Source organism: Taudactylus pleione, unplaced genomic scaffold (assembly GCF_031769625.1).
Source record: "Taudactylus pleione unplaced genomic scaffold, aTauple2 ptg000170l, whole genome shotgun sequence".
NCBI classification, from domain to species: Eukaryota; Metazoa; Chordata; class Amphibia; order Anura; family Myobatrachidae; genus Taudactylus; species Taudactylus pleione.
In genome coordinates, this window is record NW_028284572.1 from 9,519,290 (window position 1) to 10,096,005 (window position 576,716).

General features: G+C 43.4%; 1 protein-coding gene and 1 pseudogene across 1 annotated transcript; both read left to right on the forward strand.

Annotated features, from left to right (window-relative positions):
- Window positions 1-93,077: 93,077 nt before the first annotated feature.
- DCHS2 (dachsous cadherin-related 2) lies at window positions 93,078-414,906 on the forward strand. The gene is made up of 21 exons (XM_088475373.1): window positions 93,078-93,717; window positions 93,862-95,546; window positions 231,775-231,966; window positions 256,937-257,168; window positions 324,539-324,775; window positions 335,207-336,211; window positions 344,328-344,515; window positions 354,940-355,039; window positions 355,745-355,902; window positions 362,421-363,261; window positions 366,914-367,153; window positions 375,993-376,127; window positions 380,234-380,443; window positions 382,342-383,202; window positions 385,071-385,181; window positions 387,194-387,405; window positions 389,226-389,377; window positions 395,145-395,275; window positions 396,998-397,284; window positions 405,894-406,032; window positions 409,370-414,906. Exons 1-21 carry the CDS (start codon window positions 93,078-93,080, stop codon window positions 411,973-411,975), a joined length of 10,362 nt encoding a protein of 3,453 aa, XP_088331499.1. The 3' UTR covers window positions 411,976-414,906.
- A 96,011-nt stretch (window positions 414,907-510,917) lies between these two features.
- On the forward strand, window positions 510,918-514,753 carry LOC148521333 (uncharacterized; annotated as a pseudogene).
- Window positions 514,754-576,716: the final 61,963 nt, after the last annotated feature.

Sequence of the window (576,716 nt, forward strand, 5' to 3'; positions counted from 1 at the left end):
ACCCCTGGACGTAACGAGAACTTTGTGGGACACATAGCAAGATCTTAAAAGGGCCTCCACCCACATACATTTGCCCACACAGACCTCATTCAGATTATGACACACAGAGCCCATTCAGGTTATACTACACAGTAGTACCTCTTTTACTCTTATACACATTATGCCATGCAGTAGTAGTGCTCCTTATAACATTATGCTACACAGTAATGCCCCTTACACATTATACAACACAGAAATGCCCTTTACAGATTATGCCAAATAGTAGTAGTGCCCAATATAACACATTACTTCAAACAATACTAGTGCCCCTTACACATTATACCCCCCCCAAGCAACTCACCTCCCCAGGTCCCTCCAGCAGCCTCTCGCCTTCCCTTGTGCACCATCAGCAGTTAGCAGGTGTGGATGTGATGCACCAGCAGGCAGTGGCAGACAAGGACAGACAGCACCGGCACAATTTGAATCTGGCAGGGTCGCGAGCCAATCAGAGTTTGTGGACCAAGGGCTGTCACACATTATGCTCCCCCCCAGCAACTCACCTCTCCGTCTCCCTCCAGCAGCCTCTTGCCTTCCCTTGTGCACCATCAGCAGCCAGCAGGTGTGGATTTGGTGCACCAGCAGGCAGTGGCAGACATGGACAGACAGTGGCGTCACAATTTGAATCTGGCACGGTCGTGAGCCAATTGGAGCTCGTGGACCAGCAGCCACTCAGGAGCCACCACTGTTGATTGGCTGCTGATCCGCCAACTCTGATTGCCTCATGGCCGGGGGTGCTGTCTCTCCATGTCTGCCTGCCAGTGTGCCAGCTCAGCTGTAATGTGTTGCGTGACTGGGTGTAAGGGGACTGAAGGGCCACAGAGGCAGCTGGGGCACCATAGTAGCAGCACCCCATGCACCCATGGTAGTTACGCCACTGTTTGCAAGCATGTTAGCAAACAGTGGGGTCTTTTTCAGGATCAATGGAATGGAGTTATAGGTGAGGACAATGTAAACAAATAAAAGCTGCAGGTGTACTTCAAGGTCCTGTCTTCAACCCGGATGGGGTATCCCAGCTAGTATATATAATAAGTAAGAAAGTGTGTGTGTGTGTGTGTCTGTTTGTCCTTTACACACGGCCAAAGTTTTGTACCTAGTTCCAGCAAATTTGGCATGGTGGTGTAGTTTGATAAGGATTAGGTTTTTGTCAAGGTTTGAACTTCATCAGGGCATACTGTACACTGTCACACAATCCCATAAAACTGGAACACTCAAATTACACAGGTTCTGGGGCTGTCACACTCTCATATCACTTTTACAAGAGCCGCATTAGTTAGTCAGTCTTCTCTGTTTGCATAATAAACTTTGACATTAAACAGTATGCATTGTTAGCATTTCACTCACTGTCTCATTTTACAGCAGTTGCCCCAGGGGTATTGCAGAGTGCCTGGCAAGATCATGAGCAGCTGAGCACTCGATACATTCAGACTGGTACAGGCAGCATAATCAATCCACAATCTTTGATCCTGGCAAAGCTTCGCCATACAGAGATTACAAACAACAGCCACAAATTGCCACTGTGGGCCAGCCCCCTTCTGTCTTGAAACGGGACTCTAGTCCCGGCATTCTCCCCCTGATGGCAGCCCTGCTAGACATGGTCTTCAATGTTGGTGTGCAGAGTGATTTCAGAGGGTGATTCAGCTGCGGACATAGTGATAGGGATCACGCAAATTCCAGATTCTCAGGAATCTGCACATGTGCAGTATGGGTCTGCGATCACGCACGCAGACTGGCTCAGTCACAGCCTTGATGACTGCTCAGCAAGCAGCTGCACTGCAGCCTACAATACAGGCAGTGTGAACCCCTATATTGCAGCAGGCCCTGGTGCAGTGCCGCCCCTGCCCCCTGCCATACAGACCACCAACCACCACCCGGTCACCAACCCCAAACGCTCATGGACTGTCACTCACTCTGCGATGGATTCCTATGTGCGTATTTAATCGCAGTGCTGAACAATCGCCTGATCTGCGTACATAGTTGCAATTGCGTGTGCTGCTGAATCATGCCCTGGGCAGGATGTACTACTCTTGGGGTGTACATCCCGCCAGTCACCGCAACCTTACTAATCGCATATGTACTAACAAATGCGATTAGTATCGCAAAGGACAGCTCTTGCAAAAAGGGCCTGGGCCCGGGCTTGCTGGAGGGGCCTGGCAGGGGGCCAGGGTCTGACACTGCCCTCCTCTCTCTTACCTGTCAGCAGCCCAGCACATGATGCTGTGTGCTCGGCTGCAATGGAAGACTGCTCGTTGCCTTTGGGGGGGGGAGCAATCCCCCCCGAATTTGCGCCGGTCTGAGGGGTTCACAGCGCCCCCCTCCCCAGCGCACAGTGCCGCAAAGTATTTTTCTTTTCCCTAAGGGAGTGTGGCCACACTTCCCGCGATTAGGTCATGCCCTCTTCCCATGGGCCCGGGCCGGCTCTCTACGGCCCTTAGCATATGAATAATGTTGCTACTCATTCTCAGATGTTGTCACTGTTTGTTCAACTGTGTTGTTTAACTGTTATTTTCTATCACTGATTAGCCAGATAGAAAATGACCACCTCATTTGGCCCTCAGCTTCTGCACAATCTCTCGCAAAATAACTTTTAAATTCCGTAAGATATATATATACACTATATACAGCAGCAGCTCCTACCCTCTTACCTGAGGGGGTGCTGCTGGTCTGGCCATAGCCAGACAGGTCCTGGTACCTGCACAATGAATCTGACAGACGATAGGACCGACGCATGCAAATGAGTGGCAGTGGCAACGTGGATACGCATAACACCGGCCGCATTGGTTGCAGCCCCGAGAAGCTGTGTAGGGCTACCTGAAAGGCAGGGCAGTGACTTCCATTGGAAGCCGCTCTCTGCTAATCACAGCCCTCTGGCTGCCTGTCCTTTGTGTGACTGGCAGGTGGCAGATTTTACTGGGGGTGGCTGCAGCCCCTAGGTAAAATCTGCCACTGTGTGTGTGTGCATATATATATATATATATATATATATATTTATATATACAGTGTTTATATATATATATATATATAGTATATTTTTATATATGTGTGTGTATATATATATATATATATATATGTGTATATCTATATCCATATGGTGTGTGTGCGCGTGTGCTATTTGTCATGTATTTTTTACCTTTCATTTGCCCCTAGTCACTTTTTAGGCTGTCAGGGAAAGGAATATTTTTATCACTGGCTGTTGCAGATTGTTGACTACATGAGTCATAAAAGACGTTCTTGTTCAGTAAGCGCCATTATGGTTCATTGCAGCAGCCATACATCACTCAGAGTAACTCAGATGGAGAGCCCCTTCAGTTAGTTCAGCTAAATGTAATAAAATTCTGTAAAATTCAGTGCAGCCGCTTGACATGCAGCACACGTTTGGTAAGAGGGAAGAGATGTGTGCAGTTTATGGCGCATCTCCTTAGTCGCTGTCTGCAGGTAATCTGTCCTTGCTGCTCTGTCTCTGTTTGGCAAATACATGATGTAAAGCGATATGAATAATGATGAATTGTCTAATCTTTTACACTCTGCAGAGTAGGAAAATGCTTAAAAATCTTCATTTGTATTTTGTTTTTAAGTCATTATTTTGGTATTGTCTGTATGGTACCTATCCAATTGCTAAATTAGAGGAGAAAATGTGTCATTTTAATAAAATCCCATTTATCATGAAAGTACTGTATTATTTGTTATACTTCCATGCATAACAAGTGAACTCTCTGCTGCCAGATAGTTTATGTGCTCTCTTGTCTGCAACTGCAGAAAGAACTCAATGACTGCGAAAGCACAATGTGTAATTCCATTAGAAAGAACCTGTACAGATACCATTTACTTATTCATTGAACGTCTTTAATAAAGGCATAGACTTATATTTAGAAAAAAAAAATCTGTTTAAAACAACAGTTTCCTATGATAGAAAGCTGTACATGTAATGAATCATCTGTTAGCTATTTATTGGCTTCAGTAAACTCTGCAGAAACTGTATAATGTGTGTGACCCACACTATCCTCTTCCCAATTCTCCTAACAGTACTGTTCTTTTAAAACACCCAACATGAATACTGTTATGTTTGTGTAAATGTATAGAGTCATAGCCAGGTAGTACCAGTAGTCAGCCAGATTGGTGTGATTCTTGTAGTACTGTAATATATGTGGACTTTAGGGAGTCGAAACACACAGGGTCGGACTGGTCCACAGGAGTACAGGGGAAAGCCCCGGTGGGCCTCACTGCTTGAGGGCCCACTCCCTCCTCTAGGGGCCCTCTATCACACATACAGTACATTAATGTGGTATTTATAGACAGAATCACCATCATGTGCTTTATTATTATACATATGTTACCTTATACTGCATTCCCAGGACTATGGTCTATCCACTACAGTGCATTGCTGTTATCAGTCTGGTACATTATCATGCATCAGTATTTACTATGTATATTTATAAATTGGCCCAGACCACGCACTCTAATGATTAGCCAAGCCTCTGTGGTGACTGACCACACCCCTTACACATAAGCCCTTACTGCTGCATTTCCCCGGAAGGACCTTCATGCCCCAGTCCGACACTGCAAATTGCAGTGGAAAATAAAACTATTTTTGTTATCCTAAGATGCTTTTTTTAATGTTTACCTTCTAATAAATGCAGAGGTGGCAAGCATATTCTTTTTTTTTTAATCTTGCTTGCAAGTATTGTCTATTGTTGTCCCACTAAACCTCTAAACATTGTTTCAGGACAAGAAGAACACTACTGATTAGGGATGTGCACCGACCCCTGTGTTTTGGTTTTGGCTCTGGATTTCCCCTGGTTTTGGTTCTGGATTGGTTGTGCCAAAACCTCACCTCCGTGTTTTGTTTTCGGGTTTTGGTTTTTCAATCTGGATTTTTTTCTTAAAAATAAAAATAAAAAAATGGACCTTTTTTGATCCTACAGTATTAATAACCTCAATAACATTTATTTACACTCGTTTCCAGTAACTTTTGACCACCTCACAGCTTACAATATTGATTTTTTCATCTAGTTAAAGGGCCAAAAGGTTGCATCCAGCTTGCTGGCTCAAAACTGATTGATATAATTATTAATAGAGTTGAAGACTGTGCAAAGATGATGGTTGGGATACCCTTGAGGATTGAAGAATTGATAGTTGGTGCAGCCCCTGGCTCTAAAATTGATAATAAATTAATTAAAAAACAATTCATTGGTGCAGCTCCAGGCTGAATCATTAATAACAAAAAAGAAATTCATTGGTGCAGTCTTTGGCTGTAAAATTGATAATAAATTAATTAAAAAACTATTCATTGGTGCAGCCCTGGGCTGAATAATTAATAATAAAAAGAAATTCATCGGTGCAGCCTCTGGCTGTAAAATTGATAATAAATTAATTAAAAAACAATTAATTGGTGCAGCCCCAGGCTGAATAATTAATAATAATTTAATTAAAAAAGTAAAAAACAATTCACTGGGTGTAGCCCCTAGTTGAATAATTAATAAAAATAAATTAATTGGTGCAGCCCCTGGCTGTAAATAAATTAATTTAAAAACAATTCATTGGTTCCTAAACCAACCATAACATTAATTTAAAATGCCCCAACCAGCACATAATGGAAAGGAAAAAGGTGCAAGATTGAATAGTCCTTTTGGTAGATGTTGCTGCTGCTGTTGTAGGCAATACACCTACCCAGTGGGCTGTCACAGTCATGTAATCCTTAGTTTGCCCTGTCCCACTTGTCCACATATCAGTGGTCAAGTGAACAGTGGGTACAATGGCATTTCTGAGGACATTAATAAGGTTTTTTTTAATGTCCTTGTACAGACTTGGAATTGCTGTTCTAGCAAAGTGGAATCTAGAAGGGATCTGGTAGCGCTGACACAGGACCTCAATTAACTGTTGAAAATCCACTGCAGTAATGGCGGATACTGGACGCGCATCTAATACCAGCATAGCTGTTATGACGTCAGTAATCCGCTGTGCAACTGGGTGATTGCTGTCATACTTGTTTGCCCTTGCAAACAATTGTTTGACACCTAATTGTTTTTTGGAGGATACACTACAAGTAGTCTTCCTCCTGGTCCCCTTCTGGGATGAAGATCCACTCACAGCAGCAGCAACAGGCGTAGCCATCAAGGATCCTTCTGAGGAATCACGGATAGGAGAGGAGTCAATCATGCTTCGAATAACAACATTGGATGCAGCAGGACTACTCCCGATGACGAATGAGGATGTTGATGATACAGGTGTTGGCGGTGGAGATCGAAGGTGATTGGATCCCACAGAGAGGGAGCAGGTTGGTGACTTGTTACGTTTTGAGTTTTGGAACTTGGCGACATACACTTTGATATTTGATGAATGCGCTCCAAGTGATGTAACAAAGAGGAGGTTCCTAGATGGTTTAGGTCCCTCCCTGTACTCACTCTTGCCTGGCAATGGTTACATATGGCTTGACAACTGTTGTCCGGATTGGGGTGGAAATAATTCCACACGTGAGAGGTGGATTTTTTTGTCTTTTGCCCCGGCATGACAACAATGGGCTTTGGCTTTTTCAATCCATGGGCAAAAGCTGTTGCCTTACTTACACAAAGGACATCCTCGACATCAACATCCTCATCACCATCATCTTTATCATCAACATCCTCATCATCCTTAGCGCCTTCAACTACCAAAATATCCTTATCCATGTGCAATTCCACAGAAGCATCCTCACTGACTACGTCTGCAAGATGTTGACTACCCTTCCCCACATTTACAGAGGGCACACAAATGTTGGAACATGGAGGATCCTCCAGTACACTAGTACTTAGGTCTGGCTCACACATGGCAACCGCGGACACACTTGCACTCTCCTCTGGGATTTGTGATTTCGATTTCTCAGGGCACACAGTTGTTTTTTCCGGAGCTGTCTTACTCTTCTTAACAACTTTCAATTTTTTAATGGTACCACCACCACCACTACTACTACAAGCAGAAGGGCTATCAGAACCAGCATTCATCATAAATAAAGGCCTTATCCTTTCCTTGCCTTTCAAATTTTTTTATTTACTACAGTAAAAGTAGCTTTACCATATCCATGGCATGACTTAAGCCCTGGGGCATGGGCCTTCATAGAGGACGAGGAAGTTGACGGCCTTGCATCATCATGATGACTGCTGGCGCAGCTTCAACATGTGGTTCTTGACCTTGCTCTCCTGTCTTGTGACAGCCCTCCATATTTTCTGTGGTCTTGAATCAGTGTCACAAGCACCAAATAGTGTAGCCAAGGTGCGGTTACAAAATTCACACACGTGCAGTCATGCGCACACAGAAAAAAAATAGACAAAAGACACTATTTTTATTTTTTATTTTTTTCAGGTCCAGAACTTGGGCGCAGAGCACAGATTGATGACGACTGGAGTCGGGCAGCACTAGCTTGCAACTTGCGTTGCTGCTGAATCTTGTGCGGCTAAGCCTAACATGCACACACAGAAAAAAATAGACAAAAGACACTATTTTTTGGGGTGGGAGGGTTTCGGGTGCAGAACTGGGGCCCAGAGTACAGATTGATGATGACTGGAGTCGGGCAGCACTAGGTTGCAACTTGCGTTGCTGCTGTATCTTGTGCGGCTAAGCCTAACACGCACACACAGAAAAAAATAGACAAAAGACACTATTTTTTTTTTTTTTCAGGTCCAGAACTTGGGCTCAGAGCACAGATTGATGACAACTGGAGTCGGGCAGCACTGGGTTGTGTTGCTGTATCTTGTGCGACTAAGCTTAGCGCGCAAACACAGAGAAAAAATAAAAAGACCATATATATATTCTTTTTTTGGGGATCCAGAACTTGGGCCCAGATGGAAGCAGCAGACAGCACAGCACCAGCCCAGATGGATCAGCACCAGCCCAGATGGACGCAGGAGACAGCACAGCACCAGCCCAGATGGATCAGCAACAGCACCAGCCCAGATGGACACAGCAGACAGCACAGTAGTGACAGCACCAGATGGATCAGCAGTGCACCAGCCTAGGACACAGCAGACAGCACAGCACCAGCACAGGTAAGTACTACCTCTCCTAGCCCTACACTACCCACCCTCCCTGTTCAGTCTCCATAGCCGGAGTGAAATGGCGGCCGCCGCAAGGTCCCTTATATACATAGAGACGAAAGCTTGCGAGCCGCGAGATTTCATCTCTATGGTTTTGACTCGGTTTGAGATCCGGGGCCGGCGGGGGAACCAAACGCACGTTCGGTTCTCGCACCGGATCTCAAAATTCGGGTGGGTTTGGATCTCTGAGATCCGAACCCGCTCATCTCTACTACTGAGTTACTGAGATGCCAGCTGGGACATTGAATGAACTACAGAAGTCAAAGGCTGCAATAGAAGAAATGGGCTTCATTCAAAGTTGTGCGATTTTGCACAGAGTCCAAGGTAACCGCATCGGATCCCCATCGCGACCATCAGTTACAGTGTTTGCAGCATCGGCAATCTGAGTAAGCCTAAGCTTTCTGCCTTCTTGCGTTGCCAGTAAATCACTGTTGGACAATGCAGACACTGGCCTCAGCACTCCTGACACGCCCCCATATTCTGGACATGCAGTCAGTGCAGCGCCATCCCCACCTCCTATTGCCCACAGCCAGTCAATGATGTTGGGGATTGGGGGCACTGCGAGCGAGCTCGCAGGACCTGCTCTGCACATACACATCCTCCCACCAACAGAGATGTAGGCAAACCATCAGGATTGTGTACATCTCTAAATCAGCCCCATATACGGTACATGGCTCAACAATCGCCTATACAATTTACAAAAAGGGTTTTATGAGAGGGTTACAAGAGAGAAAGCATAGCTAAAAAAAAATCCTTACCTGCAAAAAGTTGTCAAAATGTTACATGGTAAAGAATGTCAAGTTTTGCTGAAAGTATTGTGGTCTAACTAAAATGGGATTTTCTGGCTTGAATGTCAACTGGTGAATGTATGGTATGGTGTAATGCAAACACTGCACACCAGCCCGATAGCACCATCCCCACTGTGAAGTATTACCAGGACACCATGTTATGTTGATGCTTTTCAGTGACAGGGACTGTCAATCTCTTTAGGACCAATGGGAAGAAGACTGTTGCCCATTATAGACACATCCTGGTAAACATATGCTACCCTCTAGCAGTGACTATGGATGTCCTATTGTACTTCACAGGTGCAGTTAGTTTTGCCCTTAATACAGAACAAAATCTGTAGGTAGATCTCTTGCTGTCTGTCGCCCATCACAAGTAATCCCACTGATCTCAGACAACGGTCAAATATTGCTCAATCTATCTCTGTGTTCAAAATGATAGAAACGCATCCAAAAGAAATCATCTTGTTGCAGTCGGAGAACGTTCTATGAAGTATTGACAAAAAGTTGATATGAATATTTTAAAATGTTGATATTTAATTTATTATTTATGGTTTTCTATTAACTATCTTTTATTGTGGTGCAACTCTGTGAGAATGAAAATGTGATCCAGATTTCAAGGGGGGGATGTGTGTGTGTGTGTGTGTGTATGTGTGTGTGTGTGTGTGTGTGTGTATGTGTGTGTGTGTATGTGTGTGTGTGTATGCGCGTGCATGTGTTGCATTTAAGTATTACGTTTTGAGTGAACATAAAGAAGCAATCATGTAAAAGACATCTTTTATAGCTTTATTTTTCAGCCACCCACCACTGAAATAAGTATTATCAAATTATATAAACTCTGGGTTCATGCTCAGGGCACAAAATAGTGCAAATCAAATGTTTCTCCCAGAAAACAAAACTCTAAATAGAATATGGTGAGTAGGGAGAAATACAGGCACTGCAATGGTCTGTTTGACTAAGCAGCTGCTAGAAATAGGGTTTGTCAGACCCCAGACAACATAAATACATGGAAAGATAGCAGTGCTACAATGTGTGAGTGTCAATAATAAACATATATAATTAATAAACATTTTAATAAATATAAAATAAAGAAATAGTCAAATGTACATGTGACACTAAAAATTAATGATAATTGAGCAGTGAAAAAATTAGCATTAAGCCTCTTCCAACAGATTAATAGGTAAGTATTGCCTGTTCCTATATAAGCTTCCGGATGATAAGTACAGGATATTGTCAGTCTCAGTTTGAGAAAAATGTGTTATGTCCAATGTATAGTTACCAAGTCCCAACACCAATAGAGGGATTGTCCTACTGGCATACAGGGCCTGATTCAGAGACGGAAGCTCTGAACGAGCGCTCGCTCTGGATCAGGGCATTTTTTTTTTTTTTTTGTTCGGCCTCCTGGCCTCTCGCATAGCTGTGGGTGACCAGCCACAGCTATTGCGAGCGGCCAGGTTGATGGTCGCGATGGTCAAGACCAACGCGACCATCGGGCTTGCGACAAGATCCTTGTGGTAGGGTCTCGTGGCCGCAAGCCCCAGAGAGCTTCTGGCTCTAATAGAGCTGGAAGCTCTCCCACTGACATCACTGGTGATGTCAGTGGGGCCGCCCCCAAACGGCAGGCGTTCATTCGGGAACGCCTCTGTTTGGCCAGCCACCCCCCTGCCTGCCTACCAAACGGGGCGAGCTGTCAATCACCATCGACAGCTCGTCCCCTTTGGTGCGAGACCTGGAGCGACGTAGCACCCGTCGCTAGCCGGGTCACGCGCATGCGCATGATGGAGCCGGCTCCGTCGTGCACATGCCCAGTGGGCAAACATCGACCCAGTTGCGAGCGCTCAGCGCTTGCAACCGGGTCTGAATCAGGCCCACAGTTCCATATGCTGCACTCGGAGCCCTCAGATGTCCATGGTGTGGATGGGATATTTTTCAAAGGAATAAGCTGTAACATATACATAGCGAAATGCGTCAGTTGCTTGCCTCTATCCAACAAGTGTGTATTTTTATTGGACACCACAACAAGCCTGGACCAGCTTTCCGATTAATATTGGATATCTGTTTGGAATTATCCTGTGTACATCATTTTGGATACAAATATCCCATCCACACCATGGACATCTGAGGGCTCTGAGTGCAATATATGGAACTGTGGGGTCTATTTACTAAGCAGTGTTAGGAGACAGAGTGAAAAGTGATAAGTCTGTGATAAGGTGCCAGCCAACCAGCTCTCAACTGCCATCTCACAGGCTGTGTTTGAAAAATGACAGTTGGGAGCTGATTGGCTGGCACCTTATCACAGACTTATAACTTTTCACTCTGTCTCTTAACACTGCTTAGTAACTAGACCCCTAAATGCCAATAGGACCATCTCTCTATTGGTGTTAGGACTTGGTAACTATACATTGGACATAACACGTTTTTCTCAAACTGAGACTGACAATATCCTGTACTTATCATCCAGAAACTTATATAGGAACAGGCAATATTTACCTATTAATCTGTTGGAAGAGGCTTAACGCTCATTTTTTCATTGCTCAATTATCAATCATTTTTAGTGTCACATGTACATTTGACTATTTCTTGATTTTATATTTATTAAAGTGTTTATTAATTATATATGTTTATTATTAGAGATGAGCGGGTTCGGATTTACTCGGAATTACTACGGTTCTCAAAATGGCATTTTATTGGCTATCGGCTATCACGTGTTTTGGATAGCCAATAAAATAAATCCAAACTAATCCGAACTTGCGATAATGTGGCGATAAGAACCGAGTAAATCCGAACCCGCTCATCTCTATTTATTATTCACACTCACACATTTTAGCGCTGCTATCTTTCCATGTCTCTACGGTAAATGCAACTTATTCCACAGCCCCAGTTGTTTGTGCTCCTAATAGATCTTGTTGTAGGGCCTGATGCAGATATTTATGCAACGGCGATATTTATGCAGATTGAGCAATAGCTAGCCATTGCACGTGTGTGAAAGCCGCACTACGCACGTGCAGCGATTGTTAGGCGATTAGTCAACGTTTGGGGGAGGTAACGGCGGGGGCTAATCAAATACAGGTGTGTCTGACTGTTTAATCTGCATTTCATGGTGTGCATAAATTAGCCATTGCTCCTTTGCAGGATGAGAGCTCTCTGCATGTCAGGAGAACTGCAGTGTTTGTGACAGGTCAGACTTGCCGCATATGCTGAGTGGTTGCACAATCTGCGCCGATGTTCTCAATGTTTATGCTGGTGTGCGGCATTGGACGAATATTAGAAGGCAGCAGTGGGCGTCCCTATGCTTGGCTAAGCTTTGGAGACATTAACATATTTTCGCAATAGCAATCCGTGAGAGATTACAGCTGCGATTGCATTAGCTTAAATCTCTGAATCATGCCCTTAGTCTATATGTATGTACCTGCCCTGTTATGATTATGTTTATCTGGCTTTGCTTACCATTTATTAATATCTACTTTCTGCCCCTGACCTTTGGTCATAGTAGTAATAATGGTATCTAGTCATTATGTCAACACTCAGAATGACAACATAGTCTGAATGCCAATATTCATAATGTCAACATGGTCGAATTGTCGACAGTGAACATGTCAACAGTCAAAAAGTACAGATGAGCTGTCCGGTTTTACTTGGTTATGTTTGGATCTCAAAAACAGCATCATACAGTATCTGGCTCTCACATGTTTGGATAGCCAATGAGGTAAATCTGAACTTATCCGAACGTGCGCTAATTTGGCAAAAAGAACCGACTCAAAATCGAACCACACATCTCTATCAAAATGTTGACATGGTCGTTATATTGACATTGCGAATGTCCATGGTCACGATGTCGACAGTATAGGTCTAGGGTTATGGTTAGGGTCAGACTCCAGTTAGGTATAGGTTTATGGTTAGGGTTAGCTGCGGTTAGGGTGGGGTTCTAACACTAGAAACATGCTGTGTTGACATGCCGACTGTTGACATGCACAATATCGACATGACCATGTTGACCTTATGACCATGTCAACATTGTTTTTGCCGGCATGTCACATAACGACATAACATCCATTTCGACATTCTGGTGTCCATAATAATAATGTTGAACTTTCTCAGAGCTATGCTGCAGTACAGATCTCAGCCTGATTCCTGACCACCCTCATGGAATAGCCTGAGTGTGCAAATCATAGGTTCCCTGCAGTGAAGCTCATCATCCTCTTGTGGGGGTCCTTGGTGGAAACATTTGCTAGAAGCATAATGGGTCCACTTCAAGGTGATACAATATGTTGCAGGAAGTATCTCAGAAGATCAGAGGGACAATCGTAGACGCTAAATATTGAAACCATTTAAAAAATATATATATACCACTCCAAGGGACCAACTGTCTGAACCTGATTTAGGCTTGTTATTCTAAAGGACCCTAAAAACATTGTGAGTTGGTAAATATAATATCTTACGGGAACTTACCTCCAATATATGAATGTTGTTCCCGTATATATCTGGAGGACCTCATAGGAACAGGACATTATATAGGCTGCCTATCCATATAATTTGAACCATTATTTCTAAGGGAAAAGGCACATGATTATTGTTGTTTTGATGTTTTAATTATCAATATTGTTTTTTTAGCCATTATATTATTATTATAATATGAAATTGAGTTTTTTAATGTAATAAGTTATTGTATTACCAATTATTATAAATTATCAATTCATTTAATCAAATAATGTTTTCCTCAACAAGCACTGTTATTATTTTATTTAAGATAACTAATTCCAAATAAGCAATATGTGATATAATATTGGGAGATAATGTTAAAGACAATCATCAGAGAACAAATCCATTAGTGGATATGAAAACTGAAATCTTGCACCAATGTATACGGAGTACAAGGGTAGAAGATGATTGATACATCTTTGCCCTGGTCTTATCTATAAGCTAAAATACAAGCAACTGAAATTACTGATCTGTAAACATACTGTAAGTGTGCAGATTCATCTTCACTTTCAAATCAGGCTGTTAGTAGGAATCAGCTTATATTACTCTAATATAGTATGTGGGAGGAGACTGATTTTTGCATCTACTGTAACTTTTTCCCTTACACTCTTACAGCAGTACAAGACAAACCTCCTATAAGACATGAATTTACATAGCTACAGCAAACAGGTAACATTCATCTAATTCAGAAAAGTGAAAATAGTTAAATGTATGTCAGGATGTGCTGTCATGTGCAATGGTCCATTCATTGCTGGAAAGTTCCTTGTTACAGGTCAATGAACAGGGTTATGTTATTATTTATTATTTCTTCTACTTCTGCAGTCATAGTTTATTTCAAATCATGTTTTTAACACACGAACTATTACTAAGCGTTGACATATAATATAATGCACAGGAGTTGAGGTATTGTGTAAGATATAAAAATAAAGAAGATTAATAAACCACTGTGCATGTCTCATGTTTATAAATATAACAATTGTTAGTCAGGATAGGTACACTTGATCTGAATATAACTTGATCTCTTATATAGGGGGCAATTAAATTAAATGTCATATTGAATAGCGCCTGGAAAGCGTGCCCACAGCTATTTAATTGCCCGCGCTGTAAACCCGCGGCTAGAAGATTTCTGCTCGCACCTTCCTGTGCGAACGGAAATCTGATTAAACTAGTGTCATGATGCTTACTGCATGCGCTAACAGCATCGTGGCAGGCACTTAAGACGGAGAATGCAGGTTACCACGACAACACCCAGCATTAGGTGCCGTAAACTGCGTCTCCCTATTTAAGTGCAGGGCATGATGGGGACAATTGAGTAGCTCCTGGCATCCATTCCCGGTGCTATTCAACATCGCATTTAATTGAACTGCCCTCATAGTTCTGTTAGTTTGGGTAATAGTAACAATGTATATAAATCCCATAAAAATTGTTACAAATGTATCCTCTAGTATCATACCTCCCAACATGACCCTCTCCAGTAGGGACACAATGCTCTGGTCCTGGACTTCCCTGGTACTTTATGATTGGTGGCGGCTCCAGAGGTGGGGCTGCAGCACAGTCCAAATTTCAAATAGGGGAGTCACACCAACTGCCAGTGAGTCCTGGCAGTGATGTTTGGCAGTGTGTGAAATGACAGTTGGTGTGGCTTCCCTATTTGAATTTTGAACTGAGCTGCAGCCCCACCTCTTACAAGGGAAGTCCAGGACCAGAGCATCATGTTCCTTCTGGAGAGGGTCATGTTGGGAGGTTTGTAGTATAAGCTACTCTATATGAGTTTTATACAAGTGACATTACCTTGTCATCACAGAGGCTTGACAGGCGGCCCCGTCTCTTGGTTACCTGGCTAGCAACATGACAACAACGAGCAGCACGTGACCACAGAGTGGCAGCCATCACTGTGCTGCATAGCATTGAACCACAATTATTAAGGGGGTAGTAAATAAACCTGAATGTGTGTACAGGATTCCAAGAATAGCAGGATATAACCCTGGCTGACCAGAATTGAAAATAAATACTGACCCCCATACAAACGAGATGGCAGATGGGCAGTAGCTCCCTTAACTGATGTGAAAATCCAGTCTCAGACCAGATCAACCAAGCATCAACCCTTCAAGTGATGGTCAAAATGAAAAGTCTGTCCATATCTGCCCATTAAAGAGGCCTAGTTAGTTTTTTATCACAAAATAATATACGATGAGAGAAATGCCATTACATCCTTGTATGGTCACAGAAATCTGGTGATTAGAGCTGTGGAAAAGGGGGGAATGATTGTCCTTAAACGTAGGGAAGACCAGCTGGATGTTAAAAGAAAGGTTAAGTCAGCATAGATCATCCATAAAAAAATATTTGGGCACAATCAGTATGATGATGGATTTACAAAGTTTGACTGTGGAGAGATATTTCTCTGACCAAAAAACATTCTGTAGGGCAACTTAAATGTTTTATCATCAACCACATTGCTCCCTTAAGGAGGGGAGGTGACAGAGAGAAGATGATCTTGCAACAAGAGCTACAATGGATTCACAGACTTAACGCTGTGGCTCCTAATGGTCTGAATGAAGACTTTAAACTGGGCTGTTTTTTGTATTCATTTAGTCACCATAGTGTGACTAATATGATTACCCATCACATTATTGTCCATGTTTTTAAATGTGGTATGGTTGTGGTTTCGATTCAGCTTCTTTATATTTTTAGGACACCATTGTGTGTCTGATGACATTAATGTATGTTTACTTGCACATATTTATAAATATGGGTTCGTTTTTGTTATGCCATGTCCTGCATTATTGTGCTAAATGCCAAACTTTTCGTTTCATGGTATGACAGTGCTATGTTTACTACACTGCAGTGTGCAGTGCTACACTATTACTTTGATGTCTATGGCATGATCACCTTTATTCTGTTGGCTTGTGTGTTCTACAATTGTTTCACGATTGTGTGATTTTCTAGCAGTTTGTTCAACCACCGCTGTGTGGTTGGTAGTTTAGTGGTAATTAATGTGGTTGATCACCGTCGTGTGGTTGGTAGTTTAGTGGTAATTAATGTGGTTGATCACTGCCGTGTGGTTGTTAGTTTAGTGGTTATTCATATGGTTGATCACCGCCGTGTGGTTGGTAGTTTAGTGGTAATTAATGTGGTTGATCACCACCGTGTAGTTGTTAGTTTAGATGTAATTAATGTGGTTGATCACCGCCATGTGGTTGCTAGTTTAGTGTTAATTAGTGTGGTTGATCACCGCCGTGTGGTTCTAGTTTAGTGGTAATGTGGTTGATCACAGCCGTGTGGTTGTTAGTTTAGTGGTAATTCATGTGGTTGATCACCGCCGTGTGGTTGTTAGTTTGATGTAATTAATGTGGTTGATCACCGCCATGTGGTTGGTAGTTTAGTGGTAATTAATGTGGTTGGTAGTTTAGTGGTAATTAGGGCCTGATTCAGACTTGGGAATAGAGAGAGATATCTCTCTCAACTGATCATCATCTTGGTGAAACCATTCTGCACTGCAGGTGGGGCAGATTTAAAATGTGCAGAGAGATTTAGATTTGGGAGGAGTGTTTACAAACTGACATCTCAATTGTAGAGTAATAATAAAGCAGTGCAGTATTTGTGGGCTACATTGAAAAGCAGCCAGTATTTACCCCACATGCAAAAATATGTATGTATTTACACTCCTTGCATTGCAATAAGGTTTGTTCAGGTTCACAGTTGAGAGAGATATCTCACTCTATTCCCAAGTCTGAATCAGGCCCTTAGTGTGGTTGATCACCGCCGTGTGGTTGGTAGTTTAGTGGTAATTAATGTGGTTGATCACTGCCGTGTGATCATTAGGTTGTTTTATTTTCAATCATTTTGGTGCGCAATGTATATTTACACACATTCAGGTTTATTTATTACTCCCTTAAGATCGGTGGGTCAGCGCTATGCAGCACAATGACAGCTGCCACTCTGTTCACATGCCGCAGGTCGTTGTGCTGTTGCTAGCCAGGTTACCCAGTGATGGGGCTGCCTGTCAAGCCTCCATGATGACAGGATCTACCCACACAGCTCAGGGTCCGGGAGCCAATGAACTCACAGCTGGATCAACCAGACACTTTCAGTGATGCAGCTATTCTAGATTGTTTAATTGTTTTGCATTTTCAGGCAATTTATACCAGCATGTTAGCACTGACTTCACACAGGCCCCTGACAAAAACTGCTGGAGGATTTTAGAAAGGACTGTCAGGCGCCTGCTGTGTCCTGATCCATGTTTTCTCTTCAGTAAACACCCCTTAAAACTATGAATGCTGGTCTGTAATTTATCCGAATGGATGGGGTAAATGTGCATATACAAATGTAACTATTCTGACTCTTAACCGGCCCTAATATTTGTAATATTTAATAGCTGCCTCATACCACTATATGGAAGATCCATGTTCATTCATATACATATACAGTATATATATATACAGTCAGGTCCATAAATATTGGGACATTGACAGAATTTGCATATTTTGGCCTCTATTCACCACCACAATGGCTTTGAAATGAAACAAACAAGATGTGATTTAACTGCAGACTTTCAGATTTAATTTGAGGGTAATTACATCCAAATCAGGTGAACGGTGTAGGAATTACAACGGTTTCTATATGTGCCTCCCACTTTTTAAGGGGCCAAAAGTAATGGGACAAACTAAACAATCCTAAATCTAACTTTCACTTTTTAATACTTTGTTGCAAATCCTTTGCAGGCAATTACAGCATGAAGTCTGGAACGCATAGACATCACCAGACGCTGGGTTTCATCCCTGGTGATGCTCTGCCAGGCCTCTACTACAAATGTCTTCAGTTCCTACTTGTTATTGGGGCATTTTCCCTTCAGTTTTGTCTTCATCAAGTGAAATGCATGCTCAATCGGATTCAGGTCAGGGGATTGACTTGGCCATTGCATAACATTCCACTTTTTAGTCTTAAAAAACTCTTTGGTTGCTTTTGCAGTGTGCTTCGGGTCATTGTCCATCTGCACTGTGAAGCGCCGTCCAATGAGTTCTGAAGCATTTGACTGAATATGAGCATATAATATTGCCCGAAACACTTCAGAATTCATTCTGCTGCTTTTGTCAGCAGTCACATCATCAATAAATACAAGGGAACCAGTTCCACTGGCAGCCATACATGCCCACGTCATGACACTACCACCACCATGCTTCACTGATGAGGTGGTATGTTTTGGATCATGAGCAGTTGCTTTCCTTCTCCGTACTCTTCTCTTCCCATCACTCTGGTACAAGTTGATCTTTGTCTCATCTGTCCATAGGATGTTGTTCCAGAACTGTAATGGCTTTTTAGATTTTGTTTGGCAAACTCTAATCTGGTCTTCCTGTTTTTGTGGCTCACCAATGGTTTGCATCTTGTGGTGAACCCTCTATATTCACTCTTGTGAAGTCTTCTCTTGATTGTTGACTTTGACACATATACACCTACCTTCTGGAGAGTGTTCTTGATTTGGCCAACTGTTGTGAAAGGGTTTTTCTTCACCAGGGAAATAATTCTTCTGTCATCCACCACAGTTGTTTTCCATGGTTTTCCAGGTCTTTTGGTGTTGCTGAGCTCTCCGGTGCATTCTTTCTTTATAAGAATGTTCCAAACAGTTGATTTGGCCACACCTAATGTTTTTGCTATCTCTCTGATGGGTTTGTTTTGATTTTTCAGCCTAATGATGGCTTGCTTCACTGATAGTGACAGCTCTTTGGATCTCATATTGAGAGTCGACATCAACTGATTCCAAATGCATATGTCACACCTAGAATCAACTCCAGACCTTTTACCTGCTTAATTGATAATGAAATAATGAGGGAATAGCCCACACCTGTCCATGAAATAGCTTTTGAGTTGATAGTCCCATTACTTTTGGCCCCTTAAAAAGTGGGAGGCACATATTGAAACCGTTGTAATTCCTACACCGTTCACCTGATTTGGATGTAATTACCCTCAAATTAAATCTGAAAGTCTGCAGTTAAATCACATCTTGCTTGTTTCATTTCAAAACCACTGTGGTGGTGAATAGAGGCCAAAATCTGAAAATTCTGTCAATGTCCCAATATTTATGGACCTGACTGTATATATACATATATATATATATATATATATATACTCCTCTTGTTAGGCACCTGCCAGTTCGGAACTACAACAGTAGAGGTTCTTGATGATCTGATAAATGGTTGATTTAGGTGCAATCTTACTAGCAGCAATATCCTTGTCTGTGAAGCCCTTATTGTGCAAAACAATGATGACTGCACATGTTTCCTTGCATGTAACCATGGTTAACAGTGGAAGAACAATGATTTCAAGCTCCTTTTAAAGCTTCCAGTCTGTTATTCTAACTCAATCAGCATGACAGAGTGATCTCCAGCCTTGTCCTCGTCAACACTTTCCCCTGTGTTAATGAGAGAATCACTGACATGATGTCAGCTGGTCCTTTTGTGGCAGAGCTTAAATGCAGTGGAAGTGCTTTTCTTGGGATTAAGTGCATTGTCATGGCAAATAGGGACTTTGCAATTAATTGCAATTCATCTGATCACTATTCATGACATTCTGGAGTATATGCAAATTGCCATCATAAAAACTGAAGCAGCAGACTTTGTGAAAACCAATACTTGTGTTAGTCTCAAAACTTTTGGCCATGGCTGTATATAATAAGAGGGAAAATGTGTGCATCTGTCTGTTGTTCTTTATGTACGGCCAGAGTTTTGTACCTAGTTCCACCAAATTTGGCATGGCGGCGTAGTGTGACCAGGATTAAGTTTTTACCTAAGTTTGAACTTCGTTAGGACCATAGACTGTACCACAATTCTTAAAACTGGGGACACTCTTAAATTACACATTTTCCAGGGCTGGCTCCAGTGGAAATTGGCAGTCACACAAAAACCTGTGTGAATGCAATAAAGTATCCTTTTCTCCTCACGTGATGAATCATGCAGGTTCATATTAAATCTAGAACCTCTATGTTTGCATGCAAGGGCATAACCAGGAGCATAGAGACCCACATCGGGCTTGGGAGGGAAGGGGAGGGGGTGTAGATTGATTGCCCTCTTAGAAAAAAAACCTTTTAGCAGTGCTGTGAAGCACTGGCGAAGGGGCTGCTGTGAGCAGCAGCAAGCAGTCTTCCATTGCAGCCCTGCACACCACAGCGTGTGCTGGGCTGCTGACAGGTAAGAGGGAGGGGGGTTGTGTTAGACTCAAGCCCCTGCCACGCCCCTCCAAAAAGCCTGGGCCCAGGTAATTAGTAGCTGCTCCCCCCTTCTCGGCACCCCTGGGCGTAACGAGAACTTTGTGGGGCACATAGCAAGATCTTAAAAGGGCCTCCTCATACATATATTTGCCCACACACACCTCATTCAGATTATTCCACATAGATACCATTCAGATTATACCACACAGTAGTACCTCTTATACACAATATGCCACACAGTAGTAGTGCTCCTTATAACATTATGCCACAGAGTTATGCCCCTTACACATTATACAGCACTGAAATGCCCTTTACAGATTATGCCACATAGTAATAGTGCCGAATATAACTCATTATTCCACACAATAGTAGTGTCCCTTACACATTTCACCCCCCCCCAGCAACTCACCTCCCCGGGTCCCTCCAGCAGTCTCTCGCCTTCCCTTGTGCACCATCAGCAGCCAACAGGTGTGGATTTGGTGCACCAGCAGGCAGTAGCAGACATGGACAGACAGCACCGGCACAATTTGAATCTGGCAGGGTCGCGAGCCAATCGGAGCTCATGGACCAGGGGCTGTCACAAAACCCATAAAACTGGGACACTCTTACAAAGTGTGTTATATCACTTTTCTAACAGCTGCATACATAAAATATGGAGTTAGTCAGCCCTCTGTGTTTGTATGATAAACTTTGACATTAAACATTGTGCATTATTAGCATTTCACTCACTGTCTCATCTTACAGCAGCCGGCTCCGAGGGTCTTAGCAGAGTGCCTGGAGAGCTCATATGCAGCTCAGCACTCGATACATTCAGACTGTGGCAGACAGCATAATCAATCCACAATCTTTGATCCTGGCAAAGCTAAGCATACAGAGATTACAAACAGCAGGAGAGATTAATCACAGCCACACAGTGCCACTGCGGACGGACCCCCTTCTATGTGGAAACAGGACTCCAGTCCCGGCATTCCCTCACTTATGGTAGCACTGCTAGACATGGTCTTCAATGTCAGTCTACAGAGAGATTTCAGGGGCTGATTCAGCTGTGGACAAAGTGACAGGGATCATGCTGATTCCCGGATATCGGTATCTGTGAATGCACCTGACCCATGTGCAGTACAGGTTTGCGATCCCTCACTCAGTCTGGCAGCAGTCTGTCAGTTATAGTCTGCTGCCATTTCTGGGTGTAGAGAGAGTTGCAACGGTCTCTGTTTCCCACGATGTAGGCGTGTTGCCACCACTGGGGGGAAGTGGAAAGGCCAGGATCTACGGCAGTTGGCAGAGATTTCTTGCCCAGTTTTACTCATCTGTGGTGGCCAACTTGCATTACCCCATGGTCACTCATCCAGCCAAAGGGATCGCAGATGATCTGATGCTGCATCCTTGGGTGCAGCTTGGATCAGTAATACAGCCTGGAGCTCAGCCCTGCTGTCTCTTACCTCAGGTACCAGAGAGAACTGCACAGTTGACCACACTGAACAGCCCCCCCCCCACACACACACACTATCCACCACCAGTTAGCATGCTCTACTTTCTATACTACACAGCGGCCAGGAAAGGATATGCAAAGTACACTAAAAAAATAACAACCTTGCATTGTTCCCCACCATCAAAGTTTAAACAACTATAAGGTATACGAGTGCAATTGGCGAGCAATTTCCTTTCATGCACATTCACACCCTTGCTCCACTCCCACTCTTGCTGGTTTTCGGTCCCCCTATGGGAATTTAATCCCTATTTACACAGTAATCCTTATTTACAAAGAACCTGTGTTCATTCATTCCCCCCACCTCCAGTACATTGCTTTAGGCATACTCTCAATACTCCACCACCTAATCATTGCTGCCATAGAACACATCCCGGCCTCACACACACCGTCCAGTAAACACAAACATTTATTCACTGATGGTCCTTTGAGCACCATGCCTCCACCGCCCACGTGCTCACATACCCCTACCATCCTTTTACAAGCAGAGAGGTGCACGCTAAGGTGGTTGTTGCCTCCGTTCCTCCCCTTAAGGGTGGATGAACAGAGCGCCTCAATAGCTGGCCACCTGGCAATGACACGTCCAAAATACTAGTAATAGAATAATAAAATAATGAAATAACAAAATTATCAATATAAAAAAAGGACAGAGCTCTTCAGTCACTTCTTCTGTCCTTATATTTAAAAATACGCAGAACATTCTCTCATATAATAAAATACTTTAAAGATAAGCGGAGGAATTAATGTCACAAAAAAGTCTTGATTGTATGTTAACATCCATTTAGATTAAATTAAAGACATGTAAAATCGAATATAATTCTGCACAGTAAATTGGAGAGGCAGACAGGAAAGTAATTTTTTAGAAGGCTAGTTAGAAGTAAATGGGGTGTTGTTCTGGAGGGAATGTGTTTAATGTCAATTCTCATCTAATTTGAAAAGGCTAGATTAGAATACGTTCTGCAGAAAATATGATAAAATGTGCATGCAGATAACTTGTGCTTGTCTCTTCAGTTGGAGTTTGGAGAATTGTATCAGGTGCGTTCATGTAAGTATAGTAGGAGCATAAAGATGTAAGTGAACCATATGCCATACAGATATGTTCCATTATTGCTAGCATAGACCTTCCAGAGGCTTAGCTTTGCGCATACCATAGACATAGCACTTTGATGTGTTGATAATAATGATGAACATTGTTGTTTTGATCTTGGATGTGTCTGAGCTATAGTTAAAGTTCCAAATGAAACTCAAAATATAATCACGAGGGATGTGCAGGCTCGGATTAGTTCAGATTTTCACGCCAAATTCTGATTTTTCACGCCAAAATACAGGTCTCAAAAAGAGGCCAAACGTCATCTTTCATGGACAAACATCATCTTTCATGGACTTTTGTCCAGGAATGATGATGTTTGTCCATGAAAGATGACATATTGCCTCTTTCTGAGACCCAATTTTTGGCATGAAAAATCTGAATTTGGCTGGAAAATCCGAATTAATCCGAGCCTGCACATCCTAATAATCACTGAAATATAAGCAAATACAGAGCTAGTTCAAGGCTTTGGCAGGCCGAGACCCATGACCCCTGTACCGCCACCCCCCCTTAATCCAGCTCTGAGCATATATGATCATTTTTGCATGTGCAGAAAAGTTAGCAAAATTAAATCATCTGTGAATCATGCCCATAATCTAATAATATTTTACTTCAATATAATATGAATATAATAAATAACATTCAGCATCAGTAATGTAGGAGAATCTGAACTAGCTGAGCTATGTTTGTCTAATGAAAATAACTTTAGAAATGATTAGGGTTTTGTTATATATTGAGGTAGCAGCAGCATACTGTACATATATTAAATCATTAACTGTTGAAATCTTTGTGCTTTGCACTAATGACTTTTTTATGAGTGGACCGTAAATGGAATGAATTAAGCCATGAAATGAGTATTGCAGATGACAATGAAATAGCAAAAAAGCTTTAAACTGAAAATAAGGAAACATATAGTGCTAGAGTAACTGGATTTTGAACATTAATGTTTCTTCAGGGACTGTAGAAAGTGAAGTGTACTGTCTTACCTTTACTAATCTAAACCTTTGTCTTCGCAGGAAAGAATAGTGTGCCATCCCTTGTGCAGTAAGTCTTTTACCAATTATATTGTATTCATTTTTACCAATTTCATAATATATAAGAAGCCATAGCATTTCCGTTTATTGTAGACATTTTTCTGTTATTTATACAGTTTGTGAGACATTATTACGGCATCTTCCAGACAGCAAAATAGAGCCTATAGAAATTGTAGATGTTGGTGAATACCATGGGAACTATTAGCAGAGTATCAAAGGGTAGGACTCTGGGGTTCGTAACCTATTAGCGGAATACAGTGGAAGATGTGACTGGGAAGTACACTGGGCTTTATTACATTTGTCCAGTTGGAAGACAATACACTAGGCCATAGTGTATAATGGTATTAAGCGTATTGCGCAGTATAATGTTGCTGGTAGCGGTTAGTCAACAAGTGGTCTAGTTAACCAGGTATAATAGGTAGCATAGAGACACATTGATAAACAGGCTTAATAACTGTATGGATCAGCCTAGAGCACATGGGTATTGCTGGACGTTGTAGGGCACTGGTCGGTAAGATGACAAACACCCTCAAAATACTTCTGAAAGTAGTGATGTATCATGAGTATATAATCCATATAGTATCACACAGTTTGGATTTAATGGCATATATACAGCAAATACACACATATAATATACTTTGTCTATAACTCCGTCAGTGATCACAAAGACTGCTAAGAACTAGAATGTCCCACTAAATATGTGCGGTCTAGAGCAAAATGCACTTAGAATGAGCATTTGGACAAACAAAGACATTCCGGGAACTTTAGTAACTTGCAGTGCAGATGACCACCACCCTTCCAATGATTTCTCTCCAATATTGGTAGTTTGCTTGCTTCATGCAAGCTGTATAAATGTACATTTCTGCAGTATTACATTATGTGTCGATGGTGATCTCCTCTCTAATGCTGGTCCTTTAGATAAAGCATAAACTGTATAAATAGCTCAGCGAGGGGTAAATTTACTAAAGTGAGAGATTTTAGAAGTGGAGATGTTGCCCATAGCAACAATCAGATTCTAGCTATTATCTCCTAGAAGGTGCTAGATAAATGTTAAATTATCTATCTGTATGGTGTAACTGGTCGGCACATGAGCGGCATCTTCTCACTGTATTTTTTCCGAAAAATACAGTGATAAGGCTGTGGATGGGATTCACAGGGACAGAGCTTTATCACATCCCTGTGATATTACCTAAATTCGCAATGTGAATTTAGGCAACAATATCCCACTACAATCTGCATTTCATATGCAGATAGTAGTAAATAAATGCCTTAGAATCAACAAAAACAATAATAAAAATAATAAAAATATATGGTTAATAAAGATACTGTATCAAGTTAGAAGAAAATGTATTGTATCAATAAAATAGCAGTATCATGGAATGTTTATACGAACCATAAAAGTGAGTAATGTTTAATTAGCGAGCCTTTTGCCTTGATAGTTGCAGCGCAGCATTTCGGCATAAAGTGTACAGTGTTTTCCAGCAGAGCGATAGTGACAATGCGATTCTATGCAGCTATAAGAACTTCCATCATCTATCTTGAGGTTGCTGGATTGGTTTTAAAGATCTCGCACTCAATTTTCTACCACACATTCTCAATTGGATTGAGGTCTGACCACTGAATTCACTTGATGATGGTTCTCACATTTCTCTACAATCTTTGCATGATGACAGGGTGCCCTGACATCTTGAAAAATGAACATGCCGTCTGGAAACATCTCTTTAGCTAAAGGGAACATCCTGCTTCTGAGAACTTCATGACAATGTTTTTGCCCATTCATCATTCTGTCAATAATATGAAAATGACCGACACCAGCTGCTGACATGCAGCCCCAAGCCATAGTCTTCACAGGATGTGTCACAGTCAGATTGAGGCACTCCTGGCGATATTCTTCATGTGGAAAACGTCTCATGTAGGGGTTTTTCCTTGGTTCCAAATAAACAAAAATTACTTTCATCAGAGGAAATAACTTTTCTCCACTGTCGAATGGTCCACGACTGATGTTCTTTAGCCCAGGTGAGTTGACGAATTCCTTGGCATTTTGTTAGAAGTGTTTTTTTATTAAACTTTACAATCTCTTAAACCAACTACTTAAAAACAGCAAAGGACTGTACGTATGCATACATTAACATTTGCCTTAACTCTCTATTGTGACAAAAATTTAGGGGATTTGAGGTCTATATCTGCAAAACAGATGTGACGCATTACTCGATTCTGATGGTCCATTGTCTGCCTTCCTGGTCATGGAAGATTGTTGGTACAAAGCTTTTTTTCTGTATTTTTTGATAATTCTTGACATTACAGATTGATTACAGTTCATTTTCTTTGCAACTTTTCTGAGTCATGCCTTGTTCTGGTAGAAAAGAGATTTGAAGGCGATTTTCCTTGTCAAGCTTGAGAGATGGTTTCATTCTTAAGGTGCACGTTGTGCAGTTACTTCCAAATGCCATGCTGCATGCTCAAGCTATTTACATCAAATGCCAAATGCTAATTGGTCATAAAAACAGGCACATCTGATTGGTTTTCTCCTGTCCGCTAAAACATGCTGAAATTGCTTTGACGTTGTGCTTCTTTCAGTGGAGTTTTTGCTTGTGAGATATCTGAAAACTAGACTAAAATCGCAACAAAATGATATATAACATCATATAACAGCATGTAAACAAAATTTCACTCACAAAACAACATATTCCTGTGAAGCATACTTTCCTACAATTGAAAAAGAATTTCAGGGAGATTTTTAAAGCAACACCTATGTGCACTGAAGAGAGAGTGTACTTCTCTGCCTGAGAGGCACATCACACTATTTACTTATATCCAACTATACTGTAAATTATCCCCAAAGCAGTTACACAGTACAGCACATATAAGCAGTATATTTATAACAGCTGGATAATGACATTAAGGTGGTAATGTTATAGGAGGCTATGTTTTGAACTATTTTAATTGCCCCCTCTAACTCTCTCCTTTCCAGTAGGTTAATGCAATTCATCACATGCTATGCGTTTGGCATCCTGGTGGTCTGAATGCCCACGCTTCTCTTATCGGCGCTGAAATCCTGACCCCGGTCAGAAGCCCGGCATCAGCATCCAGACCGCCGTGATACCGAAGGTAAGTATCGGGGTGTAAGGGGGGGTTAGGTTTAGGGTTAGGGTTTAGGGTTAGGCACTATAGGGAAGGTTAGGATTAGTCACTAAGGGGGTGGGTTAGGGTCAGGCACCAGGCAGGGGGAGGTTAGGGTTAGGCACTAGGGGGGGAGGGTTAGGGTTATGCACCAAAAAGGTGGGGCTAAGGTTAAGGTAGGAGGAGAAGGGGGAAGGTTAGCATACCGACCAACAGGCGTCGGTATGTTAACCCTTTCGGGATGTCGTCTTCGGGATTCTAACAGCTGGGATCCCGAGCGCTGACATCTCATACCGATTCCCGTCACACATCCCTTTAATACAGTGCACATTCTTGGGCACACAGACACTCATGCAGCCATGAGTGTACTGGACAGCATTGGACATTTTCTTGTAGCTCACATTGGGTGGGATGCACGATGCATCCCGCCACCCTTCACATGTATGCCGGCATTAATTACGCTGGTATGCATGAACAAAATCGCAGTAAGAGTTGTCCTTTGCGAGTGAGGGACTTCCAGGTCTATGAGTCCCTCTGGTGTCATTCTGTGCATGTGCAGAATGACACACGGGCCGCAGAGGGTGCTGGGAGGCATCCAATTGGTTCCCTCTCACTGCACTCTCCGATTAGAAGCTCATAGGCTTCTATAGGGTAACGCCATCAGAAGATGACATTACACACTGCATCCAAGCCCCGGAATGCATTGGATTCCGGGGCTTGGTACATATGAGAAATGCGGTCAAACTCGCATTTTTGTGGGCCTAACCGCATCTCTCATATGCATCAAACCCAGGAATGCAATACATTCTGTGGTTTTGTTGCTGTGGGCAATGCCATCTTCAGATGGCATTGCCCAATAGAAGCCTATGGGATTCTATTCGGTGCCGCTCCACAGATCCCTCCCAGCACACCCCACGGTGAGTGTTCTGCGTATTCACAGAAGGATGCCAGAGGGACTTCTGGGTCATAAACCTAGGAGTCCCTCATTCGCAAAGGACCACTCTTACCGATAGAACGGTAGTTTGCATTTTCCTTCATGCATACCGGCGTTATTGACGCCGACATGCTTGTGAACAGTGGCGGGATGCATCGCATTCCAAATGCGATGCGACATGCATCCCGCCCATTCTCTTTATTCTTCTGTTTATTATTATTATTTCTTTGCTTTCATATTATTTTTATGTTTCCTTCATGTTGTGTGGAGATTGAGGGCATTATCACTGGGTTGTGCCCACCTGGTCTACACTAACCATGCGTTAACAACCAGGCCATTTTTGCTAGTACTGTGCATTCATTAGCAATGAATCACAGATAAAACCTTCTATGAAATGGTCTCCCTGGGCTCTGTTAGAGAGTGAAGTGTGTACAGGCAAGACTGAAAACCAGGTTGACAGTAGAGTAGTACATAAAGGACCTGACTATTGTAAACTATAAATAAGAGTGGAACAAAGCTGTATATATATATATATATATATATATATATAAATTCAGAATTCCACTGCACTTGCCACTCCCAGATTTGGGGTGCAAACCTGCACTCGCCATTCCCAGGACTGGGGTGCAAGTGGCTTGTGACTACATTGCTTAAATAAATAAAAACAGAAGACTCAGCACTCACCATTGTTAAATCACTCACAATAATATATAAATAAATAATGGGGTTATGGTTCATGGATTGGTCAATGGATTTAAGCCTGCAGCCCACATCATGGGTCCCCACTTCTCTGCAAGTCCTACACTATCTGTCATACTGGAAACCTGGTAGCTGCTATCACAGAGTTTAAACTGAAAACATGTTAACTGGTTTAAAGCTCACCTGCCAACTAATGGCTTTTAAATGCAAGGCAGTCACCAAACATAGCTTCTATCATACTAACAAAAAGGCGGCTTTTGTAAACAATATGCTTAAGGAGTTTGGAGTCAAATGAGGGAAAAGAGAGATTGGTCGGTAGTTGGCGAGTGTTTGGATCAAGGGTAGGTTTTTTAAGAATGGGGAAGACAAGGGCATGTTTGAATGCAGAAGGGACAGTGCCAGATGAGAGGAAGAGATTGAGGAGGTAGGCAAGGAGGGAAAAGGCACAAGGAGAGAGTTAAAAAAAAACAAGTAGGTGCGCTAACTGTTCAATTGCAGTCTAATATAAAAACCTGCAGCTGACATCACAGGGGCTTCTGCAATGTAACCTCACAATAGAGTAGAGAAAAAGGAAAGAAGGTGTCTGCGCTGGTGATATATATATATATATATATATATATAACACATTAATAGTAGAACAAATGTAAATTGGATTTATTCATAAATATGAAGTGCAGTTCAATAAAACATACACACATGTAACATCATAAAATAACAAATATTGTTAAAAAACACTACCATGAATGATACAAATGAACAGATGGTTTAGGTGGCTGATTGAGAAAAATTGTATCCAAATGTTCCCAACAGCTAGCTAGTACCCAATGAGGCAAAAGTCAAAATAGTCAATTAGCAATACTGTTGGTTCAAAAAGAACTGCCCAATAATTAGTAAATGGATATGTGGCTAATCAGTGTCACAGGTCACTCTCAAATCCCAAAATGTTAAGTCCGTAGACTAGAACTCCTTATCCCGTAACGGTACTGGATCAGAACCTCTATACACACCTTCCTATTCCTTCTAATATCCTGCCTATACCTTCTAATAACCTGCCTATACCTCCTAAGGATGACGCTAATTTGCGTACGCAGTCATACAGTAAATAAAGACTTAAGACCTGGAATCTGTGGTTCCAAAGCACAAGTATTAGTCAAGTAAAAGTACAGTCAGTTACACGCTATTGATTCAGAAACAATTCGGCGCAAAGGAATTATACAGACCCAAGTACGGTATACATACGCAGCGCTTCCGGACCAGATGTTAGGTATCAGCAAGAAACCCCTCGTCTATCAGCATTCAGCATGAAGACTAAGACCCAGTGTTGGAGCACACATATTTATACCCCCCCAGAAATAGACAACACAATAGAGAAGTTTGTTGCTGATGCCATTGGTTCCCAAGGGGGATACATCTGTTACAGAGCATTTAACAGGCTGATTCAAATAGACACAACCCAGCCTCCAACAACTGAGGGTCCCTAGATTCCCGCCGCATGCATCATCCTAAAAGTTGGTAATATAATATACATTTTGTTGCTTGAAGTCTCTGCGGTCCATAAGTTGAGAATGCATGATGTGATCTCCGCACCGATAATACCGGAATGCTGTGGAAAGAGTACGCATCAGTACAATACCAAACACGGCTTACTTATCATGTATAAAACCTTAGTTACCAAACAATCTTTATTTCACAGCATTTATACTAAATGAACAAACTTAAATCTTATACCTTAAAGCTTATGAAACCTTGTATGTAAATATGTAATGTGTGAGTATGCAGGGTTTGATATAAGGACGCTAGTTAACTTGGTGCAGATGCGTGCGCATAGAGCTAATAAACAGCGCTTTTATATAGGATCTTATGCATTTGCTAATATGCGACTAGCTAACAGCGCAACGGTGCGTATTAATGTGTATATGAGAAATGGTGAAGGATGCAATCGCATGGTGCTAATATTAAAATCGCCATATGTACTTAATTGTGAGTTTATCTAAAATGGCGCTTGGTCGGCCATTCGCAAAATGGCGTCTTGTGATTTCATTTCCAAAATGGCGTCTTGCAGCCAGTCGCAAGATGGCGTTGCTGCGATTCAATTTTAAACTGATTTTGTCTCAGCCAATGATCCAGCTTCGACAGTCCACCCTTTGATAGTGAACAACATGCTATCACAATCTGATTTTAAAATATAATTTAGGGTTACATTTATATACTATTTTGTGTTATTATGGTGATGGCACAAGGTGGTTCTTAATCCATCAATAATGTGTCTCTGGGTGGGGACATAAAACTACTATTATACGCACACTGCAGATCTTGGAAGATCATGTGAAAGGTGTGGGGATGCACCAGTCTTATAAAGGCAGTCTTGAAGGGGAATTGAGACTTTACATTATCTAAGGTGTTCTAAAAATAACATTTCAATAATACATTCTATGCACGTCTAAATATAATACATTAAATGATGGTATTTCCTAGTTCAGGGTTGTAATGCAGTTCTATATTTACCTCGGTATTCGTATTGTCATTACTGACCACCATCATAGTTTCGTTCTTACATCTTACTTTATTTTTACATTTTCCACACTTCAACACAATAGGAACACACCGGACACATATTCCAATTATTATGATGACAATTAGTATAAGGATCAAGAATTTGCCTATGCTGGCGATCACTTCCTGGACCCATTCCCCTAGACCTGAGAACCATTTCACTGAGTTCAGCCATGAACCCCATCCTTATATCTTTTCCCCTACTTCAGCCACTGAAGCGTTATGGTTCTTACGAAACTCCCATTTTAGCTGCAGAATTTCATCCATCTTTCGGTCTATCACCTCCTTGGGGTCGCTGGTATCATTGGTGACATAGGTGCAACATTTACTCCAAATTGGGTGGCCAACGTTACGCAATACCCTCCAGTAACAGCAGTTAAATAATTTAACACTAGCCTGTGTTGCACCAGTTCTTTCTTGTACGCTTGCAATTCTCTCCTTATATACCTGAATGTGTCATCGTACATCTCGGTGATATTATCTATCAATTTAGCAAGTTCCTGAATATACCTAAAATTTTATGTACCCCGAGCAATCCTGGTGGGATCCAGTGCGACTAAAACTTGAAAGCCAGTTGTCTCACTAATTAACTGAGTGGCTTTATGCACGTCACCAGGTATCATATTTCTTTTGCCTCTGTGTTCATATTGTGTGTGAAGATATGGTGATGGTGTGTTCTTATGTATACCAAGCATTTCAACATGTGTGAGGGTCATAACTTCTGGGACTACTCTTCCCAGGTAACACAAACCTTCGGAACTCGGGGAGAGCCATTTATACGCTTTTCTTCCACATATGAAATATACATTATCAGGGAGAACATAAGGAATGGTATGCATCATTATCATTAAGCACATTTCCCTTGCAAACAATCCTATTTCCGGGTATTCCATCTGGTACATGCAAGTTTCTGGCTGTATTATTTTAGCACAATAACCTTTTGGCACCTTACCAATAATTTCTTTGGTGGAACTCAATGTATACCGATACCTAAAATGTTTCCCACCAGACTATAATTGAGCGTAACAGATCATGGTTTATGGACTCATTATCAGCTCTTTGTGAGAAGGTCATCATCTGATTATTACCCGTCACTTCCCAACTCCCGGGTTTATTGGGGTTGGTTATGTTTAAACACAAAAGTGATCTATCTACTTGGAATTGATAGAGTTTGAAATGAGGTGGTTTGGATGAGAGGAATTTTCCATCCAATGTTTTCCCTTTTTGTAATTCTAAAATTTCCGTGATATTCAGCGGAAATGACACCAACCCTACGTTATGCTGTCCCTGTGGTACATGTGAACACACCCAGCAATCAGTTTGATTTAATACTTTGCCTACCATACTATGATAATCCTCTAAAGGATACCCACCCCAGTACGGACTATACTAGGGACCCATAAAGCTCACAAATACAGGAATCTTCAGACGATAAACCTCCACACCTTCCTCGAGTATCCGGAATGATAGCTGTCTTAACAATAACAGTACTAAGTTTGGTCAGACACTCACCTGATTGGCATTGCACTCCTCCTGACTCCACTCCATCAGCACTGCCATCAGCTCCCATTTCCTCAATCGGTCCCCCATCGCAGAAACTGGATATTCCCGAACCGGCCAGGATGGTGAACACTCTAACAGAAAATATAAAAATGAACACAGCAGGCCCGTCCATTGTCACAACAAGACCTGCAAGTTTCTTGTAGTTCAGGTATCTCATTACAACCTTTTCAATCCTCCCGGAACAAGCTCGCGAGCGACAGGTCCACACTATCAGCCTTGTCCCCGACTTGTTTCTCCACCGGTTGATTGACCTTTTTGCAATGAGTAGAATGGACCCAGGTATCTCTCTCTGCCACCTTCAAAGATGTAGTACTTGTCAGCAGCACCTGGTACAGACCTTCCCACTGATCAGTCAAACAACCTGAACGCAAGAAATTTCTGATCATAACATATTCTCCTAGTTCAACATCATGACAGTTAGTTTCAGGCATATCATGGGACAACAATTTCAGTTTCTGCTGCTGTTGTTTTAACTGCTTACTCATTGATATAAGATACTTTACAGTTACCTCGTTGTTGCTCTTCAGATCTTCCTGTGGACTTATAATCAAATGAGGTTGTCTACCGAACAGTATTTCAAATGGGGACAGATTTAGAGGGGGTCTAGGAGTGGTCCTTATGCTATGTAGGACCAAAGGTAACACTTCTGGCCATCCTAGTCCAGTCTCTGCCATGATTTTACTTAACTTATTTTTAATAGTTCCGTTCATCCTCTCTACCTTGGAACTGGCTTGCGGTCAGTAAGGGGAGTGAAGTCGGCTATTAATACCCATCAGCTTACACATATTTTGAAAAACATCACCTGTGAAATGAGTACCCGTCACTCTCGATGATTTTAGGGATACCGTACCTGCATACAAATTCCTGAACTATTTTCTTGGCAGTAAACGCAGCAGTATTAGTGGCCGCTGGGTAGGCCTCAACCTAATTAGAAAATACATCCGTGCACACTAATACATACTTAAGGTTCCTGCAGGGTGGTAATTGGATGAAATCAATTTGTATCACCTGGAAAGGTCCATCAGTCGGTGGAATGTGGGACGGTTCAGTATGGATCGCTTTCCCTATGTTCTTCCTTAAGCAGGTCAGACAGGACATTGCTATCTTTTCTGCTTGTGAAGAAAAACCTGGTGTGCACCAGTATGCTCTCACCAACTTGCACATACCTTGTTTTCCCAGATAAGTCAGACCGTGTGCTGCCTCAGCCAGGCTGGGGTAATATGCCTTGGGGGCTACTGGTTTACCTTGTCCTTCCCTCCAGAGCCCGGAGGACTCTTGCCCACATCCCTTGGACTTCCAAATGGATTTTTCCTGAATTGAACACAAATTTTGCATCTCAATTAATTTCAGCATATCAATTGTTTGGAAAGACATAATTTTTTCGGTTGGAGAAAACATTTTTAACCCTGCTGCCCATTTTGCAGCTTCATCGGCTCTGTTGTTGCCCAGTGACACCGGATCATCCTCACATGTATGGGCTTTACACTTAATTACTGCCACCGCTTTGGGCAGTTGGATTGCTTCTAAAAGATGTTTTATATGTCGGGAATGTGCACCTGGTGTGCCTGCTGCTGTCATAAAATTTCTCAGATGCCATAGAGCCCCAAAATCGTGCACCACCCCGAACGCGTACTTCGAATCAGTGTAAATGTTAGCAGATTTGCCTGCTGCCAGTTCACACGCTCTAGTTAGTGCTACTAACTCTGCCACCTGGGCTGAGTGAGGAGGACCAAGAGGTTTAGTTTCTATGATGTCTGTGTCATTTACAACAGCATAACCTATACATAATTCACCTGTGTCTGTTTGTCTATGACAACTCCCATCCGTATAAAAAGTTACATCCACATTCTCTAAAGGTGTGTCGTGTATGTCAGGTCTAGCAGTAAAGGTCTGATTCAGATATTTCGTACAATCGTGCGTATCATTATGTACGCTGAACTCATCTCCCGCCAGCAACTCGCCTCCTTCCACCCTTTGTATATCATGTTGTACATATGGTAAATACGTTGCTGGATTCAGCGTACTGCAACGTTTAACAGTAATGTTTGCGGGTGCGATTAGTGCTAGTTCCCATTTGGTAAACCTAGCTGAAGAGACGTGTCTGGTTTGAGCTGAGTTCAACAGAGCAGATACAGCATGGGGAGTGTAGACAATCATATCATGACCCAATACTAAGTCCTCACTTTTACTCACCAATAGTGCGGTAGCTGCTACACTTCTCAAACAGGTGGGGAGTGATCTTGCCACAGTGTTCAGTTGGGCACTGTAGTATGCTGCGGGCCTACTGGCATCACCATTGTTTTGTGTAAGGACACCTGCAGCACAACCATCGGCTTCCGTTCAATACAAATCAAAAGGTTTTTCATTATCAGATATTCCCAATGCAGGAGCTTTTGTCAGACTATCCTTAAGATTAAGGAAAGCCTGCTCTGATTCCTCTGTGTGTATGACACAATCGGGCTTTGAGGAAGAGACTAATTCCTGTAAAGGTAAGGCCAAAATAGAAAAACCTGGGATCCACATTCTACAGTATCCACACATTCCCAAGAAGGTACGAATTTGCGGCAGTGTCATGATTCTGCGGCAGTGTCATGTTTTGTATGGCCTGGATTCTATCCATTGTAAGATGTCGTAAACCCTGGGTTAGGCAGTGTCTCAAATATTTTACTCTGGATTGGCACGGCTGTAGTTTGTCCTTAGCCACCTTGTGTCCTGTATGCGAGAGATGAAGTAACAAAAGTTTAGTATCATTCAGACATGACATAAACGAGTCAGAACATAGCAATAAATTGTCCACATATTGAATTAGAACAGATCCATTGACAGGTTGAATAGATTGTAAACAGTCGTGCAATGCCTGGGAGAAGATACTGGGGCTGTCTATGAAACCTTGGGGTAACCGTGTCCATGTGTATTGTAAACCTCTGTATGTAAATGCGAATAGATACTGACAGTCAGGGTGGAGAGGCACAGAGAAGAAAGCAGAACAGAGGTCAATGACAGTGAAATGGGTTGCATTTGGTGGGATCTGTATCAGAATGACAGCTGGATTTGGCACTACAGGGAATTGGCTCTCTACCACCTTATTAACACCTCTAAGGTCTTGTACTAGCCTATAACCCCTTCCACCACTCTTTTTCACTGGAAAAATGGGATTGTTGGCTACACTAGCTGTACGAACTAAAATTCCCTGTTGCAATAATCGCTCAATTAATGGAAAAACCCCTAACTCTACCTCCTGTTTAAGTGGGTACTGGGGAATTTTCGGAGCTTGCCTACCGCTTTTTAAATTTACCATTACAGGGCTTACGTTTGCCATTAATCCAGTGTCCTGTCCATCCTTAGTCCAAAGAGAATCTGGAATTCGGGACAACATTTCATCTATCTGAGATGGATTTTCATTTAAACTTGTAGAGTGATACTTTATCCTTTGGGGAGTGTCCAACATATCCCGCACCTCGTGTGCAACTCTCTCTGGGATATCTAAAAATACACCATCAGGGGTGCAATATATAACACATCCCATTTTACATAACAGATCTCTACCCAGCAGGTTAGTAGGAGCCGCAGCAGCCAGAAGGAAAGAATGCCTGGTATGCAATGGCCCAATAGTAACCTCTGTGGACTTTGTTAAAGGGTAATGTTCCACTTTACCTGTTACAACCATTGTTGGTACTGTCTCGTTGGTCACCTGTACATTAACGGGAGATTTTATCACTGACCTGGTCGCCCCTGTGTCTACAAGAAAAGGATATTCAGTACCAGCTACATCAACCATCATGACCGGTTCTTCCCTAGTACTTCCCGTTAACCTGACTATCTGTAGACTACAGGTATGACCTGACCCCTAGCGTTGGCTACCATTCTCCAATAAAGCATTTACGGCCACAATTGGAGCTGGTGTCTGCTGGACATTTGCTGGTCTCTGTGCATATCCCTTATGGGGATATCCAGGTCTTCCCTGATTTGGGGTTCCTACTCTTTTTACTGTACAGTTTCTACTTAAGTGTCCTGTTTGTTTACTATTAAAATATGTTCGTGGATCGGGTGAAGGCATGTGTTTTTGTGAGGTTTGAGCAGAGGGTAAAGGTGGTGGATATGGGTAAGGATAGGGAGGGTAAGGGTATTGTGGGGAATATGAAGTTTGTGAGTAGAATGGGACCTGTGGTTGTATCTGGTTAGTGGGATAGAGCTGTGTTTGTTGTTGCGTGGGGTTAGTGAGGGCATATACTTGTTCAGATGTAAGTGTGTGTGCAGGTGCAAATGTGTCTGTTGGCTGTGATGTTACCGTCATTCCCTCCAGAGCTTGGATACTGACAGCCATTAGTTTTTCGCTCTGGGCTTCTCTCTTCTTTGAGATGTTTTTATCATGTTCGATGGCGGATTCTATGAGGGTATCTATTGTGATTCCCCGCCAGCCAGGCTGTGAGGTCTGAACCCGAGTCTTTAAATTCTCTTTCAGACCGTCCATTAGTACCGTGACTATCATTCCCCTGTGGTGAGTGCTATCTTTAATATCTTCTATCCCAGTGTACTGGGTGATAGCCTGCGGAGCCCGATAGCAATAATCTTCTGCAGTTTCACTCTCTTTTTGCTTAATGGTGAAAATTTTATTCCAGTTAACTACTACTGGAAAATATATACCCAATTGAGTTACAATACGGGAAATGTTACCTTGGTTTACTTGGTCTGTTAAGGGAACGTCACCATCCAATACACAATCCGTGATAAATTTTGTCACATCGGTATTGCGTGGTAGACAGGCCCTTAACATCACATGCCAATCTTTATTAGTTAGCTCATGTGAACTACCCGAATTTCTCAAAAATCTTTGACATTTGGCTAGGTCCTTTTTGGGATCGGGGAAATTATTTATGATGGAATTTAGTTCTGCTCTTGTCACAATGCATTACTACTTCCCTCGTGGGCACTATACCGTTCGCATCTGCATTTCCATTTGGAATGGTTATTGTCCTAATGGGATGCACACCGGTAGCGCAGCTACCCTTTGACCTGGTTACCTGGCTGGGGGTTTAATCTGCTGCTGCTACATATGGTATGAACAACTTCCTCTACGGGTGCAGAGGGTGTTAACACTTCCCTTGCTGTTACCGATGGAGATGGCGGCACCACTCGTGATTGTGGTGATGCAGCATCTATCATTTGCACAGCATGGGAAATGGCATACATTACAATAGGCTCATCATTCACATCATAAACACTTTCTTTATGGTTGCTTAAGAGAGGGTACAAGTTGCTTGTTAAATTTTTATGGGTATTTTTGGTTACTGTACTTGCACCTACATCCACATAAGGGGTGGATGTAGGTGCAAGTACAAATGGCCATTTGCCTTTTTGAGAAAACCCCTGTATAGGGGAGAAACGCGTCCAGGATCCAGTGAACTGCCGACAATTCATACACACCTGCCGTATACCCTGCAAAATTGTGCAAGCTATCTTGGTACCTCGCTTACACAGTTCCCAGCAGCCGTTTTTACAGCACTTAGCGGCTACCTGACTCGATCCCTATCAGCCGCCGGATTCCTGCGCCTGTCAGGATGGATGCGTGCAGCCTGATCACTGCTGGTCTCCCTCTCTCCCTTGAAGCTTGTGTGCCGCGGTGAACTCCCTTCATACGGATCATCGCCCTCCCACCCACAGTGTGGACAGGAGCCGCTGTATTGGCACTACCCAGCTTCACATCAATATTGCCTTCATATTATGTTGCACCCTCCACCAACGGATCTTTGCCTATCCACCCACAGTGCGGTCAGGAGCCGCTGCAGTGGCGCGACCTAGCTTAACACCACTGCCGGTATATTTTCTCCTGTGAGCCTTATACGGGGAAAGGAGTTCTAGTCTACAGACTTAACATTTTGGGATTTGAGAGTGACCTGTGACACTGATTAGCCACATATCCATTTACTAATTATTGGGCAGTTCTTTTTGAACCAACAGTATTGCTAATTGCCTATTTTGACTTTTGCCTCATTGGATACTAGCTAGCTGTTGGGAACATTTGGATACAATTTTTCTCAATCAGCCACCTAAACCATCTGTTCATTTGTATCATTCATGGTAGCGTTTTTTTAACAATATTTGTTATTTTATGATGTTACATGTGTGTATGTTTTATTGAACTGCAGTTCATATTTATGAATAAATCCAATTTACATTTGTTCTACTGTTAATGTGTTATGTATATATATAATCACCAGCGCAGACACCTTCTTTCCTTTTTCTCTACAAGGAGAGAGTTAGCAGAGGAGACGTGAAGGGATAGTTTCATTGGGGGAGGTGGAAGGGGGAGGACCGGATGAGGGCCATGACTTCATCTCCAGATACAGGGGAGAAGGATGTTAGAGTAGGTAAAATGGAAGGGGAGGGGTGATCCAGGAAAAGAGGGTGTGGAGTGCTGGGGGACTGGTGGGATATGATGTCCTGTCGTATGGAGTCAATTTTAGATGTAAAGTAGGTAGCAAAGTCAAGGGCCGAGAGCAAGGATGGAAGGTGAGGAGGGGTGGGTAGAGGAGGGAGTAGAAGGTGGTGAAGAGAAGCTGGGGATTTGAGGACTGGGAGGAGATGAGGTGCTTGAAATATGACTGTTTAGAGAGGGAAAGGGCAGCACTGTAGGATGACAGCAGAAATTTGAAATTGAGAAAATCTGACTTAGAGCGTGATCTTCTCCTCTGTCGCTCGGCGGTATGTGAACACTTTTGCAGGTATCTGGTGCATTTGGAATGCCAGTGTTGAGGTGTGGATCTGCGAGGGTGAGTAGTGATTGCCAAAGCAACAGAGTCAAGAGCAGAAGTTAGGGAGGCATTGTATAGGGAAGCAGCTTGTTCAGACAGGAGAGTGAGAGGATAGGAGAGAGAAGCGATTCAAGTAGGGAAGAAAAAGAAACTGTGTCGATAGCCTCAATGTTACGCTTAGTGATAGTGGCCTTAGGAGGTAGAGGAGAGGAAGGAGAGGGATAAGTTAAAAGAGAGAAGGTGATGGTCAGAGAGGGGGAATGGGGAATTTGAGTAATAAGAAATATCACAACGGTGAGTGAAGACCAGATCAAGCGAATGCCCACCCACATGAGAGGGTGAGGAGGTCATTGGGAGAGACCAAATGAAGATGTTAGGGTAAGGAGTTTGGATGCAGTGGATTCATTAGGGATATCAATTGGAAAATTGAAGTCACCTAGGATAATTGAGGGAAGGTCTGAGGAGAGAAAGTGAGGGAGCCAGGAAGCAAAATTGTCAAGGAATTTGGAGGGAGGGCCAGGTGGATGGTAAATGACAGCTACTCGCAGGTGCACTGATTGGAAGAGGCGTATAGCATGAACCTCAAATGTAGAGAATGTAAGGGATGGTTCAGAGGGTAAGAGTTGGTAGGAGTAACCAGGAGATAGAAGGACCCCAACACCACCACCATGGCGACCCCAGGCGAGGGGTGTGAGAGAAGATGAGGCCCCAGAGGAGAGAGCTTCATGAGAAGTGGTGTCAGAGGGTGAAATCCAGGTTTCAGTAATGGCTAGAAGATGCAAGTTGTTGGAAATGAAAAGGTCATGGGTGCAAACCAATTTATTACAGACTGATCTGGCATTCCAGAGGGCACAGGATAGAGGGACAGTGTTTGTGAGAGAGATGTGAATGAGATTATCAGGGTTGCTGTAACGAGTGGGTGAGATTCATTTGGGGGACCGAGATGAATAGAGTGGGTAGGGAGGGAGTTTAACAAGATGTGGATGGAAGTGGGATGAGGTGACATGGAGAGGAGGGTTGGAGGAGGGATTAGCAGTGGGGTAATAGGACCATGGTGGGGTAGAAGAGAACGAAAGTGTAGTAATGGGAGAGGAGAGGGAGGAAGGCAGACAGAGGAGGGGAGATAAGGGAAAGAAGAGGTGGAGGAGACAAGGGTGAAAGGATAAAGAAGGAAGAAGGTGCAGAGCAGAGGATTAGGTAGACAAGGGGGAAGTAGAAAATCAGGTCATGGTGTGGGGGGGTGAATAAGGGGAGGAAAACTGGAAGAAGGAATAAAGTATGAATGGGAGTGAAAGTGCAGGAGATTTGCAAAAGTGGAGAAAAGGTGACTGCACAATAACAAAAGTTTATTATTGAGGGGAGTAAATATATAGTGTATGTATATATATATATATATATATATATATATACTGTACATATATATATAGCCCATGATACTAGTAAACCAATGCTACAGTTTTAATTTATCAAGATTTAAAAAGCATTTTGACAATTATGGACCACCTTTTCATCTATCAAGAACCAGTAATGTTGCTTTCTTTGACTTTATATTAGGCAAATGTCATTCAAATAGCAATTTGATAATTCTTGTTTAAGTAGATATATTTGATATGTATAATTTTTAGCAGAGCATCAGTTCACAGTTGTGTGAGGTTCTGGTGCATTTGTGTGTTTTTATGCTTTAGTAAAGCTGTCTTCATTCTTCCTCCTGACCCCTTTTCTGTTTCTCTGGGGTCTGGAACATATCAGACAGGAAAGTCATTTAATACTGAGATAATTGCTGTAAAGGCATTGTAGGATTTCCCCTGAATGAACTTGATTGAGTAGCTGTTGTGTTCAAAGTGTCTAAAAGATGAAAACTCACTTCTGTCGGGTGTATTTACACTCTATATTGCAGTGCTTCCTTCCAATCCAATGACAATAAACTACATCATTAGTTGTGTCATTAATAAGCTCCATAGTTACTGTAAGAGCTGAAACACAAATTGTTTGATCCTCTAATTTTCCCATAAACTTCTATTCCACTAAGAAATTAAATATGTAACAAAGCAATATAGTAAGGATCTAGGAAGGAAGTTGTTTTCAGACACTGCTTGATACATTTCAGGCTAGTTTCAGAGGAACGTAGAAACACGTCTCTCCTAACAGCAGGACATGGATTGCAACAATACATAAGACTAATTTATTTAGCAGTATAGAATCTGGAAATGTAATTCTTTGGATTCTCAGATCACTGTAAAATTCATCACTAAACATGCATAATATTTCATTCCAACTTTAAGTTTGCAAAACAATGACTCAAAACAACCTGCCAAGATGCGTCTGTTGTTTGTTTTATATAGTAAAGGTTTAGCAGAAGGTTGAAATTGTTCTTGTAAACGATTGGTAGCAATTTGTAATTTGTAATGGCCTAGGACTAAAAGGCAGCCCTAGTATACAAAGAATGCCAGATCATGTTGGCGTCTGCTTCCATAATCCAAAAAGTTTTGGTATGCCTTGAGATGAGACAATGGGAACGTTCATTGGGCACTTCACAAGCAGAGGTGGTCGAGGTCAGGTGCTGTAGGGCCTGATTCAGATTTTCCGCTTTTGCCCAGCCGCTGCAACTTAGTGCGTAGCGACTGGGCAATAATATGATAATGCCACAGGAGGAGTCATGTTTATATAAGCGCCTCTTGCTGGCTTACGTAATCCGCAGCTGTGTCCGAGGATGCAACATGGGATTACTCTGTGCGAACATCAGTCATCTGAGTAACCTTCGCACATTTTAATTACAAACTTACCTACTCTCTCAGAACGTCTAGGAGACTCCCAAATCTCAGGTCACTGAAGAGTATTTAAGTCTCCCGCATCCTGCTTGCATCCACCATATGCCCTCCACCTCCCAAGTGAAGTGTGAGGTCCAGGTGGCTTAATGAGGCGATTTGTACTAAACTGTATCATCACGGCCCTTACACCCCACTTTGCAATGCCAGGAACCGCAGATGTATAGTGGGTGGTGACTAATGCAAACAATGGAAATGATAAGAGGAAAAACAATCACCAGATTACTGTGTCCAAGGCAATAAGCTGAGAACTGTAGTTTCTGGGTGTAGAAATGAAGATTGATTCTGGTTGTCCTAGATGTTGCTCTCTGTTTGTTCAAGTATTTAAGTGAATTGTAATTTTTCCTTCACCTTGTTATGTAATGACTTATGGAAATATATTTCTGTAACAAAGAAATATGATGCAAATGGCGAGTTTTTGCATAAAGTACATGTGCAGATGCGAATGTATGCATTTTTGCATAAATCCATCTTATTCTGAATTGGATGATACTTAACTCTGTGCAATTCTGAGTCATGCGTACAGGGAAAGGAAGCCTGAGTCATGCGTATGGGGAAGGGAAGCCTGAGTCATGCGTACGGGGAAAGAAAGCCTGAGTCATGCGTACGGGGAAGGGAAGCCTGAGTCATGCGTACAGGGAAGGGAAGCCTGAGTCATGTGTACAGGGAAGGGCAGCCTGAGTCATGCGTACGGGGAAGGGAAGCTTGAGTCATGTGTACAGGGAAGGGCAGCCTGAGTCATGCGTATGGGGAAGGGAAGCCTGAGTCATGCGTACGGGAAAAGGAAGCCTGAGCTATGCGTATGGGGAAAGGAAGCCTGAGTCATGCGTACGGGGAAGGGAAGCCTGAGTCATGAGTATGAGGAAGGGAAGCCTGAGCCATGCGTATGGGGAAAGGAAGCCTGAGTCATGCATACGGGGAAGGGAAGCCTGAGTCATGCTTACGGGGAAGGGAAGCCTGAGTCATGCATATGGGAAAAGGAAGCCTGAGCCATGCGTATGGGGAAAGGAAGCCTGAGCCATGCGTATGGGGAAAGGAAGCCTGAGTCATGTGTATGGGGAAGGGAAGCCTGAGTCATGAGTATGAGGAAGGGAAGCCTGAGTCATGCATACGAGGAAGGGAAGCCTGAGTCATGTGTATGGGGAAAGGAAGCCCGAATCATGAGAACGAAGAAGGGGATGCCTGAGTCATACGTACGGGGAAGGGAAGCCTGAGTCATGCATACGGGGAAGGGAAGCCTGAGTCATGCGTATGGAGAAGGGAAGCCTGAGTCATGCATGTGGGGAAGGGAAGCCTGAGTCATGCATACGGGGAAGAGAAGCCTGAGTCATGCATACGGGGAAGAGAAGCCTGAGTCATGAGTACAGGCAAGTGAAGCCTGAGTCATGCGTACAGGGAAGGGCAGCCTGAGTCATGCGTACGGGGAAGGGAAGCCTGAGTCATGCGTATGGGGAAGGGCAGCCTGAGTCATGCGTACGGGGAAGGGCAGCCTGAGTCATGCGTACGGGGAAGGAAAGCCTGAGTCATGCGTATGGGAAAAGGAAACCTGAGCCATGCATATGAGGAAAGGAAGCCTTAGTCATGCGTACAGGGAAGGGAAGCCTGAGTCATGCGTACGGGGAAGGGAAGCCTGAGTCATGCATACGGGGAAGGGAAGCCTGAGTCATGCATATGGGAAAGGAATACCTGAGTCAGGCTTCCCTTCCCCGTACGCATGACTCAGGCTTCCCTTCCCCGTACGCATGAGTCATGCCTACAGGGAAGGGAAGCCTGAGTCATGCGTACGGGGAAGGGAATCCTGAGTCATGCATATGGGTAAGGGAAGCCTGAGTCATGCGTATGGGGAAGGGAAGCCTGAGTCATGCGTACGGGGAAGGGAATCCTGAGTCATGTGTACGGGGAAGGGAAGCCTGAGTCATGCATATGGGTAAGGGAAGCCTGAGTCATGCTTACGGGGAAGCCTGAGTCATGCGTACGGGGAAGGGAAGCCTGAGTCATGCGTACGGGGAAGGGAAGCCTGAGTCATGCATACAGGGAAGGGAAGCCTGAGTCATGCGTACGGGGAAGAGAAGCCTGAGTCATGCGTATGGGGAAGGGAAGCCTGAGTCATGCGTACAGGGAAGAGAAGCCTGAGTCATGCATACAGGGAAGGGAAGCCTGAGTCATGCGTATGGGGAAGGGAAGCCTGAGTCATGCGTATGGGAAGGGAAGCCTGAGTCATGCATACAGGGAAGGGAAGCCTGAGTCGTGCGTACTGAGAAGGGAGGCCTGAGTCATGCGTATGGGGAAGGGAAGCCTGAGTCATGCGTATGGGAAGGGAAGCCTGAGTCATGCATACAGGGAAGGGAAGCCTGAGTCATGCGTACAGGGAAGGGAAGCCTGAGTCATGTGTACAGGGAAGGGCAGCCTGAGTCATGCGTACGGGGAAGGGAAGCTTGAGTCATGTGTACAGGGAAGGGCAGCCTGAGTCATGCGTATGGGGAAGGGAAGCCTGAGTCATGCGTACGGGAAAAGGAAGCCTGAGCTATGCGTATGGGGAAAGGAAGCCTGAGTCATGCGTACGGGGAAGGGAAGCCTGAGTCATGAGTATGAGGAAGGGAAGCCTGAGCCATGCGTATGGGGAAAGGAAGCCTGAGTCATGCATACGGGGAAGGGAAGCCTGAGTCATGCTTACGGGGAAGGGAAGCCTGAGTCATGCATATGGGAAAAGGAAGCCTGAGCCATGCGTATGGGGAAAGGAAGCCTGAGCCATGCGTATGGGGAAAGGAAGCCTGAGTCATGTGTATGGGGAAGGGAAGCCTGAGTCATGAGTATGAGGAAGGGAAGCCTGAGTCATGCATACGAGGAAGGGAAGCCTGAGTCATGTGTATGGGGAAAGGAAGCCCGAATCATGAGAACGAAGAAGGGGATGCCTGAGTCATACGTACGGGGAAGGGAAGCCTGAGTCATGCATACGGGGAAGGGAAGCCTGAGTCATGCGTATGGAGAAGGGAAGCCTGAGTCATGCATGTGGGGAAGGGAAGCCTGAGTCATGCATACGGGGAAGAGAAGCCTGAGTCATGCATACGGGGAAGAGAAGCCTGAGTCATGAGTACAGGCAAGTGAAGCCTGAGTCATGCGTACAGGGAAGGGCAGCCTGAGTCATGCGTACGGGGAAGGGAAGCCTGAGTCATGCGTATGGGGAAGGGCAGCCTGAGTCATGCGTACGGGGAAGGGCAGCCTGAGTCATGCGTACGGGGAAGGAAAGCCTGAGTCATGCGTATGGGAAAAGGAAACCTGAGCCATGCATATGAGGAAAGGAAGCCTTAGTCATGCGTACAGGGAAGGGAAGCCTGAGTCATGCGTACGGGGAAGGGAAGCCTGAGTCATGCATACGGGGAAGGGAAGCCTGAGTCATGCATATGGGAAAGGAATACCTGAGTCAGGCTTCCCTTCCCCGTACGCATGACTCAGGCTTCCCTTCCCCGTACGCATGAGTCATGCCTACAGGGAAGGGAAGCCTGAGTCATGCGTACGGGGAAGGGAAGCCTGAGTCATGCATATGGGTAAGGGAAGCCTGAGTCATGCGTATGGGGAAGGGAAGCCTGAGTCATGCGTACGGGGAAGGGAATCCTGAGTCATGTGTACGGGGAAGGGAAGCCTGAGTCATGCATATGGGTAAGGGAAGCCTGAGTCATGCGTACGGGGAAGCCTGAGTCATGCGTACGGGGAAGGGAAGCCTGAGTCATGCGTACGGGGAAGGGAAGCCTGAGTCATGCATACAGGGAAGGGAAGCCTGAGTCATGCGTACGGGGAAGAGAAGCCTGAGTCATGCGTATGGGGAAGGGAAGCCTGAGTCATGCGTACAGGGAAGAGAAGCCTGAGTCATGCATACAGGGAAGGGAAGCCTGAGTCATGCGTATGGGGAAGGGAAGCCTGAGTCATGCGTATGGGAAGGGAAGCCTGAGTCATGCATACAGGGAAGGGAAGCCTGAGTCGTGCGTACTGAGAAGGGAGGCCTGAGTCATGCGGATGGGGAAGGGAAGCTTGAGTCATACTTATGGGGAAAGGAAGCCTGAGTAATGCCTACGGGGAAGGGAAGCCTGACTCATGCGTATGGGGAAGGGAAGCCTGAGTCATGTGTATGGGGAAAGGAAACTTGAGTCATGCGTACGGGGAAGGGAAGCCTGAGTCATGCCTACGGGGAAGGGATGCCTGAGTCATGCGTATGGGGAAAGGAAAGCCTGAGTCATGCGTACGGGGAAAGGAAGCCTGAGTCATGTGTATCAGGAAAGGAAGCCTGAATCAGGCGTACGGGGAAAGGAAGCCTGAGTCATGCGTACGGGGAATGGAAACCTGAGTCATGCGTACGGAGAAGGGAAGCCTGAGTCATGCGTACGGAGAAGGGAAGCCTGAGTCATGCGTACGGAGAAGGGAAGCCTGAGTCATGCGTATGGGGAAGGGAAGCCTGATTCATGCGTACGGGGAAGGGAAGCCTGAGTCATGCGTACGGGGGAGGGAAGCCTGAGTCATGCGTATGGGGAAGGGAAGCCTGAGTCATGCATACAGGGAAGGGAAGCCTGAGTCATGCGTACCGGGAAGAGAAGCCTGAGTCATGCGTACAGGGAAGGGAAGCCTGAGTCATGCGTATGGGGAAGGGAAGCCTGAGTCATGCGTATGGGGAAGGGAAGCCTGAGTCATGTGTATGGGGAAAGGAAGCCTGAGTCAGAAGTATCTCTTGGACCTAGCATGGGGCTGATGCAAGTTCAGGCACTAATGATGACGCTGCAGAGGTCGCTGTATAATCAATGGGTGGCACAGGTGAGTCATGCGTACGGGGAAGGGAAGCCTGAGTCATGCCTACGGGGAAGGGATGCCTGAGTCATGCGTATGGGGAAAGGAAAGCCTGAGTCATGCGTACGGGGAAAGGAAGCCTGAGTCATGCGTATCAGGAAAGGAAGCCTGAATCATGCGTACCGGGAAGAGAAGCCTGAGTCATGCGTACAGGGAAGGGAAGCCTGAGTCATGCGTATGGGGAAGGGAAGCCTGAGTCATGCGTATGGGGAAGGGAAGCCTGAGTCATGTGTATGGGGAAAGGAAGCCTGAGTCAGAAGTATCTCTTGGACCTAGCATGGGGCTGATGCAAGTTCAGGCACTAATGATGACGCTGCAGAGGTCGCTGTATAATCAATGGGTGGCACAGGTTTGTGCTTGCACATGCACAACCCCTGGATAGTTGAGCGGATGCTCACATTAGCATAAGGCAGTAAATCAGTCTTTTGCAGCTGCCCGCAGCTGCAGCCACTTTGTGTGCAGCTCACAAGCAGCCCCTCAATGTGTATATGTTAATAAAATGTATAATACATTTTAGTTTTTTACCCAAACTTATATTGTTTCATATTTAAATTGACAGTAACTTAACATACCAAAGATTTCCCAGCAAATTCCTTTTATTCGATCATTTAGATTTGCAATGAAGCACATTTCTCAGTGACTCAAATACACTACATGCACTGTAAAGCTATTTAACTTACACAAACCATTTGCTATATAGCTGAGCCAAACAATATTGTATTTAGATCCTGAAGGAAATGAGTTTTGGTAACTTTGTGTACTATCTCCAGTCTCAGTGATTTTGTTAAAAAATGTTATAACTGGAAGACAAGATGTTCCGATAAAAAAGATCACATTGATTTATATGTATATATAATGTGACATGAACACCTTCAGGATGACACTCACTCTGTAACTTTGGCTTTAATAGTAGTAAAGTATTCCTACCTGACAATCACTAAAAATGATTCCTTCTTGACAATCCCTGGCACTAGCTAGCTTGGGGTCTGATTCAGAGTTGTATGGAAACCTGATGGTTTACACACAATTCTGATGTTTAATGCACAGTATCTGTCCCCTCAATCCGTAACATTATTGGCATGCTGCAGCCATTTGGGGATGGGGAAGGGGTTGTGATGGTCAGTGTTCTTGTAAATGGGCATGAGTCAGCCCTGTTTTCAAGGCATGCTGTGGCTCCGGCATAGTGAAAACATCGGTCAGCCTGCGGTAAAACCTGAGGGTTACTTAGATGGCCGATGCTTTCACAGGCCCATAGTCCAGCTGGTCCGGCATTGATCGCCCTCCCCACAGGATACACAAACATTTTAAACCCTAAGCTACTTCCACAGATCTAACCTGATTAATAAGCATTAAACCCATGTCTTTTCTCCCTGTCTAAGAGCTCCTTTCTTATATAAATCTGATTAGCCCAGGTGTTCTGACTTGTCTAACTGCAACTCAGCCTATACTCTGGCAAGAGCAAGGAAATATGAATGTACCAGAAAGCCTGAGATACGTCACAAGCTTCCCTCCTCCTATCACCATCCTGTTTCTTGACAGTTTTTTGTATTTTTATATAATAAACAAGATCTATGAACCCCTAAATTTCGAACTTAAAGAAATACCATTTTGGGATATCATCTAGTCTCTTTAACTTGAAGACAAGGCAGACACATTGGGAATCTCTGGTTCTATTGCGCCTTTAATTGCTCCTAAAGTTTCCTCTTGCCCGAGCTTGAGCAGATTACCATTACCAGGCCAAGCTCGAGGCATGTTCAACCAGTGGGGTCGAACAGAGGCGCCACTTCATAGATGGTGCACACCCTCTCAAACATCCAGATTTTCCACTCACGGGCCGAAGTGTCCCCCGGTGGTCGGGAGGTTGGGCACCCCCACCACCAGCCTCGGAGAAGAGGAATGGATGCCACACACATGTTCGCAAAATCCATTCAAACCAGGGAGAGGGTTGGGGCAGCCCAACTACTGAAAGAGTGCTGGGCTCACCCCCAGCCTGACGTTAAATGGGAGGCATGCCATATGGGCACGCCCCCAATTAGTATAATTTAGGAGGCGTGGCCTATGGTAATTAGGCCACACTCCCTTTTGAGCACACGCAACTTCGCCCAGCGCAGGGTAAAGGGGCACGTGAGTCCCTCTCTGCACAGGGTGTGGCTCCTCCTCGAGCCAGCCCTGACCATTACACACATTCTCTTTCTCTTTTCCCCAGATGACGGAGCAGATAACTTACTGGATATAAAGGCTCTATTACCTCACAGGGTACTTGCCAATGGCCAAAAATCTTGCACTTAACAGCAATATTTGTCCACTGGTTTATATGACCAGACAACTGTTGTACCATTATAATTTTGTCATTGCCTCTCTTTGGCTTCTACAGTATTCAATTACTAACATGCTCAAAAGGAATCTTCACACTAGATATGGGTATCAAGGGGGTGAGTAGGTCTGGACAATATCTTCCTAAGGAGCTGTGGGCAATATCTTCCTAAGGAGCTGATAGGTCCAGCAGTATCTTCTAAATGCCACACTTGTTCCATGGAAATAGAATCTATCTGAAATTTGAATCTAACCTATACCTGCTTGGGTCTTTGGTGATCCTCAAGATTCCCCCCACATAAAAGAGAATGTGCCATTTTAGTAACAGTGGCACATGCATCTATGGAATAACTATCCTATTTCCTCCCCTTGAAAGGTATGAGCTCTGTAAAACAAGCCATCTTTAACTATAAAATAAACTATATCCACAGCATGGTACTTCTCTACCGCATTAAGGGCCTGATTCAGAGCCGCTCGCTGCTGGCGAGCGCTCGCTCTGATTCAGGGCGTGTTTTTTTTTTATCAGCCTGCTCGCAAAGCTGTGGGTGACCACTCACAGCTTGTGCGAGCGGCCTGGAGTCTGTCGCGATTATCGTGACCATCGGGCTTGCGACGAGACCCTGTGGTAGGGTCTCGGCTCCTGCAAGCCCGAGTGGACTTCCTGCCCTAATAGAGCAGGAAGTCCACTACTGATATCACTAGTGATGTCAGTAGGGCCGCCCACAAATGCATTTGTGCAGCCACCCCCCCCTCCCCGCCTACGAAACAGGGAGAGCTGTCACTCACTATCAACAGCCGCCCCGTCTTGTAACGAGACCCGTAGCGATTGAGCTGCCGTCACTGGACGGGTCTCGCGCTGGCGCACGCCAGAGGCGGTGCATGCGCAGTGGGGGACAATCGACCTGCTTGCGAGCGCTGTGTGCTTGCGAGCGGGTCTGAATCAGGCCCCAAGTCTTTTAACAGCTTTAAATGCATTTACTAAGGTAGCACTGCAATGCTGGTCCCGTACAAAATCCTATAAGAGAGGTAAATTATCCTAGTCTCTGGTTATAGTCCTCTTCTCTTGACCCAGGTAGCAGCATTTAGTCTGTGGTCTTTTCCAGTAAGACAATGCTCCTCCTCTTGTTACTATGCCTTCCTCCTCTGGTTTTTCATGGTTTGTCCATCACGAACAAGTTAGCTTCCTGAAAGGACAGCTTGTTCTGACTAGCATCCTCCTTCCTCATTTGCTCATGGAGGTTTTCATCAAAGAGAAGAAAGTCTGACCCCAAGATTTGGTACCCACGACACTGTGACTGATATTACCTTAACTGTTTGCCCTTTAACTGTAACCATGTATATAATGAACTCACACCTTAAAAAAATCATGCAGTCATTGACTCAGGTAGCAAGTTGTAGTATATGAATTCCCTGCTGCAGAACTCATTGTGCAATAGACACGGTAAACTGGACCAACACAAAACAGCATGAAGTCCATGGGCGACGGGGCCCTGTAACATGAGACATTTGGCCTGCAAATGACAGACACCTCTGCACTGAAAATATTCTGTCCCAGTTACTTTTACTGAATTATTTTCCTCTGTGGAAATCCAATGAGAGACAAAGTTTGGGGCAGCCACCTATTGCTTTTGTTGTGGCATAGCCATCAGCAGAAATTGTTATGACTTAACCATCTTCTGCATAGCCTAAAATTTCTCCACGGTGATGGTAAGTTCCTTACTTCTTTGTGGGACCCACCTCTGCAATACTTTGTCCAGACCACTGGGGAAATTACCTATCACTAGAATCTCTCTATGATTTGTGTTGCCAAATTAGCTGCAGCCATTTCTGAACTTTAGATAAATCAGAGAGCTGTTACCTAAACAGTTTTGTCTCTTTCATAGCCACAGCCAGTGCCGGATTAAACCCTGTGGAGGCCCCTAGGCAGTCGAAATCTCAGGGCCCCCTCGCAAATTATCTTCATAATACGTTTTTCATTTGACCAACCAACAATTTGAATAAACCAATTTTATTACACAAAACAAACATTATTATTAATGTTATTAAACAAATTAACATATGTTATTAAACAAAAATTATTAAATATTATTAACCAAAAACATTTTTTATTTTTTAAATTTTAATAAACCAGTGGAATAACATTGGACTAAGTAGTGTGCACGTCTGCCGCTATCACTACTGTACATCGCACGTACGTAGATTACACTGACATTTTTCACAAACTGACAGTTGACAGAAGATTCATTTTTAAGAGACAAACTGTAATGTGAATCTGATGTCTATGGTTTATGTACTTTACGTTGTTAACGGGTACATTACATTAATACAGTAATTTCTCTATAGAGTCTTTAATGTAAAGTTTTTGTTTCTTTGAGTTGATTCATTTTTTCTATCTTTTCTAAACAATTTAAGAAAGCTTGATTGTAATTTTCTTTCAAGAACAAATTAATATTATTTTGATCCGTTGTCGCGGGGTCCCTAAAAGGCATCGTGCTTATAGGCCAGTGCCTACTATGCCTATTTGGTAATCCGGGACTGGCCACAGCCATGAAATTGCTGCATTTCTCCAACCGCTGTGACTCCAATGAGAGTCAAAATTTCCCACTTGAAGTCTTAATAGTAACCCAGTAGTCTGGTCATAACAATTTGGTCCTTATAAATATAACTCAGGTTGGCACAAGTACCTAATGTCGGTTTGCCATCTAATATATCCCTAACTTTGATATGCATCATTTTTATGAGGTAGTCAACATAATTTGCTTCATATTTTGTAGGTAATCCAACGTGGTCTCCAGCCATTCAATGTTAAATACACGGAACAATTTATCTGTAAACACAATGGGAATAGGAGGGGCTGCGATAATCCAATAATATCCAATAATTGTAATATGGCTTTTCGTATAGCAGCATTGATAATGAGAAGTTATTTCTTTTACATCCTCTAGTGATTCTATGACCTGTATGGAGAATACCAAAGAGGGCCCATTGACTAGTAAATGGGAGTTAACAGACCAGATTATCTAAGGCAAATTTTTGGACCCTGAAGACAGAAGAGCCGAATAAAAGGGCAGCTCCAAAAGAAATGGAAATGTTTCACCTGTGGGGTCTGACAGTGTGGACAAGATGGGCAAGGGGACATATCAGGTAAAAATTGTCTATGGGGTGAAAAATATGCCTTATGAAATATTTCATGTTACTGAGCCGCAGGTAAATCAATATTTACATTTTATATTTATATACAGATACAATTGCAGATTTGCCTGTATGTATTTGGCTGCATCTTCAATATTCTCTGAAATGTCAATGAAGTACTGTATATTTTATTTTAAAGCTGCATCTGTGATTACATAGAATTATGTTTTCAATACCCAGAACCCTATTTAATCACACCATTCAGCTCAGATTTTTATTTAACAACTCTCATTTTCACTTTTGTAGCATACTGTAGTAACAGACTAACATTCCCAGCAGTATGAGTTTACAATACATGAGGCACAATGGTTTACTTTAATGCCACAAAATGATAACACAATAGCAAGTTGGAGGGAGCAAAGTGTTCCAAACATAATGAGGGTAATTTATGTAACTGCAAAATTGGCAGCTCCACATTGCACATTCTGGTTACTAACGTCATATGCTTAATTAGCATTTATTATTATTATTATTTTCATCATCATCAACCTTAGCATATACTGTAGGTTCCAGAGTACTTCTGCGATACCCCTGGCCCTGACAGGAGCCAATGGTTGTTGCAATATAGTAGGCTGCCACTAGATGGAGCCATTACAAGCCAAAACTGAGACAAACCAGTAACAAGACAGTGTGCTTGTGGTTGCACATGTGCAGTTGAGACCAGGTGATGCCGAGGAGCAGTGTGCAGAGCGAGGTGAGCTGCTGCAGATCTATTGTGAGAGACAAGAGACTGGGCAAAGAATTATCGCTGAAGTGGTGAGGTGACAGAAGCCACTGACTACAGCATGTCAGCACTGGTAGTCACAGTTGAAATTCGTAAAAGGCTGTGAGTAAAAGAGCTGTAAAAGGGAGATGTCCCTATTGAGCTGCAGCAGTACTGAGAATTGTTTAGGAGACATTGAGAACAATTTGAAAGCTACTAGAAATATAGAGCTATTGCATGAGTGTATGAGAGTTTCTGAGAATTATTTACAGTTACTGAGAATTGTTGAGATACTGAGATCTGTTATATTTCAAGTATTTGTAATCCTGATTTGTGCAAGAGACGGAGCTTGAGTAAACAGTGTGTTATTCATCTTGTTTGTGCTACTAGAACAACAGTGCCTGAGTTTACATGTATAAAGAGTGGCATCCATTTTGTGTGAATACTTAGCTGAGTAAAAGAGCACTCTGGGACTGAGCTATTGCTACTATGCAGTGCTGAAGACAATTGAGACATATTGCAAGTGGAACTGTGTCTTATCATTGGAAAGCCAAAGTTATTGCTCCCTGGAATCAGGAAAGAGTAGCATTAGTTGCTAAGCTCCAATGACAATACTTTTATAGAGTTAATACTGAACAGTTTTGAGGTTTTTGGTAATTCTTCTTAGTAATAATCCCTGTTGCTATTACTATAAATCTATGTTTTGCAACATTTGTGTGTTTAAAGTATAGTATATTGTAACAGAATCAGTATGAAGTCCTGGCAGCTGCATAGCCGCCGGTTCATATCCCGATGCTGGCAGCCCGAAGGGAAAATATCCTGACAGGGCAGGTAAGTACCCTATCCCTACCCCTCTCCCCCCTAACCCTAATTCTCCCTGTGTTGCCTAACTTTAACATCCCCCCTAATGCCTAACCCTAACCTCCTCACAGGGGTGCCTAACCCGAACCCCCCTGACCATACCCTAAACCTAACCCTCCCGAGGGGTGCCTAACCCTAACCTCCCCCCAGGGGTGCCTAACCATAAACCCCCCTCTCCCTAGCCTAACCCCCCCCCAGGGTGGGTGCCTAACTTTAAGTCCCCCAGGAGTCTGTAAACCTATCCTCCCCCACGGCTAAGTGGTAAGACGCCCGGGCTTACCTCGATTGATCTGGCGTCCTTCTGTTTTCCGGAGTCTGGATTAAGACAGGCATCGTTATAGTCTCTAATTGGGCTTTGGTTGTCGAATATAGACCGGTGGCCTGTAGTTCACTGGTCTATTATCAATATCCAATTGAGACAACTGAGAAATTGCATTTTTCCTAGTTATAACCAAAGAGGTGTTGCAGCAGCAAAGATAAAGAAGCCTATTTAACTATATGAAAGCGTTATTGCCCATTGCCTATTCACTACTGTACTGCTAGTTGCTGCTGTATATTTAAATTGCTAAATCCCTTTTGTGCTGCAATCTCCTATCATTTGTATGGTGATCCTTAATTTCATACATGATTCAAACTGGACCTACTGTTTGTCCTCCTACTTAATTATTCTATTTACCAAGGCTGTCATGTTATGTCATTTTACTATGGGGCTCTCTGTTACAGCCTAAGGTGGATAAAGCTTGTGAAGTCATTGCCATAGAAGAAGGAAGATCTGCTGGAACTGCTGTCTCATCAGAAAGATACTGACTAGATCCAACTTATCTGTGCCCACTACAACACCCGGGGTACCACTCATCTTGCCACCAGAGTATACACATACATTTGTGTATGATTATTTATTTTCAATGTATGTCTGCCTTTTGGAGATATCCAACCTGCATCAAGCTCAGAGCATCTTTTATTTCACAATATGTGCTTTATTCAGGTGCTCTAGCAGTGTCAGTGTACTAGTACTTTGAAAGGGGACATCCTGTGCATATTCAATGGCCATTTGATATGGAAAAGAGCATTTTTATGTGTACAAATCTGAATGTAATAAAAATAATTCAGACACAAATGTGACATAAGGACAGTCCCCATTACTGTGATCCATCAGTCATAGACAGTTCTAATAATAAGTGATCCTTTTTATTTGCTGGCATGTGAAAAAGAATCCCTAGATCAGATCAGTATACCCAATTGGAAATTTGGGACAAATGTGTCTCCCAGATCAACCTATTCTCAGATCCACCAAAACCACTTCAAGATCTGGGGAAATCTGTTTTTCTTTATGAAACCCTGCTCATTTCCAGAATGATATGGCTTTTTCGGTCACCTGGTGACACAATGCTATCAATAAAATACACACTTTAAAAAAGTGAAAATAAAACATTTAGGCCCTTACATCTTTTTGACAGTGAGGCCCGGTACACTACCATTTTGTATTACTATAATTTTTATGGGCAATTTATCAAAATGTTCTTATGGGGGTTGTAGCTTTCATAAGAACCCAACCAGGAGAAGTGAGGCATTGCATGCCAGCAGATAAGCTACCATGGGTTCAGTTGCTATGGGGCCAGGAGAACTTGCGGGGCCCACACCCTCTGCACCCAGCACATTGATTGAATCGCTGGCTGTACAATTAGAAGTTGAATTTACAGCAGCTGATCAGATTATCAGCTCTGCTGATCTGATCTCTGGTGACTTCCTCTATGTCACCATAGAGTGGAGCTACACAGGATGGGAGCGGAGCTACACTGGGTGCCGCTGGACTTTGGTGTGTGTGAATATGTGTGTGGTAAGGACTGCTGGCACTGATGGTCCTGGCAGAAGACTGCTTCTTAAGCCGCATACACACTAGACGATTTCTATGAACGATATGGACGATAATGATATCGTTCAATGATATAAAATTCATATCGTTCATTGTGTATGCAGTGAATGACCAACGATGTGTGCTCCCACGGGTCGTTAGCGATGTCCTTTGTTGTCCATACATGCAGGCCAATCTGATGATATCGTCAAGAATTGCCTGTTCAGAGATGTGGCAGGATGACTTCACTGAAATATATCTTTAAAGATATCTTTCAGTGTGTACTCCCAATATCGTTTGCCCTGCACTACAGAAAGTTCAAGGGAAATCTCTCACCAATATCGTTCATTCAGCACAACGTCTAGTGATATAAGAGCCTTTAACAGCCCGACTGGGAAATCTTTCACCAATATCGTTCATACAGCACATCGTCTAGTGTGCATGAGCCTTAAGATGCAGTTATTTTTTTCTGTATAATTATTTTATTGGATTTTCAGACAATACATACAATTAACAGAGTAATGTACTGTCAGCTCTGTACAATGTAAATCACAGTTAGGATCAATCTAAGAGGATATATACAGCCATATAAACATTTACCAATGAAATAGTCTTAAATAAGTAGGGAACATATCTATAGACCAGAATGAGGATAGAGGGTTATAAAGTTGAAGGATGAACATATTGAAGTAAATTACCATAGTGCTTCCAGAATATGCATTTAACCAAGTATAAAAGACAATTAAGAGTAAGGCAAGAAGGGGGAGGGGAAGATGTACAAAGGTAATATCACCTAGAGGAAAGGTAGGGGAAGAGAGCATAGGGAGGGGAGAACTGCACCTATTTATCGTGAGAATATATCAGAAAATATTAGGAATTCTGTTTGATGAAAAGAGAGAGAGAAAACATAGAACTATAGGTATGAGAAATATTACTACCTGGAACATCGAAGGGTCAAGCAAAGAATTTTACAAAACCAGATATCTCGTATATATTAGTTATAAGAAGTCTTATAGAGAAGCACCATGTAAGAGGTCATAAAGCTGTAAATCTCTCAAATCAAATATTTTTAGTATGTGGTTTTGTGTGGGTAGATCTAAATTGTTGAAGAAAGAGGACCATTTAGTGAAAACCTTTGAGCTTCATATTGGTTGTCTAAGATTAAAGTGTTCCTGTCATAATAAAGGAGTTGTAGTAATTTCCGCTTCAGTTCATTAAGTGAAGGGGCAGAGCTTTTGGTCGAATAATTTAAAATCAGCTTCTTTGCAAGCGTTACAATAATAGTAAGCAGTGGTATCAGTAGTTTATGTGATGAGCTCAAATCCCAAAATGTAAACTTAGCACATAAGCATGCTAAGAGGTCTGGCGCCAGTGGAAGACTAGTAATGGAATTAATGTAAAGGATTATTTTGTTCCAAAAATATTTAAATTTCTGACAAGACCAAAGACAATGTCGAAAATCTGCTTTATGGATATGGCTCTTCTGACATTCACCTGATTCGCAAGAGACCATGTATTTGCACTGAGCAGGGGTTTTATACGCTTTATAAATAGTTTGAGTATGAATGAACCTCTTGCGGATAAGCAGATTGAAGTATACATAAAGTAGAAAGGTAATGTTTGAATAAATCTATGGGTTGAATAGAGTCAGTAATATCTTTGCGCCATGGTATGTGCGTCTGATTCCAAAGAGTGTCTTGGGTAAGGTTTACTAGGATGAGCAGTGCAGTAACTAAACTTTTTGGTGCCCTGTGCCAGAGAGCATTGGCAACCCCCCTTTAATCAGGGACACCTGAAAAAAGACAATGGGACCTCATTCAGAGTCGGTCGTTGCGGCCGCACGGTCGTACGCCACCGATGTTCACTATACTGCGCATGCGTAAAGTTCGCAATGCGCGTGAGCAAACTAGCCGATACGATCAGAAATTTCTCTCTCCTTGAACACAGCCAGGTCGGTAGTTTGAGTGACAGATTGAGGCGTTTGTGGGTGGTAACAGGGGAAGGTGCTTGAAAACGGGGGTGGGGGGTGGAGATCCTAACACAGACGTGCCTCATTATGCGAACGGCGTTTTATGGGAGTGCATACGGATTATGGGAGTGCATAATTAACAAAGTAGCGTCATGGCACATGTGACCTGGGAGGTTTTTACACTGACATGATCGTAGAGCTTAAGAGAGGGTATGGTCAACCTTAAACTCTACGACCAGTTCCGATGGTTCCCGATGGTCTCGATTAATCCTTATATGCCCGGAGATGACGTACAATGCGTACGAGAAGGGGGTGTATTTTTTTGTCTTCTGACCGCTTCTTCCCATTGGTCGGCCAACTACCGATCCGAACTTAGGGACGCAACTTGCGAGGGAATCATTTGCATATCCGGCCCCTTTTTCCGTACGACCGTGCGGCCGCTTCGACCGACTCTGAATGAGGTCCATGGTCTCATGGGGAAGGGCCAGGGAAGGGATAGGGGAGGCCAGGAGATGCTGTGGATACAAGAAGAGGAAGCTACAAGTGAGAATGATGATAAACAGGAAAATTGACCGACCCAAACAGCGCCCCCTGCCCTGTGGTGCCCTGTGCCATGGCACAGGTCGCACCACCCTAGCTACGCCCTGACGATGAGGTATAAATGTTTAGTTTTATATGAGTGCGAGTCAATATATTTAAGTAAAGAATTAATAGGGTCTTTTGTATCTGAAGTGTTGGGAGTGGGTGCCAGTGACATTACGTAGTATCATATTTGCAAGTACATATAAAAGTGTTGTCGTGGAAGATGATATTGGAGTTGTAGGTCATAAAATGAGTACAAAGTGCCTCCAGGGTCAAAAACCTTGGTAGTGATCGACAAGTCCTGTGTTTTTCCAGTGAAGGAAATTTGAGTTTTGAATTGAAGGGGTAAAGGAGGGATTTCCCCTTAAAGGGATATAAGGGGAATTGGTGAAGTTTCTTTGGATAAAACCAAGCTAAATACATGTCCCTATATAAGATATGTGTACGTAGTAAGAATGGGATATGAATAGGTTTAGATTGCAATAAAAGTGCTGGAGTATATGGGGGAAGGCCAATTTGTCTAAATTATAATCAGTATAGGTGGATTTTTCTAGTAACCAATCACTGATACAGTGCATCCAGAAAGTATTCACAACGCTTCACTTTTTCCACATTTTATGTTACAACCTTATTCCAAAATAAAATAAATACATTTTTGTTCTCAAAATTCTACACACAATATCCCATAATGACAACATGTAAACAGTTTTTTTGAGATTTTTGCAAATTTAATAAAAAAAACAAACAAACTAAGAAATCACACGTGCATAAGTATTCACAACCTTTGCTCAATACTTTGTTGATGCACATTTAGCAGCAATTACAGCCTCAAGTCTTTTTGAATATGATGCCACAAGCTTGGCACACCTATCTTTGGGCAGATTTGCCCATTCCTCTTGCAGTACCTCTCAAGCTCCATCAGGTTTGATGGGAGGTGTCGGTGCACAGCCATTTTCAGATCTCTCCAGAGACGTTCAATTGGATTCAAGTCTGGGCTCTGGCTGGGCCACTCAAGGACATTCACAGAGTTGTCCTGAAGCCACTTCTTTTATATCTTGGCTGTGTGCTTAGGGTCCTTGTCCTGCTGCAAGATGAACCGTCGCCCCAGTCTGAGGTCAAGAGCGCTCTCTAGCAGGTTTTCATACCGGATGTCTCTGTACATTGCTGCATTCATCTTTCCCACTATCCTGACTAGTCTCCAAGTTCCTGCCGCTGAGAAACATCCCCACAACATGATGCTGCCACCACCATGCTTCACTGCAGGGATGGTATTGGCCTGGTGATAAGCGGTGCCTGGTTTGCTCCAAACATAACGCCTAGCAATCACGCCAAAAAGTTCAATCTTTGTCTCATCAGACCAGAGAGTCCTTCAGGTGCATTTTGGCAAACTTCAGGTGGGCTGCCATGTGATTTTTACTAAGGAGTGGCTTCCGTCTGGCCACTCTAATATACAGAACAAAGGGAAAGGGAATGAGGTCCTAGGACCAAATCCAAGACTCTATAACTGCGCACTCATTATAGCTGGTAAATATGTAATAGTTAATAAAATATAACTTTTAATAAATTCAAGCTAAAACAGACTGACATAACATACAGACATGGAAAACAGTGCAAAAGTGCTGAGAATGAGAATATTCCCATAAAAAGGCGAAATATACTAAAGACAATACGTCAAAAACATACAACAGTTATACCCAATACCCAACAGTATTGGTATATCACAAACAAAATATATAAAAATACACTCAGGTCATAAGCTTGTCAGGGGTCATTTTCGAGGGGTTACTGTGACATATGGGTCTCTCACTTCCCATTCTCTGCTATAGCATGATGGCAAGCAGCAGAACTCTGTAATGAAACGGGACTCTTAATATCCCTCACTATACCTTCTTTCTGTACTATACAGTAAATATCCATAACTGATTGGTCCATTTACAGGACCTGTTTGTTTTATTTCATTTTGAAGAATTTGTGATTATATTTTCAGTTTGTGATATTAACATCGATGTTCTCCATTCTATGCATGCCATTTCATTTACCCCTGACAAGCTTATGACCTGAGTGTATTTTTATATATTTTGTTTGTGATATACCAATACTGTTGGGTATTGGGTATAACTGTTGTATGTTTTTGACGTATTGTCTTTAGTATATTTCGCCTTTTTATGGGAATATTCTCATTCTCAGCACTTTTGCACCATTTTCCATGTCTGTATGTTATGTCAGTCTGTTTTAGCTTGAATTTCTTAAAAGTTATATTTTATTAACTATAACATATTTACCAGCTATAATGAGTGCACCGTTATAGAGTCTTGGATTTGGTCCTAGGACCTCATTCCCTTTCCCTTTGTTCTACATTGACTTACTCTGAGCAGCACCACCACAACTCCATTAATAAATTTGGATCCATAGGAATACTGTGGATATAGCCCCTTTTCTCTTTCTCTTACAAAGAAGAATATACTCTTCGATATCTTTCTATAATTACATGGTGATTTTGTCGCTTGTGCGGTGGGTGTTTTCCCTTTTTTCCCCACTCTTGTCCTCTAATTTGACACTCTAATATACAGGCCTGATTGGTGGCTTGCTGCAGAGATGGTTGTCTTTCTGGAAGGTTCTCCTCTCGCCACAGAGGAATGCTGTAGCTCTGACAGAGTGACCATCGGGTTCTTAGTCACCTCCCTGACTAGGGCCCTTAATTCCCCAATCGCTCAGTTTAGACGGCCGGCCAACTCTAGGAAGGGTCCTGGTGGTTCCGAACTTAACTGTGGTAATTGGGACCTTCAAAGTAGCAGATATTTTTCTGTACCCTTCCCCAGATTTGTGCCTCGAGACAATCCTGTCTCGGAGGTCTATAGACAATTCCTTGGACTTCATGCTTGGTTTGTGCTGTGACATGCACTGTCAAGTGTGGGACCTTATATAGACAGGTAAATGCCTTTCAAAATCATGTCCAATCAACTGAATTTACAACAGTTGGACTCCAATTAAGCTGTAGGAACATCTCAAGGATGATCAGTGGAAACAGGATGCAACTGAGCTCAATTTTGAGCTTCATGGCAAAGGCCGTGAATACTCATGTACATGTGATTTCATAGTTTTCTTTTTAATTTAAATTAGCGAAAAATCTCAAAAAAACTTTTTACATGTTGTCATTATGTGGTATTGTGTGTAGAATTTTGAGGGCAAAAAAAGCTGCATATCCGAAGCGTGGATGAACGGAGAAAAGACTGTGGGCCTGATTCAGAGCTGAACGCTCTGACCAGAGCGCTCGCTCTGAATCAGGGCCCTCCTACCTTTTTTTGGAGCGTCCTCATGGACGTTCGCATAGCTGTGGGTTACCACCCACAGCTATAGCGAGCGTACATGATGATGGTTGCGATGGTCTTGACCATCGCGACCATCGGGCTGGCGACGGAGACCCTGCGGTAGGGTCTCGCTGCCGCAAGCCCTGGAGTGATTTTGGCTCTATCAGAGCCAGAATCACTCCCACTGACATCACTAGTGATGTCAGTGGGGCTGGCTTGAGACGGTAGGCGTTCCCATGGGCCCCCGGCATGCCCACCAAAGGGGGCGTGCTGTCAATCAACATCGACAGCACGCCCCCTTTGCTGCGAGACCCAGAGTGATGGAGAGGCTGTCGCTCACCGGGTCTCGCGCATGCGCACGACGGAGCTCCCTCCATCGTGCGCATGCGCAGTGGGGGAACATCGACCCGCTTGCGAGCGTACTGCCGCTCACGAGCGGGTCTGAATGACTCCCTGTGTTCAACATTGCATAACTATATTCAGAGATGGCAAGTAAGCACATTTTTCCTTCTCTCTAAAAGCATTGGGGACCCCAAATTTTGCTATGTGGCCCACAAAGCCTTAGCTATGCCCCTGGTGCATATGCAGCAACCTAGCCATGCATGTGCAACTACAGTACAGGCTGCCAGGGAGAGAACTGAAGTTACCTCTCCAGCAAAAATGTAGGGAATGGGCAGCCTTGAAGCTACAATGGCCAACTCCCCATTGAGGACTATACATGTTAAATGTTTTGTTAATTAACACAAGACATAACTATGATACATACTGCATTACTGCTGTAATACAGCTATGCTGAAGAAAAAAGCTGAGCATATTGTGTTCCCAGGCCATTTTAATGCTTCTCAGCAATATTACAGGTGTTTCCGGTATTCTGATGAGCTGTCTCTGTTAGTGATGAGCTACTCAGTGACTCACAATACTTACTTACATAGTGGTGCCCTCCCCCTCACTTCATACCTTAATTATACCTGCCTTCTAGAAGAGCTGTGGACAGAGCAGTGCAGTTAATAATGTACTATATAAAATATACCATATTGGGGACACTGCTGTTTGGAATATTATGAATTGGGGCACTACTGTGTGTTATAATATCAATTGGGGGCAATACTGTGCATCATAATATGAAATGGGGGCACTACTGTGCATCATAATATGAATTGGGGGCACTACTGTGCATCATAATATGAAATGAGGGCACTACTGTGTAGCATAATATGGGGATCAAAATTCAAAAATGCTCAGAGGGGAAAGGCCTGTGATGTTCCCATCTTCAAGTAGAAGGAAGTTGTAGAGCATCTGCGGAGGAGTTGTGCATAGGAGAAGAGAGATGGAGTGGGCAGATCATAGGAAAGTTAGGTGACGGTATTGGGGGGAATGAAGGGGGATATAATGACACACAGATGTGTCCTCCTACACTGTTGTTCAAGCTGCGGCAAATAGCTCTTATTGACGCCAGCTCCCATACAACTCGGCCATGCTGAGCATTTTTCTAGCTCTAAATTTGCATCTTATTTGCATAAATAAGACAACTGGGAGCGACAAAACTACTTTGCTAGATTACACTGATCAATTTGATGTGCGACTTGTATATCTGATTCTGAATTTGTATATGAAGTGCTGCGATGCAGCAGCCGCAGCTTCTTCTCACGTGAAGTTCCATTGTGTTTCATCTGCAACCATGTACGTGTTTAAAATTAATTCCTCTGTGGTTAAAGTTGCAGCCCGGCATCTCAATTACACTATGAGTGGTGTTTTGCTGTATCTGTGATGCGAATAAGATGCAAAATTTAAAGAAGACTACAGTGCACTACATCTCATAGTCACGCCATACATCATGCACAGTATGGCGTATAGACGCTAGGTGTATGAGGACAAATTTGCACACGTGCAGAAGAGCACAGGACTCAGGAGCCAGTGACAGTCAGAGATGCCGGAGGTAAGTAAACCCATCAGAGGGGATCTGAATAGATCGCTCTGCTGCCAAGCTTGTGCATTGTATCGTATACTGTAAATGGCTTACAGTATCCAAGTGGCGTACAGTATCACTGTTAAGTTCTGGAAAAATGCTTTTTCGGAACTTGATGAGTTACATAATTTCCACATCCTCATACTAAAATATGGGGACTGCGGAAATTATCGGAGCAGAATTGTAACCAGGAGATATCAGTGATATTTCCTGCATTACACTGTTAATGAATCGCCCTGAGTCTTAATTTTTACAAAAGTAGGGAAAAATGTTAACCGAAGTGATACTTAAATTCAGAATCTTACCAGGAAACTAGCCCTGTAAATGTAGCTTTATCATACAGATGAATCATTCATTCGATGGTTAACAAGATTAAGATAGTCTTTTATATAAGCAGTAAAAAAAAATACTGTTTAAATAATTCAATGTCCAAGCTCATTTGGATATTTGGATGCTATTCATAAGGCATCGTCATCTCCGCACATTTATTTCTTATCTGAAACATATGTCAAAATAAGATAGCGAGTGCATGGGGGCCAATTAAAAGTTCTGTATTCTTATTTTTCATTACTTTGCTGTCACATTGTAAATCAAAACATAATTATGTGCTATTCTTTGAAGGATGTTATCATGGCCGTTACTAGTGGCGGGGGCTCCCAGTGCGAACAGTCAAATGCGCCCTCCCCTCAAACAAACATAAGATAGTACACTTGCAAGTGCCAAAGGCGCATGTGCTCCGGAAAGGGGTGTGTGGTCTCACAGTAAGGGGGGTGGCCTCAAATGAAAAGACTACCTTATGAATAAATGACGTTAACATAACCATAGGATTAGGGACAACAAAACAACTGCTGTTTTTCTGTCAAAGGCACACCATCAGTCGTCGTCCCCTTCCCCTCAGGAAAAATAAACACAATGCTCCTCATAGAAGAAATAACATTGCTCCCCACAGGGGAAATAACATTGCTCCCCACAGAGGAAATAACATTGCTCCCCACAGAGGAAATAACATTGCTCCCCTCAGAAGAAATAACATTGTTCCCCACAGAGGAAATAACATTGCTCCCCACAGAGGAAATAACATTCCTCCCCTCAGAAGAAATAACATTGCTCCCCACAGAGGAAATATCATTGCTCCCCACAGAGGAAATAACATTGCTCCCCTCAGAAGAAATAACATTGCTCCCCACAGAGGAAATCACATTGCTCCCCACAGAGGAAATAACATTGCTCCCCACAGAGGAAATAACATTGCTCCCCACAGAGGAAATAACATTGTTCCCCACAGAGGAAATAACATTGCTCCCCACAGAGGAAATAACATTGCTCCCCACAGAGAAAATAACATTGCTCCCCACAGAGGAAATAACATTGCTCCCCACAGAGAAAATAACATTGCTCCCCTCAGAAGAAATAACATTGCTCCCCACAGAGGAAATAACATTGCTCCCCACAGAGGAAATAACATTGCTCCCCACAGAGGAAATAACATTGCTCCCCACAGAGGAAATTATATTGCTCCCCACAGAGGAAATAACATTGTTCCCCACAGAGGAAATAACATTGCTCCTCATAGAGATAAATGACTTTGCCCCCAACAGAGGAAATAACATTGCTCCCCATAGAGGAATTAAGATTGCTCCTGACAGAGGAAATAACATTGCTCCCCACAGAAGAAATAACTTTGCTCCCCCACAGAGGAAATAACTTTGTTCTCCACAGAAATCACGCATTGCCCCTTCTATGTCCCCAGCCAGCCCCCCTTCTGTGTCCCCAGCCAGCCAGACCCCTTTCTGTGTCACCAGACAGCCAGCTCCCCTGTTGTGTCTCCAGCCATACAGTCCCCCTTCTATTTTCCAGCCAGAATGCCCCCCTTCTGTGTCTCCAGCCAGCCAGCCCCCCTTCTGTGTCCCCAGCCAGCAAGCTCCCCAGCTGGCTGGGAAGTGGGTTGGTAGCGAGCTTGAGGATGAGCCCCCCAATCTCTCCAGGGCCCAGGACTTGGCCGCAGCACGATAGTCTGGGGATGCGAGCCGTGCAATCGCATGGGGTGCTCGCTCCGTGCGATTGAAAGGCTCGTCCGCCCCTAGAAACGGCCTTGGTTGTTATTTATTCTTGTATATTTAATAAAAATTAGCTGCAGACGCATCTGTAAAATGTCTGTAGCAGCCATATTAGATCTCTTTCTTAAAACTCTTGCTTCCTTTATTTCTATATTTTTCCAATACCTATTATTTTATTAACACATTCTTAGCCATAATTACTTTACTGTTAATCAAAATTAATATAATTAATCACAGAAAACATATCTTAGTAAAACCTATTTTAGTTTTAACATCAATCATTTAAAGAACAATATTTTAGGTACTTTATTAAGTATTAATTAAACTAATAAAAAGACTAATAATAAACTATAATCATGCAATAATATTTTTTATTAGAAAATAAATGCTACTGGTAAATATATATAGCGCTGCGAGGTCCAGATAGAGACGTGAAGTGATTGCTAATTTATTATTTCCACGAATAGCGATAAGAGATTATAATTATTGGATCTAAGACCCAATAACTATTAAATATGCCCATCTGAGCGTGCACAGTGCCATCCAACACAGGGGGCCTGCTGGAGCAGGCCATAGAGGTATCAGTCTTCCAATAAGCAATTACAAAAATAGTTTTCTTAAAACCTGCCCTACTGAAGCCACCCTACCATAATACCAAACAGGGTTAAAATGAGTCCTCACCCCTCCTCTATCTTTTCTTCTAGGCAGTACATATATTTGTGACTGACCTCTATCACAAATATTAAAGAATAAATGTGCACAGTGAAATGAATCAACAATGAAAATGTTATACATAAATTGGCACTAGCTAATGCTTACATCAATGTAATATACTGGATGCACTCACATACTGTAAGATAAACAGTTTGCTTAGTTTCTTTGTATCTAATATTTGCAAACTTTTATAACTTACGTTATACAGTTAGATGAGGTGGTAAGTTTCATTGTCCACACCTGATAGAATTTGCTAAGAATTTTATGGGCAAGATTATTTATTTGTTGGCCATAGAGGACAAGCATTTTATGGTGTATAGCATTGTAGTCAGAGTTTTGTTATGGAAGCCATGTAATGTTATAGATACATATTCACCATCTGGTTTCAATTAGAAAAAAAAAAGTGAGGTTAGTGGAGGTTTCAGGTAGAGATTAACAAAATAATAAGGAAAACTGGTAACCTTAGAAACCTACGTGACCCTCCTAACGTCTGATTCTGCTGATGGTATTTCATTTTCTCAGCTAGCAATTCCATGTTCCATGTTATAGAAAGTTACAATCCCTCCTGGATGAAGCTACATACGTGTCCACCTTAAACTTCCAACAATAATTACTTCCTACAAACCGATCTCTAAACTTACTGAAATGTTTATATTTTTGAGATATTCATTTGGCACCATTACAGCATAACTTTTCTTTTCAATTTTAAATAATTATTTTTTGGTTCCTCTTTGCTGGTTATGTAACCACCTCTAGCAGCACATACTTTAGTTGACGAGATTCCTGTGTCAAGAAACTTTATTGTTGTCCAAATTACAGTAGATAGATATGTGACCAAACTTCAGTGCTGTCCAGGAGACTCCCAAATCTCAGGTAACTCTCCTGAACCCCCGAGATGGGTAGGTTATTTCCCCAGAATTACGCCCAGCTGGCATCCACCACCCACTTCTTGAGTGAAGGTGAAGGGGGCAGTCCAGACAAGTTTGTGATGAATTGCATCATAGTAGACCCGCTCATGCATTATATTGCCAGGGAACATAGTCTGGGGAGAGGAGTGAGGCCAATCGTTGTACCATGCCCAATGCACCACTCACTTCCAGTGCCAGATTAATGTCCACATGGGCCTGGAGCTGAAATTTATGATGGGCCTATTGTATGCCGCTGAAGGGGGTGTGACAAGTGCCGTAGCAGTGTGACTGGTAATGTGGGGCCATGACCAGTGCGGTGTGGTTGTGGTTTACATAGGGGTGTGGCCAGTGCAGCATTCTCCCAGGACGCTCCGGGCAGTGCTGCATTTTCAGGTGCCGGTGGCCTCAGTACCTCTACGCAACGGCATGACGTTACGCACTTAAGAAGCACAGGGCTGGCACAAGGTGCTCCGGAGTTAGCCCTGCTATGCCGCTGACTGTGCATGTGTAGGCCAGCACTCCTGTGCAAAGTATAGTGCTATAGCGTCTGGTGCCCTCCTAATTACCTCTGGCTGTGAAGGGCGGGAACCATGTAGCAGTCGAATGGGCGGCACTCTGGATGACTTGTATAAAACACATTAAAATCCATTTAAGTTAACAACATTTCAGAACTTGTATTCATCCTTTCAGTAATCCTGACGAAAGAATAAATACAAGTTCTGAAGCGTTGATAACTTAAACTGAGTTTTAGTGTGTTTTATAAAAGCCGTCCAGAGTGCCGCCCATTTGACTGCTATATATATATGTGTATGTGGGTGTGTACATACATACACACCCACATACACACCCACATACACGTAAATTGTGTAGGTACAGGGGCTTGAGGCACACTTAAGGGGACTGAAGCAGGTGTGGTGTAGTATGTTGACAGTCATGAAAATGTCGACATTAGGGTTAGGCTACATGGGGGGGTTAGGCACTAGGGGAAGGTTAGAGTTAGGCTACGGGGGGAGGAGGATAGGGTTAGGCACTAGGGGGAGGTTACAGTTAGACTGCGGGGGGAGGAGGTTAGGGAAAGGCATTATAAGGTAAGGGGCAGGCATTAGGGTTAGTGAGGTCATGACCCAATCCTGAAGCCGTGCTGGAGTCACTGCAGCCATTAGGAGCAGGTCAGTGAGCGCTGGGCCAACAGGGATGATATGTCGACATTCCATCACTATCTACATGAATGTTCGACACGGACAACTTCAACATTATGACCATCTTGACATTCTCCTATTAACATGATGAATGTTTACATATCATTCCACATCCGCTTCAGTCCCCTTAAATGTGTCTGAAGCTCCTGTACCATCCCTATTTACCACCATGTGTGTGTATGTATATATACGCACACACGTACGTGCATATATATACACGTGTGTGTATATATATACATATACACACACATACATATATTCACACAAGTACGTACATATATGTATATATATACATACACACACATACATATACACACACACAGACACAAGTACGTGCATATATACACGTGTGTGTGTGTGTGTGTGTTAGGGGTGAGCGGGTTCGGATTTCTGAAATCCGAACCCCCCCGAGCCCCCCCGATCCGAGTCCGATCCGAATCAGGCTCGACTTTTCCCGCCTGACTCAGATCTGAAATCGAGGCAAAACGTCATCATCCCGCCTTCCGAGTCTCGCGGGTTTTGGATCCTATATAAGGTACCCACGTCGGCGCCATTTTCTCACTCGGCTGTGGACAGTGAAGAGGGAGGGTGGGAGTTAGGGCTGTGTAGTGTAGTGCTGCTGTTGTCCACTACTTCAAAGTCCATAGGGGCTGGCTGTGTTGTGCTGTGCTGCTGTTGTTAATAGGGGCTGTGTCCACTACTTCAAAGTCCATAGGGGCTGGCTGGACTGTGTTGTGCAGTCAGTTCTCCATAGGGGCTGTGTCCACTCCAAAGTCCTGTGCAGTGTCCCAGTCCTAAAGGAGTGCTGCAGTGTTGTCCAGGGGGTGCTCTGTCCATCAGGGGTGCTCCCCCCAAGTGCTAAAAAAATAATATATTTTCTGTGTTTGTGAATTGTGTGCGCAGTAGCCGCACGTGCATCAACAAAGTAGTGCCAAGCGTGCGCCTGTGTCATAAGTAAAGGGCCGGCTGGCTTGACCGTTAAGGGTGCTGTAACCCCCGAAAGTACACTCCAGTCCAAACCAAAAAAAAAATTATTTTCTGTGTTTGTGAATTGTGTGCGCAGTAGCCGCACGTGCATCAACAAAGTAGTGCCAAGCGTGCGCCTGTGTCATAAGTAAAGGGCCGGCAGGCTTGACCGTTAAGGGTGCTGTAACCCCCGAAAGTACACTCCAGTCCAAATCAAAAAAAAAATTATTTTCTGTGTTTGTGAATTGTGTGCGCAGTAGCCGCACGTGCATCAACAAAGTAGTGCCAAGCGTGCGCCTGTGTCATAAGTAAAGGGCCGGCTGGCTTGACCGTTAAGGGTGCTGTAACCCCCGAAAGTACACTCCAGTCCAAACCAAAAAAAAAATTATTTTCTGTGTTTGTGAATTGTGTGCGCAGTAGCCGCACGTGCATCAACAAAGTAGTGCCAAGCGTGCGCCTGTGTCATAAGTAAAGGGCCGGCTGGCTTGACCGTTAAGGGTGCTGTAACCCCCGAAAGTACACTCCAGTCCAAACCAAAAAAAAAATTATTTTCTGTGTTTGTGAATTGTGTGCGCAGTAGCCGCACGTGCATCAACAAAGTAGTGCCAAGCGTGCGCCTGTGTCATAAGTAAAGGGCCGGCTGGCTTGACCGTTAAGGGTGCTGTAACCCCCGAAAGTACACTCCAGTCCAAACCAAAAAAAAAATTATTTTCTGTGTTTGTGAATTGTGTGCGCAGTAGCCGCACGTGCATCAACAAAGTAGTGCCAAGCGTGCGCCTGTGTCATAAGTAAAGGGCCGGCTGGCTTGACCGTTAAGGGTGCTGTAACCCCCGAAAGTACACTCCAGTCCAAACCAAAAAAAAAATTATTTTCTGTGTTTGTGAATTGTGTGCGCAGTAGCCGCACGTGCATCAACAAAGTAGTGCCAAGCGTGCGCCTGTGTCATAAGTAAAGGGCCGGCTGGCTTGACCGTTAAGGGTGCTGTAACCCCCGAAAGTACACTCCAGTCCAAACCAAAAAAAAAATTATTTTCTGTGTTTGTGAATTGTGTGCGCAGTAGCCGCACGTGCATCAACAAAGTAGTGCCAAGCGTGCGCCTGTGTCATAAGTAAAGGGCCGGCTGGCTTGACCGTTAAGGGTGCTGTAACCCCCGAAAGTACACTCCAGTCCAAACCAAAAAAAAAATTATTTTCTGTGTTTGTGAATTGTGTGCGCAGTAGCCGCACGTGCATCAACAAAGTAGTGCCAAGCGTGCGCCTGTGTCATAAGTAAAGGGCCGGCTGGCTTGACCGTTAAGGGTGCTGTAACCCCCGAAAGTACACTCCAGTCCAAACCAAAAAAAAAATTATTTTCTGTGTTTGTGAATTGTGTGCGCAGTAGCCGCACGTGCATCAACAAAGTAGTGCCAAGCGTGCGCCTGTGTCATAAGTAAAGGGCCGGCTGGCTTGACCGTTAAGGGTGCTGTAACCCCCGAAAGTACACTCCAGTCCAAATCAAAAAAAAAATTATTTTCTGTGTTTGTGAATTGTGTGCGCAGTAGCCGCACGTGCATCAACAAAGTAGTGCCAAGCGTGCGCCTGTGTCATAAGTAAAGGGCCGGCTGGCTTGACCGTTAAGGGTGCTGTAACCCCCGAAAGTACACTCCAGTCCAAACCAAAAAAAAAATTATTTTCTGTGTTTGTGAATTGTGTGCGCAGTAGCCGCACGTGCATCAACAAAGTAGTGCCAAGCGTGCGCCTGTGTCATAAGTAAAGGGCCGGCTGGCTTGACCGTTAAGGGTGCTGTAACCCCCGAAAGTACACTCCAGTCCAAACCAAAAAAAAAATTATTTTCTGTGTTTGTGAATTGTGTGCGCAGTAGCCGCACGTGCATCAACAAAGTAGTGCCAAGCGTGCGCCTGTGTCATAAGTAAAGGGCCGGCTGGCTTGACCGTTAAGGGTGCTGTAACCCCCGAAAGTACACTCCAGTCCAAACCAAAAAAAAAATTATTTTCTGTGTTTGTGAATTGTGTGCGCAGTAGCCGCACGTGCATCAACAAAGTAGTGCCAAGCGTGCGCCTGTGTCATAAGTAAAGGGCCGGCTGGCTTGACCGTTAAGGGTGCTGTAACCCCCGAAAGTACACTCCAGTCCAAACCAAAAAAAAAATTATTTTCTGTGTTTGTGAATTGTGTGCGCAGTAGCCGCACGTGCATCAACAAAGTAGTGCCAAGCGTGCGCCTGTGTCATAAGTAAAGGGCCGGCTGGCTTGACCGTTAAGGGTGCTGTAACCCCCGAAAGTACACTCCAGTCCAAACCAAAAAAAAAATTATTTTCTGTGTTTGTGAATTGTGTGCGCAGTAGCCGCACGTGCATCAACAAAGTAGTGCCAAGCGTGCGCCTGTGTCATAAGTAAAGGGCCGGCTGGCTTGACCGTTAAGGGTGCTGTAACCCCCGAAAGTACACTCCAGTCCAAACCAAAAAAAAAATTATTTTCTGTGTTTGTGAATTGTGTGCGCAGTAGCCGCACGTGCATCAACAAAGTAGTGCCAAGCGTGCGCCTGTGTCATAAGTAAAGGGCCGGCTGGCTTGACCGTTAAGGGTGCTGTAACCCCCGAAAGTACACTCCAGTCCAAACCAAAAAAAAAATTATTTTCTGTGTTTGTGAATTGTGTGCGCAGTAGCCGCACGTGCATCAACAAAGTAGTGCCAAGCGTGCGCCTGTGTCATAAGTAAAGGGCCGGCTGGCTTGACCGTTAAGGGTGCTGTAACCCCCGAAAGTACACTCCAGTCCAAACCAAAAAAAAAATTATTTTCTGTGTTTGTGAATTGTGTGCACTGTGGCTGCACGTGCATCAACAAAGGAGCAGCGCCAAGCGTGCGCCTGTGTCCCATAAGTAAAGAGCCGGCTGGCTCATTTCTTAAAGGGTGGTGTAACCCACAAAGTGCACTACTCTCCAGCAAAAATAAAATAATATTTTCTGTGTTTGTGTGCGCTTTAGCCGCACGTATATATATCAATATAACATAAATGGAGGACCAAACTTTCTCCGATAAAAATAAAATAGGGAAAGATCAAGAACCACTTCCTCCTAGTGCTGTTGCTGCTGCTGGGAGTTGTTCATCATCCCAGAGAGGAAGTAGGAACATCACTACTTTTACTAAACAATTGACCCTCCAACAGTCCCTAGCGATGAGGATGAAGTACGACAGCAGTCATCCTGAAGCAAAACGTATAACTGAGGCCTTGACTGCTATGTTGGTGTTAGACGTGCGTCCGGTATCCGACATTAGTGCAGTGGGATTTAGACAATTGATGGAGGTAGTGTGTCCTCGGTTCCAAATCCCGTCTAGATTCCACCTGCATCCTCAAAGCAGCAGCGACAAGCGTGCGTCTGTCTGTTAAAGGGTGGTGACACCCTCAAAGTGTGCTACACAAACAATTAAAATATTGTTCTTTTTTTTTGGTCTTTGTGAAATGTGTGGGCTGTAGCCGCACCTGCATCCTTAAAGCAGCAGCGACAAGCGTGCGTCTGTCTGTTAAAGGGTGGTGACACCCTCAAAGTGTGCTACACAAACAATTAAAATATTGTTCTTTTTTTTTCTGTCTTTGTGAATTGTGTGGGCTGTAGCCGCACCTGCATCCTTAAAGCAGCAGCGACAAGCGTGCGTCTGTCTGTTAAAGGGTGGTGACACCCTCAAAGTGTGCTACACAAACAATTAAAATATTGTTCTTTTTTTTTTGGTCTTTGTGAAATGTGTGGGCTGTAGCCGCACCTGCATCCTTAAAGCAGCAGCGACAAGCATGCGTCTGTCTGTTAAAGGGTGGTGACACCCTCAAAGTGTGCTACACAAACAATTAAAATATTGTTCTTTTTTTTTTGGTCTTTGTGAAATGTGTGGGCTGTAGCCGCACCTGCATCCTTAAAGCAGCAGCGACAAGCGTGCGTCTGTCTGTTAAAGGGTGGTGACACCCTCAAAGTGTTCTACACAAACAATTAAAATATTGTTCTTTTTTTTTCGGTCTTTGTGAAATGTGTGGGCTGTAGCCGCACCTGCATCCTTAAAGCAGCAGCGACAAGCGTGCGTCTGTCTGTTAAAGGGTGGTGACACCCTCAAAGTGTTCTACACAAACAATTAAAATATTGTTCTTTTTTTTTCGGTCTTTGTGAAATGTGTGGGCTGTAGCCGCACCTGCATCCTTAAAGCAGCAGCGACAAGCGTGCGTCTGTCTGTTAAAGGGTGGTGTAACTCTCAAAGTGCTCCAAAAAATAAAAAACTATTTTTTTAATGTGTTTGTGACTTGTGTGCGATGTAGCCGCACCTGCATCCTTAAAGCAGCAGCGACAAGCGTGCGTCTGTCTGTTAAAGGGTGGTGACACCCTCAAAGTGTGCTACACAAACAATAAAAATATTCTTCTTTTTTCTGTCTATGTGAATTGTGTGGGGTGTAGCCGCACCTGCATCCTTAAAGCAGCAGCGACAAGCGTGCGTCTGTCTGTTAAAGGGTGGTGACACCCTCAAAGTGTTCTACACAAACAATTAAAATATTGTTCTTTTTTTTTCGGTCTTTGTGAATTGTGTGGGCTGTAGCCGCACCTGCATCCTTAAAGCAGCAGCAACAAGCGTGCGTCTGTCTGTTAAAGGGTGGTGTAACTCTCAAAGTGTTCCAAAAAATAAAAAACTATTTTTTTAATGTGTTTGTGACTTGTGTGCGATGTAGCCACACTTGCATCCTCAAAGCAGCAGCGACAAGCGTGCGTCTGTCTGTTAAAGGGTGGTGACACCCTCAAAGTGTGCTACACAAACAATTAAAATATTGTTCTTTTTTTTTCTGTCTATGTGAATTGTGTGGGCTGTAGCCGCACCTGCATCCTTAAAGCAGCAGCGACAAGCGTGCGTCTGTCTGTTAAACGGTGGTGACACCTCAAAGTGTTCTACACAAACAATTAAAATATTGTTCTTTTTTTTTTGGTCTTTGTGAAATGTGTGGGCTGTAGCCGCACCTGCATCCTTAAAGCAGCAGCGACAAGCGTGCGTCTGTCTGTTAAAGGGTGGTGACACCTCAAAGTGTTCTACACAAACAATTAAAATATTCTTCTTTTTTCTGTCTTTGTGAATTGTGTGGGCTGTAGCCGCACTTGCATCCTCAAAGCAGCAGCGACAAGCGTGCGTCTGTCTGTTAAAGGGTGGTGTAACCCTCAAAGTGTGCTCCACAAACAATAAAAATATTCTTTTTTTTTTCTGTCTTTGTGAATTGTGTGGGCTGTAGCCGCACTTGAATCCTCAAAGCAGCAGCGACAAGCGTGCGTCTGTCTGTTAAAGGATTACATCGGTGACAGCATCCAAGTAGGCATGTCAGACAGTCCGTACCTGTACTGGCAGGAAAAAGAAGCAATTTGGAGGTCCCTGTACAAACTGGCTCTATTTTACCTGAGTTGCCCCCCCTCCAGTGTGTACTCCGAAAGAGTGTTTAGTGCAGCCGGGAACCTTGTCAGCGAAAGGCGTAGGAGGTTGCTTCCACAAAATGTGGAGAAGATGATGTTCATAAAATGAATTATCAACTCTTCCAGGGAGACCAGCCTCCAGAACGTACAGAGGGACCTGTGGTTCCAGCAGGGACGAATTAATACTCTGTGAGGATGAGGATGTACACACTGAAGAGGGTGAGGAATCGGTGGATGAGGAGGATGAGGATGACATCTTGCCTCCGTAGAGCCAGTTTGTGCAGGGACAGATAAATTGCCAGCTTGTTTTGTGGGGGCCCAAACGAACCAATCATTTCAGCCACAGTTGTGTGGCAGACCCTGGCGCTGAAATGATTGGTTTGTTAAAGTGTGCATGTCCTGTTTATACAACATAAGGGTGGGTGGGAGGGCCCAAGGACAATTCCATCTTGCACCTCTTTTTTTTCTTTGCATTATGTACAGTTTGGGGCCTAGTTTTTCAATGCCATCCTGTCTGCCACTGCAGTTTCACGCCTAGATGGGTCACGTGTTTGTGCCGCCCACTTGTGTCGCTTAGCATAGTCATCCAGCTACCTCGGTGCAACCTTTTGGACATAAAAACACTATTGTGAGGTGTGAGGTATTCAGAATAGACTGGAAATGAGTGGAAATTAAGGTTATTGAGGTTAATAATAGCATAGGAGCAGAAAAACCTACAAATTCTGTGATTTTAGCTGTTTTTATGCTTTTTTTCAAAAAAATACAGATCCAAAACACAAAACCCAGAACCCAAAACACGCAAGGGTGGTTTTGGCAAAACCAATCCAGATCCAAAACACGAAGAAAGATCCAGATCCAAAACCAAAACACAAAACACGAAAAGTGGCCGGTGCACACCCCTAGTGTGTATACACATACATATCCACAAACATACATTTACACACATACATATACACACACAAGTACGTACATATATGTATGTATATATATATATATATATATATACATACACACGCATATATATACACACAGACACAAGTACGTGCATATATACACGTGTGTGTCTGTGTATACACATACATATACACAAACATACATTTACACACATACATATACACACACTCAAGTACGTACATATATGTATATATATATATATATATATATATACACACGCATATATATATACACACATACACACAGACACAAGTACGTGCATATATACTAGGGATGTGCAGGCTCGGATAGGTTCGAGTTTGCACGTGGAGTTCGGATTTTTCCCTCCAAAAAACGGAACTCAGAAAGAGGCAAAACGTCATCTTGCACGGACGAACATCATCATTCCTGGACAAAAGTCCAGGAATGATGATGTTCGTCCGTGCAAGATGACGAGCCTGCACATCCCTAATATATACACGTGTGTGTATATAAACATACATATACACAAACATACATTTACACACATACATACATATATATACACACACAAACAAGTATGTGCATATATATACACATATATACAGTACATATATATACACCCACATATACGTGTGGGTGTATATATATATATATATATATATGTGTAGATTGTAGATACACAAGCTCTTATACCCACCTAATATTATAGATAGATAATAGATAATTACATACATATATAGAGTAGACAGAGGCCAGACATTACACTGACCTGAGTAAAGCTAATCCTGACATGCTTGGCTGAGCTGCCTTCCCTCTTCAACTAGGCGCTTGACACCGCTTTGGAGTAGGATGGTTCAGGAGGCGGAGCCTCTGTATAATGGAGGTGGAGCTTCGGCGGGGCTTCCGAGGTGGGCGGGGCTTCAGCGGCCCGCGGGTGGGCGGGGCTTTGTCCTGGCCTGTCGATCCTCCAAGAAGAGGGGAACGGGTGGGGACCGGGGAGGTCAGAATGGGCTAAGCTCTATTTATGACAGCCATTAGGTGAGAGAGCTGGCTGAGCTGTTCCTTAGTGTTGACAGGAAAGAAAAAACTTTTTTTTCCTGCCTGCACTGCAGTCGGTGTGGGCCTATTTTCAATGGGAGGCCTGGAGCTGTAGCTCCACCCGCCCCATTGTTAATCCGGCCCTGCTCACTTCAGTGAGCCCCTCTGCACAACTCACCTGGTTGGGTCAACCAAAATGTTGGTATCTATTAGAATAAGATGCCAAGCATGTCGACATGCAGCATGTTGTCATTACAACAATGCCATCATTCTCATGTCAACATTATGAATGTTGGCATCATGAATGCTGACAAAACATACCACACCCATTGCTGTTTTCCCTTTAGGTTATAAGCAATAATTTGGCAATAGCCAGTATAATATAATGTGGGTTTCATACTCTTATTGTTTATTGACAGTAATAAAACAAGCTGATATGTGGTGACAGTACAGTCTGCCGGGAATTTCGAAGTTTAGTAGCTATAAAGTATTTCACTGTGCATGTTCTACCCTTAAAGAACACACTCCACTCAAGATGGCATACAGTACAGTACAGTGAAAATATTAAGTAGTTTCTGCAGTGCAGTGCAGCCTCCAGCAAGTGGTGCCCCTAGGCAGTGCTGGATCAAGGGGAGGGTGACAGGGTCGGTCGCCACAGGGCCCTCACCCACACAGGGTGCGACCCTGCAATTACTGGGAACAGGTGCCAAGAGACCATTGGTAGCTCCAGAGATGGGACTTCTGCACAGTCCAAAATTAAAATTGGGGAGCCACACCAACTGCCCTTGCAAGTGGTGCCAAACATCACTGGCCAGGACTCACTGGCAGTTGGTGTGACTCCCCTATTTGAATTTTGAACTGCGCTGCAGCCCCACCTCTGGAGCTGCCACTGCCAGTGGCTCTGTGTTCAGCATGCATTCAGAGCGGGTCCTCCTGAGTGCCCTCATCAGCGTCATGTGACACTTCACATTCATGATGCTAATGAGGGGACTCGGGAGATGCTCTGTGCTGTATACACTGTGACTGTGCATGCAGAAGACTTACCTATCAAAGCTGGAAAGGAAGCATTGAAGAGGAGCCGGCCACAGGAGGTAAGTGATCAGTGGCACTGGGGGTGGGCGTATTGTGTATTCCATGCAGGGGGCACTGTGGGGCATTTTGTGAGGGCACAGTGTGATATAGGGAGAGGACTGTGGGGCATATTGGGGGGGCACAATGTGTAATATTTGGGACACTGGGGGGCATTTTGAGGGGAATTGGAGCATATAGGGGAACCACTGTGGAGCATATTGTGGCATATAAGGGGAATGCCATGTGGCATATGGGGAGACACAGTGTAGCATATAAGGGGAGCACTGTGGGGCATATTGGGAGGTGCACCGTGTGGCATATAGGGGGAAGGGGGCACTGTGTGGCAAGGTAACAAGCATAGAGACAGGGTATCAATTTCTTTGGAGTGAGGTTGCCCTGGGGCCCCCACAAGCCTGAATCCGACCCTGCTCCTTGGCACGTGCCTAATGGGAAATTCACCACTGCATGCAATTGTGAATCCCATATGAGACAAGCACATGTTTTATCTGAACATCCAAGGGAATGAAAAGCACATCTTGTATAAGTAAAAACACCACAACTTCACACAAACTCTATAATGATTAAAATTGTGGGAAGAATACAGATTTAAGCCTATATTTCTGATATAAGTTAGTTATATGTCTATTTGCATGATTGATAACCCACGCAAGTGCAATGAAATATCAGGGACACCCTATATTCAGTCTCCACCATACCATCCATAAAGCAAAATCCAAATGAGCTCATGTACGTTTGTGCATAATACAGTACATTACTGCAAGCAAACCACAGTGGTAAGTAATCCTCTACCCCATTCACGTGGGTCTGCCCATCAGCTTGCATAAGACTGATCCACAATAAACTCCATTTAACCATACAAATTATATGAGGCCCTGTAAAAATACCCCAACTATCCTTGAATACAAATTTTTATATCACCTTGTGGGCCTCTTGGGTTGTCCTGCCAGTTCATAAATGACTCTCAGCTTCTATGTATTTATATGCAAAACCCCTAGGAATCATAAAGCATACAGATCCTGAATGCCACACGTTTTCACAAGGAAAGAGTAGTTGTTGTAACATTCTAGTAGGAATTGCACATGGTTGAAATTAACTGTGGGTACATTTAAAAAAAAAAACTGAAAAGTGGTAACGACGTTTAGTGCTCATTTCCACTTGCAGCTTTATTTATTTTGTTGAGTACAGCAAAACAGCACAAAAAACCATCTGTTTCGGCATGTTCTCCTTACTTCTTCTAAGCATCCAGTATACTGAAGGTAGAATACACATTGTGGGTGAGCATAGAATATGTAATGAGCTGCTTACTAGAAAATGACATCGCGCACATACTGCAAAGTGAAACTGATAATTTCACCAAAGAGAATTATTTCATTTTCCATCAACATGCATGGAAACTGGGTATTTGTAAATGAATGTGTAACAAGGGTTTTGTGGAGTCTTTTGTGCAATTAGCCTTTATTTGAAAACTGCGTACAGTCAGCCTGATTCAGCAAGGATTGCAATTGCTAATACGCATGCAATCGACCAATTGTTGCGAACCTCGCATTCGTATGCGTGCGTGAACTGGCCACTGCGATCGGGACTGCAATCGCAGTGACTATGCAGAACAATCGCAGAGTGATTGACAGGAAGTGCCATTTGTGGGTTGTGAAGGGGGGTGGTTGGTGAAAAGCAGGTGTGCCAGGGCATTTCAACGCCATTGCAGGGGTGTGCATAAATTAGCTACTGCGATGCCCTACGCAGCCTGAGGTCTCATAGCTTGCGATGAAGTTGGCAATTTCTGAGTAAGGTCAGAGCTTGTAAAGTGTGCATGTGGCTGTGATGGTACTTGATAGTACCGATGGTTTTGTAGTCTTGCTAAACATTACGGATGTGTGTAAGGTAAAGTGGGCGTCCTCATGTAGCGATCGCAATGAATTAGCATAGTATCGCAGTTGAACTGCATGCGTAATCGTTATTGCAGTTGCGATCCATAGTGAATCATGCCCAGTATGTATTTGGATATTTTTTTACCCATTTTGTATACTGACTAATGAACTAAGGTTCTACTCTTAATAAATCTGGGATGACTTGCCACTACAATGGTCCTAATAATGTTTATTACATTTTTTTATGCAATGGCCACGAACGCAACCAAAAATCAGTTCTCACCCCTTATTATGTCATTGTAAATTTAAGTATATTTTTGTACTGCTACACCAAATCTTCTAGAAAGTACTAGATAAATAGTAGAATCTGATTGGTTGCTATGGGCAACATCTCCACTTCTAAAAACTCTCACTTTAGTAAATATACCCCCTAAATTCTACCACCTTGTTCCACAAAACTATTTCACCCCAGTGGAAATTTAGTTATACATGTGCATGGGGTATTTGCATTTCAGATCTACTATTGTGCATTTCATCGATGACCTTTATTTATTTATTTATTTATTAACAGTTTCTTATATAGCGCAGCATATTCCGTTGCGCTTTACAATTGGAAACATTGATAGAACAAAACAGGGTAATAACAGACAGACATAGAGGTAAGAGGGCCCTGCTTGCAAGCTTACAATCTATAGGGAAATAGGCATTGATACACAAGGATAGGTGCTATATATATTGCAATTTGGTCTGGCCAGAATGCAGAGTTTCTTGGTGGACTGCATGATCCAGTCACACAGGAATGTCGGCAAAATGTCAGGAGTATGTGAAGAAAGACAATATGTGAGGTTATGTGTGGACTGTGAGAGGGGATGTGATAAGACATGGAAGCTATGAAGGTTATGTGGTCGGTTCTGGAATCTGATAAGCTTGTCTGAAGAGGTGAGTTTTCAGGGAACGCTTGAAGGATTGAAGAGTAGAGGTAAGTCTTATTGTGTGTGGTAAGGCATTCCATAGAGTGGGTGCAGCCCGAAGAAAGTCCTGTAACCGTAAATGGGAGCAAGTAATGCGTGGGGATGAGAGACGCAGTTCTTGTGCTGAGCGGAGAGGTCGGGTTGGGAGATATTTTGAGATGAGTGAAGAGATGTATGTTGGTGTAATTCGGTTAATGGCCTTATGTGTAAGTAACAGTATTTTGTATTGAATACGGTAGAAAACCGGCAACCAATGGAGGGACTGACAGAGCGGGGCAGCAGACGATGAACGTTTGGCAAGGAAGATAAGCCTCGCAGCTGCATTCATAATGGATTGTAATGGCGATAGCCTGTTTTTGGGAAGACCAGTAAGGAGACTATTGCAATAGTCAATGCGGGAAATAATGAGTGCATGGATTAGAGTTTTTGCAGTGTCTTGTGTGAGATATGGTCGAATTTTGTATATGTTTTTTAGATGTATGTAACATGATTTTGAGACAGATTGAATGTGGGGAACAAAGGACAATTCAGAATCAAGGATGACACCAAGGCAGCGAGCTTGTGGGGTGGAGTGGATTGTTGAGTTATCAACAGTGATAAAGAGATCAGATTGGTAACTGTTATTGGCCGGTGGAAATATAATTAATTCTGTTTTAGAAATATTAAGTTTCAGGTAGCGAGATGACATCCAAGATGAAATGGCAGAAATACATTCAGTGACACGGACCAACACAGATGGTGATAAATCTGGAGAGGATAGGTAGATTTGAGTATCATCCACATACAGATGGTACTGAAATCCAAAAGAGCGGATTAGTTTGCCAAGAGAGGTGGTATTGATTGAGAATAGCAGAGGACCTAAGACAGAGCCTTGCGGTACTCCAACTGATAGAGGTAGCGAAGAGGAGGCAGAATCAGAAAAACGAACAGAAAAAGAGCGATCAGATAGGTAGGAAGAGAACCAAGAAAGGGCTGTGTTCTTAAGACCTAGGGATTGTAATGTTTGTACGAGAAGAGAGTGGTCAACAGTGTCAAAAGCAGCAGAGAGATCTAGAAGAATTAGAAGTGAGTAATGGCCTTTAGCCTTGACAGTGACCAAATCATTTACTACCTTAGTCAGTGCTGTCTCTGTGGAGTGCTGGGAACGGAAGCCAGACTGAAGTGGGTCCAATAAGTTGTGGGTGTTAAGAAAGTGTGCGAGGCGGGTGTAGACAAGTCTCTCCAGTAGCTTGGAGGGGCATGGGAGCTGGGAGATAGGACGGTAATTAGAGAGAGTGTTAGGGTCAGAATTTTGTTTTTTCAGAATGGGAGTAATCACTGCATGCTTGAACAGTGATGGAAAGATGCCAGTAGAAAGAGAGAGATTACAGATTTTAGTTAGGGTTGGGATGAGCACAGGAGACAGAGCTTTACTAATTTGTGAGGGTATAGGATCTAGAGGAGAGGTAATAGAGTAGGAGGATGAGAAGAGTGTAGATACTTCATCTTCATTTGTGGGGTCAAATGAAGAGAATGTGCCAGAGGGTTCAGGTAGGGAATTGAGTAGGTCACTAGCTGAGGAAGAGAATAACATTTCATTTCGGATATTATCAATCTTGTCCTTGAAATAGGAAGCAAGATCTTGTGCACAGATAGTAGCAGGTGGCTTGGGTGAGGGAGGGGTAAGAAGCAGTTTAAATGTATTAAAAAGTCGCTTGGGGTTAGAGGCTTGAGCAGAGATAAGAGATTGGAAATATATTTGCTTGGCAGTGTCCAGAGCAGTACGATAAGAGTTGTAGATAGACTTATATGTGAGGAAGTCACTTGGAGTGCGAGACTTTCGCCACTGACGTTCTACTTTACGTGAGAGTTTTTGTAGATGCCTTGTTAAGTTAGAATGCCACGGTTGACGTCTGAGTCTACGCGGAGTGTGATGGGTAGCTGGAGCTACTTCATCGAGGGCTTTTACTAGAATCTGGTTTAGCTGTGATGCAGCAGTCTCAGGAGAAGTGAGTGCAGAAATTGGTGAGAGTTGTTGTTGTAGAGAGGTAGATAGTTGTTGAAAGTTAATCACATTAATATTTCTGCGGGTTTTAGGAGGTTTGATTGATTTCACTGACATTGAGGTTGATGTAATGGAGGAAAGTGTGCAGGTGATAAGATTGTGATCTGAGAGAGGGAAAGGAGCATTAGTGAAATCAGAAACTGAGCATAGTCTGGTAAATACAAGATCAAGGCAGTGGCCCTCCTTATGAGTAGAGGAGTCAGTCCATTGGGAGAGGCCAAGAGAGGAGGTTAGAGAGAATAGTTTGGAGGCATGAGGAGATTGTGGACTGTCAATGGGGATATTGAAATCACCCATAATGATGGTGGAGATGTCTGAGGATAGGAAGTGAGGGAGCCAGGCTGAAAAATGTTCCAGAAATTGGTGCGGTGGCCCAGGCGGGCGATAGATAACAGCAACTCGCAGAGAGAAAGGGGTGAAAGTCCTGAAAGAATGTACTTCAAATGATGTAAATGTGAGTGAAGGTACCTGTGGGAGAACTGTGAATGTGAAAGATTGGGAGAGTAATATTCCTACCCCACCTCCTTTACAATTGCCAGGCCTGGAGGTGTGTGAGAAGTGTAGGTTACCATGTGAAAGTGCAGCAGGGGAGACAGTGTCTGATTGTGTTAGCCATGTTTCTGTTATTGCCAGAAGGTTGAGGTTGGTTGAAATAAAGAGGTCATGGATGGATGTTAGTTTGTTGCAGACAGAGCGTGCATTCCATAAGGCACATTTTAGTGACTTGGATGGTGAAGGGAGGCATGCAATATTTATGAGGTTAGCTGGATTTATAGTTCGTTGTGGGTGTGGCATGTGGGTTGGGCCTGGATTTGGAGATATGTCACCAGCTAAGAGAAGCAACAGGAGCGAGATATAAATATATTTGTGGGATTTGACTGAATGTTTGTTATGGCGAGAGGTTGTGGATGTTATTGTCTCAGTGTTTTTAGATAAGTTAAAAGCTCATATGTGTTTGTAAGAGAAGAGGAAAGTAATGAGGCAGCAATATGTACAGAAGGATGAGCTGCAGGGAGAGTAAAGGATGTAGTAGTCTTAGAGATGATTCCATGGAGTGAGATCCTTAATAGAAGTTTCTGATACATTTTTGCAATACATTCAATAATGTACAACACACAAACTACTGGTAAGGAATGATATTGTAATTACCTTGTCGTAGATGTTGTTCAATGTTTGTTCAACTGTTTTTTTTAACTGTTATATAATTACACTTTGTGTTATAACACACTTAATGCTTATAATACACGGCTGCCATCGACATCCACAGCTGCCTCTATACTGATTCTAAACTAGGGACAGATTTAGCAACAGAGGAAGAACACCTGTGGCTAGGTACAGCAGATGCTGAGAGACGGTGCTTTACCTGTCCATTGCACAAACAATACCTGTTTTTTCACCATCTAGAAATCAACAGAAATAATAAAAAAAAAATCAGCTGCTCTGTATATATTATGTATATGAGAAGGGAATAAGTGCCTGGTCTGTTACAGGACTGATGAGTGTTAGGGGGAGTCTTTAGGGTATATTTATCACTTATTGCTTTTTAGATCCGATAATTGTAATTTCTTATTGCTGCTAATCGCGGCAATAGGTAATGAAATACCGCCCAAATGTATCAATATACACCCGCAGGGACAGGAGCTCCATAAGGAGCCCATCCCTGCAATGTGTTTGGTGTGAAGTGACCACATCATCTGTCTCTTCACTCCTCTATCGAGACTCCTGCACATGAGCGGTCTAATGACCATGCATGTGTGGTCGCCATTGCTGGGAAGGGTTCCGGAGTAACCCTCTCTCAGTCATTTTTGTGAAATGTAACCTATAGGCTAGTATATGATAACACCATCTGGAGATGGCGTTACCTGGTGGGTCCAAACTCCGGAATGTTTCTATGGGGGCTGCGACTGCTGCCAGAAATGGAAGGACTGCAGCTGATATCGGTCCCTCCATGGTACATTCAGGGAATACTTAATATTTGTGTGTAACCCCTAAAAATGGCTGTTTTCAGGGAATATGATGCAAATATTATTTGATAAATAGACCCCTCCCCATGAAGTTCTTATTTGTTATGGAAAGGCTGTATAAGCCTCATGCCTCGGATTGCAGGGACATAGAGGGTGGCACTTTGTTCACTGTACATATAATTTTTATTCATCTGTATCTATTCTCAATAGATCTTTGTTTATAGAAAATAGCTCTGGGGGACTAATATGAGAACCAGTACCAGATTAAGGTCCAAACGGGCCTGGAGCTGAAATTTATGAAGGGCCTATTGTGTACCTCTGCAGGAGGCATGACCAGCATGATGGGGGTGTGACCAGTGCTGTGGGGGTTTGACACACACACACCTGATTTAATATTTTTTTTTAACAAAAAGACAAAATCAAGTTTAAATGGCTATTATTGTATAATGCGATATTTATAAAAAAAAGAGATAGTTTTATAGTTAAAAAAAAAAAACTTTACTGTATTAGAGATGAAGTGTGGACCAGGCGGGACGGAGCAAGAGGGGCGGGGATGGGGGTTGGCGGGGTGGAGTTGTGGCAAAGTGGGTGGGGCATGGCAGGACAGTGTAGAGGGCGGAATGGGGGGCAGGGATAAATGCTGTATATAGACACAGTACACATACACCCACAGTATGACCGTGTACATATATACATACCCAGTGTGTGTGTATATACATATATATGAATCGGTATATATGACCGCCAGACCTCAGCCTGGCGGATGAAATCCTGACGCCGGAAGGCCGGCAGATGAAGATTCCCAACTGAGGTGAGTAACTACCCTAACCCTCCCCTTTCCCCCCCACTAACCCTATCCTTCCCTTAGGGGTGCCTAACCCTAACCTCCCCCCAGAGGTGCCTAAACCTAACCCCCCCTCCCTGCACTCTAAACATAACTCTCCCGGGGGGGTGCCTAAACATAACCTCCCCCCCGGTGGTGCCTGACCCTAACTCCCCCTTCCCCTAGCCTAACCCTAACTGTCCCGGGAGGGTGCCTAACCCTAAGTCCCCCTGAGAGTCTCTAAATCTAACCCTCCCCCCTGCGGCTATGAGCTTCTGACGCCCAGCTTACCTACGTTTGGTATGCCGGGTGTCGGGATTTCGGTGTGGGGCTAATGCAGGGGTGTCTTAAGAGAGGAGGGGACCCAATGTGGCTAGCCAGCCACCGCAGAGTCAGTAGACTCTGGGCACTATGCGCAGAACGCCGGAAAAATGGCTTCGGTGGCCATTTTCCGGTGTCCTGTGCAGTGCTGACACCCGACTTGGGACCATGGATGGATGAGTCTTAGATAATATGGGTGTACCCATTATAGATATGTCCCTGAAAAAAAGTGCAACATTTTTGTGTTGGGGTGCAAAGATGGGGAAATCACTCAGAACCCTCCGGTCAGCCCCCCAAAGTACAACTGCGAAAAAAAAATCCTGAAAAAACAACGCCCCAAAAAAGTACTTTGAAATTAGGGGTGAAAAAGCACAAAGTGAGGGGACAACTTTGCAAACTAGCGAAAAAAGGTTCTGGGGGTGCTCTAAGAAGGGGTCAAGTGTTTTGGGGATTGCAGGTGCTTTGATGAGGGTGGAATTTCGTATTTATTAAAACTTCACTTTACAAACATATAAAAGATGCTTGCACCCATTTTCAGGTACCCCAAATATGACAGGACTACTTATTTTCTCCAAAAAATACTGCTTTATGCCATTCTTCACCACTTGTGCAAAGATGCTAATTAGAGGCAATTGTACCAACTTAAGTACCCCAAACAGTTTAATTAGGATTAATTGGGCACTACCACATTGATGGCTGTTCTGACTTTGCGTGCCGCCGTTTTCGTGTCTTTTGGAATTGAATAGGGCGAATAGCAGGTATGCGCACGATACGTTTCTGCGGTTAAAATACCTGATGTAGGTGAAAAGTCCGGCATGCAAAACTTTATCGCGGGTGCGAAACTAATTGAATACCGCCCTTTATGTTAATGTGAATATCCATTCAAATAATGGAGGGAATTGTGCATCTGCAAGCGATAACCAGTGCCGCCCAATGATTTTACTCCAGCCACCGCCGCCGTCATAGTATCAGCACTTGCAAGAGATACTTCAGAAGCAGGCGCTGTAGAGAGTACCAGCGGCTGGCCTGTGCGGGATGTGGAAAACGGAGGTGTTGGCGGTTGTGCTATAGTGAATTGTCCTGGATGCAGTCAGCAGGTAGGTAGGGAGCGCGCACACACGCCTACCTCTGTGGAGGGGGAGGGGCCTCAGAGACATCATTGTACCGGGTCCCAAACCTTCTGTTGCCGGCACTGGAAGCAGGCTCCCCTCCCCTTATGCATGATGCGGAATCACACAGAGCTTTTGATCCACGTCCACAACACTCCCATGACACTCCTACAAGTCAGAGTGGTTTTTCACGATCACTTTATCACCACCCGGTTCACGCCTGAAAAATGTCCTATTTCCTGGAAAGACAGATCTGGCCAAGTTGCGTGTGACTCAGAATAGTATGGCCATATGAAAAATGTGCAAAGTCATCTACTGTATGCGCATATGCTGTAAGCAAAAACACGCCATTTGTGTCCATAGAGAGCGATACGTGCGACTCAGAATCATCAGCTCCTTCTTTCACTTAAAAAAGGTCTCTCAATTTAAAAAGAGATTAATCAAAAATGTTGGAAGTAATTAAAAATGAAATACAATAAAGCAAAAAAGTTTGTAAAAATTACAAATATTTTTTTGAAAGTCTTCAGTAAATTTTCCTAATGGTGTTAACTCCTCATTGGTCTCCCCAATCGCCACTTCCACCCATTTTTCCATGCTGTTACAATACAACAACAGCATAGCATGAGGGATACAAATAAAAGAAATACAAATATAAAGATCTTCGCATTTTGGGGTATATATTGGTAATCTCATTAATTGTGTAAAATGTATTGGCAATAAAGATTACTAGCAGAACCTATGCTGAAAGTTGTCAGCAATGTGTCATGGAGGTCAGTCCATACAATGAATAGCTTAACCAGGGATTGGTTTATTAACCAGGTAGAAAGCAGGATGAGAAAATACAGGGTTAATGCAGCACAATGCAGGTATATACAGTTTGAACCGATCCAGCCGAGAGCGGGTTAACTAACCACCTAACCCCCATCCCCCCCAACCCTCCTTTAGGGGTGCCTAACCCTAACTTCCCCCTAGTGCCTAACCCTAACCTCCCCCCTGGGGTGCCTAAACCTAACTCCCCCTCCCCGCACCCTAAACCTAACCGTCCTGGGGGGGTGCCTAACCCTAACCTCCCCCTGGGGGTGCCTGACCCTAACCCCCCATTCCCCTAACCTAACCCTCCTGGGGGGTGCCTAACCCTAAGCCCCCCCCGGGAGCCCCTGAACCTAACCCCCCCCACCTGGCTATCCGCTCTGACGCCCAGCTTACTGTACCTACGATCAGGAAGCCAGGCATCGGGATTTCAACGTGGGGTTGATGATCGGCATCAGGATTTCGACGCCTATCATTTGTCTCTTGCCAGGATTAAACAGTCGGGAAGCCGGCGGTTGGCATTCCAACCGCCGGCTTCCTAACTACATCCTGGGCCAATGTAATAGAGTCTGAGAACATGCAAAATCAGATGTTTTTAGACTAAAAACTTTCTCGCTTTAAACTCTCATCCAGATGTTTTTCCATTTTGAAGATAAAACTTGACCAATGTAATAGTGTGAGAGGTTACTGCTAACCTCTCACATTTTCTAAACTCTCACCCTATTGCATTTGGCCAATAGTGTCTGTATCACGCACCTGCAGATACATGCAGTGGTGGCAGTGGAATATATAGTGTGGCTAGCATTGCTGACACAGTGATGTATAGTGTCCTGCTGTTCATATAAGTAGCACTGTTAGGTCTCTGGCACAACCTGCCTCAGGAGACACAAAGGGGCATGTCCTTACAGTCTAGAGCAGGGGTGGGGAACCTTTTTCCTGCCATGGGCCATTTTGATATATATAACATTATTTGCGGACCTGGTGCCGGCCATATCACCTCCACGTGACATCACACGGGGCGGAGCCACAATCTCCGGTGATTACAGACATGCCTGGAGCATCCAGAGGATGTTCCGGCGAGCTGTAAGGGCAGTTTTGTGACCGTCTGAAGCATCCTAAGGGCGCTCTAGGTGGCACTGCTGCATAGATTCTGGCTGCAGGGTGCCATTCTAGGCACTCTGCTGGCCAGATGAGGCTAGCAGAGAAAAGCTCTGAGGGCCAGACCAAATGATTCCGCGTGCCTTATAAGGCCCTCGGTTCCCCATCCCTGGTCTAGAGGACAGAGAGAAAGACGCACAGTCATGGCACGCATGAGCAATAGCACATCCGCTACTACAGGGACCCGGCAGATATGAGGAGACAGAGCCGAGCGCTCTCATCAAACCCCCCCTCTCAAAACTGTCTCTGGTTACATGGCAATACAAGATATTGCTGTAACCAAAAACACAGGAGAATACATAAATAACATAACACATCAACATTTTGAAAAGCACTCCAGCCCACACTATTGCAGTAAGGCATTGAGCAGGTGATGCCAGACCCTTAGGTAAAATATCTGCAAGGTTTTCCTTGCTAGTCACATAATTAATTCCACCTAAGTGCTATCTACCGGCTCTCTTATGAAATGGTGTATTATGTCAATATGCTTAGATTGACCATGATGTTTGGTCCTGGACGACAAATCAATTGCACCTTTATTGACACATGCAAGGGCTGATGGTGTCATTTGAGCTAAGAAGACCCAGTTAACACAAAGTCTCCTTTGGCCACAGTGCCTCTTTGGCTGTTTCTCTGAGTGCCATATACTCAGCTTCAGTGGTAGACAAGGCAACAGGGGCATGTACAACGGGTAGATAAGTTCTGCACTGAGTATCACCACACAGTGATGCCTCTGGTTCCAAGCACCCTGCTAACCAGAAGCAAGGGCCATGGGGCATCAACAGTGCCGCCCAAGGGCACGTTTTTTTGTGCGCATTTTACTTGAGCAGGTAAAAAGGTATGGAAAATCTTTGTTTTAAGGGAAAAATGTCTCAATACATGGCCTGATTCATTACGGATTGCAACTGCAATAGCATACGCAGATTGGCCAATGGTGTGTACTACACATGTGTATGCACCGCAGTGCATGTGCGTGAATCAGCATTGTGATCGCCCTGTGATCACCTACACAGATAGGAATCCATCACAGAGTGAGTGATAGGCTGTAAGTGTTTGGGGGGTGGTGACGGGGGACTGGTTAGAGAAATGCAGGTGAGTCTGTCTGTTTCAACTAGAGATGTGCAGACTCGGATCGGATTTTCCAGCCAAGTTTGGATTTTTCCCGCCAAAAATCAGGTCTCAGAAAGCAGCAAAAAGTCATCTTTTATGGACAAACATCATCTTTCATGGACTAAGTGGGAAAATCCAAACCGAACCACGCCTGCACATCTCTAGTTTGAATACTGTTACATGGGTGTGTATAAATTAGCCACTACGACGGCATACACAGCTTGTGCACTCACTGCGTGTGACGAGGTTAGCTATTTCTGAGTAAGGTCAGACCTGTTGTAATTGTGTGTGAAGGGCCAATGTTAATCAATGTTCCTGATGTATACGGAGGACTGCAAGGTATTACGGATGTGAGATAGCAATACTGGGCGGCAGTGGGCGTCTCTATGCTGGCTGTGCAACGGCATTGGGATAGCATTCATTTCCATATTTTCGTAGTGGGTCTGCATGCGAAATTACAGCTGTGATCGCAATAGCAATCCATAATGAATCAGGCCCACAGTGCAGAACTTCTGGTACACCCCTCCCAATGAATAAAGGAGGGGTTTATATAGCATAATTTGGGAGATAAAGACATGTCAGTTTTCAGGTAAATTTCTCTAAAAAGCTCAATAATGGGTAAAAAGATGTGGGACAGGCATATGGAGGTGTTGTGGTGATAGTAGAGGGGTTTTTGCAGCTGAGAGGTAAAAGTGTTAATTCCAACCTTTTAAAAACTTGTATAAAAACACTGAGAAATGACTCTGCAGACATTTTTCTGTACCCCAAAATCCTGGAAAAACTATATTCTGCTGATAAACTCTTGTCGCTATCACTTTTCAAACATTAATAAAAAATGCAAAAATCAGCCATTTGACACCATTTAAAAACTTTCAGTACTTTCCTAATGGCCACTAACACCCCTCTATATGGTCCTGCTAACTCAGGTGCCTCTGTTTTGGGGTCCAGGGTGGTTTTCTCCCTGGTCACATTTTTTGGAAAAGTCACATCTACTGCGAATTGCCATTTCTAATTGGTTCTTGCATATCTTGGAGCAATGTATGTAAGTTTCATGAAACAAACTCGCACCTAATTGGATTGACATAAAAATGTTACTCCTGGTGATACAGGCACATTACAAAAATGTTGAAAGCAACCAGGTTATAGAGTAGGATACCTTTCCAGACATAGAGCAAAGCAACAAAATAGAAATCATGTAAAAAAAACATCCAAAAGCATATACAATAAGCATTGTAACCCCATCCCAGAATAAATGTCTGCTAAATATGTTATTTACATGATGTCTGCTTTAGTCATGTATAACTATAAATAAGCTATTCTGAAAACTTTGTTCCCTGTGATTTACCCCCCTACACTGTGGTTAGCAAACTAATTGGTGTTATTATTATGTAACTTTTAGCAATACTTTGTTACCATTCCATTTAAAAACAAATCCTCAAATGAACATATATTAGTAACATTATAACTGTTCTTACATTTTTCTTTATTGTACAAATGACACTGACACATGAAAGTTTGTGCGTATTATTTTGCTACAGCCTGAGTTGTGTAGTTTTCTGTCCTTGCATCAGAATAGGAAAGAGATACAGTATGTGACCTGTGTACTGTAGATAGTAGTGTGTGAGAGCCAGTGCCAGAGTATTGATATACAGTACAGTAGTAGTGAAGGCAGCAGATGCTTACTGCAGTGCAATACAAGGAGCAGGCTTTGCCCTTGCCTGAGGATGACGTGCTTAGGACCAGGCACAGCTATAGACAGGCAGGGGAGAGACTCTGCTTGTCTGTACTAGGAGGAGGGAGCACTGCAGGGACTGGACTGCTGCTGCCACACACACACTCACTCACACTTGTTATTCCCATCAACTTTTCCTCTGCTGCTTTTTCTTCCCTCTCTTATCTGTGCTCCAGAGGATTATATGATTTTCTTATTCAAAGAAGAAAAAACAGCATCCAATAATGCAGAGCATGCACCTGATTCGGTGGGAAAGGACAGAAATCCAGCAGAAGAAAAACAGATGTGAATGGAAATATTAAAGGTTCCCCCCCCACACCCCCCTCTTTGCACATAGGACAATACAAGAGACAGGATACAGCATTGCTTCAAGGAAGGAGGGAGTTATTTTTCTGGATCTCAGCTTTAAACTACCAGAGTCTGTCAGGTCATCTGGACCTTAAAAAACCCACAGTCCTTGAATTTAAATATGGACAGCAGACATAGGAGGACATAGGCAACGTCTGGTAATGAGTGTGCCCTTCCTATAAAGAAGAAAGAAAAGTCTTGTTTCCCACTGACTTGTAGAGGGGGCACCTATGCCTGGGCATGGCAAAGGGGGACCACTGATGTTCCGTAGCCTGCTGGAGTGATTGGTGCAGCTGCGGTGAGTGAGGATGGCTGGCACAGGTAGACGAGAGCTGGGGTGCAGAGGTAGACGTGACAGAGTGATGGGATGCTGCTGCCAGCTATTGCATCTGCACCCTGTGCTTCTGCTGATGTTGCTCTGCATGCGGTGCTGCAGAGCTCAGGTGTACAACCTCAGCCTGGCCGTGGACGAGGGGCTGCCAGCGGGCACCTTAGTTGGAGATATCCGTGCGGGACTTCCAGAGGGGAGCCCCGGTGAAGGCTTTTTCTTGTCGGAGGAAGGAGGCGAGTCCCCGGTGCTGCGGGACTTTCAGGTGGACACAGAGACCGGCATCGTGCGGACACTGCGGCTGCTGGACAGGGAGAGGAGGGAGCGTTACAGCTTTGTGGCTGCCACCCTGCAGGGAGACGTGGTGCAGGTGGAGATCAGGGTGCGGGATGTTAATGACCACTCTCCCACCTTCCCTGTGCCAGCACTCCGGCTACAGGTGTCTGAGCTGACACCCCCAGGTACCACCTTCAGACTGCCTGCTGCCCGGGACCCGGACTCTGTCCACTATGGGCTGATGGGCTACACTCTGCTCCGGGGCAGCCAAGAGGCACAATTCATCATTAGGTATGGGGATGGCACATTCAGTGTGGGCTCTGGAAAGGATGCTCCCACCATGGGTCAGACAGCGAGGAGTGGAGGGGTTAATAGCTCAAGAGCAACTCTAAAGATGGGGAAAGCGAGAGAGGAGTTTGTGCAGGAAAATATACATGGAGACATGACTGTGGGTCCAGCAGGCTTTATACATGGGATAGTAAGGGAAGAGTCAGAAGAAGAACATGACTTAGGGCCATGGGTTGCAGTGATGTCTGGTGACTTGGCCAGGTACCCTAATACTAAGGGACAAGGTGAGAAATCAGATGCTGTAAGGCAGGGACTGAGGGATTTGGAGCATACAGATGGCCCTTCCTATGGGGGTGAGCAGCACGAATTTGTTGCAGAAGGGCATTCTACTGATACACATTCTGATGGCTATCTCTATGACTCATATACAGGGGCAAATGGTGACCAGTTAGGCTCACACGAGGAGGTACAGGTAGAAAGGTCATATTCTAACCTGCACCCCTTGGACCTTGTGCTGGTACACTGGCTAGACAGGGAGAAGCAAGATGGGTATCAGTTAGAAGTGGAAGCTTTTGATGGCGGCCACCCTCGTAGAACTGGGACACTTTTTATAGATATCACAGTTCTGGATGCTAATGACAATCCCCCAAGCTTTGAACAGCCTAAATATAATGGGTGGGTATGGGAAAGTGCACCAGTAGGTACTCCAATTTGCACTGTGCATGCAACTGATCCAGATTTAGGTAGCAATGGTGAAGTCAGCTATAGTCTATGGTCTGATGAAGGTTATTTTACTGTTGAAGAGACTAGTGGAGAGGTAAGGGTCAATCGTCCCTTGGATAGAGAGCAAAAGGCCCTGCATCAGCTAGTGGTCCAAGCTAAGGATGGAGGCATGCAGCCTGAAGTATCTAGTGTCCTTGTCATGATAAAAGTCCTTGATGTTAATGATAACAAACCCCAAATAGAAGTCACAATCCTCACTGACAGTGGACACCCCGAAATATCAGAGGGAGCACAAGTTGGAGAGTATGTAGCCCGAATTTCTGTCTCTGACCCTGATTTAGAGCTGGAGGCGTTACCTTCAGAGGCTACTGAAGATAAGGACATGATAGACCATGCAGGGAAAATTCAATATAGAGGAAATTTGAGAGAAAGTGATGGCACAACAGAGCATTCCCTGTTAAATATAACACTCAACAATGATGAGGGACACAGCAAAATATCTCAGAACATAGAAAAAAAAAGAAAAACATTGGAACCTGGACACTTTGGGACAATGCAACATGTGTCTGTGACTTTGGAAGGGGCTGATGGCTCCTTTTCTCTGCGCCCTGCTGGAGCTCAGGTATATTTTCTATGTGTTGAAGCTCCTCTTGACCGAGAACAAAAAGATTTATATGAGCTGCGGGTGTTGGCTACAGATTCGGGCTCACCTCCTTTACAGACTCTTAAAACACTACTTTTGAGAATCGCTGATTTAAATGATCAGCCCCCTATTTTTAATCAGCCCGAAGGATACCAGGCCACAGTATCAGAAGCAGCGTCTCCTGGCACTGCTGTGCTTACTGTTAAGGCACAGGACTTAGATGATGATGGCCCAAACTCTAGTATAACCTACACTCTCCAGAACAGCACATTTTCCTCAGCTTTTATGTTGCATCCATATACAGGGGTCCTAAGCATTATTAAAAAACTTGACCACGAGGCAGAAACTGTTTTGAACTTGGTTGTTGTAGCTACTGACCATGGGGACCCCCTACTCTCCTCCATTTGTCAAGTGATCATAATGGTTGAGGATGTCAATGACAATGAACCAGTCTTCTTACAGCAGTTCTACAATGTAACCTTACAGGAACATTCTACCATGGGACACTGCTTCCTTCAGGTAAGAAATACAAATTACACTATTTTAATATTTTTTCTTGAATTTTTGAGAAGCCCATCTGAAGAAAAGTTCATATTTTATTTACATATATGCCAGCAACATTATTTTATTGATCTTTATAATTATAGATCCTTTTCAGTAATCATTACACAAATATCATTGATCACATCTTCTCACTAGTCTTTATCTTGCTTTCTATTTGTATGACAATAATAGTAAAGTAGCTGTCCTTTCACATCAGCACTGAGCTACAGAAACACCTGTTGTGTCTCATACCCCCCTTGTTATCTACTTATTCCTTATGTAGGAGATGATTAGTACATTACACCAGCCTCTGGCTGCAGGTATAGCTCATGAATCCCACTCTCATCTACTGTAGGATCATTCTAAATAGATGTCTTAGCAGGTGGACTTCAAGGTTCTTGTAACTAAAGTTGATCCCCTTTGCCCAAATATGTGTACTTCAGCTGTAAAGTTCTCATTTCTAATACCGCTTTTACACGGATGTACTTAGCTCTGAAAAGGGATAAAGTGGAGAGTGATAAGGTACCAGCCACTCAGCTCCCAACTGTCATGTTACAGGCTGTGTTTGAAAAATGACAGTTGGGGGCTGATTGACTGGTCGTTTATCACTCTCCACTTTATCACTTTTCAGAGCTTATAGTACATCTGGCCCTCAATTCCCAGGTCTGACTTGGTATTTGGAACACAGTTCCAAACCAGGTCAGACCAGGGACAGCTCCCCTACAGACCGTGACGCCGCCCTGGATTATTCCCAGGTTGGCGCTGTTCACACTGCACACAGGTGCAGTGGAACTGGTCTTCCGGTGCTTGGAGATGATGTAATCTAAAATCCGAAAATCGCCATCCTGTAAACGGGACCCGGGCCGGACGACCCGGGTTACTCGTTTACACTGCAGAGTTACAGGGGTCTTTCCCGTGTTAAACCTTGCAAACTACCTGAGTTGGATTGCCGGGTCACTCACCTGGGAATCCAACCCTGGACCCTTTTACCCCTAGCAGCAACCCGGGTTTTAGCTGTGGGGTAAAAGGGGTATAACTGATGTGATGATGCTGAAGCTGGGACTGTTGATTTAATGCCAAATTCTTTGCTATTTACAAATCATTCCACTTTCCTTCTTTAAGGTTCATGTGTATTAGGGAATTGTATGTATATATTCCGACATAAACCATTTCACCATGGTAAAGGTTTGTGTCAGTTTGTCCCACACCTACTAATTGCAATAACTTGTGCTTAATTTAATAATTGATATTCAACAAACTCTTAAAATAGATCTATCATGTATCTGTTCTTTTAATTCTACATCATACATCATTTAACTAAGCCTATAATGTGTGGTATTGTTCCGTCCTGTTTCTTTAGTCCCACAATTGTAACTTCTGCGGTTGGTGCAGAGGTGGTGATATTAGTACTATGTGCATAATAGTCACCAGCATGTTAGTGTAATTAAAGTCTCACACTTTGTTGCTGTTACCTGCATCACTGCCATCACATGCTGAGTCGACGCTTGGAGAGGAGATCATTCCAAAGCGCCGGCACTTCCTATGCTTAGAATGGGACCTGGGTCACTTTGACCCAGGTTACCCGTTTACACTGCATCGCGAGCCGGGTTGAACCCGTGTTCAGCCCAGGGTTGAAATGGCGGGTCGATCCGGTTTATTTCAACCTGGCCCTTTCACACTGCACAGTAACCCAGGTTTCTGCGCATTCACGTGAAATGACCCGGGTTATTGCTTGTAGTGTGAAAAGGGTATTAGTGAGACTGGACCTGATGCTGATCTGAGACACGCGACATCTATAAGCAAAATGAGAGACCCCTCCAGCTGACTTTCTTGCTCTGAGATATCTGACATCTGGAAGCAGAGTAAGACACCACTCCAATTAACTGTTCTTCTCTGAGACATGGGACATCTGGAAGCAGGATGAGAGACAGATCCAGCAGAATCTCCTGCTTGGAGAGCAGGCCATTTGGCATTATCACACTATTATACTGCAGCTCATAGTTGATAGATTGGATGACAGGTACCTTTTTAACCTCAATTATTCAATTCAAGGACAGGTTATTGCAAGTGAAAAATCTGTGGGATAAACAGGTGCACTCTAGTAAAATTGGGCTTGTTGAAAGCTATGAATTATTTTATTAGCAGATGTACGTGTTTTACCACATTACTATTTACATTTCTGTATCAATAATGGATCTGTTTTTATTTCCACTTAGTTGGCTAGCATGAGTTATATGTGCTATGCATGTTACTTGAGGAAGCAAAACAGGTGTCCCAACCACAGTATGCGCAATGAATTGTCTTTTCCAGAGGCAAACGTACAGTATTTGTTTTCTATGGATTCAAAATCGCTGAGCAAGTTCCTTTCACTAAAATAAATCTGTGTTAAACGTAAGGTCCACTGTGCTAATTGGAAAGCTGCAATGTCATCTGTTCAAATTATTGAAACTATTGGAATTTTTCTCTTCTGAAGAGGAAAAGTGGAGGTGTTTCCCATAGCAACCAATCAAATTCTACCTATCATTTATCTTGCTCATTCTATAAAATGATTAACAGAATCTGTTTGTTTGCTATGGACAACACCACTTTTCCTCTTTAAAAGGTTTGATAAAGCTCCCCCATAATAATCATTTCTATTAACGTTATATTATATTATGTTGCATGAGTATCATAACATGTACTATGCAGCATAAATTATTAAAAACATGGGCAGGGCTGTCAAGAGACCTTTTGGGCTATGGTAACAGAGGGTGTGACAAAGTGAAAATGGATGTGATTGAGGGGCCTATTCAACAACACTAAAATAATGGTTTTAAGGACATTTCCTTAATTACCATTTTTTTTGTATTTATTAACACACTTAACGCAGGAGATATCTCTGACATCTCCTGGTTAAGTCCTCCTGCGTTAATTCGCCTGCGTTAATTTCCACACTCCCCATACATTAGTATGGGTATGTAGATATTAGGCTATTAATCAAATTCCGAAAATTACGTATTTTCGGAATTTGATGGTGTTACTATGCACCACTCTCAGGTGGCGAATAGCGACTTACACTTACCTGCTTTCAACGTGAGCAGGTCCTCCTCGGCTCCCTCCGTCGCTCCCTGTTCCCTCCTCCGGCTCCGGAAACACTGCTGCAAACCAGGAAAACCAGAGGAAAAAAATATAATAGTGGAAACACTGCACTCCACCCCTCTTTGTGTGACAGGACACATCATTCAGAGTTGTATTGATGGCCATCGAGCATCGATGGTTAACAAACATCTATGTTTAACCACAGAAGGCTGATGTTTTTGCCTTTGATGGTGAGATTCAATTGTTCATCACCATTGATGGCGGGATCGGTATAAAATACCACCAGACGGTTCAAATCCCAACGCCAGAAGACCGGCAACAGAAAATCCCGACAGGTAAGTATTTTGACTATTACTAATCCTACAGCCCCTTACCCTAACCCTCCTTTAGGGGTGCCTAATCCTAACTTGCCCCCCCCCAAGTGCCTAACCCCCCCTGCCTAAACCTAACCCCCTCTTCCCCGCAGCCTAAACCTATGCCTCCCAGGGGGTGTCTAACCCTAACCACCCTTACCCTAGCCTAACCCTAACCCTCCAAGGGGGGTGCCTAACCCTAAGTCCCCCCTAACCTTACCCTCCCCCCCATGGCTGTCTGCGCCCGCCGCCCTGCTTACCTTCGTCCGGTATGCCGGGCGTCGGGTTCCCGGCATAGGTAAAATGACAGGCGTCTGGATTTTGACGCCTATCATTAGACCCTGCCGGGACTAGACAGTCAGGAGGCCGGCAGTCGGCATTGCTACTGCCGGCTTTCTGACTGCATCCCTTGATGGCACAGAGCCAAGCAATGTTTTTTTTTCTCCATGTGCTAGGACACGGAGCTTAGTTCTGCCCAGAAGCGTATCTATAATGGGTGCAGGGTGTGCACACACCCTGCACCCATATAATCTTATACTTACATGTCCGTAGTCTCCAGAGTGCTGCTCTGCAGCCCCCGGCCCAGCGCTGCAAAACAGCAAAAATCACTGGGTAAATGGCGGCGGCTATTTTCCCAGTGACTCTTGCATATGCAGTACTGCCGTCCCCTGGAAAATGGAGCAGGCACCATTTTCCCGGAGATTCACGCATGTGCAGTAGATTTTGGCAGTAAGCCAGAGAGAGGAGGGGACCACACTGAGTCTGCACATGGGCCTCCTCCTCTCATAAACCGCCCCTGGTTCCTCCCCAGAACATGGCCGGCAAAGCCCTGTTCCCACTCCTGAACAGGCACGCTGCCCGGCCAGTATTAAAACAGGAATGACCATCGGTGGATGAAACCATCAATGGGTCACAGCTGATAGTTTCATACTATCAATGCCAACCACCAATGATACCATCGATGGTTAGCTTACCAATTGCCATCCCTAAGCTGTATCATTCTGCCCATCTCTTCATCAACAGATCACAAACAGAGCACTATATCACTCCATCCATTATCACTGGGTGGGGCCACATAAATATGGTGATATTGTAACTATCATGGGCCAGCTTCAAAAAGCTAAAATGTATGGTACTTAGTAAACAAAGAAAGCTATGGGGACTGCTTATGCAAAGAACAATAGAAGACGTTTGCAGCGGAATCCTTATGCTAAATAGCCCCAATACTATATAATCATCATTTTTATCACAATGAGTACTTTTTAGGCATCACGGTGGCACAATGGTTAGCTTGCTCCCACAGCACAGAGGTCTTGAGCCTGATTCAGAGGTTGGAACAGGTGCTATTGGTGGTCAGCCACCTGAAACTTTCTGCAAATGCCGCTACAAGCTCCTTCCCTTGTGTACATCAGTGCAGCCGAATACTGAGATGCCCGCTTTCAGCCTTAGTGCATGAAGTAATACTGATTGGTGCATCCTTAGACACCATCATCAATCGCATCATCAAAAGTTTCTCCTCTGAGTATGGATTCTGTGCACACAAACACTTTCATTGACACGGCCACCGATTGGACAATTTTTGCATGCATATCTAGCTACCTACCAGTCACCAGATCGCCTCTTGGGTTCAATTCCCACCAAGACCCTATCTGCATGGAGATTAATTGGCTTCTGACAAATAAATAACCTTAGTGTAAGTGTAAGTAACTCCACTGGGGTAGTTACTCATGTGAATTACTAAATATTTTGTGTGAAGCGCTGTGGAATATGTGTGCGTTATATAAATGCCAGTTAATAATTAAATATTTCTTAAAAAAATAATATAAGAGCAGAAAATACATACTGTATATTGCGACTTTTGTTTTTAGAACACATACGATGGTACTCCTACGGTCCAGGGGAGTTTGGGTGTATTGGAAGATCCTCTACTCATAGAATTCCCATTTATTTCATGTTTTATTGTACTCCAGGAAAATGTGCACCAATGCAATGTACAAGGGTGTTGTCTATACTCATTGCATTCCGTGTCCCAGGGGAAAAAATGTGCATTAAATATAGCTTCATAATGAATTTATCTGGGCAGTTATATGATTTACAAAATGAAGAGGAGAAAATGACTGCATATTTAATTCAGACTAATGTCCCAGATTGCTACTAATGCAATAAGCACTTTGACCGATTGGCTGCTGTCTAGGGCTGGAGAAGACATTGTGGTGGGTATGACGTTATGATGGTGTGTAAATTACTTTCTAGTTATACCATGGCAATGTGCAACCATATGCAAACAAAGCAAATTAGAGGTCTCCAAGTACCAGGACATTGGTTTTAAACCAGGTTTCAGACGTTCCATTGCTCTTCAGTTACTTTGACCTCTCAATCAATATGTTAAAATTATAAAGGCTATCATATGTCACAGTCTACATGGAATAGCAGATTCTCTCTATTCTATTCTCTTCTCTCTTGTGTGTTTTAGTTCTGAACTTCTGTTACATTTTATGGCATATGGCAAAGTGCTAGAGACACAGCGAATGGATGACTTCTGACTCCTAATAAAGCATCTAATAAATCACTGTTATGAAAGAGAAAAATGGAATTACGGTTTATAATTTTTACAACACTTTCTCTCTTTCTCAAGCATACATGTCATAGCTATAGATATATAGTATTATATTTATATAAGTATTACATATTATAGATCCGTCATTCGCTGGGTCGCTAGCCGTGGTAGTCAGCATTGACAATTTTTTTTCCACCCATCTCTCTCTCTCTTTTCCTGTCTTATACAATCTCTGGCTCTTCAAAACTTCCCCATTTCCCGTCTCTCTCTCTTTACCCTTATTCACCCATCTTTCTCTCCTCCGTCTCCCCCCCCCCCCTTATCTCTATTCTCTCCCTTTTTTCTAATCAAGTGTATGCAGTGCAATTATTGATCTGGCCAATATATTGATGTAGTATGAATATCTGACTGTTGATATGTCATTCATGAGTGCACCTATCCATCCCTACATCTCCCCTGAGGTGCCAGCACAAAGAGGCTCCGCTCAGTGCAGGAAAACTTGTGCCTGACCTACCAGCCTGCTGGGAGCGATAGGCAGAGAAGCTGAATTTGTGATTTGGGGAGTTATAAGGAGAGATGAGGGGAGATCAGGGGAAGTGAGAATTGTCAGAGATAAGATGTGTGACCATCCAGTTGTAAGGGGAGGTGGCAGTGTCCTGGCAGCCAGCCAGTGAGAAATGTAAGCTGAGGTGTCAGTGCAGTGTCCTGGCATGCAACCAGTGACAGCTGTGAGGGGAGGTGGCAGGAGGCTGTGTTCTGACAGGCTGCCAGTGATAGCTGTGAGGAGAGAGGGGATGTGTCCTGGCAGGCAGCCAGTGAGAGCTATGAGGTCAGAGGGCTATGTAGGCAGGCAGTCACAGATAGCTGTGAACAGGTGGCAGGGTACCTGGCCTAGAGAGACATTAGAATCATTATGTAGTATAATTTATGTATGTTTACCTGTCGGTAACTTTTATTTTATGGATTTCGTCTTTTATATAGCAATGTAAAAAGGACAAAATGTCAATTTTTCTCCATGTGCTAGGACACGGAGCTTAGTTCTGCCCAGAAGCGTATCTATAATGGGTGCAGGGTGTGCACACACCCTGCACCCATATAATCTTATACTTACATGTCCGTAGTCTCCAGAGTGCTGCTCTGCAGCCCCCGGCCCAGCGCTGCAAAACAGCAAAAATCACTGAGTAAATGGCGGCGGCTATTTTCCCAGTGACTCTTGCATATGCAGTACTGCCGTCCCCTGGAAAATGGAGCAGGCACCATTTTCCCGGAGATTCACGCATGTGCAGTAGATTTTGGCAGTAAGCCAGAGAGAGGAGGGGACCACACTGAGTCTGCACATGGGCCTCCTCCTCTCATAAACCGCCCCTGGTTCCTCCCCAGAACATGGCCGGCAAAGCCCTGTTCCCACTCCTGAACAGGCACGCTGCCCGGCCAGTATTAAAACAGGAATGACCATCGGTGGATGAAACCATCAATGGGTCACAGCTGATAGTTTCATACTATCAATGCCAACCACCAATGATACCATCGATGGTTAGCTTACCAATTGCCATCCCTAAGCTGTATCATTCTGCCCATCTCTTCATCAACAGATCACAAACAGAGCACTATATCACTCCATCCATTATCACTGGGTGGGGCCACATAAATATGGTGATATTGTAACTATCATGGGCCAGCTTCAAAAAGCTAAAATGTATGGTACTTAGTAAACAAAGAAAGCTATGGGGACTGCTTATGCAAAGAACAATAGAAGACGTTTGCAGCGGTATCCTTATGCTAAATAGCCCCAATACTATATAATCATCATTTTGGTGGATTGACCAAAATGACTACATAAATAAATAGGATCCTGAGTGTAGAAGAGAACTTACAAAACTTTGGGAGCCCAGACCAGTCACCTTATACTATCATGGATACCAACCTCTCCAGCGAATGCTGAGATTGTCATATTGTCTATCTGATCTACTCATAATCCCTTATCAGCAGAGCAATATCATAATAAGGGGTCAAGAGTACAATTTTTATCACAATGAGTACTTTTTAGGCATCACGGTGGCACAATGGTTAGCTTGCTCCCACAGCACAGAGGTCTTGAGCCTGATTCAGAGGTTGGAACAGGTGCTATTGGTGGTCAGCCACCTGAAACTTTCTGCAAATGCCGCTACAAGCTCCTTCCCTTGTGTACATCAGTGCAGCCGAATACTGAGATGCCCGCTTTCAGCCTTAGTGCATGAAGTAATACTGATTGGTGCATCCTTAGACACCATCATCAATCGCATCATCAAAAGTTTCTCCTCTGAGTATGGATTCTGTGCACACAAACACTTTCATTGACACGGCCACCGATTGGACAATTTTTGCATGCATATCTAGCTACCTACCAGTCACCAGATCGCCTCTTGGGTTCAATTCCCACCAAGACCCTATCTGCATGGAGATTAATTGGCTTCTGACAAATAAATAACCTTAGTGTAAGTGTAAGTAACTCCACTGGGGTAGTTACTCATGTGAATTACTAAATATTTTGTGTGAAGCGCTGTGGAATATGTGTGCGTTATATAAATGCCAGTTAATAATTAAATATTTCTTAAAAAAATAATATAAGAGCAGAAAATACATACTGTATATTGCGACTTTTGTTTTTAGAACACATACGATGGTACTCCTACGGTCCAGGGGAGTTTGGGTGTATTGGAAGATCCTCTACTCATAGAATTCCCATTTATTTCATGTTTTATTGTACTCCAGGAAAATGTGCACCAATGCAATGTACAAGGGTGTTGTCTATACTCATTGCATTCCGTGTCCCAGGGGAAAAAATGTGCATTAAATATAGCTTCATAATGAATTTATCTGGGCAGTTATATGATTTACAAAATGAAGAGGAGAAAATGACTGCATATTTAATTCAGACTAATGTCCCAGATTGCTACTAATGCAATAAGCACTTTGACCGATTGGCTGCTGTCTAGGGCTGGAGAAGACATTGTGGTGGGTATGACGTTATGATGGTGTGTAAATTACTTTCTAGTTATACCATGGCAATGTGCAACCATATGCAAACAAAGCAAATTAGAGGTCTCCAAGTACCAGGACATTGGTTTTAAACCAGGTTTCAGACGTTCCATTGCTCTTCAGTTACTTTGACCTCTCAATCAATATGTTAAAATTATAAAGGCTATCATATGTCACAGTCTACATGGAATAGCAGATTCTCTCTATTCTATTCTCTTCTCTCTTGTGTGTTTTAGTTCTGAACTTCTGTTACATTTTATGGCATATGGCAAAGTGCTAGAGACACAGCGAATGGATGACTTCTGACTCCTAATAAAGCATCTAATAAATCACTGTTATGAAAGAGAAAAATGGAATTACGGTTTATAATTTTTACAACACTTTCTCTCTTTCTCAAGCATACATGTCATAGCTATAGATATATAGTATTATATTTATATAAGTATTACATATTATAGATCCGTCATTCGCTGGGTCGCTAGCCGTGGTAGTCAGCATTGACAATTTTTTTTCCACCCATCTCTCTCTCTCTTTTCCTGTCTTATACAATCTCTGGCTCTTCAAAACTTCCCCATTTCCCGTCTCTCTCTCTTTACCCTTATTCACCCATCTTTCTCTCCTCCGTCTCCCCCCCCCCTTATCTCTATTCTCTCCCTTTTTTCTAATCAAGTGTATGCAGTGCAATTATTGATCTGGCCAATATATTGATGTAGTATGAATATCTGACTGTTGATATGTCATTCATGAGTGCACCTATCCATCCCTACATCTCCCCTGAGGTGCCAGCACAAAGAGGCTCCGCTCAGTGCAGGAAAACTTGTGCCTGACCTACCAGCCTGCTGGGAGCGATAGGCAGAGAAGCTGAATTTGTGATTTGGGGAGTTATAAGGAGAGATGAGGGGAGATCAGGGGAAGTGAGAATTGTCAGAGATAAGATGTGTGACCATCCAGTTGTAAGGGGAGGTGGCAGTGTCCTGGCAGCCAGCCAGTGAGAAATGTAAGCTGAGGTGTCAGTGCAGTGTCCTGGCATGCAACCAGTGACAGCTGTGAGGGGAGGTGGCAGGAGGCTGTGTTCTGACAGGCTGCCAGTGATAGCTGTGAGGAGAGAGGGGATGTGTCCTGGCAGGCAGCCAGTGAGAGCTATGAGGTCAGAGGGCTATGTAGGCAGGCAGTCACAGATAGCTGTGAACAGGTGGCAGGGTACCTGGCCTAGAGAGATATTAGAATCATTATGTAGTATAATTTATGTATGTTTACCTGTCGGTAACTTTTATTTTATGGATTTCGTCTTTTATATAGCAATGTAAAAAGGACAAAATGTCAAAAATTTTTGTAACATTGGACACACTTCACAGGTTGATAACATTTTTAAAATACTAATACTGGAGATACATGAACATATTCACTGTGCTCCACATTTAACTGCAATTATTTTTACATTTAACTAACAAATTTTGGCTTAAGTGTTTCCAGTGCTAAGCCAACAACACTACACAGCAGAATGTATTGACAGTTGTCTTCTATGTTCTATTCCCACACTATAAGTTCCATGAAAGTGAATTTACAAATAATATTGTTTTTTATATAGCACAAAACATATTATCCCGTGCTGTCCAGAGAATGTGTCATCATTCACAGCAGATCTTGCACCAGTGGAGCTTACATGTTAATACGCACATATCGCATGCACACATCGCATGGCTCCACTTTATCAGAAGCTTTTTAATCTACCAATATGTTTTAAGGACTGCAGGAGAAAACCCATGCAAACATGAGGAGAACATGTAATCTTTGCACAGATAGCAGTGGCAAACGCAGGATTTTGAAAGGGGGGTTTCCAATACTTGGTTACAAAACCAATGGCAAAAAATCTAACCACATACAGGCAGCACTCCTCGGGTACTCAATAATCCAAGCTTGTTAATCCATTACTGTACAACGTTTCAGGTGAATTAATTACATATTTTGGCAAAGCCTTGACGAATTATGTAATAATTACATTAACAACTTGGATTATTGAGTACCCGAGGAGTGCTGCCTGTATCTGATTGTATGATCAAGACTGAGCAATCTGCACCCCGGCTATTGAACTTTATTTGGAGTGCCGTCTACTTGACTATATTTATGTGGAGCTTTTCAGCTCCTCAAAGAAATAAAAAAGGTGGCACTGCAAACATACACTGTGACATATACACGCACACACACCCACTGACACAGACACACACTAACAAAGCCTAAACGCACACACTGACACACACTCACTGCACTGACAAAGCCTACACACACACTGATAAACACTAATCACACATACACACTGACACACACTGCACTGACAAGGCCTACACACACACTGATAAACACTACACACACACATACACACTGACAAAGCCTACACACACACACACACACTGACACACACACTCACTGTACTGACAAGGCCTACACACACACATACACACTGACAAAGCCTACAAACACTGACACAGACAAATAAACTGCACTGGCAAAGCCTATACACATACATACACTGATAAACACTACACACACACACTGACAAAGCCAAAACACACACTGACACAGACACACAAACTGCACTGACAAAGCCTATACACACACATACACTGACAGACACATACATACATACACACACATTGCACTGGCAAAGCCTATACACACACACTGACAGACACACACATACATACATACATACATACATACACACACACACTGCACTGGCAAAGCCCATACACACACACACATACTGACACAGACACATACATACACACACAGACTGACAAAGCCTAGACACACACACTGCACTGACAAAGCCTTTACACATACACACACTACACTGACAAAGCCTAGAGTCACACACATGCACACTGACAAAGCTGGCACACACACACACTGAAATGCACACTGACACAAACACACCTCTCACTTGACACAAATTCAGTCATATAAATACAGCGCTGGCATGGCTTATTAAAGATCGGCTCCCCCCACATGTAATACATTACACCCACTTGCGGGAGGGAGCACCAGTCACTGTCACTGAGGATCCGAATCACGATCTCTCAGCCTCCCACAATGTGGTGCCCCCATGGGAATTGGAAACTGCCCTGGAGGAGCTGCGCGCTACTGCTGCAGCTCCCCCTACAGCCAGCTCAGCCAGGTACAGTTGCCGGCTCACTCAGATCGCTTTACAAAAATGTATATATATTGCTAAGCTGCGCTGCGATGTAGTGCCGGGCAGGAGGGGTGTCTAGGTACTCGGAAACCCCCCCTGCGTGCGCGTATGGATAGGACCTTGGTTGGAATTGAACCAACTACCACAGTGCTAACCACTGTGCTGCCATGAAAGGGTGAACTGGACTGTAAAGTAAAATCTATTTTTTTAAATAATTGTTGTAATAATAATGATAATAATGATCAGTGGCGGGCTGGGCCGGGGGGCAGGGTGCCATGTGCCCCCCGGGCCGCAGCGTCATGCGGGCCGCGGGCAGTCTGTGTCACAGTGCGTGTGTAGCACTGACCGGACGGAGTTCGGTTAGCTCTACACAAGTGACAAACACATAGCCGCCGGCACCGGCAGCTGTGTGTTTGTTTTGATCAGCAGCCAATGAGAGTCTGTCAGACTCTCATTAGCTGCTGCTGCGCCCACTGCGGGAGCCGCTCCATCTTCCGGCTCCCGCAGTGGGCAATGGGAGAGGTGTCATAACGTCATATGATGTCTCTCCCATAATACAGAGCGGCCCAGCCCGGGAAGGACAGACGGAGGAGCGGACGGCGGGAGCGATGATTCAGTGTTTATTTTTTTTTACTACGTGTGTCTACTGGGGGGGAGGCTGGCACTACAAGGGGGAGACCACTACTGGGCGCACCACAAGGGGGGAACCACTACTGGAGGCACTGCAAGGGGGGGGACTACTACTAATGGGGGCACTACAAGGGGGGACTACTGGGGGCACTACAAGAGGGAGGGACTACTACTGGGGGCACTACAAAGGGGGAACCACTACTGGGGGCACTACATGAGGGAGGGACTACTACTGGGGGCACTGCAAGAGGGAGACCACTACTGGGAGTACTACAAGGGGGAAATCACTACTGGGGGCACTACAGGGGGGGCACTACAAGGGGAGACCACTACTGGGGATTATAACTGGGGGCACTTCAAGGTGGGGGACTACAACTGGGGTGACTGCTACTACTGGGGGCACTACAAGGTGGCGGACTACTACTACAAGGGCGGACTACTACTGGGGCACTACAAGGGGGGGACTACTACTACTATGGGCACTACAAGGGGAGGGGACAACTACTAGGGGCACTGCTTAGGGGAGAGGGGACTACTACTAGGGGCACTACATAGGGGGAGGGGACTACCACTGGGGGCACTGCATTGAGGCACCACTGCTGGGGACTCTATAAAAAGGGCAATACTGGGGGTACTGCATAGGGGGGAGACTACAACTGGGGCCATTATTTAAGGGGAACTGCATAAGGGTTACCACTATTGGGGGCACTGCATGGGGTGTGGACTGTTGCTGGGGGCACTATATAAGGAGCACTGCATAGGGGGTACCACTACTGGGGGCACTATATAAGGGGTTTACTACTGGGGGCACAAGGGGCACTGCACAGGGGGTACCACTACTGGGGGCACTGTATAAGGGGCACTGCATAGGGGGATCACTACTGGGGGCACTACTGGAGGCCTGCATAAGGGGGTCCTCTCCTGGGGCACAGGGGGGCACTGCATATGGGCACCACGATGGGGCTGTCCTTAATCTTTATTTTTACTTTACATTAATCCCATATGGACCCGCCTCCTCCCTGGAACACTTGAGGGGGGGGGGCGCCATAGCACGCATGTGCTTCGGGCACCCTGGCTACATGCTACTCCTCTGCCAGGGCCGCCTAAAGTTGCCAGCCAGCTACCTGATAATGTTAATAATAATAATAATAATAATAATAATAAAAACACTCAGTTGAGCAACAGAGATATGAACAATAAGACAACAATATAAAATCAACACTTTTACAAAACTCCATCAAATTCAACTTTTTGGAAATTCCTATTGTGTTGATCCAGAGGAACAGAAAATTTGACTTTTGACATTGTTCTCTCTCTCTTCTACAATTATTGTTCTTAGTTTTTCATTCAGTGGCCCTTTATTACCAGTTTTATATTTCTATTTCTGTTTATATACTATAAAAACATTTTGGTATTAGTTTTGCTAACTTTAGTGATCTGTTTTTCAGCTTCAACCTTTGCTAAGTTCATTTTCCTTTTACATCATTTGCTACATTCCTTATTTTTTCATAAATACTTTTCAGTCCCTTCTAAGAGCTTTATGCTTTCATTTTTCTCTTATCGCCTCTTATACTTTTACATTTAACCAGATTGGTAACTTTGTGTTCTCAGAAATGTTTCTGCCATGCCGCATGTACTTGCAACAGTAAAAAAAAGTAGTGTTATATTATGTTCCATTTGGTCTCCGTGCTTTTTTCCACCCAGTCTCCGAGTATAAATGCTCCTTTGAGCTGGTTAAATTTTACCCTTTTAAAATTCATCTATACATGAGATATATTATCTGCTTTTTTCCATAGTTGGTCCTTCTACCACTTGCAAAAGGCGACATAGATAGCAATTTATTATTGTTATTATTGTTCTTTATTTATTGGGCACCATAAGGGTTTCCTAACTGTGAACAGGAGGAATATAACTAACAACTGACAATATGTTACAAGAGTACAGACTAGTATAAACAAGTTAACAGTCACACATCTATAATATAATCAGTGCCAGATGAACAGTAGGGCAATCAGAGCGGATGCGCAGGGGTCTCCACACACAGGGGGCCCCCACACATAGGGCCTCATTCAGAGGCGGTCGGAGGATGCAAGCGGTCGCTCAGAAACTGGGCGGCCGCTTGCATCCTGACCGCCCGCCTCTGTTTCGGTCGTTAGGCTGTGGGTTTACACCCACAGCTCTAATGACCGCTAGGGTGATGACCATCGCGACCATCGGGGCTTACAACGAGACCCTAGGGTAGGGTCTCACTTGTCGTAAGCCCAGGAGAGCTTCTGGCTCTGTCAGAGCCTGAAGCTCTCCACTGACATCATTAGTGATGTCAGTGGGGCCTCCCCCAAACGGTAGGCTTTCCCTTGGGAACGCCTCCGTTTGGGCTGCCACCCCCCCGGCCTGCCTTCCAAACGGGGCGAGCTGTCAATCACCATCGACAGCTCGCCCCCTTTGGAAAGAGACCCGCTACGACTGGCGCTGTCGGTCGTAGCAGGTCTCACGCATGCGCACGAAGGAGCCGGCTCCTTTGTGCACATGCGCACTTGACAAACATCGAGGCGGCCGTGCGGTCGTAGACCATACGGCCGCCTCTGAATGAAGGCCATAGTTTCATCACCAGTTTTTGTGTGGTGTAATGTGAACTGGGGGCACTACAATGTATTTATCACATTTGTGATGCTCGGATTATTTACACGTTATGCATTTTAAAAACATTGCCAACATATCTATTGCCAATTTTATTGGTAGGGCATTCCACACATTTGTTGTCGCAAGCCCCCCACAAACCTTAATCCTAGATGGGTAAGGGAGAGAGAGATGGGTAAGGGAGTCATTGGTGGTAGAGAGACAGACAGACAGGGTGGGATAGAGAGAAATGGGAGGGAGACAGAGAGATGGGTAGGAAGAGAGAGAGAGATGAGAGAGAGATGGGGAGGGAATGAGAAAGAGATCGGGAGTGATACAGAGAGAGATGGGGTGGCAGAGAGGTGAGGGAGAGAGTTCGGGAGAGAGAGAGAGAATGGGTGGGAGGGAGATGGGGAGAGAGTGAGAGATGAGGAGGGAGAAAGAGAGATGGGGAGGGAGGGAAAGAAGAAGATACATGGTGGAGGGAGATGGGAATCTGTGATAAGAGAAAGGAATAGAGAAACCCCTGCAGCACCAGACACAATATCTAATGACCTCATGAATGACAGGTCCAAAGTACTACTACTTACTGTACATAATTACTGTGTGCAGTAGATATAAATTTTATGTTTGCAAGACAAAGAGGAGAGGGTCCTACTCACACAAGCTTACAACCTAAATAATCAATTTTCTTAAACCAAATTAATAGTTCTTTTCTCCCACTGGGCCCTATTTACTGCAATCCACTTTTAAAATGCGGTTGTAGTGTGATATTTCCGACTACATTCGCAATGAGAATTTAGGAAATATCACATGGATGTACTAACAACCACATGCAAGGACAGAGCTTGCAATAAAGCTCTGTCCTGCGAATCCCACCCGCACCCTTCTCCCTGTATTTTTTTGGAAAAAATACAGGGAGAATGTGTCACACCGACTAATACCGCAACGACCACCAACTCGCGGCCCCGCTCACTCCCCCGCGCCCCCCGCTCAGATCACACTTACCTCGTAATTGGTGCTCCAGTGATGTCCTCTGGAGCTCCGGTCAGCTGGTCTCCAGGCTCCTGCACTGTGACCCCGGTCAGCTATTCTATGCAGCAGCTGACCAGGGTCACAATACAGGAGCCTGGAGACCAGCTGACCGTAGCCGCGGAGGACATCACCGGAGCACCGATCACTGGTCCCTGGATGAAGGTAAGTGTTTTTGGTTTTTTTAACTATTTTTTTTTACAGTGATCAGCTTGTGGTCTATATAGACCACAAAGCTGATCTCCAGGTGGCATTATTATCACAGGGCTTTCCCTGCTATTTTTTCACAATATATTTTTAGTAAGTCTGAGCAGATCACATTTCCCATTACAAATATGGGAAATGTGATCTGCTTACTAAAAATATGTGATAATTAGGGTTTGGAGGAGAATTTTGCAAATTCTACTCAAATTGCCCTTTAGTAAATTAATGTGATACAAAAATAATGTGAAAAGAGTGTGAATACACCTGTTTTCACATTATTTTAGTAAAAATAATGTTAATAAATATGCCCACTATCTCATACGGAGGACCACATTTTTCTTTGCTGCCCTTTCAATTTCTAACAATAATTTCATTACAGGATAATAATCTATGCTGGTGGTATATAACAAACGCTAATCAATATCTCACCAGTGTCCTTTTCACCATTTGTCTATCTACTCATAAAGATGTTATCAAACCTTCACTGACATCTTTCCACTGGGCAGGTATTAAGTAAGTTTTTACATATAGACAAATCCCTCCCTCTCTCCTGCACTTTCATGCTATGTAAATTCACTGGCCAGTCTTCATTGTCTCCCAGCCAAGTCTCAGTTATATCCATAATCCACTACTTTCTAGCTCGCCTACTTTGAATGGATGACTGCTAGCATTTCTTCCCAGTTACAGTATTTGATACATTTCTTCTAGACTCTCCCACTCCTAATTTTCCCATTGATAATTGCCATTTATAATAATCCTTGGCTAAAAGGCAAAAGGTTAAAAAAAATGTTTATATAAAAGTTTCCTTGAACAAGCACTGCAGTCATAAGGTGCTGCCTTCAAAAGGTTTTTTGTGATCTATGAACAATGATATATGGTAGATACCGGACAAGCATTTTGCAGTACTTAGCTCACTTGAAGGGACTTTGTCATGCTCTAGTGCCTCATTCTTAAACTGATACAGTGTTTATATTATAAGCAATGTCAGGAAGCACATAGCGTGAAAGCTGGTAAAGCCTATCCATAGAAACGCTGTCAGCAATGCTTTCTGATTCTTTGTGATAACTCTTTTACTATAAGTAACGTCCACATAGCAGTAGACTGATCACAGGCAGACAAGGTGCATCTACTTTGATCAAACAGCCTATATATACTTCTTTGAGAGCCATGTAACGTAAAACATTCCCTCCATGAGTAAAGCATATAATCAGAGGGAAACAGAAATATTTGATCACGCGTCTGTCTTTACTTATAGTCATGTAAATATATCTGTAGATGACTGCAGGCAAGCACAAGCATTTGCTCAATATTCAATCATAAAGAGCTGCATGCACAATATAACATCACACAATGGAGTCTATTCATAGGTTTACCATATCATCCCTTTAAACCAGGACACTCATGGATTACATAGGTTCTGTGGCTCATTAAAACCAGGTGAAATCCAGGCTTGAAGTCAGCCAGCCACAGAACCTGTGTAAATCATGAGTGTCCCGGTTTAAACGGATAGCATAGTAAGCCTTTCTATTCATCAACACTTAATTTCTACAAAAATAAGGCCATTCATTATAAAGGTAATGCAGGTGATATCATGGATATCTCGTGTTTACCTTTCAGACCCAATCTGGACTGAATGCTGTCCCCATACACTAGTATGGAGACCTAAATTCATCAAGCTGCGAAAATACTACATTTTTAGAGCTTGACTGTGGGAACCTTCACCATCTTGAAATGGCGTTTGTTCCCGCACCCTGCTCATTCCTTATGTGAAGAAGTCCCGGGTTGCGAAGAGTGATCCTTTCGGATCCCTCCACCCTTTTTCGGCTCCTTCTGCCAAGTGCCAGGACTTTCTGCGCAAGCATGAATTCCAGTTCATGCAGGGGCATTAGTACTTCTGAGTTAAGCTGAGTACACACTAAACGATGTTTACCGTCGCGACGGGACCCGGCTAGGGCGCTGGCATCAGTAAGTGCATACACACTTGCCGATGCAGACAACTGCAGGGGCCATACTGCATTCGGCAGCATGGCCCTGCCGGTCCGACGGGCGATGTCGCTGATGAAGCGTAGGAGCGCAGGAGTGGTCAGCGACATAGTGGGTACACGCTGGCCGATGTGCCCGATATGGACGACATATTGTCTAGTGTGTACCCGGCATTAGACTTGGGGATCGCAGAGACAGATGATTTTAGAATCAGCTATATCCGCACCGGAGCAATGAGGAATTGCTCCGGGTTTTTTGTAGCTACCGCTGCTGCTTGTAGCAAGTTTGATACTTAATTATCGGGGCTTTTAGCCATGTACTGTATGGGGACGTTTTATTAAAATGTTATATTGGCAGTACTACCACAGAGGGATAATAGTAACTTACCATGTTACCTGGGCAGTCTCTGACATTGGGCAAAAACAATAAATAAGGTATAAATCGTGTCCTTGTCCTGCACTGTAATGTACTGTAAGTTACTTGTTTCTTGTTCACTTATTAGTTCTATGTACTATGTAAGGCGCTGCGGAACACTTGTGGCGCCATATAAATAAAGGATAATAATAATAAAAAACAAACAAGCCCAGCCCCTGGCAATATCACCTATTTACAAATAAACCTGTATGTCTGAATATGCCACAGCCACTGGACTCACAGTAACACATAATCACTGTTGTATTATGCCTCCGCCTCATACTAAAGTATATGTTGTGTGAATATACAGTATCTGTGTTTAGCTGGCATTTTGTAGATGTTGCATTACTGTATGTCACTATGTGGATGTGGAAAGTGCTTAACAGACACCTTACAGCATAAACCACAGTATTTAGTATCTGGATGTGTGTTTTTGTCCACAGAACGCTGAACATAAAGTGCAATCTGCAGTAATTCTACCCTTATTCTCTCTCTCTCTGTCCATGGTCTGTTGATTCTTCTCTGATCATCTTTCCTTAAGCATGTCTTTATGATTATAGAAGAGCTGGACTGTGACTACTATGCCCCATTAGACTGTACCTAATTCCTCAATGTTCAAAGGAAGTCATGTCCTGATATCCCTTTCTATTTTCAATACTTTAAAAAACAAGTCATCCCTTTCGTCCAAGCTCACTGTCCATACTCAAGGGGGTCACAACTGTGTCTTAAAAGTCTTTTTATTTCTTGCAGTATGTAAAGTTACACAAGAAGCCTCCTTTGTATGCAGTAACTTTGCTATGGGCCTGATTCAGGGTTGTACGCTGTGCCATAATATGCTAATGCTGCAGAAGGCATCTGAAGACGCAGCATCGGATCATCTGCAAAAACATCTGAGTAACCCTCAGGTCTCTCAGGATGGTCATTTTTTTTCACTCCTTCAGGGCCAGGAAATCAGCGTCAGAAGATGCAGACCTTGGACTGGGCACGCCAGGAAAACGTTTTCAAGAACGCTGGCCATTACCGCCCTTCCCCGCCCCCAAACAGATGTAGCATGTCAATCATGCTGCAGCTTAGGGTGATTGTACTGCTGTCGCAGTCAGTGATTGGCGCAGTACAGATCCTGCTCGTGCTGGTCATTAAACATTGGAGTTGTGCATAAACTATCGGGTTTATGTACAATTCTGGATCAGGCCGTGTATTCGCTTCTCATATTTTGCATATTTCTACAAGAAATTTTAATATATATTAGAGATGTCAGCCGACCCCCGTGTTTTGGTTTTGGATCTGTATTAACTTCGTGTTTTGGTTTAGGTTTTGACAAAACCGCCCTCACATGTTTTGGTTTTGGATCTGTATTTTTAAAAAAAAAAATTGGTAAAAACAGCTAAAATCAGATAATTTGGGCCTGTTTTTATTCCTACAGTACTATTAACCTCAATAACATTAATTTCCAGTCAATCTTCATCACCTCTTTAGCTCTATAAATACCCCTCCATGTCTTTATTTGCCACCCCCATATATTCTGTTTTCCTTATAGTGCCCTCTCATCTGCATGTTCTTTAATGAACTCTCTCTCTCTCTCTTCCCCCGTATGTTCCTTATAGAGTTCCATACACCCCTCTCTCTGTGTTTTATTTTAATGGACCCTCAACCCTCTGCCCCCACCCATTCCCCATCTGTATTTTCTTTCATTTGTTCAATGTGCTCTGGACTCCTCACAACACACTCCCCATCTGTAGTCACAATAAAGTGTCCCCCCTTGTAGTACCCGCCCCCCTCATCTGTATGTTTTTTATTGAGCTCAATTGCTCCCCCCATGTTTTTTTATTGTGTTCACTATGGTTTTTTAGGATTATTATTTTGTGCCATCCACCCACACTGATCCCAGACTGAATGTTCTCTGTGCTTCCCCCCAATCCCAGGCTGCATGTTCTCTGAGCTCCCCCCCAATCCCAGGCTACATGTTCTCTGTGCTCCTCCCCCAATCCCAGGCTGCATGTTCTCAGTTTTCCTCACGACACCCCGCCACCCTCCCCAATCTGTTATTAATTTATACTGATCTTACCAAAGTAAGGCTTCCATCTTCTCCCTGCTCTCTCCTCAGTTGCATTCTCCGGCTCATCAGTCAGGCTGCATAGTCATTGCCTCACTGGAGGGATCCATAGCACTGCGCTCCCCCTCCTGGGTGGGATCAAATGGTCCAGGACATGTGGACCCCCACTGAGTCTGTGCCATGGGCACATTTTTATTATACCACTGCCACTGCTGAGGCTGCAGACTCCCCATCTCTCCCTGCGTTGTGGCCGCTGCTAACAGGTCTCCCTCGTAGATTCTGTCGCCTCTGCCTGTCAGATCCAATCAGTGGCCGTTACTACTTTAACAGTCCAATGGTTGGCTGAGACACAGACATTCTCAGCCAACCAGAGGACTGTTACCAATGGTAACAGTAGCTCATTGGATCCAACAGACAGAGTGAGAGAAACCAAAACACAGAGATCTGTGTTTTCGCTCATTTTAGGATCCAAGGCCAACGGGAAGACCCAAGCCGGGACTCAGATCCGCTAGGAACTCCTAAGTTCAGGTGGGTTCTTTTTCCAGAAAAACCGAAGTGGCTCATCTCTAGTATAAATTCAGGTGCACTCATCTGAAAAAGTTGTTGCTTTTCATCATAATACTTAACACAGTATTCAGTAAATAACATACTATTATTAATTGATTGACTTTATATTTTTTGTATGCAATAATTTATAAAAAATAAAGTAAGACTGCCTTAATATTATTGTTTCACAAATACTTTCTTTTATGTTGTCCACTCTCTCCTCAGGGAATAAGTGGTAATATAGGTTTGTAAAATGAAAATGTCTTTGACTACTTTATAATGATCATGTTAGAAAAGGATGCTGTCAAAAATTATGTTCTGTTTTTAAAACACAGACAGCTTAGTAAATACGTTAATGACACCACTGTAGAGTATGTATTGGAATTATGGGTCCGTCCACTTTTTTGTTTCAATTATTATTTATTGAAGCATAAAATAATATAATATGAATGAGGATAACACTATGAGATATATAATGGCTGAATCAAAATAATAAAATACAAATAATATAAAACCAGTTAAAAAACCAGTGAAATACAATATATGTTCACGCTTGCCAAGGGGAGAAGTCGCCATCAAGGCCATTATATGATGATTGGTGGATTGTGGTTCACTTTAACAATAGACATATGCTCTGGTCCAGCATTCTACTGTCAAACCTAAAGCTAATGTATGCTTACTTTAACCTAAAAGTTATATTTGATAACAATGTTAGGTAGATAGATAGATAGATAGATAGATAGATAGATAGATAGATAGATAGATAGATAGATAGCATTGGTGAAATGCAGACAGGATTTTATTTTATAACTTCAATAGGCTTATCATGTGACTTGCTATAGAACTGCCACTTACTGTATCAGCTGTATATGTTACTATGCCTACTGATCTTGTAATGTAAGATTATTTAATCTAAATAATAGATAGATAGATAGATAGATAGATAGATAAATAGATCAATAGATTATAAATAGCAATAGCAAAATGCATGCAGGAGATGCTTTTTCACCTCAATATACTGACCATTTTGCTATAGAACTATCAGTTATCAACTGTATCTGTTAATATGCCTACTGACTGTATAATGTAAGATTATTTTAACCTAAATGATAGAAAGATATATAGATAGATTATTAATAGATAGCAATGGTAAAATGCATGCAGGAGGTGCTTTTTCAACTCAGTATACTGAGCATGTGACTTGTTACATTATAAACAGCCTTTGTGATGTCACTTAGCTTTGGTAGAAAGGTCACTATTTTGTAAAGAACTGTCATTTATCATCTGTATCTGTTGATATAACATGTCACAATGTAAGGTATGCTCACTTTAAGTGTAAAAAAGTATGGTGCACTATTTAGCAGAGGCTGCCCTGTATAGAAACTTGGGGCTGACAACGAGGGGCTCTGTCAAAAAACCCTAAAAAAACTAATAGAAATGGTAATAGTGTATGTGCCAGTAGCTATACAATAATCCCCAAGGCTGTTAGTATAAGCAATGTAAAACTGTATTCAACATACATATGAACTGCAGTTCATCCCTTTAAAACATATTGATAGACAGTATACAATGTTGCCATCTGTCCTGACTTGACTAGAGATAATACAATGTATCTATTGCACAAGAAAGGTCCCAAATAAATGTATAGGACATATATATCTAATGGTAATGGATTATGAACTGTGCATTTATTCAACCATGTCCATATAGAATGCAAAAAGAACTTCCGGCACATAAATTTATCCTTAAATGCGATAATGTATAGTCACAAAATGTAGAGACTGTGATGAATGTCCCGTGAGAAGTTCCCCAATAATCAAGCTCCTTAATGCTTGTGTAAACCCGCACCGAGTCTCCTGTATGGCTTGCGCGGTAATGGCAAATCCCGGCTTGTGTTGCGCTCCAGCGTCTTGTCTGCGGTCACGCTGCACCAGCAGCTCCAGACCTTGCTAGGTATATGGATGCTGGGGTATGTAGCATCTATAAAGGCCCCACGGGTACCAGAGGGATATGGTGTAAAACTCCCTACTGCGGCTCCAATCGTACTGCCGCTACCTCTGTATCACAGTCCAGGAAATGAGCAATGCCACAAATGTTTGCACAATTGCGTGTTCAAGTGGCAAAAGACAAAAAGACAAACAAAGCAGTCCACAGTGTATGACCTTGACACGTTTCTCCCCTCTCCCAGGGTTTTTTTCAAAATGCAGTGTAACCTCAATAGATTGATCATGTGACTTGCTATAGACCAGTCAGTTATCAACTATTAGGGGAATTCAATATGGAGCAAAAACTCAGTTTTTGCGTTAATATTGCACCTATGACGTCATTATCGCAGGTTTTAGTTTTACACTGTATTCAATTTCAAAGACTTATCGCAGGTTCGAAAAGTCTTCGAAAAAAAACGGGGATAACTTTTCACCACTGAATAGGTGGCGAAAAAAAGTGCTTAAAATAAATAGCCTGCACCCCTGGGAATGACATTTTAAAAAGAACTGTGTCAAAAAATAAAAAAAATAAAAAATAGGGACACCCCAAAAAATGTATTTAAAAATTGGGGTGAAAAAAAAGTGGGAAAAAAGTGTTTAAAAATAGGGAAATAGGTTCAGGGCTATTCTGCAAGCATGCGGCAGGTGTATTCTAGAATAGGCTATTAGCGGCAGGTGCATAGTTGCAGAATTTTTAAAAACTTATTTTAGGGACATAAAAATATGCTAGTACCCATTTTCATGTACCCCAAATTTGATGGGACCACTTAAAAAATTAAAAAAATAACCTAAGTGCTCTTCTGCAACACTTCTTCAATGTCGGGAAAAAAACACCTGCCGCGGCTATTTAAATCCCCGACTTTCATTTGCAGGCTAAAACGGGGGTACCCATAGTGATCCCCCATGTTTTTACAACTTTTGGGGAGTCCTACAATTTTTTCAAGGAAAATGTCATAGTTTATCGCAAATCCCAATCCGCCAGGTCCCGTTTTCTTAGATTTTATATTGAAGACGGGGATAAAGCGGGCACGCGCCCGATACTTTATCCCTGAAAAATCTCAGATGTGGAGCCAAAAGTCCAGCACGGACTCCCATATTGAATACCCTTCTAAATCTGTTAATATGCCTACCAACCTTGTAATGTAAGATTATTTAACCTAAATGATAGATGCATAGATGGATAGAAAAATAAATTGTAAATAGATTATAAATAGACATATAGCAATGGCAAAATGCATGCAGGAGGTATTTTTTCATGGCAGTATACTGACCATGTGATTGGTTACATCATAAACAGCCTTTGTGATGTCATTCAGCTTTGATAGAAAGGTCTCCATTTTGCTATAGAACTGTCAGTTATCAACTGTATATGCTGATATGACACGTCACAGAGTAAAGTATGCTTACTTTAACGTAAATGTTATTTATGAAGATAATAAGATAGATAGATAGATAGATAGATAGATAGATAGATAGATAGATAATTGGTGAAATGCAGGTAGGATGTGATTTATAACCTCAATAGGCTGATCATGTGACTTGCTATAAAACTGTCAGTTATCAACTGTATTTGATAACATACCTACCAACTGTTTAGTGTAAGCATATTTTAACTGAAATTATACATGGATTATAAATACACTAAAAATAATAAAAATAAATTGCAAATGGAAATATGCAATGTCACCTCAGTATACTGACCATGTGACTTGGTACACCATAAACAGTCTTTGTGATGTCACTCAGAGGGCCAGATTTACAATAGGATGGATGGAGATACAGCTCCAGGCCTCCACATAGAAATAGGCCCATTTTCATGACAGCTTGACGATGACCAGCCACCTATTGGCACACTGTCGGCCATAAATCCTATGTAATACAATTGCATTTCTATTTTTTCACAAAATGAAGCTATTTTTATACCTTTATGTATTTATGGATACATTGTGGCCACACCCACACAGTACTGGTCCCAGCTCTCACAATAGGTTCATGATCATTTTGACCCCCAGGCTTATGCTACCCATAATCCGGCCCTGCACCCATTTATATGCAAGTGGAGATGTGACAGATTGCTACGACTCCAAATCATCCATTGTTATTTATAGTTCATAATTGCCTACTTTTTAATTCTCTACTGGTGAGGAAATGCAAACGACTACTTTGGGAGCAGGGCCAGGCTCTTTACATAATTTGTGTCATTTTAACTTGGCGCCCTACCTACAGAGATTTGATTAGGAAGTGTGGTGGATGCAGGAGATCTATCCACTCTTCTGGGGTTTGGCGGCCTACCCGAAAATTCTGGAGTCTCCTGCATCCTCCATGAGAGTTGGCAAATACCTCATAGTTGCATATGCTGGGCTACAGAGCACATACACTGAAGTGCCAAGAGTCATGGGATAGCAGTATGTAAAGGTAATGGTAGGTGGTACCACTGTTCTGTGATGTCTTGGAAATGCCCAGACCTACATCAGTTGTAATATGACATCTCATGAGTCAGGTTGAACAACAGCTAGGCTGCTCATGGCAAGGCGACATGATTTATCAGAGTTCGAATGGGGCATGATAGTGGGTACCCAACGGATGGGACATTCCATTTACAAAGTTGTGCAGCCATTCAACATGCCTCGATCTATGGTGTCACTTGTGTGCCGGGAATACCTTGTGGAAGGGTTTATCACCCACTGTGGACAGTGCAGTGGCCAACCACAGGTGCTTAATGACAGTGACCTGTGGCATCTAGCCATAATTGTTCTTGGTAACAGACAAGCGACACTGGCTCAAATCCTATCCTCATTCTGTGCAGGAGGTGCCAGATTCATATACAGCAGATCAGTGCAACTTTCTTTAGATTCCATGGTATATGGGAGCAGAAGACTCACCGGAGTGCCCCTATTAACACTACAACACCGGACATGGTGCCTCACCTGGGCTTGTGACATCGCTAATTGGACACTGGAGGGCTGGCAACATATGGCTGTAACGATGAGTCACAGTTACAGTTGTTTCAGGCAGATGGAGCAGACGAGGCCATGGATCCCAGTTGTCAACAAGGTACAAGTGCAGTCTGGTGGTGGTTCCATAATGGTGGTGGTGTATTTGCATGGCATGGGTTGAGTCCGCCTGAACACATTATTGACCAATAACCGCTATGTTGCATTGCTTGATGACCATGGACTTCATGTATCCTCACTGCGATCGACTATTCCAGCAGGATAATGCACTGTGTTATTGGTGCCAAGTTGTCCAGAACTGGTTCGAGGAGCATTTCGGAGAGTTTCGACAAATGGTTCGCCCAACATGAACCTGATCGAGCATTTAAGGGACTTGGAGAGGTCCATTCGCACCCAAGATCCTGCACCTACAAATATCAGGGAGCTGTGGGAAGTTATCCAGGTGGCATAATCCAATGTCTCTCCGGGGGTCTTCTGTCCATGTGTGGAATCAGTGCCATGTCGAGTTGCTACACTTTGCCGGGCTAGAGGGGGTCCTACACGATACTAGGCATCTAGCCCATGACTTTTGGCTTTCAGTGAATAGTGCTAAAAATTGCAAGATCCATCTGCATACAACTGTGAATCGAACCCTGTATGAGGACCTCCCCCCATCTCTACTGTACCAATTGTACATAAATAAGGCAACATGCCGTGAGTAACTTTGAATACATAACTTTCTATAAGATATTGTATTTCATATCAGTTTCATATTAAATGTTTAGCTGGGGATGTAGTTAATATGCTGGTGGACAGGATGCTGGCTGCCGATATACCACCACCGGAATCCCGCCACCTGGCAAAATGCCAACGCTGCTATCCCGAAGGAGATCAGGATACCGGCGTCAGCATCCCGAAGGCTGGAATCCCTAACGAAGGATCCAGGTAAGTATCAGCATTAGCCCAGGGATAGGGGGGTTAGGTTTAGGGACCCCTGGGGGGAAATTAGGGTTAGGCAGTCCCCGGGGAAGGTTAAGCTGCTTGAGGGGGGGTTAGGGTTAGGCACCTCTGGGGGGAGGTTAGAGTTTGGCACCCCCCCGGGAGGGTTAGGTGTAGGGTGCGGGAAGGGGGGGTTAGGGTTAGCAACTCCCCAGGGTGGTTAGGGGGTGGAGAGGGGTAGAACAGGGTATTTACCTGCCCGTCAGGATGTTCACTCATCGGGCTTCTGGCATCGGCTATTCAGCCGCCGGTATTTCATACCCATTCCATTTAGTTGATGTATAATGTACTGTATGTAGTATTTCACTTGCAATGGCATTAAAGCCTCATTCACAGAAGAATTTTCTTAAATTACTTTATCTTTTTACCAATCTACCCCACTCCTTTTTTTTTATTGATGTATTTGGTAGTTGTATGTCAGATATGTTTAGCTGTTTTGCGATTGTTTGATAAGTATACATAACTTGCAACTCATACTGGTTTTCCTAAAGTATAGTAGTATTTTTATCACTGAATGGAAAAAAACAAGAAACTAATAATAGGGTTTATTAACTAAATGTTTTCAAAGCTTTGTCTGTAGCAATGAGGCAGAAACAACAAGTAGAACAGCTCCTATTTTCAAACCAATAATTTTGTGCTGCTTTATTAGTGACATCGGAGTAGTTTGATTACTCTAATTCAGAGCTATAAGGTTTGTTACAACTATTTCAGGAGATTTCTCAAGAAACAACATGAAAAACGACATCTACTCTACATAGTTACATACATCTTTGTAAATGTAAGTATTTTCTCGTATTTTTAAAAACCCACACAAAAATGTAACTGTCTCCTAGTTCAGATTATACATTACAGCACTTATCCAAATAATCTGTGAATATTTTGCTTAGTCTTTTAAAATACAAATTTTTTATTTCCTTTGTTTTTCTGCACCTTGATCCTACATAGAGGCAGCAATACATGTGTGAGTGTTGTATCATGGTAGCTTTGTCCCAGGTTATGGATAGGATTTACTAGAGATCAATCATGCAATTGTTTCAGGTATAACCAACTGGAAAATCCATTCAGAACCGCTGTGATCTGTGTTTGCTTTGCTTCCATATTCGTTTACAAAAGAAATTGTTATCCCTGCAGTAGGTATAGAGCACAAAGAGAGGCAGTTTATAGCGTGGCTACCATCTAATACAATGGCAAGCTAGCTCTGTTCTCATAGCCTTATTTGTTTAAAGAGGACTATTTTCAAGAAGGAGCTGGAGTAGTTATGCAGAACATTTGGTTAGAGAAAGAGCTTTTTCATAACAGAAAAATAGGCTTAATCTGCTACATAGTGGTGGACAATCGGCACCTCTTAGAGGGTGGCATCGTCGCTGCTCTGTATCAGGCTTCTGGGGTCTCCGTGTGCTCGTAAAGGTGCACAGCATGACTTTAAGAGACGCCCAGCACCCGATCTTTACTCCCGGACAATCTCTTCCATGACGTCATGACATCACATGTGCAAGGACGTCATCAGCCATCGCAGGGCGTGGAAGAGCCCTGCTACAGATCTGATTAATAGTTCTAAATTCTCCATCATTGTGTCCACTAACAGTGGCCAATAATGGTCATTATTGTTATAATAGTCACTAAATACAGACAAATCTGAATACATCTATCCTCTATGCGCTACATGTCATTTTACACATAACGCATAAGCGCCGTGCAACAATGTGACGTAGCAGTTGGCATGCCAATACAGCCGCCGGAGCACAAAGAATATAGGCATGCCGCATATAATTTTAATCAGCATAAGCAGCATAAGCTGCTTGTGAGTCCTATTCGCATTGCTTTGTGAATAAGATGCAATTTAAGGGAAAAAAGTTGCATGAAAAGACGCTCAGTACTACAGAGGCACCCACGGCATGGCGTGACTAGAAGAGCTGTTTAACGTGCAAGGACGCTAGATGCAGGGGCGCCGAGAGGGGGGGGAGCGGGTACAAATTACCTGAGCTCGGGCTTCTTGAGGGGCCCGGCGGCGGCCCGGGTTTGACGCCGCCCCCCCTCCCTCTCAGCAGCCCAGCACACAGCGTGTGTTGAGCTGCAGTGGGAGACTGCTCGTGGCTGCTGAGCAGCAGCCACAGCAGTCTCCTATGCCTGTGGGGGGCAGCGATCACACTGATCGCGCCCCCCCTTGCTTTGCGCCAGGCTTAGAGCGCCCCCTCGCCAGCGCGCGGCGCTGAAAATATTTTTTCCCCGAAGGGGGCGTGGCCACGCCTCCCGCGATTAGGCCATGCCCCCTGTTACCCGGGCCCGCCGCGGCTCTGTTCGTGGGCCTGGCTAGATGTATGTGGACAGACCTGATCATATGTAAAATATGAAGTTTAAAAAAAAAAAAAAAAAAACGAATGTATATCTTCTCATAATTCTCTTTTCTTTTAGTTTTTCTATCAATTTAACATTTTGGGAACAGGAGATATAATTAGTAGACATTTGTAATGATCCTGGGAAGCAGTATAGAAATTGTGTAACATGAGCCGGCTAATTATTTCTGGGTTTTTCTAAAATGAACGGCCCATGACGTCCAACATTACTTTCATGTCAGTGTTTGGAATAGACTCTTTCCATTTCTAGTCTATATGCAAAGAGTGGCACAAGATGAAAGATGCTTTGTCTAAAACATCATTCCCTTTGGGATATACCATAGAAAAGAATTTATTATTATAAAACAGCATGACATAGATAGGATGTAATCTAAAGATTTAGCCAGCAGGAGGTCAGGATTTGATCCTCTGGGATAATGACTGGTATCTTTTATGTGTTGAAACTGTGTCAATAATGCCCCACATTAAAGGTATGACACTAGGGGAATGACAGAGTCCTGTCCTACATAGCCTGGCTGGTTCATAACTGCTTCAAAACTTTTCTCTATTGTCCTATTTGCATTAAATATGATTACTGCAAATAGGTGATTGTCTCTGTGATTGCAGAGGACTGCCCAGCCAACTGCTTGGCTATATTTGATGATGTTCATATGCAATCGGTATGAAATACCACCAGCCAAAGCAGAGTTCCCTGCAGCGGAAGCCCGACAGCGCTGGAAATCCCGATCGTCGATAGGTAAGTATTGACTAACCTAACCCCCTAACCATAACCCTCCTTAGGGTTGCCTAACCCTAACCTCCCCCCAAGTGCCTAACCCTAATCCCCCCTCTAAGTACCTAACCCTAACCCCCCCTTCCATGCTGCCTAAACCTAAGTCCCCCGGGGGGGTGCCTAACCCTAAGTCCTCCCTCGGGGTTGCCTAACCCTAACCCTCCCTCCCCCTAGCCTAACCCTAACCCTCCCGGGGGGGTGCCCAACCCTAAGTCCCCCCCGGGTGCCCTAAACCTAACCCTCCCCCCCCGCGACTGTCAGCTCACGGCGCCCGGCAACCCTGTGATCGGGATGCCGGGACGCCGGTCTCCCAGCGTCGGGGAAATGTCAGACGTCTACATCTAGACGCCCGACATTTCACCCTCACCGGGATATGACAGTTGGGAAGCCTGACCGGCAGCCGGCTTCCCGATTGTATACCGTTCATATAGGTTCTGTGATTTAAATGTTAATTTAGGCTCTGTGAGTCAATTGGCAAGATGCGATGCATTCCGCCACTGATCACGTACATATCACCAATTTAGTAATTTGGGTGTATCACCTCAGGAGCTAAGTACTGTGTATCCACACAGTACTGTGACACTCTACACATGTACACGTGCACCAGCTGCACATGAGGAGTAACCCAGCCGTGACATCATCAGGTCAGAGACCACGCCTCCCTCTGACTCTGGGTCCTAGTACCCAGCATGTATAGAAAAGAGAGGAGGAGACGATGCCTGAGCTCACTGCTCTCAATCAATATGGCATACACTGCCCAACCACACCAATGATGACATACCTGAATGCCCAGCTCTGTTGATCTTGGTGGAGGCTGACCTGCCCCCTACTCTGCCTCCTCTCCATTCTTCTCTTCCTCACTGTCACCTTCTCCTCTGCCTGACTCTCACCCCCGTCCAGCCCATTTTCCTTTGCTGAGCATTGCTTGTTTTCCTCCATGTGCAGGGGATATGACTGCAGGCAGCCAGGCACCCCTTTATGTTGTCACTGTCATCAACATCACAGCCTTGTTCTTACTTGCTCAGTTGCTCCCTGAAATTCCAGTCACTAGCTGGTACGCTTGTTGCCATGGGAACCATCACCTTGTCACCATAGTGCATTTCTCAGCTGTGCAGCATGCAGGGTGGGCCAATCTACCATCCAAACAATGGACTGATCAGGAAGCCGGATTGTTGCAGATGGCGGGCCACATTTGGCTTTACAACAATTTTTGTATATTTTAGTAAATGACATAATTTGTTGCATATAATCTGCCCTTCAAGAAAATATGTTTAGTATATGTAGAAAATTGACTGTACTATTTCTAGCTTATTCTTACATCTGGCTCATTTGAGGTGTAGTGAATTCTAGACTATCAAATACCTTAACTTTCATGTAAAGAAAAAATAGATAAAAGAAACACAAGTTGCAAATATACTATTAGGGAAATGGAAATAATTATATACACCTGTAGCAGGGTTAGTCTCAAATAAAGTCTTGATACAGTCATAAATAAACACTCTTGCACTTTATTAAGTAGTCACAGCAGCACAATTGTGTCTCAGCAGTAAATCGGTAGTGTTACAGCACTGGCTTAGAGGTATTGCAGCATAGCAGTATCACAGCATTGAAGGAATACAGCATGCCACATGGAGGTACACATATGTAGGTTCTTCCTCCATCACAGAACAAACACAACTCAATTACCAAGCCTTAAATAATAGAGATGAACAGTTTTTGTGGAAACCGAACACACCCAAATTTAGGGGTTTCAAGTATATCCGAGTCCCTGCTCAGATCTCTTTGAGGTTCTGGGAAGAACCGATTTCTGGGAAGAACTGAGTCTTCTCGCCAAGTTCAGGTCTCTGATCTAAAAATTGGATCTTGCGTATTTTGGATTGCATTTAAGTTCCTCCCTCGTGATTTTGGGTTCTGTGAGGTAGTCAAGATTGATTGGAATTAACTGGAGATTAATGTTATTGATGCTAATAATACTTTAGGAAATCCCAAACTGAAACTGAACCAAAACATATGATTTAGAACCATAACACAGCGGTCTGCGCACATCTCTATTAAATAGACCTTGAATTTACCAGATGTGAGGGAGGGGTGGAGTCACCACCTGCATGCCGGGAGGTTAAACTCCTCCTCACACTGTGGAGGGGGCGGGCATTCATGAAAACATAATTATCATTTGTGGTAATTATGGTCTGAACTTGCTGCAAGTTCAAAGAAAGTTTGGGAGGCATTCATCATGCCTCATGCCCTAAACTATCACTTCCGAAAAACTGCTTTTTCTACTAAGTCACTTTTCGGAAGTGACAGACTTTTCTCCTGTTCCTCTAGTTTTCACTACTTGTCTTCAAGCTGCGCATTTACAGCTTGAAGACAGGCTGCAAAGAATTTTGCAAGAACGAAGGAGAAATGCTCTGGATGAAATGTTTGCAGGCACCATACAGTGCATAAATAACTACTATTCACATCTTTTACATATCAAACATATAACATCACTTAGAGCAGCAGCTTCCAGGAGCACCAACTAGCCAGTTACTCTGCATGTGTTCTATGTATGGTTTAACTGGATATTAAAGCAACAATCAAGACATTTTGAGTTCCTGTGAATTTCAGTGTTTGGTTGGAAAAATTCTGGAACTGAAAATAAAACTTATTTTAATCTTGTTTTTGTACAAAATTCCATAAAAATATAATGAACAGATATTGAAGACTTTTTTAAGTTCTGTTTTATCCCCTCAAAATTATATTGGTTTAAAATAATAATAAAAACCTAAAACATTGCCTCAATATCACTGATGTTGTTGTAATTCTATTTCATTTTCCAGGTTTCAATATTTAACATAAGATCTCTCAATGGGGGAATTCAATTGTTTCTTGCGCTCCCATAAGCAATGGCCCAACAGAGCAATTCAATTGTTGCTCCGATCTGCCATGAGTGTCATGGGTGCCCATTACTTCATGCTTATTGGAAGCCCATGACTAATGGGCGCCCAAACAACAATTGAATTCCTCCCTATGTAACTGCTGTCAAGTATTATGGCCATATTTATCAATATTATTTCACACCTTTCCACATGATTTTAGTATAACCTAAATATATGAACAGGCTTTTGGAGGAGAATTCGCAAAATCCCTTAAATTCACATTTGTTTAGTAAGCAGAAAGCACTTCCCATACTTGTAATGGGATATGTGATCTGCCCAAATTTAAAATTAAATTGTAATAAATAGCAGAGAGAGCCCCGTGATAATAATGCTATATTCAGATGGCGTTATTATGGCTTCCCTCCCATTTCCCCTACTCCAGCTGTGCTCTGACAGCCAGAACAGAGCTCAAAACTGACACCTGTAATCAGCCATGTGTGTCTAAATAGACCACAGGGTGATTACTTAAGAAAATAAAAAGTAAAAAACAGAATTATAAGCTAACACTTACCTGCAGGCTGTTGCAGCCAGGGATGGTTGTCTGGCTCCTGTGACCCCAGTCAGCTTGATGCTATGAAACTCCCAGCCGGCATCTCAGTTTACAGCACTGATCAGTTTACTGGGGTCACAAAATGGGCCGACACTGATCCCTGGCTGCAGCAGCATGCAGGTAAGTGTTAGCATAGCATGGAAGAGGGAAAATTGGGGATGGGTGTGCGTTATGCTGGGGGGGTAGTCGGTGGGGCATGCACGGACACACTGTCAGGGTATTACTTTTGCAAAAAATACCCTAACAAGTGCGAAGACTGGATTTGCAGGGCCAGAGCACTCTCGCAAGCTCTATCCCTACATGCAACATTTGATACATCCTTGTGTTGTATTCAAATATTGTATTGCGAATTTGGGTGAATTTATCTGAGATACGTATTGTGATAAATATGCCCCTTAGTGACTCTAAAATCTCTGTGTGGATATAAGTTGTACATTATTTTATCATGTGGATAGAATAGAGCCAATGCTGGGAATTTATTAAAAACTAGGTTTTCCATTGAGTTTGAAATAGTTGCACATCACCGGTTACTTTGCCAGCCAAAATGTTGGATTTATTATCCAGTGGTTTGTAGGGTTAAAATTCAAATCAGCGACTGTGTGTGGCAAAGTGTGGAGGTCTAAACACTGCAAACTCACTGCTGGACCTTATAAGACAAACCAGTGGAAAAACAACAGGAAAAGGATACGTTTAGGAAATGTATCTTATTATATGGGAATGTATCATCCTTTCTTATTCGACTGCTACATTCCATCGCACATTTTTAAATATGATGCTACCTGATGAGCACGGCTGGTTTATTAACTACCTATGGGCAGACAGACGCCTCAAAGCAATGCAAATATATTTGACAATTGTGATTAAAAAATGAAAGTGCAATAGATAGATTTATAAACAAATATTTATGTATATCACGAAAATGGTTTATTTTCAAACAATATTCAAACTTTTAGGCATTCTTGTAATGAGACAACCATAAATATATAATGCAGGGAAGGGATATAAGTATTCTAATGTATTGGATACATAGAGAGTAAAACAATTTCCAGATATTCATGAGTACAAAGAAAGATCTTTAAGACGGGACGCTTAATTACAAATGGGGTAGCTGACTAAAATAATGAAAAACACATTTAAAAGGTTTAAACGGTATAAATAAACTTTAATTAAAGGGAACAAGCAAGTGAGCTTAAGAAAAGGTTTATTATTATAGAGCTGGAAAAATGTGCATATCAAACTTTTCTTCCGTTCTCAAACTACATGCATTAGACGCAGTCATTTAATGAGCAGGGCAGCAGATGTGTCTTGAATCTTTAAACCAATTAATCATTTCAAAGAAATGTTACACATTAATCTAGCTGCTCTCACGTGTGTTTCCTCGGCTAACTGAGGCACACATACCTGTATTGTACCTTTATTTTTGGAGGTGTGCCGTGGAAAAAGGCAGTAATTAGTATTGCTGCTATCCTTTGTTTCCACTTCCCCTCTCTCTGCTTCTTAAAATACATGACACGCAGAAACATATTGGGAAACTGTAATAGGTGTATGTGGAACACAATCTTTAAACTGCAGCTGAGCGCATGAGTAGGGCCATTTTGTACAGAGTCTACAGACAATAAGAGTCCAAACGAAGAAAGAATCGGGTAGAAGAAGAACAGCGGAGACTGGCAAATCCATTAATAAGCTGTGATGATGAAAAAACAAAACAAAGCAAAGCAATGTAAAGGAGGTCTAGAGTAATATAAAGAACTGTAATTCTACCACTATCAGCCCAAAAGAGCTAAAACAATGAAGACACTGCACCCACCTTAATAATTACTTATTTACTTTTAAGAAAGAACTGTAAGTTTTACATACATTATAGTGATGCCTTGTACTAAACCTTACAACAATGCAATATTTATTATACAGATAATATATAGTATTTCAGCAGTATGGTGGACCAGATATGTACCCAGTGACTGTCACCATTATAAAAAAAAAATGAAAGTGACTAAGGTCTTTGATAAGATGGGTGACAATTCTGCAAATTTCCTTGAAGTCACTGAAATATGATTGTGCTAAAAAATAGATACAAATACAATTATCTTTATTTCTTGCCATATGCAGATAGTGGCATTTTGCTAATCCCCAATACCAGAGGAGGCTCTCTAGCACACAGCTTCTGGCACATGTAAAAGAAGGGGGGAAGGGATAACTGCACTGGATTGCGGCACATGAATCTGTAATTGTTGCAGAGTGTGATTGTACAATTTATATTCTAATTAGAGATGAGCAATTAAGTCTTGCTGAAAACCAAATACATCCGAACTTTGAGGTTTCCGAGTAGAACCAAGTCCCGACTCAGGTCTTCTCTCCAAGTTCAGAACTTGGATCTAAAAAACAGATCTTGCATATTTTGGATTGCATTTAAGTCCCTCCCCTGTAATTTCAGGTGGTGTGACTGGAAATAACTGGACATTAATGTTATTGATGCTAATAATACTATAATGAATTGATGTTTTTATACATTTTTAAAGAAATCCAAAACCAAACCAAAACACTTGAGAGTGGTTTTGCCAAATCCAAAACTTGATGATGATAGAACCAAACCAAAACATGGGGTCTGGCCACATCTCTAATTCTAATACTCCTTTCACACCGAGCGGAGAACGGGTTATTGCCGGGGCCATCCGGCACAACCTGGGTCCTGGCTTGTAGTGAAAGGGTTGACGCGGGTCGTGCATTCCAGGTCTGCTACCTGGGTTGCTAGCAGGGTTATTCACGGGTCTAATCCGGGTAGCCGGCGATGTGAAAGGTATGATCCGGGTCATCCCTAAAAGGCTGCTGATTGGTCGGCTCAGGAGCATTTGGAGATGACGTCATTTCCAAGCATTCTGTGTGAACGGTGATAACCCAAGACTAACCCGGGTCCAATGGGCTGTGCGAATGGGATAAGTCATCTGAAGCCCCGTCTTCAACCCATGTTCAGTATCCTGGATCAAAGTTGGGGCTTCAGTGTGAAAGGTGTATAATGTTGTGATCTTTTTATTTCCTCTGCTACACATTTGTGGTCTGGGTAAACTTCTTGACCCTATTAGATGACAAGTTATCGAGATGCTGCTCAAACATTTGCACTATTATTCTTACACCTTTATACAGCAATAACCAAGTTTGTTATGCACCAGCTCAGTGTCCTGCAGTGTAAATGGCCCATATCATAGTTTGCACATTCTAATTACATTTCAGCACTAGGTGAACTTCTAGCTACAGTGGGTATGTGGCCAAGGGGTCAGCATTCAAGGTGTCGCCAGTGAGTATGTTTACCATACAATGACAAATGGTAGGGTAGTGGTCTTTACCAGAGATGAGAAACAAGGGTCAGTGGAGATAGTGAGGATGGGATTAGTTTAGTAGGCAAAGAGCATGGACCATGGTGGAGAATAAGTTGACATGAAGAGAAACCAGACACAGGCTGGGTTCAATAGTATTAGTATTTTACACAGTGGGAGTGAGTAGTATGGACACTGGATATAGGAGCAAATATATCAAATCTTTGAAAGGGAATCAGTGGAGAAGTTGAAAACTACATAGTGAGGGTAGTGGTTTAAGCAATGTTGAACTACTGCACTACAGGTTGCTCTGGTTTCAGGGCATTGAGGTGATGGAGGCAGGCAATGCCTCCTTAGGCCATTGCTTTTTCTTGTGAGCATATGCAGGCTTTTGGTACATGTGCAGTAAAACCTCTCAGAATGTGGGCCTCAGTAGGTTGAGCCACCATTCCCAAGACCTCAAAATTGGCTATAGGGCTTGACAATACAGTGCAGATGTTTTTTACATTATAAATGGACTTCTAAGGAACAATTCAATTCTCTGCAATGTTCCTCCACTATGGGCCTGATTCAGACCCGCTCACGAGCACTGAGCGCTCGCAAGCGGGTCGATGGTGCCCTAATACGCATGCGCACGACGGAGGGAGCTCCGTCGTGCGCATGCACGAGACCCGCATAGCGAAAGCCAAGCTGTCACTCCGGGTCTCGCACCAAAGGGGGCGTACTGTCGATGGTGAGTGACAGCACGCCCCCTTAGGTGGGCGTGCCGAGGGCGTTGCTGCCCAGACGGAGGCGTTCCCATGGGAACGCCTACCGTCTGGGGCCGGCCCCACTGACATCACTAGTGTCAGTGGGGCCGTGGGGATGTCAGTGGGAGTGCTTTTGGCTCTGATTGAGCCAAAAGCACTCCTGGGCTTGCGGCAGCGAGACCCAACCGCAGGGTCTCGTCGCAAGCCCGATGGTCGCGATGGTCTTGACCATCGCAACCATCTTTTTGGCCGCTCACATAAGCTGTGGGTGGTCACCCACAGCTATGCGAGCGGCCAGGAGGCCACTCCATTTTTAGGTAGGAGGGCCCTGATTCAGAGCGAACACTCTGGTCAGAGCGTCCGGCTCTGAATCAGGCCCAATGTCCATTTGTGTACATTACCATTTATTACGACAAGGAATCTTTGCTTTTTTCTCACCCATCTTATGGGGTTAAAAAAAAATAGTCAAAAATGCATTGCCATGGCGTGCCTTTGCAACCGGTCCAATGGCACATTGCGGACAATTGAATTGTCCCCCTAGATATTGGAACATTACCCTTAATGACTTATTATAGACCAAGTCATTGCTTTGTAGCAATAACAAGGCAATTTTGGTGCCAATTGTGTTAAAATGCTACCAGTACAGGACTGATATTATTATTAAACGTCTTTTAATTTATTTTATACAACTCTACACAACTTACAAATCAAAAGGGAAGTAATCAAAACAATAACAAACAAAATAGGCACTCCCAGGGAGAGAAAACTTCTGATACCTACATGCAAAATATTGTTTTGTATTGAAAGCACTTATTCTTCACACAGCAAAAATCTTAATAAAATAAATATAGGAAGAATATTCAACAGCACTAATATAAAATGCAACAAAATTATTGAAAAGCATACACAGTACAAAGGAAAAGGATTCCAGGCAGCGTTCTGTATGTTTATCTACTAAAGATCACATTACCGAACTGAATAAGAAGCTTCTGAAAGCATGGCCAATGATCTCTATTTAATGTATATCATTTACAAACATCAGTCACTGCTCTTTATAGATGTTATCCTGCTCAGTATGTGACATCTATAGTTTGTCATCAAATAGAGACCGATATACAAAGTCAATCTGATCTACAGAAATAAATACACCAAGGTTAAGAGGGTTTTTTTTATTTTTTTTAAGATTTAGACTATAGTTTGCCACATTGCTTGGCTAGTCTGTATCTGATTTAGTTATGGTTTCATTTACTATACAGTACTGTATATCATTCTCTTTCCTGTGTCCTTCCTTTTTGCTGAAAGGAGTGTAGAACACAGAGTGATGCACTTCTTTGAAGCTACTGCAAGTTGATGATGATGGACTGTCTTGCTGAAATATAAATATGGTTAAAGCACAAATTATTCCTATATGAAATAATATTTGGAAATGATTACACGCACATAACAAACTTTTTAAGAACATTTCTAAATGCTTTCTTCGGTTTTGTTAGATGTGTAAAATAAACCCTGAGGGCCTGATGCCTTGCGCACATGACATTGTGGGGCCTAGCAGAAATGAAAAGCCTCCTCTGTCCTAATCTCTACCTTCCCTCTTCCCCTTAACACATCCCCTTCTGCTCTGTTTCCTAGATGTGCTAACTGTTCCAAAATTCCTCTAAATGCCACCAAGACCGCGGACAAGGCTTCTGATCCATCATTATTCCAAAGTCACCCCTCTCCCTCACATGCCACTCAGACCTCCCCACATGCACCTCAGACTTCCCCATATGCACCTCTGACCTTCTCAAAAGCCAGAAGTGGTTAGGAAGACAGTTGTAGACAGATAACTCACTTTGCCACCACAGCAAAATTGGTAGGGGCTTCAGGACAGGTAAACATTATATACTCTCAAGGTCTATTTTACACATTTAATCCTTAATAGCAAAAAAAAATATTCAATAGTGGCGTTATAATTTTTGATAAAAGCTTTGCATCTGATGCAGAGTTGGATGGATATTGGGTATATATTGAATAAAACTTGAGGGCCAGCTTGATTTTAACTGAATAAAGGCAGCCCACAGGGTGATTACCCCCCCACAGACCTCATTTTTTCACCGACCTATGAGAAACAATAGAAACTTACACAACCATTTTTAAATGAGATCTAGGCAATAAACTAAATAAAGACATACCTAGAAAACCCAATTTCTGCAATCTATTGATTGTATATTCCAAAGCGTTTCGTATTCTATCTTAAAGTCTCTTCACGTTGCACTCTTTCTTTATACTGTACCCAGGATAAGCATGCTGCCTTGCTGTTATACCCTATTAAAGATAACTCTCACTGCTTTTCTCCTGAAATACGTGACACTCATCACTCGCTTTCCTTTTTTCTATAGACATAATACAATGTGACGACATAAATAAATCACGTTGAATGGGTCTAACCTCAATAACTAAACTAAATTTAATTTGTTGTTTGCGCTCCACAGTCATCTGACTGTACCATGGTCAAAGCATTCAATTATATTGACTTCTGATGTATTTTTTCCTTATCCCTCTCTAGGGCCGCTTATAATAAAGTCATGGGCCATATGTGACTCGTGGTCTGCGGGTTGTGCACGTTATAGACCTAGAATAATATTTAGAGTATCCAAATTTCTAACTTTTTAACTAATAGAAGGTTGCTTTTCAGCCTCAATATATTTACTTGGGCAGCTGCAAACAAAATCAGCCTTGGTCTCAGATGTAGTACCTTGATGTAAAGGGTCACAGACTTTCTACCTCTGCTTGTCTGAGACTACTAATGGCAGTCACTTGTTATACTGTATCTTTAAATTTGAACTGTATCTAATATCTGTATGAATGTTTTCAGATTTTATCCTGGAATCCCTATTTTCCATCATTTGCAAATCATGTATCTACTTTGGTTTCAATTCTAAAAACATCAGTCAATAACTAATAAATCAGAACTTTTGTTGAATCATAAAAGCTGAAAGCAGCAACATCCCTGAGCGGACTGACCCGGACGTGTTTCTGGCTAATAGCCTGTGGTTATTTCCTTTCAGTGGCAATTAGCCATAAAATTTGTTAGGAGCAGTGAGCCGAGGGACATTACTGCTTTCGGCTATTTCCATTTGTGAATTGTTAATAGTTTTGTCTGGAAGTTTTTGAACTCTCCCTCATGCAGTTCTGCTGTTTAATATTACAATATATTAATTTCCATAGATGTTTAACTTTAAATATTAAATGATAAACTTGATGGTGAATTGGTAAATACAGCATTTCCTTATAATTATATCTAGTGGAGGTTATTATTACATTTAGGAGATTCTGATTAATCATAGATATTCATCATTCCATACTGCTGGCTATTAGGATAGATGAAGACTGCCAATCTCTAGGTAAAATCATTTTTCTAACTAAAGTAATTAATGAGCAACATTAATACAGTAATAACCATAAATTACAGTGATATGAAAGTTCCATTGCCATAATGCCATTTATTTATTGAATTCTGTCTGTTAAAAATTAAAATGTGATTTAATTTCTCTTGAACCTTGCATTCAATATTTAATAATATTCATACAAAATGTTCACCTTAAGCCAAATCACTTTCCAAATTGTCGAGACTTGGGCATCCCAGCAAATTCCCTGAGAGGCTGTATAGTGCTCTGAGAAACCAGAAATAGTCGAGAGACTACTTTCAAGTACTGTATCAACAGACTTCTTTCAGCATAGTAAAGATGAACATGTTCAGCTTTGATGAAAGGTTATCTAGTATAAAGCCCCTTCTCTTTCCAAAATATACCAATTAAAACATAAGGTAGCAAATTTGTAATAATAATAATAATGTTTTTTTATATAGCACTATTCTCCCAATAGGACTCAAAGTGCTTTACATTTGCATTAAAGACACAAAAGCAAAATAAGCTCAACAGATAAAAGAAAATTAAATGAAATACAAGTCAGTGTCATATGAACAGAGGCATCAAAATGGTGTTGTTTGGTTTTAATATATCTATTCTAAAACAAATCCAATATCACTGCAAGAATATCATACCAACTGTTATAGATACGTATATCTTACAAGATATAATTTTAGGTCATAACCGTAAGTCTGGATAAAGAAAATGGTTTATTGTCTGGACAAGAGACAGTCTCAGGGGTACACAGTTCTGAGAGAGATCTGAGGACACAACCTCTTACTCACGTTGATAAATCAAAACTATTAACTACCAATCATAATATAGGTTAACACCTTTGTACGTACTGCACATACTTCACACTAATTACTTAATTAAATGTAACTAATCATAGTAAATGTACGAGATGTGCGTGGACCCCCTGTTTTGGTTCTAATTCATCCTCGTGTTTTGGTATTGGTTTTGTCAAAACCACCCCCAAGTGTTTTGGTTTTGGATCTGTATTTTTTTTTTAAGTTTATAAAAACACCTAAAATCATGTCATTTGGGTCTATTTTTGTTCCTATAGTATTATTAACCTCAAAAATATTAATTTCCAGTTCCAAAGGCTGCAGCGAGCTGACTGGCTAATCTAATCAACAGAGCAGTGGCACACACACATGACAGTTTAAAAAAGAATAATACAGTAGCACATCTAGAAAACAGAGTGATGCAGCAGTGGCAGACAGAATAGTAGTTCAATATAAACTATACAATACTTAAGAAAAATTACGTGAGGTTCCCCCCCCAAGCATAACCAGTCCCACGCTCTTTGAGCTGACCCTGGTTTGAAATAATACAAGAAAGAAATGTGTAGGGGTCCCCCGTATTTAATAAACCAGCACCCAGCTCCAGGATCTGGCCCTGGTCCTAAAAATAAGGTGAAAAATTTGCTTAGGGGTCCCACATATGTTTAGAACCAGCACCGAGCTCTACTAGCATTGGGCATAATGCCACAGCCAGGGGACACACTTGATGGAGTCCCCCGGCCAAAGCATTAACCCCTCAACTAGTCAGCCCAGGATGGCGATTCCTTGGGAGGTGGGGAACCCCCAGTAATGGGGTCCCCCTTCTTCAGTGTACCCCAGGCTGGGGCTGAAGCCCGGGGCTATCCACCACACCCCAGGGCAGTGGGTGCAGGGTTGATAGGTATAAAGAATGGATTGAAAGTAATATTGTATTTTACATTAGGACTACAGGTCCCAGCAAGCCTCCCCTGCATGCCAGTACTTGAAGAACCACTAGTACCAGCATGTGACCCACTAGTGCTGATAGTCATCCTGTAAAATAAATATTAAAATAATGACAGTAAACACACCGAATGTTTTAATATTTTATTACTCATTTGCACTCACACTTACCCCCAATCACACTACATACTTACCTTGTTCCTTAATGTGGTCTGTCCCCTTGTCCAGTAGACGTTCCAGGTTAAAATTGGTCCTCTTCTCCAACAGGCATCCTTGGGTAAGAAAATGAACTGCGGACCCGTACCAGATGGACATAGCACAGCTATATGTACATGCTGCACATATAGCACTATTTGCGAATGTGACAGGAGCCACATGTGTTCCTGCACTTGGAGCCCCACCAGCCAACTAGCGGCCGCTACCATGGGAATAGGCCACTGATTGACTGTGAGAGACTGTCTCAAGGCCAATCAACAGGCTGGCCATTGATGGACATATAGTCACAGCCAATCAATCCTGTTCCCATGGTAGTGGCCGCTGCTTGGCTGGCGAGTCTCCAAGTGCAGGACCACATGTGGGTCCTGTCACTTTTTTGAACAGTGCTATATGTACAGCATGTACATATAGCGTTGCTAGGTCTGTCTGGTTTGGGTGCGCGGTTTGTTATTTTTTTACCCAAGGATGCCTACTGGAGAAGAGGAACCATCTTCACTTTGGATGCCTACTGGAGAAGGGGAGCGATCAGTGCCAGGGACAAGGTAAGTGTGAATAGAGGTGAGTGTGAGTGCAAGTGAGTGAGTGAATGAGTGAGTGCTTTTGTATAAAATGGTTAAAATGGTATAATAAAATAATGTACACTCAACCACGCAAAATCATTTATTATTTTATTCTCTTCTCCAGTAGGCATCCTTGGGTAAGAAAATAGCAAACCATGCACTTTAAAGGCTTTAAAAATCCTTAGATGTATGCACAGATCAAGGCCGGCGCTACCACTAGGCAAACTTAGGCAGCTGCAGGGCGCCTCTGGAATAATGTGTAGTGGGTACCGCACACTACTAGTAACACACACACAGCCACCGGCGCTGGCAGCTGTGTGTTTGTTTTAGCAACCGAAGAGAATCAGACAGACTCTCATCGACTGCTGCACCCACTGCCGGAGCTTGGCTGGAGCTCACTCATGAGCTTCATTTTCCAGCTCCCTCAGTGGGTGATGGTAGAGGCATAATGACATCTCTCCCATCATGCAGAGCGGGCCGGCCCGGGCGGGACAGAGGAGCGGATGCCGAAGTGGGGATTAAGTAGTAGAGGTTTTTTTTTTACGTGTGTCTGTCTGGCCCTGGGATCACTGCTGGGGACGAACAGAGCACAGCTGGGGGGAACTACCACTGGGGGCACTGCTGGGGGGGACTACTACTGGGGGCACTGCTGGGGGGACTACTACTGGAGGCATTGCACTGGTGGGACCACTACTGGGGGCACTGCACTGGTGGGGATTACTGCTGGGGGCACTGCATAGGTGGGGATTACTGATGGAGGCACTGCATAGGTGGGGGGACTACTACTGGGGGCATTGCTGGGGGAGGACTACTACTGGGGGGGCTACTACTGGGGGCACTGCTGGGAGGACTACTGCTGGGAGCACTGCATCGGGGGTCCACTACTGGGACACAGCACCGGGGGGGTTAGTAGTACTGGGGACACTATATAAGGGGGACTACTAATGGGGGTATTATATAAGGGGCACTGCTTAGGGGGACCACTACCTGGGGCACTATATAAGGGGCACTGCATAGGGGGACCACTACTGGGGGCACTGTATAAGGGGCACTACTGGAGGCACTGCATAAGGGCTTGTGTAGCTATCCAAGGGGGAGGAGGGCGCAAGGTTGAAGAAATGTCTAGGGTGCTAAGAAACCTTGCACCGGCCCTGGCACAGTGATCTGTACATGCATGCTTCTCCCAAACTCCTGCTCCTCCCAAGTCATGGCGACCAGTGAGGAACTTACATGCAATCCAAAACACAAAGTTGTGTTTTTAAATCTGAGTTCCGAACTGACTGCAAAACCAGGACTCGGTTCGACTTGAAACCCCAAAGTGATTCCGAACTTTGACTTGATTCAACTCAGAAAGTTCGGGTGTGTTTGTATTTAAGGAAAACCAAACCGCACATCTCTAGTAAATGTCATATTACTGCATAGAGGTAAACAGGTGAACTATAAGCTAAGGCTAATTTTTCCCATACTCAGGAGTTCTCAACATCTGTTGTTTGTTTGTAGCCAAAACATAGCTACATGGTGCATGAGAAGTGGATTGCAAGCCTGAGAAACCCCATTGAGTAAGAATACAAAATAATAATAGGAAGTGTTCTACATAGAACACGTTCTCAGAAAAAATCCTTTCAGACACTTTTATTTTACCTGTTAACAACAACATGGCTTCTAGCTTCCATTTTGACTGAACACTTAACTATAACACCAACCGTCATTCTCATCGTGAAAGGATTATTATTCAGAGTTTAGCTGCAGCCATAAGGTGTGTATACTTCATTATTGGGTCCACCATGACCTTCTCTTTATACCAGATTAAAGAATAATTGATTATTTAATGGGACAATGGTGGTACACATCAAATCTACAGTGAAATGGCTGAAAAAGATAAGAATCAAAGTTTTGGATGAGCAAGTCACATTCCAGATGAGTACCCAATTGTGATGCTTTTGGGGTCCATAGTGGATGACCTCAGACACCAATGAACTGATGCAGTGTTGTGTGAAGGAGTAGGTCAACATTTCTCACATATAAATGAAGGGCCTGACTCAGAGGGGGAGGCAGTGTTGATGGTTGTGCTTTTGAGCAATTATTTGCTACTGCGCATGCACAAAGTCCTAGAGAACCCTACGGTGCATGCGTTACCCTGAGTGTACGCAGAGATCGCTAATGTGTACGCGATCGCTCCTATTTGAGTTGGTGGTGGAAAGCTAGAAGGTGGTTTGAAGTGAACGCAAAAAAGTCTGTCTCATGAGCGTGCTATGTAGTGCCCGGGCTGTATCAGTGATCGCAGCTGCGTTCTCAAACACAGAGCTGCAGCCATAGAAGCCATGTTTAGAAAAAGTTCAGAAGGAGACATTGTGCCAATGGGGAAGTGTTTGAATCCACTGGCAAATCGCCCAGTCCACGGACATTGGGCATCTCAGGGCTTGCACTGTCCGTCACACGCTGGTACACAATGGGTGCGCTGAAACTAACATTTGTATGTTATTGCAGGTGCCAATCCAAAAAGAAATCGCAGCTGGGCAATCATTAGCGTCCAGCTCTGAATCTGGTCATTAGAGGCCCATTAACTCCTATAGAAATAGATTACTTCAAGTTATTGCTACTAAAGGAACTTTATATACTATTGAATTATGCGCTGTACTATCTTTTTCATACGTGGCTTTGTATTGACTACTTTATTTTATTGAGAAATACATCAAAATCTAAGGGCCTGATTCAGCAAGGATTGCTATTGTGATCGCAACAGCATAATCACACGCAGGTCTGCTGCGAAAATATGCTAATGATTGCAATTGCAATGCCGTCGCACTGCCAGTATAGAGGCGCCTACTGCCGCTATCTCACATCCGTAATACTTGCAATCCTTCACAAACATCGGTAGCATTGAGTACCATCCGTCCCTCACGCAGAATTACAGCAGCCCTGACCTTACTCAGAAATTGATAACCTCGTCGCACGCAGTGATAGCTCAAGTTGCGTATGCAATCTCAGTGGCTAATTTATGCACGTCGCTGTAACGGCGTTCAAACCCACTGGTACACCTGCGTTTCGCCGACCACCCCCCTTCACCACCCCCAAACGTTCACTTCCTGTCAATCTCTCTGCGATTGGTCTGCGTAATCTCTGCGATTGCAGCACAATCACAGTGGTGCCTTTGCGCACATGCATTGCAATGCATACACTTGCGCAGTTCGCAACAAATGGCCATCTGTGTGCGTAATAGCAATAGCGATCCTTACTGAATCAAGCCCTAAATCTGTTATGTGTTATTTTTTTTACATTAAATTAGATTTATCAAATGCTATGATTTGGTGAAGACTCTATGATTGTTAATTATGTCCTTCTATGTAAGAACAGAAAGATGAAATAGTGTGTGCAATTGTTTTCACACTATTATTTGTTTTTGATACCCTGATTAACCTTACTAAGAGTGCCAACAATCCTGGTTTGATTTTTGTCTGAAGAGAGAACATGCTTTCAAGACTGTTTAATTTTACACCATTACTGTCTAAATGAAATGCATGTTTAAATAACATTTTTGTCACAGTTCTCTCTTATGTTTTCAGAGAAATAAACTTTAGTGGCAGAGTTAGTTTTCACTTTCAAACAATACGATTTTTGTTTATAGATCTATTAGCTCTTAAGAATGTGGTCTAAACAAAGTCCTCTTTGGCACTGTTGCATGTACATAGTTATCCTAAACTCTGTCCCAATTTTCCTTTTACAGCATTATCATGCAGCACAATGAATGTAAGTGACTGTGGTGAAATGTGGTTGGGAACAGCAGAGATTGTAGTGTAAGGAGGAAAGTGTTTTGCAATGGAAACAAAAATTACTTGTTTTTCTCTATAGTCAGTAAGTTTCACTACGATAAATTTATTTAATATATTTCAAACGGGCAGACCAAAAAAACACTTACGTAATAAGTGAATGTATGCACAACCAAGTTACAAATGTAAGAGTTGATACAGAGTTGGCCCCAAAATTGGTGAAACATATGCTAAAAAAATACATACAAAATTATTTCCATACATATACACAGGTCTGGTCCGAGCTATACGCTGACTATGCTGGTGTGTAGAGCGCCAGCCAGCAGAGGGCACAGTCAGCAGCTTCCTGCTGTAAGTCGCCCAGCCACAATTCAACCCTTAGCACCAATACACAGAGGAGGACAGAGGAGAAAGGACCCCCAGACTCCCCCTCCACTCTGCCTTTATTTATTTATTTTATTTATTAACAGTTTCTTATATAGCGCAGCATATTCCGTTGCGCTTTACAATTGGAAACATTTATAGAACAAAACAGGGTAATAACAGACAGACATAGAGGTAAGAGGGCCCTGCTTGCAAGCTTACAATCTATAGCCTGCACTGGTGACATGCAGGCACACAGCCTCTCCTACCCTCTGCAACAGCACACCTGGAGTCCTCCAGTGAATAAGTGAGGAGGGAGGGGCACAATGTGCTGCTGCTGCTTACCACCAGTAACTGTTTTGGTCTGCCCCTGCATATACAGAGCCATACACATCTCAAGATGTGTATGGCTCCACGCCCAGAAGCATAACTAGGTATTTGAAGGCCCCATAGCAAAAGTTTGTAAGGACCCTATGCATACATGTCTACTCCCGGAAGTCGCGGTAGGCTCCCGATTTTTTGGGTAACCCCCCTCACCCCTGGTAGGGTAAGCATTTCTCCCGCATTCTGCCCACTTCCTAGTGAAGTGGGCAGAATGGGGAGAATTTCCACGGCGATCGCGGTTCCCATGTAGGGGACGTGGCTTAATGACGCGATTATTTATGAATTGCTTCATTTAGCCCCACCTCCTAGTTAAATTTGCTCCAATCGCAGCAATTTACTGCAAAGGGGGCTGGTCTTAATAACACAAACCGTCAGGCCATGCCCTCGTCATAACCCACCTGCTTCTCCTCCCCGGGCTTCTCCTGGGGAGGAGAAAAATCAAGTAGGCAATGTAACGCCTGGGCACCTTAGCAGCTGTACCCCTCGCACCTATGGTAGTTAAGCCCATGTCCACGCCAGCAGCATATATACCAAGAACGCGTAATGTACAGTATATGTTGCATACAATAAAAGCCATGTTTATAACCATTTGTTTTGATTACAAAATATGTATTCGTTATTAAGCTTCAATAAGACTTTAAAAACCTTATCTATAATACAGCAAAAAACAAATCTCTGTCTCATGAATTAAAAGAAGTTACTAAATCGAAGACAATTAACACAATATAGTATATGCCTGAGCAACAGTGACTCTGGGTATTAGGGCCAGGTTACTTGGTTTGTGTGGCAAGTAGGCAAGGGCTAGGTCTGAGCCACCTGTTATTGACCCTGGGCATTAGCCCCTTATTCTTAACTCACACACTCTTAACATAAGATTACATTAAAATTAAGATTTTAGCTTTTCTAAATTAGTAATGTAGATTTCATTTTGCAATAGGGACATATATTTGTCCACGGTTAAATGTAAATTAATTACAGCCATGCAAAACATAACATCTAATGTTATACAGGGGGACCATTCATTTTTCCTTAAAGTAGGTGAAAAGATTCAATATATTGGGGATTTTCATTACATTAAGTGATATCACTGATATCTCCCAATTTCCATGCAGCCCCAATGCAGTCGGAAGTCCCAATACACTTGTATGGGGACCTTTGTTCATCAGACTTCAAAAACTACGTTTTTGAGTTTAACTGCAAGAACCTATGTAGCTTTGGTTCTCGGAGCCCCTAAGGGAAGGAGGGCCAGTTGCAAACGTCTCCCGGCCCTTCCGGCAGTATGCATGCATGTGCTCAGTGCACCCATGCACACTAACACTGCTGGGTCAGACCTGGCAGTGTAAAATTGTGCCGCTAGTATTTAGCTGCGGTATCAGCAATGATAAGGATCATGGGGACAGAGGGATAAAGCAGGTACAATATAACTGGGTATTAGATGCAGCCTGGAGCGATTGGGTATGTTGGACGTGGTAGTGCATAAGTGGAATTGGAGCATATACTCTAGTGGTGTGTGGTGCTGTGCTCTACTAGACAAGCGGTGGTGCTTGGTACACCTTTGGGACCTTGTATGGCTGTAACGCTGGGGAGAGTCTCAGGGCATGTGTGTCTAAAATGTACACCAAGGAGAAAGATGCTCGGAGAAGCCACGCATGCGCAGTAGTGCATGTCGGAGGTTAAAGCTCCTGACAGAGCTGTGGTGTGCCCCAGAGACGGCTGACTTTCCCCAATGGATGGAGGCTGTGCAGAGCGCTCCGTGTCCAACAATGTTAGCCTTTAAATGTACAATATTGTGAGCTTAGTATGTATTTTAGTTCAAACAAGAACATCTTACTTTACTGTGTATTTACATGGCACAGAGCACATTGGAGTAACCAGTTAGCAGTGTTTAGAAAGCTGCTTACTAGTGAACCTGTATTAAACTTGCTACTTTTCTGTTGCATGATAAAGCCACAGCCCTTGTAAACTAAACCCTGGCAGTTACGTTACAGTGTTCCACAATGCAGTCCTGCTGAGAGCTGTCTTCCTGCTCCTAACAACGCTCTTGCTGTTTTCACACTTTAGTGTGATGTATCCAGTTGGGATTGCAATCTCCTTACATTTTCAAGTACAGGTTTCTTTTTATTTTGAACGTTTACATGGCAACATCCAGCAAATTAAATTCTATATTGTGAGAATTGCACTGAAAATGTTCTGTTAAAAGCCAGAACCATCTGTAAACAAGAACATGGTTAATTCAGTGTGTATGTGTAGTAGTTCTACCCCATACTTTTCACCAGTTCGCTTAATCAAAACATTTCATTTATACTGTAATTTTTATTCCGGATTCATCAGCCCTAGCTGATTAACTGAACTGCACATCTGCTTCTCAATTTCCAGTATTCCAGTAGCAGGGCTGCAATATAGAGCAGTGCTCAGAGACTCCATGCAATCAGGATAAGAGGCATACATTTTTAATACAATTAATAAACACAAGTTTAAACAGGACACTTTGAGAAGATATGATTATACTAACATCTTCCTGTCTCTTTATACAATGAAAGATACATCTGTAAATATATACTTATTTCCATTTGCTTACAGCTGCCTGTCTGTGTGACTGCCAAAAAATTAAAAACTCCATAAATTTATCAAAAGATAAATCATATCCACAATCTTTGGTTGTACCAACTCAGGACAGGGCATCATTGCTCCGGCGAGGAGACAGCGAATCCGAGAATCAGCTGTCTCCTAGGAACCCTTTCACTGCTCCTGCTGGAGCAGTGTATCTTTTCACTGATTATTATTATTAAAGCTTCCGCACCGCCTTACACAGTACATAAATGAGCACACAAGAAAAACAGTTAGTAGTAATATAAGACAATACAGGACAAGGACATGGTTTATAAACATAGCTGCATAACACAAGCAGGACATGAGCAACCAGGTGTTAAGTGCCGTTGTGGGGAGTTAGGAGTAAATGATACTATAAGTAGGGGGAGGAGAAGCACGTGAGGGTAGAGGGCCCTGCTCGTAAGAGCTTACATTCTAAAGGGGAAGGGCAGACAGGGGCGACACAGATGGGGTAGATAGTGAGGAAGGCAAATGGAGCAGTGGGTTAGGATATGTGCTGCGGAATGTGTGTGTTGAAGATGACCTGATGTTATGTAAAAATTAAGTCCTTCATACATCTATCTCTATGACAGAAAATAGATTTTGTTTATGTGTTATTTACATGAGAGATGTCTAAAATAAAGTTGTAGCACTTTAATTATAGTGTGTTACATTTTAGCATCTACATACATCCTGAGAAAAAATGCAGCTATTATGGGACTGTCCCGTCATCCTAATACAGTAGGGAATACTTTAGTCCCAGCTGCTGGGTGCTATGCCATGCTCCTGTGAGTGGGTGCGTCTCACATGCTCACATGATCCATTCGGAGCAGTGAAACTAGTGCTTCACGCATGCACACAAAAGCCCTGGCGTACGGAAGGAGCCGGACAGGGGCGGAGGGATCTGAAAGTATCCCTCTTCCCAACTCGGGACGCCTTCCCAGAGTGAAGGAGCGAGTTGTGGGAGCAAATGCCATCTGATGCTGGCGAATGCTACTGCAGTCAAGCTCCAAAAATATTGTATATTCGGAGCTTGATAAATTCTGTCCCCATACTAGTGTAGAAATGAAATGATGATGAATAGACCCCTAATAACTTCAGTGTGATGCTGTTGTATTCAGAAAGGAAGGGCTTTTCTAAAATACTAGTTAAGAAATCCAAATGTTGAATTCTTCTAAGCATATACATGGTATTAATGGTGTCCAATTCTAGTTGTATTTTTCCAAGATGAAGATAATAAAGAACAGGCTTAAAACAACAATGAACCAAAGTTGTCTCTCAAACAGTAATGCCCATTACTGAGAAAGTACTACTGTATGAAAGACAACTTTGAGTCAAAGTTCAGGGTATATTTACTAAAGTTGATTTTGTTAGATTTCAGATTTTTGGTGTATTTGTATTTTATTTTCATTAGATTTTGCGAATCGGAGATTTACTAAAGGCAAAATAGAATGTAATTTTAATATAAAACCAAATCCTATTCAAAATCGAATATCGGCAAAACATTGGTACTTTAAATAGACGGATATCGGATTCACAGATTTAACAATATTTACTAAAATTTGATTTTGCATTCGATTTTATGGTCGATTTAAATTGACTGAAATCAAACCAACCTTTGTTCAAATTTGATGTGTGTTGATTTTGAATAGTGGTTTCTTATTCAGTTTTGTATGTCCATTCCAAAACCAGAACATAAATTCACCTATAAATTCGAATGTAAAATCGAATTAAATAGAATTAAAAATCGACCTCCACTTCCTATCTATTGGACAAAACATCTCATGCAAGAAGCTGCTGTGGTTCTTCTAATTCTGGTTTGCATACATGTCCGATGTTGGGGTGCCTGCACATGCCGCAAACCTCAGCCTGTCACCGTTTAGGGGCGGGTAGCCCAAAGACTCAGGTACAATGTACATTATGTCCATCTCTGAATAAGGCCCATTATAACTACAGCCACAGTGAACCACATGTTTAGGTCCCGTTTTATTAGAGATGTCTGCAGTTCCTCAAGTGCTTCTCGGTTTCTTTTAAAATTGATAAAAACATTTAAAATGATGTCATTTGGATTTGTCACATAGAATCTTTACAGTATTAGTAATATCTGGCCTGATTCAATGATGGACGTTCTGACGATTGCAGCTGTGATTGTGCACATTGAGGATGTGCAAAATTATTCAACAAATCCAGCAGCCCTGAAAAGTACAGAGACGCCCAGGGGAGCAATCGCACAGACACAGTAACTGTATACATATTCCCAGCGCACACGCACATACTTCAATTATCATCAGCTCAATGAAATCAATGGCCAAGCAGCATGGATCTGTATGAAACAAAGTGCTGGTTAATTCCAGGAGTTCCCACTACAAAATGATGCTGTTTTCATGAAAATTGGTTCAGTAGTTTTGCGCCAACTGGGAACAAACACAACTTTCTCATAATATTAGTACTGTATATAAATTATACCTTATTTAGCACAACATGTTTATGACTTATTGGAAATAAAGTTCAAAATCTGGTGTTAAATTCACAGAGATGCATTTATGAATCTGGTCCAATGGAGAAAGTTGCTATAACCCTTAGCAACCCATGTTTAATCCATAGCAACCAAACAAATTGTTGCCTCCATTTTAATCTGCACTAGATAATGACAATGTAAATGATTGCTTGGGGTTAATTTGGATGTTCATACAACAATTTAACTGATCAGAATATTTTCATAATCCTGAGAAACATGATCTAACTCGGAGGCATGCAATAAGAAACCAACTACAGTTCAATGGGAAATACATAATCTATATATAGTTCTTCAAAATGATATACTGCTGTCCTCTGCACTGTCTCTGCTTTTTATGTCTAGCACCACAACCCTAGTACTCATTTATCCAAACTGCATTGCAGATAATGTTTCCTTTGGTGTATAGTGTTTGGGCCCTACTTCTGTCCCTACAAATTATTATATCTATAGGGTGAGAATATCTATTTTATGAAAGTTACAACCTGAACGGTCTGTTTACTAATAAGTGTTAGGAGACAGAGTGAAAAGTTATAAGAAAGTGATAAGGTGCCAGCCAATCAGCTCCCAACTGTCATCTCACAGGCTGTGTTTGAAAAATGACAGTTGGGAGCTGATTGGCTGGCACCTTATCACTTTCTTTATCACTTTTCACTCTGTCTCCTAACAATGCTTAGTAAATAGACCCCTGAGTCTTAAATGGAAATACATAAAGTCAGGGAATAAATCAATGTGTATTTCTCAAGCTTTGTATACTGTAGCACACCCACCACTTTACTGTATAACATCTATTTAAGTTTATACAATAGGGAGTTATTGTTAAAAATGTAATGATATTCTAAATTTGGTTATTACTGCTGGATATACACTTGGCAATATATAGTTTGTTCTATCCATGAGCTATATTTCGCGTGTGCATCGGCGAGTGTGTACACCCAATATGTCTGCGAACAACGTAGTTCACAGACATATCAGGGTGGCCTTGCAGCACAGCCCATGCCGATATATCTTATAGATATATCGGTGCATCTGCATGTGTGTAGGGGCGAGATGTTGACTGCCCATATACTTGCTTCAGGGACTGCCGACACTGACATCAGAACTGGGCAGGCAAGTGTGTATGGAATTGGTATGATTTACCGCCGGACAAGGGACTGCCCGACATGGGTAAAAATCCCGATCATCCGTAAGGTAAGTATTCACTAACCTAACCTCCCCCCCCTAACCCTCCTTAGGAGTGCCTAACCCTAACCTTCCCCCCAGTGCCTAACCCTAATCCCCCCTCTAAGTGCCTAAACCCCTTCCCCGCCACCTAAACCTAAGTTCTCTCCCTGCGGTGCCTAACCCTAACCCTCCCTGCCCCTAGCCTAACCCTAACCTCCCGGGGGGTGCCTAACCGTAAGTCCCCCACTGGAGCCCTAAACCTAACCCTCCCCCCCCCGTGGCTGTCCGCGCTCGGCGCCCAGCATCACTTCGATCGGGATGCCGGGCGCCGGTCTCCCGGCATTGGTATTATAACAGGCGTCTAGATTTAGATGCCTGTCATTTAACCCTCGCCGGGATAAAGCAGTCAGGAAGCCGGCTCTCAGGATTAAGTCCGCCGGCTTCCCGACTGCATACCGTGTGTATAGCTTACCAATTGGCTGCTCTGATGGCGAATCGGTCTGATACCGATACATCTTTTAGATGTGTACCCTGCTTTAGTCAGTATCTAAGGTAGAGAAGTTCTATGTATCGCTACAAAGTTTATTTGTCAGATTATTATTATTTCAACTATTCATAGTTTTAGACAGAATCTGTCAATTAACCTAAAGTATGAGGGACCCATGTTTATATAAAAACTAAGCACTCACAATTTTTAACATTCAAATATTTATATTATACTTTCTGCTTATGATTATAACCACTGCACGAATAGAAATAAAATCATTCATAAAGAAATAGTCTGAGGATTTATTATACAGGTGCCAGGTAGATGCGTACTTATTTAAGGGGATATTCATGAAAGCTTGGAGAGATATAAAATTGTGACAGTTAGGAAAAGACTGGTACTAAGAGTGCATATGCTGCAGTGTTAAAGCCGCTACTGCTTTGCCTGTTATCGGTGTGACGCAGGAAGCAGCTACCACAATGTGCACGTAGAAATGTGCTGCAGAAGACTGGGAACAAAAAGTCACCCCCTTGGTGATGGCAGGCAGCAGAGCAGGGACTGGACTCACCCTCTCCCATAGTGCTGCAGCAGTAAGAGGTGTTTTTTGTCCAAACTTTATTGACGCCGGACAAAAGTGACAGAGCTCACTTCCTGCTTCTTCACTGCAGAGGAGGCAGATAACGGCAGCAAGAGGAGGGGAAGCCGGCGATGGAGAAGACACCCAACGGTAAGTGACCTCTCCTCTTAGTAACACCTGGGACACTTAGGTGGCTATGGCAGCGTTAACTGAGCTTGGTCCAGCATGATATTGTAGTCTGCACTTAGCACTGGCAGGCTGTAGCCAGAGAAATCCCTTTAGTACATGCTGAGAAGCGCTATGTACAGGGATATTCTCTGCCTTTTCCCCCTTTAGACCGTTGTTTTATCTCTCACAATTTTATCTCTCTCCAGGATTTCATGAATATCCCCCTTAGAACAGATTTTTCTCCACAGCTTTGCTGTATCCTGCTGTTTTCTTTTCATTCCTCAAATACTGCTTACTTCACAATGGGGGTCATTCAGACCCGCTCGCGAGCAAAGGACGCTCGCAAGCGGGTCGATGTTGTGCGAATGCGCATGCGCACGACGGAGGGAGCTCCGTCGTGCGCATGCGCGAGACCCGGTGAGCGACGAGGAATACGTCGCTCGGGGTCTCGCACCAAAGGGGGCGTGCTGTCGATGGTGAGTGACAGCACGCCCCCTTTGGTGGGTGTGCCGGGGGCGTGGCTGCCAGACGGAGGCGTTCCCATGGGAACGCCTACCATCTGAAGCCGGCCCCACTGACATCAGTAATGATGTCAGTGGGAGTCATTTTGGCTCTGATAGAGCCAAAATCACTTCTGGGCTTGCGGCAGCGAGACCCTACCGCAGGGTCTCGTCGCAAGCCCGATGGTCTTGACCATAGCGACCATCTTTTTGGCTGCTCGCATATGCTGTGGGTGGTCACCCACAGCTATGCGAGCGGCCAGGAGGCAGCTCCATTTCCAGGGAGGAGGGCACTGATTCAGAGCGAGCGCTCTGGTCAGAGCGTTCGGCTCTGATTCAGGCCCAATATTCCCAAGTGGAAAATCATGACACAGTCCTGCCCCGTCCATTGCTGCCCAACAACAGTTGGGACTACGGGCAGAGATGATACTGTGCCACTACTACTACTTTTTCTATCATCCACCAATCCCTCCGTTCTCAGCTCTCCTATACTCTGCGAGCAAACCTGCAATTAGACTTGATGTGACCTGGGCATTATTTTACTGCAACAAATAAGCAGATGGTACAGTATATACCAAATATCATTAGGGAAATGTATCTTCTTGTCATACATATAAATGCACTGTAATATAGCATATACAGCATCAACAACAGTTTACATCTGTATTGTCTGCACTTTATGAACTCTGTATTGTCACATTTATTTTTGTGATGAAGTATGTTACAGTATCTTGGCTAGCTGGGCAATTTTTCAATAAAAGACCCCTATTAACAATACCGTATCACTGAGTGCTTCTCAGTGCAGGGCTGGTAGTCTATAAAAGGGAGGAGCGTCTGTGTTGTGGGTCCATCACCACCCATAACCCTACACTGACCTGGGAATCATGTTCTCTATGGTATGGGAGTGCTACGCGCATTGCCTCCCGGGTACAGTGGTAACCAGCCAAGGTGGTCTCACCGGCTCTCAGCTCCTTCCTGGTTCTGGCAGCCCTGTCCCCATGACATCACAGCCCTGGGTAAAATTACCATTTTACCATTATTATGCTACACAGTACAATCTTGATGGAAACTTATTTGTCTTAATTATAGGACAATAAGACCCTATCTCACTGCACTGAGCTGGTGCAGAATCAAAGTAGTTTTTGAGGAGGAACATCCCTAAAAGTGCATTCTCTCATTTACCTCTTTACAATAAATCTATTCTGTGACATGAAATATTTAGTTGCAAAACAAATACTACTGATGTGCCTTCTCTGTAATTGGAATAGGAATGCCTTAGCTCTTCACAACTCTTCCCCTCTGCTTTTGCTACCCCACAAATGTGGCCATCTTGCTTTGCAAACCTATGTATCCCTTCTTCAATCTAGTCGCACCACAGTTCCAAAGATACATTGATGGAGCTGGCATTGTAAACTCGAATAAACACCTAGGACAGTGGTTCCCAAACTGTGTGCCGTGGCACCCTGGTGTGCCTCGGGACACTTGCAGGGGTGCCTCAGGTCGGTGGTCAAGCACCAAATCAATTTATTTATGGTCAATGTAATGTAAATAATGTAAATATATGGACAAACAGAACTGCAAACCTGTCCAACACAACAAAACTGAACATAAGGATGACAAGTAAGCACAATTTACCTCACTTTACTGCAATTTTTCAAAATTTCTCAATAATAAACTTTTGTTTTTGGGATGCTGTGCAAAAGTGTTGATACTCTAGGGCACCGTGGTTCAAAAAAGTTTGGGAACCACTGACCTAGGACATTATTATCCTCCCAGTTTACATTATTCAAACATTTCTATATAATAAAAGATGAACATATTACCACAAAAATTACTAACACTCATAACTCTTAATAAACATATACATACACCTACAGGCAATGTATAATATATATGTTATTGCTGTTCGAAGACAAAGGTGGCAGCTTACAAGCAGGGAGCCCCCCACCTCATCTTCTGCTTCTCAGCTGCACATTGCCCAGAAAAGATCCCAGGGAATAAGGGCCTGATTCAGACCTGGTCGCTAAGCTGTGCTCGTTCGCTGCCAAAAGGGGCCAGGTATGCAAATCCTGCGATCGCACTGTCTGGCTTAAGGACGCCCTGTATGTCTTACAAGGCGACGGCAGTGAGCGTACGCAGGAGTATAAAGCCGCCCATCTCTCTCTCTTAGCACACGTCATCTCCAGGAAGTGTGTGATAAATCGGGAACATCGAGACCCATAGCAGATGCATACAGCACTTGAGGTAGCCCCTACCCCACCGCAAGCACTGCGATCAGTTCAGGCAAAAAAACAATCAAGTGACGTGTTCAATGATGCTACTTTGCTAATTATGCACACCCATTAAACTCCGTTTTGACGCTCAGACACGCCTGTGTTCACACATCCACTCCCCCGTTCACAAGCACCTTCCCCTGTTACCACCCACAAACGGCGCTATCTGTCACTCAAAGTAGCGTCCAGTCTGTGTACTATGAGCGCATGATTCCCGGCCGCAGTGACTGGTTCGCACATGCGTGCTTTGACGCAAACGCATGTGCAGATGTGCGATTATCACCCCAAGCGAGCGTTCGCAGTTTAGCGACCCCAGAACATAGCCTGAACCTGTATTCATGTGCCTCACCTATTGCTCTTCAAGGCTTTAAATGGCAGGGGTGCTGAGCCTCCCTGTCAGTGATAGTGTCCTACTGTCCTGCTCTCTGCATGATGTACAGTCAGTAGCGGCTCCAGGCACGGGCAAGCCGGTCCGTCGCCTGAAGCGCTACTGTTTCCGGAGGGCGCAGTATAGGACATATTTAAGCACAGGGGGTGGAGCGGAGGAGGGAAGGGGCGGCAACACAGGATGGCGCTGGGTGCAGTACTGCCTAGCGCCGGCCCTGTGTACAGTCTCCCAGTCTGTTCCTGTCTCTGGGTGCTACGTGATCTAATCCTTAGCAACGTTAGTGAAATTACACTGTCTGCTACCTGTCCACCTCGGTTCCCTTCCTTGATACTCTGTCTGCCACCCATCCTGACCTCTAACTAGTTTTACTGAAGTATGCTCATTTTCCAGTAATCTTGACCTACAGTACTGCTAGTCTCCATATTCCTGTCACTTAGATAAGGTCCTACTACTCTGAACCTGAGGTCCTGAGGCATCTGAGTGCCTGTGATTGAATCAAGCTCTACAGGAAAGGCGGCTTGTTACAGACGAACACCTCAATATGTCTGATTCTGGGGATTCATCTACCTTTCAGCAGAAACCATAACAGTCACAAAAGGACTATTTGTTAGGAGGTGTTAGAAAAATGTGTATTTTTACTGGCACTTTTACCTCTCTTGGTAAATGTCCATAAGAAAACATCAGAATATCATATTTAAGTACTTAAACTTCAAACGGAAACATATTTTGACAGACTAGTTGTGCTACAGTGCAACTCAATACAGTATGTTAACAAGATTCGGAATAATACCGCTCTCCCTAGTCTCTGCCTGCCCATAAATAGTTTTCCTTGTCTGGATGATGATACAATGTTTGTAGCTATAAACTGAAAATGATTCAACCACTGTGTACCCTCAGAGACACCAATTATTTTGTGCACTTTAAGACTTGTCCACAGTGTGTCATTCTGCTAGTACAACATCCTATTGCTTTTCTAATTTAATGTGTGCCCCCAACTAACTTTATTGTAAGGTTTGTTTAAATATCCACACATTTAAAAGCAACAGTAATTGAATAACTATTTGCAATGTTGTCTATATACAGTGTATGGCTCTTATTATTATTACTCATCTTTTGTTGGAAAGCTACAGCACAGGCTGGAAAGATGCCAATAAAGAGAGACAGAGAGAGTAATATAAATTCAAGCAACATCCTCAGGTCCTCAAGCTGGGTATACATTAGACGACCTGTGTACCCAGCCGACGGCAGCTGCGACGGATGACAACTTGTGCGGTCTGTACACAACACACGATTTGGTGAACGATCACATGATATGTCATTCCTCCTCCGCATCCACATGCATGGCATTGTCAGTCACATGTTCAGATTGAGCAGCATGTAGGGCCAAACATGCGAAGGAAGACGCAGTTCCATCGGAATCGGGCAAATCATTCAAATATCGTCTAATGTGTACCCAGCTTCAGAGTAATTGCTGCATTTTCATGACAACATGTAAAGACAGTAGTTACTATTTTGCTGCTGCTTTGCTTTTTATAGAACTCATCTTGGGTTAAAAGACAAAACAATGATATCACGTTGATTGTTTTACTCATAAGCACTTTTGAAGCAGTATTCGGCTATAGGAGAACACCGGATGCATTCTGTCACACATCACTGTCACTTAATATTGTTGTTTTCTCTGTACCTATTTATAAGGGGAACTGATGGCAAAAGGCCAGGTTAAGTCATTTGACTACCTGAGCCTGGTAGTTCTTATACAGAATTAATTGCAATGTCGAACCATTAATCATATACGGCCATCAGTAGAGTGTACCTAATATTCCCTTTAGTGATCCAGTTAAATGCAGATCTCTGCCACATCATCTGCCTGACTTAGCAAAAATATAATTTGGGTTAGTCAGTTCAAACTTTTTGATGTGGATGGAATTGGACATATGCAGAGAACCAGCGTCAGAACGGATTGGGTACAGGATGACGGCGGTCAAAATTGTGACAGGGTTAAGATGCCGACACCTGTCGGTCTGCATTCTAACCCTACCCCTAACCCTCCCTCCCTGCTGCTTAAACCCCTAGTGCCTAAACCTAACCTACCCTGCACCGTAAACCTAACCCTCCCCCTTTTGTGCCTAACCCTAACACAAGGGGGGAGTACCAACCCAACACATGTTAAGGATCTACTGGATGTATCACAGATGAGGAAGGCAGCAGATATCTCAGATATCTGTTGTGATTCCCAGGGGCAAAGAGGGGGGGATACTACTGCCCATCCCAGCCCCTGACTCCGGAACACTTACTACCTGTGGGTGGAAGCAGCCTCTTGTCCCAGCTGTGGAGGGTACCTGGAGTCCAGGGAGGTTGCTGTGTGGAGCAGCAGCAGTATCTGTCTGTCTGCTGTGTGGAGGGGAGTGATCGCACTGATGCCCCCTCTTCCCCAGATCTGATCCTGGCTGAGAAGAAGCACTTTTGTGGAACATATGTTTTTTTTGCATGGGTCATGGCACTATTTGACCATTCCCGTTCCACTACCTGGGCCCTTGCCTGCTTTCTACAGCCTTGGTGATCCACTTTTTTATTTGCAAAATCAGTCCATTTAAGGTTCTATGGGGACTGCTTAATTGCCAAATTTCTCAAGTTCCACTGGCCTAAGTAGCTAACGCCATCTTCAGATGTCATTAGCCATTGTAGCCTAAAGGTTACACTCTGCAGATTTTTTATGTGAACACCTAAAGATGTGTGGATCAGCGCATATAACAGAGACACATTGTTACAGATTCCTATGCTGTTCCGTGTAAACCCCTAGAACCCAAGCTAACGAGGTCTTCAGCCACTAACAACCACCCGCTGTTCCCTTAGAATTGGAAGACGTTCACCAGTACTGAAGTGGCCGCCTGGACTTAATACTCGGGGTAGTAGAGGTTAACACTGATTACCTTCAGAAACCAGAGAATAGCAGGATATACTGGATACTGGGAGAAAAGTCAGTAGTATGGCTAGGAAGCCGATGGTGTGGCAATGAGAGCCGATGATGCAGCTAAAGTCGGCAGTACAATATGAAGAGTTGATGGAGTGGTTTGGAAGCCAGTGATGCGGCTTTGAAAGCCGATGGTGCGGCATTGTATGCTGATGGTGTGGTGTTGTACACCGATGGTGCGGCTTTGTACATCGATGGTGTGGCTAAAGCCGGGGGTACAATTTGAACAGTTGGTTTGGAAGCCAGTGATGCAGCTTTGAGAGCCAATGGTGCTGCGTTGTATGCCGATGGTGCGACATTGTACGCCGATGGTGTGGCCTTGTACGCCGATGGTGCGGCTTTGTACGCCGATGGTGCGGCTAAAGCCGGGGGTACAATTTGAAGAGTTGATGAAGTGGCTTGGAAGTCAGTGATGCGGCTTTGAGAGCCGATGTTGCAACTTTGTACGCCGATGGTGCAGCTTGAAGGCTGACGGAACGACAGGAGAGCCGGAGGGGTGGCTTGGAAGCTGGTGGCAACCAGGAGGCTGATGGTGCGGCTGGAGAGCCGGTGGAGCGGCCTGGAAGCCGGTGGCAACCAGGAGGCTGACGGTGCAGCTGGGGAGCCGGTGGAGCGGCTTGGAAGCCGGTAGCAGCCAGGAGGCTGACAGAGCTGCTGGAAAGCTGGTGGAGTAACTTGGAAGCCGGTAGCTGCCAGGAGGCTGATGGAGCGACTGGAAGCCAGGGAAACAGCATGAGCTACGACCAGGAAAGATGAGAATGCTAACCATGCAGCAGAGCTTATAAATCCACAAGGAACGCTATAGTCAGCGAGGAAGCAAAAGGCCAACGAGTACAAAAAGGGGAAGGAACCAATAATGCCGTGCTGTGGACAGCACGTGATATCCTGCAGATTGCAGATTGTCTAGCAACCGACGGAACTGGAACCAGACTGCCTGAAGGAGGAAAAGCAAGTCGTGACCTCGAATTGTAACTTACATATACAACTAGAGTACTATTTTGCTATACAATGTAGGAAAGAATGATGTAGATCACAGTTGTCTCCTCCTGATGGCCATCTCATTACTATCAGTCAATTCCATCATTCTACAGGGAACATTTGTCTTTTGTCTACTAATTTAAAGTAAACTAGCTTCCCAGTCATGATAAATTGTTTAGTCAAACGCTGACCAGGTAGCCTTACTGTCGTTCCTTCCCCCCTGTCCTTAAATGGCTTTCATGCTGATAGGACAGTGTGCACAAATAAACAAATTCATTACTTTTCCTCCCTCTTTTAACAAGACTGCTAAAGGTGGATACACACTATACAGATATATCTGCAGATGATGGTTGTTCGTACACACTGAACAACCATCATCTGTGCCTGCCGCAGGTCCCGGCAACCAGGGGGTGTGTCCCGGTGGGCCAGGGGGTGTGTCCCGCCCCCCTCCTCGCGGCTGCTGCTGTGTGTGTACGGGCGGTCTGCCGACTGCCCATACACACCTGCTGATGGACAGATATGTCTGCAGACATATCTGTCCATCGGCTGTGCAGCACAGCCAATGCGATATGTCGGTGAACGCCGAAGTTCACCGACATATTGCAGGTACACACTGCCCGACGAGCAGCAGATACATTGGCCGATCAATTGATCGGCCAATAAATCTGTGAGTGCATACCCAGTGTAAGTTAATTATTGAAACACTAGAATGTACTGTAGAATTAGTATCCTATGAGTGTGCAGTAAAAATAAGTATTTCCAATCTCAATTTCCACACATATTGCACAAAGGGGAAAAAAAACACTGGTGACAGTGCTCTAATGCCTATTAGCTTATACAGTTCTGTTAAAATAATTATATATTGGATTTAAAGGTGTGTCATACTCCTTTAACACCAGAGCTAAACCCGGGTAATTGCAGGGTTAACCTGGGTAGCTCCTTGGTGTGAAAAAGGACAGGGTTGGCTTTCCGGGTCGAGTGACTCGGCAATCCAACCAGGTAACTTGCAGGGTTTAATATGGGAATAACCCGTGAAACCCTGCAGTGTAAACGGCGCGATCCGGGTCACGATGACCTGGAGCTTGCCACATCCTGGACGATTGGCCGGCTTCTGTGGCGCTTGGAGATGACATCATCTCCAAGCGTCCACTTCCACGCCAGAAGCGCTGGGTCGCTGCAGACCCAGCTCCGGTGTGAACAGTGCCGATTCAAAAATTTCCTGGGCGTCGTCGGCTAAATTCCGGGTCAGACTCGGAATTTAGGTATAAAAGCAGTATCAGTGGGATAATGATTTGTTAGATTGCAAATAGTTTGTAATTATGCAATTTTGGAGTTCAAAAATTTCCCCTTAAATTATGTTACAGTGATGGTATTATATCGCATGTCTCAGCTTGTATTATTTAAATAAGCACTGTTTTAATTTCCAGACAGCAATCTAACATGTTGCTACTAGATAAAGATATTAACTGAAATGATTACAGATGCGTCTTGTGGTTTCTCACCTGTAATCTGCAGGATTACTTAAACAAGTTCTTAATTCACATAAATTATTTATAATTCTTATTCTATATTTAGCTGTCCAAATTTACAATGGTGAGAACACAAGTAGCTGTAATATGATTATGTTTCAGACTCAGAGCTTAATTGTAAATACCATCTTACTTAAAGATTACTTTACTGTATTGTTAGGAACTAGATATAGAGGTCACCTTATGAGATTGTAATCAGCATTTGAGTCTGCAATCAGTAGAAACAAGAGGTTACTGCAGTTCTTATAATAATATATTTTTTTAAATACTTTTTGTTTAGTAATGTTTGCAACAGAGTATATAGCACACTCCAAAGACATGTTTTTTTTTATATTAAACCAGCTCAATTCAATATAAGAATGTTTGGGACCATATTAGTTGAGAGATCCTCACTCTAATGGGTAATCCTAATTACAGCCGGAGTTTCCCTTGCCCAGTGACTTGTTATGGGTAGTGCACACTAAATGGTCAGTCAGTGCTTTATATACATTATAAACCCCTGGTAATCTTACATTAACAGAAAGATCAAATATAAAAAATGTGTGTGTTCGGACCTTGCTTTTAAATTACATTGGCTGAAATGGAATAGCCTGCAAGTTACAGGCAGTGGTGAGATTGTGGAGCTATAGGGATATATGTACTAATAATCGCGGAACTTCTGACTTTTATTAAGGATTATTAAGGATTATTAAGGATGCACATAGGCCAAACCCCCCCCTCCAACGGGCCAACATATTGGGCGGCTGGTACACATTAGATGATCCAGTGCCTGACCACCCGATGTGGGGTCGTCAGGCGCATCATCAGCTTGGGCGGCATATCGGGCCGACCTGGTGATGCAGCTGACAACCCCACGGGATCGCGCACCACCCGACATAGAGCGTATACACTTAACGATTTTGACGATTTGTCGGGCAAATCGTTCAAATAAACACTAAATGTGTACCCAGCTTTAGGGGGAGATTTACTAAAGCTTGGAGAGGGTTAAAATTGGAGATAAATAGCACCAACCAATCAGCTCCTGTCATTTTTCAAACACAGCCTGTAAAGTGACAGTTAGGAGCTGATTGGTGCTATTTATATCCAATTCTATCTCTCTCCAAGCTTTATTAAATCTCCCCCTATGTCTATAGTTTTACATAATTTTATGCAGTGGTCGAAGTGGGAATTTTGAAGTGGGGGTATGGAATATTTATAAGTGGTTAGCATGAATATGAGCGAGCGCCAAAGGTGTGCCAAAAATGGGCATGGCCACACGTCATAGGGGGCATGGTCACTCGAAACGGGGCATGTCAGCATGACGCGCTACCCATTTTTTTTCACTCTGGGAGCATTCATGACAAAGCTTTCGGGCTTAGCGTGCCTTTCGCTGCATGGTGGTGGTTTTGTAACATGGTGACTACTTTCTTGGGCCTCTGTCCACAAGCAGCTGATGCAGGCCCCTTATGTGCAAGCTCCGCAACAGTGTAAGTAAGGACACCTTTAGCAGAGTCATGTAAAGGAGATGACAGCTGCATATGCTGCTCTTGCTCCCAAGCACACTCGGCTGGGAGTGCTGGGACTTGTGGTGAATCACAGCTCACTGACACCTGCTCTAAACCTCCTTATAGAGCAGGTGTCAGTGAGCTGTGATTATGCAGCAGATCAGAATCTACAAGTCCCAGCACTCCCAGCCATGTGTGCTTGGGAGCAAGAGCAGCATCATGTACATCTTGCACCATGTCACTTCCGCTCCCTCTCCCTCCATAAACACACATACTGCTGCTGTACATGGAGTAGCCGGGCCCCCTTACCTGACCTGTACTTCAAATGGTAAGTGCAGCCGGACGTGTGTTCAGCAGCTTCAGTACGTCACGCACTCCGTCTCCTCGCTTCCATTCCAGGCACCAGGAGCAGCATCGAGCAGGAGCATCAGGTAACGCAGCCGCAGCAGCCATTGCTCTGCCCACGGTCCCTGCTCAGCCCGGCTCCTCCGTACAGCTTCCTGCAAGATGGATGTTGGCCAATCAGCGGTCTCCCGCTGCTGGCCATTGATTGGCTGACGGACATGCCGGTGCTTAAGCCACGCCTCCGCCCTCAGCAAACTGAAAAAAAAAGTAGTGCTTGAACGAAGTGGCGGTATGTCATACCGTTACATACCGGCACACTGCGCGCTCTGATTTTATGAATAAAAAAGCTTTATACATAGGCCCCATAGTCACAAGATTAAAAACAGCTATTTATTTTAAGGAAAAACAGGTTAGGTTTGCCTTAAAGCAAATTGGCGTTTTAAATCTAGCGACTAACTTGCACTGAATTTAAATGGTTCTCGTTTGTCGACACAGAAAGGGGTGTTTAATTTCCAGAACAACACATCACTAGTTTTCCCTCACACCCCAAATTACAGTACATGATATGTGTACAGCCAGGCATTGCGGCGATGCCTGGCGGCACATTGCTTTGAATCGTATTCCTCCCAGAGTACTAGCAGATGTGAGTTCTCACCTCAAACAGCCATTTGGAGATGGTGGTTATCTGAACTCGGCCACATTTAGTGGGCACCTTGTAAGCAGTGTAGGCATATCTTGATGGAGAGTTTAGTACAACAAGATTTCAATTCTTATGAGCTCAACATGCTATGGAAAAGCCACCTTAAGTCTGCAGTATAAAATAAAACATGCTTTGGAGTGCTTCTGGTGGATGTTGGAGATATATTTCTGGATCACCTCAAGCATCTGCTTAAAAATATTTAAGGATATGACTTTTGTATCTTGTGCCATGTGACTCTCTTATCAAGAAAGTTGGACATATCTGATTAGAAAGAGTTATTCGTGAGACCAGTCAATTAAAGTCTGTATTTTGACTACGCTTGTTAACCCATATGGTATGCTTCTTTTCTTAGCAAGATCTGGGAACTAACCCAAAAACAATCCTGAATTAAAAGTATGAATTGCAAACAATCTGACACTAATTTATAGATAAATGATTCATTCAATGCAGCTTTTCTTCTTCAATTTAAAGTACACAAAAAAAAGAAGAAAAAACACTGAACTAACAAGCATTTACGCAATGGAAGCTTTTTGGGGTTTGCACGCATTCATTCACAATCTACGTTAGGAAAAACCCAAACATTTATTTTTAGATGCAATTAAGTTCTCAAAATAAAACTAGTGTATCTGTTACATCCAGCTAATTCAGTTTTACATGCATGTATTTGTATTTTCTTATGTGGAACTCTATCTCATGACAGTAACTCTGAACCATGCTAATGCAGGCCACATTTATATAACTCTAAGTATATAGATATGTAGATATGTATATAACTCTATAACTCTATATATCTGTATAACTATAACCTGTATGTAGCAGAATAGTCTGAATCTTCATTAGCAACAATGAACACAACATTATGTTGAAGGCAGGGCTGGTCCAGAATTTGTGCATAGAGCAGCATACAGGAGGTGATCGCCCCAATTATTCACCCCCCTGAATCCACCACTGAATGAAAGTACAGCATATGGATGCAGATCGGTGTGCCTTATATCACTTAGCTAGTGGTGGATCTCTGCTTCAAACTAATTGTTTCATCCCATTCCATAGTTGCCGACACTTTTACATGACACCGCTAGATCCAGCCTAAGGAGGACAGGCATCCGTATTGCTCATCCTCTGGAGATGATGCTGGAGAGGTGCTGGAGATGTGGAATTGCAAATATTTTTTTTTCATATTTTCTGGCATTGCCCAGGTAGAGTACAATTTGGAAAGAGTTTGCTCCTTGGTAGGCGAGGATATTGGTCTGGACCCTTGGCTATTGCTACTACACTTCAGCTCAAATGTATCACTATCTCAATGTACAAGAAGAAAGTTATCCCACATAAGCTATACATGGCAAAAACTTTAGTCATTAGACAGTAGAAGAGTGCACCCACTTTACAGTAGGAGATAGTAATGTAGAATATTAGACTTACTTTTCACAATAGGGAACAGGTGTTCATATGCAAATGGATAAAATGGTACAACTTTATGCAGGATTATTTTGTTTTAATCAAAGCTAGAAGTCAGATCTTCAGCACTCATACAGAAAGGCAATAAAAGTCATCAAACTCAATGTTTTCAACTTAAAGCTCCAGAATCCAGCATGAGTTGCTGACAAAGCATAGTCCAGGTGGCATTTGGCTGCAAATCTGCCTGGACTAGAGGCAATCCTAGCTTGCTTGCTGCATGCTTTAATGAAAATGACAATTCAAAAGTGTCCAGTAGAGGATATTTCAGGATCTAGTAAAGGATATTTCAAAATCCATTAGGAGAAATTTCAGGATCCAGTAGGGCAGTGGTTCTCAAACTCAGTCCTCAGGACCCCACACAGTTCACGTTTTCCAGGTCACCTATCAGGTGCACAGGTGTATTCACTGCTCACTGAAACATTTTAAAAGATCCACAGGTGGGGATTATTTGACTTGTGATTCAGTGAGGAGACCTGGAAAACATGCATTGTTTGGGGTCCTGAGGACCGAGTTTGAGAACCTGTGTAGTAGAGAATGTTTAAGGATTAGAACTTTTCAGTGTGGGTATCAGGCAAGAGAAATTTGGTTGTGGGTGGCACATTGTTTCAGCCTCACCAAGGACCTATGGTAGCGGTAATCAGCCATTGTCCTTAGGTCCCATCTTCTTTAAATCAGCTGTGAAGCTTGTAGCTGCATTTGTTTCATATGTGAAAAGATTAATTCAATTTACATTGTAAAACATAAAGGGCCAAGTAAGGTCGACACATTTCATCAGCCTCAAAAATAATTCCAATTTATTCACCGTCGTTTCCTACTTGAGTTATTATTTTAAAATATATATTTTTTCTTGTTTTACAAGTTGAAATAAGTGTGAGGAATAGCTTAGATAAAAATCTATATATATTAATGTGATTTTCTTGGTGTTAGCCTCTGAACATGATTAATATAGAATGTGTTCCTGCTCTCTGGTCTAGCCAAGAGAAAGACACATTACTACTAAAGTCTGGAACAATATATATTTATTGGTAAATGTTTCAGTAGTAATTGTTTAATTCTTATCAGGTGAAATTAAAGGTACAGGTTTAGTAGTAAAACAGCTTATAAAATTGTTTTAGGGAAGTCTGGAATGTCCAGTGGTCTTGTTTTGTGTGTTGGCTTGTGTTTAATACTTGGGGGGTATTTTTATTGGTAAAGCACGCATTCATATGCAGTACATGTAACGGAGAATGTTTCTATGCAATTAAGTGCTCCCAGGTTTCTTTTTAAGTGCAGTGCTTTGTACTTAAAAACATGTGCATAAGCACATTAAACAAGCCTAGACTGGTTGCTGAGAGGCAATTTGCTGGTACACATCAAAGATAACTCAATATCACATAGCACAATAAAACCCTCTCTTTTCATAAGAGCCTTTGGCTACAACACATAACAAGATCCCACATTCAACGGCTCAGTACAAGATCCTGGACTCAAAGACTGGTCCACAAGGGTCCTTATACTAAAATATCAAGTGTCAGTTTTATGAATGCATTTGATGTGTATTTCTCAGTGTGTGCCTATGTTGTGCCTATGTTGTGTGTTGTATGTGCAAAATAGGATTATTTAACTTCAGAGTCATAACTTCCTCCCCGTCACCCAGAGACAAGATAATGGTTGGCAGTGGCACATATGAGTTAGGAGGGGGGCTGCAGATAGATGGTGAAATTAACGTACTCACATTGGGTTTGATTTAGAGCTGGGATCAAAGCAAAAAAAAAGCAATTTTGCACCTTGGCAAAACCACATTGCACTGAGGTTGGGAAGAGCTGTGTCCTAGCTGTCCAGTATGTGTGGGCTGGGTTCAGGTAAATCCTGACGCCAGAAGACCGGCAGTGAAGATCCCGACAAGGTAAGTAAATTAACTATTTCTAAGACTCCCCCCCCTAACCCTAACCCTCCTTTAGGGGTGCCTAGCCCTAACCTCCCCCCAAGTGCCTAACCCTAACCTCCCCCCCTGTAATTGCCTAAACCTAACCCTCCCTCCCCGCACCCTAAACCTAACCTTCCCGGGGGAGCTTAACCCTAAACTCCCCTTCCCCTAGCCTGACCCTAACCCTCCCGGAGGGGTGCCTAACCCTAAATCCCCTCGGGAGCCCCTAAACTAACCCTCACCCCCGCGGCTGTCTGCGCCCGCTGCCCAGCTTACCTTCGTTTGTTATGACAGGTGTCGGGCTCCCGGTGTAGGGATAATGATAGGCGTTGGAATATCGATGCCTATCGTTAGACCCCTTCCGTGATTTCACAGTCGGAAAGCCGGCAGTCGCCATTTCGACCGTCGGCTTCCTGACTACATCCCTTGTGTGCTACATGCAAAACCAGCCAATATTTTCCCTGCATGCCAAATAAATAAATAAATGCATGTATTTGCACCCATTGCATGGTTTGTCCAGAATCAAAGTAACTTGCTTTTTTTGCTTTGCTCCCAAATCAGAATGAGGCCCAATGTAAGAGTCCCATCTAGTCTTATGTACACTGTTATTAACCAAAACGTAAACCTTTTTATTGTTTCCTATTTCCATATTTCTCCATGAAGAAATGAAAACAATGATAATATTAGAAATTATATGCTGTACTCTCAACTCAGCCCTATTGTCTTCTTCTACCCTGACTATGCATTGCACAGTAACAGGTCCCACAAATGCAGAGGAAGTAGGTGGAGGAGAGGAAGGGAAGTGGTAGTGGGAGAGGGGGGAGCATATGTTGGATATTATGTGCTGTGCTGCTACGGGGGAGGAGAGGAAAGGAAGTGGTAATGAGAGAGGGGGGCACATATGTTGGATATTATGTGCTGCGCTGCTATGGGAGGGGGAGAGGAAGGGAAGTGGTAGGGGGAGAGGGGGGAACATATGTTGGATATTATGTGCTGCGCTGCTATGGGGGAGGAGAGGAAGGGAAGTGGTAGGGGGAGAGGGGGGAACATATGCTGGATATTATGTGCTGCGCTGCTATGGGGGAGGAGAGGAAGGGAAGTGGTAGGGGGAGAGAGGGGAACATATGCTGGATATTATGTGCTGCACTGCTATGGGGGAGGAGAGGAAGGGAAGTGGTAGGGGGAGAGGGGGGAACATATGCTGGATATTATGTGCTGCGCTGCTATGGGGGAGGAGAGGAAGGGAAGTGGTAGTGGAAAAAGGGTCATATATGCTGGATATTATGTGCTGCGCTGCTATGGGGAGGAGAGGAAGGGAAGTGGTAATGGGAGAGTGGGGAACATATGCTGGATATTATGTGCTGCTCTGTTATGGGGGAAGAGAGGAAGGGAAGTGGTTGTGGAAAAGGGATTACATATGCTGGATATTATGTGCTGCGCTGTTATGGGGGAGGAGAGGAATCCACCAGCTCCATTGGTCGCCATTTGGCTAGCATCAACAGAAAACCATTTATGGCTTGAACCATTTATAGTAGACAAGTGCACATGTGCAAAGGAAAATATGGTTTGTGCAGTCACAAAGGAGCACTGGCACTGAGTCAGTGTGAAAAACTTCACCAGCACAAAGCCATCAATGGTGGCAGACCATCACCCTCACCTCCTCCCTGATGGCAGCCCTCCCCCAAGGTGCCCCTTTTGTGGTTGGCATCTCTGTTGTCTCCAGTAGTTATGCCAGTACGTGCTTACCATAGGCCTTTGATGTATCTGGCATACCTGAAATATTGGGAATAATCATTAATAGACATTTAGTCTAGGTAGCCCCTCTCTCTGGTTATTAGCCTGCATGACTTACTTCACTGGCTGTGGGGTATATTCATCATATTACATATTGTGCCCCAATAAATAACATCTCTTATTACTGCTATTCGTGAGGAAAAGAGATGCTACTTTTGGGAACTTTTTCAAGAAACTCTTGGTAGGACAGCACATGTGATACTATACAGTCCCGGTGAAGAGTATACAGTATAGTGGTAAGGATAGCTATAATTGTGGGTTTACCTAGCGCCTATTGCCCATAGGCAATGGCACTTCCATTAGACTGCAAATGTTCATTGAAAGTATAGCCCCAAGAAAGAGGGGTGGAACGTCCAGCCTAACGAGATGGAACAGAGGGCCTGATTAAGAGCCGGACGCTCTTTCAGAGCGCTCGCTCTGAATCAGTGCCCGCCTATTGTATTTTTAGAGCGGCCTCCTGGCCGCTCGCATAGCTGTGGGTGACCACCCACAGCTAGTGTGAGCGGCCAGGATGATGGTCGCGATGGTCAAGACCATCGCGACCATCGGACTTGCGACGAGACCCTTGTGGTAGGGTCTCATTGCTGCAAGTCCCAGTGGACTTCTTGCTCTTACAGCTTCTTGCTCTCTCCATGGGAACGCCTCCATCTGGGCAGCCACGCCCCTGGCACACCCACCAAAGGGGGCGTGCTGTCACTCAACATCGACAGCACGCCCCCTTTGTAGCGAGACCCAGAGCGATGGCTTGCCCGTCGCTATCCAGGTCTCGCGCATGCACACCACAGAGCAAAGATTTCAGAGTTATTAATTCACTTTTTAACACTGTCCACATGCAGTAGTACTCTATTGAGATGGCAGTAACAAATGAAAGTTTAGTAAACTTCATAGATATCTGTGATAGTGCAGGCGTTATAACTGTAATAAGTAGCTGCACTACTTAATTTTGCAACCTAAAGGAGCCTCTTGCATCCCCACAACCACCTTCAGTTGTCACACAATAAGTGTACACAGGGAGACGTAGCTACAAAGTAGAAAAGAGGCACCCTAAAGGAGCCTCTCGCATCCCCACAACCACCTTCAGTTGTCACACAATAAGTGTACACAGGGAGACGTAGCTACAAAGTAGAAAAGAGGCACCCTAAAGGAGCCTCTCGCATCCCCACAACCACCTTCAGTTGTCACACAATAAGTGTACACAGGGAGACGTAGCTACAAAGTAGAAAAGAGGCACCCTAAAGGAGCCAGCTTGCCTCCCGGAAAACTACCCAAAGAACTAACAATACTTACACCACAGAGGTGCAACACACCCACATATGTCATTAAAACGCGGCCATATAGTGAATGTAGGAGCACTGTGTCTCCGTAGAAACATTAATAAAAAAGTGACTGTTAACAACAGATCATACCCCACATTTCACACACTAACCTCAGCATCCAAGAACGGTAAAATGGTAGCCTTTCCAGCTCTCAGCTGACTCTCTCCTCCAATGGACAACTACCTAAGAGTATAAAGCAGGACTCCAGGAAACATCCTCTCTTCTCCAGTAGCTGCTAGCTTCGGATCGCTGTTCCAGGCTCCACGCTGTTGTATCCTCAGTGCGCTACACCAGTCTCTGTGATATTCTCCAGGGATATTTAGCATCGTTCACTACCGATACTCCTCAGTGATATTCAACATCAGCCACTACCAATACTCTCCTGTGATATTCAACATCGGTCATTATCGATATACTTCAGTGATATTCAACATCAGTCACTAATGTTATTCTCCACTGATACTATTTTCATTAACATTCTATAATGAATTGTGAAGGCCTATGTAGAGTTGGATGGAAATACAATTTTTACCTATATTTTAGTGCACAGTGCGTTTCTTTCAACTCTGCGTTTCTTACACATCTGTCCCAGTATCAACTGAGACACATATTTCACTTGGCAAAAGGAGATGACTACTTTATTAGTTAGTAAGTAAAATGCGTCTTTTCTGGGGCACATTTTGTGCTTGTGATTTAGACGGAAACTCCGACCAACCCATTTTGGGTTCCTATACTCTATGTCCAGTAGACAGACAATAATATATGTATACATTTTTATTATAAATCCTGAAAAGCACTACATTCATATTTATACTCCAAATAGATAGCCATTGTTTACCAATATTTGGAACAGAGCTATTTTGTTAACTTGGCCGATTTTAAAAACATGGTGGTTGTTGTGGAAAAAATTTAAAACCTGGGATTCTCCCCAGAAATTAGTGAACGTTAATATGTATGAATGTTTGTGTTCTTTGTCCACTTGGGTAAATTAAATCTCTGCTTAACAAGGTGTTATTTGTGTAGCCCACATGCTGGCAGAAAGAATAGTAACATAAGCAGCAGTAGGGTTAACTATTTTTTTCAAACTTTATGACTTCCTGTGGTGAAACTATGGAGGAATGGTTTTGGCTGCAAAGAACTGGGTATAGGTTCTTCTGGCAACCAAAAATCCCTCAGACAGGTCCCTGAAGTTGTAAGGATGACATTTCAATTTAATAAATGTCACGAACAGTTTCCGAAACTGCAAATGGGCTCCAAACAAGAATGAACTAACTGAGAGCACATCTGTGTTATTCAGACCGATTTTTAAAGTTCATCCAAGTTCTTCCAAAATCAAAATATATCCCCTTCTGGAATTTAGTTCACACTGTCTGAATTTATGCCTCACAGAAACATGATAAGCCAAAACAGATTAAGAAATTCAGAGCCAATTAAAAGATTTAAATATGTGTAGAAAGTTGTTGAAATGTTAAGGTATATATAATATTACTACCTGTGAACCAAGTGTCTATAGTGTTCCTTATATTCAAATTAGTGCCTCTGAACCCACCAGGACCGAATGAAGGGCCACATGGGCATCGGGCTGAAAATGTTCAGGGGCCTATACTGAGAAGCAGATGAACTGTAATCTATGCTGTGTGGGTGTGACTAGAGCTAAGTGCATGTGAACACCCCACTGCACTCTAAGGGGTCTAATCATGAAGCAGTGAAGTGTCCTGTTTACCTGAAAACAGAGTACTTCTCTGCTTGGTCTGATTCAGGATGGGGTCGCTGGAGAAGCTAATGACTTCTCCGGTGGGTCACCTGCTTCGCCACCTCATTGCATCACCATACATGTATATGGTGATAGTGATTTATAAAGGAGCAGAAAGCACAGCTTTCCGCTCTTGTGCTTTTACCGCATTTGCCATCTGAGGATGGCGGAGAGTGTACAAGTTCTTATGAAATGGAGAGGCAAACGGAATACTTGCCTTTCCTTGAGGAAGGACTCCGATCTAGCTCCGCCTCTTGTAATCCCATCAACCCTTGCAGTCTTCTATGAGGTAATGTGTGTGTAGTCAGGGAGCGCTGATATGCCTCTAGCCCTGACACATGCAGTAAACACATAACTGCAGCGCATGCACATAATTGTGTAGTGAAAAAAACCCCAGAAAGTACACGAAGAAAAATTAATCGCGGCTGCTGCATATAACGCTTCGCTTCTCTACTGTGTGTACATGAATTACTACTTACTTACAGTAACTAAACTAATTATGCGATCTATAGTGAAAAATAGCATTTATTTAGCACAGAGTTCCATGAATAGACAACTATATACATAAAAATAGAAAAAAATCATTATTTTGTGAGAAAACTAGAAAAAATATTTTAATACTTATAGTTTATGGCTTACTGTGTGACCAGATAGGCAGCTGGTCATCATCATACCGATAATGGGCCTATTTTTATGTGAAATCCTTGAGCTGTAGCTCTGTCCGCACCATTGTTAATCTGGCCTTGAACATTTTGTAGAGAACTGTTAGATAGATAGATAGATAGATAGATAGATAGATAGATAGATAGATAGATAGATAGATAGATAGATAGATAATAAATAGATATATAGCAATGGCAAAATACATGGACAGTGTATTTTTTCATCTCAGTATACTGACCATAAGACTTGCTTATATCATAAAATGGCTTTGTTATGTCACTCAGCTTTGGTAGTAAGGTCACTATTTTGTAGAGAGATGTCAGTTATCAACTGTATCTGCTGATATGAGATAGATAGATAGATAGATAGATAGATATAGAAGGTAGGATGTGATTTATAACCATTAACAGTCTGATCATGTGACTTGCCATAGACCTATTAGTTATCAACTTTAAATAGATAGACTGCGCCTGGGGACTAGCCTGTGTGCAGTGCCAGCCCCTCACTATGGGGCAGATGTACTAAGCTCTAGAAAGTGATCTTTTAGAGTGTAAAACTGGTGACCAATCAGCTCCCAACTGTCATTTTTCAAACACAGCCTGTGAGATGGCAGTTGGGAGCTGATTGGCTGGCACCTTATCACAGACTTATCACTTTTCACTCTGTCTCCTAACTAGACCCCTCAGTCTCCCCCTATGTCAGGAGCCAAGTGCTGCACGTAATGCTACAGTGCAGGAGCCGGCTGCTGTCACTGAGGAGGAGTCGGCACTTTGGTGTCATCCCTCAGCGGGTGACACCCGGGTGCGGCCGCACCCCTGGCAACGCCTTTTTTTTACACCACTGGATAGATAAAGAGAAGGTAAGATATGATTTATAACCATTAATAGGCTGATCATGTGACTTGCTGTAGACCCTTCAGTTTTCAACTGTAACTGTTAATATGCCTACTGACTGTGTAGTGTAAGCCTATTTAACCTAAATGATAAATAAATAGATAGATAGATAGATAGATAGATAGATAGGTCACCATTTTGTAGAGAACTGTCAGCTATCAACTGTATCTGCTGATATTACATGTCACAATGTAAGTTATGCTTATAACCTAAATATTATATGAATATAATGTTAGATAGATAGATAGATAGATAGATAGATAGATAGATAGATAGATAGATAGATACTGTTTATAGCAATGGCAAAATACATGGATAATGTAATTTTTCACCTCAGTATACTGACCATAAGACTTGCTTATGTCATAAAATGCCTTTGTTATGTCACTCAGCTTTGGTAGTAAGGTCACTATTTTGTAGAGAACTGTCAGTTATCAACTGTATCTGCTGACATGACATTTGACAATGTAACTTATGCTTATAACCTAAATGTTATATGAATATAATTATAGATAGATAGATAGATAGCTTGATATTGAAGGTAAGATGTGATTTATAACCATTAATAGGCTGATCATGTGACTTGCTATAGACCTGTTAGTTATCAACTGTAACTGTTAATATGCCTACTGCCTGTGTAGACCTATAGACCTGTTAGTTATCTGCTATAAATAGGCCTACTGACTGTCTAGTGTAAGCTTATTTTAACCTAAATGATAGATAGATAGATAGATAGATAGATAGATAGATAGATAGATAGATAGATAGATAGAACCATTAATAGGCTGATCATGTGACTTGCTATAGACCTGTTACCTACTGTTGGGCCTATTCATCATCACTTATTTTTCGCAAAAGCATGTGAAAATTAACATACATAACCTGAGAGGGATCAAATCGGATCTCTCCCAGCACCCTCCGCAGTGTGCACGTCATACAACGCATGCACAGAAAGACTTCTGGGTCATAAATCTGGAAGTCCTTCTATCTCAAAGGACAGCTCTTATCGGGAGACCTGTCCTTTGTGATTTTACTCGCAAGTCTTCATGCATACTGGCATTATTAAGGCCAGCATGCATGCGATAAGTGGCGGGATGCATCGCCTACAAAATGCGATACTTGATGCATCCCTCCCAATATATCTACTGACCATGTAGTGCAAGCTTATTTTAACTTAAATGATAGATAGATATAGATAGATTATAAATAGATAGATAGCAATGGTAAAATGCATTCAGGATATGATTTTTCCATGTGACTTGCTTACATCATAACAGCCTTGTTGATATCACTCAGCTTTGGTTCCAGCTGGGGCTGAAACTTTTCAAAGGCCCATACTGAGAAAGGGAGGAGCTGTAATCAGTGCTGTGTGGGTCTGGCTAGAGAATCTGGCCGAGCAGTCCCAATCAATGGCGGCTCCTATGCAGGCAGATTCTGCAATCTATCTCTACATCTGGGCTGCCTTTTGCTTAGCAATCAGGATGCTAGTTCTTGTCGTCAAATTCTGTGATGCCCTGCCAGGGTTCTGGCTCCTAGGGAGCAATTTAAATGGCAGGAAGTGTTGAGCTTGCTTCACAGAGATAGTTTTATGCTGCGCTACACCTACACACTGTACTTTAGTTTGTACTCTGCCAATTCTGAACCTTGTTACTGGACTGTCCTTCTCTGTTGCCTGCCCCGATATTTGGCTCATCTTCTGGATTACATTGTCTGCTGACTGCTAGGACCTATGGCTTGTTTTAGTAGACTCTCCTTGTCTGCAGCCAGCCCTGGCCTTTGGATCATTCCTAGTTATTCTTCATTTACCACCAACATGTGGCAGTGCTCTGCTCAGCCTGCAATTGGTCTAGGTACCTCACTAATCGACATAATCCTGCGCTAACTGACTCTTAGATTGTCCATGCTACTCTTTGCTTGAAGTCCTGGGGGCAAGCAAGTGCTGGACTGCTTATCAAGCTCTATAGGAAAGAGCCTTGCAATAGGTAAAGACCTCTATACATCTATTTGCATGGATTCCTGCACCAGCCATTACCACCATTTTATGTGTTATAGATCTTCCAGATTATAATTTACAGAGCATTGTCTCATGCCATGTTCCGAATAAGGACAAAAGAAACAAAACAAAGTTAAAATACTGCAGAACCAGGATTTTTGGTCTTTGTGCACATGCATGATTTTCTGGTCCATGATTATCATATGGACAATGATCTCTTTGCCTACAGTTAATTCAAAAGCATTTTCCTCATGACATCTAAACAACAGATACTGTACCACTGTAACTTCATACATCTTGATGTGCATCAAGTCCTCTCATCATCTGCCTTCTAATTTATAATGAAATGCTTTCTTCAGGATTACTAATGTTGCTCTGAAGTTCAGCCATGTCTGTACTTATTATACAACTTACACATATGAACCGGCAGTTGGATATTTGATCACTTATGAAACACAACAAAACACTGAGTAATTATTTGCCTACTTCCTTTGTGTTAGCACAACATGATGTCCATGTCATAGAACGTACAAGGATTTCTGGGACTGTGTCACAGATAGGCAAAGCTTACACATGTTGCAGCTAAACACACAAGAATGTGAGGATGAAAAAGTGTGAGATTCCCAGAAAATAGTATAATAAATAAAAAAAAGCTGTCTAATTGAAAACACTTTTAAAACACTTTAATAGTGTTCCAATAAATGCATAACTCATGTTAAAACTGGGCTAAACTGGTTATGGAATAATTTAGAAAATATATGTATTCCCTCATGTGCTCACAGTTTTTAAATCAAATAGTTATGCAGAATATACATAATGTGATATTGGAAGATAATGTCCATTTAAGAAAATGAAATTAATGGAATGTTGTCTATATATTTAAGTAGCACAGTTATCAAATTTCATACTATGGGGCCTATTCATCAAACGATAAATGGCCCGGTAACCATGCGTAAACGCTAATTTACGCATATTTAGGTTACTGGGCCATTCATCATTAGGGGTCCCAAATGGACCACCTGATAGTCAGCAAGTTTGCTTGCGAGAACAAGCACCATATTCAGATGCCACTTGTTTTCGAATCCCCGCTCCTTCCTATGGGAAGGAGTTCCGCTGATGCGAAGAGGATTCAGAGCGGACCCCTCCGCCGCCTTCTCACTACCTCCCCGGCGGCTTTGCGCATGCGTGACCTCGGGTCACGCATGCGTAGCTGCGCCTATGGGGGAGAGGTAAATAATGCAGCCATTGAAGTAGCTGCGCTAAAACCGTGGGGAAAGCTGCTTTTTGGAGCAGCTGTCCCCGCACTGGAGCAATGATGAATTGCTCCAGTTTAAAGTTTTCCCCGCTGCAAGGTGGATACTTCAGTATCCCTCGCAGCGAGATGATTACTTAATATGGCCCCCGATGATGAATAGGCACCTATATCCTGTAAATAAGTTCACTTAATCACACAAGTCCCTTGCACTCTTTCAAGTCAGGGAGAAATTTGATGGCTTTTTTGCAACAAACAAAAAACCCAAGTTCAGATACAGGTTTGTTTGTACCTGTCTGATGAAATATATACAAAAAAAACACCCTTCATGAAGTTTCTTTAATTATGTAAATACAGCAAAACATTTTCAGTATTGCCTTCCATACGTGTACAGTATTTTTTTTATTGTCTCCATTGGATCTTGATTAAAGTAATGTTAAAGTAATGTACTTTTGTTCCCTGAATAAGTTTTAATACACCTCCTCCCAACCTCGCTACTTACCTTTGGGATTCCCATAATGCCAGTGCCAGGATTCTGAGAGCTGTCGGGATTCCGACGCCGGAATCCCTTCAGTCGGGATATTTACCACATCCCGAGGCGAATAGCCATGAATAGTGTCATCAAGACCCCTCATCACCCACCTCCCCAGGCATCCGGGAGGCACTCTTGAAAGAACCAGAGAGCTCCCGGACATTCCAGGAAAGTAGGTAAGTATGGCTCATTTATTTGCAATACGGAGCCGATAGATCTGTTTTCACCAACTTTGTTGGGTACTTTTTATTTCTTTATCATATAATGTTTTTGCACATGCATATCATTATAAGGTGTCAATGATCGCAAAGCTTGGAGCACTTAAGCCCAGTATATATATTATTATTCAGTGGTAGATGTAATTAATTTAAGCTTCTATATTCCAGTATGGATTCTTTCTGTAAACATTATTGAATATCCTCTATGGATGCAGGGAAATACCAGGGCACCCTAAATAAAGCTGGTGTGGTTACTGTCTTTATTAAGAGGACAGTACTCTATTGGCAGACTGCATCTGTTCACCACCAGCGCTGACAACTAGGAGAGGAGTAGAGAGTTGTCAGTATTGAACGAAGCAGAGATATACACTTCCTCTCAGTATTGATTTTTCATTCTCAGATATACAGTATATATATTTTTTTTGGGGGGGGGGCGTTGTCTTGTTTTGTTTGTGTACAGTAAATATTTTTTTTTTGTTATTTACTCTTTATACTTAATAACATGTAATTAAGCAGATAATTGAAATGCTAATAGTGTCTTTCTTCAATCTTAGAACATTCCAGCAAACAAATTTTAGGAGCAACATATATTTGCTACAAATCTTCGATACTCATATTCAGGTTTAGAAATACCTGTTTGAAGTTTTCAGTGCTCTATTTGGAAATGTCAGTAATGTTAGTCGCATCACAATGTGCAGCATTCTATTGACCATTGTGCAACTTTTTGCAAAAATCTGTTTTGCAGAGTCTGTTTTTCTCACCTCCTGATATTTTAGACAATTTGCAGTTCGCCAGCCCAGAAAAAAGACACCTTGCATGTGGAATTTTCCTTACACAGCTTTGTTAAGTTTCCCTAAATGTGTAACATAGTCAAGTTTTTTTTCATACGGCTCCAAATCCTTAGTGATGAAGGTTGCATTTTTGGCAGCAAATTTCTGACCTTCTGTTTGAGGATCCTGTGGCAGTCTGACTCATTTTAGTATTTCTGATGCTTAATGCTGAATTCTGGGAAAGGCAATTAAACCGATACAAATTGTATTATCTATTGTACATTTTTAAGCCTCAAGCTTAAGCTTTAAATTTATGTTATATAGTGATGTTGATTATATATAACAAAAACATAAATTATATAATACAAAAAAGTCGCCTAATGCCTTTGTTCCCAGATATGAAGCAGCTTTCTATAATTATCTACTCAGTTTTAAATATATGGTGATGTTTTTAAAGATGATTCTATTAAAGATGTGATTTTATCTTCACTTTCTACCTGGTGAGTGCCTTTTTTCTATTTTTGCAATTTTAAATATATATATATATATATATATATATATATATATATAATCAGGCAAATTTGCCAAATTTTTGGTTGCCCGCTCTCTCCGAGAAATTCTGGAGTCTCTGGACATTCTATGACCATAGGCAAGTGTGTTACTAAATAAAACAGCATTTTAACCGCATTAACTCCTCAATAAAACACATTTTGTATTTCATGAATCAATGCTTGATAGTCTGTTACCATTTTATAGGTTGCGTAGGGTGAATGTGATAAACCAAATGTCTATGTAGATTACAGATACTGTTCCTTCTTACAACAGAAATGTCTCATACTGCAACTTTTTCAGTTTTACAGGCAATACATTTTGGACCATGTTTCTGGAGAGTAAATATTACCCAATATTATTAGGAAATATCAAATTCATATCTTGGAAAATTGTAATGTTTTCTTAAAATATGGAAATTCCAGATATCGGGCTCTTTAATTAGAGTAAGACACAGTGTAGTATCCAGGTCTTGTGTCCAAATGTGTATCCTGTTGAAATGGACACACTTGGAATGTCTCTCTATTCTCTGTGCCAATCGGTGGGAGTAAAGCACTATTTATAGAAAAAAGGAAGAGGGAAAGAAGAAGGATTATTAAAATTCAATGAAAAGGAGATTACTGTACATCAATTAATATAACAGGGATGAAAACACTCTACTATTACTCAGTTGAGTATATGACATAGTGTGGTATTGTTGGATAGCTGCTAAATGACTGCTTTTCCTCTAAGTTACACCACCTTCTTATGTTATGATTAGATATTTCACTGCCAAAGATAACTTTACAGCTTTATTAAATGTGTTGATTAACTCTTTACCATTTAAATGACTGCATAGCCGTATGTGTAATCACAGGCTGACATTAGTTAATGTCAATATAACACATGTGTGGTATGAATACTTGTATGAATGATCAACTGTGAAAGATATCCTTACCTTTGTTGTTCTCTAACATCAGTTATCATATACACTACAGTGGGCATATTTCTGCATGAGGTGTATTTAAACAATAAGTCTCTGCTTTATACCTTTTTACCTATATTTATTTTTTTAGGTGACAGTGCTCACAATACATATTGTACAATAACTGTACACAACCTTGCCCAGTCTCCTCATCTATGTAGCTTGTCACAGAAGAGTCCAGTTATAACGCTTTCCTTTCCTTTCTTTAAAATTATATTATATTAGACATTAATGGTAAACAAACCAAACTATACTATGTAGACAAAAATGAATGGACACTGACAACAAATAGATTGACAAGATTTTATTGATGTCAGTTCTTTGTTGGTCCACCACATAAAGTGGTTACTGCAGACACCCTTCTTGGCAAACTGTCCACCATTTCCTGGACGACAGCAGGTGGTATGTTTTGCCATTCCGCCTTAAGTACAGTGACCAACTGTGACACTGAAGAAGGTCAAGTCGGCCTAGAATGCACACGTCACTCCAATTTGTCCCAGAGGTTCTCAGTGGGGTTAAGATCTGGACTCTGAGCTAGATAGTCCATCCCTGTTACCGAATTTTCTGTATACCAGTCCAGTGTTGCCCTGAAAACATGACAGGTGGCATTGTCTTCTTTATTAAAAGCATTTGTTGTTTCCTTAGAAATACAAGTGCATGGGCCTCCCTACCAAATGTTCTTATCAAAACCGCCACATTAGTGATCATTTGAAACTTGTGTGCAATGGTATGCATGGTATGCATTTCGCTTGCGCGGGGGTGTCCAATCACCTTGGTCTACATAGTGTAGTATACTAATCTTTTAACTTTTTGTTGAAACTAATACTCATCTATTATAAGGAATAATTTACACACTGTGAAATCCAAGATTGAAATATGACGTTATATTTATATAGGGGTCCACATTCTTCCAGTATCATACAGAGGGGGAAATTTATCAACTCTTGGAGAGAGAGATTATGTGGAGAGAGACAATGTACCAACCAATCAGCTTCTGTAATTTTATAGCCCGTGCTAGAAAAATTACAGAAGCTGATAGGTTGATATTTTACCTCTCTACACTTTATCTCTCTCCGAGATTTGACTAATCTCCCTCAGAATATTCACATCCCTATTCTGTACTGTTGGGGGACCCTGCTGTTTCACTAACAGATTGCACTATGGCTGAGCACTTTAGTTATACATGCCTACTGCTCCCGAAAATTGGGTGATGGTCTTGGCTACCTGTAAGAGTTGGCAAGTCTCCCGGAGCCTGGCAGTGTCTGTCCGGTACTGCCCATTTCCTGAGTAAAAAGGATGGTCCGGGCCGGCCAAAGACATGATTCTCACTGAATCGCGTCATCGTACACCTGCTCCTTGCTTTACAATGCTAGGAGAATCAGCATTGTGTAGTGGGGGTGGGGTCACGATTGCACTATCACGCACCCTTCCCCGAAATGCCTACCTATGACGCCACTGATGGAGGGGGCAGCCAGAATGTGGGCAAGTATAACTTGCAAAGTATCTAGTTTAAAAGGCCATTGATTTTGTTTATGTTCCATTACAACCTTATCTCCTCTTTAAAACTTTTCTATTCATCATATTTATGTGTGACCCTGCTTTTTTCTGATGGTACTCAAAGTATGGAGTTCACTTTTATTTGTATACTTTTTAATACTGATAACTAGTTCCAGAAACAGGAATTAATTAGTTAAATAATTGCAGAAATGAATAAAACAAGCATCTGAAGACTTGTCCAGAATATGGAAGCTACTATGCATCCTCTATCGCCTTGTAACTGTAGCTGAGTACTGGTACCTCTTTTTTCATATAATGAAATCACTGATTTCTAAAAAATACAATAGCTTTATGGTGCATGAGGCATGAGCCAGTGGCAGGTTGTGGGTCCAACATACATAAAGATGTAGGGGAAGATCTACTAAGCCTTGGAGAGAGATTAAGTTGAGTGAGATAAAGTACCAACAAATCAGCTCCTAACTGTAATTTTTCTAACGCAGGGGCCTATTCATGTAGCAGTGATAACAGGGCCTTCTGACATATTGCGTGACCATACAATTGTATGGGGAGAGCGATTCATAGAAGCACGGGAAGCTCAGCATTTCGTTTCGCTTCTCAAAAAAAATTGCTATCTCAGGATGGTGTAATGAGCCTCCTGAGGGGAGAAAAGCAGTGAGACAGCTGTCTTCCTGCCTGCTCCTCTCCGCCCTCTCCGCCCCCTTCTCTCATACCAGCCAATCAGAGGTGCCTGCATGAGGCACTCTGGGAGAGTTAGATATGTATAGCTGGGTGGCACCGAATTGGAGAGCAGAAGCAGGTGTGGGTACAATGCCCTGCCTTGTGACCCAGAGCTCGATGCCGACTCCATTCCCAGAAAAATTAACAGCTCCATACTTCTACTTGAAAGCACCGTACAGGGCGCTTCCCATTACTATGACACTACAGATCATAACAGTGGGAAGTGTCCGCTCCCTGCTTCAGCGCTGATTCTGTACAGTGTAGTGTGCATGCTATGTAGGGGAACATCAGTCCTAACTACCGCTCAGCCCGTGTGATCTGCGCAGACAGTTCTCACTCATAAATCCATTAGTATGCCAATTGCCCACCACACCACTCTGTGCATGCGCAGTCAGCACTATACTTACCGAGCTTACGATATCTCAGAGCACCGCACTTTTCATCAGGAGCATGGAGGGCCTTCTTTTTGGACCGCTTTGCCGGCCAGGTAAGTATTTCTGAATTGCTACTTAGAAGAACTACTATATATCGCATTGATGTGATATATAGGGGTCTATTAATCATTACAAACATATCTGATTTTATTATGTATTTCTATTATAACAAAGAATTTAAAGAAAAGCAAATTCTTAACGTTTACACTCTTGCTATGATGGGGTCAACAACCTGTATGACATCCATTGGATTGCTTAAGGCATGCAAGTGTCAATGCTCCTCCTCCCAACCCTCTCCGTATTTACTATATATCAGTAGATTATGTGAACTATGGTCCAGCAGCAACTGTGGGGCCAATGGGATGCAGTCAGGAAGCTGACGGTCCAAATGCCGACCGCCGGCTCCCCGACTGTCTAATCCCAGCTGGGGGTCTAACGATAGGCGTCCAAATACCGATCGAAGATAAGCCGGGCAGCGGGCGCAGGGGGGGGGGGGTAGGATTAGGTTAAGGGCTCCCAGGGGGGATTTAGCGTTAGGCACCCCCCTGGGAGGGTTAAGGATAGGCTTGGGGAAGGGGGGGGTTAGGGTTAGGCACCCCCGGTGGGAGGTTAGGGTTAGGCATCCCCACGGGAGACTTAGGTTTAGGCTGCAGGGAAGGGGGGACTTAGGTTTAGGCACTTACAGGGGGGGTTAGGGTTAGGCACTTGGGGGGAGGTTAGGGTAAGGCACCCCTAAGGGAGGGTTGGGGGGGTAGGGTTAGTGAATACTTAAAATACTTCACTTACTTAATGCTTAAAATACTTCACTTAAAAGATCACTTTGGGATCTTCACTGCGTCCGGCGGTATTTCATACCAATCCCGGGGCCAATGTATTCCCATACTTTAGTGAGGTTTATAATATACATGTTAAGTCATGAGGGTGGAAGCCACGTTATTTTGTTCTTTATACTGTATAGCAAAGAGTCTATTAAACAAGCATGGAATGACATTGAGGTTTACTTGTTAAAATACATTTCTAACACTCCTACAGTCATCAAAGGAAGGAAGTGACCTGAGTGATCGAATGGAACAGAGATAATTACATTTATCCCACAACTGGAGACTCTTTTCTTCTCCAAGAAATAAAGCAGCATATCTCATTGTAAATTAGTTATAGGATTTACAACTGGACTGTCACCATGATCTTAAAAGTCAAATGGAGAAGACAGCTTTATGTACCGTATCACTGGACTAAGCAGGATATCATCTGCAATACTCTGCATAATATACACTTGCTCAGCTGCAGAATGTCCAGCTACAAAGAAACACATCGCTGAGATAAATGAGACCTGCAATGATTACCATATAATAAGCCAGTTTAGAGGGAGGTTGTTACCAGTCATATGGAATATTATTTGTTTTACTATTTGTCAGTAAAGTTTGTACAGCACTGTGGGCCTGACTCACTACCGATCGCAACTCCGATTACTCACGCAATCGGCCATTTATTGCGTACTGTGCATGAGTATGCATCACAGTGCGTCTGTGCGAGCCGGCCACTGCGATTGGGACTGCGATGCAGACCCATCGCAGAGTGATTGACAGGAAGTGCCATTTGTGGGTGGTAACGGGGGGTGGTCGGAGAAGCGCAGGCATGCCGGTGCGTTTGAACGCCATTGCAGTGGCGTGCATAAATTATCCACTGTGATGCCTTATGCAGCTTGAGGACTCATAGGGGTAAATTTACTAAAGTGAGAGTTTTTAGAAGTGAGTTTTAAAAGTGATGTTGCCTATAGCAACCAATCAGATTCTAGCTATTATCTTCTAGAAGGTGCTAGTTAAATGTTAAGTAGAATCTGACTGGTTGCTATGGGCAACATCACTTTTAAAACTCACTTCTAAAAACTCTCACTTTAGTAAATTTACCCCATAGCGTGTGATGAAGTTAGCAATTTCTGAGTAAGGTCAGAGCTTGAGCAAGTGTGTGTGAGGCTGCGATGGTACTCGATTGTACCGATGGTTTCGCAGTCTTGCTGAACATTCCGGATGTGTGTAAGGTAAAGTGGGCGTCCTTGTGTAGTGCTGCGACGGCATATGGATCGCAATGGATTAGCATACTATTGCAGTGGAACTCCGTGCGTAATCGCTATTGCAAACGCAGTTGCGATCCGTAGTGAATCAGGCCCCATATATGTAATTGGCACCCCAGTTCAGGGGAAGAAATGTTTGGGGACATTTTTTTTCTAGGACTCCTACCATCAATTCTATTACTTCAAATTATGTTGCAACTTCTAATGAATCAGGGCATCCGTACAAGGCAGTTATGTGCGGTGAGGTGAGGCAGAGCCTTTCCTGTCATACTTAGGTATACTCCAGAGCTTTGACTATAAAAATTATAAGAAAAATGTAAAGAAAATATTATAACAATCTTCTTTTTATTATTGTAATCATTTTTATAGTCAATACTCTGGAGTAAAAAGTGTATGGCAGGTGAGGCACTGCCTCCCCTGTCTATCTTTTCTGCACATCCCTGATCAAAACGCACCACATTTCCAGCACTATATACTGCTGCACCTTTGTATAATGCCCACATGAACCCTTGGATTATTAATATTATATGTATCTGTAAATCTGGCTCTGATAGTAGCCAGTGCCTCTCCAGCCATTTACCTCACCGCATGTCACTGGTACAAGGGTGTTTTAAGACTGGATTTGGCCCATGGGCCCCCTCCCCACTGGAAAAAAAACTGGCGCCTGCGCATATTTCCAGAATTATCTTTGGAAATATGACACTGCCGCCATATTTTTGGTGATTTCCTAAGGAATATGGTACAGGCAGCCAGCAATGGGTGGAGGGTGTGCATTGGGGCTCCCCTGGTCCCAGGGGCCTGTGTGTAACACCCAGCACCCATTATAGATATGCCACTGCATTAGTATCAACCCTTGAAACCATCTGTGGTGCAAATCAGGACGCTGTTGTTTTATCAGTGACTGTAGCAACATTTGGATGTACTGGAAGTAATTGGAATAATCTGATTTATCGCTACAGAAAGCAAGATTTATTAGGAAAACAAAGAGTCATAATGCCATTTTGTTGTTCTCCTGCCAGTACCAGATACATATCACAAATAGGTTATGTATTAGGAAGAGCATGAAAATGTGTATTCTCAAGTAATTATGGAATCTGACACAGCAAATCTGTACACTGTATACAGTATGAAAAGTTATATTTTAACCATGTTGTACTTATGCACTTTGTTGTATATTTTAACACTATCAAAAGCGCTGCGGAACCTTTCTTCACAGAAAGCTTTCTTCCACTATTAACAAGGGCTAAAGAGTCCATTGCTAGGGAAAATATATTTTTTTCATACAGTATATTGAACACATCGCCCAATATATGACAAGGGCTACCACCAGTGATAGTATTGTTTTTGTAGATAATAAATCTGATGGCAGTAAGATTTGCTGACTTGTACTGCAGCTACTAAAACTAAAACCATTAAAAAATGATTTACTGTATTCTTAGAGTAAAGCATTTTTTTCATTCAGTAATATTGAAAAATCTGTTACAACTTTTACAAAGATTAAGGGGCATATTCATCATCGAAGGCCGTATGGCCTCCGATGATGAAGTATTGAACTTGCTGCGAGGGATACTTAAGTATCCACCTCGTAGCGGGGGAAATGTGACACCGGAGCAATTCACCATTGCTCCGGTGAGGGGACAGCTCCTCCCCGTGGTTAGTATCGCAGCTATGTCTGTAGCTGCATTACTTACCTGCTCCCCATTGTCCCAGCTACGCATGCGTGACCACGGGACACGAATGTGCAAACCCGCCGGGGAGGTAATGAGGAGGTGGCGGAGGGATCCGCTCAGATCCCTCTTCGCATCCCCTGAACTCCTTCCCATTGGAAGGAGCGGGGATCCAAGAACAAGCGCCGTCTGAAGATGGCGCTTGTTCTTGGCAGCAAACTCCAAAAACTTTCAGTTTTTGGAGTTTGCTGAATACCAAGGGGGTCCTATCAGACCCCCGATGATGAATGGCCCGGTAACTAAAATATGCGGAAACTAGCATTTCCGCATGGTTACCGGGCCATTTATCGTTTGATGAATAGGGCCCGAAATCTATTTTAAGATTATGTTTCACCTTTAGAACTGACGAATTATGCATGCCTTAACACATCTGCAAAGACTGACCTGGTGTAGTGGAAGGTAACCTCTTACCACTCCAAACCAGTATTGCCATAGTAAGTTAATATCAATAATTTCTTAAATGGCAACGATAACTGCGATTTGCCAGGATATACCAAGCAAAGTAGGCAAAAAATGTTGCTTTTCTCCTCATCTTAAAACTAAGGGATGAAAACTGAAATCTCTCTGCAGTAATGACTTAATGTCTGAATATCTGCCAACATTCACGATTGGAAATTAAACAAAACCATGGTCATTCCAGACTATCAATCGTTACTAATCTTAAATGGTGCTATAACCAATAAGATAACTGGTATGCAGTGGCGGAACTCCTGGAGACAATGGAGTCATTTGCCGCCGGGCTCCAGCCCTTAAGGGGGTACTTGGCTCCATTGTCCCCCAGGCCGTTCCGGGCACTGCTCTGGAGATGGAGCACCGCTGATCGGCGCTCCACCTCCAGCGGCGTCAATACGGGGGGTGCGGTCGCACCGCCTATTTGCCGGGCGACCGCTGAGTGTGTTACCAGCAGGCGCCCGGCTGCTTCTTTCCCCCCTGGCAATAACCGGAGGAACGGAGCTCACTCCTGAGTTCTGCTTCCGGGTCCCGCAATGCACTATGGGAGTGACGTCATGACGTCACTCCCATAGTTCCGAGGAGCGGGCACCAGGGACGGAAGGCAGCAGCACTGGAGTGGGGGTTTCAGGTAAGTATTGTTTTTTTGGGGGGTTTTATTGTGTGCGCTTGCGGGGGGGCTCACTACAGGGGGCATTATTGGTGGCTCACTACATGGGGCATTACCGGGGGCTTACTACAGGGGGCATTACTGGGAGCACTACAGGGGGCATTATGGGGGCTTACTACAGGGGTATACTACAGGGGGCATTACGGGGGCTTACTACAGGGGTATACTACAGGGGGCATTATGGGGGCTTACTACAGGGGGCCATTACTGGGGGCTTACTACAGGGAGCATTACTGAGGGCTTACTACAGGGGGCATTACTGGGGGCTTACTACAGGGGACATTACAGGGGCTTACTATAGAGGGCATTACTGGGGGCTTTCTATAGGGGGCACTACAGGGAGTTTACTACTGGGAGCACTACAGGGGGCTTACTACTGGGGGCACTACAGGGCCCTTAGTACTGGGGCACTGCAAAGGGGGACCACTACTGGAGGTACTGCATAGGGGGACCAATACTGGGGGGCATTACATAGGCGGCACTGCATAGGGAGACCTATACAGAGGGCACTGCACAGGGGGACCACTACTGGGGGAACTGCATAGGGGGGCGGCAGCTGGGGCTGGCATAGATGCTGGGGGGTGGTACATTTTAATTTGGGGGGGCACCAACATTTATCTTGCCTCCGGGCACCTGGGATGACGTTACGCCACTGCTGGTATTTGTTTGACAACTCACAGGTAGAAGGTGATTGGTTGGAGCACCATTTAAGATTAGTAACAAGTGATATCTCTTGTTGATAAATATGGGCCAAAGCACCACTGATTTCCCTGTAGGCCACACCCTCTTGTGTAATTTTTTAAAAATTACAGAACTGTTGGCTGGTAGGCTTCTATAACAATTGTTGTTTAATGCCAATGACTATTCAAACCTTCTAGTATGTGATTATGAGTAATGTATAATAACTGTGATAGTTATGTTAGGTGAATTTTCCTAGCAGCATTTTTTGTTATGTAATGTTTCCCTTTTACATGCTTTATATTCGTCACCCAACTCCGTCCTCTTACAGTTACCATGTAGTGTGTGTATGTAGTTAATGCACCTTGGGCAAGGTTCCCAGAATTACCTAGGTTGGTTGTCATGGAAACAAGATTGGGAGGGTAAGAGGTAAGACTGTGCAGATGGGGAGGTCTCAGGGGTGGCTGCTGTTCCAGGTTATTTCATTAATTCATTGGACATACAGGGTGATGTGGGCGGATGAGCTGCTAAAGGATTTAGTTACTCTAGTGACAACTATTAAAAGTTGTATTTTTGCTGAGCCAGGAAATTCTGTGTTTGATATATTGGGACAACAGATTCCAATTTAATACATGTGTGTGAATACATTAAACAGGAGACCAGGTTTGTTGCCATTAAGTGGCAATACTAACTACAACCCACCACCTTAGCGACAGGTATTTTGGTGACTTTAACAAATATAAAAAAAGAATCATAAACTATTTCTGACAATCTTTATGAAAGTGCAAAATAGTATCATCAATACACTGTAAACCGTTTATACATTATTTTACTTAATGTTATTTAAAACTCATTATTTGTGATTATTATTAGTTTTATCCTAACTACAATAGATTACAAAATAAAATCACTAGAATAATAATATTCTTTGAATGCTTTTTTGTAACATTGACAGACTAAGTTCTTTTTAATATGCTACTAGACTTTTAGCTCTTATAGTAATGTCCTACAAATTCTTAGCAATAAACCTAAGCCCAACTGCAGGAAATAATTTCTCCATGTAGTACTTGTGTAAAAAGAATTTATAGATCTAATTCTAGAAATGTATGTTTTAATGTAGGTATGTACATATGTCTTATAAAGCTGTCATTAACTATAGGGAAATTGTTTTAGCAGTAGCAAACTCATTTGGATACGTTATTTTTTTACTTAGAACCACAATATTTAAAAGCTGTGTTAAATGCATACTTTACCTACCTGTATTTTAATGGGGTATATTGATTGGATCACATTCTATGAAGCAAATATTTCTTATAATAAACTTAGCTATGTTTTACCACTGATATTGTTTTAAATAAACATATCATTTATTTGTATTGGTCCAGTACTGTAAGTTTAAATATATTGTAAATATGTTTTATACAGTTAGAAACATAATATATATACCATAAGGCTTATCTTATAAAATTAGAATTAAATATAAGCTAATTCATTAAATAAATAAACGGTAGAAGTGGAGTATCATAAGGAATTTGAGTAACAGAAAGTCTGATAGTATGGAACACCTATATACAGTAAAAGTAGTCAGTCAGATGGCTAATAACAGCTCAGCTAAAGATCTTTTGTGGTGGAGATGTATATAATTGTCCATTATGTTTTGCCTGTCTCCTAATAATGACAAAAAAGACGGCAATGTGTGGCCACTTAGCTTGCAGAGTGCAGACCATAAGGAAAACTAAAGGTAAAAAGTTATTTTTTTGGAACACAGTCAAGTAATAATGTGAATCCATATAAATATTATTTAAATCAAAAATGATAGAAACAAGTATTTCACAAAATGATACAATTCTTTTTACATTTTCTGGACATATATAATAAGCATATATAAATAACCAGTGAGTTATTAAAAAAATATGCTTACTCTGAAACTCAAAAAATGAATCACATAACACATTAAACAATCCCAGAATAAGGGATTCAATAACATACTGTACGCTACTCGATCATAATAGCATATCATCCCCAACATAACAGAATCAACCCCAAGGTACTGTGTTCTGTACACTGTTTCAAATATGAAGGAGTGCTAGGTGAACGCCACTACTGGTACCGTGCTAGACATCCTGGGTTGGTTTTCAAAATTACAGGGATACTGCAAGCATTGGGTTCCACTGATATAGTGAAAATAAGTCCCTTTATGGTAGGTTTCTTCCAGAGGCTTTGAATAGCATTGGCCCATACTTACCTACTTCTTCTTATTGTGTACTGGAAGATCTGGGGATTGAGCTGGTCCAGGTGGGAGTGGTGGGGACAACTTGCCAATAATCACATAATTGTGTCTCACATGACATGATACCACAACTCACAGTGATTTGGGGGGATCTCTACTCTCAGGAGCCAGGAGAATTCCCTCAAATTTGGGAGTCTCACGAAAATTCTCTGAGAGTAGTCAACTATCAGTTGGACTCGTCCAAACCCTTCTAAGCTGTTGGCCTTGTTTAACATCATTGAGATTCTTGATTGGATAATTAGCTTTTTTGTGTCATAAAGTAAATTTTTATTGCTGTACAGATGTGGACCCTTAAAGCACAGATGCAGCCAAACACAGGCAGATTTCTTACCCTCTCTGCTCTGAGTAGTATCATTTTCTCAGCAAATGTAGCCGAAAAATACTATATAAAAAGGATTTGACAGTTGGTGCATCTTATATTCCATCAAATATGTAAGGCTTATATGCCAGATGCAGTAATAATTATATTAATTAAACATTATGAGAATCCAAAACCAGAAAGCTTTTGAACCTACAAATGTCGCTGTTAGCGTGACATCTGTCTTCTTTGAACAGCCGTTTTTATTTTGAAGCCTTTTTATGTATGCACAATAATGCCTAAAAAAACACAGTATATTAATATAAAACATTAAGGAAATGCTGTTTTTCATTAGATGTTAATGTGATGCTAGCAGTACACTAAGGAAAGAATGTGGGATTGGTCCAAGATATTAATGTGTCATTAAAAAAGGCTCTTAATATTTACATGCTAATAGAGATGAGAGGAATGGCAGTGTAAATCACACGGATCACGTTACATGGCAGAACTGACCATTCCACAAAGGTGCAAAGTTCTGGATGGGCTACATTTTTTCTCTTCATACAATCAGAAATTGATGGGCACATATTTAAATGTCCAGGCTACTTTATAATCTTGCGTCTGATGACTGAAACACAATGGGTCCATGTGGGAGATATATCAAACCGTCTCAAGAGAACAAGTGGAGGAGTTCCCAATCAGATGTTCTAAATCACTTCAGGTCATGTATGCATGTAACCCGTTTTAAATCAAAACCAACTCCATATGATCTGCTTAACAAAAAAAAATGCAAATTTAAGGGCTTGGAGGAGAATTTTGTGAATTCTCCTACAAAAGCCCTTTCATAAATTTCAGTGATACTAGAATAATGTGAAAAGGGTGTGAAATCCTTTACACTGGAAGATGATCTTTTTAAATGTGAGGAGTGCAAAGAAATCCCCTCTTTAACATGATCAATCGTCAACAATTTATCAGACAGACCTAGGGCTAAGTTTATTTGTAGGAAGACCACAAATTTAAAAAAAAGGACTGAATGTGCTATCATTAATTCAAGTAAGGAACACATCCAAGGTAAAGGTTTTTATAGATGTGGGGGTTGTGCAATGGGTAGATTTTGTAAAATACATTCACAGGTTTTATTGTTAATCAACACACTTTTATTGCTATCCAACAAACACCATAAAATTATTTATCACGGGCAATACTAAAAATGTGATAAACCTTATTGCTATTAAAATTTTGCTTGGCCAAGCATGTGAAGAAATAAAGAGAAGGAGTAGAGACCAATCTCTTTACAGCAAATTTCAAAACCCAACAAGAATGTTCAGTAAATTTTATAGAAAAAATATTTGTTGTATTACATTTTCTAAAGAACATTGGCGAAAAAGATATTCAGACACCAGTCTGGTGAAAGCCGAATTAAATGGATTTAATATTCGGACACCACAAGGACTGAATAACGATTCTCAGTTCAGTTTGTTTTATCGTAGTCTGTATTTTATTTTACAGACATATACACACACATATTGTATACTAGAGATGTTCGCGGATCCCCATGTTTTGGTTCTAATTCATCATCATGTTTTCTTTTCTGTGTGAAAAGGGTATTAGTAATGTAAATATTAGTATAATAGCTTTTTGACCACTGTATTCTCACTTGCTTTTCTGCAAATCTCCTGCACTGTCACTCACATTCATACTTTATGCCTTCTTCCAGTTTTCCTCCCCCTATTCACCTCAGCCACACCATGACCTAGTTTTCTTCCACTTCCCCCTTCACTCAGTGTCTACCTAATCCTCTGCTCTGCCCCTTTTTCCACCTCTACCCTTTCCCCCTTGTCTCCTCCACCTCCTCCTTCCCTTATCTCCCCTCCTCTGTCTGCCTTCCTCCCTCTCCTCTCCTCTCCCACTACTACACTTTCATTTTCTTCTACCCCACCATTGTCCTACTACCCCACTGCTAATCCCTCCTCCAACACTTCTCTCCATGTCACCTCATCCCACCTCCATCTACATCTCATTAAACTCCTTACCCACCACCTAAAGTTTCCCTTCCCAGCACTGGTGCCCGCACAATCTCTCCACTCTATTCATCTCGGTCCCCAAAATTAATCTAACATACTCGTTACAGCAATCCTGATAAACATCTTCCCCACAAACACTGTCCCTTTCTCCTGTGCCCTCTGGAATGCCAGATCGGTCTGTAATAACCTGGTTCCCACCCATGACCTTTTCTACTCCAACAACTTGCACCTCCCATCCATTACTGAAACCTAGATTTCACCTTCTGACACCACTTCTCATGAAGCTCTCTCCTCTGGGGGCCTCACCTTCTCTCAAACCCCTCGGCTCGGGGGTCGCCATGGTAGTATTGTTGGAGTCCTTCTATCCCCTGGTTACTCCTACCAAATTATACCCTCTGAACCATCCCTTACATTCTCTACATTTGAGGTTCAGCTATACACCTCTTCCAACCAGTACACCTGCGAGTAGCTGTCATTTACCGTCCCCCTGGCCCTCCCTCCAAATTCCTTGACAACTTTGCCTCCTGGCTACCTCTCTTTCCTCAAACCTTCCCTGCATTATCCTAGGTGACTTCAATATTCCAATTGATATCTCCACTGAATCCTCTGCTTCCAAACTCCTTGCCCTCACATCTTCATTTGGTCTCTCCCAATGGACCTACTCACCCTTCCATGTGAGGGGGCATTCGCTTGATCTGGTCTTCACTCACTGTTGTGATATTTCTGATTGCTCAAACTCCCCATTCTCCCTCTCTGACCATCACCTTCTCTGTTAACTTATCCCTCTCTCCTTCTCCTCCTCTACCTCCTAAGGCTACCATCCCTAAGCGTAACATTGAGGCTATCAACACAGTTTCTTTTTCTTCCCTGCTTGACTCACTTCTCCCCTAACCTCTCTCTCTCCTGCCCTGAACTTCCCTATACAATGCCTCCCTTACTTCTGGTCTTGACTCTGTTGCTCCGGCAATCACTACTCACCCTCGCAGATCCCCACCTCAATCCTGTCATTCCAGATGCACCAGATACCTGCAAAAGTGTTCACAAACCGCTAAGGCAGATTTTCTCCATTTCAAATTTTTGCTCTCATCCTACAGTGCTGCCCTTTCCCTCTCTAAAAAATCATATTTCAAACACCTCATCTCCTCACAATCCTCAAATCCTCAGTGTCTATTCACCACCTTGAACTCAATCCTCTGCCCACCCCCTCACCTTCTCTCCTTACCTTGCCCTTGACTTTGCTACCTACTTTACATCTAAAATTTACTCCATACCTCATGACATCATATCCCACCAGTCCCCCAGACCTCCTCCTTTCCTGGATCAACCCTCCCCTTCCATTTTACCTACTCTGACATTTTTCTACCCTGTATCTGTAGAGGAAGTCATGGCCCTCATCCAGTCCTCCCCCCCTCCACCTCCCCCCTTGACCCTATCCCTTCACCTCTCCTCCGCTACCTCTGTCCTTGTGCCTATTCCCATCTTGCCCACCTCCTCAATCTCTCCCTCTCATCTGGCACTGTCCCTTCTGCATTCAAACATGCCCTTGTCTCCCCCATTCTTAAAAACCTACCCTTGATCCTAACACTCTCGCCAACTACCAGCCCATCTCTCTCCTCCCTTTTGCCTCCTAACTCCTTGAGCGTATTGTTTACAACCACCTTACCACCTTTCTTTCCTCCAACTCCCTCCTTGACCCTTTTCAGTCTGGCTTCCATTCTCTCCACTACACTGAAACTGCCCTCACAAAAGTCTCCCCTTCCCTTTCAGAACCCAATTTTAGGTTCTCACACTCACTTACCATGCCCTCACCCATTCCTCTCCCTTTTACATCTCTGATCTCATCTCCCTTCACTCGTCTGTCTGCCCTCTTCATTCACTTAATACACGCCGCCTTTCATGCCAATTGATTACTTTCTCCCACTCCCGCCTCCAAGATTTTGCCCGTGCTGATCCCCACCTTTGGAACTCTCTCCCTCTCCCCATTAGACTCTCCAACTCTCTACAATCCTTCAAGTGGGCTCTCAAGACCCACTACTTCATCAAAGCTTTCCAGCTCTCATCCTAACCCGCTACTCCATGCTCCCTCCTCCCTGTCTACCCCATCTGTGTCAGGCCTGTTTGTCTGCACCTCCCCTTTAGAATGTAAGCTCTTGAGAGCAGGTCCCTCTACCCTCCAGTGCTTCTCCTTACTTTATTTTTATCTACTTCTTACTTCGCACTAGGGCACCTAACACTTGGTTGCTCATGCTCTGTTTCTTATTTGGGTGTTATGGTCACCAATGTAGCAATGTATATTATACTTGTCCTTGTAGACATTAATAATAATTATAATAATAATAATACCTCTGAGTTCAGGCTGGGACCAGCAAAACGACCCGGCACTCAAATGTCAGGTAAAGCTGGCCACACACATAGCAATATTTTACCTGATCTGGCCGATTCCGGCACATTGGAATGACAGATCGTGTAAAAAATGGCCAAATCCTCAGTAAATCGTGAGTCCCCACTCACGATCATGATGCGATGCGCGTCCCCGCTGGTCGCATATCGCATCGTTAGATCTGCCGTGCAGTAGGGCAGATCTGACAATCTAGGACACGATGCACTGTGAAAGTCTGGATGCAGGAGTGATCGTTTGAAGATTGGACACCAAATTGTGTGCAGATCGTGTGCAGATCATGTGCAGAGCTGCCGTGGAGAGTTTCAAGGGAAATCGTACACAAATCCTACACATCGGCTGATTCTGTGCAGATCGCCATGTGTGTGGCCAGCATCACAGCTGTGTGTTTGGGAAAATTCTATGTGAAAGTGGTAAAAGAATCTTTAAATGAAGTGAGCTACATTCTGATCCACTAGCCACGTTCTTCGCCCACCCTAAAATATAATATGATTATAACACTTTTTATTTAATTAACTAGCCATATAAGATATCCCTTATTGTTTTCACAATTTTCCCAAATTTCTTGGGTGTAGCTCTAAAAAAGTTGGTATCAGGACTATCTTTTACAGTAGAATTGTGTTGGATAGGCAAATAGGCCTGGGTCCATGGCAAGTTAACTGTGACCATAAGTTGCAACTGGTGATTTGTTATTGCTTTATTAAGTTTATTTTTAAGATGGGAAAAAAATATTGTCTTCTGTACCTACAGTATTAAGCGGCGCACAGTGATTCATCCCTGTTACCCAAGGCTTACTCTACATTTGTTTTATTTGTTTAATATGGTCTAGTTATTTCATATCAGCTCTTATAAGTTAGTATTAGATATTTAGCACAGCGTTCCTTTAGAATCACTTTAATGAAACGAATCACAGATAATGAAAAGCAAAGACTTTAAACCAGAAAATCAAAAGCTCAGTATTCATATGGAGGTTCAAGATAACAAAACCTTTTATTGTGTTAATTGGATTCACTTATTTGTGTTATACCGAATGTGTTATCCTGTATAAATTAATTGTTAGACAATACTACCGGCTATGCAAAGCATATTCACAGCACAGTTTTTAACAATATTGAATATTTTATGCAGATTGGCAGCAAGTTTCATCCTAATCATTGTTTGCACTTATGTGTTATGGCTTAGCTAACACATTCTGCAGTAGTTCTTTTGCAAAAGTAATCAGATTACTGGGTCTGCTGATCCATATGTAATATTACAGACTCGTGTTCAGGATATTTTGCAATTAGACAGATCTATCACTCTTGTGACTAATTTTTCTCAAACCCCATTGCTACCCGGATAACTTTAAATCTTAAAAAAATAATGTACACTATGATTTCTTTGTATTAACTCCGCAGGAATTAATCAAGGCTCAAAACGCCCAATTTTATTTCATTCTCTTCCATTATATTATTATAACTTTTGGGTAATTATTGCTGAAATTGAAAGTAGGAATTGTAATTACATGTCTTTTAGAAATCATTGTTGTATCAGCCAAAAAGCCTAGCTTAGGCATCAGTATGTTCTTAGGCATATGGAGCAAGCCTTTGTTTGTCCAGTCATGTGATCACTGCTACAAACTATTAAAAATTTGTAGCGATCCGAGAGTGGTCTAACTTATTTTCTCTGTAATACCGGCCTCCTGTATATCGCAACAGCAGAACAATTTGTTAGCATGCGTATGTAATCATAATAAGAGGTAGCGATAAGCATGCTGGGAACTGTGGTTTCCTAGCATGTGCTTAGTAATGGTGATGCTAGTATTTACAATTATATTCTGCCCACAAGGATCAAAAAATTTAATTTTTCACATGTGCAATTGATATATAAGGAGGTATATAAAGGAATATTTGTTTGGAAATCCATGTCGGTTTTATACTGTCAAAGCAAGTGCTTGAGCAAAGTGTTTGGCATGCAAGGAGAAGTTGACTCACTGCCTACCGGTACCCTACTTCTTGTGCTGAAGTCGCCACCCCAAAAGTCGATACAATGGACCAAGTTAGAATACAGAGGTGAATAAGGAACAATTAGACTGTTACAAAGTACAGTCTTTCTGTTCTCACTGTCTCACTGAGCCTGTGTAGGAATTGGAGCTGTAGCCTTAGTATTATACATAGAGTAGAGAAAACTTGGTAATCACCACAATGGCATCAAGTAATTAACATATGAAGGCTCAGGATTTCCAAGTCACTGCCCCCATCTTACTGTTACATTTGAGACAGGTGGTTTTCCCATGTTCCCTTTGTCAGTGCAATATTTTGTTGCTTTTGAAAAGGTAAAGGTAGCTGATCTAAGGTAACAAATAAGGAAATAAGGAAATGTTGTATATCAATCACCTGCAGACTGTGAAATCAGCTATTCTGTAGGCTTTATCTACTGTATAGATAGCATATGAATTATCAGGAACCAGTGACATCATGGAGGTAGCGATACAGTGACTATAATTGACTTGGTTGGCTGCATTCATATGAATATTGGTACAGCCCACAAAATGGCTGCCTCCAATGAGTGGAATTTTGTATGTAGACAGTGTTAAGGTGCGTACACACTAGTAGATTTGCTCCATGAGCAATATCTTCTAGTGTGTCCCTGGCAGGGGTGTGCTCAATGTCATTAAAAACATTGAGCTGTGGGCACACACACTGAACGATGTCGTTCAGTGCCGGGCACCCTCCTTCATCCCCGTACATACAACAACCTGACAATGACCAACGACCTGCCGGAGCCGTTATCGTTCATCGTTTTAGCATACTCACTGGCTGATATAGTGAATGACTGAATGATAATGATATCGTTATCATTTAAAATATCGGCAAATGTTTGTATGCACCTTTATTCATTATTTTACTTATTTTAATACTAGCAAATGTTTTGTCCATCTGATAATGGTAAGTGGTTGGTAAATCCTGTAAACGGTATAACCACTCTCAAAATTTCCATGATAGATTTTCTGCTTTATCCCAATAACACCAAATAACATTTCCTAAGTCTTTTCTTTCTCCAAGACAAATACTGCTAAGGTTATTTACTCCAACAGTGTACAGCTATGTAAGTAAAAAGACTGTGAAAAAAAATCACTGGTATAATCATTGTCATGAAATATTTTTCCTTACATTTTGTTAAGCTAATTTATAAAAGGCTTGTCTGAAATCTGGGTTAGACATGAGAAAAACATATACACAGATGTTCATTTCGTTTTCACAGTGTAGCAAAACAAATACTTCTTAAAATATTAACTGTACAAAATTGTCCCACAGCCTGTCAGCAAAATGAGTATCATCAGAAAAGTTGGACACACCTAACCCTTGTGGTTGTGTGGAACATATTCTATTAATATTACACGTATGTAACTTTCTAGTTGATTTTAGGCAGAATTTATCACTTTACCATAAAACACATTTTGCATGGTAAGATAAAATCTTCTGGCTATTATGGTTCTATAGGTTTGGATATGATATCCCTGCGGTTATCATCCCGACAATCACAATACCGGCAGCGGAATCCTGTTGGTCAAAATCCTGATACATTTTAGTAAGTATTCCAACCTTAACCTTCCCTTACTGCAGCTTAATCCTCCCCCTAGTGCAGGGATGGGGATCCTCAGGCGCGGGGGCCGTATAAGGCCTGCAGAATAATTTGGTCTGGCCCTCTGAGCTTTTTTCTGCTTGCCTGATCTGGCTAGCAAGGTGCCTAAAATGGCACCGTGCAGTCAGAATCTATGTAGCAGTGCTGCCTGGAGCGTCCTTAGGATGCTACAGACGGTCATCCCACTGCCCTTACAGCTCCCCGGAGTATCCTCAGGATGCTCCAGGCATTGCTGTAATCTCTGGTGATTGTGGCCCCGACCTGTGTGACATCACACTGAGGGGGCATGACCTGCATTGGGCCCGCAAATAATGTTATATATATCAAAATGGGCCTCGGCAGAGAAAAAGGTTCCCCACCCTTGGTCTAGTGCCTAAGCCTAACCCTAATACTCACTGTTGAGGTTTGTCTGTATTTTGACTGACAGGATTATGCTGCCGGGTTGGTGACTGCCGGGATCCTGACTACATCCCTTTCTATATCTTTAGATAGTCTGACATCATTGAGATACTAATGCCTCAAAATCTTTTCTGCAATGTCAATTGTATCAATATTGTTTTGTTACTTCATGTTTATATAATATTCTTTATTGAAGGCTCAAAATTAGAAGGAAAAGGATAGCAACTGTGAGCCCTTTTAGGTGCATACAAATACAGATGTGTCCTCATACACCAAGCCTCAATACACCCTGTGGCAACATACTTTTTCTCAATCTGTACCAGAGTCGCCGGACTGCAACTTTAACTGCACAGGAATTAGTTTTAAACATGTACATATTTAAAACTAAATTTGTAAGTAGCAGATTCAGACTCATTCGCACAAAGATGTACTGTACAAGTGTTGCATATCAAGGTAATCAGTGCAGACTCGTTAAGTTGTTTTGTCACATCTGATTGTTTAATTTGTGCTACTAATGCTGGGCATCCACTATACAATTATCTGTCAGATATCTGTCCAATCTGGCTGGTTGGAATGAAAACCTGGTAATGTATGGGAGCAAATGACAGTCGACCATTTGCTCACAAACACTGGAAAACAGTCAAAAATGGTCATTCAGACAAATTGGTTAAAACTAGAGATGAGCGGTTCGGATTCTGTGGAATCCGAACCGCTCCGAACATTGGGGATCCGAGTCCACCCGAACCCTGTTCGGGTGTTCACCGCCTGACTCGGATCCCCGTTCAGGGCCGAACGGCCGCCGCCTGATGTCGGATTCTCACTAGAGAATCCGACATCAGGTCTCCTCGCGTGTAGGGCAGAGCGCAGTGATAGCGCTCTGCCCTACACAGACACAGACACACAGCCGCCAGCGGCAGCTGTGTGTTTGTTACAGCAGCCAATGAGAGTCACACAGACTCTCATTGGCTGCTGCACGGAGGGAGCCGGTTGGAGCTCACACATGAGCTCCGTCTTCCGGCTCTCTCCTCAGCGTGTGACAGAGCGGACGGCGCGGGAGCGGGGATACAGGTAAGTTTTTATTTTTTATTTTTTTATTTGTGCAAGGGCCGGGGGCACTACTGGGGGGGGTTCTGCACTACTGGGGGGGGTCTGCTACTGGGGGGGCTATACTACTGGGGGGCCATACTACAGAGGGGCCTGCTACTGGGGGGGGGCTATACTACTGGGGGGGGTCTGCTACTGGGGGGGCCATACTACTGGGGGGGATCTGCACTACTGGGGGGGGTCTGCTACTGGGGGGCCATACTACTGGGGGGGATCTGCACTACTGGGGGGGTCTGCTACTGGGGGGGGGCTATACTACTGGGGGGCCATACTACAGAGGGGCCTGCTACTGGGGGGGGCTATACTACTGGGGGGGTCTGCACTACTGGGGGGGGTCTGCTACTGGGGGGGGGGCTATACTACTGGGGGGGCCATACTACAGAGGGGCCTGCTACTGGGGGGGGGCTATACTACTGGGGGGGTCTGCTACTGGGGGGGCCATACCACTGAGGGGCCTGCTACTGGGGGGGGCTTACTACTACTGGGGGGGGCTGCTACTGGGGCAGCCTACTACAGGGGGGGCCATACTACAGGGGGGGCCCATACTACAAGGGGGCTACTACTGGGGCAGCCTACTACTGGTGGGGGCTGCTACTGGGGCAGCCTACTACTGGGGGGCCATACTACTGGGGGGGCCATACTACTTGGGGGGCATACTACTGGGGGGGCCTGCTAATGGGGGGCATACTACTGGGGGGGCCTGCTAATGGGGGGCATACTGCTGGGTGGCATGCTAATGGGGGCATACTACTGGGGGGGCCTGCTAATGGGGGGCATACTACTGGGGGGCATTCTACTGGGGGCACTGCATAGTGGACCCTACTACTAAGGGGACTGCATAGGGGGCACCACTGCTGGGGGACATTGTGTAAGGGACACCGCTACTGTGGGCATTGTGTAAAAGGGTCACTACTGTGGGCATTGTGTAAAAGGGGCACTACTGTGTGTCGTAACATAAATAAGAGACACTACTTTATGGTGTAATGTGAATCAGGCCCTATGTGCGGTGTAATGCTAATAAGATTGTGCACTGTGACTCCTAGGGCCGTAGCCCACTTTGTAAACAAGTACTATGACTCTGCTGGCCGTACCCCACTGGGTGGACTACTTTTCATTTCTGCCACTGCTGTGTGGCAATGTGTCATAGATGTGCTTTATACTGTGGTGTCTGTGTCGTTGTGCCGCTGCTTTGTCGCTTAGTAACCAGTCAGCTCACTGCAACCTTTGGCCAATAATGTTGAAAACAATATTATAAGCTGTGATATGGTCTAAATTGACTGGAAATTAATGTTATTGAGGTTAATAATACTCTAGGAAGAAAAAAAAGACCAATTTATGTGATTTTAGCTTTTTTTGTCAATGTTTGTAAAAAAATCCAAATCCAAATCCAAATCCAAAGCCAGTCACCGCAGTTTGGCAAATCAAAATCCAAATCCAAAGCCGGACGACGAATTAGAACCAAATCCAAATCCGGCAAAAATGGTCCGGCGCACATCCCTAGTTAAAACACACAAATTTAACCAGTTTGAACAATTGTTTTTTGTCCATTTTCCACTGTTTAAGACCATATAATCGACTGTTATTTGCTGTAATCAGCCAGATTGGACAGATGTCTGACAGATAATTGTATAGTGTATGCCCAGCATTAGATGCACATTCCAGTTAAAGAGATGCTAAGCACAAGTCAAGTTTCACAAGACCTTGCGTGCCGAGAAGGGCTGTTTGGCATGCCTGAGGCAATAGTGTATGAGGACAACCTGTATGTGTTTTATATATAGGCACGTTGCAAACCATGCATATTTGTTATATATTTCTACATATTAGGCAAAGTGTACATCTGACACTGCAATGTGATGTAAAATGCAGGGATTAACACAGTTCCTTGCAAATGTAGAATTTAATCTAAAGGTTACACCATGGTATATAATATAGTCAATATATAATACTTATACAGTATATGTAATAATTTAAGTGAGTGTAATGTCACTATTTATTAGAGATGTGTGCGGACCCCCAGGTTTCGATTTTGGTTCTAATCATCGTGTTTTGATTTTGGATCTGAATTTTTTTTTTTTTATTACAAAAACAGCTAAAATCATGTAATTTGGGCATGTTTTTGTTCCTATGGTATTATTAACCTCAAAACCATTAATTTGCAGTAATTTCCAGTAAATTTTGACCACTCCACAGCTCACAATATTGTTTTAACCCATATTGGCCAAAGGCTGCAGCGAGTTGGCTGGCTAAACTAAGCGACAGACCAGCGGCACAAACATATGGCAGTTTAAAAAAGAATATATCACAGCTAGGAAACACAGTGGCACAGCAGTGGCAGACAGGGTGGCAGTTTAATAAAAACTATACATTGTTTAAAGTGTTAATTTATTAAAATAAATTAAGTGGTGTCCGCCATCCCAAGCATAACCAGGCACAGGCTCTTTGAGCCAAGCATGGTTAAAAAAAAAAAGGTGTAGGGGTCCCCCGTATTTAATGAACCAGCACCGGGCTCTTGGATTCCGCCATGGTGAAAATTTGCATAGGGGTTCCCATATTTTTGAGAACCAGCATCGGGCTCAACTAGCGGGAGGAATGACACAGCCAGGGGACACACTTGATTGGGTCCCCTTCCGAGTGCACCCCAGGCTGGGACTGGGTGTAAAGAATACATTGAAAGTAATATTGTCTTTTACATCAGGACTATAGGTCCCAGCAAGCCTCCCTCAAATGCCAATATTTGGAGAAGCACAAGTACCAGCATGCAGGGCATTAAGGGTCCCCCCACTGTAAAAGGAATATTAAAATAAAGACAGTAAACATACACACCGAATGTTTTATTCTTTTATTACACATGCACTCACTCATTTATTCACTCACACTCACCCACACTCACCCTACATACTTACGTCCTTTGCGCCAGACGGTCCCCTTGTCCAGTAACATCCCAGATGAAGATCGGGCCTCTTCTCCAGTAGCATGCTTTGATATTTTTTGTCATTTGGTGTGCTGACTGATTTAGTGGGTCTTTCTCAATAATCGTGAATCTGCTCATGTGCAGAACGGGTTCTGCAAAATGTCCCGCAGGTCCCGCTATGTGGTGATGTAGGGACAGGGACAGCTTGTGTTCCCGGAAACTGATGGTCGCAATGGTGATCCCAGGCTGCGACCTCGGTCGCAGTGCAGGGATTACAGATATAGCAGGAGGTGTCAGACACCTCCAGCTGCATTTGCATTTTAGCAAGGACAGAACTGCAAAGCTGCTTGTGTTTGGCTTTGCAGGTCCATCCTCTGCTGAATCAGGCCCAGTGTCTGCAGTTTCAAATTTGATAAGCTTCACCTCAGTGTATCCTTGTTGGTTTATAGTAAAAGCCCCAGGGGGAGATGTATCAAGCCTTGGAGAGAGATAAAGTGTAGAGAAATAAAGTACCAGAGATTTACCAACCAATCGGCTTCTACCTGTCATTTTTCAAATAGAGCCTGTAAAATGACAATTAGAAGCTGAAAGATTGGTACTTTATCTCTTTTCATTTTATCTATCGCCAAGGTTTAATACATCTCCCCCCAGCTTTAAAACTTTGCACAATCCTCAGACACAAAGGATGGTGCGCCAGCCCAAGGTCTTTCAGTTTGAACAATTTAACTTCTGAAATCTGGCTTTCTTGGATCATCTATGTACACCACTATGATGAACAACATTTTCTCTTTCCACTTGTAGTACAAACAGTGATCAGTTTTAGAACGTACAAAGCCAATTTCTAGCAATACACTGTCAAGCTTGATAAACTTGCAGTGGACACTTTATTTTAGCCCATACGTTGATTTATTTAACAGACATACTTTTCCCTCTGGAAATGCATCAATATTGTAATGTTCCAGCATCTCTGTGTAAATCATCTCCACTAGCTCACAGCTTAAAAAGGCTAAATCAAAGTCCAGTTGGTACAGCAGCAAATCATATACAGTAGATATAGCCAATGGCCATATAAAACGTACTGTACCTTGCAAAAGCGAGAAGATCTCCACGTAGTCATCGCCTGATTTTTCAGTGTAACCCATGGCAACAAGTCGGGCTTTGTAACGAGCAAGACTTCCATCAATGTTTAGCTTCTTGCAGAAGACCCACTTGTTTTTGACTGTTTTAGGGTCATAGATGTAAGTTCTTCATCTATGGCTGAATTCCATTCATCCCATTTGCTGCTTGATTTTGATTCTTGTGTAGTTTGAGAGCAGAAAAGATAGCAAATTTCATGCTGTATTTTTGTAGGTGGTTTTACTTTGGTGCTCCTCATAGAGCTCATGCTTTATGATTAATCACTTGTATCTGTAGTCTCAGTTTATGACACACCTGCAGCTGTCCAAGAACTGGCACAAATAGTAAATCTTCAAAGTCTGTGACAATTGGCTTGCCCTTGATCTTCAAGCGCATAGTAATTGTCCTGACTATCATGGCATTTATCTCCGAAACCCCTGACGTTTAAAGGATCACACGACTTTAACAACTTGAACCAACTCTTATTACTGCTGATGTGTCTCATAAATCATGTACCACTAATGTTTTCAGTGACTGTAGGCAACATTTAGTGCTCTCTTTTTATCACCCTTGAATGGTACCACTTGGTTCACTTGCTCCGCATTCTGAGTCCTTATGTCACATCTTGTGACATGTGAAGCACTTTTCGGTTTTGCACCCTTTGGTAACAGAATCAAATTTTCAGCATTGGTCTCAACAGAAATGTACTCTTGAATATGCAGCAGCTTGGCCCATGTAATCTTAATTGATAGTTTGGCTGCGCATGATTCCAAAGTTGCTAATAGAAAGTAATTCTCTGTCGTAAGATTTTGCAGCATCGCCATTGAAACCTCCTTGTCATCTACTTGAAAGCCGACTGATATCAATTTCTGAGATTTAGACAGTATAATATATATATATATATATATATATTCATGTTATTGCATGCACTTAGTGACATGCAGAGTGTGCCTCAGGTTGATTTTTCTCATCATCCCTTGTCTTCATAAGATGTCATGCGAATGCATCCACATTTTGTTTGCTGTCACCTTCCTGTGAATGATAGAATACACATGCTGCTCTACAGCTAGGCCTATGGTCCCCATAGATTTTTCTGCATCATCTGGGTTGGGGTTTTCTACAGGATCACTGGTGACCTTCCACAACATTTCACACTTTAACTGCATTTACAATACATAGAGAATTTACAACTTACATCCAACCATCCAACTAGTTGATTGGTTGGAATGAAAACCTGGGAAGGGATGAAGGCAAATGACAATCAGCAATTTGCTCCCAAACGCCGGAAAATGGACTAAACTGTTCTTTGAACAAATTGTTTTGATCAAACATTTAACAAACTTGTCTAACAACCATTTTCATCTGTTTTCTGGCATTTAGGAGCAAATTGCTGATCATCATTTACTCCCATACATTACCAGATTTTCATTCCAACCAATCAACTATTTGGCTGGTTGGATGAAAGTTGGTCTAGTGTGTGGCCAGCTTTAGCCTGTTAACAAGGCAAAACCCATACTAGCCCCTGCTCTGTACATTTTTACCAATTATATGATTAAATGACTCACCCAGATTATTTTATTCAGTGTTGCTGCAGCTGTTTTCTTCTGTTGTTATTCTTTACACCCTGGCGTCTGTGCCTATTGGCAGAACCTATGGTGTTGATATGTGTCAGCTGTGTGTGATGAAGGTCAGTCCCCACAGCAGATACCTTAACCCAGCTTATTGGTTTATTACAGGGTTAACACAGGTTAACGGGTACAGACAGATCTAGCCAGGAGCTTATCGGGTTAATGCAGGTAGTGTGCATCTTGAAGTAGCCCACACCTGAATACACATGCAGTGGTGGCAGTGGCCCTTTAGTGGTGAGTGGTGGTGACATAATGGTATTTGTAGTACCTCTGCTGTATAACTTGGATAGGCAGCAACCAGCACACTTTGGATCCAGTACGGAAGTTGCGCCAGTGACACAACTCCAGCAGGGACCGGAATGTAAACAGAAGGGAGACAGCGCAGATCACTAAGAGGAATAATCAAAAAAATCATATTATTATTTTCCAATCCAATCTCAAATGTAGTTTAAATGCAGAAATAAAAGGTATATTAAAAAGACACATTATACTTTAAGAAATGCAATAAAATCACAATACTGTTTTTGTTAAACAAGATATAAATTGTATCAATACATTTGAAATTTAAATTAATTACATAAAATAAACCTTTCTGGCAGCTGGTATAAATTCCTGCTCATCGATTTACAGCCAAGTGAAAAGTTTAATTTGGGCAGCTGGGAATATACATTTATCAACTTGCTCTAAACGATGGAACAGAGTTGCAATAAATGAGCAATCTGTTGTACTGTTTTACAATTAAAGCACACACTCATTGTTTATTTTAGCATAGTCAGTTTTACACACATTCTTTAGATACATCTACTTTCATGTGCACAATTTGTTTCAGGAGTGGAAAAAATAGTGCTGCTTTTCTGAAAAAATATATTAATCTGTTGCAATTTAAATGCTTTAAAACTGTTATTTAAATGAATGATGTAGACAGGATATTAATTATTAAGGAAGGTTTTGTTTTAACTTTTTGGATAGTTGATGGAAGTCGGTGTGGTCCTTCTTGTTCCATGTGGTGAGTTAGTTAGGGTTTCAGTGTTTGAGTGTTTTTGTTGGTTATTTTTTTATAAGAGAGGGTTTTTTTTTATAATTGTTGCTCAATCAGTCTGGCACAGATGTTGAACAAATGTAAACATATTTTATTTGTTTTGTGAGAGTTTCAGAAGCATGCTAATTATCTTATTTATACCAGGCTTTGCGTGTTTGTGCAGTCTCCATCAAGAATAATTTCTATGCAGCTGTCATATATGATTGTTCAATTCAAAAGTCAATTAAAATCCATGTTAAAGTAGTTGACACGGTTGTGGTTCTGATCAATGACACATTACACTGGAAAAAAAACATGTTCTTATTCCATTGTAGAAATTACCATTCATTTTGTTTTAGAATATATAGTATATATCCATTGATATGTGAATAACTAGAACACGACAAACATTTAGGAGAGTGCTACAGTATCAAAAACTGAGATGAGTCCGAGACATGTCCCAGGGTCCGGGTGATGAAGATGATGATGATGATGAAAAGACTGCAGGCAGAACGTGTAAACACAATTATTATATTATAGTAATTACAACCTCTTATAGGCATATATTCCAGCATACAGTGCACAAACAAGTTGTACCATTGTACCATATGCTTATCTCTCTCTCTCTCTCTCTCTCTCTCTCTCTCTCTCTCTCTCTCTCTCTCTCTCTCTCTCTCTCTCAACTAACCTGGGTCTAGCTTCCAATAACAAGGGGACCACTCTCCTGGATACTATTGACAAAGTACCTTCTTACCCTCTTTCTAGCACTTTCATTAGGCCTAGTGGCTTGTTGGCCCCCTGCTCTTTATTATCAGGGCTACGCTTAGATCCACAAACCTGAAAGCACATACTCTACTACTTTGTTTTCTACTAGCTTCAGTGTACGGTGGTCTCTCATATACTGTTAGAAACTGCAAACTCTGTACACGGTAGACAGGGCAACAGACCCACATTTACGGCCAAATTTAGCTTACACAGCTATTATATATTTATATAAAGTACCTATGCATGACCATATAGGGGGACCTGTAGCATTTTTCTATAATAATCAAAATCTCCATTAATGTAATAAATTATTCCTCATGATGGCACATTTCTGGACCACGGTACACGCCATTTTAATCAGAATGTCTCTTTCACCTTTATCCAACTATTTTTGTTCACATATTTCACATTACCACACCACTGTACAACTTACCCAGCCACTATTCCATTAAGATGGTCTCAATATTTCAATCCCTGGGGGCGGGATGCATCAACACCAATAATGCGGTCACATCTCCAAAAATGCAGTTTTCGGAGGTTTGTCTGCATATGCACCAAGCTCCAGAAAGCAAAACTTTCCGGAGTGTGGCCGATAGGCAACACCATCTATATATGACATTGCCAAATAGAAGCCTATGGGCTTCTTTTTCAGAGCTTTCCCTAAGAGGGATACAATAGGATCGCTCCCAGGTTCTCCCACAGCTGGCTCATGTGCTGACCAATGGGCGTGTATGCTCAGACGGACTCCCAGGTCATAAACCTGGAAGTCCTTATATTGTGAAAGGCAGCTCTTATCTGGAGAGCTGTCCTTTGCGATTTTAGCCACAATTGTACAAGCAAACGACGTTACTAATGCTGCTATGCTTGCGGTCAGTGGCAGAATGCATTACATGCATAATGAGATTCTTGATGCATCCCACCCTGTTGGGAGATGTATCAAGCCTTGGAGAGAGATAAAATTGTAAAGTTGACCAAATCAGTCAATGAGCTTTTAGGTAGCACACCATTTAATTTACTAATCGAAAGTGTTTCCATCACATACATCTATTTGTTACTAGTTTTGTTACCAGTTCTGCTGTGTACTATTAACTCTCAGTCCTTAAAGTGATTGTCAGTATTTTACAAATTCCAGTATAAAATTGTTCTTCTAACATACAAGGCCAAAATAAAGACTACACCAGCATATATCTCTTCACTTGTCTTAAAATATCCCCATAGATAGGGAGTTTGTCCTGGTGCGTTCTCTATCTTATTGGTGTGTATAAGTAATATACACACCAATAAAATGCTCAGCAATGTGGTTATGAAATGGAAAGTAAATAAAACCAGATCATAGTGTATACTGTTGTACAGTGGTGTAGGTGTATGGTGGAATATAGACACTCACCATATAAATGACAAAGATAGGCAGTGTGCAATCTTAACACTGTTGTCCTTAGTGGTTGCTTAGCAACTTTTTGTCATCTTTACATCTGGGTGTTCAGTATCATTGTTCCAATACTCAAGAGATGGGCAAAAAGTGAAATAACAGGGTGTATATCCTCCAAACTAGTGATGGATAAAGATGTTAATAGTGGTGACACTCCTCTTTGGTGACTGATTATGGAGCTTTGGATAGTGGAGGAAGCAATTCTGCAGTACAGTACACTTCCCCATTTCTGTATTGGCAGAAGGAGGCGTGGCACACATTTATAGTAAATTTTGGCAAATAATCCCATGAGGGCAAGGGGAAACATGCATTTGCCAGAATCTCCAACTGGCCAGTCTGGCGTGGTGTGGGTGGAGTAGGACTGGGGATACTTAGGACCAAATTCCGGCAGCAAACCATGAATATTTTGCAAAGTAGTTCTGGAATTTTACCAAATTCTCCTGCTACGTGAATACCTGTAGGAAAAAATAGTCCTTGAAAATGTGCAGACCAAAGTGACTTGATAAATTATGTAAACATAACACACTTAAGATACTATTGTTAAATAGAAAAAGCTAATTAATTGGACCAGTCCAAAATGTCTGTGATTTCAGCTCATGAAAACATTCTGTTTTTTGTGAAATGTCACAGGCTCTGATTGCCATCTGTGAGGCTCAAATGCAGCCAATAAGACCTTTGTTTGTTTCATAATCATAATGAAACCCTTTTGTTGTGCGTCTGTTGCACAGGCAAACAGCCAAGCCTTCCTCCTGTGTCATTGTGACCAAAGGGACTCTGGCTAATTACAAATCATACACGTATTTAAGACACAAGCCAAATGAACTTTGTCCATGTCAGACAGATATGCCGTATTCTTACATTAATAGCCATTTCTTATGTATTCTTAGCTCTTCCTTCCATAAGATTGCTTATATTTTGCCTGTTTCCAGGTATCTGTTGTTTAACCTCATCTATCACATCTGTCTCAACCAATGTGCATAGAAATTGGCAACTCTTGCACTTCTACTCATGAATCTAAACAGCAGATTGTGTAGCCGCCATCACATCCTCCATAACTCTCCCTTATGATTAGTGACCTATTGTACCCATAAAATGTATTTTGTCAATGCATGTGCTCTGAGTTACTTATTCTATTGCTTTCTGAAGGAAGCTTCACTGTTACTGATATCCAGGGAGGTATCTATAATGGGTGCAGGGTGTGCAGTGCACACGTGCCTCCGGGTCCAGGGGGGCCCACATCACATACTGCACCCATATTTTCTGATACTTACCTCTCCGAGGTCCCGCATTGGGTATCTCAGCCCTGCACAAAACGCTGGAAAATGGGCATTGCGGCCACTTACCTGGCGTTTTGCGTATGCGCAGTGAAGAAATCGCCGGGAAAATGGTGACCTGCACATGCGGAGTAGACTCTGGGCACAGACTAGTGCTCAGAGTCTACTGCTGCGGTCAGCAGTCAGTCTGCTGCCGTGGAAAGAGGAGGGGGCCCCGTACAGGGAATGCACACGGGCCCCCTCCTCTCTTAATACACCTCTGCTGACATCCATTTGTCGGTGACATGTGCCCTGATACTATGTGCATGGGTACCATAGTGATCAACATGGAAGTCATGATGGTGGTACATTGCTGATGCTGGATTGCTATAGCAGCCTGTTTTGTTTCTCAGGTTTCAATACATCTTCTTGGTTTGTGCAATTTGTGTTCAATACGGCAACAGTATATTATATATATAATGGTAGAAATGAAAGATAAACTTGGTGCCCAGATACTTTGTATTACCCAAGATATAAATAATTATATAAATGAACTAATGTGTAATGTGAAAAGTTTCAAAAATAGCCTAAAATATCCACTATTAATACATGAAGTGAATAAATAATATGTAGTGGTATGATGTAGATTAAGTAAAGAACTGAAGGAGGAAGCAGAGCACCTGATAGTGCTTTATAGTGAAACAGAAAACAAAACTGTGATATAAACAATAATAGTGCTTATCTTGGTTTTTTGTTTCTCAAGATGATTCTTAAAGTATTCATAGAAAGCTTATACATGGATCCAATATGAAATAAGAAAAATATAACATAGTGTGCATTGCTTAAACCATATGCAAAATATACTCCTTGGCTTCAAGATGAACAATATGTTCAAGTATCCACATCCAATGCACATATGTAAATTCAGGGTTAAGCAATTTTTTTATTGCAACATAAAAATAAAATACAGGAATAATGGTAAGTAGCAAATGTAGAAAAAAAATATGTATGTGCTTACATGTAGGAATTGAGGTATATAGAGAGACTGCCCCAACGCATTTTGTCTATTGCTCAGACTTCATCATGAGTGGGATATTGCAGGTATTTATAGCAATGGTAATCAAAAGTTTTATGCGTCTACATCACTTCCAGGGACGTCACATCCACGCAACAATCACCAGAGTATGGGCAATATACTGGCGGAATAACAGCCAATCCAATGTCCCGATACGTAATATCGCAGTATTGTAGAGGAGTATCATGTCCTGTTTACTCTAGTAGTGGAGTACTATTGGAATGCTGAAATCTCTTCCATTAGTATACCCTACCGGACGCAAAGGGCTGATCAGGAAGCTCTGGCGTCACTTCTGCCTTTGTACTTTATTGGAATGACATGGACTGCATAGGCTTCCTGCTGGTAGTATATTTTGATGGAACACAGTGAGCCACATATAGATATTAAACTTGCAGAGAATTCCTGGTTCCTAGACATGTTTTGCTAGGCAATCGGGAAACATTCAAATACCAACAAAAGAAGAGAACACTAATCAATAAATTAGTTCATAACCAATATAATGAAGTGCATAATAAATTCAGTGGATAAAGCCATATGAATATATATTTGTAGAGTGCCTTGGTGCAATGAAATATGTATAATTAATAAGGCACCATTATTGCAATAAAAAATCCAGCACCTCTTTCTCCCACTGTGACGAGCTCAATTACTTTAAAGATTAGAATAGTGATGGTGAATAAAGTTCTTGGAAATGTGTCTTTCTAGTTTTTTCTTGATGTTGAGGATGTGTTCCTGAATGCTCAACTTTAATTATCTTTGTTTTCCCTACGTGTTTTATACTACATGTCCATTCCAAAATAGAAATCACTGAATTGTAGTTCATAAAGTGCTTAATATAACATTGCTGGGAGTTATTAAAGTTAAAAAATTGTTTTCTGTTTGGATGGAAGTAGCGGTATACATTGCAGCTGCAACACTTATAACATCCCTGACATTTAGGTAAGCTATGGTTAAGCTTTATAGATGTATTTTTAAGAAAGCTTGGAGCTAAAATGTCTTAGAGGTTCCTGGCTTTTTAAAAAACCACTTGGGGTTGGGTTGGAATGATTTCCCTCAAAGTCAGGTCCATTATCAATATTTCCCATTGTTTTCAAAAGGTTTTCCTAATAACATTCTCATGTCCACTATAAGTTGTGATGAATGGAACAAGAACTATTCCACTGGCTCATTCATTATATTTTAGACGATACAATCTCATCAGAAGTTCAGTTTTCGCCAAAGCATCCTGAATCATTTCCTACGGATACTCTCTCTCTCTGTGAATCTGGCAGCATAAATTTGAAGTTGTTCCTCACATACATTGCGCTGCAATTATGCTTGACGCAATGGAAATGGGAGTATTGAATGTTTATTTCCAGTTTTAACATGGCTGCTTGCTTTTGCAATGGGGATTGCTGTTAGAATATACCTCTTTTATGATTTTTTTGTTGTAACCTTTTCTCCTTCTTCTGTTAGAATGAGGTCCACAAATTCAATAGAGATCTTGTTGATATTGGAGGTGAATTTACCAGAGATGTAATATAATAATAGATTAAAACTGTCTTTATCTCCATTCCAGATAATCGAAATATAGTCTATATTCAATCAGGTGCATAAATATTGGGATATTGACAAAATTTTCATATTTTGGCCCCTATTCACCACCACAATGGCTTTGAAATGAAACAAAGAAGATGTGCTTTAACTGAAGACTTTCAGATTTAATTTGAGGGTAATTACATCCAAATCAGGTGAACGGTATAGGAATTACAACGGTTTCTATATGTGCCTCCCACTTTTTAAGGGGCCAAAGGTAATGAGACAAACTAAACAATCCTAAATCTAACTTACTTTTTAATACTTTGTTGCAAATCCTTCTGGAATGCATAGACATCACCAGACGCTGGGTTTCATCCCTGGTGATGTTCAGCCAGGCCTCTACTGCAAATGTCTTCAGTTCCTGCTTGTTCTTGGGGCATTTTCCCTTCAGTATTGTCTTCATCAAGTGAAATGCATGCTCAATCGGATTCAGGTCAGGGGATTGACATGGCCATTGCATAACATTCCACTTTTTAGCCTTAAAAAACTCTTCGGTTGCTTTTGCAGTATGCTTCGGGTCATTGTCCATCTGCACTGTGAAGCGCAGTCCAATGAGTTCTGAAGCATTTGATGAATATGAGCATATAATATTGCCCAAAACACTTCAGAATTCATTCTGCTGCTTTTGTCAGCAGTCACATCATCAATAAATACAAGGGAACCAGTTCCATTGGCAGCCATACATGCCCACGCCATGACACTACCACCACCATGCTTCACTGATGAGGTGGTATGTTTTGGATCATGAGCAGTTCCTATCCTTCTCCATACTCTTCTCTTCCCATCACTCTGGTACAAGTTGATCTTTGTCTCATCTGTCCATAGGATGTTGTTCCAGAGCTGTAATGGATTTTTTAGATGTTGTTTGGCAAACTCTAATCTGGTCTTCCTGTTTTTGTGGCTCACCAATGGTTTACATCTTGTGGTGAACCCTCTATATTCACTCTTGTGAAGTCTTCTCTTGATTGTTGACTTTGACACATATACACCTACCTCCTGGAGAGTGTTCTTGATTTGGCCAACTGTTGTGAGGGGGTTTTTCTTCACCAGGGAAATAATTCTTCTGTCATACACCACAGTTGTTTTCCGTGGTCTTCTGGGTCTTTTGGTGTTGCTGAGCTCTCCGGTGCGTTCTTTCTTTATAAGAATGTTCCAAACAGTTGATTTGGCCACACCTAATATTTTTGCTATCTCTCTGATGGGTTTGTTTTGATTTTTCAGCCTAATGATGGCTTGCTTCACTGATAGTGACAGCTCTTTGGATCTCATATTGAGAGTCGACAGCAACTGATTCCAAATGCAAATGTCACCTAGAATCAACTCCAGACCTTTTACCTGCTTAATTGATAATGAAATAACGAGGGAATAGCCCACACCTGTCCATGAAATAGATTTTGAGTTGATAGTCCCATTACTTTTGGCCCCTTAAAAAGTGGGAGGCACATATAAAAACCGTTGTAATTCCTACACCGTTCACCTGATTTGGATGTAATTACCCTCAAATTAAATCTGAAAGTCTGCAGATAAAGCATCTTGTTTGTTTCATTTCAAAGCCATTATGGTGGTGAATAGAGGCCAAAATATGAAAATTCTGTCAATTTCCCAATATTTATGCACCTGACTGTACTTTTTTGACACTTTATTATGTATTTTAAATGGATTATTATCATAAATGAACTTTTCTTTCCAGCATCCCATGAATAGATTGGCAAAGCTGGGAGCAAAACTCATCCCCATAGCCATGCCACATATCTGCAGATAAAATAGTGATAGCTCAGGATAAAAGCTATAAATCACAGATATATTCCTTGTGTGTTCCTGAGATATTTTGATCTCTATCTTGGTACATCTTACAAGACACAATTCCTTTTGAATGTTCTATGCAGGTATACAAGTATTGCACATCAATCATGGCCCATATGAAAGATTCTTCCCATTTCAGATCAAGTACAGTATTGAGTACACTGGTAGTATCTTTAAGATATGTGGGTAGGTTTTTTTTACATATTTACTTAAAAAGATATACAGTATACATATTCTGAAAGGTGTGAAGTGAGGGAATCAATGCCTGCAATAATTGGCCTTCCCAGCGGATCTATTAAAGATTTGTGTATTTTTGGCAAAATAAAAAATGAGCATAATGGGGTTAGATGTCATCAAGTATTAATATGTATCCTTATTAATGGTATTGCTGTGTAAACTATGTACTAAGATCTATCTTATATCATCAACAAATTCAACAAATTTTTCAGTGGGATCATGTTTTAAAGTGGTATACTATAGGAGAGTCCAATTGCTTATTTGAAGCTGGGCATTTTATGATCACTAACCCACCCCCACCCACCCATAATCAGCTTGCTTAATAACTATATCATTGTTCTTTTGTAGGTTCTTAAGAGCTTCCTTTTGCTTATTATTTATATTGCATTGAATATTGGGTTCCAGTTCTTTTTCACATATGTACAGGGGTTAAAGTGGGCCGGATGGGGCGGAACTATGTTCCGTCACTTCTATTTGGAGACAGAACCAGTTCCGCCTCCTCTCACTAACCGCAGCCCGGCGCCACAGGGAGGCTCCATTTGCTGGGTACACACTGAAATTTTGTTACCAGTGGGCGCTCGGCTCCCTCCCAACAGCTCTAGCTGCAGACCAGATGCAGCTGATGCAGGAGCGAGGCTTGAGGTAAGTATTGGTTTTTTTTGTGTAAGCGGCTACACTATAGGAGGCATAACTTTTGGGGGCACTACTACTGGGGGCAATACTCATGGGGCATTACTATTGGGGTCACTACTAAGGGGGCATTACTATTGGGGGCACTACTACAGGGGGCATTACTACAGAGGGCAATATTTCTACAGGGGGCATTACTTAAGGGGGCACTGCATAATGGGCACCACTACTGGGGTCATTGAATAAGGGGCACCACTACTGGGAGCACTGCATAAGGGGCACTACCACTACTGTGGACTCTGCATAAGGGGCACTACTACTGGGGGCACAGAATAAGGGGCACCACTACTGGGAGAACTGCATAAGGGGCACCACTACTGGGGGCACTGAATAAGGGGCACCACTACTGGGGTCACTGAATAAGGGACACTACCACTGTGGGCACTGCATAAGGGGCACTACAACTACTAAGGGCACTGCATAAGGGGCACCACTACTAGAGGCACTGCATAAGGGGCACCACTATTGGGGGCACTGAATAATGGGCACTATCACTGTGGGCACTGGATAAGGGGTACTACCGCTACTAGGGTCACTGCATAAGGAGCACCACTACTGGGGGCACTGCATAAGGGGCACCACTATCGTGGGCACTGAATAATGGGCACTATCACTGTGGGCACTGCATAAGGGGCACTACCACTACTAGAGGCACTGCATAAGAGGCATCACTATTGGGGGCACTGAATATGGGGCACTATCACTGTGGGCACTGCATAAGGGGCACTACCACTCTGGGCACTGAATAAGGGGCACTACCACTACTGGGGGCACTGCATAAGGGGCACTACCACTACTAGGGGCACTGCATATGGGGCACTGCATAAGGGGCACTACCACTACTGGGAACACTGCATTAGGGGCATCACTACAATGGGCATTGCATAAGGGGCACTACTCCTGTGGGCATTATGTGTAGGGGCACTACTGCCATGGGCATTGTGCAAAAGGGGCACTACTGTGTGTCATACATGAATAAAGGACACTACTATGTGGTGTAATGTGAATCAGGAGTGAATCAAGAATACTATTGTGTGACCGCGCGCCTTTCTTTTGCGTTCCACCACTTCTCTAGGACCACTTTAAGCACTGCACATGTGTATATTTTTTCACTAAATCATGGAATATAGTGATATGGTTACCCTGTGATTCTAAGTGGTAATACTTAGTTATTGTTTTTAATCCAGATTTGGCAAATTGTCTCTTCAGCGTGAGTTTACAAATATACTTATTTAGGTTAATAAATGCTTCACATGTATTCGATTTAGCTGTAGGTGCAAACTTCAAGTCCTGGTTGAGAAAGAGTATGTTGAGATAAATTGAATATCCCCCTAGACAAGGGATCTATAGCTAAAGATGTTTTATTTTGTCATTTCTACCTCCTATTGCCCCGCTTTCTCTACTTGTTGGTATATTCTCTTGAGCGGAGAGGCTACTCTGATATGTTCATTGAAGAATGTCCTTTTCTGCATTCTTGTGGGTTGGTGCCCTGGGGAAAAAATTTGTGTCACAGTTGGAATCCATCCTCTGTAGAGCGGGGAATCTGTTATGTGTGCTGATCATTTTTGTAAATGGAGAGTACGGGTCAGCTTCTTGTTGGTATGATCTAATCTTCTGATGTGGTGTTGCTTTCCAGCTTCTTTCTTTATTTCTCCGGTACATGGTTTTAGTTTGTGGTTCTTGGAACAGACTCCAATTCTTAAATTTGTTGTTGAGATAATCCTGCTTATCCCAAATAAATTTATTTTCTTTACCTTTAATGACATCTCTTCAATGCGCTCCAATTTTATTGCCAGGATGGCAACTCTTGCTTTAAAGTCCTCCTTTGTCTCTCTCTCTCTCTCTCTCTCTCTCTCTCTCTCTCTCTCTCTCTCTCTCTCTTCTCTCTCTCTCTCTCTCTCTCTCTCTCTATATATATAGACATACAGAGGGTCCGACACTCCATGCACACATAATACATGCGACAAGGTGCCCTCACAAAAAAATCAAATATAGAGAACGGGAGGTGCGGCACTCTTGTACATAACAAACGCCTGCATCTGTTTCTTTGTTATGTACAACAGTGCCGCACATCCCCGTTCTCTCTCTCTCTCTCTGTACATATATATATATATATATATATATATATATATATATATTGTAAAACTTGGTTTCTCACCCTTGTCCTGGAGTAATTTTTTCTAATTTCTCAATGATTTCTTAATGCGGTACTCATACAAATTATATATTTTTTTTTTTCAGAAGCCTTTGCATTTTCAGAATATAGTATTAATCTCACTCATTCTAACTCATAAAAAAAGTAACCTAAATCGGCAAAAATTTTCAACAAGGGGAACTGTAAGCAAACATGATTTTTTGTCTTATTAACAGCACAAAGATATACTTTGTGGTTCTTATTTCGCCAATAAGCTGCCTTTTCAAAATACTAAAACCAGGACTCTATATGTAGGTTTTAACTAATAAAATCTGAACTTTCACTGTTTTGATTCACACACTTCCTATGTGTAGGAGGAATATATTATAAACTAGACAATCTACTGCATTAAATGAGATACCATTTTTTATTTTTGATACAATATGGGGGGATTGTATCAAATAAAGATCCCCATCTGTGGAAAATTGTATTTTTTGTGTATGGTTTCTTTTGTTTTCTGGTGATCACCAGACATTCACTACTAAGGGGGCACATCATTTGAAATAAAGAGGAGACTCCCTCTTTCAAGACAGGGTGCCCCCAAGTATGTGTGGCCATGTCTGAGGGAGATGCGGCACAATATGCCCTTCCCCGTGTATGGAAAACAGGTGATCACCAGACAGTAGCTACTAAAGGGGCCAAATGATTTGACAGAAGGGACTCCGCTCTCTCATATGTGAGTTACCCTACATTTACAGGTATAATAATGGGCGTGATAGGGCGCATAGGGCCTGATCAGAGATGGACACAATAGTGATTACGTACATAGGGCCTAATTCTGTAAGGATCGTAATTGCAAAGCTGCACGCAGGCTATAGATATATGATGTATGCACGCAGGCAGCTTTGCAATTGTGATCCTTGCAGATATTGTAATGCAGCAGCAGGCATCACGCCTCCTGTGCATTGCTTATCTGAGCTGCGTTGTCCAACGCAGCATCGGATGATCTGCATAACATTGGCCGGCTGCGGTGACCCATGGGGTCCCGTAGCCGTCCGCCGCAGTTCAGAGTAAGAGGTTAGGAAATCTCCGTCAGCCGATGGATATCCTGACTTTTTCCCTCCCACGCAACGGCGGCGACACGCGTCCGTTTCGGGAAACGGAAGACATTGCAACCCCTTCCCCGCCCACAAACAGCAGCACACTGTTTGTCAATCACTGACAGTCTGCTGCCAGTCTGCGAGCGAGTTAGCAGGACCCATTCTGCACATGCACAGAATGGGTCCTGCGTCTGCGCAGATTCCCAAACATCGGGAATCTGCGTTCAGCAGTGTACTAGCGTATGCCATAGCGCATGCGCATAAGCCACACTGCGTTTGTGCAGTGATCGCATTGCGATTATGGATGCACAGAGGAATCCAGCGCAAAGTGAGAGACAGGTTGTCAGCATTTGGGGTGGTAACAGAAGGGGAGGTCAGGAAAACGCAGACATGTCTGACCATTTAAACACAGTTACATGGGTATGCATAAATTAGCACTTTGTGATCTCCTACGCAGTATGAGAGCTCTCTGTGTGTCAGGAGAGCTGCCGAGCCTGCAGCAGGTCAGACTTGTCACAATGGCAAGATGGCTGCTCGATGTGCGTCGATGTTACCGATATTTACGCAGGAAAACGTCATATGAGAGGGCAGCAGCGGGCATCCCTATGCGCGGATAATCTTTGCTACCATTAGCATATTTTCGCAGCTGCATTGCGTACAAAATTGCAGCTGTCATCGCATTACTGTCCTTCTCCGAATAAGGCTCATAGTGCCCTCCCGCCCATATATGGAAAACGTTTGTTTTCTGAAACGCAGGGTAATATTGTCAGGTGATCACAGGTGATTACCAAACAATAGCTGCTAGTGGGCCACATTATTTGGAAATGGGGACTCCCCACTTTCAAATATGGGTGCCCACTCAGTTGCAGTTGTCATTACAGGGGTGATAGGGCACATAGTCCCCTCTCCCTAATAAAAAGGAAAATGTATACTTTTCGTAGCATGGGGTAACATTGCCTGGTTATCACAAGATGAATGAAGTGGCTAGATGGTGAAATCTTGTGACTGGTCGTAGCTCGCAAGCTATTACACCCATGTCTCTTGTCTGTAAACTCTGTTGTTCTTGTTTGTCCCTGTCATGTCTTGCGCTGAATTGTATATGTATGTTATGTGATTTGTTCTGTTAATTGAATCCATGTATTTATTATTCTGCTCAACTCATGTCCTTGTTGTGTGTACTGTTTCATGTTTGTCATTTATGACTTGTCCTTCCCAGTCTGTGGTGTTATATTATTAATTATTATTATTATTATTATTATTATTATTATTATTATTATTATTATTACATTTTATTAATAGGGCGCCACAAGTGGTCCGCAGTTCTGTAAATTACAGTATAGGGTGCACAGAACATTACATTACAGTAACCAAAATATAAACACAGCACAAGTAACAATTAGCAACACAATGCTCCATACACAATACAGCAGGGAAGCTGAAGGCTGTCTTTGAAGTGCTACAGAAGAGGGCTGTGAGACAGTAGGGAGAAGCTAGGAGCTTACAATCTAGGGGATAGGGTTATACTAATGTTCGTACTTACGGTTTGCTTAGCTGTTGTCTATTTTACTAATGCTCTGTTACTGTTATTTTATTTTTTGATGTACCCTCTTGTCGGGCGCTGTGATGCCTTATAACTAAAACATAATAATAATTAGGTTATTTATTCATTATTATATTTTTTATCAAGAAATAAAAAAGTTGTGGGGTAAATACTGCCATCAATTCCTTCTGCTCCTAGCTGGCCTACTGTGCTTATGTTACATCAAGCATTATGCATCATGGGCCTGACACTAAGTTGCACGTTGGTCCGACCACGGGCGCTTCTAGCAATGTTTCACGTATTACACATGCGTTCACTCTGCATATGCATCTTTGCAAACATACGGGCAATTCATGGTACATATCAGTCTCTGTGGCTGCTAAATGAGAGTTTCTGGGTAGCAACAATGCAAATGCATGCAAGAGAAACATTTTGTGGGTGTGTCGGAGTGTGTTGTATGCATGTAGCCAGTGTCACTCACTATTCATAGTCATGCACATGCATTCTGGTGTCAAATTCAGAAAAATCACAGGTGCACAACAATTGTAGTATCACTTATAGTTATTACAGGGCAATTGGAGTAGAATTCGTTAAATTCTACTCCAACCCCTAAGTATCACTTATTTTTAGTAATCAGATCGCATTTCCCATAATTGTAATGGGAAATGTGATCTGTCTGGTAGTTACTAAAAATAAATTGTGAAAAAAATACCTGGGAAGACCCTGTTATAATAACGCCGGTTACCGGACTCCTACTCTGCTCTAACGCGGAGAGCAGAGCCGGCAGTCGGTCCCAGTAATCAGCTGTGTGGTCTAAACAGACCGCAAGCTGGTTCACTGCAAAAAAAAAAGTAAAAAAAAATTAACTTACCTGACTCCAGGGACCGGTGATGTCCTCCCTCCGGTCATCTGGTCATTAGGTGATCGGGTCCCAGTGCAGTATGGGATATCCCCTGACCAAAGGCATGGAGGATATCACCGGAGGCCCGGATCATGCAGGTAAGTGTAATTAAGGGAGGGGGGGTTGCGGGGGTCCGTGTTCGCGGGGGACGGGGCATAGCGCCGGGGGGTAGCAGCGGCGGCCGGTCGGCGCATGTGCGGGCACTTTGTCACGGTATATTTTCCAAAAATACCGTGACTAGTGTGCAGATGGGATTCGCAGGGACAGAGCTTTCTCGCAAGCTCTGTCCCAAGGGGATTTGTAGTAAATCCTTGTGAAATTGCCTGAATTCGCAATGCAAATTCAGTCGTTAATATCACACTACAATCTGCATTCAATATGCGGATTGTAGTAAATAGAGCCCCAAGTCACAAGGCGTTCAAATAACACCCTCTATCAAGCTTATTAGATGCAGTGTAATTTATCCACTGAGCTACTGACTTTATCTGCTATACTACTGTATGACAGGTCGCACACAAACATTATAACACAAAGGGGAGAAAACTGTTCTGCATTGCAACAGACATGAAAGCACTACCAATCAGTAATATTAGCTTTCTCAGTGCAGCAGCTTTCCTGCTAAAAAATGCAGTGTTAAGAAGTTTATTTCTTTTAGTAACACATACTCAATGAAGGACACAATTGCCTTGTCACAAACTCACAGTATGAGTATATCAGGAGACTGCAGCTGAGAGAAAACTACATGCAGCTTTTTCATAAGACAAGGAAACAGCAATTCACTGTGAATGCTACGCTTCTGAATGCTGGAATTGTGGGGTTTGTATGTTCACCTAAGTTTGTGTGGGTAATAGATCATAATCACTGTACAGTATAAAAATATTAATCATGGCATAATCAGAAATTAGGAAAAGAAGATAAAACAAATGTAAAGATAATTTCTTACATAATCCCTATATGAGAAAACATCTGTACATATTTGTAATCAGCTAAATTAGCTACATTACATGTGTCATCAATAGATACAAGCATCCATAAGGAACATATAGAATAGTGTATCTAGCTACAAATCCATCTAGCATATTTATATTTCTTCTCCATGAGTTTGGGATGTATAATTTGTTTAGTGGATGTAATATCATATGTTTGTTATATACTTGAAGATTATAATTAGACTTAAAGATCAGCAGAAAAATTCATAAAACATTCATAAAATAGAAAAGCTTATACACACACATACACTTCTTTCAGTGGTGTTGCAAGGAAAGTAGAGAGTCGTTTGATAGACTACTTTAAAAAATACTAAAGTTTAGTTAGAAATTGTGAGGATTTGGGGGTCAGACTGCCAGAGCGGTAACTAGACTTTTTGGTGCCCTGTGCCAGATAAGAGTATTGGCTCTTTCCCCCCTGCCCCCCCTCATTTTTTAAATAGGGACATGAGATAGTGCACCTGAATAAGGACATAGCCTCATGAGGAAGGGCCAGGGAAGAGATAGGGGAGGACAGGAGATGCTGGGGATAAAAGAAGAGGAAACTACAAGTGAGAATGATAATGAACAGGAAAGTTGACAGGCCCAAACAGCGCCCCCTACCCTGCAGTGCCCTGTGCCATAGCACAGGTTGCACTACCTTAGTTACGGCCCTGCAGTCTGCTACTGAGAAACTGTCTACCTTCAAACCATCCACCAGTCAGCAGCTTACATGAAAATACCTGAACTTTCTGTTTATATTCCTGTTTTAAGTTAAAAAAATCTAGTGTGCGTTCATATTTCTGTACAGTATGTCACTTTGCTCTCACCATTTTTATTAATTAAACACTGTTACTACAAATACCATTTAATAATGTTTTGTCTTTGTGTTCTTAAATAATTAATGTGTCAGATAAGTTTGGTTTCCATTAAGAATTGCAGGGATTTATTTGGTTTACACTTTAACTGATTAAATTAGATTGTCATTGTATTTTGGGTGAAGGAGTAACTGAACAATTCAGCTTTCTAACTAACTTATAGTGATGGCAGAATTGGGTAGTAACTAGCGAGTGTAACAAGGCTCCGGAGTGCCCTGTTTCAGCCCAGACTCATGTCATGCAGAGAGAACAAGGCTGCCATCATCGGGAAGTGCAGCTCTGCCTGAAGAATTTTTAGGCAGGGTGCATGTTTGGGGCGTCTAAAGGAAATACAGTAGCTGGGATGAGCATGTAGAACTTGAAGTGTTGCCAACTCTACAGAATATACTCCAAACTAATAACTGATCATTTTACATTGTTAGTGGATAGTGGGCCTGATTCAGCAAGGATAGCAGTTCCTAAGACGCACACAATCAGCCGTTTGTTGCGTACTGCGCATGCATCACTACTGCAGTCACATGGCAAATAATATACCGAGCAGAGAGACACTTTATATTCATACTGAGAGCTGTGATCCAGTGGCAGCAATGTTTGTTTGCCATCCAGAAAGGCATTGAAAATTGGATAATGATCTGTTGGTGGATATGTACGAACAATCAAGTGGATGCTTCAAAGATACTTAATATAAAAAAAAAATCCATGCGCAATCGCTGCTTCAGTACTAGACTGTCAAGAGTAAGGAAATTCTGATGTGGTCTGAATTAACAATCTTGTTTTTGCCAATTTAGTTGAATGCAAAAATGGTCTGCTTTCACAAATAGCATGCTTACTAAACAAGGCATGTAATAAACAAGCATGTATTCCTGTAGCTTTTAAGCATTTCTTTATTCCAACTGCTTACCAGCCAAGTTACTAAATTTATGCTCAAGTAAACAAAAGTGTAGCTATACAAAGTGGCTAAAATCAAAAACAAAGTTTGCAGAAGAGTCAAAGGTACGAAGTTTCAGCGATATAGTCTATGAGTTCTGCTTTGGTTTCGCCATTTGTGTTGCCATTTGGAACTGAATTTGGAATGATTTACAATTTACAAATAGCTGGGAAGACGAATGTCAATTGGTTCTGCTATGTGATGGGGTTGGTGTAAGACTTGAAACACTTACAGCCAATTTCCAGTGCTGAAATGTGCAAAATTTTGCAGCCAATGTGGAATCAGGCTACCATTACTTGGAACAGTTCTAAAAATATGGTCATCTGTAGTAGAAAACAAACCAGCAACACATACATTATAATATTCTTTCAAGCTTTATAATTATAACACAGCTGTGTTATTAAAGACTTTTTTAGTACATGTTAACAGAAAGTTTTAGATCTAATGTCATTTTCACATTTAGAAATCAGTTCAACTACATCTTTATTCCAGAATAAGCATCTGTGGGGTTTTTATTATTTTTAATTCTATAAACCGTGCTTAATTTGCCATTGAAAAGGCTGTGTCATAAAACAGATCAGTGGAATTAATGTAAGTGCGGGTGGTAACTATTAATGAGAGCTCTGTTGCTAGTAATACTGTGGTTCAAGTTACTTTCCGGTTGTTGAACTATAAAGCTTTTATTGTACTTAAACCTACTGGCACATATACAATTAACACCATATGGTTAAAGTCATTTTGGACAGCTTTTGAGTCACTCTGCAAGTCAACTACAAAGAATAACGACTTGAGGCAAAAATAATTGTTGCCCATTCCATTCTCATTTCTATAGAACATACTAAGATTTTGGAAAGAGTGTTCCATGTAGAGCTCTAGATAGATGTCATATTCTGTAAATATACTTAAAATATTCTCATTACTAAAGAAAAGTGACCCTCATTTTTCAAACCGATGATCTCCTGGCAAAGCAAATACCAGATACTAGATTGTAGTAGATGTCTTAAGCTGGATAAAAATAATGTAGTAACCAAATTGAATGCCCTGTGGAGATTGGCATAAAAAAAGAGGTATGGAAGGAGGGACTGGACGAAAGAGGGGGCATGGGTTTAGACATTTTGTTTTATTTGCTACAATGGATAAAAAAAAGTCTACACTCCTTATTGCAATATCAGAGGTTTGTGCTGTAAAGCTTAAAGTCAGTCACAAAACAAAGTAAAAATAAAAAGCCTACACTATGCTGGTTGCAAAAGTTCAATATCCGTGATATTGTGAGGGATCTCCTGTGTACAGCTCACTTATTACTTATTTACTAAAGTGAGAGATTTTAGAAGTGGAGATGTTGCCCATAGCCACCAATCAGATTCTACTTAACATTTAACTAGCACCTTCTAGAAGATAATAGCTACAATCTGATTGGTTGCTATGGACAACATCTCCAATTCTAAAAACTCTCACTTTAGTAAATGTACCACTGGGAATGTGTTCTGCGCTCGAATGGGCCATTCCAATACTTTGATCTTCCTTTTCTGAAACCATTCCTTAGTTGACCTGGATGTGTGCTTTGGATTGTTATAAAGGTGAAATTCATCTGCCCCCTTCTTGCTCTGCTCCCTTATTAATATCATCAGTATTAGCTTCAGATTAGAACATTACATTACCCTTTCCAAATTGGGAAATGGTGCACCTGCTTCCAATGCTATTAGCTTTTTTTTTTTTACAAGTGTGATCTATCTACACTAATAACACCAATACATTTCTTGCTTTTGACCAAATGTTGCTGCAATTGGTTCTTCTCAGTTTGTTTCAGCAGGAACTTTACATTAGGACATTGTGTATCTTTCACATTTTCAGGTGCTGCTGGTGATAATGAAGCATGTGGGTCAATGCCATAACTAGGGTGGTGTGACATGTGCCACGGCACATGGCATCGGAGGGCAGGGGATTTCTGCTCGGGCTTGTCAATTTTCTGTTTATAATCATTCTCACTTGTAGCTTCCTTTTCATTTATCTCTGGCACCTTCTGGCCACCCCTATCTCCTCCCTGGTCGATTCCTGCTTCATCTGGCCACCTCCCCAAACACCTTCAGTCACATCCTCTTTTATTTAACACACACATTTCAAAATACTGTCATAACCAGGACTCAAACCTATCACCTCTCACATGGCAGCAAGACACCTTACATATGCAGCTATCTGCCCCACAATGTGTGATGGCAGTCGGGAACACAGCCACCAATGGTCAACCCAGGTGTTACCAGCACACGGCGAGTACCTTTGCCGCTGAATGTACCATACACGGATCTCCCCACCACTGATATTTGCTGCATATACTGTACACTACACGCTCTCTTTCTATACCTTCAGTCGGTGCTTTACACTACCGACTCCAGGCTTGTGCACTGCTGTTCTGATGGGCAAATCACCAGTGCTCTGCTACATCTAGAACTGGTGACTTATACTGCTTTATTATTGTGTATCATCACTGCAGCCATTGGATTCACACTGTATTTGTCAGTGACACCTGGATAACAGTGGTACAAAGGGATTGGCAACCCGTCATCATCATATGGGACAAATCAGATTTGTCATGTCCCTTCCCCATGAGGCCACACCTTTATTTGGGAGGCGGGTCTTATGTCCCAATTTTAAAATTGCCAATGCTCTTTCTGGCCCAGGGCACCAAAAAGTCTAGTTACGGCTCTGATGTGGGTTGCTATTCAAAGTTAATGACACTGATATGTAATTTAGCTTTATACATGGAACATGTTTGCTCAATTTTACCATCAGTTTTTTCCTCAATATTTAGCTCATCATGGTTGATGGGTATCTTCTATGACTGTGATAGTACCAGCACAGCAGCTGCTTGCCTTTGCTTACATTTTAGATCATGACTACTTTTATCAGACATGTTTAGCACACTCTTCTATTTTGCAATGTTTAAGAATATTAGTAGAACAAACTAAGAGATGTACTGTATCAAAAGAGGGTGTGGAGAAATGACTGTCCAATGTTGCTATTAGGGATGTGCGCCGGACCATTTTTGCCGGATTTGGATTTGGATTTGGTTCTAATTCGTCGTCCGGCTTTGGATTTGGATTTGGATTTGCCAAACTGCGGTGACTGGCTTTGGATTTGGATTTGGATTTGGATTTTTTTACAAAAATTGACAAAAAAAGCTAAAATCACATAAATTGGTCTTTTTTTTCTTCCTAGAGTATTATTAACCTCAATAACATTAATTTCCAGTCAATTTAGACCATATCACAGCTTATAATATTGTTTTCAACATTATTGGCCAAAGGTTGCAGTGAGCTGACTGGTTACTAAGCGACAAAGCAGCGGCACAACGACACAGACACCACAGTATAAAGCACATCTATGACACATTGCCACACAGCAGTGGCAGAAATGAAAAGTAGGGCACCCACCCAGTGGGGTACGGCCAGCAGAGTCATAGTACTTGTTTACAAAGTGGGCTACGGCCCTAGGAGTCACAGTGCACAATCTTATTAGCATTACACCGCACATAGGGCCTGATTCACATTACACCATAAAGTAGTGTCTCTTATTTATGTTACGACACACAGTAGTGCCCCTTTTACACAATGCCCACAGTAGTGACCCTTTTACACAATGCCCACAGTAGCGGTGTCCCTTACACAATGTCCCCCAGCAGTGGTGCCCCCTATGCAGTCCCCTTAGTAGTAGGGTCCACTATGCAGTGCCCCCAGTAGAATGCCCCCCAGTAGTATGCCCCCCATTAGCAGGCCCCCCCCAGTAGTATGCCCCCCATTAGCAGGCCCCCCCAGTAGTATGCCCCCCATTAGCATGCCACCCAGTAGTATGCCCCCCCAGTAGTATGGCTCCCCCAGTAGCAGGCCCCCCCAGTAGTAGGCTGCCCCAGTAGTAGCCCCCCCTGTAGTATGGGCCCCCCCTGTAGTATGGCCCCCCCTGTAGTAGGCTGCCCCAGTAGCAGCCCCCCCCCAGTAGTAGTAAGCCCCCCCAGTAGTATGGCCCCCCCAGTAGCAGACCCCTCAGTAGTATGGCCCCCCCAGTAGCAGACCCCCCCCAGTAGTATAGCCCCCCCAGTAGCAGGCCCCTCTGTAGTATGGCCCCCCCAGTAGTATAGCCCCGCCCAGTAGCAGACCCCCCCAGTAGTGCAGACCCCCCAGTAGTATAGCCCCCCCCCAGTAGCAGGCCCCTCTGTAGTATGGCCCCCCAATAGTGCAGATCCCCCCCAGTAGTATGGCCCCCCCAGTAGCAGACCCCCCCCCAGTAGTATAGCCCCCCCCAGTAGCAGGCCCCTCTGTAGTATGGCCCCCCCAGTAGTATTGCCCCCCCCAGTAGCAGACCCCCCCCAGTAGTGCAGACCCCCCCAGTAGTATAGCCCCCCCCAGTAGCAGGCCCCTCTGTAGTATGGCCCCCCAAGTAGTATAGCCCCCCCAGTAGCAGACCCCCCCCCCAGTAGCACCCCCGGACCTTTGACAAGTAAAAAAATTAAAAAAATAAAACTTACCTGATTCCCCGCTCCCGCGCCGTCCGCTCTGTCACATGCTGAGGAGGGAGCCGGAAGACGGAGCTCATGTGTGAGCTCCAGCCGGCTCCCTCCGTGCAGCAGCCAATGAGAGTCTGTGTGACTCTCATTGGCTGCTGTAACAAACACACAGCTGCCGCTGGCGGCTGTGTGTCTGTGTCTGTGTAGGGCAGAGCGCTATCACTGCGCTCTGCCCTACACGCGAGGAGACCTGATGTCAGATTCTCTAGTGAGAATCCGACATCAGGCGGCCGCCGTTCGGCCCCGAACGGGGATCCGAGTCAGGCGGTGAACACCCGAACAGGGTTCGGGTGGACTCGGATCCCCAATGTTCGGAGCGGTTCGGATTCCACAGAATCCGAACCGCTCATCTCTAGTTGCTATACATTTTGCAGAATGAGTACAATATGTAAACACTGCAGCTGTCGCACTGAACTGGTAGTACTAATCTACAGTACGTTGTTCACACAGTGAGCAATGATGACAAGTAAGGGTGCAGACCGTAACTAGGGGTGTGCAACCCGTGCGGATGCACAGGGCCCAGGGGGTGTCACCCTGCAAATGCTAGCACAACTGCAGAGCCGCCTGGAGTATCCAAGGGACGCTCCAGGCAGGCACCCATCATCTTGTAGAGCTGACCAGAATGTGCTTAGGACACTTTGGGAAATGCTCTATTTTCTAGAGCCAGCGCCCTTGCCCCCTAGGTGTGACAGTGCTGATGAGTGGGCCCTGGTGCTGGAGGGAAGGAAGGAGGAAACGTGACGGGGTCATGGCTAGGTTGTAGAAGGGGTGTGATCATGGACCCTACACAGGGTTGGGTGCTTTGTACTCCTCCCACCTTCTCAGCGACCATGATGTTAGCCACTATCTAATGGACACAAAAATTAATTACCAGTAGTCATTTTAATTCTGGTATACCAGTCAACATCAATTATATGAATTCAGTTTTATTTTGTTACAGCCCCATGCTAGAATAATAGTATCATGCCACCATACCAGGGCAATGATACCAGCACACTGTATGGTGCTATAACTCCACAGTACCTTAATAATCTCTATGTCAGTATGTATATATATTCCCTGCCCCATGGTCTTATATTATCCCCATGTCATGCAGTGGAGCAGTGAGTGGTCACAGGTCTCTTATAGCACATATACCACAGAGGACTAAAGCTCACAACATGCCACTAATATGTATGAAAGTATGTTGTAACATGCAACCATTTATTGGAACCATTAAAGATATTTTTATTTACATATATAGTAGACAAAAAGAACCCCAAAAATATGTTTTGTTTGTTTTAATACTTTGCTAGTATTTCTACTTTACCACATTAAACCTACTTAATTGTATTCCTTAGCTACTGCAAATTTCTACGCAGCACTGCTGGTATAAAACCTCCAAACCTTTAATCATGAAATAATACCTTAGATTGTAAAAAGACATTGCGTTACCTCACACTCCCCTTTTAAACCTTTTGCCATTTTAGCAGTTGGGTGGGAAGAACAGACTTTAAGTGCCTGTTGCTTAATCTTTTTCTGACAGTTTTATGCTATTTGCAATATTTGTTTCAACCCCACAGATGCTTAAGATCCCCTAAGAACTAATGTGTTTAAAGGATAAGGATTCTAATAACAGGAACGCAGATAGGATAACAAGAGCTTATAATTGCCATATGTGCAAAAGCTTGATGTACATGTGGTTCTATAACAAATCTACATTGCCTACTGTGCAACTCAGAACACAAGAACAAGACTGGATATAGACTGTTGTATTTCTTGTGTATGAGACAAACAATTGTATCTACATTATTTTGTTTATTTGTTTATTAAAACTTGTCAACTACATTGTGTGTTGTGATGTGGTGAGTTATTAAACGCCTGGAGCATATGCTTTCTTGCAGGTTTTATTAAAGAACAAATAAACCCCCTCAAAATAAATCTTCGTACATGAAACACGGAGATTAAATACACCGGGGGGGGGGGGGGGGTGATTCAGAGGTAGATGCAGTTGCAGCCACTACTGCATCTTTACGATAAGTGGTGAGGCCGATTGGTGTCCTATTGAGGCATCCACTGGCTGAGGCAAGACGCACTATCGGTACACCATCGTCCTCACTATCAGATCCGGCACCTGCCTATGGCAGACGCAGAATGTCCAAGTGACCATGGCCGCCGGTGTCAGGGCAACTGCGTCTCTAGACCTGTCTGTGTCTGTGACCTGTCTACCACCCTAGTTACTGCCCAGAATTCCCACCGAAATTGCATGGATCTCCCGGAGGTAAACTTTGGGATGCTTGCACAGTGCTTCGACCTCTGAATCATCCCCACTGTTTTGTTTTGTCTTACTGAGTTTCCTCTGTAGCTTTGATTATAAATATACAAAATAGTGGTTGCTCATGATCAACCTAATAGTTTTTCACAGGTGCTTGTAAAGGGGGGTTTAGTCTGGACTACAGAAAAAAAGAAAAAAATGTTTCTTCCAGCAAACTGCAAAAAAAATAAACTAGCAAATAACATAGCAATAATATATTTACACCCCCCTGCATTCACACACAATAAAAGCAGGTCTCACAGTTCTCAGTGACAGGTTGCTGCTATAGGACAAAAAGCTAAAATTGAAAAACATGTTAGTTATTTCCTGTTAAATGTTGAAGTCTAAAATAAAGCAATCATTTATTTCAACTAATAGACTATAAACAGTTCTAGAGCATGTACAGTGCAAATAAATGCAAGATTTGCCCCAAAACTGCTGAATGTTCAGCTCTACATGTTACTGAAATGCACTTGTAGCAGAGCACAGACCATGCTTTTACATCATCAGTAATTGTACTGCCTATCTTCCGAGTACCTATTGTTAGGATTAAATGCTATGATTTAGTTGTTATGGAAATGATAATTAGCTCAGTATTAGCAAAGGGAGATCCTAACTCTAAAGTATGCTAGATTCAGACTAACGAGTGGCTCTACATGTTATTATTCTTTATGGAAAGGATTTGTCATGCATAACAAACACAGGGGGTCATTCAGACCCGCTCGCGAGCGCAGAATGTTCGCAAGCAGGTCGATGTTGCCCCACTGCGCATGCGCATGACGGAGGGAGCTCCGTCGTGCGCATGTGCGAGGCCCGGATAGTGACGGGCTCTCCGTCGCTCCGGGTCTCGCACCAAAGGGGGCGTGCTGTCGATGTTGATTGACAGCACACACCCTTTGGTGGGCGTGCCGGGGGCGTGGCTGCCAGACGGAGGCGTTCCCATGGGAATGCCTACCGTCTGAAGCCGGCCCCACTGACATCACTGATAGAGCCAAAATCACTCCAGGGCTTGCGGCAGCGAGACCCTACTGCAGGGTTTCCGTCGCAAGCCCGATGGTCGCGATGGTCTTGACCATCGCGACCATCATCATGGACGCTCGCATAAGCTGTGGGTGGTCACCCACAGCTATGCGAGCGTCCAGGAGGACGCTCCATTTTCATGGAGGAGGGCCCTGATTCAGAGCGAGCGCTCTGAATCAGGCCCACATTTCAAAGAGAAGTTTATGGTTCCAGGTGACCTTTAGGTATGTAGGGAAAAATAGCTTTTCTGACGCAAACATGCATCACTTAGTACCATAATAAATTCATAAAGTACATTTAGTGAACTAAAATAAAAATTAAAGTACGGTATAACTGTCTAGACCAAAATGTTCTTCGAATTAAGCTTGATTAAGTTTGCTCGTCTCTAGGAGTAAACTAATTGCTGTGCATAGGTATAGCACCACCTACAGGGAGTTTATCAGGTTATACAACTACTTAGGAAAATTCAAGCATGTTAGTTTGCAATATACTTAATGGATGGTGCCTCACATATATTATTTGTGATTTAATAAATAGAGAACAAAATATGTAACAATGTGTATTAATGATTTTTCTTTCATTCATTCAAGGTGAAAGCAACAGATGCAGACTCTGGTTCTTTTGGACAAGTTCATTACTCTCTATATAATAGAGTTCACAACTCCAAAGAGTCTCAGAAGTTCTGGATTGAACGTGATTCTGGACGCATTTGTGTATCACAAGATATTGACAGGGAAGGAGAGCCTGGGAGTTATGATCTTCTTGTCAAAGCACAAGACGAGGTGAGTTTGCTGATTACACTAACCATGCTTTCATTCTTCTTTTCAGCACATATGGAGATGTTTTATGTGTGTTCTCCAACAAAGTGCTATAAGTTGATAATGCTGTAAAAGTTTTAAGATGAGATGTATCAAGCCTTGGAGAGAGCTAAAGTGGAGAAGTTGCCCAAATCAGTCAATCAGCTTCTAATGCTGCCCATCCACTAGCAGACCATAGAAACGTCAGCACGATTACGACATTGTAATCGTGCTGTCGTTTCTATGTCTGTGATAAGCCTACACTGAACGAGCAGTTGTTCAGTGCAGGCTCATCAATCATCTGGCAACATGCTGAACCTAACGTTATCGTCAGGTTGACCAGCATGTTTGCCCGATGATTGATGTTGGAAGCGACCAGCGGGCGAGAGCATCGCTGGTCGTTTCCGACTTTAAAGTGCCCGATTTGCTGACGATTTGCAAGCGATTGCATGATAACGACATTGTTATCGTGCAATCGCCTGTCAAAATCTTCTAGTGGATGGGCAGCTTAACTGTCATGTATCTAGCACAGTCTATGAAATGACAGAAGCTAATTGGTTGCTATGTACAACTTCTTAATTTTATCTCTCTCGAAGGTTTGATACATCTCCCCCTTAGGAGGAGATTTATAAAATCTTGGAGAGAGATAAAGTGGAGTGGAGAAAGATAAAGATAAAGTACCAATCAATCAGCTTCTAACTGTCATTTTCTAGCACAGCCTGTAAAATAACAGTTAGAAGCTGATTGGCTGATTTCCAACTCTCTTTCTTTTCATCTCTCTCCACTTTATCTCTCTCCAAGATTTAGTAAATCCCCCCCCCTTAGTGTACATAACATTTATGCCTGTAAGATCTGTGATCGGTTAGCATAGGGATTTACGGACCGCAGTGAGAGATACAATAAGTGTACATTAGCTGTAATCTATTCCCTACATCACACTTTTTCTTATTCTCACAAATATAATACAATGACAGTGCAGTACAGTGCGGAATTGTACATTATACATAAGAAGTAGGTGAACAGTGGGTAGTGCACTGATCTATCTAAATAACTAAAATCAGACTTAGTACCTACTCTACTGGAATGTTTGGGAGACACCTGAATTATCTGGTAGCCCCACAGACTGCAGGAAGAGCAGGTGTCCCTCCCGCATCCCGCCCAATTTTTATTGAAATGACAATCTATGAGAATGACATTATTTCGTCCCCATCCCTCTCCTCGTCCCCATCCCCAGACCTGCTATTCACGACATTATGGGGCAAGAGGGTGGGAAATTTTGATGAGAAACACCTGTAAGCAAGTATGACTATAATACTGGTCATACACAAAGCATAATAGAGAACTAAAAAACAAATACAACAATGAATGTTGACTTGAAGAAAAGGTCAAGATGACATCAGGAAAGCGGGTCTTGCTTCTGTAAATTCAGGGACATCGCTGATACAGGACTGTAGGGTGAAGTACTGAGTGGGGGTGTCGACAAGGGTGGTTTGCTGGAAGAGGAATCAAGTTTCAGAATGGGAGTCTGTGATTAAGAGGTGGGTTTTTAAAGAAAGTTTAAAGCTTTGAAGACTGGGGGCGAGACTAACTGGGCATGGGATAGCATTCTATAGGAGGGAAGCAGAACTTGAGAAATCATGGGTGGTAGAGTCGGAGGTGATAACCAGGTGAAAAACTGAGGTGCAGGTTGGTCAAACAACAGAGAAGTTTGTGGGAGATGTACACGTAGATGAAGCCAGGGATGTAAGGGGAGGTACTGTACATTATTTGAACTTTGCACATGAGGATGTGGAGTTTGAAATTTATTTGGAATTAGCAAAGAAGTGAAACTGCAGAAGAATAAAATTAATTTTGCTGATGGCTCTAAGCAAGGACAGACTGGCGGAAGGTGTTACAGTAGCCAAGGTGAAAGCTACAGAGACAGTGGTTGGGAGTTTGGATTGCATATAGGGTGAGAAAGGATCATATCCTGACAATGTTATGAAAGTGGAAGTGTCAGGTAAGGAACTGGGAGAGACTGGGAGAGAGATTGGCAGTGACAAAAGGGTTAAGAGGGACACCAAGGAAGTAGATTTGAGGCACAGAGGACAGGGTAGTGTCAATAGTGAGAAACTTATATTATTGCTATAACAGGTATGCTGCCATAATTGTATGGTATTTATTAAACTGTAACTAACAGTATCAGATTGTATTGCTATTGTTTATTTCACATTGAAGTCAAAGTGTTCATAGTGTTACACTTTTTTGCTAATGAATGTTGATGAATAGGTTCGGGTAGGCTTAGAACTGTGTAAAGGTCTAATAGGCCTGATCTTGATATGGCAAGGTTGCCGGGTAGGTTGCATAATGATTACTTTGCCCATCACTGTTTTTATTTACTCATAAACCAGCTACCGTGATCAAGAGTTTGGAGTATGGATTGGCATATAAAATGTGGCCTACCGTGTCAGAAGATGTAAATCCAGAAGAAGGGAACACTATTGCTGTGCTGAAAATCAGTTCTCTTGGTGGCTCACAATTTAGATTCTGTCCCCTTAGTGTGTTTGTTGTATAGGGAGATGTGATACCAAACCATATGGCCAACACAAACTGTTGATTTCCTCTGCAATAGGGCTCTTTGTCCTAACATAAATAGAGCCCTGCTACAATATTCATTCCCATTAACCTGCTCAAAATATGTTACTAAGGGCCGGGTATAGGATTAATGGAATGATGTGTGAATTATTTATACACGTGAACATCTAAAATTATATTTTCAAGAAATATAAAAGTAATGCATCAGTCAGTATAACATGGTTGCCATTGGCTTCTGGTTATAGGAAAAACATTATATTGTAAATATAAGTGCCAGCTTTCAAGCGCCTTTGGGATTGGTTTAACAAAAACACAATGTATATAGAACCCTAGGCAAAATGTAGAACTTCATTTGACATAATGGAACACATCATATGCAGACATCAGAAATCATAAAGCATTGTTTATTCAAATTCTGCTTCTAGAAATAAAGAAATAAAATACTCCATCATTGGGTCACACTAGAGTTTTCCAAGGCATAAGCTGTATGGCAATATAATTCCTCTATAGGAAAACAAATTAGTAGCCAAGTTGTTGCCGACGCTTATTCCTATCACTGCATGTTCTTGCTTGAATCAGTAAAAATTGTTATTTGCATTTGATATTTTTATATTTTAGTTCACTACAAGGTGTATTCCCAGTAACTCATTACATTTTCATTGGTTATTGTGGAGTTACCAAGGCATATTCAGGTGCGGCTGCTGGGGGTGCTAGATAAATGTGTACTGAAGATGTGTACTACTCTGTTTGAGAGACGTGTTATAAAATTAACTTATGTCCCAAAGCAGTTACATACTGTAGTTCAGCACATATTGTAGTGCAAGAGGGATCTGACCACATTTGACTAGTATAGCTGGTCAGATTAATTTATATTACAATTGTATATAAAATATAATTTAGCTTAACTTGGTGAATGCAGAGTTTGATTGATTATTATTTATATAGTGCCAACATATCGCAAAGTGCTATACAGAGAATACAGGGAATCATTAACGAATCCCTGTCCACAGTGGAGACAAAAACCTATACTCCCTTAGGGTGTGATAGGAATTACCGTCGGCCGCAGCCTGGCAGGGGTGAAGATCCCGATCGTCCAAAAAGGTAAGTATGCTAACCTAATTTCCACCCCTAGCCCTACCCCTCCTTTAGGGGTGCCTAACCCTAACCTCCCCCCCAGTGCCTAACCTTAACGCCTCTAAGTTCCTAAACCTAATCACCCTTCCCCGCTGCCTAAACCTAAGTCTCTCGGGGGGTGCCTAACCCTAACCTCCCCCCGGGGGTGCCTATACCTTACACCCCCTTCCCCTAGCCTAACCCTAACCCTCCCAGGGGGTGCCTAACCCTAAGTCCCCCCCGGGAACCCTAAACCTAACCCCCCCCCCGCGCTGCTGTCCGCACCCGCCTTACTTTCGTTCAGTATGCCGGGCGTCGGTCTTCCGGCATATGGATAATGACCGACGTCATTAGTACAACGCCGGGATTAGAGAGTCTGGAAGCCGGCGGTCGGCATTTAGACCCTCGGCTTTCAGGCTACATCCCCTCCCTTACACCTACTGTATCTATATTCCCACACCCACTAGGGATAATATCATCTGAAGGAAATGAAATTGCTGATATATTATTTAGTGTGTGTTCGAAAATCTGAGCACTCGGAGGAAATCCTCACAAACACACCACACAGACTGCCCAGGTAGGAAATTTACCCATGGACCCAGAGCTGTATTCAGCAATGCTGACCATTGTGCCATATAGCCCATAATGGGTCTTACTTAGAGGTGAATGCATATGCACTCAAACATATGCAAATGAAACACATAAGGAAAGTTTACAGTATGAATGTTTAGTGGGTAATATCTCTAGAATAGCAATACACAATAGCATAGAAATGTGACAGAACAGTGTTATTTGTAAATTCTAAAGTCACATTAACCTATTTTTATAGAACATAATAATGTAATGAATTGTCATATACACAAGTGAAAACATGTTTTCACAATCATTACTAAATGCAAAAGTTGCATGTTCATGTATTATATACTATCAAACATGGGCGTCGGATCAGGGGGGGTGAGGGGACGGCTCGCCCCCCCCAAACATGTGAAAGGAGCGGCAGGCGGACAGGGATGGTCAGGGGCTGTGCTGTATAATAATAGAGAGCACGGCCCCTGCACCGCATGGAGGAGGAGGTGTAATGTGCGGCCTTTAAGTTAAAACACCGCACATTACACTTCCTCCTCCATGCGGTGCAGGGGCTGTGTAGTCTATTTCTATAAAGCACAGCCCCTGACCGTCTGCGCTGCCCGCCCGCCACTCAGTCAGTTGAGGGAGGGGAGGGGAGGGGAGAGAGATGGAGGGAGGGAGGGAGGGAGGAAGGAAGGGAGAGGGGAGAGGAATGGGGGCCCCTGTCTATGACTATGCCCCTTCTGTGGCCATGCTTCCAACATCCAGACCTGCTGGATGCAGAGATGTCATCGACAGTTTCCCATTGATGGCAAGAAACCTTCAACAGGAATCCATCTATGATCAACACCATCAGCTGCCATTATTTAGCTTTTTATATAAATAACACAGCAGCAAGAAAGGGAAGTGCAGAGGCTGCAGGCGGCGAGTGCATGGGTGGAGAAAGGAGAAATGAGAGCAGAATGTCACACTATATCATCTGTAGGGCCTATCTAGTACCCAGGGTTGGACTGGCCCACAGGGGTACAAGGGAAATCCCTGGTGGGCCCCACTGCCTAAGGGCCCTCCCACTTGCTCTAATGTCAGGTTCCAGACTGTGCACTCAAATTAAACATTGTTACTCTATTAGAGGGTCAGTTACATTTTATTTATTTATTATTAATTTATTACCAGTTATTTATATAGCGCACACATATTCTGCAGCGCTTTACAGAGGGAATATTTGACCATTCACATCAGTCCCTGCCCCAGTCGAGCTTACCTATTCCCTACCACATGTGCACACATACATACACACAGGTTAATTTGTGTTGGGAGCCAATTAACCTACCAGTATATTTTTGGAGTGTGGGAGGAAACCGGAGCACCCGGTGGAAACCCACGCAAGCACAGGGAGAATATACAAACTCCACACAGTTAGGGCCATGGTGGGAATTGAACCCATGACCTCATTGCTGTGAGGCAGTAACGCTAACCATTACACCATCTGTGCTGCCCTAACCCTAAGTCGTCTCCCCGGTGGGCCCTTCATGCTGCAGTCCGACACTGCTAGTACCCATCTCCACACCTCCTGTACTGGGATCAGCTCTGCCTGTTATTACTATATAAGGTGAGGAATATTGCTTATTACCTGCTGCATTGGAGCCTTTGGGGAATATGTATTATTATTGGATCTATTATTGTTGGGGGAGGGGTGCCTGAATGATTTTATGTTGCCCCCCAACATAAAATCTTTCCGACGCCCCTGTTATCATATACAAATTAAGTACAAACATATGTTGTTCTCCTCTTTAAAATCAAATGGGAATCTACTTTACATTTGTAGTCCAAATGGAAATAATGTATATAGACAGCCATCATTTATATATAGTATAGCCAAAATACTAATAATTGGATACACAATCAGCAGGAAGAATGAATAAACAATCCGCCTAGCACAAGCAATGCTAGATAGTCCTGCTTATAGTCTTCCTCATTAATCCACCAGTCCTCCAGCACACAGAACAGTAATGATATAGCAACCAGCCCACTGTCACTGAAAAGAAATAGACCCCATAATGTAAAATATAAGATAAATCTACAAAAAAACCCCAGTTAATAATTACAAGAGTGACCAACTACATAACCAAAGTCATCTTTAAATCCTTATTCTACATCTTTGAATGTGATTACAATGCATTACTGATTTATCGATGTGGAAATGACATACTGTAGACCTATTTATCATTAGAACACTGGTCTTGCAAAAAGAGTATTTTGATTTTTTTTATTGCCACGATTGAACAAAAACCTACTGCTTTTGCCGGTCAGTCTATGCAGGTGTGCCTACAGGTATGTCAGCATGCATGCTCTCGCATGTGGAGTGGAACTGAACACATAGTTTTTGCCTTTAAGTTTTAGTAAAAATATATGTAAGGTAAACTGTAGATATGTTTCAAAAAGATGAATGACGCCATGCTGCTAAATGCAGCATGGAACAATACATTGTGCCGTGGTACACTGCATTATGTAATGTGTGCAGACTGCACAATGTATCGTTTCATCGCATCGTCCCGACGTCTGGGTACAAATGACATACCCATCTTAAGATGAGAGTACAGTCACACACAGAAGCATACCTCTCAACTATAGTGATGTGGAGTTTCGGGGCCCCCCTTCTCGTCATTTTGGGAGCTTGTCCAGTGCTCTGGGAGCTGCTGGGCAGTCCTCAAAATTTCCGGAGACAAGAAAGTGTGGAATGGATGACAAGCGTCTTCCATCATCCGAGGGAGGTGACACCAAAATAGCAGAGCAGCTCTACTATATTTGTGTCACCACCTCAGGTGGTGTCACCTGGTGCGGCCCGCACCCCTCTAGTGACTCCACTTATTCAGTGTATACAGTATCTATTAAAGATTGTAATCAGTTATCGCCATCTTGAGATGGTGATAATAGGACAGATAGTGTAACAATCCGTGTACGGCTGCCATACTTTTTAAATAGGCTTCACCACCATGTTAATACATAGGAAGCCTTTGCCAGTGCAAAGATGAATCTACCCCACAGACTTGGCACTTTAGTTTACGTTTTGTTAATAAATGGGGCCACAGGAATCCATATTGTCTGACGTGAAGGAAAGCCTTTAATATATAGCCTGGCCTACTTCACTCTATTGTCCAACTGTTTTCTCTGCAATTTGACCACATTATGATCTATTGATGTTCAATAACACTAAGCGCACTTTATCATATCTCCGAAAATTTAGACCCATGAAATTGGGACTAAATAAGCTCTGCCCCTGACTGGCCCAAGCTCCATCATGATGCTCTCCAAACCCTGCCCATATTTTTCCAAAAACACCCACTTTTGGAAGAAACTCCACCCCTTTTTAGACCTGTTATTTAGGATAGTCGTTCTCTATAGATATGCTCTATCCACACTCACAAAATTGTTGCAATTTCATTTCTAACATGTTTCCATGGAAATTCATTGTGTTTGTTAACCAACATACAGATATAACATATGTAAATAACAATGTGAAATGTGGAACTTAAGATTTTTTTTTGTAACAATTTGTGATTTACATTCTGTGCTCAGCAGTGTGGAAAATGAGACACATTTACTCTCTCTCATTGCAGTGATCTGATGCTGAACCATAGCTTCTTCACCTCCTGCTGTTTGTTTCCTGAGATCAGATCCTTGAACCTATCACTGTTTGATAGTGTCTTAGGAATTCACATGACACAAAATCCATATCCCATTGCTTTGGTATTCTGGTACACTGCCAGATGACTTTTTAATAGATAAATCAAAACTAGGAATACTGAATATTTTATCATTTTCTTAGATGATCATCACCTTCAGTAGCAATGTTTTTCAAGCTATCACAAAATGCACATTTATTGAATGTAATGTATACAGTTTATCATGCTTATAGTTATAATAACACCTACAGCAGAGGGTAGAACTAAGGGGCTGAATGCTGACCAACATCTGGCCACCACTTTTCTGTTTTGCTCACAGATACACACTCAGATAAAAATGATCTTAGAACACAGCTTAGTGTACTCTGCTGCTGCACTCTACGCTGCATTCTTATCTGCTTCTGTCTTCTACCAATCCTGATGGCAATAACAACTACAGACACTTTAGCTGGGTACACATGAAGCGATCCGTCTTACCAGTGGTGTAAGTTCATCCAGCTTCCCTGGACACATCAGAACATGGGGCACAATGTATACTTACCTACTTTTGAAAAAGCTTTTCAGGGGGATTGTGAAAATAACACCTATGAGCGCGGAGTTAAAGTGGGCGTGTACTGTTACATCTGAGAGGCGTGTCATAAAATTGACTGACATCCACATGTAAACGAGCCCCAAAGCAGTTGGTAAGATCTACTTGTTGATGAAAATACACTGATACTTTTCAGAAAATGCAAGTAGCCATAGGGATAATTGTGCCTTATAACCAATGCAGGGTAATAATACTAATGATACCATTTGAATGTATATCTCTATGTATTTTTTTTATATATAACAGCTTTATAATGGGGGTAAGGTACAATCAGGGAGATTGCCAGACTCTTCAGGGAGATTGCTACTATTTCAGGGAGTCTCCCTGACAATCAGGGAGAGTTGGAAAGTATGGCCCAATGATAGAAGCAGAATTGACAAAGATCATAAAAAAGCATATTTATCGTAACCCTGGTGCCCTAAGAAGACTAGAAATTCATTATCTTAAAGAGCAGATCTCATCTCTCAAGTGTGTAGCTTGACCAAGGTGTACCTAAAAATGAAAACACTTTAACTCACATCCATCAGTTGTGGGGGCCTATTTATTAAGCCAATCTGTCCTTAAAATATTTGGAAACTGCTGTTTCCGGATGCTTAAGGGCAGAATTAAGTATGCATACAATGTAATAAGATTTATTATTATTATTATTATTATCATTTATTTATATGGCGCCACAAGTGTTCCGCAGCGCCTTACAAAGTACATAGACAAAAAAGTAACCATTGACTTACAATACAATACAGGACAGGACATGGATAAACATTGCTATATTAGTGACATTAACGCCCGCATAAGCAGCCAAGTGTTAGTTGCCCTAGTGGCTGGTAAGAGATAAATTAAATTACAGTAGGGAGAAGCACAAGAGGGTAGAGGGCCCTGCTTGAAAGAGCTTACATTCTTTAAGGGAGGGGAAGACAAACAGGAGTGACACAGAATGGGGTGGGCCGGGAGAAAGGAAGATGTAGCAGCAAGTTAGGATGAGAGCTGGAAGGCTTTAATGAAGTAGTGGGTCTTAAGAGCTCGTTTGAAAGTTGGTAGAGAGGTGCAGAGTCTGATAGGGAGAGGGAGGGAGTTCCAAAGGTGAGGAGCAGCATGGGCAAAGTCTTGGAGGCGGGAGTGGGAGGAAGTAATCAATTGGCATGAAAGGCGGCGTGTATTAAGTGAACGAAGAGGGCGGACAGAAGAGTGAAGGGAGATGAGATCAGAGATGTAAATGGGAGAGGAATGGGTGAGGGCTTTGTAAGTGAGTGTAAGAGCCTTGAATTGGGTTCTGAAAGGGAATGGGAGCCAGTGGAGGGCTTGCAAAAGAGGGGAGGCAGATGTAGAGCGTTTGGAGAGGAAGATGAGCCGAGCAGCAGCATTGAGCACAGACTGGAGAGGAGAGAGATGGGATTTGGGGAGGCCAGATAGAAGGAGGTTACAGTAGTCCAATCTGGAGATGACCAGTGAGTGGATGAGGGTTTTGGTAGCATCCTGGGTGAGAAAGGGTCTGATCTTGGAAATATTCTTGAGATGGAAACGACAGGACTGTGAGAGGTTCTGAATGTGTGGTTTAAAGGAGAGGGAAGAGTCCAGGATGACTCCAAGACAACGCACTTTGGGGCTAGATGAGATAGTAATGCCATCTATTAATAAAGAAATAGTGGGACATGATGTTATGTGGGAGGGTGGGCTCAGTCTTAGACATATTAAGTTTGAGAAATCGCTGGGACATCCAGGAAGAGATAGCAGAGAGACAGTTGGAGATACGAGTCAGTATAGAGGGGGAAAGATCAGGGGAGGAAAGCTAGATCTGAGTATCATCAGCATAGAGATGATAATGGAGGTCAAAAGAGCTGATGAGTTTACCTAGAGAAGACGTATAGAGAGAGAATAGGAGAGGTCCAAGAACAGAACCTTGGGGAACACCTACTGTAAGAGGCTGTGGGGGGGATGAGTCGCCATGAGAGGAAACAGAGAAGGAACGTTCAGAGAGGTAGGAGGACAGCCAGGAGAGAGCAGTGTCACGTAGACCACGGGAGTGAAGGATATGCAGCAGTAGAGGGTGGTCCACAGTGTCAAAAGCAGCAGAGAGATCAAGGAGAATGAGCAGTGAGTAGTGGCCCTTGGATTTGGCAGCAAGGAGGTTGTTGCTGACTTTTGTGAGGGCAGTTTCAGTGGAGTGGAGAGAACGGAAGCCAGACTGAAAAGGGTCAAGGAGGGAGTGGGAGGAAAGAAATGTGGTGAGGCGGTTGTAAACAATACGCTCAAGGAGTTTGGAGGCAAAAGGGAGGAGAGAGATTGGACGGTAGTTAGAGAGAATGTTAGGATCAAGGTTAGGTTTTTTAAGAATGGGGGAAACACGGGCATGCTTGAATGCAGAAGGAACAGTGCCAGATGAGAGGTAGAGATTAAGGAGGTGGGCAAGATGGGAGCAGGCAGAAGGAGAGAGGTAGCGGAGGAGGTGGGAGGGGATAGGGTCGAGAGGAGAGGTGGAAGGGGGAGAGGACTGGATAAGGGCCTTAACTTCCTCTCCAGTCACAGGGGAGAAGGATCAGAGTCTGTAAAATGGATGGGGAGGGGTGATCCGTGAAAGGAGGAGGTGGAGAGCTGGGGGACTGGTTGGATATGATGTCCTGACGTATGTAATCAATTTTAGATGTGAAATAGGTAGCAAAGTCAGTGGCAGAGAGCAAGGAGGGGAGACGAGGAGGGGGTGGACAGAGGAGGGAGTTGAAGGTGGAAAAGAGACGCTGGGGATTTGAGGACATGGAGGAGATGAGATTATTGAAATATGACTGTTTAGAGAGGAAAAGGGCAGCACTGTAGGATGACAGCATGAATTTGAAATGGAGAAAATCTGCCTGAGAGCGTGATCTTCTCCACTGTCGCTCGGCGGTTCGTGAACATTTTTGCAGGTATCTGGTGCATTTGTAATGCCAGGGTTGAGGTTTGAATTTGCGAGGGTGAGTAGTGATCGCCGGAGCAACAGAGTCAAGAGCAGAAGTTAGGGAGGCATTGTATAGGGAAGCAGCTTGTTCAGCGCAGGAGAAAGAGAGGATAGGGGAGAGAAGTGAGTCAAGTAGGGAAGAAAAGAAAGCAGTGTCGATGGCTTCAATGTTACGCTTAGTGATGGTGGCTTTCGGAGGTAGTGGAGGGGAAGGAGAGAGGGATAGGTTAAAAGAGAGGAGGTGATGGTCAGAGAGGGGGAATGGGGAATTGGAGTAAGCAGAAATATCACAACGGTGAGTGAATACCAGATCAAGCAAATGCCCACTCGCATGGGAGGGTGAGGAGGTCCATTGGGAGAGTCCAAATGAGGAAGTGAGGGTGAGTAGTTTGGAGGCAGCAGATTCTGTGGGGATATCAATAGGAATATTGAAGTCACCGAGGATAATAGAGGGAAGGTCTGAGGAGAGAAAGTGAGTGAGCCAGGAAGCAAAGTTGTCAAGGAACTTGGAGGGAGGGCCAGGGGGACGGTAGATGACAGCTACTCTGAGGTGTACTGGTTGGAAGAGGTGTATAGCATGAACTTCAAATGTGGAGAATGTAAGGGATGGTTCTGATGGTATATGTTGGTATGAGTAACCAGGGGATAGAAGGACCCCAACACCACCACCATGGCGACCCCCAGGCCTGGGGGTGTGGGAGAAGGTGAGGCCCCCATAAGAGAGAGCTGCAGAAGAAGTGGTGTCAGAGGGTAAAATCCAGGTTTCAGTAATGGCCAGGAGATTCAGGGAGTTGGAGATGAAAAGGTCATGGGTGGGGGCCAGTTTGTTACAGACTGATCTGGCATTCCAGAGGGCAAAGGATAGAGTGACAGAGTTGATAGGAGAGATGGGAATGAGATTATCAGGGTTGCAATAGCGTGGAGATGAGAATACTTTGGGAGACCGAGATGAATAGAGTGTAGGGATCGTGCGTGCTGCTGTGCTAGGAGAGGACCCTGTAGGAAGTGGGCAGGGAGGGAAGTTAAGGAGATGTGAATGGAAGTGGGGCGAAGTGACAGGGAGATAAGTAAGGGAGGAAAGATTACCAGTGGGGTAGTAGGATCCTTGGGGGGTATAAGAGAAAGAAAATGGAGTAATGGGAGAAGAGGGGGAGGAAGGCAGAGAGAGAAGGGGAGATAGGAGGAGGTGGAGGAGACCAGGGGGAAAGGATAGAGGTGGAGTCAGAGGGCAGAACAAAAGATTAGTTAGAAACTGAGTGAAGGGAGGAGACAACATGGTCATGGTAAGGATGAGGTACAGTGTCAGCACAACAAAAATATATTATAGAGTTTAGAAAAAGTGGAGATAAGATGGGAGCAGAAATTGAATATTAGAGTAGAGAGTAGCAGTAGCTAGATCATGTAAGACTAGACCAAAGTGCTAATGTAAAAATACATTATTACAGAGTTAAGCTGATATTAACAGTATTCAGTAAGATTATCTGTTAAGCACGGAGGCAGCACAAATAGTAGCAAGTGATAGCCAGAGTTTTTGTAGCAACCAGAGTTCAGTTTTGAAAGTCCAGGTTATGCAGTCAGCAGGAGTTTGTAGCAGTGAGTTTTTAAAATCACCTTTGTTGATGGTTTTTCTCCAAATCTAGATTAGGTTTTTAGAAGTGCAGATCGGTTGTTTCCCTTCTGTTCCACTTTGGTTCAACGCTGGTGTAACGCTAGTATTAATGTTAAAATGCACTTTTGAATGGAGCAATTCCAGCCAGGCTATTCCAGCCTACTAATGACCAATATGTAGGAGACCTGGCATGTTAAATTACTGATTGCTTACAAGCCCAGCACCCTCCCACTAATATGGCTAGCAATAAATTGAGTTAAACAAACACACAGCACATACCACTAGGCTAATAACAGGCTCAATGAGCTAACTAACAAAGAAACTAAAAACATTAAACTAATATACTATGCAGTGATATGCTAAATAACATTGCTTATCAGCAAAAGTCTGAGACTTGTAGTCCGTTACCTAAGTTCACAGCCTGGCCAATATATATTCAGTATATTCAGTATAGCAAAAGTCTGAGACTTGTAGTCCGTTACCTAAGTTCACAGCCTGGCCAATATATATTCAGTATATTCAGTATAGCAAAAGTCTGAGACTTGTAGTCCGATAATGGATAATGGATAAGATAATAAGATAATGGAAATATCTCCTGCTTTTCAGTCACCAGCCTTCACAGTAGCTTTCCACATACTAATCTATGGGGACAGTATGTAACAAGATCTGCAAAGCTTACCATTCCAAATTTTTCATGTATGTATTAACACAGTGGTTCCCAAATTGGGTGCCGTCTCACAAAGGAGTTCCTCAGGACACTTGCAGTGGTGCCTCGAGTTGGTGGTCCAGTACCAAATAAAATTACATTTAGTCAGTGCGACAGGCAAAACCGTGCTAATGGCTGCTAATCAAAAAATATGTGGCCAAAAAAGAAGCGTAGCCCTGTCAGCCACCAACCACATAACTGACCCTAAGGGTGACATATAAGCACAATTTATTTCATTTAATTTTTGCTGAATTTCTCAATAAGAAACTTTTGGTCCTGGGTGCCGTGGAAAAAGTTCTGATTCTCTAGTGCGCCGTGATTTGAAAAAGTTTGGGAACCACGGTGTTAATGCCATCTTCATATAGTGTTAGCCTGTTCGCTTCAATGGGGCAGCCCTGCCGGAAAGGGATCTTTGATCCCTCTGCAGTAGGCTGAAGGTCATCCTGATGCGCATTGCGTCTTCTTTGCATTGCACATGCGCAGTTGTAAAGCCGCACATGCACAGTATCCCGGCCGAGGCCCAAACTCAGAAGTATATATGTGAGCACTTTAAATTTTGCTAATCACCCAGACAGGCTCTCACCGAAGCCCATGTTCCGCCAATTAAGATTACTACATTCCAACGAAAATATAATCCTTATTGCCACGATAAGGATCCTTATTTGTGGGGCACATCGCAAATTATAATAAATGTGCCCCATAATATTAACTCATATAGTAGAGCTAACTCAGGTCCTGAATATAAATCTCCTCCAAGATAGAATCCTAGACTTAATTTTAATCAAAGCCTAATGTAAGTTGTAACTGTAAAATTTAGTAATAAAATAAAACTACCTAAAGTCGGCTTTAAAATTTCACAAATATAAGAAACCTTCATACAACATCATTTATATATACAAAATATACAGTACACTCTGCTTTTGTGTTACATTTACAAAGTAACCGTCATGTTTTAAATCTTACACTGACTGGACACAAATTAGTATCTTTTTCTAGATGGCTTGGAAAAAGTTATTAAACTAAATGGTGTTAGAATGCTCTCTACAATCTATGCATAAACAATCACCGGGACCCCTACAGTGATTTCCTCCTTGTGTCAGTGTTGTAGTATCCTCTTGCTGAATGTGTCGAACAGATGTTGTTCCACAATCATGGGTCATTGTCCATTTTTTAAAATGGAGGGTGCAATGTTCTTGGTGACTGCAAACATTTTTGTGACAATAAGGGGACCAGATGTATTATTGTAAAGTGCCATATTTAATTTTTATAGGTACATTTCTGAACTGCCCTCTAGTATTTTCAAATCATCTTTATGACATTGAATTACCAGTTACTGGTTGGCACTTTTCATACTGACCTTGCTGCTAAAATCATTATCTTCTACAAACAGCTGTCAAAACAATGGAGGAGTGAACAAACACTGCTACAGTGTATGTACAATGTAATAAATCAGTATCCTAAAATGCCAACTCACTACGTCAAAACCCCAAAACTCAACAGATTCAATCTATTTTACTAAGAATTTGGATCACTACCATAAAATGCATTAATACGGCAACAGCATATATTTTGTACATTTTTAATTTAAGCCACAATTCCCTTGTCTGGTAGCTGATTGATACCATTTAAGAGGATTGGATCCTTGCTTCACTCAAAATGAAAGGAAAAAAAAGTTTCTGAAATTAATGGTTCACATAACACATATATTGTTAATTTGTTTCCCGCAAATTATAGTTTTAGTAATGTGTATTTATGTAGAAAGCTTTTATATACAATAAATGTTGATTACTTAAAGTTTCATTTAAATAATTTACACTGCACTATTCTAGGCATTGAAGTGTACAGTAGAATTTGAAGATATTGTTATATGACAATGGTTACTAACACTACCAGTCCTCGGTGACCCAAATCAATAGCTGCTTGTTATACAATGAATAAAACTACTGTGTGCTTATAAAAAAAACTGCAATTGGGAGAGATTCAATGTAAGCCCATGGTCCATACTTTAAAGACTGTCCCTCTGAGAGATACTAGGAAGTGCAGGAGGTGTGGCCATAGGAATCCCATCATCACCAATTGGGGAATTCAACAGTGAGGACGGGGCAATGATGATGCAAATCGCCCATTTCACTGAAGTAGAGGGCGACAATTATTCAGTTGGAAAGTGTCCAACTTCAGTCTACACTGTGATGATTGTAGCCCAACTAGTTGGGAAAAATCAAACATGTCTCCTGCTAATTGGAAAGACCATTTTAGGCCATTTTTTAGGTGTAGGAGCATATGGACAGTTATCGTTTGCTCTCACACACCAGCGGATTATCGTTCTAAACAGCCAACTTGTTAGCTTCTTGGAACGATAATCTTTTAGTGTATAGCTCTGAAGCTCTTCACAAACCATGTGGCAAGTGGTAATTTGGGTAACTGCTTAGCTTAACTGCTTCAGGATGTGTTCTCATACAATTACAAGTATCAGCAGGCTCTTGGGTGTCAAGTCAAGTATGTGGAACTACAAATGCCAAACAGGTGTAGAGTGGGCAGGCCTCTTGAAGTCTTTACTTCCGCACACTTAAACAGTAGTAAATAAAGACACTGAGGAGTCTATTCATCATCACTGATAAACATTGAACATTTTCACCTGCAATTGTAAAAATTAAGTTATTGGGCCATTCATCACGAAGGTAAAGCAGGAGGTATCATAGATAGCTCCTGCTTACCTTCTTCTGGTGGAATGGCCCACCAAGCTCTGAAAATATAATATTTTCAGAGCTTGAGTGCGGGAGCATTTGCCATCTTCAAATGGCGAATGCTCCGAAAGGAGCAGTGAAGCCGCTCGTGTGACAGCTGGTTTTTGCATCAGCTGTCACCGCGCCGCAGCAATGATGAATTGCTGCGGAATTCGCAGTGAGTTAGAATATTAATTACCAGAGTCCGAACAGATGCCGATAATTAACATCATGAATATGCCCCTGAGTTTGATTTAAAACAATGTTTACTAGAAATATTTATTATGACAGAAGATAATTCAATTCCAATGGATTTAGGTGTACACTACAGATGAAAAAGGAGGGTTTGGGTTTTTTTCTTAAATCAAATCTGTCTATTTTTGCTGTTTCTTAAGTGTGTGGAATTAAAGGTTCCAGTGAACCCTGGCTGTCAGGGTATTGTGGCATGTGTACTGTAGTTCCACAGGAATCAGACTGCTCAGTCAGTGATGGGCATGCTGGAACATTTCCACACATTCAGGTATTGATTTTCTAACTTGAACACATTACCCCTACACTCACCTCCCATGAGAGTTGGGCAACGTGTGGCACTTCAGCTGATGTAGGCCCTGTCATTTGCAAAACACAGGCCCACATCGATATTACACCTGGCTCCTGGCATAAACTCCTCCCCTTACTATTACTGACTCCTCCCACTTCTTAGTCCATACTCTTACAAATATAATTAATATCAGAACACCATACAAGTGATCATCATTCTCTGTAATAAAATACACACAACAGAGCTCATCCCGCAGGGAATTCAAACATGTGCCATAGTCAGAAATTTGGTATTTGGTTGGTTCTATTAGGTAAAGCTGGAATTTCATTGGTGGAGGTCACACACAAAGAAAGTGGAAGACATTTTCCCAATTGACCAAGCCCTAGCTTACCAGTTTAATGGTGCATACACACGGTCAGATTTTTCCTTCAGATCTGAACGATAACGATTTAAAAATCGTTCAGTCGCTCATATCTGTAGTGCCGCAGCTGGAGGAATGAGAGCGCGCACCGAAGGCGTGCGCAAAAAAACCCAGTTATGGACTTGTTGGGAAGGGGCAAACCACACAATCGTACCCCAAATGCAAATTACACCACACATTGGTGCCCCTTCTTCACATTACCCCGTAAAAAAAAAAACAACAGATGTGGACTCACTGGGAAGGAGCAGATCACACAATCATACCCCAAATGAAAATTACACCACACATTGGTGCCCCTTCGTCACATTATACCGCACAGTGGTGCACCTTATTCATGTTACGTCACACAGTAGTGCCCCATATTCATGTTACGTCTCACAGAGGAGATCCATATTCCTGTTACGTCACATAGTAGTGCCCCTTATTCACGTTATGCCTTGCAGTAGTAGTAATGCCCCCAGAACACATTATGCCCAAACAGTAATGCCCCATAACACATTATGCCCAAACAGTAATGCCCCATAACACATTATGCCCAAACAGTAATGCCCCATAACACATTATGCCCAAATTGTAATGCCCCATAACATTATGCCCAAACAGTAATGCCCCATAACATTATGCCCTAATAGTAATGCCCTCATAACACTATGTCCAATTTGTAATGCCCCCATAGCATTATGCCCAAATAGTAATGCCCTATAAAATTGTGCCCAAATAGTAATGCCCCATAACATTGTGCCCAAATAGTAATGCCCCATAACATTGTGCCCAAATAGTAATGCCCCATAACATTGTGCCCAAATAGTAATGCCCCCATAACACATTATACCAAACAGTAGTGACCCCTCCCCCCAACAGCAACTCACCTCTCCCCAAGGAGACTGCTTCCGAACCAAGTGCTGCTGGCTGCCCCGCCTCCTACGCACGCCGCTGGTATCCTTATGACCATGACAATGGCGCCTCGTCCTCAGCTCCTCGAGCCAGTGTGAACCTCCTTCCTCTTAATAAAGTACTTCCGGCCAGCCGTGCACGCCAGGCTACATAGGGTGCCTGGACTCCAGCCTTCCTGAGATAACTCCCGCCGCACTATCATGCCCGGCTGCCGCGCAGTGACATCACTACGTGGCCGCGTCATAACGTCATTCCACACTGACGCGGCCGCAATTACTAGCTTACTCAGAAATATACTGCAGTCGCCCGGGAGGCAGAGTTGCCGGGCATGCTTACAGAAATCCAAACTGGCCCATGTGGCCATTGGCTCTTCTGGCATTTGCCAGAATTGCCCGATGGCCAGTCCGGCCCTGTATCCCAGCATGCACAGCAACAGTGTTACCATGCCCGAATAGCAATGCTGTGGCGGGACATGCTGGGGTGTGTAGTTCCATAGGAGCTGGAGTGCCATGAGATGCTTACTCCTGCCCTACTATATAATATAAATACATTAAAAGTCAAGAAGGTCACACTAGTCAGTGCCCTCATATTGGGTGCTTTATAGCATGCTTACTGAACAGCCTGTGTGAATGGGGGAGGTCTGGCTCAAAGTCCAAAATAACTTGCACTAATAAAGATCAGCGGACAACTGGCATGTAACCTACTGTATGATGTAATCTGAAATTCTCAGTTCTTTCACTTCATAAATGAATGTAAACCTAACTAGTGTTACCATGATTCTTCCAGAGTACAATCAGGGGTCTTGTCTTCACGCAAATAACCTCAGGCCTGGTGATACTGGCCAGGGCAGAGCAACGCTCCCTTTCTCATAGTATAATATACTAACTGACACTTTTCCAAGCTCCACACATGAATTACACACTGCCAGATATAGTAAACCACATGGATGACAACAGCCTGTCCAACCATATTCATGTGTCCCTCCACCTCTTCCCCATATCTCTTGTTTTATTTCAATTTTATCACTGTAATGTCTCCTTTCTCTGTCACACTCCCCATGAGTCTAAATCTTCATCCCAGGTAATCCCCTCTCTCACTCCACATCTGTTCTTCTTTGTGTGTCATTACCTACCTCTCTCTTTCTCCATAATTTACAGTACCTCCTGCACCTCTCACAGGCTCCATCCCGTACCCGGGTTGGGTACGGGATGCTGGTGCTCGGGATCCCAGTGGTCAGAATCCTGATGCCGGGCATCCCAACAGGGTTAGGATACCGACACTTGTTGGTCAGTTTCCTAACCTTCCCCCTATACCTAACCCTCCCTTCCTGGTGCCTAATCCTAACCTCCCCCCTAATGCCTAAACCTAAGCTCCCACTCCCGCACTCTAAACCTAACACTGCCCCCTTAGTGCCTAACCCCAACCCTCCACCTAGTGCCTAACAGGTGTCGGGACTCTGGCGCTGGCATTCTGAGCCCCGGAATCCCCGCATTCGGTATTATGACCGCATCCCCCCTTACCCTATGCTCCTGTCTTTCAGTACCTTTTCCTTTACACTAGTCATGTGACTTGAATAAATGTCTCTATACAATAGAGATGATCAGTTTGGTTTTGCTGAAAACTAAACACACCTTAACTTTGGGGTTCCAAGTCGAACAGAGGGCCTGATTCAGAGCCGGATGCTCTGACAGAGTGCTCGCTCTAAATCAGGGCCGGCCTTCTTGATTTTTAGAGCGGCCTCCTGACCGCTCGCATAGCTGTGGGTGACCACCCACAGCTATAGCGAGCGGCCAGGAAGATGGTCGCGATGGTCAAGACCATCGCGATCATCGGGCTTGCGATGAGACCCTTGTGGTAGGGTCTCATTGCCACAAGCCCCAGAGAGCTTTCGGCTCTAACAGATGTCAGTGGGGCCGGCCCCAGACAGTAGGCGTTCCCATGGGAACGCCTCCATCTGGGCAGCCACGCCCCCGGCCCGCCCACCAAAGGGGGCGTGCTGTCACTCAACATCGACAGCACGCCCCCTTTAGTACGAGACCCGGAGTGACGGTTTGCCCGTCGCTATCTGGGTCTCGCGCATGCGCACTGGGCCACCATCGACCCGCTTGCGAGCGGGTCTGAATCAGGCCCAGAGTCCTGGCTTGGTTTACTTTGGGGTTCCAAGTAGAATCAAGTCTAGACTGAGGTCTTCTCGCCATGTTTAGAACTGGGATCTAAAAACCATATCTTATGTATTTTGGATTGCATTAAAGTTCCTCCCTCGTGATTTCAGATGCTGTGAGGTGGTCAACATTGACTGAAAATGATGGGAAATTAATGTTATTATTGATGTTATTGTGTATATATATATATATATATATATATATATATATATACAGTCAGGTGCATAAATATTGGGACATTGACAGAATTTTCAATTTTTGGCCTCTATTCACCACCACAATGGCTTTGAATTGAAACAAACAAGATGTGCTTTAACTGCAGACTTTCAGATTTAATTTGTGGGTAATTACATCCAAATCAGGTGAACGGTGTAGGAATTACAACGGTTTCTATATGTGCCTCCCACTTTTTAAGGGGCCAAAAGTAATGGGACAATCTAAACAATCCTAAATCTAACTTTCACTTTTTAATACTTTGTTGCAAATCCTTTGCAGGCAATTACAGCCTGAAGTCTGGAACGCATAGACATCACAAGATGCTGGGTTTCATCCCAGGTGATGCTCTGCCAGGCCTCTACTGCAAATGTCTTCAGTTCCTGCTTGTTCTTGGGGCATTTTCCCCCAAGCACATCTTGGCCCTCATTCAGAGCCGTTCGCTATTTGCGTTCGTTCGTTCAAAAACAAGGAGTGGCTATTCAAATGATCCGTTCGCACATTGCAGTCTGTTCACACCTCTAAGTCTGAACGAGCGAGCAAAACATACGCTCGTTTATTTGTTAAAAACGCCCCCTGGCCGCTCGCACCATACGTCATGTCCGCTATTTATTAGATTAATCGAGTACATCGTACAGCGTATGAACTGCTCGCTATTCGTGTGGTTGGTTTTTTCAACCGCTAATTTGCGAGCAGTTCTGAGTTTAAAAAAACCAAGTGACGTGGTCAATGACGCTGCTGGATTAATTATGCACACCCTTAAAACGCCCGTTTTGACCTTTAAGCACGCCTGCATTCGAATTCCACTCCCCCGTTTTCAAGCACCTTCCCCTGTTACCACCCACATACTGTCATTCTGTCACTCAAAATAGCAGGCACTCGCTATATAGCGTACAAACGATTTTCGGCCGCACTGCCTGGTTTGCACATGCGTACTAAAAACCGTACGCATGCGCAGATGTGCGAACATCGCTCGGAACGAGCGTACTGCCGCTAACGAGCGGCTCTGAATGAGGGCCCTTGTTTGTTTCATTTCAAAGCCATTGTGGTGGTGAATAGAGGCCAAAATATGAAAATTCTGTAAATGTCCCAATATTTATGCACCTGACTGTATTGATGCAACAGATGTAAATTGTAAACTATTTGAAATTTAAGTTGAAATACGTCAATAAAATAAGTTTTACTATACAAACATTTGATCACTTTTAGGCCCTGATTCAGAGCCGGACGCTCTGACCAGAGCGCTCGCTCTGAATCAGGGCCCACCTCCATTAATATGGAGCGTCCTCCTGGATGCTCGTATAGCTGTGGGTCACCACCCACAGCATATACGAGCGTGCAGGATGATGGTCGCGATGGTCTTGACCATCGCGACCATCGAAACTGCGAGCAAAAGCCTGCGGCTGAAAAACTCAACCGCAGACTTTTGCTCTATCAGAGCCAAAATCACTCCCACTGACATCACTAGTGATGTCAGTGGGGCCAGCTTCAGACGGTAGGCGTTCCCTTGGGAACGCCTCCGTCTGGCAGGCACGCAACCGACACGCCCGCCAATGGGGGCGTGCTGTCAGTCAACATCGACAGCACGCCCCCTTTGATGAGACACTCCGAGCGAAGGAAAGTCCTTCGCTCGTCGGGTCTCGCGCATGCGCACGACGGAGCTCCCTCTGTCGTGCGCATGCGCAGTGAGGACCATCGACCCACTTGCGAGCGGACAGCCGCTCGCGAGTGGGTCTGAATGAGGGCCTTAGTTTCATGTTGGACTAAATTCTGTTAACTGATTTATTAATAATTTACAACAAAAAAATACTATTTAGGGAGTAGCCTTCTTGCTTGACAGTGTCAGATGTCTACAGTTTTTAGACATATGGCAACACAAAATTCCACAATGATCCAAAAAGAAAAATACATACATTCTACAAGTTTAAATTCAGTGATATCAAGAAATCAGACAAAATGTGTAAAATGGTATACAATAGGGCAAACATGAAGCATAGTACACAACATGCAAGACACATAATACAAGGACACATAGGTGGATAAAGACAGAAGGACAAAGGCAGAACTTACAATCTAATTGTCCATTTTGCAATGTTATATTGTAAGTTTTACCCTGCCAATTATATAATAGGCTGTGTTTTTTGATTGACTCACACAGTTAGGTTTCTAATGTCAGTGGCAAACGCAGGATTTCCAGAGGGGGGTTTCCAAATGCTTAATTTTAGAGCGAGTGTGTCCAGTTTTAATAAGCATCATACAAAGTGTATTGTGTGTAATAATCCCAACATATACAGGACCAGTGATCACAGTAAGCCATTAGGTGCGTCAGTATGGCCATCCTGCCTGAGCTGAACGTATTTATTTTAGATGTGGGCACCATTCCAGACTATTGGAGCAAGTCGGGGAGCCTGGAGGAGCAGCAGAAGAACCTAGCACTGCCCTGCACATATATGTACATATTGGGCTCTATAGCAGTGCATCTCTAGCAGTGCATGTTTTCCAGATCTTCTAGTTGGTGCACAGGTTATTTATTGCTGGCTGATACATGTTAAAAGATCCACAGGTTGTGCTAATTATTTCATTTGTGATACTGAGAAGAACATGCAGCACTAGTAACATTCTCTTATATTACTCTTTCTATTGTGGTCATGGTGTGGGCTGGGGAGGGGGTTTACCAGGCAGACGGAAACCCCCCCTACATTTGCCTATGAATGTAGACAGAGAAATCCAAGCGTTTTACATTTTAAAGGTGAACTAAAATGTGATATGAATTTCACATCTCAAGTATCTATAATTGCATCCTCCTAATTGAATTTTGATTAAAGAACTCTTGCATCCTTTGTCTTACTAAGGATAACCACAGTATTTAAAATAAATGTATATTTTATTTTTTAGAACATATTTGTAACTGTATAACATTTCTTAATGAAGTGTAAATGCGTTCTGCAGACAATATCAATGTTACACATATTTGTACTGGAATCTGCATTTCATAAGTCCTTTTAAAATCTAATGTTATATTGATATTGACAGTATTTCCAGATAACTGATGTGTTGCCTACGCCTGTAGATCAATCTGAATTAACCTATAGACATTCACTTAACTTCAGAGAAAATGAATTAATTTTGCAAAAACAAATATCTGAACACAACAGTGCAAACATAATTGTAAAGATGGAGAACATATATTGACAGCCTCGAACATGGTGATAGATGCTGTTAATGTAATGCTAATAAATTGAGTATCCTGGTCATTACTACAGTATTTATGGGCAGTAAAGTAATGCCCATTGACAATGATTGGAAAAGCACTACTTAAATCAAACAAGGGTTTTAGAAATAGGGGTGACCCCGTAATGCTGAACTCTGACCTCATAGCTATATAAACCTTTCACCCCCTATAGTTTCTCTCTTGCCAGTTAGGATAATGCTGCCATAATTGGTGTTAGGGAGACAAGAACAGCTTTCAGTAGTGTTGTGCAAATTTGCCAGTGTGCATCTCTGAGAAAGTAGAGTGTTATACTCAGAAGAGGGGAAAAAACATATTTTGAATGGTCTTCATTTTTACAGGTTATTAACCATTTGAACTTCTCTATAAATAATGCAAGTCTTTCATTGTCTATTAATGCTTACTCAGGGCCTTACTCAGCAAGGAATGCAGTTGCTTATACGCACGCAATCGATCGATTAATTTGCACTGCTCATGCATACGCATCGCAGTGCGCGTGCACGAGCTAGGCGCTGTGTAAGAAATTGTGAACGCAAGTGACTGCGCAGTCCCATGGCAGATTGATTGACAGGAAGTGCCGTTTGTGGGTGGAGACTGGGGGGTGGTCGGGCGAACACAGGCGTGCCAGTGCATTTTAACGCCATTGCAGGGGCGTGCATAAATTATCCAATGCGATACCAGATGCCGCCTGAGGCGTCATAGCGTGCGCATAAGTAAGCAATTCCTGAGTAAGGTCTGGGCTTCTCTAACTGTCCGATGTTACTCGATGTTTCCGATTGTTTCACTATGTTGGTCAAGTATACGGATGCAAGTAAGGGGAAGTGGGCGTGCTTATGTCAGGCTGTGATCGCAATGCGAATGCAAACATTAAAATATCACCGCTGATATTAGCAACACAGTTGCGTGCGTATAAGCAGAATAGTGATCCGTAGTGAATCAGGCCCAAAGACAATATATGTTTGTGGGTTTTTTCAATTTCTACTTCCATTTCTTATCTTACAGGGTGGCTTAAGCGCTCAGGCTTTTGTTCGAGTTGATATAGAAGACATAAACGACAATGCACCAGTCTTTGAAACTACAACTTATTTGGCAAGCATCAGCAGCCACACACAGCCAGGCACTGAGATTGTTAATGTCATAGCCACTGACAGAGATGGAGGGATATTTGGAGAAGTGCGGTATGAACTTATACCTGGAGATAAAACATCAATGTTTAGTATTGACTCATCTGCAGGTAATTATGTACATCTCTTACTGTCTGACTGATATGCTTGGTTTCTACTACAGTATAATACAGGGCTTTGCAATGATCTTCTGTGCATGTTATCTCTACTCAATTTGCACTAACTGGTGCTAAACAACAATAATACAATCTTATGTAATACAGTGGTTGTTATTGTATATATAGCATATTTGAGATTAACATTACTTTGCTTAATTATTCTCAAAACAAGTAAATATAAACACTCACCTTGGTGTACCATGGTGAACAGTGCTAGCCAAGGGCTGCAGCATGGATCCTATGTAATGATTTTATTTTATACTAGCTGTTGTCCCTGTATAGCTGTGTGGTCTCTCTCTCTCTGTCTCTCTCTCTCTCTCTCCCCCCCCCAGGTGGGAGGGATAAGAGTTCATATCAACTCATTACATACCAGCAGTGGCACAGAGAGGAGAGGGGGAGCGAGTACTAATTACCCAGGCCCTGGCTTTGTGGAGGGTCCTGGGTTGGCTGCTAAGATAGACATTGTCCCCACTGCTGACCGGGACTGATGTAAATGTCCCCCTGTGCAGCAGCCGGTGCCCCATGTCCTTTGACTCTGCTTCCTTCTGCTGCTATCCGAGTGTCCCGCCCCCGTTACTTCAGAGTGGGCAGTGACAGCAGGATCTGGCTTCCGCACCTCTAAGTGGTGGCACTATGTGTGTGTACAGAGCTGGGACACTGGGAGTAGGACTGAGGAGGAGACACCTAGAACAGTGTAAGTTCAGTGACAGTGCAGAGCTGCAGAGTCTGCAGCGGAAGAGGGTGGGCTCGTGGAGGTGTGTGGAGGGGAGATGGGAGGTAGCTACATTGCTGAATCCCTCTGATAGTATCAGTGACATAGGGTTAGGTGTGCTGGGCTGGGGAAAGATGCTGCTCTCATTCTCCTCCCCCTGCATGATGTCCCCACTGCCGTAGATGGCCCCCCTTTACCCCTTATCTGGCCCTGGCTGAGTTGCGGGTGGCACCCCTATTTGGCCGCACAGAGCATATTATATTTTTTCATAGAGAGGTGGCATGGTAACGCCCCTCCCCATTTGGCCATGCACATCAGTACTGGGGCTTGTTCTGCCTCTCTACAGCCTTGCATACCAAGTGCATTTTTATCAGCACTTAATTTTATTATATAATATATTTATGTTTTAAATGTTGTACTTTAAAACAATAAATATCATGCAGATTTTCACTAATAATAAACTTTTACAAAATTACTTAAAACATATTTAAAAAATAAACATAACAAAAAAGAAAAACTTGAAAGTAAGCGTTAATTGACATGACTAAATAAAAATAAATATAACTTGTATGATAGGAATGAATGTGAGTTGTAATGTTAGAATTCCCAACTTAAAACACCAATATTACAGGGTCTATTTAAGCTAAAAAAAAAAAACACTTTTCTTTGCCCCTCTCAAAAGGGCTTCTCTCAATTTATCAAATTGTTTAAATCAGAGAATTCTCTGGTGATAGATTATTTTACGCCACTTACAGCCAGGGCCGGGCCGAGCCTAATTTTTTTGGTAAGCGGATATAGATTTTGGCGCCCCCTGTTGAAATAATCCCGATTTTCCGGTATGAGAAAAAGGCTATTTAATTGTACAGCCATTCCCCACGCAGCCGGGAGTTTTTACGGTAATTAGTCACGGGGGAAACCCTGTGGCTAAATGAATACCCCCCATAGGCTACCCATAAAGAAAAAAGTGAAAATAATTATGCTTTTATGCTCGCAAAAAAAAAAACAGGCCCCACATGAAAATAATTAAACACACACATAGGCCCCCACATGAATATGTATGAAGCCCTTATACAGCAGGACCGCCCTGGGTGCTAAGATACAATTAAACCCAAAGATACATATTCAAGGACAGGGTGACAGGACTGGGTGATGACAGGGAGAGGGTGACAGCAATAGGTGACAGGGAGAGGGTGACATCAGTGGGTGACGGGGAGGGGGTGACATCAGTGGGTGAGGGTGACAGCAATGATTGATGAAAGGTAGAGGGTGACAGCAATTGGTGACAGGGAGAGGGTGAGAGCGACAGCAGTTGGTAACAGGGAGAGGGTGATAGCAGTGGGTGACAGGGAGAGAGTGACAGGGCCGTAGCTAGGGTATTGCGGCCGGTGCCATCGCACAGGGCACCACAGGTCAGGGGGTGCTGATGGGCCTGTCAAATTTCTGTTTATTATCATTCTTGCTTGTAGCTTCCTCTTATTTCATCCCCAGCATCTCCTGGCCTCTCCTGTCTCTTCCCTGGCCCTTCCCCATGAAGCCATAGCCCTTTTTTGGGTGTATTATGTCCGTTTGAAAAATGAGGGGGGCGTCAATGCTCTTTCTGGCACAGGGCACCAAAAAGTCTACTTACGGCTCTGGAGAGTAACATCAGTGGGTAACGGGGAGGGGGTGACATCAGTGGGTGAGGGTGACAGCAATGATTGATGAAAGGTAGAGGGTGACAGCAGTGGGTGACAGGGAGAGGGTGACGACAGGGAGAGGGTGAGAGAGACAAAAGTTGGTAACAGGGAGAAGGTGACAGCAGTGGATGACAGGGAGAGGGTGTCAGCAGTCGGTGTCAGGGAGAGGGTGACAGCCAGTGGATGACTAATATACAAATCAGGCCACAGTATTTATATTTTCTCACCTGGGCCCAGAACTCTTCCTTGGACTTAACACTGGGGCCGGTCATGAGATTGATCCCTCCATCCTGTCACGACCAGGGTTTCTCGGCATGGTAGTCGACGGGTAATACCTGTGAGGATGCTATGGCGAGGGGCATCTGGCGGTGGCACTGGTACCTGGCGTTGAGCATTGGCTGTGCGTGGTTCCGTGTGGGCATACTGTCACTCTGGTCTGGTTAGGCCTGGTGGTGCTTCTGTTCCGTTCTGGCATGGGCGCCGCCATCTTGTCTCCAGTCAGGTGACCTAGTTGCCCTATCCTGTTGTGTCACATGCTCCTCTCTGACCAGTCACGGCTGAGCACTGGGGATTTAAGGGAGTTCAGAGCTCCCTTGCATTGCCAGTGCAACGTGTTTCTCAGTGAGAGCTGAGAGAGTGAGTTCCTGTGCTTTCACCTGGTTTCATTGCCTAAGCCTGCTTCACCTGACCTGCTCCAACCCTGCTGGATTCCCCTGCCTCCTCCAATTACCTTTCCTATTGCCTGAGCACCTGTGTCGGCTAGACTTACCCTGCACCCTCCATTTACCTTTTCCCCTGCCTGAGAACCTGAACCTGCTGTTTCCCTGCACCTTACCTCCATTTACACCCAGCTGGACTTCGTTACCTCTGCCTGTATTTTGTTACAGCTCACCATACCTGCATACTGGACTGTTCCTGCCTGTCACTTTCTGGACATTCTCCCATTTACTCCACTACAGTTATTAAGTGCACTTTAGTGCTATACCTGGACTATTTCTTGCCTTTCCCATGTCTGTTAAGCCAATCATTAAAAATTCCACATTTACCTTTAAATCTGCTCCTGTGATCGCTCCTGCTACCACCCCGGGTCCACAAACAACCCAGAACATAACACATCCATCCCAGCCATGCCTGTACTCAGGGCCGGTTCTAGACAATGTGGAGCTCAGGGCGGAAATTCCCAGTTGCCCCCCCCCCTCCCCCAAAACGTCTTTGCAGATGTCGTTCCTCTGCGCAAGCCGCTTTCAAAAAGGGGGAGTGGACGATCGGGGATCGGGTTTTTTCCTTGCGGAACAACCCCAAATGATCACCCTTTCTAATACATTATGCCACACACTTGTAATGCCCTTTATAATAAATGATGTCACACATGTAATGCCCTTTATAATAAAGTATGCCACACATATAATGCCCTTTATAATAAAGTATGCCACACATATAATGCCCTTTATAATAAAGTATGCCACACATGTAATGCCCTTTATAATAAAGTATGTCACACATTGTAATGCCCTTTATAATAAAGTATGTCACACATGTAATGCCCTTTAAAATAAATGATGCCACACATGTAATGCCCTTTATAATGATGCCACACATGTAATGCCCTTTATAATAAAGTCTGCCACACATGTAATGCCCTTTATAATAAAGTATGCCACACATGTAATGCCCTTTATAATAAAGTATGCCACACATATAATGCCCTTTATAATAAAGTATGCCACACATGTAATGCCCTTTATAATAAAGTATGTCACACATGTAATGCCCTTTAAAATAAATGATGCCACACATGTAATGCCCTTTATAATGATGCCATACATGTAATGCCCTTTATAATAAATGATGCCACACATATAATGACTTTTATAATAAATGATGCCACACATGTAATGCCTTTTATAATAAAGGATGTCACACATGTAATGCCATTTAAAATAAATGATGCCACACATGTAATGCCCTTTAAAATAAATGATGCCACACATGTAATGCCCTTTATAATAAATGATGCCACACATATAATGCCTTTTATAATAAATGATGCCACACATGTAATGCCTTTTATAATAAATGATGCCACACATGTAATGCCTTTTATAATAAATCATGCCACACATGTAATGCCTTTTATAATAACTGATGCCACACATGTAATGCCTTTTATAATAAATGATGCCACACATGTAATGCCTTTTATAATAAATCATGCCACACATATAATGCCTTTTATAATAAATCATGCCACACATATAATGCCTCCCCCCTCTCCTCAGCATTCACCGCCTCCTAATCTTCCCGTTCCCCCAGTGACTTACCTGCTGTGGGTCCCTCCAGGCTACTGCTGCTCCTCCACGTTCCGGTCCTGCAGGCTGCTCCATGTCTACAGTTCTCTCCCCTGCGTCCCAGAATGCCAGGCGCGGCCGCGATGATGTCACGCGGTGCGCCTCACAGACATTCTGGGAGACAGAGGGAGGGACTGAGAGGGAAGAAGGCAGTGGTCATCATGGCGCTGCCGGATTAGCTGCGACCTGAACACTGTCGGTGATTGACAGTACAGGCTGTACTGTCAATCACAGACTGTGTTCAGGCCGCAGCACTGGAGGCGCCGGCGGGCAGCGCGGCAGCAAATGTGGACAGCTGCGGGACACCGGACACAACGCCCTTACAGCTTGGCGCCGTACGCGGCTGCATACTTCGCGGAATCGGCCGGCCAGCCCTGCTTACAGTCTCTGAATAGCATTCATTATCTCTACTCAGCAATGTGTGTCAAATATCTATGTGTGCCATTAATGCATTTATTACTTGTATTACATGCATGCATTTAATACCTTTGCCAGCAGCCTTAGGCTGTCATTGAGAAGGCAAAAACCTCTGTTTAGGAGACTCAGATTGGTAAGTACTGATGCATTTGTATTATAGATCACTGTGATGTGCAGAGATAGAAACATAGAATTTGACGAGAGATAAGAACCACTTGGCCTAGTCTGCACTTTTTTATCCATTTGTTAACCTAAACCCTATATGATCCTTAGTTCTTTGTAAGGAGATACATAATACAGTCACCGAATTACCAATGTTAAATAGCCTTTTGTCTCCAACTGCATATGTCACCACCAATATCAAGGTATGTGTGTGGCCAGCATTAAACATTAACGGCCTGTTTCAGCAAAGGACGGAATTGTAAAGCTGCACACAAGCAACTTTGCAATTCCATCCTTGCTAATTGTCACAATGCAGGCTTGTTACCCCTGCCGGTGGGTCACTTACCACTCCTGTGGCCAGCCTGCCAGTACAATGTCTAGCTCAGTCCACTGAGTGAAGCGCAACTGTGCTCCGTTTACAGTCATATTGTTATCCTGTTGGTGCATTTCTGTTGTTGTTTGCTGCACTAACTCTCCATGCTATTCTACTCCTATATAATCAGCATCTCAAGTTGCACAGGTAATCCCAGCTTGTTCCAGTGTGCTGTATCTGTGCTAAGCCTGCACAAAGCATCCATATGTCGGCTCAGGTATATTGTTGTTGCTGCTGCCCTAGGGTCTGATTCAGAGCCGTTCGCTATTTGCGGTCGTTCGTTCAAAAACAAGGGGTGGCTATTCAAATGATCCATTCGCAAATTGCAGTCTGTTCACACCTCTAAGTCTGAATGAGCGAGCAAAACATACGCTCGTTTATTTGATAAAAACGCCCCCTGGCCGCTCACACCATACGTCATGTCCGCTATTTATTAGATTCATCGAGTACATCGTACAGCGTATGAACTGCTCGCTATTCTTGTGGTTGGTTTTTTCAACCGCTATTTTGCGAGCAGTTCTGAGTTAAAAAAAAGTGGTCAATGACGCTGCTGTATTAATTATGCACTCCCTTAAAACGCCCGTTTTGACCTTTAAGCACGCCTGCGTTCGAATTCCACTCCCCCGTTTTCAAGCACCTTCCCCTGTTACCACCCACATACGCCTCATTCTGTCACTCAAAATAGCAGGCACTCGCTATATAGCGTACAAACGATTTTCGGCCGCACTGACTGGTTCGCGCATGCGTACTAAAAACCATACGCATGTACGCATGCGCAGATGTGCAAACATCGCTCGGAACGAGCGTACTGCCGCTAGCGAGCGGCTCTGAATGAGGGCCCTAGTTCCATTCAGGCGAATTCACAGCTACCCTCCATTCTGGTGTTCAGTCTGCTATTATCAAGTAGCAACCCAGTTCAGCCTGGTTAATCTACTGCTACACTCTTCTCTGCTACATATATCATACCATCAACAACACCGACTTCCCTGGTGGTCTAGTGGGTATGATCTGGCATCTCACTGCCGAGACGCGGGTTCAGTTCCCGGTCAGGGAAGCATCTAACTACATGTCAAGAGGTCTCCTCAGGCCTGCCAGCTTTGCATATACACCTCCCACTTCTAACACAGACATCTACCCGACTCTGGTTCCACAAACAAATACAAGCGTGACAGTTTGTACTGGCCAAATGGATCCGACCGAAGGTATTCGTCTGGCACTAGATCTCCTCAACAACATTGCAGGATGTCTGGAGAATCTGGAGGTGACAAGTCGCCAGCTGGCACAATGCTTACAGGAAATCTCTACCTGTCAGTATAAAATCCAAACTCTGCTGCAGGACCTGGAGTCTCTACCCATCCTGTTCTGTTCTTGCTACTGCACCCAGACTTCACCTATCACCACCTAATAAATTTTATGGAAATCCCAAATTATGCCGTGGGTTCTTGAAATAATGTTATGTCCAGTTTACACTGCAACCTGCCAACTTCCCATCTGAAAAAAACAAAATAGCCTATATTGTCTCCTTGTTATCTGGTCCAGCCCTGGATTGGGTATCCCCATTTTGGGAGAGATCTGACCCACTACTATTTTCCTATATGGATTTCATTGCTACATTCCGTAGGATATTTGATGAACCTGGAAAATGTACATCAGCATCTATGGATATTCTACGACTTCGTCAGGGTAGTAAAATCATGAGTCAATATGTGGTACAGTTACAGATTATTGTATCTGAACTCTGGTGGAATGAGGAAGCCCTAGTGGCAACTTTCTGGACTATCTGAAAAAATGAAAGATGAGTTGGCCACCCGTGAACATCCTTCTATTGGTAGATTTAATCTCTTTATGTACTACAGTAGACTTACGCCTCCGTGAGCGCTCCTGTGAGAAGTCTAAATTAAAAGTTTATGCATATTTTGCGGTTAAATCTCCTATGGAAGAAGAACCTATGCAAATCAGATGATATTGTATTTCTAAAGAGGAACGTCAGAGGTGATGTCAATCAAAATTATGTTTGTATTGTGGTGAAGCTGGGCACATGATCTCCTCCTGTACTAAATGACCGGGAAACCGTCGCTCCTAGTCCCTCAGAAAGGGAAGAGATTAGGAGTACTACATCTCTCTTCCAAAGAACCTGATTCTGAATTGTCTGTGACTCTCATCATTGCCAATAAACATAAAGTTTTTTTTGCTCTCCTGGATTCTGGTGCTGCTGACAACTTTATGACACAGGACTATGTCATCAAACACCATGTTCCTACTGTGCCTCTGGCCCATTCAGTTACATTGCTGTGGATGGTAGTTTGATTCCACATGGCTCCATCACTCTGTGTACTTTAGCAGTTAAACTTCAGATAGGGGCCCTACACTTTGATCATCCCTAAAGCTACCCACTCTGTTGTGATAGGACTTCCTTGGCTATGACAACACAAACCTCAAATTGAGTGGTCCACCATGCACATTTTATCTAGGGGTAATAACTGATTCAATACCTGTTTGAAAAAAGTGGTATCAGTCCGGTCATCTGATTCATCTGATACCATCTCAGTACCAATCTTTCACCAATGTTTTCAGTAAACAGGGAGCTGATGTTCTGCCTCCTCACAGAGAGTGGGATTGCTCCATAGACCTGGTTCCCGGTAAATCTCCTCCCAGGGGTCACACCTATCCATTGTCTGTTCAAGAGACCAAAGAAATGACCGAATATATCCAAGAAAATCTGGAGAAAGGATTAATTCGCCCATCATCCTCTCCTGCTGGAGCGGAGTTTTTCTTCATAATAATAATAATAATAATAATAATAATAATAATAATAAAAAAAAAAAAAAAAAGATGGTGGACTCCATCCCTGCATCAATTATAGGGCTCTCTTGAGATCACAGTCAAAAAATTTTACCCTTTGCCATTAATCGCAGAGCTCTTTGATAAGGTGAAGGGGTCGACTATCTTCACAAAGCTAGATTTGAGGGGTGCCTACAACCTGATTCGCATCCACCAGGGAGACGAATGTAAAACAGCTTTTAATACAAGAGATGGGCACTATGTGTACCTTGTTATGCCCTTTGGGGTAAGTAACGCCCCTGCAGTGTTCCAACACTTTGTGAACAAAATATTCTGTGACCTTTTGTACCATTCTGTCATTGTTTTTTAGATGACATCCTCATCTTTTCCAATGATCTTGTGTCTCACCGTGATCAAGTCAAAGAAGTCCTCTGGAGGCTCTGTGTAAACCATTTGTACTATAAACTTGAGCAATGTGTCTTTGAAGTTCCTGACATTCCTTTTATAGGGTACATTTCCGGTGCCGGTCTCAAAATGGATCCTGAGAAAGTCCAAGCAGTCATCTCCTGGTCTGAACCAAATTCTCTAAAGGCCATTCAAAGGTTTCTGGGCTTTGCCAACTCTTACTGGAAATTTGTCAAAGGATTCTCTACATTGGCAGCACCCATCTCTGCCATAACTCAAAAAGGAGCCAACCCAAGTCAATGGTCTCCAGAAGCAAAGTCAGAATTTCAACTGCTAAAACAATCTTTTATTTCAGCTCCTGTACTCAGCAAGCCAGATGTTACTCAACCATTCATCCTTGAGGTGGACTCATCCTCAGAAGGTGTGGGGGCAGTTCTATCACAACAAGTTGAGGATAAATTACACCCCTGTGGTTTTTTCTCCAAAAAATTCTTGCCTGCCGAGAAAAATTACCCCACTGGTGAAAAAGAACTTTTAGACATTAAATTAGCCTTCGAGGAATGGTGCTATCTGCTGGAGAGATCCCGATTTCCCATTTCTGTTTTTACCAATCACAAGAATCTCCTGTTCCTCAAGACAGCCCAGTGGGCATGAATCCAGAGGATGAATCTGATGTGTCTGAACAGTGTTGAACCTTATGGTATTTGCTGCTACAGATGTGATCACTCGTCCTCTAGGAAAAACATTTGTGGCTCCAGAGCTTCGTGAGCAACTAATGTCATGGGGCCATGCTCCCAAATTCTCTGGTCATGCAGGAGTCAAAAAGACTTTAGAATTTATTAAAAGGTCCTATTGGTGGCCTTCTCTATGTTCTGATGTACAGGAATTCATGTCTTCATGTTCTCAGTGTGCCCAGCATAAGATCTCTTGCCAGTCTCCAGTGGGTCCACTACAACCATTGTCCATTCCATTACAATCATAGACCCATATTTCAATGGACCTCATTACCAATCTCCTAAGGCTTTACCACCATCTGGGTGATAATCGATTGGTATTCCAAGATGGCACACTTTGTACCCCTGACTTACCTGCCCTCTGCTCCATGTCTCTCTCAGCTTTTTATTTCCAAAATATTCCACCTGCACGAATTGCCCATGGAGATTGTATCAGACAGAGGATCACAATTTGTTGCTCATTTCTGGTGAGCTCTATGTTCATCTGCAGATCCTGCTAAAATTCTCCATGGCTTACCAACCGCAGTCCAATGGACAGACTGAGAGAGTCAACCAGGACTTAGAGACTCTCCCCCGCTGTATATCTCATCTTCCCAAGGTGACTGGATTTACTTTTTTGCCATGGGCCGAATTCGCTCATAACGATTCCCACCATACTTCTTCTGAAACTACTCCCTTTTATGAGCGGCATCCCTGAGTTCCTGAGTTTCAATCTCTTCCAGTATTCAATGTACCAGCTGCCAAAGCATCCGTTCAATACTTCGCAAGCAAACATCTGGAGGGAAGTTCATGCCGCACTTAAAAAGTTGTCTGCCCGCTACAAGACTTTTGCCGATAAGAAAAGAAGGGCTATAAACATGTGGCTGAAAAGCACTGGGAGAAGCTACTAGGATAAAGAAATGCATTTAGTAAAAGTTTCAGCAGAAAATGTGCAACCCAAATACTTAAAAAAGTCACCTGATGTGAAAATCTCAAATAATTAAAAACATCAGTCTTCATAACTTTATCCTGTAAAAGGACAAGTGATTTGACATACAGAGGTAATCTTGAACATATTATTATCTGATCATATGAATGAGAAGATGAGTAATACACAAATGGACTGATGCCCAGAAGTGCATCCATACTCTTATTTCATTATCATCATTTAAGCATCATTTTCATAATTTACTCTTTAGCCATATTTCCGTCATTCTTCATAATTACCAATTATATTGTCCAGACTGATGGTGATGTAATTGTGGTTCATATACATAAACATATAATGTAATGCTAGATTGCAATGGCATTGATTTTTCTTTGTATGCCAAGCGATTTTAGCCAAACGTTTCAATTAGAGAAGTCGGATATGTCAGAAATCTACTGGAAAATGTGTCAGTCCTAAATGTATATTTACTACTGGGGAATGCTATAGGATTTGTATACTGTAGTGCTGTATGTTATAAGTTTGGAAGGTAGAATTTTGTCTGTAAAGTGTATAGCAGCAAATGGAATCCCTATTAAACACCCCGGTGATCAGTGCATGATCTACAATGGAACACCTACATTGTCTAAAATCAGCAAAGGAGATGGTGAGACTCAGCACATATGAATAGGGGCAAACAGGGCATGTGCCCTGATTGATGGAGAGGGAGGCGCCAGAGCTGCCATCTGGCTTCCATTGCCAGGGAGCAGGGCTGCCCATAGTGGACACATGTTGGGTGGAGGCAGGCCCTCTACCCTATTGTGTGGCACTGTGGTACAGTTCATCTGAATTTGCTGTTGGGGCTGAGCTGAATCTGTGCCTTGGGTGACAGAAAGCCTAGGTTCATACCTACACATAGACGCCTTGAACCCAAACATACAGAAAGTTTACCGGAACTGCAAAAGGAGAACCCGAGAGAGTATCTTGTAGTGTCAGCCTGTCCTGCAAATACAAGATGTGATTGTGGTACAAAGCCACATTAGCAAAAACAAGCCTCAAAACCACTTGATCTTGATTCAGAATAACAACATAGCCATATGACATGCCCTCACAAGGATACAATTGAATAAATGGTGTACCAATAAGTGCGCAATAACACTGAGGTGCAGCTATTAAGTTACAAAAGAGAATACACACGGTACTCAAATAGTAGCCAAATAACAATAGAAAATCCTTTGCATCTATAAATAGCGCTTCCCAGTCTGGGGAGCGCTATTTATAGATGCAAAGGATTTTCTATTGGTATATGCCCTCACCAGGAGGCATCAAATATATAAGGCAGTCTTCAGACGCATATTGACTTTTTCTAATTATGTCAAATAAAATGATGTATCATTCAAAATAGTCAATTCATGATTCGTAAAATAATAAAACATTGTATATAACATAGTGTACATTGTGCAATAAAGAGTGCTATTTTTGATGTCTGTCTTCCTGCAGTTTAGCCCTGGCTTAATCATCTTGAACTTGATGTGACAGTGTTTTCTCTTGACATAGACTGGCAGGGAACAGACAGGGCCACAGAGAGCTGTGCTGGGCCCCAATAATTTCAGGCAGGGCATGATCTAAAGTAAGTAGCATAGTCACGCCTCATTACAAAAAAAATAAATATATATACATATATTTTTAATTGTGTTCCACAGTGTGCCATGTGCCCCTCAGCCAGGGGCAAATCCAGGAGGGGGCCCAATCAGGGTGATTGCTCCCCCCGCCCCTGCACAGCCAGAGGAGACTGCTGCAGTTGATCATCAGCAGCAGCCTACCTGGTTCCAACGCAGCCCAGCTCACAGCAGCATGTTCTTGGCTGGGGAGACACAGGCTGCTGCCACTGACAGGTAAAGGAGGAGATGGGCAGGCCCCTCCATCATGCCCGGGTAATTAGTACCCACTCCCCTTCCCCCCTCTGCATCCCAGGGAACAGAGAGCTAGTCATAGATTCCTTCATCTTCCATTTCCCCTGTCCTTCCTTCCCCATATTTGCTGTACTCTTGTTCAGGTTTATTTGGCTCTGTATTTCTATTCCTTTTCAGATGTGGGCTGGATCCTTTGTACTGATACTGCAGCCATTTATTTTGATAAATTCCTACCCTGATGTAGCTGTAATTAGGACAAAGCTCTGTTAACATTTAAACTCTTCATTGGATGTACTAAATGGTATACATACACTTCAATTTCTATAACACTTGTGAAATCCTACTCAAATTCTCTACGGCTGTTGACGCCAAGTGGACGCACCTTGCATATGGCGATATGCAAATGTGGATGCACAGTGTACGCAACGTGTGATGCATATGCAATACCTTCCCTTATTGTAACACCACCATTATGCGTTATAGTCGCTATCTTTGTATCAAAACACAATGTGAATTACAGTGCAATACATATATCACTGTATAATTATCTTAGGTGAAAACAAGTGAACAGACACACACACCAGTTTCTATGGTCCAACGCACAAAGGTAAAAATTGTATTAAAAGGATATACCATTATTATCACAAGTTATACAGTGGTATAAAATAATTCAGGAAAAAGGTCAGAGTTACAAACCAGTATACATACATTCGCATGCGCTCCCTAAATCCAGAGTACAGTCGTCACCAGATGACCGGTAGAATACAGCTACTACTCTCTGGACCAGGAGAACCTAATTTATACAGTTAAATTATGGGTGTGTATAATAGCAGGCTGTGTCTTCTTCCATTGGTCCAGGGGCGGGATGTTTCCAGTTCACAGTGGGTAATTGGTTGGTTCAAACAGTGGGCTATGCCTAGGCTCATGATGCTGTTGCAGATGTTCACCTCTGGGTTCCCGCCGAAAAGCTAGTTCAAATCAACCATTGTTATATGCTATATTAAACATAAATCCGGCATTGCTAATATCTGCTTGCCGCAATGTGCGACAATCTATTCGCAACCACCGGCTTACTGCTAACACAATTCTGTACATTATGACCCCAAACACGATGTTAATATGTGGTCCCATCCCTGGACTATATGTATAGCTGGTTTTCTTACATTTTTACCTTGGTGTAAACCGTTGGTTGTATGTGTGACTACTATGTGTAAATTATTGAGTAGGAGGCAGGTTTGTATTGTGTGAGCCACGAAAGCCAGGATATATATAAATAATACATTGGACATGTCACTATTAATTCTAATATAAATTTCTGATCTGTACTATATATACATATTGAATACAACTTATAGTAAAATGTACAGATAATGTACAGATAATGGCATGCACAGGGTGTGTTAAACAAAATGCAGTCAGGAGCTACAATTAAAGATCTGCATATCCTTAGCATTTTGTATGTTATCTGACCTTCTTGTTGGTTTTCTGCAGACCAGAGACAATTACCGTACAGGGTCTATTTGATCACCAACAAATTCTAATTGTCCAAGCTAACAATTGAAGCAAACATACGGTATTTACACTCCCAATCAATCCAAGGTCTATCTTAAAAGTTTTTGGACAGAACAATCTGATATTGTGTTTTAGGCCAATTTGAAATGTAAACTGGGATTTCTTAAGGTCTGAAATATAAGGCATATTTTGTAGGGGTGTGCACCGGCCACTTTTCCTCTTTTGTGTTTTGGTTTTGGATCTGGATCTTTGTTCGTGTTTTGGATCTGGATTGGTTTGCCAAAACCACCCTTCCGTGTTTTGGGTTCTGGGTTTTGTGTTTTGGATCTGTATTTTTTTTTTTTAAAAAGCATAAAAACAGCTAAAATTACAGAATTTGTGGTTTTTTCTGCTCCTATGCTATTATTAATCTCAATAACATTAATTTCCACTCATTTCCAGTCTATTCTGAACACCTCACAATATTGTTTTTAGTCCAAAAGGTTGCACCGAGGTAGCTGGATGATTATGCTAAGCAACACGAGTGGGCGGCACAAACACGTGGCCCACCTATGAGTGACACTGCAGTGGCAGACAGGATGGCAGTTTGAAAAACTAGGCCCCAAACAGTACATAATGCAAAGAAAAAAAAGAGGTGCAAGATGGAATTGTTCTTGGAATTATGTTGTATAAACAGGACATGCATGTTTTGGATCTGTATTTTTTTTAAGAAAAGTATAAAAACAGCTAAAATCACAGAATTTGTGGGTTTTTCTGCTCCTATGCTATTATTAACCTCAATAACCTTAATTTCCACTAATTTCCAGTCTATTCTGAACACCTCACACCTCACAATAGTGTTTTTATGTCCAAAAGGTTACACTGAGGTAGCTGGATGACTATGCTATGCGACACGAGTGGGCGGCACAAACATGTGGCCCATCTAGGAGTGACACTGCAGTGGCAGACAGGATGGCAGTTTGAAAAACTAGGCCCCAAACAGTACAAAATGCAAAGAAAAAAAAGAGGTGCAAGATGGAATTGTCCTTGGTAATTGTTGTATAAACAGGACGGGCACACTTTAACAAACCAATCATTTCAGCACCAGGGTCTGCCACACAACTGTGGCTGAAATGATTGGTTCGTTTGGGCCCCCACAAAAGAAGCTGGCAATTAATCTGTCCCTGCACAAACTGGCTCTACGGAGGCAAGATGTTGTCCTTATCCTCCTCATCCACCGATTCTTCACTCTCTTCAGTGTTGTGTACATCCTCATAGAGTATTAATTCGTCCCCGCTGGTATCCACCACCACAGGTCCCTCTGTACATTCTGGAGGGGGGGGGTCAACTCAGGTAAAATAGAGCCAGTTTGTACAGGGGCCTCCAAATTGCCTCTTTTTCCTGCCAGTACAGGTACGGACTGTCTGACATCCCTACTTGGATGCTGTCACCAATGTAATCCTCCACCATTCTGTCAGTGGTGACAGAATCATATGCAGTGACAGTAGACATGTCAGAAATTGTTGGCACGTCCTTCAGTCCGGACCAGATGTCCAAACCAGCCCTTGACTTATGACACAGGCGCACGCTTGGCGCTGCTACTGTGTTGATGCACGTGCGGCTACAGCGCACACAAGTCACAAACACAGAAAAAAAATAGTTTTTTATTTTTTAGAGCACTTTGGGGTTACACCACCCTTTAACAGACTTATGGGAAACAGGCGCACGCTTGGCGCTGCTCCTTTGTTGATGCACGTGTGTCGACTGCGCATAAATTTCACACACAAACACCGCAAAAAAAGAAGAATTGTTTATTTTTTGTGGAGCGCACTTTGGGGGTTACACCACCCTTTAAAAGACTTATGGGACACAGGCACACACTTGGCGCTCCTCCTTTGTTGATGCATGTGCGGCTACTGCGCATACATTTCGCACACAAACACAGCAAAAAAAGAAGAATTGTTTACTTTTTGTGGAGTGCACTTTGGGGGTTACACCACCCTTTAACAGACTTGGATTGGCGCTGCTCCTTTGTTGATGCACGTGCAGCTACAGTGCACACAATTCACAAAGACAGAAAAAAATAATTTTTTATTTTTTGTGGAGCGCTCTTTGGGGGTTACACCACCCTTTAACAGACAGGCGCACGCTTGGCGCTGCTGCTTTGAGGATGCACGTACAGTGCAGACAAGTGTAGACAATTCACAAACACAGAAGAAAATGTTTTATTTTTGTTGGAGTGCACTTTGGGGGTTACACCACCCTTTAACAGACAGATGCACGCTTGGCGCTGCTGCTTTGAGGATGCACGTACAGTGCAGACAATTCACAAACACAGAAGAAAATGTTTTATTTTTGTTGGAGTGCACTTTGGGGGTTACAACACCCTTTAACAAACAGACACAAGCTTGGCGCTGCTGCTTTGAGGATGCACGTACAGTGCAGACAATTCACAAGCACAGAAGAAAATGTTTTATTTTTGTTGGAGTGCACTTTGGGGGTTACAACACCCTTTAACAGACAGACGCACGCTTGGCGCTGCTGCTTTGAGGATGCACGTACAGTGCAGACAATTCACAAACACAAAAGAAAATGTTTTGTTTTTGTTGGAGTGTACTTTGGGGGTTACACCACCCTTTAATAGACAGACGCACGCTTGGTGCTGCTGCTTTGTGGATGCACGTACAGTGCACACAATTCACAAACACAGAAAAAAAAAAATTTTTTGGAGTGCACTTTGGGGGTTACAGCACCCTTTAACGGACAAGCCAACCGGCCCTTTACTTATGACACAGACGCACGCTTGGCGCTGCTCCTTTGTTGATGGACGTGCGGCTACAGCGCACACAATTCACAAACACAGAAAATAATTTTTTATTTTTGTTGGAGTGCACTTTGGGGGCTTACACCACCCTTTAAGAGATGAGCCAGCTGGCCATTTACTTATGGGACACAGGCACAATCTTGGCGCTGCTCCTTTGTTGATGCATGTGCAGCCACAGTGCACACAATTCACAAACACAGAAAATAATTTGTTATTTTTTTTTGGAGTGCACTTTGGGGGTTACAGCACTATTTAACGGACATGCCAGCCAGCCCTTTACTTATGGGACACAGGGGCACACTTGGCGCTGCTCCTTTGTTGATGCGCGTGCAGCCACAGTGCACACAATTCACAAACACAGAAAATATTTTTTTATTTTGTTTGGAGTGCACTTTTGGGGGTTACACCACCCTTTAACAGATGAGCCAGTCGGCCCTTTACTTATGACACAGGCGCACGCTTGGCACTACTATGTTGATGCACGTGCGGCCACAGTGCACACAATTCACAAACACGGAAAATAATTTTTTATTTTGTTTGGAGTGCACTTTGGGGGTTACAGCACCCTTTAATGGTCAAGCCAGCCGGCCCTATACTTATGACACAGGCGCACGCTTGACGCTACTTTGTTGATGCACGTGCGGCTACTGTGCACACAATTCACAAACACAGAAAATAATTTTTTATTTTGTTTGGAGTGCACTTTGGGGGTTACAGAACCCTTTAACGGTCAAGCCAGCTGACCCTTTACTTTACTTATGACACAGACGCACGCTTGGTGCTGCTTTGTTGATGCACGTGCGGCCACAGTGCACACAATTCACAAACACAGAAAATAATTTTTTATATTGTTTGGAGTGCACTTTGGGGGTTACAGCAGCCTTTAACGGACAAGCCAGCCGGCCCTTTACTTATGGTACACAGGCGCACGCTTGGCGCTGCTCCTTTGTTGATGCACGTGCAACCACAGTGAACACAATTCACAAACACAGAAAATAATATTTTATTTTGTTTGGAGTGCACTTTGGGGGTTACACCACCCTTTAACAGACGAGCCAGCCGGCCCTTTACTTATGACACAGGCGCACGCTTGGCGCTACTTTGTTGATGGATGTGCGGCTACTGCGCACACAATTCACAAACACAACAAACATTTTTTTTATTTTTGTGGAGTGCACTTTGGGGGTTATAGCACCCTTTAATGGACATGCCAGAAGGCCCTTTACTTATGACACAGGCGCACGCTTGGCGCTGCTCCTTTGTTGATGCACGTGCAGCCACAGTACACACAATTCACAAACACAGAAAATAATTTTTTATTTTGTTTGGAGTGCACTTTGGGGGTTACAGCACCCTTTAACGGACAAGCCAGCTGACCCTTGATTTATGAGACAGGTGCACGCTTGGCGCTACTTTGTTGATGCACGTGCGGCTACTGCGCACAGAATTCCAAAATACAGAAAAAACATTTTTTTTGGAGTGCACTTTGGGGGAGCACCCCTAATGCACAGATAATCCCCTGGAAAACACTACAGCACCCCTCTGGGACTACAGCCTTTATGGCACACTGCACAACACAGTCCAGCCAGCCCCTATAGACTTTGGAGTGGACGCAGCCCCTATGGACAACTGACTGCACAACACAGCCCAGCCAGCCCCTATGACAGCAGCACAACACAGCCCAGCCAACCCCTATGGACAACAGCAGCACAACAAAGCCCAGTCAGCCCCTATGGACTGAGTGGTCACAGCCCCTATGGACAACAGCAGCACAACACAGCCCAGCCAGCCCTAGCTCCCAACCTGCCTCTTCACTGTCCACAGCCAGAGTGAGAAATGGCGCTGACGCGGGGACCTTTTATAGAATCAAAAACCTGCGAGATCCGGAAGGCGGGATAATTAAATTTTGCCTCGATTTCAGATCCGAGTCAGGCAGGAAAAGTCGAGCCTAACTCGGATACAACTCGGATAGGGGGGGGCTCGTTGGGGTTCGGATTTCAGAAATCCGAACCCACTCATCCCTAATATTTTGTAGTGTTGTATTTAATATTTTTGACTTCGACACACTGATGTCCACTAGTGGTTGCTAGAAAAAATGTTGATGTTGTTGATAAATGGCAGTATTATGTAGGGATGTGCGCAGACCCCTGTGTTTTGGTTTTGGATCTGTATCTCCTTCAAGGTTTTGGACCTGGATTTGGTTTTGCAAACCACCCTCAAGTGTTTAGGTTTTGGTTTTGGATCTGGATATTTTTTCATAAAAAATAGATAAAAAGTTTTAAAAACAGCTAAAATCATGTAATTTATGCAATCCAAAATCCGAATTCCGAACCGCAAAAAGATCAAAACCGCGACCTGGATTTACCCGGATCTCCTCAGGAGATAAGAACCGTGACTCGGATTTACCCGGGTTCACGAAAATTTGGGTAGATTCAGATTTGTGGAGAACGGAATTGCACATATCTAGTATAACGTGACAGTGGAAATTTCAAATTTTCACTGAAAATTACAGTACATACATTTCAATGGAGTAAATTGTAGGAAACAAATGAAAAGGAATGCAACTTTTTATGACACCATGGGAAGGAACATCAACAGACACCAGAGCAAAATAGTACTCTGTAAGGAAATGCAGAAACATTTGGCATTTGCCAACAGACTTATTGGGAGATCTGCATTCTGTGCTGTCTCCATTTGTTTCCCCAGAGCCAGTGGCCTCTACAGTAGGTCACTCCTGCTTGATGTGTTACTGCTCATGGACGGTCATGCCGAAAGTCTTCCTCCTCCAGCATCCTGGGTGCACAGACGTGCCTCACATGCTCTGGAACCTGCCACACTGTGCCACCACCACCACCACCACTTATGTGCCCAAGCGCCTTGCTGTTCCCCACAATGAATAAGCAGCCTAATGATGCATTCTGTGCCAGACACACCACAGTGCCCAGCAACCCCTTGTTTGCTCCAGGATGAAAACTGTAGCAGTTCTTCTGATACTACTGTGTGTATACAACTGGATTACTTGTTACCATGCTCTTACTACCCCCATAGCCTCTCACTCACTGCTCTATAGCCTAATTTTTTCTAAAATTGCCCCTTGTGGGTGACTTTTTTAGCATTATCCCTCCTCAAATCTTTAGCATTTTTAATTCATTTTAATAGAATACCCTTTAACAATTGACCCCACCATAGCATTCATTATCTCCCTGTATTGTTGATATCACCAGATATTATCCCCCGTCCATCTCTGTGTCATATTCCTGTACATTTAATCTCTCCAGTAGTATAACACCTCCCCCACCCCATTGGCCATAAATCCCTAGGTGACGACAATTCCTTTACCCCATTGATTATAAATCACCCTATTTGCCCCCCCCTTCCCCCTCATTGATTATAGATCATCCTATTTGCCCCCCTTCCCCCATCGATTATAAGTCACCCTATGTGAACATCGACATTGCGTGTTGTTTGCATGTGGCTCTGAATCAGGCCCAGTTATTTCAACAGAATGCACAGCTACAGTAATGCACAAGTGCTAGACGCCTTCACATTACTAGGGTAAACCATTTGGGGTAAATGTAATGAAGTGTGATTGCCTGAAATTGCAGGTTTTTGTTTGAGTAACAAACAGATGTATTACATGCAAAATTGCCAGAAACTCACGATTTGTGCAGACTTATAAATGCAAATCATTGGATCTAAGAAGCTGCAAGGTCACACATCAGGTTACTCTCCCCACTGCGAGGGATGAGATGTTAATAAATCTCTGCGTTATAGCTACCTGCATCGCTTCAACAATTGGTGAAGCAGGGAGAGCTATAGAGGCACAATAGGAGCCACTATAGTACATCTCCCCCTTAATTACTGCACCATTATGCTAATACAATGATACAGGAAGACTTGAAAGTGACTTATGTTACTTTCACTTCACAATCAGTTGTTCTAGAATGTGATTTGATCATCAATGGAAGCACTACTAGGGGTGTCTTGGGAAGCATAACTGGATGGACAAGTACCCCTGTAAGTACACCATTTCATATGGGAACTAATAATTAGGGGTGTGCACCGGCCACTTTTCGTGTTTTGTGTTTTGGTTTTGGATCTGGATCTTTCTTCGTGTTTTGGATCTGGATTGGTTTTGCCAAAACCACCCTTCTGTGTTTTGGGTTCTGAGTTTTGTGTTTTGGATCTGTATTTTTTTGAAAAAAAGCATAAAAACAGCTGAAATCACAGAATTTGTAGGTTTTTCTGCTCCTATTATCCTCAATAACCTTAATTTCCACTCATTTCCAGTCTATTCTGAACACCTCACAATAGTGTTTTTATGTCCAAAAGGTTGCACCGAGGTAGCTGGATGACTATACTAAGCGACACGAGTGGGCGGCACAAACACGTGACCCATCTAGGCGTGATACTGCAGTGGCAGACAGGATGGCAGTTTGAAAAACTAGGCCCCAAACTGTACATAATGCAAAGAAAAAAAAGAGGTGCAAGATGGAATTGTCCTTGGGCCCTCCCACCCACCCTTATGTTGTATAAACAGGACATGCACACTTTAACAAACCAATCATTTCAGCGCCAGGGTCTGCCACACAACTGTGGCTGAAATTATTGGTTCGTTTGGGCCCCCACAAAACAAGCTGGCAATTAATCTGTCCCTGCACAAACTGGCTCTATGGAGGCAAGATGTCATCCTCATCCTCCTCATCCACCGATTCCTCACCCTCTTCAGTGTGTACATCCTCATCCTCACAAAGTATTAACTCGTCCCCACTTGAATCCACCACCACAGGTCCCTCTGTACGTTCTGGAGGCTGGTCTCCCTGGAAGAGCTGATAATTCATTTTGATGAACATCATCTTCTCCACATTCTGTGGAAGCAACCTCCTACGCCTTTCGCTGACAAGGTTCCCGGCTGCACTAAACACTCTTTCGGAGTACACACTGGAGGGGGGGCAACTCAGGTAAAATAGAGCCAGTTTGTACAGGGGCCTCCAAATTGCCTCTTTTTCCTGCCAGTACAGGTATGGACTGTCTGACATGCCTACTTGGATGCTGTCACCGATATAATCCTCCACCATTCTGTCAATGGTGACAGTATCATATGCAGTGACAGTAGACATATCAGAAATTGTTGCCAGGTCCTTCAGTCCGGACCAGATGTCCAAACTTGGTCCTGCCTGCCCTGCATCACCGCCAGCGGGTTGCTTAGGATACCTAAGTTTTTTCCTGGCAGCCCCAGTTGCGGGAGAAAATGAAGAAGGAGCTGTTGACGTGTCACGTTCCGCTTCAGCTGACAGTGTTTTCACCAGCAGGTCTTTGCACCTCTGCAGGCTTGTGTCTGCGGGAAAGAGAGACACCACATAGGCTTTAAACCTAGGATCAAGCACGGTGGCCAAAATGTAGTGGTCTGATTTCAACAGATTGACCACCCTGGAATCCTGGCAAAGCGAATGAAGGGCTTCATCCACAAGTCCCACATGCCGAGCGGAATCGCTCCGTCTTAGCTCCTCCTTCACTTTCTCCAGCTGCTTCTGCAAAAGCCTGATGAGGGGAATGACCTGACTCAAGCTGGCAGTGTCTGAACTGACTTCACGTGTGGCAAGTTCGAAGGGCTGGAGAACCTTGCACAACACGGAAATCATTCTCCACTGCGCTTGAGTCAGGTGCATACCCCCTCCTTTGCCTATGTCATAGGTGGATGTATAGGCTTGTATGGCCTTTTGCTGCTCCTCCATCCTCTGAAGCATATAGAGGGTTGAGTTCCACCGTGTCACAACCTCTTGCTTCAGGTGATGGCGGGGCAGGTTCAAGAGTGTTTGCTGGCGCTCCAGTCTTCGGCACGCAGTCGCTGAATGGCGAAAGTGGCCAGAAATTTTTCGGGCCACCCAAAGCGTCTCCTGCACGCCCCTGTCGCTTTTCAGAAAATTCTGCACCACCAAGTTTATTGTGTAAGCAAAACATGGGACGTGCTGGAATTTGCCCAGATGTAATGCCCGCACAATATTGGTGGCGTTGTCAGATATCACAAATCCCCAGGAGAGTCTAAGTGGGGTAAGCCACTGGGCGATGATTTCCCTCAGTTTCTCTAAGAGGTTGTCGGCGGTGTGCCTCTTTCTGAAACCGGTGATACACAGCGTAGCCTGCCTTGGAACGAGCTGGCGTTTCTGAGATGCTGCTACTGGTGACGCTGCTGCTGTTGCTGCGTAAGGTGATACATCTACCCAGTGGGCTGTCACAGTCATATAGTCCTTAGTCTGCCCTGTTTCACTTGTCCACATGTCCGTGGTTAAGTGGACATTGTGTACAACGGCATTTTTCAGGACACTGAGGACACTTTTTCTGACGTTTCTGTACAGTCTCGGTATCACCTGCCTAGTGAAGTGGAATCTAGACGGGATTTGGAACCGAGGACACACTACCTCCATCAATTGTCTAAATCCCACTGCACTAATGGCGGATACCGGACGCACGTCTAACACCAACATAGCAGTCAAGGCCTCAGTTATACGTTTTGCTTCAGGATGACTGCTGTCGTACTTCATCCTCCTCGCTAAGGACTGTTGGAGGGTCAATTGTTTAGTAAAAGTAGTGGTGTTCCTAATTCCTCTCTGGGATGATGAATGACTCCCAGCAGCAGCAACAGCAGCAGCGGCAGCAGTAGGCGTAGCAATGCAGGATCCTCCGGAGGAATCCCGGATAGGAGAGTCAGTCATGCCAGTGACATGGCCTGCAGGACTACTTCCGATCCTGACTAAGGAGGAAATTGACGAGGAGGGAGTTGACGGTGTGGTTTGCAGGCGCTTGGATACAACAGGACAACGGGATTTAGGTGTCCCTGGACTGCTTACGGTCTTAGCCAAAGTTTCTGAACTTGACAGTAACTTTTTATGAACGCGCTGCAGGTGCCGTATAAGGGAGGATGTTCCTAGGTGGTTGACGTCCCTACCCCTACTTATTTCACCTTTACATATGGTACATATGGCAAGACAGTTGTTGTCCGGATTTGGATAGAAATATTGCCAGACCAAAGAGGTGGAATGTTTGGTCTTCTGCCCAGGCATGACCGTGATGGGCTTTTTCATCCCACGGACAACAACTGTCTCCCCCGGAGCCTGATTTAAACAAACCACATCACCATCAGAATCCTCCTCGCCAACTTCCTCCTCAGCGCCAGCTACATTAGTATCCTCATCCTGTTGTACTTCAACAGTGACATCTTCAATTTGCATATCAGCAAGTGGACTGTGGGTGCTCCTTTCAGCACTTGCAGGGGGCGTGCAAATGGTGGAAAGAGCCACCTCTGCCCGTCCAGTGCTGGGAAGGTCAGGCATCTCAACCACCACCACACTTGGACTCTCCTTGGGGATTTGTGATATCTTCTTAGAAAGCACAGTTCTTCGCTGTGCTTTTGCCAGCTTAACTCTTTTGATTTTTTTAGTGGGAGGAGGGCTTCCATCGTCATGTGAAGCTGAACCACTAGTCATGAACATACTAGGGATTGACCTTAGCCGTTCCTTGCCACTCCGTGTCGTAAATGGCATATTGGCAAGTTTACGTTTCTCTTCAGCTGATTTAAATGTTTTTTTCAAGGTCATTTTCCTGAACTTTGGGCCTGATTCAGACCCACTCACGAGCGGCTGTCCGCTCGCAAGTGGGTCGATGTTATGCACTGAGCATGCGCACGACGGAGGGAGCTCCGTCGTGCGCATGCGCCAGACGCGATGAGCGAAGGAAAGTCCTAGGCTCGTTGTGTCCGATCAAAGGGGGCGTGCTGTCAATGTTGATTGACAGCACGCCCCCTTTGGTGGACGTGCCGGGGGCGTGCCTCCCTGACGGGGGCGTTCCCACGGGAACACCTCCCGTCAGTAGCCGGCCCACTGACATCACTAGTGATGTCAGTGGGAGTGATTTTGGCTCTGATAGAGCCAAAATCACTCCGGAGCTTGCGGTTGAAAACCTCAACCGCAGGCTCCGGCTCGCAATTTCGATGGTCGCGATGGTCTCGACCATCGCGGCCATCACAAAGCACGCTCGTATAGCCTGTGGGTGGTGACCCACAGCTATACGAGTGTCCAGGAGGACGCTCCATGAAAATGGAGCCCGGCCCTCATTCAGAGCGTGCGCTCTGCTCAGAGCGTACGGCTCTGAATGAGGGCCTTTGTCATTTGGGATTGTATGTGCCCTCTATTATGACATTGGGCATCGGCCTTGGCAGACGACGTTGATGGCATGTTATCGTCTATGTCATGACTAGTGGCAGCAGCTTCAGCACTAGAAGGAAGTGGTTCTTGATCTTTCTTTATTTTATTTTTATCGGAGAAAGTTTGGTCCTCCATTTATGTTATATCGATTTGATATATACGTGCGGCTAAACACAGAAAATATTTTTTTATTTTTGCTGGAGAGTAGTGCACTTTGTGGGTTACACCAGCCTTTAAGAAATGAGCCAGCTGGCTCTTTACTTATGGGACACAGGCGCACGCTTGGCGCTGCTCCTTTGTTGATGCACGTGCGGCTACTGCGCACACAATTCACAAACACAGAAAATATATATTTTTTTGGTTTGGAGTGTACTTTGGGGGTTACAGCACCCTTTAATGGTCAAGCCAGCCGGCCCTTTACTTATGACACAGGCGCACGCTTGGCACTACTTTGTTGATGCACGTGCGGCTACTGCGCACACAATTCACAAACACAGAAAAGATATTTTGTTATTTGGTTTGGAGTGTACTTTGGGGGTTACAGCACCCTTTAACGGTCAAGCCAGCTGGCCCTTTACTTATGACACAGGCGCACGCTTGGCACTACTTTGTTGATGGACGTGCGGCTACTGCGCACACAATTCACAAACACAGAAAATAATTTTTTTTTTGGTTTGGACTGGAGTGTACTTTGGGGGTTACAGCACCCTTTAACGGTCAAGCCAGCCGGCCCTTTACTTATGACACAGGCGCACGCTTGGCACTACTTTGTTGATGGACGTGCGGCTACTGCGCACACAATTCACAAACACAGAAAATATTTTTTTTTTTGGTTTGGACTGGAGTGTACTTTGGGGGTTACAGCACCCTTTAACGGTCAAGCCAGCCAGCCCTTTACTTATGACACAGGCGCACGCTTGGCACTACTTTGTTGATGCACGTGCGGCTACTGCGCACACAATTCACAAACACAGAAAATAATTTTTTTTTTGGTTTGGACTGGAGTGTACTTTGGGGGTTACAGCACCCTTTAACGGTCAAGCCAGCCGTCCCTTTACTTATGACACAGGCGCACGCTTGGCACTACTTTGTTGATGCACGTGTGGCTACTGCGCACACAATTCACAAACACAGAAAATATATATTTTTTTGGTTTGGAGTGTACTTTGGGGGTTACAGCACCCTTTAACGGTCAAGCCAGCCGGCCCTTTACTTATGACACAGGCGCACGCTTGGCACTACTTTGTTGATGCACGTGCGGCTACTGCGCACACAATTCACAAACACAGAAAAAATATTTTGTTATTTGGTTTTGAGTGTACTTTGGGGGTTACAGCACCCTTTAACGGGCAAGCCAGCCGGCCCTTTACTTATGACACAGGCGCACGCTTGGCACTACTTTGTTGATGCACGTGCGGCTACTGCGCACACAATTCACAAACACAGAAAATAATTTTTTTTTTGGTTTGGACTGGAGTGTACTTTGGGGGTTACAGCACCCTTTAACGGTCAAGCCAGCCGGCCCTTTACTTATGACACAGGCGCACGCTTGGCACTACTTTGTTGATGGACGTGCGGCTACTGCGCACACAATTCACAAACACAGAAAATATTTTTTTTTTTGGTTTGGACTGGAGTGTACTTTGGGGGTTACAGCACCCTTTAACGGTCATGCCAGCCATCCCTTTACTTATGACACAGGCGCACGCTTGGCACTACTTTGTTGATGCACGTGCGGCTACTGCGCACACAATTCACAAACACAGAAAATAATTTTTTTTTGGTTTGGACTGGAGTGTACTTTGGGGGTTACAGCACCCTTTAACGGTCATGCCAGCCATCCCTTTACTTATGACACAGGCGCACGCTTGGCACTACTTTGTTGATGCACGTGCGGCTACTGCGCACACAATTCACAAACACAGAAAATAATTTTTTTTTTGGTTTGGACTGGAGTGTACTTTGGGGGTTACAGCACCCTTTAACGGTCAAGCCAGCCGTCCCATTACTTATGACACAGGCGCACGCTTGGCACTACTTTGTTTATGCACGTGCGGCTGCTGCGCACACAATTCACAAACACAGAAAATAATTTTTTTTTTGGTTTGGACTGTAGTGTACTTTGGGGGTTACAGCACCTTTTAACGGTCAAGCCAGCCGGCCCTTTACTTATGACACAGGTGCACGCTTGGCACTACTTTGTTGATACACGTGCGGCTACTGCGCACACAATTCACAAACACACAAAAAATATTATTTTTTTAGCACTTGGGGGGAGCACCCCTGATGGACAGAGCACCCCCTGGACAACACTACAGCACCCCTTTAGGACTGGGACACTGCACAGGACTTTGGAGTGGACACAGCCCCTATGGAGAACTGACTGCACAACACAGTCCAGCCAGCCCCTATGGACTTTGAAGTAGTGGACACAGCCCCTATTAACAACAGCAGCACAGCACAACACAGCCAGCCCCTATGGACTTTGAAGTAGTGGACAACAGCAGCATAGCGCAGCACAGCACAACACTACTCTGCACTACACTACACTACACTACACAGCCCAGCCAGCCCTAACTCCCACCCTCCCTCTTCACTGTCCACAGCCGAGTGAGAAAATGGCGCCGACGTGGGTACCTTATATAGGATCCAAAACCTGCGAGACCCGGAAGGCGGGATGATGACGTTTTGCCTCGATTTCAAATCCGAGTCAGGCGGGAAAAGTCGAGCCTGACTCGGATCTGACTCGGATCGGGGGGGCTCGGGGGGGGTTCGGATTTCAGAAATCCGAACCTGCTCACCCCTACTAATAATTCATCCAGAGTAATGTACGATTTATTGCTCAACACTGCTTTTACTCCTGATCCTGGTATATGCAAGTACAGGCAAAGCAGAGTCCTGTGCATTGCATATCCACTGGCGACTGAAGGGCTGTAACTGGGGCACTATTATGTATAAAATGTCCAATGATGGCTTGTGGATAGTGCTGCAGACTACGCAGAGTTGGCCAAAAACATAAAGACGCCTGTTTTCAGATGTATCATTTGAAGGATAGAGCTGGTACAGGAGAGCATGATATAGTGTTTGCAGAAACGTGTTTTACCAACATTCTTTCATCTGTGAAAACAAACGTACTGATATACGGAATCATATTTAAGGTACTTTCAGTGTATTCTGGAAGTTAAAGGACACTACAGTATGTGACTAACAATGAGAAAGTTATATTCTCCCCCGTCTACAATCAATCTGCTGTATGATAGCTCACACTGTTCTGCTTAAGCTACTGGCATTTATAGTTGATTCATGCGCCTATTTTCCTTTCTATAGTTGCAGTATTCTAAACTCCATGTGGTGCCTCCTGGGCATCTCTGAATGTCAGCTATCGGCCAGATCTCTACAATTGTGAGCGGAATAAAATTTCTAGAGTTACAAATAACTGTCATGAAAATTTCATAGTGACGAGTATAAATTTTGAAAGGGAAGCAAGAAAAGCAGGAATAGGTCCAAAGCATTACTCACATACCTTTACCATTATTTAGACTAAATTTTACTTTAAAAGAAGCTTTTAAAATTAAAACTATCAATCAAGACGTAATTGTGTATTGTTTATATTTAATTTAATAAGACAGGATGCAATAGGTAAAAATGTGTCCCTGGTAAATAAAAAATGTCCCGTTATATATAACTGACAATGTGCACAGTACAACTGTTTTTCTCTTTACTGTTCACACGTCGAGTTATGTTTTCCTTCTGTTTGTTTTACCATGTGATTCCTGTCACTTATAGACACAGTGAAAATTTTTGCACCACCAAAATAATAAACTATGTTAAATGGTAATGGTAATGCATAGATTATTGATGCTTTGTACACTGTAAAAACAAAACGTATATACTCAGGACCTCATTTAGAGACATTATTTTGGTGTTCCATTCATCATCCTACAAAAAATTTATTTTTATGTAATTACCATAAAAATTGTATTTTATAGTGACAGCTCCATTCATCAATTTCTGTAAATCATATTTTCTTCTGTAATTGACCGTGTCACTGTACGCCATCCTGACAGCCCCAATAGTATTCACAAATTGCCATTTACGTGGCAGCTTATGCAGCAGAGGGATCTTTTCAGATCCCTCCCAGCTGTGTTCTTGCTGCCTGCAGCTACCCCGTCCCTCCTCTAGGCTCCACTGCACTCAACGCTGCATGAAAGTAGTCTCTATGCCGGCGGTGCATGTCAGCACCTTGCTGGTCTCTCTCACTTTTCTCCTACTCCTCCAGACTTCCCAGAATCTTCACTGCCTGTCTTCATACTGCACAGTTTGAAGACAGACTGTGAAGACTAAAGGAAGACGGAGGAAAAACTGACTCGGCAGAAGCAGCACTTTTTCGGAAGTAATAATTTAGGGCAGGAGGCATGATGAATGCCTCCCAAGCTTATTACAAGTAGGGATGTGCGCCGGACCATTTTTGCCGGATTTGGATTTGGATTTGGTTCTAATTCGTCGTCCGGCTTTGGATTTGGATTTGGATTTGCCAAACTGCGGTGACTGGCTTTGGATTTGGATTTGGATTTGGATTTGGATTTTTTTACAAAAATTGACAAAAAAAGCTAAAATCACATAAATTGGTCTTTTTTTTCTTCCTAGAGTATTATTAACCTCAATAACATTAATTTCCAGTCAATTTAGACCATATCACAGCTTATAATATTGTTTTCAACATTATTGGCCAAAGGTTGCAGTGAGCTGACTGGTTACTAAGCGACAAAGCAGCGGCACAACGACACAGACACCACAGTATAAAGCACATCTATGACACATTGCCACACAGCAGTGGCAGAAATGAAAAGTAGTGCACCCACCCAGTGGGGTACGGCCAGCAGAGTCACAGTACTTGTTTACAAAGTGGGCTACGGCCCTAGGAGTCACAGTGCACAATCTTATTAGCATTACACCGCACATAGGGCCTGATTCACATTACACCATAAAGTAGTGTCTCTTATTTATGTTACGACACACAGTAGTGCCCCTTTTACACAATGCCCACAGTAGTGACCCTTTTACACAATGCCCACAGTAGCGGTGTCCCTTACACAATGTCCCCCAGCAGTGGTGCCCCCTATGCAGTCCCCTTAGTAGTACGGTCCACTATGCAGTGCCCCCAGTTGAATGCTCCCCAGTAGTATGCCCCCCATTAGCAGGCCCCCCCAGTAGTATGTCCCCCATTAGCAGGCCCCCCCAGTAGTATGCCCCCCATTAGCATGCCACCCAGTAGTATGCCCCCCCAGTAGTATGGCTCCCCCAGTAGTAGGCTGCCCCAGTAGCAGGCCCCCCCAGTAGTAGGCTGCTCCAGTAGTAGCCCCCCCCTGTAGTATGGGCCCCCCCTGTAGTATGGCCCCCCCTGTAGTAGGCCCCCCCAGTAGTATGGCCCCCCCAGTAGCAGACCCCCCCCCAGTAGTATAGCCCCCCCAGTAGCAGGCCCCTCTGTAGTATGGCCCCCCCAGTAGTATTGCCTCCCCCAGTAGCAGACCCCCCCCCAGTAGTGCAGACCCCCCCCAGTAGTATAGCCCCCCCAGTAGCAGGCCCCTCTGTAGTATGGCCCCCCCAGTAGTATAGCCCCCCCCCAGTAGCAGACCCCCCCAGTAGTGCAGACCCCCCCCCCAGTAGCGCCCCCGGACCTTTGACAAGTAAAAAAATAAAAAAAATAAAACTTACCTGTATCCCCGCTCCCGCGCCGTCCGCTCTGTCACACGCTGAGGAGGGAGCCGGAAGACGGAGCTCATGTGTGAGCTCCAGCCGGCTCCCTCCGTGCAGCAGCCAATGAGAGTCTGTGTGACTCTCCATGGCTGCTGTAACAAACACACAGCTGCCGCTGGCGGCTGTGTGTCTGTGTCTGTGTAGGGCAGAGCGCTATCACTGCGCTCTGCCCTACACGCGAGGAGACCTGATGTCGGATTCTCTAGTGAGAATCCGACATCAGGCGGCCGCCGTTCGGCCCCGAACGGGGATCCGAGTCAGGCGGTGAACACCCGAACAGGGTTCGGGTGGACTCGGATCCCCAATGTTCGGAGCGGTTCGGATTCCACAGAATCCGAACCGCTCATCTCTAATTACAAGCGCTAATTATGTTATGATTAATGGACCCCAAAGAGTCCAATGTAATTTTATGGTACAAACATACACATAACTGGCATTCTTACCTATGCGTTTTATATCTTCCAGTTCAAATATACTGTATACAGTCCAAAATCCTAATAAGAATGTTACCATGTAAAGATATTCATCTAGATGATGATCATATTAGCAGAGTGTTGCACAGCAGGGGTAGTACGCTGGAGTCCCGAACCTATTAACTTGTAGCCTGTTAGCAGTATGTCACAATAAAAAACGTGTCTGGATTTAGCACTCTGGGGGGTAAATCTAGTCTGATTGAGTTTGTTTTCTTTTTAAACTCGATTTGCATCGCCGAAAATTTTCCTGTTTTTAAACTCACAAATTTACTATGAAGTGAGTTTAGCTGAAAGTGAGTTGGATGATGGTGAAGCAGATCGAAATTTCTCCCCCGAGTAGCAAGTTTAGATGAGATTACTCACCCAAGATTGTAATGTCTTCTCTCTGCAAAACTCTCCAGAGCAAGCAGCCTAGTAAGATAAGTGAAGGCTGCTTGTGTGGTCTACCTGTTAAACAAGGGTTAAATATTTTAAAAAAATTACGTAGGGTCCCCCCCAAATAGCATAACCAACCTCGGACTGCTCAGCCAGACCTGGTTCCTAAAATTATAGTGAGCAAAACGAGTAGGGTTCCCCCATGATTTAGGAACCAGTACCTGGCTGCAGGACCAGTGCTGGTTTTAAATATAAGGGAGGAAAAAATGCGTAGGGGTCCCCCTTTATTTAAAACCAGGACCGGACCCAAACCGACTGGGGTGTAATGCCACAGCCAGGAAACCCTATCACCGGGTCTCCAGGGCCAATGCATTAACACCCCAGGTTGGTCAGACCAAGCTGGGGATCTCAGGGGGGGTGGGAACCCCCCCCAAGAAGGGATCCCTCTTCTCCCAAAATCCAGGGCTTCGGCTGAAGCCCAGGGCTCTTCCCCGCACACCTGGAGTGGTGGGTACAGGGTAATAATGTGGTATATAATTATAAACTATTTTAATTTACAGTTGAACTACAGGTGCCAGCGAGCCTGCCCTTTGGCACTTGTGGAACTACAAGTACCAGCAGGTGGCTGGCACCCGTACCCCCACTGTAAATTAAATAGTTAAAACAACACAGTACACACACACCATCTAAAGTAAAACTTTATTACACACCTACCTACCTCACTCACACATACTTACCTGTGCCAGCTGGTTACGTCCACTTGTCCCGTAGAACCCATTTGATTGGCTCCGGCTCCTGACAGTTCCCACGTGAGCTGGTCAGTGAGTCAGGAGCCGGAGCCAAGACCCCTGGATGCTACAAAGACCAGCGCGAGGATGGAGGTGAGTATAAGATCTTTTATTCAGGTACTCCAAACGGGTTCTACGAGACAAGTGGATGTGACCTGCTGGCACAGGTAAGTATGTGTGAGTGAGGTAGGTAAATGTGTAATAAAGTTTTACTAGATGGTGTGTGTGTACAGTGTTTTTTTAACTATTTAATTTACAGTGGGGGTACAGGTGCCAGCCCCCTGCTGGCACTTGTAGTTCCACAAGTACCAAAGGGCAGGTATGCTGGCACCTGTAGTTCCACTGTAAATTACAATAGTTTTGACTATATACCACATTATTACCCCCATACCCACCACTCCCGGGGTGCAGGGAAGAGCCCCGGGGCTTCAGCCTAAGCCTGGGGTATTGGGAGAGTGGGGTCCCCTTCTTGATAGGGTCTCCTGGCTGTGGCATTACAAACCAGTCGGTTTGGGTCCAGTGCTGGTTTTAAATATAGAGGGACCACTATGCATTTCCCCCCCCTATATTTAATACCAGCACTGGCCCTGCAGCCAGGTGCTGTTTCCCAAATTACGGGGGAACCCTACTCATTTTGTTCCTTGTATATTTAGGAACCAGGACTGGCTGAGTAGTCCGAGGCTGGTTATGTTTTTGGAGGGGGACCCTACATAATTTTTTTTTAATAAAAACACTTTAAATTAGGTACACATGCAGAAACATACACAAATCACACTGATCTGTGTATGTTTCTGCAAAACTCGTAGCTCAGGAGGTGGAGTGTTTGAAACTTCAATTTCTCTGCAAGTTTGCTCCAATCTCACCCAAGACTGTAATCTTGATTCTTGGTAAATTCCCGAGTTGCATCTTTTTCATGAAAAGTACTTCCGAGTTTGCCCGATGATGAGTTGTTTGAGTTTGCGATCTCACCCTAGTTTTACGAGTGAGAAGAGAGAAATCTCTACCAAACTCACTAGAGTTTGTCTTTAGTAAATGTGCTAGATGAAAAACATGCCTAAACTAACCCGAGATTGTCATCTCGACCAAACTCGATTCTTAGTAAATTTAGCCCTGGGTGTTATTACATTTGTCTAGTTGGAAGGCAATGCACTTGGTCAGAGTGTATAATGGTGGTATGTTGGTGCTGGTGGCGGTTAGTCCACATGTGGTACAGGTAAGCCAGGTCTTATGCCGTGTATACACTAGACGATATGTCGTCCGATCCATACCTATCTACCTATCTATCTATCTATCTATCTATTTATCTATCTATCTATTATTTTCATATAACATTTAGTTTAAAATAAATATATCTAAATATATTGATAACTATCTATCTATCTATCTATAATTTAGGTTATCTTACACCACACAGTCAGTAGGCTTAACAGATAGTTGTCAACTAACAGTTATATGGCAAGTCACATTATCAGCCTGCTGAGGTTATAAATCACATCCTGTCTATCTATCTATCTATCTATCTATCTATCTATCTATCTCTAATTATTTTCATATATGTCATTTAAGTTAAAGAAAGCATACCGTATATTGTGACATGTCATATCAGCAGATACAGTTGATAACTGACAGTTCCCTACAAAATGTTGACCTGACTACCAAAGCTGAGTGACATAACAAAGGTTGTTTATGATTTAAAAAGTCACATGGTCATTCTACTGAGGTGAAAAATCATCTGCTGCATGTATTTTGCTGTATGTCTATTTATAATCTATCTATCTATCTATCTATCTATCTATCTATCTATCTATCTATCTATCATTTAGGTTAAAATAAGCTTACATTACAAGTTCAATAGAAATATTAACAGATACAGTTGATAACTGACTGTTCTATAACAAGTCACATGATCAGCCTCCTGAGATTATAAATCACATCCTACCTGCATTTCACAAATGTTGTGTATAGTTCCCCTTCAGTAGATGTACCTGGAAGTGACGTGGAGTGAGGGCGGAAATGGTAAAGGCCATCAAAAGAAGAAATTTGTACCATCGCTGGCTCGCTACACTTGCCTTGCTTTGGGCATGGTGGCTCGCTTCGCTCACCACAGGTTACTATTTCCACTCTATGTCCATGTGGATAGTAACTGATGACGTTGGATAGCTACTGATGACGTCAGGTTACATCTACTGTAGGGGATCTATCCGCAACCGTTTCACCAATACTATCTCTTTCTATCTCTCTCTCTGTCTCTCTCTCTCATTATTTTCATATAGAACATTTAGGTTAAAGAAAGCACACCTTACATTGGGGTATATGAACTAAGCCTTGGGGGTCTATTCATGATGTTAATTATGGTGTGGATCAGGTTACAGCTCCAAGCCTCCACATAAAAATAGGCCCATTATCAGTATAATGATGAGCAACTGGTCACACAGTCAGCCATAAATCATAAGTATTAAAATTGTTTGCCTAGGTTTCTCACAAAAATATTCTTGTTTTCTAATTTTACATACTTAGGGAGACAGTGGGGCTGATAATATATGCGGTGCACACATGCACTTTGCTCTGGTCACACCCACTGGTTACAGCTCCTCCCCTATAGGTCCTTGAACATTTTCAGAGCCAGGCCCATGTGACCCTTAATCCAGTCGTGACAAGGACGCTATGGTCCTGGGCCCTATAGAAGTTATTTGTGTGTTTATCAGATCAAACTTTCCATCATATGCAGCTATCTGCAGAGGCAGTTTAAGAGAGGTGAGGGCCCGTATGCAGGCTCCGCTGTCTGGCATCACAGTAGACTCTGACTTTGCAGTCGTCTCATATACAAAAAGCATGAAAAGTGTCCTCATATCTGAACCATTGATCTCCTTTCTGGCAGTTAAACCTATTCATGCATTGTGTGGTAAAACAGAGGCAACTGTGCTGCATACATTTCTCCTCATTAAGTTATTGTATCATTAAAAAACCCAAATGGTCTTACTGTATCAATAGATTGATTTCATTTGCCCAGTTAATGTTAATCTAAGATCACAATAAAGATTTGTCAGCAACTTGCAACTGCGGTAGAGACTCTACATTAAAGAAGTGCTACAGCTATGGAGTACAGTACATTGCCATTATGCAAAACACTATACAATGAAACGGTGCTATCAAGACTGATTCTGGGGTCACTGTAAGGATTGAACTTCCACATGTTGCTAGTACACAAAACATAACCCATAACTTGTGACTAGTGTACATTACTACAGAATTCAATCTGTACATTAGTACAGAACTCATTGCCCGTCGACTAGTGTCTAATGTAGAGTTTATTGCCTAGAGCTGGGGTGTCCAACCTTTCACCTTCCCTGGGCCACATTAGAAGATGAAAATTTGGTTTGGGCCGCACCTAAAATAAAATAACAGTAACGATACCTGATCATCCAAAAAAACCATAGAAAACATAGTTAACATATTAAACTTACTTAGAAATGAAGTTAGTGAGATGTTTGACATTGTTTTTCAGCCACCAATGCATCCATATTTGCTTCGATGGAACTTGTTGCAATTCTCAGTGAGTGCTCAAGGTGCTCATCAGATATTTTGGTTCTAGTTTTATTCTTTGTGTGCTTCATCCTTGAAAATAGCTGCTCACAAATGTAGGTGCTTCCAAATAGCGAAGACATGAATAAGGCATGATTGTGAAGTGAAGGATATTTTTCTCTGGGAACATATATCTTATAGAAGTCCATTAAAGAGACATAGTCAAATTTTTCTTTCAGTTGAATGTCAGATTGGAGCTCTATGCATTCCATTTGCAAATTGGCAGGTAATATATTAATGTCCACTGAAAATGGAGTTGCAAATATCAGAAAAGATGGCTGATTTTTTCTAAAATCTTGAAACCTGTTCTCAAATTCCTGTACCAAATTGAAAAGCAAGGCTGCATATTTTTCCGTGTTCACAGAGGCGTGTTTAGCCAATGTGCTAAAATGCATCAAATTTTTTGCCTTTATTTGACAATGCCATAGTTTCAGTTTAATTTCGAACGCTGTTATAGTTTGAAACATTGTGCTGATCAATTGGTTTTCACCTTGAAGACGCATGTTTAACTCATTTAAATGAGTGGTCAAATCGACTAAAAATGCCAAATCTGTGAGCCACTTTTCATCGTCAAGTTCTGGCACACATTTTGTTTTAGATTCCATAAATGACTTGATTTCATTTCTCAGATCATAAAATCTTGCCAGCATTTTCCCTCGACTTAACCATCTTACTTCAGAAAAGTAAATGATGTCCCCATACTCAGCATCCATAAATTTAAGGAATTCCTGGAATTGGCGATGATTCAATCCCTTGGACCTTATGAAATTTACAGCCTTGATGACAATCTGCATGACGTTAGCCATCTTTAAACCTTTTGCACATAAATTTTCTTGGTGTACTATGCAGTGATATTTCATCATACTGAAATTTTGTGCCCCCTCCAGTATATATGCCATGCCAGTGCCCCGGCTCCTGTACCAAGCTCTCTCACCCATCCCCCACCCCCTGCATCAAGCTGAGTCCCCCACCCCCCCGGCTCCTGTACCAAGCTACCCCAACACCCCACAAATCCCCTGCATCAAGCTGAGTACCCCCAGTCAAATACCCCCACACAGCTACTGTACCAAGCTCTGCTTACCAGGCAGTATCGCTTGTAAGCAGAGCGCAGAAATCACCCGACGGAGCCGCGGCCACCACAGAGTACTGCTACGCCACTGTGACCGCCCAGCATGCGCAATTATGCTGGCGGCACAGTGAGTGAAGGAGAGCGTGGGGGCGTGGTCTGGGGGCGCCGGGACTACAGTGAGCAATCCCGGAACAGCGGGACATATCGTGAATGTCCCGCTGAATTCGGGACACTTGAGAGGTATGCGGGCCGCATTACGAGCTGACCTGGGCCGCATGCGGCCCGCGGCCCGCGGGTTGGAAAAGCCTGGCCTAGAGGTTAGTGCCTAGCCCTTGTGGGTTGTGTACAATATAAAGCCCATTGATTGGAGGAAACTGTAAAATAAAGGGACCATTGCCAGATGACTTGTGTCAGAATCGCGCTGTACCCAGCGTGCATCAAACAGCCTATTACCTGGTGGCTAGTATGCAATACAGAGTTCAATCCCTGATGTCTAGTACATTGATTGGGTGCTATAGCACATTACAGCTAGTGGAAAGTGTGCAATGTGTCCTTTTAGATAGGGAAAGAAGACATGTCATAGGCAACTGCCTACAATGTGTTGGTCCTTAGTTTTATTATTTTTTTTCCATCTTCACTACTTTATAAATAAGAATAAGTACAACTGTTTTGTTTCTATTAAATATTATTTGCACTCAACAGTTAAATAAATAATCTGATACATTAAATGTGTGGTTTTGTGTGGTTTATAAGGGATGTAGTCTGGAACCCGACGGTCTAAATGCCAACCGCCGGCCTCCAGACTGCTTTATCCCGACTAGGTGCAAATGACAGGCGTCTAAATGTAGACGCCTGTAATTTGCCCGACGTCGGGAGACCGGAGACTGGCATCCCAATCGAGTGGATGCCGGGCGCCGCAGCGGACAGCCGCGGGGGGGAGGGTTAGGTTTAGGGCTTCCGGGGGGAGACTTAGGGTTAGGCAACCCCCTGGGAGGTTAGGGTTAGGCTAGGGGGAGGGAAGGTTAGGGTTAGGCACCCCCGGAGGTAGGTTAGGGTTAGGCACCCCCGGGGGTAGGTTAGGGTTAGGCACCCCCAGGGGGACTTAGGTTTAGGCACCGGGGAAGGGGGGGTTAGGTTTAGGCACTTAGAGGGGGGGTTAGGGTTAGGCACAGGGGGGGGGGAGGTTAGAGTTAGGCACCCCTAAGGAGGGTTAGGGTTAGGGGGGTTAGGTTAGTAAATACCTTTAGGACGATCAGGATTTCCTCCGTTGTCGGGCAGCTGCTGTTGGGAATTGAATCGCTGGCCATGCGCCCGGCGGTAATACATATCACACCCGTTTATAAACCTACAAAGCACAAACCATTGATGTTTTGAAATTACTATTCTTCTATTAAAAAATAAATCTCACTTTATTTGCCGTTCACTCAGTAGCATGGCAACAATAGGCTAATATTATTCAAATTATCTGCAACTGTCACAAGGAATCCCTAACATGTATAAGAATAGCTCAGAGATTGCTTCTCTGTTTTGGCAAGGCAGTAAGAGTGTCTGCAGTGCTCCAACCAGCTGTCCTTGGCTTGCTCTAAGAAGCTTTTGAGATTTCCCACATTGTTTTCCTATTGTGCTTGTCTCAAAACAAATATTCCCCAGCTGTAGTTCTATCCAATAGTAAGATGTGCAAAATCCACTGTATCATAGTTACGCAACAAACAAGGTGTGGCTATTAAATACTGAGACTGATGCTATCATTTATGTTTAATTATATTAATTACATCTTAACTCTATTCCCCTTATATGTACTCTCCTTCTGCATCCACACACTGCTGCAGTCTTATTTTCCATTGGTCAAAGCCATGCTGTAGTTGATTATCTGTCAGCTGCAGGGGCATATATTAATAATGAGCGTAGGGTGTGCGGTACACACGGGCCTCTGCACCCATATTATACTTACCACTCCGGAGTCCCATGTCAAAGTCGGTGTTAGCACTGTAAAGAGCGCCAGGAAAATGACCGCCCGTGCCATTTTCCCAACATTTTGCACATGCGCAGTATAGAAAACACTGGGAAAATGGCTGTCGCGACATTTTCTCAGTTACCTGCGCATGCACTGTAAACTCTGGGCAGACTAGTGCCCAAAGTCTACAACTACGGCGCTATGCACAGTGCACTGCTGGCCGTCGGAGAGAGAGGAGGGGCCCCAGACGGAGATGGCACATGCGCCCCCTCCTTTCTTGAAATGCCCCTGGTCAGCTGTCTCAGCAGCTCCATCTTTTTTCTTTCTTTATCTCAATAACTGATGCAAAACAGGTTCCCTTGAGTACAGAATTTACTTTAGGGAAAAGAAATAAGTCACACGGTGCTAAGTCTGGCGAGTTTGAATATTCTAGCACTGCAATCTGTTTCTCGGCCAAAAACTAATTCACAGAGAGAATTGTGTGTTCTTTTCTTTCTGCTCGGCAATGTGAAGCCTTGGGACCATCCTACCACAAACTTTTGTATGATAAGATCTTGATGAAAAACTTGCCTAACAGTTTCTTTGACGATGTTTTCCATTTCTGCTATCATTCAGATGCTGAGTCGATTGTTAATTCGAACAAGTTTCTACACTTTTTCCACATTTTCATTTGTTTTTGATGTGCAAGGCCTTCTGAAATGTTTATAAATCTTGAACATCCTCACGACCAACACTAAATCTTTTGTGCCACTCATACACACGTGCACGTGACATAGCTGCCCCGTAAGCCTCGGTTAGCATATGGAAAGATTTGGTGGCATTTTTTTTGTTTCATTTTACTAAATATTTGAAGTTAACACGTTGATATACTTTTGAATTACTGTAAGCATTTCTACGATGCACTGGAAAAACACAGCTTCTTTGAACACCGTGTGACAGCAAATTATCTGAGCAAGAGGGGTGAAACTTGCGAAACCATTTTGGGATAATCCACGGCCAATGTTCCCCCACTCCCTTTCAACTCACGCAATATGGTTTATTAATTACAAGTACAGTCTCATTATTTAATAGCCACACCTCGAACTGTGACTGGTCATGGCCACTTATAAACTACGAACACAACTGTGAAGTAATTCGTCACTCTTTTCCAACAATAGGCCTGGGCAATAGAGTCTTCACATTGCCAATCCAGAATTAGAAAATGTGGACCAATTGTGGCATACTTGTTGGAACAACTGTGTAATTTCACCATTGGTTTTTTTCCTGTGGTTGATATAACAAGGTATTGTCCAGTCACTTAGTGGTTAAATACCTTTGCATGTTGAGAAACTAGGTTTATTGCTGATCGTGGCTACCAGAATGACTGTTGCAGCATGGTGGCCTGAAGTGCAGTAATACTGCAGATATGAGTAAAACTTATTTCATTTCAAAATGTATTATTTATTTCACAGTATGTAACATGCTCTGTGTTACACACAGCAATCTGAAAAACAATGTGAATTGATGACCTTACTGCAAGACCAGATGTTTCCACACTGCAGAAGGTTAGCTTGGACAGCACAGAAATACCTACAGTATGAAGTCTGACACAACAGACAACACAATGCATATGGTATAGCAGATGCAGCATTTATTTATTTTTTAGCATTTATTTATATGGCACAAGAATACTCAGCAATTGGGAACAAACACAGTAATAAAATAAGACAATGTATAACTAAACAGAACAGACCATCAGACTAAACTTTGTAAACAAATAGTCTATAGGAAAATAGTAGCTTGATACATGATGTAATGTGCTACATATTACATATTGGTCCAGCCAGATTGCAGTGGGAAAGAGTGATTGGCCAGGGTATGGGATCCAACAACACAGTTATGTTGTTTTGGAAGATTGTTTTAATATGGATAGAAAATACATGTAACTGTGTAGAGGGTGGTGCTCACATAGAATCTCCTATGGGGGATAAAAGGCATATAGTCAGGATTCCGACCGTCTGAATAATCTTGGTCACAATACTGACAGCAGCATCCTGATGGTTGCAATCCGGACAGATTTTGACCGTAAGTATTAGGGTTAGGCAATAGGGGGAGAGTTAGCGTTAGTCTGTAGGAGGGGAGGTTAGGGTTATGCTGCAAGAGGGGTGGGTTAGGGTGTGGGTAAGGGTTATGATTTAGGTTAAAATACTTAACAAAATCTGTCATGATTTTGACGATCGGGATGCCACTGATGGTATTCTGACTGCATTCAGACCATCAGGATCAAGTATATAATCAGAATAAACAGGTAGTTTGGCAATATGACAAGCTTACCTTTACCTTGGAAGCCAGAGTAAAGTCTTGTTGAGTGACGGAGATAATTGCACAGAGAGGTGACAAAGATATCCCAATTGCAGACACATTCTTAAGGTCATTACACCAAGAAAGGATGAACACAAGGGGGTAAATTTACTAAAGTGAGAGTTTTTAGAAGTGAATTTTAGAAGAGATGATGCCCATAGCAACCAATCAGATTCTAGCTTATTATCTTCTAGAAGGCACTAGTTAAATGTTAAGTAGAATCTGATTGGTTGCTATGGGCAACATCTCTTTTAAAACTCACTTCTAAAAACTCTCACTTTAGTAAATTTGCCCTTAGGAATCAGTTGGTGACACAACTTTAGTACATGAAAATATTGCTGTGTACAGTAATTTTTGTATTTTGAAATATAACCGAGTAGTATTTGAAACAAAATATATTTTTTCACAGATGAAAGAGACCTGAGGTCTCCCTAATAAAGTAGATATAAATACTCAGTGCTGAATTGTTTTTCCCAAATATATTCACCCATAAACACAGTTGAGAAATAACTTTTCATTGTGCAATTTCTAACAAGTAACATTTCATGCAGCGCTGTGCTATTTATATTACTATTGTGATGATTTAAAACACACTATTTCATATTTAATTACTAGCATATTGAACTGCAATAAGTAAAGGAATGTTAATTACAAGTGATAAATTGTTATGTTGCATGACTTGTAGTAGACATGGTCACATTTGTTACAACTCTGTACAGCTAAAAATGAAAAAAACAGGACTGTCGCTAGGAAATGTTTGAATATAAAAAGATGTTCACAAAATGTAAAGTCGAAAAAGGCAAAACAACAAAGAGTAATGGAACTGGGAGTGTTGGTATGGGCGGCCAGATGTGAAGGACTCTTTTTGTACTTAAAATTGGACAACATGCATAGTTTAATAACAAATAGCTTAAGCTTTCCTCAATTTCTTTAAAGTATATCCATCACACTCCTAGATTTACTGTGGATGTCTACGTGAGCTGAAAGAGATATTATTAAAATGAGGAATCTATACATGCTGGGCCTCATTTATGAAGCACAAAAACAGACAAAGATTAAAATCCTAAGGAGTGAATTCAATAAACTTTTTTTCCATGCACGCGAGGGGGACAAGTTTCCATTGCAATGACATGTAAACACCAGAAATGGCATCAGAACTTACCCCCCTCGCGGTGGGGACTCACACATTTTTGCTTGCAGCCCTACGGGGTTGCAAACAAAAATTTGTGGATCCAGTGGTACCATCAGTGCGGACATATAGCCGTACTCACTTGCAGGAAAGAGAACATCGCTCCTAATTGAATTTTTCCCGTAGTAGGAATTTCCAGTTGCCCCCACGGGCAATTCAAGAGACAGTACAGTGGTCATGGTACTGACTCTACATTATAAATGCACCCAAGCCACTTCTCTCTACATTCGTATCATGGCTGCAACATGGCTGTACATGCCCAGGCACAGTGACTCCTCACATGGTTTTTTGTGGAGCTCAAAAAGATAGACTCATTAGGTTCAATCCAATTAGGTGCGAGGTATGCGTGCCCATGATTAAATGCTGCTGTATGCCGTACTTAAGGTCAGGGTTGCCGACTTCCTGGCTGCCCCTTCCAGGACAGGGCAGCCAGATCGGCAAATAAGGGGGCGTGGCTGGCATTTGTGGGTGGAACAAGGGCGTGGCATGCTGATCTTACCAGCATAGTGAAGCAGGGGTGGTGCCAAAATGACGTGATTCAGCGAGAATGCGTCACACCCCCCTCTGCTGCGGGAGATTCTCTTACAACTGCGGGGGGTGGCAGGCGGGAGACTTGCCTGCCTTTCCAGGGGTCGGGAGTGGCACCCGTTTTTTGGGAGGCTCCCGGCCGAATCGGGAGGGTAGGCAAGCATGCTTAAGCTGTCTCTGGGCTCACACATTTCTGTTCATAGGTGAGATCTGGTTGCAAGGGGGGTGAACTGCCGTGCTGTTGCTGGCCAGAGCCATAAATAGACTTTTTGGTTCCCTGGGCCAGAAAGAGCATTGGCACCCCCCCCATTTGTCCAATAGTGACATAAGTCGTACACCCAAAAAAGGGGCTTGGTCTCATGGAGAAGGGGCATAACAAATATGATTTGCCCCTTATGATGATGAAGGGGTACTAATCCCTATGTACCACTGTTATCCAGGTGTCAGTGCCAAATATAGTGTGAATCCAATGACTGCAATGGTGATACACAATGATTATGCAGTGTAACTCACCAGCTCTAGATGTAGGAGAGCTCTGGTGAAACGGCATCTGCAGTAGGATTTGTTCATCAGAACAGCCGTGCACAAGCCTGGAGAAGATAATGTAGATTGCCGCCTGAAGATATAGAAAGAGTGTCACTTGTAGTGTATATGCAGCAAATAACAGTGGCGGGTTTGAGTCCCGGGTATGGCAGCATTTTAATGTGTGCGTTAAATAAAGGATAATGTAACTGAAAGTACTAGGGGAGGTGGCCACATAGCGGGAGAGTCAGCACATGTTGCACCACTCTAATATATGTATAGCACCAGCATTTTTTTGCTGTGCTTTCCAATTGGGAACAAAAGAGTCAGAGTGGAGCAACAGAAGATGAACGTTTTGCAAGGAAGATCAATCAAAATGGGAGATAATGAGTGCATGAATTACAGTTTTTGTATGTAACATTATTTTGAAAAAGAATGAATGTGGGGAACAAAGGACCATTCAATTTCAAGGATGACACCTAAGAAGAGAACTTCAGGGATAGAGCTTATTGTTGTGTTATCAACAGAAATACAGAAGTCAAGTTGGTAACTACTATTGGCCAGTGTAAATATTGCTTTTGAAATAATGGCAATGGTTACCAGTATTCCGACATACAGTATGCCAATGGCAGATACTGTAAAAACAATCTGACCACAGTAAGGGGTAAATTTACTAAGATTTGTGTTGGTCCCGATTTGCATTTTCGGGTGAAAATATAACTTTTTTGCAAATCGGTAATTTACTATCATTAAAGTCGGGTGATTTATTCATCTTTTGAGGTTGAAATCGGGTAGTTTAATGCCGCAAATTCGACCGTTTTGAACAATAGAAAAAAATATCACCATCTACTCAATTTGGAAGTACTTTTCATTAATTTCTGCCTAAATCAGGAATTTACTATTATTCGTGTTGCTAAAGTCGGCCATTTTACACTCAAATCGGGGACTCAGTAGAAGTTTTAAATGCACCACCACCAGAGCTGTGAGTTGAAATCCAATATACACAAATCAGTGTGATTTGTGTATGTTTCTGAATGGAAAGTGTGTTGTAAGGGTTAATTTTTGGGAAAAAATTACGTAGGTTTCCCCCCCCCCAAAGCATAACCAGCTCCGGACTTGTCAGCCAGTGCTGGTTCCTAAAATTACGGGGAGCAAAATGAGTAGGGTTCCACCGTAATTTAAGAACCAGCACCAGGCTGCAGGGCCAGTGCTGGTTTTAAATATAGTGGAAAAAAATGCATAGGTTTCCCCCTATATTTAAAACCAGCACCGGACCCAAACCGACTGGGGTGTAATGCCACAGCCCGGAGACCCTATTTCCGGGTCTGCAGGACCAAAGCATTCTCACCCCAAGTTGGTCAGGCCAAGCTGGGGATTTCTGGGGAGGTAGGGGCCCCATAAAAAAGAGGTCCCCCATCTCCCGAACCCCAGGCTTGTTCTATAGCCCAGGGCTCTTTCCTGCACCCCTGGAGCGGTGGGTACGAAGGTAATAAAGTGAAGAATAGAAGAAAACTATTGTATTTTACAGTGGGACTACAGGTGCCAGCATGCCTGCCCTTTGACACTTGTGGAACTACAAGTGCCAGCAGGTGACTGGCACCCGTACCACCACTGTAAATCAAATAGTTAAATAAAGACATAACACACACCTTAGATAGCACAATTGTATTACATACATACATCAGTCACACATACTTACCTGTACCAGCAGGTCTGTCCTCTTCTCCAATGTAGATATCCGTGTGGAATGACCTGCAAAAAAGATTGTATACTCACCTCCATCCTCGCACTGGTCTCTGTAGCATCCACGGGGGTCTTTGCAAAAAAATAAACAGAGTACCCGATCCATATACTTACCATTAGAGGTGTATGTGTGTGACCACATACCCCGCTAACCAGCTCCCTATATTTAAAACCATGACTGGCCCTGCAACCTGGTGCTGATTCCTAAACTACGGTGGAATCCTACTCGTTTTGTATCCCGTCATTTTTGGAACCAGGCCTGGCTGACAAGTTCGGGGCTGCTTATGTTTTGGGGGGGGGGGATCCCACGTCAATTTTTATCTTAAAACTAACCCTTACAATATAAAAAAATAAACAAGCAGTCTGCACATATTTCACTGCTTGTTTGGGAGAGAAATTCGGGCGGTGAAATCGGGACTTCAAAATGGACAGGATCGACCATATACACCATCATTCAAAATGATCCTGTCAAAACCGGGAGCTTGGTAAATTCCTGATTCTTAAAGTGAAATAAAATGGATGGTTTTGATCGATCCTATCCGAGTTGAAAAACGGGACAAATCGGGACAAACACGAATTTTAGTAAAATTACCCCTAAAACTTTACTTTTTCTTATATTTGTTTTACAAATCAATGTTTCCCATTTTTATTGGAAAAAGTAAGTAAATCTGTACCAATAATCCATTAAATGAGTAACTGAATCAGATATTGCAGTGAAAATAAGATGGCAAATTTGTCTGTATTTTAGGGACTCTTGTTTTTCGTCATTATGCAGGTAGACTCCTGGTTTAGTCAGAATACATTTTACAGATAGAGGAAGGAAAGAAGAGAGACCAGAGAAGGTAAAGAAAAGGAGAGGGAGAATGAGAGAGAGAAAGAGAGAGAGACTGTGGGCGGGTTGTGCTAACCTTGCGGAGTGCATCCCTCCATGCTTCGCATTCCTACTGATCGCATATGCACTAACATATGCAATCAGTAAAGTAAAGAACAGCTCTTCCGATAAGAGGTGTCCTTTGTGCTGTGCTGTGGACTTCCGGGTTTATGACCCAGGAGTCCATCTGCGCATGCGCAGAGTGACACAGCGGCCGCGGGGCAGCTGGGAGGGATCCGATCGGATCCCTCATAGCAGCGCGATGTGGTAGAAGCCCATAGGCTTCTATAGTGTAAGGCCAGCAAAAGCTGCCATTACCCTCCGCATCGGAGCCCCAGCGGCCAGGTGATGATACATACGGAAAATGCGGTAAAATCCCAAAAACGGGTTTTTTACCACATTTCCATTTAATACGTCCCACCCAAAGAGAGAGAATATGGGGTTGGTGTTTCAAGCAGTGCAAAGAGTGGAGAAGTAGACCAGTGAAGAAGGCGTCCATAGCCAGGGGCGTATAGGGCAACTGGGACAGCCGGAAGTTCCCGCTTGGCCGGTCCCATGCCTCCCTCTGCCAGCCGGCTCACATTGCCTGCCGACCCGGGCTGGCTCAAACTGACTGCCGGTTGATGGGCTTCCGGGATTTGTGTTCTGCTGTGGAACACAAACCGGAAGCTGACTGCTGGGTGCCTTTAGCCAGGGCAGGTGTTCGCACTTTTACGCTGCTTGGACAGTGGCCCCGGATATTGTAAGCTGTGGCTGCTGTCTCTGTTCTCCTTCCGGCCTAGTCTGAGGTCTCTGGTCTGTGTCTGTTAATCCTCCCGTCATTCAGCAGACAGAGGCGCCCACCCCCTTCACTTCCAGTTAATCATGCACGATGCCTCGCTTCCCAGATTACATACAATCTGGTACTGCTAGCTAGGAGGAACAGCATAAGTAGACAGCAGCACTGTTCTCAATCCATCTCAGCACTGTCCCCTGTCCAGCTCTCATCTCATCTCAACACTGTCCCCCACCCCAGCTGTCACGCAATCTCAGCACTGTCCCCTCCCCAGCTGTCACCCCATCTCAGCACTGTCCCCCAGCTGTCACCCCATCTCAACACTTTTTCCACCCCAGCTGTCTCTCAGCACTGTCCGTTTCCTAGCTCGTATGCCATCTCAGCACTGTCTCTGCCCATCTCCCACGCCATCTCAGCACTGTCTCTGCCCATCTCCCACGCCATCTCAGCATTGTTTCCACCCCATCAGTCACCCTATCCTGGCCAACACTATCTCGGCACAATTCCCACCCAACTGTCACCCCATCTGAGCACCGTCCCCTTCACAGCTGTCATACCATCTTTGCACTGTTCATACCCCAGCTGTCACCCTATCCTGGCCCCAGGTACATACACTACCTCTGACTCCAGAGACATACACTCCCCATCCTACCCCAGCGACATACATTCATCACCCCCCCTCCCCCGGCCCCAGAGACATACACTCCCCACCATACCCTCGGCCCCAAAAACATATAGTAACCCCCACAGCCCCGGTACATAATCCTCCGGCCCTACCACCTCCACCACCACAACCCCCTCCCAGCCCCATAGACCTACTGTCAGAGTTCAGCCGGGGATCAGCCATCCCTTACCGTCCCGCCGGCTTCCACTGACTTCCCGGGCAGTCGGGTGGCTGGCGCGGCGACGTGGGAGGAGCTGAGCATTCACCCTGTAGCTGTGGTGTCAGGCGACCCGGTGAGCGGGGATCGCAGTTTCCATCATGGGCGCCGCCATGACACTTTCCCTATGTCAGTACTTCCTTCCCTGAGCGGCCCGGCTGGTCAGCTGACGCTGTGGGCCTATCAGCAGGCTTCCAGGGGTATATATCCGGCTCCTGTGCTCCAGGTAGTTGCCTGAACAATCATTGTCGCCGCTAGTGTAACTAGAGGAGTCTCGTTCCAGGTTCCCGTGCTTCCAGTGTGTTTCTTCCAGAGCTTCTGAGTTATCTCATCACAGTGCCTTTACTATCAGCAGCCTGTGTGAAAGCTAACCTCCATCTCTCCACAGTGCCTTTACTAATCAACAGCCTGTGTGCAAGTTTAACCTCCATCTCACCACAGTGCCTTTACTAATCAACAGCCTGTGTGCAAGTTTAACCTCCATCTCACCACAGTGCCTTTACTAATCAGCCTGTGTGCAAGTTAACCCTTCATCTCATCGCAGTGCTTTCACCATCACAGCCTGTGTGCAGGTTAACCCTTCGTCTCATCGCAGAGCTTTTACCATCACAGCCTGTGTGCAGGTTAACCCTTCGTCTCATTGCACCCTAGTGCATGATCTCCGGCCGGCAATCCGGTATATACTTCGTGGGATATCCAGCTGTTACCTCAGCCTACCAATAAATCTCCACACCTCTCTAGCCAGCACCTCAAGTGCCTTTCTCCAGCCAGGAGTTCTATCCCACTCCCCACGTGCCTATTCCAGGCATTACCCTTGGGCCACGGGTGTTTTTGATTCTCTTTTTCCTGCAGGCATTGGTCACCAAGTCAAAGGACCGCGACCTGCTTACAGGGAGCCGCACAAGCCGATATCCCGCTTGGAGGGGTCACTGGCGAACACCTCCTTGTGAGTTAGACTCCGCACCATTGACTAGGTTTAGCCAACGACCAAGACTTGTGGATGCATAGATCATACGTCCAGGCCCCTCACCTTCGCCTCCTCCCGCAGCCTCAGCCCTCGGCTTTCAAAAACCCGCCTCCCAGCGTGACACCTAAACTACTCCCCTGCCCCAGTGACATAAATATCCAACCCTACCCCATGGTAACCAAGACATAAAGTACACCCCCCAGCCCAGGGACATACACTAACCATACTGAACCCCCTGCATTTGGAACATACACCATACACTACCCACCCTACCAAAAATTCCATATGCTGGCTACACCCAGTCCCTAGACACATTGCACTCGAGGATGGGGAACCATACCATGTGCCTGTTCGGGGCGCTGCAGCTCCTTGCTATTAGGTACAGCCCGATTCATCCAGCAGCACCTGTGTTGGTACTGTTGCCAGCCCGAGCACCGCTAAGCAGCCAAACACCCATCAGTCTCTGGGGCGGGCAGCCAAGCATGTCAGCAAGTACTGCAGACAGGTCAGTCTTCTGTGGGGGGCTGGGGCAATTATGAATGTTTTATTTTTTTTTCCTGTGGGGGTGTGTTTTATTGTTTTCTGTAGGGGGCACTGTGTTTTATTGTTTTCTGTAGGGGACACTGTGTTTTATTGTTTTCTGTAGGGGCCAATGTGTTTGTTTGCTTTTATGGGAACCAAGGTGTTTTATTTTTTTCTTGTGCAATGTTATTCATCTGTGTATGTGGTTGAGTTGCACCGCACATGCTTCCCAATGGTGTTTGTACAGAGTCGCAGTACAGATTCAGGCGCACCCAGCAAATAGTGTAGTGTATTATAAATGTTATGGGCATTCCTGGGCGGTTACCGGAGGTTGGCTAATCAGATGCAGATGTAATGTAGTATGGAAGTGTTATAGAACTGACATGAGTGTGTTGATGAAAGTGGTCACATTGGAGGCCATACTTATGATGATCTGCACCTAACATAGGGCTGGTGAAAGTTTCAATGATGGGACCAATGTTGGCGTCTAAAGACGCACAAAGCATGATTGACAGTGGATATCTTGCACATTTGGATGCATGGATGTACACCAGGGAAGGCATTAGCATAAAGTCACAGGTGCAACTGCATCAATAAGATGCAAGGATGGCCGAAACTGCATCCAACTCGGAATCAGACCCTATAAGAAATGATCCCGTCCCCTTCAAAAGACCCCACCCCCTCAACTTACCCCGCCCCTATCAGGACTGCTTTCATAAATTTCTTTGGCTGGTTTTCCATCCCAATCCGCACCTGTCCATAGCAATCAATCAGATTCTACCTATCACTTTATAGAATGTACTTAACAAGTACAACTTCCCTAACTATGATAGGCTGACAGATTACTACCTTATCAACCAATTAACATATGAAAGAGAAACCTCTAACATCCTAAAGGGGCCCGCTGTAACAGCCTTGTGGTATAATTTTTCTCTGTCTTATTCAATGATTTGCATTAAAGAATTGGGTCAGATGACAGTACTACAATATCTGAAGACAACATGTATGTGTGAATGTACTGAGCACCATAATGTCCATTGGTTAGTAAAAGAAAAAATATTAGATCACAACTTTCACTATGTGAATAAGTGGCACTTTCTGACTCCATTGTACATGTAACATACAGAAAAACATTTTGATTATAAAATAATGTATTTTCGTATGTACAGTAGTTTTTTTTCTGCTTTGTCCTAAAAATCCAGGGTTTTGGAAAACCAAACAAAATGGCCTCTATGCTTCTCTCATGAAATGGCTTCCCATCTTATATTATCTAATACAGTGATATGCGGTGAGGTCAATGGCTGGGGAGGCACACATGTATAAATACACAGTTATTATATCAAACCTCTGGAGCATGACAGGGAATATGATAGGGGAACGGAGTATGACAGGGGAGGCTCTGCCTCCCTTGCCTCCCCTGACAGTGCGTCCCTGATCTAATATGGGAATTCCACATGGAACACTTATGGCCAGATTCTGAAATGTGATATTTTCTGAAGCAATGCATAGTGATGTTACTGTTTCACACAACAGGTTTGACAATTTTCACCTCTCCCATTGATACCGAACTACAGAAATAGTGCACCTGTGATAGCCAGTACAAACAATGGGACCAGTTTAGTGGTTTTTGTTGTGATCAGTTTGAACAGCTGTCTTGCACACACTTCCTGTGTGTGGCCCTTTAAAAATGTCTGAATTTGACAGCTGTCTTGTATTTTAAATGATTCGTCAAGGAAAAAAGAATAGTATATTAGTTTTTAGAACTATTGGCAACAACCACATGAAAAATACATAATTACTTACCTTACTTTAAAACTAGCTGTGGGGTATGTTTTCTGCTCATCTGTCAATTTTAGACAAGTGACTCCAAGCTTCTATTTGCATTGCTGACATTTTGTAAACGTAACTGTGACACAAGCTTAACTGTCTCTGTTTGTGATTTATTAGTGGGTCACTGTCATTTGTCATGACCTTATATAACATGTGGTTTAAGGGAAGTTTTAAAACATGTGGTTAAAATTGAAATGAGATATTGCTTAATTCCTTAGATATTTTTATACAACTATCAGCAAGCACTTGCACGATACCTTTCTCTAATATGTGATAGAGAGACAATTGAACTGTAAACAGCATGTATATCCGTGGGAATGGCCTGACTGAATATGTTTGATAATTTCGTGTGATGGTCTGATGGTTTGTGCAGAAACGTTACATCATGGGAATGGTAAATAGTACAATTGATAGAATAAACAGGATACAGACATAAACGTGATTATCAAAAAGGAAATATGTTTGTTATGGAAAACCCATTAAGCTTTCAGGTCCCTAGCTTTTAATTAAATCTGAACATAAAATATAAAGTTAAACTTAAACCTGAACGTAAAATACTAGTGATTCTATCTAAACAGGCACCTAATAAACTGACGTACAGTAAGGCAAATTGCGATGAGTTTTGCAGTGGAACAAGCAGAGGTGCAGAGGCCCAGCATTAGCCTATGAATTGCGCTTTGCATTGATAATATGGAATGCACCGATCTTGTACATATGCACTTTGTTGGATTTATAGGCTGTGAACAGCATTTTGACAGAGATGATCAATTTTGTAAAAATGTTATATTAATGTAATAATGGTAACTCTGGCCACTCCTACATCTCTCACATAAATTTTGCCCACACTACCTCTTGCCCTCTCTGGTGTTCATCCAATTGTCACCTCTACTCCATCCTGGTTACCACCTCTCACACCCGTCTCCTAGATTTCTCTCTCTCTGCCCCCTCTCCTGGAACTCACTCCCTCGCCAAGTCAGACTTTCTGCTAGTCTCATCAGCTTAAAACATTCACTCAAAACAAAACTTATCATCAAAGCCTACTATTCCTCCTCCTAAGTCTCCTCTATTATCTCCCCGCATGAACTTTTATTTTCTCCAGCTCGTCCTCCAACTGTTCACCACTCCTAATTGTATGTAAGCTCTTACGGACAATGCGCTCTTTTCTCATGTATGTCCTGAGCACTATTCGTGCTGCCAGTGCTCCTTGTCTCCTAGGGGGAGATGTATCGAATCTTGGAGAGAGATAAAGTGGAGAGAGATAAAGGGGTCTATTCATGAAGAAAATGTAAACAGAATTGTTACTTTTCGCTACATATCACATTAGTTCACTCTGGACCACAGCTGAAGACAGGTTCTGTCTTCAGCTGTGGTCCAGAGTAAGAAGCGTGGAGGCGAAGGCAGGTCCTTCCTGGGCATGCACCGGCGACTGAGCTCAGGGGAAGCTCTAGTGGCTGCTGGGATATCAAGGGGCAGAGCCATAACAGGTGACGTGCAGAAGACAGATTATGCTATTAGAGATGGCGAATCTGAACACAGCAGTGGAATGGTAAGCAGAGCTTTCCATTCTTTTTTGAATCACACTCACCATTCAAAAGTATGGTGATGTGACTTAGCCACGGGGGTGCCGCCGGAGAAGTCAGATACTTTTCCATAGAGTCCTACTCTGTGAATAGCACTAAGCAGAGAAAAGAACTATTTACCACAAAACAGGGCTTTTCACTGCTCTATGAATAGACCCAAAAGTAACAACCATCATCTCCTAATTGTCATTGTTTAAACACAGCCTCTAAAGTGACAGTTAGGAGCTGATTGGTTGGTACTTTATCTCTCTCCAAGCTTTGATAAATCTCTCCCTTAGTCCCTTTCAGAGACTCATCCTTCACTGGGTACAGTCTTAGTGAGTGGTGTACTGACTTCCCCTCCCAGTGACTCACCACCATTTGCCTATCAAGGTACAATGAGTTCCCCAACCCTCTGCTCCAGTCCCTGTCCTACTACAGTAGGATATGGACTGCTATGTGTTTTTCTAACAATATATCAACTTACATTTACTGTATCTATGATATGTGAGGTTTCATTGCTATCTTGTATATTCCATGTACAGGGCTACAGAAACCATGTTTTGTCTTTAAAGTAAAAGATAATAATAATCTAACAATAATGATGATGATGATGATGATGATGATTATTAATCTATGTTATGAGGGTTGGATGGGTAGGAATAGGAATGCTAAAGTCTAATTTGTGACAGAGGCTAATATTTTATGGAACACTTTTTTACATTTGCTCATCTCTGCTTACAACATTCAAAAAAGATCATTTGTAAATGTTCCTATACAATGACTGACGGGATAGAAAGTAACCGGCATGGTGGAGACACTTCAGGTTTGTCTTCGTGTTTTCCACTGTATGCACATAAGCTATTACTCTGGTATTAGCTATGTTAGGACCTTACATTTTCCCTGCAATGTCCCTCCATGCCATACAAGCAAAAGGTGGTAGATTAAGAGTCAAATGCGTCAAATCACTTATGTTTCTTTAGCTCTATTTTCAGTTGTACGTATGTTAAGGTGTGTCCACCTGAAAGATAGACTACACATCTGTCTGGTGCAAAAATGCATGCTTCATCTTCATCATCATCATTATCATCATCATCAGTAAGGAAACCGACACAAAACTATAATGCAAGAAAATATACACATCCTAAAGGGTATATTTACTAAAGTGCGGGATTTTAGGAGTGGAGATGTTGTCCATAGCTACCAATCAGATTCTAGCTATTATCTTCAAGAGGGTGCTAGATAAATGTTACAATCTGATTGGTTGCTATGGGAAACATCTCCACTTCTGAAAACCCGACTTTAGTAAATATACCCCTAAATGGCATATCGTAGATATTTTGCGTCTCTTAGTGACATGATTAAGTTGTGCTCTCACGCCCGTGCTGTGCTGAACTTGCACGTGAATACTCTTAAATCGTATCTTTTATTGCAAAGGAATGCCAGTATAATATATGCTTACCTCAATATAATGCCATACATTGTGCAATACGTTTACTCAGTCGTAAACTCTAAATTAGCCCAAAGTCTTGTGTGCTCATAAAGAAATATTTAAATATTGATTATAGCCGGTATCAGATTTTCAACCAGTCTCCCCAGCTCTAAGTGCACCCTTAAAACACACCTTTTTAATAAAGTTTAAAAGCCCTCCTCATATCTATCCACGCGGGATGTAATCGGCATCCCGGCATGCGGGAGGCTGACGGTCAGAAGACCAGCGCCGAAATCCCGACAGGTTGGGATCCCGGCACCAGTATCCCGACTGCTGGAAACCCTAAGGTAAGTATTGGGGTGTTAGGGGGAGGTTAGGGTGCGGGGTTAGGCATTAGGGGGAGGGTTAGAGTTAGGCATCGGGGAGGTAGTGTTAGGATTAGGGTGTGGGGAGGGGGAGGTTAGGTTTAGGCGCTAGGAGTGGAGGTCAGGTTTAGGCACTGGGGAGGGGGTGTTAGGTTTAGGGTGCGGGGAGGGGGAGGTTAGGTTCAGGCACTAGGGGGAAGGTTTGGGTTAGGCACTGGGGAGGGAGGGTTAGAGTAGGGGTTGGATAAATACATACTGCCGTTCTCTATGGGTGTCGGGATTCTGGCTGTCGGGATGCCACTGTTGGTATTCTGACCAGCAGCATCCCGACAGCCAGGATTTCATACCCAACCCATCCACGCATGTCCTCAACCCATCCACCATGTATCATTCCCAGTTCACCCTCCAACTATTCAAGCCCTTCCATTTAGTACTTAGCTCTCATGGCCAGGGACCTCGTGTTCTCGGACCTAGCACTATCCATGTCGCCAGTGCTCCACTCCTTTGTCTTCTTTTTCCTCTTCAGCGACTCTGACAGTGTTTGCTCTCCCATATGTTGGGTACAGGATAATCAACTGCTGACTCAATCCCCTCCCCCAGTACTCAGCACTGAGTGCTCCTTCTAGCAACAGTAAATTGCCCTACTCCTGCCCCTTGTAATAGTTCTGCGTAGACTGTGTTTTTATTGTAATTGGTTTATACTTATGTATGTTATGAGCTTACATTATGGTTACCTTATGTATTGTAATTATGCTCTGTTACTATGTTATTTTGCAATGTTTTTATGTCTATCACCTTGTATGGCTCTGTGTACACTTTGTGATGCCTTATAAGTAAAATATAACAATAATAATCTTAAAATAAGTTCCAAGTGTACGAAATCCATTACAAAATTGTGAAAACTAGTCTGGTCTTTTTTAACACTATTGAGTTAAATTATAAACCAAGGCACAGGAGTTCATAAATATAGCCTAGACTAGCAAAAATAAAATAAAGGAATTTAAAAGTACTCCAGAATTACTTTGTAGTATACAGTGATGGGATAACAGGAGGTGCGGAAGATTATGGGGGACTAGCAATGCTGTGCTGTTACTCCCCTAGAAGATTTGCCCCATACAAGGCCTCTTCTGAGCCGGCATGTGCACAGTGGGGAGCCCAGGAGGCTAGAGCATCTTTACAAAAGCCCTTAAAGTCTTAGGGGCAAAATTAAAACAGTCATTTTGTGGGGATACCCGCAAAAATTCAGTGTCTCCAGGATTAAAAAAGGGGGGACTGCTGCACGTATCAGGTTTCTTATGAGGTCCCTATTTTTTCTATCACTAAAGCAGCCCACATAGGTTTCTTTGAGGGCTGATCAATTGTGAAATTTACAAAGCTTCAGAAATCATATCTTCACATAATGTGGTCCTGTTAGATAATGCCATTTTTAGATATCAGATTTACAGTAACCTACTGTTTGGGCTGCATGAAAACTCAATGTTGGTTCTCCAATCATATAGTTTGAATAGGTGTTTCTCAAGGGTAATATGTATCCGCATTATGGAACCGATGGCCACATGATGTAGATATTTGGAAAATGTCAGGTCACCCACACTGCTTTACAAATTACAACCACATGACTATACTAGACAAATAAGTATGAGTGTTTAAGAGCTCAGCTACACTGCTTTACAGTACATATCACATTTTGATAACATTTTGGAAGCCCATCTGTCACATGACACCTATCTGAGGTTACTTACTACCTACGTATCAGGAGCTCACTGCTATTTACAGGGATCTATACTGTTGGTCGGTGTTACCCTATGCAATGAATTATCTTAGGAAGCATACATTTAAATAATATAATATCCACAACATTCAGTTCACTAGCCTGTTCCAGCTAACAGATATTTCTGGTGAATAAACCATATTCATTCAAACACAACAGTACAATGTAATCAAATGTATGTTGATAAAAGTTGTAAGCAAACACTGATATATGTCCTTAAAAGTTAGTAGAGGGCAGTGAACGTAATGCAGTATTACATGTACTCTATTGGAAGGTCTCCAGTACTCCTTAGGGAACCTTGTGCGTTTCCGAACAATTGGCATATTCAATGTGTGTTGGACTTTTGATGCATAAAAAAGTTTGAAACAAACACATTGGCTTATTTATATTTTACTTTTGTTAATGGCGTTCTATAATAAGATCACTTGGCACAGCATGACACATTTAAATATTTGAGTTATATATAAACCTTTGCGGTGGATATGTTTGAAGCTAAACTTAACTCAAAACTTGAGTGCTTGATCCTGCTTGTTTTTCCATTAGGCAAAAATATGATGTATTTAATAAGAAACAGCTGAAGACGTTAGATGATAGCTACACGACTTTGGTTACAGTTCAATACGCCAAAAAACATGCTGTTTTATATTATTTCATCAAAGGTACAAATAAGCTCCTGACCTTGGGCATGTTTATATATTTGCTTCTAAAACCAACCCACTGTTTTTTTCACTGTCACAAAAATGACACATTACGTCTGAGAGAAAAATTCGACTTGTTTACCTGGCTACATTTTTATTGCAGAGTGATTGGGAAGTGGAATTATGGAATAAAACACAAGCAAAACATAGTACTTAGAAACGTCAAAACACTTATTCTCGCATCCTTCCTTAACATAATCTATGGAATTGTGATTGTCAATTAGGCAAAGGCTTCAGCATCCATGTGTATGTCTGATTAAAAAGCATGACAATTATACCGCTTAATTAACTTAGGTTCAAAAAAAGAACAACACTGCAAATAAACTAGCATGCTGCCAACAGTTTATCACAATTAAAAAAACATCAAAATATTATGAAATTTAATTTTAATTTAATCTGCATTTGGATTATATTACAATTAATATTTTATAGTGACAGAAAGTTATACATATAATTTTTTTTTTTACTAAAACAAAAAACAGATGTTTGCTTTGTTGTTGTATATATATATATATATATATATATATATATATATATATATTATTGATACCCAAAAATCGCTAAACAGAAATAATTGCTGTCCAGACATATTGTGGTTCCAAAGCACAGAAGTTCTTATTGCAATAAAAAGAAAGTTGCACACTTTGATCTAACACAATTAGCGCAAAAGACAATTAAATACAAAGGTACAGCCAATACATACGCTAGAGCTCTGGATCCAGATTTCCCGGCATCAAACGTGAAGCCTCCATCAAAGAAAGAAAGAAGATGACTGACTATAGGACCGAGAGCGCTAGTATATATATCTTTCAGAGAGTAGACAATACAATAGAAATGAGCTGGCATAATTCCATTGGTTCTTGTTCTTGGTTCTTCTGGTACGATGCAGGTCATAGGTTAGTTTGTACAGTGATAGTTCAGCCCTCCAATGGCTTTTTGTGTATCTTTCCCGACGAAGAACTGGTTTAAACTAGTAAATGACACTACATACAGATTTTACATTCTAACCGCTAATTTCATGTAATTCATAACTTGCAGACGTATGCTGCGATCTCCTTGCCGATATAACCGGAGATCTGCAAATAAACAGTGATTCAGAATGGTACCAAACATGACTTGTCTACCATGTACTAAACCTTAGATATCAAATACATTAATTTCACAACATAATTGATTACGAATAAAACCTCTAATATTAAGCTTAATGCTTGGGAACCTTTCTATAAGAGATTGCATGTGTGAGAGTGAGATTATTGTGTAAAGTCGCTAGTATGCGCTGTGCGTCTATGTGTTTTATGCTTATCTGTGCTTCGATGTACAGCGCTACTGTGCGTTGTGCGTCTTGTATATTTTATATGTATTATTTAATGTGCGTCTAGGTTATGGTAGGATTTTTAACAATATGCGGGAGCAAAGCAGTCGCACTACGCTAATAATCTAATATAGCATCGTACCCAATGGTTTCGTGCTGACGACGCAAGATGGCGTCGTCAGGAGCGACACAAGATGGCGTCACCCGATATTAATTTAAGATTTTTTCTCAGCCAATCATCCGACTTCGACAATATATATATATATATATATATATATTTTTTTACATTCTATTGTTGGACTTTTGTAATGTCTCTATAAGGCATACCAATTCACTTGTAAAATTTGATGTAAAGCAATGCTCCATTGTGTCATTCTTTAAATAACAAACAATTAAAATTTTGTTCAAAAAGAGTTTTAACTATTTATTTACATAGTAAATACATTTTATGTAGTGTATAGTATCGAAAGTGCTTACAAGGAATAGCGGTGCCCAGGGCATGAGTTGGTCAGCTTAACATGTATTGCAATATGTGGAACTAACATATGTAAAAATAAGAGGGAACTCACCATTGCATCTAAAAAATATCCTTTATTACTCAAATACCACCAGTGTAACAGTAGCCAATCCAATATACTGGTGGTATGTGAGAAATACTTAAGTGTATCACAAGTGAGTACTTGGAACACTGAGGATGCACCCCAGTCTGCTGGACAAGTGTACTCCGAAACATCAGTAACTTACCTGTACTGAAGTGTAATTTATTACTAGGGGTGAGCGGGTTCGGATTTCTGAAATCCGAACCCCCCCGAGCCCCCCCGATCCGAGGCCGATCCGAGTCTGGCTCAACTTTTCCCGCCTGACTCGGATCTGAAATCGAGGCAAAACGTCATCATCCCGCCTTCCGGGTCTCGCGGGTTCTGGATTCTATATAAGGTACCCGCGTCGGCGCCATTTTCTCACTCGGCTGTGGACAGTGAAGAGGGAGGGTGGGAGTTAGGGCTGGCTGGGCTGTGTAGTGTAGTGTAGTGCAGAGTAGTGTTGTGCTGTGCTGTGCTGCTGTTGTCCATAGGGGCTGTGTCCACTACTTCAAAGTCCATAGGGGCTGGCTGTGTTGTGCTGTGCTGCTGTTGTCCATAGGGGCTGTGTCCACTACTTCAAAGTCCATAGGGGCTGGCTGGACTGTGTTGTGCAGTCAGTTGTCCATAGGGGCTGTGTCCACTCCAAAGTCCTGTGCAGTGTCCCAGTCCTAAAGGGGTGCTGTAGTGTTGTCCAGGGGGTGCTCTGTCCGTCAGGGGTGCTCCCCCCAAGTGCTAAAAAAAAAAATATTTTTTCTGTGTTTGTGAATTGTGTGCACTGTGGCTGCACGTGCATCAACAAAGGAGCAGCGCCAAGCGTGCGCCTGTGTCCCATTAGTAATGGGCCGGTTGGCTTGTCCGTTAAAGGGTGCTGTAACCCCCAAAGTACACTCCAAACAAAAAAAATATATATTTTCTGTGTTTGTGAATTGTGTGCGCAGTAGCCGCACGTGCATCAACAAAGTAGTGCCAAGCGTGCGCCTGTGTCATAAGTAAAGGGCCGGCTGGCTTGACCGTTAAAGGGTGCTGTAACCCCCAAAGTACACTCCAAACAAAATAAAAAAATATTTTCTGTGTTTGTGAATTGTGTGCGCAGTAGCCGCACGTGCATCAACAAAGTAGTGCCAAGCGTGCGCCTGTGTCATAAGTAAAGGGCCGGCTGGCTTGATCTTTAAAGGGTGCTGTAACCCCCAAAGTACACTCCAAACAAAATAAAAAAATATTTTCTGTGTTTGTGAATTGTGTGCGCAGTAGTCGCACGTGCATCAATAAAGTAGTGCCAAGCGTGCACCTGTGTCATAAGTAAAGGGCCGTCTGGCTTGACCGTTAAAGGGTGCTGTAACCCCCAAAGTACACTCCAAACAAAATAAAAATATATTTTCTGTGTTTGTGAATTGTGTGCGCAGTAGCCGCACGTGCATCAACAAAGTAGTGCTAAGCGTGCATCTGTGTCATAAATAAAGGGCCGGCTGGCTTGACCATTAAAGGGTGCTGTAACCCCCAAAGTACACTCCAAACAAAATAAAAAAATATTTTCTGTGTTTGTGAATTGTGTGCACTGTGGCTGCACGTGTATCAACAAAGGAGCAGCGACAAACGTGCGCCTGTGTCCCATAAGTAAAGAGCCGGATGGCTCATTTCTTAAAGGGTGGTGTAACCCACAAAGTGCACTACTCTCCAGCAAAAATAAAAAAATATTTTCTGTGTTTGTGTGCGCCTTAGCCGCACGTATATATCAAATCAATATAACATAAATGGAGGACCAAACTTTCTCCGATAAAAATAAAATAGGGAAAGATCAAGAACCACTTCCTCCTAGTGCTGAAGCTGCTGCCACTAGTCATGACATAGACGATAACATGCCATCAACGTCGTCTGCCAAGGCCAATGCCCAATGTCATAGTAGAGGCCACATACAATCCCAAATGACAAAGTTCAGGAAAATGACCTTAAAAAAAACATTTAAATCATATGAAGAGAAACGTAAACTTACCAATATGATATTTATGACACGGAGTGGCAAGGAACGGCTAACGTCTTTCTCTATGACTAGTGTGTGTCATAGTAGTATGACTAGTATGTTCATGACTAGTGGTTCAGCTTCACATGACGATGGAAGCCCTCCTCCCGCAAAAAAAATAAAACGAGTTAAGCTGGCAAAAGCACAGCAAAGAACTGTGCGTTCTAAGAAGATATCACAAATCCCCAAGGAGAGTCCAAGTGTGGTGGCGGTTGCGATGCCTGACCTTCCCAGCACTGGATGGGAAGAGGTGGCTCTTTCCACCATTTGCACACCCCCTGCAAGTGCTGAAAGGAGCACCCACAGTCCACTTGCTGATATGCAAATTGAAGATGTCACTGTTGAACTACAACAGGATGAGGATACTGGTGTAGCTGGCACAGAGGAGGAAGTTGGCGAGGAGGATTCTGATGGTGATGTGGTTTGTTTAAATCAGGCTCCGGGGGAGACAGTTATTGTCCGTGGGATGAAAAAGCCCATCACGGTCATGCCTGGGCAGAAGACCAAACATTCCACCTCTTTGGTCTGGCAATATTTCTATCCAAATCCGGACAACAACTGTCTTGCCATATGTACCATATGTAAAGGTGAAATAAGTAGGGGTAGGGACGTTAACCACCTAGGAACATCCTCCCTTATACGTCACCTGCAGTGCATTCATAAAAAGTTACTGTCAAGTTCAGAAACTTTGGGTAAGACTGTAAGCAGTCCAGGGACACCTAAATCCCTTTTTCCTGTTTTATCCAAGGAATCGGTGGATGAGGAGGGTGAGGACGACATCTTGCCTCCGTAGAGCCAGTTTGTGCAAGGACACATTAATTGCCAGCTTGTTTTGTGGGGGCCCAAACGAACCAATAATTTCAGCCACAGTCATGTGGCAGACCCTGGCACTGAAATGATTGGTTTGTTAAAGTGTGCATGTCCTATTTATACAACTATAAGGGTGGGTGGGAGGGCCCAAGGACAATTCCATCTTGCACCTCTTTTTTTTCTTTGCAGTATGTACTGTTTGGGGCCTAGTTTTTCAAACTGCCATCCTGTCTGCCACTGCAGTGTCACTCCTAGATGGGCCATGTGTTTGTGCCGCCCACTCGTGTCGCTTAGCATAGTCATCCAGCTACCTTGGTGCAACCTTTTGGCCATAAAAACAATATTGTGAGGTGTGAGGTGTTCAGAATAGACTGGAAATGAGTGGAAATGAAGGTTATTGAGGTTAATAATTGAATAGGAGCATAAAAACCCACAAATTCTATGATTTTAGCTGTTTTTATGCTTTTTTAAAAAAAAATACAGATCCAAAACACAAAACCCAGAACCCAAAACACGGAAGGGTGGTTTTGGCAAAACCAATCCAGATCCAAAACACGAAGAAAGATCCAGATCCAAAACCAAAACACAAAACACGAAAAGTGGCCGGTGCACACCCCTATTTATTACCCGAGTGCCGCTGTCTCTGGATATATATATATATATATATATTGGGAAGCACTCTGGCTGGAAAGAGCACAAACACCGATAGACTTGCAAGGTCGAGTGGACTTTATTTTTCTTACAGTAGTTTACAACCGACAAGTTGTTGATATCTAAATATACACCGCTACTACAGGTCCTGTTGTTCACCCTGCTTGGCAGGGCTCCCTAACGCTGACTTTCACAACCTATTGCCTGGCCACTTGCTGGCGTCAGGAGCACTGGTACCAATACCTACTCCAGCTAAATAGGGAAGTCACTTCCTAGAACAGCTGAGGCAAAGCCCATCCAGGCTCTCAAGAAAACCCGGACTCCAGACTAAACCCTGGTTGTAAGCCTGAAACAATGAGTTCTCCCAGGTCCCAGAGAACCTTTTAGCTGCTTGAACTGTGGCACCTGAGTCTCTCTGCCACAATACATATGCATACATACTGTGGTGCTTGAAAGCTTCAGAGTTGGGGCTGCAGCGCAGTCAAATATTCAAATAGGGAAGTCACAATAACTGCCAGTGATGTTTGGCAGCATTCGGGGTGACAGTTGGTGTGGCTCCCCTATGTGAATATTGGAAACCGCTGCAGCCCACCTCTGGAGTCACCACTGCTATAGGCTTAACACTTTGAAAGTTTTTTTTTCCATTTGGATTCTTCACTTGCTTTGTATTCTGAATTTTAATTTGATCAAACATGGTAACTGAGTTTTTGAATGTCAAAATGGGGATGTTGCCTTACACCATTGTCTCCATCACAGGGGACTGAGCCTGCCTGATCCGGTCCCTCTCTTATCTCATGTATGACACTCATAAATGCTATGGAGGTGCCCTGCACATGGAGGAGGCCATCCATTCCACCATGCTTCATTTAGACTTGCAGACTTGGCAGAATCAATTCAGTTAGGAGCAGATTGGGTACTGTGAGCTGTGTTCTCAGCAAATTACCACAGTGAATTGCATTTGCAATTCAATTCCAAACTCGTATTGCATTTTTCCTGAAAATTCACGTTCTTTGTGTACCTTCTAGTGCAGATGAAAGGTAGGGAAAATCTGTCTTTTAAGGTAAAAATGTCAGGGCACAGTAAAGAGCCTCTTGGATATCCCTGCTAATGAGTGATCATTCACTTGGAGGGGTTTAAATAGTATTACATGGCCAATAAAGACATTTCAGTTTTTAAGTTATTTATCTAAAAATATCAATTATGGGTAAATGATGTGGGACAGGTATGTGGAGGTGTAAATGATGTGGGACAGGTATGTGGAGGTGTAAATGATGTGGGACAGGTGTGTTGGAGGTGTAATTGATGTAGGACAGGTATGATGAGGTGTAAATGATGTAGGACAGGTATGTGGAGGTGTAAATGATGTGGGACAGGTATGTGGAGGTATAAATGATGTAGGACAGGTATGTGGGATGTAAATGATGTGAGATAGGTATGTGGAGGTGTAAATGATGTGGGACAGGTATGTGGAGGTGTAAGTTATGTGAGATAGGTATGTGGAGGTGTAAATGATGAGCGAGAGAGGTATGTGGAAGTATAAATGATGTGAGTCAGGTATGTGGGGATGTAAATGATGTGGGACAGGTATGTGGCAGTGTAAATGATGTGGAACAGGTATGTGGAGGTGTAAATTATGTGAGATAGGTATGTGGAGGTGTAAATGATATAGGACAGGTATGTGGAGATGTAAATGATGTGGGACAGGTACTGTATGTGTTGGTGTAAATGATGTAGGACAGGTATGTGGAGGTGTAAATGATATGAGATAGGTATGTGGAGGTGTAAATTATGTAGGACAGGTATGTGGAGGTTTAAAGTATGTGAGATAGGTATGTGGAGGTGTAAATAATGTAGGACAGGTATGTGGAGGTGTAAATTATGTGAGATAGGTATGTGGAGGTGTAAATGATGTAGGACAAGTATGTGGAGGTGTAAATGATGCAGGACTGGTATGTGAAGGTGTAAATGATGTAGGACAGGTATGTGGAGATGCAAATGATGTGGGATAGGTATGTGAAGGTGTAAATGATGTGGGACAGGTATGTGGAGGTGTAAATGATTGTGGGATAGGTATTTGGAGGTGTAAATGATGTGGGACAGGTATGTGGAGGTGTAAATGATGTGGGATAGGTATTTGGAGGTGTAAATGATGTGGGACAGGTATGTGGAGGTGTAAAATATGTAGGACAGGTATGTGGAAGTGTAAATTATGTAGGACAGGTATGTGGAAGTGTAAATGATGTGGGATAGGTATGTGAAGGTGTAAATGATGTGGGATAGGTATTTGGAGGTGTAAATGATGTGGAACAGGTATGTGGAGGTGTAAATAATGTGGGATAGGTATTTGGAGGTGTAAATGATGTGGGACAGGTATTTGGAGGTGTTCTATTGATGGGCTTTTAGAACTTGCAGATGGAAGAAAAAAGTGTTTCACAACTTTTTAAAAGTTATATAAAAATACAGAAAAATCACTTACAGTAAAGACTTTAATTTGATGAAAAACACATTTGCTGTCATTTTTACAGCATTAGTAAAAAAAAGCAAAAATCTGCCATTTGACACTGTTTAAGAACCTCCAGTACATTCCTTATGGTCACTAATAACCTTCTATACTGTCCTGCTAACTTAGTTGCCCTTTTTCTGGGGTCCAGGATGATAACTTCACTTTTTCATGCATTTCTTCCAGGTCTTATTGTAGAAAAGCCACAAGACCTTGCCGTGAGTCCCGCAACTTGCCATTTCTAATTGAATCTCACATTTAGCAGGAGCGTGCATTTGCCGCAATGTATGAGAGCTTGGTGATGTGGGTTTGCTTTTATAAATTCACATCTAATTGAATTGACCCCACAGAATAGTATATATCTCCGCCCAATCAGATTTCCACTGTGCATGCGTTGGACTCTGGTGTGCTCAGAGAAGGATCCAGCCCTGCTCTTCTGAGAGCAGAACTGTGGCCAGGAGGGTGGAGTATCTCCTGTCTGTATTATACAGGTCTGGATGTATCCATAAAATAAAACAACCCTAAAACATAAACTAGTATTATTATGGTGATCAAGATAATGTTTCAGTACAGTGGGAACTGTTGTGGTCCTAGCCATGGTAAGACTGTGGTTATGCTAGATTAGGGGGAGACAGTCTGATTGGGAGGAGGGAAAGAAGTTGAAGGACAAGTATTTGATCCAAGTTATTGACCTAACGAGGGAATTGCTTTAAAGTTATTATAGCAGCATGCAGTAACCAACATCCAGATTGCTTTCTTAACAAAGCCGGGTCCTAACATTCAAATAATGGCAAGTGAATAAATGTATTTGTCTTAGCGTTCCCTTTATCCTTTGGTGTTAGTTTATTTTTAAAATAAATGTGACAACCTGAATTTATAACGATCAATCCCTTATTCAGGATTGCACTGAATAGTAAATCCTCAATGAAATTCTTCATTTTCAGATTAAGCATCAATTACTTAATTCTCACAACATTTAAGAGGGGCATTCCCAACCCTTACTAAAGAGGAGGGGGATTCCCAACCCTTACTACAAAATAACATGTTTTGACTGGGTCCTTAAGGGGAATATTTAATTAATTATTTACTAATAATTAACTTAAAGACATTATTTGATATTTGTTTTATCTACAGTATAATTCCAGTACATTAAAACAGTACAATAAACAAGACGAATACACAGAGGGGTACGTAACAGTCCTGTACCAAATAGGTTGTGCTTTATTTAATTTTGTAAAAAAATTAATTGTAAACATTATGAAGGATGGTTGGCTTTGTACATTTTATGCACAGTTTGTATGTTTCAATGTGATTTAATGCAATTAATGAACTTGAGATCTATTTGCTGCAACTGATCTGGACATATTTTAATATTGATTTTAATAATATTTAGCAACTTATGTGTTATTTGCTTACATTTGCTTTTAGTGTTACATTTGCTGCTTAAAAGAAAACAAAATGTATTTATTGAATCCTTTTACATATAAGTTTTCAGTAGTCCAGCACCAAATTACACCTCCGTATGACCTCTGTACTTGTCCTGAAACGTACCTCGTTGTCATTAACTTTTTGTATTCAACTTATTGTAATTTGTCCTTACGTTACAGTATGTTATGGTCAGAGCTGCTGGAAATAATATTAGGAATAGGGCTCATTGGGCTCATGTCTAATCCTGTTCAGTTCAGCTGCATCTTAAAGATTTTCAAATAAATTGTCTCCTAGATTTTAAGGTTAGTTTGGGTGACAAACTGTTTGTCCCATTTGGCCATCTGCCTCCTGTCTGACAGAATTCTGGCTGCTAGTGGCCTGAGCTTCAAGTCAATGTTTTGTATTCAATGTCTAAAATGCTTTTTTTAATACACTATTAAATGTCTTTCTCAAATAAAATTATAAAGTGCATCTTATAGTAATTGCACTTCATTTTATCCAATGGAAAAGTGTTTATAAATCATAGTAATGTGAATTTACACTTGCTTTTGAAACATATTTTATGGTTCAATTTGCAAAGCTTGACACTTTGGAATTAGGCTCAAAGGAGAGATAGCTAAAATTTATCTAAAAGGTTAATTGGACAATTACTGCACTGTACTAAAACATCTTCAATCCAGTCCTGACAGTTGGAATATTTTAAACATTTTTAGAATATAGACATTTCCTAAAATAATTTCTTTAAAATATACAGCAATAAATTGATATGGGAACATTCTATTTTAAACCTAAATTACAAGTTGGTCCAATATGAAAAGTATCTTGAGACATGCACAAATATATATGTAAAAGTTTCTTTATACTGAGATAATTGGTGTATGACATCTTATTATGTACTGTACAGAACATCAGTGCCATTCCCTATATAACTGTATATTTTACTTGCTGCTCTTTTACTTAAAACAACTAGTATTTTTGGTTTAGTAGACCAAAATTTAACAGGAATGTGATAGATTGAGCATGATTTTGACATTGATTATTATGTTTATATATAATAATGTTTTATTTATATGTTTGTTTTTCATGTTTAGGAATTGTCTATTTGATCTCTGCTCTCAGTCATTTGGAAGATTCGCAAGTGATCATGTTTGTATGTGCTCGGGATAAAGGAGGTCTTACATCTGTTGTGAATGCGTCTGTCACTCTAAACATTTTAAAGACTACTGTGGCACCAGCAATTTTTGAGAAATCACGCTACACATTTGTTATTGCTGAAGATGCACCGCAAGGTAGTACCGTTGGTACGGTGAAGGCCAGGGAACCTTTAAGTGAGTATCTACAGTTCTAGCAATGTGATTGCAGTAGACGTGTTAAATGTAGGTATTTTTTGTAATGCTTGATCTGTTCATGTTGGTCAAAAATTATGTCTAAAGTGTAAAAATTTTATATTATAACTATAGATGTGTGGTTCTCCAGAAATCTGAATCCACCTGTATTTCGTAAATCCAGACAGATCCGAGTCGCGGTTCTGATATTCCCATGGTTCAGAATTCGGATTTTAAATCTGAAATATGGGTTTTGGATTGCAAAAATTACATTATTTTAGCTGTTTTTAAATTTTTTGTATTAATTTAAAAAAAACAAAAAAAACTTAAATCCAAAACCAAAACACTTGACGGTAGTTTTTCAAAACCAAAACCAAAACACAAAGATGAATCCATATCCAAAACCAAAATACAGGGATCAACACACATCTCTAATTATAACTGCATCAAATGTTGATGTGTGTTTTTGGTTCTGCAATCCTTTGTACCAGCAAGTGGATTTCATATGAGAAGAGACATAAAGATAATTTCCTTTGCTTGTAGAACACTGGTTCATTGTTTTTAATTCCTCAATGCATATTTTGCATGGTAACTTGAGTAGCTTTTGTCTTACTGATCTCTGGGGTGATTCAGTACCGGACGGAATTGCAAAGCTGCACACAAGCAGATTTGCAATTCCATCCTTGAAACTTGCAATTGTGTTAATGCAGCAGGAGGTGTCACGCCGCCTGCATGCATTAATGTTCTGAGGTGCGTCCATGGATCTCCTTCAGCCTACGGAGACCCTGGCCTCTTCACTCCCTCTCAACGGCGATGACATACCTCCATTTTGCTAAACCGAGGCCTTCGCCGCCCCCTCCCTGCCCAAGAACAGCAGCAGACTGTCAATCACTGACAGTCTGCTTCTGCACTGTGTTGGATCACGCAGGTCCTGTACTGCACATGCGCAGTATGGGTCCGGCACCTGCACATATTCCCGACCATCTGCTGAATCAAGGCCTCTATACACAGCTTTTGACCTATAATTGCATTTTAGCCCCGAGAACATTAATTCACCCCTCTCCTTTTTCACCTTTCCCATTCCTTTCCATACGTATTCTTTGGGGGTATTTTGTTTAGCTTGTACTTTAAAAAATAAAAAATAAAGTATACTTTTCATACCACCTTTTATTGTATACAATAATGACAATGTTGTGTTATTTCTAATATAAAATAAGAATACAAAAAATAAATAAAAGAAAACTGATACGATATAAAAGGCATGACCAGTTTTGCCGCTTTAAATCTGCAGCCGAAATCACATATCTTCACACAACTAGCAGCCTATTACATAAACCCCTTAGTGTCCAATACTCCAGATGCTTACACTAGGAAGTTATGGGGACACAAGTCTGCAATCTGTTATGGAACCACCTCTCTTTCAATGAGTCAATAAAGCTACATTGCAGAAATCTTCCTAAGTGCATTTGGACCACTTGGAAAATATGATGCACCGTTCTGCAAAAACAAGAACCCTGATGTAGCAATTTGAAATTATATTAAGTGTGAGTAATTGTGCAGTGGGAAATATAGCTTAAGGAAAGGCATTTCACCCCACGGTCAGAAATTCTGCTCATTGCCACAAGCTGCATTAATGGTGCTATCACCTCTTCATCACACTTCTAAATCCAAACCTCATAGGGAAAGTCCAGCACAATCGTGAAATTTGTAAATTCAGGAATTCACATTATTAAACAACAGAATAGAGACAGTACATGTATTAGTGCCTGATAGGCATACATCCTAGGGTTTCTGCAGTGACCTCATTTAATCTGATCTCAATCTTTAGCATTTCCATACTTGAATATGCTTTAGTTGGGGCAATTACTCTGAGTGCCCTCTGCCTTTCACCCAGCACATGGGGACAACACATGTTCATACTTATAGTCGGATGTGATACAAAAGACCGACAATGTAAAGATGAACAGTAAATTGGTCGACAGTGCATAGGTCGATACCAAATGGTTGACATGCAACAGGCTGACAGGAACAAAAAGTTGACAAGTACAAAAGGTCGGCAGTGCCGAGGGTCGACAGGGATAAAAGGTTCTCAGATTCAAATGATCGACACACATATGGTCAACACAAAAATGGTGAACACTTTTTTAAATAATTTAACCGTAATCCTAACCCTAACACCCCCCCTGGTGACCAACCCTCCCTCGTTCATCGTTTGACTCATAAAGTGAACAATTTTTTCAAACGATTATCGTTAAACTATATCGTTTAACGATAATCGTTCAAAAAATCGTTGTGTATGTATGCAGCTTAAGTAGTACCTGTTTTCACTAGTACTGATTCTGCATTGCGATGCTGAATTTAGTGACTGAGATTGCTTTGATTTAGTGGATAAAATCCTTCCCCCGAATTCCAAAATTGTGAAGAGGTACAGAACTGTCCACATACATCTAGCCTCATTGCATGTTAAACAGCCCTTCTAGTGATTGTTATGGTTATTTTTTGGAGGGAAAGGGGGGGAGAAAGCCATCAGTGAATAATGAAGTAGCATCCTTACAAGCAGCTGTGAGTTTTTACTTATTGTGACATTTTTTTTTATTTAAAAAAAAGGGTCAGAACTAGAACTCTGTGCTTGCATAGTTTCACTAGAATAAATGCTCAGTTGCTTTTTCCAAATGCACAGTCTGCAAAATAAATTGTGAGTAGTAAGAAACTGTCCTGATGTGGATTATTTATAGTGCAGTGTGCAAATTGTAATCATCAGCTGATTGTAATGAGAATATGTAAATGACAAAATAATGGTGGAGTAATACAATGCAGAGATAGATAGATAGATAGATAGATAGATAGATAGATAGATAGATAGATAGATAGATCGATAAAGAGAGATATATTAGATAGATAGATAGATAGATAGATAGATAGATAGATATAGAGATAGATAGATATAGAGATAGATAGATTATTGATGTTCTCACTTTTTTGTTGTTCTCCTTGTTTTACTGTTAATCAGAGTAGCCAGGTAGCACTCTTTACTTGCTTCCCAGCCTGCAGCCATAGAGCAGGATTAAGGAGGGGGGCACATGCCCCCTGGCCCCCCTCTCTCAGGGCACTCCCTACACATTAATAACAGCTGCAGAGCTGGAGAAGAGAAGAGGGAATTGGAGTCCGTAATTCTCACTTTACATCATGTTTTTTTATATAACAATTGGATGAATACTGCGCTCCGGTTGGAGCGGGGGAGGGGGGAGTTTGCAGGAGGGAGGGTGTGGGGGATGATGATGCATGATGGGAGCCGGGAGGTAGTCTGTCCGCAGCTTCCCTAAGAGGTGTCCGGTCTCTAAATTGGTATTTGAAGTTTTGGAAGGGTAGCACTGCACAGGTATATGTGGGGGATGGTGGTGACTGGGGGGAAGGTGGGGGAGGGGGATAAGGGTGTATGGATAGGGGGAAAGGAGGGGAGGTGAGTGGATGGGGAGATGGGGGAAGCCCGTGAGGTGGGGTGGATGTGTGTGGTAATCTATACTGGGGTGGGGTGGTGTGTGATGCTGGCGTGAATAAATACTAGACAGTAAATACAGGGTGAACAGGTGTTTATTGCAGTGTACAAATAAGAGACACAGTGCTCGAAGTACTTGTGCAAGTCCCTCCTGGGCTCAGAACCGTATGAAGCTCGTTACAGTCCAAGGGGAAAAGTCCGTACCCTGTTGGTGAGTGGGGGGGGGGGTTGAATAGTTCCAAGGTGCGGGTAGCCTGGCTGGCTCCATGGATGCACAGTCTGGGGTGTTCCAGTGCTAGAGCGGCGTCCCGCTTAGACTTTATCACTTACCGGTAAGTGTGGTGGGTGGGGCAGGGGTCCAGCTCGAGCCTCGTGTCCTTGTCGCTTGGGTGCACTTGTGTTGGACCGGGGGAGTTGTGCTGTGGTGCCCTTGCGGTCCTGGCTTCTCAAGGTAGGATCACGAGTGTGGGTGTTTCACCGTTGGTTCATCTCACTCGTACTGGTGCATGGCGTCACCTTGCCGGTGGTGTGAACGGGGTGGTGGTTACCGTAGCAGGTAACTTTCAATGTCTTGGCAGTGGGTCAGGACCCTTCTTGGGGGCAATCCTGCGGCTCTCTTAGCTGATGTAGACACCCATGCATCCGCGTGTTCCTCACTGTGTGCTGGTGATAGGCTGAGAACATGATGTTCAGCGTTCCTCTTAGCCCTAACTTCCAGCTCCAGGGGCAGGCGGGTTTGGCTTTCACGGTGTTGGCTCTGGTTTCAGTATCTTTGACAAAGGCACGCTGTGCTGAAGCACGTTAGTCCTACCAGGACCAAGCTACACACAGCTACACCAGCTACTAACTTCACAACTGAGTGTGCCGCGGCACAGTTGTTGAAAACCAGCACTCAAAATGATATCAGCAAAAAGATTTGAAAAACTACATGGTGGTAGATAATCCAGAGATTTTAGTTGCATATGTTTGCAAAAATATGTGTAAGCTGCCAGGCCACGTCATGGCATCTCTGATACTGGAAGTTTCTAATTCTACGTCAAAGTCTGGGGCGCTGAACCCCAAAAATCCAGCAAAAGCCAGCCACCCCAGGGTAGCACACCAGTGAAAGACTAAAAGTGTTAGTAAGTGTTAATAATAATATTAATAAATCAAAAGCTATGTGTTAGGTAGGGGGTGATACACAGGTGAAGGGTGTAATTAAAATGCTAAATAAAGTAGTATTAGTAGAAAATAATTATTAATAAAGTGCTAGATTTTGAGGGCTGGGGGATACCTTTTATTGTTTCTTGTATAGACTAACCCCTCCCTTTCATGCACCTGAGTGGTATTACTAAGGTGATTGAGCAGCTACCAATATGCATTGCATATTTACTAAAGTGCAGGTTTTTAGAAGTGTAGATGTTGCCCATAGCAACCAATCAGATTCTAGCTATTATCTTGTGGAAGGTGCTAGATAATTGCTAAGTAGAATCTGATTGATCTGATTGGTTGCTGTGGGCAACACCTCCATTTCTAAAAACCACACTTTAGTAAATATACCCCTAGGAGTCTGGAGAGACACTGGCTGCAACAAGAGAGACTGGTTGGGATAGAGAGACAGGAGGGGTTGGAGAGACAGGAGGGGCTGGGGAGACAGAATGGGACTGGCTGGATCTGGAGAGACACTGGGGAGCCTTGCTGTAGAGAGATAAGTTAGCTGGAGAGACACTGGGGGGGTTCTTTTGGAGTGACCTGGGGAGCTGCAGCTGGAGTGACAATGGGTGGCTGCAGCCGGAGAGACAGAAGGGGGCTGGAGCTGGAGACACTCTTGGGGTCTGGAGAGACACTGGTGGGCTGCAGTTGGAGAAACACTGGGGGCTGGAGAGACGAAGGGGCTGGGGGACATCAGTGCAAAATCATATCCAGCAGTGTCCAAGGTGAGAATAGACTGCTATTGCAAAAGGAGGTAGAAAAGGTAAATATTATTGGTGTCCATGATAATTAAAATATCAATTTCTGACGAAAGCCAGTAATGGGAAAAGAAGGACCAAGGAGTCTATTTATCATCACTTAATTGTCACCTGCTTTTATAGAAATTAACCATATCACCTATGTTTGTAGACATTAAGCATTGGGGCTATTCCTAATTAAAGAAATGCAGGAGATATCAGTGATATCTCCTGCTTATCTTTCAGTCCCGATCTGTCCCGCTGTCCCAATACACTAGTACAGTATGATTTTCGGATCAGCTGTCTCCTCACCGGAGCAATGTTGAATTGCTCTGGAGATTTTGTATTTACCGCTGCTTCTCGCAGTCAGTCAGATGCTTAATTAACGGGGGCCGTCTGGCCCCAGATAATTAACATAATGAATAGACCCCCAGTCCATCACTTTTTCAAGGCATTATGTGAAAACATTACTGGGTCATTCCGTGGTAACTCACGTTACAAAGTGACATACAGTAGCAAACAATGAGCAACTCCTGTATACAGTCTTCCAAAGCAAGACTCATCTCATCACTTTCTCAGCCTACAAAACCAACCTCACACAAAATCCTAATGCTGTTGACAGCCATGCACAGACTCGCCACGTCACCCTGCAACATGAGTTACCATGGAATGACCCTACTGTTGTTTCCAAAAATGGTTAGAATTGAAAAGAACTTTACAAAAGCATATCATTTGTATGAAGACATATTGCATGGGTACAGTGGCCATGGCAATATATGATAATACCGTAGTTCTAAAACATTATAGACATTCAAAATATACAGTACTGTGCTGTATAACTACCTGTTGCTGTGCTCAGACTTGCCATGGTATATGACATGTGACATGAAACTGTCTTCCACAACCTCAACTTTATAGAAAAGTTTGGCTGTTCCTCACCCAGTTTTAAGCCTCCTACACAGCTGTTTCTGTTTCAGTTAATGATGTTTCAACATATATATGAAAATGATGATCATTACCATCTGTTTGGTATGATTGGTTAACATACACCTGACTATAATCCTACAAAATCCCTGACTTTGTGCAACTGTACCTAGAAGAATTGATGCTGTTTTGAAAGCAAAGAGTGGTCACTCCAAGTATTGATTCTTCTGTTTATTCACTTTGCATTTTTGTTAATTGATAAATATAAACTATTAACATTTCAATTTTTTAAAACATTCTTACTTTGCAGCATTTTTTCTACACCTGCCTATAATTTTGCACAGTACTGTATATTTTATTATTATTATTATTATCAGTATATTTTATATAGAATTAGACCCACTACATTTTAAGGTTTCATAAGCAGACTTTTCAAAGTAACTTTGAGAAAATAAGTATTAGGTTGGGTTTGTTTGCTTTTTTCGTATTAAGGTGTGACTGCATAGTGCATACGATTAGCAAAGGGGTTAATTTATTCATATCTTAAACTTTTACATTAGGTATAAAATCAGCTAATAAAAGTAAAGATCGCACTGACTGGTCAACTTTATTTTTACTACATTAGTATATCCATCAATTAGAGTTTTCTCTTACTGTAACTTAAAATATTATAAGTACAACACTTTAAAACCATCACTGTTTCACAAGTCATATTAATCAGTACCACACTGGCAATACACTTTCCCGTGAAATAATTAGGTAATTTCCCTGCACAGCAAAGAGCCTAGAGCTAATATAGTTTTCATAGCATAGCATAGAAGCAATATATAAAATTAATGCCCCGTACCAAACAACATCTAAATAATTAAATCTAGATATACAATATGTCACTGTGACAAATTCTATAATATTTATACGTGCAGAGGAATCCCGGTTAATAATAAAAGGTAAATTAGAGCCTGTTGTTAAAGGAAAACTTCAGTAGTAGATTTGCTTTGAGAGTTTATCATACGTTAGTTTTCTAATCAGACGAAGGGAGTTAGAAATCAGCTGCTACATCCATGTAATCCTAGCTAAATATGTAGTCCTCCCAGTCCTCACAGCCATTACACCTAACTCTTGGATAGTGGCTTGACACTTAAACATCAGGTATCAGCCACAATCAAATCCTCATTCTTTCATCTGAGGAACATAGCCAGAATCAAGCACTTAATTCCCTCAGAAGATCTGCCTAAAGTCATACATGCATTTATATCATCATGCCTAGACTAGTGCAATGCCCTCTACCTCGGTCTCCCAGCAAAAGAATTACACCGTTTGCAGATGGTACAAAACGCAGCTGCCAGGCTATTAACCAACCAGCCCCGTTCCAGCCACATAACACCCATTCTCTACTCCCTTCACTGGCTGTCTGTCAGATGGCGAATTGCTTTCAAGATTGGATTAATAACTTACAACGCCCTTCATGACCATGGTCCAGGGTACCTGAAGCAGCTTCTGATTCCTTACTGTCCCACTCGATTACTGCGATCCGTTGACGAAGGACTATTAACAGTACCTAGAATCTCCCGAAATTCGTCTGGGGGTCGAGCTTTCAGTTTTGTGGCTCCAACCTTTTGGAACTCACTTCCCCGCACAGTTCGAGAGGCCTCCACTCTAGAATCCTTCAAAAATAGACTCAAGACACACCTATTCACCCAAGCATTTCACTAATGACCCTTGTTTAAGCTTATTTTGTATTTTGTACTCTAAATGTAAAGCACTCTGAGTCCTTTAGGAGAAAAGTGCCATATAAATAAAATAATAATAATAATAATTATTATTATTATTATTATTAAAGGTCTATTGTAGCTTTTGGAGTTGTTGAAGGTTGCAAAGAAGCTTGATCTGATACAGTATGGCAAGGTATTATTAAAGTAACTGATATTCCATAAACAGACCTGAACTAGAGCAGTTTCAATAATGCCATAGAAAATCAGTGTTTGGATCTCTGCAAATCAAACATCGTACAAGTCAATACTGTATATCTCTATATTGTCCTGTATGTATACATAAGGGATGTGCATGCATACTCACACAGGGCCTGATTCAGCAAGGATCGCAGTTGCAAAGATGCACGCAACCGGTCGATTAATTTGCATTGTGCATGCGTCTGTATCGCAGTATGCATGCGCAAACTAGCAATTGTGATGGGAAATGCATTTGCAGAGGCTAGGCAGACCACGAGCACAGTGATAGACAGGAACTGCCTATTGTGGGTGGTGACAGGGGGTGGTCGGGCGAACGCAGGTGTGCCAGTGCGTTGCAACGCTGTTCCAAGGGTGTGCATTAATTATCCACTGCAATACCATACGCGTTACCTGAAGTTAACAATTCCTGAGTGAGGTCTAACCTGCCTTAACTGTGCATATGGGTCCGATGTTACTTGATGTTACCGATTATTTCGCTATGTTGCCCAAGTAAATGGATGTGTGTAAGGGGAAGTGAGTGTCCTTATGGTAAGCTGTGATTGCAGTGCGATTGCAAACATTTGCATTTCACCGCTAATATTAGCAACTGCGGTGTGTGTGTTCTAGCAGAATAGCTATCCGTGCTGAATCAGGCCCCCAGAACGTACATAAAGACCCACGTAAGCATACTTATATGCCTATATGCATTCTTATTGTGCCACAATTATGTAAACACACCCTTATGGTACTGGTAGTTCTCTTGCCTCTCCCTGCTGCCCCCTTTTTGCCTATCCAGGTGTAAGGAGATATAATTAATTGATATGTAAATAAATAATTCTACATAGACATACTTGTATACATTTTTGTTCTGCTTGTGCAGTCCAACTGTAAATGAGTACATACTGTATTTATATACTGTAATAATCATGTGTTATTGTAGTGTCAACTTGGTTGTTTTGCAAGATTTATATTCTACATCTGTCAGAGCAAGAACTACTTGACACATTTACTCTGGTAGGAGGTTGTACACATAGGACATTACTGGCTTATGCTTTCCAGACTTGTATTAATGATTGTTTTCATTTGAAAACTATAACATAGCTGGAAGATATTACTATGTCCCATCTCCAATGTGAATACCATCAGGAATATTGTTTTGTAATGATTACAACAGATGAATATACATGATCCCAATCCCTTCCCAGGACAAATATCACACCACAGTACACATCTTTACATTTGCTACGATTTTTCGATAGTTAAGAAATTTCCATTTCTGCCATTGTAAATCATTGATAATTAGTAACTACAGTACCATATGGATTTAGATCAGTGGCAAAAACATTGGTTTCTATGATTTGAAATTATTCTGTATAAATCATTTTTATAGCATGGCCAAGGGTGTAGCTACAGTAGGTGCAGGGAATGCAGCTGCTATGTGGCCCAGGCTTCTCTCTGCACCCAAGAACTCTGCCAGCGACTTCTCAGCAGTGTGCTGCTGCTGGGCACATCTGCTGTCATGAGCTTCTCCATCTCCGTCTCTCATGAGAGGTGGTGTGACTTATTCATCCACCCATGTCTCCTGCAAGGAGCATAACTCCAGAGCTGATTTATTTGGGAATCATAGCCCTCTTATGTACTACATTATATAATACACAATTAGAATTAGGGAGACTAATACATTTAAAAAAAATATATATTTTTTTTGTTTATCATACTTACTATATGCTAATCGCCATTCATTTAAACCTTGTATGTCAGCTACACAGGTAGAGAGTGCAAACATTAGATAAATTACAGCCATAATGCATAAAAAAATTCCTATGGGGTCCTTATAGGTCTTGCTACACCCCTGAGCATGGCCATAAGATCTTCTGCTGTAGTATCCCTTCAAAGTAGAAAAATAGCATAAGTATTTAGCTGTCCCATTAAACATGATCATCCATATTTATACCATACAAGTTAGACTGAACCTATGTGCATGTAAAAAAAACTTATAAGGAATATATATTACAGTCCTTATGTTGATCTACTGCTGGTATCTGATACTTTGCATGTTGTTTCAATTTTAATTGTATTGTTTTAATTAATATTATTTTGTATCACATCTGTTGTACTTTGTTTTTGTTTTTTTAAGATTCGGTGGAGCCCATTTCATATAGAATATTATCTGGTGATCTGCATGAGATGTTCTCCATAAACCCCCAGTTTGGGATACTTACAACAAAAAAGCAGCTGGATCATGAGTCTCAACCGATTTTTATTCTCACTGTTCAGTCTCAGTTAGGTAGCTCTCCAGTCTTCAGCTGTACTCAGGTCACCATTACCGTAACTGATGTTAATGACAATCCGCCTGTTTTTTCAAGGGAAAATGAAAGAATAAGCATATATCAGACCACCCGTCCTGAAAGTGCTCTATATATTGCTAAAGCAGAAGACATTGACAGTGGATACAATGGACTCATCTCCTATAGCATTGCAAGTGAAAAGCAAGACATGTTTGTCATTGACCCTATCCTTGGAATTTTATATCTCAATGTGACTTTAACAATGGTCTGTGAACATATTCTTCTTATAATGGCAGAAGATAATGGATATCCTGTCTTAAGTTCCCTTCTTACATTAACTATTAGTGTCACCAAGCAAGAAACGGGTAATAACCTGACTTTTGGAAATTTGGTGCATCAAGTTGAAATCAGTGAAGATTTCTCTATAAATTCTGGAATCCTTCAGGTGAAAGCATATTGTGAGGGTTCACGTCAGCAGTCTAGAATATATTATTCTTTGCTCTCTGTTGAGTCTCTTACATTCGGAATAAACCCTAATACAGGGTGGATTTTCTTACGCCGTTCTTTGGATTATGAAAGAACTAGTGTATACAATCTGGTTGCGGTGGCAAGGAGCACTGACCACGGAGAGGAGCAAACTGCAACCACTGCAGTAATTGTGAACGTTTTGGACATAAATGACAATTATCCGACTTTTAATCAGCACACCCATTTCTTCACTGTTCTAGAAAGTCCTACTCCTCACGGTGTGATCGGCATAATCACAGCATTGGACAGGGACTCTGGGAAAAATGGACATCTGTCATTTTTTCTCCTGTCCGAAGAAAATTATTTTCAAATAAACTCCAAGACAGGTAAATGTCCTAGATACATTTCAATCTATAATAACGTTATATCTGGTATACCTGCCCGAGATACAGTATGTCTGAAGGGAGTATAGTGTACTGTCTGGCTACTATGGTTTCCCTTTAGAGTATTCCTATCCCTGTGAGGAAACCAGGCTAAATACAGTTTTAATTCCTGGGAAAGATTCCTGGACTGCACACCCTGAATATATATAATGGGAGGTACTACCTGATGAGACTAATTGCAGGCACAGAAACAGACAAATCTCAGGTGCACAACTTCAAATTATTGATAATATATAAATCCAATAAAATATTGCAATCAATAGAGGTTTTTAGCATAATCATGGCCAAGGTTATGGGCCTACTCACCATATCCAGGTAACCTCTTTAGGGTAGGTCCCTAACATACTAGGGTTCAAATCCAGAGCACAGGACACTCCCAAACTGGCCCAGCTAAGCTGCCCCAGGGCACCACCATAGTAAGAAAAGTGCAGTGTAAAGAGATAGTTAAGAGCAGCCACAGCTGCATATAAAGAATGAAAATAAGAAAGTGAAGTACATGTATATTAAACAAACAGTGAAGGGTTAAAATGTGTTATAAAAGAAAAATGTGTTATAATGTGGTGCCCTGAAACAGATCATAAAAGAAAAGTGTGTTATAATGCGGTGCCCTGACACAGTTTAATAAAAGAAAAGTGTGTTATAATGCGGTGCCCTGACACAGTTTAATAAATCAAAAATGTGTTATAATGCGGTGCCCTGAAACAGATCTAAAAGAAAAATGTGTTATAATGCGGTGCCCTGAAACAGTTTTGATTCCTGATTGGTCTATGGCAATGGCCAATTATGGAGTAATAATTCTACACAGACCAGTCCATAACATCCCTTGTCATTGACAAGATTTGAACCTACAGGACATTCTTAGAGCTGGAAAGTCTTCTGGATGAGCTTTCCTGCAGGGAGGACGTAGCTTCTCCACTTCTGTGAAATCTTCTCATAGAACAATAAATAGTAATTTACCTGCACCCACAAGTATATTTGGGAGACTTATTTTGAAATGAATGTCTATTTTCAAAAGTTTCAAAAGTTAAACATTCCATTATCACAATTTGTAAGCATCTGAAGAAGGAAAAAGCTGCTTGCACCCAGGTTTACTGCAACACCATGCAAACATTATATATTACCAGGGCCGTTTCATAATCCTCAGTGTGACTTTCCTTACCCTTTTGGAGCCTCTGAGCATTCAAGAGTGGAATCTTAGTATAGGATTAAATATAAGACACAAATGACAGCTTCTTTGTTTAGGAAAAATCATGACCTCCAGTTTTTCATAGTTTACTTTTTGACTTGTTAATTAGAAACACTGGGCCTGGTTCAGCAATGTATGCTGATTGCAAATTCCCAATTATCAGGAATCTGCGAGTGCGCAGTGCTCATTCTGCGAGTGTGCAGAATGGGTACTGCGTAGTCGCACACAGACCCTTGAATATATGTGCCTGTATGACAGGCAGAGGCATTTATGGAGCGGTGTGGGGCGGGGGTGTCCGGCGTTCCCAGAAACGGGATCTGCGTTGATGAATGCATTGTCCTGGGCTCGCAAGCCAGCCAGTCTGAAGATTATGCTAAAAACCTCTATTTATTGCAAAATTTTATTGCATTTATATATTATTAATAATTTGGAGTTGTGCACCTGAGATTTGTCTGTTTTTGTGCCTGCAATTAGTCTCATCAGGTAGCACCTCCCATTATATATATTCAGGGTGTGCAGTCCAGAAATCTTTCCCGCTTACTCAGCTGGACAGAGGCCCGGCGCCATCCACCATCGCGACAATCAACCACGGATGGTCGCGATGGTGGTCCCAGCCTGCAACCTGGGATCACAAATGCACCATTTTCATAATAGCAAAGATCGGAATTGCAAAGATCCTTGCTGCATCAGGCCCACTGTCATTTTCCCACCTGAAACACATAACGGAATATGGAAGCTTTATGTTCCTTGTAAAGTTGTTAAACAAATGTAAACAAATTTATTTAGAAATAATTTACGAGAAAATAGGGTAAAATATACAGGAAATATGAAATTGTTAAAATTAGTTATGGAAAGTTAACAGAGCAACAAACAAGTTAGATGCATTAGGATCATTACATATACAGATGTGTCCTTTTACACTGTGGCTGAAGTCGTGCCAAATAGCCTCTATAAGTGCTCCAGGTCCTGTATGACTCGGCCATGCCAAGCAGTTTTCGCTCTAAATGCGTCTTATTTGCATAATTAAAACAACAGGTAGCGATAAACAATGCATTTCTATTGTACACTGATCACTGGGGCTTCCAGCATTTGTACATCTGTGTGCGACCAAGTCTGCGACTGTGTAAAAAAAGCTCTGACACGAGCAGCTGCAGCATTTTCTCATGACAAGTTCCGTCATCTGTGTCTTTGTACATGTGTTATACCAATTCCTGTGCGACTAAAGTGACAGCCTAGCATCTCTGGTACACTGTGAGCGACTTTTCGCTACATCTACGATGTGACTAAGACACTAAATTGAAAGAAAAATACAGTACACTAATCGTCTCAGAGCATATCAGTCACACCGGGTGTCTCTCGCTGTATGGCGCAAAGAGCTCAGTGTATGAGGACATTTCTGTATATGTTCATTTAATGACACAATCTTCCTGAATTAGTTTGCGTTTGTGTAATAGAAGTTGCACCTCACTAATCTGTGCAGGTGGGGGACACTGCTGCTTTTACTCACTGTCAGCCTGTGACTATATACATATTTCTTTACTCCTCCTTTCATCATTACACTGCCCACTATTTGCAGCTCTGTCCTCGCTAATATAATCAAGAGAGAGTACAGGGTCTTCAAAACTAAAATTTACTCTATACATCAGGACACCAGACCCTTGGCATCCCACCCCCTCCTTTGCTAGGCTGTCCCTCCATGTCCAGCTTACCATCTCTGACTTCTTTTTCCCCTGTATCTGGAGATGACGTTAAGGTCATCATCAGATCTTTACCCTCCTCTACCTCGTCCTTGAACCTATTCCCTACGGCCTCCTCCACTACCTCTCTCCTTTCCCTGTTCCCATCTTACCCACCTCCTCAATCTCTCCCTCTTGTCAGGCACTGTCTCATTTGCATTCAAGCATGCCCTTGTTTCCCCCTTTCTTAAAAACTTACCCTTGATCCTAACACTCTCTCCAACTACCGACCCATCTCTCTCCTCCCTTTTGCCCCCAAACTCCTTGAGTGTATTGCTTACAACCACATTACACCTTTCTTTCCTCCAACTCCCAGATTGACCCATTTCAGGATGGCTTCCAAAACTCTCCACTTCACTACACTACACTAAAACTGTCCTGACGAAAGTCAGCAATGGCCTCATTGCTGCCAGGTCTAAGGGCCATTACTTTTTGCTCATTCTTCTCGACCTCTCTGCTGCTTTTGACACTGTGGACTACCCTCTTCTCCTGCAAATCCTTTACTCCCTTGGTCTACGTGATACTGCCCTCTCCTGGCTGTCTTCCTGTCTCTAAGACTGCTCCTTATCTGTCTCCTCTCATGACTCTACTTCCCCACACTTCCACTGAAGGCACCAATACACGATGCAATATAGCAGCCGATCCAACGGATTGGTATGATTTTGTTGCTATATCGTACCTTATATGGGCATGATATCGGACAGAGGGCCTGATTCAGACCCGCTCACAAGCGCAAGACCCGGCTAGCGACGGGCGCTCCGTCGCTACGGGACTCGCACCAAAGCGGGACAGCTGTCGATTTTGATTGACAGCTTGCCCTATTTTGGAGGCGGGCAGGGGGTGGTGGCTGCCAAATGCTTGGGGGCGGCACCACTGACATCACTAATAGGGACGAAAGCTCACTGGGGCTTGCAGGAACGAGACCCTACCACAAGGGTCTCGTCGCAAGCCCCGATGGTCGCGATGGTCGAGACCATCGTGACCATCACCTGGCTGCTCGCAATAGCTGTGGGTGGTCACCCACAGCTAAGCGAGCGGCCAGGTGGCCGCACAAAAAAAAAATCGCCCTGATTCAGAGCGAGCGCTCTTTCAGAGCGTCCGGCTCTGAATCAGGCCCAGAGTGCACTCCCATGGGGTCGTACAATGCACCTCCAGATCTTTCTGCAGGTTCATTTGATTTGGGGATGCGATGTACAATCCCATGCAGCAGTATGCGGGTGGGTGAGGGTGGTGCTGGCATATCGGGTGGTCTGCCACCCGATCACACTGCATGTAAGGACCTCCTGATATGTTGTCCTTCGGATCCCCTGTCACATCGCAAAGTGCAAATCGCACCATGCATGGAGGCTAAACAGTAGGAGTCTTCCAAGGTTGTGTTCTTGGACCACTCCTATTCTCCCTCTATATGTCTTCTTTAGTTGAGCTCATCAGCTCTTTTGGCCTCCAATATCATCTCTATGCTGATGATACTCAGATCTACCTTTCCTCCCCTGACCTCTCCCCCTCTCTCCTTACTCGTAGATATATCTGGATCTCTGCTATTTCTTCCAGGATGTGCCAGTGCTTTTTTAAACTTAATAAGAACTAATCATCTTCCCACCCTACCGCATAACCTCACTTCCCACAATTTCATTATCTAGTGATGGCACAACCATCTCCTCTAGCCTCCAAGTGCACTGTCTTTGAGTTATCCTTGACTCCTCCCTCACCTTCAAATCTCACATTCTGTACCTCTTGCAGTCCTGCTGACTGAGCCTCACACTGGATGCTACTAAGACCCTCATCCTCTCACTCATCATCTCCAGATTGGACTACTGTAACCTCCTCCTCCTATCTGGACTCCCTGACTCCCGCCTCTCTCCACTCCAGGCCTTCCTCAATGCTGATGCTCAGCTCATCTTCCTCTCCAAACATACTACATTTGTCTTTCCTCTCCTACAGGCCCTACACTGGCTCCCCTTTCAGAACCCAATTCAAGCTTCTCACACTCACTTACAAAACCCCGACCCATTCCTCTGGCAGTTACATATCTGACCTTATCTCCCTTCACACTTCCATCTGCCCTCTTCGCTCCGCAAATGAATGCCGCTTCCCCTGCCAACTGATTATTTCTTCCCATGACCGCCTCAAAAATTTTGCACGTGCTGCTCCGTACTTCTGGAATTCTCTACATCTCCCTATCAGACTTTCCACCTCTCTGAAAAACTTCAAACGGGCTCTCGAGACCAACTTCTTAATCAAAGCCTTCCATCACTCATCCTAGCACTCTGTCCCATGCCAGGGCCGCAACTAGGGGGGGGCTTTAGATGCACGTGCACCGGGTGCACCGCTGCACCCGGCATCAGTGACCTCCAGCCCGGTGCCGCAGGGAGACTCTAAGGCAGGCGCCCGCTGAGATTTTATTACCAGCGGGCGCCCGGCTCTTCTCTGCAGTGCCGCGCTAGCCGGAGGCTGGAGTTCTCTCCTGAACTACAGCTTCCGGCTCTCCCCACAGGCACTATGGGTGAGACGTAATGACGTCTCTCCCATAGTTCTGAGGAGCAGCCGGGTGGACCCAACGGCGGCGGTCACAGGAGCGGGGTTTAAGGTAAGTATTTTTTTGTGTGTGTGTGTGTGTGTAAGCGGCACTAGGGGGGCATTACCAGGGGGAATACAGAAGCATTTCCAGGGAGCACTACAGGGGCATTATCAGGGGGCATTACGGGGGCATTACCAGGGTGCACTACTGGGGCATTACCAGGGGGCACTACAGGGGCATTAACATGGGGCACTACAGGGGCATTATTAGGGGGCTCTACATGGGCATTATCAGGGGGCACTACAGGGGCATTACCAGTGGGCTCTACAGGGCACTACAGGGGAATTACCAGGGGCTCTACAGATGCATTAGCAGGGGGCTGTACATGGGCACTACAGGGACATTACTAAATGGGCACTACAGGGGCATAACTAGGGTTATTACTACATGGGCACTACAGGGGCATTACCAGGAGGCTCTACAGGGGCATCACTAGGGGGCACTACAGGGGCATTACTAAATGGGCACTACAGGGGCATTACTAGGGGTATTACTACAGGGGCATTACTAGAGGGCATTACTATATGGGGACTACAGAGGCATTACTATTTGGGCACTATAGGGGAATTACTATGGGGGCATTACCATATGGGCACTACAGGGGCATTACTATGGGAACATTACCATGTGGCCACTAGTACAGGGGCATTACCTCAGTGGGGCATTACTATAGGTGCACTACTGAAGGGGCATTACTATGGGGGCACTGCTGCAGGAGAATTACCATGGGGAGGGGGGCGCCAAATTATTGTCTTGCCCCGGGTGACAAAAACACTAGTTTTGGCCCTGCCCATGCTCACTATCTACCCCATCTGTGTCACCCCTGTCCGTTTATCCCTACACTTTACAATATATTGTCTTCTATTGTAAGTTATTGTTCTCTTGTTCTGCTTAATTGTTTATGTACTTTGTTAGGTGCTGCAGGACCCTTGTGGTGCCATATAAATAAAGGATAATAATAATAATAATAATAATAATAATAATAATAATAATAATAATAATAATAATCTGTATTAACAGATTTAAAACAATAATCTTTAGTCAAATAAGGTATAAAATATCAAAATTAAAAAAATATTGAAATAATGAATATAACGATGACCATGTTTTTCTCAATGATGGAATTAGTATTTGAGAATAATATCCGACCTATTAAATGTAAACTGGAAAATATTTTTAAAAGTAGCATTCTCTTGTCAGATCAAGTTTGTTGTCAGTTGACACACTCACCAGTGAGAAACTTTTCATTATACATTTCCTGGCTTAAATACTTTGTCATAGCTGTTTATTATTTTTGCCCATTTCCAAATGCATTTTTAATGGAAATTATAAAATTTGAAAAACATATCAAAATGTTATCTGTGCACAGCTTGGCATATCAGCTTGTTAATGCATGGTGTTAGTTATCTGATCATTTATTATATGTATAGCTGTCCTTTACAGATTATCTTTGTTTTCTGGTTTCCTTTATTTCCTGTTCATTTGTGAAATGTTGAGTTTGTCATCAGTCTAGGACCTATCCACTGCATCTTCAGTCCCCAAGCCAATCATGGTTGCAGCCATCCCTTTTGAACTATACTGCGCTAATACAAAAATTAACACACTTAGGGCCTGATTCAGAGCCGGACGCAATTAGCGCTCGCTCGTCCAGAAAATAGGGGTGGCTATTCAGATGAACCGTTCGCTGTTTGCGGTCTGTTGACGCCTCTAGGTCTGAACGAGCGAACAAAACTTGCGGTCGTTTTTTGGGAAACTACGCCCCCTGGCCGCTCGCATCCTACGTCATGTCCGCTATTTATTAGATTAATCGAGTACATCGAACAGGGTATGAACTGCTCGCTATTCTTGTGGTCGGTTTTTGCTACCACAATTTTGCGAGCAGTTCTGGCTATAAAATAACCCAGTGACGTGGTCAATGACGCTGCTGTTTTAATTATGCACACCCATAAAACGCCCGTTTTGACCTTTAAGCACGCCTGCGTTCTGATTTCCACTCCCCGTTTTCAAGCACCTTCCCCTGTTACCACCCACATACGCCTCATTCTGTCACTCAAATTATCAGGCATTCGCTATTTTGCGAGCACATGAATTTCGGCCGCACTGACTGGTTCGCGCATGCGTATAACGATCCGTACGCATGCGCAGTTGGGCAAACATCGCTCGGAGCGAACAAACTGTTGCTTACGAGTGGCTCTGAATCAGGCCCTTAGTTTTCACACAGTGCTTTATAAACCTATGTTGATTGACTTTTCAATCACTAAGAAAAGCAATTGAGCTTTCAATGTTAATGTCAGAAAAAGATTTCACAATGTATGTTCAGTTATATATTTGGCTACTTATGTACTGTACATATTGCTACTAGTATTGTGTTCTGTTCTTTACTACAATTTAAATTCAAACAATATTTATTGAGCTTACTGTTACATTTACTGTTTAAACCTTGATAGCTTATATTTGCTTCAAAGAACTTTGCTAAAATCATAAGGTAAACTGAATGTGAATCACAAGGTGTCCAAATGATAAATGTTCTAACATTGTAACTTTCTATACACTGCACAGGGGAACTGATAAATGCTGCAGCTTTAGATCGTGAACATAAACCGCACCACCAGCTTAATGTGCTAGTGACAGACCATGGCACACCTCGTCGTAATGCTACAACCGCAATTTACATCACAGTCGCTGACCTTAATGACAACAAGCCATACTTCCCACAGCTGCCACCAGGAAAGCAGCTACATGTCAAGGTTTGTTGATTTCTGGACAGCAAATAGCAACTATTCTTATACAGTGCATGATTGCTGATCACCATCTAGTGGCCAGAATATATACATGCACTTGGTAACGTAATGACATTAGGAATAATTGTTGTAGTGCAGTGGTTCCTAAACTTCCTTGAATCATGATGCTCTATAGTCTCAGCCTTGTTTTTCACGGCATCCCTAGGCCAAAAGTTTTGTATTGTAATTCAGAAAAAAATATTAGAGTAAATTGTGCTGAACTGTCATCCTTGGTTCTGTTATGTGGTGATGGACAGTGTTGCACTTCTGTTTGACCACATATTTTATGATTGGCAGCCACCAGCACTGGTTTTGCCCATCACATTGACCATAGATAATTTGATTTGGTCCTGCCCCCTTTACTAGAATAATAATCATATGTGCTCCCTTTGTTATGCTGCATACACACTAGACGATAAAAAAGAACGATATGAATGACCAATGATGATCGCTCCCGCGGGTCGTTAACAGTATCCCCAGTCGGCTGTACATGCAGCCCATTCGGTGGATATCGTGAGCAATGCCATGCTGCTGATGCAGCATGGCCCCGCTCCCCCCCCCTCTCCGCTGTCGTTCTTCGTTGGTCGGCATCGGTAAGTGTGTATACACTTGCCAGTGCCGGCATCCCCGTTGGGATCGTCGCTGACGATGCCGCTGCATACGCACATCATCTAGTGTGTATGCGGCTATAGAAAACTAATCATATATGTGTCCTTATCAGTATTTAATGTCCTCTTTGGTATATACTGTATATTTTTTTATTATATCATACAAAGTAGTGGTGTGCACCGGCCACTTTTCGTGTTTTGTGTTTTGGTTTTGGATCTGGATCTTTCTTCGTGTTTTGGATCTGGATTGGTTTTGCCAAAACCACCCGTCCGTGTTTTGGGTTCTGAATTTTGTGTTTTGGATCTGTATTTTTTTGAAGAAAAGTATAAAAACAGCTAAAATCACAGAATTTGTGGGTTTTTCTGGGCGGCACAAACACGTGGCCCATCTAGGAGTGACACTGCAGTGGCAGACAGGATGGCAGTTTGAAAAACTAGGCCCCAAACAGTACATAAAGCAAAGAAAAAAAAGAGGTGCAAGATGGAATTGTCCTTGGTAATTGTTGTATAAACAGGACAGGCACACTTTAACAAACCAATCATTTCAGCGCCAGAGTCTGCCACACGACTGTGGCTGAAATGATTGGTTCGTTTGGGCCCCCACAAAACAAGCTGGCAATTAATCTGTCCCTGCACAAACTGGCTCTACGGAGGCAAGATGTCGTCCTCATGATCCTCATCCACAGATTCCTCACCCTCTTCAGTGTTGTGTACATCTTCATCCTCACAGAGCATTAATTCGTCCCCGCTGGAATCCACCACCACAGGTCCCTCTGTACGTTCTGGAGGCTGGTCTCCCTGGAAGAGTTGATAATTCATTTTGATGAACATCATCTTCTCCACATTTTGTGGAAGCAACCTCCTACGCCTTTCGCTGACAAGGTTCCTGGCTGCACTAAACACTCTTTCGGAGTACACACTGGAGGGGAGGCAACTCAGGTAAAATAGAGCCAGTTTGTACAGGGGCCTCCAAATTGCCTCTTTTTCCTGCCAGTACAGGTATGGACTGTCTGACATGCCTACTTGGATGCTGTCACCGATGTAATCCTCCACCATTCTGTCAATGGTGACAGTATCATATGCAGTGACAGTAGACATGTCAGAAATTGTTGCCAGGTCCTTCAGTCCGGACCAGATGTCCAAACTTGGTCCTGCCTGCCCTGCATCACCGCCAGCGGGTTGCTTAGGATACCTAAGTTGTTTCCTGGCAGCCCCAGTTGTGGGAGTAAATGAAGAAGGAGCTGTTGACGTGTCACGTTCCGCTTCAGCTGACAGTGTTTTCACCAGCAGGTCTTTGCACCTCTGCAGGCTTGTGTAGTCCGGAAAGAGAGACACCACATAGGCTTTAAACCTAGGATCGAGCACGGTGGCCAAAATGTAGTGGTCTGATTTCAACAGATTGACCACCCTGGAATCCTGGCAAAGCGAATGAAGGGCTTCATCCACAAGTCCCACATGCCGAGCGGAATCGCTCCATCTTAGCTCCTCCTTCACTTTCTCCAGCTGCTTCTGCAAAAGCCTGATGAGGGGAATGACCTGACTCAAGCTGGCAGTGTCTGAACTGACTTCACGTGTGGCAAGTTCGAAGGGCTGGAGAACATTGCACAACACGGAAAATCATTCTCCACTGTGCTTGAGTCAGGTGCATACCCCCTCCTTTGCCTATGGCATAGGTGGATGTATAGGCTTGAATGGCCTTTTGCTGCTCCTCCATCCTCTGAAGCATATAGAGGGTTGAGTTCCACTGCGTCACAACCTCTTGCTTCAGGTGATGGTGGGGCAGGTTCAAGAGTGTTTGCTGGCACTCCAGTCTTCGGCACGCAGTCGCTGAATGGCAAAAGTGGGCAGAAATTTTTCGGGCCACCCAATGCATCTCCTGCATGCCCCTGTTGCTTTTCAGAAAATTGTGCACCACCAAATTTATTGTGTGAGCAAAACATGGGACGTGCTGGAATTTGCCCAGATGTAATGCCCGCACAATATTGGTGGCGTTGTCAGATATCACAAATCCTTAGGAGAGTCTAAGTGGGGTAAGCCACTGGGCGATGATTTCCCTCAGTTTCTCTAAGAGGTTGTCGGCGGTGTGCCTCTTACTGAAACCGGTGATACACAGCGTAGCCTGCCTTGGAACGAGTTGGCATTTCTGAGATGCTGCTACTGGTGATGCTGCTGTTGTTGCTGCATAAGGTGATACATCTACCCAGTGGGCTGTCACAGTCATATAGTCCTTAGTATGCCCTGTTCCACTTGTCCACATGTCCGTGCTTAAGTGGACATTGGGTACAACCGCATTTTTCAGGACACAGAGGACACTTTTTCTGACGTTTCTGTACAGTCTCAGTATCGCCTGCCTAGTGAAGTGGAATCTAGACGGGATTTGGAACGGGGGAAACACAGTACCTCTATCAATTGTGTAAATCCCACTGCACTAATGGCGGATACCGGACGCATGTCTAACACCAACATAGCAGTCAAGGCCTCAGTTATACATTGCTTCAGGATGACTGCTGTCGTACTTCATCCTCCTCGCTAAGGACTGTTGGAGGTTCAATTGTTTAGTAAAAGTAGTGGTGTTCCTACTTCCTCTCTGGTATGATGAACGACTCCCAGCAGCAACAGCAGCAGTGGCAGCAGTAGGCGTAGCAATGCAGAATCCTCCGGAGGAATCCCGGATAGGAGAGTCAGTCATGCCAGTGACATGGCCTGCAGGACTACTTCCGATCCTGACTAAGGAGGAAATTGATGAGGAGGGAGTTGATGGTGTGGTTTGCAGGTGCTTGGATACAACAGGACAACGGGATTTAGGTGTCCCTGGACTGCTTACGGTCTTAGCCAAAGTTTCTGAACTTGACAGTAACTTTTTATGAACGCGCTGCAGGTGACGTATAAGGGAGGATGTTCCTAGGTGGTTAACGTCCCTACCCCTACTTATTTCACCTTTACATATGGTACATATGGCAAGACAGTTGTTGTCCGGATTTGGATAGAAATATTGCCAGACCAAAGAGGTGGAATGTTTGGTCTTCTGCCCAGGGCTTTTTCATCCCACGGACAACAACTGTCTCCCCCGGAGCCTGATTTAAACAAACCACATCACCATCAGAATCCTCCTCGCCAACTTCCTCCTCAGCGCCAACTACACCAGTATCCTCATCCTGTTGTACTTCAACAGTGATATCTTCAATTTGCATATCAGCAAGTGGACTGTGGGTGCTCCTTTCAGCACTTGCAGAGGGCGTGCAAATGGTGGAAAGAGCCACCTCTTCCCGTCCAGTGATGGGAAGGTCAGGCATCGCAACCGCCACCACAATTGGACTCTCCTTGGGTATTTGTGATATCTTCTTACAACGCACAGTTCTTCACTGCGCTTTTGCCAGCTTAACTCATTTGATTTTTGTAGTGGGAGGAGGGCTTCCATCGCCATGTGAAGCTGAACCACTAGTCATGAACATAGGGAAAGGCCTTAGCCATTCCTTGCCACTCCGTGTCGTAAATGGCATATTGGCAAGTTTACGTTTCTCTTCAGATGATTTAAATGTTTTTTTCAAGGTCATTTTCCTGAACTTTGTCATTTGGGATTGTATGTGCCCTCTACTATGACGTTGGGCATCGGCCTTGGCAGACGACGTTGATGGCATGTTATCGTCTATGTCATGACTAGTGGCAGCAGCTTCAGAACTAGGAGGAAGTGGTTCATGATCTTTCCCTATTTTATTTTTATCTGAGAAAGTTTGGTCCTCCATTTATGTGATATTGATATATACGTGCGGAAAAAGGTGCACACAAACACAGAAAATATATATTTTTTTTGTTGGAGACTAGTGCACTTTGTGGGTTACACCACCCTTTAAGAAATGAGCCAGCTGGCTCTTTACTTATGGGACACAGACGCACGCTTGGCGCTGCTCCTTTGTTGATGCACGTGCAGCTACAGTGCACACAATTCACAAAGACAGAAAAAAAAGAATTTTTTATTTTTTGTGGAGTGCACTTTGAGGGTTAATAGACAGACGCACGCTTGGCGCTGCTGCTTTGAGGATGCACGTACAGTGCAGACAATTCACAAACACAGAAGAAAATGTTTTATTTTTGTTGGAGTGCACTTTGGGGGTTACACCACCCTTTAACAGACAGACGCATGCTTGGCGCGCTGCTTTGAGGATGCACGTACAGTGCACACAATTCACAACACAGAAAAGAAGAAATTTTCATTTTTTTTTTGGATTGCACTTTGGGGGTTACACCACCCTTTAATGGACAGACGCACGCTTGGCGCTGCTGCTTTGAGGATGCACGTACAGTGCACACAATTCACAAACACAGAAAAAAATATTTATTTTTTGGAGTGCATTTTGGGTGTTACAGCACCCTTTAACAGACGAGCCAACCGGCCCTTTAGTTATGGGACACAGGCTCACGCTTGGCGCTGCTCTTGGTTGATGCACGTGCGGCTACTGCGCACACAATTCACAAATACAGAAAATAATTATTTATTTTGTTTGGAGTGCACTTTGGGGGTTACACCACCCTATAACAGACGAGCCAGCCGGCCCTTTAGTTATGACACAGGCGCACGCTTGGTGCTACTTTGTTGATGCACTTGCTGCTACTGCGCACACTAATCATAAACACATGAAAAAATATTTTTTTTTGGAGTGCATTTTGGGGGTTACAGCACCCTTTAATGGACAAGCCAGCCAGCCCTTTACTTATGACACAGGCGCACACTTGGCACTGCTCCTTTGTTGATGCATGTGCAGCCACAGTGCACACAATTCACAAACACAGAAAATATTTTTTATTTTGTTTGGAGTGCACTTTGGGGTTTACACCATCCTTTACCAGACGAGCCAGCCGGCCCTTTACTTATGACACAGGCGCACACTTGGCGCTACTTTGTTGATGCACGTGCAGCTACTGCGCACACAATTCACAAACACACAAAAAAATGTTTTTTGTTTTTTTTTGTAGTGCAGTTTGGGGGTTACAGCACCCTTTAACGGACAAGCCAGCCGGCCCTTTACTTATGACACAAGCGCACGCTTGACGCAGCTCCTTTGTTGATGCACGTGCAGCCACAGTGCACACAACCCAGCCAGCCCAGCCAGCCCCTATGACAGCAGCACAACACAGCCCAGCCAGCCCCTATGGACAACAGCAGCACAACACAGGCCCAGTCAGCCCCATAGACTGAGTGGACACAGCCCTATGGACAACAGCAGCACAACACAGCCCAGCCAGCCCTAGCTCCCACCGTCCCTCTTCACTGTCCACAGCCGGAGTGAGAAATGTCGCCCATGCGGGGACCTTTTATAGAATCCAAAACCCGCGAGATCCGGAAGGCGGGATGATGACATTTTGCCTCGATTTCAGATCTGAGTCACTTGGGAAAAGTCGAGCCTGACTCGGATACGACTCGGATCAGGGGGGCTCGGGGGGGTTCGGATTTCAGAAATCCGAACCCGCTCATCCCTAATACAAAGTACAGTAAAATACAATATTTTGTTATTTGAATGAAAATATAACAATAATATAATATAAATACAGTAGTATACATTCTATAATATATTTCTAATATATACAGTAATCTGTGCCACTTCTTTTTATTATTGGCACCTTTATTATAATAATTATCCCTCCTCATATTTTCTGTATTGCTGTGATCCGCCTTCTCTCCCCCAAAACATACATGTTCCCTTAAACCACTGCAATTTTTTACCTACTTTAGAGACTCATTCCTTTCTGTGGTCCGTATGTTTTGGGTGGCTTCTCTTGATTACATCCTCCTGCCGTGACTGAACCCTTCCTCCTGGTTTTCTGCTTCTCCTGGGCGGTTGTCCGGATCAACAAGGGGGGGGGGGGGGGGCGACATGGGCGGTTGTCCTTGCCCCCACACGTGACGGTCCCCACACCCATCGGGATTAAAGTGGGCCGGAGGAGATGGAACCAGTCCCACCTCCTCCGGCAACCTAACCCCGGCGCCGCAGGGAGGCTCCATTTACCAGGCGCCCACTCAGATTGTAACCAGCTGGCGCCCAGCTCCCTCTCCGCAGTAGTAGGCGGAGACTGGAGCTCCCAGTTCACGTAGTGCACTATGGGAGAGACGTCATGACGTCTCTCCCATGGTGCAGAGGAGCAGCAGAGCGGACTGGACGTAGACTGCAGCGGACGCGAGAGCGGGGCTTAAGGTAAGTATTAGGTTTTGTTCTTTATTTGTGCAAGCGGCTTTTCTACTGAGGACATTACTCGGCGGGTGCAGTACTACTGGGGGAATTACTCGGGGGAGGGCACTACTACTGGGGGCATTACCCGGGGGTGGGCATTACTACTGGGGGCATTACTCAAGGGGGGGCATTACTACTGGGGGCATTAGTCTGGGGGCACTACTACAGAGGGAGCATTACTATTGGGGACACAAATACAGGGGCATTAGTACTGGGGTCATTTGCACAGAGGGTACTACTACAGGGGGCATTACTACTGGGACCAATAAATACAACAGGGGTCATGACTACTGGGGGCATTACTACTGGGGGCACAACTACAGGGGTATTACTACTGGGGCCATTTATACAGGGAGCATTACTACTAGGGCATTACTATTGAGCACACACAGGGGGCATGACTACTGGGGGGCATTACTACTGGGGGGCATTACTATTTGGGGCACAATACAGGGGTATTACTACTGGGGGCATTTACTGTATACAGGTGGGCATTACTATTGGGGATACTACCACAGGGGGCATAACTACAGGGAGTACTACTACTGGGTGCACTGAATAAAGGGCACCACTACTGTGGGCTCTGCATACAGGGCACTACCACTGTGGGCACTGACACTACTGGGGGCTCTGCATAAGGTCCCCATTGCACATACATTCATCACATTTAATAGGGGCCCCCACATGTTTTATTGTCCAGGGACCCCCACAGACCTTAATCCAGCCCTGCTCCCGGTCCAAGCTCAGGCCAGATGCCAGCCCTAAAAGTATTGTGTGCCTGTCCAACACGCTATGGAGCAGAGAGTACAAATCAATCTTAAATTGTCTTCTTAAGTATGTCTTACTATTTTTGTGTATGATTAATTAGTCATTTATATTTTTGTCAGTCTGTTCTACTTTCCTATAAATGAAAATTACTGGCCTTTCTCAGTGGCACCAAATTATAAATAGATACAATATTTTCTGAAGAACTGGTTCACCTATCAATCTTTCGCATATTTATTTATCTTGAAGCATAACACCGCATTGGCAGTTACTATAGCCAAATTGTGCATCCCAGGTCACCGATTTGCTCTCATAGGAGCAGGGATGCCTTCTGAGCTAGAGAGCTTCAGCGCATGTGCAGTAAACTCCCATTCAAGGGTTTTGTTTTGTAGGTTCACTCTGTTTGGTCCTTTGTTCCACAACATGTCTATGTACAGCAACACAGCTTAATGAGGCCATACTTGCTGACGTTACAAAACTCCTCCCCGGGAGAAGCCCGGAGAGAAGATTCTGCTGTCATCTTTGGGGGGCAGGGCTGGAATGTAGACATAATTAGTCCTTGCTCCATCACAGGAAAAAGGCCACGATTTGCGGGTCTGCGAGGAGGGGACGGAGCTAAATGACATGTGATTCACATCATTTTACCCCTGCCCCCTCTCTGCGAACCCGTTAATTCCCCGTTAAATCTCCCTATCCTGCCCACATCACTAGGAGCCTCCCGCGATTTCCGGGAGACTAGGCAATTATGCTTAAGGCACACAAATGCATTCACACACTCATATATTTCAATACAGCAGGCAGGTATAAACGAACTAAAGAAAGTTAACTCAGTAATGTCAGGTTAGTCAACTATAATGCAATCTCAATCTCTTGGGGGTCTAAGTACTAAGCATTGGAGAGAGATAAAGAAGATGGAGACAAAGTACCAGCCAATCAGCTCCTAATTTTCACTTTACAGGCTGTGTTTGAATAATGACAGGAGCTTATTTTTTGGTACTTTAACTCCATCCACTTTATCTCTCTCCAAACTTAGTACATAGACCCCTTAATGTAATATAGGATTAATATAACATTTTGTACCACTTAAATGTTTAATATTGGAGTATTGTTTTGAATTCAGTTGTTTTGAAAACTTAGTGGTAGACAACATGAGGCAAAACGTCATCTTTCACGGGCATCTGTGCCGAAATGTCCGTAAAAGATGATGTTTTGCCTTGCTCTGAGATCCAAACTTGGCGGGAACATCAGAGCCAAAACTGAACGGTTGTTGCTAGATCCAAGTTGGAGATAGGACCTCTGATGTCACAACCACGTGACCGCTATAGCAGGGCCGGTCAGCTACCAGTGTTACTATCCACATGGGCATAGAGGGTGAATATAAACCTGTATGAGCAATGCGAGCCAGCGAGGGGACACTTTTGGCCCCCCTTGCTCCTCCCCCTTTTGTCACATGGTTAAGATGTCAGAGGTCCAGTAAAGTACCTTGTTCTAGACCTAACCAAAACTAACCGATCATCTCTACTTTAAGAACTGTGTCCTGCTGATTTTTTTTTTCTTGCTTGTTTCTAAAATGACTAAGAAACTGTGGGCCTAATTCAGAGCCGAACGCTCTGACCAGAGCGCTTTCTCTGAATCAGGGCCCTCCTACCTAAAATTGGAGCGGCCTCCTGGCCGCTCGCATAGCTGTGGGTGACCACCCACAGCTTATGTGAGCGGCCAAAAAGATGGTCGCGATGGTCAAGACCATCGCGACCATCGGGCTTGCGACGAGACCCTGCGGTAGGGTCTCGCTGCAGCAAGCCCAGGAGTGCTTTTGGCTCTATCAGAGCCAAAAGCACTCCCACTGACATCACGAGCGGGTCTGAATCAGGCCCTGTGTACAACATGATGGACAGAAAGGTTCTAGTTCAGTAAACACTACAGTGTGTAGGTCATTGTCTATAACAGGGGTCTTCAACCTTTAAGACAGTATGGGCCACATTAAAAAATTCAACGAAGCCCAAGGGCCACTAAGCTATACTGCACTATTTAGACTCTGCCCCCTCCTCACACAATTATATCCCTTAACTGCCCCCTCCTACAATTTTAATTAGGTCCCAGAACGCCCCCCTCCTCCCACAATTATAATTATTCCCCAAACTGTCCCTCCTCCTCCATTAATTATATCAGATAGTTGCCCCCATCCACAAACAATTTTATCCCAAAACTGCCTCCCTCTGCAGTGCCCCCAGAGGTGCCCCTTATACAGTGCCCCCAGTAGTTGTACCCCCCTATGCAATGTCCCCAGTAGTGGTCCCCATTATGCAGTGCCCCCAGTAGTAGTCCCCCTATGCAGTGCCCCCAGTAGTGCCCCTTACATAGTGCCCCCAGTAGTAGTGCCCCCCTCTTCTGCAGTCCCAAAGAACCTTAAATATATTGGACAAAGACACAAACACACAAAAAACCCAACACTTATCAAAATCCCTGCTCCTGCATCCACCGCCGTCCGCTCCTCTGTCCTCCCGGCCCACTTTGCACTATGAGAGAGACGTCATGACGTCTCTCCCTTCACCCACTGCGGGAACCGGAAGGTGGATCTCATGAGTGAGCTCCAGCCCGGCTCCACGGGTTGAAGATCCCTGGTCTATAATGTGCATTACTACTTCCATTTTTATGTTCACAATTATTTACAAAATCATATAAATTTTTACTTATTACTTTTCTTTTTTACTTTTTTCTAGTTTAGCATTTGTCATTGTTTCTATGTACTTGTTTTTGTATCCTACATTTAAAGTTGTGTTGTCTTTGTGTTAAGGTTCCAGACGGCCAGCCAGAATATATGTTGGTGACTACGGTGTATGCAAAGGATCCTGATGCTGCTAATAATGGCAAAGTTTTGTATTCATTGTCCTCCGGTAAACAAAAATTAACATACTTATTTTACTGTATTCTAGGTTGTTTTGTTGAAAAATGTCCTAATGGTTTCTTATGTATTGGTTTGTAATGTATTATGATGTATTAGACTTACATCTTCTGAGTATATTCTTATATTCCTTAAAAATAGAGATGTGATGATTGCAGGGTATAAGTCTCTCCCATGTTTTGGATTGCATATGTAATTGGCTGAGCTGTGCAAGCAGAGCTGTGGGGGTGGTTCCTACATTTGGCTTGTAGAGTTCCTGGAGTGATGTCACATTTGGAAAACGCTATTTGATGGAGCTGTGTGCAAGAGTCCTCTCCTCAATGGTTGCCTTGCTATAAACCACAGGTTCTCAAACTCAGTCCTCAGGACCCCAAACAGTGCATGTTTTCCAGGTCTCCTCACAGAAAGTTAAATAAGTAGCTCCACCTGTGGATCTCTTAAAATGTGTCAGTAAGTAATGAATACACCTGTGCACCTGCTGGGTGATCTGCAAAATGTGACCTGTGTGGGGTCCTGAGGAATTAGTTTGAGAACCACTGCTATAAACAAATCAGGCACACTGGAGCGTTATTAATTTTGTGTTATGTGCTTAGTGTTAGTTTGAGAACCACTGGTATATTGTACTAAGTTTTATACCAATACTTTTAGCTAATATTTGGTCACCACATTTCCACTAAAATATGTACTCTTTTTGCAGATGATAATCTGGATCATTTCTTTATTGACATTAGTAGTGGTGAAATATGGACAACTAGGATTTTGTCAGCAAGCCAAAGATCACACTACCATTTCACTGTCACAGCAACTGACCAAGGAGTCCCTCCGCTGCAGGAATATGTAATTGTTAATGTTCAGGTATGGACAAGGAGGATTGTTTACTAACATTACTGAAATATGCAAATTTACAATAAAACATACCTATCAGTCAGATATTCGCTTCCATTGTTAAGGTGCATACACACTGGCCGATGTGTGAATTGAGCGATATGGGCAGCATACACACTTGCCGATGCCAGCAAGGACGAACGATGGCTGGGGCGTGGAGTGGGGCAATGCTGCATTCGGCAGCATGGCATCGTTAACGATATTCCCAGATTGAGCTGCATACTGTATACAGACCTGGGAGTGCACATTGTTCATCGCTTAGTCAATATATTGTTCAAAGATGTCGTTATTGTTCAAATTGTTTATAAATATTGTCCAGTGTGTATGCACCGTTAGACAGATAAATGTCAGTTGCTAAGCGGTTGCTATGGGTTAGCTCACTTTTACACATTTAAACATTGTTAGTAAATAAATCTCATACAATTTCATGTTATTTACTTAACTACTGTTAAAAGCGTGTGAAGTGAAAACCATTTCTTTTTACACAATTAACGCTAAAAGTGCGATGTATCAAACTAGGGGTGAAGCTAGTGTTTCTGTCACCCAGGGCAAAGACATCATGACGCCACCCTCCACCTCCCCATCCCAGTGGATAGTAGTCATCCTCTACCTATTTGAATGCCATATAATAAAGACAGCATTAGTGACCACCATATAATAAAGACAGCATTAGTGATCAGTGGCACCGAGAGGGGGGAGCAGGTACTTTTTACCCAGGTCCTGGCCTGTTGGAGGGGCCTGGGGGGGCCTGCATCCTGCAGCCCCCTCCATGCCCCGATGCAGTAGTACAGGCAGGGAGAGAGAGAGCTGGCTGCTGCTGCAGCAGTTCTCTCCCCAGCATGTATGCTGCTGTCATGCTGGCTGCTGCTCTCTCCCTGCATGATGTGCCGGGGGAGCAGACACACTTGCCTGCCCCCCGGACACCAGCACCCCACTATGCAGTGTACACAGCAGTGAATATATTATATTTTTTAAAAAATTTTGTGAGGGGATCTGGCCACACCTTCCCAAGTTGGCGACACCCCCTCTCAGTATCGGGCCTGGCAGACCTGTTGGCAGCCCTGTCATTGATTGCCATATTCTGCTGAGAGCATTAGTGATTGCCATATTCTGCCAACAGCATTAGTGACCACCATATAATACAGACAGTGTTAGTGACTGCCATATTCCACAGACAGCATTAGTGACCGCCATATAACAAAGGCAGCATTACTGACCACCATATAATGCAGACAACATTAGTGATGGCCATATATTAATGACAGCATTACTGACTGCCATGTACTACAGACAGCATTAGTGACCACCATATACTACAGACAGCATTAGTGAACGCCATATACTACAGACAGCATTAGTGAACGCCATATACTACATTCCAATGCCGGCATCCTGACATGGTTAGAATACTCTTCCTACCCTTAACCCTAATCATGCCTCCCCACTGCCAAATCCTAACCCTCCCTCTCTAATGCCTAACCCTAACCCTCCTCCTAGCGCCTAACCCTAACACCTAACCCTTCCCATAACCCCAGTATTTACCATCGGGATGCCGGCGCTGGAATTCTGACAGGTGTCGAGGTTCCGGCACCAGCATTCTAAGTGCTGGCATCCGGACTGTCGGGATTATAACTACATCCCATTAGAAAGTTAGATGGGCTCACCAAGAAGATGAAAACGCAATAGGTCTGATTCAGAGATGTACGGTAATGCCACCGAAGCTGCAAACTTGTACGCATCGGCCGTGCGAAAATATGCAAATGACGCAGCCACTGGGATTTGTATTGAGGCGCCCACCGCAGTAGCAGTAGCAGGCCGAGACACACCCTGAAAATGGTCATGACACGCCTGCGTTTGACTCGCAACCCCCCGATTACCACCCACAAATGTTCTCTGTCTGTCAGCCACTTTGCAAATTAATCCTCACTGCAAGCAACAGTAATGAAACCTGGCGCATGCGCAGTGCGACTCAGACATATGCGCAAATTACCAATATTCGCTCAACTGCTTAAACATCGGCATTGCGTCCAACTCTGAATCAGGCCTAATATCCCAGTTACCACCCAGAAATGCCAATTTAATGTCCACAGACAAACGACTGAGGGCCTGATTGTAGATTCCTGATTCCTGCACACAGTCTGTCAGAATACTGTCTACTGCCGTTTTTGGATTGGGAGGGGGCAGCGATGGCCTACCTTTCCCAAAACGGAGTCATGTCCCCACCGTTAAGGGTGGAGTGAACAGGCCAGAATATCCGCCGGCTGACACAGAATTAGGACCTCAGGGCCTGATTCAGAGCCGGTCGCTATTTGCGGTCGTTCGTTCAACAAAAAGGGGTGGCTATTCAAATGAACCGTTCGCTCTTTGCGGTCTTTTGATGCCTCTATGTCTGAACGAGCAAACAAAACTTGCGGTTATAATTTTGAAAAAGATGCCCCCCTGGCCGCTCGCACCATACGTCATGTCCGCTATTATTTACTAGTGATGTCAGTGGAGCAGTGGAGAGCTTCCGGCTCTGACAGAGCCAGAAGCTCTCCGGGGCTTACGACAAGTGAGACCCTACCCTAGGGTCTCGTCGTAAGCCCCAATGGTCGCGATGGTCAATGACCATCGCGACCATCACCCTAGCGGTCGATAGAGCTGTGGGTGTTAACCCACAGCCTAACAACCGAAACAGAGGCGGCCGGTCAGGATGCAAGCGGCCGCCCAGTTTCTGAGCGACCGCTTGCATCCTTCGACCGCCTCTGAATGAGGGCCTAAGGGCTGCCATAGAGACACAGCACCCTAAGGACTGCCATAGAGACACAGCACACTAAGGGCTGCCATAGAGACACAGCACACTAAGGGCTGCCATAGAGACACAGCACACTAAGGACCTCATTCAGAGTCGGTCGTTGCGGCCACACGGTCGTAAGGTAAAAGGGGCCGGATATGCCAATGAAGCGCTCGCAAGTTGCGTCGTTTAGATGGGATCGTTAGCTGGACGAGTGAGGGGAGGATGTGGCCGTATGACTGAAAATACGCCCCCTTCTCGTTCCCATTACACGTCATCTCCGGGCATATATGGATTAATCGAGACCATTGGGAACCATCGGAGCTGGTCGTAGAGCTTAAGGTTGACCATACCCTCTCTTAAGCACTACGATCAAGTCAGTGTAAAAACCTCCCATGTCACGTGCCATGACACTACTTAGTTAATTATGCACTCCCATAAAACGCCGTTTGCATAGTCAGGCACGCCTGTGTTCGGATCTCCACTCCCCCGCTCACAAGCACCTTCCCCTGTTACCACCCACAAACGCCTCATCCTGTCACTCAAACTAATGACCTGGCCAAGTTGAAGGAGAGAGCAATTTCTTATCGTAGTAGCTAGTTTGCGCACGCGCACTGCGAATTTTATGCATGCGCAGTTTAGCGAACATCGGTGGCATACGACCGTGCGGCTGCAACGACCGACTCTGAATGAGGTCCTAAGGGCTGCCATAGAGACACAGCACACTAAGGGCTGCCATAGAGACACAGCACACTAAGGACCTCATTCAGAGTCGGTCGAAGCGGCCGCATGGTCGTACGCCACCGATGTTCGCTATACTGCGCATGCATAAAGTTCGCAATACGCGTGCGCAAACTAGCCGCTACGATCAGAAATTTCTCTCTCCTTGAACACAGTAAGGTCGGTAGTTTGAGTGACAGATGGAGGCGTTTGTGGGTGATAACAGGGGAAGGTGCTTGAAAACTGGGGAGTGGAGATCCGAACGCAGGCGTGCCTCATTATGCGAACGGCGTTTTATGGGAGTGCATACGGATTATGGGAGTGCACAATTAACAAAGTAGCGTCATGGCACATGTGACATGGGAGGTTTTTACACTGACATGATCGTAGAGCTTAAGAGAGGGTATGGTCAACCTTAAGCTCTACGACCAGTGCCGATGGTTCCCGATGGTCTCGATTAATCCTTATATGCCCGGAGATGACGTGCAAAGCGTACGAGAAGGGGGCGTATTTTTTTGTCTTCCGACAGCTTCCTCCCCTTGGTCGGCCAACTACCGATCTGAGCTTAGGGACGCAACTTGCGAGGGAATCATTTGCATATCCGGCCCCTTTTTCCGTACGACCGCGCGGCCGCTTCGACCGACTCTGAATGAGGTCCTAAGGGCTGCCATAGAGACACAGCACACTAAGGACTGCCATAGAGACACAGCACACTAAGGGCTGCCATAGAGACACAGCACATTAAGGGCTGCAATAGAGACACAGGGCCTGATTCAGAGCCGCTCGTAAGCGGCCGCTCGTTCGCTCTGAGCGATGCTCGCACAACTGCGCATGCGTATGGGTCGTAATGCGCATGCGTAAACCAGTCATTGCGGTAGAAAATCAAGCGCCCGCAAAACAGCGAGGGGCTGCTAATTTGATTGACAGAATGTCAATTGACAGTACCGTTTGTGGGTGGTAACAGGGGAAGGTGCTTGAAAACGGGGGAGTGTAGATCCGAACGCAGGCCTGCCTAACGGTAAAAAGGGCGTTTAATGGGAGTACATAATTAGTAAAGGAGCGTCATCGACCACGTCACTTGGTTGTCTTTTAGCCTGAACTGCTCGCAGTGATAGCGGTCAGGAAAACCTACCACAAGCACTGCGAGCAGTTCAGATGCCTTTCGATGTAACCGATTAATCAAATAAATACCGGAGATGACGTGTGATGCGAACGGCAAAGGGGCGTCTTTACAAAATAGCGAGCGCATTTTTCGTTCGCTCGCTCAGACATAGAGGCGTCAACAAACCGCAATGAGCGAGCGCTCAATTTAAATAGCCGGCCCCTTTTTAGGAACGACCGTCCGCAAATAGTGTCCGGCTCTGAATCAGGCCCACAGCACACTAAGGGCTGCCATAGAGACACAGCACACTAAGGGCTGCCATAGAAACACAGCACACTAAGGGCTGCCATAGAGACACAGCACACTAAGGGCTGCCATAGAAACACAGCACAATAAGGGCCTGCTTCAGAGGTGTACGCTGACTGCATGCGGTGCCGACATAAAGGCAGTTGGCTGATGTTGGAAGCAATGCGCATGCATTCCAAAGGTTACCGCCGAGAGACGCAGAACAAATATGGACACAAGAGCCATGGATTTCAGTGGACATTCCTGGGAGGTAATAGGGTGGATAGGCAGGCACGGGACATGTCATGGGCAGTGATTGCATCTAAAGACTACTGACACAGGAGGCCATGTTCACTCAGAAAATCTGCGCCACCATAGGTGGTGAAATGGATGATGGTACGACCGATGGTGTGCCGTAATACACACAGCGACTGATTAGCATCGCAGTCAGACGGCATCTCAGTAGGAAGACCATCAGCCATGACATTAGCATAAAGACGCAGTTGTGGCTGTGGTAAAAGACTGTCGAACAACAACTGCGTCCACCTCTGAGTCAGGCCCTAAACTATTTGCCGTGTCACTCAGTTCAATATCATAGCTGCCACTATGCAGTCTCCATAAGATGCCTGCATAAAGCCAATGTGGCAGCATTAGACTGACCTTGGTGTGTGACTGTAAGTGGTTCTCTGCTGACAGCTTTTATTCTTCACTATCCCTATAGGGTGACAGGACACAGACGCTTCTGAGGAATCAGACTCAAAGTCACCTTTTATTGTAACAGCAAAAGTGACATCAGACTTTTTATGTGGTTATTTATCATTAATGTAACCATTATCATTATCATTGAAAAATATCCAGTTTTACACTTTATTCAAAGTCAGAACAGGCAAAGGCCAATTTATATTGATTAAGCTGTAATTACAGTTAGTTTTAAATGATTACTTAATAGTAAGAGAAGGTGCCAACCTCTCCTGCAGTGCTGTACAGAGCCAGCAGCACAATATGCAGAAAGACAAATGCAGATGATACCCCCTTGCGCAGAAGAGGAGCAGCTACTATTAAAAATAGGTGTTATCAATACCTAAATAAGTCACAATGAAATACAAAACATAGAATAGTGCGCTCCACTGATGGGATATGCAATATACTTATAGTCCTTAAAGTCTGTATTTCTTTCTTCAATTATAAGATTCTTCTTTATATGTCATTCCAAACATTCTATCTGTACATATGAAAACATATGCCGGCTGCCAGGGTGAGAGGAGGGGTCCCGTGACGGGGGATGCACACGGGCCCCCTCCTCTCTAAAGACGCCCCTGCTCCTGGTGTCTGCAACATCTACATATTTTCACATAGTAGCTGCACAGACAGAAGCAACTGCTGAGGCATTAGCATACAATTGCCCAATTGTGAATCAGGCCCATATAATCCATATGTAGCCAAATAATGTGGCAGCTGTGTCACACAAGCACTGTCACAGGGAGAAGTCTGCTAGCTGAGGATGGTGTGCTGCAGGGTTAAATACATTTCTAAATGTTTGATGTTGATGTAGCATCAATATTTGCATATTCAATTAATTCCATTAACACATAAGTCATGTGTTTTTAGGTCATTTCAACTTCTAAAGGGAAATTTAAAGATCATATAGAAGTAAAGACCTTGAAGGTTCCAGAGGATGTGAAACCTGGACAAGTGATTGGCTCAGTGAAGTCACGTGAAGATAGATTGTTGTCCAGAACAGATCTCCATTACCGCATATCTGAAGAAGAGCACAGCAGCCATTTTGTCGTTGACCGTTCCACTGGAGATATATACTTATCTAGGTCACTAGATTATGAAACAAATACTCAATACATGTTACGCCTCAATATACAAGACTATAATGAGATACGTCCACTAAACTACTCTGCCATCCTAAAGATTGAGATAGAAGATCGTAATGACCACTATCCTGTTTTTCTTGACCACATTGTTGTCATAGGTATTGAAGAAAATGTACCTATTGGGACTGTCTTGTATACATTTAGGGCAAAAGATGGAGATGGGAATATAACAAACAGCAAGATTAAATATTCATTAAATACAGATGGAACACATGATAATCCCTTTTTCATTCATGAATGGGATGGATTCTTGACTACAGGCAAAGAGCTGGACAGAGAAACAGTAGAATCATTTACTCTTACAGTGATTGCAACTGACCAAGCAGCTAACATAACACATCGCCGACACTGTTCACTGACTGCTCGGATTATCATTCAAGACGTCAATGACAACAGTCCAAGTTTCCTATCACTGCCTGATGCTTCGGTAATGGAGGATGCAGAAATTGGCTCACTCGTCCATCGTGTAGTGGCTAAGGATACGGATGAGGGAAGGAATGGAAAAATAACATTCCACATCATGGATGGGAATTCAAAGGAAGTTTTTTTGCTGGACGAAGCAACAGGTATTATACTTAATTTTTCAAGAGAGATCATTTTCTTTGGAATGAAATATGGCAGTGAATACACTTGCAAATTGGTAGTTGAAAAAGGAAAATGTGTTTCTGAAGACAGTTTTTAAGATGATCCATGTTCCCACTTATAACTGATCATCCATCTGCCAAGACCTAGCCTTGGCTATGGTAATACTTATCACATCTGGGTTTCATTTATGGAAAACATTATAATCATATAATGATAATATATGTTGTGTGAAGGCAATATCATGGTTCACCAACCTGTTTTCTGTCTGTACAATAATTTACTAGTTAATTGAATGCTTTATTCATATTAGGGGGGAGGGAAATACCAAACAGCGGAGGAGCTACTACCCTGTGACATGGGGTGCTCATAATTGGGATAACCGACATACAGACAAAGAGGCTGATGAAGAGCTGAATGTACACCTGTCTGTACTGCACATGCTCAGACAATTATTGCACACAGATACCAGAATACAGAGTCACACACCTTCTGATAGCATCTACATTTATGGCTGTAGAGGCGGCACGGGACTGTGAAGGGTTGTCCTCACGGAAGGACAACCGGTATAGGTAGGGGGGCAATGATAATGATGACTAGTAGTACACCTGGCATATACAGTATCCTGCCGATACAAAGGTGTACTCATCTGGAGAGGATACACCTCTAAAATACACTATTTTCAGAGTTACGTTTGTGTTATATACACCCATTTATCTCCCAACTCTGGAATGCATGTTTGGAGTGGCAGCCTTATCATTCATTTTTACTATTTAAGTGCTGTCTTTTGTACTGCAAAGCAAAGAAAATGAAAACTTTTATTTTAAAACTGCACAGACATCTATTCATACAATTAAAAATCCTATAACCATACTAACTTTTTCGGTGGCTGTTATGGTATTTGTCGATCTAGGCAAAGCTTTGCCTTCTATGCAGAGAGCATACTTTGTAGACATACCATTGCTGAGAATAATCAGTATAAAGCTGTGCCCCTGTCTCTCTGTGCCAATAATGTCTCAGGCATTAGTTATATTTACAGCTGGGCTGAACTTCCTGTGATAACAATGTCATGTGACTATTCAGAGCCAATGTACTGGCAGAAGGCAGGTGTATTAATTTACTGTACAAGATGCGCAATGAAAAACTTGTTTAATGCTTATGTTAGTATTTGTTTTGTCTTAGTATTTCCAATCTATGAAAAATTCTATATTTTATTAAGTAGTATTAAGTAATTTAATGAAGTTGCTGATTCCGAGTTGGGAGCAAAGCAAATAAGGACCTTGGCAAAACTATGTTGCTCTGCAAGTGGGGCAGGTTAAGTGATTGTGGCAGTGTTGGACTGGGTCAAAGAGGACCCCCAGGATAATGCAGTGGTAGGGGTCCATGCTTAAGGGGTGTGACCAGCCTCCAGAGGGGGTGTGGCCAGCCACCACAGAGACTTGGCCAACCATTAGAGAGTGCATGGTCTGGGTCCCTTTATAAATATATATATTAAATAATGAGAGTGCATGCATGATAATGTACAAGATTAATAACTATAATGCATTGTAGTGAAAACCCCATAATCCTAGGCAGTATAATGTAACATATGCACAGTCTGAAACAGACCCCTAGAGGACAGGGTGGGTCCTTAGGTAGTGGGGCCCACCGGGGATTTCCCCTCTACCCCTGTGGACCAGTCCGACCCTGGATCGTGGCAGCAGATACAATGATGTATAGCTGCCTCAAAAAGCATCTGTCCTGTGAAGCCTTAATATTGCCTCAGTTGCTGCTAATACAACCACTGAAAGTTTACACTGCTATGCATGCATGACCTTAGCTCACGCATGTGCCCAGCGAGAGCCAAAGGATGCAAACCTGATTTTCTTCCTATAGGAATGAGCGGGGGCAGGCTACTGCCATTTGAAGATGGCAGTGGTTTGTGCAGTCAAGTTTTAGAAGCTTGAGGAATAGTTGTCTCCATTCCAGTGTATGGGGACATGAGGCACATCTGGACCTCAGTGCACACAGGAGATATCTGAGATACAGTATCTACTGCATTGCAACTTTAATGAATGGTTCCACTACTGTTTATCAGATCCATTCATGTTGATAGATAGGCCCCTATGTGCTTTGCATGATACTTTTTAGATTTAGAAATAAAACCTACTCCTAGGATAGTTTCACCTTTTCACATTTCACATTTTCGCAGTTGTGCTGGCACTGGTGGCCATGTTCCGGTGAACATTCTGAGCAACCAATATGGTGTGGATGTGCATCTGATACAGCCAATGCTGCAACTTACTATGCAAAGCGGAGGATTTGAGTCACAGCTGGGTTTCTTCGTAGTAATCCCACCGGCTGCGGCATTAGCATAAAGACGCAGTCACGCTGCGTGAGAAGACGCAGTCTCCGCTCTCATCATCCACCTCTGAATCAGGCCCATAAATTGTATTCTGAAACCAATATTGGTATTTCTTGGAGGTCAAGACACATAACTGCATACCTCCCAACATTCCAGGAGGGACAAAGTGCTATGTTCCTGACAGAGCCGTAACTAGACTCTTTGATGCCATGTGCCAGAGAGAGTATTAGCACCCCCCCCATTTTTCAAATAGATACATAATATAGTGCACCCAAAAAAGGGCCATGGCCTCATGGGGAAGAGCCAGGGAAGAGATAGGGGAGGCCAGGAGATGCTGGGGATAAAATAAGAGGAAGCTACAAGTGAGAATGATAATAAACAGGAAAATTGACAGGCCCAAACAGCGCCCCCTGCCCTGCGGTGCCCTGTGCCATAGCACAGGTCGCACTACCCTAGTTACGGCCCTCGTTCCTGGACTTCCCTCTTCATTTATGATTGCCATCACCTTTCTTATCAATTAACTAGTTCAATACAGGTGATGGCAATCATAAATGAAGAGGGAAGTTCAGGAACATAGCATTTTGTCCCTCCTAGAATGGGTCATGTTATTATTATTATTATGATGCTTTATTTATATGGCGCCACAAGGTTTCCTGCAGCGCCTTACTATGCCTTACAATGTACATAAACAAATGAGCACACAACAAAAACAGTTATTAACAGTACAAACAATACAGGACAAATACATGATTTATAAACATTGCTGCATAACACTTAAATAAGCAGCAGGTGTCAGCAACCAAGTGTTAGGTGCTGTTGTCAATTAAAATATAAGTAAGCGAAGGAGAAGCACGTGAGGGAAGAGGGCCCTGATCGTGAGAGCTTACATTCTCTAGGGGAGGGGCAGACAAACAGGGGTGACACAGATGGGCTGGATTGCGAGGATACAGCCCATCTGTGGCTGAGTGGGTAAATGATTTTATGGGATCCATTTAGTGCAGTTAGATGTTGACATCACATCACATTTCTCACCATTCCTGAACCACGATTAATAAGTCAGGATCAGAGGTTGATGAAGATTGGTAGTTTTGCATTTTCATCCAATTTGGTGGTAACTTATATGGGCAGATGGAGTAACGGAAATATTAAAAGATGTGTGTACAGACCACATGTGTGTATTCTATAGTTTTAGAATGAAAATAAGTTTTTTGCTTCTATACATTTTTCCTTTCTTAGGTTGTGTGACAATTAACCCATATATGCCCTATTTTATGTATATATTTATTCTTCAGGGTGGTTAACGCTATCGTCTGTAGTGGACCGTGAGAGTCAGGAGAATTATATTTTGACCATATTGGCCACAGATAACGGGACGCCAGTTCTCTCGGCAACACAAACATTGACAGTCAGGGTAATCGATGTAAATGACGCTGTGCCAACATTTAAGCAAATGTTGTATGAAGCTGCCATTCCTGAAAACCAAGAGCCTGGACAACATATCATGACGGTGGAAGCCGAGGACAGTGATTCAGGTACCTCAGTTTTCATATGTAATCTATAATGGAGGCGGGAGGAGGGGGATACAATTGTGATAGGGTTCTTAGTGCTTTTTAGATTTAAAACTATAAATGCCCTTGAAATACTCTGCAAATGAAAAGTAAGATTACTTTTCATAAAACTCATGAATCATCAGTATTTATAGAACAGTGTCAGTTCAAGTGATTTCCACGTCTGATATTATTATATAAAAGCTGGAAAATAGGTGCTAATCAGAAGTTCACTTATGTCTATGTCTGTAGGGAATAGTAACAACATTATTAGTCTATAGTCTACTTTTGTGCAACTCAAAACATGTTTAAAGTCACAGAGGGGGTCAGAGTTTAAAAAGAGTCATTAGACCCATGCCACCTCATCTGTCATACACTTGCTGCTGTCTTTACCTCCTGAGCTTGGCGTGCTCTGTTCATTCTCTCTTTTCTAAAAACATTGTACTATACAAAAGCAACATATTTGAATGTTGCAACCAGTGGAATGGCATTAGCACTCGTACATAGCTGTATGATTGGGTGACGCCCCAGAAATTCTGTGAGCCCCAAGCCTGTGAGTTTTGGCTCAAAATTTGCCAATCATGGCGACATCTATTTTTTTTATTCTGCTTTCAAATATGTTATTCATGTGTGATCCTGTTTCCTTTTCTGTCCACAAACAGCCAGTCTCTATGGGAGCAGCTGGGAGAACCACATCACACATAGGGGTATATGTACTAGGCTGCAGACTTCAAGCATCGGCGAGTCCCGTGCGAGACTGCCCAATGTTTTAACCACTTAACTGACAATTTTTTTCCGGCAAAATCAGTCAGAAATTGCCGTGTTCGCAGAAGAGTCCGGGGAGTCGGAGGAGATCTGTTCTGCACATGTGTATAGTGAATTTCCTCTTCAAGCACACTGCGGGCGGCGCGGTAGCACCTTGTCAGCTGAAGCACAGTTGGCAGCATTCACATCCGGTGCAACCATGTCAGTTAAGTGGTTATAGTATTTAAAAGGCAAAATCAGCCTGGTCCTGCAGCAGTGATGGCTGGCAACAACGGCTGTGGCCGGTTTGGAGTTATTAAAAAATGGAATGTGCAGTAGGTAGGAACTTACAGTTTATACATCACAATTGTCATGATATGCAGCTACAGTCCTAGAACAATTATCATCATCATGTTTCTTAGTATCAGCACAGACAACAAAGCTGATGTGTAATTACTGTCATTATTTTATTCTTGTGTATTTCTGCCAAAGGATACTAGTATAATGCCTTTCCATATGTTGGATTAAGGCTGACGTGCAAGTGAGCTTTGTTGGCAGATGATCCCGATTGACCATTTTATGCACGTAATGCGTGTTGGACTATTGCCATGTTATCAATGTCACTTTTTCCCCAGGACCATTTCTGACCGCAAATTATGTCTGGAATTTGATGTACTGTAAAGTATAGCTCTTATTTCTTCAAATGGGACATTTCTTAGCGCGTGATTGGAAGGTATTGGAGAACCAGCAGCCATGGCACTGTCAGTTTTAGCCTTATTGGTTTGTGTGTGTGTGTGTTATATTTCTATCATGTGGCTGCTGAATGGCTGTGTCTGAATGTATGGTGACTCTTACCTCTTCCTCATTACCAGATAATACAGCTGTGCAAGCAGTTTTAAAAATAAGTTGTCTATCCTGTGTCATTTCATTGTGTGAGGCTACATCATAAGATCTATTTGCTCTGCACACAACAGACACATTTCTGCCAATCATTTATTTGTTTGATATTTTATTTGTAATGAGCTGGATGAGAATACACAAAGATGCTTTTCTTTCCTTCACCACTGGCACATGCATTGTTTCTTGTCTGGGACAAGTTACTGAGCTATGTGGGGCTGCCTGAGCACATTTCTACTTTTGTTTTTGCCAGTGCTAGATATAGGCTGTAACTATAACAGTGCAATACTACTACTGTCTTATTATATATAGTCACTGTAATCTCATAAGCTCTTCGCTTTCACAACTGCAAGGCCCTGACTTTTTATCCTCCAAGCCCAAAAATTAAAGACAGCTCTGTGCATAAGTAATAGCAAAGAAAGTAACTGATGGACACAGGTCCTTAACTAGTGGTGTGTGAGCGTTGCCACCACCCAGGGTGCAGGGCCTAGCGGCACTATCTCTGCCCTTTGACACCCAGGGACGTGCAGTTAGGGTAGGCTCCCCTGTCATACTCCCTCCCCTATCATACTCCATGTCATGCTCCAGAGTTTTGATATAAAAACTGTGTTTGTATACATGTGTGCCTCCCCAGCAATTGACCTCACCGCATGTCACTGGTGACACCTGTATTTGACATGGAGGGTGTCTTGAGTGCCATCCTACAGCCTAGAGAGCCACCACTTCCTGGTCATGTTGGCTCTGCCACATTATCTGTACATCACATACTTGCCAACCCTCCCTGGAAGTCTGGGAGACTCCCTGAAATAGTAGCAATCTCCCTGACTCCCTGAAGAGTCTAACATTCTCTTTGATTGCACCTTACCCACTCTCTCAGGCCAAGCTCTACACGTCCACTTTATCACCGCTTTCACAATCTCCCTGAAATGACTTTTGAAAAGTAGACAAGTATGGTACATTATGAAGTCACATGTATGGAGTAGGGAAGCCCATGGCGCATTGTTGCTCTGTTGTCACCCTGTTGTGGCCCTGGATGGACATTCACTCATTGCAATTCAATAATGTTTGCATGTTCATAACTTTGCAACTTTCACAACTGATTATTCACCTATGCTCTGCTTATCATTGATCTGATTGTTAATAGTATATGTATACAAAAATAATGATTTGTTGTTCTGTAGATGAAATGACTTTTATACTGATCATAATAATAAAGCAAGGCAAATTTTACGGCAATGATCCAAAGCTGATTCCTTTGCATTGTTGTGGCTATATTATTTTTGTCCACACAGTGGCACTGTTCTCCAGTCTTACTTTACACCTCTCCACAAAGTACATTTCTGTGCAACCACAAACTATAAAACATTAACCTCAATATAATTAATTAAACTTATGAGATGGTAAAAACACTGCTCAAAGCGCAGATGGGTCTTTTTACGACATGCCGTGTAATGCAAACATGCTTCTTTTTAATTTTATGCCACTGTCTCTGCTTTTATTATAACGCAGACATTTGCAACATACATAACTGTACATTATGCTTACTGCCAGTGTGAAAAGCTTGCTTATATGTTATTATATGTTACCTTTTTTAGGTGATAATAAAAGGTATTAACTTTATTATCATATATGTGGTTGTTTTATGAACCAGTTATCTGAACAGGTATTACTACCATAGCTGAATAAGTAACTTGTATTTAATAAAACTGACATGTTTTATTTGTATCAGCAATTGTAAATAAAAGTAATACAGTATTATTATCAAGATTTGTTTCAGACATCCAGGGCTATCTTATGATATTAGGTAATAAGGGGCCCATTTATCAATAATCGCATACTCAATGTGATCTGGGTGCGATATTAGCACTAGAATGTATTAAATTGCACCTGTAGGGTCAGGGGCTCTGAAAGCAGCCTGTCCCAGCGATGTGTATCAGTGGTCTCTTCAATCCTGTGCTGGGAGTCCTGCGAATGCGTAGTCTACTGACCAAAGATGTGCAGCGACCATTGTCGGAGAGGGTTACAAAAGAACATTGTGCCCATTTAGTCTTGCAGTGTGTAGTCCATCGGCTATAGGCTACAGTGGCACAACACCATATTTAGTTGGCATTAGCTGTGGGGACTAAACTCCGGAATGAACCTATGGGGGTTGCAGCTGCTGTTGGAAATGAAGGGGCCGCAGCAGATATCTCCAGGAAATATGGCGCAAATATTTCATGATTAATGAGCCCCTAAATGTGTAACTAATTAGGCAAATGATGACAGCATAGTTTTAGCACTTCACTTAATGTGAGATGCCCATTGAAAATAACATTAAGATACAGAGCCGTAACTAGACTTTTTGGTGCCCTGTGCCAGAAAGAGCATTGGCGCCCCCCTCATTTTTCAAAGGACATAATGCACCCAAAAAAGGGCCATGGCTTCATGGGGAAGGGCCAGAGAAGAGATAGGGGAGGCCAGGAGATGCTGGGGATGAGATAAGAGGAAGCTACAGGAGAGAACGATAATAAACAGAAATTTGACAGGCACAAACAGCGCCCCCTCACCTGTGGTGCCCTGTGCCATGGCACTACCCTAGCTACGGCCCTGTTAAGATAGTACACATTTATGTAGCATGTAATTGTTGGTTAAAAATGAAATAACAATATCTGTGCCATTTGTGTTTGTGGCAAGGTGAGGTGATGTTTTGTTAGTTCCAGTTAGTGTTTTTGTGGATTTAAATAAGTGTTGAACTTGAGTTGGCCACATAGTGCATTACTGATTTTAATGGCTGTGTAGCTCAATGTTACAGTAGTTCAACTTTCTGCTCCTATGAAATTATTATTTTTATTATTATTATTATTATTATTATTATTATTATTATTAATAATAATTACCAGTTATTTATATAGCACACACATATTCCGCAGCGCTTTACAGAAAATATTCGTCCATTCACGTCCAAATTTGTATTTTATGTACAGTAGATCATGATGTTGGCTATTGATTGTCATCTATATAAATATTAAAAAAAATTCAATAATTTAGTATTTTTTTGTGTGAATTGGGATATTAAATTAATTTATGGCAGTAAAAGCAGGAAATTCACTCATAACACGCAAAGTGCCAGATTTACTACATCATGCAAATGAGAGTAACACTATCTGTCTATGTGAGTATCCTTGCAGCTTCAAGTATACGCATTGCTACAGTATGCCCGATATCTATCCAGCTACAAGCGTCATCATTAGTATAATTAGTATCGGCACTTACCCCACCCCATGCTGGGTGCAAAATTGATTTATGCCCTCTGGCGAATCAGGCCATTCACAATGCATGAAACCTAAATAAGCCAAGCAGCAAGGATAAATAAGAGTTACATGTATGCAGACATATAAAAGGAGTTTACAGCCAAACATTTTTCCATAGATTGTTCTCATTTTCATCTTCTATGCACATTTGGTATACTTACTTACTGCTTAGTGAGCCCTTTAGTGTTTTACAATATGTGGGACTCCATCAAATGTACACAGGCTTTTTTACAATGTATGAAATGTGCCCACATCTTGGCATCCGGGGGCAGACATCAAGGGGCTCCCAGAAATGTTTCAGTGCCAGCCAAGCCTATTGTTTATTCAACACTGATTGATCAGGTCCACTTTCTGGTGACTGGCCCTTCCCCGCAGAGCAGCCAGCCTGTTACAGTACACACACTGCACTATCCTGGCACCCAGTAGCTATTAGTGTTGAGCGCCGCCATCGAGGGTTCAGCAGGCCCAAGAGGAGGAGTTCACTTAGCTATTAGATGCAAGGCGGGTGTAGTGCATGAGCTGCAGTGAGATCTGTCAGGTTCATGTAATTGTGGGGGTGGGGACAAGTGTTTGGGGCTGTGGGCATATTCCTTTGTGAATAATGGGGCTCTCTGCAGAAGCTGCGCTTATGGCTGCATGGAGCTGCAGAGCGGTGACCACAGGGAGTGTGGTTATGCTTCTCTGACAGGCCAACTTTGCAAAGCAGATGGCATTAAAAATGAATATGTTAATTGTACATCTGTTATCCTTGCAAATGGTTGTGAGGGTGATGATTATTGCTGATTGTTCTGAGACTGAACAGAACTGTCCTTATGGCAATTGCAAAATGCAAACTATAAGCTCTATTAGTTCTCAGTCATCATCAACCAATAATTCAACGGTACATAATCATTGTCAACCCACTGCCAGCAACCATTTCTGCTGGAAGAATTAGACAGAGAAAAATTAGAGGAGAAAATATCCTAGAACACTGTCCATAAATAATGACATCATTAGAACTCATGCCTTCTGAGCGGGACCAATCAGCAATCACATTTGATCTTAATTGGCTACATTGTATATTATTTATAACATTATTATAAATGCTTTATCCGAACTTCATCCCTGAACAGAATAATTTTAGCTGTTCAAATTGAAAATAATATAAAATGTATAAATTTACGTTCGCATATGCAAAGTGTCCTTTATTTCAATGTGGTGTGCTGGAGCTCAAATTTTTAACAATATACCCAAAGCCAACCATCCCAAAGATCACAATTATATAATGAACATGTTCCACGCTGTCAAAAAACTGAGCACTTCTAACTGCAAACAGAGTTGTAAAAATATTAACTGGACAAATTGCCAGAGGCAAAATTTGGAGCATCATACATCCCAAATCAAACATGAGAAATTCTCTTTATCTATAAATATTGCATATATAAATCATTAGGGATCAGTATCTGTAACCAAGAATAAGTAGGCTCCATTGATTCTCCACAATCAGCCATCCTGACCTCCGCACATCAGGTATGCAAGCCTCGCATTTTCATGATTGACAAAAGCTGGGATGACCCGAGTGAGCAAGGGGGTATTTGCAGAAAAGGCAATTTAAATAAAAAATATTTCTATTTATGTAAAACTGTATTATAATATAATTTATATTTATGTATAATATCTATGTGAATTGCTGTACATGAGGAGAATAGCCTTTGTTAATACAGCAGCTATGATTCTGTGTCTAATTGCCCTTTGTAGTAGAACAATATACAGTAAATATGATCAGCACATATATAAATATCAAATTTAGCATGAATCAAGCACTCACTGCAATAAAATATCTTACCCCGTTGCCCTCCATAGTGATGCTTAAACAACACCATGCACAATATACCATTAATGGTATATAATATATATATATATATATATATATTATATATATATTATATACCATTAATGGCGGCACATTGCCACCATTAATGGTATATAATATATATATATATGGTATATATATGGTATATAATAATATATATATATATATATATAATATATATATATAATAATTTTTTGTATTTAGGCGCCAGTAAAAATGTTTAAACCAAGTAACAAATACCACCTTTGGTATGAGGTGCGGATATGCCCTAAGCTAGTAAGTGGGCGTCAGCTCCCTGTCAATATTCAGTAGTATTGGTGATATACTACCTAGTACATAAAAAGCTAATGGGGGAATTGACCATGAGAGACAAATCCGCTAGTAAGTGCAAAAAATACAATTTTAGTGCAAATAGTCATATATAAAGTGCTAATTAAAGTGCAAATTGTGCTAAGCAGTGTAACATCATCCAGGAAAGTCCATGATGATGTTTGTCCATGCAAGATGACGTTTAGCCTCTTTCTGAGTTCTGTTTTTTTGGAGGGAAAAATCCGAACTCGGCGTGCAAACTCGAACCTATCCGAGCCTGCACATCCCTAGTAAAAAGTAATAGCTTATCTGAGTCATGAATCAGAGGAAAACACTTTTCCTAGGACAAGAGACAATTGAAATGTTTTAATCTCCAAATTGAGCATCCCCATTTTTATCTGTTATCCATTTATCTCTTGTTTTAATCTCTGAAATAAATTGTATATCGTTTTTAACTTAATTTTTTTGGTATATGTATTGCACTGATCTTATGTGTTGCACTGCTTAGCACAATTTGCACTTTAATTAGCACTTTATATATGACTATTTGCACTAAAATTGTAATTTTTGCACTAACTAGTGGATTTGTCGCTCATGGTCAATTCCCCGTTTGCTTTATATATATATATATACATATATATATATATATATATATATATATATTATGTAGTCAATTATAATGAATTCATTTACACTATAAAAATTATAAAAGTTTCCAGACAACATTTAATAATCAGGACTGTTCGTTGTCTTATATTTAGTAATAATTATTGAGCAAGCCAAAAAGGTTTACAATTTGCATAATGCTACAAAGAGAATCTGGATATTGTTGATAAGGTCTATTTTAAAGTGCCTCAAATTTGCAGTATCATTTAATTAGTAGCGACTACTGAAGTGGTGCATTGGCTAGAGCTGACAGGAAAGAAGGAATGCAATATTTTTTAAAGTAACATGATTTCTAGAATAAGTGAACATACTGTAAAGGAAAACTGAAAGATAACACAGGTAATATTTTTTTTTTATTCATCTATGAAGTTTTGGTGAAGCTCGCACAGTAAAAGAATTCAGGAATGAATGGCAGAAACATATTACTGTTTTTAATATGTAGAAATAAACTATTAAGTAGATAGTAAAGAAACAAAATCTCAAAAGGCAAACCATCCCCAAGTAAGTTTGCAATGCACATCTGCTATTGGTAAGGTAATAATTAGATGGGATGTAGTTCATAGACCGGCGGACGAGATGCTGCCGGTCTATATCCCGACAACGAAAGCCCAATGGGGGACTTAAAACAGGCGTCTATCTTAATCCCGATGCCGGAATGCAGAAGGACGCCGGACCGATCGAGGTAAGTCCGGGCGCCTTAGCACTTAGCCACGTGGGGGGGGGGTTAGTTAGGTTTAGGGACTCACGGGGGGACTTAGGGTTAGGCACTTTCTGGGGTGGGTTAAGGTTAGGCTAGGGGGAGGGGGGTTCGGGTTGGGCGCCACTGGGGGGGGGTAGGCCCCTCTCCCCGGGAGGGTTAGGTTTAGGGTTCGGGAAGGGAGGGTTAGATTTATGGTAACCACCCCGGGAGTCTTAGGGTTAGGCACCACTAAAGGAGGGTTAGGGAGGGGAGAGGGGAGGGTTAGGGTACTTACCAGCCTAGTCGGAATCTTGTCCTGTCGAGCTTCTGAAGTCTGGATTTTCTGCAGCTTCCCCTCTACTTACTTTCTTGAATATTCTTTTTAAGGAATCAACTCTATGCTTACTTATCACATCATGCCGGGCCCAGCACATGAGCTTTTCAAAATAAAACCTGAGACTGGAGAGTTAGTTTCAGCAGCAACATTTGACAGAGAGAAACAGGATCACTTTACCATTAAAGGTAAGTACTGTACTGACCACTTGTACAGCTGGTGATGATCATTTGTTCATAGCACAGCTACAAGCTCATCCTACATATTAGGCACCTAACATCCCCCACCCCCACACACACATACATCTATCTACTGTATAGGTGATTCTCCCAACCTTTACTTTCCCTATCCAAGATAACAGAATGTTGGGGGCCAGGTGCATTGGTGACTATGGGGGAGATTTGAAATAAAGTGGGAAGAGATGAAGTAACAACCAATCAACTTCTAACTGTCACATTACAGGCTGTGTTTGAAAATTACAGGAGCTGATTGGTTGGTACTTTATTTTTCTCCACTTTTTCTCTCTCCAAGCCTTGATAAATCTCCCCCTATATTGTAAAGTCCACACAGACAGTTGTTATAGTCAGGGTAAGTGTCACAAGCAATGTTGATTGGCATGAAAAGAGCCAGAATAAGTCAAGGAGGAAAGTGTTGATATGTCCCTATTATTTTAGAGAAATAAGCACCAGTGGAATGTGAAAAGGAGGTTAGTCCAGGTAGTTTATCCTTAAGCAGGCTTGGAGGTTTATTCAGGATAACAGCGGTTGTTACCGGTAACAGCGGCAACACAGTGTAATACAGAGTAAGCAGTTAAGTCACCAGAGACAGCCGTGGCGGTAATATCTGCTGGAGAGCACTCTTCTCTAACATAAAGACAGCAAACAGAACAAGGGAAGCAGATCCAGGTAGAAAGTTAGAACTGGAACAAACAATGCAGAATATTTGTAGAGATAACAAAAATGCCCTAAACCTTACTTCTATATTTATTTATTATTTATTTATTACCAGTTATTTACAGTCAGGTGCATAAATATTGGAACATTGACAGAATTTTCATATTTTGGCCTGTATTCACCACCACAATGGCTTTGAAATGAAACAAACAAGATGTGCTTTAACTGCAGACGTTCAGATTTAATTTGAGGGTAATTACATCCAAATCAGGGGAACGGTGTAGGAATTACAACGGTTTCTATATGTGCCTCCCACTTTTTAAGGGGCCAAAAGTAATGGGACAAACTAAGCAATCCTAAATCTAACTTTCACTTTTTATTACTTTGTTGCAAATCCTTTGCAGGCAATTACAGCCTGAAGTCTGGAATGCATAGACATCACCAGACGCTGGGTTTCATCCCTGGTGATGCTCTGCCAGGCCTCTACTGCAAATGTCTTCAGTTCCTGCTTGTTCTTGGGGCATTTTCCCTTCAGTTTTGTCTTCATCAAGTGAAATGCATGCTCAATCAGATTCAGGTCAGGGGATTGACTTGGCCATTGCATAACATTCCACTTTTTAGCCTTAAAAACTCTTTGGTTGCTTTTGCAGTATGCTTCGGGTCATTGTTCATCTGCACTGTGAAGCGCCGTCCAATGAGTTCTGAAGCATTTGATTGAATATGAGCATATAATATTGCCCGAAACACTACAGAATTCATTCTGCTGCTTTTGTCAGCAGTCACATCATCAATAAATACAAGGGAACCAGTTCCATTGGCAGCCACACATGCCCACGCCATTACACTGCCACCACCATGCTTCACTGATGAGGTGGTATGTTTTGGATCATGAGCAGTTCCTTTCCTTCTCCATACTCTTCTCTTCCCATCACTCTGGTAAAAGTTGATCTTTGTCTCATCTGTCCATAAGATGTTGGTCCAGAACTGTAATGGCTTTTTTAGATGTTGTTTGGCAAACTCTAATCTGGTCTTCCTGTTTTTGTGGCTCACCAATGGTTTACATCTTGTGGTGAACCCTCTATATTCACTCTTGTGAAGTCTTCTTTTGATTGTTGACTTTGCCACATATACACATACCTCCTGGAGAGTGTTCTTGATTTGGCCAACTGTTGTGAAGGGGTTTTTCTTCACCAGGGAAATAATTCTTCTGTCATCCACCACAGTTGTTTCCCTTGGTTTTCCGGGTCTTTTGGTGTTGCTGAGCTCTCCGGTGCGTTCTTTGTTTTTAAGAATGTTCCAAACAGTTGATTTGGCCACACCTAATGTTTTTGCTATCTCTCTGATGGGTTTGTTTTGATTTTTCAGCCTAATGATGGCTTGCTTCACTGATAGTGACAGCTCTTTGGATCTCATATTGAGAGTCGACAGCAACTGATTCCAAATGTAAATGTCACACCTAGAATCAACTCCAGACCTTTTACCTGCTTAATTGAAATTAATTGAATTGAAAATGAAATAACGAGGGAATAGCCCACACTTGTCCATGAAATAGCTTTTGAGTTGATAGTTCCATTACTTTTGGCCCCTTAAAAAGTGGGAGGCACATATAGAAACTGTTGTAATTCCTACACCGTTCACCTGATTTGGATGTAAGTACCCTCAAATTAAATCTGAAAGTCTGCAGTTAAAGCACATCTTGTTTGTTTCATTTCAAAGCCATTGTGGTGGTGAATAGAGGCCAATATATGAAAATTCTGTCAATGTCCCAATATTTATGCACCTGACTGTATATAGCGCACACATATTCCGCAGCACTTTACAGAGAATATTTGGCCATTCACATCAGTCCCTGCCCCAGTGGAGCTTACACTCTATATTCCCTATCACATGCACACACACATACACAATAGGGTTCATTTTGTGTTGGGAGCCAATTAACCTATATAAAGGCACACAGTATATATTACTGTGCCCACTACACTGAGTTGTGTATGGTAATGTACAGCACTTCTGTGTGTATAAAACATGCTTTATACATTGGTTTATAGTACAAATACACTTGTCACATTAGAAACCTATCAACAGACACACTATGGGCCTGTTCCTGAGTCAGATGCACCTGCGGCCACTTTTCCCTCCAGCTCCGGCAGCCTGCTTGGTAACTTGTGCTAATGTATCGGCCCATCTATGAAGAACAAACATCTGTCTTTATGTGGCTGGCTGGCCTGCGAATAGTTTTTCATTCACGGCCACAGGCATCATTGTGAGGAGACAAGGGAAAAGGACTTCTAGGACTTGCCTGCATGTTGAAAAGAGTTAACCCCATGACTCATTTCTGTGTTCTTAAATTGAAGCCCTCAGTCTGCATATCTCATACAGGAAGTTTGCCAGAAGCAGACAGTAGGGGAGTATTCCTGTTACAGCCCTCCTTCCTCTCTGCAAAGACTGACACCTGAGCCCACCAATGAGAGAGAGAGAGGGAAGTAAGGTGGTGCAGGAAGGGGAATTGTGGGATAGTGTGTGAGTACTGTGTGACTCTGAAGGTTGGGGTGTTGTCCCCTCTCAGTGTCTTAAGATATATATAGCAGCTCTGTGTGCCCTGTTACAGATGGCCAGGTAGGGAAGAGACATACAGCAGCTCTAAAAGACTTTGCTGAACTCTGAGTGGACTGTAATGATATAACCCTGCTTACTGTTTGCTGGATTTCTGTGTCTCCATGAATAAAGTTCATCATTCCTTCATTATAACCTGCTCCACTGTGTGATCCCTGAACCCCAGGATACCCAGGTCACCCGGTATCCTCACAATCATCACTAGCATCGGCACTTACACCCACCCAGTGCTATGTGCAACACATCCCATGTTCTTCCACAGGCTGATTTTTAACTGGGGACATAATATAGTACACCTTAAAAAAGGCCATGGCCTCATGGGGAAGGGCCAGGGAAGACACAGGGGAGGCCAGGAGATGCTGGGGATAAAAGAAGAGGAAGCTACAAGTGAGAATGATAATAAACAGGAAAATTGACAGGCCCAAACAGCACCCCCTGCCCTGTGGTGCCCTGTGCCATGGCACTGGTCGCACTACCCTAGTTACGGCCCGGTACACAGGCTGCGATCTCTTTCTGCATGCACAGTTTGCAGTAATCCCCCTGATCCGTCCATGTTAGTAATTGCATCTGACTCAGAATCAGGCCCAATCTACAGAGAAAGAAGCACCATGTATAACCTCTTCCTTTGTAAATAACACAAAATAAAAATATCCTAAGTGTACCAGTTATACAGTGTATTTGTTATCATGCTTACAGACAATACTTTATATTATGCTTTAATGCTTGGTTACATACTGTCCCTCACCACTAAGCCGGCTGAGCATTTACTGTAATTTCTTCATCATTAGTACTAGTGACAGATGGTGGATCCCCCTCATTCTCCAGTTCCACAACCATTGTCTGCAGAGTCCTGGATGAAAATGACAATGCTCCTGAGCTTTTACTTCCTGAGGCTGAGATTCATGTCCCAGAAAACCAGGATCTGGGAATAATTCACAATGTATTGGCTGTAGACAAGGATGCTGGCAACAATGGCAGAATACATTTCCAAATAATTGGTAATTAATGATACTTGCTAAACTGTCTGAACAGATGTTTAAATAAACATTGCACGCAGGATTTTGCCAGTACTGAGCTGCTTAGTATGTTTAGTGTTACAGGACCGCTGTAAAGTTAATATTTGTGTTTTTTTTTTTATATTTTGCATGAATGTTATATTTATTATTTAAGTATATTATATTAAATATCATAACTTCTATTGTTTTATATTTGAAAAGTTAAAAAATTAATTAGCAAGATCTTATATATGATGAGGCCGGGTGATTCTTTTTTTTTGTTATTACGACTTATTTGATTTATTTTGCAACTGTCAGGGATGGGTGGAGCTGGCAATGGCAAGAAAATTGTGGTGCAGCAGGTGGTGGTGGTTAAGGCTTGGGCTGCTTTGGTGGTCCAGAGGCATCAGGACCATCCCCGACATGAAGGGGGAGAAGGGGCAGTGACGTGGTGGGTGGGGGATGGATGCGACCAATATACTGTATTCATTAATAATAAGCTAAACGCCTTTTTCAGAAATATTGTAATTTGGTATTCTCCAGTACTTCATGAGTATGTTGATTATTTATAATGGTTTCCTATTCACAAACAATGGGATTCTATAAACATGGACATAAAGTACTGTCGCATACTCAATCCCTGCATCACAAAGAGCACAGTGCTGACTTAAGGCCTGATTCAGACTTGGGAATAGCGTGAGATATCTCTCTCAACTGTGAACCTGAACAAACCATATTGCAATGCAAGGGGTGTAAATACATACATTTTTTTTTTTTTGCATTTAGGGTAAATACTGGCTGCTTTTGTATGTAGCCCACAAATACTGCACAGCTTTATTACTACTCTACAATTTAGATGTCAGTTTGGAAACACTCCTCCTAAATCTGTCCCACCTGCAGTGCAGCATGGTTTTACCAAGATGATCAGTTGAGAGAGATATCTCACTCTATTCCCATGTCCGAATCAGGCCCTTAGTGTATTCTTTTATATAGCAAAGCAAAGTTTACTGTAGATCCATATTACAATGCAGTGTCCCTGTCTTTATTCATGTTTTATTGCTTGGCATAAGAATAGTATATGTGACACTACTGTATTAGCATATTGCAGTAATGACATAGGTGATACTAAGATTTTTATTAACTTTAATATATAAGGCACCGCAAGGGTTCCCTAGCGCTGACATAGTGGATGGAACATACAGGACTTCTCAAATAGGAGAGTTACAGACAAATTCACAACTGTACAGATTTAGGAATATATATAATAATATAATCATAATCCACATACTGTACATAGAGAGCACAGTGGGATGGAGTGCCCTACTCACAAGAGCTTACATTCTAGAGGGATTCTGAAATAAGCCTTTGTAATACAGTACATGAAAAAAGCAGCCATCATTTTCATAGCATATTCACTATACTGTTTTAATACATAAATTCAGCTATTCGGTAAATATCAGCATAGGCCCCATATATTTACTAAATATTCTGTTTAACTGGAATATACCCTTAAAGTACTGTTATTGCAGTTTGGATTACCAGTTGTTGCTTTTGGTGTTTGTAACAAACCGCCGAATACTTCAATGCCGCCACATTAAGATATATATTTTATAAGGTGTGTCAGATTCAAAGAAGGGCTCACATCTGGCAAAGTCATTTCTCTGTAATGGATAAGGCATTCTGTATTTACTGTCAGTGCCACCCACTGATTTAAATTAAATACAGCTTTAATTCAATCAGAAGGCAGCCGTATGCCAGAGACACTTAAACACTGGCTGTACAAGCAGAAATGCTTCATGTTATTGGAATTAACAAATTTTGCATGGTGTTACCATAATATATATTTCCACTTGACTGTCTTTTAGTGTCAGTTTTTGTTTTATGTCTCTTTCCTTCTGAAGGTGGAAACACGGGCGGATACTTTGGCATCAATAACACGTCAGGGGAGATCTGGACCACCCGCAGTCTAGATAGAGAGGATGTCAGCAGTTTTACCATTATCGTTGAATGCCATGACCTTGGCAGCCCCCGGAAAAGCACCACAGCCAAACTGCACATTAAGGTTTTAGATGAAAATGACAATCCACCTACGTTCCCCAAGAGCCAGTACCGCACATCTGTGAGAGAGGACTTACATATTGGATCAACGGTTTTGAGCCTTCAGGCTTTTGATATAGATGAGGGCTTAAATGGGGAAGTGACGTACTCTTTGATTGATGATACGCAAGGTGTTCTCACTATAAATAAAACAAATGGAAGCATTGTGACTGCAAAAGCTTTAGACCGAGAAAGTAAACACCAATATGTGTTCAGAGCAATGGCTACCGACTGTAGCATTCATGGCCCCAAAAGTTCCACTGCCAAAGTTTTGGTGCATATTGAAGACATCAATGATAATGTTCCAGTTTTTTCAGAGGATCCTGTTCAAGTCCTCATTTCTCCTCAAACCCAGGTCAATAGCACTATTGCTGCTGTACATGCAAGTGACTTGGATCTAGGCTTGAATGGAACAGTGGTGTATAATCTGGTGAAACCTGATCCACTCTTCCATATTAATCGGGAAACAGGAGAGATCCAACTCCAGGTGCCATTGTCTTTTGATTCCTTCAGAAGTGCAGTTCTCCGAGTGCAGGCTTCAGATCTTGGAGTCCCAGAAAGGACATCAACTGGACTTGTGACAGTTGACCTAGAAGGCCTGGAAAAAGATATTTCATTTGCACATGGTGTCTATGAAGTTATAATTTTGGAAAACAGTGAACCAGGTAAATTTCTGAATTTTTACGAGGACACTATATCAGGGCACACATTTTCATTATCACAGGAGTATACGTATATATTCTAGTATTAGTAGCGCATTCTAGTTATGCTACCATAGACTGTAAATTATAATTTTCATGATATGTAGAAGCCTGTGACGAGGGCCAGATTAAAAATGGGGCAGATAGAACTATAACTCTAGGCCTTCACATAAAAATAGGCCCACCATCATGGCAGCACGGTGATGACCAGCAGCCCATTGGAGCACATGGTTGGTCATAAATCATAAGTATTAAATCTGCACCTTTCTTCACAAAATGATGCATTTTTTCTCCTTTGACATATTTAGGGACACATTGGGGCTGATAGTGTAGGAGGTTTACACACCCGCATATAACTGGCTACTCCCACACTGCATTGGTACTGACCTTCCTCTTCACACAATAGGCAGGGGTGTCAAGAGGGGGGGGGGCGCAGGTGCTAAATACCTAGGCCCTGGCTTGTTTAAGGGGCCTGTAGGGGCTTGGCCAAATGTTTTGGGTGAAGAATCTTCCCCTTCAATGTAGCGCATAGTAGTTTTGCATTTTTGATGGGTGGATAGGGGGTGCATGACCATGCCCCCAAGATTTGCTAATGCCTCCCCCATCACCGGTCCTATCTCTCTAATGCCCTGATAATAGGTCTTTGATTATTTTCAGACCTAGGTATATATGGTCCTTAATCCGGTCCTCGTCTCTCCAGAGATGAGATGGACCTAACAATATAAATTAATAATCCCATGTGTTTATGTGAAAGCTGTATGTAATCAAATATTACTTTATATTGGAGTTGGAATGATACAGGTTACACTAATATATATTGAATAGTATTGGCACTCCTAGTCATACAGTATATACACTATAAGGCACCAAAGATATATATCTGTCGAATACAATTGAAGAATGACCGAAAGTGTGCCATTACTACTGTCATGTGAAGATTAAATTATATCATTACTGTACTACTGTCATATGTACCGACAATGTATATAAGAGCAAAGTTGGACTGCTCTAAAGAGTTAATCGTATAAGTCGGAGTCACACATAACATAACACTATTTAGTGTAAAAATAAAAGTTATAGTGACTGAGCACGATTGTGTATTTTAAAACCACTTTTCATACTATATTTTTCACTCTTTACATGGCTGTCTTTTATTTCGCTGTGTTTTAATTAACCACTTATCTGGATATTAACGTGATATTAAAATTTATGGTTTAACTACGATTTATTGCGAGACAATGTACACTCGTATGGGATACTTTCTTCTTTTTTTTTGTAAACATGAATCAGTTATTTAAATGGCTGCTACAAAACTGTTCAAAATGTTTGTAATAATATAAACCCAAACTGAAAAAAGTAGCTGCTGTTGCAAGATGCTAGTAGTGAATACTTGATCTTCTAAAAATTAAACAAATGGAATGCAATGAGAAATACATGCTATTATATCCCTTCTATTTATATCTTCATAGCTTTTGGCTGCGCTTTATAACTGTTGTGAAACGTTTGAGGCATTTTATTGCGGTACCTGTATGATAAAACTTGTTTGTATATAATGACACTGATGTACTGTATCATGCTAAATTTCTCATTGTGTTTCATGGCTTGCACGTGGTGCCAACATTTCACTAGGCAGCAAAGATTTATTTTTCCTATCTGTTAGCTGTTTTGTAACCTATTTGAGTTGTATTGGTGAGTTTCTAGATCACAGACTGAAATGTTAACATCATAGATCTAGCGCTCTCGTACATACAATCACTTTGCGGCATTTGCAGTAAAAGTCTAGAATGCCACCATGTGTCTTACTAAACTTTCTCTGTCGTATCCAAAAACAGGCACGGCATTGGTAACTGTAACAGCCGAACAGCGTAAACCAAATGGAGGAACCACAGTCTACAGGTTAATTAGTGGAGGCACAGAAACATTTATGTTAAATTCTGAAACAGGTAAATTGTTTATTCATTGTGGTAAATGAAGTAAAAGCAATTGATTGGCCTTACACACATGGGGCCAATGTAATAGGGTGAGAGATTAGAAAATGTGAGTGTTTAGCAGTAAGCTCTCACACTTTTTAAACTGGGCCAATGTAATAAAGTCAGAGAACATACAAACTCGCATGTTTTTAGACTAAAAAATCTCTCACGTTTTAAACTCTCATCCAGGTGTTTTCCCATTTTGAAGATAAAACTCAACCAATGTAATAGTGTGAGAGGTTACTGCTAAACTCTCACATTTTCTAAACTCTCACCCTATTACATTTGTCGCAAGGATTCATTTTACTTTTCATGATCTACATATCCTGATTATGACAGGAGACCATGGCTACAAGAGGAGCAGCATTGTAACTGGTCAGAACAAGGTTTTGCTGCACAGTTAAAAACAAAGAGACATATTTTTCCGTGCAGTTAAATTCTAAATTATAATTGTTGGAGGGAGTTGTTTTTGGAATATATAAAACAGACATAATTTTAGATTAACTTGATTATAAATGTACAATATACTAAAAATATATATTTCTTTCTCTACTCTTATTCAATAAAAAAAAAGTATGAATATATGGGAGTGGTATGAAAAGTCAACATTCAGAATGCTGACATTCAGAATGTCGACAGGGTCTAAATGATGACAGTCAGAATGTCGACATGGACAATATGTTGACATGTTGATATGATTGAAATGTCGACATGTTCATAATATCAACATTTCGCATGTAGACACCAGAATGTTGACATGGATTTTTTATTATTTTAGCCTAACCCTAACCTCTAAATGTAAGCCTAACCTCTAAACCTAAGCCTAACCCTAAATCTAAGCATAACCCTACCCCTAAATCTAAGCCTTACCCTAAATCTAAGCCTAACTCTAAATCTAAGCCTAACCCTAACCCCTAAAGCTAAGCCTAAACCTAGGCCTAATCCTAGATCTAAGCCTAACCCCTAAACCTAAGCCTAACCCTAAATCTAAACCTAACCCCTAAATCTAAGCCTAATGCCTAAACCTAAGCCTAACCCTAAATCTAAGCCTAACCCTTAAACCTAACCCTAAATCTAAACTTAACCCCAACCCTTAAATCTAAATTTAACCCCTAAACCTAACCATAAATCTAACCCTAACTCTAACCCCTAAATCTAAGCCTAACCCCTAAACCTAAGCCTAACCCTAAATCTAAGCCTAACCCAAACCCCTAAATCTAAGCCTAACCCTTAAATCTAACCCTAAATCTAAACCTAACCCCTAAATCTAAGCCTAACCCCAAAACCTAACCCTAAATCTAAGCCTAACCCTAAAACCTAACCCTAAATCTAAACTTAACCCCAACCCCTAAATCTAAACTTAACCCCTAAACCTAACCATAAATCTAAGCCTAACCCCTAAACCTAAACCTAACCCTAAATCTAAGCCTAACCCAAACCCTTAAATCTAAGCCTAACCCTTAAACCTAACCCTAAATCTAAACCTAACCCCAACCCCTAAATCTAAGCCTAACCCCTAAACCTAACCCTAAATCTAAGCCTAACTCTAACTCCTAAATCTAAATCTAACCCCTAAACCCAAGCCTAACCCTAAATCTAAGCCTAACCCTAACCCTGAAAATAACACAAAAATGTACTGTCAACATTCTTGTGTTGACATTTTAAATGTAGTCATTATGAACATGTCGACATTTTAACCATGTTGACATTTGTGGATGTTGGAATTTTTCTTGTCGACCTAATTTCAAAATCAACATTCTGACTGTCAACATTCAGAACACTGTATCATTCAGAACATGTTGACATTCTGGTGTCGACATTCTGACCAGATTCCGAATATATGCCAGCAATTATGCAGTTACCTACCCCTTTCATGTAAATACCATAATTGTGGTAGTGTAAAAGGGTCCGGGTCAGAAGGCTACCTCTTTTGCTTTCAGTGTGTATTTTTTTTGTAATTAATTATGACACTTTTCACCCTACAGGAGAACTCACAGTACTCGATCCATCATTACTTGACTTTGAATTCACAAATAAAATGAATGTAATAATTTCTGCTGAAACCAGCATTTCTGTGGCATACTGCAGAGTATCCGTGTTAATCCAAGATGACAATGATAACCCACCAGTGTTTGACCAAGACAATCACATGACATCGGTTCTGGAAGGTCAGGGCTACAACCTGTATGTTATCCAGGTACAGTAACTGCGGAAAGACATCCTTCTCACAAACATGCTTCAGACGTGGCAGTTAAAGAGAAGTTAAACGTGTGTTGGTTACACTTTTTTTTTAACTGTATCTGATGGCCATTGCTTATTTCATGGATTTTATCTCCAATGTGAAATATTTTTTTCCTACAGATATTTTTAGTTTCAAGAATAATCGATTTACAGCATTAAAATTGGCGGAAACAGTATGAGATTATTAATATTCTGGGCTTAAAACCACACCACAAATGTATTAATTTTTAACTGTCAGTTGCTACTTCCATTTTAAAGCCTTGGTAGATTATTTAAAGCAGAGAAATCCAGAGGTTGCATTTCAGATCCAAAAACTCAAACGTTTTTCTACCACATTTTGAAAGTGAATAATTACTACTTGCAAAAGAGACCAGACTAAAGTGTGTGTAATTTAAATGTTAAGAGTGTGTTTTATCGCAGTGTGTTCTCTTTGTTTTAGAGCATCAAGTATGTCTGTGTGTAAAATATCAGACTGAAAGGAAACAACCCTCCCCTGTCACGTGACAGTGCTGTATATACGAGGGTGGTTCTATAAATAAGGTAACAAGACCTCTCAAGTGTGTAATGTTCTCTATTTCCTTCTTAATTTCCCATCAGACCACTGCTTCCCCTCGTGGTCATTAGACTGTGCCTCATATCAGTCATACTGTCCCAACATCATATGTAAGATGGCAGGGCTGGCGGAAACATAGACAAACATTGAGGTGCGCAGTGTGATCAGATACAGGACCTCATTCAGAGTCGGTCGTTGCGGCCGCACGGTCGTAAGGGAAAAGGGGCCGGATATGCAAATGATGCACTCGCAAGTTGCGTCCTTAAGATCGGATCGTTAGCTGGCCGACCAAGGAGAGGATGCGGCCGTAAGACAAAAAATACACCCCCTTCTCGTACGCATTACACGTCATCTCCGGCCATATAAGGGTTAATCGAGACCATCGGTAACCATCGGAACTGGTCGTAGAGCTTAAGGTTGACCATACCCTCTCTTAAGCACTACGATCAGGTCAGTGTACAAACCACCCATGTCACGTGTGCCATGACACTACTTTGTTAATTATGCACTCCTATAAAATACCGTTCACATAATTAGGCATGCCTGCGTTCGGATCTCCACTCCTCCGTTTTCAAGCACCTTCCCCTGTTACCACCCACAAACGCCTCATTCCGTCACTCAAACTACTGACCTGGCTGTGTTCAAAGAGAGAGAAATTTCCGATCGTAGCAGCTAGTTTGCACACGCGCATTGCGAACTTTACGCATGCGCAGTTTAGCGAACATCGGTGGCGTACGACCGTGCGGCCACAATGACCGACTCTGAATGAGGTCCACAGTATCTAAAGGGCACTGTATCAGATACAGTATCTAAAGGGCACATCAGCAGCTGAAATTCATCGCCAACTTGTTGCAGTGTACGGTGATAACGTCATGTTACAGAAACAGGTTTGGCGCACTACCGGCCAGGCATGTCCACCACAGATGACAATTTGTGAGGCATTGAAGGTCTGAATCAGGCTGACAGACGCATTTGAGTTAGTGCTGTTGCTGACGAGCTGAGCATCTCAGTGTGTACTGTGCACATTCTTGTTCATGAGCAACTGGGGTACAGGAAAAGGTGTTCATGCTGGGTACCGAAATTTATGCAATGAGAGGTCTTGTTGCCTTATTTATTGAACCACCCTTGTATATGCCTCCTACTGCTTCCATATATCTACTATATGGCAAGATTTGGTCAACACTTTCTTTCAATTTACAGCCTTTTATTAATTTGTTTTACAGGTTTTTGCCACAGATGCAGACAGTAGGCTAAATGGACAGATCGATTACTCTATTGTGGATGGCAATGAAAATAAAGCGTTTTCAATTGATTCAAGATGGGGTATTATTTCTACGAATGCTATCCTGGATCGGGAAATAAAAGCCTCTTACAGGTTTGTTATACAGTAGTATTGCAACATGTTGATTGGTTGAATAAGCATTTTGTTACTTATTAATATAGATTTATTAAAACGGCTTATTATGTATGCCAACTGCAACATTTTATATTCAGTATTGGTGTTTTTTCTTGGTGTAGACTTGTTTTATCTGATGTAATTTGCAGGGCCGTAACTAGGGTGGTGCAGCCGGTGTGCCCGCACAGAGCTCACATGACCTGTGGGCGGAACCGGCCGCCTCCACCCGTGATTACAGCCCACTACCTGTCTTCTATCACCCGCTACAATGTATAATAGTAGCGGTGTGCCCCGTTTCTTCTCTGCAGATATAGATTGAAAGATCTACAGTATAAAGCTGGCCACACACTAGACCAACTTACATCCAACCAGCCAACTTGTTGATTGTTGGAATGAAAATCTGGTAACGTATAGGAGTAAATAATGCTCAGCAATTTGCTCCTAAATGCCAGAAAACAGATGAAAATGGTAATTCAAACAAGTTTGTTAAATGTTTGATCTAAACTATTTGTTCAAACAACAGTTTTGGTCCATTTTCCAGTGTTTGGGAGCAAAGTGCTGATTGTATTCCTTACCAGATTTTCATTCCAACCAATCAACTAGTTGGCTGGTTGGACAGATAATCTTTAGATGCGTGGCCAGCTTAAAGGTAGACAATGTCTAGATAGACACCAGATGTTAGACAGGCAATAGGTCTACAGGGACAAAAAGTCAACACACTAAAGGTCGACATGTAAGAAGGTCGACAGGTACAAATGATGGACAGGGTCAAAAGTTCGACATGAAAATGGTCGACCCATGTTTTTTTTGTTTTCTAACCCTAATCTTCAGCCTAACCCTAACCCTCCCCTTGGTGCCTAAACCTAATCACCATGGCAGGTGCCTGACCCTAACCATCCCTTCTAGTGCCTAACCCTCCCTCCTGGTGCCTAACCCTAACCGTTGGGGTAAGTGCCTAACCCTAACACTCCAATAAGTGTCAAACCCTAAACCTAACCCTAACAAAAAAAAATTTGTGTCGACCATTTTCATGTTAACCATTTTCATGTTGACCTTTGGATCCCGTTGACCATTTGTACCTATCGACCTTCTCACATGTCGACATTTAGTGTGTCGACCTTTTGTCCCTGTCAACCTTTTGTCCCTGTCAACCTATTGCCTGTCTAACATCTGGTGTCTATCTAGACATTGTCTACCTTTTTACTGTAGATATTTGACCGGATCCCCTTCTCTGCTGAGCGCACCACTAATACAGAGTACAGTGGACAGCGCTGCAGTACTGTACGTTGCCTGCCCTGTGTCATCCGCTCCTCCCCATCTCCTGTAGTATCTTCAGGGACTGAGAGAGATGTCATGATGTCTCTCCCAGTCCAGTCCCACAGTGCCCTGCACTGAAGAGCCATTCCTCTGGTGTTGGGCTGCAAGCGGATATGGAGCCTGCTGCTCGTGCTTCCCCCCGGCTTCCACAGTGACATGCTGTTATGCTGCGGAGCCTTGTTATTCAGGTAATAGCTGCATTTAGGAAAGAGACACGGGGGCAGGGAGGATTTGTACTGTGTGGCATATTTTGTAAGTGGAAGAGGATTACTACTGTGGGCATTATGTGTATGGAGCGTTACTACCGTGGGCATAATGTGTGAGGAGCATTACTACTGTGGGTATAATATGTAGGGAGCACTACTACTGTGTGGCGTATTGTATAAGGAGCACTACTATTGTGTGGTCATAATGTGTTATGGGTATTACTACTGTGTGGTGTAACGTGTATAAGGGACAATACTATGTAGTGTAATGTGAATTGAGGATACTATAGTGTGTCCACGACCTAGCCTTACAAGACCACACCCTTTTTTGGGCTGTGGTGCGCACTGTCCCTGTTTACAATATGGGGGGACACCAATGCACTTTCTGGCACAGGGCACCAAAATATCTAGTTACAGCTCTGGTAATTTGTTTCTAAACAATGCAGTGTATGTGCTACAGTATTGTGAAAATGTGGTAATCTAATTGGAGCTTGGAATGTGCTTTAGGGTAAGCACCTTGGCATATTTACAGTAACAGGCTACTTGGGCCGATCAGCCAGATCTCTTCCCGGGTAAGTGGGGCTTACACTACTTTTGGCTTTGACTTCACACACATACCGACTATAGGCATCTGCTGCCATCTTCCAACTGCATTGATCACATGTCTTGTAATGATCTGATACATTTTGATTGGAGGATTATCAGTCATGCGCAGTTTGAGGCCCTCCGGTGCAGATGGACAAGCGATGCCTCAACATCTCCAAATTTTGCTGTTGGGACTGGTGACTGTTACACTCCTGAGCATAGGAAAGTTTTAGGACCACTCATGGTGTGTGCTGCAGTAACTCTACAGTTTGTGGCCATTGGTCAATAACAGGCTACTGTTGCCTAAGTGTAATATATCTACACGTGTTCCTCCAGTAAGAGTTTCATGCAGCCAAAGCTCTATATAGGAACCTCTTTTGTTTTGAAATACCCAGAAAATTTAGTTTTAATGCTACAGTAATGATTATTAGCAATAAAAAAAACTAATAAATCGTTGGCCCCCTGATGAAATCTAAAGTTTAAACTATGACATTTATTTAATAATTTTCATATACATTTTTAAAGCAATTATTATTGTATTGGCATAGCATTTATACAGGGCAATTCAAATAATGATGATGGCTTCAAGGTGCTGACACTGTGTTGTGCACAGCCAATGACCTGACCGCACATCACTGAGAGATAAATGTCCCTCCTTGAGCACAGTCACTGGGAAATGATGTGTCATAAAAAACACAGAATGGGCCAAAACGCTTTGTATAAGCTTATCATTAATAAGTGATCGCATTTGTTTTCCTGATTTATTATTGAATTATTTAGAAATTTTCTTTAATTGATCCATATGATAAATTATATGGATTTGACAGTCATTTTAAGACATAATTAATTGCATCTTTTAACGATGAGCCATTCAGTTATTTGAAAGCTTTCCAATGTTGCAGAGCAATATTCCTTATACTTTTAGTATGGTTATTTTTGGATAACATTTTTAAAAATGGTTTGCACTAGATTGATAGCCTATTTACGCATGCTTTTGTCTGATAATAGCAAAAATCATGCCATTGGATCAGCGTCATAGAATAACTGAATACTTCCAATCATACAAGTACATAAGTGTTCATTGTTTTATAAAACAGTGTATTTGTGCACTCATCATACTCGCAGTTCATATATAGCCGTTCACCTTGCTGTGTGGATGTGAGCACTTTCAGCTCCAAGATTCCATTTCCAACATTCTTTCACTTGTTTGTACACAAAATGCTTTTTAAAATTAATCATGAGTGATAAGATTAAATAATGCAAAAACAACTGCTAAAGTTAACAAATAAAAAATAAAATGTATTCCAGCATTTATAATATTGGAAAATGAATACTTTACAAGATGTGAAACAGTCTATTATTCGCCCTTTTACATATCTGTCCAACATTTATAATGCTTTCATATATGTTTGAAATCCTGAGGTGGTATTTTAGAAATAACAAGTCATGAATTATTGTGCTCAGAAAACACTTTAGAGAGGTTGTGATTCTTCCCGCTGGCGTCTGTCCACATTCCCACCATCCTATCACAATAAATCTTCTGCACAACCTTGCAACAAAAGCATATTATGGATTTAGGGAATGAGATACTTGGTTTAAAATTAAATTTCTTTGCACCAAAGTTCTCTTTTCTGTTGATCGGTTTCCATGAACCATCATTTATTGCCTCTGAGATTTAAACACCAACATTTGGCAACAATAATGTTAACAGTTAGTCTGAGCTTTTGTTTTGTTGAATATAAGATGTATAAATGCTTTTTTACTTCTCACAATTCTCATTCGTAGATTAAAATCAAACACAGATTTTATTTAAGGGTGGACAGTAGGGAGAGGAAAGAACTGGTGTTAATAAACGCTGGCAAAGAGCTGCTTCATTGCGATACCCAGCGGTGGGTGTATTAGTGTTGATCGCTAGTTAGAAACTGACCTCTCATCCCCAGCTGTGTGAAGCTGTCAGGTATTGATACCGCTTCCCAGAAAGTCAGATCCCTTGGCAGTGAGAAGAGACGTTTTGCATTAGAACTCTTCCAAATGAAGTGATTGGCAAAATAATGTTAAACGAACCGTATTTTGTTAACATATTTTACATTTTTTTGTTTTTACAAAGCAGTCAATAAAATATAACACGTAAAAGCAAAACATAAATGATCCCATGTGTTCAGCACAAATTTGACTGGCATGTATCAAGTGCATATATTACATGTTGTCTTTGCAATGGCAATACATGTACGCATTTATTTGTACACTTTCCTTGTGCTGCTGTAATCACATAAACTAGTGATTGGCACACTTTAGTACAAAGTACCTTTTGTAGTCAAGACCAAATGATGGGTTTAATTAAAAAGTAATACAAAACCAGGAATCTGAACAGTATTTTTGCACCAAGTGTAGCACAGAAACATTATTCCGCCCATTTTTATGGAACAGTTAGCTTTTGGTTCATATGGAACAAATTTTCTCAGGAAATTGCCTAATTTTCTCTTTAAATAATCATGGGCAGTATAATAAAATCCTATTGTTACATATTGTTACTTATTGGCCACTGTAGTCCTGAACTGCCCACACAGTAGGTTATACTTTGGTACAAATATTCATCCTCCTGCAATCCTAGAATTAGTGGGCGATGAAAACATGGTTTCTCCTAACAATTATTCAGAAGATTTTACAAATGTTCTAGAAAGTTTTTTGTGCTGATTCTTCCAAACAATGGGCCTGATTCAGTACCGATGTTTGCACAAAGTCTAGGAAACCCTTACTGCGAACTCGCGAACCAATGTGTGCGATGGAGTATGCATCTGCGTACAACATCGTTATGTTTTCAGATGGCACCTCCGATCCATGAATCACAAAAAGAGGAGGGGTCATGGGCATCTCATGGGAGTGTCATCAGCGTGTTCCAGCATGCGGCTGTGTTCTCCATCGCAGCACCACAACCATAGTGGCCATACTTTGAAAAAGTTACAAAGAAGACTGTGCGCCAGGGAAGGGCTGATCAAGGAGCCAATGGTGCGTTGATGGTGGAGGGATCGGATCAATCAGCACCAGTGGTGGCTCCAGAGGTGGGGCTGCAGCGCACTCCAATATTCAAATAGGGGAGCCACACCAACTGTTACCCCAAACGCTGCCAAACATTGCTGGCAAAGACTCATTGGCAAATGGTGTGGCTTCCCTATTTGAAATTTAGACTGCGCTGCAGCCCCACCTCTGGAGCTACCACTGCTCAGCACAGTTGAGCATTGCTCATATATGCAAAGTGGGCGCTGCTGGGTTAGCTCAGTCTGTCACACAGAAGTATACAAGAGGAATGCTTAAGCTGCCATTTGCATATTTTCGCACTTGCGAATCCTTGAGTAATCGCAGCCGCACTCTGAATCAGGCCCAATGTTTCTTAAAGGTGACCACATTTTTGTTGGTGCAGGGACATTACTTTTCCACCAAAATACTTTTCCAACAATTATACTTTGCTAAATGATTTGCTTTCCTGGACCAGTACTTCCTAACCAGAATTTCTAAATGAAAGACTTGTGTGGATTATTTCATTGGAGTTTGTCAAATCATTGTAACAATGCATTGTAAATGGCCTATCTGTCTGGTGTTGTCTAGGATTAATTCCAATGACCATGTATTTTTAATTCCAGACTGACAATTCAGGCTACAGACAGGGGATCTCCAAGTCTTTCTGCAACAACTATAGTCACAGTATTAGTTGTGGATATCAATGACAATGCACCTACTATTCCTCCCTTGGAAACAGTGTTCATTCCTGAAGGTAAGTTTCTTGGAAAGCAAGGTGTATTGTAGTACAATGCTATAAACACACAGCATTTACAATTTGTAAGATATTCTTATATCCTCTTACTTATAAAAGATAGCATGTACTTTCCACAATGATCTCTCACAGTCTTTCTAATTACACATTATTAATTGTACCTTAAAAAGAAAAAAAAAAATGTTTGGACAACAAATTATTATAAGTATGATTAAAATAAAAAAAAAACTTTAATTGACACCCCTGGACCTAGAAGCATGAAAATCGGGGAGTATATGCCTTCCATGAAGTATTTCCCTACTAACAAGGGATTTTTAGAAATTCGACTCGTGGCTGTAGCACAGTTCATATTCAAACACCAACTGTCACCCAAGTGCTGCCAAACATCACTGGCAGTTGGTGTGGCTCCCCTATTTGAATAGTGAGGGAAGTGTTAGGGGTAAAGATACAATATTTGATGCAGATTTATGGGGTAAGGGTACATTATTGGTAGCTGGGTTAGGGGATAAGGGTACAGTATTGGTTGAAGTGTTGAAGGATAAGGACACAATATTGAGTGCAGGGTTAGGTAGATAAAGACAGGTTTGGGTGCTAGGTTAGGGGGTAAGCATATAGTAGTGGGTTCAAGGATAGGGGGTAAGTGTACAGTATGGAGTGTAGTGTTAGGGACACTATTTCTACAGAGGTGAGAGAGGATAATGTGTTACTACACAGGTGAGGGGGGAATGTGTTAGGGTAATGTCTTACTAAAGCAGTAATGCATTACTATAGAGGTGAAAGATTAATGTGTTACTGGAGTGGTGAGATGGAAATGGATGGAGTAAATATCTATGGTCTACCCGGGTGAAACCATTTAGTACCTCAGTTGTTTTCTATATTTCTACATTTTGTATTCTCTAAGGGAGATTCAATTGGAAGTGATAGCGAGGAGTAAAATTGGCACTTTGTGGCCATTAAATGTAGTAATTTTCCCTAGTACCCAATAGGGGATGTAGTTAGGAATACGGGGGTAGAAATGGCAATCGCCGGCTTCCCGACTGTGAACTCCCGACATGGGACTAATTATAGGCGTCTAAATACTGATGCCTATCATAAGCCCCACGCTGAAATCCTGATGCCCGGCATACCGAACGTACAGTCGGTAAGCCGGGCGTCGGGAGCTGATAGCCGCGGGGGGTGAGGGTTAGGTTTAGGGACTCCCGGGGGGACATTAGGCACCCCCCAGGAGGGTTAGGGTTAGGCTAGGGGAAGGGGGGGATTAGCGTCAGGCACCACCGGGGGGAGGTTAGGTTTAGGCACCCCCCTAGGAGGGTTAGGTTTAGGGTGTGGGGAGGGGAGGTTAGGTTAAGGCACCCCTGGGGGAAGTTATGGTTAGACACTAGGGGGGAGGTTAGGGTTAGGCACCCCTAAGGGAGTGTTAGGGTTAGTGGGGGGAGAGGGGAGGGTTAGGGGTCTTACTCACCTTGTGTGCTGGCCTCCCCGCATTGGTATTTCTTCTGCCGGGCTTAGGTCAAGCGGTAATTCATACCGATTCCCCCAATAGAGCCGAACAAGGGAATTAGTAATGTGTTAATGTGCCATAATATAATATACTGTGATGTGATGTGTCCAGCCAAATACCACAATGACTAATGGCTGAGAATTGAGTCTCTGCCTTACTGTTTTCTGTATTCTCTTGGATCTCGCAGATAAATTAACCAACAGTTGTCTATGATATTTCAGATGCTTCTCCTGGCTACACCATAGTTTGTGTATCGGCCAATGATGTGGATCTGAGGCCAAATGTTTCATACAGTTTTGCTAAAGATGGAAACTCTGGCGAGAAATTTGCCATTGACAAATACTCTGGAGTTCTAACTCTCACTGGTTTCTTGGATTATGAAGAGACATCTCAACATCACCTGAGGATTCAGGCCTATGATTCATTACATCTGGCGGAAGCAGAGCTCACCATTGTGGTTTTAGATGTAAATGATAATCCACCTTTATTTACTAAAGAATCATATAAGGTAAGCATAGGCAAAGCTATACAGTAATACAATGCATTACAGGTTGAGTCTCCCATTTCCAAAATGCTTGAGACCAGGGGTATTTTGGATATCGGAATATTCCGTATTTTGGAATATTTGCATATCATACTGAAATATCTTGGGAATGGTACTCAAATTTAAACACAGAATGCATTGTGTTTCATTTACACCTTATACACACATAATTCAGGTAATTTTATACAATATTTTCTATAATTATGTGGTTTAAACAAAGTTTGTGTACATACATGAAATTCATTTATGTTTCATATACACCTTATACACACAGCCTGAAGGTAATTTTCTACAATATATTTAATAATATTCTGCCTTAAACAAAGTTTGTGTACATTGAACCATCAAAAAGCAAAGGTTTCACTATCTTGGTCATGCTAAAAATATTCTGTATTTTCGGAATATTCCGTATTTTGGAATATTTGGATATGGGAGACTCAACCTGTACAAGTAATCAGTTCTTAGTAAGCATTTTACAGATGATCCATTCTCTTCTAATTTCTATTTTCTTTACAAGTAACAGGATCAGGCTGACTTCTGATAGGCCAAAGTACGTGTGTCATAGGATAATAAAAAAAGCGATTATATTATAGTATATATGTTAGGCTTGATTGTATTTTTAACAGTTTCCTTGAGTACACAAAGGTTCCTTTGTTCATTATCTGACTGGAATACTGATAGGCTCTGGCAGTTAGTGTGATTACAGTATCTGTAATTAACCAAGTTCCTAGACTTGAGAAAGGGATCAGATTCATAGCACTACTCCAAAACATATAGCAGAGTCCTGGCTTCTAGCAGCTGCAGGCAGAACAGTGAAACAAATTCATATGACTGTTTAACATTCACCATTTACTAATACAAATCCCATCTCACTACAATAAATATGAGTACCTGTACCGGTAACAGATCATTTCAAATTGACAGCTTTTTGTCAAAAGTGAAGCTCATATACTGGTGTCGTCTGACACTGCTACATCACACCCAATGTCTGCCACCACACAGTCAGCTTGAAGCCATACCGTAAATATGGTTCTTCAGTCCCCTGACAAGAGAACAATGTATTGCAGAGGGTGTATTAAACTGCCAGCATGAATATAATTCTCCCTACTATTTTGGATCCCCTGACCTTTTTAGGGACAACACTGCGAGGAAGATGTATTGCTTATTATCAGTTGCCAGTGACAGCTAGTAAAAGATTGCTTTGACTGGTGCGGGTAACTTTAGGTTTATGAGAAGTACGTTGAAAGGAGACTTCTATTAGAATAATTGCAATTAAAGTAATATGTAAGGCTTTAGGACAAGTTAGATAGAAAATGAACATTGCTTTTACATCACACTAACTAGTAATGGCCCAGGCTACACTATAAGTAGAATAGCAAGGCTTTAGCAACTACTGAGTAATGTAATTTATTCTGCGTGCACATGAGTAACTGGAGGCGTGACCAAATCAGGCAGGAGTGGCCACAACCCGTTCCCAAAAAATGTGGAAAAAATGCATGCAAACGGGGCGCTGCAATGCAAAGGGGGACGCCACGTGCTTTGTTAGGCTGCCACTTGTTGATCTTCTCGAGAGACTACAGGAATATGTAATTAAGGACACTAATAGCGTATGTTACTGCACTGACGTGTCACGCTGCTAGTATAATGTCTGACTCTAGGCTGCCGGCTACAGTGCTGCAGAGGGGACTCAATGTCCACCTCAGAAACTGACCCAGGCACCTGCCAGGCCCCTCCAACAAGCCCGGCCCGGTTAAAGAGTACCCGAGCTTCCCCCCTTCGGCACCCCTGTCTGTATGTTTTTGTGTTTTCTCTGAAAACAGCTTGTAAGAGATATGAGTCCGAAACGATTCAGGATCCAACTTTTTGACCTTACAGTCATATAGATCTATGTTGTGTGATACAGAAGGGGAAAAAAATATTAGTAAGAACATATAAGTGTATTACAAAATACAAAGTGAAACTGCATCTTTGTAGAGTACAGTATCTGCCTAAATGTATTGTTTACAGGTTTTATTTATTAAATTATACAAGATGTTTTAATGTTACACGAAAGGCCAGTGTAAATATAAATGCTATGACCATCAATAGTGGTTTTTAATTGTGTATAATCATGTGAGGCGTTGACTGTCTGTCTCATTACTGGGCTGCTGATCCCAATGTGCTGACTCACAAGGACCCCATACTTTGACTAATAGGTCATGTGAGTACTTCCCTTACATGTATTCTTCTGATGACTAATTGCATGCAGACATTTCTCAGTGCAATTAAACATTTTTAATGAACCGTGAGTTTTGTCCTTATAAAAAAGAAACACCTGGTACATTCATTATACAGTACTTGTTCTTGTTCTTCTTACATTTGTAAAATAATGAAAAAGATGCAGAATTCAATGCTAATTGATATTTCTTTTGGTTACCATAAAATGGCAACCACAATAACTTTTTAATGTGCAACAGCATAGCAGTGAACTGGTAAACATGGGTTATTAAAACCCTCCCACCTCCTGACTAGCAGAACGGCAGGAATTAATTTCCTGGGTCCCTTAAGGTGCCTACACACTAGACGACCTGCAAACTATGCAATTTCGTCAGTGATTTCCCTTGAACTCTCCCCGTCAGTTCCCCGGCACTACAGGACACAATATGGTGCATAAACTGCACAATCTGACTAATGATCTATCTAAAGATTTGCATATATATATATATATATATATATATATTTAATGGGCTGTCAAAAACACACAGATGCACGTACAGATCAGTGCAAGCATCTGTGTAAAAATAATGAATAAAAAGTGTAAAAATAAAAAAAAAATGCGTGCCCCCCCCCTAAGCACAACCAACCCCCTGGCCAGTCCTGGTTGTGAAAATACAGGGGACAAATTACGTAAGGGTCCCTTGTATTTAGCACAACCAGTACAAGGCTTTTCAGAGCCAGTCCTGGTTGTGAAAATACAGGGGACAAATGATGTAGGGGTCCCCTGTATTTAGCACAACCAGCCCTGGGCTCAGCTGAGCCACTCCTGGTTTTGGAAATACAGAGGACAAAAAGAGTCCCCTGTATTATCCATAACCAGCACCAAACTCTTTCTAGCAGGGGAGTAATGCCACAGCCAGAGGAACCCTTTCACCGGGTCGCCCGGCCAAAGCATTACCCCTGACCGCTAGTCAGCCTGGGCTATCCCTGGCACCCTTGGAGCATTGGGTGCCAGGTTGATAGTGTAAAAATGTGGTGCCAATTAAATAAATAATGATATTGTTTTTGCAGTAGAATTACAGGTCCCAGCAAGCCTCCCCGCATGCTGGTACTTGAGAACCACAAGTACCAGCATGCAGGGCATTACGGGCCTGGTACCTGTACATGCAGGGCATTATGGGCCTGATACCTGTAAAAAGAAATATTAAAATAAACACAGTACCATGATAGTAAAATTTTATTAACACATAACACATAGTACAATTTTATTAACACATACATGCACACATACATGCACACTCACACTCACTATCTCACATACTCACTTAGTATCCCTGTATCCATTCACGTCCATTTGTCCAAGTAGAAATCCATGGATACCGGTTAAAAAAAAATCCATACTCACCTCTTCCTATGTTTGGATCATATCCTCTTCATTCCAAAGTAGACATCCATGGTCTTCTTAAAATAAAAAACATAATGTCCCGGACCAACGAACAAGTACTGTCCTCTAAGGACAGCACTACCTGAATGTCTGCTCAGTGACGAGATTTCACTATAGAAATCCTGGTGCTGAGTGCTCATTGGCTGAGAGAGGCGAGCCTTCCGCATCTCAGCCAATGAGCAGTTTCCACCATTGAAGTCAATGGTGAGAACCGTTAAGCTATCAGCCCAGGCCAGAGATCCCTGGCCTGGGCTGACAAGTGGTCAGGGGTAATGCTTTGGCCGGGAGACCCGGTGAAAGGGTTCCCCTGTCGGTGGCATTACTCCCCCACTTTTTATCCCCTGTATTTCCAAAACCAGGACGAGCTCAGTTGAGCCCAGTGCTGGTTGTGCTAAATACAGGGGACCCCTAAGTCCTTTGCCCCCTGTATTTTGACAACCAGGACTGGCTCTGAAAAGCCCGGTGCTGATAGTGCTAAATACAGGGGACCCCAATTTCTTTTTGGACACTTTTTATTCATTTTTTTACACAGATGCATGCACGGACGGATCTCAGTGATCCATCCATGCATACGTGTCAAGTAATGACGCCAGGCATCATGCGGGTCCGAACGACATAGTTCCGGCATAAACACTGAACGATATAATGCGGATCGTGTACGAGATTGACAGATCATACCTGTTGTAGGTAAGATCTGAAGATACGAAGGATGACCAGCGGATACGCGCATCTGCATCGTTGTCATGAGTGGATACACACCATTTGCACATATTATGCACGATCTGTCATTCCGATGTGTCGGAATTGGCCAAATCGTGCATAATATCTACTAGTGTGTGTACGCACCTTTGCAAATACAGGAATAGATCCTACCAGGCATTCCTAAATCTCCAGAATCTGTACATACAGATGTGTCCTGATACATCTAGCCTCAATATGCCACACGGTGCGAGATGCTTGGCTCAAGTGAGCTCTCCCCCACCCATGCAGAGTGGCAGCAGCCTCCCTGGCCCCACTACAGCCCAGACACAGTCTGCTGACAGGTAATAGGGGTGCCGGCAGACCAAGAGCCCCCTCCCTCTCAACAGCCATGGATGGGACTAGGAACCACCAGGAGACTGCACAGATTTATTTGATATGCGACACTTGTATATCTGTGTGTGACTGAGTCTGTATGCGGTGCACAATAGAACTTGGTGTGGAGAAAAGCAGCGGCCTTTGCATTGTTGCACTTCATATATAGATTCAGAGAATTAGTCACACTCAAGTATACAAGTGTCGCATATTAAATTAATCAGTGCAGTCTAGTAGCTTTGCATTGCAACTAAGATGCATTTTCAGTAAAAAAAAGATGCAAAAAAGGTGTTGCACAGGACCTGGCGTACCATCAGGGGTTGTTTGGCTCCGTTGCAGCAATGATGTGTGAGAACACATCTGTATAATTGGGAAACAGAACAAGACTGTGTTCAATAAGGTAAAGTTCCGCCTTCAAAAATCCCATACAATTTAATTGCTTATTTCATTGATGCATTTAGGATATCAATGCAATTTGCAATGCGATCTGTGCGCGATATTAGCACCCATGATCATATGGCAGGATGCGATCATAGCGCCTGAATGTACTGAAGGGCACCCACAGGGACAGGGGCTCTGAAAGGGGCCCGTCCCTGTGATGTGCTGGGAGTAAAGTGACTGCGTCCTGTGCTGGGGATCCTGCGCATGCGCAGTCTACTGAACACACATGCCGGCAGCTATTACCAGGGAAGCCTCCTATGGAACCCTCTCCTGCTATTTACAGCATGCACATATGTAGCCCATAGCTACAGCGGTTTATGCCATGTTCAGATGGCATATGCTGCAGGGACTAGGTAAATCTGTCAGCATTGTATCCCCCATAGAAACCTATGGGGATTGTGGTGCTGATGGAAAAGGAGGGACAGCAGCTGATATCGGGGATATCTGCTACAATCCCTCCATAATAGATCTGGGGGATACTTATTATTTGCAGGTATCACCTGATAACTGGTGTTTTTGGGGAATACACTGCAAATATTAAATGATAGATGGGCCCCATAAAGAGGATAAATTAGGAACAACATGGTGGGGGCTGGTTATACATAGTACATGTTCTCACCTGCTTTGGATGTTACAATTGAATTCCTGTGGATATTGCTAAAAGATAAAGGGGTTTATTTATTAAGTCTCTTTTACCTAAAAATCATTTAGGTATCAGAGCTATTTAAAAAGAGCCTAATGCAAGAGTTTTCCGAGATACCTCCGGCATTAGGATAATGATCGCAGTCCCCATTATTCTGGCCACACTTTCTGGAGCTTTGCCCTATTGGCTAATGCCTCCACGTTGTTAGCTGCTTTGTCCCTATGAAGGCAGTAATGCAGGAGAGGGGTCTTCCAATTCCTTATTGGCAGCCTCTGCACAGCAGTGCGGCCATATTCGCATAATGTGTAGCGCCAGAAATTGCAGTGAAGTACTAGCGAGCTATAGCTATCACGTCACTGTTCAGCTCTTTGCTGGGACAGCCTTTATCAGAGCTGCTCATTGATAGATACTATTGAAAAAGGATCGAGCGATAAGGAATCATAATTAACTAGGCCCGCCAAAGTAACTAACTGTGCATTTATAAGATTAGCATTAGGTTACACAAGTCAAACATGCTTTACCTCAAGTTAAAACTTACTTTATACTATAACTTCAATAACATTGGTAAGTCGTATAGTTTTTTTATTATTATTAATAGTAGTAGTAGTAGTAGTAGTAGTAATAATAATAATAAGTGTTCGGTCCACTTTAAAGGTATTTCTTCTCATGGGAATGTCCATTTATTATGAATATGAATTGGTAATTTCCTTTTGCCTTGTAAAGTGAGACTTCCAATGTTGGCACTACTTGCCTCTGTACCAGAAGGACCCATAAAGAAACAGGCCACCCAATGTGTGGAGCTGGCTGCAGTAGCATGCACTGTGAGGTCCACCATCTACAGTGTTATGCCACGCATCCAGTGCGCCAATGTAATGAGGTGTAAAGGTTACAAAAACAGTCACCGTTTTAGAGCTTACATAAGTATAAGATTCAAACTCACAACTTTGATGATGCTAATTTGTGCTGCTCCATATAGAATCATGCACTAAGATGTATGTCTGTGATCAACCCTTCTCCATCTCACGTGTGTATTTCACAAAGTGTAACACACGTACACTTCCATTACCAGTCTCTTTCCATATTAATAATACTGTATTCGTATGTTCCAATGCTTTCATCTTCCCAACACCCTGGTCTGGACTGTAGTGTACTCATATATGAAATTGTGAGACTTAAAATAAAGGTTCTCCTCTATGTCCTTGAGTGTCATGATTTATCTAATATATGAATAAAAGGGATTCAGGTGACAAAAATGTTAGTACAATAGATAAAAGAGGCAGCTCCAAGTAATGACGGAGAAGCTCCCATCTGTATACTTGGCAATGCTTTCATGTGACATTTTTACTTTTGCAAACCATGCACATTGGAATCAGAGTAAAAAATCTGCAACGAAAAGTGTTTTCACAGATGGACCATGAAATTGCTCTTATGGGAGTGAAACTATTTATGTGTCATGATTTAAACTAGGTGCATACGTGCGTAACAATAACAAAAACCTGCATTGACACATTTTTAGCATCACAAATGGCCCTTAGTGTATTAATAAAGTATTTGTGCTATTTTGATACTTGCATTTCACTTTACATATAATAATAACCATTTAAAAATGGAAATAGCATTACGGTAAAATTCCAAAATATCATGTTAAAGTAAAACCTATACAAATAACACTTGTCGCACCTTTTGCTTGCTGTGCATTATATCATTCATAATTATCTACCGTATGCAGGCAAGCTTTGATATGAAAGCACAGAATAACATTTTACGGCTCATTGAGGCTTGTCATAACCTGTAACACAAACAATGTATTGCCATCTTAGGCCCTCATTCAGAGCCGTACGCTCTGAGCAGAGCGCACGCTCTGAATGAGGGCCGCCCTCCATGAAAATGGAGCGTCCTCCTGGACGCTCGTATAGCTGTGGGTCACCACCCACAGGCTATACGAGCGTGCAGTTTGATGGCCGCGATGGTCGTGACCATCGCGACCATCGAAACTGCGAGCCGGAAGCTCCGCAAGCTCCGGAGTGATTTTGGCTCTATCAGAGCCAAAATCACTCCCACTGACATCACTAGTGATGTCAGTGGGTCAGTGGGCCGGCTTCTGACGGGAGGCGTTCCCGTGGGAACGCCCCCGTCAGGGAGGCACGCCCCCGGCACGCCTACCAAAGGGGGCGTGCTGTCAATCAACATCGACAGCACGCCCCCTTTGATCAGACACAACGAGCGAAGGACTTTCCTTCGCTCGTCGCGTCTGGCGCATGCGCACGACGGAGCTCCCTCCGTCGTGCGCATGCTCAGTGCACACCATCGACCCACTTGCGAGCGGACAGCCGCTTGCGAGTGGGTCTGAATCAGGCCCTTAATCTCTTTTAATCTTCATGACATTGCGTTGTGGATTTTATATATATATATATATATATACTTACAGTGTGTATATATATATATATATATATATATTCATTCTATTAGTGCAACAAAAATTGTGCAACTAAGTAAAAGTGTCAATCAAACAGATGAAAATATGTGGATTGCTATTTACAGTGGCATATCAACTGCAGGTCTACAAGTAGCCAATATAGACAGCCAGATACTGTGTGAAGCCTTGCTTTTATTAGTGTAAAATTTCACCTAGGCACTCAGCATTAGCATATTGCTAATATAATATTTTAAACCCATGCATGTGTTTCTTATTTTAGTTATTTTTATGTATTTCAAACTAACTAGTAAATTATGCTAAAATCTAATTTGACTCTTTTGTTGCTCGCTTTCCTGAAGGTAACAGTACCTGAGCTGACTGCATCTGATACATTTATCATAACCATATCTGCTACAGACCGAGACTCTGGGATGTATGGTCCTGTTTCTTACAGAATTATTTCACCATTTAAAGGATTTGTAATGAATCCAACCACTGGTATGTAAATATGTTTTCTTTTATCTACTGCATGAAATAAATTATAGATTGTCACAGAGTGACCGGGCTGCATCAAGTAATCAGTCCTACTTAGTCAATTCTGCTTAGTAAAAATGCTGTATAATGAAGACAGACATATTTATGTAAAAACTTTATAATGATGTGCAGTTGGATATCTTTAACAAAACAGTCTAGTGGACTTGTACTGAATTTACACAACCAGAACATTATTAAATACACTTAACACATAAAATACTTTTGTTTAGCTATGGTGCTAGAACTTGGATTCCAAACCACTTGCCAGAAACTGTTTTGATGATAATAAGAAATTCACTCGTAATGGTTTAAAAAAGCCGCCACATGTACACATACTGTTCTTTTTACCTACATACTAATCTGGAAAGACTTGGAGATTCCAAAATTTTAGGAAGTCCCCATTGGTTCCCATGAGAACAGGTCACCTTCCCACATGCCGCCACTTCCTAGTGACTTAGGTGTGGGAGTTTGGGCATGATTATTTACTTCTCAGTAAATGGCCCTGCCCCTCTGCTCGGTGCTGCAATTCTTCCTCGACTTGGCCACCTGCATCTCACTTGCAGATACTCCCAGGGGGGATAACAAAAAGTAGGTATGATGTCTGTGGGAGGCAATCGGGAAGCCGACTGCCTAAATACCGGCAGCCGGCTTCCCGACTGTCTTATCCCGGCATGGGTGAAATGCCGGGCGTCTAGATATAGACGCCCGCATTTCCCCGATGCTGGGAGACCGGCGCCCGGCATCACGATCGTACTGATGCCGGGCGCCGCGAGCGGACAGCCGCGGGGGGGGAGGGTTAGGTTTAGGGCTCCTGGGGGGGACTTAGGGTTAGGCACCCCCCTGGGAGGGTTAGGGTTAGGCTAGGGGGAGGGAGGGTTAGGGTTAGGCACCCCCGGGGGGGACTTAGGGTTAGTCATCCCCCCGGGGGACTTAGGTTTAGGCAGCGGGGAAGGGGGTGGTTAGGGTAAGGCACTTAGAGGGGGATTAGGGTTAGGCACTTGGGGGGGAAGTTAGGGTTAGGCACCCTTAAGGAGGGTTAGGGTTAGGGGGGTTAGGTTAGTGGATACTTACCTATCCACGATCGGGATTTCCAGCGCTGTCGGGCTTCCATTGCGTCGCACTCTGCTTCTGTCGGGCTGCCGCTGACGGGAATCGAACCGCCGGCCATGCGGCTGACGGTATTTCATACCAATTCCGATGTCTGTATGTATGTCTAATTTGCAATCACACTTTGAGCAGGACTATTTCACAGTTTAAATGAAATAGACCCTTTTGTTGCAAGAGACTGCTGTATTTTATACTGAAAGTGAATGCAGAGAAATATGTAAATCTGGATGCAGCACATGCTCACTACACACCAGGGACATGACACATCTTGACACTAATCGCATGCATAGTGGCGTTTAGTAACGCTGTATGCATGTATATTTAAGCAAAGGAGAGCTCTTCCCATCAGAGCTGTCCTTTGCGGTGTGGGGACTTGCGGGTCTATGACCCAGGAGTCCTTCTGTGCATGCGTGCCCGTAGGCCAGTGCATGAGCGAGCCGTGGGGGCTCCTGGGAGGGATCCTATTGGAGCCCTCTTGGGGCAGTCTCTGAAAAGAAGCCCATAGGCTTCTATTAGGAAACGCCATCTATAGAAACTTTCCAGAGCGTGGTGTATACGGTGATTGTGGTCAAACCTCCGAAAATGGAATTTTGGACATTTGACCGCATTTTTCCATATAGTGCATCCTGTTCCAACTCCGATACAGACTTCTACGGCTCCACAAATGGCCCATCAGTTAAGTCCTGCCAATTGAAATGCCCCCGCCCCCAAGGCTGGGTACACACTAGGCAGCCCGCCAATGCGACACCTGATGGTATGCTGGCACAATATATTGGGCAGTCGGTACACACTGCACGGTCCGGTGAATGACCGCCTAAAATATCATTCACCTGCACCATTCACCTTCCTGGGGTCGGCAGCTGGGTCGATTTTGGCGCAGAACCGCAAATAGTGCTTACACACTAGTCAGTCCAATTCGGCATATCGTCCGATAAATCGTCTAGTGTGTACCCAACATTAGAGTGAGCTCCAAATCAGCATCCAGCACTGCAGAGAGTACAGATGTTGTTTTATGGCACCTGTGCCATGCAAGTCATTTTAATTTTTCCCCCCTACCCCATTTCTGCATACCTCCCCCCTGTCCCGTACTTACCTGGCTGCTGCAGCGCCTCCAGCTCCAGTGTCTGCTCTGACACGTGGTCTCCCAGCAGACCACAGTACAGTTTAGAAAAAAAAAAAACATGGGAGAACACAGTGTTTGAGCAGACCCCGGAGCCAGAGGAGGGACCAAAGCGCCGGAGGAAGACCCCGGGGGACCTGCACACGCTGACACAGGTAAGTGTCACCTGCTATTCGCCACCTCATAGTGACAGATAGTAACTCCATCAAATTCCGAAAATACATAATTTTCGGAATTTGATGAACAGCATAATTTCCATATCCCCATACTAATGTATGGCGAGTGTGGAAATTAACGCAGTGGGACTTAACCAGGAGATATCAGTGATATCTCCTGTGTTAAATCTCTTCATGAATACTAAAATAACGGTAATTAAGGAAAATGTCCTTAAAAACTTTATTTTAGTGTTGATGAATAGGCCCCTGAGTCTCTCATATCCAAAATGCTTGAGACCAGAGGTAGTTTGGATATCAGATTTTTCAGATTTTGGAATATTTGCATATCATAATTAGATATCTTTGGAATGAGACCCAAGTCTAAACACATAATTCATTTATGTTCCATACAAACCTTACACACATAGCCTGAATGTCGTTTTATACAATATTTTTAATAATTTTGTGCATTAAATAAAGTTGGTGTACATACACATAATGTATTTATGTTCCATATACACCTTGTACACACAGCTTGATGATAATTCTATACAATATTTTTATTTATTTTGTGCAGTATACAAAGTTTGTGTACATTGAACCTTCAGAAATAAAAGGTGTCACTATCTCAGTCGCTCTCCAAAATTCCATATTTCAGAATATTTGGATATGGGAGGCTCAACCTGTACGTGTGTATTGTATATAACTGTTGTTGAATAGCAACATGAACAGCCTCCTATACTAAAATCTTGGGACTATTAATAGCGTAATTTTTAGAGAGTTGCATTAAAAAATTAACTGGTGAATATTTTCATTAAACTACACAACCTGTGAGATGTTACACTTACACAAATTTCTGTTTCCCCTGCATCATAACATGTGAATATAGTACTAATTACTACTCCTATGTTTCTTCCAGGTTCAGTGCATACTGACATGCAAGTGGGAATGAAGGAGAGGAGTACAGTGATACCCATTTTGATAGAAGCCAAGGATAACGGCATTCCAGCTTTGACTTCAACTACCATTCTTGAGCTAGAGATTCATGATGTGAATAACCACATACCCACATTTGCAGAGGATGTATACCGGATCAACATAAGCGAAGATACCTTAGTTGGGGAGACCCTTCTAACCTTCACAGCAACAGATTTGGATTGGACACATGAAAATGCATATATTGACTTTTCTATCATCAGTGGAAACTCGCACAATCTCTTCAATGTGCAAAGCATTGGAATTCTTTCTCAGCCTCCTTTTGTAGTAATTGGAAAACTAGTTCTAAATGGAATTTTGGACTATGAGTCAAAAACTACCCACATTTTAGTTTTAGGAGCCTCTGACCGAGGGCTCCCTCCTTTAAATTCCAGTGCCACTGTTTGGATATCTGTTCTTGATTGCAATGACAATCCGCCAATATTTCACAACACAGAGTACCATGTCAGTGTTGGAGAACATTTTCCAATAAATAGTGATGTGATCAATGTATCGGCCACTGATCGTGACACTGGGGAGAATGCAGATATTATGTACAGTATCATTTCAGGGAATGAAGAAGGCTTTTTCACAATCGATTCACAAAATGGTACTGTCATATTAGCACAGCCTCTGAATTATGAACATTTTGTCACATGTACTTTAATTTTAAAGGCTTCTGATGGAAGTAAAACAAATGAGGCATTTTCAAAACTCTACATCACTGTTTTGGATGAAAATGACTTTGCACCAAGGTTCCTGTTTAACAGCCTTAGTTGCAGTATTAATGAGAATGTGCCCCCCTTCTCACCAGTGTGCACAGCTAGTGCCATTGACTTAGATTCCGGGCTGTTTGGTGTCTTGAGTTACTCAATTCAGTCTGTGTGCCTAAATGAGCCCAAACACAAAGATGTCTTCTTCATAGATTCAATAACCGGGGATATTTATACTAAGCACAAAATTGATTATGAGACACAAAAGAGATATTGCCTTGTCATTCAGGTGAAAGACAGAAGTGAATCCACAGCCTGTGTTCTAGTATATGTGGACATTAAAGGGCAGGATGAGTTTCCACCTATATTTCACGAGTCTCAGTATTTTTTTGATTTGCCACAGGAAAACAAACCTGGACAAGCTATAGGCACAGTGGTAGCTTCAGACAATGATGAAGGCCTTGACGGAGTCATCCATTATTTATTTGAAAAGCCCTCACCGTTTTTTTCTATTAATGCAACAAGTGGGATTATACACTTAATTCGAAGTGTTCGCAAGATGCGAAGTAGCACAAAGAAAAATTCTGACATTATTGAGTTAGTGGTAAAAGCTCATAGCCCAAGGTTTGACTCAAGGTCATCGACCTGTACTGTTCAAGTTAACATTTCAACAGCTGTAGAAGGTTACCCTGGCATGTCAGCAAATGTACTTTCCATCAGCTTCAGCATTTGCTTTGTGGTTTTCTTACTACTGGCCATAAGCCTTATTGGAATTATTTTAAGATATAAACGAAAAGATGTTGTAAATACTTGTGGGATAAAAGAGGCTGCCATTCCTGCACTTCCCAATTCAAATGTTAAAAACTCCATGTCTGATGAATGTCCAAAATATGAAAATATCAAGAGCAGTTTAGCTCCAGACACATCAGAGTGGCTGGGGTTAGTTGGCATTAGAGAAAAGAAAGACACTGGGAACAAATGCAGGAATTCAGACTCGAGTGGCCATGGCTCGACAGAAGGCGAAACTGCTGAAGATGAAGAAATAAAGATGATCAATGAATACCCTATTAGAAAAGAATCTGGCTCTGTTCTGAGTGAAAGAGCTTCAAGAGTTCCAGACTCTGGAATTCCAAGAGACTCTGATCTGCTCTCATGTGAATCAGATGAAACAGATGTAGTGGTTGGGTCAGAAAGCACAGAGAGTGTAGTGATCCTCAAGGAAGAAAATGGAGAAGGAGAGTGTCATGCGTATTATAACTGCAAGAAGGAAGCACTGCCAATACATCAAATCAATCCAAAGGACAAAACCACCGTGCCAGACACCAGTCAGGACTACATTTATGTTCCTATGACATATGATTCCAGATATGGGTCTTTGGCATCTTTAGTGGCCTCTGACGAGGACTTGAGAGGAAGTTATAATTGGGATTACCTGCTTAGTTGGGAGCCCAGGTTTCAGACTCTTTCCTCTGTTTTCTGTGATATTGGGAGACTAAAAGATGAAAAGATGCACAGGCATGTATCTAAGCAGAAGAAGCCGTTTGTTTTCCCACCCCCACTAATTACATCTGTGGCACAGCCTGGGATTAGGGCCGTTCCACCTCGAATGCCAACTATAATGTCAGGACAAACATTTGTAAAATATCCCCGCTCCCCTTTTTTCTCTAATCTGGCATGTCAGCCTTCAGCTATGACCCCGACATTTTCACCTTCTCTATCCATGCTCACGGTCCACACTCCTTCAACCTCACCTGTGCTTTCAGACAGAGGAGTTAATGGATCGTCAGTGCCTGCTCTGTCTGAAGAACTGCTAGTACAACGAGAGTTTCAGGTGTGAATCATGGAATAGTCCCAACTCCAAGGACTTGTGTGGACCAAATAAGGCATGTCTAAACTAATAAATATGGCTCTGCATTGTGTGCCGATTGTAACATTTCCGCTACCTACTGTACATTGGTACACTATACATTTTTGCCAATCAAAAAGACTGAACTTGACAACTGCACTGCTTTTGTTTCTGGTTGCAACAAAACATTTTGTTTCCTAGATACGAACCACGTTTTAGTACGGATTCCCTAAATGTCAAGCTCTTACCATGCATGAACATCTTGTGCAATCAGTAAGTTCAGTTTACAGGCCAGTACTTACCAGCATATAGTTATATACTGCTACTAGAATGTAATAATGTTTTATTTATCAACTCCCTTATTGTGTGCATAGTATAGAAGATACATAATTTCATCCATAAGAATAATTGATATTATCAAGTAAGTCTGAATTAATTCTAAATCTCTTTAACTAAATCAATAACTCAGAGAATGTTCATTAAACATAGACAGGATTATAACTGGGTGGTTTGTGCTTAGAAATGTCACTCTCCAGGGCACTAGCATGATATCTTCATACTCAGGCCTGATTTGTGATCATGTCACATGGGGCCTATAGTAACAGAACTGCGGGGGGCACCTACTGCCCCCTATTTCACCATCTGATATTATTTTTTCAATATTAGAAGGTTCATTACTTTTACAATAAATTAGTTTATAAACAGGAAAGTTAAACATCATAGTCCTGAGAATCTCAGTTGGGTGGGAAGTTGGAATGCAGCACAGAAAAATTGAATTTGAAGGGGCAAAAAATATAAATGTGATCCTGTTTCTATGCAGCTGGGAATAATGGTTACCCTGTCCAAGTGGGTCCTATGCCCCTATGCTGATGGAGAAGTTCTTACACCATTTGTTCATTTAAAAAAATAAATTCTAATATGGTATTTTTGTATGGTGCATAACATGCATATGATTTATTACATGTATTATGCATGACTTGTTACAAGATTATAGGAGAAACATGTTAATGCGTTAAAAAAAAATAAGAGTGCAGTATCTCTGCAGATTTGTTTTTAAAATTATTATTATTATTTACTAAATCACCTGTTTTCCCAATACTAGTACTGTGATGAGCATCTTTCCCATGAATCTTATGTGGCTGGGCTCCAGCACTCACATATAGTACAAGTCTTTTCTTTCCCCTGCATTATAGAGAGCCCAACGATGATCTGCAGAGGACCAGGCTATATGTTAGTGCTAAATATACCCTCCTAAATACAGTGATTGGTGAGGGACACAAATCCCAATAAAAAGCTAGTATTAAGGAAAATAGATTGGATGCAGTACTTATTAGATAAAGTGGAAAACCCAATATTATTACCTATGTTTAAAAATTGCTTTTGAGGCATAAACATATTACATAGTCTAGATGTTCTGCTACTGTACCTCAGACAGGGACTCAGATGGTGTTCTTCTTATACATTGGGCTGCATACAAAAATCCGCAAGTCCAAGTTGAGATCGGGTCGCAAGGGGGTCGCAAGGGGGTGAGTTGTGATGCCTTTACTGGTGTTTTTACGCCGTTGCAACGGCAACTCGTCCCCTTAGCAGCTAATTTTATAGATCCCATTATGTTAGTCAGTCTAATTTGTATTAATGTAGATCACAGGTTCTCAAACTCAGTCCTCAGGACCCCAAACAGTGCATGTTTTCAAGCTCTCCTCACAGAATCACAAGGGAAATAATTAGCTCCACCTTTGGACCTTTAAAATGTGTCAGTGAGTAATGACTGCACCTGTGCACCTGCTGAGTGACCTGCAAAATGTGAACTGTGTGGGGTCCTGAGGACCGAGTTTGAGAACCACTGATGTAGATGATAAAACATAAATAATGTCAGCAGCAATATTTTTGTTATCTGTCTCTGTGGAAAACACTAATGTAAACTTGTACAGCAGAAAAAGTCATATCTTGAGACACATTATAATCATATCCCTGTGGATACATGAATAGACTTTCTCAGACATATTAACATATTTAATTAAAACTTATTTACTGGAAACTAACACTTTACACCTTTTTAAATAGTTTTAATAGACTATCCAAAATTGTAATTGTTTAAAAAAAAGATAAATTAAGAACACCAAGAGCCATCAATTTAACCCTTGAATAACAGCTGTAAGACTTTCTCCATATTTGCAGTCTTAAATAAGTCTGTCTGTGCTCCCAAATCTTGAAAACTTTAGAAGTTGGAGAGGTAAAAATATCATAAAGGAAATTAAATAGGGAAAAATATAATATTTCAAAAATAAAAATGTAAAAAAGAACAATGACAATTTAAGTGTCCAATTTTAATCAGTATACAGTAATTGAAGCAACACAAAGTAATGGAGGTCTTAGCAGGCCATATTGGATGGATATTGAAAAATAAAATTGAAATACCGTATGATATTCAAAGTGGACATGATTGTACAGTATGAAGATACCTCTTATGAATATTAAGAGTACCCTTTTCAGATACAGTGACTAGATCCATCTTGTTTGTTTGATTGGTGCTTAATGTAATCCAGGAATGGGCAGTATTCTGCACTCCGGCTGTTGCTGATACATCACCCTATTGCACACTAAACCATCATCTACTAACTTGGTGAGTTTGGGTGTAGTAGCTCAGCACCACCTGAGTGACAAAGGTGCCTGACCCTGATCTAATGCCTATAATTTTATAAAAAGAATCAATCGCAGAATTCCACCATGGACTCTATTTTGTGATGTTGGGTGGGGCATTTTTACAGGCTGTAAATGAAATGACATTTACTGGCGTTATTGTTTATATTTGATAGTTACACTGCATTTAGGAAACTCTAAAAAGAAGAAAATAAAAAATAGAAAAATATTTTTCAGATTGAAATAAATGTATAAAAATAATGTTTCCAAAGCAATTTTCATTTTAAGCCAAAATAAACACTTTGTATAAAACTTGCATTATTATTATTATTATTATTATTATTATTATTATTAATATTATTATTATTAATATTTGTATAAAATGTAAAAAAAATATATTATATTTATTTTTTTGTATGAGATATTTGAGGCCATCAAGCTTGGCTTATTTCATGGAATGACCAGGGGTGCCGAAAGGGGGGGTGGGGTGGGTACTACTTACCCAGGCCTGGGCTTCCTGGAGGGTCCCGCCGGGGGCCCTGTTCTGGCGCCGCCCCCCCTTCCCTCTTTCATTACAGCAGCCCAGTGCACGCTGCTGTGTGCTGGGTTGCACTGAGAGACTGCTCGCGGCTGCTAAGTAGCAGCCACAGCAGTCTCCTATGTCTGTGGGGGGAGCGATCACACTGATTGCGCCCCCCACTGGCTATGCACCAGGCTCAGGGGGCTCACAGCACCCCCCTCGCGGTGCTGCAAAAATATTTTGTAAATTATTTTTAACCCTAAGGGGGCGTGGCCACACCCTCCATGATTAGGCCACGCCCCCTTCACCTGGGCCCGGTATTCATAGGTGCTAAATTACTGCCATAGAGACAATATTGTTAATACAGTAACAAAAGAAATTGTTTTTTTTTTCCAGGCACCCATATTTCACTCCAGTAAATTGCCATTTTATGTAGTATCCAAAGTATTTGTTCAAATTCCTTCTTCATTTAACACAACATACAATCAGTACAGTTTTGTTTGATTTGTAGCAAAGATATGTAGTAGTCACCTTCAGGGTCATTTCATTTAGTATGGGCTAGGGTGTTGCAGTGCAAAAGTCTGCTTTTGTGCTTGGTAATGTATCCAAGTTGATGTGTACAGATGAGAAAATGGTGACCTTGCAAATGAGAAAATAATTGGGAGCTTTTGGGGTATAACCACCAGGTGCAAATGTGTGTAACCCCCCCTGATTTTTACAGGGGGATGTACACACACACATATATATATATATATATATATATAAATATATATATATATGTAAAGATATAAGAGATTACAGCGCCAACTTAAATGAGAACTCCTTACTATAATCAAACCTAAAAATTCGTATGGTTTGTGTTTTAAGAAAAGACACAAAAGTGCAAATATCCAACAAGCACCCTCCAACAGTATGGGCATCAGCTCAATCAGTAGAATTATATCAGTGGTAATCTGTTACACATATGAGAAATGAAAATATTAGAACTGAAATAGAACGCCCTCTGTACGCCCTCTGGGATGCCTTGAAGAAGTCTGATACCTTAGACAAAACGCGTTGGAGGCTCCTGTATTCCACCTTTTATGAACTTACATTTTTTACCATCAGATAAGCTGTTTTTATTATTATTTACATAATGATTTTTATGAATTTTTTGTCTTTTTAAAATACCATCATATTACGAATATCCCTTCTCTCTCTCCCCTTCCTTCCTTCTTTATCCTTCACCTTCTCTCGCTCTCCCCCTCTCCCTTCCACCCTCTCTCTCTCCCTCCCCTTACTCCATCTTTATCTCTCTCCTACATCCCTCTCTCTATCTCACTCCATGTCCCTCCCTCCCTCTGCTCCCTCTTCCCCCCTCTCTCTTCCCGCTCCCTCTCTCCCTTCCCACTCTCTACCTCCCACTTTCTTTCCCACCTTCCCTCTTCCTCCCTCTCTTCCCCCCTCTCTCTAATGTGGATGATACGTTGTTTGATCCGCTGGATTGGACATCATATCGTCTAGTGTGTACCCAGCTTAAGAGGAATAATAGTTGTTGAGTGAGGCAATTATATTGCCCCAGGGCCCTTACAAGCGTAAATCCGGCCCTGCTTCAATATGAAGCTACAGTATATGCACTCCATGGAACTCCCAAAGCATGGTATATAGTTGAACAATGGAAAAAAATATAATTCAAAGGTTTTTAGATTGCCAACATTGGATAATACATCTGGAGGGTGTTAACTGGTTGATTGCAGATCTTTAATTGAATAGCTCCCTGCCCTTTATGCAGGGGAACAGACCGCACAAGTCAGCTTGTGGCTAATTAAATTTGCCTCTTAAATGTTTATTTACTAAGGGACTTCCAGTAATACAACACGGGGATTTACCAAGACTCATGTCTGCAAACATAATCGTAAATAGAGCAAACTCGGGACCAAATAAAAGTTTAAAATAGACTGCATCCTCAGCACGTGTTGTGCAGAAGCACTGCACAGATCAGTATGATCTGTGCAGGCTTCTGTGTTCTATAGGGTAAATAAAATGTTAAAAAAAATGTCATGGGATCCCCATAAAAGCATATCCAGTTCTGGACGTCCAAGCCTTTTCTGGTACAGGAAAATTGGGGGAAAACCAATGTGGGATTCCCCCAATTTTCCTATAACCAGTACCGGGCTGAACCAGCCGAAGTGATAATGGCACAGTAGGAGGACACACAGTGTGAGGTCACCCTGCCAAACTATTCTCCAGCCCCAAACTGATCAGCCCAGGACTGGCAATCCTTGGAAAGTGGGGGCCACCTAAAAAAAATAGGATCCACCCTCCCTAGCATCAACCAGCCATGGGCTAAGAGCACAGGGCTCTTCCCTGCACCCCTGATGGCAGTGGGTGCAGGGGTAATGGTATAAATCAAGTAATAATAATGTTTTCCACAGTGCAACTACAAGTCCCAGCCAGGCTACCCTGTGGAACTTGTAGAAACACAAGTGTCAGCAGGCTGCCGGTGTTGATACTCCCACTGTGAATTAAAAAAACACAGACACACTGAATGATTACACACACCCACCCACACTCACACTACATACTTACCTACTCCCTGGCACTGGTTGGTCCTCTTGTCCAGTACCAGTAGGCATCGGGTCTTTTGAAAACAAAAAAACCCAGCCCACGAACCATTATAATGTATATACAATATAGTGCTAGCTGAATTACAGGACCTACAAGGTTTCCTGCACACTATAGCCATACCTCCCAAATGTCCCGAATTTAGTGGGACAGTCCCATTTTTCTGTACTGTGTAATTAATATGAGCGGTCACATGGTCTGATCATACAATCTGGTGACTGCTGATGTCAGAGGCTACATTTAATGAAGGGGGCATCCATCCGCTCAGAAAAACGGGACTGTCCCACTGTCCCACTTGTGGGCCGCAGTGTGGGGGGGAGTTGGAGGCACTGGGCAGCCACGTAAGCAGCATATGAATAGCTGTAGTGCGCACCTATTCACAGTGTAGGGGGAGCCTGGGGGCAGCCCAGCATCTCATAGAGTGCTGAGCACACACCCACAGGGATGTGAACGGGCGGTGCCATGAGGCTCTGCCCATTTCACCGTGGCTTCGTCCCCTTTCCTCTGAGAATCCACCTCCTTTCCTCTGATAGTTACTGATATTTACTGACTCACACGGCTTTAATGACTTGAACCAACTTTCATTACAGATAAAATGCCTTGTGGCTCCTGAGTCCATGTACCAGCAGCCCTTGCAGTGGCACTCTTCTACATTTAATGCTGACTCTTTCCCGCTGTTACATTTAGGTGATGAGATGCAACCTGATACACTTGATCTGCACTTTGAGGCCTTATGTCCCAGCTTGTGACATTTGAAACATGTATACTTTGGCTTTTTGTGCTTTGTGCATTTAGATAGAACAGAATTTTCAGCATTTGATTCTATAGGTATGCATTCTTGAATTGCAGTAACTTATCTTGTATAGTCTCTATGGTTAGCTGCCACTTCCATGAAGTCATAGTCTGGTGTAAGGTTTTGCAGCATTGCCACGGCAACCTCCTTGTCATCTTTAATGACACCCACCAAAGTTAATTGCTGAGAGATGGATAACATTCTGTCTATATACTCATTCATGTTCTTACATGCACTAAGCTTTGTAGCATATACTGTATGCATCAAGTCAATTCTTATTAGCCCTTTATCCTCATAAGCCATTTGTAAAGTCATCCACAAATCATTTGTGGACGCCTTCCAGTGGAAGATGGAATATACATGTGGTTCCACAGCTAGACCAATTGTCCCCATAGCTCTGTCTACTTCTTCTGAGCTTAGATTACCACCAGGGTTGCTAGTATCTTTCCTTGGCTTTTCCTACTTTAACTGTATTTCACTGATAAACTTCCATATACCATAATATTCTGCACCTGTCTACTTTACTAAATTCATGCTGATCCCTGCACTGCAGATTTTCATACAGGTGAATAAGGGACTGTCCATACTCATTCAGATCCTCTTATTCTGTGTTACTGCGGTCTGTTAAAACTTGGTAACAGCTTGCTCCACACCAAGGTATCTTGACTTTCAGCAACTAGAGTTGTGCACAGTGACAACCTGGGTTCATATCCTGCTTGCACTAGGCAAAACCATGGCTAGGCCCCTAACCTATTAGCAGAGTGACCAGTGCTAGAACACTGGGTCCGTAACCTATTAGCAGAGTTTGGGCTCTAAACAGTACTCTGAGCCCTGGGAGTACTGACAGTGCATGCTATATTGGTGAAGTGCACAGCAAAGGTGCTTGTGGAGGTTAGTCCGCACATGAAACAGCTTAACCAGCTCTTAGGTTTATTAACCAGGAAGAAATACAGGTGGCTGTAGACACTGGGATGCAGCCTGGAGCGATTGGATATCCTGCGAGTTGTATTATGCCAGGTGGAATTGGAGCACACACCATAGTGTAGTGTGGTGCTGTGCTCCACTACAGAAGCGGTGGTGGTACAGGCTGTTTGGTACACCTGTGTGGTATTGTATGGCAGTGATGCAGGGGAAAGTCTCAAGGTACGTCCATCCAGAGCCGGCCCTAGGCATAGGCATTATAAGCAAATGTCTAGGGGCAACTGGAATGCCGTAGGGGCATCCGACAGCTCTGCTGCTGCCCACCACCCGGCCCAGCTCCCCCCCGCAGCTCCGATCCGCAGCTCAGCATTTGACCAGGTCAGAGTGAGCTTCTGTATAGAAGCTCATTCTGGCAGGGCCGCAATTAGGGGGGGGTCTGGAGGTGCACGTGCACCAGGTGTGCCACTGCACCCGGCACGTGTCCTCCAGCCCGGCACTGCAGGGGGGCTCCAAGCCAGATGCCCACTGAGATGTTATTACCAGCGGGCACCCAGCTCCTTCCCTGCAGTGCCATGTTAGCCAGCTTCCAGCTCTCCCCATGCGCAATATGGGAGAGATGTCATGACGTCTCTTCCATTGTTCCGAGGAGCAGCCAGGCGGACAGGATGGCGGCGTATGCAGGAGCGGGGATTATGGTAAGAGGGTTTTTTTTTGCATAAGCGGCACTACAGGGGCATTACTATGGGGGCATTATTACTGTATATAGGCACTACTACAGGGGCAGTACTATGGGGGTATTATTACTGTATATGGGCACTACTGCAGGGGCAGTACTATGGGGCACTACTACAGAAGCATTACTATGGGTGTATTACTACTGTTTATGGGCACTACTACAGGGGCACTACTACAGGGGCATTACTATGGGGGTATTACTACTGTATATGGGCACTACTTCAGGGGAATTACTATGGGGGCACTACTACAGGGGCATTACTATGGGGGTGTTACTGCTGTATAAGGGCACTACAGGGGCATTACTATGGCGGCACTACTACAGGGGCATTACTATGGGGGTATTACTACTGTATATGGGCACAACTACACAGGCATTACTATGGGGGGGCACTACTACAGGGGCATTACTATGGGATAACTACTATAGGGGCATTACTATGGGGGTATTACTACTGTATATGGGCACAACTACAGGGGTATTACTATGGGGGCACTACTATAATGGCATTACTATGGGGGTATTACTACTATATATGGGTACTACTACAGGGACAGTGCTACGGGGCACTACAACAGGGGCATTACTATGGGGGTATTACTACTGTATATGGGCAGTACTACAGAGTCACTACTGTATATGGGCACAACTACACAGGCATTACTATGGGGGGCACTACTACAGGGGCATTACTATGGGATAACTACTATAGGGGCATTACTATGGGGGTATTACTACTGTATATGGGCACAACTACAGGGGTATTACTATGGGGGCACTACTATAATGGCATTACTATGGGGGTATTACTACTATATATGGGCACTACTACAGGGACAGTGCTACGGGGCACTACAACAGGGGCATTACTATGGGGGTATTACTACTGTATATGGGCAGTACTACAGAGTCATTACTAATGTATATGGGCACTACTACAGGGACATTACTATGGGCGTATTACTACTGTATATGGGCACTACTACATGGGCACTACTACAGGGGCATTACTATGGGAGTATTGCTACTGTATATGGGCACTACTACAGGGGCATTACTATGGGGATATTACTACTGTATATGGGCACTACTACAGTGGCATTACTATGGGGGTATTACTACTGTATATGGGCACTACAGCAGGGGCATTACTATGGGGGCACTACTACAGGGGCATTACTATGGGGATATTACTACTGTATATGGGCACTATTACAGGGACATTACTATGGGGGTATTAATATTGTATATGGGCACTACTACAGGGGCAGTACTATGGGGGCACTACTACAGGAGCATTATTATGTGGGTATGACTACCGTATAAGGGCACCATTACTATGGAAGCATTACTATGGTGGTATTACTACTGTATATGGGCACTACTACAGGGGCATTACTATGTACGTATATATATATATATATGTATTTATGTAAATATATAAACAACTTATTTATATATATATATATATATATATATATATATATCAGAAAATAGGTGGGTACGGCGCCAATATTATTGTGATGGAGTGAGGTAGGTGTGTAAGTTAATAACAATCATGCTAAAGAGAAATAATTAAAAAGATGCTCTGGGGAGCTGTAAGGGCAGCGGTGTGACTGTCTGAAGCATGCTAAGGACGCTCCTGGTGGCACTCCTGCATAGATTCTGGCTGCAAGGTACCATGCTAGGCACCCTACTAGCCAGATGAGGCTAGCAGAGAAAAGCTCAGAGGGCCAGACCAAATGACTCTGCAGGCCTTATATGACCCCCGGGCCTGAGGTTCCCAATCCCTGCTGTACAGGGTTGTTAAAAACAAACTTAATTAGTGTCCTCCAAAATGCCATTGTACCCACGGTCCACTTAACCACAGATATGTGGACAAGCTGAACAGAGCAAACACAAGATTACATGACTGTAACAGTCCACTGGGTGGGTGTATTACCTTCAGTGGCACCAACAACAGCAGCAGCACAGCATCTAAGAAATAGCAGCTCATTCAGAGGCAGGCTTCTCTGTGTTTCACCGGTTTCACTACGAGGCATACCGCTAACAACCTTTTAGAAAAACTCAGCAAAATGGCTTACCCCGCTTGGACTCTCCTCAGGATTTGTGATTTCTGACAATGCCACCAATATTGTGAGAGCATTACAGCTGGGTGCATTCCAGTACATTCCATGTTTTGCTCACACAATCAACATGGTGGTGCAATTTTTTTTTAATAATGACAGGGCCGTGCAGCAGATGCTCTCTGTGGCCCCAAAAATTTCTGGACATTTTCACCGATCAACAGGCCAAATTTAGAAGATTGCAGCACCTGCAGGAATTGTTGAATTTGCCCTGCCACCAGCTGAAGCAAGAGGTAGTTACAAGGTGGAACTCCACCCTTTATATGCTTCAGCGGATGGAGGAAGAGGCAAAAAGCCATCCAAAGATCACAGCATACTATGACATAGGAAGAGGAGGGGGAATGTACCTTACTCAAGCTCAGTTGAAAATACATTCAGTGTTGTGCAAAGTGCTGAAACCCTTTGAAATAGTCACCTTTGAAATGAGTTCAGGTATTGCCAGCTTGAGTCAGGTAATTCCCCTAATTAGACTGTTGAAAAAGCAGCTTGAGAAACTGAAGGAGGAGCTGAAACAAAGTGATTCCGCTAAGTATGTCGAACTTTTAGCTCAGGTCCTTTATTCTCTTCACCAGGATCCAAGGGTTGTCAGGATCTTACAATCAGATCCAAATTTTGGCGACCATGCTGGATTCTAGGTTTAAGTCATACGTTGTGTCTTTCTTCCCAATGGACACAGATCTGAAGAGCAAAAAGCTAATGGTAAACAAATTGTTATCTCAAGTGGCACGTGTTGAAGCAAGGGCTTCTCCTTCAGTTTCTCCAGCAAGTGCATCTGCTGAGAAAAAACTAAACAAAAGACCCACTGGTGATGCAGATGAGTCAATACAACCAAGTTTTGACATCTGGTTGGGTCTAAAAGAATTGACTACAATTAATGAGACCTCTACCATGACTCCATCTGATACGGTCACCATTCAAATTATATTTTTTAATGATAGCGTCCAAATAGGCATGTCAGACGTTTGATTACTGGAAGGAAAAAAAGGCAAATTGGAGGCCCTTGCACAAACTAGCTTTGCTTTACTTGAGCTGCCCACCCTCCAGTGTGTACTCTGAAAAGAGTTTTCAGAACAGCCAGGAACCTTGTCTGCAATTGGCGTCGGAGGCTAAATGTGGAAAAGATGATGTCCATCAAAATGAACTACAAATTCTATACCAATTACATCCAAAAATTACAGAGGCACCTGTAATGGTGGATTCCAGTGGGGATGAATTAATATTGTATGAAGATGATGTACACACTTATGAGGGTGAGGAATCAGATGATGATGGTGACAACTTGTTACCTCTGTAAAGCCAGTTTGTGCACATAGAGATCATTGCCAGCAATGTCAGCTGCCAATTGGTAGCTTGTTTTGTGGGGATCCAAACAAACTAATCTCTGTGGTGGCCATTTTCCCTGTACTGCGCATGCGCAAATGATGGAAAAATGGCCGCAGCGGCAATTTTCCAGCTGTTTTTAAAGACGGAGACACTGGAGCCAACGTGGGACTCCGGAGAGGTAAGTTTTATTGGTGCAGGGTCTGTGGTGCGGGCCCCCCCTGGACCCACGGGCCCATGTGTCCTGAACTCCCTGCAACCATTATAAATACGCCCCTGCTTGTGCTTGCATCATCATAAGAGGTAGAACCACCAGTCATAAATAAAGGCCTTAGCCTTAGATTTTCCTTGCCACTTTATGTGGTGAAAGGCATATTGCCAATGTTATGTCCTTCTGCAGCTAACTTTCCCTTTGATGTTTTTTTATTTACCACTTTAAAAGATTGGTTCTTTGCTTTTAGATGCCCTGACTTAAGCAATGTAAGCCTTTGGGCATCAGCTTTAGTAGATGATGTAGACGGACTAGTATCGTCATTACTGGTGGCACTGGCAGCAGCTCCAGCACTAGTATATGGTTCCTTCTCTCATCTCTATTGATCATTCTGCATACCAACAAACATGAATGAAGTGGGGTACAGCACACACGTCAATTTGTACCAATTTTAAATATTAATGGTGGTATCAATGACCTACAGTGTCACAATATTTTCGATGAATAAGAAAAGAATAACACACTGCGTAACCACTTACTGTGTCACAATATTTTTTATGAATAAGAAAAGAATAACACACTGCGCTTACAGCTTACAGTGTTACAAGATTTTTTATGAATAAGAATAAGACACTGCGCTACCACTTACAGTGTCACAATATTTTTATGAATAAGGAGAAAAAAATAACACACCGCTTCCACTTACAGTGTCACAAATGACGTAAAATAAGAATAACAAACTGTGCTACGACTTATAGTGTCACAATATGTGGATGATAGACTATGATTTGGCCGGTAGAGGCACCGAACAATAATAGTGTAGCTAGCACAAACAAAAAAATTTTAAAAAATATCTTTATTTTTTGTGGAATGCTAATTTTAGTTAACTTTTATTTTTTTTACACTGTGGAAGAGCACCCCTGGACGAGGCAGCAGCCCCTTGATGAAAAACACAGCACCCCTTTATGGACAACAAATCACCCCTGCGAAGTGCGTATTCACCACCTGCAGAGTCACAAATACGTGGATGATAAACGGCGGTCTGGCCAGTAGTGTCACTGAACAATAATAGCGCAGCTAAGTTGCTAACACACACACAAAAATAAAAATAAATATATTTTTTTATTTTTTGAGGAATGATAATTTTATTTCACTTTTTTTTTACACTGGGGAAAAGCACCTCTGGACGAGGCAGCAGCCCCTTGATGAACAACACAGCACCCATTTATGGACAACAAAGCACCCCTGCAGAGTGTGGATGGGTCACCTGCAGAGTCACAAATATGTGAATGATAAACTGCGGTCTGGCCGGCAGTGTCACCGATCAATAACAGCGCAGCTAAGTTGCTAACACACACACACACACAAAAAAGAAAAAAATTTAGTTTTTTTATATTTTGAGGAATGAAAATTTTATTTCACTTTTATTTTTTTTTTACACTGGGGAAAAGCACTCCTGGATGAGGCAGCAGCCCCTTGATAAACAACACAGCACCCCTTTTATGGACAACAAAGCATGGTGTGAGTGCAAATCGGCACCTGTAGAGTCACAAATACGTGGATGATAAACTACTAGCTAGCACACACACGAAAAAAAAAATCGAAAAATATATTTTTTTATTTTTTGAGGAATTATTATTAATTTTCATTTTCATTTTTTACACTGGGGAAGGGCACCCCTGGATTGAAAGAGCACCCCCCTAGACAACATAGCAGACCTTTATGAACTGCATCCCCAGCCTCTTGATTGATAGGTCAACAGTGACACAGCAGCACCTCTTTATGTACTGATTACTGAAGATCCCCTTTATGTACTGCAGCCCAGCCTCTTTATGGACAACACAGAAGCAGCCTGCAGCCCCAGACCCCGACTGGACAACACAGTGACACAGCAGCACATACACAGACAGAGCAGCACGTCTATTCTGTCCAGTCTCCATAGCCGTAGTGAAAATGGCGCTGATCACCAGGACCTTTATAAAAACCCACGAGAATCCGAAGCTGACATGATGCGTTTTGCCTTGTTTTTGGATCCGAGTCAGGTGGGAAAACCAGAGCCGGACTCGGATCTTGGCTCGGATACACTTAGTTCGTGTGTATCTGAGCCGTGATCCGACTCATCTCTAATATACTGGACCGGTCTCGCTCATTTCTAATATATATAAACACAGTCTTTCAGTATGTAAGTCCACAGTTTATGGCAATAATTCAATTCAAAGTGATGCTGAATAGCCCCATGGAGGAGCTTCCGGAGCTATTCAGTTCAGCGCGATGTTTGGTCCGACTAAAGGATTTCTTCTCGCACTCCCCCGAGGGTATGAGGAGAAATCCGACTAAAGTGACGGCCGCATGGCTGTTTGCCGGCTTAGCGTGGCGCTAACAGCCGAGTGGCCAGCACTTTAGTCAGAGAATGATGGATCTCGCGACTAAGCACCCAGGATAAGTCGCGAGAACCGTTATTCTCCGACTTAACAGTGCGCTGAATTGAATATCTCCGGGAGCTCCCTCCCGGGCTATTCAGCGTCGCTTTGAATTGAATCACAGCCTATGTGATCTTTCTTCCATGGAAATCTATTAGATATATATGTATATATGTTTAACCTCTTGAGGAATGTTTTAATGTATTCTTACAGCTTTTTGCTATGTTCCAAGAACTTACAGTAAGTGACCAAGCAATTGGCAGTTTTCTGTCTGATTTTCCCCACCTACACTTCTGGACACTAATAAAAAGAAGTGACCAACAGCTGAGATTTCAAGCTATGGACCTGATTCAGACCCGCTCGCTCGCTGTGAGCAATATTCGCATATCTGCGCATGCATACAATTCACAGTGCGTGTGCGCAAGCCAGTCTTTGCGATCTGATTTTGGCTGCTCGTAAGTAGGGGTGAGCGGTTTCGGATTTCTGAAATCCGAACCCCCCCGAGCCCCCCCGATCCGAGGCAGATCCGAGTCAGGCTCGACTTTTCCCGCCTGACTCGGATCTGAAATCGAGGCAAAACGTCATCATCCCGCCTTCCGAGTCTCGCGGGTTTTGGAACCTATATAAGGTACCCGCGTCGGCGCCATTTTCTCACTCGGCTGTGGACAGTGAAGAGGGAGGGTGGGAGTTAGAGCTGGCTGGGCTGTGTAGTGTAGTGTAGTGCAGAGTAGTGTTGTGCTGTGCTGTGCTGCGCTGTGCTGCTGTTGTCGACTACTTCAAAGTCCATAGGGGCTGGCTGTGTTGTGCTGTGCTGCTGTTGTTAATAGGGGCTGTGTCCACTACTTCAAAGTCCATAGGGGCTGGCTGGACTGTGTTGTGCAGTCAGTTCTCCATAGGGGCTGTGTCCACTCCAAAGTCCTGTGCAGTGTCCCAGTCCTAAAGGGGTGCTGTAGTGTTGTCCAGAGGGTGCTCTGTCCATCAGGGGTGCTCCCCCAAGTGCTAAAAAAATAATATTTTTTGTGTGTTTGTGAATTGTGTGCGCAGTAGCCTCACGTACATCAACAAAGTAGTGCCAAGCATGCGCCTGTGTCATAAGTAAAGGGCCGGCTGGCTTGACCGTTAAAGGGTGCTGCAACCCCCAAAGTTCACTCCAGTCCAAACCAAAAAAAAAATAATTTTCTGTGTTTGTGAATTGTGTGGGCAGTAGCCGCACGTGCATCAACAAAGTAGTGCCAAGCGTGCGCCTGTGTCATAAGTAAAGGGCCGGCTGGCTTGACCATTAAAGGGTGCTGTACCCCCAAAGTACACTCCAGTCCAAACCAAAAAAAAAATAATTTTCTGTGGTTGTGAATTGTGTGCGCAGTAGCCGCACGTGCATCAACAAAGTAGTGCCAAGCGTGCGCCTGTGTCATAAGTAAAGGGCCGGCTGGCTTGACTGTTAAAGGGTGCTGTAACCCCCAAAGTACACTCCAGTCCAAACCAAAAAAAAATTATTTTCTGTGTTTGTGAATTGTGTGCGGAGTAGCCGCACGTGCATCAACAAAGTAGTGCCAAGCGTGCGCCTGTGTCATTAGTAAAGGGCTGGCTGGTTTGACCGTTAAAGGGTGCTGTAACCCCCAAAGTACACTCCAAACCAAAAAAATATATATTTTCTGTGTTTGTGAATTGTGTGCGCAGTAGCCGCACGTGCATCAACTAAGTAGTGCCAAGCGTGCGCCTGTGTCATAAGAAAAGGGCCGGCTGGCTTGACCGTTAAAGGGTGCTGTAACCCCCAAATTACACTCCAGTCCAAACCAAAAAAAAAATTATTTTCTGTGTTTGTGAATTGTGTGCGCAGTAGCCGCACCTGCATCAACAAAGTAGTGCCAAGCGTGCGCCTGTGTCATAAGTAAAGGGCCGGCTGGCTTGACCGTTAAAGGGTGCTGTAACCCCCAAAGTACACTCCAGTCCAAACCAAAAAAAAAATTATTTTCCGTGTTTGTGAATTGTGTGCGCAGTAGCCGCACGTGCATATACAAAGTAGTGCCAAGCGTGCGCCTGTGTCATAAGTAAAGGGCCGGCTGGCTTGACCGTTAAAGGGTGCTGTAACCCCCAAAGTACACTCCAGTCCAAACCAAAAAAATATATATTTTCTGTGTTTGTGAATTGTGTGCGCAGTAGCCGCACGTGCATCTACAAAGGAGCAGCGCCAAGCGTGCGCCTGTGTCCCATAAGTAAAGAGCCGGCTGGCTCATTTCTTAAAGGCTGGTGTAACCCACAAAGTGCACTACTCTCCAGCAAAAATAAAAAAATATTTTCTGTGTTTAGCCGCACGTATATATAAAATCGATATAACATAAATGGAGGACCAAACTTTCTCCGATAAAAATAAAATAGAGAAAGATCAAGAACCACTTCCTCCTAGTGCTGAAGCTGCTGCCACTAGTCATGACATAGACGATAACATGCCATCAACGTCGTCTGCCAAGGCCGATGCCAAATGTCATAATAGAGGGCACATACAATCCCAAATGACAAAGTTCAGGAAAATGACCTTGAAAAAAACATTTAAATCAGCTGAAGAGAAACGTAAACTTGCCAATATGCCATTTACGACACGGAGTGGCAAGGAACGGCTAAGGTCGATCCCTAGTATGCTCATGACTAGTGGTTCAGCTTCACATGACGATGGAAGCCCTCCTCCCACTAAAAAAATCAAAAGAGTTAAGCTGGCAAAAGCACAGCGAAGAACTGTGCTTTCTAAGAAGATATCACAAATCCCCAAGGAGAGTCCAAGTGTGGTGGTGGTTGCGATGCCTGACATTCCCAGCACTGGACGGGAAGAGGTGGCTCTTTCCACCATTTGCACGCCCCCTGCAAGTGCTGAAAGGAGCACCCACAGTCCACTTGCTGATATGCAAATTGAAGATGTCACTGTTGAAGTACAACAGGATGAGGATACTGGTGTAACTGGCGCTGAGGAGGAAGTTGGCGAGGAGGATTCTGATGGTGATGTGGTTTGTTTAAATCAGGCTCCGGGGGAGACAGTTGTCCATGGGATGAAAAAGCCCATCACGGTCATGCCTGGGCAGAAGACCAAACATTCCACCTCTTTGGTCTGGCAATATTTCTATCCAAATCCGGACAACAACTGTCTTGCCATATGTACCTTATGTAAAGGTGGAATAAGTAGGGGTAGGGACGTTAACCACCTAGGAACATCCTCCCTTATACGGCACCTGCAGCGCGTTCATAATAAGTTACTGTCAAGTTCAGAAACTTTGGCTAAGACCGTAAGCAGTCCAGGGACACCTAAATCCCGTTGTCCTGTTGTATCCAAGCGCCTGCAAACCACACCGTCAACTCCCTCCTCGTCAATTTCCTCCTTAGTCAGGATCGGAAGTAGTCCTGCAGGCCATGTCACTGGCATGACTGACTCTCCTATCCCGTATTCCTCTGGAGGATCCTGCATTGCTACGCCTCCTGCTGCCGCTGCTGCTGTTGCTGCTGCTGGGAGTCGTTCATCATCCCAGAGAGGAAGTAGGAACACCACTACTTTTACTAAACAATTGACCCTATGTCCACTTAACCACGGACATGTGGACAAGTGGAACAGGGCAGACTAAGGACTATATGACTGTGACAGCCCACTGGGTAGATGTATCACCTTACGCAGCAACAGCAGCAGCGTCACCAGTCGCAGCATCTCAGAAACGCCAGCTCGTTCCAAGGCAGGCTACGCTGTGTATCACCGGTTTCAGTAAGAGGCACACCACCGACAACCTCTTAGAGAAACTGAGGGAAATCATCGCCCAGTGGCTTACCCCACTTAGACTCTCCTGGGGATTTGTGATATCTGACAACGCCACCAATATTGTGCGGGCATTACATCTGGGCAAATTCCGGCACGTCCCATGTTTTGCTCACACAATAAACTTGGTGGTGCAGAATTTTCTGAAAAGCGACAGGGGCGTGCAGGAGACGCTTTGGGTGGCCCGAAAAATTTCTGCCCACTTTCGCCATTCAGCGACTGCGTGCCGAAGACTGGAGCGCCAGCAAACACTCTTGAACCTGCCCCGCCATCACCTGAAGCAAGAGGTTGTGATGCGGTGGAACTCAACCCTCTATATGCTTCAGAGGATGGAGGAGCAGCAAAAGGCCATTCAAGCCTATACATCCACCTATGACATAGGCAAAGGAGGGGGTATGCACCTGACTCAAGCGCAGTGGAGAATGATTTCCGTGTTGTGCAAGGTTCTCCAGCCCTTCGAACTTGCCACACGTGAAGTCAGTTCAGACACTGCCAGCTTGAGTCAGGTCATTCCCCTCATCAGGCTTTTGCAGAAGCAGCTGGAGAAAGTGAAGGAGGAGCTAAGATGGAGCGATTCTGCTCGGCATATGGGACTTGTGGATGAAGCCCTTCATTCGCTTTGAAAGGATTCCAGGGTGGTCAATCTGTTGAAATCAGACCACTACATTTTGGCCACCATGCTCGATCCTAGGTTTAAAGCCTATGTGGTGTCTCTCTTTCCGGCTGACACAAGCCTGCAGAGGTGCAAAGACCTGCTGGTGAACACACTGTCAGCTGAAGCGGAACGTGACACGTCAACAGCTCCTTCTTCATTTTCTCCCGCAACTGGGGCTGCCAGGAAAAAACTTAGGTATCCTAAGCAACCCGCTGGCGGTGATGCAGGGCAGGCAGGACCAAGTTTGGACATCTGGTCCGGACTGAAGGACCTGGCAACAATTTCTGACATGTCTACTGTCACTGCATATGATACTGTCATCATTGACAGAATGGTGGAGGATTACATCGGTGACAGCATCCAAGTAGGCATGTCAGACAGTCCATACCTGTACTGGCAGGAAAAAGAGGCAATTTGGAGGCCCCAGTACAAACTGGCTCTATTTTACCTGAGTTGCCCCCCCTCCAGTGTGTACTCCGAAAGAGTGTTTAGTGCAGCCGGGAACCTTGTCAGCGAAAGGCGAAGGAGGTTGCTTCCACAGAATGTGGAGAAGATGATGTTCATCAAAATGAATTATCAGCTCTTCCAGGGAGACCAGCCTCCAGAACGTATAGAGGGACCTGTGGTGGTGGATTCAAGTGGGGACGAGTTAATACTTTGTGAGGATGAGGATGTACACACTGAAGAGGGTGAGGAATCGGTGGATGAGGAGGATGAGGATGACATCTTGCCTCCGTAGAGCCAGTTTGTGCAGGGACAGATTAATTGCCAGCTTGTTTTGTGGGGGCCCAAACGAACCAATCATTTCAGCCACAGTCGTGTGGCAGACCCTGGCGCTGAAATGATTGGTTTGTTAAAGTGTGCATGTCCTGTTTATACAACATAAGGGTGGGTGGGAGGGCCCAAGGACAATTCCATCTTGCACCTCTTTTTTTTCTTTGCATTATGTACAGTTTGGGGCCTAGTTTTTCAAACTGCCATCCTGTCTGCCACTGCAGTATCATGCCTAGATGGGTCACGTGTTTGTGCCGCCCACTCGTGTCGCTTAGCATAGTCATCCAGCTACCTCGGTGCAACCTTTTGGACATAAAAACACTATTGTTAGGTGTGAGGTGTTCAGAATAGACTGGAAATGAGTGGAAATTAAGGTTATTGAGGTTAATAATAGCATAGGGGCAGAAAAACCTACAAATTCTGTGATTTTAGCTGTTTTTATGCTTTTTTTTCAAAAAAATACAGATCCAAAACACAAAACCCAGAACCCAAAACACGGAAGGGTGGTTTTGGCAAAACCAATCCAGATCCAAAACACGAAGAAAGATCCAGATCCAAAACCAAAACACAAAACACGAAAAGTGGCCGGTGCACACCCCTACTCGTAAGCCACTATCAGGTCGCTGCTTTGAGTGACAGATAGCACCGTTTGTGGGTGGTAACAGGGGAAGGTGCTTGTGAACGGGGGAGTGGTGTTGTGGACGCAGGCGTGTCAGGCTACCAAAACGCTGTTTAAAGGGTGTACATAATTAGCAAAGTAGCGTCATTGTACACGTCACCTGCATGTATTTCAGCACGCACTGATCGCAGTGCTTGCGGCGGGGAAAGGCAACCTCAAGGGCTGCGAGCAGCTCCGATGGCTCACGATGGTCCCGATTAATCATACATTTCCCGGAGATGACGTGTGTTGCGAGTGGCAAGGGGGCATCTTTATACACTTGCGAGCACACTTGGCCGTATCTCGCTAGAGGGCGTCCTTACGCGACACAGAGCGAGCACTTCATTTAAATATCCAGCCCCTTTTTGCTAGCGAGCGATCAGGTCTGAATGAGCTCCAATGTGTTTGCCCTCACCATAAACTTTGTGTGGCCCCTCTGCATCATTCATTGGCCACAAAGGCAAACTCAGCACATCATGTCAGGTTCTTTCAGTACTGTTAAATGTTCTGTAAACTTATGAATAGAGCTTGTTCTACCAAGAACAACACTGTGCAGATGTATTATTAGTGTATCAGTTGCATCTAAAATATTAAGCTAGCCATGAGTCCTTCTTAGCAATTTGCAGTAGATGGTTCTCTGACAAAGGAAACTAAAAATTACTATACCATATAGGATATAAGTTGAAAAAACAACATTCCATCATTTGCAAATAAACCACGGTATAGAATACTGTAATTGTGCTAAAATGTTAAATGTTCAACAATCAAAAACATGCACTATATTTATATATTTATTGTTATGTACTGTAGTTTTAACTTTATATGTTTCGGGGTCTATGTTCTAACAGGAGTAAAGGGGAAAAAAGTCTAAAGGCAGAGAAAATCCCTGTATATACAGTACAGTACCACTTCTCAGTATGTACTAAAGGGATTTTCATTGTCTGCAGCCTGCCAGTGCTAAGTGCAGGCTACAACATCGCACTGCACCTGGGTCACTTAGCGCTGCCATAGACACCTATGGCAGTGCTAAGTGTCCCAGGTGTTACTGAGAGGCAGAGCCAGCCCTAGGCATAAGCAAACAATGCAAATGCCCAGGGCATTTGGAATGAATAGGGCATCCAAGCCCCCTTAGGGCCGGCGGTCGGTGGAGGTTTGGGGCAGGCACTGGGGCTCTGCTAGTGGTTAGGCTGCCATGATCGTAGCTCTCAGCTCCTCCCCCCATGGGCCTTTGCAAACTCCCTGCAGCCTGCAAGCACCCCCCTCCCCCAGAAAGCCACCCCCACAAAGCACAGTGAGGAGGATTCAGCAGGAGGTGCATAACAGCTGGGGCGGATGCACAGGCAACCAGCCAGCCAATTTTAAAAAGTAAGTGACTGTGTTATAAAAATGTTTTGATTAAAGTCAGCTCAGCATGTAGTGAGGGGTGCTGAGCTGACTGCTGTGAGGGGTGCTGGTGCGTCGTGCTGGCCAGGTGAGCGGTGATTGATGTTGGGTGTAGCTGTGATCTGTGCTGCTTGGTGAGGGGTGTTGTGCTGGGAGAGTGCAGAGGGGTTCTGTATGAGAGGTGCTGTACTGGGTGAGGGGTGCTGGATGGGGATTGCTGTGTGGGAGAGGGGTGAATGGTGTTGTTGGCTGCCTCTGTGATCTGTGCTGCTGGGTGATGGGTGCTGTGAAACAAGGAGAGGGGTGTTGGGTCAGAGGCGGAACTAGCGGCGGTGCAGCCAGTACATTGCACCTGGGCCCGCCGCAATGAAGGGTCCCGCAACAGGAAGCAGTATAATGAGTCTGACTGCCTCATTTTACGTCATTCTATGGGCTGTAACAAAGGAGGATGCCTGGATAGTTGTGTATTTTGTGCGTTTACCACATGTTTCTTTAACAATATAAAATAAGGCACACTGCTTGCAGAGCTGGGGATGAGGCCACACCATGGGTAGTAGGCTGCACAGATAGAGAGCTAATAGAGGCATGCCTCTGAGTATGTGGGGTGTGCCTTGAGCACTGATGTACACCTTGGATGTGTCTTGTGACCAGGAAGTGCACTGCATTGTTTAGAGATCGGAGCTCAGTCATCAGCAGCAAGAGAAGACACAATGATGCAGGTAGGAGAATCAATGGACACTGAAGCTTCTTGTAGTGAGGGGAGAGTTACAGTGAGTGGGACATGAGACAGGCTACCAGCATTCAGACCCATCTCCATATGTGCCTCCCCAGCCATTGACCTCACCGCACGTCACTGAACTAAAGCTAATGACATCCCCTATCCCTGCTTTAGGTATTTGGGTAAATATGTAAGGTTTGAAAGTCTATGACTCATTGTGGGGTAGATGTATGATAGTGGCACTTAACGTGCCACTATAACGCTTCCCACTTCGCCTCTTTACCGAGGCGAAGCAGGAAGCACTACCGGCGTTAACTCCCCCCTCCGGCGCTACCCGCTATAGACCACATCGCATCAGCCTAGTGCTGATGCGATGTGTGTTAGTCCCACCCGGCTCCACTGAGCATGCGTGGGATCTCGCAGGTATCGCAAGATCACCGAGCGCAGCCTGGAGCCGGTAGCCACCGCAGCAGGGACAGCACTGTGCCTGCTGTGGAGATAGGGCAGTGCCAGGCTGTAGCTGTTGATAGAGACAGCTACAACGGGCTGAACGGTCAGGCGATCTGACCGTTCATACATGGCCCAGGCTAATGGCGTAGCTATCTTGTAGATAGCAGCGCCGATAAAGACAGGGGCGCATAGTGCTTCTGTCATTTACCACTCAGACCTCCGATCATGCATCGGGGAGAAGCGGTATCAGCGCACATTACGTGCGCTGATACCGCTTTAGGGCTTCTTACATCTCCCCCTGTATTACTGTAGGTTGCTGTAGTGCAAACTAGTCTCTGTGGTTAAAGCTAGAATAGGTGTTTGGATGTGCTGGTGTGTGAGTATCCCAGTAGGTGCTTATAGGGGTAACATAATTCTCTACACAGATGATATCCTTCTTTCAATTTCCGACCCATGAATAACTTTTCACGTTAGCATTAACATTACTTTTTGTTTTATCGGGAGCGCGCATACCCGCGGTATCCAATTAAAAAAAGGTGGTCACAGGGTTTTCATCTCTGAAAACCCTGTGCCGCGTAAAAAAAATAAAAATTCAGCACTCACCTGCCCGGGGGTCTCTGGTGGTCTCCGCAGCTCCTGGTGGCCTCCCCTCTATCTTCACACTGGAGAGGGGTCTGCTTAGATTCCCGGGGGCTGCTGGGAGGCTCCTGGAGCTGGTGGGAGGGGCAAGGGCTGCTGGAAGATGTAGTTCCCCAGCGCCCATTCTGGGGGGGCCACACAGACACTGGGGGGGCACACAAACCGGGGATCACACACACACTCATACACACGCACACTCACTCATACACACTTACAAACACACAGACTGACATACCCTACTGCAGAAGACCCGGCTTCCGACGCTGGATGAAGGAGACACTGCTTCGGAAGGTAAGGAATTAAGGACTAATTAAGCTAATTGATAACTTCCAATTGCTTAATTAGTCCTCAGGGGGGGTACCGCCGGCAGTACCGTAACTAGACTTTTTGATGTCCTGTGCCAGAAAGAGCTTTGGCACTCCCCTATTTTTTAAATAGGGAGATAACACCCAATAAAGGGCCATGGCCTCATGGGGAAGGGCCAGGGAAGAGATAGGGGAGGCCAGTAGATGCTGGGGATAAAATAAGAGGAAGCTACAAGTGAGAATGATAATGAAAAGAAAATTGACAGGCCCAAATAGCGCCCACTGCCCTGCAGTGCTCTGTGCCATGGCACAGGCCGCACTACCCTAGTTATGGCCGTGACTGCAAGTCCCGGGGAGTTTTTCCTAAAATTACTGATTTTAGGAAAAATCGCTATTGCTCTGGAGGAGAGTGAAAAAAAATCTCCCGGCTCGTAAAAAAAATAAAAAAAACGCACCTATTTGAATAACAAAAAATCCGGACCTGCAGAAAAAACCTTGCAGGTGCGGGTTTTTTGCTATTCTTGCACCCAATTGAATATGCAGCTGAGTCCGATTTCTCATCTATATAAACAGTTTGTAGTTAAAATATAATTCATATAACTTTCTGTAGGTTTGAAATTTGAACAGTTTAATAAATGTAGTATTGTCTTATTATTTGTTATTATATGGTGATTAATAATGGACCATTGTGGTGGTGTTATTTTTTAATCAAAAATTTATAACCGCCTATCAGTGGTGTATCTAGAGGTCCCCTGACAAAAGTAAGGGACTGGTGCCCAACTCCCCCCCCCACCACCATTTTACCCAAAAGACTTATAAGGGTTCAGTATCCTGGGCCTAATGCCCAGGGTTAATAACAGGAGTCCCAAACCTAATAGTCAGTGACCTGGGTCTATTGCCCAAGGTCACTTACAGGTGGCTCAGGCCTTGGCCTGCCTACATGAGGGCACACAAAAGTGACCCCAGGCATAATGCCCACTTTCACTTTATTATAATGCTCCTATTGCCCAACCACTCTGGTGGTCTAGGAAGGGTTTAATTACAGATGTGCCTCACAGAGGGCCTACCTGTTATACTGGGAGAGGCTGCCATGGGGAGCCTCATTAGCTCTTTTGCTTTCCCTGCTAGCAGCACTCTCTGGTCCTCAGCTTCCCACCTGCTGGCATGTCCTGGCCAGCGGTGGTGCTGCTTCTTCTCTGCCGCTAGCCGACACCAGGCATCTTCTTTCTTGATCGCGCATCTTCTGAGGACACATCTTTTCTGACTTCCACTATACTTCCAGCGCTTTGGTCAGATGCTTGATCAGTGTTTTGTGGGTATATGAGGAGCTCAGTAACAGATAAGGCTATTGGAGGGTTAATTCCAGGCACTCTCTTCCCATAGGACAGGCCTGAATCTCTGCCGCTCCCTGTCAGTAACCGTTGCCATAGCATCTCCTTCTCCAGTATCCCGTTGAGGCATCCAGTGTTGGACTGGGACATGAAGGGCCCACCGGGGGGAATGCAGGGGTAGATAGGCTAGCCACAAGTCTGTGGTCCTGCTTTGCCAAGTAAATGACCCTCTAGTAGAGTAAAAATTATTATTCCAGTGCATGGTCTGGAACCTAACCCACAAGGGAGCATGGGGGGCCCTCAGGTACCAGAGATTTGCCCTGTCACCCTCTCCGACACTGGAGGCATTCAACTGTCTCCTTCCATCCCGGACCCACACAGACGCACTCTGCGTTGACAGGGTAGACCATCTACACAGTGTTCTCACTTCAAACTGCACCTCGGCTCTGACTCTGCCAGCCGCAATGTGTGGACCTGCCAAGGAAAAGCACACAGGGTCCCATCACTAACAAGGTACCTCACCAACTGCAGCGTTGTACCAGGGTGGCAGTGTACCAAAGTTTCCAGGTATAGTGATGTAGCAACTCCGCCTACTTTGATATTGGCTCAGCCTGCAGTTGATTTGGTGCCGTCCATGTGAGGCCATTTCCAAAAAATTATCCAGGGCCGCTTTTAGTCCCCAATCCGCCCTTGCCCCTGCCACAGGTCAGTGGCATAACTAGGGCAGGGCTGCCGGGGCTCGTGCTCTGAGCACCGTGGGACCGGTGGCATGGGGGGCACCGCCATCCACGCTACAGGTCCTGGGGGTCCACCCTAGTCAGTCAGTGTAGTGCGGATCGCAGTGAGTGCGGTCCTCACTACACAGTTACACGCACATTGCCACCGGCACTGGGTAGTACACTCGTACTACCCGGCGGTGATGTGTGTGTGTCATGACGTCTCTCCCATAGAACCGAGCGGGACGACGGAGGAGCAGACAGCGGCGGGCGCGGCAGAAGTGGGGATTCAGGTAAGTCAGTGTTTTGTGTGTGTATATGTATGTCTGTGTGCGTTATGTAAGGCTACTGGCACTGTATCACTACTGGGGGCACTGAATAGGGAGTACCACTATGGGGGGCACTATATAAGGGGCACTGCATAGGGGGGATCACTACTGGGGTCCTGCATAAGGGGGACCACTACGGGGGGCACTGTATAAGGGGCAATACTGGGAGCACTACTGGGGGCACTGTATGCTATTGGTGACATTGCATAAGGGGAATTACTACAGTGGGCATTGCAAGAGGGGCACTACTACTGGGGGAATTAAGGTTTATATGGAATGGAAAGAAATGTTCCCAGAGTGACAAGAAAGGGGTGTGTGTCATGTTGACATGCCCCATTTTGCAGTGGCCATGCCCCTTGTGGCATGTGACCATGCCCATTTTTCTGTGCACACGCCGTAGGCGCATGCACATAGGGGGGGGCTCAATTTTTTAACTTGCCCTGGGCTCCAAATACCCTAGTTATGCCACTGCCACAGGTTATCTCTTGCAGAAATCAGCCAAATAGTTCCCCTCCTTGAACTTTTGACCCCAGCACATGCACTCCAGAATGTAATTCTCATGGCATTTTGGACCATGATTTCGTCACTGATGTGGGCTGTCACAGACCGCAACATCACTGCAGGGGAACGGACAAACGTACAGAATAGATTTCCTCCTTAAATACTAGAGGATGCAGTGGGATGGCACAGTCACATAGGATGCGACCGTGTCAGCTGAAGCACCCCTGGCTGCAGTCACATCCTATGCAATGGTGCCAGTTAAGTGGTTAAACATGTCTGTACTTCTGGTTTTCCTAGCATAACACTTGTTATCAATGATACTATAATTTATTGGGCTGATGCAGAGTTATTGGCAAAATCGGCATAAATTACTTAAAAAACGGAGCATGCAAAAATAGTGAATAGTTGTACATAACTCGAGATGAGTAAACCTCCACTTCAAATGCGCCAAGTCATCCTAATTAATGTATATTTGTACCTGCAAAAGATTCGCCTCCGGACAGGTATATGTATGCATGTTGTTTAATCATCTTTACTGTACAGTACATGGCCTAAATTAGATCACCCCTTCTCTTACCACCGCAGAATTGTTTTTTCCAACATTTCTAGAGCAAAATTTTGAAAGCTACTCAACGTAAACTGATGTAGTACTACAAACCATGCATCAGTCCCTCCATTTTTCAGTACTGACCTGTAAGGAGTCGGACTTTAAGAACTTTGATCATGCCTTAGATTTGTATCTCACTGTTCCAGTCTGGATCTTACCTACGATATGTAAATCTGAGAAACTCATTAAAAAAATAAACTAAAAGTTGCAGGCGATTATGCACAAGCCAACAAATTTGAAACATTTGAAGTTTAAAAACTCTTCTTATAATGATGACTCCTATTCTGTTATCGTTTTTATGATTTTATAATTAAGCATTTGCAAACTTTATTGAAGTTGGTCTCTAGTGAAAGAATTTACAAAACAATGCATTTGATCTATAATTATTCTGCTGCTTATCACATATTTTTCCATGGACTGACCAAGACCAATGACACTGTACAATTTCCCATCAGGTGTAAGTTATGGTATTGTACAGTCTCCGTTTTATCCGAACACACGAAGAGCAGTTCACTTGCCAGAAGATGTGAAGCACAAACGTGACCCGGATTTTTGGCTCAGGTCCCTTAGATCTGCACAATATCTTGGCTACTATATAAAGTCACTGCTGAGAATCACAACCAAATGCTTATCAAGCTGCTACATTCTCTGGTAATGAAATACATTAAACAGTAACTGAAACTAATTTCAGCAGCAATAGGAACTTAGAACTTATATAACCATATAGGAAATACCTTGTATCACATCAAGGGCTCTATTTACTACAATCCGCATATTGAATGCGGATTGTAGTGTGATATTACCGAGTGAATTTGCATTGCGAATTCAGGTAATATGACAGGGATTTACTATAAATCCCTTGCAGGGACAGAGCTTGCGATAAAGCTCTGTCCCTGCGGATCCCATCCGCACTCTAGTCGCGGTATTTTCGGAAAAAATACCGCGACTATGAGCCCGCGCATGCGCCGACCGACCACCGCTACTACCCCCCCACCGATGCTAAGCCCCGCCCCCCGGCGCTCAGCCCCGCCCCCCGCGATCGCGGACCCCCGCGACCCCCCCTCCACCCCCCCGCGATCCCCCCCTCCCTTCATTACACTTACCTGCATCCTCCTGGCCTCCGGTGGTCTTCTCCGGGTTCCCCGATCAGGTGATCTCCCATACTGCACTGGGGCCCGATCACCTGATGACTGGGCCCCAGTGCACTGTGGGAGACCAGCTGACCGGAGAGGAGCCATCACCGGAGGCCCGATCACCGGTCCCTGGATTCAGGTAAGTGAAAAAAAAAATGTTTAATTTTTTTTTTCTTTTTTTTACAGCAATCAGCTTGCGGTCTACTTAGACCACATAGCTGATTGCTGGTACCGGCTCCCGCCTCTGCTCTCCCCGTTAGAGCAGAGTGGGAGCCCGGTAACCGGGGGAGACCCTGGATAACACCACCTCCAGGTGGCGTTATTATCACAGGGCTTCCCCCGGTATTTTTTTACAATTTATTTTTAGTAACTTGCACACAGATCACATTTCCCATTACAATTATGGGAAATGCGATCTGCTTTACTAAAAATAAGTGATACTGAGGGTTGGAGTAGAATTTTACTAATTCTACTCCAATTGCCCTGTAATAAATACAGGTGAAACTAAAATAATGTGAAAAGGGTGTGAAAACACCCTTTTTCACTTTATCTTAGTAAAAATAATGTTAATAAATAGAGCCCCAAATCTTAGAACTTCGCTAATAATGAATTTCAGCTCTCATTTAGTGACTGAATCAGAGATGTAAGCAATGTCGATGGATTTTTTTCAGTGACAGGTAGTCAGTTTTCAGGGAAGGTAACGAGGGCGGTAGGCACCTTAGAAAAATGAAGACATGTCGAGGCCATTTTCTGGGCGTGCCCTAGTGAGCCTCTGCAAACTCGTTCTCAGCTGCAGAGGCCCCGGCATCTTAGGGGAGATGCTCAGTCTGAGACAGCATAGGCTTGCTCAGAGGTTCGATGTACATAATCTGCGGATGTGAGATGTCGATAGTGGGCAACAGCAAGACCACTGCATATAGGATTGCAGCAGCGACGGACATTGCATGCATCTGTGAAACAGGCACTTAGGACCTTGCTCAGAGTTAGTCGCGAGCACTGAGCGCTCGCAACCGACTCGTTGTTGGTCCACAGGGCATGCGCATGACGGAGACTGCTCCGTCGTGCGCATGCGCGAGCCCCCGCTAACGATGGGTCACCCGTCGTTAGCGGGCTCGAAGCAGACGGAGCGAGCTGTCGATGTTGATTGACAGCTCGCTCCGTTTGCTGGGCGGGCAGGTGGCATGCCCGGGCCAAACGGAGGCGTTCCTTTCGGAACGCTTGCCGTTTTGTGGGTGTCCCCACTGACATCATCAGTGATGTCAGTGGGGAGCTTCCTGCTCAAACAGAGCAGGAAGCTCCCTGGGGCTTAAGGTTGACGAGACCCTACCATAGGGTCTCATCGTAAGCCCCGATGGTCGCAATGGTCTTGACCATAGCGACCATCTCCCTTAGCGGTCATTAGAGCTGTGGGTGTTAACCCACAGCCTAACGACCAACATGGAGGTGGCCGTTCAGGATGCAAGCGGCCGCCCTGTTTCTGAGCGACCACTTGCATCCTACAACCGCCTCTGAATGAGGCCCTTAATTTCATGTTGTGAGTAAAAAAAATAAAAGTTATTTAATGGAGATGTAAATGGATTGAAGTGTCTAATCAGAGACCGGCCAGTGATCAGTAACAGCCTGCACAGGCTGCAGGGAAAATGGCAGGCGGTGTACGTACGTACGAGTGAGGAGGACATGTCACAAAAGGGAGGCTGCAGTGGTGAAATGGTGAAAAAGTGAGTAATTAGAGAAGTGACCACAAAGGAGTGAATTCTCTATACATGGTGATTAGAATTTTCTAAACATTGTAGGAAGAAAAGTTATCGTTGAATCCTGAGATCATATTGAATATGCAAAGGAGAAATATGCTTTATCTACACATTATAGGAGGAAAGGGGTTCTATGTTTCTATGTGTATGTTGAAGATGAGAAATGAGCTATAAGGGAGGAGCAGTATATATTTTGTACTGTATCTCTCCATAAACACACTGCCTGGCTAATCTAAGGGATTCTAACCACCATGGATTCCAGCCTTGGGCTGACCAGTATGGGGCTGTGTAGAAAAAAGTGGAAGCGCAATTAAGCTCTGTGACAATTTAACTTCAATTAATGTGCCCCAACTTATTTAAAACAATTCAATATGGATTATAAATGAAATACAGCCAATATGAAAAATATACATTAATTAATATATTATTTATTAGAATGTAATGCATATGATGCAGTAATGAATAAAATAACAATAATAACAATAACACTCCCCTGAGACCACTAAACGGTCATATCATATAAGCTTATATGGAAAAAGGTATAATAAAATTGCATAAAAATAAGGATGTTTAAGATGTGATAAATCCTGTAAAAAATTAGTTCAAGAAAAAAATTTTTTTTCAGCCTAGTGCATGTTTTCCAGATGTCTCTTGTTGAGAACTCCAGTAAGTTGCATCCAAATAAAAGTTTGCATATATCGTATAGTTTAGTCAGTAAAAGATAGAAAGTCTATCATCAATAATATTTAACATTTCCGGGATTTAAATCCAAACATTGCCCCTGTAATATGAGGGGTAAAAGGAAGGTATGATTCGAAACATAAAGCGATGCTTCACTTGCAGCATACAGACCTGATTGGTATCACAAACCATGAGGATGATAGCCGTAAGTAATTTAGTCAGCTGTCGTCCAGGCTGTTTGTAGGATTTATTAATTCCTCTTTGATGTGAAGGAGGCTGATCTGGATGGTGATGGGATGGAATTGGCGGCCGCCTCTAATCCCTGAGTCTCCTTCCTTCAGGGTGGATATTATCCGGTTCTTGTAGGGCTCATTATATAGCATTCCAGCTGGATGTTCCATAGAGACGGTCAGGCTTGCTTTACACTAAAAAGTTATAGTGCCGCTACATAGGACCATGGTTTAGGAGAGAAAATCACAATTACCTCTAACGCGTTTCTCAACCTTAGCAACTGGTCATTTCTTCAGAGGAGAAAATTAAGTATGGGGCTGGATGTAGTTATGGCAGGGGGACCCCAGGCTTTGTGTCTCCCTGGTTCAGCCTAGTGCTGGTCATTGAAAAATTTAGGGAACCCCACGCCATTTTTTCCCCATATTTTACAGTATTACCGTATATACTCGAGTATAAGCCGAGTTTTTCAGCACAAAAAATGTGCTGGAAAAGTACCCCCTCGGCTTATACTCGAGTCAAGTGTAGCGCTGACCGGACGGAGTTCGGTCAGCGCTACACACTGCCAAACACACAGCCGCTGGAGCCGGCAGCTGCGTGTTTGGTGTAATCAGCAGCCGCTGAGAGTCTGTCAGACTCTCAGCGGCTGCTGCTGCTCCCACTGCGGGAGCCATCTTCCGGCTCCCGCAGTGGGTGATGGGAGACACGTCGTCATGATGACGTCTCTCTCATGCAAAGCGGCCGGAGGAGCGGACAGCGGCGGGACCAGGAGCGGGAGTTACAGGTAAGTGATTTTTTTTTTTTATTCTTGTCACGTCTCTCTCTACTGGGGGGTGGGGACTACAGGGGGCACTACCAGGGGGCGATTACTGCAGGGGGCACTAAAAGGTGTATTACCACTGGGGGAACTACCAGGGGGGGGATTACTACAGGGGGCACTACCAGGGGGGGATTACTACAGGGGTTGATTACTGCAGGGGGCACTAAAAGGGCTATTACCACTGGGGGAACTACCAGGGGGGGATTACTACAGGGGGCACTACCAGGGGGGAATTACTACAGGGGGGGATTACTGCAGGGGGCACTAAAAGGGGTATTACCACTGGGGGAACTACCAGGGGGGATTACTACAGGGGGCACTACCAGTGGGGGATTACTACAGGGGGCACTAAAAGGGGGGATTACCACTGGGGGTACTACCAGGGGGGGATTACTACTGGAGGCACTGAAAGGGGGGATTACCACTGGGGGCACTACCAGGAGGGATTACTACTGGGGGCACAACCAGGGGGAATTACTACTGGGGGCACTACCAGCTCCTGCCATTTCCCACACTAGGCTTATACTCGAGTCAATAAGTTTTCCCAGTTTTTTGGGGTAAAAGTAGGTACATCGGCTTATATTCGGGTCAGCTTATATTCGAGTATATACGGTAGCCTAGGCTCAAAGGCCTGGGACTGGTTATTGATTTGGGTGGGGTCGGGGGTCCCTCACCATTGCATTTGTAAATGAACACCTTATTAACCATATTTATACAACAAAGCCTGCACAGATCAGTGTGATCTGTGTAGTGCTTTAATCACTTGCAGATTGCCGGCGGATTGGATTTGCCACTGATTAGCCACTGATTGCCGCTGGTTGAAATCAAACAGGTAAGGACAGAATGACAAAAGACAGTCCAAACCAATGCATAGTAAATTCAGTTTTTTTCAACTGTAATCCACTGGTGATGTCAGTCACTTTCAATAAGACAGCAAAACTGACCTCTAGTAAATATACCTCATAGGCTCTAAGGCCCTCATTCAGAGCCGTACGTTCTGAGCAGAGCGCACGCTCTGAATGAGGGCCGGGCTCCATGAAAATGGAGCGTCCTCCTGGACGCTCGTATAGCTGTGGGTCACCACCCACAGGCTATACGAGCGTGCATTGTGATGGCCGCGATGGTCGTGACCATCGCGACCATCGAAATTGCGAGCCGGAGCCTGCAGTTGAGGTTTTCAACTGCAAGCTCCGGAGTGATTTTGGCTCTATCAGAGCCAAAATCACTCCCACTGACATCACTAGTGATGTCAGTGGGCCGGCTTCTGACGGGAGGCGTTCCCGTGGGAACGCCCCCGTCAGGGAGGCACGCCCCCAGCACGCCCACCAAAGGGGGCGTGCTGTCAATCAACATTGACAACACGCCCCCTTTGATCGGACACAACGAGCGAAGGACTTTCCTTCGCTCGTCGCGTCTGGCGCATGGACACGACGGAGCTCCCTCCATCGTGCGCATGCTCAGTCCATAACATCGACCCACTTGCGAGCGGACAGCCGCTCGCGAGTGGGTCTGAATCAGGCCCTATATCCTTAACTTTCTGAAATTATAAAATTACAATTTTGGCAAAATATACTCAAATACACCCTTCACATACAGCAATTAATAAAGTATTCTTTACAGCTTATTATAACTGTAACAAGTAATGTAACACTAGTTCATCTAAATGTACTCTAACTGAATTAGAGTCCAGGTCTTTAAACCTGACTGAGACAGAATTTTTGTAGAATGTTTTTAAAATCTCCCCCTAACATTCCTGTGGCAAAAACTCACATCGGTAAGCTTGGGTCAGCTTTGCATTTTTGATAACATGCCAAGAGGATAACTGCAAAGTTGTATAATATATTAGTAGACAAAATCAACAGTGCCGGAGTAATCCATATTTTACAGGCCGACCTGTTGTGTTTGGGATTAACAATTCACCACAAATGACTGTAACATGCATTAATTCTGAAATCTCTCTACATTTACACATGAGACACATTTACAAAGTAGATGAAATATACATGGAAAACGGAATTTAATATGAAGGCCTCCCAAACTGAAATCCACTTAAAAAGCTTTTATCCCAGGTTGTCAGGACACCAGTTATTAGAATTTATTTTGTTAAGTTTACACAAATGTCTCAAAAAGTTTATTTAAATTATCTGGTCACTTAACTGATTCTTAGTTGTTGTTTTTTTATTTTAGTCCAGTTAGAATAATCCTATAATAATGTACACAGGCCCTGATTCAGATTTGGGAACAGGGGGCCTATTTCAGACCCGCTCGCAAGCGCTGAGAGCTCCCAAGCAGGTCGATGTTGGCCCAGGGCGCATGCGCACGACGAAGGCGGCTCTGTCGTGCGCATGCGCGAGACCCGGATAGCGACGTGCAAGCCGTCGCGGCAATGAGACCCTACCACAAAGGTCTCGTCGCAAGCCTGATGGTCTTGACCATCGCGACCATCTTCCTGGCCGCTCGCTATAGCTGTGGGTGGTCACCCACAGCTATACGAGCGGCCAGGAGGCTGCTGTAAAAATTCAGAAGGACAGCCCGGATTCAGAGCGAGCGCTCTGTCAGAGCGTCCGGCTCTGAATCAGGACCAGAGTAAGATATAGCAAGTACTGAAACTGCATCTTGGTAAAAGCATGTTGCACTGCAGGTGGGATAAAATTAAAATGTGCAGAGAGACTTAGATTTGGGAGGGGTGTGTCCAAACTGAAATATAAATTGCAGTGTAATAATAAAGCTGTCCAGCATTTGTGGGCTACATGCAGAAGCAGCCAGTATTTACCCCATGTATGTCTTTGCACCCCTTACATTGCAACATGGTTTGTCTGGGTACACTGGGCCTGATTTAGACCTGCTCGCAAGCACATTGCGCTCGCAAGCGGGTCGATGGTGGGCCAGTGCGCACGCGCGGCGTGCACACTGCGCGTGCGAAAGCCCCAGAGCGAGTGCAGAAAGCACTCGCTCTGGTGCTCGCAACAAACGGGGCGGCTGTCGATGTTGATCGATAGCTCGCCCCATTTTGTAGGCGGGGAGGGGGGGTGGCTGGGCAAATGGAGGCATTCCTGCAGGAACACCTGCCATTTGTGGGCGGTCCTACTGACATCACTCGTGATGTCAGTAGGTGGACTTCCTGCTCTATTAGGGAAGGAAGTCCACTGGGGCTTGCTGCCACAAGACCCTACCGTAAGGGTCTCGTCGCAAGCTCGATGGTCGCGATGGTCATCCCCTGGCCGCTCGTATAAGCTGTGGGTGGTCACCCACAGGTATGCGAGCAGCCGGGAGGCCACAACTTAAAAAACAAGCGTCTGCCCTGATTTAGAGCGAGCGGCTCTGAATACGGCCCACAGTTACTTGCTCTATTTTACTCTATTCCCAAGTCTGAATCAGGCCCATTGTTTAATATTGTTTATTTAGTGTACTGAACACTATACATAATATGGATTGGTGAGTGTTTTTGATTTTTCTTTTCTTTTTATAAATAATGACCTATGTTTGTGCTCTGTTTGAGTGCAGAAATACCTGATTGCCACTGAGCATTTTATTTATTTTTTTGGCAATATTATGTGTTTCATGCGATGGGCATAACAGCCTAATACATTAGATACTTTCATGCAGTGCTTTTCTTCTGATTGTACTCCATGGTATCCAGTACGAGAAAATATTTTTTACTGGGACAAGAAGTTCTTCTACCATCATCACTGGCATGTTTTACATTCCTGACTGGAACTTGTGTCCCCAGATTCCTTCTCTCCAGCTACTTTATAGACAGAGGAGATATTAGACACTTCAGCAAGCCAGAGGTGAGTTTATGTGAGATACCGGTACCTTTTCTCATAGTACCAGTATGAGGAAAAAGTATAGAAAAAGCACTGCTTTCCTGTCTGATTTTGGTACTTGCATTAAAAGCTGCAAGAACCAATTATAACCACTTTGTCCATTTGATGTCAGAAAAGAAAAAAATGAGTAGACAAAAAGGGTTTTTTATAAACAAAATGCAATGCACTCCCACAGAGCAAATGTTGTTTTATAATGTATATGCAGTTTATATGCAGAAGTAACTAGCTTAGATCAGGTCACGGCTACAGCTGACACACGTGCTACAGACAACATGCAAGGCTATTTTTGGTGGCACCCAGAACCATACAGTGGAGTAGCACTGCCAAGACGGGACCAGTGTCTGGATCAAGTAATACAGGGAGGTGTTGGCTGCAATGAGGTAGGCAAGTAATCATAACATTGCATCTCTGTGAGAAAATGCAGACCTTTTTTTATCAGACATGGCAGCAGTCTTGTTTTCTGGATAGATACATTTTCAGCATACTGTTCCTCTAACATGGCAAAGAGAGAATGTGTGCAAATTCAGATGTGTCCTGCTACATCTTTGCTCCATACACCATGTAGCACACCATGCTAGTCGTGCCCTGCCGTGCCGCTGCTTGGCGCTCTAAGTTGCATCATTCTGCAGGAACGTCCTAAAGCATGGAAAATCCGGAGCGTGTAATACACATTTCTGCCCACCAGATTTCGCCTTTCTTAAACTGCAAAGCGCATGCGTCAAATAGCCAACAAATTTTTTTCTAGCGCCGTCTGCTGATTGGCTGATGGAACCTGTCCTTCAAAACACTATACAGTAGTATGGAAATGCATTTTGGCATGAATAAATAAAGGATTACTGTAAATCATTTGGTGTGTTAGTTACATACTGTATCAGCTTTGGCCAGAAGACACATGCCCATTACTAAATAAAGACAGAGCAATTCAGGTTCAATATTCTTAAGGAACTTTGCTGAATTCAATAAATTGGTCCCAACTTCCCACCACCTGTCATTTCTATGCTACAGTATGCCACCCAGCTGCATTTTTTGCTAAACTTCTATAGACATTGTATTGTACACATTACAGGGCCGTCTATACTGCACAGTAAACTGTCCTTACATGATGTAAAAAGATGCACAGGAAGTTTATCATAAAAACAGATATGTATGTCACCCAGCTGCATTACACTCTAAACTCTAAACCTGGTGTAAAGACAAACACTTCACATTATACACACAATAGGTGTGACCTCTGATACAACTGGTGGTAATGAGTACAATACAATGTCTATAGTGGTAAAATGCAGCTGGGTGGCATAAAATACTATACAAATGAAAGGTGGTTGCAAGTTCAGAGCAAAGAATATTGAACTTGAAGAAATGTTGCTCTAATGAAGCTGGGTGTCATAATATGGAGATAAGGGATGAGGAAAGTATGGAGCAATGCATAAAGTTGAGCAGAGTACAGTACTTTAAAAGTATTAAACCTGAAATGATATCTATTTATGAAAAATTGCCCATGCGTCTTTAAGCCATGTGTCTTTATACCATGTAGCGACAGGTAATGAGTACAATACAATGTCTATAGCAGTTTAGAGTAGGGGTGTGCACCGGCCATTTTTCGTGTTTTGTGTTTTGGTTTTGGATCTGGATCTTTCTTCGTGTTTTGGATCTGGATTGGTTTTGCCAAAACCACCCTTCCGTGTATTGGGTTCTGGGTTTTGTGTTTTGGATCTGTATTTTTTTGCAAAAAAGCATAACAACAGCTAAAATCACAGAATGTGTTGGTTTTTCTGCTCCTATGCTATTATTAACCTCAACTACATTGATTTCCAGTCTATTCTGAACACCTCACACCTCACAATAGTGTTTTTATGTCCAAAAGGTTGCACCGAGGTAGCTGGATGACTATGCTAAGCGACACGAGTGGGCGGCACAAACACGTGACCCATCTAGGAGTGATACTGCAGTGGCGGACAGGATGGCAGTTTGAAAAACTAGGCCCCAAACTGTACATAATGCAAAGAAAAAAAAGAGGTGCAAGATGCACCCTTATGTTGTATAAACAGGACATGCACACTTTAACAAAGCAATCATTTCAGCGCCAGGGTCTGCCACACAACTGTGGCTGAAATGATTGATTCGTTTGGGCCCCCACAAAACAAGCTGGCAATTAATCTGTCCCTGCACAAACTGGCTCTACGGAGGCAAGATGTCGTCCTCATCCTCCTCATCCACCGATTCCTCACCCTCTTCAGTGTTGTGTACATCCTCCTCCTCACAGAGTATTAACTCGTCCCCACTGGAATCCACCACCACAGGTCCCTCTGTACGTTCTGGAGGCTGGTCTCCCTGGAAGAGTTGATAATTCATTTTTATGAACATCATCTTCTCCACATTTTGTGGAAGCAACCTCCTACACCTTTCGCTGACAAGGTTCCCGGCTGCACTAAACACTGTTTCGGAGTACACACTGGAGGGGGGGCAACGCAGGTTCAAGAGTGTTTGCTGGCGCTCCAGTCTTCGGCACGCAGTCGCTGAATGGCGAAAGTGGGCAGAATTTAATTGGGCTACTCAAAGCGTCTCCTGCACGCCCCTGTCACTTTTCAGAAAATTCTGCACCACCAAGTTTATTGTGTGAGCAAAACATGGGACGTGCTGGAATTTGCCCAGATGTAATGCCCGCACAATATTGGTGGCGTTGTCAGATATCACAAATCCCCAGGAGAGTCTAAGTGGGGTAAGCCACTGGGCGATGATTTCCGTCAGTTTCTCTAAGAGGTTGTCGGCGGTGTGCCTCTTACTGAAACCAGTGATACACAGCGTAGCCTGCCTTGGAACAAGCTGGCGTTTCTGACATGCTGCTACTGGTGACGCTGCTGCTGTTGCTGCGTAAGGTGATACATCTACCCAGTGGGCTGTCACAGTCATATAGTCCTTAGTCTGCCCTGTTCCACTTGTCCACATGTCCGTGGTTAAGTGGACACTGGGTACAACGGCATTTTTCAGGACACTGAGGACACTTTTTCTGACGTTTCTGTACAGTCTTGGTATCGCCTGCCTAGTGAAGTGGAATCTAGACGGGATTTGGAACTGGGGACACACTACCTCCATCAATTGTCTAAATCCCACTGCACTAATGGCGGATACCGGACGCACGTCTAACACCAACATAGCAGTCAAGGCCTCAGTTACACATTTTGCATCAGGATGACTGCTGTCGTTCTTCATCCTCCTCGCTAAGGACTGTTGGAGGGTCAATTGTTTAGTAAAAGTAGTGGTGTTCCTACTTCCTCTCTGGGATGATGAACAACTCCCAGCAGCAGCAACAGCAGCGGCAGCAGGAGGCGTAGCAATGCAGGATCCTCCAGAGGAATCCCGGATAGGAGAGTCAGTCATGCCAGTGACATGGCCTGCAGGACTACTTCCGATCCTGACTAAGGAGGAAATTGACGAGGAGGGAGTTGACGTTGTGGTTTGCAGGCGCTTGGATACAACAGGACAACAGGATTTAGGTGTCCCTGGACTGCTTACGGTCTTAGCCAAAGTTTCTGAACTTGACAGTAACTTTTTATGAATGCGCTGCAGGTGCCGTATAAGGGAGGATGTTCCTAGGTGGTTAACGTCCCTACCCCTACTTATTCCACCTTTACATATGGTACATATGGCAAGACAGTTGTTGTCCGGATTTGGATAGAAATATTGCCAGACCAAAGAGGTGGAATGTTTGGTCTTCTGCCCAGGTATGACCGTGATGGGCTTTTTCATCCCACGGACAACAATTGTCTCCCCCGGAGCCTGATTTAAACAAACCACATCACCATCAGAATCCTCCTCGCCAACTTCCTCCTCAGCGCCAGCTACACCAGTATCCTCATCCTGTTGTACTTCAACAGTGACATCTTCAATTTGCATATCAGCAAGTGGACTGTGGGTGCTCCTTTCAGCACTTGCAGGGGGCGTGCAAATGGTGGAAAGAGCCACCTCTTCCCGTCCAGTGCTGGGAATGTCAGGCATCGCAACCACCACCACACTTGGACTCTCCTTGGGGATTTGTGATATCTTCTTAGAACGCACAGTTCTTCGCTGTGCTTTTGCCAGCTTAACTCATTTGATTTTTTTAGTGGGAGGAGGGCTTCCATCGTCATGTGAAGCTGAACCACTAGTCATGAACATATGGAAAGACCTTAGCCATTCCTTGCCACTCCGTGTCGTAAATGGCATATTGGCAAGTTTACGTTTCTCTTCAGATGATTTAAATGTTTTTTTCAAGGTCATTTTCCTGAACTTTGTCATTTGGGATTGCCCTCTACTATGACATTGGTCATCGGCCTTGGCAGACGACGTTGATGGCATGTTATCGTCTATGTCATGACTAGTGGCAGCAGCTTCAGCACTAGCAGGAAGTGGTTCTTGATCTTTCCCTATTTTATTTTTATCGGAGAAAGTTTGGTCGTCCATTTATGTTATATTGATATATACGTGCGGCTAAGGCACACACAAACACAGAAAATAATTTTTTATTTTTGTTGGAGACTAGTGCACTTTGTGGGTTACACCACCCTTTAAGAAATGAGCCAGCCAGCCCTTATGGGACACAGGCGCACGCTTGGCGCTGCTTCTTTGTTGATGCACTTGCAGCCACAGTGCACACAATTCACAAACACAGAAAATTTTTTTTTATTTTGTTTGGACTGCCCTTTGGGGGTTACAGCACCCTTTAGCGGTCAATCCAGCCGGCCCTTTATTTATGGGACACAGGCGCATGCTTGGCACTACTTTGTTGATGCACGTGCGGCTACTGCGCACACAATTCACAAACACAGAAAATATTTTTCTATTTTGTTTGGAGTGTGCTTTGGGGGTTACAGCACCCTTTAATGGACAAGCCAGCCGGCCCTTTACTTATGACACAGGCGCACGTTTGGCACTACTTTGTTGATGCACGTGCGGCTACTGCGCACACAATTCACAAACACAGAAAATATTTTTTTATTTTGTTTGGAGTGTACTTTGGGGGTTACAGCACCCTTTAGCGGTCAATCCAGCTGGCCCTTTATTTATGCTACACAGGCGCACGCTTGGCACTACTTTGTTGATGCACTTGCGGCTACTGCGCACACAATTCACAAACACAGAAAATATTTTTTTATTTTGTTTGGAGTGTACTTTGGGGGTTACAGCACCCTTTAACGGACAAGCCAGCCAGCCCTTTACTTGTGACACAGGCACACGCTTGGCACTACTTTGTTGATGCACGTGCGGCTACTGTGCCCACAATTCACAAACACAGAAAATATTTTTTTATTTTGTTTGGAGTGTGCTTTGGGGATTACAGCACCCTTTAATGGACAAGCCAGCTGGCCCTTTTCTTATGACACAGGCGCACGCTTGGCACTACTTTGCTGATGCACGTGCGGCTACTGCGCACACAATTCACAAACACAGAAAATATTTTTTATTTTGATTGGAGTGCACTTTGGGGGTTACAGCACCCTTTAGCGGTCAATCCAGCCGGCCCTTTATTTATGGGACACAGGCGCACGCTTGGCACAACTTTGTTGATGCACGTGCGGCTACTGCGCACACAATTCACAAACACAGAAAATATTTTTTTATTTTGTTTGGAGTGTACTTTGGGGGTAACAGCACCCTTTAACGGACAAGCCAGCCGGCCCTTTACTTATGACACAGGCACACGCTTGGCACTACTTTGCTGATGCACGTGCGGCTACTGTGCCCACAATTCACAAACACAGAAAATATTTTTTTATTTTGTTTGGAGTGTACTTTGGGGGTTACAGCACCCTTTACCGGTCAATCCAGCCGGCCCTTTATTTATGGGACACAGGCGCACGCTTGGCACTACTTTGTTGATGCACGTGCGGCTACTGCGCACACAATTCACAAAACAGAAAATATTTTTTTATTTTGTTTGGAGTGTACTTTGGGGGTTACAGCACCCTTTAATGGACAAGCCAGCCAACCTTTACTTGTGACACAGGCGCACGCTTGGCACTACTTTGTTGATGCACGTGCGGCTACTGCGCATACAATTCACAAACAAAAAAATATATATTTTTATTTTGTTTGGTGTGCCCTTTGGGGGTTACAGCACCCTTTAACGGACAAGCCAACTGGCCTTTTACTTATGGGACATAGGCGCACGCTTGGCACTACCTTGTTGATGCACGTGCGGCTATTGCGCACACAATTCACAAACACAAAAAAATATATATTTTTTTTTGTTTGGAGTGCCCTTTGGGGGTTACAGCACCCTTTAGCGGTCAATCCAGCCGGCCCTTTATTTATGGGACACAGGCGCACGCTTGGCACTACTTTGTTGATGCACGTGCGGCTACTGCGCATACAATTCACAAACAAAAAAATATATTTTTTTATTTTGTTTGGAGTGCCCTTTGGGGGTTACAGCACCCTTTAACGGACAAGCCAGCCGGCCTTTTACTTATGGGACACAGGCGCACGCTTGGCGCTGCTCCTTTGTTGATGCACGTGCAGCCACAGTGCACACAATTCACAAACACAGAAATTTTTTTTTTTTTTTTAGCACTTGGGGGGAGCACCCCTGACGGACAGAGCACCCCCTGGTCAACACTACAGCACCCCTTTAGGACTGGGACATTGCACAGGACTTTGGAGTGGACACAGCCCCTATGGACAACTGACTGCACAACACAGTCCAGCCAGCCCCTATGGACTTTGAAGTAGTGGACACTGCCCCTATGGACAACAGCAGCACAGCGCAGTACAGCACAGCACAACACTACACTGCACTACACTACACTACACTACACTACAACACTACACTACACTACACAGCCCAGCCAGCCCTAACTCCCACCCTCCCTCTTCACTGTCCACAGCCGAGTGAGAAAATGGCGCCAACGCGGGTACCTTATATAGGATCCAAAACCCGTGAGACCCGGAAGGCGGGATGATGACGTTTTGCCTCGATTTCAGATCCGAGTCAGGCGGGAAAAGTCGAGCCTGACTCGGATCGGCCTCGGATCGGAAGGTTCGGGGGGGTTCGGATTTCAGAAATCCGAACCCGCTCACCCCTAGTTTAGAGTAAAATGAATCTGAGTGGCATAACATAGAAATGAAAGGTGGTGGCAAGTCAGGAAAAATTTATTAAGTTCAGCAGAGTACCTTAATAATATTAAACCTGACTTCCTCTGTGTTTGTGAAATGCTGTGTGTGCGTCTTCACACCATGTATTCTTATAAAACAAAGGACTCACACACCAAATGATGTAATTATTTATTTAATCCTGTATTGAAGATATATATATATATATATATATATATATATATATATATACATACATACATACAGGTTGAGTCTCCCATATCCAAAATGCTTGGGACCAGGGGTATTTTGGATAACGGAATATTCCGTATTTTGGAATATTTGCATATCATAATGAAATATCTTGGGAATGGGACCCCAATATACACAGAGAATCCATTTATGTGTTATGTACACCTTATACACACTGCCTGCAGGTCATTTTATACAATATTTTCAATAATTTTGTGGCTCAAGCAAAGTTTGTGTACATACATGAAATTCATTTTTGTTTCACATACACCTTATACACACAGCCTGAAGGTAATTTTATACAATATATTTAATAATTTGTGCCTTAGACAAAGTTTGTGTACATTGAACCATCAAAAATCAAATGTTTCATTATCTCAGTCATGCCAAAATTATTCCGTATTTCGGAATATTTGGATATGGGAGACTCAACCTGTATATATATATATATATACTGATGTAGAAAATTACATTGACCATTTCCGAGGTGCTCACTCGCCCACACATGCCATCCTTATCAGCAGTCACACCTGTTGTGTATGCGATATGAAGTGTGCAACTTTACACCAGGTAAAGAGTACAATTCAATGTTAAGAGCAGTTTAGAGTGTAATGCAGCTGGGTGACAATCAGCAGAGTGTTTTAAGAATATTGAACCTGAGATGATCTTTTTTTCTGATAAACTTCCCATGCATCTTTTTACATCATGTAAGGACAGTTTATTCTGGGAATGCATCTTTTAGCCAACGCTGTTATGTAACTCACACACCAAATTATTTAATTTTTATTTAATCCTGTATTGAAGATTAAAAAAAATTACTGATGTAGAAAATTAGGTTGTCCCTTTCCAGGCCTCCAAACCGAGGCACTGACTCTGTAAGGCACTAATCTTTCCCATTCGCCCAAACACACCAGCCAAAGTAGATGTAACACCTGTTGTGCATGTCATGTCTAGAGTGCATTTTTACCACCAACGTGTGCAATATAGTATAATGTCAATAGCGGTTTATAGTATAATAAAGCTGTGTATCACAACATGGAGATGAAGGGATGTGGAAAGTGCAGATCAGTGCATAAAGTTGAGCAAAGTATACCTGAAATTATCTATCTTTATGAAAAACTGCACGTGCATATTTAGGCCAGGCGTCTTTACACAATGTAGCTTAGTATACAGTACGGACGGCCCGTAATGAGTATAATGTCCATTGCAGTTTAGTCTTGACACAAAGTGATCATTTCAAGCACTTGAAGAAGTGACTGTTTACACTGCCTGAACGTGATTGGCCAGTCTCTCATGGATCACCATCCACTGCTGCAGTATTGTATTCAGTACTATAGTTTTCATCCTTGGAGCATTCGCTACCCATCGGTTAAACTGTGTACTGCATGGTGTATAGTCTTTTGCGACATACAGTACATCACGTCATAACGCATTTTGACATGCCGTGGAAGGGAATCCAGAATACCGCGCCATGAGCAAAGATCTAGCAGGACACATCTGTATGTGATATATTGGTATTTTATAACCTATTTACATATATTTATAGTAAATTGTAGCATTTCAGCAAGTCAGCTTATCTCTAATTTTTTTTATAAAGAATATTTTTTTAAAATATATTTATATGAATTTAATTTGTTTGGGTGGCAGCTTGGGGAAAGGAATGTAAAATTTTGATGAATTAAAGGTGGTCGGTTAGGGCTGCTTCTTGTTGAATGTGGACTAGCCTGAGTTTTGTGAGTCGCATTATACTCACATGAAAGAATAAGATTTCATACTCTATATATATTGTTAGCAAGTACTAGAAACTTTTGTGACACATTTCTACATTTTCAAACTGAGATATTTAACAATTTCTTACACCTACGCTAAAAGATATATTTCATTTACAACTTTTCTGATGCAGTTATTGGAGCAGGAATTCAATTATGTGAAAATTCCAGTTTTTCCTTTCCATTATAAGATATAATAGTATTTAAATATATTACTGAATAGATTCCCCTAACTATTTTATATACTTTTATTTCTTCACCATGCATTTGAATATTCTTTTACTTGTTTTTAAATATTTCACTGTATCATTATCTATGAATTAATAAAGTGTAACAACACAACAGCTATTTTAATTATAATAGTCATAAAAGTTAATATTTATGGACTAGAGGGCCTCTTTAGGTGTATCCCTTTTTTTCTTACGATCACTCGGATCTGTTTTTTGCCTTTTTAACCTGGATTGTGTACTCTTTCCTCAACTGTGCTACTTTTTCCTTCATTGTGCTGCTTTTTACTCAATTTTGTGTCTGAGTTCTCATACAGTATAGTGTACTAGGTTCCTAGGATTAGTGTTTTGGTGCGGTTAGATGGAAAAGTCTGTAATGCGATAAACGGGGCTATTTGGTGATAGGTGTATGTGGACACTGTGACTGGACGCCTTTCGCCTAGGCCGTCCCTGGTCACGGGTTAGCGCTTTTGGACTCCCACTCACCGTCAGTGACCGCCTGTCACTGACTCCGCCTACTGCGCCGTGGGCGTGTAACGATGCTGCCACCACCAAACTCTACCATCGGTGTTTGGAACCGCTTTTTAGGTACAATCAGGCTCCTGCCTAGGCACCTGGAATCGCTTCTGCTGCTTATGCGTTGACTAACTGCGGACACACCTCCTGTTTGGTGTCGGCTGTTCCCACCTGATCCCTCGCAATGGACCAGGTCTGCACGGTAGCTAGGCAGAGGGCTTGAACTTGGAGACACGGAGCTCTTACCCAGAACAGCAGGAGAACGGCATTAAGGTTTTGCGCAATTCTGTTGGTCGCAGGATACAGATGTAATAGTATTTAAAGGCAAAGGTGTTTATTGTTCTCAGTCTTAAAAAAGACCCTCCCTTCGGATTGAAGGGGAATTTCAGCATACAATACAAGATGTTACAGCAATTCTCCACACAGGATTCACAAGGATGTACAATATTACTAGGCACAAGCCCTTTTATGCCACTCTAATACACATTTCCGCAGGGGGTAAGCCCGCCCTGTGGTTTCCAACCAATCATCATAAGTGCATGACCTGTGCATGTGCTGGCCACATGCACGTTTAACATTGTCCCTTATGGCAAGGGGGAGTGGTGACTCCCCTGTGCCTGGGCTCAACCTCGGAGCTGAGCAACGCCCATGGCTCCGCTCCGTCTGGATACAGCCTAGGAAGATAAGGATCTCCCTCCAAAAACGGACTTCCAGGAATCTGCTATGGGACCAAGCTTGCCAGCCTTGCCTGAATCTGAGCTCCAGAGGTGGGCAAGCAGGGTCCCTGGGCACGGTTTCCTGGCCACGGAGGAAAGTCCATTTGGAGCTCGCTGAAAATTCTTAGCTGGCTGCATTAGCCAGCTCCCTATGCACCTCCTCATCCCACTTCCAGGCATGAGGCCGCATATGAGGACACTTTATTTCCCTGGACGGGCTGGAAGATCCAGCATGCCGCTGAGGACTCTGGATCCCCCTGGCCATCCAGGGAAATCACAGGTAAGTACATTATACATTTTAAAATACATTGCATGTTATAATACATTTATGTACACTGAAACATTTTTATTTAAGTATGTGTAGTGTGTGCTTTTAACCATTGTGTCCAGCGCTCAGCGCTGGGCTTTACTAAACCAGCCCTGCAGTGCTGGGATACTGGGAGCTGAGCTCTCAGTCCCCAGTATCGGGCTCTTAGCTCTGCAGCCTGGGACCATGCCCTGGCTGCAGTAGCTGTACCTATTCCAGCAGCGCTCTACTGCTGCTCCCTTCTTGCCGCCCTGGGGCACCAGGAGCCAGTGCTCCTTACCCCCAGTGCACGGCTACCTCAGTCTCCCCCTCGGTGCAGTGCACCGAGGGTTAAACTGCTGGCCACGCTGCCCGATGAGACTGGAGAGCCGGGAGCTAGGCTCCCTGCCTCCAGGGGTCAGCGCGCCGCATCCATCTGGGAGGCTGGGTTGTTGGAGCACCAGGAGCATCCGCTCCTGGTCTTCAGCTTGGAGCCGCAGAGCGTCTCCCTTGCCCCTGCCCTTCCCCGGTGTGGCACACCAGGGGTTAAGTCCCTGTGCTGCCGCAGCGGCTTGTGCCTTTACAGTCCAGGACAAGCTTATCCTGGCTGCAAAGGCGTCCTGCCATTCTGGTGCTGGTGGGCTGGGAGCCCTGCTCCCATCCCCAGCAGTCAGCGGGCAGTGTACAGTCGGAGCGCCGGGTGCGGAGCTCCCCGCCTCCGGCTGGAAGCGCTGAGCGGCTCCCTTGTTCTCCCCCCAGGGGTTAACGCTAAGCGCAACTGCCACCGGAGCCAGATTCCGGCAGCAGCGGCGCTAAGAGCCGGCCCCCAGCGGGCACACACTAGGCAGCCGTTGTCCCTCCCGGGACCACGGCAGCTACACAGACCTTACACAGACCTTACAAAGACGGTAGCGCCGGCAACATTAAACACATGGCGCCTAAACACATGGCATCGGCAATACATTAAATACAGGGCACCTAGCACCTATTTGGGTATTCAAAAATGGCGCCGCAACACTGGGGTTAACCCCTTCAGTGCCGCGGCCGCCATTGTACTCGTGGGGCCGGCCTCCGGCCACAGACACATATGCATTTTCAAGAGCTGCAGAGACACTGGGAAAGTGATCCTGATGGTGAATTAGTCATCCAGGTTATAGGCCCAGGGGTGACTAATGTTAGGGATCCTGGACCTTTTTAAAATTTTAAAACATTTATGTCATATGACTAGTGAATTTTAATAAATATTTCTGAAAAATAATTTTTGGATTGATTCTAATGTGAGGCCTTATTAACCAAATTTACTGAGTGCTTTTTGGTGAGAGGGTCTTTTTTAGAACCATTATTGAGAAAAAATTCCACAGAAGGTTTCTCAAAGAAAGGAACATTTTCATCAGTGTCCAGCACTTGACATTCCTGATTGGATCTTCTTCCCATCGCTACAATATAGTGCTTAAGCTCTTGTCTTCAGCTAAAGACTTTTATGTGCTTTTTAGTTATTCCTGCTATTTATTGTTCCCACTGACAGGGGAGCTACTTGAGGTGCTGCATTATTGTAGCACAAAATAAAGACATCGTATATATATATATATATATATATATATATATAAAGTCCAGTAAAAGGACTAAATGAGAATTTGCCACTATCCTGCTTCCTCTGAGTGGATGTAGCTATACATTGGAATCGATAATGGATTATGCAGCAATGTGGGGGAGGGGTATCTGGTGGTTTAGACTAGAGGTCCCTTTAGATAGACTGGTGTGCCCCTTTTGGTTTCAGATAAGACATGGATTGATTATGTGAGGTATTGTTCCTTATATGGATATGCCTATTGACCATTATACAGTAATTAACTGTTAAGTAATATAAGTATGGGTAATAATATTTATAACATGTGGTAACAAATTATAAATTTTGAAGCATTGTAGGATAATTGTAAATTAGAACTTTATAACATGAAATACATTACTCTGATTGGTTGTGTTAAATAACATATTTTTAATCTGCATACAATGTTGCTATATCTATGATTTGTTATGGTCCTTTTGGGTATGGGTAAATTCATGTTATACAGTCAGGTCCATAAATATTGGGACATTGACAGAATTTTCAGATTTGGGCCTCTATTCACCACCACAATGGTTTTGAAATGAAACAAACAAGATGTGCTTTAACTGCAGACTTTCAGATTTAATTTGAGGGTAATTACATCCAAATCAGGTGAACGGTGTAGGAATTACAACAGTTTCAATATGTGCCTCCCACTTTTTAAGGGGCCAAAAGTAATGGGACTATCAACTCAAAAGCTATTTCATGGACAGGTGTGGGCTATTCCCTCGTTACTTCATTATCAATTAAGCAGGTAAAAGGTCTGTAGTCGATTCTAGGTGTGACATTTGCATTTGGAATCAGTTGCTGTCAACTCTCAATACGAGATGCAAGAGCTGTCACTATCAGTGAAGAAAGCCATCATTAGGCTGAAAAATCAAAACAAACCCATCAGAGAGATAGCAAAAACATTAGGTGTGGCCAAATCAACTGTTTGGAACATTCTTAAAAAGAAAGAACGCATCGGAGAGCTCAGCAAAACCAAAAGACCCGGAAGACCATGGAAAACAACTGTGGTGGATGACAAAAGAATTATTTCCCTGGTGAAGAAAAAACCCCTTCACAACAGTTGGCCAAATCAAGAACACTCTCCTGGAGGCAGATGTATATGTGTCAAAGTCTACAATCAAGAGAAGACTTCACAAGAGTGAATATAGAGGGTTCACCACAAGATGCAAACCATTGGTGAGCCACAAAAACAGGAAGACCAGATTAGAGTTTGCCAAACAACATCTAAAAAAGCCATTACAGTTCTGGAACAACATCCTGTTGACAGATGAGACAAAGATCAACTTGTACCAGAGTGATGGGAAGAGAAGAGAAGGAAATGAACAGCTCATGATCCAAAACATACCACCTCATCAGTGAAGCATGGTGGTTGTAGTGTCATGGCGTGGGCATGTATGGCTGCCAATGGAACTGGTTCCCTTGTATTTATTGATGATGTGACTGCTGACAAAAGCAGCAGAATGAATTCTGAAGTGTTTCGGGCAATATTATATGCTCATATTCAGTCAAATGCTTCAGAACTCATTGGACAGCGCTTCACAGTGCAGATGGACAATGACCCGAAGCATACTGCAAAAGCAACCAAAGAGTTTTTTAAGGCTAAAAAGTGGAATGTTATGCAATGGCCAAGTCAATCCCCTGACCTGAATCCGATTGAGCATGCATTTCACTTGATGAAGACAAAACTGAAGGGAAAATGCCCCAAGAACAAGCAGGAACTGAAGACATTTGCAGTAGAGGCCTGGCAGAGCACCACCAGGGATGAAACCCAGCGTCTGGTGATGTCTATGCGTTCCAGACTTCAGGCTGTAATTGCCTGCAAAGGATTTACAACAAAGTATTAAAAAGTGAAAGTTAGATTTAGGATTGTTTAGTTTGTCCCATTACTTTTGGCCCCTTATAAAGTGAGAGGCACATATAGAAACCGTTGTAATTCCTACACCGTTCACCTGATTTGGATGTAATTACCCTCAAATTAAATCTGAAAGTCTGCAGTTAAATTATATCTTGTTTGTTTCATTTCAAAGCCATTGTGGTGGTGAATATAGGAAAAAATCTGAAAATTCTGTCAATGTCCCAATATTTATGGACCTGACTGTATATGATTTGTTAAATTGTCATTTGATGAGATCCCTAATGTGCATTGTTTTGGAGCCGAGCTGCTCACTATACCAGTGATTGATGAATCTTTGTCATAACGGACGTTCTCAATTAGACTAGGACCTTAAACAATATTGTTATACTTCAGTTCTGTTGCTAGGTGATGGGTTTATTTGTTTAGTCACGTGGTGTGCGCCGGGTGCATCATTGATGTGGGTCCTGATGGGACGACGGAGAATGCTGACCAGTCTCACACGGTGTTGGTGGCTGGTCTTTATAAGGTACGAACATTTGTATTACTCTGTATCCTGAAGACAATTTGCTATATAAATTGAAACGATGATACTTTCACCGTGTTTGAGTTCCTATACGGAGCCTGAGTGCCGCACTGCTGTGGGAAACTATATATATATATATATACATATATATATATATATATACAACGTAGGTCCTGAATAATGCAAGTCCATGCACGGCACTACCGATGAAAAAGCTTTAATAAGTACAAATATGTACATCCATTAGTACATCCAATTCATTTACACAGCGTGGTAGCAACATTTCTGGATGCCTCCGGACCCCGTTCTCAAGCTGCTGTGATCATGGCAATAATGTGCAAAATGACAGTCAAAAGTGTGAGTGTGTAAAAGGTCTTACCTTTATCCCTGAAACCTCCTCGTGTATGCCAATCCCGGAGACAGGCCGCGCTCTCCTGTCCGTCGGAGCGCTCGCCGATGACGTCAGCTTTCTGCGTCAATATGTTGCCTAGCAACCAGGACACTGCCTCCGTCTCCGGGATATGGCTGTGTAAAAAAACATAAGCATGTTATGTAGAAGCAGTATATCTTATGGCCACCCTGTTGATGATTGAAAAGAAGCTGATAATAAATATTTATATACGTTCTCACGGGATTCGTGCCTGCTGATGTAATGAGTTACCGATATACATCCCCACAACAGATGTTAATCTGATGGTGCATAAATGTTTGCAATAGTGTACCCATGTTGGTGTATAAGGGCATGTGACTGGAGCACTTCCCTATGAAAAAAACAGTTTAAAACATACAAGGCCAATGACTTGCTATAAAAGAGGAAAGAATCTGAAAGACATTTTAGTTAAAACTGACATTACAGAGTACCATCAAACTAATCCCATCTTTGGTTAACTCAAAAAACCCGGTTGTTACCGTTGTCCCTCATGTGTGACCTGCAATTACTTAATAGTAGGCTCAACTTTCCATCATCCCCACACAGGAGGCACCATTACCATCAAACAAGTGTTGAATTCACTTCAAAATATGTAATTTATTATATCAATTGTCCCTGTAATCTATTTAATGTCGGCATGACGAGCCGTACATTTAGGGAAAGAATGGCCCTACTCAGATCGGCCATAAACAAAGCCATAACAGGAGGTAAAGCAGATCAACCAGTGGCGAAGCATTTTCAGGAAAAACATCATCCATTGTCAGTTTTGAAATACCAAATTATTGATCAAGTACCCCCACTCAGGGGAGGAGACAGAAATGCAGTCCTTTTAAAGTTGGAGGCTCGATGGATATATAGACTCAACACTCTGCACCCTGCAGGACTGAATGAAAAAATCGATTGGAATGCTTTCTAAATGTCATTAATCTATTGTGACCATTTGGGAGAATAGCCATACAACAATAACATTAGCTTTCCATAGATCATAACAAGAGTTTACATTTAGTTCTGTACATTTTCTTTAAACCTTTTTTTCATAGGGAAGTGCTCCAGTCACATGCCCTTATACACCAACATGGGTACACTATTGCAAACATTTATGCACCATCAGATTAACATCTGTTGTGGGGATGTATATCGGTAACTCATTACATCAGCAGGCACGAATCCCGTGAGAACGTATATAAATATTTATTATCAGCTTCTTTTCAATCATCAACAGGGTGGCCATAAGATATACTGCTTCTACATAACATGCTTATGTTTTTTTACACAGCCATATCCCGGAGACGGAGGCAGTGTCCTGGTTGCTAGGCAACATATTGACGCAGAAAGCTGACATCATCGGCGAGCGCTCCGACGGACAGGAGAGCGCGGCCTGTCTCCGGGATTGGCATACACGAGGAGGTTTCAGGGATAAAGGTAAGACCTTTTACACACTCACACTTTTGACTGTCATTTTGCACATTATTGCCATGATCACAGCAGCTTGAGAACGGGGTCCGGAGGGATCCAGAAACGTTGCTACCACGCTGTGTAAATGAATTGGATGTACTAATGGATGTACATATTTGTACTTATTAAAGCTTTTTCATCGGTAGTGCCGTGCATGGACTTGCATTATTCAGGACCTACGTTGTATTTTGAATAGCACGAGCACACCCAATTGCACCAACAGCTAAGGAGTGCCGGATTATTGGAATATATATATATATATATATATATATATATATATATATATTGGCAAGGACAGGATAGATAGATAGTTGTAAAACTACAATTTTGTGTGTGTAACCAGGCCAGAGTTTGTGTGTGTAAGTTTGAGTCTGATTACAGACACCTGTGTGAGGCTGGTAACAGGGCTGCTGAGACACTGCGAAACTGATCCTGATGGTGAATTAGTCATACAGGTTATAGGCCCGGGGGTGACTAGTGTTAGGGAACCTGGACCTGTGAGTCCACTAAAAGAACTGTATTGCTGTTTGGAAGATTCTGTGTACCAGCCTATAACATCTTGTCTGTGAACACTGCTCTGTCTTGTATACCTGCCTGTTCATAAAGGCACAACATTGCATTTTTAGTGGGTGTTACAGAATCTTATTACTACAGCGCATTTATTGCATCAATATATTTATAACCTGTGGTCTGCTACTAATGAACTCTTCTCAATGCATACATAAGACAAAATAAACAAAGCGAGTTCCAGCTATGTAATGCACTATTACCTGGAACTCAGTTTGTTTCTTTGTTTCTTTTTGACTTATGTAATAATATATTCTTACAGTACGAAAGCAGGTGTCTGGTAAATGATCTATACAGTCAGACTCCATGTAGGAGAAGCTGCATTCTGGGACATTTAGTGTTGTTTTTATGATCCAAAAAACATCATGGCTCCAAAAACCACAAGACTGAAAGAGAATTCAATTGAGAGTTCTCGACCACTTGGCAAAACAGCCAGTTGCCTCAGGCGTTTCTCAGCAAGTTAGTTTAACTAAAGCAATAAGTCTTTGCTAATTCCTTCCATTCACCCTGTTTCCTGTTCTAGTGGTCCACTGTGATCAGTCAGTCTTGTAATACCACTGTTTTGATTTTTCCACTTGATATACGCATAGTTGGTAATATATTGTACACATGTTGTTCTAATCTGATCAGCTGCTGTTGGGTATGACATTGCATAAAGATGAAATTTGTGCAATTCAAATAACGATGTACAGAATATTTCTCATGAACTCTTTGGTTCCTGAGATGGTTACTTTGGTCAGTTCAACATGCAAACTGCTAAATGATGAAGGTACACTGTTCTAAAGATACATCTGCTGTACATCAAGGAGACCATCATCATTGATGGATGAACAAAGTCTGGTGTTGACATTGCTACAGTACAGCAAATGTTTTTTCGTCAAGTGATTAGGGAGTTTGTAGGGTGGGTAGATTTTTGGGTTTTGTTAGGATTGTAAGATTCAGCTAATCTTTATTTAGTTGATTGTGTGATTGTTCTACTTATAAAAAAAAGAGAAAAAAATGTGCAGAACTGCAAAAGGTACATCCAGTTTATCAGTGATATATAAACAATTACAGCAAGAAAAAATGCAATTATATAACACTGTACATTCATTGCTTTTCTCTATGGCAGATAGCTATTTGTCTGCTGATTACCCCTCCCCATTTTGGTAGGTCAATAGTAGTCACCTATGATGGTACGGCATATATAACACCATCTTTATACAGACACAGGTGTAAGTATTGCTGTGTGTACTATACTACCTTACCCACCACCCACTGAAATACCTGTGGACCTTCCATCAATGCTGTTAAGTACCTTGACCCACTACCACTCACAGATATTATCCCACAAATGCTGAAATAACCCTCACTCACAACCACTTCTTGATCCACTGAAAATCTCTCACTCACCACCATTCTGATTCCATATTTCATTCATTGTATTTCCTCCTGCCACCACTCCCTGACCATGTAACTGACCCATTGAAAGAACAGACCTTCTCTTATTCTAACATGTCATCATTATAATGTTCAGGAGGTTACATATCAACCTCTTTATCTAAATCTCCATTCAGGAAACTTGAATCAAAATCTAACTGGTACAGCAATAAATCATACATGGCAGAAACAGCTATGGCTAAACGCAGTGTACTGTACCTTGCCACAGGCAAGAGGACTTCACTGTATTCAATCCCAATTTCTACGTATATCCATTAGCCAATAGATGGGCTTTGTAATGGGCAAAAGTTCCAACTACATTTAACTTCTTATAGAAGACTATCTTGTCCTTGATTATCTTGCGGTGACCCAGCACACTTCTATATTTTGTTGAATTATAAATCCTGCGCTCCCAGACCTATTGTTAGCAGCTGTCTAATAATGTGGTCAAAAAATGACCCAATGAAAGCCGTATAATGTATAATAGACGCGCTAATGGTGTAACTGAGCAAATGACCTTAATGGGTTAATCGTGGTCCCAGCAAAGGTGAATGACAAACAAACACTCAATACATATGATTCAAGACAAAATGTAAATAGTTCTTTCTGTGATAAATATTTTATATGTTGGATCTCCCCATGACTGCCAAAAGGAGTACTGAGAAAACTCGCTCTACCTTTCCCTGTCTGAGTCCCGACACCAACGCGTTTCATCACGTGTGACTTTATCAAGGCCTTGATAAAGTCACACGTGATGAAACGCGTTGGTGTCGGACCCCCACTGACGTCATTACTTGGTGAGCACGAGGATTCCTACTTCCCTACACGTGAGCGGCAGCTACGAGGGTGTGTGGAAGGACGGCGTTCCAGACGGGCTGTGAGTGGACGGAGAAGCAGCACAGCTGATCCAGCAACAGCAGCACTGAAGACACCAGCCGCACACCAAGCGGGACTCAGACAGGGAAAGGTAGGGTGAGTTTTCTCAGTACTCCTTTTGGCAGTCATGGGGAGATCCAACATATAAAATATTTATCACAGAAAGCGCTATTTACATTTTGTCTTGAATCATATGTATTGAGTGTTTGTTTGTCATTCACCTTGGCTGGGACCGCGATTAACCCATTAAGGTCATTTGCTCAGTTACACCATTAGCGCGTCTATTATACATTATACACTTCTATATTTCCCAGTTGCTGCTTCATTTTGCCTTTTGGATATTTTGAAGTTCACAGCAAGTGATACCCTGATTTTGCAAACTCCTTGGGGGGCTTTCATGTATCCCTTACTCTCTTGAAAGATTCTACGCAAGATACACTCCAGCTTGCCTTGATTGACATTTGGCTGTGGGGGCATGACTCATTAAGTATACTGCTGTAGATACTGCTTGAGCCCAAAAACACTTTTCCAGACCTGCATCACTCAGCATAGTGGGCACTCTTTCCACAGTTGTACAGTTTGCATGCTCACTGACACCATTTTGTTTTGGCATGTGTACAATAGTTAACTGATGCCCAATCCAATATTTTTTAGGAAGACAGTTAAAAAAAAATTCATGTCCCACCATTGCCATCTCCAGATTTTTAATTTCTGACCTGATTCAAACTTCACCAGATGTTTGTAGTCTACTGTTATGTTCACTACTTCACTATTGGCTTTAATGAAGTAAATATGTGTCATTCTCATGAAATCATTGATGAATGTAAAGAAATATCGGTTTGCACTTATTTCTATCAGACCATACACGTCTATATGCACTAATTCTAATGGTGCCTCAGCTCTTTATGCTGACTTTAAGAAGGGACAGCAAGTCTACTTACCCATTAATCAGCTTTTGGTTGTTTTCATACCCCAGGTGGCCTAGCTTCATGTGCCACAGTTCCGTAGACTAACTTGTATCAGAGGCTGTCATTGCACAACACTCCTCTGTATCTAGGACATTTATTTGCTGGCACTGGGTTGTTGTTGCTATCACAGTCCCTCTTTTATTCTGCACACTTGTCTTCTGTGAACTAGACCTTCAAGCTTTTATTTTCTGGGATGCTTATGGTAATAAGGTTTATTTCCAAATCTGGTACAAAAAACACTTGGATGTCTGTGACTGTGGTTTCACTTTTTATTTTCAGGCGCACTGTGACTTTTGTGGCTGTAAAGACACTATCCAAACTTACCTACTCTCCTGGTAGTTGCAAGAAGTTCCCAAATTTTCAGGTAGCCCCTTGCACCCCTGGAAGAGTATCCGGATCTCCCGCATCGCGCCCATTTCCTAGTGAAGTGGGCAAGATGGGGAGATAAGTGTTGGGAATCGCAGCATATTTGCTGGGAATAGCAGCTCCGTATGGAGGGGGCAGGGCTAAATGATGCAAAAACATGTAATTTAGCCTCACCCCCTCATCATGGTCATGGTTTTCATGGCCTACTGACATAGGAACCTGCCCACACCTTCCAAAGTGCCCAGCTGTGTCTCCTCTCCAGGCATCTCACAGAGAGGAGATATTAAAATTTGGTAAGTATGACATTATCTCTTCTCCTTCTGACTGTTATAGGATCACACATGCTTATTGATGTAAACCATTCATGATTGCAACTGAAATACCTTGTGTCTCTGGAGTCCATGTACCAGGAATCCTTCTTGCGACTGTCTGTTATATTTAAAGTAGGGGTGAGCGGGTTCGGATTTCTGAAATCCGAACCCCCCCGAGCCCCCCCGATCCGAGTCTGATCCGAGTCAGGCTCGACTTTTCCCGCCTGACTCGGATCTGAAATCGAGGCAAAACGTCATCATCCCGCCTTCCGAGTCTCGTGGGTTTTGGATCCTATATAAGGTACCCGCGTCGGCGCCATTTTCTCACTCGGCTGTGGACAGTGAAGAGGGAGGGTGGGAGTTAGGGCTGTGTAGTGTAGTGTAGTGTAGTGCTGCTGTTGTCCACTACTTCAAAGTCCATAGGGGCTGGCTGTGTTGTGCTGTGCTGCTGTTGTTAATAGGGGCTGTGTCCACTACTTCAAAGTCCATAGGGGCTGGCTGGACTGTGTTGTGCAGTCAGTTCTCCATAGGGGCTGTGTCCACTCCAAAGTCCTGTGCAGTGTCCCAGTCCTAAAGGAGTGCTGTAGTGTTGTCCAGGGGGTGCTCTGTCCATCAGGGGTGCTCCCCCCAAGTGCTAAAAAAATAATATATTTTCTGTGTTTGTGAATTGTGTGCGCAGTAGCCGCACGTGCATCAACAAAGTAGTGCCAAGCGTGCGCCTGTGTCATAAGTAAAGGGCCGGCTGGCTTGACCGTTAAAGGGTGCTGTAACCCCCGAAAGTACACTCCAGTCCAAACCAAAAAAAAATTATTTTCTGTGTTTGTGAATTGTGTGCGCAGTAGCCGCACGTGCATCAACAAAGTAGTGCCAAGCGTGCGCCTGTGTCATAAGTAAAGGGCCAGCTGGCTTGACCGTTAAAGGGTGCTGTAACCCCCGAAAGTACACTCCAGTCCAAACCAAAAAAAAATTATTTTCTGTGTTTGTGAATTGTGTGCGCAGTAGCCGCACGTGCATCAACAAAGTAGTGCCAAGCGTGCGCCTGTGTCATAAGTAAAGGGCCGGCTGGCTTGACCGTTAAGGGTGCTGTAACCCCCGAAAGTACACTCCAGTCCAAACCAAAAAAAAAATTATTTTCTGTGTTTGTGAATTGTGTGCGCAGTAGCCGCACGTGCATCAACAAAGTAGTGCCAAGCGTGCGCCTGTGTCATAAGTAAAGGGCCAGCTGGCTTGACCGTTAAAGGGTGCTGTAACCCCCGAAAGTACACTCCAGTCCAAACCAAAAAAAAATTATTTTCTGTGTTTGTGAATTGTGTGCGCAGTAGCCGCACGTGCATCAACAAAGTAGTGCCAAGCGTGCGCCTGTGTCATAAGTAAAGGGCCAGCTGGCTTGACCGTTAAAGGGTGCTGTAACCCCCGAAAGTACACTCCAGTCCAAACCAAAAAAAAATTATTTTCTGTGTTTGTGAATTGTGTGCGCAGTAGCCGCACGTGCATCAACAAAGTAGTGCCAAGCGTGCGCCTGTGTCATAAGTAAAGGGCCGGCTGGCTTGACCGTTAAGGGTGCTGTAACCCCCGAAAGTACACTCCAGTCCAAACCAAAAAAAAAATTATTTTCTGTGTTTGTGAATTGTGTGCGCAGTAGCCGCACGTGCATCAACAAAGTAGTGCCAAGCGTGCGCCTGTGTCATAAGTAAAGGGCCGGCTGGCTTGACCGTTAAGGGTGCTGTAACCCCCGAAAGTACACTCCAGTCCAAACCAAAAAAAAATATATTTTCTGTGTTTGTGAATTGTGTGCGCAGTAGCCGCACGTGCATCAACAAAGTAGTGCCAAGCGTGCGCCTGTGTCATAAGTAAAGGGCCGGCTGGCTTGACCGTTAAAGGGTGCTGTAACCCCCAAAGTACACTCCAGTCCAAACCAAAAAAAAAATTATTTTCTGTGTTTGTGAATTGTGTGCGCAGTAGCCGCACGTGCATCAACAAAGTAGTGCCAAGCGTGCGCCTGTGTCATAAGTAAAGGGCCGGCTGGCTTGACCGTTAAGGGTGCTGTAACCCCCGAAAGTACACTCCAGTCCAAACCAAAAAAAAAATTATTTTCTGTGTTTGTGAATTGTGTGCGCAGTAGCCGCACGTGCATCAACAAAGTAGTGCCAAGCGTGCGCCTGTGTCATAAGTAAAGGGCCGGCTGGCTTGACCGTTAAGGGTGCTGTAACCCCCGAAAGTACACTCCAGTCCAAACCAAAAAAAAAATTATTTTCTGTGTTTGTGAATTGTGTGCGCAGTAGCCGCACGTGCATCAACAAAGTAGTGCCAAGCGTGCGCCTGTGTCATAACTAAAGGGCCGGCTGGCTTGACCGTTAAGGGTGCTGTAGCCCCCGAAAGTACACTCCAGTCCAGACCAAACAAAAAATTATTTTCTGTGTTTGTGAATTGTGTGCGCAGTAGCCGCACGTGCATCGACAAAGTAGTGCCAAGCGTGCGCCTGTGTCATAAGTAAAGGGCCGGCTGGCTTGACCGTTAAAGGGTGCTGTAACCCCCAAAGTACACTCCAGTCCAAACCAAAAAAAAATTATTTTCTGTATTTGTGAATTGTGTGCGCAGTAGCCGCATGTGCATCAACAAAGTAGTGCCAAGCGTGCGCCTGTGTCATAAGTAAAGGGCCGGCTGGCTTGACCATTAAAGGGTGCTGTAACCCCCGAAAGTACACTCCAGTCCAAACCAAAAAAAAATTATTTTCTGTGTTTGTGAATTGTGTGCGCAGTAGCCGCACGTGCATCAACAAAGTAGTGCCAAGCGTGCGCCTGTGTCATAAGTAAAGGGCCGGCTGGCTTGACCGTTAAAGGGTGCTGTAACCCCCAAAGTACACTCCAGTCCAAACCAAAAATAAAAAAAATAATTTTCTGTGTTTGTGAATTGTGTGCGCAGTAGCCGCACGTGCATCAACAAAGTAGTGCCAAGCGTGCGCCTGTGTCATAAGTAAAGGGCCGGCTGGCTTGACCGTTAAAGGGTGCTGTAACCCCCGAAAGTACACTCCAGTCCAAACCAAAAAAAAATTATTTTCTGTGTTTGTGAATTGTGTGCGCAGTAGCCGCACGTGCATCAACAAAGTAGTGCCAAGCGTGCGCCTGTGTCATAAGTAAAGGGCCGGCTGGCTTGACCGTTAAGGGTGCTGTAACCCCCGAGAGTACACTCCAGTCCAAACCAAAAAAAAAATTATTTTCTGTGTTTGTGAATTGTGTGCGCAGTAGCCGCACGTGCATCAACAAAGTAGTGCCAAGCGTGCGCCTGTGTCATAAGTAAAGGGCCGGCTGGCTTGACCGTTAAGGGTGCTGTAACCCCCGAAAGTACACTCCAGTCCAAACCAAAAAAAAAATTATTTTCTGTGTTTGTGAATTGTGTGCGCAGTAGCCGCACGTGCATCAACAAAGTAGTGCCAAGCGTGCGCCTGTGTCATAAGTAAAGGGCCGGCTGGCTTGACCGTTAAAGGGTGCTGTAACCCCCAAAGTACACTCCAGTCCAAACCAAAAAAAAAATTATTTTCTGTGTTTGTGAATTGTGTGCGCAGTAGCCGCACGTGCATCAACAAAGTAGTGCCAAGAGTGCGCCTGTGTCATAAGTAAAGGGCCGGCTGGCTTGACCGTTAAAGGGTGCTGTAACCCCAAAAGTACACTCCAGTCCAAACCAAAAAAAAAATTATTTTCTGTGTTTGTGAATTGTGTGCGCAGTAGCCGCACGTGCATCAACAAAGTAGTGCCAAGAGTGCGCCTGTGTCATAAGTAAAGGGCCGGCTGGCTTGACTGTTAAAGGGTGCTGTAACCCCCAAAGTACACTCCAGTCCAAACCAAAAAAAAAATTATTTTCTGTGTTTAGCCGCACGTATATATCAAATCGATATAACATAAATGGAGGACCAAACTTTCTCCGATAAAAATAAAATAGAGAAAGATCAAGAACCACTTCCTCCTAGTGCTGAAGCTGCTGCCACTAGTCATGACATAGACGATAACATGCCATCAACGTCGTCTGCCAAGGCCGATGCCCAAAGTCATAGTAGAGGGCACATACAATCCCAAATGGCAAAGTTCAGGAAAATGACCTTGAAAAAGACATTTAAATCAGCTGAAGAGAAACGTAAACTTGCCAATATGCCATTTACGACACGGAGTGGCAAGGAACGGCTAAGGTCGATCCCTAGTATGTTCATGACTAGTGGTTCAGCTTCACATGACGATGGAAGCCCTCCTCCCACTAAAAAAATCAAAAGAGTTAAGCTGGCAAAAGCACAGCGAAGAACTGTGCTTTCTAAGAAGATATCACAAATCCCCAAGGAGAGTCCAAGTGTGGTGGTGGTTGCGATGCCTGACCTTCCCAGCACTGGACGGGAAGAGGTGGCTCTTTCCACCATTTGCACGCCCCCTGCAAGTGCTGAAAGGAGCACCCACAGTCCACTTGCTGATATGCAATTTGAAGATGTCACTGTTGAAGTACAACAGGATGAGGATACTGGTGTAGCTGGCGCTGAGGAGGAAGTTGGCGAGGAGGATTCTGATGGTGATGTGGTTTGTTTAAATCAGTCTCCGGGGGAGACAGTTGTTGTCCGTGGGATGAAAAAGCCCATCACGGTCATGCCTGGGCAGAAGACCAAACATTCCACCTCTTTGGTCTGGCAATATTTCTATCCAAATCCGGACAACAACTGTCTTGCCATATGTACCATATGTAAAGGTGAAATAAGTAGGGGTAGGGATGACAACCACCTAGGAACATCCTCCCTTATACGGCACCTGCAGCATGTTCATAAAAAGTTACTGTCAAGTTCAGAAACTTTGGCTAAGACCGTAAGCAGTCCAGGGACACCTAAATCCCGTTGTCCTGTTGTATCCAAGCGCCTGCAAACCACACCGCCAACTCCCTCCTCGTCAATTTCCTCCTTAGTCAGGATCGGAAGTAGTCCTGCAGGCCATGTCACTGGCATGACTGACTCTCCTATCCGGGATTCCTCTGGAGGATCCTGCATTGCTACGCCTACTGCTGCCGCTGCTGCTGTTGCTGCTGCTGGGAGTCGTTCATCATCCCAGAGAGGAAGTAGGAACACCACTACTTTTACTAAACAATTGACCCTCCAACAGTCCTTAGCGAGGAGGATGAAGTACGACAGCAGTCATCCTGAAGCAAAACGTATAACTGAGGCCTTGACTGCTATGTTGGTGTTAGACGTGTGTCCGGTATCCGCCATTAGTGCAGTGGGATTTAGACAATTGATGGAGGTAGTGTGTCCCCGGTTCCAAATCCCGTCTAGATTCCACTTCACTAGGCAGGCGATACCGAGACTGTACAGAAACGTCAGAAAAAGTGTCCTCAGTGTCCTGAAAAATGCCGTTGTACACAATGTCCACTTAACCACGGACATGTGGACAAGTGGAACAGGGCAGACTAAGGACTATATGAATGTGACAGCCCACTGGGTAGATGTATCACCTTACGCAGCAACAGCAGCAGCGTCACCAGTAGCAGCATCTCAGAAACGCCAGCTCATTCCAAGGCAGGCTACGCTGTGTATCACCGGTTTCAGTAAGAGGCACACCGCCGACAACCTCTTAGAGAAACTGAGGGAAATCATCGCCCAGTGGCTTACCCCACTTAGACTCTCCTGGGGATTTGTGATATCTGACAACGCCACCAATATTGTGCGGGCATTACATCTGGGCAAATTCCAGCACGTCCCATGTTTTGCTCACACAATAAACTTGGTGGTGCAGAATTTTCTGAAAAGCGATAGGGGCGTGCAGGAGACGCTTTGGGTGGCCCGAAAACTTTCTGGCCACTTTCGCCATTCAGCGACTGCGTGCCGAAGACTGTAGCGCCAGCAAACACTCTTGAACCTGCCCCGCCATCACCTGAAGCAAGAGGTTGTGACGCGGTGGAACTCAACCCTCTATATGCTTCAGAGGATGGAGGAGCAGCAAAAGGCCATACAAGCCTATACATCCACCTATGACATAGGCAAAGGAGGGGGTATGCACCTGACTCAAGCGCAGTGGAGAATGATTTCCGTGTTGTGCAAGGTTCTCCAGCCCTTCGAACTTGCCACACGTGAAGTCAGTTCAGACACAGCCAGCTTGAGTCAGGTCATTCCCCTCATCAGGCTTTTGCAGAAGCAGCTGGAGAAAGTGAAGGAGGAGCTAAGACGGAGCGATTCCGCTCGGCATGTGGGACTTGTGGATGAAGCCCTTCATTCGCTTTGCCAGGATTCCAGGGTGGTCAATCTGTTGAAATCAGACCACTACATTTTGGCCACCGTGCTTGATCCTAGGTTTAAAGCCTATGTGGTGTCTCTCTTTCCGGCCGACACAAGCCTGCAGAGGCGCAAAGACCTGCTGGTGAACACACTGTCAGCTGAAGCGGAACGTGACACGTCAACGGCTCCTTCTTCATTTTCTCCCGCAACTGGGGCTGCCAGGAAAAAACTTAGGTATCCTAAGCAACCCGCTGGCGGTGATGCAGGGCAGGCAGGACCAAGTTTGGACATCTGGTCCGGACTGAAGGACCTGGCAACAATTTCTGACATGTCTACTGTCACTGCATATGATACTGTCACCATTGACAGAATGGTGGAGGATTACATTGGTGACAGCATCCAAGTAGGCATGTCAGACAGTCCATACCTGTACTGGCAGGAAAAAGAGGCAATTTGGAGGCCCCTGTACAAGCTGGCTCTATTTTACCTGAGTTGCCCCCCCTCCAGTGTGTACTCCGAAAGAGTGTTTAGTGCAGCCGGGAACCTTGTCAGCGAAAGGCGTAGGAGGTTGCTTCCACAGAATGTGGAGAAGATGATGTTCATCAAAATGAATTATCAGCTCTTCCAGGGAGACCAGCCTCCAGAAGGTACAGAGGGACCTGTGGTGGTGGATTCAAGTGGGGACGAGTTAATACTTTGTGAGGATGAAGATGTACACACTGAAGAGGGTGAGGAATCGGTGGATGAGGAGGATGAGGATGACATCTTGCCTCCGTAGAGCCAGTTTGTGCAGGGACACATTAATTGCCAGCTTGTTTTGTGGGGGCCCAAACGAACCAATCATTTCAGCCACAGTTGTGTGGCAGACCCTGGCGCTGAAATGATTGATTTGTTAAAGTGTGCATGTCCTGTTTGTACAACATAAGGGTGGGTGGGAGGGCCCAAGGACAATTCCATCTTGCACTTCTTTTTTTTCTTTGCATTATGTACAGTTTGGGGCCTAGTTTTTCTAACTGCCATCCTGTCTGCCACTGCAGTGTCACTCCTAGATGGGTCACGTGTTTGTGCCGCCCACTCGTGTCGCTTAGCATAGTCATCCAGCTACCTCGGTGCAACCTTTTGGACATGAAAACACTATTGTGAGGTGTGAGGTGTTCAGAATAGACTGGAAATGAGTGGAAATTAAGGTTATTGAGGTTAATAATAGCATAGGAGCAGAGAAACCAACAAATTCTGTGATTTTAGCTGTTTTTATGCTTTTTTAAAAAAAAATACAGATCCAAAACACAAAACCCAGAACCCAAAACACGGAAGGGTGGTTTTGGCAAAACCAATCCAGATCCAAAACACGAAGAAAGATCCAGATCCAAAACCAAAACACAAAACACGAAAAGTGGCCGGTGCACACCCCTAATTTAAAGTTGACTTGTTTCTTTTGTCATGCTTATTTTACTGCATACTACTACTACTACTAGTCTGCATTAAGAGGCTTTGTAACATACTGTATGACACACTTGTAACATACTGTGTGACACACTTGTACTTAGGGGTCTATTTACTAAGCAGTGTTAGGAGAAGTGAAAAGTGAAGAGTGAAAAGTGATAAGGTGCCAGCCAATGAGCTTCCAACTGTCATTTTTCAAACACAGCCTGTGAGATGGCAGGAGCTGATTGACTGGCACCTTAACACTTTTCACTCTTCACTTTTCACTTCTCCTAACACTGCTTAGTAAACAGACTCCTTAGACTTTTTAGACTTAGTTTCCCTTCTGAGTAAGACAGAACTCTCAGCAGTTTACCTCACATGATCTCTGTGGATAGCTTAGTCCCAGTGGTTATAAAGCAAATTCAGGTGTTAGAATCTGCAGTATTGCCATCGCAACCTCCTCTTCATCCACCTGAACACCTACAGATGTCAATTGCTAAGATATGGATAACATCTTGTAAATGTACTCATTCTTGTCTCTGCATTCACTCAGTTTGTTACTGTACAGTGTTCTCCTCAGGTTTATTCTTACCATGAGACTATTATCTTCATACGCTGCCTGCAGCGCTATTCATATGTCATGTGTTGACACTTTACTGTGATTTATGGAATAAATCTGCACTGTGCATCTTTCTGTATATGCTGATTGAAATACAGAAACATTCAGTTTACTTCACAGTTGGGGTGCCTGGGCCCATAACCTATTGATATAGCTTATTGGGGTGGTGGTCACCATAGGTGTCAGGCGGAATGTGAAAGTGACTGTTGGGCCACACAGAGGTCCTGATTCAGAGCCGCTCGTAAGCGGCCGCTCGTTCGTTCCGAGCGATGTTCACACAACTGCGCATGCGTATGGGTTGTAATACGCATGTGCGAACCAGTCATTGCGGTCGGAAATTGTGTGCTCGCAAAATAGCGAATGCCTGCTAATTTGAGTGACAGAATGATGCATTTGTGGGTGGTAACAGGGGAAGGTGCTTGAAAACGGGGAGTGGAGATCCAAACGCAGGCGTGCCAAACGGTCAAAACGGGCGTTTTAAGGGTGTGCATAATTAACAAAGCAGAGTCATCGACCACGTCACTTGGTTGTCTTTTAGCCTGAACTGCTCGCATGATTGCGGTAGGAAAATCCAACCACAAGCACTGCGAGCAGTTCAGACGCCTTTTGATGTACTCGATTAATCTAATAAATAGCGGAGATGACGTAGGATGCGAGCGGCCAGGGGGAGTTTTAAAAAAAATAGCAAGTGAATGTTTCGTTCGCTCGTTCAGACATAGAGGCGTCAACAGACCGCAAAGAGCGAGCGCTCTATTTAAATATCCGGCCCCTTTTTCTGAACAAGCGAGCGCAAATAGCGTCCGGCTCTGAATCAGGCCCAGAGTCTTTAACCAGGATGCTGGATTTGTTGGTATTAACAGGATAACAGGTAACAGCAGTATCACAGCGGTATCAGCAGGTTGCAGAACAGCAGTATTACGAGGATTAACATTGGCTTTTAGGTGTCTCACTTCAGGAACAGTACTGTGACACTCTACACTGTAAAGATGGTGCCAGCTGCACATAAGCAGTATCTCAGAGGTGATATCATCAAATCGGCGGCTGTGCCTCTGTCTGAATCTGGGTCCTAGTACTGAGCATGTATACTAGAGAGAGAGGAGACAGTGCCAGAATGCACTGTTCTCTAATAAGTTCCTGCAGACAAGCTGTGGAAATGTACAGTTTTTGGAACTTTGCCGAATGTACGTCACATTACTAGTGCATAGCGACAAGAGGGTCATTGACTATGCTGTGCGCAGGAAAGATCAGTGATTGTGAATGGGTCCATTACATAAAGAATATGGAAACTGTTGTTTCTGCATGTACTGTATAACAAACCCTTTCACCTTGATGAATAGGCTGCTATGTCACCTACAGTAATAGCATCTGATACAACTTTTCAAAATGGCTGCCCCTTCAGTATGACTGAAAATTTCCTTTCATAGACATAGATAGTGGCATCGCAAATACTGGGGGTGCTCAAGCACACACAACACTTTAGGAGCTGACTCCTATATTAGGCCCCTATGCCTAGTGGTATAAAATTGTAACTCTTATTTTCAGTTATCCATTTTGCACATCAGTGAACTTAAATGTGAATATCAAAAACATGTGAGTTTTTTCCCAGAGATGTATTTTTTAATGTACAGGAAGGGTGATTTCTGAGATCTAAGCGACTGATATTCTATAGTGTTACAGATAACAAAAGGATTTATTACATGTATTAGGTTCATGACAACTTAATTAAATGAATTTATCTTAAAATGAACATATTAGAAATTGTACTTGAAATGGCGCCTCTTATGTATATTTATCTCTGACCACAATATAAAATTGAAGTAGATATATTTACCATAATGACTGACTTTCCAATGTATTGTCTGGCAGAGGATGGTGATTTTAGTGTCTGAGAAACATAATAACTAACAAGGAAACATATGTTTAGAAAAAGCAGATATATAACTTAAACTGCATAATCTTACCAATTGCGTCCACCCAGACTTCCAACAGATGACTTGGCAGCAATTAATGATATACACAATACAATATATATCCAGAACATCTGTTGATTGCATATTTGTATCTGTAATTGTGAATGGAAACATTTTCCAAATGTCATGTTGTGGATTTGATAAAACACAATTGGGTTCACTGATTTTATTTATACATCTAGTAGTGTAAATGTAAATGTAGTGTTTGTTGTTACGCAGATGAGCTTTCAATGAAGTTGAAAATACTGAATAGATGTCCAATTTTATCAGGGCCCCAAATGGTACAGAGGAAGTTGGTCACATGGGAGTGAAATTATCATCTATTGTAATCAGGGCAGGCGATACTGTTTGCTTCAAACTGCTAAATGCGACCTCTTCCTCATGTACCCCTCCCTTGCCACTAGATGCAAATGCCCACCCTTCCCCTGACAATTTGTAATTATTTAATATACATATAACATGCTATCTCTTACCTTGTACCATATGACTTTTTACTGCTAGAATTCAAAGCCAAGGAAGATGTAAACAGTGTAACCATTTGCTTCTAGGTATAGGCTACTGCAGGTGCTGATTTTACACCTTGAGCAGTAACATCATATTAATATTTCAGCAGTGGCGTAACTAAGGGGGGTCGAGCGGGGCTCGTGCCCTGGGCTCCGTAGTAAGCCCAGCAAAGGGGGGTGCCGCCGACAGGGCATCGTACCCGCGCGCCCGCTCTCCCACCCCCTTCTCCACCACCATTGTGTCCTGTCTCTCCTTTAACAAGCAGGCAAGTGTGCCTGCTAGCCTGGTGCTGCTTGTAGGGGGAGCTGTAGTGGAAGTGTGCAGCCCCTCCTAGGCAGTCTTCTTCCTGGACCTGAGCTGCCTGCCTGCCGTCTGCACCGGGTGAGGACTTGCACTGAATGTGCCTACCTCGGCACACTCCCTCTCCCACAGGTAAGTTTTGCGGGCGGGCAGGCGGTTCTGGCGGATGGCTCAGCTGCCGCGGGTGGGTGTCAGCGGGTGGATGGTTAAGCTGCTGCAGGGGGGAGGTGTCGGTGGATTGATGGCTAAGCTGCTTGGCCCGGGTGGATGGCTAAATTGCTGCAGGGGGGGGTTAATTGTGGTGCAGGGGGAGGAGGTATGAAGGGGGCTGTTCTGTGCATTTGGGTGAAATAAGTGCGTGTGTCTGTGTCAGTGTGTGTATATGTGTCAGTGTGTATATGTGTGTCAGTGTGTGTGTGTATATGTGTGTCAGTGTGTATATGTGTGTCAGTGTGTGTGTGTATATGTGTGTCAGTGTGTGTGTATGTGTGTCAGTGTGTGTGTATGTCAGTGTGTGTATATATGTGTCTGTGTCAGTGTGTGTATATGTGTCAGTGTGTGTATATATGTGTCAGTGTGTGTGTGTATATATACATATATGTGTGTGTGTCAGAGTGTGTGTATATATGTGTCAGTGTGTGTGTATGTCAGTGTATGTGTCAGTGTGTGTATCTGTGTCAGTGTGTGTCTGTGTGCTGAGAGACAATGCGGGGGAGAGCTAATTGTGTGACTGAGAGATGACGCAGGAGGTGGAGGTGATGGTGTGCTGAGAGATGATGCGGGGGAAGGTGATGGTGTTTTGAGAGATGAAACAGGGAGGTGATGGTGTGTTGAGAGATGACGCGGGGAGGTGATGGTGTGTTGAGAGATGATGCGGGGGATGCTGGTGTGGCTGTGAGATGACACAGTAGGGAAATGATGGTGTGCTAAGAGTTGACGCAGGGAGGGTGGTGATGGTGTGGCTGAGAGTTGACACAAGGGGGAGGTGATGGTATCCCGAGAGACGACGTAGGAGAGAGATGATGGTGTCCTGAGAGTTGACGCAGGGGGGGAGGTGATCGTGTGCTGACAGACGATGCAGGGAGGAGATGGTGTGGCTGAGAGTTGACGCAGGGGGGAGATGGTGTGCTAAGAGATGATGTGGGGGGAGGTGATGGTGTGCTGAGAGATGATGCAGGAGGGAGGTGATGGATTGGCTGAGAGACGATGCGGGCGATGTTGATGGTATGGCTGAGAGACGACGCAGGGATGGAGATGATGGTGTAGCTAAGAGACGATGCAGTGAGACGATGGTGCAGCTGAAAGACGCAGGGGGAAGGAAGTTACACACGGGGCACGAGTCTGGTAGAACCGCTGTTGTATGATGATGACCTTATTAATATTTCTACACAAACAGGCATCTTCCGGACGATGTGACCTACATGAATATTGAATAATGAATATTGAATACCGACTGAAGACGTTGTCATCCCAGGGAGGATGTATTTCTTCAGAGGTTCCACATTGTAAGAAACCACCATATAGGTAAGGTGCATATGGAATGGAAAGGAATGTACCCAGAGTGACAAGGAATGGGTGACATGTCATGTTGGCACGTCCCATTTTCAGTAGCCATGCCCCTTCTGGTATGTGACAAGCCCTTTTTTTTTGCACTCACCGAAGGTGCGCAAACTATACTTTTCTGTATGTGGGGGGGCGCTAATCTTAAACTTGCCCTGGGCTCCGAAGACCCTAGTTATGCCAATGCATTTCAGTGCTGCATCTGTTTTCTCCGTATTAACTATTACCTACTGTACACAGCGCTGCCAGGCCCCAGTACTTGGAGGAGGCGTGGCCAACTTGTGGAGGTGTGGCCAGCCCTCTCCGTAGCATAAAAAAATAATCTGTACACGCGCCTTAGAGCGAGCAGAGGCGTAGGGAGGCTGTTCCGGTAGAGCGCGAGCTCCGGGCATCAGACAGATCAGAGGGTGCTGGCTTCGGCTGGAGTCCGACTCTGGCAGTTGTTTAATCGAAGACAGCTGGCTCCAGGTGCACTGCTTTCTGTTTTGTTCTGACAGCTAGGCCTCCATAATTGCCTCCTCCTCTGCCCGCCCTGGATCCCAACAGCAGAGGCAGACTGTGCTGGGGGGAGGGCAGGCATGGGCCCTCCCACGGGCTCGACCAAACAAAATTCTGTGTTTTAGGTGGGGGAGGCTTCAGCCACGAGGAAGGGGGCGATGCTTGTGGCCGTGAGCAGGGGAGGGTGGAAGAGATATATATGTCACCGGCAAATAAAGAATGTACTGCAGTGCGCATATCTGGGTCTGGGATGGATATTTTGGAGCTGCTATATTAGAGAGTCGCCACCCTCCATTAGAGTCAATAGGATAATAATTATAATATTAGTGCTCACCAGATGTGCTACTAAGTATAAAATGTATTCAAATAGAGTAAATAATGTTAAAACTCTATTGGTCTCTTTAAGCAAATTAGTAATATATGACACAATAAAATATCATTGTAAACGTGTATATTTCTAAAATCTCCCTGCCCCCATCTAGTCCTCTCCCGCCTACCTGCACACCTGCTCACTGGCTCCTCGCCTGACTACAGCCCTCTCCTGTCTACCTGCCTCACCTGCCTCAAGTCCACTCGTCTACCCACTTGCCTCCTCATCTGCCTATAGTCCTCGACCACCTACTACCATGCCTCCTCACCCACCTCCTGTCCTCACCCACCTACTCACCCGCCTCCCCGTCTGCCTTCAGTCTTGCACGCCTCTCCGCCTGTGACTGTCATTACTTTGGACAAGTGCCCACTGCAGCTGCTGCTGGCACTGAACTGCATAAACATACATCCCCTTCCTGCCTTTATTGTATCAATGGCATGTCCTGACAGCCGGAGATCAGTTGGTAGGTTTGAACTCCTGTTTTGGCAGATGTGGCCCAAAATTCAGTAGAGGGAGAGGGGGGGAGCGTAGCAATAGTTTGCTTCAGGTGCCATGGCTTCATGCTACACCTCTGGAGGGGGTGCTGGTGTCAGACCTGTTGGCGAGGCGGTGTTGGGGTGCACAAGGGTGAGCGCTCCTCTCCAGCACATTGCAGTGTGTGCTGGGCTGTGGAAAGAGGCTGCTGCAGGAGCTGTCTCTTCTCTCTACCTGCCCTGGCTGCTGCATTTGTTATGTGGGCTGGGGCTACAGGATCCAGGCCTCTCCAAAAAGCCTGGGCCCGGCTAAAGAGAACCTGTTCCTCCCCCCCCATCTCGGCAGCCGTGACTGTACAAAAACAAATTGTATCTTCTTTTTCTTCAAACAGGAAATAACTTTCTTTTGGTGCCATAGTTGAGAAAATATATTTGTACACTACCCCAGATGTTCCCAAACTCCACCATTACAGTCAAAGTTTTAAGGATATCCATGATTGAGTCCAGATGGTTAAATCAAATTGCCTGAGGTACTAATTATGTCACCTGTGCTCAAGCATGGATAACCTTAAAATGTGGACTGTAATGGAGGAGTTTAGGATCCTCTGCACTATGCAGATGCTTTTGGGGCTCGTTGTAGCTGATTTATCATCCTTCAGCCCATTGTCCATCAGATAGCGTGCTGCTCCATTTAAAAATGTTGATGTATCAGTAGAAATTCTAGATATCAGTACTGTACATTATAATAAGACTGCAAGTGAGACAATATTTCAGTGAATCAGTTTTATATCCTGTACTTTTTAATCTTTGTAGTCAGCTGTTGGTCCATGTAGTCACTTCCCCCTGCCTTTTTCCCAGGCGCGGATGGTGAGAGAGCTATGGGAGCTGGGACCTTATATTTGTACAAGACTATTTGTATAAAAATTAGGAAAACTGCAAAATGGCGAATTGGCAGATGAAATTAAATATACATAAATGTAGGGCTATGCAGAACATATCAATTATATCAATATAGGACATCTAGGAGGGTTTGAACAGAAATTTGTGGTAAGTGCAGCCTGTGGGCTTTCTTTATACTGCAATTGAATAGCCCTGGGCACTACTACAAGCCCACGGTAAGCACCGCATCTAATTGAATCTGCTTCTTAAATTCCCTGCACATGTTGTTGTAATGCCACATGCTTTATCCATACACAGGGGTCTTTAGAAATTTGGGTATGCATGCAACAACATGCAGCAAGTACCCACAGTGTACTTTAGTGTGCCAATGGTTAGACTGTTCCAGCTAGAGAATAGATTTTTTGTTCTCTCTGCATATAGGACCCTATTTATTATCCAAATTTCTCCCAATTTGTGAGGAAATGATAAAAGAACAATGCTACAGACCATAGTTCCCATAATCCACTACATCCCTTATGGCCACAATAGAGCAATGTGAAACAAGTCCTTTAGCCATTTTCTCCAGCAAAAGGCTTTTTCCCTTTGATAAATGAATTCCTGTGTTCTCTACTTAAAACTGCTTTTTAAGGCAGGAATGCTGCTAAAGGACCAATGTTGTGTTGTGCCCCCCAGGCTAAAAGTTGGCAGCCAACCCCTGCCTCTCTGTACCCCTTGTCACTAGCTGTACTTTGGGGAATACTACCTCACCTTCACCTGTCCGTACTTCACAATAGTAATGATTGGATTGTGGGGAATGGGTAGTAATGGTGGCTAAGAAGAAAGTTATGGTGATTGGTTAAATAGACACCATAATTATCATTATCAGCAATTGCACCAACCCTACCCTTGGCACAAGAGATCCATCTGAAAACTGGGGAAATCTGTAAACATGCAGTTTAGCTTTTCCCGAAGACCAAGTTTGGGAAACACTGAATGAACTTTTGTATCAAACATTTATATCAAATACATAATATAAGTGGTTAGGAAAAGGTGAAAAACCCCATAATAAATATACATACTGTAACATGGGGTATAGAAATTAGGACTCCAGACAGGCAGGTACTTGGTAAAGCAGTGACTTTTTAATAGCAGGAAACACTGCACCTTAGTATACGTGAGCATAGGCCTGGACACATGCAGGCACATAATGGAAAATAAGCAAATAAACATAAAGTAAATGTCCCAGCACTACTTGTGCTAATCAGTCATCAGTAGCTTGCAGCTACAGTTGGATGCTCTGCCAGCAAAGCACACCAACTCTGGCACTACAACATTGTGTCCCTAGAACCTGGCTGCTAATCAGCATCAGGGCCAGAAGCATCAGGTGTGTGAGAGTTTAAAACCCTTCCTGTGCTGCAGTGATTAATCCAGCTGGGTCTGTGTAAATGTGAGAATTCCACACCTCCACTTCTAATGCAGAACGCACAGGCTTCACTCCAGCCTCCCTTGGAGGGAGTTGATTCCACCAGAATGTGGTCAATTCAGGTGAGCGACAAACCCTTTCACCACAATACATAATATAATTAATAGGAGATAGACCTGAGCTATCTTAGCACACACATTCTCCCACCTTATGTTAAGAAACCTCTTCTTGCTGACAGCTGCTCTCTGGTCCAGTGTGCTGACTGAACACTCAGATTTACACACATGCTTGGTAGGAAAAGCTTCTGCCACTGGGCATACTTCTGCTATTGTGGTCATGATTTGAACCACTGTCCGGGCCCAGGGGAGTTTCTGGCTAGCTGTAAATACCCTTGCATTTGCCTATGACATAGATAGAGAGACATAGGTGGGGATTTATAGTCTTGGAGAGAGATAAAATCCAGAAGTTGTGCAAAGCCAATCAGCTCCCAACTGTCATCTCACAGGCTGTGTTTGAAAAATGACAGTTGGAAGCTGATTGGCTGGCAACTTATCACTTTCTTATTACTTTTCACTCTGTGTCCTAACACTGCTTAGTAAATAGACCTCTAAAAACTCTGGTACCATATGGGCTCAACTCGGATTTCAAGCTTAAGTCATTTTTGCAACACTTTTTCCTAATATATTTTTTTAGTATGAGGTTTTTATGTCTGTACTGACTTTTGTACTCTACAAATGTACTTTTAATTTGATAAAATGCATTTTCAGATTTATTATTCATTATTTATAAATTCCAGCGCTACATTTCAGCTCACAGCCCCTGGGGGATGAGAGCTGAAATGTGCGAAAAGTGACATGTTTGGGCGCCCAAACATCACTTTTCGATCGCGCCCAGCACTTTGGTCGGGTTTAGCTGCTTTACGCGGCTAAACCTGACCTCTATGGGCGCGATCAGTGCGAACATCTTGGACAATTGTATAGCGGCCCGCGATCTCCTGTCACTTTAGACGGGAGATGCGGGCCGCGAATACAATTGAATTCCGCCCTGTGTGTGTGAATATTTCTAAAAGTGCACCACAAAGAATCTGCAAAGCATAGTTCCTTCGCTACGATAAGATCTGGAACAATATAATAGCGAAGAAAAGGATCACCATGACAACACTTGTAAACAAGGTGAATTCAACATGGAGCTGAACAAAAACAGAGATGTATACAATTGTTATGGCAACACACAGTAAACATTGAGATAACATGGACCAGGCATAACGATACGTCACTGCAGGTCCATGGAGCAAGGACCACAATGGGCCAATGGACGGGATGCCAGCCTTCTAATGGAGAGGACTTGGGGGTTCAATATATCTTCCTAGAAGTTATTCATTTATGGAACTATTTTTCTATACAGATGTGGTGCATTTACTCAGATTTTTGGTGGTAATTACAGGTCGAGGTTATTTCCAGTCCAGGTTGCATTTCCCATATAAATGATACTGCTCCACCATAACCTTGAAAAATACCTCTTAGGAGGTTGAAACATGTCGGTAGATGAAGCTGTTTGCTTGATAACCTATAAGAGGACTTGTGTACAGTGAAAACCGGTGGGAATCTGGGACTGATTAATTTTGGCTAACTTGTTTTATTCTGAACGCCTATAATACACCCGATAGTATACGTACAACTCCGATGGCTGCTGATCGGCACACATGCAGATGTGTGTATGTGGCTGTTTGGGGGCAGGGAGGGTATGGCGATGGCCAGTGTACCAGAAAACGCCTCCAGTCTCCCAGAAAATACCCTCTCACAAAAAAAACTTTCATTTGAATGAACCACATTAAAACAATAATCCCTTATCTCCTTATTCTTATTATTACGTACCAAAATCTATACCCCCATATACCCTAAATGTGCATACACACTAGTAGATATTTTGCATGATTTGCCCGATTTCGACGTATCAGAATGTCAAATCGTGTAAAATGTGTCCAAATCGTGAGTGTCCTCTCATGATCATGATGCCGATGCGCATAGCCCGAGGGTAGTACATCACAAATTCAGGTCTTGCCTACAGCAAGCAAGATCTGCCAATCTTGTACATGATCCGGCGGCATATTGTCCAGTGTTTATGGCTGAACAATATGTCATTCAGATCCATATACGATGCTGTATTAAAATAAATGAATACAAAGTGAAAAAAAAAATGGCGTGCCCCCCCTTTCAAAGCACAACCAGCCCCTGAGTTTTGTGACCCAGTACTGGTTGTGCTAAATATAGAGGACAAACGATGTAGGGGTCCCCTGTACTTCAATGGTGAGAACCGCGAAAGTAACCTTAAGTAACCACATGGTTCTCACCATTGACTTCAATGGTGGGACCGGCTCATTGGCTGAGAGGCGGAAGGCTCGCCTCTCTCAGCCAATGAGCACTCAGCGCCGGAATTTCCATAGTGAAATCCCGCGGCTCAGCGGTCATTCGTGAAGTACCGTACTTAGAGGACGGTACAGAGGGCCTGATTCAGACCCGGTCACTAAGACGCAATCACACACTATGGCCGATAGTCACCCATCTGAGCATGCATCGCGGTGCGCGTGCACAAGCCAGTCACTGCGATCGTGAATCGTACGCTGGTAGCAAACAGATACTTTGAGTGACAGATAGCTTGTGGGTGGTAACGGGGGAAGATCCTTGAAAATGGGGGAGTGGATGTGTGAACGCAGGCGTGTCTGAGCGTCTAAATGGTGTTCTTTGGGCATGCATAATTAGCATGTATGTGTAATTGTACACGTCACCTGGTTGTATTTCAGCCTGCAGTGAGTGCAGTGCTTGTGGCGCGGTAGGGTCTATCTCAAGGGCTGCGAGCAGCTCTTGATGTTACTGAATAATCATACACTTCCTGGAGATGACGTGTACTACTAAAGAAAAGTGGGCATCATTACACTGGTGTGCGATCACTCTGTCGTCTCTCTCTAAGACATAAAGGGCGTTCTTAAGCCTGGCCGTGCGATCACGGAAGTTGCATACTCGGCTCCTGACGGCTGCTAAAGTGTACTGCGTTGTGCCTGGGTCTGAATGAGATCCTTAGTTCGCAGGTCCGGGTATTTCCACTTTTTTGTTTTGCTAAGACCGGGGATTGCTTACATGGATAGAAGTGGACGTGATCCACGCATAGGAGCAGGTGAGTATGAATTTTTTTTTTACAAGTACCCTATAGATATTCTGCTGGACAAGTGGACATGATGGGCTTCAGGGATACATAGGTGAGTATGTGAGAAATTGTGTGCATGTATGTCATAAAGATTTATTTTTTATGGTGTGTATGTTCTGTGTTTTTTTTAATATTGCTTTTGCTGTGGAACTACAGGTACCAGCGAACCCGTAATGCCCTGCATGCTGGTACTTGTGGTTCACCAAGTACCAGCATGCGGCAGAGACTTGCTGGGACCTGCAGGTCCACAGCAAGAGACAATATTTTTTAACTATTTCAAATGCACACTACATAATAAACCCAGCACCCACCGGCCAGGGGTGCCAGGGATAGCCTAGGCCTGGGGTGCCATAGATAGGGAGACCCCTTTATTGGGGGGTCCCCAACTCCCCAGAGATCTCTGGCCTGGGCTGACTAGCGGTCAGGGGTAATGCTTAGGCTTGGGGAACCGGTGAAAGGGTTCCCCTGGCTGTGGCATTACCCCCCCCACTAGGAACAGTCCCATGTTGGTTCTGGAAATTACAGGGGACCCCCACGCTTTTTGTCCCCTATTTTTCCAAAACCAGCACCTGATAAGAGCCCAGTGCTGGTTGCGCTAATTTAGGGGACCCCTACATCATTTGTCCCATTGTATTTTGGCAACCAAGGCTGGCTCTAAATAGCCCGGGGCTGGTTGTGCTTTTTGGGGGAGGGGCATGCCGTTTTTTTTATTTTTTCACTTTCTATTCATTTTTTTTTTTAAACACAGATGCATAGACGGATCTTACTGATCCGTCCATGCATCTGTGTCGAACTTGATTTTTTTTTTACACAGGTGCATGCATCACAGATCTCCCTGATCTGTGCAAGCATGTGACTCTGTTATCGCTCACGATCTAAAGAATGGCAAATCCTTAGATTGTGAACGATAGATCTTTTGTCAAATTGTGCAGTTATTGCTGCATATTGTGTCCTGGAGTGCCGGGGAGAGTTCAAGGGAAAGCATTCATGATATTGCATCGTGAGCACATCATTTAGTGTGTAGGCACCTTAACTTACCTCTTACATACCGCTTCTGTCCCATCCTGTTACAGTCACTGTGATCAGGAAGCATCATCAAGCAGCTGCCTGTCAGGTGGTCCCAACGAAGCTGCTGCAGTGAGTGAGGGAGGCATGTGCCCCCTGTCAAACAGGGCACATGCCTCGCATGACCCCCCCCCCTTCCTGTGTAAACTGCACAATGCCCTGTTGCCAGATTTGAGGTACAGTACTTTGCTATGGGCAGTGCATCCGTTCTTGAACTAGTTAAGAAAATGTATATAATGCAATAAAATTGGTTTGTCTACATTAGAGGTTATTTTATTACAAATAAACTAGTTGGAGACAGTAAATACATTTTAAATAAATTAAAATGTGTGTACAGTATATAGGCTGTTTTAATTCCCACTGTCCATGAACATTTTTCTTTGTGAACTGAACAATTTTCATGCTTATTGCCTCTATTAAAGTGGTAAAGTTCAGCTGCACTCTTTCTCTCTAGTTGTTTACTGTTACATTTAAAATTGACTTCAAATTAAACAGCACATTTATGGAACAGACACGGAGAATGCACTATTGGCTGGGCTAACATTCTGTCTAAGGAAACATGGTTTAAAACTGTTTATTTTACTGCACATTGAAGTGATATAACTATAGACTGTTATAAATATCAATGTTTTTTGTCCACTCCGTACGTAACAATAAAGCTATAGTGCATTGTGATAGACGGGTAGCAAATGGAATATTTTTTCTTTCCCATGTATTTTGGCGATAAGGAGCTTGCATCTGACATTGGACTTTTATATCATAACAAATGCCAGGTGCTTTGAAAACAAATGATCAGCACAAAAACTCTCAAATGTATTCTGTTGATCAAGATTTAATAAATGTAACACATATGCTGGATGATTTGTAGGACCATCACTTATGAAAACATAGGGCCTGATTCAGACCCACTCGCAAGCGGATGTCCGCTCGCAAGTGGGTCGATGTTGTGCACTGAGCATGCGCACGACGGCGGGAGCTGCGTAGTGCGCATGCGCCAGACGCGACGAGCGAAGGACTTTCCTTCGCTCGTTGTGTCTGATCAAAGGGGGCGTGCTGTCGATGTTGATTGACAGCACGCCCCCTTTGGTGGGCGTGCCGGGGGCGTGCCTCCCTGACGGGGGCGTTCCCAAGGGAACGCCTACCGTCAGAAGCCGGCCCACTGACATCACTAGTGATGTCAGTGGGAGTGATTTTGGCTCTGATAGAGCCAAAATCACTCCGGGCCTTGCGGTTGAAAAACTCAACCGCAGGCTCCGGCTCGCAGTGGCGATGGTCGCGATGGTCAAGACCATCGCGGCCATCAAACTGCACGCTCGTATAGGCTGTGGGTGGTGACCCACAGCTATACGAGCGTCCAGGAGGACGCTCCATAATTATGGAGGGCGGCCCTCATTCAGAGCGTGCGCTCTGCTCAGAGCGTACGGCTCTGAATGAGGGCCATAGTCAACAAGAGAAAATATTTTCATAAAATAATTGTTCCCTTTGTAGTAACTGTTCTATAGCTCCTTCAGTAATACATGCTCTGGTGTGGGGTATGTTGCTCAGGGCAGCCAGGGGAACTTTCAGGCCCCGCTACTAGGAGGGTGTGGCCATGTGTTTTGCGTTGTGGCAGCTCAGCACTGTTAAAGTTACTGCTTAGCCATTTGGCGGCGTGACTGCACAGCCCTCTCAGGATCAGGCCCTAGATAGGCCCACAGAGTGACCCTCGCACGGAACCCACCCCCTTCTGATAATACTTGGCAGTTTTTTTCCTTTGCACGGTTTTCCATATTTATGAGAACAATGCCTAAAATTATCATTTAAATTTAAAAATTAGGCCAGTCTTTCCACAGTCTGATTCCAACTTTCCCTTCTTTGCTATAATGTATTATATAATTGTTAGATGTCTGTGTCCACAGTGGAGCAGTAAAGGAGAGCGGAGGCCCTACCCCCCCCCCCCCCTCTACCCCCTCACAGATCTCAGTGGCTGTTGATAGCAAAGGAGGAGGGATGTCGCACCACCTGCTAAAAGGCATGGAGGAGGCTGACCTCCTGTTAGCACCCCACTCCATACTCTCCATCCCCATTTTTGGCCCTATTAAAGGTAAATAATTGGCTGTCTGATCAGATTGGTGTGATCCCAAAGCATAAAAGATTTATTTGTAGCAAAAGTAATTTAAAAATACCACCAATAAACTCTGCTTATACCAGCATATGGCTTCTGATAAGAACGCATTGTTTTCCAAGGACAATGCAGGTCAATTCATACACAGCAAGGAATAGAGACGTGAACTCATAAGTACAGTTTCGATAAACTGGTTACTACACAATAGGTTACAGGAAAAGACATTGTAATTACATGACGTTGTGTTGGTCATCCTGCCTTCTGGTTCATCGTTTCCTCTAGCTTGTTGTCATATCCATGTGTATATGTCCTTGCCACTCAAAGTGTACAGACAGTTACAAACAGTCACAAACAGGTTTTTACTGGGAGCGTATGCAGTCAACAAACATCTATATGGGACCATGGCTAAAAGAAATACTCACAAATATGTGATCGCTTACAAATATATGCTATACAATATATGACAGATCCAATTGACTTTATTAAAACATTTTTTTTTACTTTAACAGCCCCCACTGAGATGAGTGAGGCAGAAGTGGATGTAGCTTTAAATGAAACTCCTTTATTGGCTTCCAAATAGAACTGTTTAAATGTGCAATCCACCTGTTAGCAGATACATCCATTTCCCTTTTCAAACTTTGAGAATAGGCATGGATCAGCTTTACTTCTTGTAAACTCTCTCGTTCCAATATAACTTTGCTCCTTTTACAATTCTATGCTTTTACCGATTGCTTAAGACCATAAAGCGATTATTGCAATTTGCAAACAAACCTTTTTGAAATAACCTTCAGGCTGTGGGCGGGATGTATCATGCATAGTGTATGCGATATATCCTGCCACGTAGAGGTGTATATTAATGCTGTAAGTAGGAATAAATGCGAATACAAAATGTATAGTACAGTGCTTCCTTCTAGAGCTGTCCTTTGCGTTGTGAGCACTTTCCAGTTTATGACCCGTGAGCCTTACTGCACATATGAAGCCATCGGCCTGTGCATGTGTAAGCCGTACAGGGGGGTTCAGAGAGGGATCCTTCAGATCCCTCTCAGGGGAGTTCTACGGTAAGAAGTCCCCAGGATTTCCAGAACTTGGTGCATATCGGCACATCGCAGTCCCATAGTATTGTATGGGGACTGCAGTACCCATGGTGCAATGATTCCTATTTCTACACACCTTGTTTTTAATACAGGATAAAGCTTGAAGTAGCTAAAATTGTTCTAAAAAAGTATTATGTGAATGCAGAGGATCAAATGTCACATCAGTTTTTACTTCTTAACTACTTGTGGTACAGTACAAAACTTTCTAGCCCTTTTTGTGTGTTAGGTTTGGCTACTGTGACATGCTCCGCCTTTTGTTGGTATAACAATGCCTACCATTACTTGTTGCTTAGCCTTGCCTATCACTGACATATACAGGAATAGTGATGTACTAATCTCGCTACTTTGGTGTAGGTTCCGCCTACAGTTGATGTATGTGCTACCAACGTGCGGTAACTTCCAAAGGTGACTTCCAAAAATGTTTCCACGGCCACTTTTAGTTCCTAATCTGTCCCTGCTCACCAGTATGGAAATCACCTTTAAAAAGGCAAAAGGCCCCGTTATGTGAAGGGGGTCAGGCAGTATGGGATATATAGCAAGCCCCTTGAAAAGTTCTGCCATAATGTTTGCAGGGAGGGGGGCGGGGGGCAGTTGTGACTAGAAAACCTGGCTACAGTTTCAGTTCCTGTTTTAAGGAACAATTGCAAAGTGCAAAGAGTAATCCCTGTTGTAGGGGATGTTTTGTTACAGTCTAATCCTGAGTGACTATAACATTGCTGTAGAACATCTGTAGAGTAACTTGCTACTATTGTTGCATTTAAGAATTTGGTTGGTGGGATGAAGAGACCGTCTAAGAGCAAAGTAACATCTGCTAAAGTTAGAAGATAATAAAGTGTAAATTATGAAATCATTATGATTTACTCTGGTGTTGTAAATGTAAATATGTTTTTTTATGCAACTATCAAGATTTACCTGCTTGAGGAAGGGTCATGTAAATAAAGATATCCATATTATTGCAAGAGATGCTTTTACACCCAATACTTGTATTAACATTGCCCCATACTTGCTGACTCTCCATGAACATTTGGGAGACTAACATATTTTTCATGGAGTCCGCCATCCCCTGGTAGAGTATGTGGTCCTCCCTGTCCTACTCCTAATAAAATGGACAGTGCAGGGTGAATAATGTCATGATTTGTGGGTCCATGTGAAGTGCCTGGTCTTGCCCCCATCAATGTCCAGTGGCATCTCCCCTCTGGACTTCTCCTGGGGAGAATATAAAAGTAGGCAAGTATGTATTGCAAGTATGTATTGCACTGACCACTATTAAGGGAAAGCATCCTGTGCTGTCTCCATACCTGCCTAACCTTAATCCTCCCTCCTGGTGCCTAACCCCAACAGTCGGGGTAAGTGCCTAACCTTCCCTTCTAGTGCATAACCCAAACCCTTCGGTAAGTGCCTAACCCTAACCACCCCAAAAAGCATGTCAACCTTTTTTGTGTTGACTTTTTGACCCTGTCGACTTTTTGTACTTGTCAACCTTTATCCATGTTGACATTTTCTGTGTTTAAGATTAATTAGGAATGAAAAATTCAAATAAATGATTGCTTTTGTCCCCCATTGCTATAGCCATACTAGATTTCCTATGAAGTAACTAACTTTCTGGCCAGTCATATTGTTTTATATACATGTATTAAAAATGCTATCTCTCCCCTATTATGGCACCCACAGAATCAGAGGTACTTGTTTGAAAGATGGGTCATCCCTCTTTAAAATAAAGTGACCCTCTGAGCAGTGGTGGAACTTGTAATTGGTGGGCCCAAGTGCAAAACTATGCTTTGGGCTTCCCCAATCTCCGATCCTATGGGGAGAGGCAGAGTGTGACAGGAAAGACAGTGGGAGACAGAGGGTACATGGAGAGGAAGAGAGTGGCAGTGGGTGACAAGGGGAGACAGTGGGTGGCAGGGAAAGGCAGAGGGTGACTGGGGAGGCATTTGATAGCCGGAAGAGGCAGAGGGTGACAGGGGGAGGCAGAGGGTGACAAGGGGAAGCAGTCGGTGACCAGTTATGCAGTGGGTGACCTGGAGAGGCAGAGGGTGTTTATTAATGTGTGCCACCTGTCCCCTCTTAAGTTTAATTAATGTGTTAATGCTTTAATTAATGTGTTAATGTGTTAATGCTTTAATTAATTTAGACCACATGCCCCTTACGTGTTCAAGTTGTGCCCACGGACCCCCCTTATATATTTAAGTTGTACCACCGTCTCCCCTTATAGAACATAAGTTGTGCCTACTGCCGCCCTTATATATTTAACTTTTGTTAAAAGTTAAATATTCCCCTTCCTGTTCCCCTTTGTATAATATATTTATTGTAGTTGTGACCCCCCCCACCCGCTCTTTCACTCACCTTGCTCCTCCGCTGTTCAGTTCCACTTGCTTAGGTTGCCAGTGGAAGCTCCAGGATGTCCGTGATGGAGGAACTGCATCACAGCAACATAGTTTCTCTTTTTTAGGCTCTTCTTCAAGTTGTCGCTATAGATGGTGAGATGAAGCTAGCTTGTCATACTCACTGGCCACCAGCACAGTGAGTGGTGGAAGAGGCCAGGTTGGGTAGAGAGCTGTCCGCCTATTATCCATCGTGGTACCCAGCACTCTTTTACATGAAAAAGAGACATGGCAGGCAGGACAGGCGAGGGTAGTGGCAGGGAGGACCACGGAGGTCAGTCCCACCTCTCTAAGGTACAGTAAGTGACAGGCCGCACTGCAAGCCTCAGCAGTGAGGCTGACTAACCATACTCCCAATATTCACAATTTATATAAGCTTATGAAATAAAAAATAAAAAAAATATATATATATATTAGGGGTGAGCGGGTTCGGATTTCTGAAATCCGAACCCCCCCGAGCCCCCCCGATCCGAGTCCGATCCGAGTCAGGCTCGACTTTTCCCGCCTGACTCGGATCTGAAATCGAGGCAAAACGTCATCATCCCACCTTCCGAGTCTCGCGGGTTTTGGATCCTATATAAGGTACCCGCGTCGGCGCCATTTTCTCACTCGGCTGTGGACAGTGAAGAGGGAGGGTGGGAGTTAGGGCTCTGTAGTGTAGTGTAGTGCTGCTGTTGTCCACTACTTCAAAGTCCATAGGGGCTGGCTGTGTTGTGCTGTGCTGCTGTTGTTAATAGGGGCTGTGTCCACTACTTCAAAGTCCATAGGGGCTGGCTGGATTGTGTTGTGCAGTCAGTTCTCCATAGGGGCTGTGTCCACTCCAAAGTCCTGTGCAGTGTCCCAGTCCTAAAAGGGTGCTGAAGTGTTGTCCAGGGGGTGCTCTGTCCATCAGGGGTGCTCCCCCCAAGTGCTAAAAAAATAATATATTTTCTGTGTTTGTGAATTGTGTGCGCAGTAGCCGCACGTGTATCAACAAAGTAGTGCCAAGCGTGCGCCTGTGTCATAAGTAAAGGGCCGGCTGGCTTGACCTTTAAAGGGTGCTGTAACCCCCAAAGTACACTCCAGTCCAAACTAAAAAAAAAATTATTTTCTGTGTTTGTGAATTGTGTGCGCAGTAGCCGCACGTGCATCAACAAAGTAGTGCCAAGCGTGCGCCTGTGTCATAAGTAAAGGGCCGGCTGGCTTGACCGTTAAGGGTGCTGTAAACCCCGAAAGTACACTCCAGTCCAAACCAAAAAAAAAATTATTTTCTGTGTTTGTGAATTGTGTGCGCAGTAGCCGCACGTGCATCAACAAAGTAGTGCCAAGCGTGCGCCTGTGTCATAAGTAAAGGGCCGGCTGGCTTGACCGTTAAGGGTGCTGTAACCCCAGAAAGTACACTCCAGTCCAAACCAAAAAAAAAATTATTTTCTGTGTTTGTGAATTGTGTGCGCAGTAGCCGCACGTGCATCAACAAAGTAGTGCCAAGCGTGCGCCTGTGTCATAAGTAAAGGGCCGGCTGGCTTGACCGTTAAAGGGTGCTGTAACCCCCAAAGTACACTCCAGTCCAAACCAAAAAAAAAATTATTTTCTGTGTTTGTGAATTGTGTGCGCAGTAGCCGCACGTGCATCAACAAAGTAGTGCCAAGCGTGCGCCTGTGTCATAAGTAAAGGGCCGGCTGGCTTGACCGTTAAAGGGTGCTGTAACCCCCAAAGTACACTCCAGTCCAAACCAAAAAAAAAATTATATTCTGTGTTTGTGAATTGTGTGCGCAGTAGACGCACGTGCATCAACAAAGTAGTGCCAGGCGTGCGCCTGTGTCATAAGTAAAGGGCCGGCTGGCTTGACCGTTAAAGGGTGCTGTAACCCCCAAAGTACACTCCAGTCCAAACCAAAAAAATATATATTTTCTGTGTTTGTGAATTGTGTGCGCAGTAGCCGCACGTGCATCAACAAAGTAGTGCCAAGCGTGCGCCTGTGTCATAAGTAAAGGGCCGGCTGGCTTGACCGTTAAAGGGTGCTGTAACCCCCAAAGTACACTCCAGTCCAAACCCCAAAAAAAATTATTTTCTGTGTTTGTGAATTGTGTGCGCAGTAGCCGCACGTGCATCAACAAAGTAGTGCCAGGCGTGCGCCTGTGTCATAAGTAAAGGGCCGGATGGCTTGACCGTTAAAGGGTGCTGTAACCCCCAAAGTACACTCCAGTCCAAACCCAAAAAAAAACTATTTTCTGTGTTTGTGAATTGTGTGCGCAGTAGCCGAACGTGCATCAACAAAGTAGTGCCAAGCGTGCGCCTATGTCATAAGTAAAGGGCCGGCTGGCTTGACCGTTAAAGGGTGCTGTAACCCCCAAAGTACACTCCAGTCCAAACCCCCCAAAAAATTATTTTCTGTGTTTGTGAATTGTGTGCGCAGTAGCCGAACGTGCATCAACAAAGTAGTGCCAAGCGTGCGCCTGTGTCATAAGTAAAGGGCCGGCTGGCTTGACCGTTAAAGGGTGCTGTAACGCCCAAAGTACTCTCCAGTCCAAACCAAAAAAAAAATTATTTTCTGTGTTTGTGAATTGTGTGCGCAGTAGCCGCACGTGCATCAACAAAGTAGTGCCAGGCGTGCGCCTGTGTCATAAGTAAAGGGCCGGCTGGCTTGACCGTTAAAGGGTGCTGTAACCCCCAAAGTACACTCCAGTCCAAACAAAAAAAAAATTATTTTCTGTGTTTGTGAATTGTGTGCGCAGTAGCCGCACGTGCATCAACAAAGGAGCAGCGCCAAGCGTGCGCCTGTGTCCCATAAGTAAAAAGCCGGCTGGCTCATTTCTTAAAGGCTGGTGTAACCCACAAAGTGCACTACTCTCCAGCAAAAATAAAAAAATATTTTCTGTGTTTAGCCGCACGTATATATCAAATCGATATAACATAAATGGAGGACCAAACTTTCTCCGATAAAAATAAAATAGAGAAAGATCAAGAACCACTTCCTTCTAGTGCTGAAGCTGCTGCCACTAGTCATGACATAGACGATAATATGCCATCAACGTCATCTGCCAAGGCCGATGCCCAATGTCATAATAGAGGGCACATACAATCCCAAATGACAAAGTTCAGGAAAATGACCTTGAAAAAAACATTTAAATCATCTGAAGAGAAACGTAAACTTGCCAATATGCCATTTACGACACGGAGTGGCAAGGAACGGCTAAGGTCGATCCCTAGTATGTTCATGACTAGTGGTTCAGCTTCACATGACGATGGAAGCCCTCCTCCCACTAAAAAAATCAAAAGAGTTAAGCTGGCAAAAGCACAGCGAAGAACTGTGCTTTCTAAGAAGATATCACAAATCCCCAAGGAGAGTCCAAGTGTGGTGGTGGTTGCGATGCCTGACCTTCCCAGCACTGGACGGGAAGAGGTGGCTCTTTCCACCATTTGCACGCCCCCTGCAAGTGCTGAAAGGAGCACCCACAGTCCACTTGCTGATATGCAAATTGAAGATGTCACTGTTGAAGTACAACAGGATGAGGATACTGGTGTAGCTGGCGCTGAGGAGGAAGTTGGCGAGGAGGATTCTGATGGTGATGTGGTTTGTTTAAATCAGGCTCCGGGGGAGACAGTTGTTGTCCGTGGGATGAAAAAGCCCATCCCGGTCATGCCTGGGCAGAAGACCAAACATTCCACCTCTTTGGTCTGGCAATATTTCTATCCAAATCCGGACAACAACTGTCTTGCCATATGTACCTTATGTAAAGGTGGAATAAGTAGGGGTAGGGACGTTAACCACCTAGGAACATCCTCCCTTATACGGCACCTGCAGCGCGTTCATAATAAGTTACTGTCAAGTTCAGAAACTTTGGCTAAGACCGTAAGCAGTCCAGGGACACTTAAATCCCGTTGTCCTGTTGTATCCAAGCACCTGCAAACCACACCATCAACTCCCTCCTCGTCAATTTCCTCCTTAGTCAGGATCGGAAGTAGTCCTGCAGGCCATGTCACTGGCATGACTGACTCTCCTATCCTGGATTCCTCCGGAGGATCCTGCATTGCTACGCCTCCTGCTGCCGCTGCTGCTGTTGCTGCTGCTGGGAGTCGTTCATCATCCCAGAGAGGAAGTAGGAACACCACTACTTTTACTAAACAATTGACCCTCCAACAGTCCTTAGCAAGGAGGATGAAGTACGACAGCAGTCATCCTGAAGCAAAACGTATAACTGAGGCCTTGACTGCTATGTTGGTGTTAGACGTGCGTCCGGTATCCGCCATTAGTGCAGTGGGATTTAGACAATTGCTGGAGGTAGTGTGTCGCCGGTTCCAAATCCCGTTTAGATTCCACTTCACTAGGCAGGCGATACCGAGACTGTACAGAAACGTCAGAAAAAGTGTCCTCAGTGTCCTGAAAAATGCCGTTGTACACAATGTCCACTTAACCACGGACATGTGGACAAGTGGAACAGGGCAGACTAAGGACTATATGACTGTGACAGCCCACTGGGTAGATGTATCACCTTACGCAGCAACAGCAGCAGCGTCACCAGTTGCAGCATCTCAGAAACGCCAGCTCATTCCAAGGCAGGCTACGCTGTGTATAACTGGTTTCAGTAAGAGGCACACCACCGACAACCTCTTAGAGAAACTGAGGGAAATCATCGCCCAGTGGCTTACCCCACTTAGACTCTCCTGGGGATTTGTGATATCTGACAACGCCACCAATATTGTGCGGGCATTACATCTGGGCAAATTCCAGCACGTCCCATTTTTTGCTCACACAATAAACTTGGTGGTGCAGAATTTTCTGAAAAGCGACAGGGGCGTGCAGGAGACGCTTTGGGTGGCCCGAAAAATTTCAGGCCACTTTCGCCATTCAGCGACTGCGTGCCGAAGACTGGAGCGCCAGCAAACACTCTTGAACCTGCCCCGCCATCACCTGAAGCAAGAGGTTGTGACGCGGTGGAACTCAACCCTCTATATGCTTCAGAGGATGGAGGAGCAGCAAAAGGCCATTCAAGCATATACATCCACCTATGACATAGGCAAAGGAGGGGGTATGCACCTGACTCAAGCGCAGTGGAGAAAGATTTCCGTGTTGTGCAAGGTTCTCCTGCCCTTCGAACTTGCCACACGTGAAGTCAGTTCAGACACTGCCAGCTTGAGTCAGGTCATTCCCCTCATCAGGCTTTTGCAGAAGCAGCTGGAGAAAGTGAAGGAGGAGCTAAGACGGAGCGATTCCGCTCGGCATGTGGGACTTGTGGATGAAGCCCTTCATTCGCTTTGCCAGGATTCCAGGGTGGTCAATCTGTTGAAATCAGACCACTACATTTTAGCCACTGTGCTCGATCCTAGGTTTAAAGCCTATGTGGTGTCTCTCTTTCCGGCCGACACAAGCCTGCAGAGGTGCAAGGACCTGCTGGTGAACACACTGTCAGCTGAAGCGGAACGTGACACGTCAACAGCTCCTTCTTCATTTTCTCCCGCAACTGGGGCTGCCAGGAAAAAACTTAGGTATCCTAAGCAACCCGCTGGCGGTGATGCAGGGCAGGCAGGACCAAGTTTGGACATCTGGTCCGGACTGAAGGACCTGGCAACAATTTCTGACATGTCTACTGTCACTGCATATGATACTGTCACCATTGACAGAATGGTGGAGGATTACATCGGTGACAGCATCCAAGTAGGCATGTCAGACAGTCCATACCTGTACTGGCAGGAAAAAGAGGCAATTTGGAGGCCCCTGTACAAACTGGCTCTATTTTACCTGAGTTGCCCCCCCTCCAGTGTGTACTCCGAAAGAGTGTTTAGTGCAGCCGGGAACCTTGTCAGCGAAAGGCGTAGGAGGTTGCTTCCACAGAATGTGGAGAAGATGATGTTCATCAAAATGAATTATCAGCTCTTCCAGGGAGACCAGCCTACAGAACGTACAGAGGGACCTATGGTGGTGGATTCAAGTGGGGACGAGTTAATACTTTGTGAGGATGAGGATGTACACACTGAAGAGGGTGAGGAATCGGTGGATGAGGAGGATGAGGATGACATCTTGCCTCCGTAGAGCCAGTTTGTGCAGGGACAGATTAATTGCCAGCTTGTTTTGTGGGGGCCCAAACGAACCAATCATTTCAGCCACAGTTGTGTGGCAGACCCTGGCGCTGAAATGATTGCTTTGTTAAAGTGTGCATGTCCTGTTTATACAACATAAGGGTGGGTGGGAGGGCCCAAGGACAATTCCATCTTGCACCTCTTTTTTTTCTTTGCATTATGTACAGTTTGGGGCCTAGTTTTTCAAACTGCCATCCTGTCTGCCACTGCAGTATCACGCCTAGATGGGTCACGTGTTTGTGCCGTCCACTCGTGTCACTTAGCATAGTCATCCAGCTACCTCGGTGCAACCTTTTGGACATAAAAACACTATTGTGAGGTGTTCAGAATAGACTGGAAATGAGTGGAAATTAAGGTTATTCAGGTTAATAATTCTGTGATTTTAGCTGTTTTTATGCTTTTTTTTAAAAAAAATACAGATCCAAAACACAAAACCCAGAACCCAAAACACGGAAGGGTGGTTTTGGCAAAACCAATCCAGATCCAAAAGACGAAGAAAGATCCAGATCCAAAACCAAAACACAAAACACGAAAAGTGGCCGGTGCACACCCCTAATATATATGTATATATATACAGTGTGTATATATATATATATATATATATATATATATATAAACACAATTGTGCTCACCATTAAAAATAATAATAAAGGAATTAGTGTCCACAGATCAAATGCATAGACACAAGGGGCCTGATTCAGACTTGGGAATATAGAGAGACATAGCACTTAACTGTGTACCTGAACAAACCATATTGCAATGCAAGGGGTGTACTGTAAATACATAGTACATTTTTTTGCATATGTGGTAAATACTTGCTGCTTTTGCATGTAGCCTACAAATACTGCACAGCTTTATTATTACTCTACAATTTAGATGTCAGTTTGGAAATGTTCCTCCCAAATCTAAATCTCTCTGCACATTTTAAATCTTCCCCACCTGCAGTGCAGCATGGTTTCAGCAAGATGATCAGTTGAGAGATATCTCTCTCTTAACAACTCTGAATCAGGCCCAAAGTCTCTAGAACTGGTAATTTGAGTCTGCTAGATACAATGTGATTGTTAGAAATGATGTAAATTGTATCTGTTCATTGAACAGTTTAATCCCGTAACAAAGAGTACTTAAATAAAAATGTTAGATCTTGTATATGAATAGCATACAGTCTGAGGCACCAAATAACAGCCTGTTGTATCTAATGTAATCAAAGTAGGAATGTAAGCGGTAAGTCCATACTAGACCCCCTGTGGGTTATTCCATCAAGGATCTGTATGATTAATCAAATGTGTTCCACAAATATAATAACTCCAATGGTGCTTGAAATGTAATCTAAACTGGAACTAGAGCTGTGAATGTCCTATGCTGTGACCGTCTCCAAGGCTCAACAGAGTAAAGCACTGGCAATGCAGTGAGACTACTTCTCCTGGCAGTGAGCAAGCGACTGTGTGCAACAACTCGCCGGTAATTCTTCAATGGACTTAGCTGGAGGCTGGACCATGGTCAGGTGAGTGAGATGGTGCAGACCCACAACCGCAACCCAGAGCATGGAGAGTCCCATGACTAACAGCGGGGAGATGGAACAGCTCCAGGTGATGTATGACAGTGAAAACTTGAGCTGATAGTAGAAACAATAATTCCAGGAGTCAGAGCTCCTTATCTTTCCACGTTCTTAATGCGTTTTCCCTCAAATAGTGGCTCTTTCAATGGCATTTTCCGCATTTTTACAAAGCCGCTGTTAGCTGGGCAAGCATGAGGGTCAGAAAGACCCATTCTAAACCATCTGTGGGGGACAGGTAAGTCTAATAATATGCATTCAAGAAGAGTTCATTATATGTACTAGCCGTCAGTAGTGTGCGTGATCTCAGCAATCCCTTAACCAAATCAGTGATAGAAAGAGCGGGGAATTGTGTCAACCATTGGTGCATCCACTGACTGACCAAATCATGGGCGAGATCCTCACTTAAAAAATTATAATAGAGGGAAATGGCCTTACATAAAGGAGCTGGCCTAGAGAGAAGTTGATCTAATGGATTATGCCAATTGGCAGCTCAGAACACCCACACCACAGAGGCCATGTACAGAGCTGCCAAGAGACACGCCAGGTCCGGGCGAAGGTGGCTGTGACCTAATAGCGGGAGGCGTGGCCACGCCCCCTTAATTAAAAAAAACAAGAAAACATTGTTTGCGGCGCTGGGGTGGGGGGTACTGTGAGCCCCTCAGACCAGTGCATATCCAGGGGGAGCACGATCATAATGATGGCCCCCTCCCACAGACAGAGGAGACTGCTGCTGCAAGCAGTCTCCCTTTGCAGGCCAGCACATAGCAGTATGTGCTGGGCTGCTCAGCTGACAGGGAGGAGGGGGTCGGCATCAGACCCGGGCCCCTGCCAGGCCCCTCCAGCAAGCCCGGGTAATTAGTACCCATCCCCCGGCTTTCGGCGCCCCTGGCCATGTAATAGTGTGCCTGAAAGTAAGCTGGGGGACAAGCCCGCAGGGTCTCATATTTCGCAGTTGCCTAGAGGAACGTCAAGGGTCATTGGGCAGTGAAATCAAGTAACTTTGTTAAATTATTACGTATGTAAGTATATTGAAAAAAAAATATCAGGTATCATTTGTGTGGATACTGCATAAATAACTGCTGATATTGTTGCTGTAATGTATCTAGCCCCCCACCCCCACAAAAAAAAATAAAAATAAATTGTGTCTGCAGCAAAGGGGGTTAAAACAAATTAGGGGTGTGCACCGGCCACTTTTCGTGTTTTGTGTTTTGGTTTTGGATCTGGATCTTTCTTCGTGTTTTGGATCTGGATTGGTTTTGCCAAAACCACCCTTCCGTGTTTTGGGTTCTGGGTTTTGTGTTTTGGATCTGTATTTTTTTGAAAAAAAGCATAAAAACAGCTAAAATCACAGAATTTGTAGGTTTTTCTGCTCCTATGCTATTATTAACCTCAATAACCTTAATTTCCACTCATTTCCAGTCTATTCTGAATACCTCACACCTCACAATAGTGTTTTTATGTCCAAAAGGTTGCACCGAGGTAGCTGGATGACTATGCTAAGCGACACGAGTGGGCGGCACAAACACGTGACCCATCTAGGCGTGAAACTGCAGTGGCAGACAGGATGGCATTGAAAAACTAGGCCCCAAACTGTACATAATGCAAAGAAAAAAAAGAGGTGCAAGATGGAATTGTCCTTGGGCCCTCCCATCCACCCTTATGTTGTATAAACAGGACATGCACACTTTAACAAACCAATCATTTCAGCGCCAGGGTCTGCCACACAACTGTGGCTGAAATGATTGGTTCGTTTGGGCCCCCACAAAACAAGCTGGCAATTAATCTGTCCCTGCACAAACTGGCTCTACGGAGGCAAGAAGTCGTCCTCATCCTCCTCATCCACAGATTCCTCACCCTCTTCAGTGTTATGTACATCCTCATCCTCACAGAGTATTAATTCGTCCCTGCTGGAACCACAGGTCCCTCTGTACGTTCTGGAGGCTGGTCTCCCTGGAAGAGTTGATCATTCATTTTATGAACATCATCTTCTCCACATTTTGTGGAAGCAACCTCCTACGCCTTTCGCTAACAAGGTTCCCGGCTGCACTAAACACTCTTTCGGAGTACACACTGGAGGGGGGGCAACTCAGGTAAAATAGAGCCAGTTTGTACAGGGACCTCCAAATTGCTTCTTTTTCCTGCCAGTACAGGTACGGACTGTCTGACATGCCTACTTGGATGCTGTCACCGATGTAATCCTTTAACAGACAGACGCACGCTTGTCGCTGCTGCTTTGAGGATTCAAGTGCGGATACAGCCCACACAATTCACAAAGACAGAAAAAAAAAAAGAATATTTTTATTGTTTGTGGAGCACACTTTGAGGGTTACACCACCCTCTAACAGACAGACGCACGCTTGTCGCTGCTGCTTTGAGGATGCAAGTGCGGCTACAGCCCACACAATTCACAAAGACAGAAAAAAGAAGAAGAATATTTTTATTCTTTGTGTAGCACACTTTGAGGGTGTCACCACCCTTTAACAGACAGACGCACGCTTGTCGCTGCTGCTTTAAGGATGCAGGTGCGGCTACAGCCCACACATTTCACAAAGACCGAAAAAAAAAGAACAATATTTTTATTGTTTGTGTAGCACACTTTGAGGGTGTCACCACCCTTTAACAGACAGACGCACGCTTGTCGCTGCTGCTTTAAGGATGCAGGTACGGCTACAGCCCACACAATTCACAAAGACAGAAAAAAGAAGAATATTTTTATTGTTTGTGTAGCACACTTTGAGGGTGTCACCACCCTTTAACAGACAGACGCACGCTTGTCGCTGCTGCTTTGAGGATGCAAGTGCGGCTACATCGCACACAAGTCACAAACACATAAAAAAAATAGTTTTTTATTTTTTGGAGCACTTTGAGAGTTACACCACCCTTTAACAGACAGACGCACGCTTGTCGCTGCTGCTTTAAGGATGCAGGTGCGGCTACAGCCCACACATTTCACAAAGACCGAAAAAAAAGAACAATATTTTAATTGTTTGTGTAGAACACTTTGAGGGTGTCACCACCCTTTAACAGACAGACGCACGCTTGTCGCTGCTGCTTTAAGGATGCAGGTGCGGCTACAGCCCACACAATTCACATAGACAGATAAAAGAAGAAGAATATTTTTATTGTTTGTGTAGCACACTTTGAGGGTGTCACCACCCTTTAACAGACAGACGCACGCTTGTCGCTGCTGCTTTAAGGATGCAGGTGCGGCTACAGCCCACACATTTCACAAAGACCGAAAAAAAAAGAACAATATTTTAATTGTTTGTGTAGCACACTTTGAGGGTGTCACCACCCTTTAACAGACAGACGCACGCTTGTCGCAGCTGCTTTAAGGATGCAGGTGCGGCTACAGCCCACACAATTCACAAAGACAGAAAAAAGAACAATATTTTAATTGTTTGTGTAGCACACTTTGAGGGTGTCACCACCCTTTAACAGACAGACGCACGCTTGTCGCTGCTGCTTTAAGGATGCAGGTGCGGCTACAGCCCACACAATTCACAAAGACAGAAAAAAGAAGAATATTTTTATTGTTTGTGTAGCACACTTTGAGGGTGTCACCACCCTTTAACAGACAGACGCACGCTTGTCGCTGCTGCTTTGAGGATGCAAGTGCAGCTACATCGCACACAAGTCACAAACACATTAAAAAAATAGTTTTTTATTTTTTGGAGCACTTCGTGAGTTTCACCACCCTTTAACAGACAGACGCACGCTTGTCGCTGCTGCTTTAAGGATGCAGGTGCGGCTACAGCCCACACAATTCACAAAGACAGAAAAAAGAAGAAGAATATTTTTATTGTTTGTGTAGCACACTTTGAGGGTGTCACCACCCTTTAACAGACAGACGCACGCTTGTCGCTGCTGCTTTGAGGATGCAAGTGTGGCTACATCGCACACAAGTCACAAACACATTAAAAAAAATTTTTTGATTTTTTGGAGCACTTTGAGAGTTACAACACCCTTTAACAGACAGACGCACGCTTGTCGCTGCTGCTTTGAGGATGCAAGTGCGGCTACAGCCCACACAATTCACAAAGACAGAAAAAAAAAGAACAATATTTTAATTGTTTGTGTAGCACACTTTGAGGGTGTCACCACCCTTTAACAGACAGACGCACGCTTGTCGCTGCTGCTTTAAGGATGCAGGTGCGGCTACAGCCCACACATTTCACAAAGACAGAAAAAAAAAGAACAATATTTTAATTGTTTGTGTAGCACACTTTGAGGGTGTCACCACCCTTTAACAGACAGACGCACGCTTGTCGCTGCTGCTTTGAGGATGCAGGTGGAATCTAGACGGGATTTGGAACCGAGGACACACTACCTCCATCAATTGTCTAAATCCCACTGCACTAATGTCGGATACCGGACGCACGTCTAACACCAACATAGCAGTCAAGGCCTCAGTTATACGTTTTGCTTCAGGATGACTGCTGTCGTACTTCATCCTCATCGCTAGGGACTGTTGGAGGGTCAATTGTTTAGTAAAAGTAGTGATGTTCCTACTTCCTCTCTGGGATGATGAACAACTCCCAGCAGCAGCAACAGCACTAGTAGGAAGTGGTTCTTGATCTTTCCCTATTTTATTTTTATCAGAGAAAGTTTGGTCCTCCATTTATGTTATATTGATATATATACGTGCGGCTAAAGCGCACACAAACACAGAAAATATTTTTTTATTTTTGCTGGAGAGTAGTGCACTTTGTGGGTTACACCACCCTTTAAGAAATGAGCCAGCTGGCTCTTTACTTATGGGACACAGGCGCACGCTTGGCGCTGCTCCTTTGTTGATGCACGTGCAGCCACAGTGCACACAAGTCACAAACACAGAAAATATATATTTTTTTGGTTTGGAGTGTACTTTGGGGGTTACAGAACCCTTTAACGGTCAAGCCAGCCGGCCCTTTACTTATGACACAGGCGCACGCTTGGCACTACTTTGTTGATGCACGTGCGGCTACTGCGCACACAATTCACAAACACAGAAAATAATTTTTTTTTTGGTTTGGACTGGAGTGTACTTTGGGGGTTACAGCACCCTTTAACGGTCAAGCCAGCCGGCCCTTTACTTATGACACAGGCGCACGCTTGGCACTACTTTGTTGATGCACGTGCGGCTACTGCGCACACAATTCACAAACACAGAAAATAATTTTTTTTTTGGTTTGGACTGGAGTGTACTTTCGGGGGTTACAGCACCCTTAACGGTCAAGCCAACGGCCCTTTACTTATGACACAGGCGCACGCTTGGCACTACTTTGTTGATGCACGTGCGGCTACTGCGCACACAATTCACAAACACAGAAAATAATTTTTTTTTTGGTTTGGACTGGAGTGTACTTTCGGGGGTTACAGCACCCTTAACGGTCAAGCCAGCCGGCCCTTTACTTATGACACAGGCGCACGCTTGGCACTACTTTGTTGATGCACGTGCGGCTACTGCGCACACAATTCACAAACACAGAAAATAATTTTTTTTTTGGTTTGGACTGGAGTGTACTTTCGGGGGTTACAGCACCCTTAACGGTCAAGCCAGCCGGCCCTTTACTTATGACACAGGCGCACGCTTGGCACTACTTTGTTGATGCACGTGCGGCTACTGCGCACACAATTCACAAACACAGAAAATAATTTTTTTTTGGTTTGGACTGGAGTGTACTTTCGGGGGTTACAGCACCCTTTAACGGTCAAGCCAGCCGGCCCTTTACTTATGACACAGGCGCACGCTTGGCACTACTTTGTTGATGCACGTGCGGCTACTGCGCACACAATTCACAAACACAGAAAATATATTATTTTTTTAGCACTTGGGGGGAGCACCCCTGATGGACAGAGCACCCCCTGGACAACACTACAGCACCTCTTTAGGACTGGGACACTGCACAGGACTTTGGAGTGGACACAGCCCCTATGGAGAACTGACTGCACAACACAGTCCAGCCAGCCCCTATGGACTTTGAAGTAGTGGACACAGCCCCTATTAACAACAGCAGCACAGCACAACACAGCCAGCCCCTATGGACTTTGAAGTAGTGGACAACAGCAGCACTACACTACACTACACTACACAGCCCTAACTCCCACCCTCCCTCTTCACTGTCCACAGCCGAGTGAGAAAATGGCGCCGACGTGGGTACCTTATATAGGATCCAAAACCCGCGAGACTCGGAAGGCGGGAAGATGACGTTTTGCCTCGATTTCAGAATCCGAGTCAGGCGGGAAAAGTCGAGCCTGACTCGGATCGGACTCGGATCGGGGGGGCTCGGGGGGGTTCGGATTTCAGAAATCCGAACCCGCTCACCCCTAAAACAAATATAGCACTCCCTGTTCACTCCAAAGGTGGTTCACAGAATGGTGCAATAGAGCCTGCTCCATCTGTCTACTGACTATTGTGTTATAGTATAACACTGCCTTTTGGTTTTTTATTTTCCCAAAATTACATGAAATTGCACCAATTACATAGACATTTATATGAATTAAAGTGGAATAAAACTTATTTATCCATTTTTTTTAATTTAGAAAAAGATAACAGCACTCTACCCTGATGCAAAAACCACTCTGGATATTCTCATCGATGAAATCATGAGCCACATGATAAGTATTACATTTTTAACTTGGCGGAGGATATTTAATTATTTCTCTTCGATAAATATAACACACCATATATTCTCAGCAATGTACGTATGTACTGTACATATCTTTGGTGTGGGAATGGCCAGATCCGACTTCTATCAGATCAATCAGAGTCTGAGTAACATGTTTGCAAAATAAAGTTAATAGTCCATACATCCTGCTTGTTCGCTGAAGACGTCACTTGCAGCAGTACGTTGGCCCATGTACCATATGTTCACATTCAGACAGATTTCCCACGTTATAGATAGAGCTCCCTATTATAGAGTTTATGCATGAAGTCATTTTAACAGTATTTACATATTTATGTGTAGATTAACTGGGAGATAATGAGAGCTTTCTCTCATACAATCCATCACAATATCTTATTATATTCTTGCAGTAGATTGAACAGTACACGGAATCCTGGATTCATAAAACAATCAAATTAAATGTGGCTCCAGTGGTTTTGGCGTTAGACCAGCCAGTTATCTTTATTAATGCATTTGGGGGAAAAGTCTCATTTTATTACATTATTTTCTTAATGATAAAGGCTGAAATAGAAACATTAAAGATATTTTAGTTTGTTGGAGCTGGCTGAATATTACTTTGTTTGGTGAAGGGTTATGACTTGGCAATGTCCAGGATCTGACTGACTTCTGTCTTAAAAGCAGTCAGCGGAGCTGTTTCTTTGTACATAGCTTGCAACTTGACATATATTTGGCTTAAAAGTCAGTTTTGACACGTAAATCCCACATGCCAAATGATACTGTAAAACAAGTATCCAAGTGTCAGCACATAGCCCAATAGTCTAGGGACCTGAGAACAGAATAAAAGAACACCTTTTTGGAGACTTTCATCTGCTATTAACCATCTGCAAGTAATTTAAATATGTTTCAAATGAACAAAGAAACATCCCATAGTTCTAGACCTGTATTAATGTAAATGAACCTCGCTTGCCAAACTGATGGACATGGTGATACGGAATAACATGGTATAGTATAGCTCAGTAAGTCCTTGCATGTCTTACTTAATGATAGTCTTTAAATGATATTAACTCTGTTATGCTATACATACAGTATGAATGTCTATTAGTTTTAGTCAGTAGTAAAAATGTAATAAATTGTATTTTTTAGTATGGTTTTTACATTCTGTAAATTTGTCTATTCTTATTGCAGCTCTATAGCCCAGGGGTTCCCAACCACTGTCCTCAAGGCACATGAACAGTACAGGTTTTAAGGATAGTCATACTTGAACACAGGTGTCTTATACCCCTTTTCCACTGCCCAAATAACCTGGGTTATTGCTGGGTCTACTCGGATAGGGCCGCAGTGGAAACGGCTTCCAAAAAAAGGGTCCTGGGTTGATTTACCCAGAAAACCAACCCTGGTCTCGACAAAGGTTGAACACGGTTCAAACCTGGGTAATGTGGCAATGGAAACGGACTCTACTTGGGTTAGGCGATATGGGTTATGCTTCTACACAGTGATTGGAGCTTCTGGGACACTGGCAGATAATGTAATCTGTCACTGCGCCGTAGTGAGAGGAGAGAGACGCATGACACATCGGAACAGCACTGGTAAACACACACATACACAGCCTGGACCACCCGCAGCTGGCATTCCCACACCCTGGACATCCTGGCAGCCGTGGCAGAAAGGCAGCCACAGGCAGACCCGCACCCTATACTGCAGCTTGAACCACACCCAATACTGTACAGCAGCCTGACCTGCAGCCTATACTGCAGCCTGTCCCACCTGACCTGCAGGCTATACTGCAGCCTGAACCGGAGCAGCATGGCTTCCTCCCACTGGACTGAGGCACAAACTAAAGAGCTCCTACTAATCAGGGGTGAAAAAGAAACAAAATGCCAAATGACAGGCACTGTAAAAGATGCTGTTGTCTACCGGAATGTTTCAGATACCTGGCATCCCATGGGATGAACCGGTCACAGCAGCAGGTAGTGAACAAGTTAAAAGCCTTGCATAAACAGTTCTCCAAAGTACATGACCAGAAGCACAAGAAAAGTGGAGCAGCGCATCAGGAATGGGTTTTATACGACTTACTGTATGCTACAGCGCATTCGGTAATACAACGCTCACAAACCCCATAGTACTGTCCTCAATTTCACCATCCTGCTTAACCCAGATTGAGAACAGTCAGGAGACACCAGCTACACAGTTTACACCACCGAGCTCACAATGCCCTACTATGCTGCTATTTTGTGAAGACGCCACCGATACCAGCATGATGGAGTCCAGCATATGTGACGACAGCGTGAATGCAACTGTAAAGGATGTCGTACAGGCAAACTCCGAGACAGCTAAGGATACTGGCCTATATCTCTACACGCTCCTGCCTATAACCTCTACAGAATCCTGCCTATAAACCTCTACTGAATCCTGTCTATAAACCTACTAGGTTTTGACGCTATTTGCGTACGCAGTCATACAGCAAATAAATGCCTTCAGACCTTGAACATGTGTTTCCAAAGCAAAAAGTATTATTCAAGTAAAGTACAGTTAGTTACACGCTGTGCTCTAAGTACAATTTAGCGCAAAGAAATTATACAGACCCAAGATACAGTTATACATACGCACGCGCACTGGGACCAGTTACCGGCATCCATAAGAAACCTCCATCAACAGCATCAGCATGAAGACTGAAGACTGAGGTCAGAACCCACATATTTATACCCTTACAGAACTAGACAATACAATAGAGAAGTTTGGCATGGTTTCATTGGTTCCCAGTGCGGGTGCATCTTTTACAGGATATTTAACAGGTTGATTCAAATGGACACAGACCAGCCACCAACAGCCTTTGTCTCCGTTTTCCCCCTGCATGCAAATTTAGGCTGTTAATTTTACAAAGTACATTTTGGTGCTTTAACTTTCTGCGGTCCATAAGTTGAGAATGCATGTTGTGATCTTCATACCGATGATACCGGGAAGCTGTTGGGAAAGTTCAGATCAGTATAACACCAAACACGGTTTACTTATCATGTATTAAGCCTAAGATACCAAATAACCTTTGTTCACAGCATTTGTAACAAATGAATAAAACTCGAATCTTATGCTTTAAAGCTATGGAACCTTTTATGTGAATGTGCAGTGTGTAAGTAGTCGGGATTTGAGAAAAGACGATAGTTAACTTGGGGCAGATGCGTGTGCACTAAGCTAATAAACAACATTTTCATACAGGATCTTATGCATTTGCTAATGTGCAGTATGTTAACAGCACAACTGTGCGTAATGTGCGGTGTTTATGCATGTGATTCTATTTATGATGGATTTTATATATATATATATATATAATATATATATATATATATTTCCTTACTAACATTTTTAAACTGCAATGCAATGTGTTATTAGTAATGAGATTCACTCTCAAACAGGGTGGAGACCCCCAGCCGATTGCTGGTGCCATATTGTCTGGCAGTGAGTTTAAACAGTTCTTTTCATGCAGCTTTGTTACCATTGTTCATTCAGTCAAATTCAAGTGTTTGGGCCATATTACAATTGCCACAGCTACACCTGTCCACATGTGGGGTCTCTCCATTTACATGCAAAAACACCCACAGTTCCTGGTGTATTGTCTTTTATTAATTACTTTTCTCAAGAAGCTGTTTTTCTAGTTGTTTTGGTATTTTTTCTATGCAAGGTTGTCCCCAGTACCAAAAACATTGCCATCTGTACTTAGCTCGTGAGTTGTAACTTAAAATGGCACTGGGAGATCAGTCACAAAATGGCGTCTTGCAGATTCTTATTTTTAAGACGGAGTCTGGTTGCCATTCGCAAGATGGCGTCGCTCCAAGCTAATTTTACACTGATTCTGTCTCAGCCACAAAACCAGCTTCGACACAGCGCACAAACAGAACTCAACGCTGCGCTCTAATAGTGAGTTTAAAAAAAAAAAATCTCATCACGCACATTATATTCACTGAAATAAAAAAGTAGGTGTTGCAGAGTTTTGCTAGCATACAGGTGGAGGAAGGCTGCAAGCAGCTGTACACAAACACAACTGCTCTTTTTATAAACGCTTTCTGCTTACTGTAATTTGTTTTATTTTGGTTTCTCCTCCTTGCAGTCTACTACGTACCGCCATGAAGAAAAAGTCAAACAAATCAGAGAAAGCTGCAAGAGCTATGACAACTGTAATTGTTGAGCATCTCTGTCAACTGGACTCTGACATGCAGGTGCAGCAGGATGCTCGAATGAAGAAATGTTTGGAATCTGAAAGGCAAATGCATCAGTCCTCTATGTCGTAGCTTATGGGAATGCAGGACAGACAAATGCTTTTCTTTGAACGCATGGTTGGTCGTGATTTAGGGAACCAGACACAGCATATACCTCAGGCACAACATATACCTCAGGCCCCTGCCTATCCAGAACAACCATATGGCCAATATAGAGGGCCTAATTACTACTGCCCTAACACTAGTAGTACAGCACCAACAAACCCAAACCAAGAAACACCCGATTATCCAGTGTATAGGCAAATGCCTAACTAAAATGTTCCATTACTCTGGCAACTGGCAGATTTAACTTGTATTTTGTATTTTTACACAATTACCACTTTAAAATAGGGTTTTCAATAAGATGTATGGCACTGGTTCCCAAACTGCGTCCCCAAGGCAGCCTAACAGACCAGGTTTATGGGATTAAGGTGTTTTGTTAACCCTTGGAATTCATCTTTACTGTCACATTTTTCTATGTGTGTGTTTTAAATGTTTACAAGCAGCAATTGCATTAGAGAGGCACAAGAGATGTGCCAAACAGTATTATTATCTTGTCCACTTTTCTACTTTGTTAATATGTGTACAAGCACTTTTATAATGTTTTATACATGATGCGCTGGCATCATGCTCCCCCTCGTATCCTGCTGCATCCATTTGAGTGCCCCCCACCTCACTGTCCTGCAAATTCCACTCAGGAAGGAAGTGGTCCTTATTGTGCAGGATGCAGCAGGCTGCAACTACATTGGGCATGATAATTAAATCGACATAATTTATTTTTATTAAACAGCATAATTTTATCCGTCCAAAAGCATTTTCTACTGGGCAGACCTTAGGGTGTGGGTGTAGGCGATCTGTTCAGGGAACAATTGAAGATGCTGGGTGTATCCTTTCATAAGCCAAGGACGCAAAGAGTATGCCGCATCCCCGATTATGTGGACCAGTATCTCCACCCCATCTACGATAACAGATTTCTGTCAAAAAATGAATTCATGTGGGGGTCATGTATAAAGTTGTGTCTATTGTGCACACATGCATATTGCGCAGCACTTCACACAGAAAATGTTTAACATTCACAACACTTGCTACATCTCTTGAGCTAACAATCTATTAAGTATTACATGAATACACCCAATATATATGGTTATTACCATTCACACTAAGGTGCTGACACATCTGGCAACTTGGGTTGGGGGGATATTACCGGGCCTGTAAACACAACACCTTGGTATAACACATTAATTTAGGTTTAGGGGAGACAATGAGAAAATGAACAATAGTTTCTTACTTTTCTAGGGACAAGCCATCCAGCCCACTATGCCTCAGCAATGGCGAATAGGTCAGAGTTGGCAAAGACTCTGGCGTCATGTGCACGTCCAGACCACCCTATGAAGACATCTATGAAACAAAACGAAAAAATACAAATTACATTTTTATAGCACAGGGGGAAATGTTATCAGCAGTAAAAAGAGTGGAGAAGTGAGCCAGTGGAGAAGTAACATTTATGAAGTGCATTCTATAAAATTATACGTAGCTGCAGATTGATTGCCATAGGCAACTTTTCCTCTGGCACACTTCCCCACTTTTTTCACTGCTTCATACTGATTCATACATCTGCACCTTGAAACAAACAATAAATAAATAAAATAAAAGTAGATATGAAACATTAGTAAACATGTACTTACCAGTATTTGTGGTCCACTATGGCCTGTAGGACAATCTTATGCCATCCTTTATGATTGTAGTAGTCTGTGGGGTTGTCACGAGGGGCAATGATGGGGATGTGGGTCCCATCTATGGCACCAGCACACTGCGGATACCCATGCCTCAAGAAGCCTTGGATGGTGTCATCTAGGTGCTGTCCAGATAAGAATCGCTGAAACAGGTAATCCACAAATGCCCACATGAACTGATACATGATCTTGCAGACTGTGGCAATCCCAACTCCGAACAAACAAGAGAGTGTGTGGTACTCTCCAGGGGTAGCATACCACCAGAGGGCAATTGCTGATCTCCTGATGGGGGCTATGGGCTTGCGGAAGTTGGTGGTCTGCTTCATAAGTGCTGGTGCCAGTAGGTCCAATATGTAATAAAAGAAGGTAGCACGTGAAATACGGAAGTGGGCCATCCACTGCTCATCCTGAAAAGCTTCCAAGGTCTCCATAAAAACATCTCCGTGATGGTGGTCTCTGAACCACATTCTCTGTTCAATCACGGTGCTCAGTTTGAGAATGGATGAGACCCTGGTTATTATCGGCGCTCTCCTCCTGCGCAAATATTGGCATCCAGATCTGGCCCTCTCAACCAAGAATTGCGCTCTTCTCCTTGAACCCTGCACAGGGTGGCACAGGATGAGAAGGTGCATCAATCTGTCTGTAGCTGTATAAAACAGGAGAAATCTGCAAACAGTGAAAAAATCAGGAATACACACATTTCCTCCGTCTGCCATCATTGCTGCATTGCTGTGAGCAGTCCTCATCCCTTCCTTTTGTTCTGTTTCGTGACCATCTTTGTCAGCCTGAAACAAAGCAAAATTTTAATGGCATCCATAGGCTTTTATAGGGCTACCCATGTTCAGTGTGAACGGGCCCACGTGGGAATATCCCAGGTCGAAGCCGGGTCTGACCCGGATTTCACTTGTGTTCGAAATACCGGGTTTAACCTGGGATTTTGGTGGAAAAGAGGTATTAATTGGTACCTCAATTATTTTGAGTTAACCATCTGTGCTCAAGCATGGATATCATTAAAACCTGGACTGCTAGTGTGCCTTGAGGATCAAGGTTGGGAAACACTGCTATAGCAATTAGTTACATCTGTAGTGTGCCTGAATCCTATATTTCCGACTCACCATTTAAACAATATGGTAAAAATTCCCATTTCATATTTTCTCAATATTTATTAATCCTAAACCATAAGCTTAATGGGAAGAATTGGCCTTACAACAAGGTATGCTATTTACAGACTGAGTAGATAGCCCAAATGACAAAAACATGCTCCACTAAGGGCTGTGCTGCCATATTAAGCCCACCAACTCAAGACTGCTGTTAGATTCAAATGGTCCACTTCATATGTCATGTGACAGGTTTTATTTAATTGTGCCATCAATCTAAACACAATATATACTAGGGATGTACGCCAACCCCCGTGTTTTGTTCTTGGATTTGGATCTGTATCGCCTTATGTTTTGGATCTGGATTTAGATTTGCCAAAACCGCCCCTTGCGTGTTTTGGTTTTGGATCTGTATTTTTTTCTAAAAAAATTTATAAAAACAGCTAAAATCATATAATCTGGACCTGTTTTTGTTCCTACAGCATTATTAACCTCAATAACATTTATTTCCAGCAATTTCCAGTCAATTTTGACCACTTCACAGCTCACAATATTGATTTCATCTAGTTTAGGCCAAAAGATTGCATCCAGCTAGCTGGCTGACTAAGCGAAAGCAGTGGGCCGCACTAACACGTGGCCGTTCAGCTCCCAACATGGCACAGAGGGGCATTGCAGTGGTAGACAGTATGGTAGTTTAATAAACTATACGACCCCTCGGAATTTTAAAATGAAGAACGTTTTCCTTAACTTGGTCAGAGGCCTGACGGAGTTGAAATATGTTTATGGACTGAAGACAGGGAAAGGATGGAAGGATTGATTAGTTTTTAATTTATTTATTTTAATGTTTTGATTATTAAAAAAATGTATGAGGGAAGATCAATCTAGGATCAAGTTCTTCAGTACTGAATGAGGCAGCAGACCCTTGATGAACTACACAGACAGCACCCCTTCTTTGTGTACAACAACGTACGCATGCCGAGTGCGGACAGACCACCTGCAGTGCAGAGTCACAATTACATGGACAATAAACTGCGGTCTGGCCGGCAGTGTCACCAAACAATAATAGCGCAGCTAAGTTGCTAAAGCACACACACACAAAAAAAGCACTTTTATTTTTTTTACAATGGGTAAGAGCACCCCTGAATGAGCCAGCAGCCCCTTGATGAACAACACATACAGCACCCCATTTTTATGAACAACAAAGCACCCCTGCTGATTGCAGACAGACCACCTGCAGAGTCACAAAAATGTGGACGATAAACTGCGGCAGTGTCACCGAACAATAATAGCGCTGCTAAGTTGTTAACGCACACACACAAAAAAAAAAAAGAAGAAAAAAAGCACTTTTATTAATCTTTTTTACATTGGCAGAGCACCCCCCTGGACAACACAGCACTCCTTAATGGACTGCAGCCCTAGCCTGATGGACAGGACAACAACACAGCAGCAGCCACAGTTAAGTGACAGGACAAGTGACACAGCAGCTGCAGCACCCACTGAAGGAAGCCCCCCTTTATATACTGCAGAATAAGCTCCTGTATGGACAACACAGCAGCAGCCTTCAGGCCAACACCCTGACTGGACACACACACTGAGTGACTGACAGTGACTGACTACACGTCTGCTAGCTCTCTCCACAGCCGGAGTAAAAATGGTGCCGATCATGAGGACCATTATATAATCCAAAACCCGCGAGAATCCGACAGTGGGGGGATGACGTTTTGCCTCATTATGAGATCAGAGTTAGGCAGGAAAACCAGAGCCGGTCTCGGATCCGACTTGGAATTGCAATGTTTGGGTGGGTCCGGTTCTCTGAGAACCAGACCCGTTCATCTCTAATACACACACACAACACAATGATGCATATGTAAATTCGCCACTCAGGGTATGAAAGTTGCATAGCAGGCATATATATATATATATATTAGAGGTGAGCGGGTTCGGATTTCTGAAATCCGAACCCCCCCGAGCACCCCCGATCCGAGGCCGATCCGAGTCAGGCTCGACTTTTCCCGCCTGACTTGGATCTGAAATCAAGGCAAAACGTCATCATCCCGCCTTCCGGGTCTCGCGGGTTTTGGATACTATATAAGGTACTCGCGTCGGCGCCATTTTCTCACTCGGCTGTGGACAGTGAAGAGGGAGGGTGGGAGTTAGGGCTGGCTGGGCTGTGTAGTGTAGTGTAGTGTTGTAGTGTAGTGTAGTGCAGTGTAGTGTTGTGCTGTGCTGCGCTGTGCTGCTGTTGTCCATAGGGGCTGTGTCCACTACTTCAAAGTCCATAGGGGCTGGCTGGACTGTGTTGTGCAGTCAGGTGTCCACTCCAAAGTTCTGTGCAGTGTCCCAGTCCTAAAGGGGTGCTGTAGTGTTGTCCAGGGGGTGCTCTGTCCGTCAGGGGTGCTCCCCCCAAGTGCTAAAACGAAAATATTTTTTCTGTGTTTGTGAATTGTGTGCACTGTGGCAGCACGTGCATCAACAAAGGAGCAGCGCCAAGCGTGCGCCTGTGTCCCATAAGTAAAAGGCCGGCTGGATTGACCGCTAAAGGGTGCTGTAACCCCCAAAGTACACTCCAAACAAAATAAAAAAATATTTTCTGTGTTTGTGAATTGTGTGCGCAATAGCCGCACGTGCATCAACAAAGTTGTGCCAAGCGTGCGCCTGTGTCATAAGTAAAGGGCCGGCTGGCTTGTCCGTTAAAGGGTGCTGTAACCCCCAAAGTACACTCCAAACAAAATAAAAAAATATTTTCTGTATTTGTGAATTGTGTGCACTGTGGCTGCACGTGCATCAACGAAGGAGCAGTGCCAAGCGTGCGCCTGTGTCCCATAAGTAAAGGGCCGGCTGGATTGACCGCTAAAGGGTGCTGTAATCCCCAAAGGGCACTCCAAACAAAATAAAAGTATATATTTTTTTGTGTTTGTGAATTGTGTGCGCAGTAGCCACACGTGCATCAACAAAGTAGTGCCAAGCGTGCGCCTGTGTCCCATAAATAAAGGGCCGGCTGGATTGACCGCTAAAGGGTGCTGTAACCCCCAAAGTACACTCCAAACAAAATAAAAAAATATTTTCTGTGTTTGTGAATTGTGTGCGCAGTAGCCGCACGTGCATCAACAAAGTAGTGCCAAGCGTGCGCCTGTGTCATAAGTAAAGGGCCGGCTGGCTTGTCCGTTAAAGGGTGCTGTAACCCCCAAAGTACACTCCAAACAAAATAAAAAAATATTTTCTCTGTTTGTGAATTGTGTGCACTGTGGCTGCACGTGCATCAACGAAGGAGCAGCGCCAAGCGTGCTCCTGTGTCCCATAAGTAAAGGGCCGGTGCATAACGGTGGGTTTCGTTCTGATCGGAATGAAATAGTACACACATGTGACCAATATGAGTGAGTACAAATGAACACACTTTATTTACAAGTAACAAACAAACAATAAACAAACAACATACAAAGTATAGAGTATACTCAACTTTTGTCTATGTATTCAGATGACACCGGTAATTCATCATCAGCAACATAAGATGTACTTCATCTTATCTTCTCTCTGGGGAGCCCTCGTTTTCCAACGCCGAGGTTATTCAATTTACATTGGCAGCATCCTACTGCAGACTCAGATCTACCATGAGCTAATGGGTCCTTTGTGTACCTCTGATTTATATACCTTAGTATAGGGTGTTGGCTTGCTGGATATTAAGCCCATATCAATTACATACAGTGCTAGGTATCAAGCACTCATTGGTCCAGCATAGCATTGACCAAACTTATCTCTCTTGCACATGCTCCGTAAGCACTAAGATATATTCTACCAGACAAAGACATACAGTAATGACGTATACTAATGTCTGGAGATGGACTCTATTTCAAGGCTCCTTTGTATAGAGTCTGGACATCACTATTAATTACCCATAATGCTTAGCATCTCTACACAGCGTACAAATGGTCATTCCAATGGAATGTAGCTAACTGATAAGAACATGTAGGCTATGAATGGCTCATTATACACATGGCAGGTACAAGCTAGGGCCCTTCAAATTATGGCTTCTTTGACCCCAAAAGGTAATTTGACCATTCTATGGAAAAACAGCAACTGTATTAAGACAATCTCATTTCAAACCTCAAGAGGCCTAGTAAGGGGTATATATGTGTGTTACGACTTACAACTTATATGCCTATGTAGAAATTAACTATTTAATCCACTGATTACAGCCGGCTGGCTCATTTCTTAAAGGGTGGTGTAACCCACAAAGTGCACTAGTCTCCAAAAAAAATAAAAAATTATTTTCTGTGTTTGTGTGCGCCTTAGCCGCACGTATATATCAATAAAACATAAATGGAGGACCAAACTTTCTCCGATAAAAGTAAAATAGGGAAAGCTCAAGAACCACTTCCTCCTAGTGCTGAAGCTGCTGCCACTAGTCATGACATAGACCATAACATGCCATCAATGTCGTCTGCCAAGGCCGATGCCCAATGTCATAGTAGAGGGCACATACAATCCCAAATGACAAAGTTCAGGAAAATGACCTTGAAAAAAACATTTAAATCATCTGAAGAGAAACGTAAACTTGCCAATATGCCATTTACGACACGGAGTGGCAAGGAATGGCTAAGGTCTTTCCATATATTCATGACTAGTGGTTCAGCTTCACATGATGATGGAAGCCCTCCTCCCACTAAAAAAATCAAACGAGTTAAGCTGGCAAAAGCACAGCGAAGAACTGTGCGTTCTAAGAAGATATCACAAATCCCCAAGGAGAGTCCAAGTGTGGTGGTGGTTGCGATGCCTGACCTTCCCAGCACTGGACGGGAAGAGGTGGCTCTTTCCACCATTTGCACGCCCCCTGCAAGTGCTGAAAGGAGCACCCACAGTCCACTTGCTGATATGCAAATTGAAGATGTCACCGTTGAAGTACAACAGGATGAGGATACTGGTGTAGCTGGCGCTGAGGAGGAAGTTGGCGAGGAGGATTCTGATGGTGATGTGGTTTGTTTAAATCAGGCTCCGGGGGAGACAGTTGTTGTCCGTGGGATGAAAAAGCCCATCACGGTCATGCCTGGGCAGAAGACCAAACATTCCACCTCTTTGGTCTGGCAATATTTCTATCCAAATCCGGACAACAACTGTCTTGCCATATGTACCATATTTAAAGGTGAAATAAGTAGGGGTAGGGACATTAACCACCTAGGAACATCCTCCCTTATACGGCACCTGCAGCGCGTTCATAATAAGTTACTGTCAAGTTCAGAAACTTTGGCTAAGACCGTAAGCAGTCCAGGGACACCTAAATCCCATTGTCCTGTTGTATCCAAGTGCCTGCAAACCACACCGTCAACTCCCTCCTTGTCAATTTCCTCCTTAGGATCGGAAGTAGTCCTGCAGGCCATGTCACTGGCATGACTGACTCTCCTATCCCGGATTCCTCCGGAGGATCCTGCATTGCTACGCCTCCTGCTGCCGCTGCTGCTGTTGCTGCTGCTGGGAGTCGTTCATCATCCCAGAGAGGAAGTAGGAACACCACTACTTTTACTAAACAACTGACCCTCCAACAGTCCTTAACGAGGAGGATGAAGTACGACAGCAGTCATCCTGAAGCAAAACGTATAACTGAGGCCTTGACTGCTATATTGGTGTTAGACGTGCATCCGGTATCTGCCATTAGTGCAGTGGGATTTAGACAATTGATGGAGGTAGTGTGTCCCCAGTTCCAAATCCCGTCTAGATTCCACTTCACTAGGCAGGCGATACCGAGACTGTACAGAAACGTCAGAAAAAGTGTCCTCAGTGTCCTAAAAAATGCCGTTGTACCCAATGTCCACTTAACCACGGACATGTGGACAAGTGGAACAGGGCAGACAAAGGACTATATGACTGTGACAGCCCACTGGGTAGATGTATCACCTTACGCAGCAACAGCAGCAGCGTCACCAGTAGCAGCATCTCAGAAATGCCAGCTCGTTCCAAGGCAGGCTACGCTGTGTATCACCGATTTCAGTAAGAGGCACACCGCCGACAACCTCTTAGAGAAACTGAGGGAAATCATCGCCCAGTGGCTTGCCCCACTTAGACTCTCCTGGGGATTTGTGATATCTGACAATGCCACCAATATTGTGCGGGCATTACATCTGGGCAAATTCCAGCACGTCCCATGTTTTGCTCACACAATAAACTTGGTGGTGCAGAATTTTCTGAAAAGCGACAGGGGCGTGCAGGAGACGCTTTGGGTGGCCCGAAAAATTTCTGCCCACTTTTGCCATTCAGCGACTGCATGCCGAAGACTGGAGTGCCAGCAAACACTCTTGAACCTGCCCTGCCATCACCTGAAGCAAGAGGTTGTGATGCAGTGGAACTCAACCCTCTATATGCTTCAGAGGATGGAGGAGCAGCAAAAGGCCATTCAAGCCTATACATCCACCTATGACATAGGCAAAGGAGGGGGTATGCACCTGACTCAAGCACAGTGGAGAATGATTTTCGTGTTGTGCAAGGTTCTCCAGCCCTTCGAACTTGCCACACATGAAGTCAGTTCAGACACTGCCAGCTTGAGTCAGGTCATTCCCCTCATCAGGCTTTTGCAGAAGCAGCTGGAGAAAGTGAAGGAGGAGCTAAGATGGAGCGATTCCGCTCGGCATGTGGGACTTGTGGATGAAGCCCTTCATTCGCTTTGCCAGGATTCCAGGGTGGTCAATCTGTTGAAATCAGACCACTACATTTTGGCCACCGTGCTCGATCCTCAAGCCTATGTGGTGTCTCTCTTTCCGGCCGACACAAGCCTGCAGAGGTGCAAAGACCTGCTGGTGAACACACTGTCAGCTGAAACGGAACGTGACACGTCAACAGCTCCTTCTTCATTTTCTCCCACAACTGGGGCTGCCAGGAAAAAACTTAGCTATCCTAAGCAACCCGCTGGCGGTGATGCAGGGCAGGCAGGACCAAGTTTGGACATCTGGTTCGGACTGAAGGACCTGGCAACAATTTCTGACATGTCTACTGTCACTACATATGATACTGTCACTATTGACTGAATGGTGGAGGATTACATCGGTGACAGCATCCGATTAGGCATGTCAGACAGTCCATACCTGTACTGGCAGGAAAAAGAGGCAATTTGGAGGCCCCTGTACAAACTGGCTCTATTTTACCTGAGTTGCCCCCCCTCCAGTGTGTACTCCGAAAGAGTGTTTAGTGCAGCCGGGAACCTTGTCAACGAAAGGCGTAGGAGGTTGCTTCCACAAAATGTGGAGAAGATGATGTTCATAAAAATGAATTATCAACTCTTCCAGGGAGACCAGCCTCCAGAACGTACAGAGGGACCTGTGGTTGTGGATTCCAGTGGGGACGAGTTAATACTCCGTGAGGATGAGGATGTACACAACACTGAAGAGGGTGAGGAATCGGTGGATGAGTGTCACAAGCATGGAATTTAGGAGCTGTGTTCCCGGACTGGGTCTTGGATCTGTATTACTTGGCGCAGACGCTCGCTGGAGGAAACTTGGCTTAATGAAGTTTCTCCGCATGAGAGGGTGCAGCGAACTGACAGGAGTTTGAGGAATGCGGCAGTAACGTGGTAGCTAGGAAGATACGTGGAGCGGCTGGATAGCCGTGGGTAGATGTTGGTAGCTGAGTGGCTACGTGGAGCGGCTGGATAGCCGTGGGTAGACGTTGGTAGCGGAGTGGCTACGTGGAGCAGCTGGATAGCCGAGGGTAGATGTTGGTAGCTGAGTGGCTACGTGGAGTGGCTGGATAGCCGTGGGTAGACGTTGGTAGTTGAGTGGCTATGTGGAGCGGCTGGATAGCCATGGGTAGACGTTGGTAGCTGAGTGGCTACGTGGAGCGGCTGGATAGCCGTGGGTAGACGTTGGTAGCTGGGTGGCTACGTGCAGTGGCTGGATAGCCGTGGGTAGACGTTGGTAGCTGAGTGGCTACGTGGAGTGGCTGGATAGCCGTGGGTAGACGTTGGTAGCTGAGTGGCTATGTGGAGCGGCTGGATAGCCGTGGGTAGATGTTGGCAGCTGAGTGGCTACGTGGAGCGGCTGGATAGCTGTGGGTAGACGTTGGTAGCTGGGTGGCTATGTGGAGCAGCTGGATAGCCGTGGGTAGACGTTGGTAGCTGGGTGGCTACGTGGAGCGGCTGGATAGCCGTGGGTAGACATTGGTAGCTGGGTGGCTACATGGAGCAGCTGGATAGCCGTGGGTAGACGTTGGTAGCTGAGTGGCTACGTGGAGCGGCTGGAGCGCAGTGGGAAGGCTTGCTTAGTTAAACTAAGAAACTAGTTGCACTGGCAACTTGTGTGAGCATTGGGGATCCTTTTGTAGTGGACTCTGGGAGCTGACAGGCTGAGAGAGAAGGAGAAGGCTCCTCATTGGTGGTAGTGGGGTCACATGGGCAATCCAAGATGGCCGCGCCCATGGACCGGAGGACAGCGCTTCCTGGAGGTAGTCAGCGGGGACCAGCGGTCAGCAGGAGCCAGCGTGGGAGCAGCACAGCAGCAGGACCCTCCAGAGGACAACAGCGGAGACTGCCTTGTGAGATGAGAAAGGAGCGTACAGCGCGGGAGCCGGAAGACAGCGCGGGTCAGCGCCCGCACAGGTAAGCGACGGGGTCTGATTCTGGGGTCTCCAGGCCGGCATGTGACAGTACCCCCTTCTTCAAGAGTGGCCACCGGACACTTCCTTGGTTTATGAGGAAATTTCATATGTAACGCTTTGACCAGACTTGGAATGCGAAGAAATGGAGGAAGCTTTAACTTGTAAGCCACAGGATTCAAGACTTTGATGATTGGGAATGAACCAATGAATCGCGGAGCAAATTTCATTGAGGGTACTCGGAGTCTTAGGTTTCGGGTAGAGAGCCAGAACATATCCCCAGGTTGGAAATTTGGAACCGCTCATCTTTGGCGGTCAGCAAATCTCTTGTACCGGGCTGACGTTTTAGTCAGAGAGGAACAAACCTTTTCCCAGATGTTGGAGAACCGTTGAAGGGACATTTTGGCCGCAGGCACATCTAATGTTGGAAGAAGAGGGAAATCTGGCACTCGAGGATGTTGACCAAAAACTGTAAAAAAAGGAGTTGAGCTGGTGGACGTGTGATAATGATTATTGTGGGCAAATTCGGCCCAAGGAAGAAGTTCAATCCAGTCATCTTGGGAGGATGAGACAAAAGAGCGCAGGAACTGTTCCAGGTCTTGATTGACCCTTTCGGTCTGACCGTTGGTCTGGGGATGATAAGCGGTAGAAAATTTGAGTTTTACTTGAAGGGCTGAGCAGAGTGACCTCCAGAACTTCGCTACGAACTGTACTCCTCTGTCGGAGATGATCTCTTGAGGAAGGCCGTGGAGCTTGAAGATCTCTTTTATAAAGCTCTGGGCGAGTAGAGGTGCAGACGGAAGCCCAGTAAGAGGTACGAAATGAGCCATTTTAACAAAACGATCCACGATAACCCAAATTGTGTTGTGGCCCCGAGATGGAGGAAGATCAGAGATGAAATCCATAGATAGGTGAGTCCATGGCTTAAATGGAATTGCAAGAGGTTGGAGTTGACCATGTGGAACCCGCCGAGGTATCTTGTGTTGGGCACATTTGATGCATTAAGACACATAAGACCTGACGTCCTTTTTCATCGAAGACCACCAATAGGACCACTGGATGAATTCTAGGGTTTTATCCATACCCAAGTGACCAGAGAACCGGGAAGCATGAGCCCAATGCAGTAACCTCTTGCGGAGTTCCGGAGCGACGTAAGTCTTCCCAACCGGGGGTATAGAAGATAATTGGGTAAAGGTGAAGAAAGCTGAATTCAAGATTGGTTGGGGCTGTTCCATGGGTAGATCAGGGTCGCTCGTCATGGAACGGGAGAGTGCGTCGGCTTTGAGGTTTTGTGAACCAGGGCGATAGGAGACTTTGAAGTTAAATCTGGAGAAAAACATTGCCCACCGGGCTTGACGAGGGTTCAAGCAATTTGCAGATTTAAGATAAAGGAGGTTCTTATGGTCAGTAAAAATGGTAATGGGGTAATGAGCTCCTTCTAGAAGATATCGCCATTCTTCGAGGGCTAGTTTCATGGCGAGTAACTCTTGATCTCTGATGGTGTAGTTCTTTTCTGCAGGCAAAAACTTCCGGGAAAAGAAACCACAGGGATGAAGTTTTTCTTCTTTAAATCGCTGGGAGAGCACTGCACCGACACCTTCAGAGGATGTGTCCACCTCCAGGATAAAGGGCCGGGTGGAGTCTGGTTGCTTTAAGATGGGAGCGGAGATGAAGGCTTGCTTAAGAAGTTGAAATGCAGAGGTAGCTTTGACGGGCCATATAGTTGGATCTGCTCCCTTGCGGGTGAGGGCTGTAATCGGAGCTACCAGAGTCGAGAAATCTTTTACAAACTTGCGATAATAGTTGGCAAATCCTAGGAATCTTTGTATGGATTTTAAGGAAGAAGGAAGAGACCAATCAAGAATGGCTTGTAGTTTTGACGAATCCATTTGAAGGCCTGTTCCGGAGATGATGTATCCCAGAAATGGTACACTTGAGACCTCAAACAGACACTTCTCTAATTTGCAAAACAGTTGATTGGACCGCAACCTCAGAAGGACTTGTTTGACCTGGTCTCGATGAGTTTGGAGGTCTTGAGAAAAAATCAAAATGTCGTCCAAGTAAACGACCACACACTTGTACAAAAGGTCCCGGAAGATTTCATTGATGAAAAACTGGAAGACGGCCGGAGCATTACAGAGACCGAAGGGCATAACGAGATACTCGTAGTGCCCATCCCTGGTGTTGAAGGCCGTTTTCCATTCATCACCTGGACGGATACGAATTAAATTATAGGCTCCTCTTAGGTCGAGTTTGGAAAAAACTGTGGCTCCCTTGACTCTATCAAATAACTCTGTAATGAGAGGAAGAGGGTAGCGATTCTTAATAGTTATTTCATTAAGACCCCTGTAATCAATACACGGGCGCAAGACACCATCTTTCTTTTTTACGAAGAAAAATCCAGCCCCTGCTGGAGACGTGGAAGGTCGAATGAAGCCTTTACTTAAGTTTTCCGTAATGTACTCCGACATGGCCTGAGTCTCAGGGAGAGATAGAGGGTAGGTTTGGCCTCTAGGAGGATTCTTCCCGGGAATCAGATCTATGGGACAGTCCCAATCATGATGGGGAGGTAACAGGTCTGCGCTCTGTTTGCTAAAGACGTCCTGAAACCCATCGTAGGCTTTGGGCAGGTCTGTAGAATCCCATACGACGGAAGATCTGATAGGTATTACCCGCTGAAGGCAGCCTTTGAAGCAATTGGAACCCCAGGAGGTTATTTGCATGGTGGTCCAATCGATTTGTGGTGAATGTCTCTGTAGCCAGGGTAAACCGAGGACTAAAGAATGAGAGGCTTTGGGAATCACTAGGAAGGATAGTTGTTCGGAATGGAGCACCCCAATGGTAAGTTTAAGTGGTGTTGTACGATGGGTGATGGTTCCACTAGAAATGCGACTACCATCGATGGCGGTTAAAGTGATGACTCGAGGCAACGCTTCCATGGGGATTTGATGTTTCTGGACAAAGTCAGTAGTGACAAAGTTCTCTGCCGCTCCGGAATCCTGGAGAGCTAATACAGCTTTGGAACCTCGAGGACACTTTAAATGAGCCTGGATGGTGGAATCAGACTTCCTTTGTGATTCAATGGCAACTCCTAACTTAACCTCTCTTTCATAAGTTAGGAGGAGGTCATTTCCCGGACGAATGGGACAAGTTTTAACTAAATGTTGAGGAGAACCGCAGTACATACAGAGGTTCTGCCTCTGCCTTTTCTGCCGTTCCTCAGCCGATAAATGAGAGCAGTTGACCTGCATGGGTTCTTCGCCCAGAGGAGGAGAGGGTAAGCGGGAAACTGGACGTGGCCTTCCACGATCAAATCTGCCTCTTTCCAAGGCATGCTCCCTGTGACGGAGATCCACCTTGTTGCAGAGAGAGATTAACCCATCCAAACTGGTTGGAAGGTCACGGGAAGCTAGGTCGTCTTTGAGCCTTTCAGAAAGGCCACTCCAGAAGGCAGCGATGAGGGCATCCTCGTTCCAATTGAGTTCTGAAGCCAGAGTCTGGAACTGGACTACGTATTGGCCGACGGTCCTGCTGCCCTGATGGAGGCGTAGAATATTAGCTGATGCGGAAGTGGTTCTTCTGGGTTCATCAAAGATTTTGCGAAATGTGGCAACAAATTCGGGGTAGTTGGAGAGCAGGGGATCCGACTTCTCCCAAAGGGGCGAGACCCAATCGAGTGCTTGGCCAGAGAGTAGAGAGATGATATATGCCACCCTGGTTCTGGCCGTCGGAAAGTTGGCGGATTGTAGCTCAAATTGGATTTCGCATTGGTTTAAAAAAACCCTGCATAATTTGGGGTTGCCAATGAACTTGCTCGGAGGGGAGAGCTGAAGACAAGCAAGAGGTAGAACTGGAGGAGCAGGTGACACCACAGGAGGAGAGGCGGCTTGGGAGCCAGCGGGAGTGGGATGAGCCAGTAAGGACTGAATGTTGTCCAGGCGTGATGACATATCTTGGATAAATTGGATCAACTGTGCCTGAGAGGTCTCCTGTCTTTCCAGACGGGATAGTACATCCTGCGAGGCCTCTACCCCAGATCCTTGACCACTTGCCGAGTCCATTTGGCCAGTGCAAACTGTCACAAGCGTGGAATTTAGGAGCTGTGTTCCCGGACTGGGCCTTGGATCTGTATTACTTGGCGCAGACGCTCACTGGAGGAGACTTGGCTTAATGAAGTTTCTCCGCATGAGAGGGTGCAGCGAACTGACAGGAGTTTGAGGAATGCAGCAGTAACGTGGTAGCTAGGAAGCTACGTGGAGTGGCTGGATAGCCGTAGGTAGATGTTGGTAGCTGAGTGGCTATGTGGAGCGGCTGGATAGCCGTGGGTTGACGTTGGTAGCGGAGTGGCTACATGGAGCGGCTGGATAGCCGAGAGTAGACGTTGGTAGCTGAGTGGCTACGTGGAGCGGCTGGATAGCCGTGGGTAGATGTTGGTAGCTGAGTGGCTACGTGGAGCGCCTGGATAGCCGTGGGTAGACATTGGTAGCTGAGTGGCTACGTGGAGCGGCTGGATAGCCATGGGTAGATGTTGGTAGCTGGGTGGCTACATGGAGTGGCTGGATAGCCGTGGGTAGACGTTGGTAGCTGAGTGGCTACATGGAGCGGCTGGATAGCTGTGGGTAGATGTTGGAAGCTGAGTGGCTATGTGGAGTGGCTGGATAGCCGTGGGTAGATGTTGGTAGCTGGGTGGCTACGTGGAGCGGCTGGATAGCCGTGGGTAGATGTTGGTAGCTGGGTGGCTATGTGGAGCGGCAGGACAGCCGTGGGTAGACGTTGGTAGCTGGGTGGCTACGTGGAGCAGCTGGATAGCCGTGGGTAGACATTGGTAGCTGAGTGGCTACGTGGAGCGGCTGGAGCGCAGTGGGAAGGCTTGCTTAGTTAAACTAAGAAACTAGTTGCACTGGCAACTTGTGTGAGCATTGGGGATCCTTTTGTAGTGGACACTGGGAGATGACAGGCTGAGAGAGAAGGAGAAGGCTCCTCATTGGTGGTAGTGGGGTCACATGGGCAATCCAAGATGGCCGCGCCCATGGACCGGAGGACAGCGCTTCCTGGAAGTAGTCAGCGGGGACAAGCGGTCAGCAGGAGCCGGCGTGGGAGCAGCACAGCAGCGGGACCCTCCAGAGGACAACAGCGGAGACTGCCTTGAGAGATGAGGAAGGAGCGTACAGCGCAGGAGCCAGAAGACAGCGCGGGTCAGCGCCCGCACAGGTAAGCGACGGGGTCTGATTCTGGGGTCTCCAGGCCGGCGTGTGACAATGAGGAGGATGAGGACGACATCTTGCCTCCGTAGAGCCAGTTTGTGCAGGGACAGATTAATTGCCAGCTTGTTTTGTGGGGGCCCAAACGAACCAATCATTTCAGCCACAGTTGTGTGGCAGACCCTGGCGCTGAAATGATTGCTTTGTTAAAGTGTGCATGTCCTGTTTATACAACATAAGGGTGGGTGGGAGGGCCCAAGGACAATTCCATCTTGCACCTCTTTTTTTTCTTTGCATTATGTACAGTTTGGGGCCTAGTTTTTCAAACTGCCATCCTGTCTGCCACTGCAGTATCACTCCTAGATGGGTCACGTGTTTGTGCCGCCCACTCGTGTCGCTTAGCATAGTCATCCAGCTACCTCGGTGCAACCTTTTGGACATAAAAACACTATTGTGAGGTGTGAGGTGTTCAGAATAGACTGGAAATTAGTGGAAATTAAGGTTATTGAGGTTAATAATAGCATAGGAGCAGAATAACCAACACATTCTGTGATTTTAGCTGTTTTTATGCTTTTTTTCAAAAAAATACAGATCCAAAACACAAAACCCAGAACCCAAAACACGGAAGGGTGGTTTTGGCAAAACCAATCCAGATCCAAAACACGAAGAAAGATCCAGATTCAAAACCAAAACACAAAACACGAAAAGTGGCCGGTGCACACCCCTAATATATATATGTTTGTATACCCTTCCCAGTGGGGTTTTTTTCTATCTCACACAGTACTGTACTTTAAACCTAGTCATCCACTTACACACTTGTCCTCCTTTTCTCCTTTTGCCATAGATAAAGCCGCCCTGCTAACTTCTCATCCCTGACAGAAGGAGCTCTTCTCACATCATGGCAGATATCTGTTCCGGTACAAGCAACCATCCTAAAAGTGTTTACCACACAGCTGTGCTGTGAGTTTCCTAAGGTCACAGATTATAGGCTGCTGCCTAAAAAACTATAGTTAATATAATCTGCCATTGCCCTTTCCTAAAAAGATTGTTGACGGGATGTACTAAAGTGAAAAATGCTGTAAAACCCCCACAAAAGCAGTTTTGGGGGTTTTACAGTATTTCCCATATATACTAAGTACCGACATGCAATGCATTCTGGTGCTTCGTCAAGGTGGGTAACGCCATCTTCAGGTGGCGTTACTCAATAGAAGCCTATGGGCTTCTTATCGGGACTCCCTCTGAGAGGGATCTGATTGGATCCCTCCCATCTCCCCCCGTGGTGCTGACGTCTTTCTGCGCATGTGCAGAAGGACGCCAGTGGGACTTCTGGGTGTTAAACCCGGAAGTCCCTCTATGCTTGGGCATCGCAAATGACAGCTGTTATCGGGAGAGCCGCCCTTTGCGATTTAAATCGCATTTCTAAGTACATACCGCGATAATCAACCGCATTATGTAACCGATGAGAGGCGGGATGTACTGTATCGCAGATGCAATGCTTAGTACATCTCGCCCTGTGACTTTTGATCAGGTAAAATATTTATTAAGTTTCTTTAAGCATTATTAATGAAAGCTACCTCAATCCCCTCATCTCAGGTCGTGACATCTGCTGAATACTTCCGGCTCAATGCATTTCTCTTGCTTGTAGAAATGAGCATGTATCTAAAAAGGGAACCACACCTTTACCTAACATTGGTACAATAAAGGGTAGAAGGCAAGGTTATTGCACTTAGGCCCGTATTCAATTTGAGCCAAGCCGCGATAATTTAACGCGGCCCGGACTTAACGCTGCCTTCGCCTGTTTTGTAGGCGTGCCCGCGTATCCCCGTATTCAATTTCAAAGTACGCATAAACGGCACCCAGCGATACTCTAACTAGCGGAAAGTACTGTCATTTCTGACATGGGAGTTCACTATGGTACCCCCCGATTTGGCTTGCTGAAGGTATTTGGTGTTTTTAAATGGGCTCAATAGCTGCTAAATAGCGTTTTTCTATACCTGATGCAGAATAGTATGTAGGAGTTTTTTTTCCTGGGAAAAAGTTATCCCAGCAAATTTGGGGTACTTGAAAATGGGGGTAAGCATATTTTAAAGTTGAAAAAGTGAACTTGAAAAAATCTTAAAAAATCCACCTGTCACAAACACCTGCAATGAAATAAAGACCTGGGGAATACTTGGGCACCCCCCCAGATTCAAGTTCGCTAGTTTTTAACTTTGTACCCCAACATATTTTTTTTTTCGCCTCCTTTTTCAAAGTAAATTTTTGGGGTGTCCTTACGTTTTTTAAATAACATTTTTGACACAGATTACCTTTGGGGGACTGTCTGAAGGCTGCACTGGGGTTCCCGAAATGTTGCACCCCAAAACCCCAATTCTGCACTTTTTCCGCCTGTGATTCATAGGCGAAACTTTACCGCCTATTACATTGCATTGACTTTCTGCCTAGGCGGAAAGTCTTTCAAATTGAATACGGGGTAAAACCAAAACAGGCGATAATGACGTCATCGGCGGTAACAACGCGGATCCGGACTTAACGCTTCAAATTGAATACGGGCCTTAGGTGGTTACTCTCTCATAATGTATCTTCCAGATTTGTAGCTGAGAGTCTTCTGAAAGTAGCCTCAAGGCATTGAATTATTGCCCTCTCAATTGCCTATACTGTACAGCTGCAACGTCTTGTCCAATTAGCATCATTAACAATCATGCAATGTCCTCAGTTTGCTCCTTCCACTAGTTAGGAGAAGGGTTATTGTATATTGATATTAGGTAGAGCTCACATTTACCAACAGTATTAAAAAGTCACATTTGCTTTATTATCTCTTTTGATATGTGGTATTTCAATTGCTTGTGTAATATAAACCATAATGCATGGTCACTTTAATAAATTGGTAATGCTTTATGTTAATTATACTTTAATGTTACATTCAATTCATCACACATTCCAGAATGTGTCTTTGAAGCTTAAAAAAAAAAAACATTTCTACTGTATATCAGTTACATTAATCGGCTATAAAAAATAAAAAAAATGCATTCAGACTTTTATCAACTGTTAGAATGTAAACAATACTTAAAGTCTGAGTTGAGAAAAGTGTCCTGCCAGAAACGCACATGTTTGTGTAATGCTGTAAAGACAATGAGGGGTACATTTATCAAAGTTCAATTTTACATTCAATTTTATATTTAATTTAGCTCACCTGAAATCAAATGAAGTCAAATGTCGAAATCATTGTCAAAATCCCACATTTACAAAAATTTGATTTTGCAAGCCTTTTCTAAGTCGAATTCTATGTGGTTTATTTTTGACTAGTGATTTTTGGTTCAATATTGAATGCCCATGTTCAAATCGAACACAAAACCGAACTTAAAATCCCCAAAATAATAGACCTGCTTCATGCTGGAAATTTTAGCATGAGCAGGTGTCAGTTACATAGAAACATATACAGATCAGTGAGATCCGCGAATCTTTCTGTGTGTACAATCCTATAAAAAGAGTAAAATAAAATTAAAAAACTATTTGGGGTCCCCCCCTAAATACACAACCAGCACTGGGCTTTTCTGAGCCAGTCCTGGTTGTGAAATATGGGGGAAAAAGACGTTGGGTTCTCCCGTATTTTCAACAAACAGCATCAGGCTCAGTGAGCCAGTCCTGGTTTTGGAAATATGGGGGACAAAATGAGTAGGAGTCCCCTGTATTTTCCAAAACCAGCATCAGACTCTTTCTAGCGGGGTGTAATGCCACAGCCAGGGTAGCCTTTCACCAGGTCCCCCGGCCAAAGCATAATACCTGATCACTAGTCAGCCAAGGCCACGGATCTCTGCGGAGGTGGGGACCCCCCAATAAAGGGGTTCCCCCATGCCAGGGCACCGCAGGCCTGGGTTGATTGTGTATAAAAATAGAATAAATAACATTGTCTTTTACAGGACAACTAGAGGTGCAAGCAAGCCTCCCCCGCATGCTGGTACTTGTAGAACCACAAGTACCATCATGTGGAGCATTAAAGGCCCGCTGGGTCTTTTTTTAGTTTGGCCTTTTTCCTCACATTTTTTGGAGCTTTTAGGGTTGGGGAGTTAGAGGCATTGAATAAAAAGTCGACTACCTTTGGTTTGCTTTTTTGTAATGTTATTGTTAAGGAGGGTTTTGTATTTTGCAAAATTCATAGATCTAAAACTGACCAGTTGGCGAGTGGTAACTGGATTTCGGTCCCCAAGCACTTTAATCCAGTTATATGCCCGGTTGAATTAGGGGGGTCGTTTTAACTTATTACGTCCTAAAGGGAGCTATCAGTGGCTATTTTATGCCAACCTCTCTCCTCTAGTATTTTTTTTCTGCAAGTTTGTTGGGAAACCCAGTGGCCTTATGCCTCCAGCCATTTTTGGATGTATGAAGGTCTTTCCAATTTTTTGTCCAAGAGATTTTTGTAGTTTTCACCTTAATTCTGGGTCGCCCAAACTCTCTTTTCTTTCCTTTCCTTGCTAGGTTCCCTTTTGCTGATTTTATGTCATATATATATTGCTGATATTTAGACATCTCTTGCAAGTAGGATCATAATGGTTAATGTGTGATTTGTAGGTCACTATTACATTTATTGGGCTAGTCTTCATCCCTTAGTAGCTCAAGCACAAGTCAGTTTAGGTGTGGAGGAGGTCCACTGGTTAGGTGTACGGGGGATGAGGTGAAAGTGTCTATTAGATTCCCTTTGGGCTGCTGAGGCTGTTGGGATTGCCTGATTGCCTTGTTATCCATTTGCACATGTAAGGATGTAGAGCTCATTAACACCATTAAACAGTGCCTGCAGACTCTGGCATCGCGGTGGCCACAGGTCGCTTTAGTTTGGTCTGACGTGGTTCCCAGGCATTTCTGGAGGGGTACCAAAGAAGCAAGTTGGTCACTGCCTCAGCTGTGGACCTGTTCTCTGTCTTAGGGAGGGGCCAATGCTAAGCCAGTTTGGGGGAAGTGGTACCTTACAGTCCAGGTAGCTTCCACTCACATTATTTAAATTAATTTAATATTGACTGTTAGCCAAGGTAGCACTGCTTATTTCTGCCACCATAACAATTACTGTGTCTTTATTTAGCTAAGGTTTGTAAAGTTAGCAAATTCAGTAATAAAACCAGTGGGTAACTTAGAGGTTCCCAAATGCGGACCTCAAGGCAGCCCAGTGGTTCACGTTTTAGAGATATGCATGGTTAAGCACAGGTGGTTAAATCAAATTGAATGAGGTACTAACTACATATGTTACCTGTGGTCAAGCATGGGTATCCTTAAAACCTGGACTGTAAAGCTGGCCACACACCAGACCAACTTTCTTCCAACCATCCAACTAGTTGGTTGGTTGGAATGAAAAACCGGTAATGCATGGGAGTAAATGATAATCAGCAATTTGCTCCCAAACACCAGAAAACACAGAACAGATCATTCAGGCCAGTGGCAGTACTAGAGAGTAGTGGGCCCAGGTGCAAGAATATGCTTTGGGCCCCCTATGCAGTGCCCCCAGTGGTGGTCCACTTAAGCAGTACCCCGAGTAGTGCCCCTTATACAGTGCCCTCAGTAGTGCCCCTTAAACAGTGCCCCCAGTAGTGGTCCCCCTATGCAGTGCCCTCAGTAGTGGACCCCCCTCTGCAGTGCTCCCAGTAGTGCCCCTTATACACTGTCCCCAGAAGTGGTCCCCCCTATGCAGTTCTTCCAGTAGAACCTCTTCTACAGTGCCCCCAGAAGTGGTCCCCCTTATGCAGTTCGCTCAGTAGTGGTCCCCCCTCTGCAGTGCTCCCAGTAGTACCCCTTATACAGTGCCCCCAGAAGTGGTCCCCCCTATGCAGTGCCCCCAGTAGTAGTCCCCCCTATGCATTGCCCCCAGTAGTAGTTCCACCTATGCAGTGCCCCCAGTAGTGGTCCCCCCTATGCAGTGCTCCCAGTAGTGCCCCTTATACAGTGCCCCAGTAGTGCTACATATACAGTGCCCCAAGTAGTGGTCCCCGTATGCAGTGTCCCCAGTAGTGGTCCCCACTATGCAGTGCTCCCAGTAGATCCCCTTGTACAGTACCCCCAGAAATGGTCCCCCCTATGCAGTGCCCGCAGTAGTGGTCCCCCTATGCAGTGCCTCCAGTAGTGGACCCCCTATGCAGTGTTCCCAGTAGTGTCCCTTATAGAGTGCCCCAGTAGTGGTCACCCCTATGCAGTGCCCCCAGTAGTGCCCCCCCTACATATATAAGAGACACACACACACAAAAACCCCACACTTACCTGAATCCCGGCTGCTGCACCTGCCGCCATCAGCTCCTCTGCCCTCCCACTCTACATGATGGAAGAGACATCATGACGTCTCTCCCATCACCCACTGCGGGAGCCGGAGCTCATGAGTGTTCTCCAGCCCGGCTTCCTCTGTGGACGCAGCAGCCAATGAGAGTCTGCAGTGTGTTTGTTACTGTGTAGTGCAGACCGCTCTCACTGCGGTCCACACTGCACTTAAATACTGTGGGACCCGGGGGACACTGGTGGCAGGTGCAGCGGCGCTGTTGGATGCAGGCGGCTATGGGCCCCCTGCACCACACCGCGCCCCGTTGCAAGGCACTGGCTGCACCTCTGCTAGTTGCACCACTGATTCAGGCAAATTGGTTAAATCTGTTTGACTTAAAGAACTTGTCTGAACAACAGCTTTCCTTCGTTTTCCTGTGTTTGGAAGCAAATGTCTGATTGTCATTTGCTCCCATGCATTACCGGATTTTCAATCCAACCAACTGCGAAATTTCAGTGTAAAATTTTACTTAATGCTGAATGTTGTCAGTGTCTCCTTTGAAATGGTATGTAAAACAATTTGGAACACTACTTTTAATTAGAGATGTACTTTAGTTACCCTGCGGCTCCCACCATTCAGTTCAATGGAGGGAGCCGTTCATTGGCTGAGAGGCGGGGCCTGACCTCTCTCAGCCAATGAACGCTCAGATACGTAGCTTGAAAGGAGGAAGCCGCATCTGAGCTCTTCATTCGGGAAGGAACATTCATCCTGGTTAAGATGAATATTGCTTAATGAGAGGGTTGCGTTTATCATTTTGTTATTTTAACAACACATTGGATGCCTACTGGACAAGGGGACCACTCGAGGTAATATAGGTGAGCATTGTGAGTGTGTATGTATGTATGTATTAAACTTATACTGTGTAAGGTGTGTGTGTGTTTCTTTCAACATATCTTTACAGGAGAACTATAGGTTCCAGTGGGCCCTTAATGCCCCGCATGCTGGTACTTGTGGTTCTCCAAGTACCAGCATATGGGGGAGGCTTGCTGGGACCTGCAGTTCTACTGTATAGACAATGTTTTTATTCCTTTATTTTTACACTACATTAATACAAGTAACCTGACACCCAATGCCCAGGGGTGGCGGGGATAGCCCCAGGCTATCAGCCAAGACTAGGGGTGCCCTGGAGAGGGAGACCCCTTTATTGGAGGGGTCTCCAATTCCCCAGGGATCCCTGGCCTGGGCTGACCAACGGTCAGGGCTAATGCTGTGGCTGGGGTGCCCGGTGATAAGGCTCTCCTGGCTGTGGCAAAACAGAAAAGAAGTATGCCCACGCTCGGTTTTACCCATATCATACATGGTACCAGCAGCATGGCAATATTAATGCCATAAATGTATATAAAACAGAAAAACTTTTGCTATCGGCGCTAACAATAATATACTACAAATCTATATATGTGTGCAGCAAATAAAACAAAGGGGATTTTGTCATGATTTGATCAAAGCATTTAAGCCTGCAGCCCAGCATCAAGGGATCCCATTTTTCTGCAGGTCCCTAACACTAGCATATATGCCTAGCACATCATTACATTGCAGTTAAATGTACTCACCTCCTAGATACAGAGGGACACATCTATACAGGGGCTGGCTGTTAGCCACACCCAGATAGGCCTTTTTATAGCCTTAATTGAAAGCTGCCATGATAGCACAAGGCAAAATTTTGAAACAAAACAGAAAAGAAATATGCCCACGCTCGGTTTTACCCATATCATACATGGTACCAGCAGCATGGCAATATTAATTTCATAAATGTATACAAAACAGAAAAACTTTTGCTATCGGCGCTAACAATAATATACTACAAATCTATATATGTGTGCAGCAAATAAAACAAAGGGGATTTTGTCATGATTTGATCAAAGCATTTAAGCCTGCAGCCCAGCATCAAGGGATCCCATTTTTCTGCAGGTCCCTAACACTAGCATATATGCCTAGCACATCATTACATTGCAGTTAAATGTACTCACCTCCTAGATACAGAGGGACACATCTATACAAGGGCTGGCTGTTAGCCACACCCAGATAGGCCTTTTATAGCCTTAATTGAAAGCTGCCATGATAGCACAAGGCAAAATTTTGAAACAAAACAGAAAAGAAATATGCCCGTGCTCGGTTTTACCCATATCATACATGGTACCAGCAGCATGGCAATATTAATACCATAAATGTATACAAAACAGAAAAACTTTTTCTATCGGCGCTAACAATAATATACTACAAATCAATATATGTGTGCAGCAAATAAAGCAAAGAGGATTTTGTCATGATTTGATCAAAGCATTTAAGCCTTTAAAAGGCCTATCTGGGTGTGGCTAACAGCCAGCCCCTGTATAGATGTGTCCCTCTGTATCTAGTAGGTGAGTACATTTAACTGCGATGTAATGATGTGCTAGGCATATATGATAGTGTTAGGGACCTGCAGAAAAATGGGGTCCCTTGATGCTGGGCTGCAGGCTTAAATGCTTTGATCAAATCATGACAAAATCTCCTTTGTTTTATTTGCTGCACACACATATCTAGATTTGTATTATATTATTGTTAGCGCCGATAGCAAAAGTTTTTCTGTTTTGTATACATTTATGGCATTAATATTGCCATGCTGCTGGTACCATGTATGATATGGGTAAAACCGAGCGCGGGCATATTTCTTTTCTGTTTTGTTTCAAAATTTTGCCTTGTGCTATCATGGCAGCTTTCAATTAAGGCTATAAAAGGCCTATTTGGGTGTGGCTAACAGCCAGCCCCTGTATAGATGTGTCCCTCTGTATCTAGGAGGTGAGTACATTTAACTGCAATGTAATGATGTGCTAGGCATATATGCTAGTGTTAGGGACCTGCAGAAAAATGGGGTCCCTTGATGCTGGGCTGCAGTCTTAAATGCTTTGATCAAATCATGACAAAATCCCCTTTGTTTTATTTGCTGCACACATATATAGATTTGTAGTATATTATTGTTAGCACCGATAGGAAAAGTTTTTCTGTTTTGTATACATTTATGGAATTAATATTGCCATGCTGCTGGTACCATGTATGATATGGGTAAAACCGAGCGCGGGCATATTTCTTTTCTGTTTTGTTTCAAAATTTTGCCTTGTGCTATCATGGCAGCTTTCAATTAAGGCTATAAAAGGCTTATCTGGGTGTGGCTAACAGCCAGCCCCTGTATAGATGTGTCCCTCTGTATCTAGGAGGTGAGTACATTTAACTGCAATGTAATGATGTGCTAGGCATATATGCTAGTGTTAGGGACCTGCAGAAAAATGGGGTCCCTTGATGCTGGGCTGCAGGCTTAAATGCTTTGATCAAATCATGACAAAATCCCCTTTGTTTTATTTGCTGCACACATATATAGATTTGTAGTTTATTATTGTTAGCGCCGATAGCAAAAGTTTTTCCCCTGGCTGTGGCATCAGTCCCCCATTAGAAAGGGTCCAAGATTGGTTCTGTGAATTACAGGGAGAGCCTACACAAATTTTTCCCTGTAATTCCAGAACCAGACCTGGTTCCCGTAGCCCAGTGCTAGTTGTACTTAGTACAGGGAGACCCTTTGCAATTTTTTCCTTGTACTTAATCAAACAGAATTGGTTTTGAACAGTCCAGGGCTGGTTCTGTTTTGACGGGGGACCTCATGTAATTTTTTTTTACTTTTAACTCTTTATTTACTTTTTACAGTCAGATACATGCAGACATCAGTTAGATGCCTGTATCTGTGTCAATCCGACCCGCTCATGCTCAAATCAAAAGCATGAAGAAGGTCTATTCATTTGGGGATTTGAAGTTTGATTTGATGTCCGATTTTGAGGTTGATTTCAAATCGAATGATAGTAAATAAGGGTTTTGTGTGTTGGTCTATGTAACAGTACCAGTGTTTTAGCGATGTTCGATTTGAGGCTGATTTGACTAAAATTCGATTTGAAATTCAATTTTACATTCGATTTGGCCTTTAGTAAACACCCAAAAGCAAAATCGAATACAAATTGAATGAAAATCGCACCTCAAATCACTCAAAATGCAAAATTGACCTTTAGTAAATTTACCCCCAGATGTCCAAACTTGGTCCTGTCTGCCCTGCATCACCACCAGTGGGTTGCTAAGGATACCTAAGTTGTTTCCTGGCAGCCCCAGTTGTGGGAGAAAATGAAGAAGGAGCTGTTGACGTGTCACGTTCCGCTTCAGCTGACAGTGTTTTCATCAGCAGGTCTTTGCACCTCTGCAGGCTTGTGTCCGCCGGAAAGAGAGACACCACGTAGGCTTTAAACCTAGTATCGAGCATGGTGGCCAAAATGTAGTGGTCTGATTTCAACAGATTGACCACCCTTGAATCCTGGCAAAGCGAATTAAGTGCTTCATCCACAAGTCCACATACAGAGCAGAATCACTCCGTCTTAGCTCCTCCTTCACTTTCTCCAGCTGCTTCTGCAAAAGCCTGATGAGGGGAATGACCTGACTCAAGCAGGCAATGTCTGAACTGACTTCACATGTGGCAAGTTCGAAGGGCTGGAGAACCTTGCACAACACGGAAATCATTCTCCACTATGCTTGAGTCAGGTGCATACCCCCTCCTTTGCCTATGGCATAGGTGGATGTATAGGCTTGAATTGCCTTTTGCTGCTTCTCCATCCTCTGAAGCATATAGAGGGTTGAGTTCCACTGCGTCACAAAATCTTGCTTCAGGTGATGGCGGGGCAGGTTCAAAAGTATTTGCTGGTGCTCCAGTCCTCGGCACGCATTCGCTGAATGGCGAAAGTGGGACGAATTTTTCCAGAGTCTCCTGCACGCCCTTGTAATTTTTCAGAATATTCTGCATCACCAAATTAATTGTGTGAGCAAAACATGGGACGTGCTGGAATTTGCCCAGATGTAATGCCTGTACAATATTGGTGGCATTGTCAGATATCACAAATCCCCAGGAGAGTCTAAGTGGGGTAAGCCATTGGGTGATGATTTCCCTCAGTTTCTCTAAGAGGTTGTCGGTGGAGTGCCTTACTGAAACCGGTGATATACAGCGTAGCCTGCCTTGGAACGAGCTGGCGTTTCTGAGATGCTGCAACTGGTGACGCTGCTGCTGTTGTTGCTGTATAAGGCGATACATTTACCCATGGGCTGTCACAGTCATATAGTCTGCCCTGTTCCACTTGTCCACATCTCCGTTGTTAAGTGGACATTGGGTACAACGGCATTTTTTAGGACACTGAGGACACTTTTTCTGACGTCTCTGTACATTCTCTGTATCGCCTGCCTAGTGAAGTGGAATCTAGACGGGATTTGGTATCGGGGACACACTACCTCCATCAATTGTCTAAATCCCACTGCACTAATGGCGGATACCGGACGCACATCTAACACCAACATAGCTGTCAAAGCCTCAGTTATCCGCTTTGCAACAGGATGACTGCTGTCGTGCTTCATCCTCCTCGCTAAGGACTGTTGGAGGGTCATTTGCTTAGTAAAAGAAGTAGTGGTGTTCCTACTTCCTCTCTGGCATGATGAACGACTCCCAGCAACAGCAGCAGCGGCAGCAGGAGGCATAGCAATGCAGGATCCTCCGGAGGAATCCCTGATAGTAGAGTCAGTCATGCCAGTCACATGGCCTGCAGGACTACTTCCGATCCTGACTGAGGAGGAAATTGACAAGGAGGGAGTTGACGGTGTGGTTTACAGGCGCTTGGATACAACAGGACAAAGGGATTTAGGTGTCCCTGGACTACTTATGGTCTTAGCTACAGTTTCTGAACTTGACAGTAACTTTTTATAAACGCGCTACAGGTGACATTGGGCATCTGCCTTGGCAGACAATATTGATGGCATTTCATCGTCTATGATATGACTAGGGGCAGCAGCTTCAGCACTAGGGGGAAGTGGTTCTTGATCTTTCCCTATTTTATCCTCCAATTTTTTGTCCTCCATTATTTTAATGGAGTTAATCACCCCTGTAAAAATATATTTTTTGAGGGGGCAGCAGCCCTCCTTGACAGACAGCAGCATAGGACCCCTGCGCAGCTACGCCGATGACAGTGACAGCGACACCGATGACAGTGACAGCGACACCGATGACAGTGACAGGTGTTTTTTTTATGACATCGACAACTACACCATTGACAGTGACAGGTTTTTTTTTATGACAGTGACAGCTACGCCGATGACAGTGACAGCGACAGCTCCACCGATGACAGTGACAGGTTTTTTTTTATGACAGTGACAGCTACGCCGATGACAGTGACACCTACACCGATGACAGTGACACCTACACCGATGACAGTGACAGCGACAGCTCCACCGATGACAGTGACAGGTGTTTTTTTTATGACAGTGACAGTGACAGCTACACCATTGACAGTGACAGGTTTTTTTATGACAGTGACAGCTACGCCAATGACAGTGACAGCGACAGCTATGCTAGTGACAGTGACAGCTCCACCGATGACAGTAACAGGTGTTTTTTTATGAAAGTGACAGCGACAGCTATGCCGATGACAGACAGTGACAGCTACACCGATAACATTGACAGGTGTTTATTTTATGACAGTGACAGCGACAGCTACACCGATGACAGTGACAGCAACAGATACGTCGATGACAGTGACAGCGACAGCTACGCTGATGACAGTGACAGCGACAGCTACACCGATGACAGTGACAGGTTTTTTTTATGACAGTGACAGCGACAGCTACGCTGATGACAGTGACAGCGACAGCTACACCGATGACCTGACAGCTACACCGATGACAGTGATAGGCATTTTTTTATGGCAGTGACAGCGACAGCTACGCCGATGACACAGACAGGTGTGTTTTTTTTTTTTTTCGGGGCAGCAGCCCTTTACAGACAGCAGCACAGCACTGGACAACAGTAGCCAGCCAGTCCCTATGGTCAGCGTGCCCCTATGGTCAGCGTCAGTCAGCAGCAACCAAGACACAAATCCCTGCTCCCTCCCTGGGCACCCTCCACAGCCGGAATGAAAAATGGCGGCGATCGCGGGACCTTTTATAGAATGCAAAACCCGCGAGAATTCGACAGCATGATGATGACGTTTTGCCTCGATTCCAGATCCAAGTCAAGCGGGAAAACCCGAGCCTGACTAGGATCCTGGCTCGGATCAGGGGGGGCTCGGGGGAGGGGGTTCGGATTTCGGAAATCCGAACCCGCTCACCCCTATAAATCACAGTAAAGTATTGTTGTGATTATGTATTGTTGTCTAATTAGCTAGTTGCTGGTGTATGAACAATACCTGTAGCTCTTTTAGCAAGAATATGACTATTTAAGACAATACAAATGTCATTGCTATTTCATGTATTAATTAGCAAGTAAATATAAACGTATAGAAAAGATAGGGAAACCATTAACAAATACAAATGGATGTATTTCTATTGCTTCACAAAACACTCACATCTTCTTTTCTTGTGCTGAAATTGGCACATTACTGACCCCGACTGGTAGAAGAGAAAATAGCTAATAGGAAAGTTAAAATGCTGGAAATATATTACAGGACAATGGAAATTAGATTGCAGACAGCTGTTGTCTACTTGTTAACCATGTCCCACTAATTTCTGGTATGCAATTAGACGTAGCCATAAAACATGAAAATATGCATTGAATTGTATCACATTTTTAGATCTTTAGTGGGTAAGCTTGATGAAAAAATTTAAATTTTTTTGTAAAAATAATGTATTTTTTAGGAAATAGACAGTTATCATCCTTATTAAATGTATCACACTAAGGGGAATATTCATCATGACATAATTATCACTTGTGATAATTAGGTTTTAAACTAGCTGCAAGTTTAAAAAATGTTTTGGAGGTATTCATATGCTCTACTATTTTTGCGGAGTCAACTTTTTGGAGAAGTGATACTTTTTTCCATGTAGCTGAGGTATCCATAAGAATTTCCTCACTGCTGCATGTCTCTCCCCCCTCCTTCACTCTCTATACACCTGCCGTGTCTCACCGCCTTCTCCCCGCGGCCTCTTGTGTCCGATCCAGCCCTCTCCCACCCTCCAGTGTCCTTTGGTCACCCCCCTGTGGGTGTCTGATCCGGCCTCCTCCCACCCTCCAGTGTCCTTTGGTCACCCCATCCGCGGGTGTCCGATACCCCCACTGCATCCTCTCCTCCCTGCTCCTTCTCACCTGTGTCTTCCATCATCTGTGTCTTCAGCTGGTGAGTGTGGCCATATGTCTGTGGTGCCCCAGAGCTCTCAGTTCCCGGGCTCTGAACTGCAGACACAGCAGGGAGGAATCTTAATAATTCCCTCTGCTGGCTGCAATGGCTGAGCTGGCAGGTATTTCTTCACAGGCTGCAGTGTAAACAGCAGCCTGTGAAGATCTTCGTGGGCTGAGCGCCCACTGGCATCACTAGGGTGGGAGCCGCACTGGGTGACACCATTTGAGGGTGTGACACCAAAATAGCAGAGCTGCTCTGCTATTTTGGTGACAACCCTATGGATGGTGTCACCGTGAAGCCAAGACATGGAGACAGGCAGGTAGAGACCGTGGGCTTCCCCAGCAGCTGCAGAAGTGCTGGGGAAGCCCACTGTGTGGAGAGAACAGGAGGCAGTAACGCCCCCAAGATCGGCAAACAAGGGGGCGTGACTTCATGGGTCGCATCCACGCCCCTTTTGCAAAGCCAGGCCCAGTCCCAGGAACGCGCGCCTGCGGCACGCAAAAGGTCTTGGCACACACACTAGGTGTCACTAAGGTAAGTGACGCCTCTGGGTACGCCAACTCACGGTGGCGTACAGTTTCTCGGTCAAGTTCGTAAAAAATCTGTGATATCTCCTGCGTTACAAGAATGATGAATGGGACTGACACTTAAGTGTTATTTTTCATCTGCTTTTGTATAAAATTTAGTGATGATGAATAGACCCCTTAACCATAATAGGTAGAAGGAATCAGTATCACTGTACAGAATCAGGGTCCATATCCAAAGGTCAGGGGTACAGCAGTGGTGGACTGGGCTGGGGGGCAGGGTGCCATGTGCCCCCCGGGCTACTCTATCGCCGAGCGTTGCGGGTCGCCTCCTCAAATAGCAAAGGGCCCCAGTGTCCAGCTCACCTGCTGCGTTCCGAGTGACTGTCGGTGGCAGCCGCGGTCACGTCACATGATCTTTGTCCTACAGGGCTACGGAAGCCCTGTAGGTACATAACTAATAACAAGGCATTGGCAATCTGGGATACAGCCGTCCTGCCGCGCATACGTGGCCGTATCACACTGGGGATGGCATGGGGAGGGATGCCTGGACTCACTAGCAAAGTGCTGGCTCCCCCGCAGTGACAGGAGCCAGTGAGGGAGCCGGCACTTCACACAGGCTGGTGCTCGAGGCCAGCCTGCATCTCCCACACCTCCGGTGTGAAAAAAAAGGGTGTTCGGGCTGCTATATCACGCCCCCTGCGAGGCCACACCCCCACCCATGAGGCCACGCCCCCTGATTACCCGGCGTGCACGGTACAAGGCTGCAAGCCTACCACACCGGGTGCACTGCAAAGACAGGTAGGGTCGCCACTGCCTGGACTCCAGCTTGCTTGTGTGCGGATGTGTGCCTATCAAGCAGGGATGGGAGGGAATTGGGGGGCAGAAGTGTCAGTGAGTTAAGTATATATGTGAGGGTGCCCATGTCACCCAAGAAGTCACCCCCCCTCCTCTCAGATTTCTTAGGTGCCCCTAATGCCCATTAATACCCCCTCCCCCCAAAAAAGTAAATCAAAGTGGTGGTATAAATGGGAGCCTCATTCTTAATAGGTGGCTCCCATTATTAGTCATTTTAAAATAAAAAAGTGGCCCTCCAGCTGTGGTGGGCAACATCTCTGCTTGTGTATGTGACCGCTGTGATGCACGCTGTGGAAGGTGAATCCCGGCTGACCGCTGAGTAACAGCTGCTAGGTAGCTGATGTAGGTAAGCTAAGCACTGACACACACACATACAGTAGCAGCTAGTAGAGAGTCCTCTGCCAGAGTCACTGGGAACCATTTTCTGTCTACTCTGTAACTGTTTCTCTAGTTTTATTTCTAAAAATACAAGTTCTTATATAAAATGAATTACATACTTCTTGTATCCCTAATACGTCCATCTGTGCACTCACAGGTACTTCCTAATACTACACCATCAGACGCATCCTAATACCCCCCCTTAAACACCATCAAACACATCCTAATATCCCTCTACCAGCGCTCATAGGTACATCCTGATACTCCCTCTCTATGTAATCATAGGCATAGCCTGATACCCCCCCCTATCTGCATAGCCCTGTCCTTAATACCCTTTCTCTGCATTCGCAGCCCTGTCCTAATGCTCCCTCTCTCTGCACTCAGAGGCACATCCTAATACCCCCCCTCTATGCATTCAAAGACCTGTCCTAATATCCTCTCTCAGGGGTCTATTTACTAAGCAGTGTTTAGAGACAGAGTGAAAAGTGATAAGAAAGTGATAAGGTGCCAGCCGGTCAGCTCACAACTATCATTTTCAAACACAGCCTGTGAGATGACAGTTGGGAGCTGATTGGCTGGCACCTTATCACTTCTTTATCACTTTTCACTCTGTCTACTAACACTGCTTAGTAAATAGACCCCATAATCTCTATTTAAAGGATAAGCCGTTGCTTCTGACCCAGTGTCTGGACTTGCCCCCCAGGCTAAAAGTTGCCAGCCAGCCCCTTGGGTACAGGCACAAGTTCAGGGTCAGAATAGCAAACAAAGAACTGGTATGTACAATCCAGAACCAATACATATGCAGGAGCCAATGGCATATCTATGATGGGTGCAGGGTGTGCAGTACACATAGGCAGCTGGTCCAGGGGGGGCCACACCGCACACCCTGCACGCATATAGTGTTATACTTACCTGTCTGTAGTCTCTGGAGTGCTGCTCTGCAGTACCAGGCTGGCACAAAGCCAGAATCTACTGCACTGCCAGAGAGGAGGGGGCCCACATTGAGTCTGGACACGGGCCCTCTCCTCTTTTAAAATGCCCCTGGCAAAAGCTAGGGATAAAGGTGTTAATACTCTAGCTGGCTGCTTGTAACAGAGAGCTGTTTAAATAGGCAATCTAGTACTGAAACTCGTGTCGCAGTGACATCAGTGGTTAGTTGACCCTCACAATAAATTCCTTACAATGCAGCGCGACCTACACTAGGTGGCACATAGAGCACATATGACAGAAAAGGGAGAAACTGAAGAGGGCTCGTTATGATGGAGAGCATAGAGGCATCAGGGTCTGGCTGGCAACTTTAGCTTGGGGGGCAAATGCAATCAAGTGGCTCCAGTTTTTTTACCAGTGCACGGCAATGGCAAAATGGACATGGCAAAAAAACCTCCAGACATGGTTTATCTAATGGGGATGCGGTTTAAATGTTTAATTAAATATATGGAAGATCAATATGTCTAAGAAATATAATCAAATACATCACCAAACCCAGCCCCTTTAATGTCCACATCACAGCCAGCGCCTGACTGGGGCATGAAGGTCTCACCAGGAAGTGTAATGGTAGGGACCCATACTTAAGTGCTGTGGTTATTCACCAGAGACAGCATGGCCAGCCATAACAAATGCATGACTAACCATTAGGCAATCCTCATGTAGTTTCTATAGAAGCAAACCAATAAACCATGTTTAGCAGTGATCCTGTTCCACAAGGTAACTGACTCTCTAATAGGGCAACAATGTACAATTTGAGAGCATGGTCTGAAACCTGAGATCTAGAAGAGAGGAGTGGAACCCACCAAGAATTTCCGCTGTATCCCTGTGGGCCAGTCCAATACTGCTCCCAGCACCAAATACTGCCCTGTCACATATTATTCATGATCTCAAAAAGCACGGCTGCCTGCACCTACCTTATACAAAATTATCATTCTGTCAACATTTTCTGCAGCTGGTTGTTACAATGAACATTACTTGCAGTGTATAAAGGCAGAACCACAGTAATGCTCGGAACAGACAATGAAAAATATGTTAAGTGTGCCAGCTGGTAAGCAGCTTTGCAATTCCGTCTGTGCAGATATGCGAAGGCAATAAGAGGCATCACGCCTCCTGCTGCATTACGTATCTGAGCTGCGTTGTCCAATGCAGCATCGGATACTCTGCGAAACATCGCCTGGCTTAGATGACCCATGGGCCGCCGCAGATGAGAGGAAGAAGCCAGTAAATCTCCGTCAGCCGATGGAGATCCTGGCATCTTTCCTCCCCTCAGCGGTGGCGAAACACCTCCGTTTCAGGAAACAGAGGCCATGCACAGTGTGCACTGCTGAATAAGGCCCTTTACTCCTTAGTACATCCCACCCATTGTGTGGCCGATTGGTAAGTGTGGTTGCTTACTGAAAATTGGTCGCTCAGTCTTTGGATCTGTTGTAGTGTGTATCCAACATAAATTACTGATTGTGATATTTGAGAAATTAGCCTAGATAATGGTCCATAGGGCATGCCTCAGAGAGGGACATGTCTGTAATTGAGTACAATGCTGCTAGGAGTCACAGCCCACTAGTCACTGAAACCGGGGTATGGTAGGGTGCCCAGTGCTGCACAGTATTATGGTGTGCTCAGTTCTGCACATTACTATGGTGTGCCCAGTACTATGGTGTGCCCAGTGCTGAATCTTACCTGCTGCCAGTGTGCTCAGAGTGAAACCAGCAGAATGAAATGTCCCTCTCTATTTACATTCATTAGGCAGCAGCAACCAATCTGAGGAAGGCATGAGCACCAGCAGTCCTGACAAACTCTCCTGATAAGCCCTGCACCGCCCTTTTTTCCACTCTTCAGCCGCTTGGGTTCCCAGGAAAGGAAACCTGGCTCCTCATTGGTCGACGATGGCCATCTTTTTGTAACATGCTATGGGGTCTGACATTTTCTGTTAGCCCCTGCTGGGTTGCACAGAGAGGCCTCCAGCAGCCAGACTGCCCTGGATCACTAAAATTGTACTGGCCTGGGGAGACACATGGCACTGTTTTCAGATACACAGTTGGTAACACTGATGCCACACATAGTTCTTTTTTTATTAACCTACTTTAATACATTGTAATTAATTGAAAAAATAATCCTAATTAACTGAGTCTTAAAACCTACATTTTTTTTTTACATTTACAGATAAAAAATTAGTTAGGTTTAAAAAACACACAAATCTGTCAAGTTTAAACTGCCATATATTCTAATAGCCATAGTCCCCCAAATAAGCCAAATTGCATAACTTCAAATTAATGTACTTTAATTTACCAGTTCCACCTAAATAACAATAAAGAGGATGAATACAACTACTGCACTAATTTACCTTTTTTATAATTATTCCTCCATGTAAACCATACTGAGAAGCAAATTGTTCTAATCTCCTTCCACAATTTACACAGAAAGGATATAACTTTATCATTCTGTTTAGTCTAGTTAGTGGTTGATTATTATAGACTTATATAGTATATGTTAGTTTTTTTCCTTTTACAACATATCATTATCAGGAGTTAAAACTAAATTGCACACACTAAATTTTTTTTTAAATAAATAGCCAAAATTGCAGCTTTCGAGTTAGATGTTTATCTATGTTTATCCAAGAAAAATAAATATCTAGCAACTTAGAACCATAGTAAAATAAAGTATTTCCCTCATGAGAGGTGTATGAATACAATGAGCCAAATAACTTGTAATTTTATAGGCAGATAGAGTACCATACATTTATTAGTAGATAGATAGATAGATAGATAGATAGATAGATAGATAGATAGATAGATAGATAGATAGAATTCACTTTTACTTATACCACTATCACCAGAATTAATGGAATATAATACTATTTAGCTTTAGTGGACTAACAAAGCAAAACACCCTGCTCTAATGTCAATTACAAACTTACCATTTTCAGTATGTAGATATTTTAAATTCCTAGCTGCACAAGCCAACAGGAGATTAAATCCATCAGACCACAGTGTCCAGACGCTGTACTCATATCCGATAATGTTTTTCTAATGCACAGTTGTTTATCTAGCAGAGGTTGTACAAGTACAATAAATAAATAAATATGCTTTATCAGTTAATTATGTCCTTATACTAACAGTTGTAAATATTTCCCCTTACAGTAGATCTCAAGTGACCCTTAATTAATTTTTTATTATATCTGCTAAGTCACATGGTTACCCTGTGTGACACATCATATAGGACAAAGTCACCTGGTACACCAGGAGTCGGACTGAGGAGGAAGACCCCTTAAGCGCTGTGAATAATTATACAGTATATTATCTGCTAGTGGCAGTGAGTGTAACACTGAGTATCAGTCCTTATTTAAATACAAATAGTGTGTATCTCCTTTTAGTTTCTATGACTATGGGTTATAGGGGCCATTTAAAAAAGTGTAAAAGTGATGACTCACAGTGCAAATGTAAATGGTGAACGCAAACTTAAAATGCTGAACTGCAAGTAGAAAATTGTGGACCACAGCCGATTGCAAGAAGAAATATGCAGCCACCCAGCATGTACATAGACTGGTGCACTCTTCCATTCCTTGGCTTTATTAAACAGATGTGAGATAGTGTGTACTGCACACCTTACACCCATTATAGATTCACCCCTGCTTATGGGGGAGATGCAGTGGCATAATGGGTGCATGGTATGCAGTGGGCAAAGGCCAGGTGGGCCCTCACCACACTCCCTGCACCCATGTTCACCAATAATCAATACTTACCTCTCCAGAGTCCCGCATGGGCAGTACTGCACAAATCATAGGGAACAAGACATTGCTGCCATTTTCCCAGTGATTTGTCGTATGCACAACGCCAGAGTCTGCTCACTTGCACTGCTGGCTATAGAGGAGGGGGGCCCAGACGGAGACTGCACACAGACCCACTCCACTCTTAAGGCTCTAATTATTAAGCTTGGATAGCGATAAAATGGAGAGAGATAAAGTACCAGCCAATCAGTGCCCAACTGTCATGTCACAGGCTATGTTTGTAAAATGACAGTTAGGAGCTGATTGGTTGGTATGTTATCTCCGTTCACTTTATCTCCATCCAAGGCTTAGTAAATAGACCCCTTAATATGCCCCTGGGGAGATACATCAAACCTCCTAAAGAGGAATAGTGGAGAAGTTGAACATACCAACCAATCAGATTCTAGCTAGCATATTGAATGAATGTATTATGTAAAAAGATTTGTTGCTATGGGCAACTTCTCCCTCCACTTGTCCTCTTTAGAAGGGTTGATCCATTCCCTTAGTAGTTACTTTGTGTCTAGTCAAGGAAGCATGAGCCCTAAATCTGTAGGTTGCTGAAGTAACAGTCCTAAATGCTGGCCTATTTTAAAAGCACAAAAACATGTTTTCTTCTTTCAGATAAAAGCTTGGCAAGATACTGAAAACTGAAATGAACAAGTGAAACCGGGCTAGCATTATTTTTTTTCCGTTTAAAGGTCATGACTTAATCAAACAGATAGTTCTACCCAGTCATCCCTGACATTTGTCCAAAGAAATGACCCTTCTGTGGTAAATCATATTTATATCCTGTACTTTTCAGTGATCTTAGCATTAGCTATACATGTATTTTTGCCATTTCATATACTTGGGTAGCTGAGAGGAATCAAAACACAGGAAATTGAAAATAGAACAGAAGTGAAAAAGCCATAGGAGTAATAATAAGTTTGAATGCATTTGTAGTGCTGTTGCCAACTGTACAATGGTAGATCCAGGTGTCCATCTTTACAATTATACAGGTCACTTGCCAGATTCGCCTGGTTCACTGTCAGTTAACTAGACTTGAATATCTTCCAGGTAGGGCTCATATTTCACTCCAGATACTGCAATATGTGTTATTTGTACAGGCCTGTAGGAGACAATACTTTCACATTCATATATGTTAATGGCATTGATTTACACATAGCTCGCTGCACATATATATATGGATTTAATAAGTAAAACTTAATTTTAATCTGCATTGACATTCCTTCTTGGAAGAATAACACATATAATATTAAAAATAAATAAATACATTATTGAAAACAGCATTCTCATACTTGAATTATTTTTCCCTTAATAACATGCAAATGATCCCACTATTAACTGAAATTAAAGTCTAGTGTGAAATTTATTTTGGGCGAATATACAACTTAAACATACATAAATATGAACTAAGGAAAGTCTTCTTAATCATTATGAACAAGCTCTAGTTGGAACTGCTCTGTAATTGCCTGTTGTGTTTAAATTATGGCAATGTTTTCAAGTTGAAGAATGTAATGTACTAAACACAGTGGTTATATTTACAGAATTGTAATTTCATGTACTCATTTAAGGGACATTTAGAGCATAAATTATACCACAAAAAGTCACATAAAAGTTTAACTGCCAAGTGTCTTTTAGCTTGTAAGCAGTAGCGGATTTTGCCTAGCCCCCCAGTAAAATTCGTCACCTCAGTAAATCAGTTGCAGTCTGTGACTGCACTGGCTCCACTGGGGTGTGGATTGAAAGATCTACAGCGTCTACATAGACAGTCAATAGGTCGACACCAGATGGCCAATCGGCAATAGGTAGACAGGGTCAAATGGTTGACAGGGTCAAATGGTCGACATATAAACTGCATTTACTAACTGAGACTGTCTAGAGACAGAATTGCAATAACTAACCATACTAACGATACAGCTTGGGAATTCGATTTGCTAAATATATTAATCTATGCTTATAAAATATAATAGCAAGTGGCAATCAAATGGTCCATTATAAATTGGGGTATGTTTATTATTATATATAAAATAATATTTTTGACACCGGACGGTGATTTTATAAGATGAGCTTTTTATATTGTATGTCTATTTTATGCATAGATTAAAACCTTATTAATATACTGATTCGCCAGTGCTGTCTTTTTTTTCTTTATGTCAGAAAGAAGTATGCACACATATTGGGGTTTATCAAGCTTAAGGGTGCAGAAAATTACCCCATGACAAACTTCATATACTGAATAAAGGGTCAACAGACACACATCATAGTACATCATCACCAGTAAAGCTGGCCACAGATATAGCGATGTGCTCACGATCCGGCATTGTGTACGATTTGGCGTGAACTCTCCACGGGAGCTCTCCGGCAGTCATGAGCATGATTTGGTCCAAAATCCTGCAAATTTGACTTCCAATCTCATGATCCATCGGATCGTACGAATCATGAGCTTCATCTTGACTTTCCCAAAACAATAGAAGAGGCTCTTCATGATTGGTGGGAAATTTAAATAATAATAATAACAAAGGGAGGGGCTATCCAAGGTGTATAAAATGCAGCCACCATTTTAACCCTGTGCACATTCTGCTCTGATACTAGTGAAGCTTGGTTTATACCAGCTGAAACCTGTACATTGCTACTGTGCTCTGCTTTGTATTTGACTTTTACCTTTTACAAAGTGTGTTATCTACCTGCAAGTGTGCATTCTATCCTGTTCCTGAATTCTGTGCTGATGCATCCCTATCAGTATAAAGTGTTGGTCGCCCAAGCTGGGGTCCAGTTGATCCAGGAGAGGGCCCAGCAAAGGAGAAGAACATGTTGGACCAAAGAGTGGCTGCAGCAAAGGGATACCCGCTCTCACATGTCCCTGCTGATGGAGATCAAGGACAATAACCCGGACGACTACCGCAACTACCTGCGCATGGATGACGCCACCTTCCAGGAGTTGTTGCATCTGGTGACCTCCCACATCCGGAGGCAAGACACAAGGTGGCGTAGGGCAATCCCTGCTGAAGAAAGGCTGGTGGCTACCCTGAGGTACCTGGCTACAGGAAGGTAATTTCAAGACCTGAAGTTTGGGAAATTCATTCGGAGACCTGCAAGGCTATTGTTAAAGGGCTGCAGTACCCTACACATTTGTTTCTTTCTTTTTTGTTCAATTTAACTATTTAAATAACTGTGACAGCCAATAAGGCTGCATTACCAAAACTGTGCTGCATAGCAGTCATGAACTCTTGTGTGGCAAGAACACAACACTATGTAATTGTAAATATATTACATAAACATGTATGTATGTATGTATATGTATAAAGAGTACAAAACAGCATTATCAACAAATGTTATCAATCCCAATAGGTAGCCTGCTGTATGCTATACGGCAGGTCAGACACCAGATTGAACAGGCCAATACACACATGGCACAAGTACACATTGTGGCCCCGGCTTCCAGCAATCTGTACTTGTGCCATGTGTGTAGTGACCTTAACCAAATGGTGTCATCACCACTATATAGCATACAGCGTGCAGCTGTTGGGAGTGATGAAATTTGGTGATAGTACAGAAGAAGAAGCAAAAAAAAAAACATTAAGAGTAACACGGCAAATCCTCCTCTGCATCAAGCAGAGCATTGTAAACGGTGCTGCTTGTGTTTGGGGTGCTGGGTGGGGGAGTAATCTCCAACTGGGCTGGGGGGGTGCCTCACATAGACATTTGGAGCAGGGGAATAAAGCATAGGGTCAGTAATATAGGTGGAGTCGTGCAAATTACTGCTGAGGGATCGAATGAAAGCTCATAGACGAGCCTATGGAAATTTTTGGAATTTACCGCATTCATTTTTCTCATTTGCCTATTAATGTGAGCAGTAAAGTCATCAATAGCATCAGGGGCTTTTTGAAGTATGTTTTCTGCTTTTTGTAGAAACAACTACTCCTGTTCTGTGTGTTTTTTTTTTTTTTTGGGGGTGGTATCGAGGAGGATGATGCTCCTGGTTCAATGGGTGTGGCCATTGTGGTGAAGTTTTCAACTTCACTGTCCCTAATAAAAGTGAGGTCCGGCGTGATGGACAAATCAGGATTTTGGGTGGGAGTCTGTATAGGAAAAAGAAAAAAATATATTAAAGTTATGTTTATCTAAAAAAATATTTTTAGATTTTTTAAGTTTACAAATACCGTGGAGGAGTGGAAGACCATAGCTGAAGAGTTTGAACAATGTTGGAATTTCCCTAACTGCGGAGGAGCCATTGATGGAAAACACATCCGCATCAACCCACCTGCCAACACCGAATCATATTACTACAACTACAAAGGCTTCTTCAGCATCATTCTCATTGCAGTGGTGAATGCCAACTATGAATTTTTGTTTGTGGATGTCGGCAAGAATGGCCATGCTTCGGATGGTGGGTCCTTAAAACAGACTGCTTTCTACCAGAAACTCACCAACAAAACCCTCCACTTGCCATCACTGGATGAGAGAAAGCATGGCCTAAATTAAGTTTTTGTCACAGGTGAGGCTTTTGCATTACATGAACATGTGATGAAGCCATTTGCAGATAGCCCTGACCAGAGAGAAGAGGATCTACAACTATCGTCAATCCCGGGCACGGCGCATTGTGGAAAATGCGTTTTTTAATACTCAGCAACCGGTTCCGCATTTTCCACACCACCACAAATCTATGTGTGGAGAAGATAGATTGGGTCGTATTGGTGTGCTGTGTGCTACATAACTTTCTGTGAAAGAAAACTACACAAAGAGGACCAGTCCCAGCTAGACCAGAAGATGTAGGACCTCCGGAGGAGATTGTCCAGTTTACATCAGTGTCTGCACTGACAAATGCAACATCATCAACAGCACATGCCAAAGAAGTGAGGGAAGAGTATATGGCCTATTTCAATGTACCAGGTGCGGTGCCAGTCCATCAGTGAGATAAATGACTACAGTGGACAACTGTGATTGAGCAACAAAAAAACTTATGAACTATGGCCCTGATTCAGACCCGGACGCAAGTGGCCGTTCATACGTTCGGCGTACGTGCCGAAATATGTAAATTTAAGCGCTTGCACGTAATTTCGAACGCAGCTAAACTTCCTCCCCAAAGTCTACCGACCCCTCCTCTAGCTAACGAGCAGCCAAATAGCGAGCGTACATCCCCAATGTGGCTTGCAGGGAACGCACGCACAAGTACAAACCGGAAGTGGGCCTGTCAGATTCCGATTACCTGCTTGTTCATTCTGCCTACCTCCTTCAATCGTATCATGCCAATCAATATATCAATTAGCTTAATTGCTCTTCACATGTGTTCTTTTTTTTTTTTTTTTTTTTTAATAAACTTTACTCTTGTCCGTGTTTTTGTTTACCCGCAGAATACGTACGGTTAAAACAATGGTTTTCTTTTGCCAAAATACATGTTTGAGCCAATTATCCATTTGTTTTCCGGGTTTTTACCCACGCATATTTTACTGGGTTCATTTCTTTATTTAAATTAGCTTACGCATGTCACTGCATCAAGCCTATCATAACTCACAATAGATTTTTTGGCCTGTAGAACACATGACTCATACACTAACCAATAGAATGGTTCCTGTTAATTTCCCAACTACATTAGCCAATCAAAATTATTTTCTGGCCTTTATTAAAACTGTTTTATTAAAAATACACCATTGCCATCATGAGAGCCTCTGCATTCACCAAGTGAGAGCTTCTGGTTCTTACAGAGGTGATGGACAGGCGTATCACCAGCCAGCCTCCCCCCATCAGCAATCGGGAGAAGCGTGCCGCCTATGTGGAGGTTCACGGCCGCCTGCGCTCCTTCGGCTCACGCTGACAGATCGGCCAGCTGGAGCGCAGGTGGTCCGACCTTCAACGGCGGACGCCCCGCTTGGTGGCATGTTTTCGCATGCGTATAGCGGAAAGTAAGTTATGTTTTGGTTGTTTTTCCTGTTTATCTTTGTGGCCCTATCTGCGTGTGCATGTTTTCTTGTTTGGCCTGTTTCTTTTTTTCACTCATATCTGCGTGTGCATGTATTCTTGTTTGGCCTGTTTCTTTTTTTCACTCATATCTGCGTGTGCATGTTTTCTTGTTTGGCCTGTTTCTTTTTTTTACTCATATCTGCGTTGCATGTTTTCTTGTTTGGCCTGTTTCTTTTTTTCACTCATATCTGCGTGTGCATGTTTTCTTGTTTGGCCTGTTTCTTTTTTTCACTCATATCTGCGTGTGCATGTTTTCTTGTTTGACCTGTTTCTTTTTTTCACTCATATCTGCGTGTGCATGTTTTCCTTTTTGTTTGTTAAACAATTAGCGTTTAGCAAGGTGATGTTCTAAACTAACCTCAATTTGTTTCCCATCATTTAGGGGCCGAGCGAAGACTACGGCGTCATCGCCGCCAAAGACGTCGCACTCGTCCCCTCTCCCCAACCCCCAGCCAAACCTCCTCTCCCCAAAATTCCCAAAATTCCCCCTCCACCCCAGCCTGCCCAGACCCTGTCGCCCATCCCTCTTTGCGATTTCCCCTCCATCCCAATTCCTCCTCCCCTCAACCCACCCCTCTCTTGACCACCCCATCTCCCGAGTCAGTGATAACCCCCCCCCACCTCCTTGGGAAATGTGACCACCTCCGAGGAGGACGATGGAGTGGTTTCGGGGCCAGCCGTCATTCACAACGGTATGTTTCCCTTTTATCCATGTTTTTAAAGGAAAATGTGTTGATGTAATCCTTTGTCTGTGCCTTTTCCTTTTTTTATTTTTTATAAAGGTTGGTTATATATCTGTTTGTATTTACATTTCACAGCTGATTTCCCCATACACATATCCCACATGTCAAAACAGTCAAACTTGTATCTCTGGTTTACGGTTGCCTGATTTTTTAATTTATTTATTTTTTTTAATTTCTTGTTCAAGGTATTTTTTTTAAGTTGTTTTGGAAACACTATTGTCACTTTTTGCTGAGTTTATTTTGCTTGAGTAGTTTTTTAGATTTATAAATTATGGATTCTTTTAGTAAGCACCACAATTTTATAACCCACAGAGGACCAGAGGCGTTTGGCGGACCTAGCCGGGTGTGTCCAACTGATGCGGGGATATGTGATCGGCCTGCTGGTGGTCCTGGATAGGATGGCGTGGATCCTGCGCCCCTAATTTTTTTTGTTTTCCCCATAAATTTTTTGCTTAAATAAAATTTACATTTTGAATACAGTCTCATTCCTTGTCTGAAAATCTTAGATTGTTTAAACTTACATAAGTAGACTATTGCAGCAAGTATTTGAAACTAATATAACTAAGATTGTGTTATGCTGTTTTTTTAAAGCAGGCACATGAAACACCTAACACTAACAATAGGTTTGGAGAGTTACCAGATGTTTTTTAGGTTTTTTTTTTATTTTAATTTTTAAATTTTTTAGGTAAACCTGCTTAGGCCGAGATTCAAAAACATACTGATTCTACATAATACCTTTTGGTTTTGGTTTTTACCCACAAAGCATAGTTAAAAAATGAGCAAATTGACACATTACAGGATTAGCCATTAAGCAACTTTTCCTTGGGTGAACCTGCTTACACTTGCTTGTAATGTCAAAAAGAATTGTTTTGTTTCAAATAACCAAAAATTTATTCACCACAAAATAAAAGCACAAAGTGTTGGGTCACAAACAATACACACAGTGATAACAAACTGAAAAAACCAGCAAACACCATAATAAAAAATAAGCAAAAAATCAAGAACTGGTTGACAAATGAGCATGCCAACATGATTCCACAAATGTTGCGTTTCAAAATGGGGTCCAGAATATATATCCAATGTGGGCCCATGAAGTCATATTTTGGGAGCAGGAAGTAGTCATCATTTCATTCCAAAATATTATGAAATAAAACACAAGATGGGAAATAAAAAACCAATTAATTTGATTGCAAAATAATTTCCTTTCCACATTGTGTCAAATAACTTATTTTGTGCCAATAATTACCTAAAGAATCTGGCCACCACATCATCGCGTATGGCCCCCCCACATACTGACCTCCGACCAACCTCGGGGGGGGGCATCCTCAGGCAAGGCATCCTCTGGCTGCATTGGGACACCACTCCTTATGGCAATGTTGTGAAATATCCCACACAGGACCACAATTTTCGAAACCATATCCGGCAAATACATGAGCTCGCCACCAGAGCGGTGGAGGCATCTGAATCGGCCTTTTAAAAGGCCGATACAGCACTCCACCACTTGCCTGGTGGCTGTAAGTGCAGAATTAAAATCACTTTGTGTGCCTCATGTGGGAGCCAAATAAGGAGTGAGCAGCCAGGGTGTGCAAAGGTAGCCACTGTCTCCTGTGAAAAAGAAGTGACAACATCAGGATCACTGTGTATCAAGCTTTGCATTGGTATGTACTAAAGGTCTCCACTTACCCAGAAGCCACGCATCACCAGCTTGTAGGTTGTTTAATTTTTGCCATATCCCTGATTGCCGGATGACGAATGAGTCATGTGCACTCCCAGGTAATTTTGCATTCAGGGACAGGATCTGGAGGGAGGCATCACATACCACCATTACATTCAGTGAGTGATAGTGTTTTCGGTTCCTAAAAATGGCCTCCAGCCGTGCTGGAGGCTGAAGTGGTATGTGAGTATCATCACCCCTATGATGTGTGGGAAGCCAGCTATTTGGTAAAAATTGGCCTTGGCCACACTAAGGGAACCCATATCCAAAGGCATTTTAATAAAATGATGGAGGTGCTTGAAAAGGGCCTCCATCACTGCCCTCAGGATCCTTGAAAAGGAGGATTGGGAGATTCCCGCAACTATTCCCACCGTGGTTTGAAAGGATCCTGAGGCACAGAAATGTAACACCGCCATAAATTGCGTAAGTGGTGGTATTGCTGTAGGACTGTCAATTTGCCGCTCCAGGTCACTCTCTATTAATGAGAGAGTGTCTATGATGATTTGGGACGGAAGACGGTAGCGCCTTAACACCTCATCATCGGGCATTCCAAAAAGGGTGACACGTGTTCTATATATCTGGAGCCTTGCACGCCTATGATGCCTATGCCTTGGACGAGATTGAGGTTGGTCGGCTTCCGGGAGCATGGCCACAACAATCCGACCAAGATCAACCTGAAATGGCAAAAATTGAAGTTAAGGTTTGTTTCCCCCCAAAAAAAACAAAAAATACTTATCTTTATGATACAATCCAAAGATGCTTACATGCCGGGGTATTGTCATGATTTACCAAACCTAAAATTCAACAGACCAGAACAAGGACAAAATTTGTGTTGCCCATTTCGTAAACTTAATTTTGTTAAAGACAAAACATAAAAGGGGATAAACACACATTTCTAAAAAGAGCAAACCGACATTGCGCCGACTTCCACAATTTGGGACCCAAACAACAACCCAGATTGTGAACGGTAAATATCTCCCAAATTAACTAGAGAAATCAAGCAGAGAAAAATGCGCTAATTAGTTCACAATTTAACTAGAGAAATCAAGTAGAGAAAAATGCGCTAATTAGTTCGCAATTTAACTACAGAAATCAAGCAGAGAAAAATGCGCTAATTAGTTCGCAATTTAACTAGAGAAATCAAGCAGAGAAAAATGCGCTAATTAGTTCTCACATTTATGATCCACAAAAACACAGAAAAAAACAGTAATGTCCACAAAAGATGCGTAAAAAAAGTCAGGAATATTTAACAAACCAGTGAAAATCCCAATTTACCAATACAGGATATAGAAGTCACAGAACAAAGAGGTCGTTGGGGCAGAGCCAAAAGAAACCTACAAAAGGAGAACAAAAAAAATTTGTTGGTACCCAAAAAACAAAAAAGGATAGCCAAATTTTACAAAAGGAAGACGGTAAAAAACTTACCAAAAAAATACACCACAACTAAAAGAACCACACCAAAAAAAGCGAACGGAAAGTTAAAACCCCCAAAAAACATACAGAACAAATCACCAAACACTGCCAAATCCAACTCCCGCCAACAATTCACTCCGACCAGCGTAACCTCCAACAAACAACACCCGCCACCTAGACTCGAGTCGGCCAAAGCCATAAATAGTGTTTCTTTTCCGGCTCAAATTAAGGACGGATCATAGGAACGCACAATCAATGATGCGGCCGAATAATAAGGACACATGTATAAATACGTCACGACAAAAAAAAAAGGTCTGGTGTATTTCTTGTTTGGACTAGAAAAATGGCTACAGACCAGCCAAGCAATGGCCAAGAGGCAGCCGTTAAGTATTTCTGGCATTTCTAATCAAGGATTATTTTGAGCCAAAATATAGTGAAAGTTGGCCAGCGAAAATTTAACAATTTTATTGTAAATAGGTGTTGAGGATGACATGGAAGAGGCTGCTGGGCCCAGTATTCCGGCCAAAGCTGGCAAAATAAAAAGGCAGCCACAATTCACAAGAAAGGAGATGGAGGTTTTGGTTCAGAAGTGTGTGGACATCCTGCCACAGGCAGACAGGAATATGGGTGTAAGCCAGAAGTGGAGAATGTGGGAGGAGATAGCCAGTGCTGTCAATAGGGTGGGTGATTATGTCCATCTAGCCCAGGATGTCAAACGGCGGTAAGTAAAAACCTGACCACCCAAAATAAAAAGGGTGAAATAATGCAGGAATAATGCCTACTTTTTCACCCACAGATGGCAAGACTTCAAATATCGCCTGAAGCAAAAAATGGCACACAGGGCTAGGCATGCAAGGGGGACAGGTGGGGGTCCCACCCATGTGTCATTGGAGTTTAATGATTTGGAAGAGCTGGCACAGGGGTGTGTGCAGGATGTGGAGGTGTTTGGCGTGTCCAACATGGATACGGACATGCCAGACTTTGCGGTTCCTCATGTTGTCCCAGGTAAATGTTGTGATGTAACCAACTCAGAAATGTTATTGTGACAATATGTAGATTGTAATGTTCCTCTTTTCTCTTTTTTCTCACAGAGACACAGGCGGATGAGTCTGCTCCAGAGGGGAGCCTTGGCCGCAGAATTTCTGCTGGCTCTGCAGGGGTGGAACCAGTACATCCGGCTGAGGACCCTGCAGAAGCCGGTCCTGGGCAATCCCCCTCGCAGGCAGTGGCACTCCTCACAGAACTCAATTTTAAATCGGATTCCCATACGGAGATTCTGCAGAGGATGGACGCCAGTCTGCTACGGGTGGCTGAGGTCCTGGAGCAAAATGCTGCGGCCAATGTGACCATTGGTCAGGCCCTGGCGGAAAATACCAGGGCCAACATCCGAATCGCCAATGCCCTGGAGCAGCTCGTTCGCCAGCACATGGTGGAGCCGACCTCCCTTCCTGCCGGAACAACAGGATCCTCCACCTCTGGCACAACAACAGCCATTCCTCCAAATGTGCCTAGCCCTGTGCCTAGTCCAGAGGCCACAACATCTGCCTCTGGACAGGCCAGCCAGAGGACATCCCGGACCCGGTCTGGCGCCCACCCTACCCCAGCCAAATGGGGAAAGAAACGATGACAGCACTGGCTACTTTGCCCACACTCCTTCTGTGCTTGCCCCATATTCCTTTCTGGCCAAAACTTTCCTCTCCTTTCTTGTGAATTGTTTTTTTTATTTTTGAATTTTTTGTACCAAAAATATCATTTAAAAAAGACAAATGTACCAAAGATTAGTGGGTAACAATGACCCCAAATTTGTACGTGAAAATGCACATGATTTGTTTTAAAATGTGTTTTGAAAATAAAACCTACAAATGGTTCTCAACTGTATTGTGACATTAATTTCAAATTGGTTTCTAGTTAATCCTGTCCCACAAGGAAAAAACAAAATCTTAGCTTTGGAGTTCCAAAAAATCAAGGGTTAAAAAAAAATGGTACTTTAAGGAACACTTTGGTAAAAAAAAAAAAAAAACTCAAGCAATGCAAAAGGTTACAATACACACAAACATGATGACAATATTGTTACAATATCCAAAAACACGAACAAAATTGTAAAATACATTCCTTCAAAAAGACGCAAATTGATTGTGTAATCCTGAAATTAGCAGCCGAGATTTTCAGCTGCGTACGGTTTTGTGCTATTCCAAAGAAAAAAAAAAAAACACATTACAAGCTGGTTTTCAATCCAAAGTGGATTGTTTTTCTGACAAACCGTGATAAATCGATGAAACATCGAGGAGGCCCGGGCCAAAGGACAAGGCCATCGCCATTTTGGGCGAGTAATCCAGACCCCAAGCTGTGCGAGCAGTTTGAACGGAAAGAGGATCAGCCAGTGACGTATGACTTGGTACGAACACATTTGACGTTCGCATGAGCTAATTTATGTACGCCCCAAAAACGCCTCGCCACGCCTGCGTTTTTCCATCTCCACCCCCGTCAACGCCCAAAAACGGCCTGTTCTGTCAATCACATTTAACATGTCACTTCCTGTTCACAATTTGCTGAATGAGTGACAAAAAGCTCGCAATCTGCCGTATGCACATGCTCAGTGTGACACCGACGCATGCGCGGTTTCTCAACATCGGAACGCAACGAGCGTACTGCTGTTAACGAGCGGCTCTGAATGAGGGCCAATGTTATTTCATACTAGCCCACTATTCCTGAATGTGAGCCAAAGTCAAAGACTGATTGGTGTGAATAGAAAACCAAAGTAGGAAAAGAGACTTTTCAAGATCATGGGGTATATTTACTAAAGTTCGATTGTAATTTTTTAGTGATTTGGCATTTGATTTTGCATTTGGGTATTTACTAAAGGCCAAAACGAATGTTAACGAGCGGCTCTGAATGAGGGCCAATGTCTCTACTTACCAACAAAGCCTCAGATGGTGCAATCACTTCTGCAGCCACCTGGTCTCCTTCTCGCTCGGCCATCAGGATCACTGACTGGCGTTGTGGCTCTTGTTCACTTATAAAACTTATAAGGTCATAGTACCAGAGTGCTGTGTGGTATATGTCGTCACTGCTAGCCCCGGAACTTTTGGACTCATCAACTTTTCGCTTTTCTTTGATATACATGGTACGCATATTCTGTATTTTGTGCCATACTGCTTTAAAGTCAGCATCCACAATGAACCATTTTGTATATTCCAAAAGGACATTCAAAGCTGCCAATTTTGCCGACTTGTGGTGGTACTGTCGACAGGCTATCCTCCAAAGGAACTCCTTTTCCTGGAGGATCTCTAGGAAACTGGTAACAAATTCTGTTCACTATCCACGGACATTGCTAGGAGGAAAAAATAAGGACATTTTAATAATCTACAAATGTGAATTGTTTTGTACATTTTTCATGTAAATTTTTACTTTTTTTTGATATATTTATGTTTTTTTTGTTTTTTTGCATTATATTTTTCCAGGAATGTTCTGTGTTTTTATATGTATTTGAATCAGTTTTTTTTCCAGGAATGTTATGTGTTTTTATATGTATTTTAATCAGGTTTTTACAGGAATGTTGTATTTTTATATGTATTTTCATGTTTTTTACAGGAATGTTCTGCTTTTATATGTATTTTAATATGTTTTATTTTTGATGTTGCAATGTATATGTTTATGTTATTGACATACATTTGTTTATAAATAAATAAGAAAAACTGCACTAATATACAGACAAAAATGAGTTAATTTATTGAAGTATGAATAAGAATAAAAATAGAAATAAAAAATACCAAAAATAAATAGTTTGTCAAAAAATATGCATATATATTATAAAGATGATGGATGAAGTTAGTGAACCACTAAAAATAACCACAAAAATATCTAAAAATTATGATAATGAATGAATATCGACACTATTAATAATAAAAAGTACATATAAAGAATGGCATATAATGAACAATAAAAAGCACGTAATACACAATGATGATGATCTATATTGAATAGATTCACTGATAAATATAGATGATACAAATATTGCTATATTGGGAGTTATTGGGAGTTAACCATTGTGTGAAAAAAATTCAGTAGCATCAATAAAAAGTGTTTAAACACTTAATTGTTAATAGTGTAATGTTGCAACACTGTAACCGCAAGCCTGCAATAAAGGTATCCTTTTGGGTGTCCACAATAATTTGCTGTCCGTGATTTATATTGAAGAGAGGTAATTGATAAATAGCAAAAGTCAGAGTGTCACCCCGTCGGGCGCATAATAATGAGAACAAAACTTGAAACACTGACCAGCCTAAAAGTCACAGACGGCAGCTGATGTGCAGCGCTGCTCTCTATCCGGCTGTACGGTGGAAACTACTAGCCGGAGAAGAAGGCAGCCTCCGTGTCTCGCGGCTGTATGGATCAGATTGTAATGCTCTCTGGGCTTCATTCAGAGCCGGACGCTATTTGCGCTCGCTCGTTCAGAAAAAAGGGGTGGCTATTCAAATGAACCATTCGCTCTTTGCGGTCTGTTCACGCCTCTAGGTCTGAACGAGCAAACAAAACATGCGGTCGTTTTTTTGAAAACTACGCCCCCTGGCCGCTCGCATCCTACGTCATGTCCACTATTTATTAGATTAATTGAGTACATCGACCAGCGTATGAACTGCTCGCTATTCTTGTGGTTGGTTTTTCTTACCGCAATCTTGCGAGCATTTCTGACTATAAAATAACACAGTGACGTGGTCAATGACGCTGCTGTATTAATTATGCACACCATTAAAACGCCCGTTTTGACCTTTAAGCACGCCTGCATTCGGATCTCTACTCCCCGTTTTCAAGCACCTTCCCCTGTTACCACCCACATACGCCTCCTCCTGTCACTCAAAATAGCAGACATTCGCTATTTAGTGAACAAACGATTTTCAGCCGCACTGACTGGTTCGCGCATGCGTATTACGATCCGTACGCATGCGCAGTTGTGCAAACATCGCTCGGAACGAACGAGCGGACGCTTGCGAGCGGCTCTGAATCAGGCCCTCTGTCGGGCTGCAGATGAGTAATTAGCTGCTGATGATCAGGGCCGGAGAGGATGCAGGAGAATATTGAATAGGTGGATAAGCGCGGCCGCGACTTATCAAATCTCTCTGTACCGATAGCTTGTCGGATCTCCCCACATCAAACCAAAGGCTGTGGACACTGGCACATTTGCAGGAGCCTGTTACAGGGCAAAACAAATATAGTAGATACGGGCAGCTACGAGTTTCATCCCGCCACGGGAATTTTTCAAGCTTAGCTGCTAAATACATTTGTTTATGGTGGTATATTCAAACATCTAAAATTAATCTATCACAGATTTTACATATGTATCGGTGTTGTAAATTTTTTATATTTATTGTTAAACTATTTTTTTTAAACAATTTATAACATTTTTGAGAAATATTTAAATGTGAGGTTATTTTATAGGTGTCACGTGACATTGGTGGGTAGGTGGGTGGCACACATTGGTGGGCAGTGGGAGGTTAATGCATGGCCCAGCTACCATCCGCCTCATTATGGCGGGCGGTGGCTGGGCCATGCATTTATAAATGGCTGGCACACATTGGTGGGTAGGTGGGTGGCACAGTGGGCAATTAATGCATGGCCCAGCCACCACCCACCTCATTACGGCAGGCGGTGGCTGGGCCATGCATTTATAAATGGCTGGCACACATTGGTGGGCAGGTGGGTGGCACACATTGGTGGGCAGTGGGAGGTTAATGCATGGCCCAGCCACCGCTCGCCTCATTATGGTGGGTGGTGGCTGGGCCATGCATTAATAAAAGCTGGTACACATTGGTGGACAGGTGGATGGCACACATTGGTGGGCAGTGGGAGGTTAATGCATGGCCCAGCCACTACCCGCCTCATTACGGCAGTGGCTGGGCCATGCATTTATAAATGGCTGGCACACATTGGTGGGTAGGTGGGTGGCACACATTGGTGGGCAGTGGGAGGTTAATGCATGGCCCTGCCACCGCCCTCCTCATTTTGATGGACAGTGGCTGGGCCATGCATTTATAAATGGCTGGCACACATTAGTGGGTGGCACACAGTGGTGGGTAGGTGGGTGGCACACATTGGTGGGCAGTGGGAGGTTAATGCATCGGCAAGCCACCGCCCGCCTCATTATGTCAGGCGGTGGCTGGGCCATGCATTTATAAATGGCTGGCACACATTGGTGGGTAGTTGGGTGGCACACATTGGTGGGCAGTGGGAGGTTAATGCATGGCCCAGCCACCGCCCACCTCATTACGGCAGGCAGTGGCTGGGCCATGCATTTATAAATGGCTGGCACACATTGGTTGGCTGTGGGAGGTTAATGCATGGCCCATCCAACCATCGCCTCATTACGGCAGGCGGTGGCTGGGCCATGCATTTATAAATGGCTGGCACACATTGGTGGGTAGGTGGGTGGCACACATTGGTGGGCAGTGGGAGGTTAATGCATGGCCCTGCCACCGCCTGCCTCATTATGGTGGGCAGTGGCTTGGCCATGCATTTATAAATGGCTGGCACACACTAGTGGGTGGCACGCATTGGTGGGTAGGTGGGATGCACATATTGGTGGGCAGTGGGAGGTTAATGCATGGCCCAGCCACCACCCACCTCATTATGTCAGGCGGTGGCTGGACCATGCATTTATAAATTGCTGGCACACATTGGTGGGTAGGTGGGTGGCACACATTGGTGGGCAGTGGGAGGTTAATGCATGACCCAGCCACCACCCACCTCATTATGGTGGTGGCTGGGCCATGCATTTATAAATGGCTAGCACACATTGGTGGGTAGGTGGGTGGCACACATTGGTGGGCAGTTGGAGGTTAATGCATGGCCGAGCCACCGCCCGCCTCATTATGGTGGGCGGTGGCTGGGCCATGCATTTATAAATGGCTGGCACACATTGGTGGGTAGGTGGGTGGCACACATTGGTGGGTAGGTTGGTGGCACACATTGGTTGGCAGTGGGAGGTTAATGCATGGCCCAGCCAACCATCACCTCATTACAGCAGGCAGTGGCTGGGCCATGCATTTATAAATGGCTGGCACTTATTGGTGGGTAGGTGGGTGGCACACATTGGTGGGTAGGCGGGTATCACACATTGGTGGGCAGTGGGAGGTTAATGTATGGCCCAGCCACCACCTGCCTCATTCCAGCGGGCGGTGGCTGGGTCATGCATTTAGAAGTGGCTGGCACACATTGGTGGTCATTGGGGTTGCACTAAGTACAGTACAAATACTCACCTAACTGTGGTAGTCCTGCAGGCTCTATCGTGCTTTCCTTTTCCACTCTCCACGATGCTGCACAAGATAGCGATAGGGCATGTCCAGGGTTCTGTCCGTCAAATTCCCCAATGTACGATACGTTGTGAGTAAAAAAAAAAACTCACGATTTGGATCAAATCAAGTCTCGGATTGGCAAATCTGGCCTACAGCACGCCAGATCTGAAGATGCGAGGTGCGACGAGTGGGGACATGTATCGGCATCGTGATCAGGAGTAGAACTTGACGATTTGGCCATATTTTACATGATTTGTCCTCACGATTTGTCGAAATCGAGTAAAAAATCGCCATGTGTGTGGCCAGCTTTAGACTCCTCTGACTCACTGCATGGACTATATCAACAGTCTCATTTTTTCACAAACTCATGACTACTGCCACTTTCACGGTTGTGAATTTTGTTAACGCTATGATCCATATTTGTGTGATCCATGGCATTCTCTGGTGTGCAGTGGCGTAACTATAAATTTTGCTGCCCCCCTGCCAATAAAGTTTCTGGCACCCCCCCATGGCATTTTGGTAAAACTAATACAGGGCTGTTTCAAGGTAATTCAATCCCAGTGCAAAGAGTTAAAATCCTTCCACACCATAATGCCCATTACACATTATTCCACACACCATAATGCCAATTACACATTATGCCACACACCGTAATGCCCAGTACACATTATTCCACACACCATAATGCACATTGCACAATATGCCACACATCGTAATGCTCATTACTCATTATGCCAAACACCATAATGCCCATTGCACATTATTCCACACACCATAATGCCCATTAGACAATTTTGTATAAACAAAAAATCTTCTTTGCCTTTTTATTATTTGCTTTTTTAACTTTTTCTGCAAATGACAACTACAGAGTCTATGGAGTCACAGTGCAGCACCACTGTGTGACAGTTAGACTGGTAAGGGGAGTGGATGGACACAGCAGTGGCCACTGGAGACACAGGGAGTGGATGGACACAGCACATCAGCAGCCACTGGAGATGGTGCTCATAGCAACTAATCAGATTCTAACTATTATCTTCTAGAAGGTGCTAGATAAATGTTAAGTAGAATCTTATTGGTTGCTATGGGCAACATCTTCACTTCTAAAAACCTACACTTTAGTAAATATACCCCAGGGAGTGGATGGACACAGCAGCAGCAACTAAGCACAAGGACTGGATAGACACAGCACAGCGGCAACCACTGGAGGTGGAAAGGATGGTCACTGCACAGCAGCCTCTGGCCACATGGAGTGGATGGACACAGAACATCAGCAACCACAGGAGGTTGAAAGGATGGACACAGCACAGCAGCCACTGGACAAAGGGAGTGGATGGTAGCTTTTTTTCCAACTGACCCAGATCCTAAGAGATGCAAAGAGCTCCTGGTTAGGAAGTTGGAAGCTGAAGTGGTACACAACACAACAACATCTCCTTACTTGGTTTCTCCAGCAGCTGTCAGGAAAAAACTCAGCTTTCCCAAAACATCCCGTGTTGATGCAGAGGAGTCAACACAACACTGTGACATCTCATCGGGTCTAAAAGAATTGCAGAAAATATGTGACACCTCTACCGCAACTCCATCTGATAGGGTCACCATCCAAAGAATGGTGGAGGATTATTTTCATGATGCTGTACACATAGGCATGTCACAGAGTCCCTTTGACTACTGAAAAAAAAAAAAAAAAGCCAATTTGGAGACCCTTGTACAAACTGGCTTTGCATTACTTAAGCTGCCCACCCTCCAGTGTGTACTCAGACATTTTAGCACAACCAGGAACCTTATCAGCTATTGGCATAGGAGGCTTCTTCCTCAAAATATGGAAAAGATGATGTTCATCAAAATTAACTGGAAATTCTACAAGGAAGATCTTTACAGCAATTTGCATAAAAAAATACAGAGGCACCTGTAATGGTGCATTCCAGCAGGGATGAATTAATATTGTGTGAGGATGATGTACAAAGTAATGAGGGTGAGGAATCAGATGAGAATTACCTCTTCAAACTGTAGAGAGGATTAACAATACTGTTAGCTGCCTTAAGATCATTGGTAGCTTGTTTTGTGGGGACCCAAACAAACCAATCACTTCAGCCACAAGTGGCAGTCCCTGTTGCTGAAGTGAATGGCTTATTAGACTGTGCATGTCCTGTTTAATATATACAACATATGGGTGGGTGGTAGGACCATCTCACATCTCTTCTCTTTGCATTATGCGCTTATTGAGGCATTGCTGACTGACTTTTTGCTTAGACAACAAACATTTTTATAATTTATTAAACTGCCATCCTGTATGCCACTGCAGTGTCACTCTTGTTTACTAGATGTGCCATGTTGGAAGTTGAACTGTCACAGCCGCTGGAAATCTTCTACATGTGGTTGATAAATGCCAAAAATGTCCAGGAATTTTTGGCCAAAGACAGCATCTACTGCATGCCCCTTTCATTTTTAAAACAATTCTGAACCACCAAGTTTATTGGGTGGACAAAACATAGGACATTTTCACCCAGTTGTAATTATTAATTAATTTCTGCTAGGGCAGTCTAGTGTGAGCTTTCCTTTCGGCAGTCCAGTGTGAAATGGTGCCCGAATCACCGTGAGAGGGACTTATATTGAATCCAAAACACATGAAATGCAATGCAGGGATGATGACGTTTTGCCTCGATTTTGAACCGAGCCTGACGGGAAAGCCCCAGCTGGGGCTCGGATTCTGTCGGATCCCCCTTCTCCCTCATAAATTTTCTACAGAGTCAAACATTTTTATTAAATTTACAAACTAAACAATCCTTCCTTCCTTTTCATGCCTTCAACTACATACATACTCCATCTCCCTTAGGCCTGTTGATTAATGAAAACATTCTTGGTTTATTTCTGTAGGGTCATATAGTTTATTAAACTGCCATCCTGTCCACTGCAGTGCCATTCTGTTTCCTAAATATGCCATGTTGGAAGATGAACTGCCACATGTTTGTGCCGCCCACTGCTGTCGCTTAGCATAGTCAGCCAGCTAGCTCGGTGCAACATTTTGGCCTAAACTGGATGAAAACAATATTGTGAGCTGTGAGGTGGTCAAAATTGACTGGAAATGAGTGGAAGTTAATGTTATTGCAGTTAATAATACTCTAGGAACAAAAAATGCAAAAATTATGTGATTTTAGCTTTCTTTGTAACTTTTTAAAAAAAATACAAAACCAAAACCAGTCACGGCAGTTTTGTAAAACCAAAAGCGACTAACAAATTTGAAGCAAAACCAGCAAAAATGGTGCTGCGCACATTTCTAAACAGAAGTGAAAATATAACATTGAGGGAGAGAAACAGCAGATTTCCTGTAAGAAAACATTATTGAAGCATATTGAAATCTGGCTCTTTTTTTAGCCTGAAATAAGTGATAACAGTTTGAATTCATGTTCTTACAAATATATATACAATGTGAAACATGTAAAGTTATAACAAGGTCCATTAACATATATATCTACGTCTCTACGAGTATAAATGTTTTATTAACTTCTTTATGTAAGAGAATTCTTGTTTTAGGTTTAGAAATCAGTTCACACACCTAACTGTCAACTGTAAAAGAAACAGCAACATGAATGAAACATGCATCCATGTTATCACGTCCATGTACCCAACACGTTTAATCGTTGTTGTGATTCTTTTAGAAATGATTTATCAGAGTTTATTCTTAATCTCTATAGGTCAATCCAAGGCTCATCAAGAATGGGGGTGAGTTACTGAAATCACAAGGATGAGTTACTGAAATCACGAGGGTCAGTTACTGAATTCAATGTTGTGTTACTGTCTATACAAGAAATTAATTCCAGATTTTCACTGTTTCATAGATTTTTTTTGCCTAGATTCCTTTGGTAGTACAGTAAATGCAGAGTGATAAAAGCAGTTAAGTGCACAGCATTGCTCGCTTCACCCATAATCGTTATGAAGAAATATGTACCATAAAAACAAACGTTCACAAATATTAGTCATATTTCCTTACAGTGCACCTTCATCAACTTTAGAGGGACCCAGGGGAGCAGAACATTCATTGCAGCTGTGCAAGATGAAGTTTATCCAGAACTGCTAAAAATATTTTGTGTTTCCTCATTCATTGCAGCCAATCACAATCCCTCTGGAGGTTTTAGCTGGCCGAACATTTCCATTATGCAGGGTGACAGTGATAGGTCGCAGAGAACTAAGTCGCAGCCCTGAAATAAAACTGTCGCAAACTATCTTTACCCACCATGCTCTGCTTTGCCTCTGTGAGATGGATTAAATTTGATTCTTTTTCGGTGTATATACCAGCGAGGGCAGCAGATCAGGTTTTTTTCTGCATAGATCTGCAAAAACAATTATTAAATTATAATGGACATCTTTCTTTTATCAAACTTCTTTTGTTTTTATGCTAAAGTTACAGATTGTTGTTATTTTTTAACAACTGAGCATATATTTAGTTTAGGAAAATGACAAATTGTTTTAAATTGATGTTGTTCAGTAATGGAAACTGGGGAATAATCTGTTTATTTCATAGTTTACAACAGTTATATTTATATGATGCGTCGGTAGACTGTCACCAAACAATAAACACAGTGTGCTGCATCTAGCGCAGACTGACAGTAGGGATAAATATAGCTAGAACAGCTACATTTTTTAATGACTGCTAATTTGTTGCAATATATTTTTCTCACAATACTCATTTCAACATCTCTTAAAACAGATCCTCAGCAATCTATTATCTAAGGAATATTTAAAATATTTTCTTTTTAAAAGAAAGCTAATATTAGATTGCTGTGTAAAAAAAGAGCACAGTTCTAATAACATATTATAAAATATGTAAAATTATTTTTAAATTCATCTTATTTCAGTATATGAATTTAAAATTAGGGGTGGATTCGATTAGCCACGAGATGCCTTCAGCAGCTGGCGTTGCACATTTATCTGCTTATTAAGGTCAGCAAATTCAGCTTGCACATCCGCAGGTTGCGAGCAGAGGGCTTCTTCAGCATTGCACATAAGTTATCGGGAATCTGCGCGTGCGCAGGACCTGGTGTGTGCATGTGCAGAACGAGGCCTGCGTAATAGCACACAGAGCGGCAACAGACTGTCAGTGATTGACAGTCTGCTGCCATTTGGGGGCAGGGAGGGGAGCAGTGATGGCTTCCGTTTTTCAAAATGGACGCATGACGCCGCCTTTGGGGGAAGGAAAGACTACAGGATCTCCTTCGGCTGACTAAGATTTCATGGCCTCTTTTGGACATCTGCGATGGCCAACCTTCGTGACCCTATGTTCCAGCCAACGATCATGCAAATGATCTGATGTTATCTCCATGAATTATTTTACGGTATTGTCTCTGGACGCAGGTAAAATGTTATTCATTTACTAGATTCTTATTGGTTGCTATGGGCAACAACTCCACTTATAAAACCCTGCACTTTAGTAAATATACCCCATTCGCTACAAATGCTCTAAGAAGAAATTTGATGCCTGAGTCAAATCTAGTAAGGTAAGTTGAGATCCACCACTCTATCCACTGGCATATACAGTACAAGCCTTTGCATGCTGTAGACACCATTAACTTGGCTCACAAATCCATACACTTAGGGGTATATTTACACAGGTTGGGTTTCTAGAAACTGAGTTGTTGCCCATAGCCACCAATCAGATTAGAGCTATTATCTTCATGAAGGTGCTATATAAATGATAAGCAGAATATGATTGGTTGCTATGGGCATGGGAACTAAGTTCACCCCAGGTTAAGCAAACCTATTCATGAGCTATTGGGAGCGCCACAACATCTGAACTAATTGCGAACTTGGGGCAAAATTACTGTAGTTCACTGGAAACGTTACATAGACGACTTATTATTCATCTGCCACTGAGAGGATGCGTCATTACAACAATTCCTCAAACACCTGAATAATAACAACAGAAATTTAGTATTCACCTCAAACTACAGCAAAGAAAAGGTAGAATTCTTAGACCTGGACATTTTTATTAAGGATTCCAAGATACAGACGAAAACCTACCATAAGTTAGTTGATGTGAATAGCTACATCCTAGCACAAAGTAACCACCATCCAAACTGGATTAGAGGTATCCCAAAAGGACAATTCATAAGATTAAGGCACAATTGCACTAATATGGAGGATTATGTAGCACAAGGCACAAATTTGAAAGAACAGTTCTAAGAACAAAAGTACAATATGGTAGAAGTAGAAGAAGCCTTCAATAAACTAAAAGAAAAATGAAGAGAGGAATTACTAGGGAATTCAGTTAAAACGCAAACCAAAGAAGACAATAAGGTTTATTTTATTACAAACTATATGGGAGCATAACAGAAAATAAAAAACATCCTAAGAAAACATTTGCATATTCTACATACAAAATGGACAATAGCTTAAGGGAGATATTACCAAACACACCAAATGTAGGAATCCTGAAAAGCACCTGACTCGAAACTGAAACTCATTCACAACCATTTGAAAACCAGCAATCATACAACACAAACCGAACTAGAGGGACACATAGTATCCAAGGGCTTCTACCACTGTGGAAGATGCAGAAATTGCAAAAAATTTAATTGTAGAAGCACAAAACCCACAGGCCAGTTTCAATCCAAACAAATGAGACAAGAGTATAGACTCAAAGAGACACTAACATGCGACAGTGACCATGCAATTTACCTATTAGAATGCCCATGTGTGCTTCAGTATATTGGATGAACAACAAGGAGTCATAAAATAAGGATAGGGGAGCATCTGAACAATATAAGCAAAGACTATGAGAAACACAGTGTTTCGAAACACTTCAGGTGCAAACACAATTGTGACCCCAAAGGTCTAAAATTCTTAGCAATAGACAAGGTAAAATACAACTGGAGGAGAGGCAATCATCTAGACACAATAGACAGGGCAGAGAGTAGGTGTATATTCGAACACCAGACACTACAACCGGAAGGCCTAAACTAGACCCCTAAGTTTCAAACAAACTGTAGAAACAGGTCTGGGACACGACAGAATCAATATACCGAGGAATTATGATATTTTACAAGCTAGAACAAGGGAGTCTGCAATTGCCCACATAGTACAGTACAATGGGGATGGATACATCAGTGTAATTATAGGTCAACTTTAGAACCCACTTTCCTTAAATAATGGGCCTATATATCCCACCAAAAGTACCATTGAACATATATGGGATCAACCATTAAACAGACTGATCACATATATATTTAATTATACTGTATATGAATAAGATAATATGAGCAAGTCCTCCAAAACACACACATCCACACCCCATCAGCAGACTATCACTGTGCTATAAATATGTTGTACATATGTTTATCTGGAAGGCATCCTTATTTCACTATAAATATACAATGAGAATATAACCCCAGAGAACCGTGATATATTCAGAAATACAGTTACATCCTTCACATACATTCACTATGTTATATAAACAGATAATCTATTCTACACATACATATACTGTAGATGACAATAGGATCAGACACATTGTTTCAAAACGGTAGACAATATACCTAATATATGAAAGAAAGTATTGGAAAAACTATGTACATGGATCACAATCATTGAAAAACCAATAAGATAAAAATTAAAAAGAGGATGAATCACCATAGAGATATGAATGAAGATTTCTGAATAGAGTTACTAATAAGTATTACACTAACAGGGAGATTAAGCCCACAACAAGATGGCCGCCACCATAGAAGAAGACATTACTATTTCTATATGATAAATAGCGGGATATCAGATTGTGCCTAACTACAACACAGGACCAGTAATGTCCCAGCAACCACCCATAATGAGGCCATGCATGCGCAATAGCCATAGCTGGATGTCTATGAATGACGCGAACACACAGCACGGAACCCAGATGTGTGGTGCCCGGTGAGCGCTCGCGAACATGGATTATCGAACACAGAGGATATAAAGCTGTTAAAGTAAACAAAGCAATTTTTGCCCTTGAAAAAGTCCCCATATGTGACAAAACACGTTGGGTCTACCCACACAGGATTTTGACTTTTTACTCTTTTAGAATTTAAATAGCAATATCTTCATTCTGATATTTGTTTGCTTGATATGGAAAAATAAAAGTGTGTTTGATTTTATAAGTAGTGCATACTCATTATTAGCGCACTGCAGCCCCCATACTTGCACGCTACCAGAACCAAGGAGGCAGAAGGATGGGGAGGAGAAGAACCAGCAGTACCATAGGGAAAGTAAACACATTCTTCGTACTTACCAGCTGCATCATTGTGTCCATATCACCCTGATACTGCGTTTTATTATCCTTGAGGTTTGCACATAGGGGGATATCACACTAAATACCACCCATCACAAGACGCCTAACCAAGTGTAATTAGAGATACTGAGGAGACTTTATTAAGCTATGTGGGACCTAAATTCAATACCTGGCCTAAAGATTTTGCCCACCACTACAAAGAACAAACTCATGTCATCTGACCATACATGGTCACAGAAACCAGCATTTGGCCAAGGTTCAGCCTAAAGTTTTTGCCCACCAGCCTAAGTATTTTTAAAATATGTGGACAGTCTAACAGGACACAATTAAGCAACAACCTGCCTTCAGTTTTTGTCTACCAGAATTTCTTTAGAAGAGTAAACTAATTTCTTAATACCATACATATATCCAAATAACATACAAC

Coding starts and splice junctions, on each gene's coding strand:
- DCHS2 (XM_088475373.1), top strand. CDS start 93,078: ATGGCTGGCACAGGTAGACGAGAGCTGGGGTGCAGAGGTAGACGTGAC. Junction 95,547..231,774: donor TGGGACACTGCTTCCTTCAG/GTAAGAAATACA, acceptor CATTCATTCAAG/GTGAAAGCAACAGATGCAGA. Junction 336,212..344,327: donor TCAAATAAACTCCAAGACAG/GTAAATGTCCTA, acceptor TACACTGCACAG/GGGAACTGATAAATGCTGCA.